The sequence below is a fragment of the Pan paniscus genome, chromosome 17, assembly GCF_029289425.2.
Source record: "Pan paniscus chromosome 17, NHGRI_mPanPan1-v2.0_pri, whole genome shotgun sequence".
NCBI lineage: Eukaryota > Metazoa > Chordata > Mammalia > Primates > Hominidae > Pan > Pan paniscus.
The window spans coordinates 25,982,711-26,559,426 of NC_073266.2; the positions used below are offsets into that span (position 1 = coordinate 25,982,711).

General features: G+C 44.5%; 5 protein-coding genes, 1 long non-coding RNA gene and 1 pseudogene across 16 annotated transcripts; 3 read left to right on the plus strand and 4 right to left on the minus strand.

Annotated features, from left to right (window-relative positions):
- The first annotated feature begins 10,780 nt into the window (after nt 1-10,780).
- Nucleotides 10,781-20,320, plus strand: LOC134729211 (uncharacterized). The gene is made up of 2 exons (XR_010110096.1): nt 10,781-11,182; nt 17,230-20,320. It is a non-coding gene; the product is annotated as an uncharacterized LOC134729211 (long non-coding RNA).
- Nucleotides 20,321-28,913: 8,593 nt separating this feature from the next.
- On the minus strand, nt 28,914-79,542 carry IMPA2 (inositol monophosphatase 2). Its single transcript, XM_003811702.5, has 8 exons — nt 79,237-79,542; nt 61,830-61,963; nt 51,086-51,190; nt 48,864-48,909; nt 46,718-46,826; nt 32,940-33,048; nt 32,098-32,249; nt 28,914-29,448 (listed from the first exon to the last, which is right to left on the minus strand). Exons 1-8 carry the CDS (start codon nt 79,330-79,332, stop codon nt 29,333-29,335), a joined length of 867 nt encoding a protein of 288 aa, XP_003811750.1. The 5' UTR covers nt 79,333-79,542; the 3' UTR covers nt 28,914-29,332.
- A 53,378-nt stretch (nt 79,543-132,920) lies between these two features.
- MPPE1 (metallophosphoesterase 1) lies at nt 132,921-158,297 on the plus strand. Of its 8 annotated transcripts, none has more exons than XM_055102558.2 (12): nt 133,196-133,872; nt 135,783-135,889; nt 144,448-144,542; nt 144,711-145,083; nt 148,436-148,544; nt 152,282-152,385; nt 153,029-153,103; nt 154,742-154,850; nt 154,989-155,054; nt 155,146-155,268; nt 155,948-156,088; nt 157,137-158,297. In XM_055102558.2, the coding sequence occupies exons 4-12, from the start codon at nt 144,803-144,805 to the stop codon at nt 157,317-157,319; spliced, it is 1,191 nt and encodes a 396-aa protein (XP_054958533.1). In that variant the 5' UTR covers nt 133,196-133,872; nt 135,783-135,889; nt 144,448-144,542; nt 144,711-144,802; the 3' UTR covers nt 157,320-158,297. The 8 variants fall into 8 exon arrangements, with proteins under 8 accessions (XP_063453250.1, XP_034799285.1, XP_003811746.1 ...); XM_008964098.4 differs by having other exon boundaries at nt 133,224-133,872; nt 154,986-155,054; XM_063597180.1 differs by lacking the exons at nt 133,196-133,872; nt 144,448-144,542 and adding an exon at nt 132,921-133,001.
- GNAL (G protein subunit alpha L) lies at nt 156,079-351,452 on the minus strand. 2 transcript variants are annotated; one of them, XM_034943391.3, is made up of 12 exons: nt 350,768-351,452; nt 288,609-288,681; nt 287,854-287,908; nt 287,592-287,711; nt 217,080-217,177; nt 179,808-179,862; nt 177,637-177,710; nt 175,022-175,080; nt 173,590-173,710; nt 169,851-169,981; nt 165,097-165,164; nt 156,079-160,771 (listed from the first exon to the last, which is right to left on the minus strand). In XM_034943391.3, the coding sequence occupies exons 1-12, from the start codon at nt 351,141-351,143 to the stop codon at nt 160,625-160,627; spliced, it is 1,377 nt and encodes a 458-aa protein (XP_034799282.2). In that variant the 5' UTR covers nt 351,144-351,452; the 3' UTR covers nt 156,079-160,624. The 2 variants fall into 2 exon arrangements, with proteins under 2 accessions (XP_034799282.2, XP_034799284.1); XM_034943393.3 differs by lacking the exon at nt 350,768-351,452 and adding an exon at nt 288,956-289,466.
- CHMP1B (charged multivesicular body protein 1B) lies at nt 187,892-192,809 on the minus strand. Its single transcript, XM_003811701.7, has one exon. It carries the CDS (start codon nt 190,717-190,719, stop codon nt 190,120-190,122), a length of 600 nt encoding a protein of 199 aa, XP_003811749.1. The 5' UTR covers nt 190,720-192,809; the 3' UTR covers nt 187,892-190,119.
- Nucleotides 290,032-295,678, minus strand: LOC100977649 (asparagine synthetase [glutamine-hydrolyzing]-like; annotated as a pseudogene).
- A 326-nt stretch (nt 351,453-351,778) lies between the features above and the next one.
- LOC117977778 (nuclear pore complex-interacting protein family member B8-like) lies at nt 351,779-431,096 on the plus strand. Of its 3 annotated transcripts, XM_063597179.1 has the most exons (12): nt 351,779-401,540; nt 401,763-401,849; nt 407,232-407,965; nt 416,111-416,257; nt 420,719-420,865; nt 424,466-424,565; nt 424,729-424,873; nt 426,998-427,003; nt 427,855-427,956; nt 428,974-429,034; nt 429,144-429,179; nt 430,530-431,096. In XM_063597179.1, the coding sequence occupies exons 3-12, from the start codon at nt 407,900-407,902 to the stop codon at nt 431,094-431,096; spliced, it is 1,377 nt and encodes a 458-aa protein (XP_063453249.1). In that variant the 5' UTR covers nt 351,779-401,540; nt 401,763-401,849; nt 407,232-407,899. The 3 variants fall into 3 exon arrangements, with proteins under 3 accessions (XP_063453249.1, XP_063453248.1, XP_063453247.1); XM_063597178.1 differs by lacking the exons at nt 407,232-407,965; nt 426,998-427,003; nt 427,855-427,956 and having other exon boundaries at nt 401,692-401,849; XM_063597177.1 differs by lacking the exons at nt 407,232-407,965; nt 426,998-427,003; nt 427,855-427,956 and having other exon boundaries at nt 351,779-401,849.
- The last annotated feature ends 145,620 nt before the right edge of the window (nt 431,097-576,716 follow it).

A 576,716-nucleotide genomic window follows, 5' to 3' on the forward strand; every position in this document is an offset into this window, starting at 1 on the left:
GTAGGAGATGCCCTCTGCTGCATGCTGGAGGCTGGAGCTTGCAGGACTATGGCTGGCCTCGCTGGCTTGCCTTGCTGGCTCGCCTTGCTGTGGTTGGTGACAGGGACAGACACTGCAGTCTGCCAGAACGGAGAAAGGCAAAGGGGTAGGTGCGCTATCCAGGGCTGCACTGCCCGCAGCCTGGGGTGGGTTGGGGCCCTATCTCAGGCATCACTGCCTGCCTTGGGTGGCTGGTTGGGTGCGCTATCTGGGGCTGTGCTGCCTGCACCAGGGGGTGGGTTGGGGGCCCTATCCAGGGTTGCACTGCCCTTTGCAGGGAGCAGGTTGGGGTTGCTATCCCAGACTGTATTGCCGGCAGCAGTGAGGTGGGTTAAGGGTACTATCCAGGGCTGCACTGCCTGCAGGGGCAGGTGGGGGGTTTTGGGTTGAGCGGGCTATGGGGTGCTGCAATGCCCACGGTGCAGGGAAGGGGAAGGTTTGGGTGTGCTTTAGCTACGATTTTGCATTAGCTAGGATTTCCAGTACTATGTTAAATAACAGTGGTGACAGTGGGCATCCTTATCATGTTCCAGATCTTAGAGGAAAGGCTTTCCATATATCCCCATTCCATGTGATTCTAGCTGTGGGTCTCTCTCGTGTGGTTTTTATTATAGTGAGGTATGTTTCTTCTGTACCTGGTTTTTTGATGATTTATAGCATGAAGCAATGTTGAATTTTATCAAATGCTTTTTCAGTTTCAATTGACATGATCATATGGTTTTTGTCATTTATTTGGTTGATATGGTGTATCACACTGATTGTGTGTTGAATGACCCTTGCATCCCAGGGATACATCCCACTTAATCATGATGAATTATCTTTTTAATGTATTGTTGAATTTGATTTGCTGGTATTTTGTTGAGGATTTTTGTGTCAATATTAGAGATACTGGCCTGTAGTTTCCTTTTTTCATGTCTTTGTCTGATTTTGGTATCGGGGTAATAATGGCCTCATAGAGTAAGTTTGGAAGTATTCTGTCCTGTTTTTTAAAGTAGTGTGAGTAGGATTGGTACTAGGTCTGTGAATGTGTGGTGTGAAGCCATCAGCAGTGAAGCCATCGGTTCCTGGGCTTTTCTTTACTGGGAGACTTTTCCTGATGGCTTCAATCTGATTACTTGTTACCACCGATCTGTTCAGGTCTTGGATGTTTTCATGGTTCAACCTAGGTAGATTGCATGAATCTAGGAATTTGTCAATTTCTACTAGGCTTTCCAATTTATTGGCCTAATAAATAGCCAGTTATGATCCTTTGAATTTCTGAAGTATCAGTTGTAATGTCTCCTTTTTTTGTCTCTTGATTTTATTTATTTGAATCTTCTCTCTTTTTTCTTAGTTAGCCTGACTAAAAGTTTGTCAATTTTGTTTAACTTTCCAGAAAACCAACTTTTTGTTTAATCTTGTGTATTTTTTTCATTTCAATTTTATTCCTGCTACGATCTTTATTATTTATGTTGGGTTTAGTTTGTTCTTACTTTACTAGTTATTTAAGATGTATTGTTTATTTGAAGTTTTTCTTCTGTTTGGATGGTAGGCACTTACAGCTAAAAATTTCTGCCTTTCTACTGCTTTCTGTGTATCATAAGTTTTGGTATATTATGTTTTCATTACCATTTGTTTCAAGAAATTTTTCAATTGCCATCTTAGTATCTTCTTCAATGACCCACTAGTCATTCACTCAGGAGTGTATTGTTTAACTTCCATGTGATTGTATGGTTTCCAAAATTACTCTTCTTATTGATATCTAGTTTTATTCCCTTGTAGTCAAAGAAGATGGCCACAGAGACTGCAGTATGGTTAGAGTGGTAGGAGGCGGCCATCAGCAAGAGCTCCTCCTTGGCTAGCTGCTGGAGGCTAGAGCCTGCGGCCCAGTGGCTCGCCTCACTGTGGTTGGTGGTGGTAAGCGCAGGGCCCCTTGCAGAGTTTATCAGATCCCCCATTGACGAAGGCTGCAAGGCAAAGACCCCCGCTGGGCCACCATGCCTGACCTGAAGATGCAGGAGGTGAAGAAGATCTGCTATGAGGTGGCCCTGGCTTACTTCCACCACGGGTGGGCTGAGATTGAGGCCCTGGCCACCCTCAAGGTGTGGGAGTTGTGTCACACCTATGGCAAGCCAGAGGGCCCCAGAGATGCCTGGAGGGCTGTGGCCCGGGATTTCTGGGACACCGTGGGCGAGGAGGAAGGAGGTGGAGCTGGCAGTGGTGGTGGCAGCGAGGAGGGAACCCGAGGGGTGGAGGTGGAGGACCTCCAGGCCCACATCTGCAAGCTCATGGGGATTCTGCAGCAGGTGAAGCTGCAGAACAGCAGCAAGGACTGGGAGCTGCAGGCCCTGCAGGACCACATGGTCTGCATGGAGAGGATCATCCCCCTGGCCCAGGATCATGAGGATGAGAATGAAGACGGTGGTGAGTTCCACTGGGCCCCACCTGAAGGATGAGAGGAGGCAGCCCCCAGTGACCACATGCCCTCAGCCTGGCCCCCCTCACCACCACTGTCAAGCTGGGAGCGGGTGTCGCGGCTCATAGAGGAGGACCCTGCCTTCCATCGAGGTCACCTTTGCTGGCTTAAGCAGGAGCAGCTACAGCTGCAGGGACTGCAGTGCTGTGAGGGCCGGAGCGGGGGTGCTGCACAGGCCCCCAACCCACTTTGTAACCCCTCACGATGCAAGCTGCGCTTCCCCTTCAAGAGCAATGCCCAGCACTGGAGTCCTGGCCAGGGATGGGGAGCGGGGAGGCTCCAGCTCCACTCCTGCCCCCTAAGGAGGTCACTCCCCCTCCAGCCACCCCTGCCCGCAGGCCTCCAAGTCCCCGAAGGTCCCACCATCTCCGCAGGAACTCCCTGGAGGAAGGGGGCCAATCCTGGGGAGCGGGTTCTGCACAGCCTGAACCCCAGCACTTCTAGGCCAAAAAGTACAACTTATATTCAGCAGCCCCAACTGTACCCAGCCCAGCGGCCCCCAAGACCCCGCTACCCCCCCATACACTACTCCCCCACAAATGAGATGGCAGCGCTCTGCCCCTGACCTCAAGGAGAGTGGGGCAGCTGTGTGAGTCCCACATCCTGGGCAGAGGGCCTGGTGGGGCCCCTTGCTAGGAGAAGGGAAGACACCTGAGATGCTGCTTCCCCCAGAAGCACTGGGGCAGGGAGGCTCAGGAGATGAGAGAGAAGGTCCAAGCAGGTGATAGAAGACATGGGGGAGACCGAGGCGGAGGCTGAGGAAGAGGGCACGGAGTTGCCAGGAGCAAACCAAAGTGAAGGGAGAGGTAGGAAGCTGCCTCGGGGCCACCCCTTGCAAGGGAGCGGGTCCCACAAATGCTGCTATGGGTGAGGTGGGGGCTAGGGTGCTGCATAGCCAGTGTTTGAGTTTCTTTTCAAGTAGGGGAAAGGGTAAGAGGACTGAGAGTGAGACAAGCTCTCCCCAGCCTCTGTCCGTCTGGCTGTCTGTGGTGGTTTCTGTTTCTAAGGAGGCATGGTGGGATCATAAGTCATTCCCCTCCCCTTCCAGGCCTCCTGCTATATTTGGGGGCCTGACTGGTTTGGCTGGAGTCCCATGAGGATGTGGGCCCTTTAATAAAGGATAGCAAACGGGGAAAAAAGTATAACTTATTCTTCCATTTTCCTCTTGACAGGCATTTTATAAATTTTAATTTTATGGCTAGTAGTTTCTTCATTTACCATTTTATATTTTTGTAGTGTTCACTCTGGTTATTACAGTATTCATTTTTAACTTTTTTTCTCTACCTTAAACTAGGATGTAGGAAATAGGACTTTTCTACATCACAGGCAGTGTAAGACTCTCAAAACAGTTTAACTTTGTTTACCTTTATCCTGCCTTTTTTGCCATTGTTCTGATATACTTGGTTTTTATGATTGTCAGATTCTAATAGACATTACTGTAGTTGCGCTGAATTTCCTTTTCGGGTTTCTTCATTCTATCCTGCAGTTTTGTTCTTCCATCAAATATTATTTTTCTCCAACATGAAGAACTGTAGTATTTCTTGTTGTGCGTTGTTTACTGTTGTCACTTTTTTTTTCAGTCTTTATTTGGAAAATATATTTATTTTAGAAGAGTGTCTTTGAAAGGTTTAGAATTTTCTGGTTGCCTTTTTGACTTTTTAAAATGTCATTCCATTTTGATTTTCTCATTTACAAGTTACCTGTTCAAAATTTGCGCACTGTCTTCTGACTTTCATAGTTTCTCTTGAAATGTTTGCTGTCAGTTTGGCTGTTGAGACGGCCTACTTCTATCATTAGTTTATACAATTTATTTCTCTGCTAGGTAAGAGTGGGATAATTTCATACTGTGTTAAGGATAAATTTCTTTCTATGCTCGGAATAGGAATTCTTTGATATGTGTATTCTGAACATCTTCTCCCACTCTGGGTTGCATTTTTATTCTTTTTATCTTTTGATAAAATGAGTTCTTAATTTTCATAGAGTATGGTTGATGTAATTTGTGCCCTGTTTAAGAAGTCTTTGCCTATTCTGAAGTCATGAAGAAAAACTTTTTACAGCATTTTCTAAAACTTTTTGCTTTAATTTCCAAATTTAGATATGTACACTGTCTAAGATGGATTTTGCTTACACTTAAGATGGCAATAAATCTCATTATAATGAACCTAGGACAATTTATTGAAATTATTATTTTTCTGAAACCTTGTCATGAATCAAGTGTCCATATCCATGTGGATCTATTTCCGAACTCTTTCTCTCCTGTTCTGTTGATGCATTTGAAAATCCTTACACCTATGTCACACTACCTTAACTAGAAATACCAAACATTTGTTGTATTGAATTCATAATCTGTTTCTAAAACTATATTTTTATTTGTATCTTTCTGTGTACATAATTGTTTTACTTTATTATTGTAAGAACTTTTAATAATATTGAATAAAATTGGAGATAGCAGGCATCCTTATCTCGGTCTTAGGTTTTTAGTTAAACACTTTCCATATTTCACCACTAAGTACTGATGTTTGCTGTAGACATTTGTAGACATTGTTTTACCATTTAGAAAATTCCTTTCTATTTCTAGTTAGCCAAGAGTTTTTTATCATGCTTTTCTGCATCTACTGATATGATCCTATGATCATCTCTTGGTTTTTAAAACTATTTATTGTTACCTATATTTCCACATTTCAGAAAATTCCCTCATGGTTTCCATGGCCTATTCTTTTTTTAAGCCTGTTAAAAGCCAGTTTACCCTCAGATTCTATTCCTGATTATTTTCTTTTCTCAGTTCCCTCACAACCTTCTGATTCACTCTTGATGGGCTTGAACACCACTAAATTATCAATGTCTCTCAAATCCTTATTTTCATTCTTGATCTCCATATTATGCTTCGAATTTAGTATATTTAAGACCCATCTTGCTGGAATACTGTGTTTAATCTATTTTTCCCTGATTTTCCTGGCTTACTTTGTGACTCTAGTATCTGAGCCACTGTTCATGGGGATCACCTGAGGAAATATTTTTTCCTCTCCATGAATTGGTTCCCACGTTTTGCTGCTCTCTGTCTTCTATTATCAGTGCCCTATTTTCATCCCAGTTTCAACTACAGTAGTTTATGTAAAGGGTCTTGTTTTATACTTTATCTATTCCCTCCTCTCTCAAGAGAATTGCTTCTATAGAGGAAACCTGGCAATGTGATTTCATTCTATGCTTACGCCTCACCTTCTGCTCTCCATTTTCCACAGCAGTAATCCCTAGAAGAGGCGTACACTTAGAGGATGTTCAGAAAGATCCAACTGGTCATCTCCTATATACTCTGCAGAAATTTCAAGTATAACAGTTCAAAAATCTTTCCATTTTCTACACATCCTTATTGTCTCTGAATTAAAGGATTAGAACCCAGAATACGTATTGCAATGAAATAAATAAAATATTAGGCTGTTTTCTTCATTTTAAAATCCAAATAAGAATTATTTATAATAAATGAATTTATTATTTATTTTTATAATTTTTAAATATAAATCTGTAATGCTGAATAATATTATAGAAAATAGTAAATGATCAAATGCTTTGGAGACTGTTGCTCTGTAGCCCATTCCCTGAATACTTCCCTCGCCCTTTTTCTCATGAAGGCACCAGGCCATATTCTCATCTCCTGTGCTGTTTGCCCTTTTGCTAATTTTTTTACGTGCTGGAGGCCCCCACCTTTGCCTGTACCATGGCTCTGTGCTTATGAAGGACACAGCATAGTAATACTTCAACCAACAGCTGTGCTTCCTCAGTGAAGCTCAAAACAGAACCAACTTACTTCCTTATTTATAGAATTAGCCAATCTTCTGTGTATTTTCACCATTGTAACATATTTTCTTACCAGACTTTATGCTCCATGAATACAAGAAGGTTTTTAGTAATCTTAGTATTTCCAGAAATTATAATCGTTTCAGGTATGTTGTGCAGACTTGATAATTTTTTGCCTCTAAATGAATTCACAGAAGTAGCACTAAACACATAAACAGATGTTCATGTATATTAAATGTTCTGTGGTTTTAAAGACTATTAAAAAAAAAAGCAAGATTAGATTGAGTGGGCTTCTTGAAGGAATAGTCATGGGAAACTTTACTGAGATCAACAGAAGAGCAGAAATTTGACTGAAATGACTGTGAGACATGAGGATTCTGCCTCTTTTTAGCAGGGGTAACAGCAGCTGCTAGCCATGGGCAGGAATGTGTTTGGTGGTTTTGAGGAATAACAAAAAAAATCGCAGTGGCTGAAGGGAGAAGGCAGGAGGTGATGTCAGGAGGCAGTAGACTCCAAAGGTGAGCCTATTGTAAGCTTTATTCAGTAAATTCATTTTATTCTTAATTTAGTGGTAGATTTTCAGCAAATGAGCAACGTCTGATTTATGTTTGTATGGGAGTTTTCTCTATATTTCTGTATATTTTCTCTATAGAGAAAATACTAGGCAGGGCATAACATATAGAGCTCATTAAGAAGCTGTGGTCGTTTCCCTCCTGAGTGATTGTGGTGGCTTGGACAAAACCGAAAGGCCTAAAGGGAATGAGACGAGATTTGATTCTCTCAATATTTAGAAAGTGGGGTGATAACCATATAACGAATATTTGTAACATCAGAGTACCAGAAGGAAAGGAGAGAGGTATTTAAAGTATTTGAAAAAATAATGGCTGAAAATGTCCCAAATTTAGCAAAAGTTATGAAACTACACATTCAAGAATCTGAGATAACATCAAATAAGATAATTTTAAATAAATCCATGGTGAAGGCAAATCATAATTAAATTTTTGAAAACTAAAGACAAAATCTTCAGAGTAACCAGAGATAAATAACACATTCCCTACATAAAAGAATGGCAGATTTCTCATCTGAATCCATGGTGGCCAGAAGGAAGTGTAGGACATTTTCTCAAGTACTGAAAGAAAAGAACCATAACAAAATTCTCTATCTTTGGAAACTATATTCATGAACAAAGGGAAATAAAAAGCTTACCAGACAGGAAAACTAAGAGAAAATGTTGCTAGCAAACCTACCTTTAAAAAGATGACTAGAGGAGGTTCTGTAAATAGAAAGGATATAACGCAGGAAGGCTTGGAACACAGGAAAGAAAGAACATTGGAGGTTGGCAGAAATAGGGTTAAATGTAATAGAATCTGTTTCTCATGAGTTTCTGACATCATATTTGATGTTTGGAGAAAAATGCTCTGTATGTAGAGGAAATACTTAATTCTATTTAAAAGGGGGGAGGGTAAAGGGATCTAAGTAGAATGAAGCTTTCTACATTTCACTTGAAGTGGTAAAATGCTGACTAATAGACTGTGATAAGTTACATATGCACACTTTAATATCTAGAACTGCTAAGAAAACGATAAAGAGTATTGTGCTTAGAAACACTGTAAATAAACAAGATGGAATCTAAAAAATGTTGATATAACCAATAGGAAAATAAGAAAATGGTAATAGATGAATGAAAAACTGAGAAAACAAAACAAATAAAATAGCAGCCTAACATAGCAATATTTATCTTAAATGTAAATAATCAATGTCTATCAAAATACAAATTGACAGAGTGGAAAGAACAAGAAACATAATTCTAAAATATTTATAGGAAATTCATAACATAGTTAACAACATGAGTTGATAAAGAATAGAAAAAGATATACCATACAAACATTACTCAAATCAAAGTAAGAGTGGCCCCATTGATATCACATAAAGTCGACTCTAGAGCAAAGAAAACTCGTGGGCAAAAAGATCACTATATAACGATAAAAGTATCAATCCAACAAAAATGCAGTTATCCTAAATATGTCCCCACCAAACAAAAGAACCTCAAAGTACACAAAATAAAACTGACTGAGCTGAAAGGAGAAATAGGCACATTTTAAATTCTAGTTGTAAGTCTGACCACCTCACTCTCAGCAGTTGGTAGAATCACTAGGCGTTAAATTACTAGCAGACATAGAACAGGAGAGCACCATCAACCAATAGGGTAGAAGCGACATTTACGGAACAGTGCCCAACAGCAAAATATACACTTTTTCTCAAGTGCTCATGGACTATTCAGGAAGATAAACCATATCCTGGGCCATAAACCAACCTCAGCAGGTATAAAAGAACTGAAATCATTCCGAGTGTGTTTTCTGGCCATAATGAAATGAATCAAACTATGAATTAATTCATAGTAGAAAGACAACAGCAAAATATCCAACCACTTGGAAATGAAACAACAGACTTCTAAATAATATTTGGATCAAAGAAAAAGCCTCAAAATAAATTTTAAAAATTCATGTAATTGAATAAAGCCCTGCTGATAGGGAAATTAACAGCACTAAATATTAACCTCAGAAAAGAGGAAAGGCCTCAAAATGATAATTAACTTTCTACTTCAAGAAACTAGAAAAACAAGGAGGGACGGGACAAGGTTGTGGCTGATCCCAGAGAGGTAGTGGCAGCCACCGAGGCAGAAAGTGGGACTGGCGCACACCCTGAGCACATCGCAACCCCTGTGCACCCAGCTGTGAACCGGGGAAGCCAGATCAGAGGCCGGTGCCAGCTGGGCCAACTCCAACAAGGACACATCCCTAGCTGTGGGTAGTAAGTCCAGTTATAAATTTTTCTCCCTTCTTCTGTGGATAAGCTGGAACAGATCCCTGAATTGCACTGATACCGAAGATGCGTGCATTATAGAAAATTGTTGTCAAGCACCTTAGTGGCCATTTTGAACCTCAAAGCTCAGAGGAAGCTAAAGGTTTGCCACTTGAAAAAGGGAACTGAGATCTGCAATTACAGCTACTCCAATAAGATAGTGGCTGTGGAGCTCCAAAGGCAAAGGCTAATAGCGTGCCTGGGAGATCCTTTGCACTTCCACAACATTTGGGACTTGAAGGTACTGCCTGGGATCAGGAGATCCTCCAAGCCCTGCAGGCTTGTGAGCACTACCAATAGTTACTTGGCCTAGGCAGGGAGTGCTGTGTCTTTTCTATTTTAAATTTATACAATTTATTCAGCAAAGTAATGAGATATTGTGGTTGCAAGTTTCAGTATTTGCCTAGCTTCCCTTTTCATTTTGCAGAATTAGAACAACCTCAAATACTTCAAACTGCGTTCCAAACCAAGGCATATAGCAGCTAAAATTCTGAGGGCATTTAAGTGGAGTTATTCTATGAAAGATCATTTTAGATTTTTTGGAGTGGTGAAAGTTTAGGATGGAAATGAAAAGGTAAAAATATTGTATCTGCTCTGTCTTTTCAGGATTTCAGGTTTTTTAACAGAGGAAGGGTGAGAGATGCCTGTTTCCAGGTCATTGTGCCATGGTCACACCTGTTGAATAGCTTCCAAAGGGGGTTGGTCAACTGACCATCTGCAGTGAAATGCCCTGATATTCCTGGATTGGCTTTACAGCAAGTCTCTAAATGCTGGGAGCACATAGTCAGTTCTCACTGTGCAGACTTTTCTAGAGGAGCTAGCGTGTAGATTGTATTGTTACTAGGCAGAGGGAAAAGGTGAGGAGGATAAACTTTTCTTTAAAATCTCTTATATGTCCATCCTGGACCCTCAGTCATATGGGATCCCAGTCATGCCATATTGGGTGTGCTCCCAAGTGGAGCAGGCTGCTGTTTACCAAAGAGAGAGAAGGGCCGTGGCAAGAGGCAGTCTTGACCTGCCCCGCAGGCTTATGACACGGGACCAGAGGGGTCTCTCTCTGTCTCCTTCCAGAAACCAGCTTTGGACTCCATCTCTGAGGAGGCGTATTTGGATAAAGTGAGTGTTAATGGAGGAAAAAAAATGTCAAAGGGTACATGATAGATTTAGAACCCTGAGCTGGGGTTTCCTGGTAATCAAAGAGAGAGTTGCATTTCAAGTTCTGTGTGAAGACATTATTAGTTTTGGTGCCTGCCTGTTGACTTTTACACTTGTGGTGATTTGGGAACTCTAATTTACTTTGCCAGGTTTCTTTCATCTTTCTCTGGGATTGGTAGCTCTAGAAGATGTTGGCAATTTGCTTCTTTCTTTCAGCCTCAGTTTTCTGTTTAAAATGAGGCAGTTTGGAAGCGTGGCCTCTGAAGTCCTGGAGCCATCAACCCCTGCTCCCCCTTGGGTGACCCTGGCAAGACTTGGCACTTTCACTTCCAGACACAGAAAGCTCTGTGCTTATCTGGGTAGAATCTGATGTGAGCACCCCATAGAGGGAGGACTAAGGATTCTTGGTTGAGAAAAATGAAAAGAGTTTATGTGGGTTTGCTGAGTAATCATCATGGGAAAATTACTCATGTCTATTTTTCCTTTGCTTATTTCATTGCTATGAGCATCTCTTTCTCTTCCCTTACGCTTTAACCCCCCGAGTCCCATCAAGTCCCAGTGTCACTGGCAGGCCTCAGGCATGTGCAGGTCCGGCAGGGAGGCAGGGAGAGCTAGAAGTACTGAGTTGGCCATTAGTAGAACTCTTATTGCCATGCCAGGAACCTAGATGGAGACTGCAGAGTGGATGGAACGGTAGGAGGCAGCTGGCAGTGAGAGCTGCTCCATGCCTGGCTACAGGAAGGGAAGAAGGAGGAGTCACTTGCCACAGGCTGGAGGCTGGAAGCTGGAGGCTGGAGCCTGCAGCACCACTGCTCACCTCGCTGTGGTTGGTGGCAAAGACCGAGACTGCAGCCAGCCAGAGCGTAGAAGGGCAACAGGGTATGTGCGCTATCCGGGGCTGCTGGTTGGGGGTGTTATTCTGGGCATCACTACTTTAGGTGTGCTATCTGGGGCTGTGCTGCCTGCATGCTATGGGGAGTGGGGGTGGTTGGGGGCACTATTACCCTCTATACAGCTGGGGGCTGTGGGGCTGGCCGCTTGAGGGCACTATCTGGGGTTGCACGGCCCTTGGCAGGGAGCAGATTGAGGAAGCTCTCCTGGGCTGCACTGCCTTCATTGGAGGTCGGGTTGGGGGTGCTATCCTAGGCTGTATTGCTGGCAGCAGTGGGGCAGGTTGGAAGTGCTACTGAGCAGGTTGGGGGCACTATTGGGGTTACACTGCCGGTGGTGTGGGGGTTGGGGGGACTGGTGGGGCACTGACTGGTCTGGCTGCATTGCCCACGGTGGGGAGCAAGGTGGGGGTGCTATCTGGGGCTGCACTGCCCACGACGGGGGGCTTGTTGGGTGCACTATCCATGGCTGCCCTGCCCATGGTGGGGGGTGGCTTGGCAGCACTACTAGGACTGCAATGCCCGTGGCAGGGGATAGGTTAGGGGCAGTATCTCATGGTGCTACACTGCCAGTGGGGGATGGGGGGGTGCAGAGATGTGTAGGGGGGTTTTCGGGTGCTATTGGGGGCCAAACTGCCCATGATAGAGGGTGGATTGGGTGCCCTATAGGGGGCTACACAGCCCATGGCAAGGGGCAGTTTAGGGGCAATACCCACAGCCGGTGGCAGGCAGGGTGGTGGGGTGGGTTGTGGGCACCATCAGTGACTGCATGGAAGTCAGTGTGGGCAAGTGAGGAGTGGTATCAGCTGCTGCACTGCCTGTGGCGGGGATCGGGTTTGGTGCAGTATCAAGGACTACACTGCTGGCAGCAGCATATGGGTTAGAGGCACTTTTGGGAGCTACACTGCCCATGGTGGGGTGTGGGTTGGGTGCGCTATCCAGGGTGTCGTTCCACAAGGCTGGGGGATGGTTGGGGGTGCTATCCACTATCTGGGGCTGCACTGCCCATCATGGGGAGTGGGTTGGGGGCCTTAAGGATCTGTGACTGCACTATTCATGGTGGGGAGCAGGTTACAACACTTTCTGGGGCATCACTGCCCATAGTAGGGGGTTGGTTGGGGGTCCTATCCATGGCTGCATGGCCCACAGCAACGAGCGGGTTGGGGGCACTATCGGGCTGCATTGCCCACGGCAGGGGGCAGGTTGGTGGTGCTATCTGGTGCTGCAGTGTCCGAGGTTGGGGGCTCTATCAGGTGCTACACTGCGGCAGCGAGTAGGGAGCGGGGCTGTTAGGGGCAATATCCCGGGGCTATACTGTTGGCAGCAGGCAGCAGGTTAGAGGCGCTATCAGGGGCTGCCCTGCCGGTGGCAGCAAAGGTTGCAGCAACAGCAGTAGCCTCCAAGGAAGGAGTCTTCCTCCTCTCCCCGGACTCCAGACTCTGGAAGGTGACCTCCTCCTGCTCCTGCTCGAGCAGGGCAAATGCACACTGTTTCTGCAGGAATCCTGAGCATGGCAGGGCCCCCACACCAGTGGTGGTTCCTGGGCCTGCACCCTCTTACTCTGTGTTACGGAGACTGCCTGGGACCCCTGGGCCTGCAGGACAGGGAGTAGCAGACACCACAGGGGGACAGGGCTCTGTGGGTGGAGGCACCAGGATCGGGAACCAGCACTTGGGTGGGAGGGCTGGCTGGGTCTGAGTTGCTGCTGGTTCTCCTCCCCAAGGACCATAGCTCTGGGGAGCCCAGCAGTTCCAGTGGAGTGGGGAGCTGGGCAATGTGTTGTTTCCAGTCCCCAGTTCCTGGCCAGCTTGGGCCAAAAGGAGAGGCTGGACTTTGGAGGGTGGGTATGAGTGCCTTCAATGAAACCGGCCCCTGCCACCCAGTGGCCAGCATGATAAGGTGAGGCTCTAACGCTACCACTCCCTGCATCCTCCTCTAGGCTTTTCTGACTTTGCCTGCCTAGCTGCTCTGTGCCAGGAAAAGGAGGGTCACCTGTCGCACACTGGAGGCTGGAGCCTGCAGATGGCCTATGGCTGCCGCTTGCCTTGCTGCATTTGGTGGCTGCTATGGAGACTGCAGCATGTGGTAGGAGGACAACTGGCTGTGGCCATGGCAGGGGCAGTGCTGCGGCAGTGGTCAAGATGGTAGGAGCCTTGTAGGGTGAGCCAGTACATTGAGGGTGACAGCAGCGGTCGTTGTATTGGCATTGGCACTAGCGGCGGCAGCAACAGCAAGTCCGGGGGCTGGGAAGGGGAGGAGTAGGAGCACTGCGGTGCCTGCCCAGCCAGGCCTTGGGTGGGTAGAAAGCTTCAGGTGCCATACTGCCTCAGTGGAAGTGGTGGAGGAACAGCCAGGGCAAGGAGAAGTCCTCCCCCTTCTCCTGCAGTCTCTGGAGGGTGCCCAATTCCTGCTGGCGCATGAGCCAGGTGTGAGTGACAGCATTATCTCACTCTTTTGTTTTCCCCCTGAGATGGAGTCTTGCTTTGTCACCCAGGCTGGAGTGCAGTGGTGCGATGTCAGCTCACCGCAACCTCCACCTCCTGGGTTCAAGCAATTCTCCTGCCTCAGCCTCCCAAGTAGCTGGGATTACAGGCATGAGCCACCATGTCCGGCTAATTTTCTATTTTTAGTAGAGATGGGGTTTCTCCATGTTGGTCAGTCTGGTTTTGAATTCCCGACCTCAGGTGATCTGCCCACCTCAGCCTCCCAAAGTGCTGGGATTACAGGCAGGAGGTACTGTGCCCAGCCAAATTCTTTCTTGCATGAGGTCCAAGAACTCGATCTTGAGGTCTGGATCAGGACCCCTTTCTGATAATACCTGTATCGTGTTTTGGAATTACATAACTTGCTTGGTTTCACAGGATCACAGCTGGAGAAGAATTTTGCCTGGGAATGACTCATACCTTGAGTCTCAATCATATGTGATTTAGATTATATTTATTTTTTATTTTTATTTTTTTGAGACAGGGTCTCACTCTGTTGCTCAGGCTGGAGTGCAGTGGCACAATCTCTGCTTACTGTAGCCTTGACCTCCTGGCTCAAGTGATCTGCTCACTTCAGCTGGGACTGCAGGCCTGCACCACCACTCCTGGCTAATTTTTAAAATTTTTTGTAGAGATGGAGATTTGCCATGTTGCCCAGGCTCATCTTGAACTCCTGAGATCAAGTGATTCTCCCAGGATCACTTGTGGGGGGCTCCCTAAGTGCTGAAATTACAAGTGTAAGCCACCGCACCCAGCCTGAATGATATTTAGATGAGACTTTGGACTTTAGGTTTTAGAGTTGATGCTGAAAGGAGTTAAGATTTTTCAGGTTGTAGGGATGGACTGAACGTATTTTGTACGTGAGAAGCACATGAATTTTGAGGGGTCAGGGATGGAATGTTGTTAAAAACTGAATGTGTCCTTCAACATTCATTTGTTGAAAGCCTGATCCCCATGTGATGGTATTTGGAGGTGGGGCTTGTGGTGGGCAATTAGAGTTAGATTAGGTCATGAGGGAGGGGCCTTCATGATGGGATTAATGTCCTTATAAAAAGAGAGACACACAAAGTTTCCTCCCCTGCATCTGTATCTCTCTCTATGCATGCACCAAGGGAAGGCCAGATGAGGACAGGGCCAGGAAGAGTGCCCTCACCAAGAATCTGACCATGCGGGCCCCTGCAACTTTCCAGAACAGTGATAAATCAGTGTTTGTGGTTTACATCACCATCTACGGTAATTTGTTAGAGCAGGCCAAAGTGACTAAGACGCTTCCCCTAGGTCCCAATAGTTACTTGTTTAGGATGAAAGTTCTCTAAAAATCCTTTCAAATGCAAAAGTTTTTCCAAACCAAAGGATATCCCCAGAAATATACCTTTTGTATACGTGACTTAAAACCAATAAGCCTTTTTATGGCTGAACCATGGATAGCCCAGGTGTCCCCATGAAGGGTGCAGAAGCTGCAGCTTCCTTGATCCAGAGTCAACTCCCAAAGATGGCCAGAGAGAAAGAAAGCACAAGCCCTCGTTGTCACAGGCATTAAGAACAGTGTTTCTGCAAACTTGTCTCTGGTCTCCCACAAACCTGAGCTGCCTCCAGTCACACAAACCTGCTAATCCGTGACACCAGACTGGTGATACTGAGATGAGACTTTCTTGGTCAATAAGGCAACGAGGGGACAGATGACAGAGGTCCCTTATGGGCTGAGAGACCTTATTGAGACAAAGTCCCCTGAGAGCTGGAACAGTCGGACAGAAAATGTTCCTCGTGCAGCCCTTTCCTGACAGCCAGTCACATCCACATGCAGGCCAGGGACCCGTGCTCCAGCCAGCAGAAAGCCAGGGAGAGAACTCTCTCACCAGATCCATGCCATGCTGTCAGGACACACAATAAAACAGAAGGAGAATTTCGCTGGACTTTTCAGAAATTGGTGACCCACAGCAAAATGGGTCCAAACAGATGCTGGTCCAGTGAGAACCGTAAGATCACCAGTGTGTGAGGCCGGATGGAGCAGAGGCTGCTGGGAGAACCGTAAGCTCACCCGTGTGTGAGGCCGGGTGGAGCAGAGGCTGCTGGGAGAACCGTAAGCTCACCAGTGTGTGAGGCTGGGTGGAGCAGAGGCTGCTGGGAGAACCGTAAGCTCACCCGCTGCTGGGACCTGTGCCTGTGCTCTCCCCTGTGACCAATGACAGAAAAGACAGAGGAAAACAATGGCTGTCCCTGGGAGGAAAGGACCCAACACATGAGTGCTGAAAACCAAGTTCACAAGGGTCACCCAAAGAACGAGCTCTTCCAAAGATGTTCTTCTACTAACTCGAATTTGGAAAGGGAAATACAAGGAGAGACTTTTTACCACTCTCGCTCAACCAGATTCTGAGCAGAATTGTGGGGGGCTGGTGTGGTAAGAATTCCTCCTTTCGTCAGCGTGGTCAGTGTCGAGAGATCTTGGCTGCACCCTCAGGAGTGAGCCCCAGTCATTCCTTTGCGGCTGCCAAAACTCTCTAAGTGGAAGAACTTTTCCTCTATCCTCTTATGTTCACTGCCTGGGGCCCTGTGAATTAAACTTTTTTAAAAAACAAATTAACAGGGAAAAAGGCAAATATTTTTAAAAAATCACTGGGCACGGTGGCTCATGCCTGTCCTAGCACTTTGGGAGGCTGAGGCAGGTGGATCACCTGAGGTCAGGAGTTCAAGACCAGCCTGGCCAACATGGTGAAACCATATCTCTACTAAAAATATAAAAAAATTAGCCAGGCATGGTGGCAGTCGCCTGTAATCCCAGCTACGTGGGAGGTTGAGGTAGGAGAATCGCTAGAATCCTGGGGAGGGAGGTTGCAGTGTGCCGAGATCTGCTATTGCACTCCAGCCTGGGCAACAGAGTGAGACTCTGTCTCAAAAAAAAAAAAAAAAAAAAAAAAAAAAATTACGTGGCTGAGTGCAGTGGCTCACATCTGGAATCCCAGCACTTTGGGAGGCTGAGGCAGGGGATTGCTTGAGACAAGGAGTTTGAGACCAGCCTGGGCAACATAGCAATACCCCATTTCTACAAAAATAAACAAATTAATAACAAAAATGTTTAAATAAATGTTTTATGTGCATGAGAATTTACAGAAAAGAAGTGAAACTCAAAAAAGTGGTTAGACTCGGGCTTACCTGCCATTTTAACAGAGAATAGGAGGTTTGGGCTTCAGGGATGGGAAATCATGAAGAAGTGGCTAGGAACATATGGGGGACGCTAACAGAAGGTGACGGTGAGTTTAGCAAGGTTTGTTCATGCTCACTCCCTCTCCAGTGAGAAGAGTCACTCTCCCCTCCTGGCATGGAGAGAGGGGGCACCTTCACAGGGGAATTTATGCCCTGCTTTCACACGGAAAAGGGGAGGGCAGACAGCTCATCCTGCATGTGCCCATTCTCAGTTTCCTCAGCTCAAAATAATCCTTATGCCAAAGTGGCATATTTGGGGGTGTATATTCAGTATATAAAGCACTTAGCACAATTCCTGGCCATATTGAGTGCCTATATTAAACGTTTCTTATTACTTTTTTGTTTACCATAGTTAGGTTCTGAGCTGGGTGCTGGAGTTACAGTATTATAATGACATCATTCCTGTCCTCAAGAAGTTGACAATTTGAAGCAAAGGGAGACAAACATGAACACAAACAGGTACACAAGGTCATCAGTGTTCCATGCCGTAGAACACACAGCCGAGTGCTGGGTGCGCAGAAGGAGCAGTGCATTATGTTGGGGTGGGGACTCCCAACATAGCTGCAGTGAGTTTTGATCACCACTATATTGTTGCCTGAGTGACACAGCGAGACTCATCTCAAAAGAAAAAAAAAAAAAACAAAGATCGCCTCAACCTCCCAAGTCTCAATCTTCCCATCTGAGCCTCCTGAGTAGCTGGAACTGCAGGCACATGCCACCACACCTGGCTAGATTTTCTATTTTTTGTAGAGATGGGGTCTCGCTATGTTGCCCAGGCTGGTCTCAAACTACTGGGCTCAAGCAATCCTCCTGCCTCAGCCTCCCAAAGTGCTGGGATTATAGGTATGAGCCATCATGCCTGTCTTGATTATCTTTGATAAAAATGGAGGTGATTCTAGAGAGAAATTTTGCTTCAGTGGAAAACTACAACCCATCCTGGTGGATTATCAAATACTTGTCATGTTTACTGTCTTTGAGTTATTTTCACCTCTTTGTAAACTGGATCTGGCCGTCTTGTGCATGTTGTCAGTAATGAGTGTTTCCAGTATTCTCCCCTGTCCTAATTTGGCATCACTGAGAACTAAAACTGCCCTTTTCCAGAAACCCTGAAACCTGAAGCTGAATCACTCAGTGTAACTTTAACAGAATCATCACCACAGCAGTTTGGGTGACTCAGAAAGTTCACCAGAGCACAATCCTCCAAGCGCCAGGAAGTAACAGGACTGCGATGCTGTAGCTGCCATCCTCATTCCGCTATGTAAGGATCCTTGGAGACCAATACCTAGAAATCTGAACTAAAGGCCCTGTGAACTTAGAAACAGGATCTATAGTCAGCACCAATGGTTAATCTTTGTATTTCTTTTGTATCCATAGAAATGCCCTCATTCAATACCTGATTGCTTGCACACATAAAGACCCACCTTTGGGGATGCCCCACCCCCACCTGCACCACCACCTCCTGAAATGAGACACAGCTGTTTAACTGGACTGAGATATTCCCAGGGCAGAGAGACTGGTTTAATGGGAACAATCAAATAACTTCGCTTCTGGAATGTGACACATCATAGAGAAGTTTCAGACGGGGAAATGAAGGAGCCTAAATGATGCCACTCCACAATATGCCATTGTGGCATAAGGATTATTTTGAGCTGAAGGTAATGGAGGATCCACAGGTGCTGAAAGAGTTCTCTGTCTTCTCCTCTTCTGCCTGAAATCAGATCATAAATGCCTTCTTGTGAAGGTGGCATAAAGTACCCTGTGAAGGTGTCCCCCTCGCCCCCACCAAGAATAGAGTGGCTCTTATCACCGGAGTTAGCACCAAGATGAGTCCACATAAACCAGCCTTTCTGAAATAGCCGTGTCTTCCATCACCTTCCCCAAATACTCCCCAGTCACTTCCCAGTGCCTTGTCCTCCCTCAAGGTCAAATCCTCTTTTCTTTGTTAAAGTTATCAGTCCCTGAGTCTCACTGCTTCTTTGAGTTCCACTTCTTTTCTGTGAATTCCTATGCACATAAACATTAATAAAAATTGTATATTTTTTCTCTTATTAATCTTTATTTTCAGTGTAATTTGCAGGTCCCCATTAACTGAACCTAAGAGGGTGGAGGAAACATTTTTCCTCACCAGCAATATATCTCTCACTTAATCCTTAACCTATGAATAGGTACCATGATTATCTTTATTTCACTGATGATGCCACTGAGGCACAGATAATGTAAAAATCCTGTCCAAGGTCTCTCATAGCTAGTAACTGATGTAGGTGGGACATATTAAATAAATGATGATTGGCATGTTCAGTCGAGTTAAATTAAGATTTTTCTGAGTGTTCTAGGAAGATTTTGAAAATAAAGCCATGGCCCCGTTCTTCAAATATTTATTTAATTGGCAATACTTGTTACCAACACAAAATTGCACACGTCAGTGTCCGGAAGCATAACTCAGATTCCATCTTATACTTAGCCAAACCTGATTAAATGGTTTCCCAAAGTTACTGTTGTAGCCATACAAAGACAAAAACAACCTCTTGTCAAATCAGAAGAGCCACAGAAAACAAGAGAGTACCTCAAAGTCAACCAGTGACTGCTGAAAAACATCTATCCGGAAAAAAAAGAAAAGAAAAAAAAAACAGGCATGGCTTTGGGAAGAAGACATGAATTTGAGATCTCGCATGAGGAAGTATGGAGAGGGAAACTGGTCTAAAATACTGTTACATTATAAATTCACCACTGGCCAAGTGTCATGTGAAAAGACAGATGAAGGACTATGAAGAAATTAAAACTGATTTGCTCAGACAGTGAAGACTGAATGTGTTTGTAAAAGCTTCATACATGGACAGTTAAATATGTTGATCACTGCATTTTGTTTGTAACTTGCTGGTCATTGATGTTTCTTAAAACTGTTGTTTAAGGCATTACAGGTATTTTTCTGCAACAGTCAATATGAGGATTTGTACTACAAGAGATAAAATATATGCTATCATTTTTTGTTTGTTTGTTTTTTGAGATGGAGTTTTGCTCTTGTTACCCAGGCTGGAGTCCAATGGCGCAATCTCAGCTCCTGCAGCCTTGGCCTCCTGGGTTCAAGAGGCTCTCCTGACTCACGCTCCTGAGTAGCTGGGACTACAGGCGTCTGCCACCACACCTGGCTAATTTTTGTATTTGCAGTAGAGATGGGGTTTCACTATGTTGGCCAGCCTGGTCTTGAACTCCTGACCTCAGGTGATTCGCCTGCCTCGGCCTCCCAAAGTGTTGGGATTACAAGTGTGAGCCACCGTGCCGGCCTATCAATGTATTCTTTAAGCATCTTTTTATTTTGATAAAATGTAAATTTGTTTAACCCTGCTGCATGCAATAACTCAGCCCCCAAATCCTGTTTCAATTTAAAAAACAAAAACAAAAAACACCCTCTTGTCAAAAACTTGATTAAACTCTGGGTGAACTAGTTTTCTCACTTTTTTTCTTATCAGGCTTAAATTTTTATTGCATATCCTTACTTTAGCCATGGACTGAGTTGGTATTTTTTGGTTATGCACTCACAGCACGGCCCAATGCATGGAATAACGGCATGTGTTCCGTCACAGTCCCCGCTGTCCTGTGCCCCTGCATCGCGGATACAGCCGAGCCCCACGGTTAAGCTCCTCCCGACCCAGGGACAAATGGCCTCGCCCAAGGGCGCAGGATGAGTCTCAGCCCAAGCCATTCTGCAGGGCCCTGACCAGAGGGCGTCTCGGCCTCGCGTGCTGCGCAGTTCTTCCGCTCGGACAGCAGGGGGCGCGCTGCCCTTGGCAAAGAAAGCCTCCGCGCCCAGCGACCAGCGCCCAGCGACCAGCACCCAGCGCCCGCCTATACCGCCGCGCGGGCCGGTACCGGGTCAGGGCGGCGCGGAGCGTGGGTTGCAGAGACAACCCCAAGTGGTGGCTGGTCCCGGCGAGTCTGTTCCCGTTGTGCTGTCGCCTCGCAGCCCAGGGCTCCCTGAGAGTGAGGAGAAAGCTCAGGCTCCCAGGGCGGGCCCGCTTGGTCCCGGGAACTCGGGAGTCACCGCCGTCAGTGTGACAGGGTCCGAGAGCGCGGGTCGTTGGAGCGCAGTGTGGCCGCCGCGTGGGGACGTCTTGGGGGAGGTGATGGCGACGCTGGGGGGCGACCCGGGGCACCGCGTGGTCCCAGACAGCTGCGCCCATCAGGGCAGACGGGCGCCCCAGCCCCTCAGTCCAGCCCGGGCCCATCCTGCTCCGGGCTGCGGGGACTGGGGGCGGGCCGCCCGGGGGCGGCCTGGGGCCTTGGAGATGTGACCCAGGTGACACGGACTCTGGGACCACCAGCCTCTCACACCGGGGTGCCCGAGTGCCCTCATGATTTGAAGAAGAGGGAGAGAGAGTCGGAGCCCAAAGCATCTAAAGGCCGCGCTGGCAGCACGCACCCACCGGGAGGAGATGACGAAGCCGCACTCGCGTCTGAAAGCGCCTTCCTTCTACGCGTGCAGGGACGCGCCTGGCAGCGGCCCACCCTGAGGCTGCAGGACAGGAACCGGTCCCCCGGATTCCTCTTCCTCAGGAGCCCTTACAGAGTCCACACAGCCGGCTGCGAGGGAGGAAAGAGCCCACTCACATCTCCACGTGTGGAGGCCGCCTGGCCTGGAAGCTCATTCCCTGCAGAAACCAGTCTCTCCAGGAGCCCCAGGGTGCCCCTAGCAGGAATCACCACACCCATAGCATAGCTCTCTTCCATTACTTAGTGATGGCGCCTCCCAAATCAGCTTCCCCCTGCCAGACAGGAGCTGTTTTAGCCATAGGCACTATTGCCTAGTAGGCAGCTGGGACATTCCACCTTCACCTTCTGCCAGGAAAACAGGTGGAAGGCCAACTGCATTTAGTTCAAATAATGCAAAAAGGGAAACATTGTTAAACTTTTGCATACGAATATTGATTTTATTAAAATCTGGAGATATCTTTTTTGAGACGGAGTTTCACTCTTGTTGCCCAGGCTGGAGTGCGGTGGCGTGACCTCGACTCACTGCAACCTCCGCCTCCCAGGTTCAAGCGATTCTCCTGCCTCAGCCTCCCAAGCAGTTGGTATTACACGCGTGGGCCACCATGCCCGGCTAATATTTTTGCATTTTTAGTAGAGACAGGGCTTCACCATGTTGGTCAGGCTGGTCTCAAACTCCTGACCTCAGGTGATCCAGCTGCCTTGGCCTCCCAAAGTGCTGGGATTACAAGCGTGAGCCACCTCACCCGGCCTAAAATCTGGAGATATCAAACCTAAATATATATTCCCTTCTTTTACAAAGTGAAAAAAAAAAACAAAACAAAACTAACTCTATAGAATGTGAAAACAGAGACATATCTTAATAGTAATACAGGTTAAGTGCTTTAATTCAATTCCTGTTGTTGAAACCCAAAAGCAAAAAAACCCAAAACCTTTGAGAAAGCTGCTGGTACCAAAATGGAGTCACTTACATTAAACTCCAGCAAAATGGAGTGGTGGGAGGCCATCAAGAAGCCCTCACGCCCACATGCCTGAAACAGGACTTATCCCAAGACTTTCCTGCACCCAGACCAGCATCACAACTTAGTGCAAGGACTTCTCGAGGCCGCAGTATTCCAGATCTGCCACCAGCATGCAACACTGACCTGGCAACAGCCGCCTCCCCCAATCAACAGAGCCAACTCCTGCAGTGAGCTTCTGTCACCTATGAGCCTTGTTTCAAAGCCGCTCATGTGTACATCTGTTTGTCTTTAAAAGATTCCTCTTTGGCTAGGTGCAGTGGCTCATGCCTGTAATCCCAGCACTTTGGGAGGCCAAGGCAGGCAGATCGCTTGAGGTCAGGAGTTCGAAACCAGCCTGACCAATGTGGCGAAACCCCATCTCTACTAAAAATACAAAAATTAGCCGGGTATGGTGGCGAGTGCCTGCGATCCCAGCTACTCGGGAGGCCGAGGCAGGAGACCCACTTTAACCCAGAAGGCAGAGGTTGTATTGAGCCATGAGCAGAGCGAGACTCCATCTCAAAAAAATAAAAATAAAAATTTATCTTTGCCACGACATCCCTGGATATGCCCTGATCCATCATTATAGCACATACATCCTGAACTATAATCCCTTGCCTAGTCCCAAGCGAGCCCATTTGTTCTGGGTCCTATCTGAGCTTCTTTTTAGCCTGACACCTGCACAACTGCTGCGTGTGGTGACTCACAGTTACTAATATCTCAGTGAAACTCTTCTCCAAGCCAAGGGGCCCAAAAGACTTGGCCCTCCGTGCACAGGCAGGCCTGATGCATGGGAGTGGCTGGGAGCCACCACCCTGTCAAAGGCGGAGACCTTGGAACCACCTGATGGCATTCCAGACTTACAGGTAGGGAATTAATGACTTCACAGCATGGAAACTTCCAGTTGGCAACAGTTTCAGGCCATTCTGACCCTTTCTGAGATGGTTTTTGGGGAACGTGGTCCAGATGGTGGATGTGACACTCTCAGCCGGCACAGGTATGAGGATTGAGGCCATCCTCGGGCAGGGGCAGATGGAGGATTGCCAGCTGTCTGGATCTGGGCAAGGGCTATGAGGTGGCACACCATCCAACCTGAGCAACTCATGGCCCTACACGCCAGCTCCTTCCCCCAAGGTTGGCAGGGGATTCCCTGTCCAATGCCGTGACTTTTCTAGTGTTGGACGCACCAGACATGCCTGCAATCTACCACAAAACTAGTGACTGGTGAGACCTGGAGGTCAGAAGGTTGGAACAGGTGATTGCTAAGGGACATCCCCTTCTGAGATTCCATTATTCAGTCCGAGAAGCCCACAGGAGACACTGTCAAAACCCTCCAAATTACTTTCTGCATAGACATATCAGATCATTCTACTGGAGGGCAACCCTATAGCATGACTGACAACCATGACATTCTCACCAAATAGAGCTACAGCTGCCACCTGAGGGCTTCCTCTCCCCTCACTTGATGATGGTTAGAACCAGCTCTCCAGTAGAAGGACTGACACACGCAGTATCACAAGTATCCTCCCCGTGTTTCCAGCACAAAGTTTGGACTGCTCCACATGGTGCCCAAGGCCCTGAGTTGGCCTATGTGTTTAAGCATCACCTCCCCAACCCTCCAAGCAACAAGATGCCTCCTGCAGCCAAGCAGACCCACGTGTTTATCCCACTGCAGCCCTAGCCATTTCTCTCTGCCTCTACCTGAACATCCTGCTCCAGATCCTTTTCCCCACCCCCCTCACATCTCCAGCTGGCCTGCTCGGTGCTGTCATGCGGGCACTGTGAGCCTGCAGAGTCCAGGGGGTTCCTGGAGGTCAGGGCTCCTGTTTACCTATGCATCTGGTAAGACGGGACATGTGATTAGTGACAAACTGAAACCTCTGCTCCTTGTGAGATGCCACACTCTGGGAAGTTGTGTGGCTACTTCTTGCATAGGAACTTGGGCACTGGAGTCACCCCTTAGGATCTTCCCATTCCCAGAGGCCAGCGGAGTCGTTCCCCTCTTCTTCCAACTTCAGGTTCAGATTTTGGCCTCTCCATTCCAGCTTAGTGATGGTGGCCCTGCCCCACGGGCTCTGCACTCCTGGCTTTGAAGCTGCAGTTCCAGATCCTTTGCAATAGCCCCTTGCTTTTGTCCCCTACGTCTTCATCTTCCATCTGCGTCACCCATACCACACTCACTGCTTTTGTGTTTTGTTGTTTTTTTCTGAGACAGGGTCTCACTCTATCACCCAGGCTGGAGGGCAGTGATGCAATCTTGGTTCAGTGCAACCCCCACCTCCTGGGTTCAAACGAGTCTCCCACCTCAGCCATGTTTAAGTAGCTGGGGTTACAGGTGCACGACACCATGCCTGGCTAGTTTTTGTATTTTTAGTAGAGACAGGGTTTCACCATGTTGGCCAGGCTGGTCTTGAACTCCTGACCTGAGGTGATCTGCTCGCCTCAGCCTCCCAATATGCTGAGATTACAGGTGCTTTTGTTTTAGACCTGCTGTGGGCTGTGGCTGACTGCAGTGACTAAATGGTAGAGAGGCCTGCCCAGGCGACCCCCAGGATGCGACATGGCTTGTGGTGTTTGGGGCATCCAGTCCTGGCACTCGCTGATGCCATCTATATGGACTTCTCATCTTCATCTTCCTCTACAGGGGGCCTCTACAAGTGACTTAGCTTCACTCCACCCTGAAGCCTTCACTCACAGAAAGAGGAAGCAATTTGTGGGGCTGAAACTGGGAAAGGAAGAACAGGGCAGAGAAAGAGGCAAGAAGCAGTTGGGGTGAGAAGCCCTTGACTCTGGGTCCTCTGTCCTGGCTCCTGCCGTCTTTCTGCTCTTCTTGTCCATCTGTTTGATGTGGTCATGTGCATGCACTATTTCATTTGATCCACACAGTCCTGGGAGGAGTGCAGTTTAATTCATTTTACAGAGGGGCACAGAGAGGCTAGGCCAGTACCTCAAGTTTACCCCGCTGCTGAGTGGCCCCCTGTGCTGACATGCATAGCCCCTGCACGTCCCAACATCTGCTGGGGACAAAGCGCTGGTTCAGATGGCCTGGTGCCTCCCCAGATCACCCAAGTTTTAGGCCACTGATTTGGGCCTCTGCTTATGTTTTCAAAAAGCTGCTCTATTTATACATTGCCTCCACGGAAAAAAGCAATGATGAATGTGGTTCCTACCAGGAAAGCTATGGGATGTATTTTTCCAGCCCTGAAGTCTTGGGTATGGATGATAGAACTGATTGTAAATGGCTTAATAAATCAGGCAAAGCCTGTCTAAGCTGTGGTATAATCTAAATATTTCTAGTTTTCTTGAATAACATTTGGTTATTGGAGACATCATGATCTTTTCATGCTTTAATAATATATTTAACTGTAAAAAACAAAAACAACAAAAAACCAACCACAGTTGATGTGTATGGAAAGTAAAATCTGGAGACCCCCAAACTCACTATGCCCAAGGGAAAAGGTAAGCTTGGAAGCTGAGTCAGGAGGAACACCGACCTTCCTTTTGTTCCTCAACAGAATGGCTAGAGATAGAAGGCAGTGTCTTCCCAGGTGGCGTCTCTCACCCAGACAATGTAAATTAACAGCATATGTTCCCGGTGAGGGATGAGAGGAGAGGAAAAATACCGTCTCCCCCATGTAACCCACTGTTCCTCTTCCCCCTCCTTGCCTGCAGTATGTGGATTAATGAGCTCTAATCAAGGATGAGACCATACCCTCTTTTGTTTTCTTTCCTCTTTAATATTGAAGCGCCCAAAATCCTTTTTGGAAAAAAGTGCAGACCACAGATCCTACAGTGGCTTGTGTCCTTTTCCCAGGCACATCCTCAATCTTGGCAAAATAAATCTCAACGCTGACGGAGACTGCCTCCGTCATTCTCTGGTTTCATGGTACTCTCCTAGGTGTCGTCCTGGGACATGCTCCCAACCCTGTGAGGGAGGCAGCCAGGCCCCCAGTACAGACTTCACCTGGCACCAACAGAGAGCTGACATGGCCCTCTCAAGGCCACACAGCTACCTGAACATCAATCCGCGTCCTGACTCCTGGTCTGAGTGGTGACACTGATGCACTAGGACAAATGTTTTACTTTTTATTTGGGATTGGATCATAAAGGCAGCAAAACATTTGATGACTCATGTCCACAAGACACTCAGTGAAAACTGTTGAAACGAAGGGGAAAAAAAAATGAGGGCAAGTATCCTGAAGCCTATGAGTGGAATTCAGAACGAATGTCTTCACCAGTGATAGATGAATATCATTTTGTAAGAGGTCTAAATGACATAGCAAGCAGTTTTGCTAACTCTGAGGATCACAGAGGTGAGCAGCCCATTTCGTTTCTGGGAGGCTTGTCCAGGGATGAATGAGGCAAGCCCGCAGGTCCCCACCTTGGGTGCCTCTCTGTTCTCCAAGGTTCACTCTGCTTCTCCTGAAGCCGCAGGGATGACGCTCATGCGGAATACTTGCTAAAGGCAGCCTGAGACTCCGGACAGAGCAGAAGCAGAAGCAGAAGCAGGAGTCAGCTCAAGCTCCCTCAGGGCCTCCTGCTGTCCTGACCCAAGGGCTGGGAGGGCCTTTCCTGAGGTTGGGGAGGGGGGCAGTTCTTTCTTTTTGTTTTTTTGTTTGTTTGTTGAGACAGGGTCTCGCTCTGTCACCCAGGCTGGAGTGCAGTGGAACAATAATGGCTCACTGCAGCCTCAACCTCCTGGGTTCCAGCCATCCTCCTGCCTGAGCCTCCCAAGCAGCTAGGACTACAGGCACGCACCACCACACCTGGCTAATTAAAAACTTTTATTATAGAGACAGGGTCTCATTCTGTGGCTTAGGCTGGAAATGCAGTGGTGCAATCATAGCTCACTGTAACCTCAAACTCCTGGGCTCAAAGGATCCTCCCACTTCAACCTTCCAAGTAGCTGTGCACCACACCCATCTAGTTTTGGGGTTTTTTTTGTAGAGATGGGGTCTTGCTATGCTGCCCAGGCTGATCTGGAATGCCTGGCCTCAATCCTGCCTCAGCCTCTCAACATGCTGGGAGAGTTATTTTGTTGAAGAAAACTTCCAGATATTATATGACTAATAAGCACTACATCTCAAAATCCATGAGAATGTAAGAAATTTCTTGCACATCTGTATAAATACTCAGATCTGTTTTGAGTATATTCTGAGAAAATTAAGATGGGCTAACGAAGGCCTAAAGGAATAATCAGCAATTTGGAGAAACATGAGCATATTTTAAACTCATTTAAAAAATCCAAACTATTTATTGAAAAGCTCTACTAAACAAAATTAGTTCAGACAAAGCAATAAGATGACGAATCAAGCTCTCTCCAGAGATGAAAGAAAAGCCAGTCTCAAAGATGACTATAACTAACGCTGTTGCTGGAAAGACAAGGGCACCGAGCCAGCCCTGGGAGAGGCTCCACTTCTTCAAAGACAAAACGATTCCAAACGTGGCAGGACACAGTGCTCACCCTACAGTGAACATCTGGGAATATGTTATTTTTTAAATTCAGTTAATCTTTCTTCTTTTTTTTTTTTTTTTTTTTTGAGACAGAGTCTCCTGTCACCCAGGCTGGAGTGCAGGGGTGCGATCTCAGCTCACTGCAACCTCCACCTCCCGGGTTCAAATGATTCTCGGGTCTCAGCCTCACAAGTAGCTGGAATTACAGGCATGCGCCACCAATACCCAGCTAATCTTTGTATTTTTAGTAGAGATAGGGTTTCATTATGTTGTCCAGGCTGGTCTCAAACTCCTGGCCTCAAGTGATCCACCTGCCTCGGCTCCCCAAAGTGCTGGAATTACAGGCATGAGCCACCGCACCCAGCCAAGACTTTCTCATTCTTAAACTTCAGGAAAGATGTCTGGCCAGCCAGTTAATAGCCTCATTAGAATTATGCTTACATACAATTCCGCCTCCTAAAGAGAAACTAGTAAGGCCCAGTTTCTCCTCTTTAAACTGATCACAGATTGCCCAGGTGTGGTGATTCAATCCCAGCACTTTGGAAGGCTGAGGTGAGAGGATCACTTGAGTCCAGGAGTTTGAGACCAGCCTGGGCAACACAGTGAGACCCCCATCTCTACCAAAAAATTTTTAAAAATTAGCCTGGCATGCTAGTGCATGCCTGTGGTCCCAACTCAGAAGGCTAAGGCAGGAAGATCACTTGAGTCCTGAGGTCAAGGCTACAGTGAGCTGTGATCACACCACTGCACTCCAGGCTGGGAGACAGAGCAAGACCCCAACTCAAACAAAAACAAAAAAGCTGATCACAGAAACAACAGCTTTCAGAGATTAGTTTCCTTCTGTCTGTCCCATGTCTTGGCTTCTGAACACTCACATGATATTACTGGGGTCGCCTTCAGGGTATTCATCAGAGGCAGCAGCTGGCACACACTGGACTTTGGGTTTCATTCGCATGGACTTTGGGTTTCATTCGCATGGACTTTGGGTTTCATTCGCAAAGCTTCCTGAGAGCATAGATCCACAGCAGTGGATGAGAGCCACAGAGTTGTTTGGGAATCAGGCGACATGCTTATAGAGGAAACAGATACACACAGGGCCATTATTTTGATTTATTGCATTCTGAAGTACTCCGGGGGGAGGGCCTGAGAACGATCCGCTTTATCAGCAGTTCTAAAGCCTTATTACCTGAGATTTATATTCTGGGGGGAAAAATCAAGATTGGATTATCAATACGTATTTCACAGGAGATTTGAGTTTTGGCCCTGACAGAAGAACACGTACTAACCTGAAAAAGGCTACGTGAGATTAAAGAGAGAAACAGCTAAACACCAAATCCTGGTGAGAGAGACGTGGATTTAAAAGGCCAGCCACTCACTGTAGCGTGACAACTCCCTCTGGGGTAGCCAGGAGCGGAGCGTGAGCCACTGGCATGGAGCGTGGGCCACGAGGGCCACCTCCCCAGGAGCCCACAGCAGCCCAGGGAGGCCTTGGGAGCAGCTCTGCCTCAGCCGCAGTCACTTCTCATCATCCCGCCCATAGTTAATCGTCTGTAAGGCCTGAGCTATGAGCATCGCCATCTCCCGGGTGCTGGCCGCAACCACCCTGCAAGCCATGAGGTCGAGGGGTCCACCTGGGGACAGACAGAGAGAGCCAGGCATCCAGGTTACCAGAGAGGGCTGAACAATGTTGCGTAACAACTTATCCCACATGCACACAGCACAGGAAATGGCACATGGAACCGTGCCCAAGCCCCAACACTCGTATTAAACAGGTGGTCTAGGAGTGAATCTGGCAAAGAATAGAGGGATGGAGCCTCTCCCGCCCCACCCCAGTGTGAATGCAGTCAAGGGCTGCACAGAACAGAGTGCAGCTCTGAAGCTGCCACTGCCTTAAGAGATGGAGAACATAAAAGTCCTAAGAAATGCAAGCAATGGGCTAGACCCGAACAGGGGAGCTGCCCTTCTCAAGCTTGACTGTGCACAGGGGTCAGCCAGGGGCTTGTGAAACCAAGGCTCTGCCTCAACAGGTCTGGGTGGGGCTGAGGCAACCTGCCCACAAGCTCCTGGGGGTGCACCGCTGCTGTGGGACCCACACTCGAAGAAGCTCGGGCAAGACGATAAAGCCTTGTATATTCCTGAGGGATATGAAACAGCTCTGGATGCATGGGCTGGAGACCTGCTTGCACATACGTGAGCCTTCAGGTGCTCTAGTGGTAAAATCAGAGTGATGGGGGCTTTAAAATAGGGAATGGAGGCCGGGCATGGTGGCTCAGGCCTGTAATCCCAGCACTTTGGGAGGCCGAGGCGGGTGGATCACCTGAGGTCAGGAGTTCGAGACCAGCCTGACCAACATGGCAAAACCCTATCTCTACTAAAAATACAAAATTAGCTGGGCATGGTGGTGAGTGCCTGTAGTCCCAGCTATTCGGGAGGCCAAGGCAGGAGAATTGCTTGAACCTGGAAGGCAGAGGTTGCAGTGAGCCGAGATCATGCCATTGCACTCCAGCCTGGGTGACAAGAGTGAAACTCCGTGTCAAAAAAAAAAAAAAAGTGGAATGGGGTCGGGCATAGTGGCTCATGCCTGTAATTCCAGCACTTTGGGAGACCGAGGCAGGCGGATCACGAGGTCAGGAGATCAAGAGCATCCTGGCTGATACCGTGAAACCCTGTCTCTAATAAAAATACAAAAAATTAGCCAGGTGTGGTGGCACGCGCCTGTAGTCCCAGCTAGTCGGGAGGCTGAGGCAAGAGAATCGCTTGAACCTGGGAGGCGGAGGTTGCAGTGAGCCAAGATCATGCCACTGCACTCTAGCCTGGGCAACAGAGTAAGACTCCATCTTAAAAAAAAAAAAAAAAAAATGTGGAATGGGCCTGCCCAGTCCTGCTGCCAGTGGCTGATACCTCTTCATTTTTATACCTTGCTGATATCTTAGTCAAGCCTTTCCAAAGGAGAAATAGGAAACAAGTAGAAATCAAATTACAAAAGATCCGCCATCCATGCCCAATAGATAAAAGTGAGCTACAGTGTTTCTGCTAAAAGCTCAGTGACAATGAGATCTGTTGGATTCACCTGGCTTCTGATTGTTACTCCTGAATGAACATTAGATGCAAAGGTCTGCCTGAAACTACGTGGATGTAGCAGACAGCACAGAGTTAGGGGCCCACATATACTCCCAGGAGCTCAGCCACTGGGCCTCAAGTGACCCTGAAGCAGAAGGAACAGCCACCTTCCAGAATCATCCTCCAAAACCCAACCGGACGCTCATGTTCTGTGCTGGTGCTGACCCAACACCAAGCTAGGGGGCCTTGCAGAAGCAACTAACCTCAGAAATGTGGGGAGCACAACACCTGCTCTGTTCATCTCATTGGATTCCTGTGGGAACCCTTAGAAAACTGTCATTGGGCTGGGTGCAGTGGCTTAGTCCTGTAATTCCAGCACTTTGGGAGGCCAAGGTGGGTGGATCACTTGAGGTCAGGAGTTCGAGACCAGCCTGACCAACACGGTGAAACCCCACCTGTACTAAAAATACAAAAATTAGCTGGGCCTGGTGGCGTGTACCTGTAATCCCGGCTACTCGGGAGGCTGAAGCAAGAGAATCGCTTGAACCCAGGAGGCAAAGGTTGCAGTAAGCCGAGATCATGCCACTACACTCAAGCCAGGGCAACAGAGCGAGACTCTGTCTCAAAAAAAAAAAAAAAAAAGAAAACTGTCAGTGGTGTGTAAATGGGAAGTGGCAGTGCTGCTGCCATCTGGTGAAGATATCCTGATCCTATGGTGGCAAGGGATGGCAGGAAGGAGGCCAGGCTGGTGCAGGCCACTGCCATCATAGCACCCTCGCATGCTCTCAATAACAGAAACTGTGGACGGGCACGGTGGCTCACGCCTGTGATCTCAGCACTTTGGGAGGTCAAGACCATAAGGTCAGGAGTTTGAGACCAGCCTGGCCAACATGGTGAAACTCCGCTTCTACTAAAAATACAAAAATTAGCCGGGCATGGTAGCACGCACCTGTAATCACAGCTACTCAGGAGGCTGAGGCAGGAGAATTGCTTGAACCCGTGAGTAGGATGGTTGCAGTGAGCCGAGATTGTACCACTGCACTCCATCCTGTGTGACAGCAAGACCCCGTCTCAAAAAAAAAAAAAAAAAAAAAAAGAAAAAAAACAGAAACTCTGGGGAAGGTGGGAAATTCAGTTGGTGGGGACTTCAGGAAGTGCCCCACCCACAGTGTCTCTCAGTCTAGTTTCTGCCACTGCATTTCAGGGACAGGAGAGCTCACCCGAAGTGTCTATCACGATGCCGCCTGCTTCTCTGATGATGACCGTGGCAGCCGCCAGATCCCAGCAGTGCAGGCCAAACTGGTAATAGGCATCCGCGGCCCCTGAGGCCAGGTGGCAGAGTGCCAATGTGGAGCTTCCAATCACTCGGACCCTGGGGAGAGGGAAGGGAGGACAGATGCAGGCGGGAGTGGAGCCTTTTCTGTGGTGTGCAAGCCGACTTCAGCCAGGTACCCCGGCTGGGCATGTTCCCTAGTGAAAAATGAAGCACAGCACTTCTGCCAAAGCTCTGGAGGCTGAATATAGGGCCTGGAGCCACCAACCAACAGGCCTCTGCCAGACACAAATGCCTTGTGCCATGACAGCTCCCAGCTGACCTAGCTACTGAGCACCTGAGATGCAGCAACCAGAGAAATGAATCCTCCTCTACTGAACGTGACATTAAGTGTCAGTGGTCTCACATGGCTAGGGCTCACAGCACAGCCCTACTGGGAAGGCAAGAGACAAAGAGGATTCACTGGGCTTTGATAAACCTGTCTGACGCCAGGCCCCCTTGGGAAGGACTGTAAGTATTTGCACCATTCCCTGGTTGAGCAGCATGAGGTCAGTTCCATGGATTCTGATCAGAAGCGACACAGGTGCCCACGCATCTCCAGAGGCCTGGCTATAGGAGTATCTACTGCAGGCTGGCCCCTCACAGGGCTTCCCTGAGTCTGATGTTCATGTGCCCTTCCCACTCTTTCCACGCCAGGCTTCCTCCTCAAATCCCAGGGGAGTTTTAGCAAGCCCGTGTTCCGTTCTTCCTCCTCTGGCTGCAGGGTGTTCCCCGAACTGAACCTCCTACCCATGCGCCTTGGCATGCAGCAGCCGCTCCATGTTACTCAGGAACAGCTTCAGGGTCGCAGGGTCACGCTTGGGGCCAATTTCTGTCAGAACCAAGGCCTTTGAGAGATCTGCAATAAAAAGAATTTCCTGTCACCAGAAAAATCAAGTCTTGGTTCTAACTAAGGAGTACAGGCTTCCAACGTGAGCCTTTCTTTCTCAGAGTAAGGATCATCTTTCGACTGGTTCGTGCTGAATGCTTTTCTGATAGCTATGTTGAAAACTAAGGATGGACCGGGCACAGTGGATCATGCCTGTGATGCCAGCACTTTGGGAGGCTAGGGAACAAGGATCACCTGAGGCCATGAGTTCCAGACCAGCCTGGGCAAGATGGTGAGACTCCATCTCTGCAAAAAAAAAAAATTAAAAGTAGCTGGGCATGGTGGCACAGGCCTGTAGTTGCAGCTACTCAGGAGGCTGAGGTGGGAGGATTGGTTGAGCCCAGGGGTTCAAGGCTGCTGTCAGCCATGATTGCGCCACCACATTCCAGCCTGGAGGACAGAGCAAGTCCCTGTTTCTTAAAAAAAAAAAAAAAAAAAAAAATCACCATCATTCAACCAAAAAGAAAAGCAAAATGACTCTAAACTGGGAACACTCAATGTTTGGAGGGAAAAAATGCTTCATTAATCGTCTAACTGCTGCAATCGCAACGATAGAAATACCATTTTCTTGGAGAAAGCAACTTTTAAATAATGCTGCTTTGGAAAGGGAAGCTGCAGGAGTGAGCCCTCTGGACGCAGGGGGCTGCCGACACCTGGAATTCATGGCCTGCCGTTTACGTAACAGCAGGCGAGGCTGCCAGGGCTGGCAAGCCTGGCTCAGGGCAGGACGTGACCGGGATTCTGCTCCTGTCCCTGACTCACTGCTGGGGATCAGAGCAGTTTGTCCTTGTTGTGCCACACACCCAAACACAGCCAAACTTCGGTCATGTCCCGTCAGGCCTCACTGCCCGGGCAGGACAATGCCAAACCAGGTGTGCTCCATGACAAAATAAAGCCACTCCCAAAGTCGGGGGAAACAAATCCTATCACATTACTGCACTCAATGGACCCAGTTCTGTGTCACCACTTTCAAATTCTCCGCTCACCCAGGAAATCTCTCAGCCAGAATCCAGGTCCAAGTGTCCCTTTTCTTCCATGGAAACTCTCATTTTACACCTTAAAGCACTTTCTGCAAAACACCTGGCTCCAGACCAAAGCAACCTGCCTGCCCTCAGGAGGTCCAGATCATTCACCACCGGCCATGCCCAGCACTGAAGCTGAGCTATGAGGCACTCCTGCCCTGGGACTGGGCAGCAGGCCCTCCACAGATACCACCTGAGCCCTGCAGCTGCCACCCACAGCTGGGACAAAAGGCGGCTGTTCCAGGTGCTCCCTAATCCACACAGGATCTGCAGACAGGCTCCAGCAACCCTTCCATTCCTTACCCTCCAAACCCCACCCTCACCTGGCCACAAACAGATGGTATTTTTTCCGGGGTGGGGGTGGGGAAGGCTTCCATTAAAGAAAAAGACATCAGCAGACCCAGGCTGAGTGGGCACTCGATAAACAGTTACTGAATGAATGAGTGCTTTCCCTCAAATGCCAGCACTCAAGAAGGTAGGATTAGAGTCTTTGTTTTGATTTGGTTCATTAAATTACTAGTATTTTAATTTATGGGAGAAATGTTTGAGGCAGAATTTTGTTGGCTAATCTAAGAATCTAAATACTATATACAATACTGATTTTGGGGGTAAACTAATTCTGAATTACGAATATTTTAGTTAGAAATGCTCTTTTGGTCGGGCGCGATGGCTCACGCCTGTAATCCCAACATTTTGGGAGGCTGAGGCGGGCAGATCACCTGAGGCTGGGAGTTCAAGACCAGCCTGACCAACATGGAGAAACCCCATCTCTACTAAAAATGCAAAATTAGCCAGGCATGGTGGTGCATGCCTGTAATCCAAGCTAGCAGGAGGCTGAGGCAGGAGAATCGCTTGAACCCGGGAGGCGGAGGTTGCAGTGAGCCAAGATCACACCATTGCATTCCAGCCTGGGCAAGAAGAGCAAAACTCCATCTCAAAAAAAAAAAAAAAATGCTCTTTTGAAATATAATAATATGGTCATCTGGGGAATGCGTGTTAAATTAAAATTAAAAAATAGAAATTGGACTCACAAGAAGAGATACAGATGGCAAATAAGCATATAGAAAGATGCTCCACATCATATGTCCTCAGGGAAATGCAGATTAACAACAAGACAAAGCCAGGAGCATGGCTTACGCCTGTAATCCCAGCACTTTGGGAGGCTGAGGCGGGAGGATCAGGAGTTTGAGACCAGCCTGGCCAACATGGTGAAACCCCGTCTCTATTAAAAATACAAAAATTAGCTGGGTGTGGCAGCGCGTGCCTGTAATCCCAGTTACTCAAGAGGCTGAGGCAGGAGAATCGCTTGAACCTGGGAGACAGACATTGCGGTTAGCCAAGATCACACCACTGCACTTTAGCCTGGGTGACAGAGTGAGCCTCCGTCTCAAAACAACAATAACGAGACACCTCTACACATCTGTTAGAATGGAGAAACAACACTAACTACAACAAGTGCCAGCCAGGATGTGGAGCAACAGGAACTCGCATGCATGGCTGGTGGAAATGCAAAATGGTGCACCTGCTTTGGAGGATAGCTTGGCAGTTTCCTACAAATCTAAACATACTCTTACCATACCGTCCAGCAATCGTGCCCCTTGGTGTTCACCCAAGGAGTTGAAAACTTGTTTTCACATAAAACCTTCACACCAGTGTTAAGAGCAGATTTATTCATAACTGCCAACACTTAGAAGCAACCAAGATGTCCTTTAGTAGGTGAATAAACTGTGGTACATCCAGACAATGGAATATTATCCAGCACTTAAAGGAAATGAGAAAGCATGAGAAGATATGGATGAATCTTAAATGCATATTGCTGGGTGAAAGAAGCCAATCTGAAAAGCTACACACCGTATGATTCCAACTCCATGACATTCTGGAAAAGGCAAAACTATGGAGACAGTAAAAATATCAGTGGTTGCCAGAGGCTCAGGGGAGGGAAGAATAGGCGGAGCATGGGGGGTTTTTAGGGCAGCGAATATATTCTATATGATACTGTAATGGTGGATGCCTTACAACACCAACAGTGAAGCCTAATGAAAACTATGAACCTTGGGTGATAATAATGTGTCTCATTTTAACAAATGCACCATTCTGTATGCGATGCTGATGGATGGGGAGGCTGTACGTGTGTGGGGACAGGAGGTGTATGGGAACTCTGTCTCTCTGCACCTTCTGCTCAATTTTGCTGTGAACCTAAAACCGTTACTCTAAAAAACAAAGTGAAAGAAAGAGGGAGGAAGGGCAGGGAGGGAGGAGGGAGGGGGAGAAAAGGAAGGGAGGAAAAGGAAAGAAGGGAAGGAGAAAAGAAAAAAATGGGATGGCTTGCATGATACTTTGGCCAGGAAAATCAAGGAAGAATGAATTGTCCCAGAGGAGGCCATGGGGGACAAGAAAGTGAAGTGGCAGTGGCATCTTGTCTAATCCCACCCTATTTCTAATGTACTCATCTAACAACTTCAAATCATACACGTGCATACAATGCTTTTGCTTTTTTTGAGATGGAGTCTTGCTCTGTCACTCAGCCTGCAGTGCAATGGTGCGATCTCAGCTCACTGCAACCTCTGCCTCCCAGGTTCACGCAGTTCTCTTGTCTCAGCCTCCCAAGGAGCTGGGATTACAGGTGCGCACCACCCTGCCCAGCTAATTTTTGTATTTTTAGTAGAGACAGAGTTTCACCATATTGGTCAGGCTGGTCTCAAACTGCTGATCTCAGGTGATCAACCCATCTCACACAGTGCTTTTTAAAAATGATTTTATAGCTTATTCTGTTGCTCGCTCTTTCAATATAAAAACATCTCATATACATCTTTTGCCATCAGTATCTTACTCTTAACAGCCGCACTCTATTCCATCTGGTGCAATAACTGCAATTTATGTCACCATTCCCCTGAAGATGAACAATTTTCATTTTTATTGTAAACAATGCTTCATAAACATCTTTCCTATAGAGGTTTATACAGTCATACTGATTTTTTTCGAGATAGATGAACACAAGTGGGATTTCTGAATCAAAGGGTGTGCATATTTTAGGTTTTGATATAATTTTCCAAATTGCCCTCTGGGAAAGCTGAATCAATTATACATACGCCCCCTCAACCTTACTGGGCTATGAGGGATCCTGTACTATTTCCAAGTCCCTAACAGGCAGGCTCACCCTGGAGGTACACTCTAAGAGTGATTTTCTCTGAGCGGTAAAATCAGGACAGTGAAATCCTAACACACAGGGCACTTGCTGGCACCAGTGTTAATGACCCTGGGAAGAGATGAAGGAAGACACTGAAGATTTCTCCCCAGGAACTAGGAAGCTGAGCAATCAATTTCCATTGGGAGATAAGCACCTACTCTTAAAAGCCTCACCCAGTCTCCCCACACCTGAGGGCAGAGATGAGCACAGGGCGGGTGGGTGGAGGAAAGTCCGCCAGTGCCAGCCTAGACAGGCAGGTACTCCCCATGCCAGGGCTGGTGTAGGAAGCACAGAGATCTTCCAACCAAGTGCCCTGGGGTATTTCACAAAGGGAAGTTAAATTTGTGTGCAAGAAACAGCAATTTTTCGCTTGCTGACAGTGACCAGGTCCTCACTCTTCCTGACAGGCCTGTGCGAGCACTTCCCAGCCTACGTGCCACTGCCCCCGTGCAACAGATGAGAAACCCAAGCTTGGAGAAGCGACATGAGCTGCTCAGGCCATGGAGCCATTACATGGTGGGGCCAGACTTACACCCAAGCTTGTCTGGTGATTGTGTGAAGGCAGGGGTTTCTTCCATAGTTTTCCAGTTTATGAAAAGCTTGCTCTGAATCCAGCACCTTCCTCTTCTGGCCACCCTGAATTAATTCCTTCTCATTCTTGCCAACACACGTTTTCCCAAATGAAATCAAGAACAGAGTATAGGCTGGGTGCAGTGGCTCATGCCTGTAATCCCAGCACTTTAGGAGGCCAAAGCAGGTAGATTATTTGAGGCCAGGAGTTCGAGACCAGCCTGGCCAACATAGGGAAACCCCGTCACCACTAAAAGTACAAAAAAAAAAAAAAATTAGGCAGGCGTGGTGGCACACATTTGTAATCCCAGCTACTGGAGAGGCTAAAGCACAAGAATTGCTTGAACCTGGGAGGCGGAGGTTGCAGTGAGCCAAGATCGTGCCACTGCACTCTAGCCTGGACAACTGAGACTGGCTGTCTCAAAAAAAAAAAAGAACAGTGTATATAACAGAGTATAAAGGAGGTCTGAATGTTGCCACCTAAAAGCAAAATGCTTTCTACTGTTTGATTTTGCTCCAGATAAGGGGGAAAAAACTTATGACAACCCCTACTTAATATTATCTTATGATTATTTCTGACTAGTTATCCACAATTACTATGATTTTTGTATTTTATTACCCTTTGTCCTATATTTACCATATCTTAGGTCTTAAACGTACACACACACACACACAAATATATATATTTTATATATATATATATATATATATATTTTTTTTTTTTTTGAGATGGAGCCTCATTCTGTCAGCAGGCTGGAGTGCAGTGGTGCGATCTTGGCTCACTGCAACCTCTGCCTCCCGGGTTCAAGCAATTCTCCTGCCTCAGCCTCCCGAATAGCTGGGATTACAGGCATGCGGCTAATTTTTTTTGTATTTTTAATAGAGACAGGGTTTCTCCATGTTGGTCAGGCTGATCTCGAACTCCTGACCTCAACTGATCCACCCACCTCGGCCTCCCAAAGTGCTAGGATTACAGGCATGAGCCACCGGGCCCGGCCTAATATATATCTTTTTAATTTCAAATATTCTGTGATTTCATGGGAAGCAGGGAACAGGGAGTTCTTGCTTAATAGGTGGAGTTCTTGTTTGTAGGAACACACATTTTGGAGACTATATAGTGCTGATGATTGTACAACACTGTGACTATAATTAATGTCATTGAATGGTATGCTGAAGAGTAATTAGAATGGAAAATCATATTTACATACATTTTACTACAATAAAAATATCTCATACATTTTGAAATAGGACATCTCTGTTTATTCTTTCAATAAACAGATTTTAGGATGAAAATGAATAGCCAGTGACTCCCGACAGTTTGGAAACCCTTGCTCTGGTTGAGCAATGCTAAGAGTATGCTGTCTTAGGGGAAACTTTACAACTCAGATAATGAGAGAAGTCATTTGAGTACACTGAAATACGTACTCATGAGCTGGGCGTGGTGGCTCATGCCTGTAATCCCAGCACTTTGCAAGGCTAAGGTGCGCCGATCGCTTTGAGGTCAGGACTTCAAGACCAGCCTGGGCAACATGGCGAAGCCCCATCTCTACCAAACATACAAAAGTCAGCCAGGCATGGTGGTGTGTGCCTATAGTTCCAGCTACTCGGGAGGCTGGCTTTGGAGAATCACTTGAGCCCAGGAGCAGAGGGTGCAGTGAGCCGAGATCAGCCACTGCACTCCAGGCTGGGTGATGTAGTCTCAAAAAAAAGAAAAAGAAAAAAGAAATATGTACTCACGGAGTAAGAGGCAGCTGTGCTTTAAAGCCTATAAAACATGCCTGTGGGCACAAGCTGGTTTTGTTGGATATATAACTTCTGTGACTACACTTTCATCAGTGTGTTGTTTTGGAGGTTTTTTCTGAGACAGGGTCTTGCTCTGTTTCCCAGGCTAGAGTGCAGTGGTGCAATCATAGCTTCTGTTACCTTGAACTTCTGTTACCTTGAACTCCCATGTCAGCCCTCTGAGTAGCTGGAACTACAGGCATGCACCACCACACCCACCTAATTTTTAAATTTTTTGTACAGATTGGGGTCTTGCTATGTGGCCCAGGCTGGTCTCAAACTTCTGCTCTCAAGTGAACCTCCTGCCTCAGCCTCCCAAAGTGCTGGGATTACAGGCGTGAGCCACCGTGCCTCGCCTAACAAGGCCAATATTTTAATACTTCACAAAAACAATGAAGAGGGAGCTCTAGAACCATGAAACTACAAATGCTGTCTGGAGCCCCCACCCCCGCCCTCCAAGCCCCCAAAGCCCAGGAATCCAATGTCAAGTAACAGTAGGTAACCAAAAAGAACTATGGTTGAATCCCACACACAATTATCCTAAGAAAAAAAGAGTGAGGAGCAGAGTAACATGTATACGCCAATAAAAGAATTTTGCCAAAAAAAAGAAATCTAACCACAAAATAGGAGTAATAAAGAATATCAGGAAAAAAGAGCATAATCCAAATCACAGGTCACAGAACTTAGGAAAAATTACATAAAGGAAATATTTCAGAAAAGAAGACAAACTAAAAGGAACATAATGAATAAACACAGATTATGCTTTGCAGGAAATTGAGGGTGGAAAAGAGGAAACTTTTTAAAATAAGATAATTGGTGGAAAAGATAAAAAGTGTACAAGAGGAAATGATAGTGAAAGCCCAACATACATTCAAGTCCCAGAAGACAAAAAACAAAGCAACACAATTGGGAAATAAAAAAAAATATTAAAAACTGTAATTCAAGAAAACTCTTCTACAATTTAAAAAAAGAGGCCAGTCACAGTGGCTCATGCCTATAATCCCAGCACTTTGGGAGGCCAAGGCGGGCGGATCACCTGAGATCGGGAGTTCGAGACCAGCCTGACCAACATAGAGAAACACCGTCTCTACTAAAAATACAAAATTAGCCAGACATGGTGGTGCACGCCTGTAATTCCAGCTACTTGGGAGGCTGAGGCAGGAGAATGACTTAAACCCAGGAGGTGGAGGTTGCAGTGAGCTGAAATCTCGCCATTGCACTCCAGCCTGGGCAACAAGAGCGAAACTCCATTTCAATAAATAAATAAATAAATAAATAAAGGCCGAGTGTGGTGGCTCATACCTGTAATCCCAGCACTTGAGGCCGAAGCGTGTGGATCACCTGAGGTCAGGAGTTTGAGACAAGCCTGGCCAACATGGTGAAATCCTGTCTTTACTAAAAGTACAAAAACTAGCTGGGCATGGCGGCGCAAGCCTGTAATCCTAGCTACTCGGGAGACTGAGGCAGGAGAATTGCTTAAACCTGGAAGGTGGAGGTTGCAGTAAACCGAGATTGTGCCACTACACTCCGGACTGGGCAACAGAACAAGACTGTCTTAAAAATATATATATATTTTATTTTTTTGAAAAATCATATCTAACACTGTAAGCCTGACAACTTTCCAACACTTCAAGAGCTCTCCTGAGGAGTGGTGATATTAATATGACATTTTTAGTATTTTATTAAAAACTACATCAGCACTTAGAAGAGCTGAAAATCTCAGTGAAACCATTTCCCAAATGACCAATACACGATGTTATAAAATCAACAATGAACAAAAGATCCATTCAAAGTACAAGATAGCCCAATGGATTTCAATGTAACTGAGTACCAACAAATCCACTAGATTTCACACTGCAACTAACCTTTAAGAAATCTCTACTTGGCCAGGCGCGGTGGCTCATGCCTGTAATCCCAGAACTTTGGGAGGCTGAGGTGGGTGGATCACTTCAGGTCAGGAGTTTGAGACCAGCCTGGCCAACACGGTGAAACCTGATCTCTACTAAAAATACAAAAAAAAAAAAAAAAAATTAGCCAGGCATGGAGTGTGTGCCTGTAATTCCAGCTACTCCGGAAGCTGAGGTGGGAGAATCGCTGGAACCTGGGAGGCAGAGGTTGCAGTGAGCCAAGATCACACCACTGCATCCCGGCCTGGGCAACAGAGCGAGACTCCATCTCAAAAACAAAAAAAATTGCTACTTGTTGGGTTTTGGTTTGATATCAAACAAAAATGCCCTCAGTTATCTGAAAAGAGATTTAAAACACTTCTCCTTTTTTAAACTACGTATCTGTGTGAGGTTAGACATTTTTTAAGACATCAAAAACAGGCTGGGTTGGTGGCTCACACCTGTAATCCCAGCACTTTGAGACGCTGAGGTGGGAGGATGGCTTGAGGCCAGGAATTTGAGACTAACCTGGGAAACATATCGAGACCCTGTCTCTACAAAAATATTTTTTAAATTATCCAGGCATTGTGGTGAGCACCTGTAGTCCCAGCTACTTGGGAGGCTGAGGTGGGAGGATCATTCGGGCCCTGGAGTTGGGGCTGCATTGAGCTACGATCACACCATTGCACTCCAGTGTGGTCAACAGAACAAGACTGTCTCTAAAAAATAATAATAATAATAAAAGACACCAAAACAACTTATTATAACAGATTGAATGCAGAAGCAGATATGAGAATCTAGTTGTCTTACATTAAGTCAGACATAAAGAAATTTGGAAAAAATGTAAAACTATCCCACTCTCCTCACTAAAGCTTTCTTATTTTGGAAAATATGATTATTTCCCATAAAAATATATTACTCGTGTTAAAATGTAATGAATTTTTAATCTTAAAATGAATTAATAAATGTTTTAAAGGCCTTCAGTAATTTTTTCAGGAGTATGAATGGGTTTGTCCTAAGATCAAAAAGCTTTAAAAATGCTATACTAGAGAATGTACTTCACACAACCAGAACGACTGGAGAAGCATCAGCACACAGGACAGTGGTGGCGTTATATCTGTACCCACCTGTGGAACCAAGACTGAATGATGGCTCTAAGGTGAGAGCGTGGCACACAGTGGCTGGGTGCTATCCCAATGAGGATGCGATGCAACCATCCAGAGGTGGACAGGTGACAGAGAGAGGACATGACCCATAGAACAAGCTTGTCAACTGTTACTGAGAGCAAAGGTTATCTTTTTTTTTTTTTTTTTAAGAGATGGGGTTGAGGCCGGGTGTGGTGGCTCATGCCTGTAATCCCAATACTTTGGGAGGCCTGGGAGGGCGGATCACCTGAGGTCAGGAGTTCAACACCAGCCTGGCCAACATGACAAAACCCTGTCTCCACTAAAAATACAAAAATTAGCTGGGCATGGTGGCACGCACCTGTAATCCCAGCTACTTGGGAGGCTTAGGAGGAAAATCACTTGAACAGGGAGGCAGAGGTTGTAGTGAGCCGAGATCGCCCCATTGCACTCCAGCCTGGGCAACAAGAGTGAAACTCCATCTCAGAAAAAAAAAAAAACAGAAAAAACAAAACAAAACAGTATAACTCATTATCGACTCTATATTTTAAAAACATGGTCAGGTGCAGTGGCTCCCAACTGTAACCCCAGCACTTTCGGAGGCCGAGGCAAAAGGCTCACTTGAGGTCAGCAGTTTGAGACCAGCCTGGCCAACATGGTGAAACCCCGTCTTTACTAAAAAATATAAAAAAATTAGCCAGATGTGGTGGCGCATGCCTGTAGTCCCAGCTACTCAGGATGATGAGGCAGGAGAATTGCTTGAACCTAGGATGTGGAGGCTGCAGTGAGCCAAGACTGCACCACCGCACTCCAGCCTGGGTGACAGAGTGAGATCCTGTTTCAAAAAACAAAACAAAACAAATCAAAAATACGTACTTCCTAGCACGGTCCAGTGAAAAGGCAACAAAGACTGACCCAGGAACAGGAAGTCCCCCCAGAACGCAAACTATGACCTTAGGAGGCCACTTTCCATAAAAACGAGACAATTGGAAATCTGAACACTGATGGGATTATTTGCTGATTTTAGGGATGCATTTTGGGTAGAGAGTGATATTGATGATGTGATTGTATTTGTAAGAGAGCAGTCTGTTTCTGGAGACATGCTGAAGTACTGACTAGGAAGTGACCTGATGCCTGGGATTGGCTCCAGGCAGCTGGGGGTGGCGGGAGCTGGTGGACACACACGAAGCAGGCGTGCTGCCATGTGAGGGGTCATGGGGCGTCATTTTGCTTTTTCTGTGTACTTTGTGTATGTCTGAAATTTGCATGGTAGAATTTGAAGAAGCAGCTAATAAAATTCTTGCCTTCTTCTAATCCTTTACCTCTATCCAGTGTTGTTTTTTAACTTGTGAGTTGAAGACATTCCAGCAAGGCATAATAGAAATAAGAAAGGGGAAGCCAAGGGAAGCAGAGAGAGGGAGAAAGAGAGAGAGATTAGTGGTGCTTGTTTTAATGACTGTGTCCTCCAGAAACAAGTCCTAATTTTAACAACGGGGCATGACTTGATTGGTTTTGTGCAAAGATTCAAATTTCTTCTTTGATAATGGTTCTCATTTTAGGATACTGTGCCCCAGGCACTATGCTGGGTGCTTTATATGCATAACTTATTTAATCCTCTCGGTTATTTTTATTATCATCAGCATCCCCGTTTTCAATATGAGGACTGAGATTCAGAGAGGTTAAGGAACTTGCTTGAGTTCCAGTCACCTTAGAAAGCGGCAGAATCGGCCAGGTGTGGTGGCTCACACCTGTAATCCCAACACTCTGGGAGGCCGAGGCGGGTGGATCACTTGAGGTCAGGAGTTTGAGACCAGCCTGGCCAACATGGTGAAACCCCGTCTCTACTAAAAATACAAAATTAGTCAAGTGTGGTGGTGCGTGCCTGTAATCTCAGCTACTTGGGAGGCAGAAGAATCACTTGAACCCAGGAGGTGGAGGTTGCAGTGAGCCAAGATTGTGCCACTGCACTCCAGCCTGGGTGACAGAGCAAGACTCCATCTCAGAAAAAAAAAAAAAAGCAGCAGAATCAGGATCTGAAATTGGGTCTGCATGGTGCCAAGAGACCGTGCTGCTGAAGAGCACGCACTGGCACCTCCTGAAGTCCATCTACCCATAGGAAAGAAAACAACCACGGTAGAAAACACGTGGAACTGCCTGTCCTGAATGGGCCAGTTTAGGTTTTCACTGACTCTTTTTGGCCTTTCTCCCATATGGAGGAATCTGGTGATATTTTATAGCATTGTGAGACAGGTACTGTAAGGAACAGAAGAATACCAGACAAATGAGAGAAGCCTCAGACTAGCAGCAGCTATCTGCTATGCACTTTATCCATCAGAATTTTTCTAAAGTCACAAATGAGTTTCAGAACATGAGCACTTCATGTTTCCTTCATTCTACAAAATTACCAGGCCTACTGGGGGACACATAAAGGGGCCCCAGACAAAGCCCTTGCCCTAGTGGAGTTGGTGCTTGAGCTAGCAGCCTGCAGGTGGGGAGGACGCAGAGTTGCAGCCTGACTGAGCTACACGGGCGGGCGGCCAGGATGCCAAGAGCATGTTAATAGAGTTCAGTGTTATAATCCAGTGAAATATAGAGCAAAGTTCACCCGAGCATGCTTAATAGCATGCTCCTCACCACCAGTTACACAATGAGGCTGGAGTGGGCACCTCCTGGCACGCACAGCTGTAATTAAAGCTACTTTTTTCACTGCCAAACAAAACACTTCTGGAGAGGGAAGGTGAGGCAGGGCCAGAGGCCATTCCAAGGCCTCTCTGGGTTCAGAAGCTCTAACTGGTGAGTCCAGCTGCTGGCTGCCCCTCAGAGGCCCCCATGACTTCTCCCTTCTCCTGCTCTGGGCTCTCCTGCAGCCACCTCCTCTCCTTTGCACAATCTTGCCCTTCCTGTCCCTCGCACAGTGGCGGGCCCTCTCCTGACACCTCATCCATCCTGGCCTGCCACTTTCCTGGCCGCACGGGCTCACAGCAGCAGAGATGGGCCATGGCCATAGCTCCTCTCACTGCCTCGAAGGCCATCTGGGCACACAGGCATCAGCCAGGGAGGAAAGAAGTAGGAATAAATAGAGACAATGAAGAAAGGTTGCCAGGAAAGGAATTTTTAAGAGAGGCTGGAAGTGGGTCAAGAGGGGAGGCGGCAGGGAGGCTGATGGGAGAGCAGAAGAAAGAGTGTAACTGGCAGGGAATGAGATGGGGGGCCCTGCATGATGTCCACGCCAGAGACACACAAGGCAGAAACAAGCAGCAGTGCACTTCCGCCTTTTCAAACCCAGACACGCAGGTATTATGGAGCTTGTAAAATCTCCCATGCAGCTGCTGCTAGTCTGAGGCTTCTCTCATTTGTCTGGCATTCTTCTGTTCCCTACAGTACCTGTCTCACAATGCAGTTAAAATATCACCAGATTCATCTATGTGGGAGAAAGGCCGAAAAGAATCAGTGAAAACCTAAACTGGCCCATTCAGGACAGGCGGTTCCAGGCAGTATGCAGGGAATGGGAACCCCTCTCTCAGAGCCACTGGATGACCCTGAGATTCTGGGCTAAGGAAATCACGGCAGGCCATAACTGCAGAGGGGCTAAGGTGCCTCTTCACATGACTCACTCCCCAGGATGGCTCTTCTCACAGAAGCTGAAGCCAGTTACTGTTGTGCACACTCAGGGGCCAGAGACTGCACCTGGGCAGCAGTGCCTGGGCAAAATCGGGACCACTGAGGTGTGCCGGGTGCTCTGAGGGGAACAAGCACCTGGCCTCGGGCCGCTCACCCAATCCCACTACAACCAAATCGTGACTGCGACTGGAGTACTTTCAGCCTGAAAGATGAGGGATGTGAGCGCAAAGCAGAATGAGGTTATTTAAAGCTCCTGGCCACATGAACAAAAACACTAACATACAGAACTGGCTCCATTTCCAGTTCATCAGGGACACGATGTCCCTAAAAAGAGATGACACCATCAGCAAGGGACCTCCACCACCGTCCCACATCATGGTGGCTTTGGCATTCTCCTTTCACACTTTTCTTTCAGAAGTAAACTGAGACGAGCGTTGTGAAGCCCACCTGTCTCCCCGGAGACCCGGAGCCGCTGGCCATTGCAGAAGGCGCCCCGACCCCGCCGGCCCGTGTACAGCCGCTCCTCCGTGCAGTGGTAAATCACTCCGAATTCAAGCTGTGGGCGGCAGAGGCAGGACAGAAAACAAAGATGGTTCACTCGTTTGATGTGGGAAAAAACATCGTTATTCAAAGATGAAGGCTGCGCTAGGCGTTAGGATAACACGTTACACTGTGACAGAAATTACCTTTCCAAAAGGAACTGAGAAAAAGCAGTGCCTGCATTTAAAATGAGACCTGGACATAAAAGCAAGCTTGCTTTTGCTAAATAACTACAATTTTAAAATATATTCAGACTAATAAAACTTTAAAAATTAACATCATAATCAAGCATTAGTAACCAGAAGTTATTGAAAAAGCTTAAATTTTTAGAAAGGCCCCTTTTGTTGCTGAAAAAAAGAATGTTACTTGTGACGCTAACCAAACCCCACAAGAAATCCTCAAAATTGCTGATGTGTGAAGAATGGAGAATGCATCTGTAAAGCCAGCGGAATCTCAGAAGCCCAAGGACAGCCCCAGCGAGGAAGAGGCACCGCCGCAGACTGGGGACTGATCCGTGAGCAGGCAGTGCGCTGAACAGCGGCCTGACTGCCCCACATCAGGGAACAAAGCGTCAGACCACAGCCTCCCAGGATGAAGCAGCAAAAGGAAGAGGTCAGCGTGGAAAAGGACGGCAGCCCACGGCCGCATGCCTCTGTGATCTTTCCTCTACCGACTTTTCACCACTCAGGGTTAACAAGGGCCAGCATGCTTGCTTAGCAAGTTAGCCAAGTGTTCACCTCTCTGGAAAATTAAAAAAACACCCTGGCCAAATGCCTTAGGAAAGCCTTGGCTGGCCCTGGGGTGAGCACAACCACCCTAGGGTGGACACCCCAAGCTACAGAGAAAGGGTTTATTTCTGGGGGTTGGAGGCGTCATTCAGTCAACGCTTTTTCAGAGCCTGCAGGTGTCTGGCAGCATTTCATCACCCTTCCCCTTCCGGTACCCTGGCTTTAAAGGAATCCTCATGACCAGGTCAGTCCTAGAATTCGGCTGGTTCCTGAGGCCTGTGAAGAGCTCCCAGAGTGCAGAGGAATGTCCCCCACTCCCATGGGGAGGAGCCCACCACGAAAAGTCAGGAGCTCCCGTATTCAGTCTAGGAACATAGGACAGACCCTAGCCGACCCACAGAAGGGCCGAGGACCTAGCCAGCTGTTCCAGCAGCCCCTTCGCACAGTCACAGAACATCAACCAACCCCTGAAGTACTGCTCAGCCTCCCACCCACTCTGGGCACCACAATATTATTTCACAGAGAAAGAAGTCAATCATTGCATCCTTAGACAAATTACAGTATTACAATTCTTACTTATCTTCAGCTTAAGTACTTTGAGATACTTTAGTACTTAACTTTAAATACTTCAACTTAAGTACTTCTCTCAGCTCCCCTGCCAGGGAGTCTGTGCTGAGACTAAGGTGAAGCTGCACAAATGCTGCTCTGAAGCAGGGCTGCTTTTGAGAAACATGCAGCCCTCGGCCCTATTTAAATAAAACTGTTTCAATTAGAAAGAAATTAAGGCTCTTCTCAGTGCTGCTGCTTGAATTACTTAATAAGCTTTAAACCTCAGCCCCACGCCTTCCATGCAGGTCGCACAACACTGTGTAGTTCAGAAGGTCTATGGGAACCATGAAAGAGCTACGTTCTCAGAGGAAGATAAGAAAGAATTATTAGAATATTGGGATTGAGGATGCTCTCCAAAACTAAGTGCTCCTTTTAGTTTGTGAGATCACACGCTCTAGGGGTCAGCTGGAGATGCACTTGGACCGTTCACTTAAGACTTCCGCTTCCACAGCAGTGTCACAAATAGACCACGGGTGACACGAGGCCAGCCCTCCACGGGGGACAAGGGCCGGCCATGGAGCCCCACCCCGCACACCCCAAAGCCAGTCTGGACTTGTTTATTTTCTCGGATTTGAAACCCACAGGCTTGGATTTGCCAGTCATGATTAAGGCACAGGGCAAACAGCAAACCAGGCGCACAGAGGCTGAAGCCAGAAAGGAAGGATGGCCAGAGGGAGCCCAGGGAGGGGCCCTGGGGACCTGGGCCACACCCGCACCTCTTGTCGAACAGCAAATCCAATGCTAACCGCCACAGTCGGGAATCTGCAAAGGAAAATAGAAAGGTTTACTCTCTGGAACGAGCGGCAGCTCTCGGGAGCCTGTGTGCTGTGCGGCTCCCCGCAGGCTCAGAAGGACCTTCCTACACTCTGGGTGGGTTGGTTGTTTAAAAACTACTTCCCACAGTTCCACTAACTGCTCCCAAGACAAACAGAATAAACTGACCACGTCGTAAGACAGTTAACCTTGAAAGAAAACAGCACTGTGAAAGTCACATAAGACTGATGTAACTCAACAACCCTCTGAAGCCCAATTAGGAAGGATCTCAATCATCTGTTTTCTGGTTCTCCGGACCTAACGGGACAGCAGAGCCCTCCCCAAAGGCCAGACCCAGTCCCAGGTGGGGCGCCAGGCAGGTGGTCCCAGAAGGCACCACAGCCTCCCCATGGGGGCCAGTTCTGAGCCACAGCTCACCCTGTGGCACTGCTAGCATCCTTGCCTGAGTGCCCGGTAGCCAGCTGCAGGGACAGCCATGGCTGCAGTTTTCATGATCAGTTTGCCTGCAGTTTTGTGATTCTGCTATTGCCGCTCAATATCTTCAAAATAATCCTTCCTTTATAGGGAGATCATTGGAGCTTAAAAACAGGCAGGAAAGGCTGGGTACTGCAAACTGACAGGAAAAATGCAAAACCAATTGTACACAAATGCAACTCTGACTGCCAGGGTGTGCGGGACCTTGGGATGAGCCGCTGGCTTCCAGAGCAAATGCACCATGTGCCAGGCCTCACGCTTGTTCCAGTGCCCAGGAGAGCTTTCTCCCACTGCTGTGGCCCAGCACTGGTGGGCACAGGGGTGAACAGGCGCCATCTGAGTGGCAGCTGCTGGTGGCTTTCGGATGTCTTCAGACCACAACGATCACCACAGCTATAGCGTGGGGCTCAGGAACTGTCAGGATCAGCTCTGGAGACTGTTCTGAAATTGCTGCTCTTTTCCCAGTTACCTCCCCAGTACCAGGATCCCCCCAGGGGTGCAGACAGGAAAGCACTGGAAACTATGTCTCTGGAGCCACTGAAGACCCTCGAATGGACGTGTGGCCTTCACCATGTGACGGGGCTTCACCTGCCGTGTCACCATTATGAGCACCCTGGAACCACGAGCAGGCAGAAGTAATGAGGCTCTACTCAGTGACATACTCTGGGGAGGAGAGCCCTGGGAAGGATCATGCTTTAGTTGAAATGAGAGGAGAGATTGGTGACACATTTGCTGGCACCAGATGGCACGACTCCACTGCCTCGAAAGGGTCACCTTGTGTAGGCACAACTGAATTCTCGAGGCAACTCACCTAGAAAAAGGCTGTGCTTAGCATGGAATAACTTCATGTTTTACATATAAACATGCCATCAGAGGCAGATCATAAAGGAGCCCACACCCGGGCTCTTCTCACCCTTCCTGCTCAGCGCGTGCAGCCCAGGGTGCTGGTGTGCACTGTGAGCGCGGGAGCTGCAAGCCACCTGCCCATGGAATGGGAATCTCTCCAGGGTTCTCCAGAGCTGGAGAACCACACTCCGTTTAAGCCACATCATGCTCTGTGCCCCAGGCCCCCAGCCACCTGTGCGTGTAGACAGGCAGCACAGCACCATCACCTGCCACTGTCAGAGAACACCTGTGGTCGTGTCCCGGTCACCTTTGCATCCTGTCACTTCACCATCCCCAAAGCTCCATTCCCTTCACCTCCCCACACCGGCCCTTCTGACCTCCCCAAACCTCCTGCTTTTTGTAACCACAAGGTTTGCTCTCATACAGGAAGATGGCTCTCAAATCTCACCTGTCACAGGCCACTCTCTACACCTTGGGCTCCAGGCCACTGTGGGGCAGCACAGGCTTTGTATCCCAACCTCACCTTTTTCTCCAGTGGGGGTGGGGTGTGAGGGGAGTCAGACTCCTTCAAGGGGTCCTTGTTAAATGCAACCCAACATTTTTAACATAACAAACTGGTTTTTAAACAAGTGCAGATTTCCTAACATACTCCAAGAGCCTCTCACAAATGGAAAACCTTATTTTAAAAATATCAAGATCTGATCATCTTTCTGATGAGACTATGAGTGTACTATAGGTTTGTTTATATATTCCTGCCTTAAAAAATGCTGCTTTTGGAAAGACAAAACCTCACAGAAGAGGACATGTTAAGCCCTGCAATGGAGGCGATCCCTGCTCAGCTCACCTGTGCACAAAATTGCAGGTGCCGTCGATGGGGTCGATGATCCACGTCGGGCTGTGGGTGAGCACACACTTGGCCCCAGAAGCCGCGGCCTCTTCTGCAATGAACCTGCAGTGGAAGAACCCAGCCTGAGAAAATGCACCAAGGACACAGAATAACGTGCCTGAAATTGCTTCCAGTCCCATTAAAGAAAAAGGTGGCACAGCAAACAGATGTCATCATGGTTTCTCTGGGTCAAACAGAGGCAGAGTCTTTAAACAACCATGTGCTTTTTGACCTGCCTGCCAGCGGACCTACTCAGCAGGATTTAGAAAACAGAGTGACACCTCAGTGCCAGCGTTCAGAAAGAGCACCAGGGAATTCCAGCAGGCCAGGCAGAGAAATGCAAGTGTGAAGAACACTGGAAAACAGATCTTCTGAAGCAAAACTAAACTCGATTTTAACTTCAGCCTGGAGGGGAGGAGGCTGATGAGATATGACCAAGCAAGGTGGCCCAGGACTCTGACTTTGATTCTCCCAGTCAATGCTTATACCTGGGCACCGAGGGGTTAAATGTCACTTGCAGCTGAGATCTCCCATGTCTGTACCCAGCCTGGCTCACCTGAACTGCAGACACAGGTGACAAACAGAGCCCCCCCGCAGCTGGTTCATTTCCCAAAGGTGCCCTTCCTGCCCTGGTCTCTGACTTCCCTGGTTTTTTTTTTTGTTGTTTTTTAAGAGATAGGGTCTTGATCTGTTGCCCAGGCTGGAGTGCAGTGGTATCATCATAGCTCATGCAGCCTCAAACTCCTGGATCCAAGCAATCCTCCTGCTTTGTTCTCCCAAGTAGCTGGGACTACAGATGCATACCACCACATTCAGCTAATATTTTTATTTTTGTAGAGGTGGGGTCTTGCTACATTGGCCAGTCACAAATCCAGCTTCCCTCTGGGAGCAAGCAAGGGTGGGGCTGCAGGAAGGAGAGAGGCTGGGACGCTCCCTGCCCGCCCCTGCCCCATGTGCCCTGTGCAGGCTCCACTCCTCCATGTGGCCTGCTTGACACATTCCTGCTAGAGGGACATGCTGCTCCTGCACTCTGCAGCAGGCCCTGGGCTGGCCCCTCCTTTGTAATGAGTCCCTCTGCAAACAAGGCCCCCTACAATCCTCACTTGAGTGTGCATCTGTCCTGCTAGGAACCTGACCGAGACAATGTTCTCTCAAGATTCACCTGCACAGAAGGGAACTCCTGGTTTTCTCTACTTGCCTCTACCTCCACAAATGGCAACTCCCAGCACCCCCTGCTCAGGCCAAAAACAAGGGAAAGCACTCTCGCCCCATGCACTGTCACCCTTCCTCCTGCACCCCACCCACACGCAGGCCCACACACACAGGGAAGATGCTGTGGTCAGGTGTATTCGCAGCCCACCTTCTGCAGGCTGGTCCCTGTGGAGCTGGCCGCTGTTTACACCTTCCAAAGGCATTCTCAGGATCAAAGAAAAGACTAGATCTAAAGCATTCAGGGCAGTGCTTTTGACACTCTTGGACTGTCCCAAGTTCACTAAGGGTGAGGCCTTGGGCAGGCGCTAAGCAAACATCTGTTCTGTGCATGACTATGTGGCCTTGCTGAGAGGTTTTCTATCCAGTTCCTGTGCCGGGTTCACATGTGTACTAGAGAAAAAGGAGACCTGCAGAGAGTAAGAAAAAGAAAATAAGTGAAAAACAAGCAAGGCACGGTGGCTCACGCCTGTAATCCCAGCACTGTGGGAGGCCAAGGCGGGCAGATCACCTGAGGTCAGGAGTTCGAGATCAGCCTGGCCAGCATGGTGAAACCCTGTCTCTACTAAAAATACAAAAATTAGCTGGGCGTGGTGGTGGGCGCCTGTACTCCCAGCTACTTGAGAGACTGAGAGAGGAGAATTGCTTGAACCCAGGAGGTGGAGGTTGCAGTGAGCCGGAGGTTGCAGTGATCCTATCGTTGCAGTGAGCTGAGATCACGCCACTGCACTCCAGCCTGGGAGAGTGAGACTCCATCTCAAAAAGAAAAAGAAATAAAAATACAAAAATTAGCTGGGGGTGGTGGCGCACGCCTATAATCCCAGCTGCTTGGGAGTCTGAGGCAGGAGAATCGCTTGAACCCAGGACGGGAGGGATGCAGTGAGCCGGGATCATGCCATTGCACTCCAGCCTGGGTGACAAGAGTGAGATTCCATCTCAAAAAAAAGAAAAGAAAGAAAAGAAAAGAAAAAGAAAAGAAAGAAGGAAGGGAAGGAAGGAAGGAGAGAGAGAGAAATAAAGAAGGGAAGGAGGGAAGAAAGGAAAGAAAGGAAAGAAAGGAAAGAAAGGAAAGAAAGGAAAGAAAGAAAGAAAGAAAGAAAGAAAGAAAGAAAGAAAGAAAGAAAGAAAGAAAAGAAAAGAAAAGAAGGAAAGAAAGAAAGAAGCGTCCCATGTCCTGGTGTTTGGTGTATTATCCACTGTGGTCATCAGCCTCCTGGAAGCCACTTTCCCGCACGAACCATGTGGTCTAAGATTTGGCATCAATAAACTTTTGGATAAGACTGGAGACTTTAGTGTGAATGGAAAGACTGAAATGAAAACCTCTGTGACCGCTCAGCGCCTTACAGTAGCCAGTCACCGCATATGGCTGCTTACATTTGAATTAAATAAAGACTTCAGTTCTTCAGTCTCATGAGCCACCTTTCAAGTGCTTGGCAGTCACGTGGGTGAGCGGCTACCACTGTGGACACAGCAGATGTGGGCCACCCCTGCAGCAACAGACAGAGCCGCTGGCAGTGCTGTCCTCCCACCGAGATGCTGAGAGGCAACAGCAGGCATCTCATGGTATTCGATGTCACTTTTTTTTGGAGACAGAGTCTCGCCCTGTCGCCCAGGCTGGAGTGCAATGGCGCGATCTCAGCTCACTGCAACCTCTGCCTCCCGGGTTCAAGCGATTCTCCTGCCTCAGCCTCACGAGTAGCTGGGATTACAGGCGTGCGCCACACGCCTGGCTAATTTTTTTTATCTTTAGTAGAGATGAGGTTTCACCATGCTGGCCAGGCTGGTCTTGAACTCCTGATCTCGTGATACGCCCACCTCAGGCTCCCAAAGTGCTGGGATTGCAGGCGTGAGCCACCACGCCTGGCCCGATGTCACTTTTCTATGCACGGGAGCTGCCATACACACTGTAACCACCCTGGTCCCCATCCACTCTGGGACCATCCTTCCACTGCTGGGTTATGAAGTTCATGCCTGGGATGCAGAGTCATCCAGCCCCTCCATTTTGCTGATAAATTATCTAGAAATACAACCCTGGGATACGACAAGTGCACGCATGCATCATCTCAGGCTGTGCCACCTCCTCCCCGGCCCCCTGGAGAAACCCACGAATAAGCAGGGGCTTCTGAGCCAAGAAGACCAGGTCAAGTCAAGCCAGGAGCACTAAGCAAGACACCCAAGGAATCATCAGCTGTTCCTGGAGAGCCTGGGCAGGCTCAGTCTGCCCCTGGAGCTTTCAGCCTAGCCAGGCAAGGCAGATGAGATGCAGTGAACCCAGGCTTCTGGTTCTTCATCTACACTGCACGCCTTGCTCCTTGCAGGAACTGCCTCTCCACTCTCAGTTGTCCACATGCTTCTAGGTCAGGTGATGCACAGGCCCACCAGCCAGAGCCCCTGCTCAGGAACTGGTGCTCCCCAAACAGATCTAGGAGGAAAAATGGTGGGGAGAAGCCACAATGGCAGCCGGGGAAGGGGGTGGAGAGGCTGCCTCCTGACAACAGCAGCCTGCAGGAGACACACAGGTGATGATTCCACTTAGGGCGTGACCATAAGTGCTGTCAGCACTGCCAGTTTTCCTAGAAACTTCAGGCACTAAATCTGTTTTTCCATGTCTTCTGTAGCTATGTGACTTTCCTCTTCTGTAATGGCTTGCAATGACGTTTTTAAAGAAAACGCTCCACACCCTGAAAACACACATACAAGGAGCAACTACGAAAGCTTAAACTGGGCACAAGGTTGACAAAGCAGCGAACAGATAATGACTCAGGTCCAGAGGGACTAGAAATGACTCAGGCACAGTTTCTAAGAAACTGAGGAGGAATGTGCAATTCTTCTCCTTTTTAAACCTGACTTCAAGTAGGAAACTGAAGCGGTGGAAAGAAAACCGCCAGTGAGCCCTGAAGGAGGAGGCAGTGTGGGTCTGCAGGCACTGACACTCCACACCCACGACAACTCACGCTGCAGCACCCAGACCACCCACGCGGCATGCCCACGTGCCTCCCAGGACACTCGGGAGCAGGAGCTCTGTCTGTTCATTCGCCAGATGTGTGGGACACCCTTTAGGGAAGTCACCAAGCAGCTTGTTTTCCCAGCAGCAACTATTAATATAAGTTAATTTGTTAACATAGCTTCTGCTGTGTGTAACCTTTATTATTTATCTATTTGTTTTTTAGGTTTCATTTAGTGTAACCCAGCAAGTACTTTTAGAAATTTTTTTTTTTTTCTTGGAGACATGGTCTCGCTTTGTCAGCCAGGCTGGAGTGCAGTGGCACGATCATGGCTCACTGAAGCCACAAACCGCTGGGCTCAAGCAATCCTCCTGCCTCAGCCTCCTGAGTAGCTGGGACCACAGGCATGCATCACCACACCTGACTAACTCTGCCTCACATTTTTTATGAGAATAACTCTAAGTACCCACACTGAGCACTGGATGAGCTGTCTTCCTCATCACCCACCTTGTGTACACCTCTGCCCATGAGACTGCCTGCCCGCCTACAAGGTGGCACAAGCATCCCCCTTCCCACCTGCCTCATGCTTGTGGGCAGCAGGGAGCAGCCTTCTGCACTGTGTGGCTGCAGCGGTGTGAAGGCCAGCAGAGGCGTGAACTGTGCTTGGTCTTTGGAGGCACCAAAAATACTTCCCTGGTACATGGGAAGAGATGCACAATTTTTATTCACTTAAACCTGATTTTACTCATGTAGGAAGCTAATACCTGTGAGATGAAAGACAATGTTTTACAGCTCTCTGCAGAGGGAGTGGGGAGAGTCTGCTCTGCAGACATGACTGTAGACAGATGTGTGAAATCATAAAGACCTTCCTAAAAGCCACTGGAACATCTACATAAAATCCACAATATAGGCAGGGCACGGTGGCTCACGCCTGTAATCCCAGCACTTTGGGAGGCTGAGGTGGGTGGATCACTTGAGGTCAAGAGTTCAAGACCAGACTGGCCAACATGGTGAAACCCCGTCTCTACTAAAAATACGAAAATTACCCAGACATAGTGGTGCATGCCTGTAATCCCAGATACTTGGAAGGCAGGAGAATCGCTTGAACCCGGGAGGCGGAGGTTGCAGTGAGCAGAGATTGCACCACTGCACTCCAGTCTGGGCTACAGAGCAAGACTCCATCTCAAAAAAAAAAAAAAAACCCACAATATAAATAGGAAAAAAAATGCACATGACTAAATTTAGGGAAAAAAAGAATATTCCATACGTCTATCCAATAGACAAGAGGAAAATAGCAACTGGATTAAGGCTAAAAGTTTGGTAATAAGTTATTATAGAATATTATATCCTACTGCATAACTTAACCACTTTTCTTTTTTAAAAAATAGTTTTAACAAACCCTCCTTATAATTTTGACAGCTAAGTGCCTTTAAGCCCCTTTTTTCTTTCTTTCTTTTTTTTTTCTTCCGGCTACTTAGTCTGTTTAGTCTGTGACAAGAAGGTCAGGATCATCCCTGCTGTCCACAAAGGAGATGATTTATGATACTCTGTCCCCATCTTCACAAGCCACTGCCCAGTGGGAAAGCAACTGGATGTCAATGTCCAGCTGGTGGTGGCTGGGAGCATGTTTTTCCCATGTCAAGGACTCTGTTTGATGTTTTGCTTGACTCACGCATTCAACAGACACTGCTCTGTGCTGGGCACTGCAGGGCAGCAGGTTACATGGGGGCTCTGGAGCAGGGCTGGGAAGACAGCTAAAAACACTAGACCCTTGAGCTGCCGGCCTCATCTCTGGGCCTAGGCCAGCCCAGAGAAGCTCCAACAGGCTGCTCCACAGAAGGGACAAGGACGGGGTTTCTATCACTATAGCTCGGGGATGCTACTGAATCTTTTCCAAGTAGCTACACTTGTATCTCACTCAAAATCATCATCTGAAAACAGGTTTAGGCGCCCCACAAAGCCAGGGCATGGCAGGAGACAGCTAATGTGGCCAAGGCCAACAGCACACTCCAAAGACCCAATCTATAAAAACCCGGCCTTATCATGCTGCCTTTTTTTTTCTTTTCTTTCTTTCTTTTTTTTTTTTAAGATGGAGTCTCACTGAGATGCTCAGGCTGGAGTGCAATGGTGCAATCTCAGCTCACTGCAACCTCCACTTCCCAGGTTCAAGCGATTCTCCTGTCTCAACCTTCCAAGTAGCTGGGACTACAGGCATGCACCACCATGGCCCAGCTAATTTGTTTTCCTGTTTTTAGTAGAGACGGGGTTTCACCATATTGGCCAAGCTGGTCTCGAACTCCTGATCTCAAGCTATCCACCCACCTCGGCCTCTGAAAGTGCTGGGATTACAGGCGTGAGCCTCTGTGCCCAGCCCTGGTTTGCTTTTTGTCATGTTACGAGTTAAATGCTGGGACTTCAGGGATGACCATGGTCAGGTCCCTCATTCACAGGTGAGGAGTTCGAGGCCCTAAGTGGTGAGATTTGCCAAAGCTGCTAGAGCCAGTGACAGAAGCAATTTTATTTATTTATTTTTTATTTTTTGAGACAGAGTTTTGCTCTTGTTCCCCAGGCTGGAGTGCAGTGGCGTGATCTCAGCTCACTGTAACCTCCACCTCCCAGGTTCAAGCGATTCTCCTGCCTCAGCCTCCTGAGTAGCTGGGATTACAGGCACGCACTACCATGCCCAGCTAATTTTTTGTATTTTTAGTAGAGATGGGGGTTTCACCATGTTGACCAGGCTGGTCTCGAACTCCTGACCTCAAGTGATCCACCCGCCTCGGCCTCCCAAAGTGCAGGGATTACAGGTGTGAACCACCGCGCCCAGCCTATTTATTTTTTTGTTTTGAGACAGGGTCTCACTCTGTTGCCCAGGCTGCAGTGCAGTGTGGTTTTTCATAGCGGCTGCATCAATTTACATTCTCACCAACAGTCTGCAAAGGTTCCTTTTAATCTACATTTTTTTTTTTTTTTTTTGAGACAAGGTCTTGCTCTGTCACCCAGGCTAGACTGCAGTGGCAGCATCACAACTCGACCTCCAGGACTCAAGCGAGCCTCTCACCTCAGCCTTCCAAGTAGCTGGGAGCATAAGCGTGCACCAGCATGCCCAGCTGATTTTTAAATTTTTTTGTAGAGATGGGGATTCACCATGTTGCCCAGGCTGGTCTCAAACTCCTGGGCTCAAGCAATCCTCTGACCTTGGCCTCCTGAAGTGCTAGTATTACAGACATGAGCCACTGCACCCCACCAGAAGGAAGTTTAAACCTTATCATTCTTTGATTCAGTCTACACCTGTCTTCCAGGTCAAGGACCAAACCTTTGGATTTCATGGATGAGTGAAATAAAATAATAAAACTGGGGAGCCGGTATCAGGTTTTTAAAAAAATGTTATTAAGTCTATTTTTAATATCATTTCATGAAAGACTAAAATCAAGGAAAGAGAAAAGCTCAGAATAAAAGTCTTTCCTAAAGGAGGATGAGAGGCAACTTCAAATTAAATATATTGTTTAAGGGATATATTTAAATACTTTGAAAGCAGAAAAAAATCACAATGTCCTATTTTACAATATGTATACAATTTTCTCTCATCACAAATTTATCAACTTTTCTATGATCTAAAATACAATTAAATCCCCAAAATTTACTTTCCTTTTAATCTCAGTCATTGGCAAAAAAAACTCACTTCACATAAATATGTTGAAAAACAACTGCATTTGATGTCAATTTTTGAGGCACACTGAGCAGAGAAGAGAACAGCTGCTTTCACCGTGTCCACACATTCACCCTCAGAGCTAGGGAAGATGGGGGTGACACACAGACTGGGGCTGACCGTGGTGCAGCCACAGTCCACTGGCTTGTGGGCTAGAGCTTGGGAACCCCAGCTTTCAATCACTGATTCCTGGACAGGTGTGTGGGTCTGACCCTACCAGGGAGCCTTTTCAGAGATAGAGGCTGGTGTTCAGCCCGGGCACGCTCCCAGGTAAGCCTGTCTCACCCTACCTATAATCCCCTGCTCTGCGTCATGGTTTTCCAAAGGAACTCTGGAGTCTGGCGGTCCCTGGCAACCCTAAGGCCTCAAGGGTGGAGGGAGGTACCTGTGCTCACCCCATAATACATTAACTTTTACCTTGTGTACACAACAGCGAGTATCTAAATTTACCTTTTACAAATGGAACCAACTGCACACATTAACCCAACAGTGGGTTGCGTGTAATCTCGGAGTGCAGTTTGTCCAAGTGACCTGACTGAAACACATCACAGCCCCAATAACTTCACTGTGCCTGATCCTGCATCTCCTCCAAGCCTTTACCAGACCCCACACAGATGAGCCAGCCCTCCCATGCCACGGCCACACGGATCATCACTGCAGAAACCTCTAGGCCAATATGGTTAATAAAGGACCTGGAAACAGCCGGCTCGTTACTGCAGCATGCTTCCTCTCAAAGAATCCATATGATAAATTCTTTTGCTACTGCTCTTTGATTAAAATTAGGTTTATTTATTTATTTTTCGAGACGGAGTCTTGCTCTGTCACACAGGCTGGAGTGCAGTGGTGTGACCTCGGCTCACTGCAACCTCCGCCTCCCAGGTTCAAGCAATTCTCCTGCCTCAGCCTCCCGAGTGGCTGGAATTACAGGCCCATGCCACCACACCCGGCTAATGTTTGTATTCTTAGTAGGGACGAGGTTTCACCATGTTGTTCAGGCTGGTCTTGAACTCCTCACTCGTGATCCGCCCGCCTCAGCCTCCCAAAGTGCTGGGATTACAGGTGTGAGCCACCCTAAAATTAGGTTTTAAAAGGCTTTTTAAAAATCACAAACACTGGGGCCGGGCGTAATGGATCACACCTGTAATCCCAGCACTTTGGGAGGCCGAGGCGGGCGGATCATGAGGTCAGGAGATCGAGACCATCCTGACTAACAAGGTGAAACCCTGTTTCTACTAAAAATACAAAAAATTAGCTGGGCGTGGTGGCGGGCGCCTGTAGTCCCAGCTACTCAGGAGGCTGAGGCAGGAGAATGGCGTGAACCTGGGAGGCAGAGCTTGCAGTGAGCCAAGATCGCGCCACTGCACTCCAGCCTGGGCGCCAGAGCAAGACTCCATCTCAAAAAAAAAAAAAAAAAAAAATCACAAACACTTTACATCCTATAACTATTGTAACCAATTCTTGGGATCCTGACCTCAAGCAGAGTAGGGAAATAGGAAGTAAGAGAAGCTTAAACTCAAAGGTTGTCAACAAAACAAACATGAGCGACTGGCAAACAGAAATTCAGAGGGAGAGCTGGTAACCTTGAGATAACCTAACAAGTTAGAAGGAGATGACGGGAAAAAAAAGAAGGTAAGTGTTTAACACTGGCTTGTTCTTTCATTTATATAATCATTCACAGAAAAAAAAAAAAAAAAAGAGCCAGGTGGAGTGGCTCCTGTAATCCCAGCTACTCAGGAGGCTGAAGCAGGAGGATCACTGGAACCCAGGAGTTCAAGGCTGCAGTGAGCTATGATCATGCCACTGCACACCAACCTGGGCAACTGAGCAAGACCCTATCTCTTAAAAAATATATAAAAATAAATGTAAAGAAAAGTATTTTAAGCCTACCATGTGCTGAATGGACACTGAGGGAGAGTACCATCTATATTTCTGCCACCTAAGTCCATATAAACCTGGAACCTGACAGTTATAATACCCTACAGCCAGAAATCCAATAACTGGTATTCCAGTTTTAAGAATCCAACATCTTTAAAAGATTCTATGTAACGAAGAAAAAAGATCCCTTGCAGGGTCTTCAGCATTTATACTGCAGAACTCTAGAGGTGAGAGAGGGGCCTTAGAGCCCCCCAGAGTTAAAGAAGATGTCTCAATCTGGGGTTCATGGCTCCCTTAAAATGCTATGCAAAATGCTGTGTAAATATTTTAATTTTTCTGAACAAAAGATTAATAGCTAGCATCAAATACTCAAAGGGTGACCCCAAAAAGGTTAAGAGGTGCTCATACAGGCCTCTTGCAGGGACAGCTCTGGGGCCCGGCTGTGGCAGCCATTCCCACTGTGCCCTCTGGCCTGGGTGAGGGGGCGTGCATCACTAAGCACTAGTGGTGGGCCGGGGGCCCCACGCGGCTGCCAGTGCCACTTGGCATCCCATCCTCCTGGGAAAGTTGCCCAGGCAGCTGAACAGGCACAGGCCACCAGGGGACATCACCACTCCAGGCTTCTTAGGGTGGGTCACACTTCTAGTGGGTCCTTCCAGAAATAACAAATGGTTGAGTACAGGGGTGCAAGGAGCTTTTCCTGAACATGTGTTGTAAAAAGAGCTGCTTCAATATTCATAAGAGGATGCACTGACGTGATGGTTGTTAAGATGACAGTAAAAAGAACGAAAACAGGGCTGAGTTTGCTTACTAAGTAACTGACAAATTGCAGGTTAGGCTGCGTGGCTTAGGGCTTCACGTCTGGCCACATCAACAAACGACAGAGCCCCCTGACCCCGGCAGACCCTGCATTTTCTATGAGTGTGGCCAGGGTTACTGGGGGTGTTTCCCAGAGGAGTACACCTACCTGTGTGAAGGAAACCTCTCTCGCAACTCAGAAATAATTAAATCTTCCACAAGGTGATCTGTTTCTGTCACAAGATCTGCAGCTGATGTTTTTGTTGAGACACGTTTTTCCTCAGTAAGGGCTTTTCTGATGATCTGAAATAAAAGTACGGGATTTGGGTTAAACATGCAAACATCCTCCTCCAGGCAAAGGAATTATCCACTCCTTCGAGTCCCCTCTGTATTCAGCCTGCCATTGGGGGGGGGGGGTGGGGGCGGGGGCAGCAGGTGTGTCTCTGTGGGTCACTGACTTCTTGTATCATTGACCTCAGAGCTAATATCACAGCCTAGGCTCTCTGGGTTTCTAGTGAGCCTTAATGACTCCACCATTATTCTTTTACAAGAAAAATTATTTCTCCATTACTTGAAATTATTTCAAAATTATTTTGTTGCACCTGTGAAACAATTTCTCTTCGAGTAAAAGAAAAACACAGGGGTTTTGAAAAGAGCATGAAACTTCCTCTGTAAGAACGGCCCAAAACAAGATCATGTTACACACCTGTGCCCTGTATAATCCCATGAATTCAAATTTAGGAGATTTCCATGTAAAGTAAAAGCTTATTTTCCCTAATTCACTTTATCTCATGAAATGGGATATGCCCTTGAATCTGATTGTAAGTGTTCCCACTGAGAAACCCGGGAGAGCTAAACTGTGTTTCAGGAACCATGGCCAGCTCTCACTGCGCTCTGGGCTGGAGCAGCATCAGCTGTCTGAGAGTTCATGCAAGGATCCACAGGGCTGAGCTCCGACACAGGCTCCGCAGCTGTGCAAGCTGCCAACACACTGGTCTAAACCCATCACAGCTATACATAGGAGCAAGGACTGGGATGGTCCCAAGAACCCCAGGAAAACCCAAACAGGAAGGGATAAAGAGTGGCTAATCAGTCCCTGGACAACTCCAGAGGGACCAGTTCTGGTCCAGCCCAGGCCTTTCTTCTCCTTTTTGTTTTGTTTTGTTTTGCTTTGTTTTGTTTTACAGACTGGGTCTCTCTGTCACCCAGGCCGAAGTGTGGTGTCACAATCACAGCTCACAGTAACCTCAAACCCCAGGGCTCAAGTGATCCTCCCACCTCAGCCTCCCCAATAGCTAGGACTACAGGCACGTGGTACTGCACCCAGCTCATTTTTTATTTTTTGAAGAGACAGGGTCTTGCTATGCTAGCCAGGCAGATCTCAAACTCCTGGGCTCAAGCGATCCTCCCACCGCTGCCTCCAAAAGTGCTGGGATAACAGGCGTAAGCCACCGCGCCCAGCTCTTGCCCATTTCTGTCTGTCTTAACAACTTGGTGTCTCCCTCATCATGATGACAAAGTCAGGGCACCTAAAAACGAACTCAGAGCCTTCTTCCTAAACTAGCTACATCCCAGAATCCTGTATTTCTCTCAAAAGGACCATCAATTGGCCAGGTGCCCGGACGTGACATCCATCACGTCTTCTGATAAGCACACACCAAGGACCCGCTCATGCCAGGCCCTGTGCTGCCAGAAGAAGCACACGGGGAATTCTACAGAACAGGCAGGAGCCCCCGAAACTCAGCCTCCCATGTGCTCCTCCCCATACGGGGCTGCCTGCTCTTCTCACTGCCTACATCCCAGAGCTGGCCCATGCTGTACTGAGCCAAGGCAGTTTTTGTTTTAATCTTGGTTGCAAAAAAAACAGATATATGTTATAGAAAATTCAGAATGTGATAGGTCATACCAAAAAAAGCATACAGCATCCACATAGCCACGTCCACTGGGTAGCCATAACTCCAGGACTTCATATTCCTATGACAGCCTCCAGCTCCTACCGCCCAGGCCCTGCCTCTGGCCAGGGTTTCCTAGTTCCTGCTCATTGCCACCAGGTCAATTTTCTCAAATCACCAATTTGCACACAGCACTCTCAACAAATCAAGCTCCACAGGCCTTGTCTGTGAATCTCACACTCCTCACATGTGGCTCCCGTAGCACCTGCCCATGGTCCAGGACCCTCAACCCTGAGTTGGCCAGACAGGCCTTCGGCACAAAGCTTGTCTCATGTATGGCCACGGTGATTCCTGATGTGTGTGTGTCTCTGTTGTGTACCTGTAAGTGTGTGTTCATGTGGTATGGGGGGAGTCAGGGTGTGTGTCTCTGTGTGTATCTCTGAGTGTGTGTGTGTGTGTTGCTGTGGTGTGAGAGGATGCAGGGTGTGTCTGTATGTCTATCTCTGGGTGTGTGTGTATCGGTGTGGTGTGGGAAGATGCAGGGTATGTGTGTCTCTGTGTGTATCTCTGGGTGTGTATGGATTTCTGGGTGTGTGTGTGTGTTGGTGTGGTGTGGGGTTGTGGGGAGTGTGTGCATAGAGCTGGGGTGAGAAAGGCAGCCTAACCAGGGGACACAGCCCCAGAGAGGATATGGCAGCAGAGCCTCTGGGATCTCGAGGAAGGGCAGACTGTGCTGCATAGGTCTGACTGGGGTCTGAGAGCTGCATTTCTGGCAAGCTCTATGGTGATCCTGATGCAGGGGTGCTCACTTCAGTAGCATGGAGCTACAGCAGAGTCTCAAACTCCCACGTGAAGAGAGCCACTAGGAGACCAGGATGTTCCACCTCAGAGGGTGGGGTGGGCAGGTGGTGGTGGGTTCTGAACCCAGGACCACCACCTGAGAAGACAGTGGCTTTACTTCATGCTTGTGGCATCCCCACATGGGGAGCAGCCGTAAAGCTACCTGCAAGGGTGGCTGGTATTCCACCTGTCCACCCTTGCAGCCTCTACGCAGCAGCTGGATGGGGAATTTTCAGACACCAATTACATCACATCACTTTACTGCAGAAAATGATCCAATGGCTTCCCGCTGCTCACAGAACACATCCCAAACCCCAGGGCCCTTGGGAAACTCCAAATCCCAAATCCCAGGGCGAGCCCTTCACAGCTCACCTCCAGGTCAGCCCCAAGTTGCTCTCCTGCTGTGCTCTGGGGTTTTCTCACTGATCCTAACCAAATCTGTTTCTGCCCCCAAGGACTTCCTGTTTTCTGATCCTTCTACAACTTATCATATCCCATCTGAAACCATCCTTCCTGTCAGTTTTGTTTTTGACTGTCTCTCCCAGGCAGGAGCTCAGAGGGCAGAGCTCTTTCTACTTCCCTTCGTCCTTCCTGTCTGTTTTGTTGTTGACTGTTTGTCTCTCCCAGGCAGAGGCTTCTGAGGGCAGAGCTCTTTCTGCTTCCCTTCTGTACCCCTAGCATCAGGAATGCTCCCTGGCATTCAGCAGATACACATACAGCAGGTACACAGAGTTCTTTGAAAGAATGAATAAAACACACATTGGGCTGCTTGAATAGACTGTAACATTTTTCCAAACGGGAACACTAGTGTCTGTGTGAGTGCTGACCACCCAGGTCCTTCTGTCTGGCTGTTTTTCTGGTTGCCCTGTTGAAAAGATCCAGTGCTTCCATCCACAAGTCCCACCTCCTGGAGCTAGACCAGATCTGCTTTCTGCACTCAGACCCACTCTCCCGGCACAGCCAGACGCACTTCCTAAAACACTTCCTAAAACATGGTCACGGTGACCATGCGTCTCCCCAGCAGAGCACTTGGTGGCGCCCTGTCACTATGTGGATAAAGTCAAAACCCCTGAAGGGAGCATACAATAGCTTCCAGATTTGCCCTTGTAGCAGAGACCGTTTGACCCCAACCGTCCAGTCTCCCCTTCTTCCTTTTAGGAACAGAACCTCCAAGTTGGAGCAAGCACAGAGCTGCCTCGCAATCTGCACGCCACGCGGATACGTGTGGCCTCAGCACCAAGTTCTGCCCCAGAGGATGGGACTGGAAGCAAGACCTGCAACTTCCGAGTCACATCCTCAAAAGGATACTGCCTTGCACTTCCTCGTGTCCCATTCCCCCTCGCCACAGGCTACAAAGTAGGTGTGGTGCTGCCCATGCAGGAAGAAACACCTCGGAGCAATGAGGGAGGACAAAGCTGGGTCCCTGGATGACTTTGTGGAGCAGACCACCCCACCCCATACCTCTTACTAACTAGACTTCCCCTGCTCCTCTTACTGGCCTCTGTGAAGAAACCAAACAAACCATCAACTCAGCAGCTGCGGGCCTTTCCCGACCCCTTTCTCAGCTCCCCTCCCCTCCCCTCCGAGCTCTGAGAATGCCATGGCCCTGTCACATGGAATCATTAACCCTGGAGTCTCCTGATGGAACCGCCTCAGCCAGCCCACTGTCCTCCTCCTTCATGACTCAGTTCAAACATCACCTTCCACACGAGGAGCCTCCAGCTTCTGCGGGCAGAGGGGCACTCACCCAACTGTGACTACAGCACTTACACAAGCCACCAACTGGCACCCACAGCACTTATCACTCCATGTGTCTGCTCAACCAGCCTGGGTAAGGAACCGTACCCTCTCTGTCTCTGTCCACCTCCAACAGGCCATGGTGCACCCTGCATGGGGGCTGCCTCATGGGGGTCTCCAGGAACACCTGCTGAGTGAATACATAAAGAGTCCTTGGCTGCTGCAAACTGAGCTCACAGTTAACTAAATGCTAGAAGATTTTGTAATATGTCCTTTTGTGTCACCTTATCTAAGCTCACTGGTATTTATACACTCAGTTTTCCACATTCAAAACATACACAGCTGTGTGTGTGGAGGAGGCGGGTGCTGGGGGCCCTTGGGGCAGCTTGGAGAATGCTGCAATCTGGGTGTGTCTGCCAGGAAAACAGGGCCGAGTCATGGGTTACAGAGTGGGAAGAGTGGATTCAGAGGCAGGATGCTGTGTTGTGTTATGCTCTGTTGTTATTTTTCTCTTGAGACAGGGTCTCTCTCTGTTGCCCCAGATGGAGTGCAGTAGCGCAATCTTGGCTCACTGTAGTCTTGACCTCCTGAACTCAAGCAATCCTCCCGCCTCAGCCTCCCCAGTAGCTGCAACTACAAGCACGCACCACCACACCCGGATCATTTTTATTTTTATTTTGTAGAGCTGAGGTCTCACAATATTGCCAAGGCTGGTCTCAAACTCCGGGCCTCAAGTGATCCTCCCGCCTTGGCCTCCCAAAGTGCTGGGATTAAGACGTGAGCCACTACACCTAGCCTTCATAATCTTTTAAAATATTAACTGTTTTCTGCTTTTATTAATATTTATTATTGCAGTTTCTCTGATGACTTTCTTTGTGAGTGTGTCATAAGGAAGGCCATGGGGCTCGAACATGCCTGTACCTCCTACCGGCAGGGCAGGTGACCCTGTGGCCAGCCTCTTCCACTAGACCTGGCCTCACAATCGGGCTGCTGTCTTGCGTCAGGTGTGCAAGGCCCTTCACACCCAGCCAGTGCAGCATGCCCCATGCCAGGCTCAAGCCCCCTCGAGTGTCCTCCCTCCTGTACCTCCATGTCTTTGGACACGATCCCTTGTGCCTGCAATGACATCCCTGGCCACCTCCTGCCTGTCTGTGCTCTCAGCCTCCATCTACTCCAGCACAGCTGCTCCAGGAGGTCGCCCGTGTGGCCGTCCGCCCACTGCCCTGGCTGAGGCCCCTCTTCCTGGGTCAGCTACCGCAGAGCCCACTGTACTTGGTCACTGCCCTGTCCCCTCCACTGGGCCATGCACTCCTCCAGGTTGGGAGCTCTGCATTTCATCCCAGTAGCTCCAGGAACTACCCTCACCCCGGCAGGGTGCTGATGCCAGCGACATGCACCCATATACACCAGATAGGGCTCTATCAGGTGTACTCGGGGGCCTTGCACACATGGGGGCTGCGCCAGCTAGCTTCCTTCAGTCACCAACACACAATGACACTAAGCTAACCTAAAAAAAGTCAGAAGCCTTGTCCTGTAGCTCTTCATGAAGATGGGTATGAAAAATTCCCTTCCAGGATGTAATTCTTGTTTTCAGCAGTTTCATAACATCAGTGGGAGTAGAGAGGGATAAAGTACACTCCAGAATCAGACAGCTCTAAATTCAAATTCTATATGGCTTCTCATGGCCTTCATTTCCTCTTCTGTAATAACAGTATATCTAACACATTGGGTTGTTTTAGGAATCACATGAGGTATTGTATGAAAAGGTCTTAGTCCACAAACTTATTTACACATAGAACCTCACCAGTATCAGTTGTGAGAACATGTATCTGAGAAAATCTAATGACTTTCTCAGCTAATTTTTGTACTGTTACAAAAAATAAGAACCTACCGTACATACAATGCACAAGTTGCAAACAGGATGCTAAAATACTAGGTTAAGAAAAGTTTAATTCACGAATTGTCCTATGCTAAGAGAAAAGGTGAGGAAAAGTGCTGTATTTCTAAAATCAGTAAGCGAGACTCAAACAGCCCTGCCCTTTAGCCAGGATCACGTCCACAGGGCGAGGGAGCACATGGGGTTGCCAGGTAAGTTCCCGCTGAACCCCTTTACCACGGCTATTTTCCCTCAGTCTTAGAGATTTTAAACACTCTCACTCCACCAGCAATGAGTTAGGTATCCTGGTTTTTAATTAATGTTTTTCAGCTACTCGCTAACTAAGCATGCACTTCACAGACCCCCCTGGCTCGGGTCTCTCCTTCCAGTAGCATTCTGTTAATGTATAACATATAAAATATGGGCCTGAAGTCACTGAAGCCTGAATTTCAAATCTAAAAGGAAAGGTCACCATCAACTCCAGCTTCAGAGACATCCTAGGCTAACATATTCATGGAGACGTCCAACTATCTTTCCTGTCTCACCCCATCTTGTTCTTGTGCTCCTGTCCCCATCCGACCTTTATGCCAGTCACTGCAGGGCAGCTGGCATGCTCTGGAACCCAGGCCCTGTGCATCATCCACAGAGCGGCACGCCGGAGCCTTGCCAAAGTGCGGTTTCAATAGGAGATGTGTCTTTCCCTCTGTCAGGTCAGGAAGATGTGGCCACTGGAGGTGTGCACCTGACAACACGCCCCATGTTTATGCTTCCAGATTTACTGCAACACAAGTGAATGTGTTGTGATGGTTAATTTTATGTGTCAACTTGACTGAGCTATGTGGAGCGCAGATACTTGGTCAGACATTGTTCTGGACTAGGCGTGGTGGCTCCTGCCTGTAATCCCAGCACTGGGAGGCCGAGGCAGGCAGATCACCTGAAGTCAGGAGTTTGAGACCAGCCTGGCCAACATGGGGAAACCCTGTCTCTACTAAAAATACAAAAATTAGCTGGGTGTGCCGGCACACGCCTATAATCCCAGCTACTCAGAGGGCTGAGGTAGGAGAAACGCGTGAGCCCAGGAGGTGGAGGTTGCGGTGAGCCAAGATTACACCACTGCACTCCATCCTGGGAGACAGAGCAAGGCTCCATCTCAAAAAAAAAAAAATTGTTCTGGGTGTTTCTGCGAGGGCATCAGCATCTTAATCAGGAAAGTAGATCCCTCTCCTTCCTGTGGGCGGGCCTTGTCCAACAGCTGAGGGCCCAAACAGAATGAAAAGGCTGACCCTCCCCCAAGTAAGAGGGTGTTCTCGGCAAATGGCCTTGGGACTCTGTCCACATGAACAACTCTTCCTGCCCTATGGCCTTCAAACTGGAACATCAGCTGTCTCTCCGCGTCTCCAGCTGCCAGCCCACCCTGCAGACTGGACCCACCCACCTCCTGCCGGTCCTGTTTCTCTGAAGAACCTGATACGTGTGACAATCAATAAAACCTAACAGTTCATCAGGTACCCAGGTAATAACACGCCTATCACATGGTGTCATGTGGCACATGTGGTCAGCAGTTCACAGCTGTTGATGCGTCACAAATCTCTGTACAACCTCAACCCTGGGAGGAAGAGGAGGAGCTGGTCCAAGCAGACATGGCTCCCAGGCCAGCCCACCTCAGGCTCTCGAATCCTCAACGCCTCCTTTAGTCTCGTGGCTATTTTTCCCCTCACCTTGATCTCTAGTCGCCCTCCGCCCTGACAAGGCACTGGCACCTTCCATACCAATGCCAGCAGCCACCCGTCACCCACATCCCAGCTGCATTCCCTGTGTTCCAGGGCCCGTGGCCTGTGACCCCTGCCTCCCCTCGTGGCTTTCCTCCTATTTCCCCACCATTCTGCGGCTCATTTCCCTCCCACTATTCCTTGAAAGTGGGTGTGCAAGCCCTCGGACCTGCTTTCAGCAGCTGAGCTTCCTGGAGATGGCCTCCACCTCACACCCTGCCCAGCTCCACGGCCTGAGCTCAAGCTTACAGAGCGCTTCTTCTGCCCCGTGCTGTTCTGAGCAGTTCACATGTACATTTATTCCACACAATAACTCTGAGGACAGCAAAAATTATTCTCCATGTTAAAGATGAGGAAACGGAGGCACAAAGAAATGGAGAAAGTTGCCCAAGGCCCTGCAGCTGTAAGGTACAGGGAAGGGGTTCCCAGCACCACAGTCCAAGTCCACCATCGCTAAACAGAGCCGACCCCACGGCTGGAGCCGTCACAATTGATTACTTCCTAATCCCTCTCCAGCTCACATTTCTCTCAAAAGCAATGAGAGCCAGCCAGCTGCATGAGCCAGAAACCCAGAAGTCCTTTATTCCTATGTCTCCTTCAATGTACGACTCATCAAGTCCACCCCAACTCACAGCCCCCAAGGGCCACACCCCATCAGTTCGAGCAGGACACCCACCTGCAACTCTGCCCTCCACACGGGGCCCCCAAGTCCTGAACTCTCCCACCTCAAACTTCAGCCAAAGTGCATTTCTTGGAGGTCCTTGGTGCTGTGTTCTCCTTTGCCCCTTCTGCTTTCATCTTCTCTATTGGCCCCGACCCCTCCTCTTCTCTCTCCCCTCCCCAAGCCCATCACCTAACTTTCCTAGCTGACTCCTGCTTTTCTTTCTAAAGACACACTCAGCTGTGACTTCTTCCAGGAAGCTGTCCACATCCCAGGTGCTGGGATGGCCTCCCAGTCCCCCTGCACACTGCAGTGACTGGCCAGGTCTGCACCTCCTCCAACTCTCACATGAGAGGTGAGCCCAGGGGCAGGGCGCCAGTCTGCAGAAGGCCTCCTGCAGCGCTCATGGCAGGCTAGGGCAGAGCTGGGACAACGGACACAGGATCCTGAGACTGGCTCAGCCTAGAGACCAAAGCCTTCCCTCACTCCCACAGAAGAGAGAAGACGCAAACCAGGCTCCAGGCTCCTGTCTCCACTGGGCCCAGGAGGAGGCCAGGAGAGAGGGAGGGGCCTAGACTCCGGAACTCCCCTCTCCTTCTCAATGTCTCAGCTCCCCATGCCTTTGAGCTCCTGCCTTCCTCCACCCCTAAAGCTTGGGCAGGGGGCCTGTATCTCACTAGCAGCCTCTCCATCCTCTGGCTGAGTGATTTCACCCACCCTCCCGCTCCAAACTCCAAAGACAGTAATCTCCCCTGGGCAGCGCTTCATTGGGGTGAGCAAGTGACAATCTCAGGGCCACAGAGTCCAGGACTCACTCTCCCCGTGGGGATGAGCCATCTACCAGCCTCTCCTTAAGGGGGCACAGGTGGGACCTCACTGGCACCCTGGAGTGCCAAGGGCTGGGATGAGGCTGCCCAGAGGCAAGGGCAGTGCCTTCTGCCCTCCCCCTTCTTCTCAGACAGCTTTTGTTAGCAAAATGGGTAGGAAATGACAGGGACCTCTCAGATAGGGTCAGGAGCAGTGAGCCTCGGACCCTTGGAGACCATGTGCCGACCCCCACCCCACCAAAGGGACAGCTGCTACTCTGTGCCTGCCAGCTGCTGTCTCACAGGAATTTTGTCTCTGCTGATGTTTGAAATGTTGGCGAGTTTTCGAATTTCTCATGTAGGCTGACCCCACCCTGCAGAGCTAAGCAAACATTGCAGGCGTGGACCAGACGAGGCAGGAGCTGGAGGCCATCACCACCGCCTCCTCTCCCCCTCCTGCCTCCCCTTCCTCCAGCCACAGGTGCGCTCAGCCCAGGCAGGAAGAGCGGGGAAGCCTTTTCTGGAGAAATGAACCACTTCAGAAATGACCTCCACAAACTGGCATTTGTGAGGCTCCCAAGGAGGAAAATGGGAGCCTGACCTGAGCTCATCCGACGGCAAAGCCCATCAGTGGCCAAGCCTGCTCTCCTCCTGTCCGGGACATGGCCCTAAACACCATCTCCAGGAATATGACTTCCACACTGCATCTCTGCCGTCAGCTTGGGTGCAAATCCAACATCTCCACTTAGTGAAACCCTGTCTCTACAAAAAATTAAAAAATACATATTATCCAGGCATGGTGACACATGCCTGTAGTCCCAGCTACTCAGGAGGCTGAGGTGGGAGAATCACTTCAGCCCAGGAGGTAGAAGCTGTGATTGCACCACTGCACTCCAGCCAGGGAAACAAAGCGATACCCTGTCTCAAAAACATAAAATAAGAAATCTACTGGCAATTCGAGCTTAACCTGCGCAGAAGAGAACACTCGACTCTCAGCTCCAAACCTGTTCCTCCTGCAGTTTTGCCATCTCGGAAAGTGGCAAATCCATTCAACCAGCTTTTCAGGCCTAAACCCCTGAAGTCACCCTTGGCTCCTCTCTTTCTCTCACACCCCACATCCAACTCAGAGGCAAACCCTGTCACCTCAGCCTCCAAAGTGAATCTTCTTCACCACCTTCTTCACTGCACCCCAGTCAAATCCACCCTCATTTCTCACGTGGCTTCCTATCAGATACCTGATTCTGGTCCCCCTACTGTCCCACACAGGACCTCATGCAGCAGCCAGGGTGGTCCCCTATATAGAGTCCTATAAAGCCCCACACAAGACTCTGCCCTAAACCTCCCCTCACATTCAGAGTAAAAAGGCTAAAGTCCTTTCCTGAGTTGTTCAATGATTCTTTGTTGGATGAATAAATTTATAATCAATGTGTTATTACCATCATTTAAAAAGCAAATAATATCAAAGAAGCCAATAAACAGCTGGGCACAGTGGCTCACGCCTGTAATCCCAGCACTTTGGGAGGCCAAGGTGGGTGGATCACATGAGGTCAGGAGTTTGAGACTGGCCTGGCCAACATGGTGAAACCCCATCTCTACTAAAAATACAAAAATTAGCCAGGCGTGGTGGCACATGCCTGTAATCCCAGCTACTCGGGAGGCTAAGGCAGGAGAATTGCTTGAGCCCGGGAAGCGGAGGTTGCAGTGAGCTGAGATCGCACCACTGGACTCCAGCCTGGGCGACAGAGCAAGACTCTGTCACAAAAAAAAAAAAAAAGCCAATAAACATGTGCATTTAACTTCATTAATTATCTAAGAAACGCAAATTAAAACTACAATAAAATACCACCTCAAGCCCATCAGAATGGCTACAATATAAAAGACAGACCATACCACGTGTTGTGGAAGACGTGGGGAAATGGGAACCCTCACACACTGCAGGGTGGAGTGTAACTTGGTACATCCTCTTTAGAGAACTACTTGGCAGAATTTACATTCCCAATGACACAGCGATTCTACTCCTACTATTAATAAATCCCCAACAGAAATGCACACATAATCAAAAGACATGTGCAAGAAAGTTCACAGCAACGTTACCCGTATTAACTCCAAACTGGACATTATCCAGTTTGCTCAAGAGTTGAATGAGGCCAGGCGCAGTGGCTCGTGCCTGTAATCCCAGCACTTTGGGAGGCCAAGGCGGGTGGACCACTTGAGGTCAGGAGTTCTAGATCAGCCTGGCCAATATGGTGAAACGCCGTCTCTACTAAAAATACAAAAATTAGCCAGGCATGGTGGCGCATGCCTGTAGACCCTATTCAGGAGGCTGAGGCAGGAGAATCACTTGAACTCGGGAGGCGGAGGTTTTGATGAGCCAAGATCATGCCACTGCACTCCAGCCTGAGCGAGAGAGCTAGACGTCGTCTCAAAAAATAAAAATAAATAATAAATAAAACAGTTGAATGAATAGTGATGTACTCACATAATAAAATACCATGCAGCGGAAGTTCCCATTGTGCCACTCCAGACTAGCAGCATCTATGTCAGCTGGGAATGTTAGAAATGTATATTCTGGTGCCCACTCCAGACTTAGTGAATGAGAAACCCTGCGGTGGGACCCCATTTGCCTTAATAAGCCCTCTTGGGCTTCCAACACAGCCAAAGCTGGAGAAGCACTGCTCCACAGCAGCGACCCAAGGAGTGTGACCACACCAAGGAGATCACAAAAAATCCTGCTGGGAAGATGGATGGCACACAATAGGTATACAGAAAACTAGACAAATGCAAAGCAAAACAAAACATTATTTAACGAAAATACAAGTTGCATTAGAAAGAAAGGAATACACTGCCGGGCTGAACCATGAGTTACATCTGCACGGCCATCCGAACATGGACATGGACGCCCACGGAACCACACGGGCAGGGCCACTACACAGCGTAACACAGAATAATTCTGTCAACAATGAACAACTCAAGAAAGCATGACAGAAGCATATTACTTAGAAATGGGTGTAACTCTCAGAAAATTGAGAACAGGGACTCTGGACACAGGACAAGGGGTGAGGAGCGCGGGCCAGGTGCTGCTGTTCTTCATCATGTGCTTTCAGTGTTACTTCACTCATTAAATTCCCGGTGTGAATAACCAGCAAAAAGGAAAATCACAAATCAAAACAATACTGTGTTGGTAAAGCCAGATGGACAAGTGGGGACACGGGTCCAGAGTCCAACAATGTGCCTTCTGCCCTGAAGAGCCAGAGGTAGACAAAAGAGTATTCATATTCCAAGGACCCACTGTGTGGAGGGCACACCACCAGGCAAGGATAAATAAAGTCATGAGGAGTGCCAGCTCAGCAGGAGCAGGTGGGGCACTGGAAAGACAGGGAAGGCCACCTGAGAAGCGGTCCATGAAGGAAGGGGCTCAGGAGCCGGGCTCTGGAGACAGGGAATGGTTTGCATACTCCATAGGCCAGAAGAAAGGCAAGAAAATGCAACATGTGTTTTGCAAACACCAAGCAGAGAGACCAGATCTGGCCGGACAAGGGGACAACAGGCTCACTTCGCAAGGCCGGGCCTCGGGAAGCATAACCTGCAAGGGTGTGCAAGGCCAACTAGAGAAGGGGGAAGTCTGCGGTCCTGAGGTCAGTGCTGGGTTTTTCTTTTTCTGCTTTGTCCTGAGATTTTGTTACAAGTAAACAGAGATGAATTTCCTGTGAAGCTAATGACGCTTAAGCATCAAGGCCCCCCCTTGCCTGCAAGGGACCCTAACAAAGTGTTCACAAAGCCGTACACAAACCCCTTTTGTAATGGGCAAAAGTCAGCTGTTTTGACTGTAGATCTAACCTTGTGCCTTTCCACTTAAACTGTCCTTCCGTCAGACTTTGCATCAGGTGGCACTGGCATGGATACAGCCAGTGTGGGCTAAAGATAAGCTGAGTAGACGAACTAACTTTGCTTCAATAGGGTTTGCAGTCACATTTCTCTGTAAGTTACTGAGAGCCATCCAGTGTAGAAAGGGCTTCCAGGCATACTCCCCTGTCCATCACGCCGACCCACCTGGCATGGTGACAAAAACATACAGGACCAGAGGAGCACGTGAGGTGGACACAGGCACCGGCACTGAAAATGTGTGGATCACAAAAATAAACCAGATTTCAACTGCACAGAGCCAGGAGCAAGTCTGTGAAAAACAGACTCACTTACAACTAATGTATAAAAAAATTCATAGAAGGTTCTCAATTTGATGACATCCTAAAAATTTATAAGCCAATTGTTACCAGTAACAAGTTTGAAGCCTAAATTTTCTAAATTATCAGTAATAAATTTCAATCAGCCAAGCAACAGGAAATGCTGAATTTATCTTTCTATTCTCCCCATATAAAATATTACAAAATCATTGTCATTCAAAAGATGCAAACAGTACGAAGCCAGAAAAAGGGCAAAAAGTATTACGGAAGTATGAGAAGCAGTGAAAGAATTATTTTTGTGTATTTCGTGATATTTGCAGTATTTCTTAGCATCTTAGAAATTTATAGATGTGATTGTTCTTATTCTAAATAACTTTTATATCTAAGTTTGAATTTGTAATTTTGTATTTTTTTTTTTTTTTTTTTTTTTGAGACAGAGTTTCGCTCTCATCACCCAGGCTGGAGTGCAGTGGTGCAACCTAGGCTCACCACTGCATCCTCCACATCCCAGGTTCTAGGGATTCTCCTGCCTCAGCCTCCTTAGTAGCAGGGATTACAGGCGTGTGCCACCACGCTCGACTGATTTTTGTATTTTTTTTTTTTTTTGAGATGGAGTCTTGCTCTGTCGCTCAGGCTGGAGTGCAGTGGCACGATCTCTACTCACTGCAAACTCCGCCTCCCGGGTTCACGCCATTCTCCTGCCTCAGCCTCCCGAGTAGCTGGGACTACAGGCGCCCGCCACCACGCCCAGCTAATTTTTTGTATTTTTAGTAGAGACGAGGTTTCACCGTGTTAGCCAGGATGGTCTTGATCTCCTGACCTTGTGATCTGCCCGCCTCGGCCTCCCAAAGTGCTGGGATTACAGGCGTGAGCCACTGCGCCCGGCCACAATTTTTGTATTTTTAGTAGAGATGGGGTTTCACTATATTGGTCTCAAATTCCTGACCTCAGGTGATCCACAAGCCTCAGCCTCCCAAAGTGCTGGGATTACAGGCTTGAGCCACCACGTCTGGCAAATTTTGTATTTTCTTAAAGAGGGCCCCCTAAATTGTCTAAGTTTCTGGCCCAACAGAAGCTGGTTCAGCTCCACGGGGGGATTTGAAAGGCAGAGCTGTCTACAATACTTCTGTTCACACATCACACAAAAGATGACAACCATCCACATCAGTGAATTCTGTCATCTGTACTTGGGGTGGGGCTGTGGTCACTCCCTCCCCAAAAGCCCAACAGCCAGGGAGGAGGCTCCCGTCACAGTGTGGGTGGCTGGAACTAGGAGGGCAGGGATGATCCCCAGGGTCACGGAAGGAAGAGTGGCACAGAAGCATGGAGGGGGCAGGTGAGGGAATTGGGAGCCTGGGACAGGGAAGCCTGCCAGGACTGGGGCAGAGGGGAAATGGAAGCAGTTTCTCCAGGGCCACCTTGAGCGGAACCAGTGTCTAAGAGAGAAAGGACAGTGCACCTTTATCTCTTGGAAGGTCTCTCCTTCAGCTCCCTCACCTTTCCGCATCTAGAACACAGACTCCATCTCAGGGGCAGCTGAGAGCAGCGAACAACAGAGCGGTAGAATGCTGGGTGCTAGTGAAGGGTGAGCATCTGGGGCCCCTGTGACTTTGCCAACATGCTCTTCACTAAGGAGAACTCCAAAAGGATCACCACTCACGACCTTTACACCCCGAACCAGGTCATCTGGCTAAAGGATATGTTTTCTCCAGTCAGCCCCCGATTGCATTAGGAGACAATCTGTCCCTCTTTACACAGGTTCCGATGACCTTGTGTGGCTTCTGTTTGTCCCAGCAGCAGACCTTCAGGCCATTCCCTCAGCACTGCCCGGCAGGCAGGAAGCATCAGCATAATGCCTGAGGGGGAGCCCCAGCGGCCCGGGCTTCCTGACCAGACTCCTAATGGCAGCATCTTTATTGCAACCCTCTCCAGCGTTTAAAAAAAGCTTTTTTTGTTGTTGGCAAGTTGCAAAAACATAAAATATCTCTTAAGTTAAAAGTCATAGGAGCCTTAGAACTGTTCCTGTCTATTGCAAGCTCTTTATGCACATTTGTTAAATAATAACATAAAATTTTAAAATCTTCTGTTTCTTCAAGGATCTAAATTTGAAAACCACAGAAACTCCTAACTTAGCTCGCCAGGGTTTACACAGCAATGTCTGAATCCTAAGCTGGCTTTTCACTGCCTCAAGGAAGAAAAGTTTTACGGTAGAACCTAAAAGTTCCTAAATATCTGGCTGATGCTTGCTCTGGAAGGAAAGCTGGGAGGCAGGGAAGGATGGAAGGAGAACTCGTGTTCCATGCACACAGCAGCGCTGCTTTCCAGGAAGAACGCTTGCACTGAAGCTACAAGCTTCATCTGCCTTGCAGGAAGGTTTAGGGTCCTCCTTTTCCTACAGGAGGGAAAGGTCAAAGGGTGGAGTTTCACAACACTCTTTTAAATTCATTCATTCTTTACGGTCTGAGGCTTGGGTCCTTAAAACCACAAAGGGAAGGAAGGCCCTTCAACAAAAAATGAGTCTACTTAGTATTGCAGATTAATTTTTAAACAGGATTAGAGGATTTGCACCAAGGTAAAGCACTATCCACTTTATGACGACTCACTTCAAATTTAAGATTGATAACAGTCCGATTTTAACATCTAGGGAAACTGGTAGAGCATTTTCGGACTGTCAGACCTCAAAAAAGAAAACAAATGTTGTTTGAATATAAAAGGCCAATCTGCTCTCAGCACACCTCCTGTCTCTCAAATCCCCGAAAACAATCCCTTTTTTTTTTTTTTTTTTTTTTTGAGACGGAGTTTTGCTCTTGTTGCCCAGGCTGGTGTGCGATGGCGCGATCTCAGCTCACTGCAACCTCCGCCTCCCAGGTTCAAGTGATTCTCCTGCCTCAGCCTCCCAAATAGCTGGAACTAAGGCACGCGCCACCATGCCCAGCTAATTTTGTATTTTCAGTAGAGACGGGGTTTCACCATGTTGGTCAGGCTGGTCTCGAACTCCTGACCTCAAGTGGTCCACCCGCCTCGGCCTCCCAAAGTGCTGGGATTACAGGCGTGAGCCACTGCGCCGGGCCCACAACCACATCCTAAGAGACAAACATGGAGTAAGCCATCTTACAGTCCTGGGAGAACCAACACTCGCTTGCCTACCAGTACTGTCGGTGTGTCAGGCACTGCTAAAGGTACTGAGGAAAGTGGAAGGAACAATCACAAAAATGAAAAAGAGAAGAGAGGAACTGCACTCCATTTTAAACTCTGCTCGCTGGTTTTCGGTAGCTCTGCGGCTCGGTTTTCATCCTTCCGGGCAGTGTAACAAGTTCCTCCTGAACTCTGAGTCCGTGGCCGTCGCGGAGCTGAGCCACTTTCAGGGTGTGGGTCAAAGTTTGGGTTGAGGATGCTGCAGCCAGGACAATCAAACGGCAGCCCAGCCAGATCCCCACGCGGCTGGGGCTTAGCCCCGGGCTTCCTACCGCGAGCTGAATCCATTCATAGGTCCTTAAAAATCAACAGCCCCGTACGCTAGCCCTGGAGAGATTTCTACATTCTGACCACTCACTCAAACGCAAAGGTCACGTTAGCAGCTGAACTCCAAAGCAGAGGGGCTCGCCGCCAGGGCTCCGGGGGTTGGAGAAGGGCGCGGGAGGTGTGTCCAGGACACCAGCACAAAGGCTCCTTTCACCGCTCCGCGCCCCGCGCCCTCGGGTGCGGACCCTGGGCGCCCGCCGGCTGCGCGCCAGGACCCCGCTACTCCAGGCGGCTCCCAAGGCCCACGAGCTTCTGCTCCGCCCGGAGTTCCGAGCCCAGCCGTGGCGCTCACCTGTCCTGCCCGCAGCGCCAGCTGCACGGCCGCCTGGAAGCACTCCTCCCAGGGGCCGGCCGCCGGCGCCGCCTGGTCCTCGCCGCTCGGCTTCATCGCGGCCTCGCCGGGCCCCTCCACCTCCAGCCCCCCTCGGCCGGACTCCGGCTCCCACCGGATCCCGCCGTCCCGCCGCCAGGCTCCACACTCCCTGTGCCTGCTCCCGCAGCTCTGCACCTAGTCCGCCGCCCGTCCCACACCTGCGCTGGCGGGAAGGGCAGCCAGCGGGCCGCGGGAGCCGCGCGTCCTGCTTTCCGCTCCCCGCCCTCCGCCCCGCCCCGTGCCGAGCCCGGCCCAGCTCCCCGCCCCGCTCCCCGCCCAGCTCCCTGCTCCCGCGTCCGGCCCCGCTCTGCATTCCCCACCCCGCCCCTCGCAGAGCTCGGCCCCGCCCATTCCCCCCTCTTCCCCGCCCCTTGACGCTCCCGGCCCCGCCCCGCACCCGTTGCTGCTCCTGACCTCTTCCCGCGCCGTGCCCGGCCCGGTCCTGCACCGCCCCTCCCGCTCCCGGCTGCGCCCCATACCTGGCCCCGCCCCTCTGGGCTAGCCCTGAACACAAATCAGTGCCGAGCCTCGTCCCTCTCCGCTCCGCGTTTTACCTCCAGCCCCGCCCCTGTGGTGCAGCATCACCCTCCCCGCTCGGGGCGGACCCAACCCTGCTCCGCCGTGCCCCGCCCCGCAGCGCGCGGAGCGGGCTCCAAGTCCAACTCCTCTGAGCCTCGAGCCCCGCCTCCCTCAAGTTGAGCCCGGCCCGTGTCCAAGCCCCGCCCCACCACCGCGCTTTGAGACAGGCCCCACCCCCGGCTCGTGCAGAGCTCCGTACTGTGCTGGGTCAAGCGCGCGGAGGGCGGCTTGGGCCACCGCGGAGCTGGGAGGGAGGAGCTAGGAGCGGCTGTTTTGGGGGCCCGGGGCAGCTACTGTCTGGGTGGACCCGTGCGGTGCCGGCCCAGCCCCGGAGGTGCCGGGGAGCGTCCCGTCCGCGGATCCCCGCGCACGTGGCGCCGGGCGTCCCTTCATGGTCTGTGGCCGGATTCGGGCTCGAGCGCCAGGGGCGGCTGGGCCAGCACCTTCCGACCGGTCGCTTTTTGTTCGCGGAGGCCGCTGGGCGCCAGGCATAGTTCTCGGCCTCGCAGGAGCTCAGACCGCCGAGCGCACAAGGCCGCAGTATTCCTGCAAGCGGCCGCCCCGCGCGGCAAGTTTGGTCGCAAACAAGCTCTCCCTCCGCTAACCCCAAACACTGCGAGGACCGCTGCTGGGCTTTATAAACTCTTCACACCCAAAACTCGAATTTGGAGACGGAACTGTGATTGCGATGAACCTCTGTAGTGAGGAATGACCTTTCCAACCTTGGATTCTCTTGCTGACCCATGTAAACATAAATAGGAGGCATTTCCCGAAAGAGTGGCCGCGTGGTTTCCAAAGTTAATTTCATAAGCCGCTCTGCCTGCCCGTTTTATAAAAGATGCTAACCCACGTAAAATTATTCTGGAGTGCCACTTCGGAGTCTGGGAGAATAATGGGAGTTTGTACAAGAACCTTGATGGGGCATTTTTTACACACTTAACCTAATAATGAAATTAAACGTTTTTAGTTTTTGAGTACTTTATGTTGAAACACCTTGTGGAGAAACTTTAAGTGTACCGTATAAGAGACAAAAAATACAAACAGGAGGAATTACAAACAGGAAATACAAACACGCAGATATGGGTACAACTTTAGGGACTCTGGCCTCACCCAGAGCCCTAATCCTACGGCTCAGAAAACTAGACCAATTGCCCTGCCTCCCACCACGCCAGTTTGGGGCAGCTAAGGGCGCACTCCCCTCCATCTTTTTTGGGTTCTTATGTTTTTATGATGTTTAAAACAGAGGCCGGGTGCGGTGGCTCACGCCTGTAATCCCAGCACTTTGGGATGCCGAGGCGGGCGGATCACGAGGTCAAGAGATCGAGACCAGCCTGACCAACAAGGTGAAACCCCCGTCTCTACTAAAAATACAAAAATTAGCTGGGCGTGATGGCAGGTGTCTAATCGCAGCTAGTCGGGAGGCTGAGACAGGAGAATCCCTTGAACCTGGGAGGCTGAGGTTGCAGTGAGCCGAGATGGCGCCACTGCGCTCCAGCCTGGCGACAGAGTGAGACTCCGTCTCAAAAAAAAAAAAAAAAAAAAGACAGCAGGACTTCAGAATGCACTTAAGATTGTGCTGTGAATGCGTTACTTTAAAAGAAATGCATTCTCTTGTTGATTTTCATGACAGGTTTTCATTAGCGGCTTCCAACACCAAGCAAACAAAGTTAAGAAGTGGCAAAATGTCTCTTCCGCCTCTTCCCAGTTCTCCTTTCTGAACACCGCTCCCTGTGCTCCTGGTACTGTCACCCCATCTGGAAGCTCAGTTATATCTTTAGATAAACTTTCATTATAGATCCCAGCTTATCTAAACATCTGGAAAGAGAGTTAACTTTCTTTCCGAAATGACATATCTTAAGGCAGCGTAGTGTGGTTTTTAACAGCATGAGGCTTTGAAGCAGCCAGGTTTCCTAAATTAAAATATTGGCCTCTCTTCTTCCTTATTGTGTGGATTTGAGCAAGTTAAAAATAACCGTTTTTGCCTGTTTCTTCAACTGTAAAGTGGTCTTTGTAACCATTGTATGGGTTAATGTACTTGTGCTTGGAACGTATGTGTTTGCTATTATTATTAAAGACTGGTCATTTATGCACCAGGGTGGGTAGCCTCAACCAATCAGCATACCGCTTGGCACCCAATAGGTGTTTAATAAATATCTGTTCGGCCAGGTGTGGTGGCTCACGGCTGTAATCCCAGAACTTTCGGAGGCCGAGGTAGGAGGATCATCTGAGGTCAGGAGTTCAAGACCAGCCTGGCCAACATGGTGAAACCCCTTCTCCACTAAAAATAAAAAATTAGCTGGGCATGGTGGTGCACGCCTGTAATCCCACCTGCTAGGGAGGCTGAGGCAGGAGAATTGCTTGAACCCTGGAGGCCAAGGTAGCAGTGAGCCAAGATTGCACCACTGCACTCCAGCCTGGGTGACAGGAGCAAGACTCTATCTCTAAAAATAGGCCAAGCGCGGTGGCTCACGCCTGTAATCCCAACACTTTGGGAGACAAAGGTAGGCGGATCACGACGTCAGGAGATGGAGACCATCCTGGTTAACATGGTGAAACCCTGTCTGTACTAAAAATACAAAAAAATGGCCGGGCGTGGTGGCTCACGCCTGTAATCCCAGCACTTTGGGAGGCCGAGGTGGGCGGATCAGAAGGTCAGGAGATCGAGACCATCCTGGCTAACACAGTGAAACCCCGTCTCTACTAAAAATACAAAAATTAGCCGGGCATGGCAGCGTGTGCCTGTAGTCCCCAGCTGCGGGGGAGGCTGACGCAGGAGAATGGCGTGAACCCGGGAGGCGGAGCTTGCAGTGAGCGGAGATTGCGCCACTGCACTCCAGCCTGGGCTACAGAGCGAGACTCCGTATCAAAAAAAAAAGAAAGAAAGAAAGAAAGAAAATGTAGAGGGAAGTGGCCGGGCGCGGTGGCTCCAGCCTGTAATCCCAGCACTTTGGGAGGCCGAGGCGGGCGGATCCCGAGGTCAGGAGATCAGGACCATCCTGGCTAACACAGTGAAACCCCGTCTCTACTAAAAATACAAAAAATTAGCTGGGCGTGGTGGAGGGCGCCTGTAGTCCCAGCTACTCGGGAGGCTGAGGCAGGAGAATGGCGTGAACCCCGGAGGCTGAGCTTGCAGTGAGCCGAGATTGCGCCACTGCACTGCAGCCTGGGTGACAGAGCGAGACTCCTTCTCGGGGGAAAAAAAAAAAAAAAGAAGAAAGAAAGAAAAGAAAATTTAGAGGAAAGAGTGCATTATTTTTGCAATTAAAAGTTGATTTCAAACATTAAGCAAAAATTGTTACGATTTTACTGTAATGGGCCCAAATCCTGGTCAAAGAATCGTGGATCTACAAATGTGATCAATATCACCTGCATCTCAGTAGAAATGCCCCCAGTCAAATGGCAAAGAGCATCAACCCTTTTCCCATTCTAAAATATTCCTTGAAGGGCCCTCAATCTGTATCATTGACCACCCAGATTGTCTACTCAGAGACCCAAAATATTAGACAATTATTTGTACAATTCAATCCACATAAATAATGTTTTGTTACGTAGATAATGGAGAAGCTATTTTGGCTTGGATAATTTGATAATTATCCAGAGCCGCCCATGTTCGTTTGTGTGTATAAAAATCCAGATTTAGTTTATTAAGTTCTGTCTTATATTTATTATAAGCCCCCTTACTACAATTTTTTTCCTTCATGTTTGGTCGTCAGTAATAAGAGAACAGCTGGCCACCATCTGCTGCCTAAGAAAAAAGACATATATTTATTATATTCTTAGGAAGACTCCTAAATTACCCAGCTAATTTTCATTATTTTTTTTGGAAGAGATGGGGTGTCATCCTTGTTACTCAGGCTGGTCTCGAACTCCTGGGCTCAAAAGATCCCCACTCCTTCCCCACCCTGCCTTGGCCTCCCAGAGTGCTAGGATTACAGAAGTCAGCCACCACACCCGGCAGAAATCCGCTTTTTCTAATGAATAATGTGTATCACTCATGAGTCAATGATGACTCTCTGTGGAGATATAAAATACTCTTCCCCAGCTGGCCTCCACCACAGTCTGCACACTGTCTCCTTTAGAGGCCCTGGAAGCCACATGAACTTTCCTTACGCCCCTAGCGTACTGCACTCTGCCTTGAAAAACTGTATCTTAACTACCCCTCCCCACCCCCCACCCTAGGGCACAGTCCTTCTGGTGAGGCTCTGGTCACCAGAAGGCCACATGCACAGTGCCTGGGTCAGGGCCCAAGAAGCCAGGGCAGTGGCAGTGAGAAGGTGAAAGGACAGTCAGGACAGACTTTATGTCCTTATTAATCTGGGAGTTCCCTCCCCTCATGTTCTTTATGGAAGAAAGCAGAGTCTAAATAAACAAAATGTCAGGTAGTGTTCTTTTCTTCCATCCACTTCTCCAGCTTCCCCAGGTTACCTTGAAATCTGATCTTATCTCGGCCGGTGAGGTGGCTCACGCCTGTTATCCCAGCACTTTGGGAGACTGAGGCTTGTGGATCACGAGGTCAGCAGTTCGAGACCAGCCTGGCCAACATGGTGAAATCCTGTGTCTATAAAAATGCAAAACTTAGCCAGGCATGGTGGCAGGCGCCTGTAACCCCAGCTACTCCAGAGGCTGAGTCAGGAGCATCGCTTGAAACTGGGAGGCGGAGGTTGCAGTGAACTGAGACTGTGCCATTGTACTCCAGCCTGGGCAACAGAGCAAGACTCCGTCTCAAAAAAAAAAAAAGTCTAATCTTATTCTCCAGGGCCAAGACATGCTGACTTGGACATTTGAGGAGCTTTTTTGTTTTAGCTCATCTAAATCCCTAGAAGTTGGTCGAGAATAATGTCTGACCATCCTTAAACCGAAGTGTGGAAAATTGACATTAGAAGCTGAATTGTACCACCCCACTCCCTGCTCCCAAATTTATATACTGAATTTTGAATCTCAGAATGTGCCTATATTTGGAGATAGAGCCTTTAAAGAGGTAGTTAAGTTAAATTGGGTTCATCAGGGTTGGCCCTAATCTGACTGGTGTTCTTATGAAAAGAGGGAATTTGGACACAGAAAAACACACCAGGAGTGCATGCACACAGTGGGAAGGCCACGTGAGGACCAGTGAGAAGGTGGCCATTGCAAGCCAACGAGAAAGGCCTCAGAAGACACCAACCCTGCTGACAAATCATTTTTTTAAAATTTTAGATGCAAAGGGTACATGTGCAGGTTTGTTAAAAGGGTATACTGTGTGATGCTGATGTTTGGGCTTCTAATGATCCTGTAACGCAAGCAGCAAACATAGTACCTAATAGGTAGTTTTTCAACACTTGACCCCCTCCACCCTCCTTCCTTTTGGAATCCCCAGTGTCTGTTGTTCCTATCTTTGTGTCCGTGAGTACCCAATATTTAGCTCCCACTTATAAGTGTGAACATGCAGCATTTGTTTTTCTGTTCCTGTGTTAATTTACTTAGGATAATGGCCTCCAGCTGCATCCATGTTGCTGCAAAGGACATGATTTCCTTCTTTTTATGGCTGTTTAGTATTCCATGGTATATATGTACCACATTTTCTTTTCTTTTCTTTTTTTTTTTTTTGAGACAAGGTCTCCTGCGTCACCCAGGCTAGAGTGCTGCAGCAAGACGATGGCTCAATGAAGCCTCAACCTACCACCTCCAGATTCAAGTGGTCCTCCTGCCTCAGCTTCCCAAGTGGCTGAGACTACATGTCATCACACCTGGCTAATTTTTTTCATTTTTTCTAGAGACAAGGTCTTGCTATGTTGCCCAGGCTGGTTTTGAACTCCTGGGCTCAAGTAATCCTCCTGCCTTGGCCTTCCAAAGTGCTGGGAGGCATGAGCTACCACGCCTGTCAACCACCCTGCCTGGCCTCCCACATTATCTTTATCCAGCCTGCTGACACCTTGATGTTGGACTTTCAGCCTCCAGAATTGCAAGAAAGTGCATTTCTGTTTTTAAGCTGCTTAGTCTGTGGTGTTTTGTTACACAGCCACAGCAAACTGATACAGCTGGACCCAAGGAGGTTTGTCTTGGGCATCAGCACATTAGGGGTTACGAGGCACTCTTCTCAGCCTAGAGGCCTTGAAGAAGGCAGCAAGGAGTGCAGAGCACTCTAGGAACCGAAAATCAGTGCCAACCCTCCTACTCCCCAACCCAGCCAAACTGCTCAGGGTCACTTATGCAATAACTGGAGTCAGCCAGTGCCACAACTTTTCACTAAACTAAGTCAGATAGATGATTACAAGAAATGCTCTGCATTTAAATATCCCCCAACACTGTGCACAGCCCCACAACCACGAGCAATTCTGGGAGTCTTTGCTAAGCGATAGATATAAAAAAAAATCTGCAGGGTTATTTCTACTTATTTATTTCCACTATATAACCAGAGATGCCTTTTTTTCTACTCTGGAAAATCCTCCCAAGTCATTATTTTCCACTGAGGAAGGGGTTAATGTGCTGGTCATTCCTCCTCCTTCTGAGTGTAACACAGTACCAGATACTCCCTGAGAATTCACATGGTATACTCTGGCTTTGAAAACTTTGCAAACTTTTTTGGGATTCGCATTTCTTCTTTGCTCTGCACTTCAGCCACTCCTTATGGGGATTCTATGCCTGTGGATCCCACATTCATAGATCCTGGAGACTACGAAATTGTACTTCAACAATTGGTGATACCTTCCATCTGTTAAAAACCCTATCCTGCAAGGCCTTGGTCCTAAAAGAGAATTTCCAGTATTTTTCTTTTTTTTTTTGTGAGACGGAGTCTTGCTCTGTTGCCCAGGCTGGAGTGCAGTGGCTTGATCTCGGCTCACTGCAAGCTCTGCCTTCTGGGTTCACGCCACTCTCCTGCCTCAGCCTCCCGAGTAGCTGGGACTACAGGCGCCCGCCACCATGCCCGGCTAATTTTTTATTTTTTGTATTTTCAGTAGAGACAGGGTTTCACCGTGGTCTCGATCTCCTGACCTCGTGATCCGCCTGCCTCGGCCTCCCAAAGTGCTAGGATTACAAGCATGAGCCACCGCGCCCAGCCTTTTTTTTTTTTTTTTTTTTTTTGAGACGGAGTCTTGCTCTGTCACCAGGCTGGAGTGCAGTGGCATGATCTCAGCTCACTACAACCTCCACCTCCCAGGTTCAAGTGATTCTCCTGCCTCAGCCTCCTGAGTAGCTGGAACTACAGGTGTGCGTCACCACACCCAGCTAATCTTTTGTATGTTTAGTAGAGGTGGGGTTTCACCATGTTGGCCAGGTTGGTCTTGATCTCTTGACCTCCTGATTGGCCACCTCAGCCTCTCAAAGTGCTGGGATTACAGGTGTGAGCCACCATGCCTAGCCGAATTTCCAGTATCTCTAATCCCATGCACCTGAAATTCTCCACGACACTTGAGTTGAAATTAACGATGCTAGCCCAGCAGATGGTATTTTGTAATCCACACTCAATTGTACAACCTGTAACTGTCTTCATTTACCCACAACCAAACTTCCTTTTCTCAGCTCCCTTCCTGCCTGATAGCAGAAAACTCAACCTACTTACTTCCAGACAACTCAAGATGTGTTAGTGATTTTTTAGACATTTCAGGTTTAAAATTCACTCAATGCAGGCCTGCAAGATGGTTTACGCCTGTGATCCCAGCACTTTGGGAGGCTGAGGTGGGTGGATCACTTGAGGCCAGGAGTCCGAAACCAGTCTGGCAAACACAGTGAAACCTCATCTCTACTAAAAATACAAAAATTAGGTCAGGCACAGTGGTTCACGCCTGTAATCCCAGCACTTTGGGAGGCCGAGGTGGGCGGATCACCTGAGGTCAAGAGTTCAAGACCAGCTTGACCAACATGGTGAAACCCCATCTCTACTAAAAATACAAAATTAGCCGGGTGTGGTGGCACATGCCTGTAATCCCAGGTATTTTGGTGGTTAAGGCGGGAGAATTGCTTGAACCTGGGAGGCGGAGGTGCAGTGAGCTGAGATCACGCCATTGCACTCCAGCCTGGGCAACAAAAGGGAAACTCCGTCTACAAAAAAAAAAAAAAAAAAAAAAAAGATTAGCCGGGCACGCCTGTAATCGCAGCTACTCTGGAGGCTGAGGTATGAGAATCACTTGAAACCGGGAGGCGGAGGTTGCATGAGCAGAGATAGAGCCAATGCACTCTGCACTCCAGCCTGGGCGACAGAGCGAGACTCTGCCTCAACAAATAAAATAAAATGCAGTCAATTCCTCTTTTTCCTCGCAGGTCCCTGCACCTCAGTCCCTGCTGTGTCCTGCCCCTGCGGATGCTGAGACTGGACGTTCCTGTTTTGGCCCAGTTCTGCTGGCCTCTCCTGAGTGGCCCCTGACACACTGGTCCGCGATCGTGCTAGTCTCTTCTGTCCAAGGGGCCCCTGGGCTTGCCACACTCCCTGGGGCGCCGCAGCCGTAGGTCCGGGGAGGCTGCGCACCGCTGGGCCTGGACATTCTCTCTTCGGCTGCCGCGCCACTCCCCCGATGCAGGTGTCCTGAGGAAGGAAACCAGGAGCTTGCCTGTACCCAAGACCCGCAGGAATGGGGCCCGGGCCCTAAACGTTTCCAGGAAAAGTCACCTTCTGGCACAACCCTCACCCTCACCTTTGCCTCTGCAGGAGGGGAGTGCGCGTGGGCCTGGATGTTCACCCGGACTGGGATCTAGTTCTCCCGCCTGCTTTGCCGCGCTCTAGCCTCGTCCCTCCAGCCCCTCTGCACTTCCGTCTACGGGGCGGAGGAGAGACACAGGCTCTGCTGCAGCGTATCTATTTTTTTTCCTATAGTTTTAAGTTCGCGGCAAAATTAAGGGGAAAGTACATATACCCCCTGCCGTATCCGTATTATTTCTTTTTCAATTGCATTATTTCGTTTGTCAGCATTAACCCATGGAGAAATGCTTTGTTCCCAGTTCTTAAGAAAAATGCCAACCCCACTCCCACTTTCAGGGTAATTTACGCCTCAAATCTCACTGCCTGCATGAGGAAGGTTCCTGGGATTGAATATAAATGGAGGTGGAAATATACTGACAAATTCTCCTGCCTGCCTGTTTTGTTTTGTTTGTTTTGTTTTGGTTGATTTTTGGTTTTTGGAGACAGAGTCGCCATATGTTTCCCAGGCTGGTCTTGAACTGCTAGGCTCAAAGGATCCTCTTACCTCGGCCTCCACAGTATTTGGGATCACAGGAATGCACCACAGTCCCCGGCTCTGCCCGCTCGTATTTTAAAACTGGATTCTTTGTCCTGGCATGGTGGCTCATACCTGTAATCCCAGCACTTTGGGAGGCCGAGGCTGGCAGATCACTTGAGGTCAGGAGTTCGAGATCAGCCTGGCCAACATGGTGAAACCCCGTCTCTATTAAACATCAAAAAGTAGGCCGGGCACAGTGGGTCACACCTGTAATCCCAGTACTTTGGGAGGCCGAGGCAGGTGGATCAGTTTAGATCAGGAGTCCGAGACTAGCCTGGCCAACATGGCAAAACCCCCATCTCTACTAAAAATACAAAAATTAGCCGGGCATGGTGGCGGGCGCCTGTAGTCCCAGCTACTCAGGAGGCTGAGGCAGAAGAATCGCTTGAACCCGGGAGGCGAAGGCTACAGTGAGCCGAGATTGCGCCACTGCACCCCAGCCTGGGAGACAGAGCAAGACTCCACCTCAAAAAAAGAAAAAAATAATATTAATACAAAAAGTAGCCAAACATGATGGCATGTGCCTGTAATCCCAGCTATTCAGGAGGCTGAGGCAGGAGAATCGCTTGAACCCAGGAGACAGAGTTTGCAGTGAGCAGAGAGATTGCACCATTGCACGCCATCCTGGGTGGCTCTGTCTCAAAATAAAAAAATTTTTTTAAATGACTGTTTTCAGGCAAATATTTACCTGCTTTTTTTTGTTTAATCAAAAGCTTATGTTCCATTTGCAAAGGTTTTTGTTGTTGTTGTTGTTGTTTTCAAACCTAAAAAGGTTTGTTATGTTATTGCGTCCAGTTTTGGTATGTTTTACTACAGATAAAAAAGGAGAAAATTGCCCCTGGGACAAATGTGTATGATGATGCATACAAAAATGCTACGAAGTTACTAGATAACATTTGAGAAGAAAACACAGTGAGACTGTGCTGCATTTGATCCACTTATCAACACGCTTGACATTATGAAGTGAGTGGAACAAAGACCAACATGACTCAAGGAGATTTATCTCAAAACTTTGTGTCTTCATTACACAAACACCCTTTTTTGGAAGTGTTAATGCCTGCACTTTCTTTTCCAGGTCATTTTGGCAACTGCAGAAAGGGGGCAGTTAATGCGCTCAGCCCTCCCAGGCTTCCTTCACCATTTTTAATTTATCCTTCTTTGTTTAAAATACTTCTTCTTGGCTGGGCATCGTGGCTCATGCCTGTAATCTCAGCACTTTGGGAGGCCGAGGCAGGAGCGTTGCTTGAACCCAGGAGTTTGAGAACAGCTAGGGCAACAAACTGAGACCCTGTCTCTACAAAAATTCAAAAATATTAGCCGGGCATGGTACACGCCTGTAGTCCCAGTTACACTGGAGGCTGAGGCAGGAAGATTACTTGAGCCCAGGAGGTTGAGGCTGCAGTGAGTTGTGATCACACCACTGCACTCCAGCCTGGGCAACAGAGTGAGACCCTGTCTCAAAAAATTAAATAAATAAATTAAATAAATAAATAAATAAAATGGAATTCATGGCAGCTATCAAAAACACTCATATTTTCATCAAGGCAACATAACTTTTAAAAATCTGATCTGAACTTAAAAATAGAAAATGCTGTGTGTGTGTGTCTGTGTGGAGGACAGGAGAGAGAGAGCAGAAATTTGCCACATATCTTTCAGAAATATATAGCTGATTGAAGAAAGCTGGTGAATACAGAATCTCATTACGAATTTCCGTTGCTGTGAGGCCGGGCGTGGTGGCTCACACCTGTAATCCCAGCACTTTGGGAGGCCGAGGTGGGCGGATCACCTGAGGTTGGGAGTTCAAGACCAGCCTGACCAATATGGAGAAACCCCATCTCTACTAAAAATACAAAATTAGCCAGGTATGATGGCGCATGCGTGTAACCCCAGCTACTCAGGAGGCTGACGCAGGAGAATTGCTTGAACCCGGGAGGCAAGGTTGCAGTGAGCCGAGATCGCGCCATTGCACTCCAGCCTGGGCAACAAGAGTGAAAGAAACTCCCTCTAAAAAAAAAAAAAAAAAAAGGATTTCCATTTCTGTGCCGGGTGAGGTGGCTCATGTCTCATGTCTGTAATCCCAGCACTTTGGAAGGCCATGGCAGGAGGATCACTTGAGCCCAGGAGTTCAAGACCAGCCTGGGCAGTACAATGAGAACAATGAGACCCTATCTCTACCAAATTTTTTTTGTTGTTTTTTTTGAGATGGAGTCTCGCTCTTGTTGCCCAGGCTGGAGTGCAGTGGTGCAGTCTTGGCTTACTGCAACCTCTGCCTCCTGAGTTCAAGTGATTCTCCTGCCTCAGCCTCCTGAGTAGCTAGGATTACAGCTGCCTGCCACCATGCCTGGCTAATTTTTGTATTTTTTAGTACAGGTGGGGTTTCACCATGTTGGCCAGGCTAGTCTCAAACTCCTGACCTCAGGTGATCCTCCCACCTTGGCCTCCCAAAGTGTTGGGATTACAGGCGTGAGCCACTGCGCCCGGCCAAATTTTTTTTTAATTAGCCTGGCGTTGTACTGTGTGCCTGTAATCTCAGCTACTGGGGAGGCTGAGGTGGGATGATCACTTGCGTCTGGGAGGTTGAGGCTGCAGTGAGCCAAGATCCTATCACTGGACTCCAGCCTGGGTGACAGAGGGAGAACTTGTCTAATTTAAAAAAAAGAAAAAAGAAAAAGAGAATTTCCATTTCTAAGGCAGCCGCCACTATTAAGCACATTTTTTTTTTACCTTGAAGACGAATATGAGACTCAAATGAGATACGCACATTCTACTTGTCTGTGTCTTAAAAAGAAAATATTATAGTCAGCACCAAAATTCGAGTCTTTTCTGCCAGGAAAGGGACCCAATTTAAGGGGGAAAATAAATATAAATTTCAGATTTCTGCATGGATACATCCTCATGTATATCATTTGTTCATGTAGTCACTCATTCATGTACTAATTCAACTAATTCACTCATTCATGAACTAATTCAATCCAAAGTGCTAGGATTACAGGCATAAGCCACCACCTCTGGCCCAGAAATGGAAATTCTTAATGAGATTCTGTGTTTACCAGCTTTCTTCTATCAGCTATATATTCATGAAAGATGTATGGCAAATTTCTTCTCTCTCCCTCTCTCCTGTCCTCTACACACACACACACACACACACACACGCGCGCACACACACACACACACGCACACACACACACACACAGAGTATTTTCTATTCTTCTATTTATTCAATGCACATTGGTCTTTGGTGGTTAGGGAAACAAGAAGGGAAAGTGAGATGCAGGATTCTATATTATCATCACTCATTTCATTGGTAGCCCTGCACACTAAGGCAGGCACCATCTAGGGTCCCAAATTGAGTTAGAAGTGTAACTGGATAGAAAAAAATACTATGTAGGATACAAGAGATGACAAGGCTGCTGGGTGGGCCTAGCAACAGATTGTCATTAGAATGGGCTTGGAAATTAGTTTGCACAATCTGGGGAAAAAAAACAGATGAGAGATGCAGAATTTAATCAGGTAACATTGTCAGATCAGTCATTGTCGTATCAGTGAGAGTAGGAAGAAAGTGAAAATAATGCCGAAGTCTATTAGGTTCCGAGGTCTTGGGCAGAAACCTCACCTTCTGTGAATTGAGATCCACTGTTCCCTGAGGGGATGAGCCTCTTATCCCTGGGAGGATGAAGCATTAAGCAAAGAAATACGAAAGGGACTCAAACTCACATGCTTAATATCTCCATGTTAAAGAACTATCGGTATACAGTTGGTAGGTTCTAAGGGGTTCTTACAGGTAAGTTTTGCAATTCAAGTTAAAATATGTAATTGAGGGCTGGGCGCGGTGGCTCACACCTGTAATCCCAACACTTTGGGAGGCCGAGGCGGGTGGATCACAAGGTCAGGAGATCGAGACCATCCTGGCTAACACGGTGAAACCCTGTCTCTACTAAAAATACAAAAAATTAGCCGGACGTGGTGGCGGACACCTGTAGTCTCACCTACTCGGGAGGCTGAGGCAGGAGAATGGCGTGAACCTGGGAGGCGGAGCTTGCAGTGAGCCGAGATCGCACCACTGCACTCCAGCCTGGGCAACAGAGTGAGACTCCATCTCAAAAAGAAAAAAATATATATATATATACACACATATATATATACATACATACATATATATACACATATATATACATATATACATATATATACACATATATATGTAATTCAATGTGTGTGGTTTGTTCCTTTTGTTGTTTTTTTTGTTTTTGTTTTTGTTTTTTTTGAGACGGAGTCTCGCTCTGTCACCTAGGCTGGAGTGCAGTGGCACGATCTTGGCTCACTGCAACCTCCGCCTCTTGGGTTCAAGCAATTCTCTGCCTCAGCCTCCCGAGTAGCTGGGATTATAGGTGCCCACCACCATGCCCAGCTAATTTTTGTATTTTTACTAGAGACGGGGTTTCACTGTCTTGGCCAGGCTGGTCTTGAACTCCTGACCTCGTGATCCACCCGCCTCAGCCTCCCAAAGTGCTGGGATTACAGGCATGAGCCAAAGCACCCGGCCGTTCCTTTTGTTGTTTTAGAGACAAGGTCTCATTCCATCCCTAAGGCTGGAGTGTAGAGGCTGCAGCTCACTGCAGCATCCAACTCCTTGGCCCAAGCGATCCACTCACTTCAGCCCTCCGAGTAGCTGGCACTACAGGTGTGCACCACCACCTCCAACTAATTTTTAAATTATTTGTAGAGACAGGGTCACCAATTGCTGGACTCAAGTGACCCTCCCACCTCACCTCCCAAAGTGCTGGGATTACAGGCCTGAGCCACCACACCCGACCAAATTTGTGATTTTAAGATGAGATTTTACTAAAACATTTAAATTAAATTAAATGTTAAAACATTTAAGTGAGGCCAGACGTGGTGGTTCACGTTTGTAATCCCAGCACTTTGGGAGCTTGAAGCGGACAGATCACCTGAGGTCAGGAGTTCAAGATCAAACTGACCAACATGGCAAAACCTCGTCTCTACTAAAAATAAAAATAAAAATAAAAATAAATTAGCCAGGCATGGTGGTGCATGCCTGTAATCCCAGCTACTCGGGAGGCTGAGGCAGGAGAATCACTTGAGCCCTAGAAGTGGAGGTTGCAGTAAGCCGAGATTGTGCCACTGCACTCCAGCCTGGGCAACAGAGTGAGACTCTGTCTCAAAAAAAGAAACTAGCATTTAAATGACCTTAAGTTCACCATATTAATGCATTTAATTTGTAATTATCAATGTTATTTAAAAATTTTTGGCCAGGTGCAGTGGCTCACACCTGTAATCTCAGCACTTTGGGAAGCCAAGGCCAGAGAATTGCTTGAGCTCAGGAGTTAGAAACCAGCGTGGGCGACATGTCTCTATTTATTAAAAAAAATTAATAATTTAAAACTTGGAAACATCTTATCTAAGTGAGACGATTGAAGTGCTTAAAAATAAATTATTAAATATATAAAAGCATTTAATACGTTAAAGCACATGTAACAATATTTGCGAATAATCAAATTATAAAAATCACTATTAAAAGTGATTGTTGGCCGGGTGCGGTGGCACACGCCTGTAATCCCAGCACTTTGGGAGGCCGAGGTGGGTGGATCACCTGAGGTCAGGAGTTCTAGACCAGCCTGGCCAACATAGTGAAACCCTGTCTCTACTAAAAATACAAAAATTAGCTGGGGGTGGTGGCAGGCGCCTGTAATCCCAGCTACTTGGGGGGCCAAGGTAGGAGAATCACTTGAACCCGGGAGGCAGAAGTTGCAGTGAGCTGGGATGGTGCCATTGCACTCCAGCCTGGGGGACAAGAGCAAGACTTCATCTCAAAAAAAAAAAAAAAAAGTGATTGTTGGCTGGGCGTTGTGGCTCACACCTGTAATCTCAGCACTTTGGGAGGCCGGGACAGGTGGAACATCTGAGGTCAGGAGTTTTAGACCAGCCTGACCAACATGGTGAAACCCTGTCTCTACTAAAAATGCAAAACTTAGCCGGGCGTGGTGGTGCACGCCTGTAATCCCAGCTACTCAGGAGGCTATGGCAGGAGAATCACCTGAACCCAGGAGGCGGAGGGTGCAGTGAGCCGAGATCGCGCCATTGTACTCCAGCCTGGGCAACAAGAGCGAAACTCCGTCTCAGAAAAAAAAAAAAAAAAGTGATTAAAAAAAAAAAAATTTTTTTTGGCCGTGCGTGGTGACTGATGCCTGTAATCACAGCACTTTGGGAGGCCGAGGCAGGCAGATCACTAGGTCAGGAGATCGAGACCATCCTGGCTAACAAGGTGAAACCTCGTCTCTACTAAAAATACAAAAAATTAGCCAGGCGTGGTGGCACGTGCCTGTAGTCCCAGCTACTCAGGAGGCTGAGGCAGGAGAATGGCGTGAACCCCGGAGGCGGAGCTTGCAGTGAGCCGAGATTGCACACTGCACTCCAGCCTGGGAGACAGAGCGAGACTCTGTCTCAAAAAAAAAAAAAAAAAAAAAAAAAAATTTGAGACAAGGTCTCACTCTGCCACACAGACTGGAGGGCAGTGGGTTCACTGCAGCCTTGACCTTCCTGGGCTTAGGTGATCCTCCCACCCCAGCCTCCCAAGTAGCTGGGACTACAGGTGGATGCCACCACACCCAGCTAATTTTTGTATTTTTTTTGTAAGGACAGGGTTTCACTATGTTGCCCAGGCTGGTCTTGAACTCCTGGGCTCAAGCAAAATGCCTGCCTTGGCCTCCCAAAGTGCTGGGATTATAGGCATGAGCCACCATGCCTAGCCAATTGTTAAAATTTGCTAGAAGGAATGTGAATGAAGTGGAACTAAAAACTCTTTTAAAATCAAATATTAATTTTTAAGACCAAGGCATCTCCGAATAATTTTTCCTCTGCACAGAAAAACATCCTCAAGGGTACTGAAGAATGTACTGACTCCTAAAACTCTCCCAAATGTATTTCTCTGGGAGTGGTGGTAGTAGGGGAACCATCCCTGAGGCAGAGAACTGAGTATATTTTATTTCTATTTATAGGAGAGTTCTACTGAAGTTGTTAATAAAGTTAACTTCTAAAGTCAATTCTACTGCTTCCATATTTGGAAAAAAAACCCTCCGTGTGTTCATGAGCATCATTCTCAAGTCATCTGTATTCCAGAGCTGAATTCACCTTTTGTTTGGCTATTTGCAACGATTTCTAACATTTCTAACAAATGACATACATAAACCCTAAGATTGCTCACATTTTAGGCTTCTTATTTCACACGTGTGCAGTTTTATACTAACATTAACTTTGTGTTCCTATAAAAATGTTTTGCTTACAACAAGGGCCTGTTTCCTAGCATTCTGAATAGTTTTGTGATGAAGGGTGAAGACTTTTGGAAAAAGCTCAAAAAGAGAAAGAGAGAGCAGTCCCTATATCTCAGGAGAATGAGCAAGGAGATGCATTCTGAGGCAACAGTGTTAAGGTTAAGCCAGAGTATGAACACTGAGGTGTCAGCATCCTCCCAGCAGGAGGTGCATTACCAGAGCTAGCCAGGGGCCTCTTGTCTTGGCTACTGAAGAGTGTGAGGAGTGAGAGCACCAAACCATGCTAATTCCACAGGCTACCGACCTGAAGGGCCTCCCAGACTACCCTGGGGAAAGCTGTAAATGTGCTGCTAGGCTTCAGATTTAGGTAGGGCCAAAGAGAACACGTTCCTTATTTTGCAAAGGCAAGCACATAGAAAGTAACCATCTAGGCCAGGCACGGTGGCTCACACCTGTAATCCCAGCATTTTGGGAGGCCGAGGCAGGCGGATCATGAGGTCAGGATATCGAGACCATCCTGGTTAAGATGGTGAAACCCTGTCTCTACTAAAAATACGAAAAAAAAAAAAAAAAAGAAAAAGAAAAAATTAGTTGGGCGTGGTGGCATACGCCTGTAGTCCCAGCTACTCAGGAGGCTGAGGCAGGAGAATCGCTTGAACCCAGGAGGTAGAGGTTGCAGTGAGCAGAGATCGTGCTACTGCACTCCAGCCTGGGCGACAGAGCAAGACTTTGTCTTAAAAAAAAAAAAAGAAGAAAGAAAAAAAAGAAAGTAACCAAAGTAACCATGCACTCACTAGGCATGGTGGCTCACACCCAGTACTTTGGGAGGCCAAGGTGGGAGGTCCCCTTGAATCCAGGAGTTTGAAACCAGCCTGGTCAACATAGCGAGATCCATCTCTACAACAAAAAAAAAATAAAGAAAGAAAGTAAGTAACCTGGAAGGATTCTGAAACTCCCCTAGCAGGATGGTCAAGGAGTTTATATCTCTTTATGCTTCACTTTCCTGGAGAAGCAACTCAGTACCACTGGTATTTGTGCCACAATTACTTTAAAGGTATCTAAAATTAGTATCCACCCCCCACACCATACATATAAATTATGCAAACATAAGTAGGTGATTGGAAACATTTATTTTTAGCCAATTTTGCAAAATTAAAAGACCAAAGACATTGTCAAACTAGTAGAGTGAGCCTAATATGCCTTAAATGAATAAAGAGGATTCAAATGAGAAATACAAGAAAATACAAATAGTAGATGATGCATTTAGTTAGCAATGATTTGTTGTTTAAACAAAAATATTGTTTTGGATCAACTTGTTCTCAACCAAATTATTTTGGATCCAGTGATCTGACACACAAAATGCAAATGAGGAAGGGATGCAAGCCAATGATCCAGAATAGGATCAGATTTTCCAACGGCATAATGTAAACTTTGTCCAAAGGCTCATGGGACTTTCAGTGGGTGGATTTAATGTTGTGGAGGCGGGGGGGCTGTGCAAGAGGAGGGATAAAGGGTCAGTGCTGCCAGGACTTGTCTAGTCCTTCCACACCCTCTAATCATGATCTGCAGGCTCTTTGCAGCCTGAAAGATCCTCTGACTGATAATATTGTGGCTCTGATAATCCTATGACATTACTAACTCCTCGTTGCTCCAAGAAACTTTCCTTCTTTATCAAATTCCAAGCTTCTCCATAAGGAAGGCTGTAGCAGGAACAGAGAGATGTATGCAGTACTGAAAACAGCAGTGGCAGAAATGATTCAAAGCTTTCTTGCCTTCTAAGAACACCAAAAATTAAATTTATTTAAGAATAAATATCCTGGGACTGCTAGGAGGGAGAAAAGGGCGTAGAGACTCGTTTTAGAAACATGATTTATCAGGCAAACTGCGCACTGTCCCCTTTTTAATGGCTCAGGATGTTGCAGAAGAATGGAACATTAGTATATTATGCTGAAATTTTGGTTGGGCGCGGTGGCCCACGCCTGTAATCCTAGCACTTTGGGAGGTCGAGGCAGTCAGATCCCCTGAGGTCAGGAGTTTGAGATCAGCCTGGCCAACATGGTGAAACCCTGTCTCTACTAAAAATACAAAAATTAGCTGGGTGTGGTGGTACGTGCCTGTAATCCCAGCTACTTAGGAGGCTGAGGCAGGAAAATCACTTAAACCTGGGAAGCGGAGGTTGCGGTGAGCCGAGATCATGCATTTACACTCCAGCCTGGGCAACAGAGCGGGACTCAGTCTCAAAAAAAAAAGATATATATATATATTTGTATATGTTATAATATATTTATATATTATATAATATATTAATATATATTATATTATATATGTTATATTAATATATAATATATTAATATATATTATATTATATATGTTATATTAATATATAATATATTAATATATATTATATATTATATATGTTATATTAATGTATATTATATATTAATATAATATACATTATACATAATATAATACATATATACTATATATTTTTATACATATTATATTTTTATATAAGTTTATATATTATATATTACATATAAATGTTTTGTATATTTTTATAATTTTTAATATATAATATATAAATATACATAATGTATATATAATCCTAAAATTTTAATTTATTGAAATGTCTTTTTTTTTTTTTGAGATGGAGACTCACTTTGTCGCCCAGGTTGGAGTTCAGTGGCACAACCTCAGCTCACTGCAACCTCCGCCTCCCGGGTTCAAGCAATCTTCCTGCCTCACCCTCCCGAGTAGCTGGGACTACAGGCGCCTGCCACCACGCCCAGCTAATTTTTGTATGTGTGTATATATATATATATTTTAGTAGAGATTGGGTTTCAGCATGTTGGCCAGGCTGCTCTCGAACTTTTGACCTCAAGTTATCTGCCCACCTCGGCCTCCCAAAGTGCTGGGACTACAGGTGTGAGCCACTGTGCCCAGCCGATTTATTGAAATGTCTTTACTTCTCTTAGTACATTTATTCTTCTTAGGTGGTGCAAAGAGTGCTATAAATGAAATATAGATCCAGCTTAAATCAATTCGGAAAGCAAAATGCTAGAAGGCTCTTCTTTTTCCAGGCTCTGAGCCCCATCCCCAATTCTCATCCAGCAGCACCCCCATTGCTGAGAAGCGTCCCAGGCTCTGTCGCTGGGCCCTCTGATAATAACCCCCTGGACACACACCCACTTCAGGGCGTGTAGGTGCGTCTGCACGCGTGCGCGCGCACACACGCGCGCACACACACACACACACACACAAACACACACTCATCCTCTTCATGGAAAGCTCTTTCTCTTCTGGCTTGGAATGAAACCTAGCTCTCTCCATAAGAGTCTCTGGAAACTCTTAAGCATCCCCAGGGCCAGGGATGCGTGAGGATGGAGCAGGGTGGCGAGCAGAGGGAAGTGATGGCCCCTCCTCTCTCCACCCTCACAGGCTCCATCTTCATGCCAGAGCCCTAACTCCTCTAAGGCCCTTGCCATTCAGCAATTTCACTGCCAATGGTGTTAACGTCAAGGCCACCAGTCCTGCTTCTCAGCGAGATAGTATGGGAATGGGATGTGGCTTCTACTTCATGTTGTTTTTGTTTTCTTTTTGTTTTGTTTTGTTTTGTTTTTGAGATGGAGTTTCACTCTTGTTGCCCAGGCTGGAGTACAATGGTGCAATCTGGGCTTACTGCAACATTCGCCTCCCGGGTTCAAGCGATTCCCTTCCTCAGCCTCCCAAGTGGCATGCGCCACCACACTTGGCTAATTTTGTGTTTTTAGTAGAGATGGGGTTTTACCATGTTGGTCAGGCTGGTCTCGAATTCCTGACCTCGGGTGATCCACCTACCTCAGCCTCCCAAAGTGCTGGGATTACAGGTGTGAGCCATCGTGCCTGGCCCCTACTTCATGTTTAACATGCCTTTTACTTGAAAAATTCTAGGAAATTACCTTAGGAAACCTAAATATCAAACCAGGGTGTCCAGTGTGCCACCTCAGGAAGGAATGCTGAACAATTGATTTACATCTTGTTGCTGCTGGCCAGGCCACAAGGGGACCCTTGACACAAGAGAATCATGGCAGCCAGATATGCTGACCTGCATCCCGTCCCCTCAGTGCTCCGCCCTACTCCTGATATCAGTTCCCACACTTTGCCTAATAAAAAAGCTTTATTTGGCTAGGATTACAGGTGTGAGCTACCGCACCCAATCCTTACTGCATTTTCTTTTCTTTTTTTGAGACTGAGTCTAGCTCTGTCGCCCAGCCTGGAGTGCAGTGGCACAATCTCAGCTCACCACAACCTTCGCCTCCCAGGTTCAAGCAGTTCTTCTGCCTCAGCATCCCAAGTAGTTGGGATTACAGGCACACACCAGCACTACTGGCTAATTTTTATATTTTTAGTAGAGATGGGGTTTCACTGTGTTGGCCAGGCTGGTCTTGAACTCCTGACCTCGTGATCTGCCCGCCTCGGTCTCCCAAAGTGCTGGGATTACAAGCGTGAGCCACTGTACCTGGCCCCTACTTGCATTTTCAACAGCACTTCACCTGGAGGATTATTTCTCCCTGAAATTCTCTTGTTTGTTTTGGGACATCAGTCTCTGCCGGTATTCTTTGCACTTCTCTGACTACTGCTTTTCCAGTCTTCTGGGAAGTGCTTGGTTCTTTGTCCTCGCCCCTTTTTGGTCTAGGCCCACTCTATTTACCATGTACTATGTACTGACCAAGTGCTGTGTGTTCACAGATGTGCTCCAGACAGACTTAAAGCACAGTCCCTGTCCTCAGGGAAATTTCAGGGAACTTGCAGTGTGGAGAGAAGTAGAATGTAAGGGAATCATTGACATACAGTATGACATATGAAACAACAGAAGCCTTTGTTTAGTCCAGAAGTTGTGCAAAAGACAGGGTGGACTCTCCCTGGAGCAAGGTCTGGGAAGGCTTCACAAGGGAAATGAGGGTAAGAATGGCCTTCACAAATAGACAAGGATAGAAAAATTATTTCAGGCAGAGAAAACATTCCCAGGGCAATGCAAAGAGGTAGGCGGAAGTAGATTCACACAAATAGAATTCTGAGCAATTTGCAAATAGCATATTCCTCTATTTCCATGATTTTCAACCAGGGCAATTTTGTCCTGCCCAGCAATATTTGGCTATGTCTGGAGACATTTTTCATTGTCACAACTTGGGGGGAGTGAACATCTAGTAGTTTAGTAGTTGGAGGCCAGAGAGGCATCTAAACACCCCACAATTCACAGAACAGGCTCTCACACAAAGAATTATCCTACCTAAATGTTAATAATGCTGCCATTGAGAAGTCATGTTCTATTTTCACTCCAGTCTGAGGAGTCCAGCTCCAGGCCAAATTCTATGTGTGATTTTTCAGACCTGACCATAGGTGGTTATGTTAGAAACAAAATGCTTGTTCCTCAGTGCCGCAAAGAAATAGCACTCAAACATAAATTTAATTTTCTCAGCAAGGCAATTTTTACTCCTATAGAAGAGTGTGACTTGTGAATCAAGTAATGGTGAGGGCACACCTGGACAAGGGAGGGGAAGGGGTTCTTATTCCTGACGCAGGTAGCCCCTACTGCTGTGTCATTCCCCTGTTGGCGAGGGTTGGACAGCACAGTCTAAGCTAATTCTGATTGGCTATTTTAAAGAGAGCAGGGGTACCAGCCAGAGTGGCTGGGTGGGTAGTTTAGCAAGAAGCGTGGTTACTCCGGATGATTCAGGTGAGAGCAGGTGACCGGGGTGACTCATGTCAAAGCAGGTGACCGGGGAACAGATGTGAACTACTGATTAGAACTGGCGGGAAAGTTGTTTACTGAAACTAGAGGCAAGGGGGCGAAGAGAACCAGGAAGTTAAACTTTAAAATGAAGAATCAAAGAATAAGAGAGCTGAACATACTGACATACTGATTCTTTGAAGAGAAACTTGGAGTTCACTATATCTAACAGTTACAAAGGTATTTACCTGGCAGGTCTCTGAGGGCTGGGGAGCTGCACCTTCCATCCTAGCCTTGCTGCATAGCTGGTGCATTGCAGTTGTACAAGGGAGTTGCAGTCAAAGACTCAGAAGCGACCCCCCACCACCACCCCCAAGCTGGGTTCTTAGACACATCTGCAGGCTTAGCCTAGGTACTTCCATTTTGAGGTGAGGGGAGGTGCCTCAGGTGAAACCACCTTTTTCCTTTTATAGATATATAAAGTATATTATATATATATATATATATATTTTTTTTTTGAGACAAAGTCTCGCTCTGTCACCCAGGTTGGAGTGCGGTGGCATGATCTTGGCTCATCGCAACCTCTGCCTCCTGGGTTCAAGCGATTCTCCTGCCTCAGACTCCTGAGTAGCTGGGATTACAGGCGCCCACCACCATGCCCGGCTAAGTTTTGTATCTTTAGTAGAGACAGGGTTACACCACGTTGGCCAGGCTGGTCTTGAACTCCTGACCTCAGGCAATCCGCCCCCCTCGGCCTCCCAAAGTGCTGGGATTACAGGCATAAACCACCGCGCCCAGTCATTTATTTTATTTTTTAAAATAAAAAATAGAGACGGGGTTATACCATGTTAGACAGGCTGGTCTCGAACCCCTGACCTGATCAACCCACCTCAGCCTCCCAAAGTGCTGGGATTACAGGCTTGAGCCATGGCCCCCCTTCTCTGGGGCGCTTTGAAGACGTTTTCCCCTCTGGGACACAGCGTTTGGTACTTTTCCACTCCTAGCCCTTCCCCTCTCCCTCCCCAGGCCCCCAGATCCTGGCAGCTGAACCGGCTCTGACTCAGCTCTAGACATAGTCACATTATGCAATTATTTGGTTTTCTTTGTCTTTGAATCTAGCAGGCACTTAATGATTTTAGAATTGAATGAATGAGAACATGTTTTCATTTTCCAGATGACAAACCTAAAAGAAGTCATTAACAGGATGATAGAATAAGGCTTTAAGAAATTTTGTGGACAGCTTGGCAAAGGAAAATGAAATTTGGGCAAACATAAAATCCTCCATTTAGGCCTACTAAAACAGTAACCGTAGAAGTGTGGAATGCAGCTGTTCTAGGAATCAGCATATGGAAGTGCTAGGACTCCCTGATATTTAGGAGCATGTGTGAGGCAGGAAAACAGGGTCTGGAGGCAGGGAACATAAGGCAGGGGACACTTCGGCTATCACAGGAAATATCCTCTCCACAGTAAATTATTTTGCAACTTTACTTCATGCTCTTCATTTACATAGGGCACACCCCTTTCCAAAAATTCTGTAATGGGGCCCTTGAGCCCCTTTGCTGGGCCTGCTGCCACACTGTGGAGTGTACTTTCATTTTCTTTTTTTTTTCTTTTTTCTTTTTTGAGATGGAGTTTCGCTCTTGTTGCCCAGGCTGGAGTGCAATGACAAGTTCTCAGATCACTGCAACCTCCGCCTCCTGGGTTCAAGCGATTCTCATACCTCAGCCTCCCAAGTAGCTGGAATTACAGGTGTGAGCCACCATACCCGGCTCTATTCACCATTCTTTAGAAGGGCCACTGACCACAGGGAACATGTGTAAGGAATCAAATGAGTGAATTAGGATGCTTATCTTGGAGAAGGCAAGAAACAGCAGCAAAGAGCAAGATGATGTGAAGAGTTCTCAGGAGGAAGGGCCTGAACAAAGCTGCATTTGCTACAACTCTCATGGAACAGAAGCTTCCAGGCCACACACTGACATGGGCCTCTTGTGAGCCTTCAACCTAATTTTGTGTTCATAATTGTTATTCTTCTTCCTGAAAAAGGGCTTCCCAAATTGAATACGGTTAGCCCACTAACCAGTTCTGGGTCCACCCTAGAGCTAGAATGAGTCTGCCTGACTCCGTAACTCCTTAGGACAAAACAAAGGCTAATAATTGAAAATTACACTGAGGCAGCTGGGCGTGGTGACTCACGCCTGTAATCCCAGCTGCTCGGGAGGCTGAGGCAGGAGAATGGCATGAACCCGGGAGGCAGAGCTTGCAGTGAGCCAAGTAAGCCACTGCACTCCAGCCTGGGCGACAGAGCGAGACTCCGTCTAAAAACAAAATTACACTGAGGCAGAACATTGCTCAAGATCTGGAAATTCTCCCAGTCAGCTCTATTAAAAATTGGGATGGGCTGCGGAAAACCTGTGAGCATGTCACTGGAAGTCTTCAAGTAGGGGCAGAGTGATCGCCTGCAGGATGTTGCAAGAGGAGCTGATGATCTCTTCCAACTCCAGGAATCTGAATCTCTAAAATAAGCTGTAGAGCATTTAGAAATCATATTTTAGCTGGGCATTATAGCGGGCACCCCAAGTTCAGACATGTTGTTAGCATTGTTTAAATTGCTGTAGTACTATAAAGTAATGCAAATACATATTCAAAAGTATTCAATATTTCAGAATGACCTTTTCTCAAACATTCACCATTAGGAAGTTACTGAATTTAATTGGCAATACACTCCTAATCTCCCACTCTTCTAGCCATGCTCTCGGATACTGGATTCCTTGCTCAAAAATAGCCTAGGTTGGCCGGGCGCGGTGGCTCACGTCTGTAATCCCAGCACTTTGGGAGGCCAAGGCGGGCAGATTACGAGGTCAGGAGATCGAGAGCATCCTGGCTAACACGGTGAAACCCCATCTCTACTAAAAAATACAAAAAAAAAAAAAAAAAATTAACCAGGTGTGGTGGCGGGCACCTGTAGTCCCAGCTACTCGGGAGGCTGGGGCAGGAGAATGGCATGAACCCGGGAGGCGGAGCTTGCAGTGAGCCGAGATCACGCCACTGCACTCCAGCCTGGATGACAGAGCGAGACTCTGTCTCAAAAAAAGGCCTAGGCTGGGTGTGGCGACTCATCCCAGCACTTTGGGAAGCTAAGGCAGGTGGATCGCTTGAGCCCAGGAGTTCGAGATCAGCCTGGGGAACATGACGAAACCCCATCTCTACTAAAAATACAACAACAACAACAAAAAATAGCAGGACACGATGGCACGCACCTGTAGTTCCAGCTACTCAGGAGGCTGAGGTGGGAGGATCACCTGAGCCCAGGAGGTGGAGGCTGCAGTGAGCTGTGATCATGCCACTGCACTCCAGCCTAGGTGACAGAGTGAGACCGAGACTCTGTCTTAAAAAAAAGAAAGAAAAAGCCCAGAAGCCCCATCCCAACAGCTCTGTCATCATCATTGCTGCCATGACAGTCAAGTGCAGCAGGCACTTGGTCTTTCAATGCACGTCAGATGTATCATCACAGTGAACCGCTGGTGACAGTTTGACTGATAGTGATGACGCCATGTGCTGTAGATTACTAATATTCAGTTTCCTAGTAGAAAGGAAGTCAGCACTGTGATCAAGCCAAAGACACCTCCATACAAATCCCGTGATCTAATCTATGAGAGTCTGTTTTCTTGGACCTCATACCCAGTATGACATCAGTCATGGTCCAGTCAAGAAAACAGAAACAATCTTAGCATTTCAATAGAGAAAATTTAATATAAGAAATTGAGGCCGGGCGCGGTGGCTCACGCCTGTAATCCCAGCACTTTGGGAGGCTGAGGCGGGCAGATCACCTGAGGTTGGGAGTTTGAGACCAGCCTGACCAACATGGAGAAACCCCATCTCTACTGAAAATACAAAATTAGCATTGCGTGACGGTGCATGCCTGTAATCCCAGCTACTCTGGAGGCTGATGCAGGAGAACTGCTTGAACCCGGGAGGTAGAGGTTGTGGTGAGCCGAGATCATGCCACTGCACTCCAGCCTAGGCAACAAGAGTGAAATTCCGTCTAAAAAAAAAAAAAAGAAAGAAAGAAAAAAGAAAGAAATTGGTGAAGCAGGCAGGGCGCGGTGGCTCATACCTGTAATCCCAGCACTTTGGGAGGCTGAGGCAGGTGGATCAGCTGAGGTCGGGAGTTTGAGACCAGCCTGGCCAACATCACGAAACCCCATCTCTACTAAAAATACAAAAATTAGGCCAGGCGCGGTGGTGGGTGCCTGTAATACCAGCTGCTCAGGAGGCTGAGGCAGGAGAATTGCTTGAACTTGGGAGACAGAGGTTGCAGTGAGCCAAGATCATGCCACTGCACTCTAGCCTGGGCGACAAAAAAAAAAAAAAAAAAAAAAAAAGAAAAAAAAATTGAGAAAGCAAGTAAAAGGGCAAAAACAGAAAACTGAGACAGCAAGGACCTTAAAGGCAGGAGGCAGTGTGGAGGCCAAAGCAGCTCCACCACAGACGCTGATCCACCATGTTGGCTTGTGATTAACTCCTATTCCCAGAAGCCTCTAAGAGTTCCAGTCTATGTGTTGTTCCTTGTGTAAGAGCAGGTACTTTACCATAAATCCTGCCCTTAGGTCAAACAACCGTGATATCATATTTCAATTGTCCTACACATCTCTTCTGAAGCATCTACACCCTTTCCCGATGGTGTGTAAACCCTGGGTCTGGGGATGATGGCGCAGGGTCTACCACCTCAACTCGCAGTGACCAGAGACACAAACCTGGCTTCTGTTTGTAAGTCCCTATTAAATGTTTCTTTCTAAGAAACTGGATTTGTCAGCCTCCTTTTTGGGCCTCTCAGCTTCCTTGGATTTGGGAGGCAGGTTTGCATAGACCTGCTCACCACAAAACAGGTAGCTACCAACCTTAGGGTTGGGGAAACAGGGGCAGAGGTTGAGGTTGTCAGAACCTGGAAGCTGGGAGGAGGAGTGTCACGGAGCTGGGAGCTGGACCTCTGTGCAGGACACTGCTGCGGCTGCCATTGCAGGCTCAGAGGGGGACCTTAAGGAAAGGGTGCTTCCTGGCTGGTGCTGTGACCCCTGCAGGGCACAGGGAGTCTGGCTCAGAGTGTGGGGAGAGCTGGAGGGAGGCCGACAAGGACAGCAGGTGAGCAGGTCCCTTCTCCCTCTTCCAGCCCCTTCCCCCACCATCTCCTTCCCGCACTCCTCCTGCTAGATTTTAACAGGAGTCAGCTGCCAAAGGGAGACAAACGTGTCTGCAGAGTCTTAGCCTCAGCATCAAATTGCAGAGCAGGGGTGGGTTGTTTTGAGCTGAGAGACAAACGCTTAATAACCAGCACAACAAGGCTGGGCACGGTGGCTCAAGCCTGTAATCCCAGCACTCTGGGAGGCCGAGGCAAGCTGGATCATGAGGTCAGGAGATCGAGACCATCCTGGCTAACACAGTGAAACCCCGTCTCTACTAAAAATATAAAAAAATTAGCCGGACATGTTGGCACGTGCCTGTAATCCCAGCTATTTGGGAGGTTGAGGCAGAAGAATTGCTTGAACCCGGGAGGCAGAAGTTGTAGTGAGCTGAGATTGCGCCACTGCACTCCAGCCTGGGCAACAGAGCGAGACTGTGTCTCAAAAAAATAATAAATAAATAAAATAACCAGCACACCACCCCTGCCCACACACACAGGACAATGTCTGGACTCCTTGGGGTGGCTGATGCAGCCCCTCCTGACCTGGCCTGCTCCCCAGCCCTCCCGCCTCCCTCTCTGAAGGAAGCCTCTTTCCTGTCTCTCTAGATCTGGCAGTATTCACCTCCCTTAGGTTCTGCTGCACCTGCTCAGGTAACTATGAAAGCACCGGAAACGCTTCTCATTTATTGACTAACACATCTGTTTCCCCTACTAAAATTCCCAAGCCCTGGCCAGGCACAGTGGCTCATGCCTATAATCCCAGCACTTGGGAAGGCCAAGACAAGAGGATCACTTGGGCCTAGGAGTTCAAGACCAGACCTGGCAACATAGCAAGACCCTGTCTGTACAAAAAATTAAAAAATAAAAAACTTAGCTTGGTGTGATAGCACGTGCCTGTGGTCTCAGCTACTTGCGAGGCCGAGATGGAAGGATCGCTTGAGCCCAGGAATTTGAGGCTACATGCCATTGCACTCCAGTCTGGGCCACAGAGCAAGATCCTGTGCCTTAAAAAAAAGAGTGTTCATTTAGCCCAGGGGATAGATTGCACACCTCAGCCCTTCTAGTCTGGGGTACCAGGCATAAGATAGAGACCAGGCCTAGGTCTTGGATCTTATAATTGGAAGAGAAGTGACCTGCTTCTTTGCCTTAGATTTTTTTTTTTTTTTTTTAAACAAGGTCTCACTCTGTCATCCAGGCTGGAGCTGGAGTTTGGTGGAATGACCTCGGCTCACTGCAGCCTCAACCTCCCCAACTCAGAGATCCTCCCAGGTCAGCCTTCTGAGTAGCTGGGACTACAGGTGCACACCACCACGCCCAGGTAATTATTTAATTTTTGCAGTGACGGGGGTCTAGCTATGTTGCCCAGGCTGGTCTCAAACTCCTGGACTCAAGTGATCCTCCCACCTTGGCTTCCAAAGTGCTGGGATTACAGGCATGAGCCACCCTGCTGGCGGGGCCTTTTTTTCAGAATGATTATTTTCTATTGTTGAGATGTAGCTGATGTGAGCTGGCTTCTTGGTAGTCTTGAAATAGCCTGTATTTTTTAGTACAAGCAAGTTATGTCAGACCAATTTTAATTTTTCCTCTCCCAAGAAACACAAGCAGTCCATGAGTGAAAGCAGCCAAGGGGCCCTGAAGAGGTAATACAGATTGTAGACCACTTTAGTAAATACCATGAGTTTGTTTTCATGTATCTAATTTACCTTCATCTTTACCAAGAACTTTTTTTGTTTAAAACACTCTTGCCCTGCACTAAGATTTTCAATATATTTCCCTCCCTTTTCTGAGCTATTAGCCTCTCTCTTCTCTGAGACGGAGTCTCGCTGTTACCCAGGCTGGAGTGCGGTGGCGCGATCTCGGCTCACTGCAACCTCTGCCTCCTGGGTTCAAGCTCTCCTGCCTTAGCCTCCTGAGTAGCTGGGATTACAGGTATGCGCCACCAAGCCTGGCTAATTTTTGTATTTTTAGTATAGACGGGGTTTTACCATGTTGGTCAGGCTGGTCTCAAACTCCTGACCTTGTGATCCACCCACCTCGGCCTCCCAAAGTGCTGGAATTACAGGCATTAGCCACCACGCCCAGCCCTATCTTCTTACCAATTTTAATGTGCCGTACTGTATGTGATTATCCCCAACCAATTGTTTAAATCATATAGTCTAGCCTATTATGTGAATGGGCACCTACCTAAATCTTGAAACTCTTCACCTAGGTTGCAATTATATTCCCCTCTCCTTTAAAAATCCTTATATGTCTCATTGATTGTTCTTCCAGATTCATTTACCAACCACCACACTCTATTAGAAGCCAGAGTTTATGGGGTTAGAGCTGGAAAACTGACAAAGTAAATTTCCTTTAGTACCTCTCATAACATCCCAAGTCAATATGATGTTTCATGTTAAGCAGTGCAATCACAGCAAGTAATAAGATTCTACATACCAAACCACATTTAGCTTGTTGTCTTCGAGTTTTTGGTAGAGCCTAGTGCTGGGGGTGGCAGGAAGAGAGAGGGGACACAGCATGGCCAGTGCTATATAGCATGGAATGCTTTTAACAGAGAACAAAGTGTTTGTATGAAAAGGCAGGAATCCGGGGCTCAGTAGGTGTTGAGTAACTGAATTGCTATGAATGATTTTCCGTCAAAATCTAAATAACATTCCAGCCTTTGCCAGCTTCATAGGGGAATTAGATAGTAGGAATGCACTGAGTTTGTGCTCCTGGGAAGACTCCACGACTGGGGGAAGGAAGGCAACAGAAATGAGGGCAGGGATGTTGTTTATCTCCGTCCAAGCACAGGAGGCCCCGGGTGGGATGACAGGTGGGATGACCTCCATTTACTAGTGGCCCAAAAGCACACCTATGCCTTCAGGATGAAGTGTGCTCTGCTCCTCACCCAAAGGTTTATTTCTGGAAACCTTTAACTGAAGTACATGCACATTCAGAAGAATACATGTATCCTGAACATGCAACTCACTGGACTGTCACAAACTGACCATACCTATGCAACCAGCACCAGGTTAAAAAGATATTAGTTTATTTTAATTTATTTATTATTATTATTTTGGAGACAGGGTCTGGCTCTGTCTCCCAGGCCAAAATGCTGTGTCATGATCTTGGCTCACCGCAACCTCCACCTCCCGGGTTCAAACGATTCTCCTGCCTCAGCCTCCCGAGTAGCTGGGATTACAGGCGTCCGCCACTATGCCTGGGCTAATTTTTGTATTTTTAGTAGAGACAGGGTTTCGCCACATTGCTCAGGCTGATCTCGAACTCCTGACCTCAAGTGATCCACCTGCCTCGGCATCCCAAAATGCTGGGATTACAGATGTGAGCCACCGCGCCCAGCTAAAAAGATATTTTAATAATATGAATGCAACTCTGCATGTGCATGAAATGCAAAGGTGACAGGGTGTTATGAAAATGTCTCCCTTCCCTCTATTTTCTAGTCACCCAGATTTCCTAACTATTAAGAAAAAAAAATTGTCATTAGTTTCTTAACCAATGGGTTTTAAACCAGACTTCCTGACATCTGTAAGATCTTGGCTTGGGCTCGCGGCTTCGGTGAGGCTGGAAGGGTCTTTGTGTGAGCTCAGGACGGCGCTGGACAGGTGGGCCCTGGCTCCAGCTCCGGCTGCAGCGTCCTCCCCGCGCTCCCGAGCCTATCCCTCGGGCGCCGGCCTGGGCTGTCCAGCGAGAGCGGGCGGAGGGGCAGGGCCCCGAGCTAGGTCCAGGCCCGCAGCTGGCATCAGGGGGGACCCGGGTGGGAAGACCGGTTGGGGTGGGGGTGCACAGACCCGGGGAATCTGAGACGCAAGGTTTCCGGCTCTTGGCCGCTAGTGAGGAAGGCTCGAGGCCGATCCTGGCCCAAAGCAGGGCGCCGGGCCATTGTCAGTCCTGGGAAGGGGGATTGGGAGGAGCCCGAGAGGGGCGGCCATTCCCTGGGGCGGCGTGGAAGGGAGGCAGCACCTCCAGGCGACGAGTAGAGCTGGGCCCTGGCGGGCTGCCACTGGGGTGTCTGGCAGTCCCTCCTGGGTCTAGGGCTGTTCCTCTGAGGTCTCGAGGTGGTCCTTCGGGTGTGTCTGGGGTAAGCCCCTCTAGAATCTGGGGGCGGCCTCCCGGGGGCCATACTGCATCACGTAGTGGAGGTAGGCAGAAGCCCGTTGGGGAGGGCCCGCGGTGCTTTTGGTTTGAAGATCTCCAGGAGGAGTGATTTTAAAAAATAGCCTGACTGACGTGTAAAGAACCCTATCAAGTACCGTTTGCTGAGTCATGAGTGCCTGTTCAAGTTCAAGCCTGAGAACGGAGGGAAGGGGTGGGTAAAAAAGGACTCGCCAACGCCGCGGCGCCTCTAAGCTGGTAAATACGGGCGGCCTGAAGTGGGCCAAAGGTCGCCGCCTGAGGGACACACAGGCCCAGGCCCAGCGGCTGGCCTGAGTCTACGCGGTTTGTGGTTCCTCCTTAGGAAGCCAGATATGGCACTTTCACTTTAAAGATAATAAAGAAAACGATTTTAAATGAAAATAATTTTTTTTTCCCTTAAGGGGTGTACACTTTTACTTGGGTCACCTTTTGGTCTTCTTTCTTTTAATAAAGAAACCCAAAAGTATGATCTCTCTCAAGTTTTTTTACGTAAAAAAAAATGTATAATTTTATTTTGTATAGAGACGAGGTCTTGTTCTGTTGCTCACACTAGAGTGCAGTGGCTCAATCATAGCTCACTATGGGCTCCTGGGCTCAAGCCATCCTCCCTCCTAGACCTCCCGAAGTGCTGAGGTTACAAGCATGAGCCACTGCACTGGCTTCTCATGTTTATCTATTATCTGGTGCCAACAAAAGGAGCTATTTTAACTCATCAGCATTGCAGTTAGTTTTGAAGCTGACCATCCGATAGATGTTTATGGACAGTTCAATCCTGGGCTATGTAATTTTGGAAATAAAATGATAAAATTGTTTTTCTGATTCTATGGTTTATCTTCTAGTTGGGAAGATAAAACCAGCACGTGTAATGTAATACATGACAATGGAAGATTCTACATAATTAAGGGTTAACTCAAATCAGAAGACAAGTTTTCCAAGACTTGGGAAGGTGGAGAGATCAGAGATCAGTGAGAGAACAAAGAATCGGGTAAGTATTCCAAGAAGAGGCGCGTCTTACAGTGTGGATCACATTTCTGTATGGGTGAGGTGGCTCACGCCTGTAATCCTAACATTTTTTTTTTTTTTTTTTTTTGTGACTGAATCTCGCTCTGTAGCCCAGGCTGGAGTGCAGTGGTGCGATCTTGGTTCACTGCAACCTCCGCCTCTAACACTTTGGGAGGCCTAGGTGGGCGGATGGCTTGAGTCCAGAAATTCAAGACCAGCCTAGGCAACATGGCGAAACCCCTTCTCTACAAAAAATACAAAATTTAGCCGGGCGCGGTGGCACATGCCTGTGGTCCCAGCTGTTCAGAAGGCTGAAGTGGGAGCATTGCTTGAGCCCAGGAGGTCGAGGTTCCATTGAGCCATGATTGCGCCACTGCATTCCAGTCTTGGTGACAGAGTGAGACTGTGTCTCAAAAAAAAAAAAATCTGTGAGTACTTGCTGGGTTACACTAAATGAAACCTCCTGGTTGATAGCTGAATGCTATGCACGCGTGCGCGTGCACACACACACACACACACACACACGGTAGAGACAGGGTCTCTCTGTGTTGCCCAGGCCGGTCTCAAACTCCTGGGCTCAAGCAATCCTTCCTCCTCAGCCTCCCAAGGTGTTGGGATTACAGGCATGAGCCACTGTGCCCGTCAATAATAATTTTTTTTTTTTTGAGACGGAGTCTCGCTCTGTTGCCCAGGCTGGAGTGCAGTGGTGCGATCTCTGCTCACTGCAAGCTCCACCTCCCAGGTTCACACCATTCTCCTGCCTCAGCCTCCCGAGCAGCAGGCGCCTGCCACCACGCCCAGCTAATTTTTGTATTTTTAGTAGAGTCAGGGTCTCACCGTGTTAGCCAGGATGGTGTCAATCTCCTGACCTCGTGATCTGCCCGCCTCTGCCTCCCAAAGTGTTGGGATTACAGGCGTGAGCCACCACGCCCGGCCCAGTAATTCTTTATATTACTCACTCTTTTGGAATAACTGGTGTAGCTTCTCTCTCTTTACTGGACCCTGATAAGAAAATCACTTAGTATTAATTCTTTTGTGTTTGGCTAACATCATCATCATTTTGTTGGTGAGACTCAATCGAATTGTTACAGGTGATGCAGGATTTTTTGCCCCTTAGCTCAGATAGGTCTGGGTTCTTGTCTCATGACCAGAAAGAAGTAGGCATGTGGACACTCAAAGAGTAAGGTGGAAAGTTTTATTGAGTGATTAAACAGCTTTTAGCGGGGAAGGGACATGGGGGTGGTCCCCCTACCTCAAGGCAGGAAAGTTCTCAATATGGCTAAGCCCGGGGCTTTTTGTGGGCTCAGAATAAGGAGTGTGTGATAATTGGTTTGTGAGTATGCAAAATGGGTCAAAGCAAAGACACCACTCAAAGGTGGGCATGACAGTGTAGAAAGCCAATTAGGAAAGGGTAGGTATATGTAAAATAGGTGAAGGATGGAGATCAATCAGAGGAAAGTGCGCCAAATGGGAAGGCAGGCTGTCCTTCTGGCCTGAGGATTCAACTTGCAGCTTGGCTTTCGGGCTTTAAACTGCCTTCGGCTTGGAGGTGGGGTTTCGCCAGGGACTTGCCCCTATCTACCTAGGCATTTGGCTGCTTCCTGTCTCTGTCACGGGTAGCTATAGTTCATGAATGTTCACAGCTGTGTAGCACTGTACTGTGTGAACACACCACCATTTATTCACCTACTCTTGGTAGACAGGTTAGTTTCAGGTTTGGGCTATTATATACACCACTGCTGTGAGTATTCTTGCACATGAGCTTTGTATACAATGCATATTGTATGTATTTCTGTAGGTGTATCCTAAAATGGAATTCTTGTAGCATAGGGTATGTGTACCGTCCTTTAGCAGATCATGCCACATGGCTTTCCAGAATGGCTGTACCAATTACACATTCACCAGCAGTGTAATGAGAGTGCCCATTCTCCACAGCCTAACCAGTTCCTGACATGTCAGACTATAAATTTTAGCTATTCTGGTGCACGTGTGGGTGTGTCTCATTGTATAAGTTATCTATTTCTGCATAATAAATTATCCCAACATTTTTTGGCTTAAAAACTTGTTACCTCAGTCTCTTTGGGAGTGACTTAGCAGGGTGGTTCTGCTCAGAGTCTTTCATGAGGTTGCCGTCAGCATTGATATGGACAGGAGATGGAAATACTGGGTAGAAGAGAGCAGTTTCCTGGCAAAAGCCCCACCCTTGAGCCTGGAAACCCGCAGCCCTAAATGAGAACAGGCATTCCTGTTTTCATGCCCACAAGTTGTCTTTTGGCCCACCATGCTGCCCATCCTATATCCATATAAACCCCAAACCCAGGGCTTTACAAGGAGATAAACAGAAGTGAAGAAGAATGGCAGAACAGCACAGCAAAGAGAAGAGAAGTAGCATCTGAACGCCAAGAGGAGTTCGGTTGGGGACAGTCAGAGAGGAGTTGGGCCACTAGATGACCAAACTCCAGGGGAAGATCATCTTCCCACTCCATCTCCCTTCCAGCTCCCCATCCATCCCACTGAGAGCCACTTCCACTGCTTAGTAAAACCCCCACATTATCCTTCAAGTCTGTGTGCGACCTAATTCTTTCTGGACACCAGACAAGGATCTGGGTACTAAGAGGGCACTGAGCTGGTTAATAGTTAAGTTGACTGCGGACAGCAAGGCTGAAAGAGCACACTGTAACACATGTGCGCTTTGGGAGTCTCAGACACCCACCCCTGGACACTGCCGTGGGGCTGGAGCCCAGGGCCACTTGCCCCAGCTCCTGTACTTGCTCATCTGCATGCTCCCCACCCCATAAGGGGTTTGAGTGCACACAGTGGCCGAACAGATGAGCCACGCCCCTGTCACACAGCCTGTGAGGGTGTCCGGGAACTCTCCCTTTTCAGCATGTTGTCTGGGGCTGAAGACTTGCCCAGGGCTGAGGGGCTCCCTCATGCAGCACTTGCCAGGGGGCCCCTATTCCTTGCCACATGGCCTCTCCATAGGTCTGTTCAACCAGATCACTGAAGGCTGACAGTGTCTGTTTGCTTTATTCTAACTGTTAGAAGAGTGTCTAAGGTTAGCCACTCTCAAGGGGAGGGGAATTGGGCTACATCTCTTGGTGGGAGAAGTATCAAAGAATTTGTGGGCATATTTTAAAGCCATCACACTCATTATGGTTTATTTTATTTATTTATTTATTTTTTTTAGAGTCAGGGTTTCTCTATGTTGCCCAGGCTGGTCTTGAACTGCTGAGCTCAAGCAGTCCACCCGCCTTGGCCTCCCAAAGTGCTGGGATCACAGGCATGAGCCACCATGCCCGGCTCTCATTATGGTCTTAGTTTATTTTTTTAATTTGAGACGGAGTTTCATTCTTGTCCCCCATGCTGAAGTGCAATGGTGCCATCTCAGCTAACTGCAACCTCCACTTCCCGGGTTTAAGCGATTCTCATGCCTCAGCCTCCCGAGTAGCTGGGATTACAGCCGCATACCATGCCTGGCTAGTTTTTGTATTTTTAGTAGAGACAGGGTTTCACCATGTTGGCCAGGCTGGTCTCGAACTCCTGACCTCAAGTGATCCGCCTGCCTCGCCCTCCCAAAGTGCTAGGAGTACAAGCATGAGCCACCATGCCCAGCCTTGGTTTTAGTTTATAATTGGTTACTAATGGCCAGGTGCAGTGACTCATGCATGAGTCATAAAAAAATTTAGCAGGGCGTGGTGGTGGATACCTGTAATCCTAGCTATTTAGGAGGCTGAGGCAGAAGCATCGCTTGAACCCAGGAGGTGGAGGTTGCAGCGAGCCCAGCCGCGCCATTGCACTCGAGCCTGGGCAACAACAGCAAAACTCCGTCTCAAAAAAAAAAAAAATATTGGTTACTAATGAAATAGAGATTGTCCATGCATATATTCTCTTTGGTTAAGTGTCTGTTCAAATCTCTCACCAATTTTTCTGTTTAGTCTTTTAAGAAAATTGATGTGTATGAGTTCTTTCTATATTCTGGGCACAAGCTCTTTGTCAGAAGTATGTGTTGCCCAGGCTAAGCATGGTGGTGTTACAGGAAAGGGAACTCGATCCAGACGCCAAGAGAGGGTTCTTGTTTCTTGTGAAAGAAAGAATTGAGGGCGAGTCCACAGTGGAAAGCAAAAGCAAGTTTATTGAGAAAGTAAAGGAATTGGCTGGGCGCGGTGGCTCATGCCTGTAATCCCAGCACTTTGGGAGGCTGAGGCGGGCGGATCACGAGGTCAGGAGATCAAGACCATCCTGGCTAACACGGTGAAACCCCGTCTCTACTAAAAATACAAAAAATTAGCCGGGAGTGGTGGCGGGCATCTGTAGTCCCAGCTACTCGGGAGGCTGAGGCAGGAGAATGGCGTGAACCCGGGAGGCGGAGCTTGCAGTGAGCCGAGATCGCGCCACTGCACTCCAGCCTGGGGGACAGAGCGAGACTCCGTCTCAAAAAAAAAAAAAAAAGAAAGTAAAGGTATAAAATAATGGCAACTCCGTAGGCAGAGCAGCCCCGAGGGCTGGTGGTTGCCCATTTTTATGGTTATTCCTTGATGAAATGCTAAACAAGGGGTGGATTATTCATGCCTCCCCTTTTTAGACCCTACAGGGTAACTTCCTGATGTTGCCATGGCATCTGTAAACTGTCATGGCGCTGGTGGGAAGGTAGCAGTGAGGACAATCAGAGGTCACTCTTGTGGCCATCTTGGTTTTGGTGGGTTTTGGCTGGCTTCTTTACTGCAACTTGTTTTATCAGCAAGGTCTTTATGACCTGTATCTTATGCTGACCCCCTATCTCATCCTGTGATTTAGGATGCCTTAACCGTCTGAGAATGCAGCCCAGTAGGTCTCAGCCTCATTTTACCCAGCTCCTATTCAAGATGGAGTTGCTTTGGTCCACACACCTCTGACAGTGGGGTTACATGACTGTAATCCCAGCACTTCGGAAGGCCAAGGCAGGAGGATTGCTTGAGCCCAGGGGTTCAAGACCAGTCTGGGCAAGATGGTGAGACCCTGTCCCAACAAAAAAATTTTTTTAAATGTATATTTAGCTGGGTGTAATGGCATGTGCCTGTAGTCCCAGCTCCTGGGGAGGCTGACGGGGGAGGATTGCTTGAGCCTGGTAGGTCAAGGATGAAGTGAGCCATGGTCACGCTACTACACTCCAGCCTGGGCAACAGAGTGAGACCCTGTCTCCAAAAAATATATAATAATAATACTAATAATACTACTAATAATAATACTAATAATGAAGTATGTGTTACCTATATCTACTCATTCATGGGTAATCTTGAAACTGCCTTTGCAAAAGTTATATCCATGAGAAAATTATAACGGTAAGCTAAGCTAACCTAACCTCCATCTTGCCTTTCCCTTAATTATTCCCAGATTATTGGACTAAGCTAACTTTGGAAGACCTTTCAGCTGCAGTTTAAATAATAACAGGCCTTGCCCAAAACTCAGCTGCTTTTGTAAAGCTAATTGGAGGCCATCACGCTGAGAGAGGAGAGGAGGCTGGGTCCTGCTAAGTTATTCAGAATGTTATAAAATATGATACATCCCCAGTTACTCCTCCAAATAACACCATTCTTGAAGATTGGCCTTTTGAGATATCTTTCCAGGTTTTTTGCATGTCTGACACCCATGGCTCCACCTGGATGACAACCCTCGCTCCTGTGGCCGCACCTAGAGTCGACCAGCCCACAGGAGGACCGCTTCAACCCACTATGATTTCATCTCTGCCCCCAACCAATCAGCAGCAAGCACCTGTTACCTAGCACCCCCTCCCCAACACCGCTTCCCCGAAACTGCCTTTGAAAAACCCCTAATCTGATGGGGCGTGGTGGCTCATGCCTGCAATCCAAGCACTTTGGGAGATCGAGGCGGGCAGATCGCGAGGTCAGGAGTTCGAGACCAGCCTGACCAACATGGTGAAACCCCGTATCTACTAAAAACTACAAAAATTAGCTACTAAAAACTACAAAAAAGCTACAAAAATTAGCTGGATGTGGTGGCACGTGCCTCTAATCCCAGCTACTCAGGAGGCTGAGGCAGGAGAATCGCTTGAACCCAGGAGGTGGAGGTTGCAGTGAGCCCAGTGGGTGACAGAGTAAGACTTTGTCTCAAAAAAAAAAGAAAGAAAGAAAAAGAAAAAAGCCCCTAATCTATGAGCTTTGAATGAGATGATTTGAGTACCAATTCCATCTCCCAGTGTTATGGCCAGCCTTGTGTCTATTAAACTCTACTACAATGCTGTGGTCTTTCTTTCTTTCTTTCTTTTTTTCTGAGACAGAGTCTTGGTCTGTCACCTAGGCTGGAGTGCAGTGGTGCAAACTGGGCTCACTGCAACCTCCACCTCTTGAGTTCAAGCAATTCCCATGCCTCAGCCTCCTGAGTAGTTGGGATTACAGGCATGCGCCACCACCCAGCTAACTTTTGTATTTTTAGCAGAGATGGGGTTTCACCATGTTGGCCAGGCTGGTCTTGAACTCCTGACCTCATGATCCACCTGCCTCGGCCTCAGCCTCCCAAAGTGCTGGGATTACAGGCGTGAGCCACTGCACCCAGCCTGTGGTCTTTCTTTATGCAGTGAAGAACACACCAGGTAGCTACAAATTTTTCTCTTTACACCTTTCAGTGTTTTCAAATTCCTTGCAATTTACATATATTAATTTATATTTTTAAATATATTTAAAAAGTAAAGTTTTGCCAGGTGCAGTGGCTCACACTTGTAATCCCAGCACTCTGGGAGGCCTAGGCAGGTGGATCACTTGAGGCCAGGAGTTGGAGACCAGACTGGCCAACATGGTGAAACCCCATGTCTACTAAAAATACAAAAATTAGCCAGGCATAGTGGCACACGCCTGTAATTCCAGCTACTCAGGCTGAGGCACAGGAATCATTTGAACCTGGGAGGCAGAGGTTGCAGTGAGCCAACATCGTGCTACTGCACTCTGGCCTGGGTGACAGAGGGAGACTCAGTCTCAAAAAAAAAAAAAAGTAAAGTTTTGCCAGGGCGGTGGCTCACGTCTGTAATTCCAGCACTTTGGGAGGCCGAGGTGGGCAGATCACGAGGTCAAGAGATCAAGACCATCCTGGCCAACATGGTGAAACCCTGTCTCTACTAAAAATACAAAAATTAGCTGGGCATGGTGGCATGCACCTGTAGTCCCAGCTACCTGGGAGGCTGAAGCAGGAGAATCAGTTGAACCTGGGAGGCAGAGGTTGCCGTGAGCCGAGATCATGCCACTGCACTCCAGCCTGGTAACAGAGACAGTCAAAAAAAAAAAAAAAATAGGGGCTGGGTGCAGTGGCTCACTCTTGTAATCCCAGCACTTTGGGAGGCCGAGGCGGGCGGATCACGAGGTCGGGAGCTCGAGACCAGCCTGACCAACATGGTGAAACCCCATCTCTACTAAAAATACAAAAATTAGCTGGGCCTGGTGGCGCATGCCTGTAATCCCAGCTACTCGGGAGGCTGAGGCAGGAGAATCGCATGAACCCGGGAGGCGGAGGTTGCAGTGAGCTGAGATCGCGCCGTTGCACTCCAGCCTGGGCAACAGAGTGAGACTCCGTCTCAAAAATAAATAAATAAATAAATAAAATAAAGTTTTAGTGGCAGTTGGATATAAGAAGCAGACTACAGAGGGTTAAAACATCGATGGGTGTTTGGGATGGAAGGCAGTAGGTGTTGGCAGGACAGCTATTGCACAAAATTATTCATTGACCTGAACATTCTCAATTCTTGTTTCTTTGGAACTTATAAAGGCAGATATTTAACATGCTTTAATTAATAAAGTTCTTTTGCACTTTCGAAGACTATTCGATGGATAACACATTCCATCCCCTGCCTTCCCAGCGTGGGCTGCCTCTGGCCTAGAAATGCAAATGTTTGCTTGTTCGTAAAAAATGTGTAGCCAAGAGCTTCAAAATGTGAGCAAGAACATCATATTTGTTTGCAAGTAACTAGCAAAGCAGCAGAAACATTGGCTGACTCCAATAATCTTTAATCATTATCCCCTTCCCTGCAGTTTCCTTCAGAAACTGTTTACCTGTAATTTGTTAGGAGACAGCTCTGAGCTTCTCATTATGAGCCCTTCACTAATTCCACCAGATCATCAAAACATTTCAGATATTCTAATTGTTGGTACTTTGTCATCCTTTGGGACTTAATCTAAAACTCTGTCATGAGAGAATTTTCTTTTTCAGAGCTAAAAATATTGTGAATGGAACCATATTACTGGTGAGGTCAATACATGCTTCTAGACTGTTTAACATGAGAAGTAAATTAAAAAGCCTCCAGATTTTGTCTTTCCTAGTTAGCCTCTCTTGGAATCCCATGAATGATTTCTTTCCTAACTAAACACCTTACCTGGTTAGAATCTACTGTGCAATATGAAGAGGAAACAGATTGGCTTCCCATCACAGCAGAGGGGCCACTTGCGCCATCTGCTGGGGACATTGCTAATCATTTTATAATTTCATGAGGTAATGGGCTTGATTCAAGTGAGTTCACAACCTGATCACTTTCAATATCTCCGACTAATAGCTATTTGCTCTGAGACCCTCCGTCATTAGATTATGTTTCAGAGTATAATTTAGTTTTCCTTTCAGTAGATAAAAATAATTTTAAGCCAAAATATGCAGAGTTATCCCAGTCACTGTCTGCTGTCACTCCAAAGGATGCCCTAAGGAGGGTTTAAATAATAGAGTTGAAAAATAGCTAATTTCTTTCTTTCTTTTTTTTTTTTTTTGAGACAGAGTTTCACTCTTGTTGCTCAGGCTGGAGTGCACTGGTGCCATCTCGGCTCACTGCAACCTCTGCCCCCAGGGTTCAAGCGATTCTCCTGCCTCAGCCTCCCAAGTAGCTGGGATTACAGGTGCCCGCCACCACGCCCAGCTAATTTTTTGTATTTTTAGTAGAGAAGAGGTTTCACCATGTTGGCCAGGCTGTTCTCGAACTCCAGACCTCAGGTGATCCACCCGCCTCGGCCTCCCAAAGTGCTGGGATTACAGGTGTGAGCCACCTCGCCTGGCCAAAAAGTAGCTAATTTCTTTAGGGCAATCACAGTGGTGTGCGTGTGTGTGTGTGCGTGTGCGTGTGCGCGCTTTTCCCTCAAGCTGATGTCACTGACTTCTTTCCCTCTTCCCCTTTTGTTTCTTCTTCTTTCTTTGTTTTCCATTCTCCCTCCTCTTCTTCTCCTCTTTCCCTCTCCTTCTTCTTCTCCTCTTCCTCTCCCTTTTCTTTCTTTTCTTTTTTTTTAGGGATGGGAACGTGCTCTGTTGCCCAGGCTTGAGTGTAGTGGCTAGTCACAGGTGCAATCATAGCTCACTGCAGCCTTGAACTCCTGGCCTCCAGTGATCCTCCCACTTCAGCCTCCTGAGCAGCTGGGACTACAGACATCTGCCACTGAGCCTGACTTTCTCTGTTTTCTAATTATCAAAAAACATCGACTGGGAATCTTGTCTCCAGGTTACACTATGATCTCCCAGGCATCTAGAACAAGACCCATGAGTGAAATAGCTCTATGTATATTCTGTTAGCAAGCTTTGCAAGCTCCAAAATTGTGGCAGAAGACAGCGACATGCCCTGGGGGAGGGAGGTTGGCCAGGTAGCTCAGAGGTCTTAGGGTGCTTAGGTGCCGGGCTCAGAACTGGCCAGACTGTTGGGGCCTCTGCTCTCTGGAGAGCTGGAAAGGGTAGAATCAGGACCTGGGCTTAGAGTGTGCACACTTGGTCTAGGATTTGTCTTCAGGATCAATTATTTTCTTGACAACCATCTGGTTGCTTTCTGCTGAGCCCTGCATTGGCACCTGCATTCCTGTTCCTCCCCAGCCATGGTCCCACACCTGCACTCTAGGCCCCTCCACCCCTCCCCTGGGAAGCGCCCTCACTGTGTGGTATTCTGGACTGTTCGACTTCTTGGCCTGGTAATCCCTGGCTTTCAATCCCTGGGCCCAAGCCTGCTCTGCCCATGGCTGAACTTCGCCAGCTCTGCCTGCTCAGGGGAGGAATTTTTTTTTTTTTTTTTTTTTTTTGAGATGGAGTCTCGCTCTCTCAGACTGGAGTGCAGTGGCACAATCTCGGCTCACTGCAACCTCCACCTCTTGGGTTCAAGCAGTTCTTCTGCCTCAGCCTCCCGAGTAGGTGGGACTACAGGTGCACACCACCATGCCCTGCTAATTCAGGAGAGGATTTGACAGTAAGTTGATTCAGGGCACATTACTTTCTTTGCTTGGTTACAGCTGGAGCCAGTTTGTTCCAACAGTTAGTAACTTTACATCTTTGATTTTCATTGGGATGTGACTGCAGTGTTTCCACAGTTATGGCTCCAGTTCAGGAATTTAAGAAAATTGCTTTGTGTAATATGAACTAGAAACTAGTGAACTAATTTCTTTTCTTTTTTTTCTGGTTTTTTTTTTTTTTTTTTTTTTTTTTTTTGAGACGGAGTCTTGCTCTGTCGCCCAGGCTGGAGTGCAGTGGCGCGATCTCGGCTCACTGCAACCTCCGCTTCCTGGGGTCAAGCCATTCTCCTGCCTCAGCCTCCCTAGTAGCTGGGATTACAAGCGCCCACCACCACACCTGGCTAATTTTTGTATTTTTGGTAGAGACGGGGTTTCACCATGTTGGCCAGGATGGTCTCAATCTCTTGACCTCGTAATCTGCCCACCTCGGCCTCCCAAAGTGCTGTGATTACCGGCATGAGCCACTGCGCCCAGCCTAGTGAACTACTTTCATAAACTACAGACCTGCTTCTTTGTAGAGTGAGTTCAAATGATGTCTGGGAAGTGATCAGCACTTGGATCACAGAGGAGTCAGGACTCTCTGGGCTTACTTCCTGCTCACGGAGTTGGGAAGTTTTAGCACTTTCAGTTGTTGCTACATAGACGGAATGTGATTACACCTCTACTCTTGACAGTTTTTAGAGATAATATTGGAGCATCTCTGTGCTAAAATCAAAAGCAATCTTTTTGTCTTATATTTATTTTGTGAAGTTATAATTTTAAATACTATCAACTGAGACTATTCGCTCTTCAGAGGAAATTGTTCCAGTTTTTCTTGAAGGTCCTTACTTTATTCTTCTATTTTTCTTTTTCTTTTTTATTTTATTTAATTTATTTTTATTTATTTATTTATTTATTTGAGACGTAGTCTTGCTCTGTTGCCCAGGTGGAGTGCAGTGGCGCCATCTCAGCTCACTGCAACCTCTGCCTCTCAGGTTCAAGCAATTCTCCTTCCTCAGCCTCCTGAGTAGCTGGGACTACAGGCACCTGCCACCACACCCGGCTAATTTTTTGTATTTTTAGTAGAGATGGGGTTTCACCGTGTTAGCCAGGATGGTCTCAATCTCCTGACCTTGTGATTCGCCTGCCTCAGCCTCCCAAAGTGCTGGGATTACAGGCATGAGCCACTGCTGGTCTCCCTTCCTTCCTTCCTTCCTTCCTTCCTTCCTTCTTCCCTCCCTCCCTCTATCCCTCCCTCCCTCCCTCTCTCCCTCCCTCCCTCCCTCTCTCACTCCCTCCCTCCTTGCCTCCTTCCCTCCTTCCCTCCTTCCTAGACAGAGTTTTGGTCTTGTTGCCCAGGCTGGAGTGCAGTGGCCCAATCTCAGCTCACTGCAACTTCCGCCTCCCGGGTTCAAGCAATTCTCCTGCCTCAGCCTCCTGAGTAGCCGAGACTACAGGCACTGCCACCACGCCCGGCTAATTTTTGGTATTTTTAGTACAGACAAGGTTTCACCATGTTGGCCAGGCTGGTTTCGAACTCCTGACCTTAGGAGATCCACCTGTCTCGGCCTCCCAAAGTGCTGGGATTGCAGGCATGAGTCACCGCGCCCGGCCCCTTCTGTCTAGTTTTCAAAATGATACCTACTATTGTTTGAGCAAGTATTTTGGCAGCCAGCTATGCTCATATTTTTTGCATTTATTTTGCTAAGGTACAGACAGTCCATTACACTAGATATTTTTATAATTATACATAATTACTACAACAAATTAAATAAACTAAAACTTTAAAGGCATTAAAACACAAGAGAGTACTTTCTCTGAATTAGTGGTGATGGCAATAGTAAAGAAACAGGCTGGCCGGGAGTGGTGGCTCACGCCTGTAATTCCCGCACTTTGGGAGACAGAGGCAGGCGGATCACGAGATCAGGAGATCAAGACCATCCTGGCTAACACGCTGAAACCCTGTCTCTACTAAAAATACAAAAAATTAGCCGGGCGTGGTGGCGGGCGCCTGTAGTCCCAGCTACTCGGGAGGCTGAGGCAGGAGAATGGCGTGAATCCAGGAGGCGGAGCTTGCAGTGAGCCGAGATCGCGCCACTGCACTCCAGCCTGGGCAACAGAGCGAGACTCCGTCTCAAAAAAGAAAAAAAGAAAGAAACAGGCTGGGTGCGGTGGCTCACACCAGCACTTTGGGAGGCTGAGGTGGGTGGATGGCTTGAACCCAGGAGTTTGAGACCAGCTGGGGCAACATGGTGAAACCCTGTGTCTACAGGGGACACAAAAAAATTAGCCAGGCATGATGGTGTGCACCTGTAGTCCCAGCTACTCAGGATGCTGAGGTGGGGGGGATTGCTTGAGCCTGAGAGGTTGAGGCTACAGTGAGCTGAGATCATGCCACTGCACTCCAGCCTGAGTGATGGAGTGAGACCCTGTCACACACACACACACACACACACACACACACACACACACACACACACAAATTGTAGAGAAATATAAAGAATCTTGGAGGTTTTCAAATTTTTCTTCTGAAATTTGAGTGGTTGGCCGGGCGTGGTGGCTTATGCCTGTAATTGCAACACTGTGGGAGGGCAAGCCGGGTGGATCACCTGAGGTCAGGAGTTCAAGACCAGCCTGGCCAACATGGCGAAACCCTGTCTCTACTAAAAATACAAAAAAAGTAGCCAGGCATGGTGGCACATATCTGTATTTCTAGCTACTCAGAAGGCTGAGGCAGGAGAATCACTTGAACCCGGGAGGCGGAGGTTGCAGTGAGCCAAGATCGCACCACTGCACTCCAGCCTGGGCAACAGAGTGAGACTCTGTCTCAAAAAAAAAGAAAAAAAGAAAAAAAAGCAAATTTCAGTGGTTGACATGTTACAATAATATACATTGACACAAAGGCTGGGTAGTATATTAGTCAAAAGTCACAAGTACCAGTTCTCACCCTTACTAGCTGTTGTGACCTTGGATAGTTTACTTAACCCTTCTAAGCTTTAGTAAGTGCTCAATAAATGTTAACCTAAACTGGAAGCAGGCTGGGCACAGTGGCTCATGCCTGTAACTCCAGCACTTTGGGAGGCCAATTCAGGAGGAAGGCTTGAACCCAGGAGTTCAAGACCAGCCTGGGCAACATAGTGAGACTCTGTGTCTACAAAAAATTCTAAAAATTAGCTAAATGTGGTGACGCATTTCTGTAATCACAGTGCTTTGAGAGGCAGAGGTGGGAGGATCACTTGAGCCCAGGAGGTTGAGGCTGCAGTGAGCTGTGATCATGCCACCGCCTTCCAGCCCAAGTGACAGAGGAAGACACTGTCTCAAAACAAACAAACAAACAAACAAAAAGCAAATTAGCTTCAGGTTCCCTTCCCCTCTTGTAATATGTATTGCAGTAACCAGCCTCTCCATAGCATAACCGATGATCCCAGCCTCCTGATATTCATGCCCTGTGTAGCTCCCTCCCATACTTTATCAGAGTTGGTCTGTGTGGCCAGTAGAATATTGTAGAAGTAATGTGTGTCACTTCTGAGATGGGGCTGTAAAAGCCTGTGGCTTCTGCCAGCTTGGGGAGACGTTCATGCTGCCAATGGAGAGGCCCACTTGGCAAGAAGTCCGTTCCGGAGCAGCAAGGTACCCAGCCAGCAGCTGGGGGGAACTGCGACATCCCAACAACCATGTGGATGAGCGCGGCGGCAGGGCCTCCAGGCCCAGGTGGCTGCAGCCTGGCTGACAGCTTAGCTGCGACCTCAGGAAAGACCTGCACCAGGTGCCCCAGCTAAGCCACTTCTGAATTCCAAACACTCAGAAGCTGTGAGATAACAGAGGTTTGCTAATACATGTGCCAATAATTTACATATCAACGCATCTGTGATCCTTACTCTCCTCTGGGGAAAATAGCCCTTTTTTTTTTTTTTTTTTGAGACAGAGTCCTGCACTGTTGCCCGGGCTGGAGTGCAGTGGCACAATCTCAGCCCACTGCAAACTCCACTTACCAGGTTCAAGCGATTCTCCTGCCTCAGCCTCCCAAGTAGCTGGGATTACAGGTGCCCACCACCACGCCCAGCTAATTTTTTATATTTTTAGTAGAGACAGTGTTTCACTATGTTAGCCAGGCTGGTCTCTAACTCCTGACCTCGTGATCCACCTGCCTCGGCCTCCCAAAGTGCTGGGATTACAGGCATGAGCCACCATGCCTGGCCGCCTTTCTTTATTTAAAGCTGGGTTATTTCATCTAAGACATGCATTGCAGTGAGTCTGACCCTAGGCGATGTGCATCCTTTTTTTTCTTTCTTAATGTGCCTTAAATAGTGGTTCATCTTACAGTTCATGATGTCTTAGATTTGAGGAAATAGTAAATCATATCATAGTTACATGATCAAACTTTTTTTCCTTCTGAACCATATTTCCTCACGCTGTCAAAATTTTTGTATTTGGAATGAATGACTGGGTATCTGTAACAAAGATGTATAGGCACATTTGACACTTAGAGGGATTTCAGCATTTACTGACCGATTGTGAAACGACATTATCATTGTGCAGTTTTTCTACATTGAAGAAACCTACATATTTATAGGTTTTCATTCACCATTCCTGACTCTCCCTTATAATATCCTTTATTACAGTCTTTTGTTATAATGTTGAGTTTTTGTTTGTTTGTTTGTTTGTTTTTGAGACAGAGTCTTGCTCTGTCACCTGGGCTGGAGTGTAGTGGTGCCATCTTGGCTCACTGCAACCTCCGCCTCTCAGGTTCAAGCGATTCTCCTGCCTCAGCCTTTGGAGTAGCTGGGATTACAGGCATGAGCCACCATACCTGGCTAATTTTTGTATTTTTTGTAGAGATGGGGTTTCACCATCTTGGCCAGGCTAGTCTCAGACTCTTGACCTCAAGTGATCTGCCCGCCTCGGCTTCCCAAAATGCTGAGATTACAGGCATGAGCCACCATGCCTGGCCTTATAATGTTGAGTCTTTAGGCCTCAGAAGCAGGCCTCGGGAAACAGAATCTCTCTGAATTTCTCCTGCCCAAGGCGGGACTCGATTCTGGTTGTGGGTCATAAGACCCTCATTGCAGACAGGGTCCTGTCCCACACCCTAGAGGAAGGAATGCTCCGCGGAGAGGGCAAGAAAGACCTGAACAGCTGAGCCTCGCTGGGTTTCTCAGTCTGTTACTATTAGATCATTCCCCTTTTGTCCAATCGCATTTCTGCACAGCTGTCCTCAATCACACCTATTCAATAATGTCTCCATAAAAGGCTCAAGAGGGCTGGGTTCTGAGAGCTTCCAGATCGCTGAACATGTGGTGGTTCCTGAAGGGTGGTGGCCCTGGGGAGGGCATGGAAGCTCCACGTCCCTTCCCACATGCCTTGCCCTATGCAGCTCTTCATCTGTATCCTTTGCAATATCCTTTACTATAAACCAGTGAACATAAGGAATGTGTTTCCTTGAGTTTTGTGAGCCCTCCTAACAAATCAATTAAACCCACGGAGGGGGTTGTGGGAACCCCAATTCATAACTGGTCTGCCAGAAGCACAGGTTACAGCCTGGGGCTTTTGATTGACATCAGAAGTGGGACAGTCCTGGGGACCGAGGCCTCAACCTGTGGGATCTGATGCTGTCTCCAGGTACAGAGTGTCAGAACTGAGTTGAATTGGAGGACACCCAGGGGGTGTCCATGCAGAACTACTTGCTTGCTTGGTGTGTGGGGAATCCGCCTCCCCACATTTGCTCACAGAAGACTTCTGTGATGATTGTTCTTGAGCAAGAGAATCGGAAAAGCACTTGGAACAAATGTGTTTTTTCCACCCAGAGACTGTTTACAAATCACCTGAGCGTGCAGTGACTTTATGCTCATGGCTTATAAATTCCAGCCACCAATCACTGATAGGCTGGTCATTTAAATCACAGGACTAAATGCAGCTTGGGGGAGAATGTCTCCATCTGTGCCCCTCTCCCACATCCCAAATAGCTGTCAGTGTCAGAAGTGGTACAAGGTGAGAGGGGGAAGGGGGAGGAGGACAGGAGTAGAAATGAGGTGCTTCAGAATTTCCCCATCGTAACCAGAGGGCAGTTTGGTAGCAGGGGAAGTGTGGGTATCTAGAATCAGACTCCTTTATCCGGGCATGGTGGCACACGCCTGTAGTCCCAGCTACTTGGGAGGCTGAGGTGGGAGGATTGCTTGAGCCTAGGAAATAGAGGCTACAGTGACTGTGATCACACCACTGCACTCCAGCCTGGAAGACAGAGTGAGACCCTGTCTCAAAAACAACAACAAATTAAAAAAAAACAGAATTAGACTCTTGCATGTTTATGTAAAATTAATGCAGATCATGAATATTTTCATAATGCATTTACTGGGTCATTGGAATTATGACATCTATTAATTACAGAGCATGATCTAACAGAACAATCACAGCTCCATTTTCTCTCCCCTCCCTCCCTCCCTTCCTTCCTTGACAAAGTCTTGCTCTGTTGCCCAGGCTGGAGTGCAGTGGCGTGATCTTGGCTCACTGCAATCTCTGCCTCCCGGGTTCAAGCAATTCTCCTGCCTCAGCTTCCCGAGTAGCTGGGAATAATCACGTGCCACCATGCCCGGCTAATTTTTTTGTATTTTCAGTAGAGATGGGGTATCACCATGTTGGCCAGGTTGGTCTCAAACTCCTGACCTCAAGTGATCCGCCTGCCTCAGCCTCCCAAAGTGCTAGGATTACAGGTGTGAGCTACCATGCCCGGCCTATATCATTATTATTTCTGCTTTGTGAATGCCTCACAGATTCCTCCCAATATTCATGGAAGTAAATTCCTTAACGGTCTCAGAAGGGCCGTGCAAGTCAATGAGTCACTTGCAGATTATCATCTGGAAATGATCCGGTGTCTTAGAACTTTCACTACTGGCCGGGCGCAGTGGCTCACGCCTGTAATCCCAGCACTTTGGGAGGCTGAGGCGTGTGGATCACCTGAGGTTAGGAGTTCGAGACCAGCTTGACCAACATGGTGAACCTCCATCTCTACTAAAAATACAAAAAATTAGCCAGGCATGGTGGCGCATGTCTGTAATCCCAGCTACTCGGGAGGCTGAGACAGGAGAATTGCTTGAACCCAGGAGTCAGAGTTTGCAGTGAGCCAAGCTCATGCCACTGCACTCCAGCCTGGGCAACAGGCGAGACTCTGTCTCAAAATAAAAAAAAAAACTTTCACCACAAGGAGTTTTTCTTTTAGTGATTCTTGGTAGGCATTTGAACTGGTCCTTTCACTTTGAGATTCTTTTCCTTTGCCCCTCTGATCAAGTCAGCACACACCTTCTCCAGGGATTTTACCTTGTGGCTCCTTAGAGTGATTCTAATTGGTGAATTGCCACCTCTGGCTCCATGGGTGTGTTTTAGTATCTTTAAAATCCGTGGCTGCCAGGCACGGTGGTTCACACCTGTAATCCCAGCACTTTGGGAGGCCGAGGTGGGCGGATCACTTGAGGTCAGGAGTTCGAGACCAGCCTGGCCAACATGGCAAAACCCTGTCTCTATTAAAAATGCAAAAATTAGCTGGGTGCGGTGGCAGGTGCCTGTAATCCCGGCCACTCAGGAAGCTGAGGCAGGAGCATGGCTTGAACCCGGGAAGCAGAGGTTGCAGTGAGCCAAGATGAGCCACTGCACTCTAGTCTGGGTGACAAACTAAGACTCTGTCTCAAAAATAAATAAATAAAGTCAGGAATAGGTCATGCCATGCTTTATTATATCTGTGAAGCTTTATTATATCTGTGACTTTGAAAATTAACATTATTTTACTAACCATACTCAACAATGCTTTTTAAAAAGGGATTTATGACATATAATTCTTTTGGAAATTAAAATGCATGGTATATGGTTGGTCAGATTACACTTCAGGCGTAAATGAATTACCTTAAAATGTATTTCTTAGGTTTATGTTTTATGGACTTAATAAATATTTTATTACAATTTTTTTTTTTTTAGACAGAATCTTACTCCGTCACCCAGGCTGGAGTGCAGTGGCACGATCTCGGCTCACTGCAACCTCCACCTCCTGGGTTCAAGTGATTCTCCTGCCTCAGCCTCCCGAGTAGCCGGGAATACAGACGCATGCCACCACTCCTGGCTAATTTCTGTATTTTTAGTAGAGCCGGGGTTTCACCATATTGGCCAGGCTGATCTCGAACTCCTGACCTTGTGATCTGCCCTCCTCGGCCTCCCAAAGTGCTGGGATTACAGGCGTAAGCCACCGCACCCGGCCGAAAAAAATCTTAAACTTACAAAAACATAGAGAGAAATATAGCAAATGCTTGTATTAGTTTTCTATGGCTGCTGTAACAAATTACTACCACTTTAGTGACCTAAAACAACCCAAATTTACTACCGTACAAGTCCTGTAGGTCAGGAGCCCACACGGGGCTCACTGGGCTAAAATTCAGGTGATGGCAGGACACCTGAGCATCTGCAGGATCATTCATTCCTTGCCTTTTCCACCCTTGAGAGGCCACCTGTGGCATTCCTGGGCTTGTGGCCCCTTCCTCCATCTCCGGAGTCAGCACCAGCGGCCACATCCTTGTCAGGTTGAATCTCTCTGAACTTCCTTCCAGTGTTAGGTCTCTTTCCAATTCTCATTTGCAGGTAAAGGTTCTCGGAAGGACCCAATGAGACTGGGCTCACTGGGATAATCCAGGATCATCTCCCATCTCAAGGTTCTTCATCGCATACTTGCAAAGCCCCTTTTGCCATGTCAGGTAACTTGTTCACAGGTTTGAAGATTAGAATGTGGACACGTTTGGGGGGCATAATTAGGCCTAGCACAATGCCCATGTACCCATCTCCTTGCTTAAACATTAAATACTTTGCCAATATTGTTTCTCCTATCTCTCACTTTGTTCTCCAAAAAACTCCAGGAATTTGTTATTAAATTTTATTAACGCAAATCCCAGAAATAATATAATTTGCCTGTAAATATGTTAATATGTTTCTCTGAGGCCTTTAAAAATCATAGCCACTATGGTATTATCGTAATAAAATTACCCGTAGTTATTTAATGTCACCTAACATTCAGTCCATGTTTAAGTTTCCCAATTTTTTTTTTTTTTTTTTTTTTTGAGATGGAGTCTCACTCTGTCGCCTAGGCTGGAGTGCAGTGGCGTGATCTGGGCTCACTGCAAGCTCTGCCTCCCGGGTTCACGCCATTCTCCTGCCTCAACCTCCCGAGTAGCTGGGACTACAGGCACCCGCCACTACACCCGGCTAATTTTTTTTTTTTTTTTTTTTTTTTAGTAGAGACGGGGTTTCACCGTGTTAGCCAGGATGGTCTTGATCTCCTGACCTCCTGATCTGCCCGCCTCGGCCTCCCAAAGTGCTGGCATTACAGGCAAGAACCACCGCGCCTGGCCCCCAATGTTTTTAAAAATGCCATTTATTTATGTAAAAGTTTGTTTGTCTTAATCATGACCCAAACAAGGTCCACAAATTGCCTTTGGCTAATGTGTCTCTCAAGGTCCCCCCACCCTCTTTTTTTTAAAGACATGGGGGGTCTAGCTGTGTTGCCCAGCCTGGAGTGCAGTGGCTATTCACAGCTGTGATCATAGCTCACTACAGCCTTGAACTCTGGCCTTAAGCAATCCTCCCACTTCAGCCTCTGAACATTTATTTTTGAAAAAAGAAATTGGGTCATTTGGTTTGTAGAATTTCCCACATTCTGGATTTGGCAGATTACTTCCTGGTGGTGTAATCTAATGGGTTCATTTGGCCCCTGTATTTCCTTTAGCCTGTGATTAGTGTTATAAGCTTAACTGGTTCTAGTTTCCCTTTCTTTGTTAGTCAGAGAGAATACTTTAGAGGTGAGGCTGCAAACAATCCACGGTGTCATATTAGTGTGTTTATGGAATCAGGCTGTCCCAGTTTCGATTATGTCAAAGTTGTTCACCTGATCATATCTGAAGATATTACAATATTCTTAATAATAATAACCATTTACCGCATACTTATTGTATACCAGGCATTTTGCTGGCTGTGTCCTATATAATTCCTCAAACCACATCTCCGTGTATTAACCACACTCATAGATTTGTGAAAATGTACCAGAATTGACTGGTTGGAAGGCTCTATGTGGATTATTACTCTGAGCATGTTTACTTCTTGAAATATGAAATAATGGCTCCTGCTTTTAATATACAGGCTTATTTTGAGGATTTTTTGAACGGATGTGAGAGCACTTAGAAAACTGGAACGCGCCGTGCTACACCATTAAAATTAGTAACATCAGTGAGAAAAAAGCAAGTGCATAATAAATATTATAGTTATCCTGATTGTCTCCTTTATTCATCACACACTTCCTAAGCACATCTCTGGAGGGCACTTTCCAAGGCTCCGGGGGAGGAGAGGAAAGAGGCGCAGCCAGGCCTGGTGGGTCCCGGAGGGGCAGCGCGGCGCGGGAGGGGAACGGGGAGGCACGGCCTGGCTGCCACCGCGCGCGGAGCCCGGGAGCGGCTCCGGGGCTGTCAGCTGCCCGCCTGGCTCCTCCAAGGCCTGGAGCTCGGACGCGGGCTCTGGGGGCTTCTGGGGCGGGGAAGCGGGCTCGCGGGGAGCGGTGGCTGTGCTCAGAAGCCGGCCCTGGCGTCAGGAGGCCGGGCGCGCGGCGCGGGGCGCGAGTTCCCCTGCCCGCCTGTGCGCCCCGCAACGGGCCTTTCCTGGGCCCTAACGACAGCTCGCCCGTGCTTCGCCCTCGCAGCTCTCCTGTGTCCCCAAAATGCCTTTCCCGCGTTCCCCGCCCTTCAGCGGTGACTGCCCAGGGGACTCTGTAACGCGACACTCAGACTGCCGAGCCTGCCAGGCACTTTGGGGAGGGCGCTAGGGGCCGGGACGCGGCCGCCGAGCGTAGGTTCCGGCCTTTACTCCGAGTTGCGCACGGAGCCCCAGCTGCGGTTGTCCGCTCTGGGGATCACAGGCCGCGGAGACCCGGGAGCTACCCGCCAGGCCCCTTCAGACGACCCGCTTCCGCAAACCGGCCGTGGGACTCCGGCGCCGGGCGGACGAAGCGGCTCCGGGAAGACTCGGTCTTCCGCCCCCCCGCCTGAGGTCGCCGGGGCGGGGCTTCAGTGACAGGCCCGCGCGCTACCGCGGAAACAGGAAGTTGGCTGGGTGCGCGCCGGCTCCGGCTGCAGTTCCCGGGTCCCTCGGCCACCGAAGCCACCCTGCCCTGGTGAAAGGGCTCCCGCACCGCCCGGTGCTCCCCATCTGTCTGGCGTTGTGCGCAGAGCTGGAAAGCATGGCTGTTGTATGTATTCTTGCGCCCGTGTGACAACATTTAAACTTCTAAAAACGGAACCTCCTTCCGTTTTAGGATTGCAAGTTAACCTAGGAAAAACAGCATTCTGCAAATTATTTGCTGGAAAATCTCGGTGACTTAAGGCCCATGTATTACTTTGCAGGGGTCTCTCACTCTAGTTTACTGGTGTAGATTTTTTAAAAAATCCATCTTATCAAAAAATACCGTTTAAGGTGGAAAATTTCAAATGCAAGTCGCAGTTGATGAGATTGCAATTAATATATTTAAGATAGTGAATTAGAGAAAAACTACAGGTCAGTGCATATTAAGTATTTTTTTCATATTTTGGGGGGATTAGATTTTTAACGATAACTTTGAAGTTAAAAATTAAAAGATAGGCTGGGTGCCGTTGCTTAGGCCTGTAATTCCAGCACTCTGGGACGCTGAAGGGGGAGGATGGCTTGATCCCAGAGATGCGAGACCAGCCTGGGCAACATAGCAAGCCCCCCGCCCCCACCATAACAACAAAAGTACCAAAAAAAAAAAAAAAAAAAAAAAGCCAGGTGTAGTGACACGCACCTGAAGTCCCTGCTACTCGAGAAGTTGTGGGGGAAAGGATCGCTTCGGCGCAGGAGTTTGGGGCTGCAGCGAGCTGTGACGCAGCCTGCGGTTGACAAAAAGTCAAACTCTGTAAAATATTTGAAGGGATTAATTCTGAGCCAAATATGAGTGACCATGGCTGGTGACACAGCCATTTGGAGACCCTGAGAACGCGTACGCAAGGTGGTCGGGGCCCAGTGTGGTTTTATGCATTTTAGGGGAGCCATGAGTCATCAGTCAAATACATGTAAGATTAAGATGTACATTGGTTCGGTCCATAAAGGTATGACAGCTGAGGAGGTGGGTGGGTCGGGGGCTTCCGGGTTATAGGTAGATTGAAAATTTTCTGATTGGCATTTGGTTGAAAGATTTATTATCAATGGAAAGGAATGTCTGGGTTACAATAAGAGGCTGTGGAGACTGAAGTTTTATCATGCAGATGAAGCCTCCAGGTAAGTTAAGTGTCCAGCATGTTAAATGCTGGTCTGCTTTTCCTGAATTCCAAAAGGGAGGAGGATGAAATGTGTCAAGTTCCACCCCCACTTCCCATCATGGCCTAAACAAGTTTTGCTTAAAACAACCTAAAACAAGATTAACTCTGGAATGCCCTTGGTGGGGTCCATGCAGATGGTTGAGGGGCCTTAGGATTTCATTTTTGATTTACAATGGGCGGTGGAGTGAGACCCTATCTCTAAAAATAAATAAATAAATAAATAAATAAATAAATACAAATTGAAAAGTTCAAAGATAAATTTTTTTTTTTTTTTTTTTTTTGAGACGGAGTTTCGCTCTTGTTGCCCAGGCTGGAGTGCAATGGTGCGATCTCGGCTCACTACAACCTCCGCCTCCCGCATTCAAGCGATTCTCCTGCCTCAGCCTCCCGAGTAGCTGGGATTACAGGCATGCGCCACCACCCTGGCTGATTTTGTATTTTTAGTAGAGATGGGGTTTCTCCATGTTGGTCAGGCTGGTCTTGAACTCCCGACCTCAGGTGATTGCCCACCTCGGCCTCTCAAAGTGCTGGGATTACAGGCATGAGCCACTGCACCCGGCCTAAAGATAAAATATTTGGCTCCCAATTATGGCTTGCAGTGATTATTCACACATGTTGGGCAGAAATGTTTTATATAATTTATATATAAATACAGGTATTTTATATTGTAATTCAAGATAGGTATTCTTGGCCACTAACCCAATGTCTTGTTTCTTTAGCTTCTCAGCTTCTTTTTTACTTTCAAAGTTGGTCAGGTTTCCTGTTAATAGTTAACTAAATGAAAGCTCACTCACTGACAAAACACACATTTTTGCTTTCATTTCAGATAAATGAATTCTGATTTTGGGGAGCAGATGCCAACTTAGAGCCTCGTACCAATCTCTCTGTCTTTAAAAGATGAGGTGACTTGGTGATTTTCCTGGAAAATTATAGGTAATATATAATCTAGCTTCCATATTTTACGGATATGTCTGGAGGTACCAGAGAGTTGCATCTCTGCCTTTCCATCCTAGGCCGGCCTGAACTGTCTTGTGAAAGCTGTACACTGTTCCTGCTGGGTTATCGTTTGATGATCTTAATAAGACTGATAAATTGAACTTGGGAGTGAAAACAGTAACACTTTAAGAAATTTTGAATTTTAAGGCTGAGGACTAGGCTCTGATTTTTTTTCTATCCTCACAAAAGCACTGAGGTGGACACTGCGGGTTGTGAGGTTCAGGAGGGGTAAGTGGCTGGCACAAGGTCACAGAGCAGCGCTGCCATTTGGCTACTTTCCAATTCAGCATAGCTGCCCTCTGTGCTGGTGGTATTCACAGCATGCAAGATAAAATACTCACCAAGGAACAAGTGGCTAACTCCTCACAGAGCTCTCACGGTTTCCTCTTTCCTGACAAAAAGGTAGGGCTCACCGGGGTGGGGGTGTCTGCAGAGCTCCCAGGTGCTGGTGGTCAGCAGGTTTCCTTCAGCTGAGTCAGAAAATGGGGAGGCAGAAAATGAGGAGGCTGGGGTAAGGTTTGGCCCAGCAAGCGAGTGAAACAAGTCAATTTATACCCTTGGGAAGCAAGCCATCCGGTAGGAGTGAAGCCTCATTACCTAATGCTGGTGCCATTTCTGGGGAGAGAAGGAATCTCTTCCCCTACCCTATCAGGCCTACAAGTTATTCTGTCTTCATTTCAGGTAGGAAAAGAGGGCATGTTTTGGCCATAACATTGAAGACAACCTTGGGAATGCTAATTCAATGAGTCTTTGGTAGAGGAAGAAAAGGAATTTCCCAAGATTTGAGCAAAAGGTGTTTTTTGTTGTTGTTTTTTTGTTTTGTTTTGTTTTGTTTTGAGACAGTCTCCCTCTGTCACCCAGACTGGAGTGCAGTGGCCCAATCTCTGCTCATTGCAAGCTCTGCCTCCCAGGTTCAACTGATTTTCCTGCCTCAGCCTCCTGAGTAGCTGGGATTACAGGTGTGCACTACTACACTAGGCTAATTTTTGTATTTTTAGTAGAGACGGGGTTTTGCCATGTTGGCCAGGATGGTCTTGAACTCCTGGCCTCAAGTGATCTCCCTGCCTCCACCTCCCAAAGTGCTGGGATTACAGGGTGTGAGCCACCTGCCCAGAAGGTGTTCTGTTTAAGGATCTGCTGTCAAAAGTTTTCTAAATAGGTTTTTGTTCTGTTATCTTTTTTTTTCTTCTTTTTTTTTGAGATGGAGTCTCGCTCTGTCGCCTAGGCTGGAGTGCTATGGTGAAATCTCGGCTCACTGCAACCTCCGCCTCCTGGGTTCAAGTGATTCTTGTGCCTCAACCTCCCAAGTAGCTGAGATTACACGCTCACTCAACCACACCCGGCTAATTTTTGTATTAAATATATTTAGTAGAGATGGGGTTTCACCATGTTGGCTAGGCTGGTCTTGAACTCCTGGCCTCAAATGGTCCACCTGCCTTTGTCTCCGAAAATGCTGGGATTACAGGCATGAGCCACCATGCCCCGCACAGCCACTCTTATCTTTTAAAAAATGATCATGTTGGGCTGGGCGCAGTGGCTCATGTCTGTAATCCCAGTATTTTGGGAGGCCGAGGCCAGTGGATCACTTGAGCCTAGGAGTTTGCCACCAGCCTAAGCGACATGGTGAAACCCTGTCTCTACAAAAAATGCAAAAATTAATGGGGCGTGGTGGCACACGCTCACCTGTAATCCCAGCTGCTCCAGAGGCTGAAGTGGGAGGATTGCTTGAGTCCAGGAGGTGGAGGTTGCACTTAGCTGGGATCACACTACTGTACTCCATCGTGGGTGACAGGGCGAGACCTTGTCTCAAAAAAAAAAAAAAAAATATTATGTTATATCAGATAGCTGCTTCACATGGTTATCAGGGTCTTCTTAGGAAAATATGTAACAGTGCCAGCCAGCTTGCTTGCTCTCTTTCTCTGTCCTGTTTGCTCCCCCAACCCCTTCTGCTCTTCTCTCCTTTTCTACTATCCTCCTTCCTTCTTTCCTTCCAAGTCTTCCTCTGGTTGAATGGCTCTGTGTAGGATATTTGAAATTCCTTTTTGGAAAAAAGAATGTTAGGGGTAGAAGGTATTTGATTTACAAGTGGCAAATCCATACAGATCTGCAGCAACCTCAATTCTTGCCTGCTTAGAAAAAAATAATTCCACTGAGGGGCATAAGGCAGAAAAAGAGACTGAGGCAAGTTTCTGAGCAGGAGTGAAAGTTATTAAAAAGCTTTAGAGCAGGAAAGAAAGAAAAGTACATTTGGAAGAGACCCAAGAGGGCAATGTGAAGGTCAAGTGCAGTGTTTTTTGTTTTTGTTTTTGTTTTTTTGTTTTTTTGAGACGGAGTCTCGCTCTGTCCCCCAGGCTGGAGTGCAATGGCGCGATCTTGGCTCACTGCAAGCTCCGCCTCCTGGGTTCATGCCATTCTCCAGCCTCAGCCTCCCGAGTAGCTGGGACTATAGGCACCTGCAACCACGCCCGGCTAATTTTTTATATTTTTAGTAGAGACGGGGTTTCACCATGTTAGCCAGGATGGTCTCGATCTCCTAACCTTGTGATCCGCCCGCCTCGGCCTCCCAAAGTGCTGGGATTACAGGCGTGAGCCACCGTGCCCAGCCAAGTGCAGTGTTTAACCGTAATCCTAGGACTTTATAGGCTGACCTACTTCTGGCGTCTTGCACCCCTTCTCCATGATTCTTCCCTTAGGGTGGGCTGCCTGCATGCACAGTGCCCTTCTTAAGCTTGGGAGGTGAGCATGAGCAGTGTGTTTAGGAAGTTGTACGCATGCCCATCTGTGGCTTTCTTTTTCCTGTGGAGTGCCCCCAGAAGGTCATACTCTGCCATTTTGTCTCCTGATGTGTATGCCCAGGAAGTTGCCCCTCTCTGGCATCTGCATTTAATTAACACTTTAATGTGGCAGCTGTGGACCCTCAGGAGATTGTCTCTCCTTGGCGCTGGCTGCTAAATGATCGTTTTTAGAGAGGCAATATGTTAACTGTTGAATGGGCACCTGGTGATCACCTGACATTCCTGGTAGGTGGGAAGAGCCCTCACCTGCCCCGCTCATGCCTGCCTATCTGTAACAAAAACACAGAAGTTTGAGGGAAGCGCCAGAACTCCCCTCTAACCCAGTTTGTTTGCAGTAAGGTCGCTTATCTGCAAGGAGTAAGAGGCCATGCTGAGTGAGCTCAGTGGGGAGTTGGGGCAGGGAGAGCCCAGGTTGCCTGGAAGTGCAAACCCACAGGCTGTCTCTATGTCCTCTGTCCTGCTCTCTTCATCCAGGGAAGCTGGAGGACTGCAGTTTTGCATCCTATCCTGCCCTGAGCCTCACTTTGGGCTGTCAGCCAGCCTTGTCTCCAGCCTGCTCACCACTCACTGATGCTTTTTGCGCCTCTTAGTCATAACTGCTCAAACAAGGCTCACTCTGATGAAGAGAAGGGGGTGTAGAAGAGCAATTATCAAGGTGTCATTCTGGTATTTCATCTTGGGAAACCAGAAACCTACCAAACAGCAAGGGTTTGCATACTGGAAGACTCCTCAGCCTGCCCCAGAAGGTCAGCATTCCTTCCCTCTCAACTAGTTCTGTACAGCTGGAGGAAACATAAGGTGTTAGAAAGTTTCAGCTATGGTTTTGGGTTTAGCTTTTAGGATTTTGGGAGATTCTAGGCCTTTTGAAAGAAAAATGAGATAGTAAGATCGAATGGCTGCCTTTGACATATTTGATTTAATCACAACAAAGGAAATTGCCTGGCGTTAAGGAACCTGTTATTTATCCCTCAGAGGCTCTCCAGCAGAGAACCCAGGCCCTTCACCATACTGGTGCATGGTTCCTGCCACTTGTGCAGTCCATTCCGAAGTTTCTTACAGATGAGGTGGGTGACTGCAAACAGGCACTGCTGCTTCTCCTCTGTGTCAGAGTAAGCACAGACAGCACAGGGTGGCTGCACATCCTGAGTTGTCTGGGACAGTCCTGGTTTACACCATTGCCCTGTTTTAATTTTTATTAGTGACATTTTTCACTCAAAGCTGTCCCCAGTTGGAAGATAAAGGTATGTTGTGACTGCGATTATGCGGCATGTGTGGTTTGCCTTAGAGAAAAGAGAGGCAACAAAAGTTCTAAGTGAAGAAGATAAAGTACAGCTTGACCAGCTGATAAAGATGTTGTGGGGTTTTGGAGGAGAATTTCAGCAAGAGCAGTTGACTCCAGATGATATGCAAAGCTGCTTTTGACCTCTCTGTCTGAAAGGACATAGTTAAAATCCAGTATTTGTTTGCCATTCCCCCTTTGTTTATTTATTTTGAGATGGAGTCTCACTCTGTTGCCCAGGGTGGAGTGCAGTGGCACGATCTCGGCTCACTGCAACCTCCACCTCCTGGATTCAAGCGATTCTCCTGCCTCAGCCTCCCTAGTAGCTGGGATTACAGGCATGCACCACCACACCTGCCTAATTTTTGTATTTAGTAGAGATGAGGTTTCACCATGTTGGCCAGGTTGGTCTTGAACTCCTGACCTCAGGTGATCCACCTGCCTTGGCCTCCCAAAGTGCTGGGATTACGGCTGTGAGCCACTGTGCCAGGCCAGCTGTTCCCTTTTAAATTAAGTACTTAGTCTGGGCACAGTGGCTCACGCCTGTAATCCTAGTACTTTGGGAGGCCGAGGCAGGTGGATCACCTGAGGCCAGGAGTTCGATACCAGTCTGGCCAATGTGGTGAAACTCCATCTCTACTGATAATATGAAAATTAACTGGGTGTGGTGGTGCACATCTGTAGTCTCAGCTACTTGGGAGGCTCAGGTAGGAGGATTGCTTGACCCCAGGAGGTGGAGGTTGTAGTGAGCTGAGAGCACACCACTGCACTCCAGCCTGGGTGATGGGAGAGAAACTCTGTCTCAAAAAAATAAAAATAAATAAATAAATAAATCAAGAGTTAATATAGGTAATGCCATTCTAATGAAACAGAGGAATGACAGTCCCCAATGGAAGGGCCGTCCATTTCACCATTTCCTACCCTTTCATCTTCTGAAAAGCCAGAAATAGTAATGAATACTTAATAGTACCACATACCCATTGCCAATGCTCCATTAGAATACTTATGAGAAGATTTCTTCATTTATCAGTTTCTGAAGGTATTGCCAATTTTTCCGTTAGGTTTTAAACTTTTGATAATGGCTCAAAGTACATTTTCACACCTATTTATTTTTCTTTTTCTCTTACTTTTTTTTTTTTTTAATGAGACGGAGTCTTGCTCTGTCGCCCAGGCTGGAGTGCAGTGGCGCAATCTCGGCTCACTGCAGGCTTTGCCTCCTGGGTTCACGCCATTCTCCTGCCTCATCCTCCCGAGTAGCTGGGACTACAGGCGTCTGCCACCACACCTGGCTAATTTTTTGTATTTTTAGTAGAGACGGGGTTTCACTGTGTTAGCCAGGATGGTCTCGATGTCCTGACCTCGTGATCTGCCCACCTTGGCCTCCCAAAGTGCTGGGATTACAGGCATGAGCCACTGTGCCTGGCTTATTTTTCTTTAGGTAAGGTTTAAAGGTTTTCCACATCTTAATGGTTGCTTATAGACACCAGTGTAAAACAAGCTAGGGACTCTTATAGGGAATGGGGGTTATTTTATTTTATTTTTTTGAGATGGAGTTTTGCTCTTGTTACCCAGTCTGGAGTGCAATGGCGTGATCTCAGCTCACTGCAACCTCCACGTCCTGGGTTTAAGTGATTCTTCTGCCTCAGCCTCCCGCGTAGATGGGACTACAGACGCCCACCACCACGCCCAGCTAATTTTTTTTTTGAGACGGAGTCTTTCTCTGTCACCGAGGCTGCAGTGCAATGGCGTGATCTTGGCCCACTGCAACCTCCGCCTCCCAGGTTCAAGTGATTCTCTTGCCCTCAGCCTCCTGAGTAGCTAGGATTACAGGTGCACACCATCACCCTGGCTAATTTTTGTACTTTTAGTAGAGATGGGGTTTTGCCAGGTTGGCCAGGCTAGTCTCGAACTCCTGACCTCAGGTGATCCGCCCACCTTGGCCTCCCAAAGTGCTGGATTACAGGCTTGAGCCACTGCGCCCAGCCTAATTTTTGTATTTTTAGTAGAGACAGGGTTTCACCACGTGGGCCAGGCTGGTCTCGAACTCCTGATGTCAGGTGATCCACCCGCCTCGGCCTCCCAAACTGCTGGGATTACAGGGGTGAGCCACTGCACCCAGCCAGGAATGGGGGTTATTCTTAATTTCCCTATGCAAATGTAGAGTTCTGAGGATGCATTTCACAGAGGTGATTTTAGACCCTGGGGAAATGAGGTGGTTATTGACTCCATGCCTATGTGTGACATGAAGTTCCTAGATTCATGTTAGAAAATCATCTTCCTAGAAAAGGACTTTATTTTTTTATTGGTTCAATTAGGGTCTCTGGTCAATGTCTCCCAAAGCTCCCACCCCGTAAGACTTCAGGGGCTTCTCTGACATCTGAGCTCCCTATACCCTCCCTGGGAAGGTCACCGCCCTTCTCAGATGCTCATCTTGCGCGCAGTTAAAGAACCTGGAAGTAGAATGCCACCATTTATAGCCTATCTCAGGGCAGCCTTTTACCAACTTTTCTCTTCAGAGGTCTCAAAAATAGATGCTTTCTTTACAGGATGCAAAGCTCATCCAAGATTTGGGATGAATCCATAAAAATTTTGAAGGTTCCCTTACAGAAGCCACTATACATAAATAGCTTATAAAAGAAGGCCATCCAGAGTTTTAAGGCACATTTGCAGGGGGAAACCCATTTTTGTGAAAACATATAATCTGGTTGCAGTACTCAATATTCATATTCACAGATGGTGGCTCTGTTGCAATCACCCACAGGTTCTTCCTGCCCACTGCACAGACAAAACCATTCACCGAGACTATGGTACTGCAGTAAATAAGTAGTTTGGGCTGGGCTGGGCACGGTGGCTCACGCCTGTAATCCTAGCACTTTGGGAGGCTGAGGCGGGTGAATCACTTGAGCTCAGGAGTTCAAGACTAGCCTGGGCAGCATGGCAACACCCCATCTCTACTAAAAATACAAAAAAAATTAGCTGGGCGTGGTGGCACACACCTGTAATCCCAGCTACTCGGGAGGCTGAGGCATGAGAATCACTTGAACCTGGGAGGCAGAGGTTGCAGTGCGCTGACATTGTGCCATTGCACTCCAGCCTGGGTGACAGAGTGAGATTCTGTCTCAGAAAAAAAAAAAAAAAAGTTTAATTAATGAAGGCTGGCCACTGAGAGATGGAATTATTACTCAAATCAGTTTCTCTGAATCTCAGAGGTTAGGGTTTTTATGGACAATTTTGTGGGCAGGGAGCTGGGGAATAGGAGTTGTTGATTGGTTGGGAATGAAATCATAGGGATGTGGAAAACAGTCCTTGTGTGCTGAGTCCACTTCTGGGTGGGGTCATAGGATCAGTTGAGCCAGGAAATATGGGTCCCAGCAGGGTCAGTCAGGTAGGGTAAATCAGTTGCCCGAAAGTCTGAAAAATATGTCAAAAGACCAATCTTAGGATCTACAATAGTGATGTTATCTATAGGAGAAATTGAAGGAAGTCACAAATCTTTGTTACCTCTGGCCTCATGACTCCTGAGCATTTAGGGATTATAGAAACTACATTCAGCAGAATTCAAGCCCCTCCCCTAATCCTAATCTCGATACCTTTCATTAGTTTTCAAAGGTGGTTTCAGCCTCAGAACAGGGAGTAGACTATTATCATCATCCTTGCTTCAAAGTTAAACTATAAACTGGCCTGGCAAAGTGGCTCACGCCTGTAATCCCAGCACTTTGGGAGGTTGAGGCAGGTGGTTCATTTGAGGTCAGGAGTTTGAGACTAGCCTGGCCAACATGGCGAAAAACCATCTCTACTAAAAAAATATACAAAAATTAGCTGGACGTGGTGACGAGTGCCTGCAATCCCAGCTACTTGGGAGGCCGAGGCATGAGAATCACTTGAACCCAGGAGGCGGAGGTTGCAGTGAGCCCAGATCACACCACTGCACTCCAGCCTGGGTGACAGGGGAGACCCCATTTCAAAAACAAAACAAAACAAAACAAACAAAAACCTATAAACCAAATTTCTCCCAAAGTTAGCTTGGCCTATATCCAGGAATGACCAAGGACATCTTGGCAGTCAGAAACAAGATGGAGTCAACTATGTCAGATTTCTGTTACTGTTATAATTTTGCAAAGGTGGTTTCACTGTCAGATCCTGGCCTCTGGGTCCAATGTGGAATGAATTCCTTGGATCTTTGAAGCACATTGTCCATGAATATTCACTTATTTTGTGGACAAGCAGAGTAGAAAAGTGATGAATTAACACCAAAAGCAACACATTACAGGCGGCTTGTGACCTGTTGATTTTTAAGGTCAAGGAGGGGTGGTGGGGAATCCTGGGAGTCAAAATTACACTTAAATAATACTGAATTTTCCCATTATGTCTCCTACCTTGACACACATCATTCTCATGGATTCCCATTTGATGATTTCTAGAATATTAACGAAACTTTATCATCTTGGTGAGAAAAGCATTCTAATAGCTTTATTCTGACATATGGAGGTATGGAGAGCTTGAAGGAGTCAGAGAGGTCAGTTGTTTTCCTTATTAGTAATCTGGCATATTATTATTGTAAAAGTATAAGACGATTAATTTGGAAATGTAGATAGATTATGTAACTCATTAGTTCTTAATAGAGGGAGGTCATGATACCTGTATTATTAGGGAACATAACTGAATTCTTTTCCTTTTCCCGTAGGTGCCCAGCTAAGACCTGAATGCCATCACCCTCCCCAGGGCTCTGCAGTTTTCTCGTGGTGAACCCTTGATGGATTTGTTGTTGCTTGAGAAATGGCGATGATCGAATTGGGGTTTGGAAGACAGAATTTTCATCCATTAAAGAGGAAGAGTTCATTGCTGTTGAAACTCATAGCTGTTGTCTTTGCTGTGCTTCTATTTTGTGAATTTTTAATCTATTACTTAGCGATCTTTCAGTGTAATTGGCCTGAAGTGAAAACCACAGCCTCTGATGGTGAACAGGCCACACGTGAGCCTGTGCTCAAAGCCATGTTTTTGGCTGACACCCATTTGCTTGGGGAATTCCTAGGCCACTGGCTGGACAAATTACGAAGGTAAGAGGTAAAATCAGGAATCTTTCTAAAATTCTGTAGGCAAAACGGTATAGCCCTCTCCTCATAGGCAAGGCTTATGGCTTTAGGTTACTCTTAGTTATTTTCCTCTCAAAGGAGGACATTTAGGGACATTTGACTTTTCCTTGAATTTACCATTTACTGAGGATATATACAGGGCCCCATAATTTGGGAGTCAGATCTGGGCCACATCGCTTTGTGACTTTGGACAAGTTGTTAGGGCCCCTCTGAGCCCCTGCCTCCTTGTTTGTAACTGGGTTAAGACAAGAAACATCACAAGATGTGCCACGCAATGACAACAAGATGCTACACAATGCCTGGTGCCTGGGACTGGTCCCCTGGGCAGGGGAGGACACAGATGTGGGTTGGTGGTCCCATCTCACCTTCATTGCTGTGTAACTTTGAGCCTATTGGGTTTCAGCCTCCTCTAGGCAGCAGAGGAGCAGAGCAGATTTGTGGCTGTCACCCTGGGGAAGGATCAGGTCCTATCTTTCCAACTCACACCTGCCCCTGCATGGTCCATTGTTTTTTTTCACCAGGAAGCTTTTTAAACAAATTATTTTTAGGCCAGGCACACTGGCTCATGCCTGTAATCCCAGCACTTTGGGAGGCCAAGGCAGGTGGATCACCTGAGGTCAGGAGTTCAAGACCAGCCTGGCCAACATGGTGCAACTCCATCTCTACTAAAAATAGAAAAATTAGCTGAGCATGGTGGCGGGCACCTGTAATCTCAGCTACTCCGGAGGCAGAGGCAGGAGAATCGCTTAAACCTGGGAGGCAGAGGTTGCAGTGAGCTGAGATTGCACCACTGCACTCCAGCCTGGGCAACAGAGCAAGATTCCATCTCAAAAAAAAAGAAAAGAAAAGAAAAGAAAAGAAAAGAATGAAAGAGCAGCTATACCTTTTTACTAAGAGTTTTAACCAAAGGAGGCGTGAGCTCAAGAAGGGCCGGTGGGGGGCCTGCAGTGTCTTGGTCTTACAAATTGATCTGGTCTCGCCAAGTAGCCTTCTGTGCCTTCTTCCTGCTGCTGTTTCTAGATTTTTACTTCCCATGGTGAATAACATTAAATCAAGAGAGACTGAGAAGCTGGGTGCAGTGCTTCATGCCTGTAATCCCAGCACTTTAGGAGGTGGAGGTGAAGAACTGCTTGAGGCCAGGAATTTGAGACCAGCCTGGGCAACATGGCAAGACCTCATTTCTACAAAAAGCAATAAACAAAAACCAAAAATAGCTAATTTTTGCTATTTATGCCCGCTTGTAGTCCTAGTTACTCAGCAGGCTGAGGCAGGAGGATCGCTTGAGCTATTTTGAGCACCAGAGTTTGAGCCTCCAGTGAGCTATGATCATGGCACTGCAGTCCAGCTTGGGCGACAGAGCAAGAGCCTGTCTCTAAAAAAAAAAGTAAAATAAAATAAGAAAAACGGAGAAATGTATTTTGAGAGAGATCTTGGGTAAAAAGCCTTTCAGGGGTGATGTGTACCATTCAGTTCACTTGGGATCTAAAAATCTTCCTCTGACCAGAAATTACATTGACTGATTAAAATGGGGTCTAGCTCTGTTGCCCAGGCTGGAGGGCAGTAGTAGGATCATAGCTCACTGCAGTCTCCCAAGTAGCTAGGACAACAGGCTTGTGCCACTACGCCCAGCTAATTTTTACTTTTCTGTAGAGATGGAGTTTTGCTGTGTTGCCCATGCTGGTTTTGAACTCCTGGCCTCAAGTGATCCTCCCTCCTTGGCCTCCCAAAGCATTGAAATTACAGGTGTGAGTCACTGCACCCAGCCTACTTTCCCCTATTTATATATCCCAGGACATAGCATTTCCCTTTTGTAGAGGAGGAGCAGCCAGGAAAATGCCTTAAAAAGGAGGAAAGGTTTGGATTTCTTAGAAAAATGACATAGGCTGGATTTGGTTTGGTTGAAGACGGGGAGGGCTGAGCAAGCACTGACATTTTTGAGCACCTGCTGTGTGCCTGTGCCATGCTTTACAAATGCTGTCTTATTTAACCCTGTAACTATCCTGTGCAAGTAGGGTTTAAAATCCCCATTTACCGGCCGGGTGTGGTGGCTCATGCCTGTAATCCCAGCACTTTTGGGAGGCTGAGGCGGGTGGATCACCAGAGGTCAGGAGTTCGAGACCAGCCTGACCAACATGGAGAAACCCCATCTCTACTAAATATACAAAATTAGCTGGGTGTGGTGGCACATGCCTGTAATCCCAGCTACTTGGGAGGCTGAGGCGGGAGAATCATTTGAAACGGGGAGGCAGAGATTGCAGTGAGCTGAGATCACACCATTGTACTCCAGCCTGGGCAACAAGAGCGAAACTGCATCTCAAAAAATAAATAAATAAAATAAAATAAAATCGTCATTTACCAATGAAGACACTGGGCATCAGAACAGGCAATTTTTTCAAAGCCACACAGCTTTTCAATGGATTGAGCTGGGATGTTAAGCCATCGTCTGTCAGATTGCAGATCCCAGGCTGTTTTTTTTTTCTTTGAGATGGAGTCTCGCTCTGTCACCCAGGCTGGAGTGAATGCAGTGGCATGATCTCAGCTTACTGCAACCTCCGCCTCCTGGGTTCAAGCAATTCTCCTGCCTCAGCCTCCCAAGTAGCTGGTACCACAGGCGCATGCCACCATGCATGGCTGGTTTTTTGTATTTTTAGTAGAGACAGGGTTTCATGATATTGGCCAGGCTGGTCTTGAACTCCTGACCTTATGATCTGCCCACCTCGGCCTCCCAAAGTGCTGGGATTACAGGCATGAGCCACCATACCCAGCCTCCAGGCTCTTTTCATTTGCTTGTCTTACCTCTGGGAGGATTACTTGCATGTCTGAAATCTCCAGGATTTCCTGTTTTGATATTGGCTAGCCTATTTCTCTCGTCATCTCTCCTCCAACTTGGAAGCAAAGAAGGAGGTTGAAGTCCCTTTAAGAAGAAGCTAAAATTAAGCTAGATACAATAATCTCCTCTGTGTGGTACAAAATCAGTCTATATTGAGCATCTTTGGAAGCTGCATTAGGCTCTCTCAGATCCCAGTTGCTGTCTTGACTGAGTGATGGCTGCAGGATGCAGAGTGGGGCCTGTTTCTGCACACCACAGTATCTGGGGTGTGTGGAAGGGATGGCCGGACTCTTCTCTGATACTTAATTCCCCACCTTTAATCAGATATGGACTCTTTGGCCCTTCAAGCCAGGGATGGGAATGCAAGAGTGGGGCTCTGGAAGGAGAGTGGAACCATTTAGTTTGCTGTTTAAATGGTGCATAATAAAGAAGTAGCCTCCACCTAGGAAAGAGACTGATGCCTTACTTTTTCCTATTGGCATCAAGGGAATGGCAGATGGAGAGAGCCTTCCAGACAGCTCTGTGGTTGCTGCAGCCGGAAGTCGTCTTCATCCTGGGGGATATCTTTGATGAAGGGAAGTGGAGCACCCCTGAGGTAGGACTCTGTGTTCCAGGTGCCCTCATCCTGCTGTGAGGTCCAGCACAAGTATCCCAGAGAATCCACGAAGCAATGTCAGCTTCAGCTGGAAATTTTATGGAAGTTGTACTTACTACTGATATTAAAAATGCGTAGGCTATTTGGAAGATGATTAGAATTCATAGGCTATCTAAGCTTATTAGAACAACTCAATCTTGAGTTAGGTTGGCTAATTGTAAACATTTGTCTATGTAGGAAATATGTCGATTAGCCAGATATCATTTAGTTGGAATACACTGTTTTGTGAACCTCTTGGGAAAGGGAGAAACGGGCAAGATAGATGTTATTTCAGTTGTCACCGAAATTGCAAAATACATATTGAAATGTACATTTAATTTCACACTCTTATTGAACCATGACATTATGAGAATCGTGCTGCAAAAGAGACTTGCTATTCTCCTCTGATTTTCTTTTTTCTGAGTGAGAGATGCAGAAGGAGCGCTGGGGACTTGATGTGAGGATCCTCTGCTTTCAGAGGGGGCTGAGACCCCTGCCTGGGTATTGGGGTAATGTAAGACTTTCCACAAACCAAAGAGAAAAGCGGTTCTCACCTTAGTTGTCACAATGTTTTGCTTATTACATCCTTGGAACAAAACGAATGAAGACATGAGCTGTTCTTGCTGCTTAAAAATGTTCAGTCACTAATGGTTTTTGGAAAATCTTAAATTTGGGGTATAGTTTAAAAAACTTCATCACATGCCTGTAGTACCAGCACTTTGGAAGGCCAAGGCAGGAGGATTTTTTTTTCTTGAGATGGAGTTTCACTCGTTGCCCAGGCTGGAGTGCAATGGCACAATCTCAGCTCACTGCAACCTCTGCCTCCCAGGTTCAAGCGATTGTCCTGCCTCAGCCTCCTGTGTGCTAGGATTACAGGCATGTGTCACCACGCCCGGCTAATTTTGTATTTTTAGTAGGGACGGGGTTTCTCCATGTTGGTCAGGCTGGTCTCAAACTCCTGACCTCAGGTGATCTGCCCACCTCAGCCTCCCAATGTGCTGGGATTACGGGCATGAGCCACCATGCCTGCCCTTTCTTTTTCTTTTTCTTTTTGGTGCTGTGGGGGATGGAGTCTCACTCTGTCACCCAGGCTGCAGTGCAGTGGTGTGATTTTGGCTCACTGCAACCTCCGCCTCCTGGGTTCAAGCGATTCTCCCTCCTCAACCTCTCGAGTAGCTGAGATTACAGGCACACACCGACCCTGTTTCTACAAAAAATACAAAAATCAGCCAGGCGTGATGGTGCACGCCGCTACTCAGGAGGCTGAAGTGGGAGGATCACTTGAGCCTGGGAGGTCAAGGCCACAGTCAGCTGTGCACCACTGCATTCCATCCTGGGTGACAGAGTGAGACGCTGTCTCAAAAAATCAAGATAAAAATCAAGGAAGACAAACAACCCAAACAAAAACAAAACAAAAAAAACCCCACAACAAAAATCCAAAAAACCTTACTGGCATTTCCTAGGACAATTCAATAGCTGCACAAGAGAAATCTTGTTTCAGAGTTGATAGGAACCAGTTTACAGAGTTGCAATGTTTGTTATTATCTAGGCTATAATTAAATGTGAGATAGTGGAAATGTTATATGTAAAAACAACTAGTTACAAAATGAGGTTGGATAGATATGTTGCTTTTCCAAATTAAGGGCAACATTTTATGTTTTTCTATGTCTGTTATTCTGATTTTATGTTACTCTATATTTTTTTATTTTTTTCAGCTGGTGTCTTGCTCTGTCACCAAGGCTGGAGTGCAGTGGCGTGATCTCAGCTTACTACAACCTCTGCCTCCCTGGTTCAAGTGATTCTCCTGCCTCAGCCTCCTTGAGTAGTTGGGATTACAGGCACCCGCCACCACACCCAGCTAATTTTTGTATTTTTAGTAGAGACAGGTTTCATCATGTTGGCCAGGCTGGTCTCAAACTCCTGACTTCAAGTGATCCGCCTGCTTCAGCCTCCCAAAGTGCTGGGATTATAGGCATGAGGCACCGCGCCTAGCCATCTAACTTTAAATGTTATTTGTTAAAGTGGAATCTTTGTAAATGTATTCAAGGACTCTAGCCAGCATATTTCCTTAAGTTTTGCCAGATTTACAACATTTAGGATAAAGTTGGTTACTATCTAGAATAGAGGTTTTTTTTTGTTTTTTTTCTCTACCCTAGGGTGTTTGTACAATTGATATTTTTAGCTTTATAAAAATAAGAACTACACTAACATAACTCTGAAGTTTTAATAGTTAAAGCAAGTATCAGAATAATTTTGAAAAATTTGTTACAATAAGTATTTTTTGTCTTTCTTTCTCCCACATCTCATTAGTTCTGGTTTCCACAGTTGTAGCCATAGGGGAATGCCACCTTTAAAGATGTTCTCATCCTTGTCTTAGTTGAGACACATGAAGAACTTACTGGACATTTTGTCAGAGCCTGTTCTTATAGCATGCCCAGATCTGAAGCATTTCTCCACCAGGGTCTATGAATGGTCTTCAGGGGATCTTGAAATAATAGGTGTATGAACCAAATATTTTTTGGGATTGCCAGTTATTGTTTTAAGATGGGAGAGGATACCATTTAAAAATTTGGCGTCAGGCTGAGCTTGGTGGCTTATGCCTGTAATCCTAGCACTTTGGGAGGCTGAGGCAGGTGGATCACTTGAGGTGAGGAGTTCGAGACCAGCCTGGCCAACATGGTGAAACCCTGTGTCTACTAAAAATACAAAAATTAGCTGGGCATGGTGGTACACGCCTGTAATCCCAGCTACTCAGGTGACTGAGGCATAAGAATCACTTGAACACTGGAGGCAGAGGTTCCAGTGAGCCAAGATCATGGCCACTGCACTCCATCCTGGGTGACATAGTGAGACCCTGTCTCAAAAAAACAACAAAATAAAACAAAAACTTGGCATCAAATTAAATAACAGTAAGTATTAATTGTAATTTTAAAAAAAGACATATTATGGCCAAGTGTGGTGGCTCATGCCTGTAATCCCAGCACTTTGGGAGGCCGAGGCGGGCGGATCATGAGGTCAGCAGATCGCGACCATCCTGGCTAACACAGTGAAACCCCGTCTCTACTAAAAATACAAAAAATTAGTCGGGCGTGGTGGCGGGCGCCTGTAGTTCCAGCTACTCAGGAGGCTGAGGCAGGAGAATGGCGTGAACCCCGGAGGCAGAGCTTGCAGTGAGCCGAGATCGTGCCACTGCACTCCAGCCTGGGCAACAGAGCGAGACTCCATCTCAAAAAAAAAAAAAAAGTTCTACATCATCTTTATGGGCATCTGATTTGAACAGGGGAATTCATTCACTTCTTACATCAAAATAGGGATCATTGGCTGGGTGCGTTGGCTCATACCTGTAATCCCAGCACTTTGGGAGGCTGAGGCGGGCGGATCATGAGGTCAGGAGATCGAGACAATCCTGGCTAACATGGTGAAACCCTGTCTCTACTAAAAATACACACACACAAAATAAGTTAGCCGGGCATGGTGGCATGTGCCTGTAATCCCAGCTACTCCAGAGGCTGAGGCAGGAGAATTGCTTGAATGCGGGAGATGGAGGTTGCAGTGAGCAGAGATCGCACCACTGCACTTCAGCCTGGAGACAGCCAGACTCGTCTCAAAAAAAAGCAAAACAAAATAGGGATCATGTTTTTTTAGCCTCAGGGCAGAGATGGTTCTCTGGCTCTCAGCAGTGGTTCTTTTTCCCTCAGGCCTGGGTGGATGATGTGGAGCGGTTTCAGAAAATGTTCAGACACCCAAGTCATGTACAGCTGAAGGTAGTTGCTGGAAACCATGACATTGGCTTCCATTATGAGTAAGTAGTTCACAAAAGCCCTGCACCCTGAGAGCTCTTGTTAACTGTAATTCTAAATCTGTTGGAATTCAGGTGAGAGCCCTATTTGTGCTGTCTTGAAATTTGTTTTCTTCAAAAGATGTAAGCTCTGGGATATTAAACTCTTTAAGGGGTTTTTACTTGGTGCATAGTACACCCTCAACAAATATCTGTGGAATGAATGAATTGTATGTGCCCTTGGGAAACATCTAACTTGAAATGTACATTTAATGGCCAATTATTGTCTTTGGGAATGAAAAACCAAGATCATTTAGACTTTAATAGCTAACATTTATATAGTGCTCTAGTGCTTATAATGTGCCATCTGTTTCAAGTACTTGACTTCCATATATTAACACATTAATCTTTACCATGGTCCTGTTGTTTTACCTACGGTACCAATGTGGAATCTGAGGCCCTGGGCAGCTGAGTAACTTGCCCCAGGCTTCATAGTAAGTAATGGAACTAAAATTTGAGCTTTGCTATCCTGGGGCCAGGTAGAGCCCTTAACTAATAATGCTAGTCTGAAACTCAAGTGTTGAAAGTTATTTTGTGTTCATGATGACTCTAGGAGTTTCTAAAATGGCTTGTCCTGAAAAATGTTTCTTCTCACAATTGAATATAGGATGAACACATACAAAGTAGAACGCTTTGAGAAAGTGTTCAGCTCTGAAAGACTGTTTTCTTGGAAAGGCATTAAGTGAGTATTATTTGTAAATTCTTCCAAGACCTTTAGTCCTTGGAAACTTCATTTTTTAAAGGTGCCTGCCATACTGGGATCTATCATCTACCTGCATTCTGTTTAGCCTGGTTTATGATCTTTAAACAGCAGTGCCTTAGGCTGTCCTTGCTGGTGCTCACCATGGGAGCCGATAGATGGGAAACCTCAAACCACCCTGGTTTTCCTTGACAACCCCATAATGAATCGGTCAGTTTATGACTCTGCCCAGCCACTGTGGGAATGATAGTCTTTCTGTCTGCACTGTCTCTGGGTAGCACAAATTTCATCAGCCCATTTTGTAAAAGAGTCTTTATTTGATCAAAATATACTAATTTCACGTTACAAAGACTGTTCTCGTAGTTATGGTGTCATAACTACTATGGGATTTGGTGGCAAGTGTGTCACAGTTCCTCTGTAGCTCTGTGCCACCCATCTCCATTGGCCTGGGCTTTTAGACCAGAGCATCCTGACCCTTAGCCTGACCATGAGCAGCTCCCGCTCTGCGAGGCCACCTCAGTGCCCATCTCTACATCCTTTCTGGGCTGTGTATGCGGCTGCAGCACGGTGGACAGGACTCTATACTGATTATAGATGCGGTGGAGAAAACAGGTGGGAGTGGAAGCCTTTTCTCTTTTAATCTTGTCCTTCCTGTGGGTGCCCAGCACTCTGTTGACCTTGGACACAGCAGGTCTGCAGGTGAGGTCATTTCTGTCCAGCGGCTTCACCACCAATGCTCACCTTTCCCTCTGCCAGGAGGGCAGAGTCTCTAGTAGGTGGCTTTCTCTGCTGACTCATAATAGAAGCATGATACAGTTTGAATTATTTCCCTCTAAGTGTGTGTTTAAGACACTTCAAACAGCTTATCATACTGCTGATCACTTGATAACTCCACTCCTTATCTCTAAAACGAGTTAAATTTCAAGCAGTCTTTACTGACAGGTACTTTTGTCATTCCAAGATGGTATGCATGTAGGAAATAAAATCGTATTTAGTGGGAGTCTTTAAAAAAATGTGGCTGCTGAGTCTAACCACAGTGGACTTTGTTATTACCCTAGTTTGGGATTATCCATACCCAGTTAGCTCTAACCGGCACCCTACCCTCTGCCTTACTTGCTGTGTGTGTCTGTATGTCACTGATGCATTCTGTGGTTCCCTCTACCTGTTAGTCACAATATCTGACATGTACTGAGTACTTTCTAGTGGCAGGCTGTGTTCTAAACACCTGCCATGTCATTTCATTGAATCCTCACAACCAGCTGATGGGGTGGGCATAGGGTTCTTAGCCCCCTGCACAGAAGAGGCGCTGTAACAGATGAGGTTCTGGTTGGAGGATGAGCTTAGACATAGTCTAACTGCAGAGCTTCTGTAATCTGGGATTTCTCACAAGTTTAGGGTCAAAAACCCTTCGATCGTGTCTTAGACAGAACTCCCAGTAATGCTATTTTTGTTAACATTGACTCATATTTAAAAATACACCAAATTATTCTGGGTGGGATTGAAAGCTGCTCTGGGCTTGTTTCTTTGCACTGGATGCTTAGCTTTCTTTTCATGGGAACAGTAGGGAAAAGAAAGCACTGATACCCCCGGCGGCCTCACCTGCGTTTCCCTCCGCCTCAGCTTCGTGATGGTCAACAGCGTGGCGCTGAACGGGGATGGCTGTGGCATCTGCTCTGAAACAGAAGCAGAGCTCATTGAAGTTTCTCACAGACTGAACTGCTCCCGAGAGGTAGGAGAGCATCTGAATGCCACAGGTGCCTTCTGTCCCGTGTTGCTCCGCTTCGGTTGCTCACTCAGCCCCCTAGCGCTTCTTGCCCTTTGATGAGGGTCAGGTGTGCGGATTAATGGCCTGACTTGTACCCAGCAGGCACGTGGCTCCAGCCGGTGTGGACCTGGACCTCTGCTGCCCACGTCTGCCCCTGTCCTCCTGCAGGTGAGCTGGGGGAGGAAAGGGCTCGTGGCAGACAGCAGGCAGCCTGTGGTTTCACGATAGCCGCCTGAACTCCTCTCTCCACCCCGGACAGCATTATCCTCTGTATCGGAGAAGTGATGCTAACTGTTCTGGGGAAGACGCTGCTCCTCCAGAGGAAAGGGACATCCCATTTAAGGAGAACTATGACGTGCTTTCACAGGAGGCATCACAAAAGGTTTGCCAGGGTGTCGTGATGCTAATTCATGTCGCAGTGTGACTCTCATCACCTTGCATGTCAACAAGCAGAGTGCCCAGGCTAGAGCAGGTGTTTGCTGAAACGTTCATGACTTAGTTATCACCTGGGGACAGGGGTGGAGGCCTGGCTTTCACAGTATCTCAGATTTTCATTTAATCGCTTTTTTTTTTCCAGTAAGCCTACTTCTGTTTCCTACCCTCAAGTCAGTAATAGTCTCAGCTATTCTTTGTATTCAGAGTTTTTCACCAACTTAAATGTATTTAGAAATGTGAATAGAACTGAAAAGTCAATTTTTTAGGGACTTAATTAAAATTAAAATGCATTTTCTTATATAGATTTATATAATACATATTACATTATACATAATATATAAATATAGGAAATATTTATAAGATAAATGTATAAAATATTTATAAAGATAAAATACCGTAAAAAGTATATAAAATCTGGGATGAGAACAAAGGGCTGACCTTACCTTTGATTTAGTGTAAATAAACCAAAGGATTTTTAAGGAAAAAAATAAACCAGTCCTTCAAAATAAGGATTTAGTATGTAACTTAATGAAAGAAGCGATGGCCAGCGGCCGTCTGCTGAGTGGTGAGAGCCTGGTTGAGGATGAGCTAACAGCCTGCTTTGCTGTCTTCTCGGCCACTGTCAGCTGCTGTGGTGGCTCCAGCCGCGCCTGGTTCTCAGTGGCCACACGCACAGCGCCTGCGAGGTGCACCACGGGGGCCGAGTCCCCGAGCTCAGCGTCCCATCTTTCAGTTGGAGGAACAGAAACAACCCCAGTTTCATCATGGTAACGTGAAAGTTTATTTTTGTCTGAAAGCTTTCATAAGTATTTAAATCAACACAGTAATCAACTATTTAATTGCTGCAATCAGTCAAAATTTACAAAAGCCACACACAAATTTCCCTCCCTCTACATGTAGCTCCATACGCTGCCCCTTGCCAAACACCCTTCCGGGAACCAATCAGCATGACATTCCTGGGCAGTTAATGTGAGAAGCGAGGGCAGGGCACCATCCAGGTGGACTTTATCCTTCAGGGAGGGCCGTGTCCTCTCCTCTTACACTCTGTATGTGTTTAATTTTCTAAAGAAACAACCATTTATTCATTAGCTATACTCAGCCATCTTCTCTTATTTTCTAAACATGCCCATTTGACCTGGCAGAGAACGCTACAGCTTTTGCAGGTTGATAAAAGATGTTTCACTTAATGACCACTGGGCGTTTTAACTCCTTTCAGCCATGGGCTCCTGCATCCAGCTCACGATGCTGGTACGACAGGTTCTTTTACTTCATAAAAAGGTGGAGGAAACCCTAACATTTTCAAATTCAAAGTAAATGAAAACATTTGCCACTGTTGTTCCACATAAAAGTATCTGCAAAGAAAAGCCCATGGAGATGACCTGGACACACGTATTTCTAGGGAACAGATGCTTAGTTGAGCATCAAGGGGCGGGAAGACACCTTTCCCTCCTTGTTCCTCACTGACCGATGACCCTGGAACTCCACGGTGCCTCTCTGAATCTCTGTTATGGATCCCCCACTATATTTGATGGGAACCCAGTGAGCCAGGGGCCAGTTTTGACAGGTCAGTGTCCCAGACATTTTCCACTCAGGCACACTTGGGCCTTACTTGTCTCTCCTGCCGGAGCCTGGGCTGGTCGGGGGTGAGCTGTGCAGGGGGAAGGCTGGGCCCCCTTGGTCTCAGGTGAGGAGGGCCCGTTCCCTGCCTCACCTGAGGGGGACCTGAGAAGGCAGTCTTCCCTCTGCTGTTTCTAAGACTGCGGTGTTCAACCTGTGCCTGGTGCTCTCAGCATAACTTTCCCTTCTCCTTTCCAGGGTAGCATCACGCCCACAGACTACACCCTCTCCAAGTGCTACCTCCCGCGTGAGGATGTGGTTTTGATCATCTACTGTGGAGTGGTGGGCTTCCTTGTGGTCCTCACACTCACTCACTTTGGGCTTCTAGCCTCACCTTTTCTTTCTGGTTTGAACTTGCTCGGAAAGCGTAAGACAAGATGAAGAGCAGGCGCCATTATAAATATCAAAGCCCAAGAAATGGAACTTTGGGCAGAGATCATGTTAGAATCAAGTGGATGATGAGACCAATTACAGGCCGTCTCTCTGCACAGCACAGAAATTCTCAATCACTGAAATGAGTAACTAACTGCAAAATAAATAGTTGATTGTACTGTTCTCATGCTATAAAAGTGGACAGGTACTCTACAACAAATCTGTTTTCTCATTTTTATCAAATATATGTATCATCAAAGGTTGCATCTGTACAGTATGTAAATGCTATTAATGTCGTCACTCACATGCACGACAGTCCTTGTTCCCCCAGGAAGGGCCTGGTGGCCCCAGCACACACTTGGGATTATGTGTATACATAAATATTGGGCTGTTTCCCTCTTCCTGTGAAGTGGTTCTCAAATTCCTATGTACTGTAAAGCTGTACCCTTAAAAGTACAGATGTGGCCGGGCCCAGTGGCTCACACCTGTAATCCCAGCACTTTGGGAGGCTGAGGCGGGTGGATCACTTGAGGTCAGGAGTTCAAGACCAGCCTGGCCAACATGGTGAAACCTCGTCTCCGCTAGAAATACAAAAATTAGCCAAGCATGGTAGCAAGTGCCTATAATCCCAGCTACTTGGGAGGCTGAGGCAGGAGAATCCCTTGAACCCGGGAGGCGGAGGTTGCAGTGAGCCAAGATCATGCCACTGCACTCTAGCCTGGGCAACAGAGTGAGACTCCGTCTCAAAAAATATATTAAAAAAAAAAAGTACAGATGTGATGTGCAGAACATATTGTTTTCGTAGATTTTTATACTTGATCAATTAATGGAATCAGATTTTTAGATAAGTGTAATTTTCTCTATAGGAGACCACGTTGCTACATCTGTTAATGCCTGTCAGTGATCAAAAGAAACTCAAAAAGTGGAATGGGATATGGCTTTTGGTACCTGAAAATAAATGCTTTAATAATTGTAAGCCAGATAAAAGTTATTCTTTTTGTTTTTTTTCTTAACAGTCTGGCTGTTGTTTGAATTAAACTCTTAAACAGGATGTTTAGTTAGAGGGTAATTGTTGAGTAATGATGCATACAACAGCATACTTCCCTTTCTTGCTGGGGGTGTAGCTTTTCAGTTTTCTTGTTTTACTTTGACAGTGCAAGGGGAACTGAAAATAATTTCCATTGTATTTATCTTAGTTCAGCTGAGGGCTTTATGAGACAGTGGATGGGAGGGGCAGTAAGACGGTGATGAGATAAAATATGTGTGTGTTGCACTGACTGTCTATAAAGTTATCCTTTCTTCATGAAAAAGTAGCATTTAAATCTGGATGAGTTTATAAAGGATTACAAAATGCTGATTTATAGAGTAAACTTTAAAATATTAAAGACTAAAGACTAAAAGAAGAGTAATGAAGTAATGTAGGCTGTCACTTCTCTAGATTTGTATTGTTGAAAATTTAACTTTGGACATCTTTATAGATTATTTTAGACCTACAAAAACTACCCTCAACTCTGTGGCTACAGAGAGAATATGAAGCATCATTGCTACAACAATTCTTACTTTCTAGATATTGTTGGTGTGTCATAATGTTTGAGGCTGTATTTGTAAGTCTTGCAACTGTGAGAAAGAGCCGTATCTTTTGACTTTATACTTCAGATTAAGGTTTTGTAATGTTTCTTCTTCAAAAGGCAAGTGAAGCTGTCAGCCTCATTCTCCTAGGCCAGACACAAACATTGACACATCAAGGTTTTTTTTTTTTTTTTTTGGCCTGAGTCTCACTTTGATGTCCAGGCTGGAGTGCAATGGCACGACCTCGGCTCACTGCAATCTCCACCTCCCAGGTTCAAGCGATTCTCCTGCCTCAGCCTCTCGAGTAGCTGAGATTACAGGCACCTGCCACCATGCCTGGCTAATTTTTGTATTTTTAGTAGAGACGGGGTTTCGCCATGTTAGCCAGGATGGTCTTGATCTCCTGAACTCGTGATCCGCCTGCCTCGGCCTCCCAAAGTGCTGGGATTACAGGCGTGAGCCACCGTGCCTGGCCACATTTTGTTTTTCTCTTACTGTTTGCTTACTTGTATGATGTAGCCTGTGTCCAAAGTTTTGACTAAGGGAATGATGGACCTGTTCCCACTTAGGGAACTTGAAGAAGTGTTTCATTAGCAGACTAATGAGGAAACATATTGTCTAGAGAGAGAGAAAAAAATCCCTGGTTCCCTGAAAAGATTAGATTGCAATTTGTACCCCTGAATTGAGTTCAGGTTTTTACAGCTCAGAGAAGTAACAGCAGGTGGCTGCAACAGCTTGTGATGTTGGTACATTGTCGGTAGAATGTGGATGATTAACGTGTATAACTTACAGTTTTTTAAATCAGGGAGTATTTTATAAAGTGCCAACCTGATAAAATATCCTAAATTCTATAGCTACCATTCATTCCTTTTTTCAGAGTAAGCAGCAGGTAATGTTGACATTAAGCTCTTCAGCACAATACAAACACATTTCATGTACAGGTATAGATAGCCATGGTGAAGGCACAAAGATCTACAAGGATTTTTCTTTAGTAGTTATACAAAAGAATATTACATTTTGTGGTCTGTACAGTGTAATAAACCAGCAATAGGGACAACAACAAAGAGAATCTAAGAAAGAAGACTATGCCTAAGTATAGGGAAAGTTTAGAGAATCGTTTTTAGACAGGACACATTTTGCAGTAGTGAATGTGGTAGGTTTTCTGCCTAAGAGGCTCAAAGTAGCTCTAATTCAAATGCCTGAGGCCAGCAGCGACTCTGAATGTGACTGTAAAAGGGTTTCTGGTCACTCTGTCGCTTGGGGTCGACTCTAAGTCTTGGGCTAAGGCCAATGGGAAGGGACCATCGCTCGTCAGCCTGCAGCTTCATAAAGGGACAATCAGAGACGGCCGTGGCTCAGGGCACTGCACGAACGCTCTTGCAGTCACGGTTGATAACGTGGAAAAAAAAAACAACTGTGTTTTCTCCCCATCTACCAAGTTCTCCTCGATGAATCAATAAAGGGAGAATGAATAATGGGGCTCCCACCTGGAGAGATTCTGCTGCAGTGTCGGCAATGAGAGTCGGTGGTTTGGGGGTGGGATGCTGCGGGAGGCTGTATTCAATGACAACAGAAGCTACACAACCAAACCTGAGGGGACAGAGGTAGCCAGAGGCTTGGTGGTCGACACAGAACGGGACAGACGGCCGCGAGATGGAACTAGAGACTCTGCCTCCTACCATGGCATGGGGCTGGCAGTCAGGCAGTCCGGGGCGCCGCTCCGTCGCAGGGTGGCGGCAGCATCCTCACAAGAGCTCATACTGCTTGAGGTGCATCCGCTGGATGATGTCGCGGCAGTCGTTGAACACCCTGCGGATGTTCTCTGTGTCCACGGCGCAGGTGAAGTGCGGGTAGCAGTAATGTTTGCCATCACCGGTGGCCGTGCTGATCCTCTGCAAGAGAGAGCGTGTGCACTAGCCCTGCGCGGCCCCAGCATGTACTCTGGGGAAGGACTAGGCCACGCTGAGCAGGTGCTGGAGGCTTTGGTGACAGTGGCCTGCTTGTTTTGCATGGGAGCACTTAGAGGCAGGAATGGTCTCAATGCAAGCATCGGCTGAGGACCCAGATAACCTTACCCTTATCATTGCCCCCAGGAGGCTGAAGCAGCACAGATAGGTCAGAGAAAGCCCCGGCAGGCAAGTCAAGGGAGGAGCTTCCAAAAAGGAAGGTCTGAACAGAGTTTTCTGTGACAATGGGAATGTCCACTATCTGCCCTGCCAATATGATAGTTGCTATCTAGCTGATACCACCAAGGGGCTGATTTCTAATTAGCTAATTTTATTTTATTTATTTATATATTTTTGAGACTGAGTCTAGCTCTGTTGCCCAGGCTGGAGTGCAGTGGTGCAGTCTTGGCTCACTACAACCTCCACCTCCCAGGTTCAAGGGATTCTCCTGCCTCAGCCTCTCAAGTGGCTGAGATTACAGGCGTCCATCACCATGCCCATGCCTGGCTAATTTTTGTATTTTTAGTAGAGATGGGGTGTCACCATGTTGGCCAGGCTGGTCTCAAACTCCTGACCTCAAGTGATCCGCCCACCTCAGCCTCCCAAAGTTCTGGGATTATAGGCATGAGCCACTGTGCCCCACCTAATTAGCTTGTTTGTTTTTTTGTTTGAGATGGAGTCTTGCTCTGTCCCCCAGGCTGGAGTGCAGTGGTGCCATCTTCGCTCACTGCAACCTCTACCTCCCGGGTTCAAGCAATTCTCCTGCCTCAGCCTCCTGAGTAGCTGGGATTACAGGCGTGCGCCACCACGCCTGGCTAATTTTTGTATTTTTAGTAGAGACGGGGTTTCACCATGTTGGTCAGGCTGGTCTCGAACTCCTGACCTCGTGATCCACCTGCCTCGGCCTCCCAAAGTGCTGGGATTACAGGCGTGAGCCACCGCGCCCGGCCAGCTAGTTTTAATTAAATGTCCATGTGTGCCCAGTGGTTCTGTATTGGACGGTGCAGCGGCCCCGTGGCGGCCTCCACACAGGGGCAGTTTAGCATCTGCTAAGCAGGGTGTCCCCTGGTTATCGGGGGAACGTTTGCTGCCTTCTGGGAGAAAAGTGATCTGTTGTCAAGTACCTGAGAAACAGGGTTAGACATTATGAATCATGGTTTGTGGGGACACCTCAGTGATGTGCTAATGTGCACTATGAAGCTAAGTGCAGTGGGTGTGGGGACAGGCTGTTAGGGCCAAACTGTGTTCCCTGAAGTTGTGTGGAATCCCTAACCCCTGGCACCTCAGATGTGACTATATTTGGAGATAAGGCCTTTACAGAGGCAATTACGGTAAAATGAGGTCATTAGGGTGGGCCCTAATGCAATATGACTGGTGTCCTAGAGAGAAGAGGAAACCAGGAGGATGCAGCCATGTGCGAGGGAAGACCCCGCACCTTGATTTCAGACTTCCAGCCTCCAGAGCTGTGAGAAATACATTTCTGCTGTTTAAGACACTCAGCCTCTGTGGCACTTTGTTATGGCAGCCCGGGCAGACTTAGACAGAGGTCCTGTGGAAGCTCACCTTCTTCCTTGGTGCCACGGGAATCCCTGGGCCTCCTCCTCATCCCCTCCACTCCTTTTTCGATCCTGGGAAACAGCCTTTAGAGAGCTGCTTGGACCACAGAAAGGGTATCCTAAAGATGTCATGAGGTATGAAACTCCTCACAGGGGGATAGACCTATTTTAGCAATAGTCAGGCTTTTCTTGAGCATTAAAAAAAAAACTTATGGACACTAAAATGAGTAGGTTATATATATATATTTTTAATATATATATATTTTATTATACTGTAAGTTCTAGGATACATGTGCACAACGTGCAGGTTTGTTACATATGTATACATGTGCCATGTTGGTGTGCTGCACCCATTAACTCGTCATTTACATTAGGTATATCTCCTAATGCTATCCCTCCCCCCTCCCCCAACCAGTTATGTATCTTTTTAATCCCAAAGCACCAGGTGAGGTATTTGGCACATACACAGTAAGTGTGTAGTGAATGAATGAAAAATAGGCTTTTGGCTGGGTGCAGTGGCTCACACCTGTAATCCCAGCACTTTGGGAGGTGGAGGCAGGAGGATCACTTGAGGCGAGGAGTTCAAGACCAGCCTGGCCAACATAGCAAGGCTGTATCTCTATAAAATTTAAAAATTAGCCGGGTGTGGTGGTGTGTGCCTATAGTCCCACCTACTCAGGAGGCTGAGGCAGGAGGGTTGCTTGAGCCCAGGAGTTGGAGGCTGCAGTGAGCTATGATCTTGCCACTGCACTCCAGGCAGCCTGGGTGACAGTGCGAAGCAATGTCTCAAATAAACAAACTAAAAAAGGCTTTCTTCTGTAATAGTGTGACTATTCGTCCCTACCTAGAGCTTTAAAATTAAGGGAATGGAGTCATTACAAAGGTCGTTGCTTCAAATAGTTTTGTTTTTGTTTTTATTTTGAGATGGAGTGTTGCTCTGTCACCCAGGTTGGGGTGCAGTGGCACAATCACAGCTCACTGCCACCTCAAATTCCTAGGCTTAAGGGATCCTCCCACCTCAGCCTCCTGAGTAGCTGGGACTACACGCCTGTGCCACCATACCCAGGTACGTTTTAAAATTTTTTGTAGAGATGAGGTCTCGATATGTTGTCTAGCTGATCTCGAACTTCTGGCCTCAGGTGATCCACCTGCCTTGGCCTCCCAAAGTGTTGGGATTACATGCATGAGCAACTGCATCCGGCCTGGATGTTTCTAATCTTCATTTAAATGCTCAACATATGCATGCTTAATTAACATTTAGTTCTCATTAGAATAGCATTTTCTTGTGTCTTTATGTGCTATGGTCTTACAAAATGCTCCTTAAAAAAGGGATCCCTTGATCTATTACAAACTAAATTCCCTTATTGAAGAGATTTGCAATGCACATTAATTGGCTTAAGTAAAGGCTCTGAGAATCTGACAGACTCTCAGAGAGAGGCAGAGGAACCTCTCTTGCTGTATTTAACATAGCATGTCCCTGATTTATTCAGCTGCAGAAGCTCTCCGGGTATTGCCATGCACTTACGGCCATGCACTTCTGGGGGAACTCTTGTCCTCTGAACTCACCCTGGGGCCTTGATTTCTCCTCATTGTTACTTTCTAACTCACTGTAGGATTCAAGAGTCATCCCACAGGGGTGTGCTGGGAAAAGGGTGGTGAAAGGCCAGGCTGGAGTGCCGGTCCCCGTGGAAAGGCCCCACAGCCGAGGATCAGCCCTACTGCTACCTGGACTAAGATCTTGTCCACACGTGTTAAGTGCACTTGGAGTACTACCGGGAACATGCCCTTGGGAATGCCTTGGCATGTAATAGTTTGAAGTGAGTAAAAACTCACAGCTAGCTATACGCTGTAGGTTATTTCAAAGAAAATAATATAGACAGATAAAGCATATGTGGGAAATTTTTGCCAATTGGTCAATTTGGGTAAAGACTATACGGGAGTTTTGTTTTGTTTGAGACAGAGTCTCGCTCTGTCGGCCAGGCTGGAGTGCAGTGGTGTGGTCTCGGCTCACCGCAACCTCCGCCTCCTGGGTTTCAGCAATTCTTCTGCCTCAGCCTCCAGAGTAGCTGGGATTACAGGCGCATGCCACCACACCCAGCTAATTTTTTGTATTTTTAGTAGAGATGGGGTTTCACCATGTTGGCCAGGCTAGTCTCGAACTCCAGACCTCATGTGACCCATCTGCCTCAGCCTCCCAAAGTGCTGGGATGACAGGCATGAGCCACCGCACCCGGCCTGAGTATATGGGAGTTATTTGTACAAATCTTCTGCCTCATATGTAAGTTTGAAATAATCTCAAAAAGCTGAAGAAAAAAAGTAAATATCTGAATCTGAGCACATCCATTTTTACATAAACCATCAGCCTGTTAGTGCTTTTGGATGGAGGAAGAGTATGGGTGCTTAGACTCTGCTGAAGGACGCTGTCCTTTTTGGAAAATACAAGTGAATGAAGTCTAGCCCATCCAAGTGCCATTCCCTGGGACGCTGTGTTCTCACCCAGGCTCTGCTGGTTGGAAGCTGTGTGACCTTGGGTGAGAAATCTAACCTCTCTGAACCTCGGTGTGCTCAGCTGTGAAATTAAAGTAACATACCCTTTGTCATCTCTCGTAATGTTAAGGAAGATTAAATGAGATCATCAAGGAGTAATTTGCATATTGTAAGAAACAAAAGATTAAGAAGGGAGGTAGAAAAACAAAGGTTAACAAAATTGCTTACCAAAAACAGGTCCCGGATAAAGAACTTGGCTCTTGTAACTTTGGGATCTTCTCCTGCATCTGGTGTTGCTGTAGAAATGACAAATGGAACTTTATTTAAGCAACATGAAACAAAGATACAACTCTACGAAAACACAGAAGGAATTTCAACGTTAGACTGCTGTATATTCATAGCATTAAAATCCATGTACAGCAAGGCAAAAACAAACATGTACTTTTTTTTTTAAGAGACGGAGTCTCGCTCTCTTGCCCAGGCTGGAGTGCAGTGGCATGATCTCGGCTCACTGCAACCTCCACCTCCCTGGTTCAAGCGATTCTCCCACCTCAGCCTCCCTACTAGCTGGAATTACGGGCACCCGCCATCATGACTGGCTAATTTTTGTAGAGACAGGGTTTCACCATGTTGGCCAGTCTGGTCTCGAACTCCTGACTTCAGGTGATCGGGCCACCTTGGCCTCCCAAAGTGCTGGGATTACAAGCGTGAGTCACTGTGCCCAGCCAAACATGTAATTTTCATTGCCCTCTTCTCCTACATCATTTTAATAGTTATTGCTCTGATAAAACTTTTCTCTGGGGATGCTATGGTCTCAATGTTTGTGTCTCCTCCAAATTCATATGTTGACTGCTAATCTCCAATGCAACAATATCAAGAGGGGCAGCCTTTGAGAGGTGATGAGGTCACGAGGGCTCTGCCTTCGTGGATGGGATTATATCCTTGTAAGAGGCCTGAGAGAGACCCCTCACCCTCTCCACCATGTGAGGAGGAAATGAGACAGTGCCATCTATGAAGCAGAGAAACCCTTACCAGACTCTGAATCGGCTGGTGTCTTAATCTTTGACATTCCAGCCTCCAGTACTGTGACTAATACATTTCTGTTGTTCATAAATTATCCAGCTGTGTTAGTCCATTCTTGCATTGCTATAAAGACATACCTGAGACTGGGTAATTTATAAAGAACAGAGGTTTAATTGGCTCATGGTTCTGCAGGCTGTACGGGAAGCACGATGCTGGTATCTGTTAGGCTTCTGGGGAGGCCTCAGGAAGCTTCCAATCATGGCAGAAGATGCACAGGGAGTGAGACATCTCACGTGGCCAGGGCAGGAGCAAGAGAGAGATGGGGGAGGTGCTACACCCTGTTAAATGACCTGCTCTTGCAGAACCCATTCACTATCTTGAAAACAGTGTCAAGAGGATGGTGCTAAACCATTCATAAATGATCCACCCCCAAGATCCAATCACCTCCCACCAGGCCCCACCTCAAACACTGGGGATTACAATTCCACAAAAGATTTGGTTAGGGACACAGATCTAAATCCTATCAGCAGCCTAAGGTATTTTGTTACAGCAGCGCAAGCAAGACAGGCTGGGGTGGGGGAGAAATCCTACTGACCAGCCTGAGCCCCAGAGCTGCCCTCCCTGCAGAGCTGTTGGGAGAGGAAAGCTTGGAGCCTCCAGGCACAGGAGCTGGGCCCTGGCCTCCCTGGGGGCAGCACTGGCAGGGCCTCCATGGACTGCCTCTCAGCTTCCATCAGCCTCCTCTTCTGAGACTCCCCTTCCCTGTTCCTGCTCCCCACTCAGGCATGCAGAGCACCCAGATCACTATGGCCGACCCTCTAGCTCTAGGCCTTTCTGAGGCATTCTCCCCCGGAAGAGTCCACGTTCATGTGGTCATATCATTATTTTCTGTAACCCCACGAAATCTGAGATCTAGGCGACACAGCTGAGTGTTCTTACCACTCTCTGCCTTCTCTGTTGCAGGGTGTGTGAGGCTGTGAGGACACTGTTGCTCACAGATTCATAGAAGGGAGGGTGCAGCACCCAGTGACGGGCAGGGGAGGGCACAGCACCCGCTGTGGGGGGTGGGTGGGTGCAGCACCCAGTGAGGGAGGGGAGGGTGCAGCAACCACTGTGGGTCTCTGCCTGGGCTGTGTTCTGGAGTGGCTGGGGAGCGCCCATGTCATTTATCTTGGTGGGGGTGGGGGTCACTGACATACTCTGGAATGCCCAGAGTGTCCGTGTACCATCTGAGGAGTTCTTTTTTTTTTTTCTTGAGACTGAGTCTCACTCTGTCACCCAGGCTGGAGTGCTTTTTTTTGTTTTTTGAGATGGAGCCTTGTTCTGTTGCCCAGGCTGGAGTGCAATGGCGCAATCTCAGCTCACTGCAACTTCTGCCTCCCGGGTTCAAGCGATTCTCCTGCCTCAGACTCCCGAGTAGCTAGGATTATAGGTGCTGGCCACCATGCCTGGCTAATTTTTGTGTTTTTAGTAGAGATGGGGTTTCACCGTGTTGGCCACGCTGGTCTTGAACTCCTGACCTCAGGTGATCTGCACGCCTCAGACTCCCAAAGTGTTGGGATTACAGGCGTGAGCCACCACGCCTGGCCCATCTGAGGAGTTCTGGCATGTGTGTTGTCATGCCAGCATCACTACAATGGAAACAATGAGCACAGCCAGACCCTCCCACAGTGTCTGCATTCCCTCTGCAGCCCTCCTTCCCCAGGCAACCACCGATGTGCTTCCTGTCACCATGCATAAGTCTGCACTTTCTTTTTTTTTTTTTTTTTTTTTTTTGAGATGGAGTCTCGTTCTGTCACCAGGCTGGAGTGCAGTGGCACAATCTTGGCTCACTGCAACCTCCGCCTCCTGGGTTCAAGTGATTCTCCTGCCTCAGTCTCCCGAGTAGCTGGGACTACAGGCACACACCACCACACCCAGCTAATTTACTTTTTAGATATTTACACAAATGCATTCACATGGTGTGTAGTTTTTGCTTTGATTCTTTCTGTCAGCATAATTACTGTGAGTTTCACCCATGCCATCACATGGACCACCTGTTAGTTCCCTTTAATTGCTAAGTGAGAGTTGACGTTGGAGTTGATGGTGGTCCCAGGCTTCCAGCAGGTGCTACAGATGCTCAGGGATGGGTGAGTCTCTTGGGAGGGGCAGGGCACAGATGGAGATGACGCATACTGCTGGGTGAAGAGCATTCACTGGGCCTGGCACCGAGGCAGCAAGCCAGGGTCCCCTCAGCCCCTGGACGGAAGCCCTTCAGCACCCATGGCTGGGCAGGTGGCCTTGGCTGTCAGCCAGTGGTGGTGCTTCTCCTTGGTGCTCCTAAGCGGGTAAGGTTGTGTCTCAGAAGGGTGACTTTGGTAGTTCACAGAATGTTCTGGAAAGGTGAGTGACCAGCTACAGGAGGTCAGGCAGGAAGCTGTGGCAGCTGCTGAGATGAGAGGAGTGAGGGCCTGGACCACAGCCATAAGGAGGGAAAGAGGGAAGGGCCTGGGGAGGCAGACCCTGTTGGAAGGACCCCCCCGAGCCACTGCCTGAGCTGAGTGACAGGAGGTGGCAAGAGGTGGTTAGTGGGATAATTAAAGACCCAGCTTGCTGGGAAACCGGCAATGCCAGCCATAGAATGTGCAGCAGAAGCCATGCTCTGATGATGTGCCATGGGCAAGCGGCACCCGGCCTCAGTCCTGGAAAGCACATCACCAGGCTGTGGGTAGAGCAAGGCAGTGATGAAATGCAATGAGATTTCCACTTGATTTGGTCTCAGGAAGAGCCTGGACCTTGACCTCACGCTGAGTGACCCTCTGGCAAGTGCGGAGGCTGCTGGTGGCTCATGAAAGCAGCTGGGTCTGGTGAGACCACAGGCAGAGCTGGCGCTCAGGCCCATTTCCAACATCTATTATTTATTCCTATAAGGAAATATGTAGCAGTAGGATTTTTTTCAGGTCTTTCTGACACAGGTGATAGCAGTAGGATTTTGTTGGAAGGCCCCACAAGGGTCAGGATTTTACTGTGAATATACTTATATAATGCTTCTCCCATGAGGGAGAAAAGAACATTGAACATAAGGAGCAAGAAAGTTTAATGACAAATACAAGTTTTCTTTTCCCTCTTCATTGAGGATAAAAAATAAATTTTCCAAATCTTAACTATATTTTTCAGGAAAGTGTCTTTTATTCTGCGTTTTCTAGTTTGGAATTCAGGATGTAAGAAGCAGTGTTATTTCACCTTAAGTCGCTCCTATGAGCCTCTGGTAGACCTGGTGTTCACTGGAAACTGAAGTGTAAGCGACTGGAAACGGAGTGACCAACTCTTCCTGGTCTACCTTCCCAGCTTTAGCACTGACGGTCCCATGCCCCGGAAACCCCTCAGTCTCAGGTGGCCTGGGATGGCTGCTGGCCCTGCTGGAAATCCCCAAGGCTGCAGCCACAGCAAGGCTAGAGACAGGAGCAGATAAGCGCGGCTGCTGCCAGCATGGGCTTGGGGACAAAGGGTGCAAGGACTGCCTTGCCTGCATGACTCTACCAGTGTGGCTTTGAACATGCTATCTCTCCTCTCTCAGACTCTCTTTCCACGGGAAAAAATAATAGAAACTACCATGCAGGGTCATCTGAGGGTGAAGTGAGAAGGTCTGTATCAAGGACTAACAAGGCCCCTGTCATGTCACACCCAGTCAAAGGCATTAGAGGGAGAATTCATACCAGCATGACACAGTCACACCCCAAAATGGCTCTTTCTTCTGCTGCACGGTTTCAATGGAAAGTCAAACTCGGAAACATTTACAAATGGGATCCTAAATAGGACATTGTAACACTCTAGTACTTTAGGATATGGGCAGTAGAAAGAGAATTGATTTAAATAAAGTGAATTTCTTTGATTCATCAGAAGTATGTGAATTAGAGTTACAGGACTATTAATAAAACAATTCTATTCCTCAATCATAAGAATGTGTTTTGAAATCTTACCGTCTTCAGGAACAGTATAATTTGCATATTCTGGGAAATAGTCTTCAATTTTTGATTTCCCTGCCAAGACTTTTTCTGCCAGCATATCTTGTTTGTTCAAGAACAAGATGATAGAAATGGTCCGTAACCACCTAAAAAAGGAAAAATAAACATACAAATTTCACATACACTAGTACATGAAAGTGCCTCTAACATAGAAGTTGCTAAATTAAAAGAATACCATCGTCTTCCTAAAAATGTATAGGATTCAAGAAAGTTCAGTACACCAGTATCCTCATTCTATCTGTAAAGAATGATAAACAAATATAGGTACAGGTTGAGCATCCCTAATCCAAAAACACAAAATCCAAAATGCTTCAAAATCCAAAACTTTTTCAGCACTGACATGATGCTCGAAGGAAATGCTTGTTGGAGCATTTGACACTTTGGATTTTCATATTAGGAATGCTGGACTAGTAAGTATAATGCAACTATTCCAAAAAACAACAACAACAAGAAATTTTAAACACTTTTGGTCCCAAGCATTTCAGATAAGGGATACTCAATCTGTAGTTAAGCACTTTCTAATTCAGTCCCATGGGGGATATAGATTTATTGGAACCAAAGCTAAGATTTACTTATGTAATGAGTTCACTTGAATTTCTGTGGTGTAATTTACCAATAAAAGGTCGGAAAACTCACATTAGAAGTGAAAGTGTTAACAACAACAAAGTAATATATGACTCATTAGCTAATAACACAGAGCTTAACATGCAGCTGGCTTGGTTCTTCTTCCGCCTCCATCACTTCAGAGGAATCAAGCTAACTGATTAGTCTACAGGAATCTTACTATCAATTAATAACACAATCTGGCCAGGTGTGGTGGCTCACGCCTGTAATCCCAGCACTTTGTGGGGCAGAGGTGGGCAGATCACGAGGTCAGGAGTTCGAGACCAGCCTGACCAACATTATGAAACCCTGTCTCTACTAAAAATACAAAAAGTAGCTGGGCGTGGTGGCACATGCCTGCAGTCCCAGCTACTCGGGAGGCTGAGGCAGGACAATCGCTTGAACTGGGGAGGTGGAGGTTGTGGTGAGCTGAGATTGCACCACTGCACTCCAGCCTGGGGGACAGAGCGAGACTCTGTCTCAAAAAAAACCCACACACACAATCCACTTTCCCGTCAAATGGAAATAGCTTACCTGCTTCTTCTAGTAATAAAATACATAACCTTTGTAAAAACAAATCTTAAATTATAGAAAAAGATACAGAAAAAAATCAAATGTAATTATACCCAGAAACAATTACTACAGAAGTTTTATGTTTTCATGCCCAAGTTTTTTCCTGTCCTCACACATACTTAAAAACGAGATCATAGTGTTTTAAAATCTGCTTTTTCCTATAAGAAGATTGTGGTCATTTTCCCACTTACACATATAGTGTTTATAAATAAATTCATAATAACTCTATAGTATCCTTCTGTATACCTGGTATTTCCTGACCCTGTTTCTTTCCTATTAACAGTCTTATTACCACAAATTTGAGGATGGTTGTTGAACATTTCATACAAAAACACTTTTCTGATAATCCAAAACTTTTACAAGGTAAACTTATGTTTCCTCTCCTCCTTGGTAATTTTTCTTCCAAAATATTTCAGAAGAAACTTTGATTTCTAACTATATATGTATGTACTGTGTGTGTGTGCACTAAATATTCCTTTCTGAAATAATCACTTCTGCCAATCTGCAATGCTAGTAGTTTCAAACATGATTATGTGGTGATTGTGAGCTGTAAGGGATCTTAGAGATCATCTAGTTATTAGTGGATGTCCTAAACTGGTACTTTATTTTTATTTTCAAAATTAAAAATTTTTTTTTTTTTACTTTTTGAGACAGAGTCTCACTCTGTTGCCCAGGCTGGAGTTCAGTGGTGCGATCTCAGCTCACTGCAACCTCCACCTCCCGGATTCAAGCGATTCTCCTGCCTCAGCCTCCCGAGTAGCTGGGATTACAGGCACCCACCACCACTCCCGGCTAATTTTTGTAGTTTTAGTAGAGACAGGGTTTCACCATATTGGCTAGGTTGGTCTCGAACTCCTGATCTCAGGTGATCTGCCTGCCTTGGCCTCCCGAAGTTCTGGGATTACAGGCATGAGCCAATGTTCCCGGCCCCTAAATTGGTACTTCCTAAATTTTAAAAACCAAACAAAACCTATTTTGAACCCTAGATATAGAGCAATCCCTTGATACCCGTGGGGGATTGGTCTAGGACTCCCAGTGAAAACCAAAATTTGAGGAGGCTCCCTTATATGAAGTGGTGTAGTATTTGCATATAAACCATGCACATCCTCCCGTATGCTTAAATCATCTCCAATTACCTATAATACCTAACACGATGTAAAAGCTAGGTAAGTACCTGTTATACTGTATTGTTTATTTGTATTATTTTTTAGTCTAATTTTTTTATTTGCTCAATTTTTTATTTTAATTAATTAAGTTTTTTGAGACAGAGTCTCCCTCTGTCGCCCAGACTGACGTGCAGTGATGCAATCGCAGCTCACTGTAACCTCCGTCTCCTGGGCTCAAGTGATCCTCCTGCCTCAGCTTCCCAAGTAGCTGGGACTACAAGCGCGCCCCACCATGCCTGACTAATTTTTGTATTTTTTGTAGAGACGGGGTTTCAACATGTCGCCCAGACTGGTCTCCAATTCCTGAGCTCAAGCAATTCCCCCGTCTCAGCCTCCCAAAGTGCTGGGATTATAGGCGTATGCCACTGTAATCTTGTATTATTTTTTGTTGTTGTACCGCTATCTTAAATTTATTTTTGAATATTTTCAATCTGTGGTTGGTTGAATCCGCAGATGTGGAACCTGAAGATATGGAAGGCCGAATGTAATCTTAGCCTTTCAAAACAGAGACTTAAATTTTCTTGACAAAGAACTATCAGAACTTCATCAAAGAATACTCCACATTGGCCGGGTGCGGTGGCTCACGCCTGTAATCCCAGCACTTTGGGAGGCTGAGGTGGGCGGATCACGAGGTCAGGAGATCAAGACCATCCTGGCTAACATGGTGAAACCCGGTCTCTACTAAAAATACAAAATATTAGCTGGGTGTGGTGGCGGGCGCCTGTAGTCCCAGCTACTCGGGAGGCTGAGGAAGGAGAATGGCATGAACCCGGGAGGTGGAGCTTGCAGTGGGCCGAGATGGCGCCACTGCACTCCAGCCTGGGTGACACAGCGAGACTCTATCTCAAAATAAAACAAAATAAAACAATAAAAGAAATTTCACATTTTAAGTATATCTATACAATAGATGAACTAAAAGAGATACTTCGTGCGGTTCTGGATTTATCAGTAAAGAGAGTGTGTAGGTGTGTGGGTGTGGGTGTGGGTGTAGGTGTGTGTGTGTGTTTTGAGACAAGGTCTTGCTCTGTTGCCCAGGCAGGAGTGCAGTAGTGTGATCTCAGCTCATTGCAACCCTTACCTCCTGGGCTCAAGTGATCCTCCTACCTCAAGCTCCTGAGTCACTGGGCAGGTGTGCACCACCACACCTGGGTAATTTTTGTATTTTTGGTAGAGACAGGGTTTCTCCATGTTGCCCAGGCTAGTCTCCAACTGCTGAGCTCAAGTGACAACACCTGCCTCGGCCTCCCAGTGTTGAGATTACAGGTGTGAGCCACAACGCCTGGCCTGAGCGTATTTTTAACAAAAGAAAATTTGCAATCCAATGGTGAGACTGAATTTGCTATTTTTGTCACCTGTTGTTCCAGATGCTTTCAAAAAGATCCAGGGACTCTCTCAGCCTGTTGGTGTTGTTATCTTCTCGAATCACCATGTTGTAGCTACTGCAGGCTGCGACGTAAATGATAGCCGTGACATCTTGGTGGGGAGAAAAAGGAAAGCACCTCAGTTAGACATCCTCACTGTGGAGTTACAAGAAAGTACACACCCAGCAGCTACTCAGTTCCACAAAAACATTCATTCAGTGACAGGACTATTCAGTCACAGAACAGCCTGCAGGTGCGCCGCGCACCACTGGTTGCTTCAGTAACGCACTTGATGAAGAGCCCACCCCAAAAGACACATGTAAATTTGGGGTGCTTAAGTGCTTTTTTTTTTTGAGATGGAGTTTCACTCTTGTCTCCCAGGCTGGAGTGCAATGGCATGATCTTGGCTCACTGCAACTTCCACCTCCTAGGTTCAAGTGATTCTCCTGCCTCAGCCTCCCTAGCTAGGATTATAGGCATGTGTCACCACACCCGGCTAATTTTTGTATTTTTGTATTTTCTTCCGAGACAGAGTTTCACTCTTGTTGCCCAGGCTGGAGTGCAATGGCGCAATCTTGGCTCACTGCAACCTCCGCCTCCCGGGTTCAGGTGATTCTCCTGCCTCAGCCTCCCAGTAGCTGGGATTAAAGGCGTGCGCCATAACACCCGGCTAATTTTTGCATTTTTAGTAGAGACGGGGTTTCACTATGTTGGTCAGGCTGATCTTGAACTCCTGACCTCAGGTGATCCACCCGCCCCAGCCTCCCAAAGTGCTGGGATTATAGGCATGAGCCACCACACCCAGCTAATTTTTGTATTATTATTATTTTTTTTTGACAGAGTCTCGCTCTTTCGCCCAGGCCGGACTGCTGCAGTGGTGCGATCTCAGCTCACTGCAAGCTCTGCCTCCCAGGTTCACGCCATTCTCCTGCCTCAGCCTCCCGAGTAGCTGGGACTACAGGCACCCACCACCGCACCTGGCTAATTTTTTGTATTTTTAGTAGAGACGGGGTTTCACCTCGTTAGCCAGGATGGTCTCGATCTTCTGACCTCGTGATCTGCCTGCCTCGGCCTCCCAAAGTGCTGGGATTACAGGTGTGAGCCACCGCGCCCGGCCTAATTTTTGTATTTTTAACAGAGCCCCAGTTTCGACATGTTGGCCAGGCTGGTCTCGAACTCCTGACTTCAGGTTATCCGCACTCCTTGGCCTCCCAAGGTGCTGGGATTACGGGCATGAGCCACCGTGTCAGGCCCTTAAATGCTTTTTTTAATGAGATTAGTATCTAAGGAAGGAGCATCATAATCTATAAATGCTATACTTTACATACTAGTTAGAGATTATCTAATTCAAAAATAGTTAAGCACAGCAGTGCTGAGTGTTAGAATTCACTCCCATTTTCTTGAGAGAGCATAAAAAAATCACCGTTAAAGCACTGGATCCATTTTCTCCTCTCATCCCTCTGGCCACCAACATCAAACATGCTGTGGAAGAGCAAGAGGAACACAATTATTTGGGGGAAGCAGGGGACAATGGCACACGTGCTTGCTTTCCTCTTTTGCTGTCAGCAGGTTCCAGCGTTCACACATGGGTCTTCAGTCAAGCTCGGGTCACTGGCCTGCACCATCACTCCCTGTGTGATCCTGGACTGCAAGTGGCTCCACCTCTCTCAGCCGCAGTCCCTCCTCAGTCACCCCACAGTGGGGCTACAGGGGTGACAGATCAAGCAGACAGCAGCCGGCAGTGTCCGAGGTCCCACGGTAGGTCCTTAATAAATCCAGTGGTTACTAGCTCAGTAATGCTAGAGGTTACCTGCTCAGACACCCAGGCCTCTCTGAGTACAGGCTAAGTCACTGCCCAGGGCAGATCCTTCCTGTGATTTGTTCCAGCTCTCAGGACACTGTGTCTTCCCTCCCCTGGAGAATTGAGAAAGGCTCCTTGCTGATCTGTCTACACTACATGCATCTTATCTCTAGCCACCTCTGCCTGGTGACCTGCACTGGGTCTTGATCACGCCTGGATTCAGTGCAGGCTGCTCTGCCCAGCCCGAGCTGCTTCCCGGTCTCGCTCAGCCAAGGCGACCTCAGCCAGTTCTCTCAGAGTTTCTCAGCTGCACCCTGCACTTCATCAGGCCGGCCCAGGCCCCTCTTCTCACAGCCCCTGCTCAGCGCATAAGGCATTTCTCCCTGGGAGAGTTTCTACCTACCCAGATTCTGCTGGATGTTTCCAACCTTCGCAGGCTTCCCTGCCTCTGAGATTTCTCCCCTCCCTAAACATAGTGCATGTGCCTTAGGACCACACGGGCTAGATTTTTTTGTCCTGGGCGGGTATGTTGCTGATCCTATTAGAATTTAATCCGTATGCTTTGCATTAGCACACGTGGGGCACGCTGAGATACTTGATGAAAATGGATGAGCTGATGAGCAGAATCCTTTCAAACAAAATCACAAATGTGAGATACAGCTTCATAGTTAGTAATTCCACTGTGCCAGGGACTTGGTTATGATGTGGGCAAAACCACAAGTCACGCCAACTCCATACTGCACTGTGCGCCTCACAGCAAAGAGACGTAGCTGGCTTTTATCCAGCCTGACAGTGGCCATGTGAAGGGTTCTTGAGAAATCTGGAAGTAGATGTCTGTCACCTGTGCACTGCGGAGGGCGCTGGGCACTGCAGGAGTCTCAGAACACACTGGAGATCATGAAACTCTTGCTTTAAGGGACCTCACCCTTGAGGTCCCTTAGAGTCGAGTCAGACATGCTGAGGGTGACTGGGCAAGGTAAAGGGCAGTATACCATCAATGGCTGCACAGTAGATATGCAATGGGAATTCTAAGGGGTCACCATGGGCTGAGATTTGAGGGATGCTTGGATGCTTTTTTTTTTTTTTTTTAGAGACAGGGTCTTACTCTGTCACCCAGGCTGGAGTGAAATGGCCTAATCATGGCCCACTGCAGCCTTGAATTCCTGGGCTTAAGAGATCCTCCCACCTCAGCCTCCTGAGTAGCTAGGACCACAGGTGTACGCCATCAAGCTTGGCTAATTTTTTTTTTTTTTTTTGGTAGAGACAGGGTCTTGCTATGTTGCCCAGGCTGGTCTTGAACACCTGGTCTCAAGCGATCCTACTGCCTTTGCCTCCCAAAGTGCTGAGATTACAGGCGTGAACCACTATGCCTGGCCTGAAGGAAGCTTTGATAGATTTGTGGGGTTTGCTTAGCACAGGTGGCATCTGAGGCTCTGAGGACAAGATGAACAGAAGCGCTACGGCAGGAAAAGCTGGGAGAACTGGAAGGGTCCTGACAACAGCCCAGCCTGGTGAGGCAGGTGGCAGGGGACAAAGCAGGCCTGGGGACGGGGCTGGTCACAGGCGGAGGGTTTGGGTCATAGGGTGCACAGGCAGTAGTGAGCCCCGAACCTTCTTCAGCAGAGGAACAGCACGATCCAGGCCGTGCCGTGGGAAGATTCATTTCGTGGCACTGAGAAGGGCGACTGAAATGGGTAAGCCAGGGGACAGGAGACCAGCCAGGGCTTTGCCGAGAGAGTCTAGGGGCGGGGGAAGTGATGGAGCAGGACTAGGGGGATAGCTATGAGGATGGAAAAGAGCTTTGTGGAGGGAGAATTAACGTCTTATCATGAGGGAGAAAAATGAAGAAAGTAAGCTCATTTGGCCGACTTTGCAGTTGGGCAACCCAAGAGATGGGCTGGAGACACACATAAACTGCTCATTTCAGTTCTCAACCTGTGACTGTGCATCTGAAAGATCAAAATTTCATGAGTCTCCTGATCTAAAAAAAAGGGCCAATCAAATCGACAACTCAGATGCAAACACTGCCTTCCTTTCAGGTGTCCTCATTTCTATTTTAAAGTAGGCAGTAAAATCAACACTTCAACTCTTGCTAGAGTTCAAATTTCACCCCAGCTGCCCTTACCTGAAAGGGCCGCCATGCACATTCAGGAATGAAGCCCCCTTAAACCTCACAGCCCTTCAGCTCTGGGACATCATGTGGCCCTGGGCCACGCAGCTCTTAACAACATACTCACTGGAAGTTTACTTTGTCCACTTGGAATCGTGTCTCAAAAATCCCAGATGTCAGAACTCTGCATCTGAGGAGGTCCTGGGAACAAGAAGAGGGAAACAAGCTGAGTTACATTACTGTTCTTCTTCAAGGTAAAGCCCGGGTATAACTATACATCATCAATATTTTTCAAATAATTTGTTCCACTGTAAAGGAAACAACAATTAAGAACCAACATTGGCCGAGCATGGTGACTCACGCCTGTAATCCCAGCACTTTGGGAGGCTGAGGTGGGCAGATCACCTGAGGTCAGGAGTTGAGACCAGCCTGGCCAACATGGTGAAACCCTATCTCTACTAAAAATACAAAAAAAACCAAATTAGCCAGGTGTGGTCACAGGCAGCTGTAATCCCAGCTACTTGGGAAGCTGAGGCAGGAGAATCGCTTGAACCCAGGAGGCAGAAGTTGCAGGGAGCTGAGATCGCACCATTGCATTCCAGCCTGGGTGATGAGTGAGACTCCGTCTCAAAAAAAAAAAAAAAAAAAAAAGAACTCAGACGAATGTTCTCTGTTTTATCCTCCAGAGAAAGCCACAGTTAATGTGTTGGTTTGGCCCCGAGAGACCTGATAACTGTGCTTTTGTTTTAAGACTTAAAATCATGTCTGCAAGAATCTTACTAACATATACCTGACAACCACAGTCAGGGCATCAGCATTCCAGAGGGACATCCCTGCCGGTGCTCTGTTGGCTTGGGTGAAACTCACGATGGCTTGGGTGAGAAACCAAAGGAAGTGTAACTCTGCACTCACAAGTCTTCAGCCTTATGAACTGGATGCTAGTTGATTTCATTTATTCTCTCTTCCCTGCACATTTCTGTTTCCTCCAAGATAAAAGATGTGGTACCCCGAGGGGACGAGAAAGCCACGCAGCCTCACAAAGCTGGCATCCCTGGTACATTTGGCAGATGTCAGAGTTTTTTTTTTTTTCCTGACCACCAAATCCATGTGATTTTAAGGAAGCAGCCATTCTGTAATAATTCTGGAACATGGGAGGTGGTCCTCCCATTTTAGTATAACGAGAACTGTTTAGGACAGGTAAGTTAGTTGAGGGACTGACTCAAGACAAGGAAGCCTCCATTGCTTTGTCAGATAATTTCAAACTCTCAGGATCAGCCTTAGAGAGGATAAACTTCATGGGAGAGAGAGAAGCTCAGGCTTCAGACCTCCCACCTTGGGGGCCCAGGGCCAAGGCCTTGCAGGGAATACAGACTCTGGGGGAAGTTTGGAGAGTGTGGTTTGAACACAGACATCCCTCTAACTTCCTTGGGGTTCACTGGCTCTAGAAGCACCTGAAGTCTCCTGAATTGAGCAATCCGGGGGCTCTCCAAGTCTCTGCAGCTGCCCGAGGGTCGAAGGGGCACAAAGATTCCCTCTCTGCTATTTAAAAATTGGTGGAGTGGGCTGGGCACGGTGGCTCACGCCTGTAATCCCAGCATTTTGGGAGGCCAAGGCAGGTGTATCACTTGAGGTCAGGAGTTTGAGACCAGTCTGGCCAACATGGCAAAACCCTGTCTCCACTAAAAATACAAAAATTAGCTGGGCGAGGTGGCAAGCACCTGTAATCCCAGCTACTTGGAAGGCTGAGGCAGGAGAATCGCTTGAACTTGGGAGGCAGAGGTTGCAGTGAGCAGAGATTGCAACATAGCACTCCAGTCTGGGCGACAGAGCAAGACTCCATTTCCAAAAAAAAAAAAAAAAAAAAAAATGGTGGAGTGCTTTTTTTTTGACTCAACCCAAAGGGGATGCTCTGGGTCACACCTGGAAAGTTCACTGTGATATGGGACCCCCCAGGCCTGGGGCCACAAACAGAATGGGCATAGTTTATGAAGCCAGAAAGTAAAGACTTCGCTTTCCTGATGACAGCTCCAGGAGGAAAAGGAACGGCATATTCCTTATCTGCAGATAAACTCATTTGCATGCTGGCAATTTTGATAATCACTAAGTGCTAGAGTCAGGGGAGCAAGGCACAAGGTTTGATGACCAATCCACGCATACACACAGGGCAGTACAAACAATTTGCAAAAAGTAGGTATCTTAAGGATTTTTCCTTAATTCATTCTGAAATAATCATTAAATCATATTGGAAATGAATCTCAAAGTTTCTGGTGTGTGGTGGGGGACCCTAATTCCACATACCTGGTCTGTGGGTGTGTAGTCAACCAAGCTGACGCTGTCGATTCTTTCCAGGAAGCTGCAAAGAAAGCCAGCAAGGGTTGAGGCCTGTTCTCTGCCCACTTTCCCCTGGGGTTGGGGAGAAATTAATGGGACATCACCCAAGTACAGCAAGGATGGGGGCAGGCCAAGAAGCTGAAGTGAGTTCTTACTTTGTTTCCTGAATTTGTATCTGTCTAGATAATGCAACATTCTTGACCCAGGGACGGAGAACTGCATTCTTTTTTTTCTTTTTTTTAATGTTGCCTTCCCTCCCCTCTCTTCTCCACTGCCACAGGGCTGGGGGTAGGGGTACTCAGAAACTGGGAGAGAGCATGGAGCCTCCCGTCCAAGGCTAAGCGAGTACAAGAATGTGTTGCAATGTAAACAAAACATGGAAGGTGACAGATGTCCCTTTAGTTTCCTAATCAAATCCAGATGTTGTTTGTGTGTGTGTGTGTGTGTATGACTGCGTGAATATGTGTAAGAGCGACTGAGTGTGGAGAGCGAGTATGTGGTGTGCAAGAGTAAATGTGTAAAAGTGTAAGGGTGAGTGTGAGAGTATGTGCGGAAAGTGTGCGAGAGCGAGAACGTGAGTGTGCATATTTGTGTGTGCTGGCAAACCTGGCGACGCCTGTTGGTGTCAGATCTGCCTGGCGCCCGCTGTGTCCCACACAAGGCAGGACGGGAGCCTAGGAAGGCTGTGCGCCGCTCTCGGGGGATGACCCTTCCGAGAGGGAGCTGGGAGGCCGCCGAGCTCCCTCTCCTGAGTGACCATGGCCCCTGCACAGGCCTCCCCCGCCCTCTCTGTGCCAGCCTGGCTTTACCAAGGCATCTATCCAGGCTGCACGTTTCCCACTGAGTCTTGGTTGATCTGTTGTTATTTATCTTCTCCACTAACATGTTAGGCCCTCAGGGCAGGTCTCTGTCTTGTCCACCTGGGAGTCCCCAGCACCTAGTGCAGGCCTGGCCCCAGTAAATATGGTGGAATGAACCAGTGTCCTCTGTCCCCTTCTCCTTCCGCGGCTGGGACAGGTGACCATTGAGGGCTGAGAGGCTGGGTCCCTCGGGGACCAACAAGCGCTGGGAATGGCTTAACTGGCAAGCAGGGGACAATTCTGGAGACAGAGGGGCAGCAGGGGCTCTAGAAGGAAGAAGGAGAGCCAGCAGGAGGGAGGGGTCGGGGGGCCCAGGCTCTCTGTTGGCGCTGGCGTTGACGGGAGGCCCTGGTACTGAGGAGAGAGGATGGACGGCCTGGAGGCTGCGCTGGCTCCCTGCCTGCCATGCCAGTTGGCTGGTTCTGTCCCTTGGTAGGTAGAGGCAGCAGACATGTGCCCATGAGCATTTCATGCAGAGGAGGCGATGTTGCCTCCCAATCTCCCCATCCTCCCACACCAGCTCCTCTGCAGGCACCTGTGAACCTCAGTGTGGGCAAGAGGGAGACGAAAGGGTTCAGAACACAAAACGCCACCCCACAATGAGCCCTTCAGCACGTTGACTAATTGCTGCTGAAGGCACTTGAGAAGCCTCAGATGCAAGGCTGGCTGGCTGGCTGACCTCCCGCTCTGTCCCAAAAAGCTGGTCATGAAATCTTCCCTAAGAAACGTGCCTGCCCTGTACCAGAAAGAGGAGAATGTTCTTATCACCAGGGGCTCGGAGTCCACCCCGAAACTGATCTGTACAAACCCACCAAAATAACCCTTGTCTTTCATTAGTCACTGCCCCACAATGACTGCCCCTAGAAACTTGAACCTTCTCCTTTGTCACTTCTCCATAAATTTATCATCTTTTGTTAAAAGGGTATATTAGCTCTCAGTCCTAACGGCTTCTTTGGGTCTTCATTTTTCTTATGAAAGTTCCCGTGTGCATGTAAAAATATTAAATAAAATGTGTATGCTTTCCTCCTGTTAATCCGTCTTTGTTAGTTCACTCAGCTACAGAACCTAATGGGAAAGAGGGAAGTTCTTTTTCCTTCCCTACAGAGGTCAAAAGGGGTCCATTTTAGGAACCACTTGGCCAAAGACAGTAAGACTACATAATTTCCTTGGACATCTTAATTCCTCCCTTTTGGAAAGCTAGAGACAGTCCCTAGTGGCCAAAACTGAGGCATGGCCATGGGATGACATTTTGGAAGCCTTCACCCATGAACTTGGGTTTGGCACCCCCAGGGCAAGTAACCCAGAATCAGAATACACAAAGGGGCAGGAGTGGATCTGCTGGTGTTTGGGATGGCCTTTCATAGGGATAGGAAACAGTGGGGGCAACTGTGACCTCAACTGTCATGAATGAGTCATTTCCCTGGAAGCCAAGGGAAACAGGCTATGGGAGTGGTGTCTGTGACTGCATTGTCTGGTGTGCAGTCATTAAAGAATGTTGGCCAGGTGCAGTGGTGCACGCCTTTAATCCCAGCACTTTGGGAGGTGGAGGTGGGTGGATCGCCTGAGGTCAGGAGTTCGAGACCAACCTAGCCAACATTGTGAAACCCCGTCTCTACGAAAACTACAAAAATTAGCCAGGTGTGGTGGCACGCATGCCTGTAATCCCAGCTACTTGGGAGGCTGAGGCAGGAGAATCGCTTGAACCCGGGAGGCAGAGGTTGTAGTGAGCCGAGATCACACCACTGCACTCCAGCCTGGGCGATAGAGTGAGACTCCGTCTCAAAAAAAAAAAAAAAAGTCAACTGCTCCTGGCTCTGCAGAGATATGGCCCAGGTGACAGGGCTATTGAGAGGCCAAAGGGACCCTGATCAGCCAGTGGTGTCTTTGGAATAGGTGCTGCAAGCTCTGGGAGGTGCTACTGCACACCAGAGGGTTGGTGAGTTGGCCAAGGGTGTGGAGCTGGCTCCAGAGGGGAAGGAACAAAGGGAAGGGACCCTCTGGGAGCTGGAGAGACTTGGGAGCCTGGAGGCAGGAATTCCCTGCCATTGCCTGAGGCCTGGTTTGGAAAGTACAATGCAGTTTTGGCATGGTGGTTGCTGGCCTGGAATGTGGTGGGGTGAAGAGCGTGGTGGAAGGACACACTGAGTTCCTGACCATCCAGCAACAAAGGAGCAAAAAGACCTTGGAATCCATGAGAAGGTAGGAGAAGTTTCTGCCGGGGTGGGACGGGAGCTCTGAACTGGGGCTGGACAGTCAGACGGGTTTCTGGGTGAGAAGGCTGCTTCCCTCACAGGCTACAACAGTTGTAATCAGAAATGGTCGCAACTTTTGACAGGGTCCAGAGCAAAGGATACAGAAATGAATTCGCTCTGATGAAAAGAGCTGGAAGGAACTGAAAATTAAATATGAAGCCTGTGGCTATAGTTAGAGTTTAGGAAGTAACCTATTTAAAATGGGATGCACATAGGTTGGAGGTAGGTGGGTGAATGTATTCAGATGATAATAACTAGTCTAAGTAGAAAGAATGAAGTATGGTTAACCAAAAAATGCCTCTGGAGTGCTGGAGAGATGTGATGAGAGGACGTGTGAGTGCATCTTCCTGTGCACTATGAAAGACCAGTGACTTTGAGATGCTGACAGCGATGAGGCTGGTGGGTCTTCTCCTGTCGCCAACCTCCAAAATGGATATTCAGAGTCCTTCCAGCTCTGATTCTCAGAGATCTAAGTGAGACGTGGGAGGTCTCATTGAACATTTCCAAGAGCTGCTACTGATTTGTTACTGATGCTGAATGGTACCCTGAGTTCATGCATTTCAAGTTTGTGCAATGAAAATAAAATGTGAAAATTCACCCCAAAATGTGAATATGCCCCCAATTCTTTGAAAGACTTTCTAAGGAATAAATAATAGAGTGGTAGACTTCTTGCCTTGATCCTTGTTTCAACTGGCATATTTCCAAGCATGTTGCAGAAGTACTTTTTCAAATCGGGGCTTCTGTGATTACATACATAGAGAGAATTTTAAAGGGGTCTCCCAAATCATACATAGAATTTTGCATATGATTACATTTTAAAGGGTTATAACATTGCCTCCTTAAATATGCCACTGCATGCTGACCAGAAGAATTAAGCAGATCTAAAAATCCCTCGCAGACTATTCACTCCAACTATTAGATGCAGAAGTGCAAAACTATACCAAATTAGCATTGTAAAAAATCACTTGCATTGTAGACACTATAAGGAAGTAGTTAAAAAGAAATTTACTTTGATTTTTTTTTTCATTATTTCCTGTGACAGCTGAGGACACTCATGTTTGCAGAAATGTTTTCATTTTCATTTAGATCCCCCTTCTGTTTGATATTAGCAAAAGTAACAATGCACTGTTTATATCCCATCTGTTGTTGGCGTCAAAGAATTCTTATGGCCATGGAATTGATCATGAGGAGGAACAAGGAGAGTCATGAAAAGATGAAAACTATTCTGTTAAATGCCTTTGTAATCAAACTACTGCATCTGAGAAAAAAAGTACCAACTAAATTTCCATGTATTTAAAATTTTTTGTGTGTGAAAACATATAGCAATTGGAAATCTGTCAAGGCAAGTAAAAAACTTTTCCCAATGTTAATGAAATTTGACTCATGATATTTATCTACAAGACATAAAAATATAGATGGATCCCAGATACTCAGGAGGCTGAGGCAGCAGGATCACTGGAGCCCAGGAGTTCGTACTGGTGGAGAAAAACATTACTCACATGGTGACAAAGTACCAGGCAGTTGTAATGCACAGCCAGAGTTAAGATTCCCTGCTCCTTAAAAGGAGTTCCCAGACTCGCAGCATATCGGCGTCACTGGCAGACCCACTGCGTCAGCATGTGCAGCTGAACCATGTCCCAGGTGATCAGCGATTCATGGTGACTCGTCATCCAAGAGTGTGTTCCTCTTGGCTTTCCCCACCTCCCTGCTTTATGCTCTAATCTCTGCCTGAACCATCATTTCTCATGACTCCTGCGCTTCCTCCTTCCCATGGGGTAAAGTCCACACTTTTAATGTGGCCTCCAGCCCTTTGCAGTCTGTCCAGTCTCCCCTTCAGTCTCTTTTAACATCACGTGAACCCTCCACTCCAGTCAAAACTCCCTGTAGTTTTTGGCCTCTCAGATCCTGTGTCATTCCTGCTTTTTTTCCCCCTTTGAAACCTGAGATTAAACCCTGCTGGCTCTGGGAAGCCACTTCTAACTGCCATGACACAGCACAATATCCCTTTCCTCCGGCACTTACTGTTTCACAATTTGGTGAGCATGGCATGCTGCCTTATACTGTGATTTAATCCTTTTTAAAGGTTGAGGTATAAAATAACATAAACTGCGTAAACAGTCCTGATCTTAAGTGTTCTTGATTTTTTTTTTTAACATCTGGGTACGCCTTGTCCATTTTTCTTTTTCTTTGTATGTTTTATCTACCTATCTGTACTGAATATCATTTAAGGGCAGAAGCATGTTCTCATCTCTAGAAAGAAGCCCCACATGGCCTGCATGTTTTGGACTAAATCTTTCCCTGGATTGTCATTTAAAACGTTTTTAAATTTAAAAAATTATTTATTTTTATTTTTTTGAGACAGTCCCATTCTGTCACCCAGGCTGGAGTGCAGTGGCACAATCATGGCTCACAGCAACTTCCGCCTCCTGGGTTCAAGGGAGTCTCCTGTCTCAGCCTCCCGAAGTAGCTGGGATTACAGGTGTGCACCATCATGCCTGGCTAATTATTTTTTTGCATTTTTAGTAGAGACGGGGTTTCACCATGTTGGCCAGGCTGGTCTCGAACTCCTGACCTCAGGTGATCTGCCCACCTCGGCCTCCCAAAGTGCTGGGATTACAGGTGTGAGCCACCACGCCCCACCTGTATTGTCATTTTGAGTAAACACTGCTGAATTGTTTGTCCTGGCATTTCTCAGCAGGGAGAGGATGTACAAACCCTGAAGAACAGAGGCAAACATTTCATTGTGGACAAATGCTGTGAAGGAAGAGGACACAGCTCTTGAGTGTCCATACTTGGGACTCTGTGCGCTTAGGGTGCCTGCTTTACCTGCCTGTCTGCTGTCATCAGAAAGCTCGAGGCACTATCAGGAGTGACCACCCAGGCCAGGCACACGTTCGCTATGCAGTGCAAGGAGCCCACTGTGGGAGGCGCCACACCAGGCCCAGAGATTGACACTATGACAGACATTGCCTGGCCCGGGCTCCCTACGGAATTTGCAATCTAGTGTAAAAAAACAAACCTAGGTAAACCAGATAGCATTTTGCTAATTCCAGTCCGTTGATTCAACACAAAAACAAAAACAGGGGTCTGTTCATCAGTTTCCTTAGTGTCCACTGGCTTGCAGCTTTTTGCTACAAAGATCTTGAGCTTTGGACTTTGGCTACAGAATTGCCGAGAGGATGTTGTGTTTTTGCAGAGGAAGTCCCTCCCTTCTGCTTTATAGTGTGCTTGGCCAGCTGATGCTGATACTATGCTCAGTTAATAAGGTTCTCTTATCAGACTGGTGTTTATTTTCAGCACTTTTTTTTTTTTTTTTTTTGAGATGGAGTTTCGCTCTTGTTGCCCAGGCTGGAGTGCAATGGCGCGATCTCGGCTCACCGCAACCTCCACCTCCCGGGTTTAAGCGATTCTCCTGCCTCAGCCTCCCAAGTAGCTGGGATTACAGGCATGTGCCACCATGCCCGGCTAATTTTGTATTTTTAGTAGAGACGGGGTTTCTTCATGTTGGTCAGGCTGGTCTCGAACTTCCAACCTCAGATGATCTGCCTGCCTCGGCCTCCCAAAGTGTTGGGATTACAGGCGTGAGCCACTGCGCCTGGCCCAGCAGTCTTTTACAAATCAAAGAGAGCAGGGCAGGCACACAGTGTCCAAACCTCATGGTCTGCCTGTATTTAAAAGGCATCTAGATACATTGGCATTCCTTCAGCAAGAAACAGCTTTAGTAAGAAAATTCTCCAGCAGCACACACAGTATCATCTGGGTTCCTGAACTGAAATAAACTAAAAGTAGAGGAAAGTATTTTGTGTATTAATCCAGTCTACCTTTTTTCTTTCAATCCTAAATCCATGTTAGAAATTGTGCACTTGAAGGCGGAAAAATGAAAGGAAGAAATATAACTAGTAGTTAAATGGAAGATTAACTAGTTAACTCGTTCCCTGATGTGTTTCAGTTGGATACTTTTGTAAATTATATCCATCTTTGGTGTAGGGAAGTTTCAATGTGAAAAAGAATCTTGTAGTCATGAAGAAACAATTATAGTGAAGAAGCCAGGGGGCCGGACGCAGTGGCTCACGCCTGTAATCCCAGCACTTTGGGAGGCCGAGGCAGGAGGATCACTTGAGGGTCAGGAGTCCGAGACAAGCCTGGTCAACATGGTGAAACCCCGACTCTACTAAAACAACAACAACAACAACAAAAACAAAAATTAGCCAGGTGTGTTGGTGCACATCTGTAGTCCCAGCTACTCAGGGGGCTGAGGCAGGAGGATCGCTAGAACCTGGGAGGTGGAGGCAGCAGTGAGCCGAGATCGTGGTGGCACTCCAGCCTGGGCGACAGAGTGAGACTCCGTCTCAAAACAGCAACAACAAAAATAAGCCAGGGATCCTAGAAATACGCAAGAAAAAGCCATACTAACCAAACAAAAATTTAAGTGCTAAGACTGAGGGTGAATTTGGAAAAATATCATGCTTTCTGACCCAAATCTACCTCAGAATTTTTTTTTCCCTTTTTTTGAGACTGAGTTTCATCCTTGTTGCGCAGGCTAGAGTGCAATGGCGCAATCTTGGCTCACCTCAACCTCCACCTCCCAGGTTCAAGCAATTCTCCTGCCTCAGCCTCCTGAGTAGCTGAGATTACAGGTGTGCAGCACCACGCCCAGCTAATTTCATATTTTTAGTAGAGGCGGGGTTTCTCCATGTTGGTCAGGCTAGTCTCAAACTCCTGACCTCAGGTGATCTGCCCACCTCAGCCTCCCAAAGTGCTGGGATTACAGGCGTGAGCCACTGTGCCCCGCAATTCTTTTTTCTTAAGTATTTTTTAAAACAGGATGCACACTCACATCCAATAACATGCAGTTTAAAATGATTTAATTGACAAATTCTTGTGATTTACATTTCAGTAATCAACTGCAAAAGTGAGGAAATAATTCATGGGCCTGTAGTGCTTTTGAAAATAATATTTATGACTCATAAAAATGTACATTCATAATAGTATGACATGAGCATATTTTAAGAAAGTTCAAGCATATACAAGCATTGTTTAATCTCACAAAATATATTAATTTTGGTGGGAATATTTGCATTATAAAAGGGTCTTTAGTTTACCAAAGGGTTCAACACTAAGCTATTTTTAAAGTTGTAATTATTTTTTCCAATCTAAAGAGGGGTTAAGGCCAGGTGCAGTGGCTCATGCCTGTAATCCCAGCACTTTGGGAGGCTGAGGTGGGCGGATCACCTGAGGTCAGGAGTTCAAGACCAGCCTGGCCAACATAGTGAAACCCTGTCTCTACTAAAAATACAAAAAAACTAGCTGGGTATGGTGGTGCACACCTGTAATCCCAGCTACTCGGGAGGCTGAGGCAGGAGAATCACTTGAACCCGGGAGGTGGAGGTTGCAGTGAGCAGAGATCGCTCCACAGCACTCCAGCCTGGGCAACAGAGCGAGACTCTGTCTCAAAAATAAAAGAGGGGTTAAGACTCATGCTGTCTTCACACATGGCCCTGCACAACCATGTGGAGGACAGGAGACATGACCTTCTAAGAGGGATATTCTTGAGAGATGCTGGGCAGACAACCAACAAGTGTCCCTTAAAGCACACTTCTGAACAATGTCCAGTCAAATATAAAATAACTTAAATATGAGGGTCACTCCTCATCTGCACGCACCTGTTACACTTTTTTTTCTTACTCATTTACACTGGGAAACATGTTATAATAGTGAATAGTTGGTTATGAATCTTTCAAAGAACTTGGAAGGGCCCCTATAATTATTTTCTGAAACAATGGAATTCTCTTATGGAAAAATCTTCCAGTGAAGGAAAGTTAAAAAAAACTTGAATTAACTTAGGTTAGTATGCTTGCCAAGGCAAAAGCAAGTTGCTTTTCTCCATGTTTCGAGGCTATGAGAAAGCGGTGGCTACATGCTTTACTTTTCAGCCAGAAAATACGCACTGCCATTCCTGAGAAGATGGCAGGCAGCACAGCTGGGCTCTAGCCTTAAAGACTCAAGCTTTCTCCTTCCTTCCAGTCCTACCTCTTTACTTCTCAGACTTCCAGCTGGCTGGATGTATACATAAATGACTTGCATGGCTAAGTAAAACATTCCAGCTTATATTTTCAAGGATTTCCAAGAGTTCTTGCCTTTGGACAAATTAATAAATACAAATTAGAACTTAAAACGCAGTTCTAATTTTATTTCTATTTTTGGTTGTTAAAATCAAAACAAAACCTGCACACACACAGTCCCAGGGTTTTCTCAAACGAATCAACAGTTCTTTGGCAATGTTAAGAGTGTATAACATGACTGCCGTGCTAATTAGCATAATTTATAAGACGTCTAATAGTGTTGAAACAGGAAAATAACTATAAACTTGTTAGAGAAGTTCGTTTGAAAGACACTGTCAAATGTCACACTAAGTCTTTTTAAAAACTCAATTAAGTAGAAAATATAAATGAACAAATTTAATTTTTCCAGATAATAAAGGAAGTTATTCGGCATTTTTCCCAGTTACGCAAAGACAATTATCACATGAAAAATTTATAGAATGTAAGCAGTAAGAGAGTATTATGCAAAAATATCCTAAGGTAATTTCAGTATAAATTATAGGACATTTATTAATAATATACGTTATGAGAACAATCATTTGCAGTCTCACTGTGAAGGCAAAAACAAAACAAAAACCAAAACCCAAAGGATAAACAGAAATAGCACAGTCCACCGAATACACTGCATGGTGTTTATAACTGTATAACCAAACTAAGTAATCTTTCCCCTCTTTAACTTTTATGCACCACCTGCCATTCTAGATACTATCAATCACACTAAATAATAAAAACCAACCACCTTCAATCTGATCATTCTGGGCAGGAAACTGAATACAGTTTTGACCAGATCATCGAGAAAGATTCATATACACGAAATTAACTAGTTCTGTTAAAAGCCTGCTATAAAAATACCATCATTACGAGCTATACAGAACTTTAGAATCCAGCTAAGAGTGCAGAAATACTGAATTTCTTAATTTATCTGGAGGGGGCTGTAAACCCAAAGGTAGAAGGGCATTTCAGCATTCTGGCGTGTTCAGAGTTTCTAGGGTATAGTATCTCTCTAACACACAGAGAGCATTTCAAAGGGTGGCTATGGCCAGGAAACCTCGAGCGGGTTCTGCCGTCACACTTGATCCCGAAGGCGGGCCAGTCTCTGAGACAGTTCATCCTGCTCCGCCGAAGCCACGCTCGTGCCCACGGAGCCGGTCTGGCCCTGCGGCAGCTCCATGTTGAGGTCGAGGCCCGCCTCATCTGCCATTTCCTGGAGCAGCATATCCACTTGGTTCTGGGGAGTGGTGAGCGTCGTCGTGCTGCTCATCGTGTCTTCCATTTGCTGCGTCTGGACGTCCAGAGTCTCAAACTGGTGCTCGAATTTGTCCATCAAAGCAGAAATCTTCTCCAGATTCATGGTCTTCAATGTCGCATCCATCGACTTAACCACACCAGCCATCGACTTGGTCACCTTGCCCATGGTCACCGCCGTCTGGACCCTGGCAGCCACTGCATCGACTCGCGCACTCATTCTCAAGAAATTCACCGCCTGGTTCTTCTGGCGGATGGCATTTTCGGCGTGTATCCTCGCAACTTCCATGTTGCCCTTCTGAATGGCCTTTTTAATTTTGGCCTTTTCGGCCTTTTCCTCCTTGTCGCATTTTTTGGCACTCCTACTCAGTTCTTTGGCCGCGAACTTCAGGTTGAACAGGTGTTTCTCCATGTTAGACATAGTCGGACGGCTCCTTTGGGTCGGCGGCCCGGCTGAGAAGCGCGCGGAAGGCAGAGAAGGTAAGGTAAGTCCGCTCCCGGCCGCCGATCCTTTGTTTTGGTCCCACTTCCTGTTTCTACTGTGCGCGGCGCAGGTGGTGACGTCAGAGCCCAGCGCCAAAGGCGGGGCCTGCGGGACGGACGGCGCCGGCGTGGGGCCTGTGGGACGTAAGACGCCAGGAGCCGCGCAGGCAGGGGGATTCTGGCTGGACGCTCCGGCGATGCGGCGGTGAACGCTCGCTTCCTGCGCTGCGTTCTACCCGGTTTTTAAAGTTCTAACGCATTAGTCAATTCACAAAAATTAGTGCCCCCACGCACTTTCCTAGTAATAAATCTACCGAAGTAGACAGGATCTGTGGAGACCCGCGTGTAAAATTACCCACGCTCCAAACTTGGCAGGCTTTATAAAGGGTGACTGCCTAGCGGGCTAAAAACCAGCCAAACATCAGCTAGGTCTTCGCACTAACGCTTGCTTTATTAGCATGGGTAATTTCCACTTTCTCAGGGGAACTGGAAACCATGGATACATGAAAAACAAAAACATTAAAACAATACATTAAAAACAAATGGGTCATTGACGCGTCTCCATCTTTGACTACAATTTGTGCTAGAGTTCTGTAATATCCTTTTATTGCATTGGGTGAAAATAACCTTCAAAACTGTGGCACCACCAAATTTATACTTTGTCTGGAAGTTCAGCTTCTAGGTGAGTTGCCAGCAATTATCCAAAAATCGTCCCGTGGTTTAGTAATAAAAAGACCCATCTTTTGCTGACACCATTCTATCTTTTTGATGTTTTATAAATATCCAAGGAACTTCACTCACATTTAAGTTTGACAGGCTAAACTGTCATTTTAAATTATGCAGGCAGAGTATGTTGAGATATTAGGACCCACACCCACGGGCATACATCAAAACTGTCACTGTGTATTACGCCCTTTAAAAATGCTGGCTTTCAAATGGCAGCAATGTGTGCTGTCACTTTTCTCTTTAGAAAGATTCCTCCGATACAGCAATAACAATGTGAGAAGACCGAATCTGCCCTAATGAGGTAGGCTGAAAATGAACCCTGAGAGCGAATTCTGTTTAGAGATCATTTTAATCCAGCAGCCCACCACCTCGCTTAGCTTCCTGTGATAGCTTGCCAGTCAGTTTCACAACACAAGACCTTCTGAAGACATAGCTCTGATGTTTTCACTCTCTTGCTCCAAACCCCGGGCATGGAGGCTAAACCTGCTGTGCAGCATGCTGGCTCCCTTGTCTTCCGCGCCCCTCCACCTCCGCCAGTCAAAGCAAACCGCAGCATAGAATTTGAGCATTATTTGTGTCATTTGGCCAGCGGGGAGAATGTGACTGACGCCCGGTCCTGTGGCTATGCTGTTCCTGTTGCCTAGATTTTAGTGTCCATGCATCTCTGCCTATTGACACCCTGCCAGTCCTTCAAAAGCCACCTTCACCATGGAGCCTCCCCAGGACTCCTCCTCTGTGTGGCCATACTACAGGGCACATTGCCTGGCAAGGGGTCTGTGTGTATAGGTCCCCTGTTACAGTGTGAACTACTTGGATGCAGACAACAGTGATTCCTTCCCCTCTCCATGCAGCCCAGCAGGTGCTCTGCACACAGCAGCCACTGAATCCAGATGGCGTTGCTGAATTTAATTGTATTTCAGAGGGGATAGGATGTTACCCTAGTTAGCAGCTTAGCTATGGTTCCTTTTTGCCCCGCAAAGCAGTAGAACCCTTTTTCCAAATGAAACTTTTCTAGAAATGGAATATAAACAACCAAAAAAAAAAAAAAAGAAAGAAAAAAAAAGGGAAGAAATCTGTTCAAAGTGGATATAGAGAGCTTAGGCCCCCTACTCTGCTCACCCTCCATTCCACTCTTCCCTTCTTTTAGGTCCTGGTTTTTCTTGGAGTTTGCAAACAAGTTTCTTATCCAGCTTCCATGTCATGCTCCATAGTTTTCTTTTTTCTTTTCTTTCTTTTTTTTTTTTTTGAGATGAAATCTTGCTTTGTCACTCAGGCTGGAGTGCAGTAGTGTGATCTTGGCTCACTGCAGCCTCCCCCTTCTGGGTTCAAGAGATTCTCCTGCCTCAGTCTCCCGAGTAGCTGAGATTACAGGCACACGCCAGCACTACTGGCTAATTTTTACATTTTCAGTACAGCTGGGGTTTCGCCATGTTGGTCAGGCTGGCCTCGAACTCCTGACCTCAGTTGATCTGCCCACCTTGGCATTTCAAAGTGCTGGGATTACAGGTATGAGCCACCGTGCCCAGCCCAGTTTTCTTAATGACAAATTCTGACTAGGTGAGATGGTTTGGAATATAATCATGAGAGACTCCGATAGATGATGATGATAATGACAACTAACATTAATAAAGTACTTATGCACCAGACATTGTTCTGGGCACTTTACATAAATTAACTCATTTCAGCTTCGCAAACCCTATGAAGTAGATACTATAAATGTCTCCAGTTCACAGGTAATGAAAAGGAAGCACAGAGAGCTAAGAAACTTGCCTGAACCCACACATTAGGTAAGTGTTAGAAACTGGATTCCATGGATGTATTGGGACCAGTAATAAGGCAATGGGGAATCCAATGAACATGAATTAATAAGAATAAAATAATGATCATCATGTAGCCTAAAGAAAGAAGTTGACTTTCCAGCTGTTTTTTTGAGAAGACAGAGTTGCATTGACTGCAAAGTTAATATGAACTTTATAAAGTGTGGTTGTTGACTGGGCATGGTGGCTGAGGAATGTAATCCTAGCACTTTGGGGGGCTGAGGTGGGTGGATTGCTTGGATTCAAGACCAGGGGTTCAAGACCAGCCTGGCCAACGTGGGGAAAGCCCGTCTCTACTAAAAATACAAAAATTAGCTGGGTGTGGTGGCACATGCCTGTAATCCCAGCCACTTGGAAGGCTGAGGCAGGAGAATCGCTTGAACTGGAAAGGTGGAGGTTGCAGTGAGCTGAGATCACGCCAGTGAACTCCAGCCTGGGTGACAGAGAGAGACTCCTTCTCAAAAAAAAAAAAAAAAGAAAAAAGAAAAAGTATGGTTGCTAAAAGAAGTTGCCATCACCTGAAGCTACATTCCTTGGATGATGACACCTCTACTTTCTGTGCTAGAGAGAAGGGATAGGTGGAGTTCCAGAAGCCATCTTCCCAGAGAGACCAGGGCTGACTAGAATTCTGAAGAGAAGGCTGTTCTCCTCCTCTCCCTGACAGTTCCCCAGCCCTGCCCTCTTCTTTCTTTTATCAACATCCCAGCCATTTCCACGGTGTTCAATAGGATCCATAGGTAACTGCTCTCATGTTCACATTCCCACGGAGGGATTTGCTTCTGAGCTCCAAACGCATATGCCCAGCTGTCTCCTTGGTGCTGGGCGCTCTGTGGTCCAAGACTGATTGGCAACTCCTCAAAGTGACTGAACTCAGTCCTTTCCCCCAAATCTGCTCATTCCCATTTACTACTGGCACCTCCATCTACCTTGTCATTCGAGTTGGATTTGGAAGAATTATCTCTGACCACCGTGGTATCTGAATCTGCATCTACCCTGGCTCTAAGTTTTTTCCATTCTTTATATTCCATTGAGGTTGACAACCTTCAGGGTCTGTTTCAGCTTGGTATGCTTTCTCTTTTTGTGTATCTAGCAAAAGGAAGATTATTTTGGGATTATTATTAAAGGAGGTTTTGGTCCTACAACCATGCTAATTGTACGTGAAAATGTTTTGGACCCAATACAGATGTGAAAACAGAACATACAGTTTATAATGACTGGAATTGTTTAGCAACTACCACATTAACATTGAAACCTTGCAAGTCCCATAGCCAAATTTTCTTAGTGAAAAAAAAGAAATTTTTGATTAAAGTGCAGACATTTCTAGAAAGCTGCGGGTCAAACCAGTTAATTATTTTTATCATGAAATGGGGAAGAAAAATATGCTATCATTTGGCACATCTGGCTGATTTCTTTCCTTACTTTGAAATAATACAAGTGGTTAAAATGAAAATATTTAAGCAGGACATTCAGTTTTACTTCACTGGAAAAGAATCATTTGCTAAGTCTGAAGTCACTCAAAAAAGAAAAAAAGAAAATAAAAGATGTGAAAAATAACTTTCTCTTGTGAGTTAAACTATTTCTGGATTCTCATCAGTATGTTTCTGGTGATTTTGAAATGTTATATCTCAAACTAAGGGCTCCTCCTACTTATCACAGTTTGCATTTTTTGCATATATTTGTGTTTGCTGAGCAGCAGGCTTTCCTATTAGATGTGGCATGGTGACCTTTGGTTGACTACCTACACCTGGTACTATTCAACCTCTGGAAAACAGATACCCAATAAATTTCTGTGGAATGTAGGAATATATGAATGTAGCCAAAGGAAATGGCATTGGATACATATTCACTTGGTGGCCATTTTGAGGAATACATTACATATATGTATATATATATTATACATTACATACATATATAATATTAATTTATTACACATGTATTAAATGTATGTATATATATTTTCCTCTGCATCACCTTTTTATTTGGGAACACAGCTAGAATTAAAAACGCTGAGACTCCTCAAGCCTTGGGAAATTTCAAAGTCACTGTCCAGGGCTGGGTGTGATGGCCGATGCCTGTAATCACAACACTCTGGGAAGATGAGGTGGCCCAGGAGTTTGAGGTTGCAGTGGGCTATGATTGTCCCACTGCACTCCATTCGGGGTGACAGAACAAGATCCTGTCTCAAAAACAACAACAACAAAACAAAACCAAAGTCACTGTCCCACAAAATATGTTAACAACAGCCTGGACAAGATGGCAAGACCTGGTCTCTACAAAAAATAAAAAATAAAAATTAGCTGGGCATGGTAGCATGTGCCTGTAGTCCCAGCTACTTGGGATGCTGAGGTGGGAGGATCTCTGTGTCCAGGAGTTCGAGACTATAGTGAGCTATAATCATGCCACTGTATTCCAGCCTGGCTGACAGAGTGAGTCTGTGTGTGTGTGTGTGTGTGTGTGTATATTTATATATATATTTATATTTATATATTTATATATATTTATATATATATAAATGATGTCGATTTAAAAATAAAAATAAGAAAGAGTTAGAAGGAAATAGAACAGCAGCATGTAAACAGAATTCTGCATTCCTCCATCTGCAGTTTAAATGCACGGTTTATTATTCCTCTTGGTGATGTGGTGAGTTAATACTGTTATGAGAAACCTAAGTTCCATGTTAGTCGAAGTTGGTATTCACTCATTTAGCAACACAGTGATTCTCCTCCTCCTTCTTTACACTGAACAACTTACCACTTTGAGAAGCTGAAAATGAAATCTCAACACACCTGTCCCTCTAAGGCTGGTACGGGATGCCTCTCTTTTCTGGCCTCAATTTCCTCATTTATAAAGCTGGAAAAATAAGGCCTATGATCTAACAGTGGGTAATAATCCCTCATCAGGTCAGATCACCAGAGAGGGCCACTCAAAACCGCTTAACTTAAAAAATCCCTGAAACAAGACTTACTAAGAGAAAAGAATGTGTTATTTAAGTGGCGTTTTCCTGGCAGTTTGTATTGGATATTTGCAAATATTGTGAAGACCATATAGAGCTGACACAGCAAAACTGAGAAGGCTGACTGGGCCCCTTCTCTCTCTGTCTCTCTCCCCCTCTCCCTCCCTCTCTCTTTCTCTCTCTCTCTCTCTTTTCTCTTCCTTCCTTCCCTCTCTCCCTCCCTCCCTTCCTTCCTTGATTTCTTTCCTTCAGGGTGTCACTCTGTTACCCGGAGTGGCGCAAGCTACCTCTGCCTCAACTGGGCCCATTTCTCTCTGACTCCTCTAGTTGGAGAGCATTTTGTAGGAGGAAAATCTACTCCTTTGGTCAGGTTCCTACAAACTAACGTACGAACTCAAGCAATATGGCAGGGAACCAAACACGTGAAATATTGTTAGGTCTATGAAACACACGATATATTCCTCTTTCCAATCTGTGTTCTTATTATTTGTTAGCAGTCTTTATTATGCTACTTTTTTTTTTTTTTCAAGAAAAGTGTACTCTCCTGCACACAGCATTTTGCCATATCTCACAGCTGTCTGGTTGACTACTGGGAAACACAGTTTATTCTGAAAACATGCTTCTGGATGGAAAATGATTTTACTATAACAAACCTGAAGATAGAAGGACAGGATTGCATCTGGCGTAATACGGTACAAATCCCACCTCTGAAGGAATATGGAAGCCAGTTGTTCTTACATAATTTTTATGTTTAATCTGAACATTAAGCTTACAATCTATAAGTTAAAAATAGCGAGGCTGGGCGTGGTGGCTTACATCTGTAATCCCAGCACTTTGGGAGGCTGAGGTGGGCGGATCACAAGGTCAGGAGATTGAGACCAGCCTGGCTAACATGGTGAAACCCTGTCTTTACTAAAAATACAAAAATCAGCCGGGTGTGGTGGCACATGCCTGTAGTCCCAGCTACTTGGGAGGCTGAGGCAGGAGAACCGCTTGAACCCAGGAGGCGGAGGTTGCAGTGAGCCAAGATCACATCATTGCACTCCAGCCTGGGCAACAAGAGTGAAACTCCATCTCAAATAAAATAAAATAAAATAAATCAAAAAATAAATAAAAAATAAAAATAGCAAATGTACAAATTGGCCAGTTAATTTTGTTGCACATTAAAATCTTCTCTCGTCCTCCTCGGGGAGCACCTTCTGTTCATGATGGGAACAGATTGTGAGAAGTCAGGAGCTCTTCCCAGGGCTAGTTTGCATTGAGTATTGGTAGATGGTGGTGGAGGGAAAAAGCATTTTTCTTCTTCATTGCTGTTCCCAGGGACATGTGTGTGCAGCTGACTCACTCATACCCTTAACTGATGCTGTGATTGATCTGCCTTAGACCCAGCTTTTACTTAGCATCATGTCTCAATTAGGTTAAGTTTAAGGCACAAGTGATTTAAAACGGCCATGGCCACAGAATGGAGAGCACTGGTTCCAGGAACCATGTATCCTGATAACATTTCTATTTATTTATTTATTTATTTATTTTGAGATAGAGTCTCGCTCTTGTCACCCAGGTTGGAGTGCAGTGGTGTGATCTCGGCTCACTGCAACCTCTGCCTCCCGGGTTCAAGCGATTCTCCTGCCTCAGCCTCCTGAGTAGCTGGGACTACAGGCGCCCGCCACCACGCCCAGCTAATTTTTGCATTTTTAGTAGAGACAGGGTTTCACTGTGTTGGCCAGGCTGGCCTCAAACTCCTGACCTCAGGTGATCTGCCTGCCTCGGCCTCTCAAAGTGCTGGGATTACAGGCGTGAGCCACTGTGCCCGGCCCTGAGAACCTTTCAATTTAAAATCCCTTCAATTCTAGTCTAACCCACACACTTCATGTAAAGTAAGGAGTCATTAGCCATTAGTGTCCATGGAAGGCTAATCTTGGCCATTTCTTTTCGTCAAGGAATAACTGCAATTAAACTTTTCGGCCAAAACATAAAGTTTTGTTTTTTTTTTTGAGATGGAGTTTCACTCCCATTGCCCAGGTTGGAGTGCAATGGCACAATCTCGGCTCACTGAAACCTCTGCCTCCCAGGTTCAAGCGATTCTCCTGCCTCAGCCTCCCAAGTAGCTGGGATTACAGGCATGCACCACCACGCCCTGCTAATTTTGTATTTTTAGTAGAGATGGGGTTTATCCATGTTAGTCAGTCTGGTCTCAAACTCCCGACCTCAGGTGATCTGCCCACCTCGGCCTCCCAAAGTGCTGGGATTACAGGTGTGAGCCACTGTGCCTGGTTACATAAGGATTTTGTTAGTTTAAGCTAGTGTCTTTCGTTAGGAAGCAAAATGGTATTAGAAATCAAATATAACTTAACTTGGTGAGTCCTACTAGAAATAATTTATTTTTAACATCCTTTATTTCTTTCCTTTTTTTCTTTTCTTCTTATCTATTTATTTATTTTTGAGACAGAGTCTTGCTTTGTCACCCAGGCTGGAGTGCAGTGGTGCGATCTCAGCTCACTGCAACCTCCACCTCCCCACTTCAAGTGATTCTCCTGCCTCAGCCTCCTAAGTAGCTGGGATTACAGGTGTGCACCACCACTCTCGGCTAATTTTTGTATTTTTAGTAGTAAAAAATTTTACATATTTTCTATTTTTAGTAGGTGAAACCATATTGGTCAGGCTGGTCTTGAACTCCTGACCTCAGGTGACCCACCCACCTTGGCCTCCCAAAGTGCTAGGATTACAGGCGTGAGCCACCACACCCAGCCCCTTTTTTCTTTTTTTTTTAGCGACGGGGTCTTGCTTTGTTGTTCAGCTGCAGTACAGTGGCACAATCATAGTCCAATGTAGCCTCAAACTCCTGGGCTCAAGGGATCTTTTCACCTTGGCCTCCCAACATGTTGAGATTACAGGCATGAGCCACTGTGCCTGGCCTTAACACCTCTTTAGAATGTGAAAAATCCTCTAACAAAGCAGAATACGTATCACTTTTGTACCTTTATAATGTACCATAATAGCATTCAGTTTCTTCTGAAACAGTCAACACCCTAAAGTCACTCAACAGTGAAACAGTCAACACTCAAATAGTCAACAGTCGAAAGGAGGCCAAAGATGAATGTTTTTAAAAGAAGTGCTAACTTTACAATGAGTATGAACTAAGTCAGGGGTCTCCAAACCCTAGGCCACATTCTCATGCTGTGTGAACCAGGCCACACAGCAGGAGGTGAGTGCCAGCCAGCAAGCAAAACGTCATCTGTATTTACAGCTGTTCCCCATCAATCGCATTACCACTTGAGCTCCACCTCCTGTCATATCAGCAATGGCATTAGATTCTCATAGGAGCACGAACCCTATTGTAAACTTTGCATGTGAGGGATCTAGGTTGCATGCTCCTTATGAGAATCGAATGCCTGATGATCTGTCACTGTCTCCCATCACCCCCAGATGGGACCATCTAGTTGCAGGAAAACAAGCTCAGGGGTCCCACTGATTCTACATTATGGTGAGTTATATAATTATTTCATTATATATTACAACGTAATCGTAATAGAAGAGCACAGTAAACGTAATGCACTGGATTCATCTTGAAACCATCCACCCCACCACGGTCCATGGAAAAATAGTTTTCCACGAAACCAGTCCCTGGTGCCAAAAAGGCTGGGGAGCACTAAACCAAGTCATTAGATATAAGATATCTGAACTAGGCCGAGCGCGGTGGCTCATGCCTGTAATCCCAGCAATTTGGGAGGCCAAGGCAGGTGTATCACCTGAGGTCGGGAATTCGAGACCAGCCTGACCAACATGGAGAAACCCTGTCTCTACTAAAAAAAAAAAACATACAAAATTAACTGGGCATGATAGCACATGCCTGTAATCCCAGCTACTTGGGAGGCTGAGGCAGGAGAATTGCTTGAACCCGGGAGGCGAAGGTTGAGGTGAGTCGACATTGCGCCATTGCACTTCAGCCTGGGCAACAACAGCGAAACTCCGTCTCAAAAAAAAAAAAAATCTGAACTAAAATATAACATATGTTTTCTTTCGTTATTTGATGGAGTTGGGCTACAATCTTCCAGTTCATACGTATATTCCACAAACACTTACTGAGTTTCAGGCTAGAGGATGAACAGTATGGGGGAATTACCTATCGGTAAGTAATTCCCTATGCAAACCTGATGCATTTGTAACATTCCACAAAGCAGAGGTTTTTATCTTCCCCAGAATTTCTTCTCATGGAAGGATCCCCGCAATTGGGAAGCAGAGGTGCTCACAGAGCTTCCGCCATAAATTTGATGAATGAGGAATTCTAGCAGGTATTTCTTTCTTTCTTTCTTTTTTTTTTTTTTTGAGACAGACTCTTATTCTGTTGCCCAGGCTGAAGTGCAGTGGCAGGATATTGGCTCACTGCAACCTCTGCCTCCCAGCTTCAAGCGATTCTCCTGCCTTAGCCTCCCGAGTAGCTGGGATTACAGCATGCGTCACCATGCCTGGCTAATTTTTGTAGTTTTAGTAAAGGCAGGGTTTCACCATGTTGGCCAGGCTGGTCTTGAACTCCTGACCCCAGGCGATCTGCCCACCTTGGCCTCCGAAAGTGCTGGGATTACAGGCCACCGTGCCCGGCCCTAGCAGGTATATCTTTTCCGGGAACCACAAAGCTGTCTTCAAATAATCATGATTAACCTTGCCCTAAATATAATAAACTGTAGCCATGACTGGCATCTGAAAAACAATACTTCATAGTAAATCTTAACATATTTGTAGGAGAAAGTGTATTTTAAGATTAGTTTAGGGGTTAAAAGAGAATTGAAAGCTGATGAAGCCTGGGTGCGGTGGTTCATGCCTGTAATCCCAACACTTTGGGAGGCCGAGGTGGGCAGGTTGCTTGAGCCCAGGAGTTCAAGACCAGCCTGGGCAACACGGCGAAACCTCGTCTCTCTACTAAAAATACAAAAAATTAGCTGGGCATCGTGGTGCACATCTGTGATCTTGGCTACTCAGGTGGCTGAGGTGGGAGGTCACTTGAGCCTGGGAGGTCCAGGCAGCAGTGAGCTGTGATCGTAGCACTGACTCCAGTCTGGGCGACAGAGTGAGACTGTGTCTCAAAAAAAAAAAAAAAAAAGAAAAAGAAAATTCCTCAATGTCATTTACGTGAACTAAATCAAAGAAAGAAGGACAAAGTGCATTCAACACGGCTCTTGCTCACTGGAGGCCTCCGGGTGCTTCCTCTTCTCTGCAGCTATGACTGTGTACATGACTGAATCTGTCACAGCATTCCCGAATACGTCCACCAGGTCTCCTGTAGATCATTCCAGGGAAGAACGCTAACTATGAGAAGCATGTGGTCAACAAAGGGTAACAAAGGGAAGTCTGAGGACTCCTAGATAAAGAGCTTTCTCAGAGGGGGTGCCCCAGATACCAAACACACGGATTTGCTCAGGTCACACTATGTTTCAAAGGAAGAGCTGGAATGAGAAACTGACCTTTGCATCTGTGTTCACCTCTGTTGAGTCTCCTATTTTAAAAGAGATCTGGGATGTCATTAAACATGTTCAATTGAGGTTAATAAAAAATTTCCTTTTTTGGCAAAACGATCTGTTAAGTCTTGTCTATCTTAGAAGATATATTTAGTCACTGCATGTATCCTGGCAGAAAGTCATGGCAAAGCAGTTTCTTTCTTAGCAATGACTACCTGCCTCAGTAGCTGGATAAGGAATCTTTCATTCTTTCTTCACAGAAATAATGCAGAACACTGCATTTTCACAAATATCGAATAGAAGGAGAAATACGAGCATCCCATGCACTTAATTGTTGTCACATGAATAAAATTGTAAGTAAATGGGAATTCTATTTGTGTGGAGAGTTCCTTAAGTCAGTTAATATAATAGAATAATGCCATAGTTCAAAGGTAGCTTTTGTTGATATCATGGATCCTAGTTATTATGTGATCAAGGGAGTTTGGTGAAATAAAGATATTTAATTCTAACCGCTAATGCATGCACTACCCTAAGAAAGGTTTTACTTTCTTCCTTTTTTGAATGCTTTCTTTGATATGAAATTATCAAAGAGCAGCTTCCTTATACCTTAAGTTCTATTTGAAAAGCTTTCATTGCATTCCTTGATATTGTGAACACATTATTATTGTTCACTGGGACGAAGGAAGTGCTCACACAACGCACGATTACAGCTTTCACTTTTCTCTGAGCTAGAATGCTTGTGCTCTAAAGGAGGCTGTGCTGTAGCACAGTTCCGCTCCTCATTCCTTTTTGCGGTGGAATCATATTCCATTGTAGGGATACACCACATTTTGTTTATCCATTTGTCAGCTGATGACACTTGGGTTGTTTCCACTTTTTGCCCAATTGTGAATAATGCTGCTATGAAGAGATATTATGCTTACATCTATCTGAGCTTTAAAGAAAAAAAATTTTTTTTTTTTTTTTTTAGGCAAGGTCTTGCTCTGCCACCCAGGCTGGAGTGCAGTGACTTGATCATGGCTTACTGCAGCCTCAAACTCTAGACTCAAGCAATCCTCCCGCTTTCACCATATCAAGGAGCTGGGACCACAGGTGCACACCACCATGGCCCGGCTAATTTTTTTTTTTTTTTACTTTTAGTAGAGATGAGGTCTCGCCAAGATGCCCAGGCTGCTCTCAAACTCCTAGGCTCAAATGATCCTCCTGCCTTCACCTCCCAAAGTGTTGAGATTACAGGCGTGAGCCACTGTACCCAGCCAAAAATTAATTTTGTATACATAGGAATACTGGGCTATGAATGGTAGAGAGAACAGAAAAAGAACAGTGATAACACAAAAATCTATTCATGTAACAAGTTTATTAAACACCTATTATATGCCAGGCATTGTTCTAGGCACAGTGGTAAACAATAATTTCATGTCAGTTAGCCCATCATAATGAACAGTTTACAAAATTTGGTTAGATTTAGTTGTTCATTCATGTGGTTCAACTATTGAAAGGAATGAAGTAGTGATATATGCTATAACATCTCATATTTATATGTTACTGTGTCAGGCACTGCATGGAGAAGAACAACTCCAAATCCTAAGGAAACAACTTAGAAATTACCTGCCAATTTCCACAAAGATAGTTTTTTAAAAGAGATTTTTAAGACATATTTTCAGTATGGGAACTGTATTTTGAATCAGTATTTTTTGCTTTTCTATTTCATTTCTTCCGCCTTTCTCTCTTAAACTGATTTTTAAAAAGACAAAGTAAGTACAAGAACAATCTGAAATGCTATGGATCTCATACCGCATCCTCTCAGAAGCATCCCCACACTGTCACCATGCGTGGCACATGGATGAAACATAATGCATCTTACCCCCTTGGTATTAAATCAGAAGGCCCTGAAATTAGGCAGACTCGAATGATCAGGAGTCTCCAAATTAATTTTACTGAAGTGTCCAAGTAAAGCTCTCACAAGCCAGTTGCAACAGGGAGTCTTGATTAAAATGCACAATTCAATGACTTTTTTGTTGTATATTCAAAGTTGTGCAACCATCAATCACTTTTAGAACATTTTCATCACTCCAAGAGGAAACTCTGTACCCATTAAAGCGATTCCTCATCCCCCAAGTCCACCTGGCTCCATGCAACATTCATCTACTCTGTCTCTATAGATACACCTATTCTGGACATTTCATATAAATGAAATGATACCATATGTGGTCTTTTGTGTCTGGTGGCTTTGACTTAGCATAATGTTTTCAAGGATCATCCATGTTGTAGCATGCATCAGGACTTCATTTCTTTTTGTAACTGAATAACATTCTATTGTGTGGATGCGTCACATTTTGTTTATCCGTTCATCGGCTGATGGGCATTTGGGTTGTTAACGCTTTTTTTCTTTTTTTTTTGAGACTGGGTCTCATTTTGTCACCTAGGCTGGAGTGCAGTGATGCAGTCTTGGCTCACTGAAGCCTCGACCTCCTGGGCTCAAGCAATCCTCCCGCCTCGGCCCCCCAAGTAGCTGGGACTACCAGTGGACATCACCATGCCTGGATAATTTTTCGTAAGAAGGGATTTCACCATGTTGCCAAGGCTGGTCTCAAACTCCTGAGCTCAAGTGATCCACTCACCTTGGCCTCCAAAGTGCTGGGATTACAGGTGTGAGCCACCATGCCCAGCCTGTTTATACATTTTGATTATTATGAATAATGCTGCTATGAGTACTTGCCTAGAAGTTTTTGCATGGATGTATATTTTCAATTCTCTTGGACATACACTTGGGAGTGGAATTGGTGGGCCATATGGCAACTGTGTTTAACGTTTTTTTAGAACTACCAGTTTGTTTTCCAAAGTGGCTGGACTATTTTACATTCCCACCAGCAGTATATGAGGATCCCAATTTCTTCACATCCTCAGCAACACTTGTTTTATCTGACTTTTTAGGCACAGCCACCCTAGGGTTATGAAGTGGAATGTCACTGTGGTTTTGCTTTGCATTTTCCTGACAGCTAAAGATGTCTAGCATCTTTTCGTGGCTGATTAGCCATTCATCTGTCTTACTTGGGAGATGTCTATTTAGATCCTTTGCTGATTTAAAAATCAGTTTACTTATGTTATTATTGATTTGTAAGAGTTCTTTATGATTCTAGATACAAGTCCTTTATCAGATGCATGATTTATAAACATTTTCCCCCTTCTATGAGCTTGTTTTTTCACTTTCTTGAATCATAAGGACCTCTATATGTACATCAAAAGCTATCCTGGGCTGAGTGTGGTGGTTCACGCCTTAATCCCAGCACTTTGGGAGGCCGAGGTGGGCCAGGAGTTCGAGACCAGCCTGCCCAACATGGTGAAACCCCAGCACTACTAAAAATACAAAAATTAACTGGTTGTGGTGGCATGTGCCTGTAATCCCAGTTACTCAGCAGGCTGAGGCAGGAGAATAGCTTGAACCCAGGAGGTGGAGGTTTCAGTGAGCCAAAACTGTGCCACTGCACTCCAGCCTGGGTGACAGAGTGAGACTCCATCTCAAGAAAAAGCTATCCTGGCTTTCATTGGAAAACTAGATTCAAGATATGAAGTGGATGGAGATGTGAAGTTGATGACAGTTCCTTCAGAATCTGAGAAAAAGGATGTCCCTGAGGCAATCTCCTTCAAATGCATAGGTCCATGCCTCATTCATCTTTGTCATTCAGTGGCTGGCAGTGTCTAGCATGCATCTGATGCTCACAGAATGCTTGGTGAACTTTTAATCTAAAGTAGTCTCTCATAATCTTTAGGTTTAAAATTTGAAATCCTGGATCAATCAAGTAATAGTTGGTATTGTGTAGTCTTGTGTAATCTTATGTGCCTTTATATCCTCATCTGCAAAATAAAGATAATGAACTCATTGGGTTAGTGTGAGGATTACTATGTTAGTTCATCTAATGTGCATAAAATGTGCCTCCACAGGGCAAGTTTCAATAAATATGAGCTATCTTACAGCTACACTTGGGGTACTAAGCAATACAGAGCACACACCTCTTTATTATTATTATTTATTATTATTATTTTTTGAGATAGAGTTTCGCTCTTGTTGCCCAGGCTGGAGTGCAATGGTGTGATCTCGGCTCACCACAACCTTCGCCTCCCAGGTCCAAGTGATTCTCCTGTCTCAGCCTCCTGAGTAGCTGGGATTACAGACATGCGCCACCATGCCCAGCTAATTTTGTATTTTTAATAGAGACAGGGTTTCTCTATGTTGGTCAGGCTGGTCGCGACCTCCCAACCTCAGGTGATCTGCCCACCTCGGCCTCCCAAAGTGCTGGGATTTTACAGGCATAAGCCACTACACCCGGCCTATTAGTATTATTTTTTGCGACAGGGCCTCACCCTGTCACTTAAGCTGGAGTGCAGTGGCATGATCGTTGCTCACTGCAGCCTTGACTCCTGGGCTAAAGTAATCCTCCCATCTCAGCCTCTGGAGTAGCTGGGACTACAGGTGTGTGGCACTATGCCCAGCTAATTTTTAAAAATTATTTGTAGAGACGAGGTCTCAACATGTTACCCAGGCTGGTCTCAAACTCTTGGGCTCAAGCAGTACTCCTGCCTTGGCCTCCCAGAGTGCTGGGATTACAGATGTGAGCCACCTCGCCTGGTGGGACACACCTCTTAAATGATTCTGAAACTGTACCTTTATTAATAGTAGTACAGTACTTAGTTGTTTTCCCTGAGTTCCCTGGATTCCTTGGAAGTGTTTCAAAGAATTCAGCAAACAAAAGTATTGTGATAAAACCTGACACACACGTCTGACATTTCACACTGTAATTTGTAGGGTACTGTCAATTTATTAACCTGTGCTACTATGTAATTTATTTTTCTGTAAGCTTCTGATCACAGCTTTACATATACGTATTTTTCTTTATTCCCCCTACATTTTATTACAAAAATTTCAAACATAAAATAAATTAGAAACAATTTTGTAGTGAACACTTGAATACCTACTATTTAGATTCTGACATTTTCGTTTTACTGTACTTTTAGGCTTTTTTTTTTCTTTTTAGAGACAGGTTCTTGCTACATTGCCTAGGCTGGCCTTGAACTCCTAGGCTCGAGTGAACCTCCTGCCTCAGTCTCCTGAGTAGCTGAAATTACAGGCAAACACCACTGTGCCCAGCTTCATTTTATTGTACTTAAAAAAAATCACAGATCTATCCATGTATCCATTCCTCAACCCATCTTATTTTTGATGTATTTCAAAAAAAGGGAAGACAGCAGTACACTCCCTCTGAAATACTGCAGCTCACAGAATGTTATCTAAGAATCAATATTTCTTCATGGTTTTTTCTTTCAATGTAAAATGCATGTCCAATGAAACAGAAATCTTAAGTGTGTATCTGCTGAGTTTTGAAAAATGCATCTATCTGTGTAGCTCAAATTCCCATAAAAATATTATGCACATATTTTCAACTTCTTTCAAATGTGTTGTTTGGAAGGAGGTTCTGGTCGTTTTTGTAGACAATGCAGCACCTGTTGAGTAGTCTTACGGTAGAAGTGAGTCCCTAAGAGGCACAGAGGATGCACACCCTGCTTCGCCCAAGGCCACTTGAGCTGGGGCTCACCTGCAGGGCCCAAGCTCTCCTCGAGCAACTGCCATGTTCTCACAGGGGACAACGTAACCCATAACCCAACGCTATAAATATAACGTTTATCAGATGTCACATTTGTGTTAAAGAATGTGAAGAGCTGTTAGAGACTGTTAAGAATTCAACTTGGAAGAAAATTTCTTTCTTTGTTTTTTGAGACAGAGTCTCACTCTGTTGTCCTGGCTGGAATGCAGTGGCACAGTCTTGGCTCACTGTAGCCTCAAACTCCAAGGCTCAAGCAATCCTCCTGTCTCAGCCACCCAAGTAGCTGGGACTACAGGTACACACCACCCCACTTAGCTAATTTTTGGGGGTATTTTTGTTTTTTTGTAGACACTAGAGACCCAGGCTGGTCTTGAACTCCTGGGCTCAAGCAATCCTCCCACCTTGGCCTCCCAAAGTGCTGGAATTACAGGTGTGAGCCACTGTACCCAGCCAGAAGAAAATTTCTTATGATTCTCCTTTTCACATTTCTACATCATTTAACTTAAAATGTTTCTTGTAATTACAAGGCAACCTTAACGAAAGACCCCATTTTTGCTACCATTTGCAACAACTCATCTACATATGTCAGGATGTTCCCACACGCCCCTCCCCTAGCAGGAATAAGCTGGATGTTGAGTCCAGCGAAAAACTCAACCGTCATCTAAGACCACTGAATTCCAATTTTGTTCTTATCAATATAGCCATAGAGATCTTTAGGTTTGTTTACAATAAGTAAATGTTACAAATGTGAATATGTAAACTAAATTTTACTTTATTAAATTTTCACTTTGGTTTCATATATTTATTTTAATAAAATACCACTTTGCTTTGGCATTGGCTATAAATTGCATTTGGTTCTGCTGGTATGAATTTTGAAAACGGGCACTAGTTTTTAAACTGCACCCTGTGGAGCCTCACATTTGGAGGCAACAGAGGGGCCACAGAGCAGCAGCCAGAAGCGAATACAAGGGCTCCAGCTCCTCACCAGGGGACTCGTCTTCTCCCTCTTTGCTACTGGCATTCCATACAGTTCCGTGTGACGAAGCGTTCCATTTCTAAGAAATACTGAAAAATCCAGCTCTAAGGCATCAAAAATGTGATTTTTGTTTTATAGTTTGAAGGTCCTGATTTTCACGCCATGATTGGAGATTCCTGTGATGTACGTGCTGGGCAGAGAGGCCAGGCCCTGAGGGCCATCCTGTTCCAGGCATCCTTTCTGTATAGGAAGTCTGAGGGTTACGTTAGATAAGGAATGGGAAGCCACTGCAGTTCTCCACCCAAGTAAGTAGATTTTCTGAGATATTTTAAAAACAGGTTTTACACACAAAAACATTTGTGGTAATCCCACTAAAAATTTTCTTCTGGATGTCTCAGGGCAAGGGTTTCTAGAGGAGAGTAAAAGAAACATGTAACAGGGGCTGATGGCCACACACAGAGACATCTGGTCTACCTACCTAGTCCCTGCTGCTACATTTATTTTTCATAGCTAAAGTAAATGTTATCGTAGTGCTCATAAACAGGAACATTTCCAATTTTGCAGCTCTAGAAAACAAATCTGAGAGGCGGGGCACAGTGGTTCATGCCTGTAATCCCAGCACTTTGGGAGCCAAGGTTGGGAGAACACTTGGGTCAGGAGTTCGAGACCAGCCTGGCCAATATTGTGAAACCTCATCTCTACTAAAAATACAAAAATTAGCTGGGAGTGGTGGCAGGCCCCTGTAATCCCAGCTACTAGGGAGGCTGAGGTGGGGGAATCTCTTGAACCTGGGAGGCTGAGGTTGCAGTGAGTGGAGATCGCGCCACTGCACTCCAGCCTGGGTGACAGAATGACTCGAAAAAAAAAAAATCTGAAAATAAATTTGGCTAGAGATAGAGATCAAAATGAGAGGTAAGAAGAATATGTACATGCATCTAGGTGGCTGCTATATATTTAATAAGTTCAACAGTATATACAGTAATATGCATAATTTAAAATTATAGTTCCTTTCATCTTATTTTTAAAAATTTTTATTTATTTATTTATTTATTTTGAGATGGAGTTTCACTCTTGTCACCCAGACTGGAGTGCAATGGCGTGGTCTCGGCTCACTGAAACCTCTGCCTCCCGGGTTCAAGCAATTCTCCTGCCTCAGCCTCCCGAGTAGCTGGGATTAAAGGCGCGTGCACCACCATGCCCGGCTAATTTCTGCAATTTTAATAGAGATGGGGTTTCACCACGTTGGCCAGGCTGGTCTCAAACTCCTGACCTCAGGTGATTAGCCCACCTCGGCCTCCCAAAGTGCTGGGATTACGGGTGTGAGCCACCGCGCCAGGTCAATTCCTTTCATTTTAAAATGACCTTCAAAAAATTAACTTTGAAGTTGAAATTTCATTTGTGCTAATAATTTCCAGATTGTCCTGAAAGCTGAGTATTCCAGGACTTGACAGCCATAGGATCAAATCAGTGCCAAAGAGGGCCAATGGGGTCAAGAAAACTGAAAGATGACAGAAAACAGATCTGGGACTGCAGCAGAAAAATCACTTGACTTTTTTCGCTGCTCTTTTCTTTTTTTCTGGGATAGTGTCTCTCCTTAGAGAATTCAAAAGCCAATTATTGAAATGGATGTACCCTAAAGGAGCTTATCATGTGTCGTACTGAGCATAAGAACCTACACTCTGTGAGCTGTGGAGTTTAAAGTTCCATTAAGCAAAGTCCGATTTTATAAAGCTATGCTAAAGATCCAATTCTCTCTGATTTTCTTTCTCCCAAAATAACCGTTTCCATGGTTACATAATCACTTAGTATTAGGACTTAGAGGAAATGCATTTTGGGGGATAATTCAGTAGAGGTTGTTTTTAAATTTTCACAGTAGGAACTGGGAAATTCAATATAAAATATAATCTCTGGTAATTTGCACAGCTTGCTCAATGCTTCAAGGACACTCACTTTTACAGAAAACACAGTATTTAAGGCTCAGTGATAATAATTATTCTCACAGTCCTGCAATCACATCAGTCCTGCAGCAGCTCAGTGCCACCTGGCTGGCCCTGCCTCACCACAGCACCTGCTCAGGGACACACAAATGGCCACCGACTGGGTCAAGTGAGCCCCAGCAACTGGCCAGTGGGCCTGTTTGATGGGACAAGGCTAGGTAAGAACTGGCCTGGCCTTAGCAAAGCCCATCTCCCCTGCTCCCTCTGGAATTGGGCTGCAGATTACGGAGTGGACAAGGTACGAATGGAGTAAACAGGGATGGCAAAGTTGAAACGCCTGAAGGCAAGAACAGAATACTTTTCCCCACAGGGCCTTTGGCTCAATACCAGCTTCCAGATCCTCAGGAGAAAACCCCCCTTCTCTTGAAGTCACTTGGTAAGTTTCCATTCCTTGCATGCCAAGCAGCACAACACAGATCTTCACAGCCTTAGACTTTTTTCATGGGTGCTTTACAGTTTTGGAGGTCCCTATCCACACACATATTTGCAGGCTTGGAGAGAGCGTGTGGGGGCATGTACTTTCGGTGGGTCAAGTATGAACAAGCAGGCCTTATAAACACATATTCTGACCTTAACCTGTACTTCAGAAGAGGACCGCTGACTCACCAAGGAGGCCTGAAGGACAAGGCAGCATCTCTGTCTTCACATGAGTCCTCCCCTAGACTGTACCCATGGCCAGGCCTGACCACAGAGCTCCCATTGCCTTTCCTGCCCTGGATTCTTCCCTCTCCTGTCATTTTTTTTTTTAAATCAAGATATAATTTACATAACTTATAATTTCAAATAAGACAAAGCTCACCATTTTGATGTATGCAATTCCGTGGTTTCAGTATATTCACAAAATTGTGCAACTATCACCACTATCCAATTCCAGAACTTGCTCATTATCCCAAAGAGAAACCCTCCATCCATTAGCAGTCACTCTTAAGTTCCCCCTCTCCCCATTCCCTAGAAACCACTACTTGACTTCTGTCTCTGTAGATTTACCTATTCTGGTCATTTCATATACATGTAATCATATAATATGTGTCTTTTTTGTGTCTTATTTCTTTCACTTAGTGTGATGTTTTCAAGGTTCATCCATGTTGTAGTATGTGTCAGCACTTTATTCCTTTTCATTGCCGAGTAATATTCCATTGTGTGGATGTATCACGTTTTGTCTATACATTCTTCATTTGATGAACATTTCGGTTGTTTTCACCTTTTAGTTATGATGACAAATATTGCTATGAACATCCATCTACCAGTTTTTGTATGGAGGTATGTTTTTAATTCTCTTGGGTTTACACCTAGGAGTGGAATTGCTGGGTAATTCGATGTTGAACCTTTTGAGGAACTACTGGATTCTCTTAATTGGCAGCTTGGCCTCCTGAAAGGCCCTAACAATTTCAGCATCACTGAGAGGCCCAAAAGACTCCCATGACTCCTGCCACGGAATAAATGACTTTAAGAGGTCTTAGAATTATTACCTTCTTCATAAGCACTAGGGTTCAAGATGCAATTCTGAGGCTGAGGCAGGAGAATCGCTTGAACCCGGGAGGTGGAGGTTGTGGTGAGCCAAGATCGCGCCATTGCACTCCAGCCTGGGCAACAAGAGCGAAACTCCGCCTCAAAAAAAAAAAAAAAAGATGCAATTCTGTTGAGCAAGGTGACACAGTGACTTACTGTCACACCAAGATTTAAGTCAGAGCTTTTCCAAGAGCAATTTAGATGTAAAGAAAATGGAAAACACGCAGGAATAGTGGGAATCAGCATGGGGAAAGGCGAGTGAGTATGGACCCGTCAAGGAGATGAGGGTTGGCTGTTTCCGTTAATACCACATCAAATACTGGCTCTTGTTTGGTCAGTTCACATATTTCAGATAGCACCGACTGAGCACTGACTTTATTTATTTATTTATTTTTTGAGATGGAGTCTTGCTCTCTTGCCCAGGCTGGAGTACATGGATTTCAGCTCACTGAAACCTCTGCCTCCCAGGTTCAAGCAATTCTCCTGCCTCAGCTTCCTGAGTAGCTGGAATTACAGGTGTGTGCCACCATGCCCAGCAAATTTTTGTATTTTTGGTAGAGACGGGGTTTCACCATGTTTGTCAGGTTGGTCTCGAACTCCTGACCTCAAGTGATCTACCCGCCTCGGCCTCCCAAAGTGCTGGGATTACAGGCGTGAGCTACTGCGCCCGCCCGTTGACTGAGTGCTGACTTTATACAAGAACACCCACCTAGGAGCTGGGCATTTAAATATGAATGAGACACATTCCCTGGGGAATTCAAAACCTAGTAGGCTGAACAAGACACACGAGTCTCGTGGTCTGAGGACTGCACTCTGAGTCATGTCCTGTTACTGGCCTGATTTTGAAATGTCCTTTCTTTTATGAAGTGACGGTGGTGGGAGATGGGAGCAGCTTTTATTTTTTCTAACATCTTATTTGGCAAAGTAAAACAATTTGGCAGCTCTATGTTGGTCTAACAGATTTATTGAAATGTTACTTGTTTTTGAAATCCCTCATCCCTCAATTCCAGAATCTGACCCTAGAGGAAAAACAAGATAGTTATTAGGATGCAAAGGTTATTGCTCCACACGATTCCTATATGTATTAAAATGGGTGAAACGAGCTAAATGGGAGAAGTTACAATTAGCCTAGGATAGTGAGGCCTCAAGGGGGAACCAGTTTCTGTAATTCTGTCAGGCCCAGGGTTCAGAAAGCTGAAACAGAGGCTTTGGCTAAAGGTGTTTTATTCCTGACAAGCCTAGAAGGGAGTCTTGGCCTGAGGCCCTGGGGCCTCGCTCACAAGGCAGTTTTTATCTGTGGCTTTCTGTAATTTGAAAGAATAAATCTAAAAGAAATAGCAGATTTTGGCTGTGGTCTCATCTGTTCCTGGGTAACTGTGATCGTAGGCACCTCTCTAGGTGTCAGTTTCTGTATCAGTCACATTCTAGCAAGAGATAACACTTACCTAGTGCTTACTAAGTGCCAGGCACTATTTTGAGGACTTTGGATATCTACTTATTTAATCCCACAACCATATGAGAATAGATCTTGTTAATTCTCCCATAAAAGTAATTTGCCCAAAGTCTCACACAGTGGTTGGGGGTGGGGCCAGAATCTGAATTCTGATCTGCCTATTGCCAAGCTCACACCATTTCTTTTTCCATGATTTATTTTCGCATATTCTATTTTAAATCAAATTATTAATTCTATCACTACGGTGATGCAGGAATAACTTGTCCATTTTTTTTTTTTACAACAGAAAAATTTCTACTGTGGCATTGAGCAGAACTGTGGTCTCCAAGGCCAGTCTTTGTCCAATAAATACTGAAATACTGAAAAAGGGTGACAGAACGCATATTCCACAACAGCTTCAAATGCAGAGGTGTATGAATTTTAATATTATGAAGAACTGCTTTAGAAATTCCAGTTGCTAGCATTTTCCTGGTATATTCTTCCCACCTCTAAAACACGTGAGTTTAACATAATTCTGTTGTGTCTTTTTATTTTTGAGACAGGGTCTCACTCTGTCGCCCAGGCTGGAGTGTGTGGCACAATGATAGCTCACGGCAGCCTCCAACTCCTGGGCTCAAGGGATCCTCCCACCTCAGCCTCCTGAGTAGCTGGAGGCTGGGACCACAGGCATGTGCCACCATGCCCAGCTTCTGTTGTGCCTTAAATGACTGCTTAATGATTGAAATATTGCAGAAAGAGTGAGTGAGAGTAAGAGGAAAAGATAAAAGGCCTTTTCAGCACCTGCAAGCCTCCCAAGGCTGCTCAGACTGCATTGGAGTTCCCCTGAGAGCCTTTCCAAACTCCCACATCCAAACTGAAAGCAACCAAATAACATGAGAGCAACCACAGAACTGTATTCACAAATGTAAACTCAAGGGCAGGGCCAATTTACAAACATTATTTAAGGAAAATCTTTTTTTTTTTTTTTCCTTGAGACAGAGTTTCGCTCTGTCGCCCAGGCTGGAGTGGAGAGGCGCGATCTCGGCTCACTGCAAGCTCCGCCTCCCAGGATCACGCCATTCCCCTGCCTCAGCCTCCTGAGTAGCTGGGACTACAGGCGCCAGCCACCACGCCCGGCTAATTTTTTGTATTTTTAGTAGAGACGGGGTTTCACTGTGTTAGCCAGGATGGTCTCGATCTCCTGACCTCGTGATCTGCCCATCTCGGCCTCCCAAAGTGCTGGGATTACAGGCGTGAGCCACCGCACCCAGCTATTTAAAGAAAATCTTGAAGGACTTGTCGTGCATGGCAGGAAATAGGACATTTTAAATTTTTTAATTTTCATTTTTTTGAGACGAGCCTTGCTCTGTCACTCAGGCTGGAGTGCAGGTGTACAATCTCGGCTCACTGCCACCTCCGCCTCCCGGGTTCGAGCGATTCTCCTGCCTCAACCTCCCGAGTAGCTGGGATTACAGGTGTCCAGCACCACGCCCGGCTAATTTTTGTATTTTTAGTAAAGATGAAGTTTTCACCATGTTGGCCAGGCTGGTCTTGAACTCCTGACCTCAGGTGATCCACCCTCCTCGGCCTACCAAAGTGCTGGGATTACAGGCATGAGCCACCATGCCCGGCCAGGACATTTTAAATACTTTTTTCATTAATTAAAAATTTTCATGAGTAAATACTTTCTTTAGTGTATAATGGAGGTGGCTAACCCTTTCTACGGTCCTCTGAGGGTGTTTGCAGCAGGTGTGTGCTACATTCTCGATGCTTTACTATACTTTGCCTTGCCAAGAGCGCTCACCACATGCCTGCGGACTGAGCGTGGGACATCCCGTCCTTGGACAAGGTAAGAAGGAGGTTAAGTACAATCTTACTAGGACCATCAGCCCTCCTCCTTCCGGGTCTCTCCAGCATCTGGCCCGGACGACCTGTGCCCTCTGCTGGGCACTCCCTCTCTCCCAGATGTGCTGTGAGGCTCTTCCTTGTCTGAAGCTGAACTTTCTCAGGCCCAGAGCCCTCTCCTCTCTGCGGGCACTCCTCGTGTGCTCTGGATTCCCAGGCTCTGCATACCATCAGTAGCTGATGACCGGTACACTGGGGCCATCTGCCTCTCTTCCGAGCTCCAGGCTCTGACAACAGACTGACTGCTCGATGCCTCCACATGGCTCTCCATTTGGCATCTCAAACTCAACTTCTCCAAATCAGAGCTGGATCTCTTCCCTAAGTCTCCTAGATGTCCCCTTTGCAGTAAATGGCACCGTGGTTCACCCTGTACCCTCCTGGATCCCTTTCCTCATTAAGTCCACTAGCTAGTTCTGCCCTTCAGTTTCCAGCACTCACCTGCATGGCTACCCCAGCCCAACCCAAGGCACCCCACAGGGTCTCTGCCTTCTGCATTCTGCTTTCCCTGACAACCTCATGCTTGGAGCCTATGGCTGGGATGGCTGGTTGCTGTAGCTGAAAGAAAACCCAAGTTCCTTGCTGTGGTCTTCAGCCCTGGGGGTGTCTGGCCCCACTGACCTCCCTCACTTCTTTATGAGCACTCTTTCTTTCCCCAACCATGCTTAGTGTCTCCTCCTCCTCCTCTTCCTTCCCCCCTGCCGCTCCTCCTCCTCCTCTGGCCCTTGCCATGGGCCCCTTGGAGCCTGGCTCTCTGGGCTTCGCTGGGTGCTTGAGGCCCATCCCATGGGGGATGGTGACTGGAAGTAGAACCTAGTAAGCAGGAGCTTGGGCCAACACAACCACTCCCTCCTGGAAATCAACATTCACAATGCAGCTCCACTGATTGGTTCCAAATACTATGAATTCCCAGATTTTATGCTATGGAATCTCTTCTATGTATATGAATTTTTAGAGTTTAGAGATTTAAAATGTAAAATTTTTTATTTCTTGCTATCCACAGCTTTACATAAAACAACTAGTCAACTACAATTTTTAATTATCAAAACAGCAAACATATCTAGAACTTCTTAATAATTTAACATTGTTCTAAGGACCATTATTTTCTAATAGCAATAGAATATATCTAACATAGCAAAACAAAATGGAAAAGTAAGTGTTTCAGGGAAAAACAATGAGCCAGTCCTGGCACCAGTGTCCTTTTCCTTTTTTTTTTTTTTGAGACAGAGTCTCATCTGTCGCCCAGGCCAGAGTGCAAGGGCACAATCTCGGCTCACTGCAACCTCCGCCTGCCAGGTTCAAGTGATTCTCCTGCCTCAGCCTCCCGAGTAGCTGGGATTACAGGCGCCCACCACCACGCCTAGCTAATTTTTGTATTTTTAGTAGAGATGGGGTTTCACCATGTTGGCCAGGCTGGTCTCGAACTCCTGACCTCAGGTGATCCGCCTGTCTTGGCCTCCCAAAGTGCTGGAATTACAGGTGTGAGCCATCGGGCCCAGCCTTCTGGTATACTTCTAATGTGTACAGAATGATCACATTACTTTAAGAGCCTGGCCTTGATCAAAAGGTTCGTATTATTTTAAAATATAATTTGAGGCCCCTGCTCCAAAATCAAAACCTAACAATAACCATGGAAGTTCACTTTAACTTACCAATATGCATATAGCTCTATGTAAAAGTCAAAAAATGAAGAGAACTGAAAACAATCAGGACAAAATGAACGAAACTTTCTGGTTCTCAGAAACATTGATTCTTACTGGATTTTCAATTTTCCATCTACTAAACATGTCTCATTTTAAAAGTTGATTTCTGTCATAAAAGGTTAATTATTCATTCCTTGCACTCAAGAAACTTCATACTGAGAAGGCAGCATAATCATGCATGCAATCATATTCTTCAAAGGGCCCTGCAACTTGTACAGGACACAACTTACTATTGTGCACAGTCAATCAGCTGGTATTCGTTGGATCTCTCAAAGCATGCCTTCACGCCTTCATCGTCCCAAAGTTTTTTCACATGGTCAAAGAATTCCTAAAGTTTGAAAGAGTTACAAATTAAAAAAAAAAAAGTGTAATAACCTTTTAAAAAGTTAAAAGGAAAAAGAAACTGCAAAAACTGTTTTTTGCAAGTAGCATTCAGATTTTCTTTGTGGAAGTCTGCATAGTAAAATGCACCGACTCTATGTTTAGTGTGATAAAAAATGTATGCATGCATGTTATCATTACTCAAGTCAAATTGCAAAAGTTTTTTTTTTTTTTTTGAGACACAGTCTCGCTCTGTCACCCAGGCTGGAGTGCAGTGGTGCCATCTTGGTTCACCGCAACCTCCGCCTCCCAGGTTCAAGCGATTCTCCTGCCTCAGCCTCCTGAGAAGCTGGGTTTACAGGCACATGCCACTGTGCCTGGCTAATTTTTGTATCTTTAGTAGAGGCGGGGTTTCACCATGTTGACCAGGCTGGTCTCGAACTCCTGACCTCAAGTGATCCTCCCACCTCAGCCTCCCAAAATGTTTGGATTACAAGCGTGAGCCACCATGCCTGGCCCAAAATAGTTTTATCATTCTGGAAAGTCCCCCAAAATGCAAATTACGTCAAAGTTAATACCATATGTTAGCTATAAATACAATTAACAGCATAATTCTAAAGTATTTAGAATTCAGTAACTTAACTCATTGAACCCTCATCTCAGCAATGAAAAAAACATGCATATTATAAGGACAAGTTTTGTCTTAGCTTCTGCCTTTTACGTTTTCTATGTGAGTTATGATTAGGAATGGACATGGTTGAGTAGATGGATTAAATTTGGCCCAGACATATTAGGTACATAAAAAAGGAACTTTAAAAATTACACTTTGGGGATGATAATTTATTTCTTTTTTCGTTTAAAAAAACTAGGAGTTAAGTGTGAATTGTAATTTTTCGTTCATTCCAGAGCCATGAGGTCACTGTGCTCAACTTCACCTATTATTATGGCAAGCAAGATGCTCTGAAAGAAGAACATTTTTCATCTCAAAAGTAAATGAACGGCTTATGAATTCATATTGGTAATATTACCCAAAAGGGCTATGGAAGCAAATAACTACATTAGTAGCTAAACACAAAAGAAGTTACGTAAATGTTCACAAAACACTTTGGGGGGATATTCACGCCCTTCCCACGGCAGTGATTTGCCTGCCTGTGATCTTCAGGGTTCTCAGGCTCCATGGCCTGTCCCAGTGACTCCTCCTTCATGCTTATCAGCTGCCACATTTCTAGGAATCAACACAGATTCCTTGGAGAAAAAAAGAAGGACTGGCACTTTTTCTTAAGGACTCACAATTCCATACAAAGGTGGATCCAAGCACTGTGAGGGGTTTAATGCTCACAATTTGGAAGGCTCTCTTTGAAAAAACAGATGCAAAATGATGAATACAAAATTAGGTATAAATCCTTGGAAGGGGAGTACAAGTGAGGCACCCAGAGTGTAGGCTTTATTAGCGTTTAGAAAATCCAATTCTGATTTCACAGTATCAGGGACAATCTTGTAAGTTATGGCGTAGTCTATATCTGTATCTGTCTGTCACCATTATCAACAAACCCAAATGGTTCCCAGTTGACAAAAAAAGAGACATTCTCCCCCTGAAGGGGGTGGCTAAAGCTCTCAGTTTTCATCTTGTCTCCCTAGGTTTATGTTTCCTTCTGGAATCTTCCTCTGATGCTCCCATTAACCCAGTAAAGGAGTTTGTAGGTTTCCTTAAAAAGATTTCCTTCGAAGAGCCATCCAAGTCCATACACACACACACGTCACACACACACATGTGTAAAGATCAATCCTGCATTATGCCGTTATCAAGATGGCCATGAAGAGAGTGACATCGCTGCCTCATGGTGATGGATCTTCCAGTTGCCAGCTCTGGGCACCTGATATGTCTGGACACGACAGACGTATGATATATAAAAACTATAGACTCATGCTACATTGAAACAAATTTAACTGGATTTACCCAAACACAGGAACCACAGACACCAGATTTTATAAAAGTTCACATAAGAGTTATTCACTATAATAGATTTCCAAATGGAATTAAAAACGACCAAGACTGGAGTAATTAATCTAAATTTGGTCAAAAAAAAAAAAAAAAGAAAAAAAAAAAAGAAAAACAATATTGCTCCAGGCCCTGCAGGGCAGAAAGGGCTCCAAACCGTGTGGGGTACGGTCGTGTGGTCACCCTACTACCCAACCAGCCATGGAAGTGAGCCCACACGGTGCTGACCCCAGAGCTAACAGGCATGTGGCTAGAGGTCAGTGAGAGGGTTGAGAAATTGATCTTTTTAATTTTTAACTTTAATTTTTTGAGACGTGGTCTCACTCTGCCCCTTCTCACAGGCTGGAGTGCAGTGGTGCAATCTGGGTTCACTGCAGCCTTAACCTCCCGAGCTCAAGCAATCCTCCTGCCTCAGCCTCCCAAGTAGCTGGGACTACACCTGCGTGCCACCACGTCTGGCTAATTTTTGTATTTTCCTAGAGACGGCGTTTTACCATGTTGCCCAAGCTGGTCTCCAACTCTTAGGCTCAAGCGATCCTCTGCCCTCAGGCTCCTGAGCAGCGGGGACGACAGGTGTGTACCACAATATCCAGCTAATTTGTTTGTTCGTTTGTTTGTTTTGAGATTTGGCGGTGGGGGGGATGGGAAGGGAGGTCTCATGTTGCCCAGGTTGGTCTCGAACTCCAGGCTCAAGTGATTCCACAGGCGCGCCCACCACGCCCCGCCTGAGAAACCCCATCTTGAGTAGGCCCGAAGCCGGGCTGTGGAAAGCCAGGCGCGCTAAGCCCCTGGGCCTCTCCGGAGCCGCCCTCGCCCCGCGCCTGCGGTGCCACACGCATCCGCCGCTCTGCACGCACAAGACCTCCTGGCAGGCGGAGGAGAAACTGAGGCTCCTATCAGACGCCCTTGCTTTTCGACTTACTTAGCACCCGTGAAACGGAGGCCTACGGAGTGGCAGCCATGGCCTGGGCGCGTTCTGGCCACCGGGCCACACTGGATGCCGGCCTGGCCTCGCCAGAGGGCGGATGTGCGCTGCAGGGAGGCGGGAGGCCCTTGTGCTTCAGCCCTTGGTGAGCTGGAAAGGGAGGACATTCTAGCTCTGAAGCATTTACTGGGGCCCCTGCTCAGGGACCTCCCGGCTCCCTCCTGCAGAAACATCAGTATCACCGCCCCACCTGCCTCTGCAAACAGCGCACCCCCGCAGCTCCCCAGCTTGGAGGCCCTGCCCAGCGAGGCTGGGATCCTCAGCGCCCCCAGGCCTCAGCTCATTCCTTCAGGCTTCGGCTTCTGCTGTTTTCTCATTTCCTTCGCAATACCCTTTCTCATTTTGCGTTAATTTCCTGCATGTCACAGTAAGGGCCTTACTCACATGATAATCCCTATTTAAAATAGTTCTTACGTAGTTCTTATTTTGTCGAGGGTACTGTGCACAGTACTTTAACACATGATCGCATTTAACTCTCACAAAACTGGAAGAGGTGGCTGTTATCACTGTGCTCAGAGAAGTTAAGTAATCCACCCAAGGGCACACAGCAGGTAATAGCAGAATATCTTATTCCACTGCCTGTGTTTTTAACCAGTATGCATACTGCCACCTTTTATTATATATATATTAAATCATCTTCTATTCTTTAGTTTTCTACTGTGTTTCTTTAAAACCACTATTTTAGAAAAACCACTCTTCGCTGGATAAAGTACAGGGGATCTCATACAAGGGTACCTTGTTAAAGCAACACAAGACACTCATGAGGATTCCCACAGGTCTGTAAAGCTCAGTAACTTCTGTGGTCCTTCCACGATTCACAAATACATTGCAAAGATGCCAAGTGTAAATTCAGCTCATGGGATAAGGCTTAATGTCCTGTGGTTGGGTAAGATTCACTGGTGAGGACTGGAACTGCTTTATAGGCGACAAAACTCTAGGTTTGAGCTGAAGCCTGAGAGAATTACAGAGAAGTGCTTGAACCAAGAATGAAGATACAGAATTTCTGGAGCATGTGTTGATAGCAAGAGTAAAACAGGGATTGTAGGCACTGTGATTTTTAAGTAGGTGATTTAGATAACACTGAAGAAACACAAAAGCGACAACAATCTCTCTTCACTTCGACTTCCTCATGGGTAAACATGTCGGACTAGCATACAGCTAAGTCCCCATGATGCCACATATTTACTTTTTAAAGGGTTCTAAAAACTTCATGGTGAATTCCAGGGCTGTTGTTGTGATTGTTACTTCAATGTTTTACATGGAAAAGTTTCAAACTTATAAAAATAGAATGAATCTCCAGGTACCCATTACTCAGGTTCCACATTTATCAACACATGGCCAATTTCTTTTCATCCATATCTCATCCACTTTTACACTGCTTTTATTATTTTGAAACAAATATTTTATTTATAAGGCAGCATATCATGTTATTTCAACATTATTTCTAAAACATAAAGACTTTTAAAAAATAGCCGTAATACCATTATCTCAACTAAAAAATACATAAACACATAGAAAAGGATTCTGCGAAGTCATTAAATATTTAGCCAGCCAGTGAAGCTTCTTAAGGTATAATTAAACATTTGTTCAGAGCTAGGCTAGGATTCTGATAGGGATCAAAATACGCCACCCCCAATTATGTGACACTGGCATATTGATTATTTTGAGCTGAAGGCAAATGAGAAACAACAGATATAAGAAGAGCTGTCTGCTCTCCCCCTTTCTGCCTAAAAAAGAGCATAAATATCCCCCACCCTGTACTAGGATAAGAGTGACCTTTATCACAGAGACAGAGAGCTGTCACCAAGATGAGTCTGCATAAGCAAACCTTACTAAAATAGCCCTTTCTCACAATTATATCAACCCTAGGAGCCCAAATCCCCTTTCATTTGTAGTCACTTCTTCCACAATTTGTCACCCTTTGTTAAAATGGTATACAAGCTCCCAACTCTAACTTTTTTTTTGTATGTTCCACTTCTTTTCTGTGATGCCCCTGTGCATATAAAATTAAAAACATTAATAAAATTTGTATGTCTTTTCTCTTGTTAATTTGTCTGTTGTCATTTTAATTCACAGGCTCTAGTTTTTTTCCTTCCCTATAGATCTCATACATTTTAAAAAACAACGGAGAAATTAATATGAAGAATAATTTCAGTATGTCTACATTAGCAACTAAGATGAATAATACTAAATAAAAATAATTTCAGGGTTTTTTTGTGTGTGTATGTGTCTGAAAAGAGTAATTCACAGTAAAATGTAACCTGTTTTTGACATCTGAGGGTATATAAAAACTGAAAGCATAAAAAGAAAATTACTAAGTTAAATTTCTTAATTTTTTCTGTATTACTGAATATGAGAATTGCCATGTGATCTTCATATGTTCAGCAACTGATATATGTGAATATTTGTTATTTATATTCAAAGGGATTTCAGTTATATAAAATAAAAATAATGATACCAAGTTTAAACCTATTTTTTAAAAGCAAGGCTTTAAAATTTTGAAGTACAATTTTGATTTTTAAATCAACATTTAAACTAAAATTAAAAAAAATTAAAGTTGTAATGACTCTATTTCATATTGACAACATTTTCCTTCTGATACTGCTATCTACGACTACCTTTATATTGAAAGTATACTCAAAGATAACATGAAATTCTCAGATGAGTAAAAAAAAGTTTTTTGCTTTTAAATTCTTCTTAATTACTTTAAAATGCAAACAAACAGATGACAATAAGAAGTGTAAGAATAACATTTCTTGCATAATTTCTGTGCTAATATAACACAGTCAAATGACTTTTTGGTTACACTGACATTTGGGATACATTTTTCATTTTGAAATAAAAATCAAAGAGCTATTTCCCATCACTTGACGTGAGCGTGGTGCCGTCTGTCTGGCGGCTGTGGGGTCAGGCCGCCCTGCTCCCACTCGCCATGCTGGGGGTGGCCGGTGGTCCACACTGAGCCCTGCCCTGTGGGCTGGTGGACCATATCCCTGGGTTGAGTGTGAAAATGTTCCCAACGTTCGCACAATATTCTTTCTAGGGTGACTTATGAAAAATACTTCTAATTTTAGTGTCGGGAATACTCTTGCATTTCTCAAGCAACTGCTTTTTACATTTTATTATTCATTTTTAATCTGTGGATCCTGTGACTTTCCTACTGCTTTCATTTACGTCACTGAGTTCACTGCGTGAAAGCTTAGAAACCAAGTTTCAGGGTGCGTCCCGGCACGTGTGAAGGCCTCGGTCAGACACACTGAGCAGTAACTTCACTGCGGTTCCACAAAACTCACTCTCCCCGTTCCTGCCTTCATCCTCCCACATTTTCAGTTGCTTTATTAACTTGTATTGTAACTTTGTGAGCAGCACTAAATCCTTTCTGGACCAAGTGGAAGCACTCACAGTCGTTTAAGTTGTTTAATGTAACCTTTTACGGGAACCTAGTGAATAATGTCCACCACTGTAATCACATGAGCCTTAGAAACAGGCAGTTTCAGGACAGTATCCATTTAAATTGAATTTTTTAAAACTCGAGTTTAGGTCTGATACATTTACAATACACCTACTCAATTTTATCCCTTGGATAACAGAATGAGCTAGTAGGTATCCGTTGTTTCTTTTTTCAGGTATCTGGTGAATATCAAGTTAAAAGTCTGGATATGTTATTTTGTTATTTTACAGTGTTATAACACTATGATTTTGTTATGTATAATTTCTGTCCATCCTGAAATTTAATGTTACACAGTTTATCTAAAATTCTCCTCTGCCTCCTGGGTTCAAGCCATTCTCGTGCCTCGGCCTCCTGACTAGCTGAGACTACAGGCAGGAGCCACCACACCCGGCTAATTTTTTTTTTTTTTTTTTAATTTTTAGTACAGATGGGGTTTTGCCACACTGGCCAGGCTGGCCTCAAGTGATCCGCCCGTCTCAGCCTCCCAAAGTGCTGGGATTACAGGCATGAGGCATAGTGCCTGGCCAGTATATCTAAAATTCTATTGAGGAACAGTTTTCAGAAACCACGTTAAAAAAAACTTCACAAATGGGTTGTGCGTGGTGGCTCATGCCTGTAATACCGACACTTTGCGAGGCTGAGGCGGGCGGATCACCAGAGCCCAGGAGTTCGAGACCAGCCTGGCCAACATGGTGGAAGCCCGTCTCTACTAAAAATACAAAAATTAGCCCGGTGTTGTGGCACGCACCTGCAATCCCAGCTACTCGAGAGGCTGAGACAGGAGATCACTGGAACCTGGGAGGTGGAGGTTGCAGTGAGCAGAGAACTCCAGCCTGGGCGACAGAGCAAGAAATCTGTCTCAAAAAACACAACCAAACAAAAAAGAAAACTACACGAAAACAAGCCAATTAAAAGCCTTTGCAGTTCCTGAGGGGAAAGCATCTTTCCTAGCGAGAAGCGTGATCGCCACAGGCAACAAGTTCAACAACTAAGCAACCGCATGAGGTTAACGTTTACCTTAGCATTTACCGAGTGCCCAGGCAATGTTCTGAGATCCTAGGTACAAGGTCTATCTGTCTCAAACAATCCTGCTGTGCAGGTAATTCAATGACAACATGAGAACCATCGAGAATACTTCATAAAACTGCTTAAGTTCACTTGACTAGGAAGTGGTCAAACCTGGATTCAAAAGCATGCTCTGAGGCTGGCTAGCTTCCCTGTTCTCTGCTCAATAGCAGTTCCTTGGGTATAAGAGACCAGTGAGGACAAGTACAAATTTGCAATATACCCCACACATCTATTTTTCCCTCAGGACTTAGCCTACTTCAATTATTATTAGTGTCATGTTTAAACAACTTTTTGAGTATACTATATATGCCATAAATTCATCCATTTATAAAGTCATGCAACCACCAACACCCAGGTTTTAGAATTCCTCTATCACACGAAAGGCGCCTCATCCTCCTTTGGAGCCAAGCCGTGCCACCACCCCAGGCCCCAACCACCACTCAGTTCCTTCTGTCTCTATAGTTTTGCCTTTTCTAGAAACTTCATGTAAATAAAACCATAGTCTTTTCTGACTGGCTTCTTTCACTTAGCACATTTTTGAAATTCATCCATTTTGTTATGTACATTAACAGTTTGTTCTTTTTTTTTTTTCTTTTGAGACAGCGTCTCACTCTGTCGCCCAGGCTGGAGTGCAGTGGCACGATCTTGGCTCACTGCAACCTCCGCCTCCCAGGTTCAAGAGATTCTCCTGCCTCAGCCTCCCCAGTAGCTGGGATTACAGGTGCCCACCATCAGATCCAGCTAATTTTTGTATTTTTAGTAGAGACAGGGTTTCACTGTGTTGGCCAGGCTGGCCTTTTTAAAAAAAATTAGAGTGGCCGGGTGCGGTGGCTCATGCCTATAATCCCAGCACTTTGGGAGCCCGAGGCAGGTGGATCATGAAAGGAGATCGAGACCATCCTGACTAAAATGGTGAAACCCCGTCTCTAATAAAAATACAAAAAAATTAGCTGGGTGTGGTGGCGGGTGCCTGTAGTCCCAGCTACTTAGGAGGCTGAGGCAGGAGAATCGCTTGAACCCAGGAGGCGGAGGCTGCAGTGAGCTGAGATTGTGCTACTGCACTCCAGCCTGGGTGACAGAGCAAGACTCGGTCTCAAAAAAATTAAATAAATAAAAAATAAAAAAATTGCTGAGTTCTATTCCATTTTATGGATATATCATGTTTCATTTATCCATTCACCAGCTGATGGGCACTTGGGTTATTTCCAGTTTTTGACTATTGTGAATAGTGCTTCTAGGACTATTTGTGTAAAAGTCTTAGTATGGACATTTATTTTTATTTCTTTTGGGCAGGATGGGAATTGCAGGTTTTATGGTAAGTGAACGTTTAAGTTTTAAAAATTGTCAAAATGTTTTCCATGGTGGTTGCACCATTTTGCATTGTCAAGAGCAATGTTTAGGGGTTCTAGTATTTGCACATCCTCACCAGTGCTTGGCTTCGTTTTCTTAATTTTAATTATTCTAGTGGGCATGTAGTGGTATCTTGTTGTGGTTTTAGTTTGCATTTCCCTAATGATGAATTACGTTGGCTATCTTTTATGAAACTGTTGGCTCAACAATTGTTTTCTTATTATTGAGTTTTTTAAAAATAAAAGTAAGAGATTACAACAAATAGTCTGGATTAAAATCCTTTATCAGCTATAGGTTTTGCAAATATTTTCTCCCAAATTTGCATTTTATTTTTCTTAAGTATTTTTTGATGAGCAAAGTTTATTTTTTTATTTAAAACATTTAAAAATATATAATCTGATATGGTTTGGAACTGTATCTTAGCCTAAATCTCATGTTGAATTGTAATCCCCAATGTTGGAGGTGGGGCCTGGTGGGAGGTGACTGGATCATGGAGGCGGACTTCCCCCTCGGTGACTTAGTGCTCGTGAGAGCTGCTTGTTTGAGCACTTCTCTCTTTCTCCTGCTGTGGCCAGGTAAGACATGTCTGCTTCTCCTTCGCCTTCTGCCATGATTCTAAGTTTCCTGAGGCCTCCCCAGAAGCAGAAGCCGCTTTGCTTCCTGTACAGCCTGCAGAACTATGAGTCAATTAAATCTCTTTTCTTCATAAATTACACAGTCTCAGCTATTTCTTTATAGCAGTGACTATAAAGAAATATATAAAGAATGGACTAATACATAATTGACACATAATAACTTCATATTTATGGGGTATAATGTGGTGCTTCAATGAGTATATACATAGTATAATGATCAAATCTGGGTAACTACTATCTCTATCACTTTAAATATTTATCATTTCTCTGGGGTGATAATATTCCAAGTCTGCTCTTCTGGCTAACTTGAAATATACACTACATTATTATTTGCTATAGTCACTCTACTGTGTAATAGAACGCCCAAACTTATTCTTCATGTCTAACTGTAACTCTGTACCCATTGATCAGCTTCTTCCAATTCCCTCTCCTCTACTTTCCCCTCTCCAACCTCTGGTAACCACTTCTACTCTCTACTTCTATGAAATCAACTTTTTTTTTTTTTTTTTTTTGAGATGGAGTTTCACTCTTATTGCCCAGGATGGAGTGCAGTGGCGTGATCTCGGTTCACTGCAACCTCTGTTTCCCGAATTCAAGTGATTCTCCTGCCTTAGCCTCCCAAGTAGCTGGTATTACAGGCATGTGCCACCCCATGCCCAGTTAATTTTGTATTTTTAGTACAGACAGCGTTTCGCCATGTTGGTCAGGCTGGTCCCCAACTCCTGACCTCAAGTGATCCACCTGCTTTGGCCTTCCAAAGTGCTGGGATTACAGGTGTGAGCCACTAGTGGCACCTGGCCAAGATCAACTTTTTAAGACTCCATATATGATGAGACCATATGGTGTTTTGTTTTTCATTTTTTTCTTTTTCTTTTCTTTTCTTTTCTGAGACAGAGTCTTGCTCTGTCGCCCAGGCTGGAGTGCAATGGAATGATCTCTGGTCACTGCAACCTCTGTCTCCCAGGTTCAAGCAATTCCCCTGCCTCAGCCTCCCAAGTAGCTGGGATTACAGGCACCTGCCACAATGCCTGGCTAATTTTTTGTATTTTTGATAGAGACGGGGTTTCACCATGTTGGTCAGACTGGTCTCGAACTCCTGTTCTCAGGTGATCCACCCACCTCAGCCTCCCAAAGTGTTGGGATTCCAGGCATGAGCCACCGCGCCCGGCCCAGTGTTTTTCTGTGCCTGATGAACAAAGTTTTAAATTCTGATGTCCAATTAATCCATTTTTTTCTTTTAGAGTTTATCCTTTTTTTTGTGTTCTATCAAAGAACTATTTGCCTACCACTTAGTAAAAAATATTTCTTCCATTTTTTTTCTTAAAGTTTATTGTTTTCAGCTCTTACATTTAGGTCTATGATCCATGCAAATTAGTTTTTGGGTATGGTGTAAGGAAAGGGTCAATATTCACTTTTTTTCCATAGGGATATCCAGCTTCTCCTGAACATTTAGAGAAAAGACTACCCTTTCTCCTTGAATCCTTAGTACCTCTGGCTCTCTTTTAAAATTGTTTTTAATTTTTAAATTTGCTTTAGACACAGGGTCTTGCTCTGTTCCCCAGGCTGGAGTGCAGTGGTGCAATCACAGCTCGCTGCAGCCTCGACCTCCTGGGCTCAAGCCACCCTCCCATGTCAGCCTCCTGAGTAGCTGGGACCACAGGCACATGCCACTGCGCTTGACATCTCTCTTAAAATGGACCATATGAAGGTGGATCTGTTTCTGAATTCTCAATTCTGTTCCACTGATCTCTAGCTCTCTCCTCATGCTAGCACTATACTGTCTTGATTATTGTGGCTTTCTAGTAAGTCTTCAAATTAGGCAGTTCTAACTTCTCCAACTTTGTTCTCCTTTTCTAACATTGTTTCGGCTATTCTAATAAAATAATTAGGTATTTTCATCAGGGAAAAAAGATTCAAAGAATTACGACTTTAGTCTTTGCTTCCAGACAAGCCTCTAAGTCTTTTGAATTTTTGCATAAATTTTAGCATTAGCTTGTCAATTTTTATAAAAAAGCCTGTTGGTATTTTGATTGGGATTACATTGAATCTATGGGTCACTTTGAGAAGAAATGCCACCTTAATGAGTTGTGTAATCCATGAACATAATTGAACATGTTATTTCTCTACTTACGTCTTTTTTTTTTTTTTTTAAGATGGAGTCTCACCCTGTCGCCCGAGCTGGAGCGCAATAGAGTGATCTCGGCTCACTGCAACCTCCACCTCCCGGGTTCCACCAATTCTCCTGCCTCAGCCTCCTGAGTAGCTGGGATTACAGGTGTGCGCCACCATGCTCGACTAATTTGTTGTATCTTTAATAGAGATGGGGTTTCAGCATGTTGGCCAGGCTGGTCTTGAACTCCTGACCTCGTGATCTGCCTGCCTTGGCCTCCCAAAGTGCTGGGATTACAGGTATGAGCCACCACACCTGGCCTACTTACATCTTATTTAAATTATCTCAATAATGATTTGTAGTTTTCAGCATATAGATTTTTTACATCTGTTAAATTTTTTTCCAAGTAAACTTTTTTGGATGTTATTTATTTCTTAATTTTTTTTTTTTTTGAGACGGAGTCCCACTCTGTCACCCAGGCTGGAGTGCAGTGGTGCAAGCTCGGCTGACTGCACCTCCGCCTCCCAGGTTCAAGTGATTCTCTTGCTTCAGCCTCCGGGATTACAGGCATGCGCCACCACGCCCAGCTAATTTTTGTATTTTTAGTAGAGACAGGGTTTCACCATGTTGGCCGGGCTGGTCTTGAACTCCTGACCTCAGGTGATCCGCCCACCTTGGCCTCCCAAAGTGCTGGGATTACAGGCGTGAGCCACCGCGCCCAGCCTGAATGTCATTTTTAATGTTCATGTTTTATAAATTTCATTTTTCAGATTTTTTTCATTTCTAGTGCCCAGAAATACAATTGATCTCTGTATTTGTTCCTGTGTCCTGCAAGCTTGCTAATTTCACATATTAATTCTCTCAAGATCCTTGAGGCCTGGGGCAGAAACAGAATTCCCTGCAGGTTCCCAAGTACAGGAAGATGAAGCCAAGGGACCTTCATAGCCCCCCAGGGCCAGTTGCAGGATTTCTACTGCTTTTACTCATTTTTTCAAAGATACTTGAAGATTTGTCTAGGGATGCTATCTTTTATTTCCAAATTATAACCTCACAAAACAACTGTGGAAAGTATAAACTTTTACTAACCAGGTCCCACAGTACAGAATTAAATAAATCGAGTCTCCAGTGATGGAACATAGAATTTTCCTCAAGTATTTTTTTTCCCACAAAATTAATTTTTTAGCTTTTGACTTTTCACAATACTCCCACTCATAGACCTAAGATTCTCTCTGTAAAATCCTAATTCTCTAAGAAAGCTGTGCACTTGCAGCATGCCAAAGAGACTCACAAGAGAAACTTATTTGTGTGGGAACAGAAATAAAATAATTAGGTATTTTCATCAGGGAAAAAAGATTCAAAGAATCACGACTTTAGTCTTTGCTTCCAGACAAGCCTCTAAGTTATCTGACAAAAATTCTCCTTGGAACATCAAGCTTGAATTATGTAACATTTTAGGGTATTACTCTTATTCTTGGTCTTTTTAGTCACTCCGTATCCTTTCTGTTTTACCTGTTGAGAAGCAAAATGGAGAAAGGAGATCCCTTTTTGGGGGCAACAAGGTTAAATTTAAAGCAAATATCTGTAAAGGTGGGCTTGCTATATTCTTGCTGACAGTGACTATAGAATTAAATATATTTTTCTGTTGGCAAATTTTAGTGTAAAACACACCGTTTCTAATGAGAAGGCATGAAATAATGTTTATGGCAATTTGAGCATAGATTTTGGTATCTGAGTGCTGGGGTTCGAATCCCGGCTGGGGTGGGTGGGTTCTTAGGTCCGACTGCTGACAGTTAACAGTTTCCTCGCCTGGTCCAAGGGATAATCCAGTATTCCTGGGCAGAGGCTGGTGCTAAGGCCAGGACTGACCAGTTCACAGCTCACAGGGGAAGGTGGGTGGGGCAGAAAGGAGGAGAGTCTGTGAGGGGCGAGGGGCAGGAGGACATGGTGAAAGAGGCTGGAAAGACAAAGGAGAAGCGAGTGGGGGTGCGGGGATGTGGTGTCAGGGAGGACAAGCACAGCCGTGGGGCAGTCAAGAGTGTGGCGATCAGCCGTGGGGAGGGCTGCGCTGGGGCCGTGGGACGGTCCAGGAGGCTCCTTTGGCGGCTTTGGGTGCAATGAAGGCACCCAGGAATGTGGCGTTGTGGCTTTTGGGAAATGTGGCAAGGCCCGGATTTCAATGGTGGGGCAGGGGAGCAACACATGGTAAGTAAAGGAAATTCTAGAAACGTCTACAGAACACCTGCATGTGGAGAGCACCACATTAAGTCCTGGTGCAGAAGAGAGAAGGGGGCACAGGTTCTGAGCTGCAGGAGGGGCTGTGCTCAGATCATAAGCACGATGGGGTGTGGGGGGCGGCCCAAGGGCACTGCATTCAGAACTGAGCTTCAACCACACCCACAGATTCCTGGATTTGTTCTCAGCCTTCAGACCCTTCAGGAACGGCCCAAGAAAATGTGACTTGTCCAGGCCAATGCACTTATAGCCAGCGTGGATGGAACAGAAGGGCAACAGATGACTAGGAAAAATATGCCACAGGGAAGAAAAGGGGCAGCAGAATACTGCCATAAACAACATGAGATGCAGCTCTGAAATGTACCTGAGGGGCTGCGTGCTGTAAACCAAGCCTCAGTCCTCTGTGGGGTAAGGGGATGCTAGTGACCCACCACTGGACAGCCCCTCCCTGCAGGCTCCGGGCTGAGTTTTCCAGGTGACGAGCTGGGACTGGTCCAGCCATATGCAGCCCCACTGGGACCAACAGCTCACACCTGCCAGGCAATGTGCAGGCCTGTGATCTCTGTGTTATCAATGGGCAGATGTACTTGCACCCAACACCATAAAATTAGCTGATAGTGTCCTAATTGGGAACCAACAAGGGTTTTTTTGAGACAGGATCTCACTCTGTCACTCAGGCTGGAGCGCAGTGATGCAATCTCGGCTTACTGCAACCTCCGCCCCTTTGGGCTCAAGAGATCCTCCCACCTCAGCCTCCTGAGTAGCTGGGACCACAGGCGCACACCACCACGCCTGGCTATTTTTTTGTATTTTTAGTAGAGACAGGTTCTCGCTATGTTGTCCAGCCTGGTTCTGACAACTCCTGAGCTCAAGCAATGCATCTGTCTCGGCCTCCCAAAGTGCTGACATTATAGGCGTGAGCCACCCCGCCCAGCCAAGGGTTTTTGTTCTATTGAGCTTTTGTTCTGAGAAGGTGCAGCCCCTAGCTCTGGGGAACCTCAGTGGCTACAGGAAGCTCAACACCTGCACTAGCTTAAAGGTATGAGGGGATTACAATTTCCACATACATATAAAAGGAAAGATTTCAAAGGCAGCCACTGAGCCCCTCTGTAATTCTGCAGTAGCTGTAAGTCTGTCAACAAATAACTGACATAAAAGGGAAAGAATATTGTCCAAAGAAATTCAAACACCTTGTAATTCTATACTTGTGGTTTGCACTAGATAATCTTAAATATTTCTTCCAGTTCTTGGACTCAAATATTTCAAGTTTTACATTTTCCCTCTTTCTATTTTTTGTTTGTTTGCTTTTTTTGAGACAGAATCTTACTCTGTTGCCCAGACTGGAGTGCAGTGGCTTGATCTTGGTTCACTGCAACCTTTGCCTTGTGGGGCCCAGTGAGTCTCATGTCTCAGCCTCTCGAGTAGCTGGGATTACAGATGTATGCCACCATGCCTTGCTAATTTTTGTAGTTTTAGTAGAGACGGGGTTTTGCCATGTTGGCCAGGCTGGTATCCAACTCCTGGCCTCAAGTGATCCACCCACCTCAGCCTCTTTCTATTTTTTCATGTCACAGCTTTATTGAGATATAATTTATATACCATACAATTCAACAATCTTAAGTGTAGAATTCAATGGTCTCTCTAGAATATTTGTAGAGTTGTGCCTTCATCACCACCATCAATTTTGGAACATTTTTATCACCCAGAAAAGCAATTCTGCATGACCCATTAGCAGACACTCCTCATTTCTCCTCCCCCAGCCTCCTGCTTTCTTCCTTTTTTTTTTTGAGATAGAGTCTCGCTCTGTCACCCAGGCTGGAGTGCAGTGGCACGATCTCAGCTCACTGCAACCTCCGCTTCCCAGGTTCAAGTGATTCTCCTGCCTCAGACTCCTCAGCAGCTGGAATTGCAGGTGCATGCCACACACTATAGAATTAAATATATTTTTCTATTTAATTTAGGTGTTTTCTATTTAAAACACCTAGCTAATTTTTGTTTTTTAGGTAGAGACAGGGTTTTGCCATGTTGGCCAGGCTGGTCTTGAACCCCTGACCTCAGGTGATCTGCCTGCCTTGGCCTCCCAAAGTGCTGGGATTTACAGGCATGAGCCACCGTGCCTGGCCCCTCCTTTCTGTCTCTACAAATTTGCCTATGCTGGACGTTTCCTATAAATGGAGTCACACAGTATGTGGCCTTTTGTGACTGGCTTCTCTGACTTAGCATGACGTTTCTAAGGGTCATCTCTGATATGGCATGTGTCAGCACTTCAGTCCTTGTTATTGCCGAACGGCATTCCATTACATGGATCGGACACATTTGTTGATCCATCTGTCATTTGATGAACATTTAGGCTGTTTCTACTTTTTGGCTATTATTGAGTAATGCTGCTATAAACATTCGTGTGCAAGTTTTAGTCTTGATGTATGTTTTCATTCCGTTTGGATACATGCCTGGGAATGGGACTCCTTTCTTTCCCAAGAGAAACATCTGGATCTATATATATTACAAGAGTTTCTAGTTGGAATTAGTCACTCAACATGATTAATTCCTCTCTGAACATTTAATAACTTCAATAAAAGCTCTACTATTTATCCTATCCAGGTGGGTAGCATGGCAGATGTTACATGAGGGTAACACTTATCTAACTTTCTAATGCGTTTCAGATTTAAATTCGCACAGAGATAGTCCCAACATTCTTGGAATTCCTGACAATTCCAAACAATCAAATAAGAAAGCCCCAAAGCCTGGCTTATACCTCTTCCTGGCCTTCTGCTCCAGCCACAGCCACTTTCTGAGCTTCCTGGGCCACACTGTGAGGGAAGAGGGACAGCAGTAAAATGGGCAGAGGCGCTCTTTTGCTTTGGAGCTTGGAGTGCAGGGTGAGTGATTGGAGGAGAGGAGAGTCTGGGGAGAGTGGCGATTCCTTCCACTCCCTGCAGAGTGACTCAACCAAAGTAAGGCCTGTCATTCACCGATTCACTCAGCAAATATTTATCATGGTCCTGGAATGGGTAAGAAGACCTGTGAGGGTAGAGTAGGGACAAACAAAGTCTTTAAAAAAAAAAAAAAAAAAGAAGGCTAGGCTGGACAAGGAAGTGTGGTTTCTCCTGTGTGATGAGGGTCACCAATGACATTCAGGCTGCTTTCAGGGGACCTTGGTCCTCATCTGACCTGGCTCATCATTAGCACCTGACAGGGCTGACCACACCCTCCCCGTGAAACACTGTCTTGGCTTTCAAGACATCATGGCCACTTTTGCTCAGGGTTCACTGCTGGCTCCCTCTCTTCCCACAGCCTCCTAATCCTAGAGGGATCCAGGGTTGGTGCTGGGTCCTCCTCTCTATGTAAGCTCACTTCCTTGGCGATCTCCACTTTGTGGCATGCACACCATGAATATACTAGTGACTCCAAATGGACATCTCCAGCTTAGGCCTCTCCTCTGAATTCTGGACTTGCACATCCAATTGCCTGCCTGACATCACTGCTTGAATTCAACAGGCAACTACAACTCAGCAAGTGCCAAACAGAACTCTTAATCTTCCTCCTCAAACCTGCTCCACCTGCGGTTTTCCCCCCGGCCCGGCTTAGGCCAAACTCCTTGGAGACATCCCTGTGATCTTTAAGGAAATACTCTTGGCTGTACCTTGAGAATCTATCCAGATTCTGATTCTCCCACTGCTAAATTCCTGACTGAAGCCATCATCATCTAGTCCACGCAGTTATGGCCACAGCCTCCTATCTGGTCTGTTCCCACCCTTCTCACCACAGTCTATTCCACTCAGCAGCTAGTGAATCTTTGAAACCATAAGTCAAATCGCATTACAGGTGGGCTCAAAACAATCCAATGATTACTATGCAGCTGTAAAAAGAATGAGACCATGTCCTTTGCGGGGACGTAGAGCTGGAGGTTATTCTTTTCTTTCTTTCTTTCTTTTTTTTTTTTTGAGACAGAGTCTCGCTCTATCACCCAGGCTGGAGTGTATTGGCACAATCTCCACTCACTGCAACCTCTGCCTCCCAGGTTTAAGCAATTCTCCTGCCTCAGCCTCCCCAGTAGCTGGGACTACAGGCGTGCGCCACCATGCCCGGCTAATTTTTGTATTTTTAGTAGAGACGGGGTTTCACCATGTTGGCCAGGCCAGTTGTGGTGACTCACGCCTGTAATACCCGCACTTTGGGAGGCCGAGGCGGGCGGATCACTTGAGGTCAGGAGCTCGAGCTGCAGGTTATTTTTAGCAAACTAACACAGGAACAGAAAACCAAATAACACATGTTCTCACCTATAAGTGGGAGCTAAATGATGAGAACAAATCATTTCTATGTAACAAATCCGCACATGTATCCCTGAACTTAAGATAAAAGTTAAAAAAAAAAAAAAAGAGTACTTCACAATATTGAGAAGGCCCTTGGTATTCTTCAGCCCTGCTTCCCTTTCACCAACCTCCCTCAACAGAAGGACGTCTATGTGAATATCAAAGTGGAAGGACAGTTAATGGGCCGCAATGCTGGGCACACAGTTTCTTTCTTCCTTCGAATTCTTTTTCCTCTAATACTCACTGTTCGTGAGAGGGGTAACCTATCTCTCACTATATACAAAAATCGACTGAAGATGGATTACAGGCTTAATTGTAAGACTTGAAACTATAAAAATACTAAAAGGAATCCTAGGGAAAACTCTTCTGGACATTGGTCTAGGCAAAGAATTCATGACTAAGACCTCAACAGCAAATGCAACGAAAACACAAATAGACAAATGGGACTTAATTAAACTAAAAAGCTGCTGCACAGCAAAAGAAATAATCAGCAGAGTGAACAGACAACCTGCAGAATGAGTGAAAATATCTGCAAACTCTCCATCTGACAGGGGACTAGGTCCACAATTTATAAAAATCTCAAACAACTTTAAAAAACCCCCAAATAATCCCATTAAAAAGTGGGCAAATGACATGAATAGACACTTTTAAAAAGAAGACATACAAATGGCCAACAAGCATATGAAAAAATGCTCAACATAACTAATCATCAGATAAATGCAAATTAAAACCACAATGAGATATCATCTTATAGCAGTCAGAATGGCTATTACTAAAAAGACAAAAAATAACATGCTGGGGAGAATGGAGAGAAAAGGGACACTTATACATTGTTCTTAAGAATGTAAATTAGCACAACTTCTATGGAAAACAGTATGGAGATTCCTCAAATAATCAAAAATAGAACTACCATTCTATCCTGCAATCTCACTACTAGGTATATATCCAAAGGAAAAGAAATCATGTCAAAAAGATACCTACACTCATATGTTTATCACAGTGATATTCACAATTGCAAAGATATGGAATCAACCAAAGTGCTCACCCATGGATGATTGGATGTGGTATATATACACGCAATAGAATACTTTTTGGCCATAAAAAAGTGAAATCACGTCTTTTGCAGATACATGGAGGGAACTGGAGGCCATTATCTTAAGGAAAACAATTCAGAAACAGAAAAACAAACACCACATGTTCTCACTTACAAGTGGGAGCTAAATAATCAGTATACAGGACATAGAGTGTAGAATGATGGACACAGGAGACTTAAAAGGGTGAGGGGGTTGGTGGGGGGTAGATGATGAAAAATTACTTAACGGGTACAACGTACATTATTTGGGTGATGGATATACTAAAAACTCAGACTTCACCACTACACAATATCTCCATGTTCCACTCAAGCTGCACCTGTACTTTACCAGTACACAATATCTCCATGTTCCATCCAAATTGCACGTGTACCTCACCACTACACAGTATCTCCATGTTCCATTCAAATTGCACCTGTACTTCACCACTACACAATATCTCCATGTTCCACTCAAACTGCACCTGTACTTCACCACTACACGATATCTCCATGTTCCACTCAAATTGCACCTGTACTTCACCACTACACAATATCTCCATGTTCCACTCAAATTGCACCTGTACTTCACCACTACACAGTATCTCCATGTTCCACTCAAATTGCACCTGTACTTCACCACTACACAGTATCTCCATGTTCCATTCAAATTGCATCTGTACTTCACCACTACACAATATCTCCATGTTCCACTCAAATTGCACCTGTACTTCACCACTACACAATATCTCCATGTTCCACTCGAATTGCACCTGTACTTCACTACACAGTATCTCCATGTTCCACTCGAATTGCACCTGTACTTCACCACTACACAGTATCTCCGTGTTCCACTCGAATTGCACCTGTACTTCACCACTACACAGTATCTCCGTGTTCCACTCAAACTGCACCTGTACTTCACCACTACACAGTATCTCCGTGTTCCATCCAAACTGCACCTGTACTTCACCACTACACAGTATCTCCGTGTTCCATCCAAACTGCACCTGTACTTCACCACTACACAGTATCTCCGTGTTCCATCCAAACTGCACCTGTACTTCACCACTACACAGTATCTCCGTGTTCCATCCAAACTGCACCTGTACTTCACCACTACACAGTATCTCCGTGTTCCATCCAAACTGCACCTGTACTTCACCACTACACAGTATCTCCATGTTCCATCCAAACTGCACCTGTACTTCACCACTACACAGTATCTCCGTGTTCCATCCAAACTGCACCTGTACTTCACCACTACACAGTATCTCCGTGTTCCATCCAAACTGCACCTGTACTTCACCACTACACAGAATCTCTGTGTTCCATCCAAACTGCACCTGTACTTCACCACTACACAGTATCTCCGTGTTCCATCCAAACTGCACCTGTACTTCACCACTACACAATATCTCCATGTTCAAAACTGGTAACAAAAAACCCCAAGCAACCCAATGCTACAATCCAAGTGTCCATGGGTGGAAGAATGGATAATGGAAATGCAGTCTAGACACACAATGGAGTATCATTCATCCTTACAAAGGAAGGCAGTTCTGACACATGCTACAACATTGATGAAGCTTGAGGACTTTGTGCTAAGTGACATAAGCCTGTCACAGAAGGACGAATACTGGATGATTCCACTTACATAAGTCAAATTCATAGAGACAGAAAGTAGAAGCATCGTTGCCAGGGGCTGTGGGGAGGAAGGAGTTGGGAGTTGTCTCATGAGCACAAAGTTTCATTTTGGGAAGATGAGAAAGTTCTGGAGATGGATCTTGGTGATGGTTGCACAACAGTGTGAATGTTCTATGCCACAGAAGGTGCACTGAATAATGACTAAGATGGTAAAATTTATGTTATGTGTATTTTATCACAATAAAAGAATATATTATGAAAACAAAACAAAAACAATCCAGTACTTTCCATCTCCAAGTGAAACCTAAAGCCTCTCATCATCTGACTTCCCCATTCCCTGGCTCCCTCTCTGATTCCCCTCCCCACCCAGCCTGGCTCACTCTTCTCCAGGCACACAGCCCGGGTACCTCTCGAACTCGAGAGCCTGCCTCCTTGGGCCACTGCCGTGCCCTTCCCTTCTACCAGCTTCTGCTCAGATGCCACATCCTCCGCAGCCCCGGAGAAAATGGCAACTCCCTGCCACCCTGCAGTCCCTACCCCGCTTTATTCTTCTTTCCCACCCACGCATCAGCCATCAACACACTGTGTGCTGATTTTCTTATTGGTTTGTTTCTCCTAACAGAGACTCAGCTTCATAAGAAGCTTTTAATTCATAGTAGCTAGAATTACGCCTGGTATAGAAATATGCAGTCACCAGTTTTGGAATCTGTGGATGGATGGGAAGTCACTGGGGGTTTGGATGAAGAGAATCCCAGAGCTCTGCTTCAGGACCATGAGTGCAGAGGTCAGGGATGTGGACTAGAGGGTGAGCCACTGCCTGCAACAAGACTGGTCTCAAGAGTATGGTGATGAGTGTGTTTCGAAATCAAGAAGTACGCCTGGGTGTAGGGCGGCAGTGGGGTGGAATTCAACCACATCACCAAGGCAAAAGCAAGAAATCATGAGGAGCAAGCACTGGTGGACAGCTCCCTTCCAACCAGTTCAGGTAATCCAGTAAGGACTTGACAACATTTCCCAGGACTGTCCATGACTTGAGGAACTCCGTAAACAGAGTGGTTTCAGTTCTTACCCTCTCATCAGTCTTTTAGGGCCAAACAACAAAATAAGTGGCCAGCAAAAGGATTTTCGGGCGAAGTTCGTAAGGAGCATACTCTTTATTGCTTTTTGCTAACTTGACTCTAAATATAAAGAAAATGAAATTTTCTTGGCAAGTAGTCTTCCTACCAGAAAAAAAATGTCCCTAAACTTTCAGGGAAACAGGTAACCAAGTTTATATTTGAAAAAGTTAAAACTGTAAATATGACAGCTATGTATTGCAGTGATTTTTGCCATGATTATGCTTGATTATTATACTGATTATTGCTATTACCAGTTCCTTACAGATGGTGAAGGAGGTCCCTACTCAGGTGTCTAATGCACATCTTAAACTCAGCACGGCCAGGCTCGAACTCCTGACCCCCGGACCTGCTCCACCTGCAGCCTTCAGACCACAGGGGAGGGCAGGTTTGTCTTCCCAATGGCTCAGAATAAACCATGATATCATCCCTGATGCTTCTCTTGCTATCACGAGCCACATCCATCACATCAGCAAGGCTCTACTTTCAAACTGGATCCAAATTGAATCTCACTACTTCCATGATTCCAACCATCCGCACCTCTCACCCAGATTACAGCAGTAGCCTGGTCTCCTTGCCTCTCTATGGCATCTTCTGAAACAGTGGCCAGGGTGATGTTTTCACAGTGTAGGTCAGCTAGGGCCCCTCCTCCACTCAAAATCCTCCAACGGGACCTTATTCACTAAGAGTTCCTACAATGACCTGTAAGGTCCGCCTCCCGGGTTCAAGCGATTCTCCTGTCTCAGCCTCCCTAGTTGCTAGGACTGCAGATGTGCACCACCATGCCTGATTAATTCTTATATTTTTAGTAGAAACGTGGGGTTTCACCATGTTGGCGAGGCTGGTCTTTAACTCCTGACCTCAGGTGATCCACCTGCCTTGGCCTCCCAAAGTGCTGTTATTTCAGGCGTGAGCCACTGCACCCAGCCCACACTGTGGTTTATTGATTTATTATGTTTCATTCATTCTCTGTATCACCCCCTATACTATAGGCTCCCCCAGGGCAGATATCTTCTTGTTTTGTTCCTGATGTATATCAAGCACTTAGCATTGCCCTTGACACATGCTAAGAGTTCAGTAAATATTTGTTTCATGAGCAGTGGATGAATAAACTTTTCCAGGAAGTGTCTTTTCTCACTCTGTCTTCTACCTACTTTGTTGTACAGTTTCACCTCCATGCCAAAAGCCTATGTGAATTAGGTTGAAAATTCATATCAATTATTTGTTAGCAACTTTGAGGTGATGGGAATTGGGTTTGTGTCTGCAAGTGGGAGTTGTATTTTGGTGTTTAGACTATGTTTGTCCTGGTTCTACTTCATAAGTAATTTAGAAAGCAACTTTTCTGGCATCCAAGAACACAATTATCCTCAGAAAGTCATACATAATTCATGTAATTGATAATGAATGGACTAGGAAATGTTAAGTGGCTTTCCTTCCTATGACAGAGAAGCCTGCGGAAGAGAAAGCATCTTCCACATGACAGCCCCACGAGTCTCCCAGAGGCCGCCTGGCCCCTTCCTGATTTCTGCTGCACCTGAGTATAACCCACCACCATATAAATTGGCAAAGAACAAATTCAACCTGGGCCATGGCCTCAGGGACATCCTACCAAAGCCAGTGGCCTCTTTCATTCCGTGGGCTTCTGGCAGGACATATACCTCCTTTTCCCAGCAAATGCTGCTCCCACACAACAATAAACTGCTTCCTGGCACTTACAGGCCACCCCAGAGTATCCATCACGAGCCCATCCTTTCATGCCTGTAGAATTCTTAATTATGACCAGTGAGAGGATAATAAGCAATGTACATGTTCAGCAATTCTCCCAATTCGCAGTTTGCAATGTTACCCCCGCAAGACCCTTAAATATCTGCCCTCACTGCAGGGGTGGATTGGACACCTGCTGCTCGTCATCTTAGCTTATTTAATCTATCTATCTATCTATCTATCTATCTATCTATCTATCTATCTATCTATGTTCCATCTATCATCACTTGTATTATCCATCCATCCACTCACCCATCCACCAATCTGACTGCCTATCATCTATCTATCACGTATACTATGTGTGAAAGAAATGTATGAAGACATGAATATACATCATTGTTCATTGTTGAAGGTTGTTGACCTAATGGGAAAAAACAGCACGTGCCATATGATTCAATTTAATAAATAAAGCAAATAATAATAATGACAGTGACATTTTAGTTTCATGGCCAGTAAAGGGTAGAGATATATGACAAAAAATAGGGAAAAGGAATGGAGAGGGAAAAAGGGACACGTACAGGGGGAGGGAAAGACAGTGAAGAGTGAGGGGCGAGAGAGAGGGAGAGAGAAGGCCTCAGGGAGCACCAGACAGACAGGTGCACACTTGCCAGAGGACAAGGAAAAGTGGGGCATTTTGTAAACTGTGCCATTGTCAGTCCACTGCTGAAAATTTAAAAGCACCACTTAAAAAAAAACTATATGCAAAAGTAGTACAGGCTGAATATCCCTTATCTGAAATGGCTGGGGCCAAAAGTATTTCATATATTGGATTTTTTTTATACATAGGTTGAGCATCCCTAATCCAAAAATCTGAAATTTGAAATACTCCAATGAGTATTTCCTTTGAGTGTCATGTAAGCGCTCAGAACATTTAGGATTTTGGAGCCTTTTGAATGTTGGATTTCTGGATTACACACGGTCAAGCTGTAATAACTATGGGTGTGTCAGCTGATAGCAAACTGAAGGCTAGAACTTGCTGAGGGCTGGACAGTGACCCTATTATACCCCTGTGTTATTGTAGAAAGCTAGTAAAATATTTGAATAATTTCTCATTGTAGAAATAAGAGAACACTTATGTTTAAGACAGAGCAATGAACAGATATCATGGAAGGCGTTCAAAAATGGCTTTATACTTTCCCTAAGACAACAGAGTGGTGAAGTACTCACAGTGCTTCTGGGCTGGAGACATGATACTTTCTTTCAAAAGCAGCCTCAGAGGGACAGACTGTCCCTGTGGCTGGGGACACATGGGGATATGGGCTTGGGATCCTGGGGTTCATTAGTTTGAGGCTTAATTTCCAAAGATGTTAAAAGGTGTGTTCATTTAACTTTTTTTTTTTTTTGAGATGGACTCTCGCTCTGTTGCCCAGGCTGGAGTGCAGTGGCTTGATCTCGACTCATTGCAACCTCCGCCTCCCAGGTTCAAGCAATTCTCCTGCCTCAGCTTCCCAAGTTGCTGGGATTACAGGCGTGCGTCACCGTGCACAGCTAATTTTTCATATTTTTAGTAGGGATGGGGTTTCACCATGTTGGCCAGGCTGGTCTCAAATTCCTCATCTGCCTGCCTCGGCCTCCCAAAGTGCTTGGATTACAGGCATGAGCCACCCACCGTGCCCAGCCCCATTTAACGTATGTTAAACTACTTAACTGCTTTTAGCTTGTGACTGAGCACCCATATTTTATTGTAAACATCCTACTTTATAATATAAATATTGCTGAACAAGAGAAAATATCCTTAAATCCATGAAGGCATTTAACACCTTTCAAAATTATATTCAAAGTATATAATTCTGAACATGACAAATGTCAGCAAGCCACTACATTTATGTTGCAAATATAAACATAATTCATACATATTTGGGGAACTGGCTCAGCATTTGCTTTTTTAAAATAAAGATAAGAGAAGACTGGAGAACAGTTAAATACTGATTACTGTGAAGGCACAATGAATTCAGAGAATGAGCTGGGTGGGGTGAAGGTCAGGTTCAGGTGAACTCTATGCTACTCTGTGTCTTGTCACTGCAGAATTGAACTTCTGTCTAGTCTGTTCGATAGGAAAAGAGGCACTCTGGTGACATACTGCCATTAACTACAAAGGTTTCACAGTTATGTCTTGGAGAATGTAACACTAACCCAAGAATATGAATATAATGAACATGTTTTACAAATTAACTTTTTAAAATTAAAAAGATTTAATAGCACATAATGAGCTGCTAAAGAGAACCTAAGATGTTATTACTTAATTTAATTTTAGAGATGGTGTCTCACTATGTTGCAAAGTCTAGATTCAAACTCCTGGGCTCAAGTGATCCTCCTGCCTCAGCCTCCAGAGTAACTGGGACTATAGGAGTCAGCCACCGTGCCTGGCTTTACATGTTAACTTTAGAAGATTGTATTTGATCATTATATCTTTGCTATCAGAAAGTGTCTGCTGGAATATGTTGTTGAAGGAAACCTAATTTATTCATTTAAGTTATAATGTTCATAACAGCACTGTCTGGTTAATTCACTAACCCTCTCTCTCTCCAACTGTATGTAACTACACTAGCTCACTGGCTGATCCCAAAACACTGAATCAATGTTTGACTTTTTTAGTAGTGATCTTTTAGTTTTGCCTTTTTCCATGTGGGCCTGTTTTGAAAAAAAAGAATGCATATCAGATTCATTTCTTTCTTTCTTTTTTTTTTTCTGTGAGACAAGGTCTCACCTCTGTCACCCAAAGGGGAGTGCAATGGCATGATCTTGGCTCACTGCAGCCTCCACTTCCTGGCTCCAGCAATCTTCCCACCTCAGCAAACCAGCCCCCCCACCACCCAAGTAGCTGGGACTACAGGTACACACCACCATGCCCAGCTAATTTGTGTATTTTTTGTAGAGGTGGGGCTTTGACATGTTGCCCAGGCTTGTCTTGAAGTCCTGGGTTCAAGCAATCCACCTGCCTCTCAGCCTCCCAAAGTGCTGGGATTACAGGTGTGAGCCATCGCGCCTGGTGGACAGATTGTTTTCTAAATTCACTCAGAAGCTTGTTTCTTTGATAACACTGTGCAAAAAGAGTTATGGAAATAATACTAATAATCAAGAAATTAAAGAGACAAAAATTGGTATCCTATAAACAAAACTTTTTTCTCTGATCATAAAAAAGATTTAAAATTAAGTCAGTCCAAAGAAACAATATAGCAACATAAATCAAAAGCCTTAAAGATGCTGTCTTTTTAAGAAGTTCTGGCCGGGTGCGGTGGCTCACGCCTGTAATCCCAGCACTTTGGGAGGCCAAGGGGGGTGGATCACCTGAGGTCAGGAGTTTGAGACCAGCCTGGCTAACACGGTGAAAACCCATCTTTGCTAAAAAAATTACAAAATTAGCCAGGCCTAGTGGGATAATCGCTTGAGTCTGGGAGGCTTGAGCCCGCATGGCAGAGGCTGCAGTGAGCCAAGATCACATCACTGCACTCCAGCCTGGGTGGCAGAGTGAGACCCTGTCTCAAAAATAAGTTCTGATAGGGACTTATCCTCAGATGAAAAGAAAACCAGAGAGCTGTAAAAAGCTACATGTATATGCAGTATTATTTATAATAGCAAAAAAATTAAATGACTACATTAGGAAATTTGGAAATGAGTAATGGGATACTTATATGATGAATGCTACATAGCCATTAAAAATCAGGTTGTAGAAGCATTATTAACTGAAATGAAAAATGTTTCTAATAAGTTTAAAAAGCAGGTTTGAAATCAGTAGCTATACTGAGATCCTAATTTAATTAAAATGGTTATACCTGTTTCTATGACACTGGCAGGATATCACCGAATGTTTGCAGTGCTTATCTCTGGGGGATGGGACAATGGAAAGGTTGGGTGTTTTTTGTGTGTGTGTGTGTGAGGAGTCTCGCTCTGTCACCCAGGCTGGAGTGCAGTGGCTCGATCTTGGCTCACTGCAAGCTCCGCCTCCCGGGTTCATACCATTCTCCTGCCTCCCCAGTAGCTGGGACTACAGGTGCCCGCCACCACGCCCGGCTAATTTTGTTTTGTATTTTTAGTAGAGACGGGGTTTCACCGTGTTAGCCAGGATGGTCCCGATCTCCCGACCTCGTGATCCGCCCACCTCAGCCTCCCAAAGTGCTGGGATTACAGGCGTGAGCCACCGCGCCCGGCCCAGTGGAACGGTTTTATCTTCCTTTGTTGCACTTTTCAGTCTTAAAAATGAAAAAATCTTATAACAAGCATGTCCAACTGTCATATTAAACCACACATTGTTGGTAGTGTTGGTGGCCTGGGATCACCTTTCACTGGCTTCCTGCTTACTATGCCATTCTGTAAATCTGTGGTTTGTGTATACAGAGTTAATGAATGGGTTAAGGAGGGGTGGTTACTTTCCTCCAGTGCCATAGCATTCTCCTTCCGGGTGAATACTTGGTGTCCGTTAGCTGACCCCAGCTTTGATGAACCTCATAACTGGGTCCTCCATTCCTGGGAGGGATCAGCTATTACTGTCTAGGAACGCTCTATCCCCAGTCACCTGGAGCTGGTGAGATGGGAATTTTTTACTCTTAACCCATGGCAAGGCCATTTCTCCTTGGAGAAGGTTGTTTTCATTCTTAGTGGAGTCTGAAGAGACCTGCAGAACCCAGGCGACATCCAGACCTTCAACACAGGGAGCTCTTCTCAGCCAAGGGACCTCTGGAGGAACCAGAGGCCTGGATGGCAGCAGAGTCCTGCTGTCCTGCAGCTTGGTGACACAGCCACATGGCCAGACACACAGACTGACGCCTCACACAGAATCATGCTCAGTATCTAACCAAGTGACTATTTAAAACAGGTCTCAGCTGAACTTCTCTCATAATGGCATTTACATTAAGTACAAAGCCTTTCACTACATCTGCTCTTCTGTCGCCATCCTTAAATCTGTAGTTTATCAATGAAGGATATTTGGTGACACTGCAATATTTATAAATTATTTCAATCTATTTTTCAATAAGCAGGAATTTAAGAAAGCTATTTTTTCCTAATGATGAGTACAAATGTTGTTAAATGCCTGTTCATTTTTTTTTTTTTTTTTTTTTTTGAGACAGGGTCTCACTCTGTTACCCAGGCTGGTGTGTAGTGAGCTCACTGCGTCCTCAACCTCCCTGGCTCAGGTGATCCTCCTGCCTCAGGCTCCTGAGTAGCTGGGACTACAGGAGCATGCTATCATGCCTGGTTAATTTATTGTAATTTTTGTAGAGGTGGGGTTTTGCCATGTTGGCCAGGTTGGTCTTGAACTCCTGGACTCAAGTGATCCAGCTGCCTCCAGCTCCCAAAGTGCTGGGATTAGGCTGGGCAGGGTAGCTCACACCTGTAATCCCAGCACTTTGGGAGGCTGAGATGGGCAGATCACCTGAGGTCAGCAGTTCAAGACCAGCCTGGTCAACATGGAAAAACGCTGTCTCTACTAAAAATACAAAAATTAGGCAGGCATGATGGCAGACGCCTGTAATCCCAGCTACTCAGGAGGCTGAGGCAGGAGAATCGCTTGAACCTCGGAGGCAGAGGTTGCAGTGAGCTGAGATCGCGCCACTGCACTCCAGCCTGGGTGACAGAACGAGACTCTGTCTCAAAAACAACAAACAAACAAACAAACAAAAAACAAAGTGCTGGGATTACAGGCGTGAGCCACTGGGCTGGCCTGTCCTTTTTTTTTTTTTTTTTTTTTTTTTAACCTGTGTGTTTTTAATTGAAGTGAAATTCACATAACATAAAAGTAACCATTTAAAAGTGTGCAACTCAGTGGTGTTAGTGTATTTACAGCGTTGTGTAACTGCCCCTCTAGTTGAAAGGCATTTTCATCAGTCCAAAAGGAAATCCTGTGCCCACCAGGTAGTCACTCCTCACTCCCTCTTCCCTCCAACACCTGGCAACTACCAATTTGCTTTCTGTCTCTATACATTTGCCTATTCTGGACATTTCATATGCTTGGAATTACAATATGTGGCCTTTCACGTCTAGCTTCTGTCACTTAGCATACTGTTTTCAAGGTTCATCCATGCTGTGGCAAGTATCAGAACTTCGTTCCTTTTGATGGCTGAGTAATATTCCCTTGCACGGATAGACGACATTTTGTTTATCCATTCATCTGTTGATGAACATTGGGTTGTTTCCACCCTTTGGCTATTGTGAATAGTGCTGCTATCAACATTAATGTGAGATACGTTTGATCCTCTGCTTTCAGTGATTTTGGGATTGCTGGTTCCTTTGGTAGTACTATGTTTCAGCTTTTGAGAAACAACCAAACTGTTTTCCACAGTGGCTACACCATTCTGCACTTCCAGCAGCAATGCATGAGGGTTCCGATTTCTTGACATCCTTTCCAACACTTGTTATTTTCTGTGTGTGTGTTAATTATAGAATTCTAGTGGGTGTGAAGTGGCACCCCATTGTGGTTTTGATTTGTGTTGCCCTAATGACAACAGATGTTGAACATCTTTTCATGTGCTTATTGGCCATTTGCATATATTCTCTGGATAAATGCTAAGCAAGTCCTTTGTCCTTTTTTTTTTTTTTTTTCCGAGATGGAGTCTCACTGTCACCAGGCTGGAGTGCAGTGGCGTGCAATCTCGGCTCACTGCAACCTCTGACTCCCACTCCAGCCTCAGCCTCCCAAGTAGCTGGGATCACAGGCACGTGCCACCACGCCCAGCTAATTTTTATATTTTTAGTAGAGGCACGGTTTTGCCATGTTGGCCAGGATGGTCTCGATCTCCTGACCTTGTGATCTGCCTGACTCGGCCTCCCAAAGTGTTGGGATTACAGGCGTGAGCCACTGCGCCTGGCCCCTTTGTCCATTTTTATATTATTTGCCTTTTTGTCGTTGAGTTGTAGATTTTTATTTCTTTAGAGACAGGATCTTGCTCTATTGTTCAGGCTGCAATGTGGTGGCACAGTCATAGCTCACTGCAGCCTTGAATTTGTGGACTCAAGTGATCCTCCTGCCTCAGCCCCCCAAGTAGCTGGAACTACAGGTGCATGCCACCAGGCCTGGATAATTAAAACATAAATTGTCTTGTAAGAGATGGGAGTCTCAATTGTTGTCAAGGCTGGTCTCAAACTCCTGGGCTCAAGAGATCCTCCCAAAATGCTGGGATTAAAGGCATGAGCCACTGCACCCAGGCAAAAATTCTTTATATATTCTGGTTACTAGACCCTTATCAGATACACAGTTTACAAATATTTATCTCATTCTGTGGATTGTCTTTTTGCTTTCTTGATTATGTCCTTTGATGCACAAATTTTAAAATTTTGATGAAGTCCAATTTACCTATTTTTTTCCTTTGTTGCTCAAGCTTTTGATGTCATATCCAAGAAATCACTGCCAAATCCAAGATCATGAAGATTTACCCCTACATATAGTCTTAGCTCCTATATTTAGGTGATTGATCTACTTTGATTTAATTTTTGCATATGGAGTAAAGTTATATATGTCTCTTAGAATTAGTTCAATCTAGATTATTTCTCAAATTTCCACAACTTTTTATTGGAAAATGACACTATTCAATAATATAACAAGTCCAACTATATAAACATATCTAAAGTTACTAAGGGATTTGGTAGTGTCCTCTGTCATATGGAAGTTGCATCACCATGTCACCAGGTTGGTAGTTTGCCAAAGACACTTTAAGACAAGAATTACCCTCTCCTTCAAATCTTATAATCAATGCCCAAGTATTCCCTCAGTGCCAACAATTGATCAATCATTCAACAAATATTTATTGAGCTCTAACTCTGTGCTAGGCACCATGCTAGGAGCTAGGATACTGCAATGAATGAGAAAGAGGTGCCCTTGTCCTCAAAGAGTTTGTAATTTTGCAGATTATGTGTCTAGGACAAGGCAAGATGGCCAATACTCCTGTTCTCAAGAAGTCAACACTTCAGTAGGGAGACTATGGCTAAGACATACCAAGTAATTAGAAAACAATACAAGGCAAGCTGGGCGCAGTGGCTTATGCCTGTAATCCTAGCACTTTGGGAGGCCAAGGCGGGCAGATCACCTGAGGTCAGGAGTTTGGGACCAGCCTGGCCAACATGGTGAAACCCCATCTCTACTAAAAATGCAAAAATTAGCCGGGTGCGGTGGTGTGCGCCTGTAGTCCCAGCTACTCGGGAGGCTGAGGCATGAGAATTGCTTGAACTCGGGAGGTAGAAGTTGCAGTAAACTGAGATTGCACGCCACTGCACTCCAGCCTGGGCAACAGGGTAAGACGGAAGGAAGGAAGGGAGGGAAGGAAGGAGGGAGGGAGGAAGGAAACAATACAAGGCAGTAAGTACTGGATATAATTTCGTGACCAAAGCTATGGTGCCAATTAGGAAAGCCACAGGAAGTGGCCAAAAAGGGAGAGGTTGCTCAGTTTCGGGACAGGTTGGAAAGGTCTCCAAAAGAGGTGGGTCTGAACTCAAAAAATTAGCAGGAAATGAAAATCGGAAATGACAATAGTCATAATCAAAATGATTAACAGTCTTTAACAGACTGGCTTAACTGTGCAGGAGACACCTGTACCAGGGGAGACACCTGTGAGAGGTGAGGCTGACAGTGCTGCACTGTGGATGTGGTGGAGACCCTCGGGAGTTCTCGGCACACCTGGATCACTGCAGAGGTAGACATGGGAAGCTACTTGAGTCCGAAGTCCTTTGTGTCCTACTTCTTTGAGTCCTTGCAATGAAACCCAATGGAGCAGAAAACTTCATAGATATCTGTCTACAGCAGCTAACCAGTCTAGATGATTTCATCTATAAGCTAACTCTGTTATTCTCTAATATAAAGTCTTTCCTAAATAGATCACATGCAGTAGCTTAATTTTTTGTGTGTGTTTACTATCTGAGCTTAGTATCTTATTAAGATAGTGTGGAGTTGGTTGTAGTTTCTCCCCCATTTTAAAAGCTTTTAAAATGTTTTACCAAGAGAAACACCCAGGGGAGAAATCAGTTCATTTATTTCAAACAAACAAGCATGATCTCTTGATAATCAACCTTCTATTTAGAAGGCAAAAAGCATCCCTTATGGCTTCTCTGGTTTCACCCCCTAACCCAGGCATCTTCACTGCTCAACAGGGGAGCCTGTTCTGCTATGGCTACGGAAAAACACCTAGCGGTTCCCATTCCTGTGGCTGGCAACAAAGAAACAAACAGGCAGGAAATTTAAAAATAACTGTGGCTAGTTGCTTCCTTCAGAGTTTCAACATTACTTTCATGGAAACCTTCATTAGGATCCTAGCCATGGCTTAAGAACCCACACAAAGGACATGCTTAACCAAATTGTTTGGCCTTCCCTTCACAGCTTTAAAGTGACAGTTTAATTTGAAAACAACTCTGGGAATTAGTCACCTCTCATTCCTGAAATCTGGATATCTTGCTCTGTAAATCCTAAATAGTAGTTTCTGGTTTTTCTTAAATTAAGTATTGGAATAGTTTTGATTGAAAAACCATCAGCTGGCTGGACGCGGTGGCTCACGCCTGTAATCCCAGAACTTAGGGAAGCCGAGGCAGGCGGATTACGAGGTCAGGAGACCAAGACCATCCTGGCTAACACGGTGAAACTCCGTCTCTACTAAATATACAAAAAAATTAGCTGGGCGTGGTGGCGGGCACCTGTAGTCCCAGCTACTCAGGATGCTGAGGCAGGAGAATGGCATGAACCCGGGAGGCAGAGCTTGCAGTGAGACGAGATCGTGCCACTGCACTCCAGCCTGGGCAACAGAGCAAGACTCTGTCTCAAAAAAAAAAAAAAAAAGAAAGAAAAGAAAAGAAAAACCATCAGCCAGGCTGGAAGCCAGAGAATTTTACATAAGTGTCAAAGGGGCCTCAGAGGCAAAAATCAAACATGTTAACACTGATTTCCACCTTGGCACTGACCTTCTTTGCAGTTAAGAATTGCTGAATTAAAATAAGTGGTTAAAAATGCTTTATGAGTCTGTATTAAAAATGAAGTCCATCTTAGTGTGAATGTTACATTATTGTAAACAACACATCCCCAAGGACACATTGATGTCAGAGTGTTGGAAGCTGGGGGAATCGTGAGGAGCTGACAAACGCCCTGGAGAATTTCTTCCTCAGAGTGTCGGAAGCTGGGGGAATCGTGAGGAGCTGACAGACGCCCTGGAGAATTTCTTTTGTCCCAGCAATGGTGTGCAGAGACCCCAGGGGCAGGGCTCTGAACACCCCCTGCCCACTTGCACAAAAGACAGCTCTCAACCCCTCATCCAACGACTGGCTTGAGGAGGTAAACTTCAAATTATTAAAACCACTCTCCCACTTTAATTTTTACTTTGAATACATTTGACATCTCATTGTTCTAAGAACAACAGCACCCTTCCTGGGCCACTGGAGCGTTCTAGAAAGCTTAAGCCTTTATTTCCTGGAACTTTCTTCTCATTTGCATCATCAGTGATCTGAGTCTGACCTTCTTCAACTATTCCTGTGTTTACAAGGAATCCGGTTTGTGATGTTTTACTTCAAACAAAATCCTTTTATCTGAGGCTTTTCCTCTGCAACACAGCAGCATCAATGAGCTAGAAGCTGCATCTTATTACACTGACACTAACAACAAGGCCCTTTCCCAGCTTCTGGGTCTAAGCTTTTCACGTCCTTCCTCTGCAAGCCACATAAGCAGTATATGTCTCAATGGCATGTAAGACTCTGTGTCCACCTAAGAGCATCTCCAGATTCTGGTAGCAAATGCTAAGACAGAGGTGATGATAAAATATAAGGAGGAAAAAGAAGACATGGTACTTTATTAGAACAATCCACTTAAAGTACATTTTGTTTATGCTTATAATCTATACAATGATAACTGGATTGTTGGATCCGTGGGGAATCTGCCTATCTATATATAGTCTTCCCCACCATATGGTGCCATAACCTTAAGTTATATGCACATGGAGTTACCCAAATGAGCTAAGAAGTTGTGAGAAAATGCTTAATTAAAGTAGGTTTGCAAATCATCCTCAATCAATGCCAACTACGTGGGAATCCATCATCACAGTCCGTAACGTTAGAGGACAGTTGCTGGGGCTAGAATTTTCAAAACCACTTTACACTTCTTGTATCACTTATTGCTTACCCAGATTTAAATACCTGAGTATCTGGCAGCAACATGTGATAGGAAAGGGATGTTTTCAACAGACTCCACAATTTTGCCTGAGGCTAGCTAAGGTCTTGGCAAGTAAGAGCAATGTCCTGTTACTTAGGACAGTGATTGAGGGCCTCAACTGCTCCTCTGTGTTGTGGCAGGGTTGGCAGAGGTGTGACCTGAAATGAAGGAGGCCCAAGAAAACAGGTTGTGTGGCACCAAGAAAGACTAGTTAGAGGTGGGAGCAGGTGCTGAAACTGAGATAGGCCTAGAGATGGAATTTGTGGTATCAAGTCCTCTTTATAACTAATACTCTACATTTAACTTATCTTACACATTCTATTTTTAAGCAAAAACACTTTCAAGATATATATATAATATATATATCTATATATTAATATATATTATATATTATATAATATATTATATAATATATATATAATATATATAAATATTATATAATATAATATATATTAATATATATATTATATTATATATATAATATTTTATATATATATATATTTTTTGAGACGGAGTCTTGCTCTGTCTCCTAGGCTGGAGTGCAGTGGTGTGATCTCTGCTCACTGCAACCTCTGCCTCCCACATTCAAGCGATTCTCCTGCCTCAGCCTCCCTAGTAGCTGGCATTACAGGCGTGTGCCACCACACCCAGCTAATTTAGTATTTTTAGTAGAGACGGGGTTTCACCATGTTGGCCTTGAACTTCTGACCAGCCTGACCACCAGGCTGGTCTCGAACTCCTGACCTCAGGTGATCCGCCTGCCTCGGTCTTCCAAAGTGCTGGTATTACAGGCATGAGCCACCATGCCCGGCCAACACTGTCAATATTTTTAATAACTGTCAATAAGTTTTAATGAATCAAGATTTGTTCTGAATTGTAAACATAAAAAGGACTATAGGACAGTACGATTCTTGGCATGATTGTGGAGTGTAAGTACAGAGAAAATGGGGTGGGGGCACACTTATAAATGAGGCCATCTGCATGGGGAACCACTCCTCACAGAACAAGGGCATTGCTGCAAGTTCGCTGTCAGTTTCTGACCACCTCTTAATTCTCGTTATGCCTTGAGAGCCACACTAGGTGTTGCGTTGTGACTGCCACACCTCCTGGTGCCTTAGAAGCCTTTGGGGAGCTATTAAAATAGATTCCTCAAGGCTTCACCCAAGAATTCCTGAATCAAAATCTCTGAGGACAGGCTTAGGGATCTTGTTTGAAAGCTCCCCAGGTGGTTCTGAAGCACAGCACAATTTGGGAATAACACGCTTATTCCACAGCTGAGGAGAAATTCTCAGGGGTGTGTAAGATATCTAAGGCCCGATTACGGTTAATGGCTCCAGGTATGGTCAAGGATAAATTTACTGGGGACAGCAGGAAATAAAAAAGGGAAGTTTGCAGAAGGAAATGGGAAGTTGGCAATGTCAATGAAACTGGGTGCTAAGACACACTTTTTTCCTTTTCTCTGGGATTGGCCAAACCAGTGCCGGCTGCCCATGATCCTATTAAGCAGATATTTCCTTTTTTTTTTTTGAGATGGAGTCTTGCTCTGTCTCCCAGGCTGGAGTGCAGTGGTGCAATCTCGGCTCACTGCAAGCTCCACCTCTCGGGTTCATGCCATTCTCCTGCCTCAGCCTCCTGAGTAGCTGGGACTACAGGCACCCGCCACCATGCCTGGCTAATTTTTTGTATTTTTAGTAGAGATGGGGTTTCACTGTGTTAGCCAGGATGGTCTCGATCTCCTGACCTCGTGATCCGCCCACCTCGGCCTCCCAAAGTGCTGGGATTACACAGGCGTGGGCCACCGCGCCCGGCCAAATATTTCCTAAATACACATGAAAATGTCAATGAAGTAAATTCACTGAGGCAGGTAGCTCTCAGGTAATCATGCTATCAGTTTAACTTTTATTACATGATGGCTGCCAAACAACACTTGAAATGTTCTGTATCTGTATCTTATATGAGTGCCGCAACATGTCATTATGACCAAATTATGATAGTACTGTAAATGCTGAGAACTGTTTCGGCCCACCTCACTGGTGATCATATTGTCACTTCCAGCACCGTAGCTGTTGCCAAAAAAGTGATGTATTGGCAGAGACTTTAGTTCTAATATTTACACATCCTAAGGAGATGTAAAATGCATTGTCTTGAAGTGGATACAGAACAGACTTCTGCCATTGCCAGGTTCTTGCTTTCCTTTTCCTTTTCTTTATATTTGTCTGGGGAAGTAGAGACATTTTAAAACTGAGATTTAATTAAATTCTATGATCTCTTGACTTTAGCTTTTCATGACTGTTGGTCTAATCCTCCTAATTAAACCATAAGCCCTAGAACAGAGATTATTATTATTATTGTAGAAATGAGGTCTCGCTATGTTGTTGCCCAGGCTGGTCTCAAACTCCTGGCCTCAAGCGATCCTCCTACCTCAGTCTCCCAAACTGCTGGGATTACAGGCCCAGCCAGAGATTATTTTAAAAACCTTTCCAATAGCCCTCTTAGCTCACTCACCCTCCACCTCCCAGGGCCAGACCCATGCTCTGGACAGGGCTGGGGTAAAGCAGACATAGTTTGAATCAATAGTTTGATTAGATTGGGAAGTATAAAGGTGAGCTGGATTAACAGAGAAATTATGAAGTGATGTTTATAAAATATAAAAAGATTCAAATGAAAATGTGTGAAGATCGCCGGGCACGGTGGCTCACGTCTGTAATCCCAGCACTTTGGCAGGCCGAGGTGGGCAGATCACGAGGTCAGGAGATGGAGACCATCCTGGCTAACGTGGTGAAACCCCGTCTCCACTAAAAAAAAAAAAAAAAAAAAAAATTAGCCAGGTGTGGTGGTGGGTGCCTGCACTCCCAGCTACTTGGGAGGCTGTGGCAGGAGAATGGCATAAACCCAGGAGGCAGAGCTTGCGGTGAGCTGAGACAGCGCCACTGCACTCCAGCCTGGGCGACAGAGCAAGACTCCATCTCAAAAAAAAAAAAGAAAACGTATGAAGATCTATCCCACCACACTTCTTCAGCCACATGTAAAAGAACCATTACTAAACTCTCTCATTCAGATCTGACTCCTCTAAAATGAACTGATTTTCAGTGGAAGTTGTAGTGCTCAAAGGCACAGGAAAAATAAACCGGGTTTCTACTCCTCTTTCATATTCTTCTCTATAGTTTAGTTACTTGGGGTCTTTGAGTAATACTGCCCAGTGAGGATATAACCCTATCAATCATGGTTATCTCCTCCAGGGTTAGCAGGTCCTCCATATTCTAATGTGCACGGAATTCCAGGGCACTGAATTATACGCTGAAATAAGCACACAAAAGGCCGACAGGATAAACTTCCCCTTCTCCTGATTTCTGGGAGTCAGAATGCTTCACCCTGTTTCTGATAATCTCCTTCTCAGGTAAGAAATAATGAAGGAGGGGCAGCCCCACTTTTCTTTTCTCTCCTTTTTAGAACAGGGAACAGTCATTTTCTTTCACTTTAATAATTTTCTGCCTTGCAAGAGGAATTCAAATGTCTTTCACTTGCCAGAGGAGTGGGAGGAAGGTGGGCGGAAGCCTTTAAAGACCTTCAATAACAGCTCAACACGGGGCTGAGCAGAGGAGCTGCTGCTTAACCCATTCATGGCCGAGGCCATCGCTGACGTTCCCAGGAGAGGGGGAGTCAGACTGGGTCTCTGGGCAGAAGGGTTCCTTCTGGTCTCTCATACAACGGCCTGGACCCAATTTAGAAAAGACTCATTGAAAAAAAAAGCAAGGCAATTCATTGGCACTGATTTCTTTTCCCCAAGATAATTAATTGTAAGCTAAAGAGAAGAAAACAAAACTCTGAAAGGCTGGATGCAGTGCTGTCCAGGGACCATGGTTCTAAGGAGGCAGGGGCCTGCAGCCTCCAGGCCTGGGCGGGGGGCAGAGAAGCTGTCTTCCTGGAACCCCAGCACTGGTAAATCCCAGCATCATCCAGTGTCCTCCTTTCTTCTCCTTGTTCCAGATTTCTGCAATTTGCATTTCCCATTGTTCTACTTATTAGGGGCTTGGAGGCATACAGGCTTACCACGGAGCATCCCATACTTCCATCTGCCTTGCGGACACCCATTCCACATTTCCAGGGATTCCCTAAAGGATGATATCATGGGAAAGAGTGCAGAATCCAGGAGCAATGACCTCATCTTTATCCCAACTTTCAGGTACCCTCTCATTTTCAGCTTTCTAGACTAATTTCCAAATTCCACTGGGATGAAATCTTATATAAAACCATCTAAAAGACTTAACTGGATTGAGGTAGGGGGAAGACAGGTGCACATTTCAAATGGCTGAGAGGGGACGAAAACTGAGCGTGGGACTGAGAAAAAGTATGAATCACAGCAATTCCAGACTTTGCAGAAACTAAAAATGTTACACTATCTGAAACTTTCTTCCAACACCATTGTGCTAATTGTCTTCTGATTCTCAGTTTTAAATAGTAGTGACTGAGTAATTCCTCTTGTTTATTCCCCTTTTCTAAACTCAATTCTTTGTACACCATGAATCATATATTTCCTCCCACTTTTCTGACTCCCATACATAAAGGACAGCCAGGCCCATGCAGCTTTCTCATAATCCAACAGAGCACGCACAGTCAGTTTCTTCCACGCTCAGAGACCAGGTACTGGCTTTTGGTTTTTCTCAATTCCACTGAGGCCGAAAGAATCTTTCTTCATGTCTTTTACTCAGATTCATAATACATTTCTTTTAAACACACACAGACCACAGCCAACTTCTTGACTTAGAAATAAAATGCTAATTTGTATGTTTTCAGTGAATTACTAAATGCCCTAAAAATTTCATGCAGAAAATAAAATGAAAAGAACAAAATTATACAATCTGCTTCTGCTCAAGCAATACATAATCATGTGGCTCTTTTTGGGCAAAGGCATCAAGAATAGGCTTCAAAAGCACAGCATTAGGCTTGTGGCAGCTTTGGTAAGCGCAGGGGTGTCATCATGAAGGTGTGGCGAGGTAAGGCCTCACCATTCCATCTCCTGCACACACAGAGAACACAGTTGGCTGCCGCAACACCTGTGGCCATGTGGTTGGTTTCATTCCCCATGCTGAGGCCATGGTGGATGACAAGGGAGACTTAGAAGTAGTCAGATTAGGGGTAAGGCCCATTAGGGCAGACACCTCGCCTGCTGACCTGAAGACAGAAACACAATGCAGTGAAGTCTCTAGAAGAGCAACAGGCTCTTGTCAGCACTGGGAGACCAAAGACAAGTACGCTGGTCCCCACCATGAGGAAGCATAGCTGCTAAGCACCAGGCAGTGTCCGGTACTCAGGCAACGCTACTCTCTGCCCTGCATGGGCTTGCTGGGCCACGTGGACATGAGGGACACTCACCCTGAGAGCAAGTACCGGGGGGCCTGGAGTAGCTGGCTACCCTCCTGCCTCGCAGGACAATCAACATGCACAGATGGAGCTTCTCACCTGGCCTGTGCCTTTCCTCCCCACTAACACTGATGCTGGGAAGGAAGAAGTCATTATTTCCTTTCTCCATATTCTCTGCAGTAGCCACTAACAGCAGGTGGCCACTGAGCTTGAAATGCGGCTTGCTCAAACTGAGATGTGCCAGACATGCCAAATACACACTAGATTTTGAAGACATTTTTAATGAAAAAAAGAGCACAGAAATTGGAAATTTCTAAACACTACATGCTGAAATAATATTTTTGGATATATATATAGTGTTAAAATATATTATTAAGCTTTGCTGATTTCTTTTTACTTTTTAAAAATGTGGCTGCTAGAAAATGCAAAATTACATATGTGGATTGCATTGGTGGCTCACATTTTATTTCTATTTTCTATGTTTGGTCAGTGCTGGAGTGAGGATGCATTCATTAAAAGAAGTCTCACCACAGTTAAGTGTAGTGATGCCATCACGGTGAGATTAGTAGAGTTTCTTGGCTTTGCAGGCACAATATAAAAGTCTGATTTAATAATGTTTTTCTTCCGATTAGCTAATATAGAGTATTTATGATGTTGAAACTTTGAGCCTAGTCTTTTACGTATTAAATATATTAACTCGTTTAACCCTCACAGCAACTCTGAGGTAAGTACCATTATCATGCCCATTTGAGAGAGGAACAAGCTGACGCACACAGAGGCACTGCCTCTTGGAAGAGGGGAGCTGGGCTCTAAAAGCAGGTGGCCTGGTTCTAGGGAGCAGCCTTGTTTCACACTCACTTCTGTTGAATGTGAGGTGGTCAACAAATTAAACCTGGAATATATACAGAATGAAAAAGTAATGACCCACCTCTGGAATTAGTCTAATTAACAAAAGAACAACTGCCAGAATGCGATGTGAAATTTACAGAATGACAGAGTTAGTTACTTTTACAAATGTTGGTTGATATTCTACCATGTCTTTTGCATAGTCAGAGTCTGGCTTTAAGGGGATATAACCTCAGTGACTTTGTGGCTGCAAATCTTGAAGCATTGTCACCTATCATAATAAATACAAATCTCAAAATTCTTAAGATTTATGATTCTCTTTATCATGCATTATGCTCACATAGCCCTTTTTCAGTAGCATCTATGTACATTTTTCCTTTAAAAGACAACACAGCACGAAGAAAGATACATGTTTCTAAATTAGAAAACGAATTTTCTTTTTAATGTGGACCACAGGTGAATAGATCTGGTTAATGACACACAGTCATCATTGACTCTTACATGGCCCTTTTTCATTTTCTTATTTTTTTGTTTAATCATAAAAGGAACACCCACGAGCCCCTCCCATCTCCTTAATAAGACAGGATCAATAACCAATATTTTACTATGATCTCTTCCATACCCCATCTCTCTTCCACCCTTGCCTCCTCTCCTACTATCCTGAATGTTACGACTATCATTCTGTCTTCTTTCAAAAATTTTTATCACAAATACCTGCATGCTTAAACAATATAGTACTTAGTTTTGCTTGTTTTTTGAACTTTACAAACAAAAGAGGATTATATGTAGTCTTTTAACACTTGAGTTCTTCATTCAACATTATGATACTGAGATCCATCCATGTCATTGCATGTGGCTGTAATTCATTCTTTTTCTTTTTTTTCTTTTGAGACGGAGTCTTGCTCTGTCACCCAGGCTGGAGTGCAATGGCGCCATCTCGGCTCACTGCAAGCTCCGCCTCCCTGGATCAAGTGATTCTCCTGCCTCAGCCTCCCAAACAGCTGGGATTACATGCACCTGCCACCACGCCCAGCTAATTTTTGTATTTTTAGTAGAGACAGGGTTTCACCGTGTTGGCCAGGCTGGTCTTGAACTCCTGGCCTCAAGTGATCCGCCCATCTCGACTTCCCAAACTGCTAGGATTACAGGCATGAGCCACTGCGCCTGGCCTACCTTTTCACTGATGAATATTTTATTGTGTGGATATTCCACATATTATGTATCCATTGTCTTGTTAGTGGCCATTTGGGTTGTTTCCAGTTTCTTGTTATAAACAGCGCCACTATGAATATTCTTGAACATGTTTCCTGTTATATATTGCTAATTATAACACCTATTTTGTTTAAACAAATTTAATTTTAAAATCCAGTGTGACCCCTCCCCTTTTGGCAATAGCATCTCCTAAGTCTTCCTCAAAAGAGGATTAAACAGAGATCCAGTAGCTTGGCGGTTCAGTTGTGTACTATTCAGAATTTCCTTTCCATATTACTTATCAAATACAGCTCCTCAGTATATAAAATGATTAAATGCACAAAGTAGCTTATAATTCTCACAAAGTTTATCTTCAAAGAGCTCAGTAATTTGTTAATTTGTTCCTTATATAAAATGATGTTTTTAAAGATTTATGCAATTAACTAAGGAAATGTCTACAACTGCTCTTTTCTTTTTTGGAAGCAATATGATGTTTAATTCTACAAAATGCTGCTTTTTCTCTATTCTTGATGTAGCAGTGTTTAATAATAGATTTTTGAGGCTGTCGGGGTGTATGGGAGGAGAAATGCTATCACATTAAATGTGCATATCTATTATAAGATACAGAAATTCTATATTTTCAAAGGTGTATATTAAGGCTCTCTCAATCCAAGGTTGGGCTTTCTGGTTTGGGTAATACAAAGGAAATTTAAGAGTTTTTCCGAGCTGTAGTTTAATGGTTAGGTGTTTCTAAGTCCAATTTTTATTTATGAATTGGGGAATGCTTTATTTGCAGTTACCACGGATAGTGCGTGTTGAAAAGAATGCCTGTAAGTGTAAATGTAGATTTAAAACAACCACATTTTCCCTATATTTAAAGTCTTAATTTGAAATAGCCGTAAGAAACACTGGTAGTTCTGGTCAGCACTATCCTCATTCACTGGTTGATATTTAAAATTTATCTTGCAGAATTTCAATCCTGTAGTCAAGGCTCTCAGTCAGTTAAATGCAAAGGCATTTGATAGAGTAACAGATTAGTAGCCTGTTATCAGTCATTTATACTTCAGTGTGACTTAAGTCTTGCCTACGAATGGACTCCTAGGGTTGGAGTGATCAGAAATGTGTAAGTCAAAGTCTTCTGTGTTTCTGGCTAATTTTCATTGTAATTCAAGTCCTTTTCTGGTTCTAGTATTTGAACTTGGTCAACAGTAATAACAATAATAATTCACATTTACTGAGTTATTCACCTTACCGCGCTTTTTCATGCCTGTGATCTAATTCATTCCTCAGTGTAACTCCATGAGTTTGGTATTAATATAATCATTTTACAGACGTGAAAACCCAAAGGCAGACTGGCTAAGACTGTGTCTGGTTGAGAATGGACTCCAGTCTTTTTCATTCTGGGTTCAGTCCATTGTACCACACTTTACTGGAGCTGATTGGAACAGGTTTGAAAAACTGCTTGGATAGAGGACTTATCTTCCAATTTACAGCTGAAATATTTTTATTTTAAAGAGCCAGAGAGGTTCTGGCAACAAAACTGTAAACATTCATTTTTTGAAGACCTTAAAATATTTAAAACCGAGAGTTGGCATGTCTTAACATTTGACAAAAAAATTATCTTTTTTTTTAAATATAAGAGCCATAATAAAAACAAACTTGGATATTTGCTCCGAAAAAGTCTTATGTGTTAGGAATCAAATATATAAACACAGCACACAGGAAAAGTCCCTGGACAAGACAGCAGGAACGTGACTATGCAAAAATGCCTCTACTTCAGGGATTGGAGTCAAGTCCCTACAGAATAATTTTAGGTAACTGCACATAAAAAGAGGTTAAAAAAATTAAAAATAGAAACTTGTCACAGAGATATACTTGTATTACATCTGAGAAATGTAACGCAAACCATCTGAGACCCTAAGACACAGTAAGAATATAAAGCCAAAAGCTGTAACAAGGTACTAACTGCGCTAATGATGCATGTTGCAATGGTATATATGCCACAATCAACAGCAAATGATGACAGACATCTTTTACTGGCTCAGTAAGCTGAAGAAGCCTTCTCCATATCAGTGGAAAAAACAACCCCAGATTGATATTTTCCATCCTAATTTTTGTTAATGACTGCACAATTAAATTTTTGTAGTATGAGGCAAGGAAATGAATAAAACTGCAAGAGTATTCAAGTGAAAATGATGGACTCTCAGCAAAAGTTTGGTGGATAAATTGTGTTCTTCAGGTCAAGGACTGCATCTTGTTCACTGTGATCCCCCAGTTTCCAGACTACTCCCAGCCTAGGGGACGTGTTCAGGAAATTCTACTTGAATGAGTGCATGAGCCAAAAACTCCCATCTTTCCATTCCCATTGACCCGCATTTTCACTCCCCAAAGAACTGAGGGACTATTAGATCTGATTGTTTGTAGGATGGTCAAGCTTATCTTGGAGCTAGGTCAGAGTGAACTGAAAGGACACCCCATTATTCCAGATAATTCTCCTTTTCAGGCTGCTCCAGTAAGTTTAACCCCTGCCACACAAGCTTTAGTGAGCAGGTTCTTCTTGTCTCTAAGAAAGTCTATCCATCAGTCTCAATACAGGCCATCAAATGACTGCTATTCCATCCTGCCTTCACAATCTGCATTACCACATATATGTAATGTGCAGTTAGTAGCACAGATAATGCCTATTTGTCACTGGTGGGAAGAAATCTAATAATGGACATTCTGGGTGCAATGACAAACTAACAGCAAGGTATAGATTTGGTATACGAGAATGCTGCTTCCATGCTAACTACCCCTTGCAGTCTCCTGCTTTCCATTTCGCAGTAGCACAAGGCCCATTCTCCACACTGCAGTGTATTTTTCTCCACTCTATGAATGCCACTGTTGCCGGGCCAGGAAGAGTTGGCCCTTCCTCACCTCTACGTGCTGTCTCTGGCTCTTTTCACAGTTGCCACAATCCCCTTTCTCAAGAACCTATTTTTATCAGTTCCCATCATGGATTGGGAGATACATTCTTCTTGAAATGTATCTGAACAGTGACTGTTGAAGCAGGGTGGGAGAACAGTTGTTTGTTTTCCTGTCTTCAGAGTTGAAACGTTTTTCATTTGACCACTAGTAATTTTCACCCTTGAAACAGACAACCACTGCTGAAGATCAGAGAAGGGTTAAATTCTCTGGAACATCTGAACCATGACCCACTCACGGTTTTATAGATAAGGTTACTATCTATAAAATTCTTCCGGAATGTATCTCCCAATCCATGATGGGAACTGATACAAATGGGTTCTTAAGAAAGGGGATTTTTGTTTTCTATGCACCCACGACATTGACCCCATAACACCTTTGTCATAATTCTGTTGGTTCTCAGAGCCTGCATGGGCCTTCAGAGATCATCTTGCCGAGCTTTCATTTATACAAGAGGATGCAACTAAAGCTCCAGATACTGAGTCACATTTCCCAAGGTTTCGTCACTAATACCTGTGAGAGGAGGAGAAGCTAAGACTGTTTTTGTGGTGTTTCTCTGTAACATCATGCGGCCTTTACAGAGGTTACTCCAGGCTCTGGAAACTTGAATAGGGACCTAGGGGGTGCTCGCTCAGCCTGCAGCTGACACCATTTTTGAAGAAATAACTAAAAATAGCAGGAGTAAATGGGACTTAACCTAGCACACAAGTAACCTTACCTATAAAACCATGAATGGGTGGGTCATAGTTCAGATGTTCCTGAGGATTTAACCCTTCTCTGATCTTCAACTATGGTTGTCTGTTCTGAGGGTGAAAACTACTAGTGGTCAAATGAAAAACTTTTCAACTCTTAAGGCAGGAAATCGAACAACAGCTCTCCCTCCCTTCCTCAACAGTCACTATTCACCATACATATGTAATGGGTAAGTATGAGAGTCCCTCTCCGAAGAGCACATGTCTGGAGGCGACATGGTAACTTGCAGGGGAAAGCGAGTGATGCCATGGAATCTCAGGCACAACACAAGCTGGTGAGGAGGTGCTGATTCTGTACCCAGAGGCAGCCCAGTGAGGGGCGAAGGGCATAGACTCTGGAACCAGACTCTGGGACTCCAAACCTCAACCCATCACTGACTAGTTGTGTGACCTTCACCTCTGCACTGCCTTTTTCTAGTCTGTAAGACAGGGACGCTGGTAGTCTCCTCCTGATGGGGGTGTCATGAAGATCCCAGGAGCGCGTATGTCTCCAGCTCTTAGGATGTAACGAGTGCTAGGCGAGGGTCTGCTCTTCTAGGTAGGTTGAAATTCCAAACAACTTTTAACATATGTATATACCCATCTAGTTTACCTACTTGATTTTGACTAAACAACTTGCTAAGAAGAGCATGAAGAAAGGCATCCAGCAAAATACTTCAAGAGTGCTAATTACATTACAGGCAAAAGGAAAAGTTATTTGTAATTGTTAAGATTTGAAGCCTCTTTTCATCAACATGCCAACTGTCCTGCTCAAATGAAGATATTGCTTAGAAGATCAATGTATCTCTGTTTACATGCCTTGAATTATATTCTCATGTCAAGTAGCATGTATTGCTGTATTCTGGACACACAGCACTCTAAAGCTTAACCAGTCATCTGAATACCTGTTAGGAGGCCTTCAAAGAGAGTGCAGATCCAGCACTGGCAGAGTTCCTAAAGCAGGTCAGCTAGAGTAACACAGGGAGCTGAATGTCATTTTTTTGTATGGTTCATTATCCCTTAGAAGTGAGAAATTCTCACCAAATTCAGTGTCGTCTGATACATGAGCAGTAATGATACCGGTCCTGGAAGAAAGAGATGTAGCTTCCAGTCTTGATTCTACCAATGATGTGCTGAAAACTTGGCCAAAGCCCACCATCTCCCATCTCTCTCCCACCATCTATAAAATCACACTAACAGTCTCTGCATTTATTCATACATATCATATATTAATTTTTTTAAAGAGGACCGAGGGATAGAAAAGGGGAAAGAAATGTATTTGTCCTTCCAATTCTGATGTTGAGGAAAGTTAAAATGGCTTTTACATTGATACTACAACCTTCATGCTTTTATGATGTATTGATTTTTTTCGTTGCATTCTTGGGATGACCTCTTGGAAAGCACAAATTACCATCAGCTCGAAGGGTAGAGAAGCTTGACAGTTGGAAAGGGACCCGCAGCACACAATCCAGTAACAAGTCTTAGTCGTGAAGAGAAGCACGTTTCCAAAAACACAATTTTAAAGTTTTTGACAAAGTACAAGGATGAAGAGAAGACTGTTGCATTTGCAAGGTGTAAATTCTTGTTTTTTTTTTTTTTTTTGAGGCAGGATCTGGCTCTGTTGCCCAGGCTGGAGTGCAATGGTGCAATCACGGCTCACTGCAGCCTCAAACTCCTGGGCTCAAGCAATCCTCCCACCTCAGCCTCCCAGGTAGCTGGGACTCCAGGTGTGCACCAGCATGGGTAGTTAATTTTAAAATTTTTTCGTAGAGATGGGGTCTTGCTATGTTGCCTGGGATGGTCTTGAACTGCTGGGCTTAAGCAATCCTCTCACCTTGGCTTCCCAAAATGCTGGGATTACAGGCATAAGCCACTTTGCCTGGCATAAATTCTTATTATGGAAGTTATTTCTTATTCTACACACCACAGAGTGTGATGCTCTTACAAGTGTGAACCCTCTTTTTGTTAACATATTCTTTATATATTAAAAAAACTTCTGAAGAGTATGTAACTCTTTTTTCTAATAAGCAAGTTGAAATCTTGTTGTTATCTACAAAGACATTTTGTATCATCAGAGCCAAAGTGGCTAGAGAAACCCAAAGAATAGCATGGGCAACTGAATTAAAAAAGAGAAAGTGGCATAGAAGCCAGCAGAGTCAGATTTGCACTGGAAACTCGCAAGGTCGTATTGAGCAAAGAGGCGCTCTGGAGGCGGAAGCTGTTGATTTTTTAGCTATCAGTTGGGCAACCATGGATGACAATGGAGGGGCGAATTATAAATCGCTCCCATCCGGAGACACCTTTTCTCTAGGCTTGAACTATGACAGTTAAACACTAGGTGAACAAACATCCCAGTTAATGACATTCTGGCAAGCCTAGCCATCCAAATCAGAAATGTCTGGATACTTAGGGACATCATTCTTTCAGCAATAAAACTTTTTTCCCACATAAACTCTTGAATGGAAATCTTCCTGAAGCATTCCATACATCTCTGCCTTCTTACGAAATGAAAACACTGGAATTTCACCTCCTCTCTCTCCTTGAGGACATAGGATCTTGCGTCAGTCACTGTATTTGTGTTGTAGACACCGGGAACCCCTGGGAATTTGCCCCCACACAGAATGCCTCTTGAGGGACTTGCTTTATGAGTTCTGATGTGCATCTTCCTCTTTTCTTGCTGTCCATGGTACTTCTCTTTGTCCCCTCTTCATTTCTAATCTGACACAGACTTAGAGGAATCTTTTTGGGTGAGGTAGGGATTAGACATTGTGGCTCAGAGTGTAGGCTCTGGCGCCAAGTCCCAGCCCTGCTGCACATGCTGTGTGACACGGGCCACGTATTTACCCCGTCAGGGGACCGCCATGGTGGCTACTACACGGGGGCGTGCATGTGTGTGGATTAAGTGAGATCATCTGCGTAAAACCTCAGAGGAGTAAGTACTACAAAGCTAACTATTCAATGGTTAAACCAATGGTTTAAAAATATTTCCTCCCAGTGTGTGCATATGGGCGAGGTGTGGACTCTGCAGCGAAACCCTCCTGGCCACCCCTGGCCCTCAAACAAAGCAAGGGTCCACAGTTGGTTCTCAGTTCGCCAGAACACAGTGCTTTCATCAGGGCCCCCTAGAACCACTTGTTAAGACTGGGAAATGCCACAGAGTAATTCCTTCAAGACAGAAAGGCTGTCTTCAGTAAATCAGGAATCAGAAAGAAGCCATTAGTCAAGGGGAGATTCAGCAGGACTCTCTGCCTCGCACTGGGCTGAGCCGTGCGATGGCCACTCAGGCTCTGCCACAGGAAGAGGTGCTGTCCATCAGGTGTAGAACTGAAAGATGGCCTGTGCTGTGTGAGCCCTGCCCATCTCCAGATAGATGGCTCATGTAGTGAGCTACAGGCACTCATGGACTGATTATTTCCTCAATAAGACGTAGAAATATACCCGCAATGTCTATCGCCCTAAACTCTGCAAACAAAAATCAAAATGAGGGATGGTGAAGTGACCACACCAAGCTTGTAGCTGCAACAAGGCTGATACAGTGTATAACCTGGACCCGTGATTCTTAAACCCAGAAAGGTCACCTCACAGTACACAGGGGGACAGGCTCTGGGGTCAGGCTGCCTGGGCTCAAATTCTGAACCATTCTCTACCCAGCTCTATGACTCGGGGCAAGTCAATTATGTTCTCTGGGCTTCTGTTTTCTCACATACGAAATGAGCCACCATTCTCCACCCATAAGATTGCTGCAGATATACAGCTTAGGGCAGTTCTTGGCATGAAGTGCTGTTCAAGCAGTGGTCGCCATTTTCATTGGTATCAAGCCAATTTATCAACTTCACCAAAAAAGAGGAAAACTAAGGCGTAGGTAGCTCTTTTAGATGGGCGCTCATGCATTTTAAAATCCCAATTTGGTTTTTCTTTATATTTTAGTCTACACTATTTCAGACCACAATACTTTCTGCAGAATGTAGTATTTGTTGACTCTTCCCATGCAATGCCAAGCCTTGAAAACTGACAGAAGGCAGAGAAAGTTCCCTGAAAACACCACAGCCTGACTCTTAATTCAGAGCCAGGCTTGTTCTTTGGCCACACCAAGAAGTGCCGAGTCAAACTGGGCCCCGTGCGTGGCTTCAGCACTCGGCAACATCTGAAAAGGCAGCACACACACATAACATTACGCACGGTGAAGGGTGACCAGGATGACATCTCACATTTACTGAATGTTTAAGGTGTGTCAGGCACAGGGCCCGGCACTTCAGATGTATTATTGTATTTAATTCCCCCAAAAAGCTTCATGTGCTAGGCATTATTATTATTATCCCCATTTTACAGATGAGGAAACTGAGCATAGAGATACTAATCAACTCAACAAAGATTACATAGACAGGAAGAGGCAGAGGTGAGACCAATTGCAAAGTCTGCACTCTTAACCATAATGTTAAGAAACTTTTACTCTAGTCACTGAAATTACTCAGATGCGATTGTTTTTATATAATCATATGCGTAAAACTATCGTGAGATTTTTCTTTTGAGACAAGGTCTTCCTCTGTCATCAGGCTAGAGCACAGTGCTGCAATCATAGGTCATTACAGTCTTGACTGCCTGGGCTCAGGTGATCCTCCTGCCTTGGCCTCCCGAAAAGCTGGGACCACAGGCCTACAACACCATGCCCGGCTATTTTTTTTATTTTTATACAAGATTTTTTGTAGAGATGGGGTCTCATAATTTTGCCCAGGCTGGTCTGGTCTTGAACTCCTGCACTCAAGCGTTCCTCCAACCTCGGACTCCCCAAGTGCTGGGATTAAAGGGATGAGCCACTGCATCTGGCCTATTATGAGATTTTTGGTACTATTTTGTTTCCTCTCTTTTCAAAAAAGAGCCTTAAGAAACAGTATCAAGCCTACCGTGGGGACCATTTCAGATACTGGTTATGTAGTGTGTCATCCCGTTTATCTCCTGCTCCAACACATACCAGGAATCTTTCAGGGTGATTTACACAAAGCCTTTTAAACAGACTGCTCTAACTTCTAGTTGTTGCAATTGTAGGTAAGTGAGCATGTTATGTGCTTAGCCACAAAAAATGGGTAACTATGGGTGGGCAGTGGACATGAGACGTGCAAGCCCTGGTAAGGGGACACCTTGGTGCCAGACAACCCAGGGGCCGTGTGTCTTTGGGAGAACTGGCTGCCTCTCATCTCAGAGGTCAGGGAAGGCTCCCAGTAGAGATGATGGTGGCAAGTGAGGGATGCAGCAGATGTCACTGCTGAGAGTGAAGCACAAAGGCAGGTGCAGACCTGAGCCTGTAGCATAGAAGGGTAGGGCTGGGCCCACTGTGACGGGGCCTCTGTCTGCAGGGAGGATACCTACCACTCAATGGCAATGCTGTCTTCCCAGGACAGGGATGTAAGGGACTGTAATGACAGACTGACAGGTGACATGTAATCTAACGGGTTGAACCGTAAGAAACTGCCATATCAGAGCTCAAAATTGGCCAAATATTGGCAATTTTTAATAGTTCAACCTAATAGATAATGAAACTCCACTGTATAAATGCAGACCCGCACCCTGCATGAATGGAAGCAACAAGAAGAGAACTGGATGAGGAATCGGGAGACTCGGTTCTAGTCCTGGCTTTGCCTCCAGGTCAGCACATCTGGATGACCCTGGACAAGTCTCGCAGAGAGCTGCGCTAATGCCCTGCTCATCTGTAGAGGAAGTCTTGGATCAGACACACCTAAGTGCGCTTCCAGCTGAAATGCTAAGATTCGAGGCAAAGCCACCAAAAGAGCACAGATGGGGAAGCTTGGTCAAAACACAATGGAGACATCAACTCTATTTGGCCCTATGATCACCTGGAACAGGACGGTACTGGGGGCAAACTGATGGGCATGGAATTGAAGTGAGAAACCTGCAAAGATGTAGTCTCCTGAATTTCTCAGTAAAGACAACCACAAGAGAAGCATGAGTGGTAATTTGACTTAAATACTAAGTATGGAATTTCAAATTTACCTTCAATAAAATCAACTAGGACAATTTAAAGCATTCTTTTTATTGAAGCACATACATTTCCTGAATTTCTTATAACTCTTTTCTATTATCTGTCCTGGTGTTATTTATTTCTGCTATAATAGTCATACTGTATTCATACCATAAAATTTTACACTGGAGCAAGTGTAATAAAAAAGTCCAAGAATGTCTCTCCGTGATCTTCCTGTAGGGCTAGATGCTCTTGAAATGATTTGTATGATGTGGGGGACTTCTGAGAAGGAGCACCTCTGCGGTGTCCAAATTTGCACATGGGGCGGGGCACCTGTAATCCCAGCACTTTGGGAGGCTGAGGCAGGTAGATCACCTGAGGTCAGGAGTTCGAGACCAGGCTGGCCAACATGGCGAAACCTAATCTCTACTACTAAAAAAAACAAAAAAATTAGCCAGGCGTGGTGTCACACACCTGTAATTCCAGCTACTGGGGAGGCTGAGGCAGGAGAATCGCTTGAACCCGGAAGGAGGAGGTTGCAGTGAGCTGAGATCGCACCACTGTACTCCAGCCTGGGTGACAGAGTGCGACTCCATCTCAAAACAAACAAACAACAAAAAAATTTGCACACAGGGCTGTGCTGGCCACACTGCACTTGCCACTGTCCCTGGTCTACCTGCCGAATTCACCCATTCTTCAAAGGCCAGGCCATCCCTCACCTTCCCTGGGATAGCACCACTATTTCTCCCAAAGGGCTGTGTCCACCTTCCCCTTGCCAACATGACAGTGTGTCCTAGGGGTTTAAGCTCTGCGAGCCCTGTGAGAATTCCCGTGGGTGTACACAATTCAGCTTAGTATTTCCAATGCTGAACATAGTTCCTGACACATATCAGGTCATCATTTAGAAAAAAAAATGAAATGCCTGTTCATATAAAACTGATAATGATTAATTTCATTATCATTAACTTCCAATTAGTTAATGTTAACATTAACATTAACTTCCAATAAGTTATGAAAATTCACATGATGATATAACACACTACTCACTATAACATTTTAACCAAAGAAATAAGAAACACTAATGATAATCTTTTTTTTTCTTTTCTTTTTTTTTTTTTTTACAGAGTTTCACTCTTGTTGCCCAGGCTGGAGAGCAGTGGCACGACTTCGGCTCACTGCAACCTCTGCCTCCCAGGTTCAAGCAATTCTCCTGCCTCAGCCTCCCGAGTAGCTGGGATTACAGAGGCCTGCCACCACGCCTGGCTAATTTTTTGTATTTTTTTAGTAGAGACAGGGTTTGATCATGTTGGCCAGGCTGGTCTCAAACTCCCGACCTCAGGTGATTCACCTGCCTTGGCCTCCCTAAGTGCTGGGATTACAGGTGTGAGCCACCGCACCTGGCCATGATAATATTTATTGGCTTAATTCTTTCAAGCAGTTAAAGATGTCAGCTGATGCCACGTGATTTAACAAAAAAAGTAAACATGTAACACCTTAAGAACTATTTTTAAAAAACTTAAATTTAAAACTAAATACCTTAAAATGATATATCTTCATTCAATATGTAAAGTATTAGAACACTTACATAATATCTAAAATTTAGATTATTTAAGGAGATTATTTAAGCTTGAGAAAATGGAGATAGGAACCTCCCAATAATTTAAAAGGTATTCTTTAGGGTAATGGTGCACTCCTGTGGATTAAAAAAAATGCAACCTGATAATAATGCCATAAAATCTTTAACATTATTTTTAATAAAAACAAAAACTCAAATAACTGTTATTTCTCTACAAATACTCTGGTTAAAAATTACTCGTTTGACTGAGATTGCATAGACAGCTCTAGAAACAATCAAGAATAATGGGTGGTCAAACTCATATGATTCTCACATGGGTGGTGGCAGTAGGGAGGAAAATTAAGAGAAAATATGTTTTCCCTTTTTTCTTTTTTCAGAGATGATTCTAAAGGTTTTGCTATGAAAATATCATTCTTTTCAGATGTTTCTGAAGAATAATCATTAAGGTAAGTTTAATATTTGGTAATATTTTTATTTTTGTTTTTAAATTATGAATTTATTTTCAAATCATACTCAGTTTGAATTCAAATAGTTCAAAAATTAATATAATGCTTCAGGATGCTTCCAGCTATTGAAACAACTCAATTAAAAATGTATAACTCACTTTATTTTAGTTAAATTCATAATGCAGGTAATATTAAAAATTATTATGAATATTTAATAATGCTTTATAATTTGCTTTTATAGTACACCACTACAGACACATAAAAAGTTGAATTATCTAATTAAAACATTTTCCCTATGATTCTAATTCTGAAAACTATAAAAATATTAAAGTCATGTTACATATTTTTCAAAAACAACACTGCCATAGCCCATCAATATTTGGTAATATTTGTTAAAAAATGTTCATCATTTACGTATTTTGTGCATGATTCTGCCTCTACGTGTACCTGTGTGTGTGCATGTGTGTGTATATTTTAGACGTGTGTAAATAGGTAGGATAAGCAAGATTGTAGTAAGGATCATTTTACCTCCACTTGGGATGAGAAAATGAATGGAAATGACTGAAGCAACCAACATTTGTTTATCTTTTTGCCATAAACTTACGTGCTTCATGAAATAAAAAATATATACTTCAATTTGTCTGAACATATTCTTTACCAACGTTTCTTTAAACACTAAGTAATTACGTGCATGTGTAATAAACTAACTGCCACAACTGTGGATTCACTTTAAGCTAAAAGATGATGCTCTCCATTTTTCTGAACATCATGGAACAAGTTTGTAGACCAAGGACTCATTCTTGAGCTCTAGCCAAAGCTTACTGTCCCCCAAACCTGAGAAACTGATGCTGCAATGCTAGGAGTGGCCTTGATTTTGTGATGGGGATATGGCTTCCTGACTAGGCTCTGCTGATGACAATTTTACCTTCCCAGGAAGCCCTACTGTATGAAGTGCAACAATGAAGACTTTTGTCTGAGCACAATAGTCCTTATTAATCTTCTTTTCTGAATGGCTACAGAATGTCTAGTCTATACCACATGAGTTAGCACTAAACTACATGTCTTATTTTTCATTAATTTTATATTACACATTATTATATATATTTTATATAATTTTATATATATTTATATATTATATATACATATATGTATTATATAATACATAATAATAATTATATAATATATACATATATTATATAATATATATAATATGTTATATAGTATATATGTTATATAATATATAACATATATAATATAACATATTATATATACTATATATTATTATATAGTATATATAAATATATATTATTTATATATTTATATATAATATATATATTATATTTATATATTTATATATAATATATATATTATATTTATATATATTTTTATATATAATATATATATTATATTTATATATATTTATATATATAATATATATTATATTTATATATATTTATGTATATATTTATGTATATATTTATGTATATATTTATGTATATATTTATATATATATATATACAGGCTGGAGTGCAGTGGCGCGATCTCGGCTCACTGCAAGCTCCACCTCCCAGGTTCACACCATTCTCCTGCCTCAGCCTCCCGAGTAGCTGGGACTACAGGCATCCGTCACCAGGCCTGACTAATTTTTTGTATTTTTAGTAGAGACGGAGTTTCACCATGTTAGCCAGGATGTTCTTGATCTCCTGAGCTCGTGATCCGCCCGCCTCGGCCTCCCAAAGTGTTGGGATTACAGGTGTGAGCCACTGCGCCTGGCCTTTTTTTTTTTTTTCGAGATGGAGTTTCGCTCTTGTTGCCCAGGCTGGAGTGCAGTGGCGTGATCTCAGCTCACCGCAACCTCTGCCTCCTGGGTTCAAGCGATTCTCCTGCCTCAGCTGCCTGAGTAGCTGGGATTACAGGCATGTGCCACCACGCCCAGCTAATTTTGTATTTTTAGTAGAGACGGGGTTTCTCCATATTGGTCAGGCTGGTCTCGAACTCCTGACCCTCAGGTGATCCTCCTGCCTCAGCCTCTGAAAGTGCTGGAATTACAGGTGTGAGCCACGGTGCCCGGCCTATACATTATATATTACAGACATCCTTTCCTTCACTAAGTGGTAAGGCTTTTGAGGCCAGAGGTCATAACTAACACTTCCTTTGTGTAACTCATGGTCCTGAGTACGGTGTTGATAAATACGTGGCTTTATGTACATTTACTGAGCATAACTATATGCCAAATGCCATGTCAAGTTCCTATCCTCAGTAAAGGCATGTTTAGTGGAAAAACTCTACACGACTCATCATACTATGAGCTTTAAGAATCAAAGGTCAGGCATAAAAAATGTCAAATATGACACATAAATGCGCTTTCTAAATAAGTCTAGCCTTGTTAATTGGAGGGACTTAAAAGGGGGCAAATAACTAGTTTCTTTAGTTATTTGGGTCTTACTAAGAACTTACTAAGTGCTCAAGACTAACCTTTGGCAAATCAATATTTAAATAAGGACATCTACACAGCATGCAAACTGTGTTCTTGGAAATCTTAGTGTTTCAGGTAGAGGAAGAAAAAAAAGCAGGCAAAGCAGGGTTTTGAAGACGGTAAGAGCAAGACCTGGTGGGATGGAGCACGCAAAAGTAAGGGTACACAGAGAGCAAGCATGGAAGTGTAAGCGTGCACAGACAGCAAGCGTGCAAGTGCAAGGATGCACAGAGTGCAATTGTGCAAACTAAGGGAACACAGAGAGCAAGTGTGCAAGTGCAAGAGCACACAGAATGTAAGTGTATGAGCTAAGGGTGCACAGAGAACAAGCATGCATAGCCAAGGGCGTGGAGAGTGCAAGTGTGCAAGCACAAGGGCTCACAGAGTACAGCATGCAAGTGTAAGGATGCACACAGTGCAAGCATGCAAGTGTAAGGATGCACACAGTGCAGGCATGCAAGCAGCAAGAGCAAGCATGCAAGCATAAGGTGCACAGAGAGCAACTGTGCAAGCAAAAGGGTGCACAGCGGCAGGGGTACAAGCATAAGGGTGCTCAGAGGCAAGTGTGCAAGTGTAAGTGTGCACAGAGAGCAGGTTTGTAAGCATAAGGATGCAGAGTAAGCATGCAAGTGTAAAGGCAGAGAGCAAATGTGCAAGCATAAGGGTGCCTAGAGTGCACGTGTGCAAGCATAAGGGGGCACAGAGAACAGGTGTGTAAGCATAAGGGTGCACAGAGAGGAAGCATGCAAATGTAAAGGCACACAGAGAGCAAGTGTGCAAGCATAAAGGTGCAGAGAATGCAAGTGTGCACGCATGGCATATGGGAGGGAAGTCAGGGATTTCTTCCTGGGCAGAAATATCAAACTGGGTCTGTAAAATACAAATGTGTATGGGAGGGACAAAATGTCTTAAAGCCAAAAGGAAGAATACAGGTTGGGTACAGACTGAACAGGAAACTCTTGTGAGAAAGATGACATGTAGTAAGGACCTGTAAAGTTAGAGAAATGTCCCGAAGAACTACCAAATGCCATCCCAGGTTATTAGCCACGCTGAACCTACATCAAATGCCCTCCAAACGTCCTGCCTGGCTTAACTGTTCAATTTATGATCTCCCTCAGTGAGGAAGTCTGCAGCTTCTACGCTTTAAAACACCAGTATTTCATGGTTGTCTAATAAAATCGTTCTATATTTTTGCAATTAAGTACTCCGGCATTTGGTCTCAGCACCCAAGCAGTTTCCAGCTAACTTACTCTATTGTTAAATTTCACTTGGAAAACATTTACTTGGCAATTCAGGTTAGATATTTGCCCCATACTAACAAGATTAACTACGGTAACATTTTATAACAGATTCTCTTCACTACAAGATAAAAGTAGGTTGAGAAGATCGCCCTTTGGGGACTCGAAGTCAGTTTAAGGCCAACCATTCTGTTGAAACACCACAGTGGCTGTCTCTGGGGACTCTGGGGGGCTGGGCAGGAGCAGCCTCTTCCCTCCCTGCTCCTTTGTATCTTTTGGATTTTATGCCATCCACAAATATTTCCTATCCAAACAAATACAAACACAAATTAAAAATGGAATTGCTTTGTGTAGTGAGAATGTTATGCATACAGTTGATTTAATTCAATTTATGCCATGAAGATGACAGGATAAAAAAAGGATGAGATTATTTTAAAGGTGAAAAAACCCCCACACCTTCATGGATGACATTCTCATGCAAAACTAAAAAATAAGAAAGCCAGTGTTTCAAAGGAACCTTCCTCAAGAACAACTTCATTATTCTGCCTCTTAAAACCTAGTGTGCTTTTCTCACAAACCACACGTGTTGACTCATTTAAGTCTTAATTTGGCATAAGAATAGCCTCCTCGCTCTGCTCCTTCTACTGATTCCTGAGAGAGTGCTAAGACGTTCAAAATATTTTCTCTCAGTTACATAAAACTAGCAACGATAAGAACAAAATGCTCTAATACTTAAGGTATGTTTAACGCCATATTCTTCTGAAAAGAGCAAGTGTCCTTAGAGATGAACAACAAACTTCCAATACATTCAAACTGGAGGCGAACTTTGGAAACAAAAATCTTTTTTGTTCAGCCTCACATTTTCAAAGGATTTGAAGTTTCAAAGACATCCTATCCAAGAAATAATAATAAAAAAATGGTACACAAGTACACAATGGAATATTATTCAGCAGTGAAAAAAAATGAAGTCCTGTCATTTGCAGCAACATGGATAGAACGAACATGTGTTAGGGGAAATAAGCCAAGCAGAGGAAGACAAATATCACATGTTCTCACTCCCATGTGGGAGTTAAAAAGTGGACCTCATAGAGGTAGAGAACAGAATGATGCTTACCAGAGGCTGGGAAGAATAGTGGGGAGGTGGGTGAAGAGAGAATGATTAACGGGCACAAAAGTACAGATGCATAGAAGGAATAAGATACAGTATTGAGGAGCACCATGGGGCAACTGTAACTTAATAATTTATTGTATATTTCAAAATACCTAGAGGACTGGAATTAGAATAGTCCTAACACAAAGGAATGATAAATGTGTGAGGTGACGGATATTCCAATTACTCTAATTTGATAACTTACTGTATGCTTGTATCAAAATATCACACGTACCCTATAAACATGTACAACTATTATATATCCATCAAAAAATTTAAAAACCAAAAAAAGTTGCCTTAATTACTTTGTGGCCCTTTAATTCATTTTCTATAAGAAAAAACACTTTAGATAAAAATGGTCATGTGGCTCAAGCCCCGATTTCTTGGTGTGCTGGTGAGTTTGAGAGGTCGCTGTTGTGGCTGGTCCTCCATGTGCTTTTATTATCAAGAGCATGAAATGATGCCTTTTTTATGATGACAAAGCAGCATCACCATCTTCATTTTCTTTTTCTAATTGTTTTTTCATCAGGTATTTTTATGGGGCAGCCTGTGTTGTTAACCATAAGGAACATCAACTGATTTTATAGATATTTGAAGAATAGATGTAAAACAACTTTTAACCATTTGCTTTTATTAACAAAAATAAAGTCTTCAGTATGTACAGTCTATTATATTCAGCTTTCATAGATATGCCTGCTTCTTTTGACTCCAGCCCACCCCACCTAGCTACACAGAACTTACATCCATTTTCTTTTTTTTGTTGTTTGTTTGTTTGTTTTGAGACAGGGTCTCACTCCGCCGCCCAGGCAGGAGTGCAGTGGCTGGATCATGGCTCACTGTGACCTCTGCCTCCCAGGCTCAGGAAGTTGCTATTTCAGGTGGCAGCCACCACACCCAGTGTATTTTTTGTAGAGACAGGGTTTCACCATGTTGCCTAGGCTTGTCTCTCAAACTCCTGGACTCAAGTGATCCGCCCGCCTGGGCCTCCCAAAGTGCAGGGATTACAGGCATGGGCCACCTATTTTATTTTAATCATGGTATTTAGAAAGTCAAAAGATTGAGCAGTTTTCTCCCTTACATATTTATTGCTCAAGCCTACTGGTGTGTGAAAACTAGAGTGTGAGTTTTGATAAGAACAGGATATTTGGGCCAGGCATGGTGGCTCACGCCTGTAATCCCAACACCTTGGGAGGTCAAGGTGGGCGGATTACTTAAGGTTGGGAGTTTGAGACCAGCCTGGCCAACATAGTGAAACCCCGTCTCTACTAAAAATACAAAAAAATTAGCTGGGCATGGTGGCAGGTGCCTGTAATTCCAGCTACTCAGGAGGCTGAGGCAGGAGAACTGCTTGAACTTGAAGGGAGGAGGTTGCAGTGAGCCGAGCTTGTGCCACTGCACTCTAGCCTGGGCGACAGAGCAAGACTCTGTCTCAAAAAAAAAAAAAAACAAAAAACCCAAAAAACAGGATATTTGTACAGTTTCAAAAAACATTCCTGGAATTTACTTATAAATTACCAAGGGAAAAAGGGCGTCTATATAGAAGCAGACCCCACCTTAACTAGTGACCAGAGTTAACATCACAGATGCACTGAGAAGGAAGGATTCATGATCACTTCTCTGCTGTTGCTCCAAATACAAAACCTCAAAGGAACTCTGAGTGTGGGTGTTCTACAAAGTCAATGTCAGGCCAAGGTCATGACAAAAAAGGTCGGCTGAGCAACTGTTCTAGCATAGAGAGAAATGGAAGTTAAATGTCATGGCTGATCCTGGATTAGATTACTGACCAGAGTTACCAATATCATTATTTATTATTATTGTTACCGCTATTATTTCATTAAATTATTGAGACTCTTGGTAAAATCTGAGTAAGGTTTGTTGATTACAAAATGATGGTCGGATGTGGTGGCTCACACCTGTAATCTCGGCACTTTGGGAGGGAGGTGGATCACTTGAAGCTGGGAGTTTGAGACCAGCCTGGCCAACATGGTGAAATCCCATCTCTACTAAAAATACAAAAATTAGCCAGGCATGGTGGTGCGCTATGCCTGTAGTCCCAGCTACTTGGGAGGCTGCAGTGAGCCGAGATCGCACCACTGCACTCCAGCCTGGGAGATAGAGCGAGACTCTGTTCAAAAAAAAAAAAAAAAAAAAAGATATCATATTAATGTTAAATCTCCTAATTTTGATACCTGTGCTGTGGTTACAGAAGTGAAGTGGATGTCCTCATTCTAAGGAAATACACACTGATGTATTTAGAGGCAAGGGGGCATGATGTCTACAACCAACTCTCAAATCGTTCACAAAAACGTGTGTTAGTGTAGAGAGAGTGAGAGCACGAATGTGGCCACACATTAGCTATCAATGAATCTGGGTGAAGGACACGTGGGAGTCTTTGGTACTTCTTTTGTATTGTTCAGGTAAAGATTAAAATCACTTCAAAATAAAAAGCTAACATTGATTAGGAGTACCTCTTATGATAATATTGCAAAGAAAAAAATGGAATTTAAGAAAAGTATCTTTATTGAAGCTCTAATACGGTTAATGTATCTAACTGAAATGTTTTACTATAATAATAAAAATTCCTTTTATTAGCATCTCAGATGTGCAGAATAATACAATACTCATTCTCAGTGGGGGTTTCCCTCTTCCTTAATATCATGACATAAGCCATGTGAGACCTGGAAGCGGGTTTCTGGTACAGGAAATGCTCTTTGTCCAATGACAGACAAATTCCCAGAGCACCATCCCCACAGCAGATACAAAGCCTGGCCTCTTTATGAATTCGGAAGTGATCCTTCCAAAAAAACCTTGCATTTTTGTCACTCCCCCAAAGAAAACCATGGAATGGTTCTCCCCAGCCTTGAGGAGGAAGCCCAGGCCCCTTGGCCAGGCTCGCAGGACTCTCCCTAACCCGCCGTGGCCTGACTGGGCTTTTGGTCTGCAGGGAAGGTGCCACCCACCCTGAAGCACTGTCCTCTCTATGTCCACCTGCCCTCTAAGCCCTTCCCATTCAAGGAAGATTCAGCTCAGTGTGACGCCAGCTGCATGGGTGTCCCCAGGTGGCCCCAAGAACTTCCTTAAATGTAGCCTTACACACCTGTATTTCTTAAGCCTGTATCCCTGCCAGAGGTAGAAAAGTGCGGTTCCTTATTCATCTTGGTGTCCACAAGATGGATAATATGTGTACTGAATAATTACTGAAGCAAGGGCAGTCCACGTGACCTCTTCCATGTCACCCGCTTCCCCTCCACAGTGCTGGCAGAAGAGCTTCGGGACCTCCATGTGGCCCCACTGAAAACTGTTGCTTATGGACTACTCTGTGATGACAACCTTTCATGGGAAAGAGAGGTAGCTCAGGAAGCCACGTTCCATCTTCGCCAACTACTGGGAAGCTCCATGCACAGCTGGCAAATGAAATCAGCTTCCATGTTGCCTCTCCCTCTCCACCTCCTGTGCCTCCCTGTCCTCAGCTGGGGCTGTCAGGCCAAATGGTCCCTGAGGCCTCATGCACCATCTATTTTCAACACACATCACTGTTTTCCTCTGCAAAGTGGGACTTCTGTTAGGCCCTGTAGAATCAATACGGCAGCCCTGAGCCTAAGACACAGGCGTTCACTGCTTCCAGCAACCAGGTGTGCAAATTAGAACAAGAAAGATTATTGTGCATTTTAAAAAAAGGTCTTTCCTAGGACTTTTTTAAAAACCAGAGAACATGCCTTAGGACATCTAACTATTTGTGAAGTATTTATTTTAGCATGATCTCCCTTTGAGGGGTGCAGTCAGGGTGCATTTCACCTTTCTACCACTAGACAGCACGAAGCAAAGGTGCACTGTGGTGAGCACAAAAGAATGAGGCTGCAGCTTATTGGAACTTGCAGCAAAACTGGGCAGAAACTGCAGGCCTAGGGAGCGAGGCGAAAAATCCCACAGAAATCTGCAAAATCCAGGGGAGTTCCAGGCAGCCTCAAAGAACCTGAGGCTAGGCCAGCCACACGATCAGAAGGCCAGGACACAGGCCAAGCCGAAATGGTGGGAAAGAACAAGGCCAATGTTAGCAAAGAAAATCCAACTGAAAATAAGGTAGAGAAAGAGAAGGAGAGCCGAGCTCTGGGGCCTGCTGGTAACAGAGAACAGGCATGAAGTGAGGTCCACGGTAACCTGCCAGGGAGCCTGGGGGACTCCCACATGAGAACCTGTGCTCTGAGAGGGCACGGGGATGAGGATTCCTGAGCAGTCAGGGGCCTCACTTCCTTTGGGGATAACTAGGGGTGCCTTCTCCCAGGAGGGCTGTGAAGTATTAGGCATGTCAGCTCTTGGCATGGGACAGAAGGGACTGCCTATAAATGCTGGCTTGAGGTGGAGGTGCAGGCGGTGACAGCTAAGGGGTGCGACTGACTCCCCGTGGATCCAGAGGGGAGTGGACAGTAAGCCATGTCAGACCACGGGACCTGGGGGCCGGGTGGACTGAGGTGGAGCCACCAACCAGCCCCAGCAACTGAGGCGAGGCCAAGAATGGTGCTAGCTCTGCTCCACTTCCTCCGGCAGAGCAGGATTGCTCATTTTAAAGCTGTACCGCCCATGTCCCAGCCACTGTTTTAGATATTAACATGTTTAATCCTCACATCAGCCACAGGAAGTAGGTGTTGCCATCATCTCTACTGTACCATTGAGAAAAGGCAGACAGCAATGAGGTCGTGTGCTCGTCACACACAAAGGGTCTGGCAGGGCTAGAATTTGAACACAGTTTGGGCTGGCCCCACACCTCCCCTTAAGACCTCCTTTCAAGATACAAACACCATGCTGTCCACAGAATCCCAGGCCTGGGGGTGTCTGCACCCTGTCCACCCTTGTGTCCCCCTGCAGGGGCTCCTTACCAGCCCTGCCTCAGCCCCTATGAAGACCCAGGGGAAGCGCCAAGCCCAAAGACCCTTCTCCCAGTGACTCCCATTCAAGACAGACCCAGCAGAGGGGCAGTGAGACCTTAAGTGGGCCCCTATAATAAATTTCCATTTATTAATTACATCTGAAAATACTGGAAGGAAAACATGGTACTTTTTCCTTCCATGCCAGATACAAGCGTCTTTAAGAGGTTCGGTGTACTGCAGAAGGCGAAAGTTTACTGTGCCCTTTTTACACCAGCTCAAATGTTGCCTTTCTCCCATAAAACATGCACCAGACCTCACTAGCTAAAAAGGCAAAGAACAGGATGGCTGCGGGGCAATCAATTTCAGTACCATTTTGAATTAGGTGGTTGCTGTTTTGCTGTATGTGTGGGGACCTCATGTTCTTTCACACTGTGTGACATCCCAATTGGCCTGTCCCCTGACTTCTTGTGCCCACAGGTCCTTACTGAAGTGGATTCAGAGGATTCTATCATAACCTAAGTTAGCAGGCACATGGAGATTGTTTGCAGCGCACCCAGCAGGAGATGCACTCCAAGAGCGAGCTGTGGGGAGAGGAGGCGGTGGAGAAAGAGGCCTGGTCCTCAGGGAGCGAACACAGCCAGCCCCATCATTTTCTGATGGCACTGGGAGGTGGGTTTGATGAGGTACTGGGCAGGAATGGTCACCAAGGGTGCAGGGAACCCAAGTAGAGGCTGCCGTGGAGGAACTCATGCTGACCTGATTTACACGGTGGGCTTCAGCTTGGTTGGTTAAAAAAAAAGACACACGCACGAAAACCCACAGCACAAAGCCTTCTAGCAGGAGATAGACACAGGCTTGGAGACGGAACACAGATACTGTGCAGAAGAATCTGACCGCATTCTGGAGATTCTGCACACATCTCCCAAGGAGAGGCGGCAGCACACGGCAGCAGCCGCTGAGGCTCTGCATGGCACTCCCTGGGCTGGGCACCGCACTTGGCTCTCTATGCAGGGGCCACAAGCTGCAATGGGCGTAGGCCACTTGCTCAAAGTCACACCAGGCCGTTTGGCTCTCGGGGCCTTGGCCCAGGCCACTGTGGCCTCCTTTGCCTGCACACTGACCGAACACTCAGACGTTAGCCACACAGGGTGCCTCCTGACTTGGGGCTGCTGTTGGAAAGTGACAGAGTAGCTCTCACCCGGGAGGAAGGCAAAACACTGACCTCTGCTCTCTGGGTAATAATTTAGGAAACACCAGGTGGTAATGACAAAGTACTGACCAACAGATCAGACTGCTTTTCTGTTTCTTGTTTAGCCTGATTTATCCTCTTCCCCTTAGAAAAAACTAGCAAAATACAATTTGAAAAGAGCTAATAAAGTATCCACATTTTAAGAATAAAAATGAAACAAATGAATAACTCAACTGAATTCAACAGTGATTTTGCTTGGTATGGTGCTAAAGGATTTTTGGAGGAGACAACCACAACATTTTTCTTCTTTTTTCTTTTCTTTTCTTCCTTTTTTTTTTTTTGAGACAGAGTCTCGCTCTGTTGCCCAGGCTGGAGTGCAATATCACGATCTTGGCTCACTGCAACCTCCGCCTCCTGGATTCAAGTTATTCTCCTGCCTCAGACTCCCTAGTAGCTGGGATTACAGGCGCCCGCCACCATGCCCGGCTAATTTTTCTAATTTTAGTAGAGACGGGGTTTCACCATGTTGGCCAGGCTGGTCTCAAACTCCTGACCTCAGGTGATTGACCTGCCTTGGCCTCCCAAAGTACTGGGATTACAGGTGTGAGCCACCACGCCCGGCCTATTTTTCCTATTTCATAAATGATCAGCTAATCTATGTTTTAGCATAATCACTTAAGACTATTTATTTTGCATCATTGCATCTGCTGGCTGCTATGCAAAATTTGGCTGCTAAGACATGGTGCCAACTAGTGAGTGGCTTACGGGGGGGATGTCAAGCCTTGAACAAAGATAACCTGAAGCTTTGGGTGTATTCATGAGAAAAACTCTAATCAGGCAACTGTCAATTCATTATTTGTAGCTAATCCCAGTACTTTTCTATTGTGATTTATGTGTTGTAAAATATGTTTGTGTTATTTCATTTGAAATTAAAATTTAACATATGCTGACCTTGTCTCCAAAGATTTCACATTATTCTGCAGCAAATATCCTGCCGGTTTGCTGTGAAGATAACTGGAGTTTTTTTATTTTTTGCTTTGACCTGGTACGAAACTCCCCTTTACAGTTCTAGCTTGTGAAGGGAATAACTGTATCACGTGAGCTCGAGGTCACAAGAATTTTATCATCCATCACTGTTCATTATAACCTGAACAATACCAGTTTATGGATAATTGCAAAACTAGACGATCATCCCCATGTAAGCTACCAATTTGCTTTCACAATTTGCTTGAAAAGCCTTTGCTAACAAGCCCTCCCTCACCTCTCTGCCACCAAATCTGAAAACATACCTGCGTCTGCACCTGTTCTCTGCCTTCTCAAGTGGGGAGGTGGTCTGGTCCTTTTTTGTTCTGGACCCCATTCTTCTCGAGGACTGGACTCCTGCCACACACAGCCTCTTTCTTCTGTATTGTCATTTTCTCCTGCTTTACCAAGTGATTCCAGCCCTTTTCATTCAGACAGGGTTTTGTATCTTTCATCTTGACCTTGCCTACCTTCCCAGCTGCTGCCTGGCTCCTCAGCCTTCCTCCACAGCAAAACCTCCAGAAAGCCTAATCTGCCGCCGCCACCTGCACCCACTCACATCACATTCTCTCCTCAATACCCTCCACCTGGGTCCTTATCAAGGTCACCGGTGACCTTGAAGCCGCCAAAGCCATTTTAACCTTAATGTCCATCTTGACTCCCCGGTCAGCACTGCCCACCGCTCACATCCCTTCCTTCTGCAATGGCTCCTCCTGGGGCCTCACGCATCCAGCTGTCCACCTGGTGTCTCCACTTAGATGTTGTAATAGTCATCTCCAACTCACCAGGAAAACAAAACCTCCTCATACCTGCCTCCTCCCAACCTGTTTCTACCTTCTATGCAGAAATTCAGACCCAAACGCTCAGAGTCATTCTTGATTGATCTATTTCCCCTCAGTACTCACATCCACATGCCGACAAGTCTAAATGGTTGTTTCCAAAATAAATACCAACTCAGGCCACTTTTCTCCACCCCCATGATCCCCTCCCACTGCAAGCTCTCCCATTACCTTTCCACTGTATTATTAGACTAGTCTCCGAAGTGGTTGCCCTCCTTCAACTCCTGCCTCCCCACAATCCGTTCTCCACCCACAGCCAGAGTGATCTTGATGAAACACAATGAGATCTCATGGCTCCACTGCTTAGAACCCTCCAAAGCTTCGTGTGTCCGGACACACCTGGCCTGTAAGGCTGATGATAAGATCCAGCCTCCGAGTCTCTCTGACCTCCCCACAGCAGCCCTTGGCTGATAGGTACTAACCACATTTGCCTGCTTTCTGTTACAACTTCAGATTCACGGAATTCAACTGAAATTCAAATGAAAGACACCACAGAGAGCAAAAGACCCAAAGAGCAACCCACCCGTATTTCCCCCATGTGCAATATTCTCAGAGAAAATTCTCAAGATGTTTGTTTCTAAGATAAGTTATTCTTCTCCTTTTCCTTCTTAAATTGAAGAACCCTAAAATTAATTTTTAACTTTAATATAATGTATTTGTTTCAAAAGTTATCTTACCCCCTACAGGAAAATTAACTTAAGACCCTCAAATAATTGAACCATGACACTGACAGGCTTTCTCAAGGATTCAATCTCAAAAAAGTACTGGATTGAGTAAAACAGTGTTTTGTTTACTATTAAAATACTTGATTTAGCTCTACTTGTATGTTTATAAAAAACATACATTCTTTTAAATAAAAGTTAATTTTCCAATGGAGCATATAAGTCAGATTTGTCTTGATATCATTCTGAATGAGGATCATCAAAATATGAAACCAAGAACTACATAATTTAATAAGATAAGTAATATAAATATTTCCAAGCACTATGAAATAAATGTCACTAAAATTCTGTGCATACTAAAATTAAAAATAGCATTTTCAGAAGGAATGTTGCATATTTAACATTAATTTCCTGATTTATATAAGTCATAAGTCGGAGCTATGTTAAAAATATATAAATATACATAAATATATATATATAAAATATACTCTCATTTGACATGTGCATAGACATTTAAGACAACAGAATGTTAGGCTTAAAAAACACCAGTAAAACTAACCCCCACAAAAGTATTACCTCTGAAAGAGCACTGTAATTACATTTGCATCTGCTGGTACTAAATTCTCCTTACTGTAATGATAATTAATTATGCTTTCTGATAATAACTTTTAAGTAACCTTAATTTATCTATCTGAAAATACATGTGTTCAAAGCAAATGGTTTCTCAAGTTTTTAATTAAAAATGTTCATGATTTAGCTCCAAAAACACTTTCACAAATTAGATGTTTTGGATTCCTTAGATAATATAGGTGGGAGTTACCAATTGTTTCGGGATTTGGGGTTGAATATGGGATGCCTCATCAACCGTGAGGCTGTTATGAACAGGAGAAAGAAGACATGGGACCAATTAATAAATCTTAATTTTAATTTCTCACTAGATGTTAAGAATAGCATTTCCCCCCAAATATATAAGATGTTTTACGATTACTTGTAGGCAAACATGATAGGATAAATCCGAGAACTCAGATGCTTTTCTACAAATGTCTAAATCTGAAGTTGAAAGGGAACACCACTCCTGATTTCAACCAGGACCATGTAGTTCTGGGTGATTTTGCCAGTGTACATAGCATCAGTGAGAACCGGGAGGACATCTGCACCTCCAGTTAGCAGAGGATCCTGGTGTGGCTGGAGCATCTTCTGCCGACCCCTTCCCCTGCCACGTCAACCCCTTGCCCTCTCCAAGCCATCCAGTTAAAGACATGGGGCCAGATGCCCAGCCCCTTCTTCCAGCCAGTGTGCCACTCCTCACTCCTCCATTTTAGAAATTCTACAGATATCACTGGCTCTACACTGGCATGCTTATCAGAAGCAAAAATCATATTAAAGGATGAAAATAAAAGCTTTTTAAAAAAGTTACTCTTGGCTGGGCGCGGTGGCTCATGCCTGTAATCCCAGCACTTTGGGAGGCCGAGGCGGGTGGATCATGAGGTCAGGAGATCGAGACCATCCTGGCTAACACGGTGAAACCCCATCTCTACTAAAAATACAAAAAACATTAGCCGGGCGAGGTGGCGGGCGCCTGTAGTCCCAGCTACTAGGGAGGCTGAGGCAGGAGAATGGCGTGAACCCGGGAGGCGGAGCTTTCAGTGAGCCGCACCACTGCACTCCAGCCTGGACGACAGAGAGAGACTCCATCTCAAAACAAACAAACAAACAAACGAAGAAACAAAGTCATTCTTATTAGCCATCCCAATACAGAGCCCACAGGACAATGGTGCTCTGTAGAGAAGGGGTGGGGTGAGCCAGGGGCCACAGCCCTTGCAGGCAGGGCGGGGTCTCTCTGTTTTACATATTGGTTTCTCCACATGCTTCCCTTCAAAGAGAGGATTCTAAGAATGAAAAATGTCTCCAAACCACCATGCCAGGCAATACAAATTTTGAAAGACTGTTATTGATGAATACACATACACACACACACACACATACACACTCACTTCTGGTGCACTGTAACAAAAATGAAAATGACTTTCTGAGAAGCTTAACAAATACTTTTCCTTTGAAACATGCTTTATGAAATGACCAAATATTTTAAAGAAATGTATATTCTGAAAAATGAGAGAAAACTAAGATTGATGTCACTCTTTTGCATAAGCAATACTGCCATCCAAGTGATTAGGAAAAGCAGCCCTAAATAATGCAAATGTGAACCAAACTGCATTTTAATATGATACACATTCAGAAGTGATCCATGCTATCATTTTTTATACAATGCATTCTTTTCTCAATTGATCTGAAGGCTGTGCATCTTCAAAGTAAACTGAATTCTGCTCTTTCTGTAATTCCCATGGAAGCAATTACCTACCATAAGTATTTTTCTCTACTCATGTAATTTCTACTGTTTTTATCTGGGAAACTGCTTAATTGTTAGTTTAAGAATACAGACAGGAAAAAAAGCACCATCAGTATTTCTTAAAGTTATGCTGCCTTCCCGATTATCAGCCTTCCCCATACACTCATAAAAGCATTTCTTGCAATCCCATTGTAGTTAATTTTTTTTTTTTTTTTTTTTTGAGATGGGAGTCTCGCTCTGTCACCCAGGCTGCAGTGCAGTGGCGTGATCTCGGCTCACTGCAACCTCCACCTCCGTCGATCAAGCAATTCCCCTGCCTCAGCCTCTTGAGTAGCTGGGATTACAGGCGCACACTACCATGCCCAGCTAATTTTTTTGTATTTTTCGTAGAGATGGGGTTTTACCATGTTGGACAGACTGGGCTTGAACTCCTGACCTCAGGCAATCTGCCCGCCTCGGCCTCCCAAAGCGCTGGGATTACAGGTGTGAGCCACCGCCCCTGGCCGTAGTTAATATTTTTAACAAACACAAATATTTTGGTACAGAATAAGTATTCCTCTTATGCATTTAGAGAGCTGGATTTCAAAGAAAGTTAATAATGAATTAGTATCAATATTGATTCTCAATAAGAAACCTTATTAAAAATGGTTCCATCTTTCACTAGTTAGAATATTTCAGTAAGCATTTCTTACCTGGGAATATTCAAAGTCAGTGATAGGGGCTATGCTCTTGATGTAGTCTGATCGAAATTGGTTTTCAGGGTTGGCCAGCGGAACTGGAGGTATTATAGTACTCATTGCTGAAACAATTGTCTAAAATGGAATAAGAAAAAAATATGGATAAACATTTAGGCTCCATGTATGATAATCTACAATATGTAATTTCTGTCTACACAGTTTTAGAATGAAGAGCACTTGACTTTTCTAGTAAACAATCATTTAAAAAAGTCCTTACCACGATAGCATCTTTAACATTTTTCCGGATGTCCAGAATTTTCTGTTTCTTTTCCCTGTATTGAAAGAGAGTTGTTATTAGCTTAATTTACTCTTAGCACTGATTCCAATCAATTGAGTGGGATTTTAAATTTCCAGCTACAGCACTGACCTAGACTGGTTTCACTAGAGGTATCAACCCCCAAGACATCTGCAAAGGTTTTATCTGGGAAAGGAAAGCACCCTTCTTTTCTAATTTGTACTCTAAACAAACTTGAATGCACACATTTTAAAAAAAATCTATAGCTTTAAACAACTATGCAGGTTACAGAAAAACTAGGCAAAATCGCTATGGATATTGCATATAAATATAACATGCAGTTACACTTGTAAATGTATTTTACCTAGATCTATCCCATGGATAATATGTTGACAGTTATAAACTGAAATAGATGCAAACAAATAATATTATATTGAAAAAATATATCGAGATATTGGTTAAGTGTGCTCAGAGCAATACCAGTAATACAGATCAACACTCCAAGAATACCTATAAATCATATTTTGTTAAGCAAGTTTTTCATTAGACACTAGCAGAAGAAGGATTTGCCTAAATATACCAAATCCAACAGCAAATATCTAATTTTTTCCCCCTTGAATGTCTACTCCATTATCAAATAAATTGAAATTGTTTAGAGAAAGCACTTTTGGGACGTCTGGGAGAGAGACGAAGTTTGCATGCAGTTTGGAAGCAAAACCGAAATTGAACATTCTTACTCGGGATTAAACCCATTGACGTGCAGGATCCTCATCTGTTTGACGATAGTGCTTTTCCCAGACTCACCAGCCCCTGCAAACAAACAGAAAGAACGCTGTGATCTGTGTCCGGATATCGCTGCCATCTCTTACCACTAGCCGGGTCTGAGCAATCCTCCTCCCCCAGCACGGGGATTTCCTACACGCGGGTTCCTGGCTGGAGGAGCTCGCCCCGGCCGCCGTCTGGGCTCCGCGGCCCAGAGGTGCGCGCGACCCTCGCCCGGCCCTGCCCGCCCAGCCTGGCGCTCGCCGCTCCTGGCTGTGCGCTCCGCTGGGGCCGGGAGCCGCCGCGCGCCCCTCGGCCTTACCCAGGAGCAGCAGGCGGTGGGTAGCCTTGTAAGCCAGGCGCTCTTTCTGCAACTGCTTCTCGATCTTTTTGTTGGCCTCGCGTCGTTCTTTTTCATCGACGCCCTGGTCTTCCGTCGTCTTGCTGTTGCCGCCCAAACACCCCATGCCTGCCCGCTGGGATGGACGTCAGGAAGTTAGGAATGTGCGCAAAAAGCAATAGAGAGTTGGAGACGTGTGCGGCTCCTGCGACGGCTCCTCTCTTTCCTGCTGCTGAAAGAGATGGTCTGGTCTCTTCGGTGTTTTCCGATTCAGAGCAGGCGTTTCTTCTCCCTCCCCCTGCCCACCGCAAACTCCCAACTAAATGGCTGTAAGGAAGACGCGCGGAGTAAAATGCCTTTTTACACGAGAATTGTTTCAAAATCTGCTGGATGAATACAGCACAATGAACGGAGACGGGGGGCGAGGGTGCCGGTCTCCGCTGGAGACAGCCGAAGTGGCGCAGCGCCCTGGGTTCGCCCCGCGTCCCTTCGCCCGCACTCCAAGCCTCGCTCAGCCCCGCCCAGCGGGTCCCCGAGGGGGCGGCGCGCTCGGCTGGGTGCCGGGTCCCAGCCAGCCGGGGTGGTGGCTGAGCGTGGCGCGGAGGACAGAGCGCGCCACCGGGGTCCCAGAGGGCGACGATGGGCACCTGCCGGGCCGGCTCGCGCCCTGCTATTCCTCAGCCGTCGGACGTGCGCCCCCTCCCTGGTCTGGGATCCCGGTGCGGGGAAGGGAGAGGGAGGCTGGCTTTGGGGGCGGCCGGGCCGCTGGTCCCGGAGCTCTCGGAGAGGCGCTACCGCGCTGTAGGGGTCAAGGATCTGACCCCCCACGGAGCCCGGCCGGCTGGGGCGCTTACACGCTGACCGGCCTGGGTTCCGGGCCCGCAGCCCCTCCGCTGCGCCGCGGCCGCCTGGCTCTCTTGCACCCCGAGCCGGGAAAGTGCGTCTGGGCGCGCGCCCCTTGTTGGCTGGGACGCGTCCCTGCTCCTGGCGGGCGAAGACTCGCGGAGGATCATGCATATTCTAGCAGGGAGGAGGATCCCTCCGAGGCTCACCAGTCACACCGCCTTTGTTCTGCTCAGCTTCTAGACTATTCCAGCTCGCCCACGTCGCCGCCTCCCGAGCCTCCTGTCTTTACCTCCAGCCCCCGTTTCTCCTGTGCAGTGCTCCCAAGCAGCACTACAACTCTTCCAGAAGGCACTGTGGCCTCGAACTTGGCGTTGTAGCAGAGGAACGAACTAGGGCGCGAGACTGGCACCTGCCCTCCGTTACTGAGACCCCTCCAATAGGGCCAGAGCCGGCAGCTTGGCGTTTGCAGTGTTGTACTTGGGGGAAGGAGGTCAGAAGAGGGGGCCGGGCCGAAGTCGTGGACACCAGCCGTGGGCGTGGAGAAGTCACTGTTCCTTGTGTGTGGCGGCTCCCAGTTGACCGTCCCGGGCTTGGCGCTGCGCTAACTTGCCTTTGCTCAGCTCTGTCGTCGAGTGCCTCCACCTTCCAAGAAACCTACACGGTCTTCTTCACTGCGGAGCTGGCCTTCTTCAGGAGAACAGACCCCAGCCCGCCCCGGCTCCCCAGGCGGCGCTTCCCCTACCCTCAGGCCCGCCGCTGCCCTGTGGACCTTCGCCCCTCACCCAGCGCACCTTCCCCTCTCCACTCTTGCTTCAACCTCTCCTGCTACCGGCTGGTTTCCCTCAAGCAAGCGAACACATTCAACTCTGTTCCACCTGAACTACACAACACCTTTCATCTCACGCCCCTTGTTAGTTCCACCAGTTTTCCTCCTGCCCACCGCAGCCAAGAGTTAGAAAGGTCGTCTGACTCCGCCTGTATTCCCCTCCTGCTGCTCCCACCTCAGTCCCTGGCAGCCTGGCTTCCACATTCACCCCATAGGGAAAATACTCTCATCAAGGTCATCTAGGGCCCCCCAGGGGCCAAGTCTCATCCATGAATTTTGGTCTTTATTTTCTTTCCGTCTCTGTGGCTCCTGCTTTGATCCCTCCTAGAGACTGCATTGGGTTTCAGGCTGTCCCTCTGGCCGGTGCATCCGGGCTCCTCCACCCAGGGGTCCGAGGAGCCGTCCCCACAGCACAGCCTCTCAGCCCACACACGTTCCTGACGGGCTGACTGCATCCTCCATACTCTGCCCACTCAGCTCTCACCGTGCCCACCGCGGATCCCTAGCCCAGCCCATCCTGCTGACCACCACCGTCCCCAGACACACCGCCCCCACGGTGCCGCAGGTGTCTGGAATTCACCTTGCCAAGGCTTGAGCTCATGCCCCGTGCCACCCTCACGCCTTCTACCTGCTCCTTTCTCAGTTCTTTCTCTGGAATAAGGGCCCCTAATTTTCCAAACCAGAACGGTGGGAGTTATGCCAGATTCCATTTTCTTACAAACTCCAACAGTTACCGCATCCCGTTGGGTCCGTTTCCTGAGTATCTGTCCTGTTCTTTCCGTGGCGTCTCCCACTGCTGTGGTCTTAGATTACTAACAGAGAGCTGGATTTCAGAGGCCTCCGGACGGTTTCCACTGCCTGCTGTCTCATTTCAGTGCACCTTGCACAATGCTCCCACTGCGATAATACAAATCCAGCCACATCACTGTCCCCATCATCTAAGGACCTGGGCCTGGTCCTTCTGGTGGGGTTGGTATAAACTCTCCCCTTCTTAGGGCTTACCCCATCCCTCCTAACACTCTCAGTTCCTGAACAGGCTGGTCGGGTGCATGTGCTGCTTGTGTCTTGGGAATACCTGGGGACTCTCTTTTCTGGGTCAACCCCCCTAGTTATCCTTCCAGCCTCAAGCTGGGCCTCACTGCCTCCCTCACATTGGGGGTTAGGCCACACCTTCTCAAGCCCTAAGGGAGCACCAGATTCTCCGCTGGTCTCACCCATCACCTTGCATTGTTATGGTTTAACTGTGTCCTCAAAACTCCACTAGACTGTGGACTCCTTGAGGGCCGAGGCTGAGCCTATCCTTGTACCTGCGGCACCGGTACCTGGTTCAGTGCCTGACCCAGAGGAGATGCGCTGGGAATATTTGTCAAGGGAATGAATGACGTCATGAAAGCGAAAGATAACTCCAGCTCAAAGTGTGAATTCTCATCAAAGGAATTTCATGACCACACGTAAAAATATTTGTTCAATATAGTACTTTTCAATAAATATTCTTACTGAAAATAAAAATACATTTTAAAAATGCAATGAATTACTTTTCTAGACAGGCAGAAGCAAACATACAGTGTCAGACTCCATTCTGAGCTAGGCCAAAAGTTGAAGTTTTGTGGAAGGAGACTGTTTAGCACAGTTTCCACAGCTCACATCTTATGAGTGTGTAAACACATATATTCACATGTGGCAATATCAACCCAGCATGCGCTATGACTAGTGGGGCAGTCAGAAGGTAAGATTTTTTTTTTTTTTTGAGACGGAGTCTGGCTCTGTTGCCCAGGCTGGAGTGCCATGGCATGATCTCAGCTCACTGCAACCTCTGCCTCCCAGCTTCAAGGGCTTCTCATGCCTCAGCCTCCCGAGTAGCTGGGATTATAGGCACCTGCCATCACACCCAGCTAATTTTTTGTATTTTTAGTAGAGACGGGGTTTCACCATGTTGGCCAGACTGGTCTCGAACTCCTGACCTCAAGTGATCCAACCGCCTCGGCCTCCCAAAGAGCTGGGATTATAGACCTGAGCTACTGCGCCTGGCCAGAAAATGTATGTATCTGTGCTTTTTTTTGAAAAAAGCATAGAGTAGTGGGATTTTTATAAGGATTTGCCAACTTTTTTTTAATGTCAAGATTTCTATAAAATGTTGGACAGCAGGGGACAAAATAAATCCCTTGAAAACTTACAAAGGGAGAATTACGTTAGAACCTAGAAGTCACATTTTTAAGGAAGTCTGATATTTAGTTTCCCTAAAAATATAGCAAAAGATTTCCACTTGTTCAGATTTAGCAATCAGTGTTAAAGATAAATTCTATATTTGAAATTTAAGAAGGATTAGGTAAACAGATGTGATGAAAAACGTACCAAAATATACCCAGGAAGTTAATATATTAATAATATAATGATAATGTGTGTGCTATAAAACTGCTTCTAGTTATGGAGTGATTGCTGGCACTGGGTTAAATCCTTTCCATGGAACAATTTACTTGGTATTTGCCCTAAAAGGTGGGAACTATTGTCATCATCATTTTACAGAGACTGAGAGTCTGAGTAAGAAGAGTATCTGGGACACAGACCCTTGCAGCCTGGCTGCAACATTCGCACTATTACCTGCATTGTGTGCCACAACACATTGCCAACACTCTAAAACATAAAAGCACTTTCCTTATACAGTGACGAGACATTTCTCATGAAAAATGCAAAGCCAATCTTAGCCTATTTTCAGGTAGGAATTCAACACACCTTAAAAAATTTTTTAACCCAGTCACCTGACCTTTTTCTAGTTTGGTCTGGGAAACCGATTCTCATTTGTGTTTAGAACCATTGGATCAGCATCAGGTGTACCAGCTGGCCACCTGGAGCAGTGGGAGCAGGGCTGGTGGGGAGGGTACCAAGAGCAGAGTGGCGCCCGCTGCCAGTGTGAGCGTCTGTTGCTAGGCAACTGCAGCAGCAGCATTGCGCTCCCCGGCAACACACCCACCTGCGGGGACCCAGGGCTGCCCTGGGAGCCACGGGCAGAGGGTCCAGGCTGACTGCGCCAGAGCCAGGAAGAGAAGGTCCTGGTCACCTCATGGAGAATTTGAAAGGCACAAAAGTAAAACAGTTGTTTCCTCACTCTTGTTGAAGTTTAAGACATATAGGATGTCTCAGAAGTCTTTTTCTTTCTTTTTTTTTTTTTTTAATTTAAGACTTTTATTTTTTTCACACCCCAGTAGGCCTGGGTGATTTTCCTTGCCCCCCATCCATCCCCAGTACCCCTATCCTTCACAACAAGAACACTTGCTGTTGCTCTTTGGCTCAGAGAGCACCTAGGCTTAGGTAGCTGACTTGCAGTGGGTCAGTGAGCGGGCATCGATCCATGTGGGCATGAGGTACTGGCTCAGCCACTGCACCCTGCCTGGGTAGTGGCATTCAAGCCTCAAGGGGATGAATAGACTTCTTTGGCTTTAGGATATTGAAGGGAAATTTCTGGCCCACATTTGCTGTCATTGCGTCTTCAACCTGATGTTCAACATATTCCTGTAACACCTTAAACCAGGCATTCTTATTCCATCCCTGAAGGCTTCTTTTGTTCCCCAGAGAATCTCTTCAGGGTCTCAGACTGGAGTCCTCAAATGTCTCTTTTAGGAGCTATTTCTCTACCTCATCTTTGGAGTTCTCATTTCTGGTGGCAGAGACATGTAACAGGAAGAAAATCGATGATGCAGAAACCAGACTCTCAGTTCAAGGCTGTGGGCAGCGTGGGCAGTTTGATCTGCGCTGAGAACACCAAACAAATAGAGCTCCTTCAGAGGCCTCTCTCTCCTCGGCCTCATGAAAATATACATAACCCTGCATAAGTTCATCTGATCTCTGTCCAGAGAAGATCACCATGCTATCTGTGTTCTTCCAAATCTACTCGGAAATTAAATACTTACCTACTGAAGTGCAAACTGTTGTAATGTCCTAAGTTTCCAAGGAAAATATGACTTCATCCAGAGCCTGAGTGCCTTCCTCAGAGTTCAAGAGGGTTTCATGATGTTCACTTCCAATACGATCTGCCACTCGTCCAGCAACCAATAAATCAGGGCTGCCTTCCATGCCAGTCACAAATGTCTGGGGAGTGTATTTTGCACTGCGTCTCTTTCAGCTGCTTCACCTGGGTGGCAGCAACCAAGCCAGAGTCCAAGCCCCTAATAAAATGGAGCCTATCCTTCTGTCTGTCGTCAAAATTGTCCTTCTCCTTTTTCTCCCTCTCCTTCTTCTTCTTTCTTCTTTTTAGAGACAGGGTCTCACTCTGCTGCCAGGCTTGAGTGCAGTGGCACAATCACAGCTCACTGTAGCCTCAACCTCCTGGGCTGGAGGGATCCTCTCCCCTTGGCCTCCCAAGTAGCTGGGACTACAGGCATGTGCCACCACTCCTGGGTAATTTTTAAATTTTCTGTAGAGACGGGGTCTTGCTATGTTGCCCAAGCTGGTCTTAAACTCCTGGACTCAAGCGATCCTTCCACCTTGGCCTCCCAAAGTGCTGGGATTACAGGTGTGAGCCACTGCACCTGGCATTAAATTCTTCTTAATATCATTGTTAAAAAGGAACCAAAGCTTGCTCTTCAAAGTTTCTGTCTCTAAACCTGAGAAGAGCTTCTCCACATTGTTACAGAGGGCATGCAGAGGTTGTGCCTACAGTGATGATATTTAACCATTTCCACAGATGCAACTTTGCCATTTGCCTTTAAATCCAAAACTTCATAGTGTCCCAGAACAAAAGGCTCCACTTTTAAAAGGGGAGTCGTGGAGTGCTCCAATGGAACAAGAACTTCAGCTTCTGAAGACACAACCAAAATCCATCTTCTGTTACGGCTTTAAACAAAACCCAACTCCCTAGGTATCTCTGCCCAAGAACACTTTCTTACTGGCAGTATCTAGCAAAGTAATTGCAAATACATCATCCAACATACAAACTGTTTGCTCAATCCCTCTTTTGTCGTAAAGATGACGATTATCTCACTATTCACGTTGGTCTGGTGTTCAAATTCAAAATGGTGTTGCATCTTTTTTTGTGGTTGTAGCTTTCACTATTGTAACAGGGCTACAAATATGGATATTTCTTCACTCAAATCGGCTGCATTCCAAATAGCTGATCAACCACTGCCAACTGGTGAAATCCAAAGAAGCAGTTGGTGTGTCCATTGGCATTCTCAAAACGAAATGCGTGTGAACAGAAAGGCAGTCGTTGCTGCCAAAGAGGGCCCAAATGCCATATACGGTCCTGTGAAGCCATGGGCTCTGATTTATTCAAATAAATCAAATGTGATGGAAGAGACTAGGCACCAGCGGGTCAGGTTGGAGGGGACAGCCAGGGCCAGGGCTGCAGAAGGCATCTCAGAAGTCTTAGTGCATTTGAAAGTTTAATTATTTAAATTTCTTTTATACTTAGTTTTGTAAATTTTGAATAATAATTTAAAAACTTGGTCTCTTTCAGTCCTTCGGATTGAAGATGGCAAATGTTGAAAAAAAAGTCACCTGTTCTCTGGTTAGCTGAGCTCAAGTCCCCAATAGCAGTAAGAAGGAAATTTGTTTCCCATTATAAGGAGCCTCCCACCCCCGCAGAAATTTAATTAACAACTGGATGAAAGGATAAAAAAATTCAAGGCAGCTGTTTCAGTTCACGACAGGCCAAGATCCAGGAGATGCTGATCAAGTTTGAAAACTGACTAGATGTATGTATAGCACAAGACGGTGGATACATTAAATTTTAATAAAAAAACAATAGATAGAAAATGTAATAACTGGTCTTCTGTAGTCTTTATACTTTAAAGGTTATTAAAGATGAAAACTGCACTAAGACTTCTGGAACAGGTACATCAACAGTTTTAGCGCCCATCACAGTGGCTCACACCTGTAGTCCCAGCACTTTGGGAGACCAAGGAGGGGCAGATTGCCTGAGCTCTGGAGTTTGAAACCAGCCTGGGCAACATGGCGAAACCCCAATTCTACAAAAATTACAAAAGTTAACCGGGCATGGTGGGATGCACCTGTAGTCCCAGCTACTTGGAAGGCTGAGGCAGGAGGATTGCTGGAGCCCAGGAGGTCGAGGCTGCAGTGAGTCATGTTTGCATCAGTGCACTCCAGCCTGGGTGACAGAGCTAGACTCTGTCTCTGAGGAACAAAACAGTTTACGAAAGGTGAATGGTCACTAAATTCTATGCACTAACAATGCTCCAAGAAGCCGAAAGCTATAGCCCGAGAGTTGCAAACAACTGGGTGGTGCTGGAGTTGTGGCCACTGAGTGACCAGTGTGCACACAGCCCTCAGCTGGGGGTCCCTTCGGGACATTTTAAACAACTTGCTGTTGTTTTATCTCTCTTTTTTTTCTTAGTATCTTGGTGGAAATAACCTGAGTAGATGATCATTCATTTTTAGCAGCAGAGATCATTCTGTGACCTAATTATAATACACTTAAAAAACATCATGATAAAAATTTTAATGATTTTTAGAGAAAAGCAGGGAAACATTTTTCCATTTTCCTTTTCTGTACATAATAATCTGTGATCAAATATTTTAGAATGTATTGAAATAATTTATCTTCTATTTTTCTTACCCCTATAACCAAAGTAATATTAAGGAGCTTTTAGAAGTGTCATCTGTAAAGGAGAATAACACATTCTTCTTTAACTCACAGCTTTAAAAACCAAAATAACACTGAATCAGTAGGAAAAGTAGGTTACATGTCTCTGACTTCACCCCTTGTCCAAAAATCCAGGACTGAAATATTCCCACTAAAGCACTGGACTCAGTGGCACAGATAGGAGTTTAATTACTGTGTTAGAAGGTGGAAAGGCCATTGAATATGTCAAAACAAAACCAAACAAAAGCGTATCCCACAAAGCCTAACAAGAGGAACCTGCAAATAGAATGAACTGTCAAGGTCTTACAATTCAAAAATATCCCCGAAGACCACCAAACTAGGTCAGGCTGTGAGGCAAGGGTAGGTGTGGGGACCACTGGTGTATTTTAAGAGAAACCACACACCTCAAAGTTGCATTTAAAACACATTTTACAAACCAGAAATCAAATAAAGTGCCCAATAATTTGCATTTGAACAGTGAAAATCAGCAACCCCATCTGTTTCAATCTGCTGTTTAACCTCATATAGCCTAGCAGCATTTTGGACTACAGCAGATATTCAAACACATGTTGTTTAGCCAATGTGTTTTAATACCAAAGTGAAGTTTCAAAACCAGTCTAAAAAGCTTTAAAGATGGTGCTCTCTTTACCAATTAACAAACATCAGATGAAGTAAAATGTAAAAATTTTTCAAGCAAATCTACCATATATGAACAAAGTTTCTTTCTGAGGGAATATTTTATGATAAAAAATAATTTTAGCACTTAGAGATGGTTCTAGATACCCTGACTTTTCTCCTCTTCAAATGATTATATTCACAAACATATTTTAGTATAAAGTGAGTCGGACTCCACAAAGTCCCTTGATTTGGAGCAAAAAGACAGAGGAACAATGTGGTCCGCATTGTAAATGCCTAACAGTGGTGGGTTTTTTTTTTTTTTTGTATTAGTGAGTGCTCCTGTGGAAAATCAAAGGTGTGGTGACATCCACATGTTAATCGCAGTGTTAACACCTGATTCTGTGTAAATCCTAGCGCCAACACCTGATCTCATGTGGCCCCTAGGCTAACACCTGATTCCATATGAATCCTAGAACTAGCACTGATCCAATGTTGGAATTCAGTAATGTCTGTCTGTCTGCCTCACACTGTTCTCATATTTTAAGCAAATCAAGTGAGGATATACCATAAGGGAAGATGGTTCGTAGAGTCCAATTTCGTGTCCACACAAAAAGGAAAGGAGGATTCAAGTAGTTGAACACATGGATATTGCTACCTACAGGCTGTCACCCATAGAGATGTATTCCAGAAAGGATAAGAACACTCTAAGACCAATTTCTTAAGTTTCTGTGCAGTTGAGCAAATAGGACTAGCACAGCCCACTCCCTCAGAGGGCAGTGTGCCAGGATGGGTATGAGGCGAGGGCTAGGTGGCGTGGGAGGGACACTGAGGGGTGTGTGAGGGTCCTTGGAATCGGGCAAAGCTTCATCATGGGAGCGGCATCCGAGGCCGGTGTTGAGGAGTGGTGGGGTCGGACCACATGGAGGGAAGGCGCACATTTAAGGTGAGAAGGCACTGCAGAAGGATAGGCAGAGGGAAGGGAACTGGTATCGCCCAGGAGGCAGGTTGGCAGACGATGAAACTCAGTCTCAGAGGTCGGGTGAGCATATGAGCCCCAGAATGCGTGTTCTTGGCACGGAAACTTTTCTTAAGAGGCAGCCCCTCCGCTGGGTGCAGCATAGCGGTTGCTGAACAAGAATGCCAGCAGAGGTCTTTTTCTTTGTTATTCTCTGTCCTTCTCAGTGCATGGGTGAGGGTAACAGTACTCCCCTCATGGGGCTGTGGTGAGGATTAGATGAACTGATTCACTGCATCAAGCTCCCAGTAAGTGGACTGTGGTAATTATGACGATCATTCAATAGGAATAGAACTAATATATATCCATCTTATCCCTCTCCATGAGGCAGCATGCGGACGTCCTTGAGGATTTCCTAGCTTTTTCTGCTGAGCAGACACATGAACAACGAACTATAGTCCGGTCAACAAACACTCACTGAGGGCCTGTGACACTCAGCTGAGCACAGTGTAAGCTGCTGGCTGGGAACACACAGGTAACAAAGCATACTAGGAACTGTACAAAAATGCACATGTGATGGGCGAATGGGTAAGCAAAATGTGGTAGAGACAGAAAGTAGAATGGTGGTATCCAGGGGCTGGGAAGAGAGGAGAAATGAGGAGTTAGTGTTTAACGGGTACAGAGATTCAGTTTGGGAGGATGAAAAATTTCTGGAGATGGATGGTGGTGAAGATTGCACAATGATGCGAATGTACTTAATGCTACTGCGCTGTACTCTTAAAAATGATTTAAATGGTACATTTTATATTGCATATATTTTACCAAAATAAAAAAGAACAAAATGCACATGTAGAATTTTCAGCACAGCAATTGTGGGAGACAGTCTCCTGATGACAGCTGAGTGACTTCAATTCCTTGTTCTTAGACACATTTACTGCAATTATACTTTTACACCAGCAGGTGACAACATGGAGCCTGGGGGACGGATGGAGGCTCTGAGGTGCTTTTAAAGCAATGCATGTTCATTCATTCATTCATTCATTCATCATAAAGCATTCTTTGAACACCTACTATACATCTAGCACACTTCCATGCCTTGACATTATAAGGATAAATAAGACATTGTCCCTGATCTCACTAATTTAATAGTCTAGTTGAGAGGGATGGACCTGCAGTCAAGTTCTGTGAATTCTGTAACGATTACAGCGGGAGCACAGAGGAGTTTGTGTGGTTAATTCTACAAGTGCATAAAAAACATCATTTCATTTTTTTTAGAGAAATTTATGCTAATATTTGTAAGTCACTCTTCATTTTTAAAAGACACTGAAAGGTGCTTTATTTTCAGCATCTCATTTGATGATTATAGAATGCACCATATTGCCCACAATTTGGTCCATAGCTTTCACAGGGGTCTGAAAGGGTAGAGTTCTGTTGGATTCCAAAGCCTCCACCCTTTCCCGGATGAACTCTGAGGCCTCTTACAGATTTTAAAAAACTACACCCTTCTCTCTTCTACTAATTCCAAAAGGAAAAATCAAAGAAGCCTACCTCCTTTCCCACTCAGTTAGGCAGATTAATCTGCATATAATGACTGGTGAATTAATTATCTCTTTGCCCAGTTGCCTTAGCAACTGGTTTCTTTTAGAATTTGGTTTAGTTACAGAGTTTAAAGCAACAGTATTCCTTGTAATAGAATATCGAATTGTCTATGCAATTAAACATAACATAAACTTTTCTTATCCCAGGTAGGAACTATGAGCCTTTCTCAGAGAAGCTGGAGTGGCTCATCCTAAAACTTGCAGGGCTGTTGACAAAGAGGAAGGGGCACAGAGCTTCATCTTTGTCTATGTTTGCATTGCATGGTTTGCTTTTATTTGTCATCACATAGCAACATTTGATGAATTTAAACTATGGGTAAGTTGAGACTGACATTCAAAAGGGATTCCCTCATTGCACACGAATCCCAAACAAATTTAGATGTATTGTATGGTTGAGCAAATGAAGAAATGTGTTATGTTGTGAATGAGAGCCAGGATTTTCAGAAAGGAAGAGGCAACACACACATATGGAATGAAGAGAAGCAAGAGGCCTGTGGGGATGGACTGGAATTGCAAGAATTGGTATGAGCTCATGATTTTTAAAATATACATAGACACACTCATGATTCTGTCCACAAATGGGTGTGTGCAAGTGTATTTGTGAGCCTGTGTATGTTTGTCCCTGTGTATCTACATGCATGTATTTCCTACTTCTGTCTGCTGAAATGCCAAGAAGTTAAGACTCTCCAGTAGCAGCGAGCAGGGACAGTACCCAGATCTTGGTCATCCTTAGAGAAATAGCTAACTGGGGGTGTGGGGCGTGGAGTGGGCAGGGCAGGGTAGCTATGAGCTAAACCTGGAACATTGTTATGTCGGAAAGTAAGGAAGTGCCCCAAAATGCTGGGGGTATACCACTAGCACACAAGAGCTGGACTGAAGGGGCTCTCATTTGGCCAAATCTGGGATGATGTGAGCACCAAAACAGTTAAGTACTGTAACGAATTCTAAGCCACTGAAAATTACAGGCCTGTCAGGTGTCCCTGCCCACAACAGACAGATAAATAAATAAATAAATAAATAAATAAATAGAAAAGGGAGGACTCTAGCCAAAGGCAGCTAGTGAATGCGGAAGGAGGGCTGGGACAGGGGACACATCCTTTTCAACCACCGTGGGGAAGCATGGATTGGGTGGAATTGGCAGCAGATGCTGAACACAGGGGGAGGTTTTAACGAGGAGCAGGAGGGCTGTATGGTCTTAAAGTGTCTCCCCATAGGGTGCGTATTAGTGGCAACATGAAAAAAAAAAGAGTAACCACACAGTGGAGAAACTGGACACCAAATTGGGTCATCAAAATTGACCCCCCCAGTGCGGGAGGTGTGGGCATCACAGGTTTCCACAGGTGAGACCCCGGGAAGGACACCACAGAGTGTATGCAGTGCTCTAGCCAGAAAGGTATTTCCTGAATTTAAGTCAGGAGGAAACATCGGGCAAACCTAAAATTAAAAAAAAAAAAAAGGAGAGGGACGTGTATTCTTCACAAATGCCAATGTCATAAAGAGCTAAGGAGCGATGCAATACCTCCAATCCTGGAGGGGAAAATGCTGGAGAACACATAGAGGGGCCGACCGATGAAACTGCTGTGCAGATGATGACGGGTCAGACACACTTATTGTCTCAATATCCAATCGAGTGATTTTGAGAACCGTACCATGGTCACCTAAGGGAATACCCTGCCCCTAGAAACACACATGGACGTCCTTTGGGAGTCAACGGCCATGATGGCCACAGCAAGCTCTCAGAAGATTGAGAAAGATTCACCTGTCTACACCTCCACCTGCACATCTACAGAATGTATGCAAATGAGACGGCACACAGGGAAATGTGAACAAGAGGCGAACCTGGGTGAGGGGCATTTAGGAAACCTTTGAAGTCTTATTCTTGCAACTTTTTTCTAAGTTTGAGATTGTTTCCAAATGAAAAGTTGAATAATGAGAACAGCCTCAGATGCTCTGCTCTGTAAGAATTTCCCTGAATCTGAGCACCAAGTGCCCCCAGGGATCTAGGCTGCGCAGGGCACTCTCTGGGCCCTCACCTGCCCTCGTTCAGTGGGCAGCAGACACCATCATGGTGTTTCTGCTCGTGTACTTCGGTGATGCACTGATCGCATGAAATAAGGCAGTAAGATGTTATGACGTCGGGCGGCAAAGAGCAGTGGGCTCCTCCGCAGCACTGAGGTTCTGTGGGTGTTGAGTCCCCCAGGTCACTGCCATCCTGCCTTGCAACCCGCACATCCTCCTCATCCTCACCCGCTCTGCACGGACTCATACCACACAGTTTTCCAATTCTGCCTGGAAGCAGTGCCTCCTCCTTTTCCCTGGGGAATAACTGCTTCAAGAGGAAAGGCTTGGCTGGGCGTGGTGGCTCATGCTTGTAATCCCAGCACCCTGGGAGGCCGAGGCAGGTGGATCACTTGAGGCCAGGAGTTCGAGACCAGCCTGGCCAACACGGTGAAACCCTATTTCCAGTGAAAATACAAAAAATTAGCTAGGTGTGGTGGTGGGCGCCTGTAATCCCAGCTACTCAGTAGGCTGAGGCAGGAGAATTGCTTGAATCCGGGAAGTGGAGGTTGCAGTGAGCTGAGATAGGGGAAGCTGGGGCATGTCTGCCTCGGCAGCGAGCTGGTCATGAAGGTGCCATGCTGGGCTCTGCTCACAGAGGTCAGGCCATCCTAGATAACAGCCCTCCCCTCAGGGAGCTTGGTGTCCCAGCCAGAGACATTGCTGCCCACAGCAGACCTGGCCTGGCCAATGCATGCTACAAGAAGTTAAGACACAGAAGCCAAGGGCCAGGGGTCCAGTGGCTCAGGCTGTGCTTGGGCAGGAGCCTAAACGCTGGAGGAGGCCTTTGGGGCCTGCTTGGAACAGTGGGACTTTTGGGGTGGGTGGTGCAGGCTAAGCTCATGTTGGGAGCCCGGCAGCCAGAGGAGCTAGAAGAGAGAAAGCCTGGAAGCAGGGTCTGTGGGAGGCTTTGATATTAAAAGAGGAAATGCAAGTCAGCCCTTCATCTGCTGAGTGATGAGCTACCAGCAGGTCTGTCAGCCCCAAGTCCACTGCCTTCTGTGAAGCAGAGCCTGGACGCTGGGGATTCTGCCGGCCTGCAGACCCACCCTCTCCGGCCCAGGGGGCTGGCTCTGCAGACAGCCTCCACTGGGTTCCCTGGCCCAGCTCCTGTGGGTGCAGGGGGAATGGCAGGGTGAGGGGAGGAGGTCAGGGTCCTTCCCCCGTTCCCCCATGCCAGGCTGAATGCCGTCATCAAGCTCTCTTCAGTAACCTGTTTTGAGGGGATCGTTTGTTTTCTGCCAGATTTCTCACCCAAATGGTTCCCGTCCTCTGGGCTGATATGTCCCTGTGCTCAGCACAGGGCTTGGGGAGCAGAGGCATCTGGATTTCAGTCCCCATGGCTACTCTGGTCAGATGACCCTGTGCGGATGGAAACCTGCACTGCTGTGTGGGGTGGCCCTGGCACACTGGCAGGTCTGGGCAGCTTTGATCTGACAAGGGCTGTGCTTTCAGAAGGAAGGTGAACCAGTGGACTGGAGAGATGGGGAGAGTGGGCAGGAGGGCAGTGAAACCCACTGCAGAGACCCCGAGGTGCAGCCAGGGAGGTAAGCGCAACAGACATTCAGAAGAGTGGAAGAGAGAAACATTCAGAGAGACGTGGAAGACCTTGGGGGCTGATCAGACTTGAAGGTCAGGGAGAGGGAGATGAGAAAATGCCTTAGGATTCTTAGAATTTGACTAGAAAACAATATACACAATTTAAAGCATTGGTAGGCATTATTGTAATGAAGCAAGCTATTTTCTCTTCTACAAAGATGATTAAAACATGCACAGTAAGCTCATTGTATATATAGTAGTCCTCAGATGAATATTTAACAAAATGTATTTTTTAAAGTTTGAAATACTCCACTTACCCGCATGTGATTGTTACACATTGGATGCTTGTATCAAAATATCTCATGCAACCCATAAATAGATACACCAACTATGCATCCACAAAATTTAAAAAAATTGAAATAATTCCAAGCTCACAGAAAGAATAGTATAAAAATGTTCCACATACTCTTCACCCAGTTACTTCAATTGTTAGCATTTTGCTACATTTGCTTTATCATATACTTTCCCTATCTGTATGTTTTCATATTCGTATTTACACATTTTTTCCCCCTGAACCATTTGAAAGTAAGCTGGAGCCAGTATGCCCTTGTCCATATGTATTTCCTAAGGCTGAGATTCTCTTACATAACTACAAATGTTGCTACAGTCCTACTGACTAATCAACCGTCCATATACAAAGTCTGCTAACAGAACCAAGTGTCCTTTGTAGCAATCTCCCCATCCTTCTTCCAGGGGCTGGCCCAGGATCACACAGCATTTAGCTGTCCTGTTTCTCTTCTAACGCAACTGGGGAATTTACACCCTGCAGTTGACATGGGAAAATGATTGTGAAGGTTGTTCTTCATGAGCTAGAGGAGGTTATCATCACCACCAGCAGCTTCTAAACAGCAAGGCTCAATCTCTCAGACACACCAAGCACCTTCTGCAAACAGGGGTTGCAGAAGTCAAGTACAAATCTTTCAAAACAACTGCTGTACAAATGCAGTTTAAAGGTATGTGATACTTTAAATCTTATTTAAAATAAAACTAATACTTCTACATACAAAAAAATAAAACCACAAAGAAGTATCTTTAAAAAATAATAGAGATAGGGTCTTGCTCTGCTGCCCAGGCTGGAACGCAGTGGTGTGATCATAGCTTATTGCAGCCTCTAACACGTGGGTTCAAGTGATCCTCCCGCCTTGGCCTCCTGAGTAGCTAAGACTACAGGTGTGTGCCACCACGCATGGCTAATTTTTAAATTTTTTGTAGACACGAAGTCTCACTATGTTGCTCAGGCTGGTCTGGAACTCCTGGCCTCAAGTAATCTTCCCGCCTCAGCCTCTCAAAGTGTTGGAATTACATGTGAACCACCATGCCCAGCCAGAAGTATCTTTAATAAAAGAAGTCTCTCCCTCTGTGGGAAGAAAATAGACTAGATTTGGAGATGTACTGGCATGTTAAGTCCCAGAGTAGGTTGCGGGACAAGACAGAGAGTAGTAAACTCTGCATATCAAATCATTATGTTAATGGCTTCTTGTATATGAACAGGGGGAGGGCTCGAAGGCATCCGATAAACAATTGGGACCCAGGAAGGAAGGTTTCCAGTGTTGCTGTCTGTCCTTTTCCATTCTCTGAACTTTTTACTGTGACCTTGCACTTTTTTCTCCCTTCCTTCCTTCCTTCCTTCCTTTCCTTCCTTCCCTCCCTCCCTCCTTTCTTTCTCTCTTTCTTTTTTTTTTTGAGACAGGTTCTCACTCTGTGGCTCAGGCTGGAGTGCAGTGGCACAATCTCGGCTCACTGCAAACTCCTCCACCTCTAGGGCTCAGGCAATCCTCTCAACTCAGTCTCCCAAGTAGCTGTTACTACAGGTGCATGCCACCACACCTGGCCAACTTTTTATAGTTTTAGTAGAGGCGAGGTTTTGCCATGTTGCCCAGGCTGATCTCGAACTCCTGGGCTCAAGTGATTCTCCTGCCTCAGCCTCCTAAAGTGCTAGGATTACAGGTGTGAGCTTCACACCTGGTCACATTCTTTTTAATTAAAGAGACCAATGAGCTACTCTTATTTAAATGATCCATTCCTTATCATCACTCTCTTCATTGAGCTCAACTCACTTATTAATACCACTTATCAATACCCTATCAGGTCGGGCACAGTGGCTCACACCAGTAATCCCAACACTTTGGAAGGGCAAGGCGGGTGGATCACTTGAGGTCAGGAGTTCGAGACCAGCCTGGTCAACATGGTGAAACCCCGTCTCTACCAAAAACACAAAAATTAGATGGGTGTGGTGGTGCGAGCCTGTAGTTCCAGCTACTTGGGAAGTTGAGGCAGGAGAATCACTTGAACCTGGGAGGTGGAGGTTGCAATGAGCCAAGATCGTGCCATTGCAGTATAACCTGGGTGATAAGGGCGAAACTCCATCTCAAAAAAAACCCCCACAAAAACAATAAACAAAACCTTATCAAATGCCCACCAATCCTCACGTCGGCCTGGCGTTTTCCCTGTGCCCACCTGAGTCCAGCCTTTCTCTTTATCTAGGATGCTCTCTTCCCACTTCTCTGCATGTCCATCAAACCAGTTCTATACTTGGTTCAAGCACTCCTGCATCAGATAGGGGACGCTGGTCTAAATGCCATTTGCCCTTTAGCTTCCTGCCTGGTTGCTGTGGTTCTCTGAGAATGTCAGGTTTCTCCAGTAGAATAAATCCCCCCAAAGGCTATTTCCTACATGCTCATCAGATCATTGATGCTTACTGAGTGAACTACAGAATGACCCCAGCAGTGGTCCTGCTTAGGGTCTGTTAGTATTCCCTTTGCAACCTAAAACCTCACCTGTTGAACGATGCCATCAGATCTTTAGAGTCCTAGGAGAGCCTATGAAACTCCCATGCTATCTAGAATGCAAGCTATTGCTAATCTCTCAGAACTTGCTGCTCTCCAAGGACATGTCATTTAAGCCACACAGCCATGCTCCAGCCCTCAGAGCCCAGACATGATTGCCTCCACTGAATCCATTCTATGTGATTTGATCCTGTCCTGTAAAGAAAATCTAGGCCTGGCACGGTGGGTCACGCCTGTAATCCCAGAACTCTGGGAGGCCAAGGTGGGTGGATCATGAGGTCAAGGGATCGAAACCATCCTGGCCAACATGGTGAAACCCCGTCTCTACTAAAAAGACAAAAATTAGCTAGGCATGGTGGTGCACGCCTGTAGTCCCGGCTACTCGGGAGGCTGAGGCAGGAGAATCGCTTGAACTGGGAGGCGGAGGTTGCAGTGAGCTGAGATCGCGCCACTGCACTCCAGCCTGGTGACAGAGCAAGACTGTCTCAAAAAAAAAGAAAGAAAGAAAGAAAGAAAGAAAGAAAGAAAGAAAGAAAGAAAGAAAGAAAGAAAGAAAGAAAAGCTTATTGCTCTTCCCTAACCCCCAGTTCCATCGAGAAACCACCGAGCCTCTGGAAAGATGGTTTCATCTGAACTAAGAGCTGTTTCAAAAAGGATGAGGCCACCCCACATCTTCATCCCTTCTGGTGTGGCTGGGGGCCTCCTCCAGGAGAGAAATGATGGCGCAGTTCTGCAGAACGGACACAGGACCTGTCCAGGAATGTGCAGAATGACACGCACACACAAGTTCTGGGCTTGGACTTTTTTTTTTTTTTTTCAGTGACAGACATAGGGGATACAAGTGCAGTTTTGTTGCATGGCTATAGAGCATAGTGTAGGCATCACTTGAATAGCGTACACTGTACCCAGTAAGTAATCGTCCCTCCCTCCCTCACATCCTGCCTCTCTAATGTCTGTTCTTCCACTCCTGTGTCCGCGTGCACACATTGTTTCACTCTCACTTATGAGAACATGTGGCATTTGACTTTTGTTTCTGAGTTATTTCACTTAGAGAATTACCCTCAAGAAGACATGATTTTACTCTTTTTACAGCTGAATAGTATTCCATAGTGTATAAGTACCACATTTGCTTTAGCCAGTCATCCGTTGATGGACTTGGAATGTTTTTTAAGACAGAAAAAACATCTCCAAAAGATGAAAATGAGAACACACCAGTGAGAGGCTGGGACCTTGCTGCCGTGTAGCTCCAGCTCTGGAGAACTGGCTGTGTCCAGCAAGCCCCCCAGCCTCACTGGCCTCACCCCCCAGTTTCGCCTCTGCTCTCCGCCACCTGGGTACAGCATTCAGCAGGCAGAGCAGTTTAAAGGGTGAGCAGAGGGAAACAGCTCACCCTTTTATATAGCAGGAGCTTCACACATGACAGCTGTCCCTCAGACACAGCACGAGAGGCCCACACCTCCAAGTCCCCAGTCCACGGCTCCCCGCGCCCGGGCGCAGCTTGGTGCATTGCAGGAGCCTTTCCCTCGCCAGCGCCCCTGTGCCACAGCGCCACCAGGCGGCCGTTCGAGAAACAACCCGACTCTGAGCACAGATCAGAGTCTTCTCTTCTCATGTCCAGGTGTCCACAGCGGACTAGACAACACTACTTCCTTCCAAGCAAGTTTTATTTCTTCTTTCCTTGCTGTCTGCAATTTCTGACAAATCAGTTAATCACTGCCCAGAAAGCTCTTATTTCATGAATACATAACTGTAGGCATCCCTATACCCACTCCTGTGTTCCCGCCTTTCTATTTTTGCTGTTTCCCTCTTCGTGAATTTCCCTGTGCTTCTGCTTATGTGATTGCTGTAGCTAACTTACTGTGCTTCTCATCAGTTACTGGGTTCTGCTGATTTAACATTTACATCGACAAAACAATGTTTCAAAGCATATTAACGTTTTCTTTTGAACACTCCGTCTATCCCTCCTCCATTTGTAAATGTTGGGAAGATCCATATTTAGAACCATGTAGTTAAAACTTGTTAGCACTGAATATTGCTAACATACAACACAATTGAAATGATAAAATCGGGGCAAAACTTGACACTATTCCTTTTTGAACAGATACCCACGGGTGAGGACAGACTAAATGTAGAGTTATGTGTGCTTGAGAACAAAAGCTCTAGTATCCAGGGTATTTAAGGAGCTACCACAACTCAACAATAAAATGACAAATAACCCAATTAAAATAGGAACAAAGGATTTGAACAGACATTTCTCTAAAGAAGATATACAAATAACCAATTTGCATAAGAAATGATGCTCAACATTATTAATTAAGAAACTGCAAATCAAAAGCACAGTGAATAACATCTCACATCCACTAGGATGGCTACAATAAAAAAGATAGTAACGAGTGTCGGTGAGATGTGGAAAAATTAGAACCCTTCATACACTGCTGGTGGGAAAGTAAAATGATGCAGCCACATTGGAAAACTGTTTACCTTTTTCTTAAAAAGTTGAACATACAGTTACCACATGACCCAGCAATTCCAATTCTTGGTAATACCCAAGAGAAATAAGCATATATTTAGACAAAAACCTGTACACAAATGTCCATAGCAGCATTATTCATGAAAGCACAGAAGCAGAAACACACAAATGTCCACCAATGATAAATAGACAAAATATGGTATACCTATATGATGGAATATTGTTCAACCACAAAAAGGAATGAAGTAGAGATGTATGTTACACATAGATAAAAACATTATGCTAAGAAAAAGAAGCTAGTCACAAGAGACCACATATTATATGATTATTTATGTCAAATGTCCAGAATAGGCAAATCTACAAAGAGAGAAAATAGACTAATGGTTGTTGGGAGGAAGAGCAGGAGGGGAAACAGGGAGTGACTGCTAATTGGTCCAGGGCTTCTTTGCAGAATAATGAAAACATTCAGGAATTAGATATTCCAGTCCTTCAGTAGTGGGCTCCCAAGGACGGTGGTGATGGTTCCACGATCTTGTGAATATGCTAAACACACGGAATTGTACAATTTTAAGAGGTATGAATTCATGATATGTGAGTTATTTCTGCACTAGGGGAAATAAAAAAACAAATGGCAATCTTTCTGGATTGGAATTCAATTGTGTAGTGGGATTTCTACGTTCTTTCTTCTGTTTTGTCAAGGACTATATTCGACCTATCGTAAACTAAAAATAAAATCCTAAGGCCCCCCACTGACTGAATGAAGCTTCTTGGCCAAGGGTAACCCCAGAAAAACCTTAAAAACTGAATTCCCGGTCGGGCACGGTGGCTCACGCCTGTAATCCCAGCACTTTGGGAGCCCAAGGCGGGCGGATCACCTGAGGTCAGGAGTTGGAGAACCAGCCTGGCCAACATGGAGAAACCCCGTCTCTACTAAAAATACAAAAATTAGCTGGGCATAGTGGCGTGGGCCTGTAATCCCAGCTACTCCGGAGGCTGAGACACGATAATCGCTTGAACCCAGGAGGCGGAGGTTTCAGTGAGCTGAGATCACAGCTCTGCACTCCAGCTTGGGCAACAGAGTGAGACTCCGTCTCAAAAACAACAACAACAACAACAAAAACTGAATTCCTGGCCATGATGGTAAGGGAAGTCACACACACCTCATACCCCATTCTTTTTGGAGTTTAGGCACAAATAACTAGAATTAACATTAAAACACAGATCATCAGTCTAATGCAATAGATTCTGTGTGGCAATAAGATACCAGATTATAAACAGGACCTAAGGCCATGCTAGGCAAGGGTTAAGTCACATGCTGCAAACTATGAAAGCTTGCTAAAGGTTTTTGTTTGTTTGTTTTTAATTAACTCGATATGACATGGCTTACTTTCCAATTTGACTCTGGTATAGTATCACATGACAGATAGCTGACCCCCTTAACTTAAGCATCCTTTGTACTGACTTCAAGTCTTTATTTTATTTTATTTTTTTTCCTTTTTGAGATGGAGTCTCATTCTGTTACCCAGGCTGGGGTGCAGTGACGTGATCTCAGGTCACTGTAACCTCCGCCTCCTGTGTTTGAGTGATTTTCCTGCTTCAGCCTCCTTAGTAGCTGGGACTACGGGTGCATGCCACCATGCCTGGCTAATTTTTGTATTTTTAGTAGAGATGGGGTTTCACCATGTTGGCCAGGTTGGTCTCAAACTCCTGACCTCAGGTGATCCACCTGCGTTGGCCTCCCAAAGTGCTGGGATTACAGGCGTGAGCCACTGTGCCTGGCAAGTCTTTAGAAAAACTTAACTTGGCCAGGTACGGTGGCTCACACCTGTAATCCCGGCATTTTGGGAGGCCGAGGCAGGCAGATTACCTGAGGTCAGGAGTTCGAGACCAGCGTGGCCAACGTGGGGAAACACCCATCTCTACTAAAACTACAAAACTTAGCTGGGCGTGGTGCCAGCACCTGTAATCCCAGCTACTTAGGAGGCTGAGGCAGAAGAATCGCTTGAACCTGGGAGGTGAAGGCTGCAGTGAGCTGAGATCGCGCCACTGCACTCCAGCTTGGGTGACAGAGGGATACCCCGCCTCAAAAAAAAAAAAAAAGTGGGAGGCTGAGGCAGGAGAATTGTGTGAACCTGGGAGGCAGAGCTTGCAGTGAGCCGAGATAGCGCCACCGCAGTTCTGCCTGGGCGAAAGAGCGAGACTCCGTCTCAAAAAAAAAAAAAAAAAAAAAAAAAAAGAAAAGAAAAACTTAACTCTTTCAACCCATTGCCAACTAAATAAAGAATCCCTAAAACCCACCTATGACTTGTAAGCCTCTGCTTCCAGATGTCTTGCCTTTTTGGGCCAAATTAATGTAGAATTTTCATGTGTTGCTTTATGATTTTACCTGCAACTCTCTCCCTAATGTGTAAAATCAAGCTGTAACCCAACTGCCTCGGGGCGACTTAATCAAGGTTTCCTGGGTTTGTGTTTTCTGCCAGCCGCGAGCAGCCACATTGGCTCAGAATAAACCTCTTTATTAATAAAATATTTTACAGGGTTTGGTTTTCCTGTTTACAGCATTTTATGCCAGATTCTGCTGGGTGGTGTGGAGGATACAGAAATGAATCAGAATGGATATGGCTCGCACAGAATATATAATCTGCTAATGCATTTAAGTGAAACTTACAAATATCTACAATAAAAGGTAATGAGTATTATGAAGGAAGTACATAATAAAACGAGTGGAGACTTAAGGAAGAGAACTTCCAACACAGAGGGTCAGAAAATGTTTCAAAGAGGAGGTAACACTTGTAATCGACTGTTAAATCTGGAGAGGATCTGGCTACTTAGGAGTGTGGGAGAGGGATTCCAAGGGCAGAGGGAGCCGGGGAAGCTCTGGAATTGGTGAGCAGAGAGCATCCTCCAGCTGGTTCACTGTGCTTAGGGAAGGCAGAGTGGGCAAAAGAGTGAAAAACCACACAGGTGGGGCAGGAGGAGCGCTAAGACCACTGCTCCATAGGCAGGAAGCATGTTTTCCTTCTAACCGCTCAGGAAAAAAATGTCCCCTTTCTCTTTGATGGAAGATGTTGTACCCAACACATCTATGAACCTATGATCTCACAGTCTTCATATTCTAAATGTTCAGTTCCAGGATTTTAGAAATCTGGGTTAACTATCTCATTTGCGGCCAAATACCAAATCATCAATAAAAACACCAAAGAGCAAATCAAAAATATGATGCTGGAGATCCCTCCCCCACCCAAATGGCTCTGATGTTTCTTGGAGACTTTATCTACTAACCAGTACTAACCCGTCCATCCCATCCCAGTGTGTTTAAACTCTCAGAGCTTTGAGTGATTTCTCCCAAGAGGAGTCAGCCTTTCATCAGCAGGCTCCCGAGGAAACAATTTGTTTTCAAAATGTATAAATGTCTTTTGCTTGCAATATTGATTTGTATTACACAATATAAAACTCATCGTCTAAGACAGGAATCCAGGAATATTACATTTTCTTACAGAGATGTAGCAAATATCTGTATTTCTGTCTGTATCATCACTGTAAGAAAATAAAAGAACAATGTGAAGGAATCAATGTCTGTGCAAAGACTGAGGGTGAAATGAAGTTCAGAAATAATTGTAGAAACTATTAAGCAGATTTATCTTAAAAAGAAACTTTGAGGTTTGGGACAAGAACAAACACCTGTTAGAAACAATTCTAAGCTCCCGCCTGAGTTGTCCAACTCAGAATTGCAATGAGCCCCCAGAGCCTCTCTCCACTGTGCTGCTGAGACTTGATGAAGGCAGAGCTCCTGGAAGCAAGTGTGAAAATGCAGCCAGAAGAGGGCAGAATCAAGACAGGGGAGAGAGCTTACATGACGCTGGCTGTGAGAGCAGGTGGACATCCAAAAGTAAATAACTTTTGCCTGAAGAATGTGAGTCCTTTTAAATCATCAGGCTCAGAGAGACATTAAAATGAGACAACAATCATGCCTTACTCCCCCCACCCCACCCCCTGCCTGCACTACCATTTTGAGCTATGTATTCATCTTTTGTTGTTGTTGTTAATTAAAGAGATAGGGTCTTACTCTGTTACCCAGGCTGGAGTGGAGTGGTGTGATCACAGCTCACTGTGGCCTCAATCTCCTGGGCTCAAGGGATCCTCCTGAGTAGCTGGGACCACAGGCACAGATCACCACACCCAGCTAATTTTTTGATTTTTTATAGAGACAAACTCTGCCTATGTTGCCCAGGCTGGTCTCGAACTCCTGGCCTCAAGTGATCTTCCTGCCTCAGCATCCCAGATTGTTGGTGTTATAGGCATGAGCCATCACGTCAGCCTGTATTCATCTCTTAAAACTGCCTTCTGTTGCCACAAATAGCTATAAATTAACTTAACAATGCCACACTGGACACCATAGCCCACACTCTATAGGTTAAAATGTATAGCCAGTTACTAATCAATGTTACTTCTGTAAACGAATGAAAATTCCTGACAAATAATTTTTTATCAGACTACTCTCTTTCCCCACTTTTTGCCTTTAAAACCCTGATTACCTGAGTCAAAAAAACTCCTCCTCTCTACCTTACACTTGTCTGAGTTGGAATTCTACCATTTACAATGGAAAGGGGTCTGGATTAAAACAAGAGATGTACAATATCCTTACACAATTGGCTCAATAAATGCCTCCACATCCGACATTCTGCCTTTGAGTTTCAGGCTTATCATTTCCGTTTGGGGTCCTGGTTTAGGCAGAAGATGAGGGGAGCAGAAGCTGCAGCCCATCCGTTACTGGAACAGCTAGGACCACAGGTGGGCACCACCATGCCCAGGTAATTTTTTATTTTTTGTAGAGAGGGTTCTCTTGCCCAGGTTGGTCTCAAACTCCAGGGCTCACATTTATTTGAAAAGGTAGCTGGTAGATAAAGAAATAAAAAGACGGCCCAGGGACAGGGTCTGGGGCTGCTACCCCACAAGGCAGGTGGGAAAGTGTGGGGACTCCCAGGCTTGGGATGCCTGACACCCTGCGGCTCCGCCCAGATGGAGAGCAGCAGAGAAGCTGGCAGAGAGGGTGCGCAGGGAAGCTGCTGAGCCTAGGGAAGGGCCTTGCAGGGCTGGGCAGGGTGGTAGTAGGGACCCAGTGAGAGCAGAGGGCACAGGGTGTGAGCAGGGAAGGGCCCACACTGAACAGCAAGGAGGGAGGGGCACCCAGCGCGGACTAGGGCTGGGGGTGTGGAGGATGCACACAGAGGCTGCTACTGAGGACCCCAAGCAGCCTGGTTCCTGGTGTCACTAAAGAAAGCTTTGCTGGCTGATCTCAAATGTTTTCTAACCTTAAGAAAAAAAAAATAAGACTACTTTTCCCTACAACCTGTCCCATTCTGTCCAACCAGCACAGGCTTGATTTTATGTCTTAAACACTGGGGTTTTGGCTAGGATTCATTTTGATTATTTTAAAACAAACAATGAAGGCAGTGTGATTTTGTTGTGGAACTTAACACTACCTGTCTGTTTTTGACGATGAATCTCATGCTTTGACTCACGGTTACGTAATTCTATTAGGACATGGTTGATTCAGGCATGGGAGGGTATTAACAGAGCAACAGCAACTCCATGCTGAAAGCCTACCCCAGAGACAGAAAGGGAAAGAAGGACCCACCGTCCAGGAAGGAAGTGCCCACTGCCACAGTGGATCAGAAGATCCCAGGATAAACATGGAGAAGAAACCCCAGGGCGCGTGGAGGTGCCCCAGAGAGGGGCAGAGGCCCGGGAGCTCAGAGACAGCTTCTCCTGCTCACTGAATTCTGCGGTCCACTTCGATTTACTTATATTCATCAGTGTTCACAGCACAGAGATTTGCACAAATGGTTATTAATAAGCAGTGGCATTTGCTGTTTAAATCTGAAATGACAATAGAGAATCCAAGAAATCTAGGTTCCTAAGAATCCTAAAAGAGGAAGAAGATAAAGTGGAAATGGTGAATTATTGTTCACCAAGGCCTATTAAATTCTTAACAGAGGCCAACTCTGGCTAATTTAGTCAGAAAAGGAATGTGCTAAAGGGAAAGTCAACAGCCAACACAATATTGAAGAAGAATGAAGTCAGAGGACTGACACTACATGCTTTCAAGACTCACTATAACATAAAGCTACAGTGATCTGGTGCAACAACAGACATGCAGATCAATGGAAGAGACAGCCCAGAAATAGACCCACAGAAATACAGTCAACTGATCTTTGACAAAGGAGGAAACACAAGTCAGTGGAGAAAGGATAGTCTTTTCAAAAGATGGTGCTGGGACCGAACGGTCACAGGCAAGGTGGCTAAGATTGAAAACACCAACACCACCAAATGCTGGTGAGGATGTGGAGGAACAGGAACTCTCATTCATTGCTGGTGGGAATGCAAAATGTTACAGCTGCTTTAAAAGACAATTTGGTAGTTTCCTGCAAAGCTAAATATACTCTTACCACATGATCCAGCAATCACACTCCTTGGTATTTACCCAAATGAGTTGAGAACTTACATCCACACAAAAACCTGCACACGAATGCTCACAGCAGCTTTACTCACGATTGCCAAAACTTGGAGGCAACCAAGATGTCCAACAGGTGAATGAATAAACAAACTACTATTTGATGATGAAAAGAAATGAACTATCACGCCATGAAAAGACATGGAGGCACCTTAAATGCATTTTACTAAGTGAAAGAAGTCTGAAAAGGCTACATACTATATGATTCCAACAATACAACATTCTGGAAAAGCCAAAAGGATGATATATTCGTTTGCTAGAGCTGCCATAATAAAGCATCACAGACTGGGTGGCTTAAACAACAGAAATTTATTTTCTCACAATTTTGGAGCTTAGAAGTTCAAGGCCAGGGTGTCGGCAGGGTTAGTCTCTTCTGAGGTCTCTTTCCCTGGCGTGCGGATGGCGTCCTCTCCCTGGGTCTTCACATGGTCTTACCTCCGTGCCTGTCTGTGTCCTAATCTCCTCTTCTTATAAGGACAACAGGCATACTGGATTAGGGTCCATCCTAATCTCATTTTATCCTAATTACCCTTTAAATCCCCAATCTCCAAATGCAGTCACATTCTGAGAGGCTGCGGGTTAGGACTTCAATATATGATTTTGTGGGAGGCAGCCCCTAACATTTGGGTGTGTGACTCCAGCTCATTAATTTAGTGATCCAAAAAGCTGCTAGTTTTGAGTGGTGCCCAGAACAAGGGAAGGCTCTGCAACAGGTCCAGGCTGCTGTGCAAGCTGCTCTCCCCTTCGGGCCATATGACCCAGCAGACCCCACGGTGCTCGAGGTGTCAGAGGCAGATGGAGATGCTGTTTGGAGCCTTTGGCAGGCCCCTACAAGCAAACTGCAGCACAAGTCTCTAGGATTTTGGAGCAAGGCACTACCATTCTCTGGGGATAAGGACTTTCCTTTTAAGAAACAACCCTTGGCCTGCTCCTGGGCCTTGGTAGATGCTGAATGCTTGACTACAGGCCACTGAGTTACCACAGGACCTGTGCTTGGGGTTGACACTATAACATCAGGCGTGCACAGCAGCACTCCATCATCAAATGGAAGTGGCTAGTCGTGACTGGGCCTGAGCAGGCCCTGAAGGCACCAGGAAGTTATATGCAGAAGTGGCCCAAATTCCTGTGGTCCCCACTCCTGCTATCATACCTTTGGTCCCCTGCCTGCACCTACAGCCTCATTGGAAGTTCCCTACGATCAGTCGACAGAGGAAAAGAAGACTCAGGTCATGTGTGTGGATGGTTCTGCATGATTTGCAAGCACCCCCAATAAGAGAACAGCTACAGCACTGCACCGTCTTTCTGGGACACTGCTGAAGGGCAGTGGGGAAGGGACATCCTTTTAGCAGGCAGAACTATGAGAAAGTCCACTTCTGTTGTATAAGCCACGCAGCCTGTGGTGCTCTATCAGGGCAGTCCTAGGAAGTGAATACAAATTATACTAACACACATTGCTCAGTGAAAGAAGCCAGCCTGAAAACGCTGCCCCCGTAAGTTTCCTGAGGTCCCCCCCAGAGGCTGAGCAGATGCCAGCATCATGCTTTCTGTACAGCTTGTGGAACTGTGAGCCAATTAAACCTCTTTTCTTTATAAGTTTCCCAGTCTCAGGCATTTCTTTCCAGCAATGCAAGAACAGACTAATACAGGCTTCTAACCTAAGGACGGGTAAGATAATAAATTTGGTTGCTGTTTCAAGCCACTAAGTTTGCTGTAATTCAAGACAGCAGCAAGAGGAAATGACTACAATAGGCTCTCAGCTGTTTTCCACTCTCTCCTAGAGGGTACGACCCCCTTTCAAAGACCGGTTCCTTCTCATCCCAAGCCAAGCCTGCCTTTCATGATCAGAAGAGAAGGGAATTCTTTTTGTGTACAAAAGGGTCTGTGCAGAGTGGGGGAGAGGTGCCACACTCCCATTAGGTCCACTCCTGTACTATGCCACCCACTAGGAGGGACAGGCTGTGTCAGGAAAGAGGGGAGTGACTCCCAGGGCCTGTGGACAGAAGAAAGGGGAGTGGGACCTCCAAGGACACTCAGATATTACGGGAGGGGGCTGGGCTTCCTGCAGGGCCCCACCTCCCTTTCTGGGATATTAATGCAAAGGGCTGGAGCACTTCAGGGTGCCTGGATGACACCACCTTTGTGTGTGAAGGACCTGTTGAGGTTCCTGTATGTATTTGATAAGTATTTGAATAGCACTATGTGCCTCTTTCATAGTAATAAATGGGGGTAGTTATTGTTCTTGATAAAATGACCTTTTAGAATGAATATCTTGTTCATATGCTTGGGGTTGTCTATAGAGTCTAGACCAGGGATTAGCAAACCAAGGCCTGTGGGCTAAATCTGTCTTGCTGCCTGTTTTTGTATGAGCTAAGAATGATTTTTACATTTTTTAAATGGTTGCAAAATAACAAAAAGAGGATGATTTCATGACATGTGAGAACTATACGAAATTCAAATGTTAGTGTTTGTAAAGTTTTATTGGAACACAGCCACACTCCTCCATTTATGTATTGTGGCCTTGGCCTGTTTTCATGTTGTATAGACTACAACGTTTTATTTTTTTATTTTTTTCAAGACAGAGTCTCACTCTGTCACCCAGGCTGGAGTGCAGTGGCACGATCTTGGCTCACTGCAACCTCTGCCTCCTAGGTTCAAGTGATTCTCCTGCCTTAGCCTCTGGAGTAGCTGGGATTACAGGCATGTGCCACCATGCCAGGCTAATTTTTTTTTTTTTTTTTTTTGAGATGAAGTTTCGCTCTTGTTGCCCAGGCTGGAGTGCAATAGCGCGATCTTGGCTCACTGTAACCTCCGCCTCCCAGGTTCAAGTGATTCTCCTGCCTCAGCCTCTCGAGTAGCTGGGATTATAGGCATGCGCCACCACGCCCAGCTAATTTTGTATTTTTAGTAGAGACAGGGTTTCTCCATGTTGGTCAGGCTGGTCTCAAACTCCTGACCTCAGATGATCCACCTGCCTCGGCCTCCCAAAGTGCTGGGATTACAGGCCTGAGCCACCATGCCCTGCCCAATTTTTGTATTTTCAGTTAGAGATGGGGTTTCATCATGTTGGCTAGGCTGGTCTCGAACTCCTGACATCAGGTGATCTGCCCACCTTGGCCTCCCAAATTGCTGGGATTACAGGTGTCAGCCACCGCACCCGGCCAACATTTTATTTATTATCAGTAAATACCTACTTTGTCAAAGCAAGAAACAACAAGTGAACTTAGAGCCTCCCATCTTTATGGTACAGTGAAGGGTGCTTTATTTGCTAACAAATTACATGGCAAAGCACTGTTGTACTATGCAATGATGCTATACCTATGCTAGAAGAATATATAATACATATCACTGTTAGCAGACCTACCACTCACAATATCCCCAACTCACAGAAAAGCAATGGTCAGAAAAATCAGAAAACTTAAAATGGAATGCCTCATCACAGCAGAATTTTCTTTACCCCAGTTAAGTTTCTGAGTGGCTCATTTGTTAGCCAAGCAGGAAAAATCATTTGCTGGTGGTAAGTTAATTAAATCGTGTTTGATTGCAACTGCTGAAGAAATGTGTCCAGAGAAAATAAACTGTTAGTCTTTTCATAAGAACAGTTGTTTGGAGAGTTGAGAATGTTGGGAACAACATTATTTGTCAATTCAAAACCAAGGTGAATGATTCTGAGTGGCTTTCCTTGGCTAGTGATGTTAACACCGATGATGCTCAGATGTTACTGTTTATTCAAGGAGTCAATGCTGAGTTCAAAGGAACTGAAAATTTAGCCTCTGTGAACTGTCTTAGTGAATCAGCTATGGTGAGACTATTTTATTTATTATTTATTTATTTATTTTTTGAGACAAAGTTTCACTCTTGTCTCCCAGGCTGGAGTGCAATGGCATGATCTTGGCTCGCCACAACCTGCACCTCCAGGGTTCAAGGCCAAGGTGGGCAGATCACCTGATGTCGGGAGTTTGAGACCAGCCTAGCCAACATGGTGAAAACCTGACTCTAACTAGCCAGGCATGTTAGACTCTAATTAGCCAGGCATGATGGCTGGCTACCAGAGACAGATTCTCCTGTCTCAGCCCCCACAGTAGCTGGGATTACAAGTACCTGCCACCATGCCTGGCTAACTTTTGTATTTTTAATAGAGACGGGGTTTCACCATGTTGGCGAGTCTGGTCTCGAACTCCTGACCTCAGGTGATCTGCTCACCTCGACCTCCCAAAGTGCTAGGATTACAGGCGTTTGAGTCACCGCGTCCAGCCGGTGAGACTATTTTCAAAGACATTAAGGAAACATTAATTCAGTGAACTTGAATAAGTGGAATCCACTAAGATGAGTGACCACTGATGGTGGTAAAAATATCTGTGGAGCAGAAAAAGGTTTAGTTGGACAAATTTACAAAGCTTGTTAAATGTAAGGTTTTAAAATCCCATCGTTATTTATCTTACTACTCGCTAGCAAGTGCTCTGCGGACAATGTTTGAATCTGTCATGAGTTTTTGAACCCTTAGCATCAGGAGTGAAATTTACTTCTGTGAACATCGTCAGTTTCATTAATGTTTGTTAAAAACAGAAGCTGAGTATGCTGACTTAGCTTACAGCAGTACGGTGGCTTAGCAGTGGTAAAGTTTTATTGTGAATTTTTGAACTTAGAGCTGAGATGAACACTTTTCTGGAAGAGAATTGCTTTGAAAATTGGCTTTTGCTGAAGACCTGTTTCTTAAGTAATTCAACCTAAAATTATAAGGTAAAATTGCATCCGTATGCAAATCTTATATTGCAATAAAGTTATTTAGGGACATTAATGTTGCTTGAATCATAAACAATGTCAAGGTGCTTTGCATACTTCCTGTGCTGTCAAAAGGTAAAACAGGAAGTGAGCTCTCCATTTCCACACAAATTTGCAGCAGAAATATTTTCCAAGCTCAAATGACAATTCCAGGAGCCTTTTCGCAACTTGACAAAAGTACAAGGGAAATTTCCAAATTTCGACATCCATTTAACTGTGCAATTGAGAAGCTTCCACTTCAACTTCAATTGGAAGTGGTTAGTTTGCAATGTTATGCAATGCCAGAAGGCAGATATCAAGAGAAGAATCAAACACAATTTATAGATGTCTTCCAAATGATGAATATGCTCAATTAAAAATCACAAGCTTGTGGACTGACATCCATATTTGGCAGTATCTGTCTGAGTGAAAAGACATTTGCAAAGATGAAACACATAACGTCGCACTACAAGTCAGCAATGACAGATGACATCTGCTATTGATTTTGATAATGGGAGAACTTACTTTGAACATTAATTTAGTGAAATGTTATCCCTCCCCCAAAACAGTTTCATTCTTTTTATTAGTAGACCTATCTTACAAAAAATTGTACACAATTATTTTTGTTATATTTTATGTTTTAGATTTCATTAATAAAAATTTGGTGGAAATTTGTTTTCTCTCCTCTTATGTAAGTATCTACATAATAATCCTTGATTTTACCACTTAGTCTATAAAACCTAAACTATTCATCCTACAGAAACAGTCTGCTAACTCTTGGTCTAGACTCACCTTGCTATTCAAAATACAGTTCACAGTCTAGCCTGATAAGCATCATGTGGTGCTTGCCAGGAAAACAGAATTGTGGGCCCCACCTGAGACCTACTAAATCAGAATCTGCATTTTATCAAAATCCCTGGGGATTCAAATGTACATTAAAGGTTGAGGAGCCCTGCTGTGGAACACAAGCCAAAACAGCAAGTAGGTATGCTGTGTGGTCCACCAACCTCCCAGGGACATCTGTCTCTTGCACTCTATTGCTGGCACACACACATGCTGCTGTAAATGTCTCGATGTTGCCACTGCAGCATGGTGCGAGCGCAGCTCTGCACCGTCCACGGCCGCTGCAGCATGGTGCGAGCGCAGGTCTGCACCGTCCACGGCCGCTGCAGCATGGTGCGAGCGCAGCTCTGCACCGTCCACGGCCGCTGCAGCATGGTGCGAGCGCAGCTCTGCACCGTCCACGGCCGCTGCAGCATGGTGTGAGTGCAGCTCTGCACTGTCCATGACAGCCTGCTTCCATTCTTCCAGGGTGAGGCATCAGCCACTCAAATGCTTCAAGGAATAGTAGGTGTGCTGGATTTGTCTCCAAAAGCTACAACCCAACTACACATCCAGGGCACAAGCAATTTAGTATCAACAGATTGCATGACTTAGATAAGAGGAACCCAGATTTTCGTGGATTTCTTCTTCCACTTGTATTTAAGGCAGGCTCAGCTGTCAGCTGCCTGATGGTCTCAGTTTCCCTCTGTTTGAATAAAATGCCAGTGTCATCAAAGGAAGAAACCGAGGCCTTGGATTTTATCCACCTAAACTCAGGCTGAAATACAGCAATACTAGGTACCTTTTATAATAACATGACTCTCTGGTAACCCTGACTGTTTTGCAGTACATCTTTGCTGCTGTCAGTCTTCCTGTCATTTGTAAAGAAGATAAATTAAAAAAAAAAAAATCCACAGCAAACACCTCCACTCCTTCAATCCTCACCATCATGTGACTGGTGTCTTCATTTAAATTGTGAGGATACTTTTTTTTTTTTAATGATAGAATTCAGACACAACAGTTTCAACTATTTATGTAGTTATAATGTTTTTAAATAGTTGTGATGTTTGGAGAATATATAGTACACATATGAGGTCCTCAATACATTTTAGCTCTATCCGTCCCCACCAAATGACAATCAGCCTTGACTCCTCACCTCTCCTATTTACATCCAATTCATCACCACATTTTTTATTTTCTTTTTGTTAGTTTGTGTACCATTTAATTCATGGCAGTTGTATTAAATTTGCTTTATAAAGTCAGGGCTTTAAAAATGGAAACAACTTGACAAAATATTCATCATGAAATTTTGAGACCATTAAGACAAACTATAATGAAAAAAAGCCAGAAAAGAACACATTAACCATTCTTCACTACATATAGTTACTAGGAGGAATAAAACAAGTCACAGATCATCATCTTAGTACAGTGCAGTTCTCTCATTTAGAACTGGTTTATTAGGGCAATTGTTAATGCTGCTCAGAGAAACACTGAGAACAAATATCCATTGGAGGTAAAGTGATTGAAACCTTAGCTAGAGGATGCTTGTGATCTAATCATTATTTCAAAGTAGATAGAGCAGGGGAAAATCCATTTTCATGTACAGCTTTGATTTTTTGGCTATGAGAGATGAATCTGTGAATGATTTTATAAAGGATGTTGAGAGGTCTTTCATAAACATTATTCCATTTAAATAACTTATAGTCATATTTAGAAAAATAAAGGTGCATTATATTACCAAAACTTTGAAACAAAGACAGAATGTAAAATCCCTGACCCTATTGACTCTGCCGTATTGATTATATAGCACACTTGCATTATGGCTGATTGTCTCTGAATGACTTTAATCAAATGTCAATATCTAACCTTAAAGATAATGATAAATGCCGGTCATTTTTCAGATTCTTGAAAAATGAATGACGATTTGCACTAAAAATTTAAGAAAATGTAAGAATAAATGATTATGTCACATAAGATTCTTTTCATTTTTCTTCTTTATCCTTACTTTTCAAATTTTCCCCTGTGAACATGTATTACCTTGGTAATCTGATAAAGAATACAACATTTTTTTTTAACTGCTAGGTATTTTGTCTGGAACATTATTTATTTAATAGTTGATTGTATTTCTTAGTAGTAAATTAGATTATCTTCTAACACTGTCATGTAATATGAAGATATAAGCAATCCATATACCTATTTCTAGTAGACTTGTTTAGCATGTTTGCTTAAGACTGATTTCTTTTTTTTCTTCACTTTTATTTTAGGTTCAGAGTTACATGTGCAGGTTTATTATATAGGCAAACTTGTGTCTTGAGGGTTTATTGTACAGATTATTTCATTACCCAGGTATTAAGCCTAGTACCCATTAGATATTTTTCCTGATCCTCTTCCTCCTCCCAACCTCCACCCTCTGAAAGGTTCCAGTGTGTATTGTTCCCCTCTATGGGTCCATGTGTTCTCATCATTTATCTCCCACTTATAAGTGAGAACATGCAGTATTTGGTTTTCTGTTCCTACGTTAGTTTGCTAAGGACAATGGACTCCAGCTCCATCCACGTTCCTGCAAAGGACATGACCTCATTCTTTTTTTTTATGGCTGCATAATATTCCATGGTGTATATGTACCACATTTTTCTTATCCAGTCTACCACAACAGACATTTAGTTTGATTCCATGTCTTTGCTATTTTGAACAGTGCTGCAATGAACATTCGCGTGCATGTGTCTTTATGGTAGTGAGAGGTGACAGCGTGCTGGCAGCCCTCACAGCCCTCACTTGCTCTCGGGGCCTCCTCTGCCTGGGCTCCCACTTTGGTGGCACTTGCGGAGCCCTTCAGCCTGCCGCTGCACTGTGGGAGCCCCGTTCTGGGCTGGCCAAGGCCAGAGCTGGCTCCCTCAGCTTGCTGGGAGGTGTGGAGGGAGAGGTGGGGAGGGAGAGGTGCGGGGGGAACAGGGCCAGTGTGAGTTCCGGGTGGGCGTGGGCTCGGCGGACCCCGCACTGGGAGTGGCCGGCTGGCTCCACCGGCCCCACCAGCCCCAGGCACTGAGGGGCTTAGCACCTGGGCCAGCAGCTGCTGTGCTCAATTTCTCCCCCAGCCTTAGCTGCCTTCCTGTGGGGCAGGGCTGGGGACCTGCAGCCCGCCATGCCTGAGCCTCGCCTACCCTCCGTGGGCTCCTGTGAGGCCGAGCCTCCCCGACCAGCGCCACCCCCTGCTCCAGGTGCCCAGTCCCATCGACCACCCAAGGGCTGAGGAGTGTGGGCACAACTGTGCAGGACTGGCAGGCAGCTCCACCTGCAGCCCCCATGTGGGATCCACTGGGTGAAGCCAGCTGGGCTCCTGAGTCTGGTGGGGACGTGGAGAACTTTTATGTCTAGCTCAGGGATTGTAAATACACCAATTGGCACTCTGTATCTAGCTCAAAGTTTGTAAATACAGCAATCGGCACCCTGTGTCTAGTTCAGGGTTTGTGAATGCACCAATCAACACTCTGTATCTAGCTACTCTGGTGGGGACTTGGAGAACCTTCGTGTGGACACTCTGTATCTAGCTAATCTGGTGGGGAGGTGGAGAACCTTTGTGTCTAGCTCAGGGATTGTAAACGCACCAATCAGCACCCAGTCAAAACAGGCCACTCAGCTCTACCAATCAGCAGGATGTGGGTGGGGCCAGATAAGAGAATAAAAGCAGGCTGCCCGAGCCAGCAGTGGCAACCTGCTCCGGTCCCCTTCCACACCGTGGAAGCTGTGTTCCTTTGCTCTTTGCAATAAATCTTGCTGCTGCTCACTCTTTGGGTCCACACTGCCTTTATTAACTGTAACACTCACCGCGAAGGTCTGCAGCTTCACTCCTGAAGCCACTGAGACCACGAACCCACCGGGAGGAACGAACAACTCCAGATGCGCCGCCTTAAGAGCTGTAACACTCACTGCAAAGGTCTGCAGCTTCACTCCTGATCCAGCGAGACCACAAACCCACCAGAAGGAAGAAACTCCGAACACATCTGAACGTCAGAAGGAACAAACTCTGGACATGCCGCCTTTAAGAACTGTAACACTCACCGCGAGGGTCCGCAGCTTCATTCTTGAAGTCAGTGAGACCAAGAACCCACCAATTCCGGACACAGTAGGATTATCAATATTCTTTTGGGTATATACCCAGTAATGAGATTGCTGCGTCGAATGGTAGTTCTGTTTTTAGGTCTTTGAGGAATCGCCACACTGTTTTCTACAATGGTTAAACTAATTTACACTCCCACCAACAGTGTATAAGCGTTCCTTTTTCTCCACAACCTTACCAGCATCTGTTTTTTAATAGTAGTCTTTTTAATAATAGCCATTCTGATTGGTGTGAGATGGTATCTCATGGTAGTTTTGATTTGCATTTCTCTAATGATCAGTGATGTTGAGCTTTTTTTTTTTCATATGTTCATTAGCAAATTGTTAATTTGCCTTCAGAATCTATCTAGAACTTGACCACTTCTCATCAGTCCATTACTACCACCCTGCTCCCAGCTTCTACTGGCTGCTTGGATTATTATAAATAGCCAAAGTAAAACCCAAGGTCCTTTTACTGCCTTATATGTTCCTACTTGGTTGACCATGGGCCTGTGGCTTATTCCTTGAACACATCAGTTCACGCAAATCTCAGGGCATCTGCACCTGACTCTCCATATCCCAATGCTCTTCTCCAGAGAATGACCTGGTCCCCTCTTTTGTTTCCTCCACACCTGGCTAAAATGTCCACTTTCTCAACAAAGCCTTCCTGACCACTTTATTTAAACTTGCAACCCGCTTAGCAATCCCTGTGCTCATTTGTTTTCTTTTCTTTCTTTTTTTTTTTTTTTGAGATGGAGTCTTGCTCTGTCACCCAGGCTGGAGTGCAGTGGCACGATCTCGGGTCACTGCAAGCTCTGCCTCCCGGGTTCATGCCATTCTCCTGCCTCAGCCTCTTGAGTAGCTGGGACTACAGGTGCCCACCACCACGCCTGGCTAATTTTTTGTATTTTTTTAGTAGAGACAGGGTTTCACTGTGTTAGCCAGGATGGTCTCGATCTCCTGACCTCGTGATCCACCCGCCTCGGCCTCCCAAAGTGCTGGGATTACAGGCGTGAGCCACCGCGCCCGGCCTTGTTATCTTTTCTTTTCTTTTCTTTCTTTTTGAGACAGGATCTCACTCTGTTGCTCAGGCCAGAGTGCAGTGGCACCATCATGGCTCACTGCAGCCTTGACCTGCTGGGCTCAAGCAATCCTCCCACCTCAGCCTCCTGAGTAGTTGGGACTACAGGTGTGCACCACCATGCCTGGTTATTTTTTTTGGTATTTTTCTGTAGACACAGGGTTTCACCATGTTGCCCAGGCTGGCCTTGAACTCTGAGTTCAAGTGATCCACCTGCTTTGGCCTCCCAAAGTGCTGGTGTGAACCACCACACCCAGCATTAGCTATCCTTAATGTGAAAGGAAAATAAAATCTCGGGACCCTAAACTCACTATGCCAAAGGAAAGTTACACTTGGGAACTGAATCATACAAAAACTGCCTTCCTTTTGTTCCTAAACAGATGGCTACAAAGACAGAAGATAGGTCACCTATCTCCCCAGGTGGCCTCCCTCACTAACGGCTCACAAGGAAATTCTTTGTGAGCCCTAAAACGGAGTTTTGTTTTGTTTCACCCTGACAATATAAATTAACAGTGTATCTTCACAGGTACAGGACAAAGACAAGACTAGAAATCATCCCTCTGAGAGAAATGTGTATTTGACCTCTTCCTCTACTCTACATTTACTTTATCTCATATAAAATGCAGATTTACTGAGCGTGAGCCAAACGCATAATTAACATACCTCTACCCCTCCTTTCACATGTGGATTCAGTGAGCGCTCAGCAAAGCCTCACAAGACTGTGACCACTCACCTCAGCACCTACTGTCCCTTTTTTTCTTCCCTCCTTCCCCTCCTGTCTGCTCTTTCCTCTTTAAAGTTCTTAAAATCCTCTTTTGGAAAAAGCACAGTCCACAAATCCTACTGTGACTTGTGTCTTTTTTCCTTGGGCTGTCCTCAACCTTGGCAAAATGAAACTAAACCGACTGAGATCTGTCTCAAATACTTTTTGGTTCATGCGTTTCACTGATGGAATATGGCAGGGGTACCTAGTGGGCAGGCCCCAGGAAGAGAAGTATTTATAGGAAGGGTGGGAGAGACTACAATCCAAGCTTCCCTGACTTTTGTGATGCAGTTTAGTTGCTGGCATCGGAGATGCCCCTTGAGAATCCCACGACTCTGAAGCTGTTCCCTTTTTTCAAACCTGGGCCTTATCCCTGATAAAATGCAAATGTGTCAAGGACAGAGAAGGTGTTAGGCCTTGCCCTTTAGACCTCAGTGTGAACTTGGCAGTGACAGGAAAAGGGCAGGAGACCCCAATCACCAGACCCTGCTTTGTGCATGGGTCTCACCTTGCAGATTTTCATAACAATTTTTCTGGACGACATTCCCATCTTCATTTTATGCTCCAGGAAAGGGAGCTCGGAGGTGCTCAGTGACCGGCCAGAGGTAGCAGAGCCAGAAATCAAGTCAGGTCCTGGCTCTACAGCCTGTTCTTTCCTTGTATAGCAGAGGTTTTCTGCTTATTTTTAAATGATTGTTTTCGCTCTAGATATGTGTCGAGGGACTGAATATATAAACAGGCAATGGCCAGGCTATATATAAAAATATATATAGTCTGACCCACAACCTGCAGCAACTGGCCTAGGATGGCAACCTATTATTGACAGTATCCAGTACAACAGCAACCACTCCAGGAAGCCAAACAATAACCTTTGTAACAGTTGGCTCCAAATGGCCACAACTTGACTAATAATTATCAACTTGCTTAATTTTTGCTCCTACTTAGGACCAACTGGAGAAACCCAAAGATGCTCTGCTAACCAACTGCACGGGATGTCCCTTTGCACTTAGCCAGCCTACAGCTTCCCCACGCCAACAGCCTCCAATCAGGGAATATCTGAAGCCTTTCCTTTTTCCACTAAAAAGCTTTCCCACTCATCTGCCTGTCTTTGAGTCTGCCGAACCCAAGTGATGGTCACTGACTCTTTTGCTATAGCAAGTTCTAAATAAATAGCCTCTGCTTGTTCTCATTTGGGTGGCCTTCATTTGTTTTCTCCCTGTGCTCACAGAAGTCACTTCGTGTTGTACACACATGTCTTGTGGACACAGTTTTCATTGATAAATTGTTCTTAGCATGAAGGAATTAAACATATCAGCATTTCACAGTGTTCTGCAAACAGCGCAGTTGCCCCATATGGTGTTCATGGGCTGGGGACATCAGAGACTGGTCATTCCCAGTTGACTTGGGAGGGGGTCCTTCTCTCTCCTTCTTTTTCTCACCTCTCTCATCCCTTGCCCACGAGGGAGTTTCAGGTAGGATGAAGGAAACATAGGCTAGTGAATGACACAGGGAATGTAGTCTATGAAAGGCAGCTACTATGAGCAAGGAAAAAATCTGTTCACCTTGTAGATATGTTTTTCTGAGAGACCTGACCAGGTCTAATCACGTCCTCTGCTCCTGTAGAGGGAGAACTGAATAACTAAGAATCCGTGCTTGCTAGGGAGGATTAAGGAGTAAATGGGACAGGGAGAGAAATCAGAGATTTCCAATTGGACTGGTAACTCTATAGAAAAAAATTATAAATGTTCACACACCATCCTTTGGTCTCTATTTGAGTTTAAATTATGTAATAATACAATTTTATTTTTGAGAGTGATGTCAGCAAGATGGCAAAATAGAAAGTCCCAGCCCCGCTGAAAAATTTATTGCCCTGCTGAAAAATTGATGTAACAAAATATATGGGCCAAAACACCTTTATGAGAGCTCTAGAATCCAGTTAAGAAGTCACAGTACTCCAGATAAGTAAAAAGCCAAAGCAGTTGCATTAAAAGAGGTAAAAAGGGCAATTCAATTTAATGCACATCGGGCCTGCCCCCAAGCTGGCACAGCACAGTGCCCAGAAAGACCACCCTGGCCACACTCTCCCCGAGAGAGTGGAATTAATATCCGACTCTGAATTTTTTATGTGTTGCCCAAGGGACCAATTTATATCTTGCTTCACCCAGAGTGCTGAGGGACAAAGAATAGTTTAAATGCCTGAGGGAAGCTAAGAACAAAGAAAAGGGGCAGTTGGTTTGCTGTGGCCAGCACAGCTCTGCCTGATTGGGAAAAGGTGCAAAACTCACGACTTCTCCCCACGGAGGGAGGGAGAAGAGTGGGGCACCCTGGCCTATGGTATAGTAGTGAGACACCAGAAGGAGCAAGAGATTATGGGCTCCTGAAAAAAGAAACCAGTAAATCCCTATAATTAAAATGCACAAGTCCAGGGAAGACACATCCACAGAAAAAGTTTGAGAGCTTCCCAGAATCTCTAGCTAGGCTGATTGGTGAAGATCTTTCCCTGCTGAAGCCATAAGGACTGGGAGAGGTGGCTGTTTCTTCAAATGGACAGATACCAACATAAAGCTATAAGGAACATGAAGAAAGAGGGAAATGGGACACAACTAAATGAACAAAACAAATCACTAGTAACCTACCCTAAAGAAATGGAGATCTATAAACAGAGATCAGACAAAGAATTAAAAATAATCATCTTATGAAGCTCAGAGAGTTACCAGAGAACACAGGCAACTGAGTGAAATCAGAAAACTATGTATGCATAAAATTAGAATATCAACAAAGAAATAGAAACTATAAAACAGAGAACAAAACACAAATTGTAAAGCTGAAGAATATTAACTGAACTGAAAATAATCACTACAGGGCTCAAGAGCAGACTTGAGTTAGTAGAGGAAAGAATCAACAAACTCAAAGGCAGGTCATTTGAAATTATCTAGTCAGAAGAGTAAAAAGGAAAAAAAAAGAATGAAAAATTGAAGATAGCCTAAGGAAGTTATAGGACACCATTAAGCTAATCAATGTATACATTTTGAGAATCCTAGAAGGTGAAGAAAGAAACTGAGGAGGAAAGCTTATTAAAAGAAATAATGGTCAAAACATCCCAAATCTGGAGAGGGAAATGGATATCCGGATTCATGAAGCTCAATGAATCACGAACAGGATAAAGCCAAAGTAGTTCATACTGAGGACCAGGCACAGTGGCTCACGCCTGTAATCCCAGCACTTTGGGAGGCTGAGGTGGGTGGATCACGAGGTCAGGAGATCGAGACCATCCTGGCTAACACGGTGAAACCCCATCTCTACTAAAAATACAAAAAATTAGCCGGGTGCAGTGGCAGCCGCCTGTAGACACAGCTACTCGGGAGGCTGAGGCAGGAGAATGGTGTGAACCCGGGAGGTGGGGCTTGCAGTGAGCCGAGATCACACCACTGCACTCCAGCCTGGATAACAGAGCGAGACTCCATCTCAAACAAAACAAAACAAAACAAACAGTTAATACTGAGACATTATAATCAAATTGTCAAAAGTCAAAGACAATTTTTCAAGCAGCAAGAGAAAAGGAACTTGTCACATAAAAGGAAGCCCTCATAAGACTATTGGCAGATTTCTTTGCAAAAATCTTTCAGGTCAGAAAGGAGTGGGATGATATATTCAACGTTCTAAAAGAAAAAAGTGCCAACCAAAGAACACTATACCTGGCAAAACTATCCTCCAAAAAAAGAAGGAGAGAGAAAAAATTTCCCAAACAAAAGTTGAGGGTATTCATCACCACCATATATGACATACAAGAAATGCTAAGGAGAGTTTTTCAAGTTGAAATGAAAGCATACTAAACAGCAACAAGAAAGCATATGAAAGTATAAAGTTCATTTGTAAAGGTAAATATGTAGACAAGCATAGAATACTGTAATGTTGATATGTAAATAATTTTAATTCTAACTTAAAAGTTAAAAGACAAAGTATTAACACTAACTATATAAAAATGTGTTAATGGATACACAACATAAAAAGATGTAAACCGCGTCATCAATAACATAAAGGGAACACTTCCAAACTCATTTTATGAAGCCAGTGTATGCCGATACCAAAGTCAGATGAAGGCACTACAAGAAAAGAAACTATAGGCTAATATTCCTGAGGTCCACAGATGCAAAAAATCCTTAATAAAGTATTAGGAAACTGAACTCAACAGCACTATGACCAAGTGGGATTTATCCCTGAAATGCAAGGATGATTCAACACGTGTAAATCAATTAATGTGATATACCACATTAACAGTGTGAAGGATAAAAATAACATAGTGATCTCAATAGATACAAAAAAAGCATTTAACAAAATTCAACACCATTTCATGATTAAACACTCTCAATAAACTAGGTATAGAAGAAATTTAACTGACTATAATTAAAGCTGTATGTGAAAAGCCCACAGCTAATATTATATTTAATGGTGAAAAACCAAAAGCTTTTTCCTCTAGGATTAGGAAGAAGGCAAAGATGCCCACTCTCATCACTTCTATTCATGACACCACAGGAAGTCCCAGCCAAAGCACATAGGCAAGAAAAAGAAATAAAAAGCATCAAAATTCAAAAGGAAGAAGTAAAATTATCTGCTTGCAGATGGCATGATCTTATACATACAAAAATATAAAAATTTCACCAAAAAACTATTAGAACTAATAAATGAATTCAGCAAAGTTGCAGGATACAAAATTGATGTATAAAATCAGTTGCAGTTTTACATACAAACAATGAACTATCTGAAAATGAAATTAAAAAACAATCTCATTTACAACAACATCAAAAATAACAAAACACTTAGGAATTAACCAAGGAGGAGAAAGACCTTTATACTGAAAACTACAAAACAGTGATATAAGAAATGAAAGAAGATACAAATAAATGGAAAAAAATCCCATGTTCACAAATTGGAAGATTTATATTGTTAAAATGTCTGTACTACCCAAAGCTACCTACTGAGTCAATGCAATCCCCAGGGAAATCCTAATGACTTTTTTTTTTTTTTTTTTTTACAAAAATAGAGAAAACAGTCCTAAAACTCAGAAGGAACCACAAAGGACCCCAAGTAGACAAAGTAATCTTGAGAAAGAAGAACAAAGCTAGAAGCATCACATTTCCTAATTTCAAAACATACTACACAGTTACAGTAATTAAAACAGTATGGTACTGGCATATAGATACATAAACCAATGGAAGAGAATACAGAGTCCAGAAATAAATCCACAAATATAGTCAATTGATCTTTGACAAGAGTGCCAAGAATATAAAATGGGGAAAGGATAGTTTCTGCAACAAATGGTGTTGGGAAAATTGTATATGCAGATGCAAAAGAATGAAATTGGAACTTTATCTTACACTACACACAAAAAGTAAATCGAAATGGATTAAAGATGTAATTGTAAGACCTGAAACTGTAAAACTACTGAACGAAAACATAGGAAAAAAGTTTCCTGACATTAATTGGTCTTGGCAATGATTTCTTGGATATGACACCAACAGCAGAGGCAACAATGACAAAATTGGCAAGTGAGATGACATCAAACTGAGGGGCTTCTGCATAGCAAAGGAAACAATCAACAGAATGAAGAGGCAACCTATTGAATGGGAGAAAATATGTGTAAACCACATAAAGGTGTACCTTGTTTTATTGTGTTTCACTTTATTGTGTTTTGCAGATATTGCATTTATACAAATTTACAAATTTTTAATAAATTTCAGGTCTGTGGTAACCTTGTGTTGAGCAAGTCTATTGGCACCATTTTTCCAACAGCATGTGCTCACTTTGTGTCTCTGTGTTACGTTTTGGTAATCTTTGCAATATTCCAAATATTTGCATTATTATTATATCTGTTAAAATGACCTGTGATAAGGGATCTTGGATGTTACTATTGTAGTTGTTTTGAGGTGTCACGTGTAGCACCCATATAAGATGGCAAACTCAATCGATAAATGGCGTGTGTGTTCTGACTGCTGTACTGACCAGCCATTCCCCCATCTCTCTCCCTTTCCTGGGCCCTCCCTATGCCCTGAGACATAACAGTATTGAAATTAGGGCCATTTAATAATCCTACAACAGCCTCTAAGTGTTCAAGTGAAAGGAAGACTGTCTCACTTGAAATCCAAAGCTAGAAATGATTAAGCTTACTGAGGAAGGCATGTCAAAAGCCAAGACAGGGCAAAAGTTGGGTCTCTTGTGCCAAACAGCCAAGTTGTGAATGCCAAGGGAGACTTCTTGATGGAAATTAAAAGTCCTACTCCAGTGAACACACTAATGAGAAAGTGAAATAGCCACATTGCTGAAATGAAAAAAGTTTGAGTGGTCTGGATAGAAGATTAAAACAGCCACAGCATTCCCCGAAGCCAAAGCCTAAGTCGGAACAAGGCCCTAACTTTTCAATTCTAGGAACGTTGACAGAGGCGAGGAAGCTGCAGAAGAAAAGCTGGAAGCTAGCAGAGGTCGACTCGTGAGGTCTAAGGAAAACAGTTATCTCCATAACATACAAGTACAAGGTAAGGCAGCAAATGCTAATATAGAAGCTGCAGCAAGTTAACCAGAAGATCTAGCTAAGATCACTGATGAGAAGTGGCTACACTAAACAACAGCTTTCAATGGAGGTGGAACAGCCTTCTGTGGAAAGAAAATGCCACCTAGGACTTTCATAAGGAAAGAGGAAAAGTCAATCCCTGGCTCCACAGCTTCGAAGGCCAGGCTGACTTCTTGTTAGGTGCTAATGCAACTGGTAACTTTAAGTTGAAATTAATGCTCATTTACCATTCTGAAAATCCTAGGGCCCTCAAGAATTAGGCTAAATTTGCTTTGCTTGTGCTCTATCAACGGAAAAACAGAGCCTGGATGACAGCACATCTGTTTACATCATGGTTTACTGAATATTTTAAGCCATCTGTTGGGACGTATTGCTTGGAAAAAAAGATTACTTTCAAATTATTACTGCTCATTTACTATGCACCCGGTAACCCAAGAGCTCTGATGGAGATGTACAAGGAGATTAATATTGTTTTCATGCCTGTTAACACAACATCCATTCTTCAGTCCATGGATCAAGCAGTAATTTTTACTTTGCAGTCTTATTATTTCAGAAATATGTTTCATAGCACTATAAGTGCCATAGACAGCGATTGCTCTAATGGACCTAAGCAAAGTAAATTGGAAGCCTTCTGGATTAGCCAAGCATGGTGGCACATGCCTGTAGTCTCAGTTACTTGGGAGGCTGAGGCAGGAGAATCACTTGAGCCTGGGAGGTTGAGGCTGCAGTGAGTCATGATCATGCCACCACACTCCAGCCTGGGTGACAGAGTGAGACCCTGTCTCAAAACAACAACGACAACAAACCTGGCAACAATTCACAATTCTAGATGCCATTATGAGCACCCATGATTCATTGGAGGAGGTCAAAATAGCAACATGAACGGGAATTTGGAAGAAGTTGATTGCAACCCTCATGGATTGCTTTGAGGGATTCAAGACTTTAGTAAAGGAAGTAACTGGAGATGTGGTAGAAATAGCAAGAGAACTAGAATTAAAAGTGGAGCCCGAAGATGTGACTAAATTGCTGCAATCTCAGGATACAATGTTAATGGGTGAGGAGTTCCTTCTTATGAATGAGCAAAGAAAGAGGTTTCTTTAGATGCAATCTTCTCCTGGTGAAGATGCTGTGAACTTTGTTGAAACTATTACAAAGGATTTAGAATATTCCATAAATGTAGCTGATAAAGCAGCATGTTTGAGAGGACTGACCCCAATTTTGAAAGTTGTACGATGAGTAGAATGCTATCAAAAGCATCACATGCTGCAGATAAATCTTTCATGAAAGAGTTAACCGATGTGATCAACTTCATTGCTGTCTTAGTCTAAGAAACTATCTTCAGCAACAACCGCCCTGATCAGTCAGCAGTCACCGATATCAAGGCAAGACCTTCCACCAGCAAAGAGATCCAGACTCACTGAAGGCTCAGATGATCGTTAGCATTTTTTTATCAATATTTTTAAATTAAGGTGTGCTTTTTTTAAAGACATGATGTGATTGCACACTTAATAGATATAGTATAGTATAAACACAACTTTTATATGCACTGAGAAAAAAATTCATGTGACTTTCTTTCTATATTAACTTTATTGGGGTGGTTTGGAACTGAACCTGCAATATCTCTGAGATATGCTTATATCTGATAAGGGGAAAATCTCTGAAATATATAAAGAGCTCCTACAACTCAATAGCAAAAAAACAAAACAAAACAAAAAACAGCAAATATCCAGATTAAAAAATGGGCTAATGACATGTCTTCTTAAAGAAGACATACACTGTAATCCCAGCACTTTGAAAGGCCAAGGTGGGCAGATCACTTGAAGTCAGGAGTTCAAGACCAGCCTGGCCAACATAGTGAAACCCCGCTTCTTCTAAAATACAAAATTTTCCCAGGCATGCTAGCAGGAGCCTGTAATCCCAGCCACTCAGGAGGCTGAGGCAGGGGAATCGCCTGAACCTGGGGGGCGAAGGTTGTAGTGAGCCGAAATCGCACCACTGCAATCCAGCCTGGGTGACAGAGCGAGGCTCTGTCTCAGAAAAAAAAAAAAAAAGACATAGAAATGTCCAACAGGTATATGAAAAGCTCATGTTATTAATCATGAGGAAAATGGCAAATCAAAACCATAATGAGACATCACCTCACACCTGTTAGGATGGCCATTATCAAAAAGACAAAAGTTAGCAAGTGCCGGGAAAGATGCAGAGAAACTGAAACCCTTGTACACTGCTGGTGGGAATTACAATGGTACAGCTGCTATGGAAAACAGTATGGAAATTCCTTAAAAAAATAAAAATATAGAATTACCATAAAATCCAGCCATCCCACTTCTGGGTATATATTCAAAAGAACTGAAATCAGAATCTCCAGGAGATAGCTGCACTCTTATGTTTGCTGCAGCAATTTTTGCAATAGCCAAGATACTGAAGCAGCCTAAATGTCCACTGGAAGAGAATGAAGAAAGAAAATGTGGAACATACATACAATGGAATATTATTCAACCTCAAAAAAGAAAAGAAGGGAATGCAGCCAGATGCAACAACATGGATGAACCTGGAGGACAGTATGCTGAGTTAAGCCAGTCACAGAAGGAGAAATACTGCATGATTCCATTTATATGAGGACTTATAATAGTCAAACTCACAGAAGCAGAGAGTAGCACGGTTGTTTCTAGGGTTTGGGGGAGAGGGAAGTGGAGAGTTGCTATTCAAGGAGTAAAACATTTCAGACATGCAAGATGATTAAGTTGTACAGCTCTGCTGTACAACGTTGTCCCCATATAGAAGAGTACGGTATTGTACACTTAAAAACTTTTTAATAGGGTAGATCTCGTGTGAAGTGTTCTTACCATGATAAAATAAGGAAATCAACTCAAAGATGCAGGAGGAAACTTTCAGATGTGATAGATATATACACATGTCAAAACTAACCAAACTGCACACTTTAAATATGTGCTGTTTTCTGTATGCATTTCAGCTATATCTCAAAAAAAGCTGTTAAATTAAAAAAAAAATTGATAATGGACTTAACCTTCACCTCCATTAATAATTTCACAGGAACGAGTAAAATGTTCTGGGTATGAGCAAGCTTTGATAAGGAGAAACTAAAAGAAAATACTGATATTAAGGAAGAAAGGAGACAAAAACGTAAGAGATGGAGTCCAAAGACCCCAGAGTAGGCTGCGTGGCTGGGTCTGGAAACTGGGGAGGGAGCCCAGAAGTGGGCCAGATAGCTGAGCTCCTCTCCCTCTGTACCTGTGGGTTAGCAGGAGTTGGGGCACATATTACAGATGCGGGTACTTATCATTACTGCTCACTGATCACCCTAGGCCCATTCCTCACTATTCCCACTTTCAGCCAGAAGACCCTGGGCCATTAGTTGTGCCTTGGACTGCTCAGGGCATAGTGAAGCCACAGCAAAGGGTTCAGCGGAAGGCCTGCTCTGGAGGCCAGGGTGACTGTGTGGCTGTTCCTGGCATTCCAAGCTCTAATTCCAAATACACTGTGTGATCCAGGCTGTGTCCTAGGGTATAATCCATATGTGGGATCCACGATGTGTTCCGTGATATGACCCACGGGTCTAGGGTGTGACCCACTGTGTGATCAGGGAGTGCAGAAGGCTGTGACTCACTGTGGGACCCATGATGTTCAGGCTCCACGGAAGAACACCAATGCTGCTTCCTTTGTATTGTGGGTTGAATAAAAGGATTTTGAGATTACTCTAGAAATCCATCCTCTGTGTTCCTAAACGAACATTCTGTATACATAATTAAAATTAACTTATCCTATTTGAAGTTAGGATAACCTGTAGGAATTTAGGTGAAGGGAAAGGCTGAGGCTGAACACCACCAGCAGAACTAAGATGCTTTTCTTCTGAGGCCACAGACTAGGGTGTAGCCTGCCTCCATCTGTCCCCAGTCAGCAAGGGTTGACATGGCCACAGAGCTTCCTGCACTTCACTGTGTGTGTGTGTGTGTGTGTGTGTGTGTGTGTGCGCGTGCTCATCGACACTGGGCCTCCTATCCCCTGTTCCAAGCTCATTATTGTACCCAAGCCCAAGGGTGGAGAGCATTACTTCTGAGAAAATGTCATTAGAGCAAAAAAGGGAAATGGATCTGAAAGTTAAATATCGTACTCCATGAGGCACAGCGAAGTTCATTGGATCAACCACAGCTCGGCATGCTTTTTAGTTCCACACAGCACTTATCAAATAGCTGATGTTCAGAAGGCTGTTACATTAAAAAGCAATTCTAAAACAAAGTACCAGTTAAAACAATTTCAGAGATAAAGGGTCACATAACTGTTTCTTAATTGGCACTACTTTATCCATATTTTATTGGTTCTTTCCAGCACATTGAATTTCTTTGTACAATGAAAACCTATAACAAATAACACGTTTCTATATTTTCTTAAAAAAGAGGGACACTTCCTTATAGGTCACATATATCAATTAGAGCATATTCTAAATGGATTTTCAACTAAACAGACCTAAAGCAGATGCAGGAGTTTCGATAAACCTATGCACAACGTGCGGAGCATTCTGTTTTTCATTTGCTCTGCGTGGCACCTGCTGCTTTCCAATGGGCCTCTCAAAACGAGGGGTTTCGCAAACTTGTCGATTTTAAGAACAGAAATATACTCTACAAATACGGTTTTTTTGTTTGTTTGTTTTGTTTTTGAGATGGAGTCTTGCTCTGTCGCCCAGGCTGGAGTGCAGTGGTGCAATCTCGGCTCACTGCAACCTCCGGCTCCCGGGTTCAAGTCATTCTCCTGCCTCAGCTTCCCGAGTAGCTGGGATTACAGGCTCGTGCCACCATGCCCATCTAATTTTTGTAATTTTAGTAGAGATGGGGTTTTGCCATGCTGGCCAGGCTGGTCTGGAACTCCTGACCTCATGTGATCTACCCGCCTCAGCCTCCCAAAGTGTTGGGATTGCAGGAGGGAGCCACCGCACCGGGCTATTTTTTTTTTTTTTTTTTTAAGTAGGAAGGTTCTTGGAAGCTGCTGCCCTCCTCCTCAGTCCTGCCTCCCTTCTCACTGGGGCAAGAGCTGCTCCCACCGTCTTCTGTACCTGCATGGATGTATTTTATGCTATGCTGCAATGGCTGGTTGATACCTTTGTCTCCCGCACAGGGTCATAAGCTCCTGAGCACACAGAACAGCTCCTGAGACAGCTCCAGTTTGTAGACTGAAGCCTGACAGAACCTGGGACGTGGTAGACGTGCTACTGAATGTCAGTAATTGCTGCTGAATAAACAAATAGCCTGTAACACAGCACTGACGTCCTTCTCAATAGACAAGCTGCTCTACAAATCAAACAGCTGATTGATCTGTGGCTCAGTCTAACTCTCTGGGGTATGCTGGCTTGGGCCTTGCTCTGCGCTTCCTCACCAGGACAGCTGTGGGCTTGTGGTTCATTTACACCACCCTCTGAGGGTGACAGGGAAGAAGGAGGCCGGCTCTGGGATCAGCACTCGCGTCTTGCTCAGTCCTGATTCCTCCCTGGGGCCACTCTTGGGTTCTGAGTCTTGCTCTGCTGACGAGCTTTGTATCTACAGATTCCTGTGTCTGGCCTAATTCCAGTGGCTGATATTTTCCCAGAAAAGAAAATACAGCTGGGGTCGAGGCAAATGTGTGCTCCATGATTCTGGGGCTGACCTGTGTTTCTCCTGTGGCCTCCTGGCTAGCAGACTCCAAATCACGCCCTCTAGATGCTCCCGAAGTACCTGTAAAACACAAATGCTGCTCTGCAGCCAAGTCAAAGGTTCCCTTTTGTGGCTTTTTATCCACCTTCCTTTCAGTGATTCTCTAATGAGTGGATTTCTTGGGTAAAAAAAGGATAAACGTTTCATTTTTTTTTTCTTCATGCCGATTTACAGACAATCTCCACCTTCCCATCATGGTGCAATCTACAAAATGCAGCTCCTAATATTGACTTGTGGAGCACTTTGATGGCTGGAGATAAAAGGAGCAGTCTCCTTCCCGTTTGATAACACTGCACACTGTTGCTCAAACTTTCTTCATCTTCTTGAAGCATCAGTTCTATTAGGTAAACACTCCAGGTTGCTGCTTCATTCTGGGAGCTGTGGGTGCTTCTGGGTTCTTTGAGCAGCTCCTTGATGAACAGGAAACCAGCTGCCAGGTGCAAACTTGGAGCAGATTTCACAGCTGCTTCTGCTCATAGTTTGCACCCAGGATCAATAACAGCATTATGCTTTTTTTTTTTTTTTTTTTTGAGATTCTTGCTCTGTCACCCAGGCTGGAGTGCAACGATGCACTCTTGGCTCATTGCAACTTCCTGCCTCAGCCTCCCGAGTAGCTGGGATTATAGGTACCCGCCACAACGTCTGGCTAATTTTTGTATTTTTAGTAGAGATGGGGTCTCACCATGTTGGCCAGGCTGGTCTCGAACTCATGACCTCAAGCAATCCACCCGCCTCGGCCTCTCACAGTGTTAGGATTACAGGTGTGAGCCACCGCGCCTGGCCAGCATTATGCATTTGTGTACAAACATTGACATTAAACAATCAAGTTCCTACCTCCCCTGTACCTCCCCACTCATAAAATATCCTAAGGAAGGGGGATGCCCATCATGTTACTGAGAGGTTCCACGTGAATCCCTGGAATCATGTTCTTGACCCACACTGTTGCCATTTATCTCCGAGCACGTGCAGGCTCGGACTGGTATTTTTCTCTTAGGTTCTTGTCCTTTCTCTTCAACAATACAGTGAACTTTTCCGGGGCTGAGGCTGTGCTCTCTGCCTTGTGGAATCTCCACATCACCCAGAGAAGCACCTGGCACAGAGCGGGCTCCTGAGAGATGCAAATGTTTGCAGTTGGTGAGTAATATAAGGGATTCAATGAATAAAATGGCCTTTTCCCTTGTGACTCAAAGAATGGGTATCATTGCGCCTTATTTTTCTGTTTATGTCAAAATATTGTCTTCTTATGCTTTTTCTGGGAGAAGTTCACTTACTCAGAAAGAAAATTCACTTTTCAACTACAGAAGAACACACCAAGTGAGCATTAATCCAAAGCACAGTGATGCAACCTACATCTTCTCCAAGACTCTTCTGCTAGGATTAGAGAAAGCAGATGCCATGGTGTGTTTGCTGTCTTCCTCGATCCTCCATCAGTTGGCAGGTTGACCTGCCTCTCACTAAATAACATTTTCCCAGGTCGGCAAATGAAATAACAGCAGGAAGGGTTGAAGAGAGCTGTCTAACCCTTGAAGATTTTGATGGGTGGCTTCCCTAACTCGCGCCTTCAGTGGCATTTGGTGTAACACCTAATAACAGCTGGGCAACAATCCTGTGATTCCTCCTGATGAGGCAGAGCTAGGGCAGCCTTACAGGATGGGACACATGGCCTGGCCAAGCCAAGCCAAACGGCCTGCAGGAGCAGTGTGTGTGTGCCCCTCCCGTCAGGTGCTAACACTTCAACGCATGTCTAGAGGGCTTTATTTGCTGAGAATAATTTAACCCCAGAACTGCAGTTGGAAAAGTCTTTAAATGATGCTTTTTTATTCATAAACCACAGCTTTCAATAATGGGCCGCTATCTTTCCTGCTGTGGTTAACTGACCTGGGCTTTTTAAGAGTAGGGCCATCAGCTTATGGCCCCTAAGCGGGCTCATTAGAAGAACCCTCGACCCTTCTGCTATGGCCACTGTGGTGTCTGTCCTCTTCTTCTCCACCAGCTCCTCCTCTTGGGATCCTAATTCAAGGACAAAATCTTTCACTGACTTCTTTTCTTAGTAAGTGACTAAAACAAAAAGCCTATTATTTAGAGCAGTTTTAGGTTCACAGCAAAATTGAGAGGATGGTACAGAATACAGCTGCCATGTACTCCCTGCCCCGACAGGCACAGCCTCCCCACCAGCAACATCCCTCATAGAGTACAGCAATCCATGAAGCTACCCTGACGCATGACTGTCACCCAGAGTCCACAGCGCTGGAAGGGCTACACTAGGGTTCCCTCTTGGCGTTGTACATTCTGTGGGTTGGACAAGTATGTGGTGACAATGTCCACTCTTATGGTATCACAGGGAGCGGTTTCCCTGCCCTAAAAGTCCTCTGTGTGCTGTCTGTCCATCCCTAGCGAGGGAATTCTGAAACAACAGGGAACAGTTTTCACTTGACCCCGAAACACACTTAGAGTCGCTGCTTTAGCTGATAGAAGGTAATTTTCTGTTTTTCAGTAAAAGGTTTGGTTTCAGCTTAAAGCCAACAACAACAACAAAAAACCCCAACAACTAAGTATTAATAAATTTAGACCCAGCTGGGCACGGTGGCTCACACCTGTAATCCCAGAACTTTAGGAGGCTGAGGCAGGTGGATCACCAGAGGTCAGGAGTTTGAGACCAGCCTGTCCAACATGGTAAAACCCTGTCTCTACTAAAAATACAAAAATAAAAAAAAAACCCCCAAAAATTAGCCAGGTGTGGTGGTGGGTGCCTGTGGTCCTAGCTACTTGGGAGGCTGAGGCAAGAGAATCGCTTGAACCTAGGAGGTGGAGGTTGCAGTGAGCCAAGATGGTACTACTGCTCCAGCCTAGGCAACAGAGAGAGACTCTGTCTCTAAGTAAATAAATAAATAAATAAAATTAAAAATAAATAGATAAATGTAGACTCAAAGTAAATTATCCTGGGTGCTGTGAGGTGAGAAATAATCATCTAGGGCTCCTTATTCGGATTTATGCAGTGGGGTTTTGGAGATCTTCTGATTATCACTTTCAATATCATGAAGTGATTTTGGGCCCTTGGAGTTAGGTCTTATCTTTGAAAATGCTAATCTTTGGAAACTTTTCATAGACAAATTAAATTAGCTAGATACCCGAATTAGCTAGGTCTCTTGGTCTCAACTCAACCAAAAAACCTGCTTGCCATTAAAGAATTTCCCTCTAAATGACACATTAGTCTGACACTGTCAACAGGGAAAGTCACTTGTGCTGGAGGAGCTGAGGTTGAGTCCAGGCACCTGAGTGTTTAGAAAGCGGATGCACAGCAAGGGTCAAACAAAGATTGACAATTCCTCTCCTGCCCTCTTCTCTTCATCCCCAGGAGCACCCACCATTCCAGTCTCATCCATCATCACCCCAGCTGTTTCCTGGATGGCACAACGTGCAGGAGTGGGCACACCTGTTCTGTCCTCCAGCAGCAAAGTCCTCCCAAGAGCAGCCGCCGTCACTGCTTCAGTGTCTTCCTGTCCCTTCCAATCTGAAGCCTCCTGCACCCGCCAGGCCATGAACCTGCACACCCAGTGGGTTCCTTCTCAGCCCTCTATTTTTTTTTTTTTTTTTTTTTTTGAGACGGAGTCTTGTTCTGTCTCCCAGGATGGAGTGTAGTGGTGCAATCTCGGCTCACTGCAACCTCTGCCTCCTGGGTTCAAGCGATTCTCCTGCCTCAGCCTCCCAAGTAGCTGGGATCACAGGCGTGCACCACCACGCCCAGTTAATTTTTGCATTTTTAGTAGAGGCGAGGTTTTACCGTGTTGGCCAGGATGGTCTTGATCTCTTGACCTCATGATCCACCCGCCTCGGCCTCCCAAAGCGCTGGGATTACAGGCGTGCGTCACCGTGCCCGGCCTCCTCACATCTCTTGACTGGGCTGTTGCAGCTGCCTCCAGCTGGCCTCACAGTCACCGGCTAATGTTTGGCGAAGCCAGCCTGCCTGGGCTTGATCCTGGCTCAGTCACAGAGGGCTGTGTTCACCTGGGGCTGGATGCCCTTTGCTAGGATGTGCGATCTCATTATGTGAATTTATATACATTATTTCAATTAATTTCATTTACTCCTGTCAATAAGCCAGTGGGATTAGGATTATCATTGAGATGGAAACTGAAGCTCTGGGGGGTGGACTTAAGTTTGTGCAACTGGAGGATGGGGGTGCTAAGGGCCTCGGACAAGGTCTGACTCCAGTGCTGTGCTCTAACCATCACATACGCCCCTCTGCATCTTTTAGTGGGTCATAGGATATCCCCAAATTTTGAAGGAAGTGTTCATAAAATGGTCATATATTCCAGTGACAAAACTACCTGTTTTCAGGGCCAGTATTAATCATGTGAATAAACACGAGAGGGTTGACAAGTCCAAGAGAGCATTTTTGACAGAGTGTTCTGAACCTCTGGTCTTTTGCCAAGTGAAAGAACAAGATAAATCCCTGGGATGAAATTAGGCTTCATGTAAACAACGGCAGTTTCCAGCCTATAAAATTTTAGTATCATTGCTATAACGGTCTATAACAAGTTATACCACATAAAAGTTTTGACTTAAATGCAACATCACTGCATTCTCTTTAAGGCTGTAAGGATGTGTTATGCGTGCTTTTTTTTTTTTTTTTGAGGCGGAGTCTTGCTCAGTCGCCCAAGCTTAAGTGCAGTGGCACGATCTCGGCTCACTGCAAGCTCTGCCTTCCGGGTTCACGCCATTCTCCTGCCTCAGCCTCCCGAGTAGCTGGGACTACAGGTGCCCGCCACCACGCCTGGCCAATTTTTTTTGTATTTTTAGTAGAGACGGGGTTTCACCATGTTAGCCAGGATGGTCTCGATCTCCTGACCTCATGATCCACCCGCCTTGGCCTCCCAAAGTGCTGGGATTACAGAGGTGAGCCACCGCGCTCGGCCAGGATGTGTTATGCTTTTGTGAGTTCAGAAACATAAGGAATAGCCAGAGTATTGGGATTTCTTCTGACTTTGAAAGCCACGGTGCCACAGGAGGCTGTGGCAAAAAACGAAGACAGCAAGTTAATAAGGATATGCCCAAGGCCACTGCACAACTCCAAAACTATTGTCTTTCCTTGGTCACTTCTGCCTTCATTAAGAAAGACATTTACTTGGGAAAAAAGTCATCAAAATCCCAGAGTGGAGAACATTCCTTCTGTTTTTTTCCTTTGTGTGTGTGTGTGTGTGTGCGTGCGTGCATGTCTGAGCATGTGTGCACCAGGCACTTCCTCTGACAGTAACTAAAGACACAGATTAAAATCATGCCAGCATTTTGATACAAAAGAAAGCCAGCAAATGTTCCAAAGAGATTGCTTCCTTCTTGAAAGATGTATTCCAGACAGAGAAATAGCAAATACATAAACTATAACAAGAAATAATTGAAAAAAGGAAAAAAGACAAATCCTATCTACAGCTGAGGATTTAAAATTCGAATAACAATCCAGGAAAAGAATCATATTAAAAGAGTAGTTGAGTGGAACGTGATAACCCTTCCCCAACAGGAAGGTAGTGAACACAGTCAATGAAAGATGAAGAAAAATCAATGGCATTGACTCTGTTACAACTCCATGAACTCAATAGCAGAAAAATTCACCTGAAGAATGGTGAACACAGCTTTGTTTGCTATATGTGTTCATTTGGCAGATTAAATATTTTGATTCACACCAATTCACATCAAGTATGCTTTTAATTGGTGTAGACCCAGGGCCTCTGCCAATGGTCTCTCATGTGCATGAGCCCCAAAAGCCTAGTGCACAACCTGCAGAAAAGTCTGTGTGACCTAGGTTAGATCAGTGGTAAGAGCCAGCAGCCCGTGACTGTATTAGCCATGTAGATTACATTTTATTAATTTGAGCAAATGCTTAAAAATAGGTAGGTTTCAGAAATTCCGAAGACCTGGCAACTTTGGGCCTGTGTTCTCACAAAGCAACAGTGGGATGAAGCTAGGATGCAGCTGTCCCTTTTAGACAGGGCACGCACTCCCCGCCTTAGCCCTTGTTATGGACTGAATTGTGCTTCGCATCCCCCTGAATTCATATGTTGAAGCCCTAACCCCCCACATGACTGTATTTGGACATAGGGCCCTTAAGTAGGTAATTAAGGTAAGATGAGGCCGTAAGGTGGGGCCCTAATCCCGCGGTGTCCTCGTAAGAAGAGGAAGAGACACCAGAGATCTCTCCCTCTTTTTGTGTGCACACAGAGGAAAGGCCATGTGAGGATACTGTGAGAAGGTGGCCGTTTGCAAGCCAGGAAGGGAGCCCTCACCAGAAACCAACCCTGCTGGCACCTTGATCTTAGACTTCCAACCTCCAGAATTGTGAGAAAATAAACGTCTGTTTTTGGTCATTCAGCCTGTTGTATTTTGGTAGGTAAGCAAGCTGACTAACACATACCTCATGCTCAAGACCATGGGAGTTATCTGAGAATTCCTCTCATTACCTACCCTCTGCACCCAGTCATCTGACCTGCTCCCCAAGCCCGTGAGCTCCCCACTCCTACTATACCACACTGCTCTAGTTTGGACCCCATGATTCCTTGTCTTGACCACTGCCTTCTAACTGGAAAGTTCCATCCCACCTCTGCACCTGCTTAAAATCCAGCCATGGCATGCTTCAACCATGCTCCATCTAAAAATTAAAACGGGAGCATATCTCCTCATAGTCACAGTGGCTCCCAGATTCTTGTGTTGTTGCCAGAGGATTGTGTGGGGTGCTATGTCCTGTGCAGGAAAGAAAGCTGAGTCATCAGGATCGACCCCATGGGGGAGACAGAGCACCAAGACACCTATGGAGCAATGTACCCCAGTGCTCCATGAGAGGAGCACAAAGAATTCACAGGACACAGGGAGTTAAACCTTTATTTCCACTAGAGGACTATGGGAAGGTCTTCTTGAGGACTCATCATGATGGGAGACGGGACTCACCTCACACTAGCAGGCATGGAGTGATAAAGGGCAACTTGACTGGACACAATGGCTCACACCTGTAATCCCAGCACTGTGGGCCAAGACAGGTCTCAGAAGTCCAAGACCAGCCGGGGTAACATGGTGAAACCCCATCTCTGTATAAAATACAAAAGTTAGTCAGCCGTGGTAGCATGTACCTGTAGTCCCAGCTACTTGTGGGGCTGAGGCAGGAAGATTGCTTGAGCTGGGGAGGTCCAGGCTGCAGTGAGCCATGATCACACCACTGCACTCCTGACTGAGTGACAAAGTGAGATCCTGTCTAAAAAAAAAAAAAAAAAAAGGCAACATAGTCTTACTATGTTGCCCAGGCTGGTCTTGAACTCCTGGCCTCAAGTGATCTGCCCACCTCAGCATCCTAAAGTGCTGGGATTAAAAAAAAAAAAAAAAGACACTGCTGGAGCAAGTGCACCTTCCCTCGGTCTGAGGTCTCTGAACCCGATGCCCAGCTTTTGGTGCACATTTCCAGAATAAACAAATGAATGTGGTCAGTGAGCAAGAATAAATGGCTGTTAAACACAATGGCAGCATAAGTAATTATCTGAGGATATTAATGGTCAATAAATCATATTTCTGACTCAAAAATTTCCAGCTAAATCCATTTTAAAGCCTAATAAAATCAAGAACCTTTGTGTGTTTAACTCAAATCTATATAAAATTGATAAACAATGTCAACCTCATGTAACAGTATGCGTTTTAGTGTAGATATCGCTGGGTGGAGGATACAATACACTCCCCCTGAAAAGTGAGTCATTTGATTTTACGTCATTTTAGATATGATGCTGATATATAAACTCTATGAGGCTATGAGATGATGTCTTCAAAGAGTACTTTCAAATGTGTTACAAGAAGCTGACTCTTTAGAGCTCACCATTCTATTCTTCAGACCATATCTCATCACATTTGTTTTTCACAGATTCATAGTCTAATAATTTTTATTATATATAAAGCATTTTCTGCTTCTCATATCCTTTTATTATTTTAAAATTATGTTCAACTGTATAATCACATCAAAACAACACTATATTGTCACAACTCCTGATCCTATTTGTCTTATTGTTTTTTTGTCAGTTTCTTCAGATGACAACTCTCCCCCCTTTAAAAAAATTCTCCCCTTTTTGAATTATTTTAATTTGATGCATTTAAAAAATTTTGGCTGAAGTAATTTCCAATTAATGTCTTTCCAGGTAGAGCATGGTGGCTCATGCCTGTAATCCCAGCACTTTAGGATGCTGACGTGGGTGGGTCAGTTGAGGCCAGGAGTTTGAGATCAGCCTGGCCAACGTAGTGAGACTTGTCTCTATTCTTTTATTTACTTATTTATTCATTTTTGAGACAGGGTCTCCAGCGCACCACCCGGCTAATTTTCGTATTTTTTTGTAGAGATGGGGTTTTACTATGCTACCCAGGCTGGTCTTGAACTCCTGAGATCAAGTGATCCACCAGCCCCAGCTTCTCAAAGTGCTGGGATTACAGGCGTGAGCCACCGCTGTGTCTCTATTTTTTTTTTTAAGTTTCCTTCCAGAAAAATATGTGGATGAGGGTACTTTGAGTACTTGCATATCCGAAGATTTATTTTACCCTCACACACCAACAATGGTTTAACAAGGTATGAAATTCTCAAGTTACACTTCTGTATCCTCAGACCTCTGGAACGTGTGCTCGGCGATATTCTGGAGGTGAGCACTGGAGGGGAGAGCTCTGCTACTGCTCAGCCCGCGTCCCTGTTGAGATAACCTGAGTATTTACTGTTTTTTGTTGTTGTTGTTGTTTCTTCAAAAATATTTCCCTTTGCTTTAGAAATTAGATATTTCAACAGGATACAACAGCTAGGTTTATGTTGTTTTAAATTATTCATTCTTGCAGTGGACAAGTCCTCTCAAACTCAATATTTATTGTATTCTAGATCTTAAATGAAAGTTGCATTCATTTATAAGCAGGCATCTTGCTAAAGTCATGGAATAGCTCCTTCTCCCATGCATAGCAGAGAGCACAGACCTGAACAACTATTCTTCCTTACATCTCACAAAATTGCGATCAAAAGCCCAATTATTATTATTTTGTCTTAAAATTTAAAAGGCAACAAGTAGTATCAGGAAATCGTGATTTTTTTTCATTCTATGGTAGAGTGCATAGAACCATGTTTTCTAATTGTTGTAGGAGCACACGTATTTGCTATAGCTAAGCTCTGAAAAATACTACTAGGAGAGCAAGCATTTGGTTCCTTGAAAACGCTGGGATTCTGCACCCGCCCTCCTGCACGCAGTTACACAGCGAGCACACTGGGGCCCGCCACCCTTTCGTGCAGCTGGTTCTCAAGCGGAACAAATCTCCCAGAGCTGGGGTTGAGCTTCCAAAGTAAAATGCAAGTGCTTTGAGAAACCTGAGAAAAACAAGCAATGGGGAAAGGATTCCCTATTTAATAAATGGTGCTGGGAAAACTGGCTAGCCATATGTAGAAAGCTGAAACTGGATCCCTTCCTTACACCTTATACAAAAATTAATTCAAGATGGATTAAAGACTTAAACGTTAGACCTAAAACCATAAAAACCCTAGAAGAAAACCTAGGCATTACCATTCAGGACATAGGCACGGGCAAGGACTTCATGTCTAAAACACCAAAAGCAATGGCAACAAAAGCCAAAATTGACAAATGGGATCTAATTAAACTAAAGAGCTTTTGCACAGCAAAAGAAACTACCATCAGAGTCAACAGGCAACCTACAAAATGGGAGAAAATTTTCGCAACCTACTCATCTAACAAAGGGCTAATATCCAGAATCTACAATGAACTCCAACAAATTTACAAGAAAAAAACAAACAACCCCATCAAAAAGTGGGCAAAGGACATGAACAGACACTTCTCAAAAGAAGACATTTATGCAGCCAAAACACACATGAAAAAATGCTCACCATCACTGGCCATCAGAGAAATGCAAATCAAAACCACAATGAGATACCATCTCACACCAGTTAGAATGGCAATCATTAAAAAGTCAGAAAACAACAGGTGGTGGAGAGGATGTGGAGAAATAGGAACACTTTTACACTGTTGGTGGGACTGTAAACTAGTTCAACCATTGTGGAAGTCAGTGTGGCGATTCCTCAGGGATCTAGAACTAGAAATACCATTTGACCCAGCCATCCCATTACTGGGTATATACCCAAAGGACTATAAATCATGCTGCTATAAAGACACATGCACACGTATGTTTACTGCAGCACTATTCACATTAGCAAAGACTTGGAACCAACCCAAATGTCCAACAATGATAGACTGGATTAAGAAAATGTGGCACATATACACCATGGAATACTATGCAGCCATAAAAAATGATGAGTTCATGTCCTTTGTAGGGACATGGATGAAATTGGAAATCATCATTCTCAGTAAACTATTGGAAGAACAAAAAACCACACACCGCATATTCTCACTCATAGGTGGGAACTGAACAATGAGAACACATGGACACAGGAAGGGGAACATCACACTCTGGGGACTGTTGTGGGGTGGGGGGAGGGGGGAGGGATAGCTTTAGGAGATATACCTAATGCTAAATGACGAGTTAATGGGTGCAGCACACCAGCATGGCACATGTATACATATGTAACTAACCTGCACCTTGTGCACAGGTACCCTAAAACTTAAAGTATAATAAAAAAAATGCAAGTGCAGCTCAAGTTCTTTCTCAAAAGGCAGCAGGCCACACCCACCCACAACACTGTGATTGGAATAAAAGCTTTGCGGTCAAGCTAAAAGGCCTTATAAATCTCCTTTCATCTGTGTTCTTAAAACAAACTGCCAGCCTCCTCGTGTAGCAGGAAGTGAGAGGCTAGGGTAGACATCCCCGGGGATTCGACCCTGTGGAAGGTGATCAATCGAGGGGGAGACTTCCCAGAGAGTCTCATTAATTAGAGCGAGCGAGCGGCAGTAAGCTCAAGGCACTGGGAGGGGCAGAATCAGCCCGTAGTGTCCTCCCGGCTAGGTCAGGGGAACCATTCCACCCACAGTTTAAACGCTCTGTAGCCCGTCCGCGCCCGCCGCCCGTCCGGGTCCAGTCCCGGGATTCAGGAGCCCCTCCCGCCGCCGCTCCCCGGTGCCCGCCGCCCCCGCGGGCCCGGCGCGCTGTCCCCGGGGCATCAGCCGACCTCGCGGCCGGGACCTACCGAGCAGCAGGAGCCGGTGCGTCTGCTGCAGGTCGCGCTTCTGCTCGCGCAGCATGCGGTCGATGCCCCGGCTCACTTTCCTCGCCTCCTTGACCGCCTCGCGCTCCTTGGCCGCCTCGCGCTCCTCGGCGCTCTGCTGCTCGGTGCGCTGCCGCTTCTCCTTCGGCTTGTCTGCTTTGGGCCGAGCGCATGCCGGGCTCCCTTCGCCGCCCCGAGGGAGCAGGGTCCGGGCCGTGTCCCTTCCGGCCACCCGGACTGGGGCCAGGGCCGGGGCCGGGGCGGGCTGCGCGTCCTCCACCGGCGGCTCCGAGGCCGCGCAGGGGTCGTCCCCTGGGCCCCCGAAAAGCAGCGGCCGCAGACTGTAGCACAGACCCATGTGGGCGCGGCACAGCGGGGGCGGCGCGCGGGACTAGGGCGGGCTGGGCGCCGAGGGCGGCCTGGTTCCCGCGCCCAGTTCAGGCCGGCGCCTCAGCGGAGGGGCGGGAGGGGGCTGCACCCGGACCCTGTTCGGCGCTGCCCGCCGCCAGCTGCGGGAAGGGGGTGCGGCAGGCCGGGGCCGAGGGCCACAGCCCCTCACTGCCCCAGAGGGTCATTTTGCATTTTCTGCTGTGTGCAAGGGGTGGCGGCCGCCTTGGCTGGAGATCACTTGCTAACGCCCAGAGCGGACCGAACCGACGGGCCTCCGCGAGCCCGGCCCCCGTTACCGTAAATGCCGCCGCCGGTCCAGCCCTCGCTACCGTAAATACAGCTGGCTTTCGTTACCGTAAATACTGCTGCCCAGGCTGGTCCCCGTTACCGTAAATACCGTCGCGCGGGCGAGTGTTCTGTACCGTAAATAATGCCGTCTGAGCCCGGCGCGCAGCTGCGGACAGTGCCGCAGTGGCTGTGCACTCAGCACCTGGAGCCGCAGTTGCGGCAATCAGAAAACCAGGGTGGCTTTGATCTTGGGCGATAGTAACTGAGGACGGAAAGCTGGGTGTAGGAATAGAGACCGTGGCTTTAAAGCCTTCAATTTCCCCAATCCATTTCTTGCAGAGATCTCTGCACCTTGCCACTCCCTTTTCTGCTCATTATCTTACACCCACGTCTGCACACTCTTTATTCCTACTTTAATAGTACTATACCTTTGATCTCTACAAAATCTCCAATTCTGGAGTCTGGTCCACGACACCATTTTCAACAATCTCCACCCTTAAAAATGAAAACCGAGCACATATAATTGCCATGTACTATTTATATTTGCTGAAATGAGAATATGAGATTATACACTGTATTTTCTTAATCCACAATATAGGGCAGAGAGGAGCAGATGCGCCTTCAGACTGGGTGCGCTCTCTCCATGACGCTGAGAAACAAGCCTGCCAGAGGTGCTATGTCTTCGGTTATTTCCCGCTGAATGCACAGCATCTTATAGAGCTTCTGCAACAGGTGAACATTTCAATATAGCTTGTGAAAAACCTGCTGTAAGATGTGTCCCTTGGAAAATGACATGGAATATTATAGCTGATAGTTAAATACATCTCTCATTAACACACCAGATTAGTCTGCTTAATGAAACACAGCATGCAGCACAGTGTGCACTGTACCCATTGGCACTAGATGTAAATACTACATTGGATTACATTTTTTCTTTTTGAAACAGTCTGGCTCTGTTGCCCAGGCTGGAGTGCAGTGGTGCAATCACGGCTCACTGCAACCTCCGCCTCCCCGGTTCCAATGGTTCTACTGCCTCAGCCTCCCGAGTAGCTGGGACTGCAGGCACCCACCACCACTCCCAGCTAATTTTTCTTTTTCTTTTTTTTTTTTTTTTTGAATTTTTAGTAGAGGCGGTTTCACCATGTTGGCCAGGATGGTCTCGAACTCCTGACCTCAAGGGATCCACCCACCTTGCCTCCCAAAGTGCTGGGATTACAGGCGTGAGCCAGCGCGCCGGGCCTGGATTACATTTTTAAATCAAGAAGTTGGAGATCCGGCATTCACATTTCTTTTGGGGGTACTACTAATAACAAATGTGCATACATGTACTACTTTTGACCTAACATTGTTCCCCAAATTTTGCTAAAATTATGGCATACTTTTAGATATTTGAGCAAAAGAAAGGAGGACTATAGAAAATCTAACTTGGGAAAATAGAAAAAGTTACTAAATATCACTGTCATTTTCGCTATTCATTCACTCATCCATCTATCCATTTATCCATTCATCCATTTAATTAAGTGCCTACAGTACGCTAGGCATTCTTGTTGGTGCTGGGTGAGGCAAAGACAGGGGTCCTCATGGAATTTATAGACTAATGAGGTAGAAATATACTCAATCATAAAAACACAGGTAAATATATTAATTGTAAATTACACTAATGCCATGAAGGGAAAAAACAGGATTCTCAGAGTATAAAGGAAGGTCCTGTTTAAATCGAGATGGGGAAGAGTAGTGTGTGAGGCAGGAAAGGCTTTTGAAGAAACTGAGACCCAAGAGACTTACAGCAATTGCTTTTCTATTATAACTTATTAGCTAAACTTTATCAATATCATACAAGAAGGATAATATTTTGTATACTAAAGTCAGCTGAAAATGAAAACAAATATTTTATGGATTTTTTTTTTTTAAGACAGGATCTCTCTCTGTCACCCAGGCTGGAATGCAGTGGCATGATCATAGCTCACTGCAATATAGAACTCCTGGGCTCAAGTAATCCTCCTGCCTCAGCTTCCAGAATAGCCAGGATTACAGGGTGCACCATCAGGCCTGGCTAATTTTTTTAATTTTTATTTTTAGTAAAGACGAGTTTTCACTATGTTGTCTAGGCTGATCTGAAACGCCTAGGCTCAAGGGATCCTCCCACCTTGGCCTCCCAAAGTGTTGGGATTATAGGCGTGAGCCACCACACCAGGCCTAGAGTGGATTTTTATACTTAAGTACGTCAGTTAAAATGTGGCCCCTCATTGAAAAACTAATAATTTCAAGACAGTGATAGCAGAACATTAAACCATGTGTGTGGCCCTGGTATGAATTTGCAGGTCACAGGCCCATGAAGCTGGCTGTACTTTCTGACTTGAAATGTCACAGAATACAATTTGGAGCTGGGAGAAAAACCAGACCATTAGCAGTGAAATCCTAGAAGGAAAGAAACTTCAGAGGTGTGACCCCCTCACATTTGTATATCAAATCTACTCAAATCTTTGGCAGATCACTGAACAACAATGGATGGGGGAGACCTCAGTGGCCTGACAAAATACTAGAAAAGCTAAAAGAACAAAGATTTCAGGTGCTTCTCACTTCAGGGGAGACAGAGTTTGGAGTCTGAGTCAAGCCAAGTGAACTTTTTATAATAAGAAAACAAAAATCATTCATTAGAGAAATAAAACAGAACTCCAAGTCTCTACAACATATCACTCATAATGTCCAGTGTCAAACAAAAAGCACACTAGACATGCACAGAAACAGGAAAATATGACCCACAAAATTTGATGTAAATTGATGCCTAGATGACTCAACTGTAACAATCAGCAGACAAGGATTTTAAAGCAGCTATTATAAATATGTTCACATATTTAAAAGAAGAGATACACATAATAAACGAGCAAATGGAGAATCTCAGCAAGAAATTGAAGCATAACAAGAAATAAATGGAAATACTGAAATTGAAAATTACTATAACTGAAGGAAAAATTCACTGGAGGTGCCTAACAGCAGACTGGAGACAGAATAAATTGAGGAACTAAAAAATAGATCAACAGAAATGATCCTATCTGAAAAAAGATGGAAGAAAAGCAGTGGAAGAAAAACATACAGATCTTCAGAGACCTGTTGGTCAATATAATCTGGTCTAATATAAGTGCAGAGTCTTAGGAAGTGAGGAAAAAGAAAATTTTGGAAGAAATAGTGGCTTCAAATTTCTGATACTTGGTAAAAGACAATTTATAAATCCAAGAAACCCAATGAACCACAGGCAGGACCAGTACATAGAAAATCAGATCTATGTACATATAGTAACATTGCTGAACTCCAAATATGAAGAGAAAATTATAAAAGCAGCTGAAGAAAAAAGAGACATTATGTGTGATAAACAACATATGAATAATGTTAGCTTTTTACTGGAAACAATAAAGGCCAAAAGGCACTAGAACGACACAGTTGAACTGCTGAAAAACAACGATTAACCTAGAATTTTACATGCTGCAAAGTTATATTTCAATAATAAAGGTAAAAAATAAGATAAAAATCTGAGAGAATTTGTCTTCAGTTGACCCACGCTATGAAAAATGATAAATGTAACTCTTTAGGGGGTATATGTCAAAAGATGGTATCAGATTAGGCGAAAAATAAAGATCAGCAGAAATGATAAATATGTGGGTAAATATAAAAACTATATGTATTCTTTCCTTTTTTTTTTTTTTTTTTTTTGAGACGGAATCTCGCTCTGTCGTCCAGGCTGGAGTGCAGTGGTGAGATCTTGGCTCACTGCAAGCTCCGCCTCCCGTGTTCACGCCATTCTCCTACCTCAGCCTACCGAGTAGCTGGGACTACAGGCGCCTGCCACCATGCCCGGCTAATTTTTTGTATTTTTTAGTAGAGACGGGTTTCACCATGTTAGCCAGGATGGTCTCGATCTCCTGAGCTTGTGATCCACCCGCCTCGGCCTCCCAAAGTGCTGGGATTACAGGCCTGAGCCACCGCACCCAGCCATATTCTTTCCTTTTAAACTTAAAAAATCATATTTCTCTTCAAGAAAAAATATTAGTATTGTGGGCTTATGATGTATATAGATGAAATATATGCGAAATATATGAAAACATTGCAAAAGATGGGGGTAAAGGAATTATATGCTCACAAAATCCCAATATTTTATGTTAAATAGTATATTAACTGTAAGTAGATTGTGATAAATCACCAGTACAACTTTTTGCAGTGTTAGAAATAGTCTATAACTGCTTTGTCATATATAAGATAGCCGCTAGTCACACATATTCATTGAACACTTGCAATGTGGGTTTTGTGACTAAGGAACTAAATTTTAATTTTGTATAATTTTAATTAGCTTAAAATTTAAATTTAAATAGCCACATTAGTTAGTAGCTATCATTTGGTAAAATGCAGCCTTACAGCAACCACTAAAAAATAATGCAAAGTAGTATGTCTTAAAAGCCAATGGGGAAATAAAACTGAAATACCAAAAAGCTTCAATTATACCCAAAGAAAGGAGGAGCAGAGGGAAACAAACAAATGAACTCAATAGGAAACAAATATCAAAGTGGCAGATTTAAATTCAACTATAATTAAATATAAATGGACTAACTGCTGCCGCCCCCAAAATAAAGGACCAGAGAATGTCAGAGTGGATTAAAAAGAAAAGACCCAACTCAGTGCTGTTTATAAGGAACACATCTTAAATACAGACACAAGTAGGTTAGTAGTAAAAAGAATGAAAATATATACCATGGTATTATGGACTGAATGTGTCTCTTTCAAATTCATATGTTGAAGTCCTAACCCCCAGTGTGATGGTTTGTGGAGATGGAGCCTTTGGGAGGTAATTAGGGTTAGGTGAGGTCCTGCGGGTGGGGCCCTGTGATAGGATAAGTGCCCTTATAAGAAGAGACACCAGAGAGCTTGCTTACACTGTTCCTGCCATGTGAGGGTACAGTGAGGTGGCCATCTACTCACCAGGAAGAGGACCCCACCAGAGGACAGCCACCTGGCATTCTGATCTTGGACTGGCAGCTTCTAGAACTGAGGTAAAATAAATTGTTAAGTCACTCAGTCCATGATATTATGTTGTAGCATAAACTTACTAAGGTATATGCTGTATTAATTTCCTAGGGCTGTGGTCAGAAATTAAAAGCTGAGAAGGTTAAAACAACAGAAATTCATTATCTCACAGTTCTAGACACCAGAAGGCAAAGTCAAGGTGTTGGCAAGGCCACATCCCTCTGAAACCTCTAGGGGAGGATACTTCTTGGCCTCTTTCAGCCTCTGGTGGCTCCTAGCACTTCTTGGCTTGTGGCAGCATCACTCCAATCTCTGCTTTGTCTTTTCATGGCCTTCTTTCTTCTGTCCCTGTGTGTCCTTATAAGTTCAGTCTTATTGGATGTGGAGCTCATCCTAATCCAATGTGATCTCATTTTGATCCTTACTTTAATTACAATCTACAAATATGATTTACAAATAAGGTCACATTCTGAGGTTCCAGGTGGAAGTGAATTATGGAGGAGCACTATTTAACCCACTACACATGGAACCATCAACCGTGAGAAACCTAGAGTGTCTATATTAACATTAAGCAAAATAGGCTGCAAGATAAGAGGTTTATTGAGAACAGAGAGGACTAGTTCATCATGTCGAAAAGGGTCAGAACATCAGGAAGACATAACAAATATAAATGTGTATACAGCAATTCAAAATATAATATCTGAAAGAACAAAAGGGAGAAGCAAACAAATCCACAGTCCTAGTTGGATCTTTTAACATGCTTAAAAAACCAGAAGGTCTGAAGTATAAGCCACCTCTAATGAGCTGATATCTATAGAAACCTACACCTAACAAGGACAAAATGCTCTTCCCAAGTTGATGTGGAATTTTCACCAAGATAGAGCAGACCTCGGGCCAAAAGTAAGTCTCAACAAATTATAAAATACTGAGCATCTTCGAGCATGCTTTCTGGCCACAATGGGATTAAATGAGAATAACAGCAAAGTATGTAGAAAGTCCCCAGATATTTGGAAATTAAACAATAAACTTCTAAATAAACTGTGATTCTAGGAAGAAATAACAAGGAAATGAGAAGTATTTCAAACTTAATGACAGCGAAAATAACACATATCAAAATTTGTGAGATGTAGCTAAAGCAGTTCTTAGATGTAGCATTCATAGCTTTAATTGCTTACATTCAAAAGGAAGAAAGCCTTAAAATAATTGATTTTCATTTCCACCCTAAGAGTCTAGAAAAAGACAAGAAATTAAACCCAAAATAAGACGAAAGGAAATAATGAAGAGCAAAAATCAAAGAAATTGAAAACAAACCGGGAGGAAATGAGGAAAGCAAAATATTATTCTTTGAAAAGTTTAACAAAATGAATAAATCTCTAACAAGAAAGAAACACAAATTACCAGTATTCGGTTTAAAAGAGGATATAGTGTTATAGAGTCTCTCTGTATCAAAATCATAACCTGGGAAGATTATAAACAACTTTATGTCAACACATTTGACAACTTAGATGGAATGAACAAATGAAAAAATACAGCTTACCAAAACTAGTACAAGAAAAAAACAGAAAACCTGAATAGTGGTATATATAGTAAAGAAATTAGAGTTGCTTTAAAAGTGCCCTCACAAAGAAAACTCCAGGTATAGATTATTTCACTGATGAATTCTATACAACAGTTAAGGAAGAAATATTACCTATCTTATGCAAACTCTTTCAGAATACACAGGAAGAAAAAAAAATACTCTGTGACTTAAGGCCAACACAATATTAACATAAAAACTTGACATAAAATACAAAATCAGAAAATTTTAGGCCAAGATGGTTCATTAACATAGATGCAAAAAAATCTTTAAAATATTATTCAATCCAACAATGTAGAAAAATAATATGTTATAATCAAGTGGGATTTATCCCCATAATGCCAGGTTGATTTCATATTTAATAGTTAATCAGTGCAATTCACATTACTATGCTAACAAAAAATGACATAGTTACTTCAATAGATGTGGAAAAGGCATTTGAAAAAAGTCCATATCAAGTTGTGAAAAAAGTCCAACTCTTAGAAAAAACTATAAACAGAAATAAACTTCTGATATTGGGACAGTCACTAAAATCCTGCAGCTAACATCATTAATTAATAGTGGAATGCTGAAAACTTCCTAACATTGGTAGCAAGGATGTCTGTTCTCATCACTTTTCTTTTTTTTAGAGACAAGGTCTCCTGTGTCACTCAGGCTGGAGTGCAGTGGTATGAGCATAGCCCACTATAACCTCTAATGTCAAGGCTCAAGTGACCCTCTTGCCTCAGCCTCCTGGGTAGCTAGGACTACGGGCGCACACCACCATGCTGGCTAATTAAAACAAATTTCTTTTTTTTTTTTTTTGTAGAGACAGGATCTCACTACGTTGCCCAGGCTGGTCTCAAACTCCTGGCCTCAAGTGATCCTCCTGCCTCGGCCTCCCAAAGCACTGGGATACAGATGTGAGCCACCACACCTGGCCCCTCAACCTTTTAATTTAACATTACACGTGAGGTCTTAGCTGTTTCAATAAGGCAAGAAAATGAATTTGTAAGTGTAAAGATTGGAAATGAAAAAGTAAAATTGTCTGTATTCCCAAAAGACATATTGTTTATATAGGAAATACTAAGGAATAATCTCAAAGGCATTCTAGAGCTAATATGTAAGTCTAGCTAGGTCTCAGGATACAAGGTACACAAAAATAAATTATATTGCTATATACTAAAAGACAACAACAACACAATTGGAACATGAAATTTTAAAATCTTCATCACAATAGAATCCCAAACCGTGAAATACTTGGGAATAAATTTGATGAAAGATGTGCAAAACCTCTATATTGAAAACTACAAAACATTGCTGAGAGAAATTAAAGACCTAAACAAATGGAGGGGTATGAGCTGTGATGGATTGAAGGCTCAATGTGTTAGGGTGCTTACTTTCTCATTTGACCTATGGGTTCAATGCAATCTCAATTGTTATCCCAGAAGGCTTTTTCATAGTAATTGAAAAGCGGATTCTAAAATTTATGTGGAAATGCAAACGACCTAAAATATCCAAAGGAATTTTGATGAAGACCAAAGCTGGAGGACTTCCATTACCTTCCTTTAAAGTTCACTATAATGCCACAGTAATCAAGATAGTGTGATATATAAGAATTGGCAAACAGATCAATGAAACACAACTGAATGCAGAAATAGACCCACACTAACATGGTCTATTGGATGTCAACAAAGGTGCCAAAATAACTTAATGGAAGTTTTCTCAACAAACAATGATGGAACAACTGGATATACACATTAGAAAAAAGCAAACCTTGTCTCCCACCTCATATCACACACAAATAATAATTGAATACAGACCTAACAATAAAATCTAAAACTATGAAGCTTTTTTTAGAAGAAAACATAGGTGAATATTTTTTGTGACATTAAGAGAGGCAAAGATTTCTTTGATGGGACAGAAAAATTAACCATTCAAGGAAAGCTGATAAAGTTGACTTCATAAAATTCAAAATGGCATGTTAAAATATGCTACTAATATGAATAGATAGAAAGTATTTGCAATACCTATACCCACAATGAACTCCTATAAAATGAAAATAAGAGAACTCAAACACGAATAAGGAATTTGGACAGACACTCCACAAAGGAAGGTATATGATTGACCAATGAGCAAATGATGTGATCAACATCTTTAGTCATCAGCAAAATGCAAGCGAATAAGAAGAAACGACTAATACATTTCACAATGTAAATAAATCTCAGATGTTATATACTCAGTATAATGAATGTTATACTGAGTTAAAAAACCAACACAAAAGAGTACATACTCCGCTTATATGTAGTTCTGGAACAGAATTCATTCAAGTTGAAAAGAAATTATAACAATGGTTACCTCTGGTGCATGGTACTGAATGAAAAGTGCTATGAATGAACTTTAGGGGAGATGAAAAATGTTCACTATTTGATACAGATGTGGGTTACTCTGATTTATCTATTTTCCCAAACTGTACAACTAAGATGTGTGCATTGCAGTATATGTAAATTTTACCTAAAACAACTAAACTTTAGTGGGGTGTGGGAAGTGGGTAGAGTTAGGGATAAATATAGCAGAACATTTAAAATTGTTGAAGGTGAGTGATGAATGCATTTGGGTTCATTAAACTCTCCTATTTATGTTTGAAAATGTCTGCAATAGAACATTTAAAAACCATGAAGTATAAAAAATTAAGTAAATTATGCAACATTATGGTAACAAAGAATGTTGAAAATTTAGTGGCATGGAAAATATTTGTGATAAATGAAAAAAGGAATTTTATTAATTAATTAATTATTTTGAGACGGAGTTTTGCTCTTGTTGCCCGGGCTGGAGCGCAGTGGTGCAGTCTCTGCACACTGCAACCTCTGCCTCCCAGGTTCAAGCGATTCTCCTGCCTCAGCCTCCCAAATAGCTAGGATTACAGGTGCCTGCCACCACGCCTGGCTAATTTTGTATTTTTGGTAGAGATGACGAGGTGTCTCCATATCGGTCAGGCTGGTCTCGAACTCCCGACCTCAGGTGATCCACCCACCTCAGCCTCCCAAAGTGCTGGGATTACAGGCATGAGCCACCACGCCCAGCCATTGTTTTGTTTTGTTTTTAGAGATAGGGTTTTGCTCTGCTGTCCAGGCTGGAATGTAGTGGCTCAATCGTAGCTCACTGCAGCCTTGAACTCCTGGCCTCAAGCTATCCTTCCCCCTCGGCCTCCCAAAGCACTGGGATTACAGGCATAAGCCATCATGCCCAGCTCTCCAAAAGGAACTTTAAAACAGAACATTTTGAAAAGAAACATATTGATGTGTAGAAAGTCACTGAAAAACTGCATTCTAAAGTATAAGCAGAGTTGTGTCTTAGCAGTGTGATTATAGGTAATTCTTGCATACAGAGATATCTAGTTCAAGCCACAGACAGTCTAGGCATTGGCTTATTCCATGTCTCCATCAGTGCAGAGGAAGGCACTGAGGTGAACCCAAGACCCAGGAGGGATATATTTACTTCTTCCCATGGTTCAGGTAGCTGAGGGATTCTGAGGCGTAAGTAAATACTCTCAGGGAGTGTGCACCGTGGTTTCCTGAGATTTCAGACAAAAAAACAAGTACATCTCTCTCTAAAAAGTACATATTTTATCTAGATTCATTTCCTACGTCCTGTGTGTATGTTTCATAATGATCATGATATGTTAATTAGTACAGTTGATAAAGAAAGATACACACATGAAGGTTTGGGACTGAAATATTTTCTCTCTGATTGAGCGAACAGAACCATCTGAGGACACTGATTTGGAGAATAGTTGAGCTGAGCTGTGCTTGAAGAGTTCCCTGGGAAGGCACTTTGAGAGGGCATTTCCATCTGGGAAGTGAGTGAGGCCCTGCTGGACCCCTGCAGGGAGTCTTTGGTGAGTTGAGAATGCATCCGGTTCCCATTGTGGGTCAATGGACAGAGACTGACTGACCTGACCCAGAATGCTTCTCACAGCCATGGCCAGATTGCTGTCATGAGGGCTGTCCCCAACCTGACCCAGGTGCACGTGGACATGGAGGAGCTTTCCATCTTGAAGGCAGTTTTTATGCACCCTTAAAAATTTGAATATACACATAGTACTACATTGTGTATACACGCCACATTTTCTCTATCCACTCATCCATTGATGGACACTGGTTTCCATAACCTGGCTACTGTGAGTAGTGCTGCAGTGAACATGGGAGTGTAGACAGCTCTTCAACATACTGATTGCAATTCCTTTGCGTACATGCCCAGTAGAGGGATTGCTGGAACATATGGCAATTCTATTTTTAGTTTTTTGAGGAAACTCCATACTGTATTTTATATTTAAAAATTGCTAAGAGTAGATTCTTTTTTCTTTTATGACTTACATGGACCACAACATCAAGAATAGCAAAGGTGATGACTCACGACATCCCTTGTCCCAACACCAGAACAAGAGACAATACCAGAACATCAGGGGCAGGTGACAATGTAACACGAGTGGTGCAGCGCCCGTGGCCAAGGAGTTAATTTCATGCTGTCACTAACAGTGTCATAGTCTACGGCTAGACTGTGCGGGAGAAGGCAAGCCCAAAATCGTCAGACTGCATCAGGACTCAGGAGGAAGAGATGCAAACTCTCTCAGAGATAGTTTCTGTGAGATAGAAGGTAGGTGAGAAATGGCCTGAGAGCAACTCCTCATAACACTCCAGGAGAGTCACAGGGCATCCTACATCAGCATAAGAGCAGCTGTGGCTAAGCCTTCCTTATGTGGCATGAAAGTAGATTCTCAAATGTTTTCACCACAAAAAAAACTAGTAAGTATAGGAGGTGATGTATATGTTAATTAGCTTGACTTAATCATTCTACAATGTAAACAAAAATCAAAACATCACATTGTACCCTATACATACATAAATTCGTGCCAGTTAAAAATTTAAAAAATGGAATGTAATCTATTTAATTCTAATTGTAAAGCCGCTAATATTTCTTGCGCAAAATAGCTTTATGTTCTAGTGTAGTACCCCACATAGTTCGCTTGTGGACATGGACTTAGAGTCTTGATTTTTTTTTTTCTACTCGGACTCCGCCAGAAAAACACCAATAAGAAAACTAAAAACAACCACCCAAATGCTACACCTCCAGTAAGAAGGAACTCAGGAAGTAAAGGGAGAGCTTAATAACTATGTGCTCCTTTAACGATTGATAAAATATTGCAAAAAATGAAATTTACGTGAGACATTTTCCGGTAATTTCATTTATCTAATCCAAGATTATCATGGTGAATTGCTCAGGGAGATACTTTAGCACAGTACTCAGAAAATGAGGTATTAAATGAATTACTGGGCATAAAGTTTAACTGCATAAACAGTGAACTGTGAATATATTTTTAAATATCATGGGTGTGATGAAAATAATTATTTAACAACTGAAACAGAGCAGCAGCATTTGGACAAGCTGATGAAGCCTGACGCATCTCACAATTTTCAGATCTCTTGGCTCCCATTCTGGTCACTTCGAATCGCACACCAGCCTCCTGCTGTGAGCACCCAATGTCATGACTCATGCTACACATGGTGGGCTGCTGGATAACCTATGGGCATGTACGTGTTTGGAAGGGTGTGTGTGTGTCTGACCACTCACTGGTGTATTTCTAGTGCCTAGAACATTGCCCAGCACACACTGGGCACTCAGTAGATACCAGTGCTTATCAGCTATAGTGCTGTGTATGACACATCATCTCTCAGAAACTTCTCTTTTTGTTCAGTTTTATTTTTCTTAAAGTTATATACATATAATTTAGAGGCAAATTATTCTCTAGTGTGTATGAGAAACTAGCTTTCCTCTGTCAGTCTTCCCACCCATTTCTTACTCTCAGGAAGCAACCGATTTCAACTTTCTTAGCTCTTCTTTTAAAAAAAATTATTTTAGTCTTCCGATTTCCATGTTGACATTCCTACATCTCGATTATTCCGTTTCAGGCATAATCTTTGGGCCTCCCATTAGGGAAGATGGGAATTCAGCTCCCGTTATCACCTCTTGCTCACCCTCCATGCCAAACCCGCCCCTTCACATCACACTCCCTTGTCATGCCCTCTCAGAAATCCCAAGAGAGTGTCACTGAAACTTAGGTCACCATTTGGTATTTATTATGACTAGGTAAATCACATTTACCGGTCAGCCAGTTAGTAAAACAGAATCGCTTTTCTACTTCTACAGGCTGTTACGTTTCCTCTGAGTAAGTAATCCCTTTTGTCTATACTGGTTTTCTATGTTCTTATTACTAATTCCACTCCACATTCTGCCCCGCTCCCTCCACCAGCGTAAGTATCTCCTCTGATCACATTCAAACCCATTTGCATGATCAATTTTGTCTTCTTTCAGAAGTGGCTCTCGGTTTCCATCTGCTCCCACCTGGATGGGTGGTGCCCTCCGTCTGTTAATGAAAATTGTTGGGGCTCTCTCTTCACAAGGAAATGGCCTCAGCCTAGATATTTTCACTCCTTTTCCATCTTTTTTTCCTATTTGATTACATGGTTGAAAACACAAAATTTAATTGTTACATAACACTTCATCATTAGACATACGTTATTTTTGTTATTCTTTCTGATGTTTTCTTTAGCAAATGTTGCTAGAAGCAGTATTATTGGCTTAAATGAATTAATTTAAAAAAACAGACTTTGTTTTTTAGGGCAGTTTTAGGTCCATAGTGAAACTGAGCAGAAGGTACAGAGAGTTCGCACACACCCCACCCCACACATACACAGCCTCCCTCCCTGTCAACATCCCCAGCTAAGTGGTTCATTTCTTACCACTGATGAGCCTACATTGACACAGCATTGTCACCTAGATTCCATGGTTTATATTAGGGTTCACTCTTGGCGTTGTACATTCTATGGGCTTGAACAAAAAAAATTTTTTTTTTTCAGACTGAGTCTCGGTCAGTCGCCCAGGCTGGAGTGCAGTGATATGATCTCGGCTCACTGCAACCTCTGCCTCCCAGGTTCAAGTGATTCTCCTGCCTCAGCCTCCCTAGTAACTGGGATTGCAGGCGCCTGCCATCATGCTCAGCTAATTTTTGTATTTTTAGTAGAGATGGGGTTTCACCATGTTGGCCAGGCTGGTTTCGAACTCCTGACCTCAGGTAATCCACCTGCCTGGGCCTCCCAAAATGCTGGGATTATAGCATGAGCCACACTTGGTCCTGGGCTTGAACAAATTTATAATGACACACATCCATCATTAAAGTATCATACAGAATAGTTTCACTGCCCTAAAAGTCCTCCTTGCCTTGCCTATCACCTCCTCCCCCAACCCCTGGCAACTACTGATCCTTTACTGTCTCCACAGGTTTGCCTTTTCCAGAAGGTCATAGCATTGGTTTTATACAGTGTGTGGCCTTTTCAGAGTGACTTCTTTCACTCAGCAATATGCATTTAAAGTTCTTCCATGTCTTTTCATGGTTTGATACCTCATTTCTTTTAGAGCTGAGTAATATTCCATTATTTGGATGTACCACAGTCTGCCATTCACCTATGGAAGGGCATCTTGATTGCTTCCATATTTTGGCGATTATGAATAAAGTTGCTGTAAACACTGTGTGAGAGTTTTTGTGTAGACATGGCTTTCCAACTCATTTTGGTAAATACCAAGAAGAGCCATTGCTGAGTGTCGTGTCACTCCTGTGTTAGAGAGGATCCCGTATATTCTGCTGCTGCGGATTTCTCTTTCTTGCTTTACTCCTTCTGCTTTGTAAAAGACACTCTGCCCACACATTGGCGACCCCATGTTTCCATCTGTAGTCCTCATGTCTTCCCCTGGGTTCCACGCTCCTGTACTTCATTAATTGACATCTCTTTTTGGGTGTTTAATGGGCATCTTGTTTTAACCTGTGCAAAGTGGATTCATACTGCCCCCACCAACTCGATTCCATTTCCTCTCTTCCCCAACTCAGAGAAGGACGCCACGGCCCATCCAGGGCTCCAGCCAAACAACTGGGAGGCTTCCTTTCTCTTTCTCTTGCTCCACATCAACTCAGTGATCAAGTCCTGTCACTTCCACCTTCACTCTGCATTTCAGATACTCCCAGTGCTGTCACCATTCCCTCAACCCTCGTTCAAATGGCTACCTCGTTGCACTTGATTTTCTGTAGGAACTTAATCCAAATGATTTCCCTGCTTCCAGTACAAAGTGGCTTCAGTAATCTTTTAAAAATATAAATACAATGATGTCACTCTACATCTTCTAAACCTTTGTTTCCTTTTGCAGTTGGAATGACAACCCTGCCTCCTCTCCCCAGACTGCGCACCCTGAAGCTCTGGTTCTGCCCGTCTCTGATTCACGCCACTCTGCCACTCCCCTTGCAAAATGTCTCCATCACTCTCTCAGACTTTCTTTCTTTTCCTTAAATACCAGGTCGCTTTCTGCCTCTGTGCCTTTGCAATTGCCATTTTCTCTGCCTGGAAAGCTTTCCCAAGCAGTAAGTGGCTTTTAGCATGGCTGAAACTCTTGAACAGGGAACAGGAACTAAACCCAAGCTCCTTGGAAGTAGGAAGCTTTTTTTCTAATTCACTGTAAACCTGAGTGTCTAGCAGTGAATGAATGAAAGTTATTTTAATTATGGTCTCCCAAAGGAAGAAGTGACTGGGCAAAGTGCTGAGAAGAGAGCTGAGAAGCATTCACAAGGAGAGTGGGGCATCCCCCACCCTATCTGGCCACCCATCCCCAGAGCAGATTCTTCAAGTGTGGGGAAGGAGAGGAAGAAGGTGACGTGCCCTGCTTCCTGGGTGCAACACCCGCACTGCAGGAAGACCTAGAGGGAAAAGACTACGAGCTCTTGCTGCGATTTGAAAACAGAGTCACTGACAGCCCACGTGTCATGGAAGTAGCAGACAGCACCATCAGACCTGAGGGGCCATGTGGCCACGCATGAGGAAAGACCCTGTGGGCAGGGGACTCGAAATGGACGGTCATCACAGCCAGCATCACGGCTCACAGCAGCTTAGACAAATCCCCAGGGAGGGGCTGGCGAGGGAAGGTGCTGTGCTATGGCAGGCTCCCCGGGCTTGCAAGGGCCTGGCATTTGCAACTTTTTCTATGCCACCCTGCCCCAGTGCAGGGACATCATATTTGTAGCTTGGGATTGGCCACAGGTGGGAGTATTTACATCATGGAAATTAGGAAATATTAGAAATAAGGGTTTTTTCTTTTCTCCTCTTTTCCTCCCTGGAGATCCTGGCTTGCCAGCATACCGTTGGGAACAGACCTGTAATTGGCTGAACAGTTCATTCAGTGTGGGGGAGATGAGGTCTCTAAACCTAAATTTGGTGGAGTTATAGGAAAGTACATTTTATTCTTTGCATGCATGAGGTTGGTGATAGCAATTTTAGTTTTTTTTCATCCTGGAAATAGTTTTAGGTGGCTTTCCTCAGAAGCACACCAGAGACAGAGTCTTAGGTGCAAATGATATGTTAAGGAAGTTCCCCCAGGAGAAATCGGAGAGTAGGTGACACCAGCTGGGAAGGAGCCAAGTCAGGAGGTTGATACAAGTGCAGTGTCAGCTGCCGCGGGTCCGCAGGTAGCCCTGGGGCCCAAGTTCCTCTGCAGTCCTGGTGTGGGGCTTTTGCACACCTGCACACCTTGGTCATCACCACTGGCTGAGGGCTGCTTATGGGGCCAAACGCTCCCAGGTACTGCCAGCTCTCAGCACAAAGGGCTCCTTAGCTGAAGGGGCTTCTTAGCATAGTCTCAGAAGGTTGCAGAAGCTGGGGACAGACCTATGTAGGATATGGTCAGAGCAGAGACAACAACTCTGCTGGGGTAGCCCCAGGAAGATGAGGCTGAATTATTCATACCCTTTGGTTCTTGGCCCATTATCATCCCTGGTCTGTGCAAGACCCCTACACCTCATTTCTCATCTTTCCTGCTTTATCCCCAGCCCCCACTCCCATTTATCCCTTGGGCACCCACTCTAATGTGTTGGGGGTCAGTACCCATTACATGTGGCATGAGTAAAGCCTACAGTTTTACCTGGAGTACCTACGTGTCAGGGGTGTTGTGGGAATTCAGATAGGCTTCAGTTTTAGGAATGCACCCTGCCACGCATGGGGAAAGGAGCAAGGTGGAGCCCACTCCCTAAAAGTATTGGAAAAGCAGCTGCACAGCTTGGTCCCGCGTGACTCCAGGACAGAGACAGGGTCGTCTGCATCAGAAACACAGTGGGTCCACTGGGCGTGGCAGGCTTTGGCAACATCCTGGCAGCTGTCCAGGGCACAGCACCCATCCAGTGTTGGAAATGGTTGAGGGAGATTCCCAGCAGTGCTGTCTGCGGAAGCCCAGCAGTGCTTTGGTCAGCATGGGCGCCTCTGTTCATGGCAGCAGCTCCCTGTATGGAGGTGGTGTTAGGAAGGGTTTGGGAGGGCTCCCAGTCCTGGGAACAACAGCACCACCAAATGAGTGACTGACCATTGAAGAAAGTCAAAATATTTTGCCCCAAAATATATTTCTTTGACTTCTTTTGAAATGGCTGCAGTAGGGCCAGCAGACTGAAATGGCCCTGCAAAGCTGTCTTGTGGGAGAAATTTGCGTCTGTAGAGAATCTCCATTGTTGCAGCCAGGCCTTCCCTTTCTAGGGCTTTCCTCAATTTAAGAGAGACTGAGACTCTGACACTTCCAAAGGTCTGAAAGGAAACATTTACCATCTATTTCCTCTGGGGCTGTATTATGAGGGGCTTCATCTAGACCACCTTTGCTGGCCATAACCTGTCTTGCCTCTAAAACCTGGTTTTGGTCATGCGCTGAGCCTGTGTTCTTTCTATAACCTCAAGATGGTCTAGAAACTTCTATACCTTACTGGGGGGTTGGGACTTCATTCTGAAGGCTCCTGTGGATACACGTTAAATAAATTTGTATGCATTTTCTCCTGTTAATCAATCTGCCTCATGTCAGTTATTTTTCAGAGAACCTTCAGGGGCTAAGGCCAAAGCTCTCCCTTGCCCCCCACATCTGGACCCAGGCATCAAACCAGACACCCAGGAGGCAGGCAGGGAAGGCTGAGCCTCCGGATCTGTACAGATACACAGCTCATTCTTACTTTAGTGGTTCCCAGAGAGCCTAGTGGCAAAGACCCAAGCGCAAGAGGGAGTTTGTTTCTCCCGGTTCAGAGATAGCTTATTATAGGAGCAAAGACTTAAAATCAAAACCTGCTCTGTGGTAGCTCCAGTCTATTATCCATCTCTGATGGGTGGGCTCAGCCCACTGCCTGCCTCACTTGGAGGCCACAATACCCCTCTACCAGTGTGGGCCCGGCTGGCGTGTTCATGCTGACTCCATCCCCTTAGCCATACTTAATCGGGTCAGGGTGGAACCTTGACTGTAGATGAATCATTCTTGGTACAAGAATTAGTATCAAGAAAGCCATTCCTCCTCTGTTTTGGCACGTGATGTGCAGACTCAGGAGCTGTGGGGCAGCCCAGGGGCATCAGGGGACGCCCCGGTCATGGAGAGAAAAGAAGGAAATGCATGCTCAAAGAGGAGCAGAGGCAAGACCCGGACAGTGCTGAGGGTTTCCAGGTGGCGGCTGCAGGCCCTTCTGAAGCCAGCCGTGATCTCGGCCTTGCTGTCTGATAGACACTCCACTGTCTTCACAGTGAGAGCCATCATTGTTGTCTTTCCCATTTTCTTTCTTGGGGACTTCCTCTTCATCCTTCCCAATTTAACTCAAGCCCCTTTTCTTTAGAGGGCCCCCTCCAGACCTTTCTAGGCTGCTGGTTGCTTCCTTCTGTGTTTTCACAGAGCACTTTGCCTAGGTCCCTCTGAATTCCTTAAAGGTGTGGTGTCTAAATTTGTCTTTGTAGCACCATTGTGTATTACAGAGCTTGACAATACAAAGAGCGCCAACAGAGCCTTAGAATGAGCTGCTCAGAGCTACGTCCCAAAGTGATAAAATATATTCATAGCGCCTAACAATTAGCAAACTTTTCAAGAAATTTGGCTATGAAGAGGAGAGAGTGTGGTATCTGGGGGGAGGATGAAATGATATATCAAGTGACAAGAGGACCCAGGCCAGCAGGAAGCCCAGTGAGCTCGGCAGGGAGAGGGCAGCCATCCAGGGCAGAGCTGGCTTCAGAGCACCTTTACGTGAGAATGTGTGATATTTGATGTGAGAATTTGATTTTCTGCTTCCATAGCAAAATATTCTTTTTAAGAGATTGTCGTGTGGTCCTGAGCTGTTTTTGACAGCGTATTTCGGTGGGTCTTCAAAAGGCTTGGGTGTTGAGAAAGCTCAAGATCCGCACGTGAAGATAACTGCCAGCCCTCAGCCCCAGTTAGAAACCTTGAGAGAACCAGCGAGGTCTGGGCAGAGACCAGAGAGCTCAAGGAGAGTAAGAAGAAAAAGACGGGTGGAGGGGCTGAGCTCAGCTTGGATCGCAGCAAGAACCCTGAGAAGGTTCTGAGTCAGTGGCAGTTGCTGGCAGCAGTTGGAAGTGCAGGCAGTTAGAGGCTGGTTCTGCAGCAGTTGGAGGGGAGGACAGTAACCAGGGAAGGTTAGTGCCAGCAGGGCTGCACGCCACAGGCTGGGGCTGGGGGAGAGGGAAGGTACAGAGAGCGGCAAACTGTCGAACTCCTTCCTCTTCATGCTTCACAGTTCCCCAGCCACGTGTTTGGTGTAAATAAGGAGGGCCGGAGGGGCCGGCCTGCAGGGTGGGTTCCAGTTGCCCTGAAAGGCAGGGAGCAGGCAGAGATAGAGTGCAGGGCATGGCATTGGAGGCCCAGTCCACCCTGTTCACCCTCCTCTCCCACATCAGGCTGGCACTCTGCACATTTAGGGTGTGGCCAAGCCTCAGCCAGCAGAAGCAAGTCTGGTCTTGCTGACCAGCCTGGCTGGCTGGTGGAGAAAAGGAGAAGACGGTGTCTCTAGGGAGATCCCGGGCCTGGGCGGCAGCGTCTGTCAAATGTGTTTGGCTTCTGTCTCTTGAGTAGCCCATCTGAAATGAGGAAAGGGCCAAGGGGCCCCGGGGCTCAGGTCCACCACCCACGCTCCCATTCTCACAGCCCTGCTGGACCAAGGCATCTCTCAAGTGGGCCACACTGGCCGTTTTTCTTGGTTGCTTGCCTGACTCCAATCTACTCTCCACAAAGCAGTTAGAATTAGAAAACAGACGAAAGCCATGTCTGCCGCCAGCCCTGCTGTGCTGCCTGTGGCCAGCCACCCGCCCCTGACCCCACAGCCATGGCTGGTCACCTGCCTTAGGCTCCACAGCCCTGCTGGCTGGTCACTTGCCTCAGAACCCACAGTCAGCTCCTGCCTCCTGCAGATGTCATCTAGGGCTCAGCAAAAAGACCTCTCATTTTCCTATCTCACAATGCCTCCCTGCCACGCTCTGGCTCTGTATCCTCTTAATTTATTTATAGTCCTTATCATAAAGTATGAGCCTTTGTCTGTTCACAATCTGTTAGAGGCTCTGTGTTTTTCATCCAGCACTTAGCGTACATGTGTTGCAGAAGGTGCAAATTAGTCTCGTAGAAGAAAATAAAATCTTGGGACCCCCAAACTCAGTATGCCAAAGGGAAAGTTAAGCTTGTGAAGTGAGTCACACAATACCACCTTTCTTTTGTTCCCAGACAGACAGCTGCAACTTCACGACCCTGTGTCATAGCCTCATCCATCAGCCAGGTTCTCACATGGCCTCTGTCACGAACTGCTCACAAGGAAGTGTAGCCATTTGTCTTAGTGCCTCCACTCCCTCCCTCCCTTCCTTCCTGCTGGTTTTTTTTCCCCTTTAAATACTGAGTCTCCACAACCTTCTTTGGAAAGCTCAGATTACAGATACTCCTCTAACTCATGTTTTTCCTGGGCATATCCCCAAAGTCTGGTTAAATAAACCTCTATCGATTGAGACTCCTGCCTCAGTCACATTTGGTTAGCAGACTCTGGCTTAAAAGTTTTGGCGACTTTGACTTTTATATGCTGAAACTACAGTGGCCAGTCAGATTTTGGGGGCTCCTGGCATTTCTGGCTCTTTAGCCTAATCTTTTCCATACTGACAGCTCTCTCTCTCTCTCTCTCTCTCTCACAGACCCCGCTGACAAACTTGTTGCTACCAAACACAGCACTCTGGTTTCTCTTTCTCTAAATTATTTTCAGGATTCATTTTGCCACTGAACTTTATTTTTACTGAATCACATGTCTTTTGTCGACAACTGATGTCTACCGAAGGCACAGGTGCTCCCTGGTTCAGGCATGGATGTCTAATATCTCATGGACCCTGATGTTGTGCTCCACATTGGTTTCTGATTTTGTTCTGTCACTCCCCAAAGTGTGTTTGCTGAGATGCAGTAACCCATTCAACAAAATATTCTTTGCAACAGGAATTGTTGCATTTTCTTATAAATGTTTAGGTTTGGTGCTGGCCCTTGCACCCAAAGACCATCAAGGGAAGGTGAAAGAGCCACGGTTCCTGAGCCACAGGCCCTGAGCTGGTATTTAGCTCTCTGTTTGCACAGCTTTGATGACAGTGGCTTAGACAGGCCACCTCACTATCTTGACTGGCAAAACAGGAGCAGGGGGAGCCCAGCAGTGTCTTCTCTCTTGGAGGGTTTTGCAGGGATCAAATGAGATAATGTCTGGGACAATACTTTTGTAAAAGGCAAATAGTTAACACTAAGACAGGTCCAGTCTTTTATAATTTAAAGTAGTGTGTAAATGGTATGTCCTCAGACGTTTGCCTGAGTGAACAAATCTAAGTGTTTTCTTTTGCGCACTTAATAAAGCTCATCTTTATGTCAGTCATGATATAACTGCCTATTTTTTTCTGCCAGGGTATGTTACAACATCACACTTCCAAGCAAGGCCCAGGCTGGCCCAGATGGGACACGAAGCCTCCAGTAAAGATCAGGAGCACTTCTGGGGGTCCCACCTGAGGGATCTGGTGCATAAAGTCAGGCTTGGTTGTAGGCCCCCAACAAGACATAAAACCTGTACAGGTCAAGAAGTGACGCATCTCTGGCCTGTGAGCCCCTCACGTGCTGGGTGGCACTGAGGTGATGATGACACTATTTCTAAAAGACAGACATAATGCCAGTGACTTCAGTCGTTTTCCTCATTTTATGTGGCTATTTTAAAAAGCTGTCCTCCAGAAACAAAAGAATCCCTGAGATAAAATTTCCCAAAGCAAAATGCTCCATCTGACTGGGGTCCGACCTAGGGGTGGGAGAGCTGGATAGTCCTGGGACACAGAGTTAGGTCTGTGCTGTTAAAGGCAGAATTAATATTCCTTGTACTGAACTGAAAAGGACAGATTTAAAAATCGTATCTTTTGTACTTCCATCTAAGCTACTTTAGGGAGTTTTCTGGCTATGAAGCACCTGAATCTTGAGCTGTAATTCAGAAATAAAGCGTATCTGCCCTTCTGTCCACCTTTCTTTCCATCCTTCTGGAAAAAAGCAAAAGGAAAATTCTTAACTTACTAAAGAGAGCATTAATGCAAACGTGAGTCTGAATGACAATCAGATCAATAGCCAATTTCAGAAAAAGCCTTCAGCATTTCTGAAAAGAGAGGCAGAGGGAAGGCACGGTGGTGCTGTGATCGCTTTGGTGGAAAGGTGCTGGCACGATTTTCACTCCAGGAAAGCTGTGCCTCCCCTTGGGGTGGGGACGCATGAGGGGCCCTTGTGCTAAGCCACAAAATACGCCAGCCCCTCACAGGCAGACCCCAGGCAGCACAGATGTGGGATTTGTTTCCCACAGCATTTTAAGACAGTTTGAATTGGTTAGAGGCATTTTAAAATGGGAAACTTTCATACAAAAAAATTGTTTCTGGCTTCTCTGGAAAAGACTAGAAGGCCTTGGGCGTGTGTGTCCCTGTGGTGAGAAGAGGCTGGGGCTGAGGAATGGGCCCCAGAGTGCCCTGAGGCCGTGTCCTCTTTCCCTTAGAGAGGCTGACAGTGACAGCTTGGGCCATTTTATGTCTCCTGCCTGGTCCCTGTCGTTATTTGAATTTGTGACCCTTGCTGCTAAGATCCTCCCCAAAAGAAGGGTGGATACAACGAGGTTATTGCAGATTTTAAAAGTTGAACTTTCTCGGTGGAGAGCCCAGACAACACCCTTGGTAGCTGGGAAGCCACATGCTGGATGAGCTACAAGGGGCTCAAAACCTAGACTTTATACAACTGACTTTTCTTTGTCACTTTTCGGTGTTTAATCAGATGATTAAAGTCCTTGAAACATGTCAGCTTTTTCAGGTGGGCTGAGGTTAAGGAAAGACGGAGAGGGCTGGGGGAGGGTCAGTGAGTGCTCTCCATTCTGGAGCTGTCCAGGCGCAGGAGGGATTCAGGGCTGAGATGGGGCTCCACGCAGGACCTCCCTGGTCTTTCTGCCTGGAAAACAAGGATCTTCTTTGGTTGTTTTTGGACAGTTTAGCTTTATTCATGTTTGTCAGAGAGAAAATTTGGTTGGCTGAAGTGTGGGCTCTGAGAAAGGACTAAAAATAAGAAAACCCTGAGATGGACATGAAGACTCAGAAGACAAGAGACAATAATTTTTCTTTTTTCTAAATCCTGGGAGAACTTTTCTGTTTTGTTTTGTTTTTTAATGGCAGGGGGAGCTAAAGCTTATAAAACCCTTATAGAAGGAAAGGGATCCACAGTATGATTTGGAGACTGACTTCTTACCTATTTAGAATGTAACCTCTCTGTTCAGGAAGAAGCTTGAATTCATTTCATGGGTGACAAGTAGGCTGGCCCTGGAGGGACATTTAGTGGGTGCTCTTAGGTTATGATTTACTGCCTAAGCCAGTTAATTGCAACTGACCACAACCTATAGGCAAACATCACAGTCAGGTGCCAGCAGAGTCCCTCACTCAGGGACAGTGCCCCTGGAGAAGCCCAGCTGGCTTCCTCAGTGGCCTGGGGGCTCTGTCTGTCACCCACCCTTGGGGCAGGTGCACCTTTGCTTCTGACAAACACACACACACTGAGCTCTGAAGTGAGGAGTGATATGGCCACACCAAGACCCATGAAGGCGATCCTGTCACCCAGCGTTTCTTGCTCTTTCTCAAATCCCCATCACATCTCTTTATTCCCCAGATGCTTTCTGGGAATGTCCTTCGAGCCCATTCTCTTTACTTTCCATCTCATTCCTCAAAATATCCTCAGCTTGCATTCTTGTCAGGGGGAAAACTATTAGAAGTTTTGGTCAAACCCTGATGACCTGTCCTCTGAGGTAAGACCCCTTGGGTTTGGAGCTGGGAAGGGCATAATTCCTCAGAGTGAGAGCCAGTCAGGATTAACCCGCTTTGGAAGCCATGGCTGGTGGTCTTCACACATCTCCTGCAACATGGACCCTCGTAGAAGACACTTATCTTTGAGCAAAAATGAAGCCCAACCCCAGACTGATGTGTTGAACCAGAAGAAAAATGAGTAATAAAATGTAAAGATCCTTGTTTATAAGGTATGGCTACCCCTGTCTTCTGCATAGGGCTGAGATGGAGTGTTCCTTTCTTGAAGGACTGCCAGGTTTGGGGAGGTGATGCCAGGTGAGGAATGGGAAAGCTGAATCACTTTGCGTTTGGGATGGAGCCTGCCAGGATGGACGCTGTGCAGAGGGTGGCAGGGGATGAGAGGAGACAGAGGCCATGCTGCCCCCTCACCCAAGAGTCAAGCAGATGAGAAGGGACATAGAAGAAAGGGCGTGTCCAATGTGGACATTGAGGTTTCCCGCTAGGATCGGAGTAGACACACCGATTTGTAAAGTCCACGTTGCTCACCAGTGCTTTTGTGAAAGTTGGTTCTTTTGGGAAAACTTGAAGAGAATGTTCAACTTCATGACTCAAGGGGCATGAGGGTGTGTTAAAAAAATAGGATGCACGGAGAGCAGCCATGAAGTGTCCTCAAGAGTGTGCAAAAATGTTGAGGAGGCATCGGTTTCCCACAGCCTGGCAGAAAGTGAGGGGCAGGGTGGTGAGGTTCAAGAGCCTTCCTTGCGATCGGGGTTTCAGAGCCTAGGGAGGGCTCTGCAGGCAGAAAAAGGCACTTTTTGTTAATACCTCTCTCTCTTGCTCTTGCTCTTCAGGGTTGGAAAATAAGAAAGTTGAGGAGGTTGTCAGTGAGGAATTTGGACAGGAAGGGAGTTAAGGGGAGCCAGGGAAGGCTCAGGCTGAGGGTGCCAGGACCTGGCCGTGGATGTCTGATGTCTGAAACCCGGTGGCAACCCCAGCATTCTTTTAAAGGCTGCTTCCCCCAACTCCCCTGTTAACAGGGCTAGGAGTCCACTGAGATGCCGCTTGCCTTCTTCTTTGTTGAAGGGGTCCCAATGTGCCCACGCTCTGAGCACAGTGGGGACCACCCAGCCACCTCAGCCAGGCTCTGACAGCCACGGCTGTGCTTCCTGGGTCTCCTTCCTGACATAGTCTCTATCTACTGTCAGGACTGCTGTGAGCCTCGAATAAAGACAATAGGTGGAAAGTGTCTAGCATCTGGTTATGTTGGAAGTGCTCCGTGTTACGTGTTAAATCATCATCCACAAAGTAAGGCCCTGAGCATCTGGCTATTTTACTTTTAATAGTTTCTTATCTGGCCCACGTGAAGAGAGCAGTGTGACATTCTGGATGCCACTGTGAGGTTTGGTGAATGACCTCTGGTCCATCCTAGCTGAGGGCTCCTTGATTCTCACCTGAATCACTGTTCCATCCCCCAGACAGCCTCACCCATTCCATTCTGTCTCATATTCAGCCTCGTCCCCATACCACAGCCTGAATGACGCTTAACAGGCACACCCAGTCCCTCACTCCTAGGCATTGATTTCTGTGGAAACCCACTATACTCTCAGGATAAAGCGGCACCCTGAGCTGGACTGATGAGGGCCAGGAGTCCACCCTTGGTGGCCTCCCCAGCCACCCACTCTGCTCCGTGCCTGGTGGGAAACTTCAGGTCATGCATTTTGCCTCTTGGGGTTCATCCCCCCAGCTTTGCATGAAGCCTCTTGTCCAGGCGTCTCTGCATGCTTTTCCTACTTCTTGGAAAGGTTTTCCTCCTTCTTGGAAAGCTTTTCCTCTTCTTCCCATATTAGTAACATCTTCCATATGCTCCCACAACCAACAGGAACGTTAAGGAAATTATTCGGCCTGTATATTTCAGCACTGGAGAGGGAAACACAAAGGTAACTGGGATCACAAAAAAGCTGCCATTCCCTCCAAGACCGGAAATAAGCAAATGTGTGGTCAGACACCGAAATAGCCAAACAGATGCCTTCCTTGTGATGCTTCTGTGGTGACCTTGTCCCCCTTCTCATGTCCGCCACCCTCAGCCAGCCTCCCAGCTACCTCTCAGCTGTCCCTCTGTGGTGGCAGCACACTCGTTTGTCACAGTCTACGTGTGGACTTCTGTTTTAGCTTTGGGTTGATGGTCAGATGATGTCTCTCCTGTGCATAAAGCCCTCTGGCCCCTTAGAAAAAAATCCAAACTCCTCACCTGGGCTAAATGAACCCTGCCTGTCCTGGTTTTGTGCCTGACTCTCTGAGGTCAACTCACACCCTCCTCCTCCTTGGTTACCTGCTCCTCTGGCCTGTGCCTCCTTGTCCCTTGTCCCAGGAAATCTCTTCTCCCAGGTTTTTGCAGACTGTCTATTTCTTCTCCAAGCATACCGGCTCAAATATCACACCTCTGAGAAGAGCTGGCCTCCAGCCTCCCCATCTTTGTAAGTGGTCAGACATTCTCCCTTACACTGCCCCTGATGGGCTCCATCTGAACTCTTCTTGTCTGTTTATTTGCCTTGCTTTCATGTTGTCCGTGTCCCGCACCAAGTCTGCTTAGCTCATGCCTTGTCAGTGTCTCCAGCAGTGCCTGGCGTGTGGTCACTTGCCAGAATTATTGGATGAATGTCTCACTTCTCCAACTAGATCATGAGCTCTTGAGCCATCGAATGGAATGGCTTCATCTTACTCTCCTGTTTTCCCCAAAGTAGGGACTTTGGGGAAAAGTGCATAGAAAGTGCTGGGTGAACATTGATTTGTACATTGTCAAATGTGATTGGCTGTCATTTGGTGGACATGAGCTGAAGAGGAAGATATCTGGAGTAACCAGTTTCCAAGTGGTGCCATGAGTTTTCCCTTATCTGTTCTGTAAAAATTGGGAGTATGTGAGATGGGGAAAACTTTCATTTGGATTCTAGTTCCATTGCTGCCACTAGCTGGCAGCTAGCTGTGGGTCCTTGGGCAAATCCAAAGGAGCAAGTCACTTAGTCCCTTTAATTCTTAATCCTCACATTTATGAATACAGGAATTAAACTAAGGACATTCAGGGCTCTCTTCCACTTATAAATTCTAGACCTAGATCATTTTAGGCCAGACCATCACCGTTATCAGGCTGCTTCCATCTGGTTTTTTGAATAGATGTACGTGGATACTGGTAGCGTAATCCCAGTATGGTGCTATAAGAAGCATCATTGTTTCCACGAGGGAGGAAATGTATAAAGGTGAGGGAAGTAGTGCCTTCAGTGAGAACTTAAGAGATGGATGTAGGAGAGACCCGAGGGCTCTGGAGCTGGAGAACCGATGTTCACAGAATTCTTGTTCACTGCTTGTTCTCACATGAATGCTCAAAATGCGGCACATTACTCATTTTGGAGAGCTGGGCTGAAACTGAAACCTGGTTGATCGAAGAGAAGAGGGCAATGAGGAGGACAACTGTTGAATTCTGCAGTGACTCTGGTCCCTGTTACAAGCTCAACCTGAAGGAAAAGTTGTTCCATGAAATGGTTCCAATGAGAGTGTTACAGGACCAACAGGTTCACACGCTCGCTGTGCAGTCACAGATCAATGACATGGAGACAGCAGGGTTTGCAGCAGAGTTGGGAGTTTCATGATCACAGGGTGTTGAGCAAAGAGATGGGAGGAGACCCTCAAATCCATCTCCCAGAGAAGTTCTGGGCTGGGACCCTTAAGGGGATCGTGGAGGATGAGGGACTGGAAAATTAGAGTCATTGATTGGTTGGGGAAAAGGGGAGGAACTCATTAAGATGTGGAAACTGCCATCCTTGGTGAGTCAGCTTCTCCTAGGTTCCTTCAGACCAGCTGAGTCAGCAGTTTCACTGATATGCAGGACCTGAAAGAATATCTCAAAGGGAAATTTGACATTTTGTAATGTTCAAGTTGTTATCGATAGGGCAGTCAAGGGGAACTATAATCTTGCAACAGGGTCCACGGGATTCTGAGGCAACTGGCACCAAACAGCTATGAGAAAGTGGATCAGAGAGCTGCTGACCTAATGATGAATGCTGAGTGTGCCGCCAGCTGGGTTTATTTTCATTTCTCCCCTTCCTTTATTCCTTGATTAATTTTGTAAAGTTTATAGGGATGCTTTCATGAGCTCCAGCAGATGCCAAAAAGTGCATGCAGTGGGAAAAATGATGCACTTCAGAGAGGCTTGGGAGCCAGGGCTTCTAGGTGGACTTAGGACATAGGCCCTGGGAATGGCAAATGGGCACTCAAATAAAAACAAGGTCCAGGCACATGCCAGTCATGCCTCAAGAAGTGTCAAGGGGTGTCCTGCTTAGCTGCTTCCATTGACATTTCTGTGGGTTCCCGCCTGGGTATTTTTCTTCCCTTCATTCTTGGGCTAATCTTATCTGGTGAGGCCTGACCTGGTTCTTGTCATCATTCTCCCCGGTGCGCTGGAGTGCCTGTGTGCCCGCTGAAGGCACTGAGGTGTGCATCTGCCTGTGTCTTCTTTTCCTCTGCCAAGTTGTTCCAGTTTGTGTGGGTGGGTCTCTGCCTCATTTTCCCTGTCTAGCACCCCAGACCCTTGCTGGTGCTGGAACACTGCCCTGAAAACCCAGCTTGTGTGCTGGAGACACTGCCCACCTGGTGGACTGCTTTGCCTGCTGGGCAGGAGGAATACACCCCCCTTCCCTCCCTCCTGGTTTCTGGACCCGTGGTGCCGCCACCCACACAGTGTCCTGGAGCTGTGTCCTTGATGCCTTAACCTAATCACTGTACCAAACCGCTTCTAACATTTACAGGCCTGAATTTGCTGGAGTCTTGGGGGTTTTTTTAAATAGACTTAGATGGAAACATCTTCTCTCCAGTGTCCACAGGGCCGGTTTCCGTAGCCACCGATGTACTCCGAGCCAGTCTTCTTTCCCTCCTGAGAATCAAGTTGTTGCAGTGGCATTATTCGGTTTTGTGGCTGAGCCCACACTGCATTTAACTTCTCCGAGACACTCCCAGGCCAGTTCCTTGAGAAGGAAAGTGACTTCGTATTTGAAAACAATACCAAACTCTATCTTGCCAGTATGGGAGGGTGATGCGAACTTTATCTTTGAACATTCAGACAGACCTTTAAAAAAATTAACTTAAAAATAATATTAACCTATTACTCCAGAAATGATACATTCAAAGGAAAATAAATCATCTGATTCCAGAGAAATGGGTTACTAGTATCAGCCAATGGGGCCTTCAGGTTTGCTGTACTTTTTAGATGGGGTGTGCATATTTATGTCAGCTGGAAATGTTTGGGGATAACTGTACCTTTTTTCAATGTTAAGTCAGGATCTTCTGGCCATTTTGCCCTTCTCTGAGCACATGGTGAGCCAGACTATTCATGGGAAACAATACTTTGGATAAGGTTTGCCAATTAAATCTCTCTCCACATTTCAATTACTTTCTCTAAGCAAGGTAGACATATGAAATAACTTTTCATTAAATATTGCATCTTAGAATCCTCAATAGGAAGGCAATGAAAAGCTAACCCAGCCCAATTGGATGCTGAGCTCTTCCTTGCAATAGTCCTGTCTGTGACTGTCTAGCCTCTATCTGAACACCTATGACAACAGAGAACTCTTCCCCCAGGAAGATAATTCCATATGTGTGCTTCTGTCAGGTTGGCTGCATATTGAACCAAAATGTATCTTTTCGTGTTCCTGCTCTCCTACTCTTCAGTTCTAATTCTTTCCTTTAGGGCCGCATGGAAGTAAATCCTCATTTTAATCTGGGTTCTCCAGAAATCAAAGCCTGATGCAGAAGGAAGGAGGGGGTGGGGATAAAGAAGAGAGATAGGGAGAGAGCTCATATCAGGGAGCTTGGGACTGTGGCTCTGAGAAGCCACACCAACCTAGTTCCGGGGATGCCTCCTCTGCCATGGAAAAAGGGGGATTCCTGGACTGGCTCTCCTCTCCAGTTGGGGTGCTAACTCCCCTACCCTTGGACTCATGCACCCCAGGGGTGAGATCACCTGTGGTGTCAACCAGTGACCTCTCCAGCACTGGGGGCAAGAGGCATGTGGCCTCTTTCACACTGTGCCTGCATCAAGCCCATCAGAGCATGCGTTGAGCCTATTTTTTATAGTTCAAACCAGGGCACTTTGAGAGTGAACCGGGGTGGGGGGCAGTCGCAATAATTATGCCAGGGCAACAAGGGTGACTGGGAGTGCTTCCTGGGCAGACTGGGACTTGCAATCATCCTCCTGAGCCCATGAAGAGCTGGACTAAGGATTCATGAGGCCTTGAGGCTCTGAAGAGGTGCATGAGAAGGTGTGATGCAACTCTTGCTCACACAATAGCTGGAGCTGAGGGTTCATTAACTCATTCGGCAAATGTTTACTGGCTTGAGAGTGTTAGGACCTGCTCTAGGGTGGAGGGAAGCAATGGTGAGCCCAGCCATGTACAGGCCCAGCCATGTACAAATCACGGAGCTGGTCATTTAGAAAGGCAGATGTCACTTTAAACAAGTAATTACTTAATTACAATTGGGTAGTTGCAATCACACAGTTGGAGAAATGTTATGAATACATAAGAGGATACAAACTTTTCTAAAGATGTTGGCCATCAGAAAAATGTCCCTAAGAGAGAAACATTCAAGTTAAGACTCTAAGGTACGAAAAGAATTGGTCTGGTTGGATTGGATAGAGGAGGAGGGAAGGAGAGATGGAGAAGGGAATTAGGAGGGCAGGAAAGCAAAGGGTTAGAGATACAGCAAACCCATGAAAGAAACCTCTCAGGTCAGAGAAAGCTTGGCACCCAAGAATAAAAAATACAGCCCTGTGTCTGGGGCATGTGTCCCAGAGGAGGACTGGCTGGAGGTGAGACTGCATGGGGCCTGACACCACGCTGAAGATCACAGTTTCAGTGACTTAAAAGTTTGTGGAAGTAATGTTCTCCCAACTAGCTGCTGTTTGGAGCACGGATGGGGGAAAGAAAGCCTGTAGGATGCTCTTGGGAGTGTCAGGCCATGGAAATGATAGTTGCTTTGGTTAGGTTACAGGGAGTAGAGACGGAGAAAAGTGGATGAGGTTGAAATATATTTAGGACACAGAATGGGTAGGACTCAATGCCATGTTGGATGCAAGGGGGGAGGGACAAAGGGATCAAGGATGAGTTTGGCCTCAGCACAAATGACTTTCCCATGGAAGAACCATTTTGTGAAGTGGGATGAGCTTGTGTTGGGGGGAGGCTGACTCTGCACTGGTTTTGGGACCTTCTGAGGTTAAGGCAATGTGAGACCTTCACACGGGGATGTGCAGTTGGGAGTTGATCTGGAGGGCTAGAATTCAGAGCAGAATTGGGTCGAGAGACGGAAATTTGGCATTGTGAACATATTTGAAGCCATGGGAGTGGGTGAGACCTTTGAAGAGAGATCACAGAGTGAGAACTGAAGTGAGTTGAAAGCAGGATTTTGATAAATTCCAATGTTTAAACTAGGCTGGGAGAAGGAGCAGGAGCTCTGAAAGGAAACTCAGAAAATGTGGCCAGAGGGTCAGAGGGTAAACAGAGAGTGGTTCCTCAGGAAGCCGGGGAGTGGGTGTTTCAAGAAGGAACAGATGGTTAGCTGTGTGCAAGGCTTCCAAGAGCCATGAAGAAACTGAGCAAGATGGCAGGCTTATCATCACGCAAGCCTCTGCTGGCCTAAAGGAGAGTGTTTTAGTGGCTGGATGTCCGACTGGGGGGTGCTGAGGAGTGGAGCGGAGGAAGAGTGGAGGGACGGATGGCCAGATGAATCAAAACAAACCTCCGATGGGAAGAGAGAGCAAGGAGCTGGAGGGGCCCAAATCCTGGCGGGGGCTCCCAGGGGCAAAGGAGAGCAGGCACGGATGCCAATGGAGAGGCATTTTGTGAGAAAAGGCTGAGGTTTTATGAGAAAGAGGGAAAAAGGGAGTGGAGTGCCTGAGGAGGCTGGGTGGGCCAGGGCTACTCAGAAGCATCTAGAGAAGTGCTGCCTTTTGATAGGAAGAAAGGGCTCTCGTTTCAGTTTAAAAAAAAAAAAAAAAGATGCAGTGAGTGGCATTAGCTGCACACAGGCTCTGGTGAAATGGTGTCAGGATGCGTCAGAATTCCTCACCGGCGTCCTCAGATTTTCTCTGAAGTATTTGAGATAAGATCATCTTCCATAGGGTGGCAGCAACAGTGGGAGGTTTGAGGGAAATGGAAACTGCAAGAAATTGTTACTGTGTGGAGGTGCTGGGGAAGCAGGCATTTGGAGACCTTTATTAGGTTTCATGATATGAAGATGACACAGGAGAGCTCATCAGCTCCAAAGTATTTACAATCGAATTTCCTAAAGAAGTGGACTGGCTGCACAGATTGTGGTCGCTGTGCTTCATGCTTGTTCTGGTATTTAGAGCACAGTGTCTCTGTCTTACCCCCCAAAGCAGCTCTGGACTCAATGTCTAATGAGCATCTGAGATGGCACCCCACCTTTTTAGTTTTGCTGTTTAAAAATAGTTTCACAAATGACTTTCCTCTGCTAGGGAGCAAATGTCAAAACACTTTCTGAGAACTCCCATGACCTGACTGTTGAAGTGACAAAGCCTATATCCTTTAGAACAAAGTAAATTCTGGTGCTTCTTTTTTGGTGTCTGTTTTGTATTGTATCTATTTTTTAGAGATGGGGTCTTTCCCTGTTGCCCAGGCTAGAGTGCAGGGGGGGCATGATCATAGCTCATTTTAGCCTCCAACTCCTGCGCTCAAGTGATCCTCCCACCTCAGCCTCCCGAGTAGTTGGGCCTACAGATGGTGTCCCCACACCAAGCTCTGTCTGTTGATTGGGATGCAGCTAGGGTGGGGTGAGTGGTAGAGGTCGATTCATTGGCACAGGAAGGCCCCCACACACATGAGACCAGAGGAACTGGCTCCATCCTTGTGTCTGACTTGCCTTTGTTGTAGAAGCAATGGTCCAGCTCCCAGGTCTAGAGGCTTGAGTTTGTTAAAATGTGCTGGACATCCAGACAAATCAGACACTTTTTATGGAAAGCTATATAAAGGACACCATCCTTCCTAACAATACCACAGAGATTCAAGGGATTCAAAAATCGAGAATGAAATCCGTTCCAAAACACGATACTGATGGCCTAATTTTGGCTTATGTCCTGCTGAGTTGCCCCCAGTAGTGGACCTGAGCCCCTTGGGGGAGGGACAAAGTAAAAGGTGGGTTGGTTGGGGAGAAGTGTTGATCTGGAAGTTGTAGTTGAACTTCAGTAAACTCTTTTATGAGGGGTATAAGCTTTGCACCCTGATTACGTACTAGAAAGATAATTGCTATTCAACTTAAAAATGGCTACATGTGCTATCTTGGTTTCCAGTGCTCCACAATCTGGTTGGAGTCCCATCTATTCTTTCATGCTTAGTTGGAATCTTCTTCCCTAGCTATATTGATTAAATAGGGATGAATCACGCCCTTAACCATGCTCACAGCACTCCTGAGATAGTATCTTCTTTACCCTTTGTTATCAGTTCCTCAAAGACAGGAGGATGTCTCTTATGTGTTTATATTCCCAGGGTTTCATACTTAGTACTTTTTTGATGTGCTTACCTCCTTGAAGTTTTAGGGAACTTGCTCAATAATAAAGACTAGACAGTGAATTTGCTGTCGAGATGTTCAAAGCTGAGGCTTTTTTTTTTTCTTTTGCTGTGATTCCAGAAAATCCTGTCTTCCATCTGTGTTTGGGAGGCAACTGAGCGGTCTCGCCTGGCAGTTTCCTGTTGGGCTTGTTTCTTCAGCGGACCCAGGTCTGGTGTTCCTTCTCTGTCCCTCACCACGACCTCTCTACTATTGAACTTATAAAAGGGGAGCTAAGGAGTGTAAACCATTTAGAAAACATATGTTTGATATTTATAGCTACAGAAGATATTTAAAGTGTGATTGATCACACGTGAATTTCGTTCCAAACAACAAACCGAGCTGGGAAAACACTCAGTGGTGTAGACCGCCCCCTGCTGGCCTCGTTCCGAACCCCAGAGCGCGCCGGTGCCTTCCCGTCGCGTTGCCGCAGGGAGGGGAGGAGTACCGTGCCCACACCTAGGAATGTATCTTCGTGGAAACCCCATGGCACAGGGTGTTGTGTCCTTTGGAGCCCCTCCTCGCAGCTGTGAGCTATTTACTAATAGCTGACTATCACGTGGGGAGGTTGTGTTGCTTTAAAAATGGAATGATATTTCTGCTTTACAGTTTTCCCAAATTTGGGCATCTAGTGAAGCTGTCCTTCGGGAATTCACGCTCCAGCTGGAAGCCAAACTGGGAGGGCTGTGTTTTCTGAGGGAGTTGGAGGTCTCCCCGTGCTGGCGAAAGGTCTGGGAGTGGAGCTCAGGAGGTCTGCCTTTGACTCCGGCCTCCTTCTCCAAACTGGGGGTTTCCTTGTTAATGGAGTGGTTTGACTAGGTGATTTCTAAGGACCCTTCAGCTGTGTCATGGTGGGCAGCACCGTCCTGCCTTCCTGGAGCTTACATTCCAGCTAGCGTGTTTACTGGAGCTCCTGTGCTCGGTGTGGGGAGAACTGACAAATGTAGTAGGTGGTTGAAGTCATCCACACATGGTTTGCCACTTCTGTGACCGGACCCCGAAGTCGGGATTTGCTGGGAAGCACACAGGTGCACCCATCTCCTTCCAGGTCACTGCTCCAGTCAATTCGTGCTGGCTGAGGCCGTCTGGGCATCCAGCACTCCTTGGTAATTCTTGTATGTCTTCATTCCGCTTTTCCTGCATTAAGCATGGAAGCTATTTCCAAACTTCTTGGTACCCGGGTCCTTTGATCCTCCTGCCCCTGCTGCTTACTCTCTTAGCAGAAAACCCTACCTCCCTCCTGCAGAAAAGACCCTGTCTGAATTGCTAGCCTTCCCCTCACTACTGGCTGGCTCTCATCAGTGTTGAATTTACCTTTGCCCCAACCAAAAAGCCAAAATACTGGATGCTGCATTTGCCACCTGCATTCCGTATCTCATATCTTTCCTTCCCTTCACAGTCAAATTTCTTGAAAGCAGTGTCTACATCCACTGTCTTCCTTTCTTGCCTCGACTTGTTCCCGAAGCCACTGCAGGCTGGCTGACTTCCTCATCTCCACTCCACCGAAACGGCATCATTTCAAGGTCCCCCAGTACCTGCATGTTGCTGAAGCCAATGGGCACCTAACACTTTTTGTTTGGGGCACTAGACCATTCCCCATGCTCTCGATCAATGCTCCTGGTTTCCCCCTTCATTTCAGCTGCTTATTTCCTGTGGTAAGGGTCCTGCTTGCTTTTTGTCTTCCTTTGCGTTCTTTCCCAGATGTTTCTCGGTTTTGCTCCCCATCCTTCCACCATGGGAGCAGAAGGGGCAGGGGCAGGGATGCAGAAGCACAGCAGGGAGGTGCATTAGACGGGTTGGCTAGAAGGCCTGTGGAAGAGGGCATTTGGCCTTGCTCATTTCAGAATTCCTGCGAAGAGAGCACAGGGGCAAGGGCCTTCCCTAGATTACAAATGGAAATGAAGCACAAGCTTGAGTGCCAGAGCAGCATCAGCTGCTGTGTGGCGTGGGAAGGGACCCCGACGTCCTAGGGATGCAGGGCAGATCTGAGCTACTTGCTGGGGAGCTTGCCCTAGAAGTCTGCCAAGGTGGGGTTGGAGGGGCCCTGCAGATGAGAGCGGCCAGCTGAGCTGCCTGGACTGGGGGCAGGTGGGATTGCAATGTAACAAGTGGATGCCAAGAGGCCCCACCGCACAGCAGGAGCTGAGGTGGGGTTCGCCAGCAGTGGGAGACAGCCAGGCTCTTTGGGAGGGATGCCTGTACTAAAGGGAAAGTCACATTTCTCAGCTGGATTCCATTTCACTCTCACTAAGTGGAACCAGCCAATGTGCACCCAGGACAGGATCCAAGGTGGGGACCCATGGAAGGAGCACAGGCCTCCAGCGCTGCGAAGGCATGGGCACCCCTCCAGGCCCACATCCTCTTGGAGAAGAGCAAGAGAGTGGAAGAAGCAGGAAACGTTATTTACCCACCTCAGAAGTCACCCAAGAGCTCGTGAAATTGGGCAGGGACTGTGGTAACATAAAGTTTCAAGTTCAAAGTTTATGTGTCCTTCCTTACTCCCGGTGGAGTGGGCTCATGAGAATATCCAAGTGTTTATAAAGGATAAAGAACCCACATTTTCTTTGCACATCTGGCTGGAAAGTGAGAAATGTATAAATTTTTGAAGAAACTGAAGGGACTGTCATACATCTGTAATAATGATACACGTAAAGTCTGTGGAATAACATGAAAAATCTGTAAGATGTACCATTAAGCGAGCAAAGAATAAAACTTGTGTGTTTGATTTTAACCATGTAAAATCAAATACTTTTGAGTAAAACCTGGAAAAAACATGAGGAAAATAAAACCAACTATCACTGTGGTAGGAGTGTAGGTGGATTTTTTAAAAATCCTCTCGTCTTATTTATTAAGAATAAAATAAGGTTGTTAATTCATTTTTTTGATTGTGGTATACTTTAAATTTCTTTCCTGGTGGTGCAGTGTACCCCACTTTTTTTTTCTTTCACTGGAACTAATGTTTCTGTTTGGAAAAGCACACATAGGCCAGGTGCACTTTGGGAGGCTGAGGCGGGTGGATCAGCTGAGGTCAGGAGTTCAAGGGGCCCTCCAGCCTGGCCAACATGGCGAAACCCCATCTGTAGTAAAAATACAAAAAGTTAGCTGGACGTGGTGGTGTGCACCTGTAATTCCAGCTACTTGGGAGACTGAGGCAGGAGAATCACTCGAACCTGGGGGGCGGTGGTTGCAGTCAGCCGACATTGCATCACTGCATACCAGCCTGGGTGACAGAGCAAGACTCTGTCAAAAAAAAAAAAAAAAAGAAAGAAAAAAAAAAGAAAACCACACACAATAAAATTTTAATAACTATTCATTTCTTAAAAATCATGAAAATGCCATGTCATTTCCTTTTACTGAAAAAATTACATAAAATTTAAGTATAAAATATGTCATAGAATAGTAAATAAAATATGATCCCATTTATGTAAAACAATGGGTTGTTTTAAATCCCATGTGCTACCTCTGCTTTCATTCCTCAATATTCTCCAATTTCCCTTTGCTTCCCTATACTTTGTTCTTTTATAAAATTTTTTATTAGGAAACATTATCTATTCCTGCATAAAAAAATTACCTAACACTCAGTGGCCTTAAACAGCAATATCTGTTACCTTGCACTGATTCAGTGGACCAGGAATTTGGGAGTGGCTTAACTAGAAACTTCTTATGAAGCTGTAGTCAGGACCCCACCAGCACTGCAGTGGCTGAGAGCTTTGTACAGGGGGTGGACACTCCAGCTTTTGCATACTACCAAATCCACAGCTTCTCCCACATGTTAAGTTTTTGTTACTGAGGTACCTTTCTTCTGCATTCCAAAATCTACTAGTTGTCTATCACTGCATTAACAAATCACCCCACGAGTTGGATGCTTAAAGCAATGATTTCAGGATGTCCCACTCACATGACTGGCAGGCTGGAATGGGGCTGGCGTTGGCAGGTGCCCTTAGCTCCTTGCTGCGTGGGCCTCTCCACAGGGCTGCTGACGTGTCCTCATGGCATGGTCATTGGTTACCCCACTAATGAGTGATCCCAGAGAACTTAAGTGTAGGCCAAAATATCTTTTGTTACCTAGCCTGCGAAGTCATACTCCATGATTTCTGCAATATCCTATTGGTTACACCCTTAAGCCATGCTCATTTTGGAAGAGAATACATGAGGGTATGAATACCAGGAGGTCGGGGGCATTGGGGTTCTCTTGGAAACTAGCTACCATAGTCTGCCCTCTCACCCCCAGTGACTCATGTCCTTCCTGCATGCAAACTACAGTCATCTCAATGCCCCCCAAAGTCTCATCCTGTAAAAGCATCACCTTGAAAAATCCAGGATCTCAAGATCTGAATCAGGCCCAAGTGTGGTTGAGGCTACTCCGATCCAGTTTCTCTTGATCTGAGGATCTATGAATGGAAGAGACAAATTATTTGCCTGTCACACATCCAACATATGATGATGTGACAGGCACAAGATAGCTGCTAAGACGTTCCTGTCTAAAAAGAGGGGAAATGGGAGTCGTACAGGAGTCACTGGTCCATACCAATTCTGAAATCCATCTGGGCACAGTTTGAAAGTTATGTGAATAGGACTCAGTCCTACTCCTGTCTGGGAATGAGTCTCCCTGCTTCTTAGCTCTGCCCTGCCGGCCTTATTTCCATGTTTCCGTCATTCCTCCTTTGTAGACTACGTTTGAAACTGAGTAGTCTTTCAGTCTTCCTGTCTGCAAATGTTTGAGGGTTCAAAGCCACTTTTCATTTGTACCTCTGTCCCTTTCAGTCCAAGCTGGTGTTTCTGCCAAAGCAATTCTTTTCCAGTAGCTGGGAGCCTCCTTGATGGGCTCATTCCATTTGACAGAAGTCACGCCCGTAAATCTTTTTAAAATAAATCTTTCTCTTTACCTTTAGGCTGCTACTGAGACTGCTAAATGGCAACACCTTTAACATATGCAGAAGTCCTGCTGTTTGACTGAACAGTTCTTTGGGATTTTGCAGTCACACACTGGATGTCATCTTTCGATCTTCTTTTCTTGAGAGGGCCCTGGATATGTATGATCTTTGATAAGAAGCCAGTTCTTACCTTTAGCATCTTTGCCATCTGGAGATGGAGAGGCTGGGAATGTCCAACAGTTCCTGCTAGTATATATAGCAGGAAAAAAAAATCAGGGGCACCTTTAAAACTCAGTTCACAGGATACATTTTCTGTTTTCCACATTCTGTAGACGACAGTGTTGCTATACGTTTTGCCACTGCATAACCACCAGTTTCCAATGAGTCGCCTCAGTTTCCTTTAAGCCCTCACAGACAACCTTCTCAAATGTCACCATGCTTTTGCTAACAGTCCCTTGAAAGTCCTTTAGGCTTTCATTAACATTCCTTAAAGTCCTGCCAGCTTCCTCCCGCTGCCAAATCCACAGCATCTCCCACATTTTAGGTTTTTCTTACAGTAACATCCCACTTCCACCTTCCAAAATATATTAGTTATTTACTGCTGCATAACAAGTTACCCTAAAACCTAGATGCTTAAAACACTAAAAAACATTTATTATGTCACCCATGTTCTGTGGGTCAGGAATTAAGGCATGACTATTTAGTTGGGTGGTCCTGCCTTAGGGTCTCTTATTAAATGGCAGTTAAAATGTCAGCTGGAACTACAGTCATTTGAAGACTTACCTGGAATCAGCAAACCCAATTTCAGGATGCCTCACTCGCATGGCTGGCTGTTGTTGCTGGCTGCTGGAAGCAAGCCTTGTTTCCTTGACACACGGATCTCTCCACAGGGCTGCTTGAGTTTCCTCACAGCATGGCAGCTGGTTTCTTCCAGAATGAGTGAGAACTTGCTTTTTATGCCCTTGATGTGGACATCACACACTCATTTATTTCTGCAGTGACAGCCTATCCCACTTACTGTGGGGGGAGGAGAGTACACAGGACATGAATGTCAGAAAACAAGACCACTGAAGTGATCTTGGAGCCTGGTTGCCACATGAAATATATAAACAAGTGAATTTATGGTCATACATAAATGGTTTCACACAAAACAAAAGTAAAAGACTCCTAAAAACCAGAAGAGCACACACAGATACACACATGCCATGCACATGTGAGCACATAGAGTAAAAGAATAATAAAATAAAAAATACCAAGTATGAGAAATAGAAGATAACCAACAGCTTTAATTTTTAAGTCTTTGTTTCCTACATCTCATTACTTTCCTGATATGGGAAGAAATGGAATTTTGTGGTCCTATTTTCTCAGCCTTCTTTATAGTTTTTTTTTGAGGGACAATATTCAAAATATTTAACAACCAGTACGCCATGGGCACTGGACAATCAGATGGAATGAGGCCATAAACAACCAGCACAGCTACTCTGTGTGCGTTGGTGACCATCATGCTTGGTTTTACCACCTGTGTTTGTATCTCTAAATGATATACTCAGTTTGGAGTGTTTTTACATTTTGCTTTTTTCATTTAATATTATATTTTTGAGACTTATTTATGCTGAGGGATGTAGCTACAGTTCATTTTCACTGCTGTATAGTATTCCACCGTGGGACCACAACTTATTTTCTTTATACTTTCTCCTATGGCCATTTCATAGCCAAAAAAAAAACAAAAAACAAAACAAAACAAAAACCCCACAAAAAACAAAAACACCCCAAACTGGAAAGCCTTTTTTCCTGGAACTGTTAAAATAATGTTGCTGAGAAATCATCTGTGCATTTATTCTGGTATACTTGTATCAGAATTGCTCTAGATACATACCTAGTGAAGATATTCCTATCTTACATAGAAGCGATCCTTCAGGACTGTGTGTAGGATGTTCTTTCTCTTTGGTTTTTGTCACCTCTGAAGATGGATGGAAAATGTGTAGGCATTGGAACAGGGACCCCATTTTTTTCTGAAGGAACAAACATGTTGTTTGAATGTGATCTCACGTGATTGAGAAAATAATTTATGATGTCCACACACCTAGTTACAATGACTTGTACCAGGAGGGGAGCCCAAATATTTTTTTTTTTTGCTCATTTTCTCCAGTTTGAATGGGGAGTAATTATGAAAAATAAACAGTACCTGCTTAAAGTATATAATTTGATGAGTTTTAATGTTTATTGTATACCCATGATACCATCACCACAATCGAAATGATGAACATTATCATCACCGAAGATTCTCCATGTGTCTGCAATCCATCTCAGGCAGTGGCAAACCTGTTTTCTTTCACAATAGATTACTTTGTATCATCCAGAACCTTATATAAATGGAATCATGGAGCAGGACTCTATTTTTGTCTGGCCTCTTCCGTTCAGCATCATTTCGAGATTCATCATTATTGCATGAATCAATAGCCCGCTCCCTTTTTTTTTTTTTTTTTTTTTTTGCCTTCAAGCGTCTGTTTAACAAAGCACATCTTGCACCGCCCTTAATCCATTTAACCCTGAGTGGACACAGCACATGTTTCAGAGAGCATGGGGTTGGGGGTAAGGTTATAGATCAACAGCATCCCAAGGCAGAAGAATTTTTCTTAGTACAGAACAAAATGGAGTCCCCTATGTCTACTTCTTTCTACACAGACACAGTAACAATCTGTTCTCTCTTTCTTTTCTCCACATTTCCTCCTTTTCTTTTCTACAAAACCGCCATCGTCATCATGGCCCGTTCTTGATGTTTGCTGTCTCTTCAGAGCTGTTGGGTACACCTCCCAGACGGGGTGGCCGGGCAGAGGCGCTCCTCACCTCCCAGATGGGGTGGCCGGGCAGAGGCACTCCTCACCTCCCAGACGGGGTGGCCGGGCAGAGGCGCTCCTTACCTCCCAGATGGGGCAGCCAGGCCGAGGCGCTCCTCGCTTCCCACACGAGGTGGTGGCCGGGCAGAGGCGCTCCTCGCTTCCCAGATGGGGTGGCGGCCGGGCAGAGGCGCTCCTCACCTCCCAGACAGGGTGGCAGCTGGGCAGAGGGACTCCTCACATCCCAGATGGGGTGGCCGGGCAGAGGCGCTCCTCACATCCCAGACGATGGGCAGTCAGGCAGAGAAGCTCCTCACTTCCTAGATGGGGTGGCGGCCGGGCAGAGGCACTCCTCACCTACCAGATGATGGGTGGCTGGGCAGAGGCGCTCCTCACCTCCCAGACGGGGTGGCGGCTGGGCAGAGGCGCTCCTCACCTCCCAGACAATGGGCGGTCGGGCAGAGACGCTCCACACATCCCAGACGGGGTGGCTGGGCAGAGGCACTCCTCACCTCCCAGATGATGGGTGGCCGGGCAGAGGCGCTCCTCACCTCCCAGACGATGGGCGGCCGGGCAGAGGCGCTCCTCACATCCCAGATGGGGCAGCCGGGCAGAGGCGCTCCTCACCTCCCAGATGGGGCGGCTAGGCAGAGGCACTCCTCACCTCCCAGACGGGGTGGCGGCCGGGCAGAGGCGCTCCTCACCTCCCAGACGGGGTGGCGGCCGGGCAGAGGCGCTCCTCACCTCCCAGACGGGGTGGCAGCCGGGCAGAGGCGCTCCTCACCTCCCAGATGGGGTGGCGGCCGGGAAGAGGCGCTCCTCACCTCCCAGATGGGGCGGCCGGGCAGAGGCGCTCCTCACATCCCAGATGGGGTGGCCGGGCAGAGGCGCTCCTCACATCCCAGATGATGGGCAGTCAGGCAGAGAAGCTCCTCACTTCCTAGATGGGGTGGTGGCCGGGCAGAGGCACTCCTCACCTACCAGATTATGGGTGGCTGGGCAGAGGCACTCCTCACCTCCCAGACGGGGTGGCGGCTGGGCAGAGGCGCTCCTCACCTCCCAGACAATGGGCGGTCGGGCAGAGACGCTCCACACATCCCAGACGGGGTGGCTGGGCAGAGGCACTCCTCACCTCCCAGATGATGGGTGGCCGGGCAGAGGCGCTCCTCACCTCCCAGACGATGGGCGGCCGGGCAGAGGCGCTCCTCACATCCCAGATGGGGCAGCCGGGCAGAGGCGCTCCTCACCTCCCAGATGGGGCGGCCGGGCAGAGGCGTTGGCTGGTCTTTTCATTTTCTTTCTTTTTTTTTTTTTTTTAAAGCCAGCTTCCACTTTTTGCTTTAATCTTTTCAAAGCAATAGCTATTACATAAATCAGTGAATACAATATTTCAGCAATATTTGAAATGGTGTTCACACCCAGAAATTCCACTTCTAGACATAAATCCAAGAGAATTGAAAACATAGGTGCACACAGGCACTTGTACATGAATATTCATGGAAGCATTATCCACAACAGCCAAAAAGTGGAAACAGTCTAAATGTCTATCAAGATGAATGAATAAATAAAATGTAGTGTATGCATGCAGTGGAATATTATTTGGCCATGAAAAGAAATGAAGCACTGATGCAGGCTGCAACATGGATGAACTTGAAAACTTTATGCTACATGAAAGAAGCCAGTCATGAAAGGTCACATGCTGTTATTCCTATTATAGGAAATATCCAGATAGGCATGTCCATAGAGACAGAGAGGAGAGACAATGTATTTTGAAGATGAAAAGATCCTAATTGTAATGAAGTCTATAATTCTGTTTCTGTAGTAGTTCCAACTTTTGATACTCTGTTTAGGAAACCCATGCTATTTACAGGTTACTAAGAATTTATTTTCTTCCAGAAGTTCTACAGTTTTTAGTTTTACCTTTAGAGCCTTTATCCATTCTAAGTTAATTTTTGTGTATGGTGTGAAGTGTAAGGGTTGAGAATTATTCATTTATTTATTTTTGCATATGGCTTTTCTATCAATCCAGCATTGGTTGGAAAGATTATTCTTTTCCACATTACTTTGCCTCCAATTTTCTATTTCCAGAGTCTTTTTTACATTTCATTGATCTATAGATTTACCTTCATGCCAATATGGCATTGTGTTTTCATTGAAAAGACCCATAGGGGTGTGAGGCATCATTGAGCTTCTTAGATCTCTGGGTTAATAGTTTTCATGAAATTTAGAAAATTTTTGGCCATTACTTGCTAACGTATTTTTTACGTCCCGTCAGAGAGCTCCACTTTTTTTTGTGAATTAAATGGTATGTTTACTAGATGGCTTGATGTTGACCTACAGTTAACTGGTACTTTGTTCTTTTTTTTTTTTTTTTTAAGATGCAGTCTCGCTCTGGCGCCCAGGCTGGAGTGCAGTGGCGCAATCTCTGCTCACTGCAAGCTCCGCCTCCCGGGTTCACACCATTCTCCTGCCTCAGCCTCCGGAGTAGCTGGGACTACAGGCGCCTGCCACCACACCCGGCTAATTTTTTGTATTTTTAGTAGAGACAGGGTTTCACCATGTCAGCAAGGATGGGGGTCTCAATCTCCTGATCTCGTGATCTGCCCGCCTCGGCCTCCCAAAGTGCTGGGATTACAGGTGTGAGCCACCACGCCCGGCCCTAGATTCATATGTTATTGTTAGAGATAATACAGATCATTTGTATGCTTTGCCCAGTTTTCATCAATGGTAACATTTTGCTAAGTTGTACTATAGGGACATCCCTCAGTATCCAAGCAGGATGAGTTCCAGGACCCCCGCAGATACCAAAATCCATGGATGCTCAAGTCCCTGATATAAAATGGCATAGTATTTGCATATAACCTACCCACATCCTCCTGTATACTTTAAATCATCTCTAGATTACTTTTAATACCTAATGTAATGTAAAGGCTATGTATGGCAGCTGTTATGCTGTATTGGTTTTTGATTATATTATTTTTTATTGCTTTATTCTTCAAATATTTTCCATCTGTAGTTGTTTGAATCAGTAGATGCAGAACCTCAGGCTACAGGGGGTTGACTGTAATATCACAACCAGGATACTGACATTGATACAATGTACCAATGTTATCCAGAGATTCCTGGTGTTACTTGCACTCTGTGTGTAGGTGTCTCTATCTGTGTCTATTACATTGCATACAATTTGATCACCTGTGCAGGTTCATGTATTCACCACCATAGTTGTAATACTGAACAGTTCTAACACTACAAGTCCCCTTTGTACTGTCCTCTTATAATTGCAGCCACCTCTCTCTTGCCCCTCTACCACCTCTTTCATCTCTAAGTCCTGACAACCACTGATCTGTTCTCCATTCCTGAAATTTTGCCATTTCAAAATGTTTTGTCAATAGAATTATACCGTAATGTTTTGGGACTGTTTCTCCCCGCAAACATAATTCCCTGGAGATTCATCCAAGTTGTTATTTGCTATCCAGTGTATTTTAATCTTAGACATTGTCTTTTTCATCTCTAGAAATTTGAGTTGAGTCATTTTTATATCTCTTATACTTCTAATTTTGTGGATGCTTTACTATTTTGAACATATGGTGCATATTTATACTAACTGTTTTAATCTCCTTTTCTAGTCACTAATACATCATTTCTATGTCTGCTTCTGTTGATTGATTTTTATTTTCGTGCCGGGTTATTTTTTTCCTCTGAATGGTTAAGTCCTTAAGTTTTTTTTTGTTGTTGTTGTTTTTTTTTTTTTTTTTTTTTTGGTCTTCAGTCTTTGCCTTTATTTATCCCTGTCCCTCCCAACCCCCGGGCTCCCAAGTTCTATCTCACTCCTCCACCTTCCCTGTCCTCTCACAGCTGAGGTTCCAGGCTGTAATGATGGCAATGCTGCCCAGCACAACCCCGGCCCCCATGATGTCAGAAGGTGCCACAGTCTCATGGAGCATATAATACTGCAGTATAAGGGCCACCACCACCTCGGAATGCAGGACAGCGCACACCAGGGCAGGATGGGCCTTGGTGACCGCATAGCCCACACATGTGAAAGAGACCAAGTTGAGGATCCCCACTGCCCCCACACAACTCCAATTCAGGAGGTCACTGGGCAACACGGGGGTCTACAGCACAAAGAGGCCTGGCACAGAGCCCAGCAGCCCCACCAAGCCAGATAGGAAGGCCACTGTTGGGAGGCAGGAGGGAAAGTGCAGAGAACGATAGACCAGAAGCCCCAGGGACAGCGCCAGTCCTCCCAGGAAAGCCTGCACATAGCCCAGGGCGGTGTAGACACCCGTGGTCCCCTCCTGTAGTGTCCAGAGTCCTTGCAAGCCTGGGGAGCCTGCCATAGCACAGCACCTTCCCTCGCCAGCCCCTCCCTGCCCACAGGGTCTTTCCTCATGCGTGGCCACATGGCCCCTCAGGTCTGATGGTGCTGTCTGAGGGTGCTATGTGTGGAATGAGGTCATTGTGCCCGCAGGTTGTTTGTGATTAGCTGTCTGCCACTTCCGTGACACGTGGGCTGTCAGTGACTCTGTTTTCAAATCGCAGCAAGAGCTCGTAGTCTTTTCCCTCTAGGTCTTCCTGCAGTGTGGACTGTTGGGCAGCATCCTAGGACTAATAATCATTGTGGGACCTGGACTCTGTTAGCTGTCTCTAACAATTGTTCATACAATAATTGTTCATTATTGTTCTCAACTTGGGGCTCTCCCCAGCCTCAGTCACATTTGGTTAGCAGACTCTGGCTTAAAAGTTTTGGTGACTTTGACTTTGACTTTGACTTTTGGGAGGCCAAGGTGGGTGGTGCCCAGGCTGGTCTCAGACTCCTTGCCTTAAGCAGTCCTCCCACCTCAGCCTCCTAAAGTGCTGGGAAGCATTACAAGCGTGAAGCATTGCATCCAAGTGAAACTTCTTGAGATAGTTACATAATGTCTAAATCTGCTGGTGTAGAAGTTAATAAAGTGTAGAACTGAATAAATATTAAATATTAGATCAAGTTTCTCATGTTTACCTTAACGTATAAAGATTTATCTTAAAGCACTGATTTTCACAAAATAACATCAGTGTGAAATTGGAAAAGAAGCCAAATATTTTATTTCATGTATCTGGGAAATGAGGTGCTTTAGTCAACTGAATCTGCCCAAAACTAAAAAGCATTAATTAAAAAGTACTTAACTCAGAAATTATAAAAATAGGAGACATCAATAAAATACATTCTACACAGAATACACCAACCATACACTACTCTTTTTGATAATAAAAAATGTATTTACTGAGCCAGTTGTGGTGGCTCACGCCTATAATCCCAGCACCTTGGAAGGCCAATGAGAGTGGATCAGTTGAGGCCAGGAGTTTGAGACCAGCCTGGCCAACATGGCGAAATGCCGTCTCTACTAAGAATACAAAAATGAGCCGGGCACAGTGGCACGCACCTGTAATCCCAGGTACTCTGAAGGATGAGGCAGGATAATTGTTTGAACTCAGGAGGTGGAGGTTGCAGTGAGCCGAAATCATGCCACTGCACTCCAGCCTGGGTGACAGAGTGAGTCTCTGTCTCAAAAAAAAAAAAAAAAGGAAAAGGAAAAGAAAAAAAGTCAGTTGCAGTGGCTCACGCCTGTAATCCCAGCACTTTGGGAGGCCGAGGCAGGTGGATTACAAGGTCAGGAGATCGAGACCATCCTGGCCAACATGGTGAAACCTCCTCTCTACTAAAAATGCAAAAATTAGGCTGGGCACAGTGGCTCACACCTGTAATCCCAGCACTTTGGGAGGCCGAGGCACGGAGATCACGAGATCAGGAGATTGAGACCATCCTGGCTAACACAGTGAAACCCTGTCTCTACTAAAAATACAAAAAATTAGCTGGACGTGGTGGCAGGCACCTGTAGTCCCAGCTACTTGGGAGGCTGAGGCAGGAGAATGGCGTGAACCCGGGAGGCGGAGTTTGCAGTGAGCCGAGATCCCACCACTGCACTCCAGCTTAGGCGACAGAGCCAGACTGTGTCTCAAAAACAGGAAAGAAAACAAAAGAAAATTTGGACTATTGCCAATTACAAATATGTTTAGAGAAGAATTCAAAACAGTAACTGTGGATGATGGAAACAAAAGTTATGATAAAAGTCTGATGAAACTTCCCAGTTCACAAGGACATTTAATTACTTATTTGCAGCATTTTAAGACAGTAATCAGAATCATGACTGACAGCATCATATCAGGGCCACCAGACTTTTATAAATTTCATACAATCTTCAGAAATAATAACTTTTTTTTTTTCAGATAGATTCTACCTCTGTCACCCAGGCGGGAGTGCAGTGGCATGATCTCGGCTCACTGCAACCTCTGCCTCCTGGGTTCAAGCAATTCTCCTGTCTCAGCCTCCCGAGTAGCTGAGACTACAGGCATGTGCTACCAGGCATGGCTAATTTTTGTATTTTTAGTGGAGACAGGGTTTCACTCTATTAGGCTGGTCTGGAACTCCTGACCTCAGGTGATCCACCTGCCTTTGTCTCCCAAAGTGCTGGGATTACAGGCATGAGTGACGGTGCCCAGCCATTCATGACATGTTTATACAAATATAACTTTAGCAAATATTTAGCATAACTATCAAAATTACAAATCATATTAAATTTGTATAAATGTATGCAATTTTTGGAACACGTATATCAACAACATACCCATAAATATAACTGAGATGAGATCTAATGTCACCTCACTTGACAGTGCCCTCCCATGCAGTATCGCCACATTTGACAATGCCTGCCCATTTAATCTACCAAATAAATCGAATCACTTAATACCTCTACAAGATGAGAGATACATTCTTTAGACTCCCCAAGGGATGCAGCTGAAAAAATCCCAAAGTTAGTTTTAAGCCAAAAAGACTTGATTTAGGATTTTGACACTGGAGAAACCCATCAAAGACGTCAAGTTTGAAAACACTTGATCAAAACAGAATCACAGGTCACTATTAAAAGAGTATTAATTTAACCAGAGACTTCCAAAGCAATACAGAAACTTACATGGATATAAAAACCTCAACCCTTTTGAAGGTCAGATTTGCTAAGTGATCAAAAGGGGTACTTGAATTGAATCGACACAGGAAGAGTGTGTACAGGGTTATGAGTGTAGGCAGATGGTTACTTTGGTCATATCTCCATTTGCCACCTGATTACACATGAGAATGGCATCTTTACTCACCAGAAAGCCAGTATTATAGGAGGTGTAGGAGGCATTCTTGGACTTGAGACAAGAACATTGTTGTGTAGAAATTTCATTGACTGTGTTAAAATTATTCTCCATGGGCTGGAGAACACATAACATGGCCTTTAGAATGAGACGGGCATTGATTGGATGCAAGGTCTCCACACTTACTAGCTGTGTGACATTGGACAGAGTGCTTCATCATTCCGAGACTCAGTTTTTGAAGGAAAAACAACTAACTATCTTGCAAGCTTGCTAGCAGGTTTAAGTGTAATAATGTGTGGGAATGACTGCACCATGACTAACACGTAGTGACAGCTTAATTAATGTTAACCCTTATCATTATCATATAAGAATGTGAGTTACATAAGAGAGGAATCCTGTCAGTTCGTTCTCTGCTGTGTCCCCAAGACCATGAATCATGGCTGGCATGTAGTAGGCATTTAATAATATATGTTCAACAAGTATTTGGCAGTCTTGGAGGGCAGAAAAGGAGGTGGGGAAGATTTTTAAATAACATTGTTTAAAAAGTCACATTGTCCTACAATACCGATTTTTCTTGCATATTTAGGAAATTGAGGGTTTTTTCCTAAAACATGCGGACATATGGGAAATAGGATGCAACATTTGCACTAATGTTTCAGACACAGTTAGAGGTTTCCAAGAGATTTTGCGCTGGGGAGGCTGCTTGCTACAAGCTCCCAAAGCTCTGGGAGGCCATAGTATTCATTCCTCCCTCAGCAGAAGCGGTGAGGCAAGAAGCTCTGGGGAGCACCCAGCCTTGGACTTTTAGCATAGTGTGTCAGGTCTTCATAGTTTGGGCCCAGGGCACAGAGAAGTCACAGCTCTCTGGCATCCTGTGACCTTTACCCTCTTTGCCAAGGGAAAATGTGGCCCACCAAAGCAAGAAACTTGAGGGCATGGGTCACCCCAGCCCTGGCATCTGCCCAGAGCCCGAGAAGGAAGGAACAATGATCCTCCAGCTACCTCACGGGGCTGGCACAGGTGACCACTGCCCTGGCGTCACCCAGCTGTGTCCGGCAGCCTGAACCCCATCTGTGGGGATGTGAGGAGGAAAATACAAAAGTCCTTAGGTGAACACTGAGAAGGCAAATGCAGCAGAAACCTCCAGGCCAGAACTACCCAGTCTTGGACCTATGGTGGAGATAGAGCATAGCTGGCGATCATGTGTACTTACACTCTAAGGTCACCTGGTTGCACTATGGCCTCATCTGTGGCTCTGAAAATGAAGATTTGGAAGGAGATCATCACAGCTAATGTTTAACAAGCCCCTCCTGTGTGCCAAATCATTCACCCCTCACCACAACTGAATGAGCTAAGGATTCTCATTATATATAGTTTATGGAGAGGGAAGTGCAGACATAAAGAGGTGAATTATCTTACCCAGATCACACAGCTGATAAGTGGTGGAGGCAGAATAGAATCTAAACAGTGTGGCTCCGGAGCCCACATGCATTGATTCGACAAGTGTTTATTGAGCACCTGCCACGGACAAGGCCTTGTGTGATTAAATAGTGTTATAATTAGTAATACAAAAATGAGAAATCACTAATGCTTTTTAGACTTAACATTTTCTTTTTTTGTAGGTTTCAGGCACAGAACTGTATATCCAATAATAGTGAAATGGATCCCATTAATTATGACAGAAATGATGATACATTTAAATGACTTGGATGTTTTATAGGTATGATCTCGTGAAACCTTGAGAGAAACTGAATGACGAATGAAACTATTGTTCCTGTTTCACACAGAAGAAAACTGAGGTTAAAAGGGGTAAAGTAATTTTGCATGGCATGAAGTAGAAACTCAAAGTACAGGAATTTGAACTTGGTTCTGTCCTTTTCTGAAGCCCTTGACCACTATAGACTCAAACATCACCTTGTTTTTCCACTCATTCAACACTTTTTTTAAAATTATCTAATAGGTTGGCACTCATCACGAGCTTCTGTTCTCATTCTGCAAATGGTGAAGCTCTCTATTGTCCTGACCCCACAGTTCCTGTCCCATGACCAGGGCCAGCTCACCAAGGAGCTGCAGCAGCACGTAAAGTCAGTGACATGCCCATGCGAGTACCTGAGGAAGGTGAGTGAGTGCAGACAGATGGGGCCTGGTGCCCTTGAGCAGTTCCCGGGTCTCAGCTGCCACACATCTCATAGCGGGTGATGCTGGGGGAAGCTTACGCAGTCACAGTACTGGCTTCTTCCTCTTTTTCTTTCCATACAAGTGGCTTAGGGATGGGGTAGAGTAGTTGACTTATTTGGACGAAAACCACTATCTTCTGTCAGAAACTCAAAAGGAATCATTGCTGGCATGGTAACCTAAAGAAAAACAACCAGACAAGTGCCCAACGACACTTAAAAAGGTTATTTATTATCTTGCCAAGTTTAGGCTGGGCATGGTGACTCATGCCTGTAATCCCAGCATTTTGGGAGGCTGAGGCTGGTGGATCACCTGAGGCCAGGACTTTGAGACCAGCCTGACCAATATGGCAAAACCTCGTCCCTACTAAAAATACAAAAATTAGCCGGGCATGGTGGTGTGAGCCTGTAGTCCCAGCTACTCAGGAGGCTGAGACAGGAGAATTGCTTAGATTCAGGCGGTGGAGGTTTTAGTGGGCCGAGATCACGCCATTGCACTCCAGACTGTGCGACAGAGCGAGACTCTGTCAAAAAAAAAAAAATTATCCTGCAAAATTTGAAAAGGAAATTCAAATCAACAGCTTCTAAACTACTTTTTAACATGACTCATAATAAGAAATACATTCTATAGTACATATATATGTTCTATAATTTTGAATAAAAGAATTAACCACATCACGTTTATTTTACAACATGTAATACATATTTTTTATTCTCCTTCATTTGTTTTGAATGCTCTGTACAGTCTACAAAAAGTCCAATAGTAATAATTAAATTAGTCATTAAGTTGAACATTATCTTGTCTTTTAAAATGATAATCTCAAAAATGATCTTTTATTTTTGAGATTTATATAGATACACACACACACACACACACACACACACACACACATATATATATAGAGAGAGAGAGAGACAGAGTTTCACTCTGTCACCCAGGCTGGAGTGCAATGGCACAATCTTGGCTCACTGCAACCTCCGTCTCCCGGGTTCAAGCAATTCCTCTGCCTCAGCCTCTGAGTAGCTGGGACTACAGGTGTGCGCCATCATGCCCAGCTAATTTTTGTATTCTTAGTAGAGATGGGGTTTCACCATATTGGCCAGGCTCGTGTCAACTCCTGACCTCGTAATCTGCCCACCGTGGCCTCCCAAAGTGCTGGGACTATAGGTGTGAGCCGCTGCACCCGGTCCAAGATAAAATTATTTTAACAATATACTATGAAGAGAAAAACACTGGCTATGAAAGAATATGCATAGTTTTACCCCGTTTAAAAATAAAGATTGAAAGAATACATATGCAAGTAAGTTTATTTTTATTTTTGGTAATACTTTACTGCATTGTCTGAATATTGACAATCAGTATGCATTATGAAGCTACATGGCTAACATTGAGTACTCACTGTGTGTGCCAGGCCCTGGGTTCAATGCTCTACATGCACTTATATTTCATTTAATTCTCTCTGCAACCTGAGATGGTATAGCCACCTCATTTTACAGAGTTGAAACTGAGGCTCAGAGACTGAAAGTTAAGCCTGAGGTTACAGTCAATAAGAGGCAGAGCTGGAACTGAAACCTACGTGTGTCTGACCACCAGTTCATGTTCTGACGGCAGGCTAGTCTGCATCACAGAGTGTGGGGTAGATGGTGCATGCCTGCTAGGATGGGCTAGGTATCACTGTAGGTAACAAACAGCCCCAAACGATGGAAATGTACACCACTGAAGGCTCTTTTCCTGCCCATGCTGCACATCCTCCATGGCTCTCCTGTGCCCTGTGCCCCACATGCCCTCATCCTGCCACGAGAATAAAGGAGCAGCCTCCATATGGGAGCTGTCAGCTGCTCTAAGAGATGAAGGAGAGGGTGGCCAGTCTCAATGGCTCCCAACTCTTTTGCCTCAAGGTGACACGCTTCACTTCCACTCACATCTCTTGGGTCAGAGCAAATCCCATGGGTACATCCACTTTCAAGTGGCCCAGGAGAGAACCTGAAATACTCGGTGGACTCCATTAAGGCCGTCATATGGTGTCAGCCTGCATGGGAGACTGTGGAGGGGCAGAGGAGGAGAGTGGGGAACTGATGGGAAATGACAGGAGGACTAAGTCACCGCAGATTTGCTTTATCCTCAGCCAGGTGGAGTTTGTCCCGGAGCTGCACAAAATCATCACCAGCATGATGAAACGGAGTAGACTTCAGAAAAAGCAGTTTGGTCAGATGTAATCAGCAGTGAACTCAGAATCAACTGAGTGACATTGAGTCAGTAAATCTCTGACTGCCTCAGTTACCCCAGATGATAGTTTTGAGGATGGGAACATTGAGAGAGTTGATTTGGAAGGATATCAAGAGTAAAAATTCCAACATTTTAGTTCCTTTAAGTTAAATCCAGGCACTATTTTTCCTGCAAGTCTCCTGTTCCTTTCAGATTGCACAGGTGAGAGTGCTCAGATTAGGGCTGGAGGTTGTAAACTATTGCTCCCACACTGACAGTGCCCCCGTGTCGTGCATGTATTCTGTGCGTTTTCCTGTGCTAAACACTCTCCCAAAACATCGTGGGGCCTGATTCTTCCTCTTTGTTCCAATGGCCCTGGGTGACTCAAGTGCCCATTCAATGACCAGGACACAGAGGTCTTAGAGAGATGCTCCATGAGGCCCCAGGTGCGAGCCTGTACCCTGCCGGAGCATGAGGCAAGGGACAGGGCATCGTCTGTGGGGATAGTGGGGGTAGTGGGGGTAGTGTTCAGCCAGGCTTGGTGACTCTACTTGCTCACCAGACGATCCTACACCTGCCACCTCTGATGGATCCACTGCCTCTGTGCCTGCCTGTACTGCTGATGCTCCAGTGGATAACCCAGCATCCCAGCCTAGGCCCAAAGCCACCGAAGATGGACCTGCCCCCTGGGGACCCAGGAGTCCTACCACTCAGGTGTCCCCAGGAGTGCCCAGACCCTCATTCTTATCCAGGACCTAGGAGCCCTACCCCTGGCCTTCCCTCATCAGCCGTAAATGATGATTTACTGCTGTTACCACCATCACTGCCTTCAGTGACCAAGGGCCTTCCAAGGTGCCAGCTCTGGAATGAAAGATGCCCTTGGGAGGTGATGACACTCAGGTACACGGGTGCTCAACAGATTGCTTCCTCCTATCCTCAGACGGTCTTTGCATGCATGCAGCCATTGGCACTCCCATTGTATGGAAGGAAACCAGCCCAGGGTCACACAGCTGGTCAGCAGCAACATAGCTGGTCTCAAATCTAAGGTGCCTGGCCATGCCTCCATGAGGGACTGCCTGCAAGGGAGGTTGATCCTGGCTTTGGGGAGCCTTTCCTGGGCTGCACGAATAACCTTCATTGTTCGAGACCCCAAACTCTGCTCACATCTTCCTTTCCCTGTCTCTGCTTGGGCTATGATCACGGTGACTCTAGCAACCCTTCATGGACATTATAGTACTCTCTGCCATTCACTTTTGGTCTAATCTGACTTCAACCCCCACTTACTTGGTCTCTCCTTTTACAACCAACACAACCGAAATCTAGGGCTTCTTTTTTTTTTTTTTTTTGAGACAGAGTCTCATTCCATTCTGTCACCCAGGCTGGAGTGCAATGGTACGATCTCGGCTCACTGCAACCTCCGCTTCCCGGGTTCAAGGGATTGTCCTGCCTCAGCCTCCTGAGTAGCTGGGATTACAGGCGTGTGCCACCATGCCTGGCTAATTTTTGTATTTTTAGTAGAGACGGGGTTTCACCATGTTGGTCAGGCTGGTCTCGAACTCCTAACCTCGTGATCCGCCTGCCTCAGCCTCCCAAAGTGCTGGGATTACAGGCGTGAGCCACCATGCCCAGCCAAATCTAGGGCTGGAACATGGCTGCAGCATATAAATAGAATTGAATTCCATAGTTTTGTTAATCCTGTTTTTTGTTTGTTTGTAGTTGTTGCTGTTTTTGAGACAGAGTCTCGCTCTGTCGCCTAGGCTGGAGTGCAGTGGTGCAATCTCGGCTCACTGCAGACTCTGCCTCCCGGGTTCAAACTATTCTCCTGCCTCAGCCTCCCAAGTAGGTGGGACTAAGGCGCCCACCACCACACCCGGCTAATTTTTGTATTTTATTAGAGACAGGGTTTCACCATATTGGCCAGGCTGGTCTGGAACTCCTGACCTTGTGATCCGCCCACCTCGGCCTCCCAAAGTGCTGGGATTACAGGCGTGAGCCACCAGACCCAGCCCCTGTTTTGTTTTTGTTTTGCTTGTTTCTTAGGGTTGTTTTTCTATTTATGGTAAAGGCATTGGCTTTCCATTTGTAGCATCAATAGAATATTTCCTGTTTACAATAACCTTATGTCATAGTAAATGGTAAAGGGATTTAAAGCAGTGGTTTTCAGCTGCCAGAGGCCTGAGTGAGTTTGGGCACACTCTGTGTGATCGGGCAGAAGGCCTGTGGGAAGTTTAGCTGAGGACAGGGCCAGGAAAGGTGATGGACAGTGGGGGTCTGTCCTGGTCACCAGGCCCCTGGGTCCTGCCCACCTGCTTGGAGCTCCCCACCCATCACACATGATGCTGCCAAGCCCTCTGGGTATTGTGGGCAAATGCCTTAGGAGAGAAGCTGATGAACTTTGTTTCTTGAAATGCACAGATTCCTTGGACATCCCTGAGAGGTCAATCATGAAAGTCAACTTGGTTTTCTCCCCGTCTTTTGGGTTCAGAATTTAAAGTCCACACACACAGGCAGTAAGATGATATAGATAAGGACATCATCACTCGGTTTCGGATGTTAAAATGTCTAGGTGGGTTAGGGGTGATTTGAGATCACACAACCTTGTGCCACAAACAGGAATTCCCAGGCCAGAGGGAGACATTTTATTGCCATGTTATGATCTCATCATTGAGTTGGAAGGCAATCTTGTTTCATTTTGGATTCTTATGTTTATGTCTTATAAGGGCACTTTGAATTTCCAAGCAAATAATAATTTTGAATTAGCTTTTAATCATTGACTTCTAGCACAGTTATATGATCAGAAACATGCTGTGTGATTTGATTGCTCTCAAATATATTGAGATTTGCTGGAACAAAATAAGTCAGGTTAATTTTTGTAAATGTATCATGCATGCTTAAAATGAATGTATCTACATTTGTTCCTGAGATACAGGTTGATGGACGGATGGCTACATGGATGTGATGGAGATGGTTTACTATCGGGACCTTCCGCATCCTGCTGATGTTTTGTTGCTTAGGATATGAATGGCTGAGCGGAGGCTGTAAAACCTGGCACTCTGCTTGGGTATGAGGTTCTTCCTGCCATCCTGCCATCATTTGTTTTTTATGTTTTGTCACCAAAAGTGACCTTGAGGAACCCTGGGAGCTCAGGAAGGAAGGAGCGCCCAGAAGCAGGGACAGGGAGCTGGTTGGGGAGGACCAGAAATCAGGTTTGTGAAGGTTCCAGAGAGGACCTGTCCTTGCGAGGAGTGTGGGAGACTGAGATGGGGGAGGGGTCATTGGAATGATGCGGGCGCTACTTGGCATTGTCCATTGTGAGGCACCACCGGGGTCATCAGGGATTGGTGGAGAGGGAGTATAAAGCTCCAGGGTTGCTAAGGGAGGGCCCAGACTGAAGAAGGTTTGGTGGATAGCAGAACCTTTTTGTCTCCCTCTAATTGCTCCTAAGCCTCACGCTCCCTTGCCCCGCGTGTCCTGTTGCTTCCCTGATCTTCTCCGTGACCTGTAGCTAAACCTTCCACCAGTGCTTGAGAACTTAATTTGAACCGGATCCTTTCCCAGACCCCTTTCTTCTTCTCTCCTCCTCCTCCACCTCCACCAGGTGCCCAACAGCCCCCTTCTCCTCCTTTCCCTTCCCTTACTTCCCCCCTTCCCCTCCCCCTCCCCTCCCCCTCCCCTCCCCCTCCCCAACTCAGATCCGGCCCTGGTCCCCGTCCCCTTCCCTCCCCACTGCCCTAAGCCACCTCCACCTCTGTCCTGGCCGCCTCAGGGCGCCCTGAAAGGACCAGGACATGTGGCTGCGCTTTTGGCTCCTCCTTTGGCTCCTGCTGGGATTTATCAGCCATCAGCCCACCCCTGTGAGTAGACTCTGGACCCGCGGGGTTTCTTCCTTTTTACTGGGCTGTGTCACGTGGCATGAAATTACACAGCTCAGGCCTGTAATCCCACCACTTTAGGGGGCCGAGGTGGGCAGATCACTTGAGTCCAGGAGTTGAAGACTAGCCAGGGCATCATAGCGAAACCCCATCTCTACAAAAAATTCCAAAAAAGATTAGTTGGGCCTGGTGGTGCGTACCTGTTATCCCAGTTACTGGAGAGGCTGAGGTGGGAGGATCGCTTGGGCCCAGGAGCTGGACGTTGCAGTGAGCCGAGATGGCCCCGCTGCACTCTTGTCTCTAACAAACAAAATGGACCAAAACAAAGCGAAATGTCATTTGATTTGTGTCATCTGGTTTGATGACTTTTTTTTTTTTTTTTTTTTTTTTTTTTTTTTTTTTTTTTTTAGACAGAGTCTCACTCTGTCACCCAGGCTGGAGTGCAGTGGCAAGATCTCGGCTCACTGCAACCTCCGCTTCCGGGGTTCAAGCAATTGTCCTGCCTCAGCCTCCTGAGTAGCTCAGATTACAACGCCTGGCTAATTTTTGTATTTTTAGTAGATCACCACGCCTGGCTAATTTTTGTATTTTTAGTAGAGACGGGGTTTCACCATGTTCGCCAGGATAGTCTCCATCTCTTGACCTCGTGATCTGCCTGCCTCGGCCTCCCAGTGCTGGGATTACAGGCATGAACCACCGCGCCTGGCCAAAATATATAACCTTAAGTGTAAGTTTACTAACTTTGGAAAGTACATACACCAGCATAAACCAACCCCCTTTCAAGATCTGCATTATTTTATTTATTTATTTATTTTTTTGAGACAGTTTCTCCCTTGTTGCACAGGCTGGAGTGCAATGGGGCAATATCAGCTCACCACAACCTCTGCTTCCCAGGTTCGAGCGATTCTCCTGCCTCAGCCTCCCGAGTGGCTGGGATTACAGACATGTGCCACCACTCCCAGCTAATTTTGTATTTTTAGTAGAGATAGGGTTTCTCCATGTTGGTCAGGCTGGTTTTGAACTCCCGACCTCAGGTGATCCGCCCACCTTGGCCTCCCAAAGTTTTGGGATTACAGGCATGAACCACCATGCCCAGCCAAGATCTACACTATTATGTCACCCCAGAAAGTGAACTCTCACTCTTCCCAGCCAGTCTCTTTCTTAGCATAGGTTAGCTTGCTTATTCTGGAATTTCGCGTATACAGATGCATGCCATGCCATAGGTACTCTTTTGGGTCTGCTTTATTCTGCTCAACACCATGTTTCTGAAATCATTATCATTGTTGTATGGTTCTGTAACTCCATCATTTCCATTTCAGACTCAGCATATGCTGAGTTCAACCTGTTGAAGGGTTGTCTCTGTTTAATTCACCATCTTGAAAGAAACATTTAAAATTGAGATGTTTTCAAGAATACATAGTTAAATCCTGAGGAATCCATGTAGAAATGTTATCACAAGCTGTCTGAACTTACTCAGGGGAAGTCTTCATCTTCACTCACATAAGAGTCTAATGGAATTAATATCAACAATCTTAGAGAAATCTCACACTATTCATGCCATTTTCATGATCTCCACCTTGGTAATTTTTTTTTTTTTTTTTTTTTTTTGGAGACAGAGTCTCGCTCTGTCACCCAGGCTGAAGTGCAGTGGTCCGATATCGACTCACTGCAACCTCTGCCTCCCGGGTTCAAGTGATTCTTCTGCCTCAGCCTCCCAAGTAGCTGGAACTATAGGCACGTGCCACCATGCCCTGCTAATTTTTTGTAATTTTAGTAGAGATGGGTTTCACCGTGTTAGCTAGGATGGTCTCAATCTCCTGATCTCGTGGTCCACCCACCTCGGCTTCCCAAAGTGCTGGGATTGCAGGCGTGAGCCACCATGCCCGGCCCACCTGGTTAATTTTTAAGCACTAAAATTTGATACTTATTTGTGAATGAAGTAATCTCTTCATTGTATTTTTTTTTTTTACTTATGCTGAGCTTTAAATGACAAAGATTCATACAATCCAAGAGAGAAGTATTATTTAGAGGGATTCTTTTACCATGTGATATATAATAAATGCATCCAATGTTATACATCAATTTAAAAAACAAGTAAATAACTTTAAAGAAAAGATAACTACTGGCCAGGTGCAGTGGCTCACACCTGTATTCCCAGCACTTTGGGAGGCCGAGGCAGGTGGATCATGAGGTCAGGAGTTGGAGACCAGCCTGGCCAAGATGGTGAAACCCTGTTTCTACTAAAAATACAAAAATTAGCCGAGTGCGGTGGCGGGCGCCTGTAATCCCAGTTACTCAGTAGCTGAGGCAGGAGAATCGCTTGAACCCGGGAGGCGGAGGTTGCAGTGAGCTGAGATCATGCCACTGCAATCTAGCCTGGGTGACAGAGCAAGACTTTGTCTCAAAACAAAAAGAAAAGATAATTACTTTATACTTAGCTTGTCTTACCCATGAGGGACGGGCTGCATGTGGCCCAGGACAGTTTTGAATGCAGTTCAACACAAATTTGTAAACTTTCTTAAAACATTAGGAGATTTTGGCCAGGTACAGTGGCTCATGCCTGTAATCCCAGCACTTTGGGAGGCTGAGGCAGGCAGATTACCTGAGGTCAGGAGTTCGAGACCACCCTGGCCAACATGGCAAAACCCCATCTCCACAAAAAATACAAAAATTTGCTGAGTGCATTGTCAGGCACCCGTACTCCCAGCTACTCAGGAGGCTGAGGCAGGAGAATCACTTGAACCTGAGAGGCAGAGGTTGCAGTGAGCCGAGAGCACACCACTGCACTCCAGCCTGGGTGACAGAGTGAGACCCCATCTCAAAAACAAAACACCAAACAAAAACAAAAACAAAAAAAATGGCTGGGCACGGTGGCTCACACCTGTAATCCCAGCACTTTGGGAGGCCGAGGCAGGCAGATCGCCTGTCAGGAGTTCAAGGCCAGACTGGCCAACATGGTGAAACCTCATCTCTACTAAAAATACAAAAATTAGTCGGGCATGGTGGCAGAGACCTGTAATCTCAGCTACTTGGGAGGCTGAGGGAGGAGAATGGCTTGAGCCCAGGAGCTGGAGGTTGCAGTGAGCCAAGATTGCACCACTGCACTCCAGCCTGGGCGACTGAGTGGAGCAGAACTCTGTCTCCCAAAAAAAAAAAAAAAAAAAAGAGTTTTTTTTTTAGATCATCAGCTCTTGTTAGTGTTAGTGTATGTTATGTGTGGCTCAAGACAACTTTGCTTCTTTTAATATAGGCAGGGAAGTCAAAAGATTGGATATCCCTGCTTTATACCAAGAAAGACAACACCCCACATTTGCAATGCCTAAAAACACTACCAGCCATCTGAAAAACATGAGACTTCTAACTTCTGTTCTTTTTTGTATCAGTGGAATCCCACGGTGATATCTGAGGGATGTGGTTACCTTTTGGAGGAGGTGGACGGTTTCTAAGGATGATTCTTTCTGAGTGAAATATTGTCGGTGTCATTGACCTTTTCATTATTTCAACTATTATTATTCCAGGTTATCAATGATCTGGCTGAGTATCGTCATCGTGAGACTGACTTTGGTGGAAGTCCTTGGATAATTGGAAGTCCTTGGATAATTAACATTATTGAGTTTCTGAGACATTACACGTTTACCATTCTCTTCTGCACAAATTACCTTTGTGTGAGTATCCTAACTTTCTGTAGAGGTATACTTGTAATCACAAATAAGAATAAATTATATAAAACAATTCACATTTCTGGACTTCATTATGAATATGTGGTTTTACCCAAAAAATCAGGGGAATGATTTATTAGCATAAGAATTATGAAAATATCTGCCATTTACATTATGAAAATTAAATAGGTCAGTGTTTGTTTAATAGAATGTCAACAGAGCTTTTGGTCAAAAATAAGTTTTTTTTAACCTTTGTGCTATTTATCACAAATGGAGTATGAGGTTTCGTCACTTAAATAGGAAATTCTTTCAAAACTCTTCTGCTTTATAGTTCTATCGTATGGGTGGAAGGAAAGCTTCCAATGTCCTCTCTGAAGATTCACTGCAGAAATGAGCTGACAACAGACAGCTTAACAGGAAAAGAAAAACATAGAGCAGGCATAAACATGGGAACCAGCTGAAAAATGGGACTGCTAGAAGGGCCAGATGGTTGATGCTTAAAGAGCACCCTCTTCTGAGGGGAGAGGGAGATAGATGGAGATGTAGGCCATTTAGAGGGGCAGCAAATGATTTTTTGGGGAAATGAAAGAGGCCAAGGAACAAACAATTGGCCTGAGACAAAGTTCCTCCGAGGTCATAGGGACGAGGTGACAAACTGCCGGAAGGTGAAGGGCAGAACTGCACTGCGTCTCGTGATGCAGAGAAAGCCCCAGAGAATCTCTTAGAACTGCCCTCCAAGAGAATCAATGAAAAGTGTGTCTGGGCAGGGTAATTTTGAATGACATCATTCAAAGTGCATGTTCCCACTTGCAACTGAGAGAGATCAGTATGTCAAAAGTCTGTACTTGGTAAGAATTTGGCTGCTAAGTTGTGCCATAATTTGTCTTTTGAGCCTTTTTTCCTTTGGGTAAGTTGAGCTCTACATTTTGTCTTGCCATTCATGACAGTAAAAATGTGGTTGTCTGGGGGCTGAACCTCCTTCTGAACAATGATCCAAGATAAAAGTACTAATACCACAATGCTTTTTTATATTCAAGGGAAGAGGAAGTATGTTTCAGTTTTACCGCCTAGATAATTACACGTCATTTGGCACTGCCTTTCAAGATATGTAGAAAACAGAAAATACATGAGTTATGAAGATATCTAGACAAATTTAACATTCTCTATGCCACTTAGTCCTGAACAGAGAATTTTCGGTATACATTGGAGGAAGCTTTTTTTTTTTTTTCTTTTCTCACCCCCGAGACGAGTCTCCCTCTGTTGCCCAGGTTGGAGTATAATGGCGTGATCTCGGCTCACTGCAACCTCCACCTCCTGGCTTCAAGCGATTCCCCTACCTCAGCCTCTCAAGTAGCTGGGGATTACAAGCGTGAGCCACCACGTGAGCCAGGGGAAGTTTTTAAATTTACCACTTTTTAACAATTCCATTTAGGAAAGTTCAGTTGAGCTGTTGGACTTGGACAACTTCACACCTCTCATCTTTGTCCTTGTCATCTAGTCATCTATACCATTAGCTCCTAAGCAGGGACATCATGGGTGCCATGAAGCATTCATGCGTGATGGCATTTCTTTGCTTGTCATTTCTTCATGTGTTTGACATTTCTCCTAGCTCCAAACTGGGCCAGCTACCTTTCCTATGAAATCTAGCAGTAGCTGTGGGATTGACATGGTTGCTCTTTTCATCTTTTTAGATTACCCATTGCTTCTCTCGAAATCCTAGTACATGATTTTTTTTTTTTATCCTATGTGCAGAAATCAGGAAAAAACAAATTCTACAAAGAATTTGAAAGATATTATTTCAGGCCAAGTGTGGTGGCTCATGCCTGTAATCCCAGCACTTTGGGAGGCTGAGGCAGGTGGATCACTTGAGGTCAGGAGTTCAAGACCAGATGGGCCAACATGGTGAAACCCCATCTCTACTAAAAAGACAAAAATTAGCCAGGCACGGTAGCAGGCACCTGTAATCCCAGCTACTTGGGAGGCCGAGGCACAAGAATCGCTTGAATCTGGGAGGTGGAGGTTGCCGTGAGCCAAGGTAGTGCCACTGCACTTCAGCATGGTTGAGAGTGACACTCCATCTCAAGAAAAAAGTCATTTCAATGACTACCTCAGGAGATTCATAGGTATCTGACCCACATCTGAGATGGGATTTGCATTGCATTTTAGCTATGATGAGAACAAAGATTTAATATCTTAGAAGATTAAAAGCATACTGTGATAATATGGAAATCTTGGTGGGAATTCAGTCATTAGTGAGAATGTTTTGCGTTAAGTTCAAACCAGCCTCAATGAAGCTGATGTGAGGGAAGGGAAAGTGAACTCTGAGTAGAGCAGGGACAGAAGGAAGATGCTCCAGTGCAGATCAGGAAGGAGCAGGGGGTGAAATGTTACAAATTCTAGAACTCAGAGAGCTGAAGGTAATTACTTCCTTTTCAAGTTGTGAAACATGTTAACCTGTGGTAAAATACTTATAAGATGATAATTACCATCTAACCGTGTTGAAGTGTACAGTTCAGTTGTGTGAAGTATATTCATGTCTTTTTTTTTTTTTTTTTTTGAGACAGAGTCTCGCTCTGTCACCCAGGCTGAAGTGCAGTGGTGCGATCTCAGCTCACTGCAACCTCTGCCTCCCGGGTTCAAGTGATTCTTCTGCCTCAGCCTCCCAAGTAGCTGGAACTATAGGCACGTGCCACCATGCCCTGCTAATTTTTTGTAATTTTAGTAGAGATGGGTTTCACCGTGTTAGCTAGGATGGTCTCAATCTCCTGATCTCGTGGTCCACCCACCTCGGCTTCCCAAAATGCTGGGATTGCAGGCATGAGCCACCATGCCCGGCCCACCTGGTTAATTTTTAAGCACTAAAATTTGATACTTATTTGTGAATGAAGTAATCTCTTCATTGTATTTTTTTTTTTTTTACTTATGCTGAGCTTTAAATGACAAAGATTCATATAATCCAAGAGAGAAGTATTATTTAGAGGGATTCTTTTACCATGTGATATATAATAAATGCATCCAATGTTATACATCAATTTAAAAAACAAGTAAATAACTTTAAAGAAAAGATAACTACTGGCCAGGTGCAGTGGCTCACACCTGTATTCCCAGCACTTTGGGAGGCCGAGGCAGGTGGATCATGAGGTCAGGAGTTGGAGACCAGCCTGGCCAAGATGGTGAAACCCTGTTTCTACTAAAAATACAAAAATTAGCCGAGTGCGGTGGCGGGCGCCTGTAATCCCAGTTACTCAGTAGCTGAGGCAGGAGAATCGCTTGAACCCGGGAGGCGGAGGTTGCAGTGAGCTGAGATCATGCCACTGCAATCTAGCCTGGGTGACAGAGCAAGACTTTGTCTCAAAACAAAAAGAAAAGATAATTACTTTATACTTAGCTTGTCTTACCCATGAGGGACGGGCTGCATGTGGCCCAGGACAGTTTTGAATGCAGTTCAACACAAATTTGTAAACTTTCTTAAAACATTAGGAGATTTTGGCCAGGTACAGTGGCTCATGCCTGTAATCCCAGCACTTTGGGAGGCTGAGGCAGGCAGATTACCTGAGGTCAGGAGTTCGAGACCACCCTGGCCAACATGGCAAAACCCCATCTCCACAAAAAATACAAAAATTTGCTGAGTGCATTGTCAGGCACCCGTACTCCCAGCTACTCAGGAGGCTGAGGCAGGAGAATCACTTGAACCTGAGAGGCAGAGGTTGCAGTGAGCCGAGAGCACACCACTGCACTCCAGCCTGGGTGACAGAGTGAGACCCCATCTCAAAAACAAAACACCAAACAAAAACAAAAACAAAAAAAATGGCTGGGCACGGTGGCTCACACCTGTAATCCCAGCACTTTGGGAGGCCGAGGCAGGCAGATCGCCTGTCAGGAGTTCAAGGCCAGACTGGCCAACATGGTGAAACCTCATCTCTACTAAAAATACAAAAATTAGTCAGGCATGGTGGCAGAGACCTGTAATCTCAGCTACTTGGGAGGCTGAGGGAGGAGAATGGCTTGAGCCCAGGAGCTGGAGGTTGCAGTGAGCCAAGATTGCACCACTGCACTCCAGCCTGGGCGACTGAGTGGAGCAGAACTCTGTCTCCCAAAAAAAAAAAAAAAAAAAAGAGTTTTTTTTTTAGATCATCAGCTCTTGTTAGTGTTAGTGTATGTTATGTGTGGCTCAAGACAACTTTGCTTCTTTTAATATAGGCAGGGAAGTCAAAAGATTGGATATCCCTGCTTTATACCAAGAAAGACAACACCCCACATTTGCAATGCCTAAAAACACTACCAGCCATCTGAAAAACATGAGACTTCTAACTTCTGTTCTTTTTTGTATCAGTGGAATCCCACGGTGATATCTGAGGGATGTGGTTACCTTTTGGAGGAGGTGGACGGTTTCTAAGGATGATTCTTTCTGAGTGAAATATTGTCGGTGTCATTGACCTTTTCATTATTTCAACTATTATTATTCCAGGTTATCAATGATCTGGCTGAGTATCGTCATCGTGAGACTGACTTTGGTGGAAGTCCTTGGATAATTGGAAGTCCTTGGATAATTAACATTATTGAGTTTCTGAGACATTACACGTTTACCATTCTCTTCTGCACAAATTACCTTTGTGTGAGTATCCTAACTTTCTGTAGAGGTATACTTGTAATCACAAATAAGAATAAATTATATAAAACAATTCACATTTCTGGACTTCATTATGAATATGTGGTTTTACCCAAAAAATCAGGGGAATGATTTATTAGCATAAGAATTATGAAAATATCTGCCATTTACATTATGAAAATTAAATAGGTCAGTGTTTGTTTAATAGAATGTCAACAGAGCTTTTGGTCAAAAATAAGTTTTTTTTAACCTTTGTGCTATTTATCACAAATGGAGTATGAGGTTTCGTCACTTAAATAGGAAATTCTTTCAAAACTCTTCTGCTTTATAGTTCTATCGTATGGGTGGAAGGAAAGCTTCCAATGTCCTCTCTGAAGATTCACTGCAGAAATGAGCTGACAACAGACAGCTTAACAGGAAAAGAAAAACATAGAGCAGGCATAAACATGGGAACCAGCTGAAAAATGGGACTGCTAGAAGGGCCAGATGGTTGATGCTTAAAGAGCACCCTCTTCTGAGGGGAGAGGGAGATAGATGGAGATGTAGGCCATTTAGAGGGGCAGCAAATGATTTTTTGGGGAAATGAAAGAGGCCAAGGAACAAACAATTGGCCTGAGACAAAGTTCCTCCGAGGTCATAGGGACGAGGTGACAAACTGCCGGAAGGTGAAGGGCAGAACTGCACTGCGTCTCGTGATGCAGAGAAAGCCCCAGAGAATCTCTTAGAACTGCCCTCCAAGAGAATCAATGAAAAGTGTGTCTGGGCAGGGTAATTTTGAATGACATCATTCAAAGTGCATGTTCCCACTTGCAACTGAGAGAGATCAGTATGTCAAAAGTCTGTACTTGGTAAGAATTTGGCTGCTAAGTTGTGCCATAATTTGTCTTTTGAGCCTTTTTTCCTTTGGGTAAGTTGAGCTCTACATTTTGTCTTGCCATTCATGACAGTAAAAATGTGGTTGTCTGGGGGCTGAACCTCCTTCTGAACAATGATCCAAGATAAAAGTACTAATACCACAATGCTTTTTTATATTCAAGGGAAGAGGAAGTATGTTTCAGTTTTACCGCCTAGATAATTACACGTCATTTGGCACTGCCTTTCAAGATATGTAGAAAACAGAAAATACATGAGTTATGAAGATATCTAGACAAATTTAACATTCTCTATGCCACTTAGTCCTGAACAGAGAATTTTCGGTATACATTGGAGGAAGCTTTTTTTTTTTTTTCTTTTCTCACCCCCGAGACGAGTCTCCCTCTGTTGCCCAGGTTGGAGTATAATGGCGTGATCTCGGCTCACTGCAACCTCCACCTCCTGGCTTCAAGCGATTCCCCTACCTCAGCCTCTCAAGTAGCTGGGGATTACAAGCGTGAGCCACCACGTGAGCCAGGGGAAGTTTTTAAATTTACCACTTTTTAACAATTCCATTTAGGAAAGTTCAGTTGAGCTGTTGGACTTGGACAACTTCACACCTCTCATCTTTGTCCTTGTCATCTAGTCATCTATACCATTAGCTCCTAAGCAGGGACATCATGGGTGCCATGAAGCATTCATGCGTGATGGCATTTCTTTGCTTGTCATTTCTTCATGTGTTTGACATTTCTCCTAGCTCCAAACTGGGCCAGCTACCTTTCCTATGAAATCTAGCAGTAGCTGTGGGATTGACATGGTTGCTCTTTTCATCTTTTTAGATTACCCATTGCTTCTCTCGAAATCCTAGTACATGATTTTTTTTTTTTATCCTATGTGCAGAAATCAGGAAAAAACAAATTCTACAAAGAATTTGAAAGATATTATTTCAGGCCAAGTGTGGTGGCTCATGCCTGTAATCCCAGCACTTTGGGAGGCTGAGGCAGGTGGATCACTTGAGGTCAGGAGTTCAAGACCAGATGGGCCAACATGGTGAAACCCCATCTCTACTAAAAAGACAAAAATTAGCCAGGCACGGTAGCAGGCACCTGTAATCCCAGCTACTTGGGAGGCCGAGGCACAAGAATCGCTTGAATCTGGGAGGTGGAGGTTGCCGTGAGCCAAGGTAGTGCCACTGCACTTCAGCATGGTTGAGAGTGACACTCCATCTCAAGAAAAAAGTCATTTCAATGACTACCTCAGGAGATTCATAGGTATCTGACCCACATCTGAGATGGGATTTGCATTGCATTTTAGCTATGATGAGAACAAAGATTTAATATCTTAGAAGATTAAAAGCATACTGTGATAATATGGAAATCTTGGTGGGAATTCAGTCATTAGTGAGAATGTTTTGCGTTAAGTTCAAACCAGCCTCAATGAAGCTGATGTGAGGGAAGGGAAAGTGAACTCTGAGTAGAGCAGGGACAGAAGGAAGATGCTCCAGTGCAGATCAGGAAGGAGCAGGGGGTGAAATGTTACAAATTCTAGAACTCAGAGAGCTGAAGGTAATTACTTCCTTTTCAAGTTGTGAAACATGTTAACCTGTGGTAAAATACTTATAAGATGATAATTACCATCTAACCGTGTTGAAGTGTACAGTTCAGTTGTGTGAAGTATATTCATGTCTTTTTTTTTTTTTTTTTTTGAGACAGAGTCTCGCTCTGTCACCCAGGCTGAAGTGCAGTGGTGCGATCTCAGCTCACTGCAACCTCTGCCTCCCGGGTTCAAGTGATTCTTCTGCCTCAGCCTCCCAAGTAGCTGGAACTATAGGCACGTGCCACCATGCCCTGCTAATTTTTTGTAATTTTAGTAGAGATGGGTTTCACCGTGTTAGCTAGGATGGTCTCAATCTCCTGATCTCGTGGTCCACCCACCTCGGCTTCCCAAAATGCTGGGATTGCAGGCATGAGCCACCATGCCCGGCCCACCTGGTTAATTTTTAAGCACTAAAATTTGATACTTATTTGTGAATGAAGTAATCTCTTCATTGTATTTTTTTTTTTTTTACTTATGCTGAGCTTTAAATGACAAAGATTCATATAATCCAAGAGAGAAGTATTATTTAGAGGGATTCTTTTACCATGTGATATATAATAAATGCATCCAATGTTATACATCAATTTAAAAAACAAGTAAATAACTTTAAAGAAAAGATAACTACTGGCCAGGTGCAGTGGCTCACACCTGTATTCCCAGCACTTTGGGAGGCCGAGGCAGGTGGATCATGAGGTCAGGAGTTGGAGACCAGCCTGGCCAAGATGGTGAAACCCTGTTTCTACTAAAAATACAAAAATTAGCCGAGTGCGGTGGCGGGCGCCTGTAATCCCAGTTACTCAGTAGCTGAGGCAGGAGAATCGCTTGAACCCGGGAGGCGGAGGTTGCAGTGAGCTGAGATCATGCCACTGCAATCTAGCCTGGGTGACAGAGCAAGACTTTGTCTCAAAACAAAAAGAAAAGATAATTACTTTATACTTAGCTTGTCTTACCCATGAGGGACGGGCTGCATGTGGCCCAGGACAGTTTTGAATGCAGTTCAACACAAATTTGTAAACTTTCTTAAAACATTAGGAGATTTTGGCCAGGTACAGTGGCTCATGCCTGTAATCCCAGCACTTTGGGAGGCTGAGGCAGGCAGATTACCTGAGGTCAGGAGTTCGAGACCACCCTGGCCAACATGGCAAAACCCCATCTCCACAAAAAATACAAAAATTTGCTGAGTGCATTGTCAGGCACCCGTACTCCCAGCTACTCAGGAGGCTGAGGCAGGAGAATCACTTGAACCTGAGAGGCAGAGGTTGCAGTGAGCCGAGAGCACACCACTGCACTCCAGCCTGGGTGACAGAGTGAGACCCCATCTCAAAAACAAAACACCAAACAAAAACAAAAACAAAAAAAATGGCTGGGCACGGTGGCTCACACCTGTAATCCCAGCACTTTGGGAGGCCGAGGCAGGCAGATCGCCTGTCAGGAGTTCAAGGCCAGACTGGCCAACATGGTGAAACCTCATCTCTACTAAAAATACAAAAATTAGTCGGGCATGGTGGCAGAGACCTGTAATCTCAGCTACTTGGGAGGCTGAGGGAGGAGAATGGCTTGAGCCCAGGAGCTGGAGGTTGCAGTGAGCCGAGATTGCACCACTGCACTCCAGCCTGGGCGACTGAGTGGAGCGGAACTCTGTCTCCCCAAAAAAAAAAAAAAAAAGAGTTTTTTTTTTTTAGATCATCAGCTATTGTTAGTGGTAGTGTATGTTATGTGTGGCTCAAGACAACTTTGCTTCTTTTAATATAGGCAGGGAAGTCAAAAGATTGGATATCCCTGCTTTATACCAAGAAAGACAACACCCCACATTTGCAATGCCTAAAAACACTACCAGCCATCTGAAAAACATGAGACTTCTAACTTCTGTTCTTTTTTGTATCAGTGGAATCCCACGGTGATATCTGAGGGATGTGGTTACCTTTTGGAGGAGGTGGACGGTTTCTAAGGATGATTCTTCTGAGTGAAATATTGTTGGTGTCATTGACCTTTTCATTATTTCAACTATTATTATTCCAGGTTATCAATGATCTGGCTGAGTATCGTCATCGTGAGACTGACTTTGGTGGAAGTCCTTGGATAATTGGAAGTCCTTGGATAATTAACATTATTGAGTTTCTGAGACATTACACGTTTACCATTCTCTTCTGCACAAATTACCTTTGTGTGAGTATCCTAACTTTCTGTAGAGGTATACTTGTAATCACAAATAAGAATAAATTATATAAAACAATTCACATTTCTGGACTTCATTATGAATATGTGGTTTTACCCAAAAAATCAGGGAAATGATTTATTAGCATAAGAATTATGAAAATATCTGCCATTTACATTATGAAAATTAAATAGGTCAGTGTTTGTTTAATAGAATGTCAACAGAGCTTTTGGTCAAAAATAAGTTTTTTTAACCTTTATGCTATTTATCACAAATGGAGTATGAGGTTTCATCACTTAAATAGGAAATTCTTTCAAAACTCTTCTGCTTTATAGTTCTATCGTATGGGTGGAAGGAAAGCTTCCAATGTCCTCTCTGAAGATTCACTGCAGAAATGAGCTGACAACAGACAGCTTAACAGGAAAAGAAAAACATAGAGCAGGCATAAACATGGGAACCAGCTGAAAAATGGGACTGCTAGAAGGGCCAGATGGTTGATGCTTAAAGAGCACCCTCTTCTGAGGGGAGAGGGAGATAGATGGAGATGTAGGCCATTTAGAGGGGCAGCAAATGATTTTTAGGGGAAATGAAAGAGGCCAAGGAACAAACAATTGGCCTGAGACAAAGTTCCTCCGAGGTCATAGGGACGAGGTGACAAACTGCCGGAAGGTGAAGGGCAGAACTGCACTGCGTCTCGTGATGCAGAGAAAGCCCCAGAGAATCTCTTAGAACTGCCCTCCAAGAGAATCAATGAAAAGTGTGTCTGGGCAGGGTAATTTTGAATGACATCATTCAAAGTGCATGTTCCCACTTGCAACTGAGAGAGATCAGTATGTCAAAAGTCTGTACTTGGTAAGAATTTGGCTGCTAAGTTGTGCCATAATTTGTCTTTTGAGCCTTTTTTCCTTTGGGTAAGTTGAGCTCTACATTTTGTCTTGCCATTCATGACAGTAAAAATGTGGTTGTCTGGGGGCTGAACCTCCTTCTGAACAATGATCCAAGATAAAAGTACTAATACCACAATGCTTTTTTATATTCAAGGGAAGAGGAAGTATGTTTCAGTTTTACCGCCTAGATAATTACACGTCATTTGGCACTGCCTTTCAAGATATGTAGAAAACAGAAAATACATGAGTTATGAAGATATCTAGACAAATTTAACATTCTCTATGCCACTTAGTCCTGAACAGAGAATTTTCGGTATACATTGGAGGAAGCTTTTTTTTTTTTTTCTTTTCTCACCCCCGAGACGAGTCTCCCTCTGTTGCCCAGGTTGGAGTATAATGGCGTGATCTCGGCTCACTGCAACCTCCACCTCCTGGCTTCAAGCGATTCCCCTACCTCAGCCTCTCAAGTAGCTGGGATTACAGATGCCCACCACCATGCCCAGCAAATTTTTGTATTTTTAGTAGAGTCGGGGTTTTACCATGTTGGCCAGGCTAGTCTCAAAACCCGACCTCAAATGATCCACCCGCCTCAGCCTCCCAAAGTGCTGGGATTACAAGCGTGAGCCACCACGTGAGCCAGGGGAAGTTTTTAAATTTACCACTTTTTAACAATTCCATTTAGGAAAGTTCAGTTGAGCTGTTGGACTTGGACAACTTCACACCTCTCATCTTTGTCCTTGTCATCTAGTCATCTATACCATTAGCTCCTAAGCAGGGACATCATGGGTGCCATGAAGCATTCATGCGTGATGGCATTTCTTTGCTTGTCATTTCTTCATGTGTTTGACATTTCTCCTAGCTCCAAACTGGGCCAGCTACCTTTCCTATGAAATCTAGCAGTAGCTGTGGGATTGACGTGGTTGCTCTTTTCATCTTTTTAGATTACCCATTGCTTCTCTCGAAATCCTAGTACATGATTTTTTTTTTTATCCTATGTGCAGAAATCAGGAAAAAACAAATTCTACAAAGAATTTGAAAGATATTATTTCAGGCCAGGTGTGGTGGCTCATGCCTGTAATCCCAGCACTTTGGGAGGCTGAGGCAGGTGGATCACTTGAGGTCAGGAGTTCAAGACCAGATGGGCCAACATGGTGAAACCCCATCTCTACTAAAAAGACAAAAATTAGCCAGGCACGGTAGCAGGCACCTGTAATCCCAGCTACTTGGGAGGCCGAGGCACAAGAATCGCTTGAATCTGGGAGGTGGAGGTTGCCGTGAGCCAAGGTAGTGCCACTGCACTTCAGCATGGTTGAGAGTGACACTCCATCTCAAGAAAAAAGTCATTTCAATGACTACCTCAGGAGATTCATAGGTATCTGACCCACATCTGAGATGGGATTTGCATTGCATTTTAGCTATGATGAGAACAAAGATTTAATATCTTAGAAGATTAAAAGCATACTGTGATAATATGGAAATCTTGGTGGGAATTCAGTCATTAGTGAGAATGTTTTGCGTTAAGTTCAAACCAGCCTCAATGAAGCTGATGTGAGGGAAGGGAAAGTGAACTCTGAGTAGAGCAGGGACAGAAGGAAGATGCTCCAGTGCAGATCAGGAAGGAGCAGGGGGTGAAATGTTACAAATTCTAGAACTCAGAGAGCTGAAGGTAATTACTTCCTTTTCAAGTTGTGAAACATGTTAACCTGTGGTAAAATACTTATAAGATGATAATTACCATCTAACCGTGTTGTAGTGTACAGTTCAGTTGTGTGAAGTATATTCATGTCATTTTTTTTTTTTTTTTTTTGAGACGGAGTCTCACTCTGTCACCAGGCTGGAGTGCAGTGGTGGGATCTTGGCTCACTGCAACCTCTGCCTCCTGGGTTCAAGCAGTTCTCCTGCCTCAGCCTCCCGAGTAGCTGGGACTACAGGCGTGCATCACCATGCTCAGCTAATTTTTATATTTTTAGTAGAGACGGGGTTTCACCATGTTGCCCAAGATGGTCTCCATCTCTTGACCTTGTGATTCACCCGCCTCGGCCTCCCAAAGTGCTGGGATTACAGGCGTGAGCTACCGCACCTGGCCTATTTTTTTTTTTTTTTGAGACAGAGTTTCAATTTTGTTGCCCAGGTTGGAGTGCAATGGCACAATCTCAGCTCACCACAACCTTTTCCTGCTGGGTTCAAGTGATTCTCCTGCCTCAGCCTCCCGACTAGCTGGGATTACAGGCATGCACCACCATGCCTGGCTAATTTTGTATTTTTCGCAGAGACAGCGTTTCTCCATGTTGGTGAGGCTGGTCTCAAACTCCCGACCTCAGGTGATCCGCCTGCCTCGGCCTCCCAAAGTCCTGGGATTACAGGAGTGAGCCACCGTGCCAGCCTCATGTCATTTTTGTGTGTGTGTGTGTGTGTGTGTGTGACAGAGTCTCATTCTGTCGCTCAGGCTGGAGTGCAGTGGTGTGATCTGGGCTCACTGCAACCTCCGCCTCCCAGCTTCAAATGGTTCTCTGCCTCAGCCTCCTGAGTAGCTCGGATTACAGGCGCCCGCTGCCATGCCCGGCTAATTTTTGTATTTTTAGTAGAGACGGGGTTTCACCATCTTGGCCAGGCTGGTCTTGAACTCCTGACCCCGTGATCCACCTGCCTCGGCCTCCCAAAGTACTGGGATTATACGCATGAGCCACCGTGCCCAGCCGTCATTCTTATATTATTATTTCCTAGGTGTCTTTCCTGAAGACTATCTTCCGGTCTCTAAATGGACATGATGGATCCACGGATGTACAGCAGAGAGCCTGGAGATCCAACCGCAGTAGACAGGAAGGTATGGCTCTGTTGGAGTCCCCATAGTGTGGAAATGAGTTTGCCCTGGAAAGGGAAAGAACAGCTTCTTGACCTCAGGTTTCTCACCTTCTCCTCTCCTCACTCTCACCAAGGGCTGAGGTCCATTTGTATGCACACAAAGAAAAGAGTTTCTTCCTTTCCAGGAAATAAAATTGGCCTGAAAGACCTTGTGACTTTATGGAGATATGCGGAAACAAAAGTTAGAACTAAACTCCATAAGATGAAGGTGACAACAAAAATCAACCATCACGACAAAATCAATGGAAAGAGGAAGACCGCCAAAAAACAGTAAGATGTGCCTTGACACAAATACTGTTGTATGAACCATGTGCCAATCAAAGTAGACAACTGTAAAGTCCTTGAGAATATTTTCTACAATATTTGTGGCAAATTCGGTGGGCTCAAAATTGAGTTTGTCCTTTCTGCTTCATTAGTTTCAGCTGTATGATTCCTTTCCCTTCCTACATTCTTGTTTGTAATTTTTTCGGGGGAAGAGGAGTTGCTAGTACTGGCATTGGTTTTCCTTTCTCTCTCTCTTTTTTTTTTTTTTCCTGAGATGGAGCTTTGCTCTTGTTGCCCAGGCTGTAGTGCAATGGCACAATCTCAGCTCACTGCCTTTTGGGTTCAAGCAATTCTCCTGCCTCAGCCTCCCAAGTAGCTGGGATTACAGGTGCCCACCACCACGCCCAGCTAATTTTTGTATTTTTACTAGAGATGGGGTTTCACCATGTTGTCCAGGCTGGTCTTGAACTTCTGACCTCAGGCAATCCACCCGCCTCAGCCTCCCAAAGTGCTGGGATTAGAGGTGTGAGCCACCACACCCAGCCTTTTTTTTTTTTTTTTTTTAAATTTTGAGATAGAGTCTCGCTCTGTCGCCCAGGCTGGAGTGCTATGGTGCAATCTTGGCTCACTGCAACCTCTGCCTCCCAGTTTGAAGCAATTCTGCCTCAGCTTCCTGAGTAGCTTGGATTACAGGTGTGTGCCACCACATTCGGCCAATTTTTTTTTTTTTTTTTTTTTTTTTTTTTTTTTGAGACAGAGTCTCACTCTGTCACCCAGGCTAGAGTGCAGTGGCATGATCTTGGCTCACTGCAACCTCCGCCTCCCAGGTTCAAGCTATTCTTATCCCTCAGCCTCTTGAGTAGCTGGGACTACAGGCATATGCCACCATGCCCGGATAATTTTTGTATTTTTACTAGAGGCGGGGTTTCACCATATTGGCCAAGCTGGTCTAGAACTCCTGACATCATGATCTGCACACCTCAGCCTCCCAATGTGCTGGGATTACAGGCGTGAGCCACCGTGCCCAGCCCAATTTTTGTATTTTTAGTAGAGACAGGGGTTCACCATGTTGGCCAGGCTAGTCTTGAACTCCTGACCTCAGGTGATCTGCCTACCTCAGCCTCCCAGTGTGAGCCACCGCACCCAGCCTGGATTGTTGAATTCAATGCTTGGGTCACCTCCAGATTCATTTTCACAGTCTTTCATGTTTTGGTCATATTACATTGTATTTTGCTGCCATATGACTGATCTCTTTTTGTTAAATGTGAGATACTTGTTAAAAAATATTTAGCAATGAATTGAGGCCTAGTGGCATGTTATCTTGCTGCAGAAGAGATGGGAGTCTACTTCCTGGGGATGGTCAGGGGTCCTCCATACAGGCTGCAATTGAGGTTGTCAGTGCAGGCTCAGTCCCTACAAAGGCCAGGGTATTTCCTGTCCACCTCTATTCTGATGTGTGACTCTTCTGGGTCTCAACCAGAGCCAGTGGACTTCAGTATGGGTCGCTTTCATTGGCAGACCCTCAATCCACTTGTTTTCCATCTAATCCCACGCATGTGTGCAAAAACTGCTCTGCTTCTTTGCATCTCAGTAGTTCCTTCTGGAATTCAGCAATGAAACTCAGGGAAATGGGTTCCAAATGCGAGGCTGACTTTCGTCCTGGGTTTCTTTCTTCTCCATCTTCACCTCATGTCTGTTTACTGCCATGTTAGCAATTTGATGTATTCAATCATGGGTTTTATATTCTGTTTGGTGTCCCCCATTGTTCTCATCGGAGATCAGAAGCTTCAGATGCACTTATGTCAACTCAAGAGTAGAATGCTTCCTTAGCTTCCCTCCAGAGTCAGGTTTTGTGTTTCTAGTTTCCAAGCGCACAGCAGGAGTAGTGATGTCCTCACTGGCTTCTCATTTGCATTAAACTGTGAGCTTCTTTAGCATGGGGACAGGACCCTGCTCCCATTGCATTCTCAGCACCTCACCACACACTCCTTGTTGGAGGCCACGCCAGACAGCATGTGCTGAAGGATGCCCTGTGGTCAGAAACAAGTTCATTAACTTTCTCTTTGAAGTGTTTTCGTCCCTGTTTCCTAGCATTCTGGGAATTTTACACATCCTTCCTATAAAACCAAGTATCAGGTGAGATCCTTAGGATCAGGACCATGAATCAAGTGGTGTGAGGGCAACACAGCAAACTTACTCTTTTTAGGCCATTTCCTTTTTCTGCCCTCAATCTCTGTGAACTGAACCTTGTTAAAGTCAGTCAACACCAGGGTGGATGGTTTGCAGTTGTCACCTATTTTCAGGACATAACACCCTGACTTAGGAGCCATTCCGATCATTTCTAATTCAATAGATGCGCCCAGCATTCAGATTGCCTTTTCTCTCAACCAGGATCTTTAAAGTCGATGACAAGAGTTCCAGTCCTGAATCATGGCAAAGTGCAATAGTGAACTGCGGGGTTAATGACACCATATTCTGGAAGGATCTCTCTATGGCTGATGGTCTCAGTTCCAGCATCAGCCTCTGACTGAGAATCAGGTCTCACACAGGAGGAGTCAGATGAGGAGCAATCCTCTGCTTCCGATGGAGTTAGTTGTGATGAGTTGGTGAGGTCTGGTTTTTCACACTGAACTAAAATGGTCTTTCGCTGTGTCAAGCACAAGACTGACCCCAGAGACACACATAGTGCACCTCATAGAAGCTTTTAATAGTCTTTATATTTACTAAAGAATAGGACTAACTATGGAACGATGAAGATGAGCTGGAAATACAGGTGACTTGCCAGCAGGCCAGAGTGTGATTTTTTTTTTTTGTCCCTCAATGGGAGGTGTCCATTCTCCCTTCGGTTGTGAGAATCAGTTGGTTCATTTATGGGAAGGTTGCAGGGGGGATCTTTGAATCACAGCCTTCAGATGCCAGAAGGGCAGAGGGAATCCCACATGGGCTGGTGGATCATGTGTGTGCATTTCTCTCCCTTCTAACCTGAGGAAACTAGGCATGAAAGAATGTGAGCACGCAGAAAAGGAGAGGCAGGTATCAGAGGCAGAGGAAAATGGGAAATTGGATATGAAAGAAATACACACCTACAAGTGAGTTCAGAAACTGAACCCCACCGTCTTGGGAAACGCCCATTGGAGTGTTGTTTTTAAACTTTGTACAATGTTTAGACCCAGTAAATGCAGAAATAGAAACAAATGGTCAGAAGACATATCGTCAGAGAGAGAGAGAGTTCACAAAACAGAAAACAAAGTACCTTAATATTTACCAATGACCAAAAGATGTGAAGCAGCAAAACGTCTCCTGACCCCATTGCCAGCTAGACTGTGTGGAAACTCGGTTCATACCAGCCATTCTAGGGGTGGGGTGAGTTGTTGTCATCCTTAGGAAAGTGTGTTGTTGTAAGATCAACCACATCCTTCAAAACGACTATGCCTGTTTATAAGCCCAGCTGTTTCTGCCCTGTGAAACAAGGTAAGGATATTAATACAAAGAGAATACAGCTTTATGATAAAAGATGCTCAATGAAGGATGAATTAGGGATATACTGAGAATGGGGAAGGAAACTATCATCTCAGAAGTCAGCAGGCAGTAAGCAAGAGGAGGAATCAATATAGCAACGGTTTGGATCAGACCGTACAGTTTTTTTGTTTTCGTTTTTGTTTTTGTTTTTCTGAGATGGAGTCTCGCTGTGTCACCCAGGCTGGAGTGCAATGACGTGATCTTGGCTCACTGCAACCTCCGCCTCCCAGGTTCAAGTGATTCCCCTGCCTCAGCCTCCCGAGTAGCTGGGATTACAGGGGCCTGCCACCACGCCCCGCTAATCTTTTGTATTTTTAGTAGAGACGGGGTTTCACCGTATTAGCCAGTATGGTCTCAATCTCCTGACCTCGTGATCCATCCGCCTCGCCCTCCCAGAGTGCTGGGACTACAGGCGTCAGCCACCGCGACCGGCTCAGACTGTACTCTTATAGCCATCTGAAATACGTTTTCTAGGTAGAGATAGATTGTGTAAGGGTACAATTGTGAGGATAACAGAAACGTGGCAGATTATTTAAAATCATCCTGAAAGTGGTGCTTTATCTGATGAAAGTGATTGTAATCCATAGGAAAATGTTTCAACGTGCCCAAGAGTTGCGGCGGCGGGCAGAAGACTACCACAAATGCAAAGTAAGGAGCTTCCTCCCCGCAGTTGCAGGATAGTTCAGTGCTGATGCAGATGATGCCACGACCCTTAGACTCTCTCAACATTCAATTTCTCATGTGTTGGCTTTTTCAGATCCCCCCTTCTGCAAGAAAGCCTCTTTGCAACTGGGTAAGTTTATTTGTTTTCCTTGCTTTTGGACATAGTCTGCCAAGTCAGGACATGGATACATTTTTCTCCCTACAGCTCTGTGCTCAAGCCCTGCAGAGGGAGATGGCAGAGAGAAAGGCTGCCTACAAGCATCACAGTCCCATCCCTGTTGGTAACCGTGTTGTGCAAAAACATCTTCATCCCCACCCAGTGGGGCCCCTGATCTAATATTCAAAGTGTCAGAGGTTCCATATTTGTAATAGCAAATGGGCCCTGACTGTAAATTAGTGAAGAGTGAATGTAACTTATTACCCACAGGGACAATTCCAAATGAAGGCCTTAAATGATGCTCAGCTAAGCTGGTTCTTACGTGGCCTCTGTACCTTCAAAAGCTGCCGAGTCCTATGATTACACGTGATGGGACTTGTACACTTGAAGTGAAACACAGTTTTAAAACTTGCTTTGTTTAGAATTCCCACCTCATTTTTCCGTGGACAAAAGTATTCTTTATGTCCTAGTGCACTTACAATTTGGTATTACCTGGGAGTGAAAAGAAATATTACAGCCATGCCTAACTGACTTCTTGAAGTAAGATTGTTCTGTCAGAAAACCCCCTCCCAGTTCCCCTGCAGCTCTTCAGGAATCCACATCTCTCCAGAGCTCTTTGTTCTCATGGGTGGCACCTCCAGAGTGAAGAAGATCCTTTGTCAAGAAGGGAAACAGAGGGGAAATGAGAAGGTCCTGCAGGCAGAGCTGGAATCAACTTCCACTCTGCCTCTTGCAAGCTGTGTGACCCTGGGCACAATTTCTCCTTCCTCTGGAAACCTCTGTTTTCTTAGATTTGGAGCAGGGTGGTCACACTGACCTTGCAGAGTTCTGAGAATCAGAGACAGAACATAAAAGGCCTGGAAAACATTCTCCAAAAAGAAGCTGCAACATGTGTGGACAATGGGCTTTTCATGCCTCTCTTACTGTCTGTTGACCTGGTGCAAGAAACATGCTCTGGTGATGGCTGTGAGGGAGGAATGAGGATAGACATAGACACTCCTGTGTCTCAAACATGCTTCTTTATTACTCTGTTATGACTCTGTCTTCCCTGGGGCAGGACCCCAGCCTGCCTACATTTGCAGACAGACACAGTGGCATGTGGAGACAACAGTGTGTCCCAATGACTTTTCTTTACTCCCCAGCTGTCGGCAGTACTCAGTGGAAGGGTGATATTATGACACTGATACTGCTATTTTGAAACCTGTAGGATGGAAAGGTGCAAAAATCTATCACCAGCAACAGAAGGTGCAGACCGTGTTGGTGGCGGTAATTTTGTCCATCAAATGAATATGTGTGAAAACATTCCCTTCTTCGGCCCTACAGGTCAGAATGGCGGCAGCGGAGCATCGTCATTCTTCAGGATTGCCCTACTGGCCCTACCTCACAGCTGAAACTTTAAAAAACTGGATGGGCCGCCAGCCACCTCCTCCAACTCAACAACATTCTATAACTGATAACTCCCTGAGCCTCAAGACACCTCCCGAATGTCTCCTTCGTCCCCTTCCACCCTCAGTGGATGATAATATCAAGGAGTGTCCTCTTGCTCCTCTTCCACCCTCTCCTCTTCCACCCTCAGTGAATGATAATCTCAAGGAGTGTCTCCTTATACCGCTTCCACCCTCTCCTCTTCCACCCTCAGTGGATGATAATCTCGAGTGTCTCCTTGTACCGCTTCCACCCTCTCCTCTTCCACCCTCAGTGGGTGATAATCTCAAGACTCCTCCCTTAGCTACTCAGGAGGCCGAGGCGGAAAAACCACCCAAACCCAAGAGGTGGAGGGTGGATGAGGTGGAACAACCACCCAAGCCCAAGAGGCAGAGGGAGGCCAAGGCGACCTGGGCAATAAGAATAAATCCGTGGGTCGAAAAAAAGAAAAAAATCAAAAAATAAAACAAAACCCACACTCCAAAAACAAACTAACAAAGAATAAATAAATAACATAAAAATAAAATAAATACTGCAGTCCTTATGTTATTGCTTTGTTTCAATATCCGGTATGATTGCCTGAGGGACCTGAGGTTTTTAATTGTAGGGTTTTTTTTTTAATCTTTAGAAGTGGTTGGTTATGTAAAATATTATTATTATTATTATTATTTTGAGACTGGGTTTTGCTCTGTCACCCAGGCTGGAGTGCAGTGGCTCGATCACAGCTCACTGCAGCCTCAACCTCCTGGGCTTCAAGCAATCCTCCTGCCTCAGCCTCCCAAGTAGCTGGGATCACAGATGTGTGCCACCACGCCTGGCCAATGTTAAAAAATCCTTTAACTTTTTTTGTAGAGATGCACTCCTGGACTCAAGCGATCCTCCTACTGGTCCCGACCACCAGCCTCTTTCTGATAAACATTTACACTGTTTATTATCTGATGCCATTTCTACCTTCTTCCTTGTCATCCAGACATCAAAGAATTAGGTTTCTTCAGGGTTTTCTTTTTCAAGTCCTCATTGTTAAAGATCACTCACATTAGGGCCAGACACCATGACTCATGCCTGTAATCCCAGCACTTTGGGAGACCAAGGCGGGCAGAGCACTTGAGGTGGGGAGTTTGAGACCAGCCCGGCCAACTTGGTGAAACCCCACCTCTACTGAAAAAAATACAAAAATTAGCTGGGCATGATGGTGCATGGCTGTAGTCCCAGCCACTTGGGAGGCTGAGGCATGAGAATCGCTTGAACCCAGGAGGCAGAGGTTGTAGTGAGCCAAGATCACATCAGCACACTCTAGCCTGGGTGACAGAGCGAGACTCTGACTCAAAAAATAAATAAAATAAATATCACTTACATTAGATATACCCAAGGGGTGGTCTATAGAGACTTGGAAGCAGTGGTTATTGCAACAGGGGCACGGAAGTCATCTGGCTATGCCAGGGTGCCCAGGGGATACTCGGGGTGGGTGGCATGGTGCTGCTGGGCTCTCACCGCACAGGACGTTCTGATTGACGCACTGCCAGGAGTAGCGCTCTGTCTTGGGGCTGCAGCCGGCCTCCTCAGCTCGAGTGTAACAACAGTCGTGGCCATGGCAGCACCCGCGGATGTCACATGGGCAGGACAGCAGGTGGGTGAAGCTCTCTCCTGGCCCTCCTCTCTTGCCAGGACCATGGGTGACTGAAGACCCCCAGGGAGGCACAGCATCCTCTTATCTAAGTTTTTTTTTTTTTTAAGGGACAGGGCCTTTCTCTGTCGCCCAGGCTGGACTGCAGAGGCACAATCATAGCTCACGGCAGCCTTGAACTCCTGGGCTCAAGCGATCCTCCCACTTCAGTGTCCCAAGTAGCTGAGACTACAGGCACACGCCAGCATGCCCGGCTGGTTTTTTAATTTGTATTTCCTTTGAGACAGCGTATCTCTCTGTCGCTCAGGCTGGAGTGCAATGGCTCAATCAGCTCACTTTAGCCTTGAACTCCCGGGCTCAAGTGATACCGCCACCTCAACCTCCCAAGTCTGCTACTACAGGAACACAAACTCCTTTTTTAAATTTTTTGTGGATATGGGGTCTCACTATGTTGCCTAGGCTGGTCTCGAACTCCCAGGCTCAAGCAGTCCTCCTACCTCAGCCTCCCCAAATGCTGGGATTACAGGTGGGAGCTACTGTATGCCTGGCCTTATCTAAGCTGTTCCCCTGAAAATCCCCGACTTGGGTAATGATTCCATTGGCCCCACCATGCCCTGTCCTGCCTTCCTGGCTGTGCCCAAGCTTGGTGCCTGCCTGCCTGCCTGCCTCACTCTCTGGGTCTCGAGCTCCTGTGACACATGACTCCTCTCTCTTCCGGGAGTGATCCAAGCCGTGCCACTTCCTGACTTTGCCCACACTGTACCCTCTGCCTGGGGCAACTTCATGTCTGCCCATTGACCCTTAGGCCTCAGCCCAGGCACAAGCCCCTGCCTCCGGAGGTCATCCAGGCCTCACCAGGCTACACCCTCTCGTAAAATTGGATTCCCTCCCTTCAGGGCAGGTTTATAATGAAATCCTCCTCAGAGGCCAGGTGCGGTGACACCCATCTGTAATCCCAGCACTTTGGGAGGCTGAGGTGGGAGGATCACTTGAGGCCAGGGGGTCGAGACCAGCCTGGGCAACATAAGAGAGACTCTTGTCTCTCTTGTCTCTATAACAAATTTAAAAATTAGCTCACCAGGCCAGGCTCAGTGGCTCATGCCTGTAATCCCAACACTTTGAGAGGCCGAGGCAGGTGGATCACGAGGTCAGGAGTTCGAGAGCAGCCTGACCAACACGGTGAAACCCTGTCTCTACTAAACATACAAAATTAGCCAGGCATGGTGGCACGCACCTGTAATCCCAGCTACTCGGGAGGCTGAGGTAGGAGAATTGCTTGAACCCAGGAGGTGGAGGTTGCGGTGAGCCAAGATCACGCCATTGCAGTCCAGCCTGAGCAACAGAGCAAGACTCTCTCTCGAGAGAATAAAAACACACAAAAAATTAACTCGCCAGGATGGCACATGCCTATAGTCCTATCTACTTGGGAGGCTGAGGTGGGGGGATTCCCTTCAGCCCGGGAGTTTGAGGCTGCAGTGAGACACTGTGATTGTGCCACTGCACTGTAACCTGGGCAAAAGCGAGACCCCAGGCTAGAGTGCATGATTTTGGGTCACTGCAACCTCCACCTCCCAGGTTCAAGTGATTCTCCTGCCTCAGCCTCTTGAGTAGCTGGGACTACAGGCATGTGCCACCACGCCTAGGTAATTTTTGTATTTTTAGTAGAGACAGGGTTTAGCAGAGACCATGGTGAAACCCCATCTCTATTAAACAAATCTCTACTAACCCCATCTCTACAAAAAACAGCTGGGCGTGGTAGTGCATACCTGTAATTCCAGCTACTTGGGAGGCTGAGGCACAAGAATCATTTGCATCTTGGAGGCAGAGTTTGCAGTGAGCTGAGATCGCACCACTGCACTCCAGCCGGGATGACAGAGCAAGACCCTGTCTCAAAAAAAAAGAAAAAGGAACAAACAACAGCAACAACAACAAAAAAACCTCCGTGTCAATCACAGCCTTGGAGCTAGGGGAGAGGCGGCCGAATTCTGCCCTCTGCTAACGAGCTATAGCTTTGTGGAAATGGGCGAGTGGCGGGCCCTTGTGAGCCTCAGGGCCCCATCTGTAAAATGGGCATAACTGTCATGCCCGTCTTTAAGAACAGCCTTGGGGGTAAATGAGTGGAACTCATGGAAAGATCTCAGACCACAGCCTTCCACAGAACAGGCGCTTCTCACACAGTAAGTAGCAGGAGTGCAGAGGCTGCAGGCATGAATCCAGCCAGACTGCCTGGGTTCAAGTCCCAGCTCCCACGTCTTGGTAACTAAGTGGCCTCAGACAAGTTACTTAGTATTTCTTCTTCTTTTTTTTTTTTCAGACGGAGTTTTGCTCTGTCACCCAGGCTGGAGTGCAGTGGTGTGATCTCGGCTCACTGCAACCTCCACCTCCCGGGTTCAAGCAATTCTCCTGCCTCAGCTTCCTGAGTAGCTGGAATTACAGGCACCTGCCACCACACCCAGCTAATTTTTGTATTTTTAGTAGAGACAGGGTTTCACCATGTTGGCCAGGATGGTCTCGAACTCCTGAGCTCGTGATCTGCCTGCCTCAGCCTCCCAAAGTACTGGGATTATAGGCGTGAGCCACTGCACCTGTAATTAAGTAAAATTACTTAATATTTCTGTGCCTTGGTTTCTTCATCTGTGAAATGGGATTGTTGTGAGAACGCAAAGGGATTCCCAGGGCAATTCCTAGTGCATAGTCTGGCTGCCTTTGTGTGTGTGTGTGTGTGTGTGTGCATGTGTGTGTGTGTTTAATATAGAGACAGGGTCTCACTATGTTGCCTAGGCTGGTTTCAAACTCCTGGGCTCCAGTGATCCTCCTGCTTCCACCCAAAGTGGTGGGATAACAGGCGTGAGTCACCACACCTGGTCACTTTATATTATTTTTTTCTTTTGAGACAGGGTCTCCCACTGTTGCCCAGGTTGGAATGCAGTGGTGCAATCTCAACTCACTGCAAACTCCGCCTCCTGGGTTCAAGTGATTCTCCTGCATCAGCCTCTTGAGTAGCTGGTACTATAGTCACTCGGCTCCTTGCCCGGCTAATTTTTGTATTTTTAGTAGAGATGCGGTTTAGTGATTCTCCTGCATCAGCCTCTTGAGTAGCTGGTACTATAATCACCTAGCTCCTTGCCCAGCTACTTTTTGTATTGTTAGTAGAGATGCGGTTTCCTTTTTTTTTTGAGATGGAGTTTCGCTCTTGTTGCCTAGGCTGGAGTGCAGTGGTGCGATCTCGGTTCACCACAGCCTCCGCCTCCTGGGTTCAAGAGATTCTCCTCCTCAGCCTCCCGAGTAGCTGGGATTACAGGCATGCGCCACCGCACCTGGCTAATTTTGTATTTTTAGTAGCCCGCTCCCTTTTTTTTTTTTTTTTTTTGCCTTCAAGCATCTGTTTAACAAAGCACATCTTGCACCTCCCTTAATCCATTTATCCCTGAGTGGACACAGCACATGTTTCAGAGAGCATGGGGTTGGGGGTAAGGTTATAGATCAACAGCATCCCAAGGCAGAAGAATTTTTCTTAGTACAGAACAAAATGGAGTCCCCTATGTCTACTTCTTTCTACACAGACACAGTAACAATCTGTTCTCTCTTTCTTTTCTCCACATTTCCTCCTTTTCTTTTCTACAAAACCGCCATCGTCATCATGGCCCATTCTTGATGTTTGCTGTCTCTTCAGAGCTGTTGGGTACACCTCCCAGACGGGGTGGCCGGGCAGAGGCGCTCCTCACCTCCCAGATTGGGCGGCCGGGCAGAGGTGCTCCTCACCTCCCAGACGGGGCGGCCAGGCAGAGGTGCTCCTCACATCCCAGATGGGATGGCTGGGCAGAGGCACTTCTCCCCTCCCAGACGGGGCAGCCAGGGCGAGGCGCTCCTCGCTTCCCACAAGAGGTGGTGGCCGGGCCGAGGTGCTCCTCGCTTCCCAGATGGGGTGGCAGCCGGGCAGAGGCGCTCCTCACATCCCAGATGGGGCGGCCGGGCAGAGGCGCTCCTCACCTCCCAGACGATGGGCGGCCAGGCGGAGATGCTCCTCACTTCCTAGACGGGGTGGCGGCCGGGCAGAGGTGCTCCTCACCTGCCAGACGGGGTGGCGGCCGGGCAGAGGTGCTCCTCACCTCCGAGACGGGGTGGCGGCCGGGCAGAGGTGCTCCTCACATCCCAGATGGGGCGGCCGGGCAGAGGCGCTCCTCACCTCCCAGATGATGGGCAGCCAGGCAGAGATGCTCCTCACTTCCTAGATGGGGTGGCAGCCGGGCAGAGGTGCTCCTCACCTCCCAGACGATGGGCGGCCGGGCAGAGGCGCTCCTCACCTCCCAGACAATGGGCGGCCGGGCAGAGGTGCTCCTCACCTCCCAGATGGGGTGGCGGCCGGGCAGAGGCGCTCCTCACCTCCCAGATGATGGGCGGCCAGGCAGAGACGCTCCTCACTTCCTAGATGGGGTGGTGGCCGGGCAGAGGTGCTCCTCACCTACCAGACGATGGGCGGCCAGGCAGAGGTGCTCCTCACCTCCCAGACAATGGGCGGCTGGGCAGAGATGCTCTTCACATCCCAGACGGGGCAGCCGGGCAGAGGCGCTCCTCACCTCCCAGATGGGTTGGCCGGGCAGAGGCGCTCCTCACATCCCAGACTGGGTGGCCGGGCAGAGGCGTTGGCTGGTCTTTTCATTTTCTTTCTTTTTTTTTTTTTTAAAGCCAGCTTCCACTTTTTGCTTTAATCTTTTCAAAGCAATAGCTATTACATAAATCAGTGAATGCAATATTTCAGCAATATTTGAAATGGTGTTCACACCCAGAAATTCCACTTCTAGACATAAATCCAAGAGAATTGAAAACATAGGTGCACACAGGCACTTGTACGTGAATATTCATGGAAGCATTATCCACAACAGCCAAAAAGTGGAAACAGTCTAAATGTCTATCAAGATGAATGAATAAATAAAATGTAGTGTATGCATGCAGTGGAATATTATTTGGCCATGAAAAGAAATGAAGCACTGATGCAGGCTGCAACATGGATGAACTTGAAAACTTTATGCTACATGAAAGAAGCCAGTCATGAAAGGTCACATGCTGTTATTCCTATTATAGGAAATATCCAGATAGGCATGTCCATAGAGACAGAGAGGAGAGACAATGTATTTTGAAGATGAAAAGATCTTAATTGTAATGAAGTCTATAATTCTGTTTCTGTAGTAGTTCCAACTTTTAATACTCTGTTTAGGAAACCCATGCTATTTACAGGTTACTAAGAATTTATTTTCTTCCAGAAGTTCTACAGTTTTTAGTTTTACCTTTAGATCCTTTATCCATTCTAAGTTAATTTTTGTGTACGGTGTGAAGTGTAAGGGTTGAGAATTATTCATTTATTTATTTTTGCATATGGCTTTTCTATCAATCCAGCATTGGTTGGAAAGATTATTCTTTTCCACATTACTTTGCCTCCAATTTTCTATTTCCAGAGTCTTTTTTACATTTCATTGATCTATAGATTTACCTTCATGCCAATATGGCATTGTGTTTTCATTGAAAAGACCCATAGGGGTGTGAGGCATCATTGAGCTTCTTAGATCTCTGGGTTAATAGTTTTCATGAAATTTAGAAAATTTTTGGCCATTACTTGCTAACGTATTTTTTACATCTGCCATATCAGAGTCTGGCTCTGATGCTCTGTCTTTTCATACTGTATGTTGTCTTTTTGTCTGCCTTGCAATATTTTGTTCCAAGCCAAACATCATTTACTGGGTAAAAGGAACTGAGTTAAATAGGTCTTTAGTGAGAGGTTTTATGCTTATCTGGCTAGGAGTTAGGCAGTGTTTACTGTGTGCTGTAGCTAGAAGTGCCAGAGGCTAAAATTTTCTATGGTGTCCTTGTTCCTGTCCACCCTGGCAGGGTTCCTGGAAGTAAAATTCATGGAAGTACGGGTTTCCCCCATGTGTCTGTCCTCCGTACTCCCTGGAGTTTTCAACTCTTAAGCTTGTCCACCCTGAGCCTCCAGGAATTCATCAATTACAGTTTAGGTGTTCTAACTCCAGTCCTGACTCCAGGGCAGGCTTCTGCTCCCGGTGAGCTATGATTATCTGTATATACCTGCTTGATTCTCCTATTTTTTAAGGTGGTGATTGCCCTGAAGTCTCAATTATCTGATGCGTCTAAGAAGACTTGATGATTTTCAGTTTGTTCTGTTCTCTTCTTGCCATGGTGATGGGGGTGATGACTTCCATGATCCTCAGATGCTGGAGCTGGAACCAGAAGTTTATGCCTTTGGTTTTGTAAACTGTTCTCATTCATTGTCTTTGTTACTAAAGCACCACTGAGTAAATGTTGACTGATAAAAATGTCTCTCAGTATATGTCTGTCCGCTCATATTGAAGAGTGAGGCACTAAAGAGCTTGTTGGAAGCTGGGTGTGTGGTTGGTTAAATAATGGAATTCTTGTGGGATTACTGATTGGGAACCAAATGATTTCTTTGAGGGACCCCAAACACCAGTATCTGTTACTCTCTGTCCCTGTCAGTTTCTCTGAGAGGATTTTACAGTCTTCTGTCTTTGGGCCAGAAGGCTGCTGCCAGGATTTTGAGTTCTGAGTAGGGAAAGTAGACTGTGGGACTCAATTTTTTTTGGTGTTTTTGCACTTAGCCCCTTACCTTGTCCCTCCTTTTTTCTGTGCCTGGTGTTCTGAGGCCCAGATCCCATAGGCCTGATTTTGTTTTTTCTCAAAGAGTAAATCTTTTGGATTCTGCCTGGTCAGAGTAGGTGACTTTGGGAAATGAACTGCCCTTTACTTCATACCTTCTACCGGTTTTGCTGTTTTTAGCATACCCCTCTTTATCTTCAACATTGGTTGATGCCTATAATTTCTAATACTTTATGGGGCATAGTTTTACTTGCTGCTTTCTGGCTTTGCTTTTTTAGGTAGTTGGTTTTAGCTTTTTTTACGTTGCTGTATCACTTGCACCTGTCCATGTGCTTTTTCTATTTTACCTTTTTTTTTTTTTTTTCAGACGGAGTCTCGCTCTGTTACCCAGGCTGGAGTGCAGTGGTGCAATGTTGGCTCACTGCAAGCTCCGCCTCCCAGGTTCATGCCAGTGTCCTGCCTCAGCCTCCCGAGTAGCTGGGACTACAGTCGCCTGCCACCACGCCCGGGTAATTTTTTTTTTTTTTTTTTTTTTTTAGAGATGGGGTTTCACCGTGTTAGGCAGGATGGTCTCGATCTCCTGACCTCGTGATCCACCCGCCTCGGCCCCCCAAAGTGCTGGGATTACAGGCGTGAGCCACTGCACCCAGCCGGCCAGGCTGGTCTTAAACTCCTGACCTTGTGATCCACCCACCTCGGCCTCCCAAAGTGCTGAGATTACAGGCGTGAGCCACCGTGCCCAGCGTCTTTCTGTTTATTTTTATTTATTTATTTATTTATTTATTTATTTATTTATTTATTTACTTATTTGTTTATTTATTTATTTTTTGAGACGGAGTCTCGCTCTGTTGCCCAGGCTGGAGTGCAGTGGCATGATCTCGGCTCACTGCAAGCTCCGCCTCCTGGGTTCACACCATTCTCCTGCTTCAGCCTCCCGAGTAGCTGGGACTACAGGTGCCTGCCACCACGCCCGGCAAATGTTTTTGTATTTTTTAGTAGAGACGGGGTTTCACCATGTTAGCCAAGATGGTCTCGATCTCCTGACCTCATGATCCGCCTGCCTCAGCCTCCCCGCCAATTTTTAACATTTTGTTGTATCTCTCACCTGATGTTATTTTCTCTCATTGTCTCTATCTTTGTGGGTTTTTACCTTTTAAAATGCTATTTGATATGTGTATGCTTCAATACGATGTATTCAGGTTGGAAGTCTTCTCTTTCTTCATTACTCCTGAGGTCTTTCTGATTTATGCACTAGACTGATCCCTGAACAATTTCTCAGAAAGGTCTTGGAGTTGAAGAATAATTTTCCACAAAATGATGCCGCTCACTCTATGTTCCTTTCAATACCACTAGCTAACACTCACTGAGAACCTACTATGTGCTAGATGTTGGGCTAAACCATTTAAAACCCATCACAACTTTACAGGGTAGAACTATTATGCTGATTGCACACATGAGGAAATGAAGCTTTGAGAGGGTCAACAATATACTCAATGTCATACAGCTTGCAAGTGGAAGAACCTTGATTTGAACCAGGGAACTTAGCTCCAGAGCTCAGTCCACATGGGATGCAGATCTCCAATTCTGCAAAGGGCTAATATTAATGGTATTTAATTTTGATGTAAAATAAAAATTAGGGCAAAGTATAAAACTTCTGAATTTTTGGCTCTTGTCATCTTAGCTATGGATAGGTTTTCTTTTTCAGAAGTCAAAATACTCTGTGCTGGCACAATGGCTGTCTTGTCAATAAAGATCTTTTGAAATTAGCTATAGAGCTTCCAGTTTTGATAATGGTGGACTGTAATTTGGAACAACGCTGCCAATGAAGAAGACTAAAAATACCATAAAAAATATGTGCTTGAAGAAATCATATTGTTTATAAGACAGAAAAAAACATTAGCCCAATCCACATAGCAGGCGAAAGGTTCAGAGCAGCCTAGGCTGTGAAATCCCAGAGCTCATAGACTTCCTGCTTTACTCTACTCCTCTTTTAGATGGCAACTCATGTCTTCAGAATATATCAGCCTCCTGTTGTTAAGGACATAGAAAAGAAAAAGACGACAGGAGGCTGAGGATGGAGGATCCCTTGATCACCTGTCACATGACTTCTCCATTACGTGCTTTTGATACATGGCGTTGGCTGCTGAAGAGACCACCCGCACCTATATGTGAGTTGTGAATAATAGGTGCAATACAAAAGTTCTTGGTGAAGAATCACAAAGATACCTCAGCTCTGACCCTTTGGTAAAGGGGGTTGTCTGGGAGGGGATCTGGAGCCATGTTGAGAAGATGATGTAATGTTTTGGCGTAGACTAGGAAGACTTTCTGGTCTGAACTAGGCAACGGCGGTGGCTTTTCCTGAAGCCCCCAGCAGGAAGACTCCATCTGCCATATGAAATCTTCTGAGTACCTACCAGGGAGTGGCATTTTTATCTTTCTTCAGTGATTTCAGGGCCATAGTTGCTAGGCAGATGGTTCCTGTATCAGCACAGAGTTTCAGTGTGCTTACGTCTACTTTCTTGAAGAAATCAGTAGTTCTCTCTCTCCTCTCTTTTTGTTCCTAAAGGTTAATTTCAGCATGTTCAAATGTTTTGTTATATCAGTAAGAATGCAGCAGCTGGCAAACCACTAGGGAGAGAGTCATAATTCTAAAAAGTTCTTGATTTGAGAAAGCAACCCATAAATCTCCTCATCAAGGTTCCTGTGTTTAACCATATGACTAAAGAAAATGAAATCCCTTTACTAGCCTTTGAAGCCTTTTATTTCTCAGCCCAGTAAGAGTCCAGCTTCCCCCATTACCTTGTTCAACAAACCAGACCTACAGATTTCACAGCACAAACTTCTGATAAATTATGCAATGGAATCTGAATATAAGGATGTTATGACCCTTGACACCTCCCCCCACCCCAGACTTCATTGAAGGTACTCTGTTTTCTTGCTGATTTAACTCAAGGTTTCCATGGTTTGACTAAACTCAAGTTCTTTACTGGCAGATGGCTAGGCTCTAAAAGTTCACAAATGCAGACTAATTAGGTAAAAACTTTCTTGCTAAATTGACAGGTGGTTTGCATCCTGAGAGCAGGCAGGTTCCCAGATCACCTACTGGGTGCTCTTGGCCATTCTAGGTTTAGGGCACCCCTAAATGCTGGAGGAAGGAAAGGAAGCTCTGTTCCTTCCTTGAAGACCCCTCTCACTGATGTAGTTAAGAGCCCTTTTAGGCATAGCAAGTTTGGTGGTCCTGAGATTTTTTTTCTGGGCTGAGGGTAGTGACTCATCCCTGTAGTCCCAGCAATTTGGGAGGCCGAGATGAGAAGATTACTTGAGCCCAGGAGTTCAAGACCAGCCTAGGCAACATGGTGAAACCTTGTCTCTACAAAAGATTAAAAAAATTAGCCTGTGTGGTGGCATGCACCTGTCGTCCCATCTACTTGGGAGGCTGAGGATGGAGGATCCCTTGAACTCAGAGGTCAAGGCAGCAGTGAACCAAGATCATATCACTGTACTCCAGCCTGGGTGACAGAGCAAGACTCTGACTCAAAATAAGGTCCCTTCTCGTTAAAAAACTGAAACCCAAAAAGCAGAGAGGCCAAGAAGAAACAAAGTATGACCAGGTGCAGTTAGGAGACACTGAAGAAAGACCACCCAAAAAATGCAAACACAAACCACAGTTTTATGATTAAGCAAGTAAATGAGAATTCCTTGAGTAGAGGACAGGGAAAAGAGAACAGAAAATAGGTTTGAGCAGTCTTAAAACAGGCATTTACTTGATTCATGTCTCAGCAGCAGAGGTGTAAATATGAAGTTGTCTTAATTAACTTAGAAAAGTGTTCATACTAAGATAGCAACATACTGCCTCCCTCCTCCCTGCCAGCCTCATGTCAGGCCACTTTTCTTCTTTTTGAGATGGAGTCTCTGTCTGTCACCCAGGTTGGAGTGTAGTGGCACGATCTCGGCTCGCTGCAACCTCCGCCTCCCAGGTTCCAGCAATTCTCTGCCTCGGCCTCCCAAGTAGCTGGGATTATAGGTGCCTGCCACCATGCCTGGTTAATTTTTTTTTTTTTTTTGTATTTTTAGTAGAGATGGGGTTTCACCATCTTGGCCAGGCTGGTCCTGAACTCCTGACCACATGATCCACCTGTCTCAGCCTCCCAAAGTGTTTGGATTACAGGCAGGAGACACCACGCCTGGCCGAGGTCACTTTCTTTTTCATGCATCATGGTCTTTCGGCTTCTCTATGAATACCACTCCCCCACTAAGGCTCCCATGGGCTGTCTCTTCTGCCTGAAATGTTCTTTCCCATATTCTTTTCATTGTTTGGTTCCTTATCAAGAATAAGAGACAAGTAGATATAAGAGAGGTGTTATACCTTCCCTGCTTTGGAATTCAGGCACAACTGACCAGCATTAATGTTAAAAAAGATCTTAAGACTGATGAAACAAACTCTTTGTAGCCACATGATACCAAATTCCAACCTGACTCTAATGTAGCAGCACATGACAGCACACTCTGAAAGAAATTGAAGTATTTTACCCCAAAAGATATTTCTTTGATGTATTTTGAATTGGCCCTATAAAGATGTCTCTTGTGAAAAAAATCTACATTCTATAGAGGAATCCCTTCCCTTTCCAGGTCTTTTCCTGATCCAGGAGAGATTTAACTAAGAGTCTGGCACCTTTTGGTGTCTGATAAGAAACTTTTGCCATCTAATCTTTCTGAAGCCTGCTACCTAGAGGCTTCATCTACATAACAAGAACCTTGGCTTCCACAACCCCACTTAACTACCAACATTTCTTTCTGCTGACTTCAACTATTTAGGCAGAGTTTATGGAGTTTTCACTCTTGTTGCCCAGGCTGGAGTGTAGTGGTGCGATCTTGGCTCACTGCAACCTTTGCCTCCTGGATTCAAGTGATTTTCCTGCCTCAGCCTCCAGAGTAGCTGGGATTACAGGCACCCGCCATCATGCCTGGCTAATTTTTTCTATTTATTTTTATTTTTAATTTTTTAGTAGAGATGGGGTTTCACCATGTTGGCCAGGCTGGTCTCAAACTTCTGACCTCAGGTGATCTACCTGCCTTGGCCTCCCAAAGTGCTGGGATTACAGGCATGAGTCACCATGCCCGGCCAACTCTTTCAAAAAATTGCCTATTGGAAATCTTTAATTCTACCTGTAAATGACCTGTGAGCCTCCCTCCTGATCCCCCACTCCAGCCCCCGAATTTCAAGATGTCCTGCCTTTTCAGACCAAACCAAGGTACGTCTTACATGTGTTGATGTCTGCCTAAGATGTATAACTTTTGTCTGAACTTCTGTGTCCCTAAAATGTATAAAATTGAGCTGTAACCCCAGCACCTTGGACACATGTTCCCAGGACCTCTTGACAGTGTGCCTAAGTCCAGGATCACTCATATATGGCTCAGAACAAACCTCTAAAAATGTTTATAGAGTTTGGCTGGGTGCGGTGGCTCATGGCTGTAATTCCAGCACTTTGGGAGGCCAAGGCGGGCAGATCACGAGGTCAGGAGATCGAGACCATCCTGGCTAACACGGTGAAACCCCGTCTCTGCGAAAAATACAAAAACAAAATTAGCCGGGCGTGGTGGCAGGAGCCTGTAGTCCCAGCTACTCGGGAGGCTGAGGCGGGAGAATGGCGTGAACCCGGGAGGCAGAGTTTGCAGTGAGCTGAGATCCCACCACTGCACTCCAACCTGGGGGACACAGCAAGACTCCGTCTCAAGAAAAAAAAATTGTTTACGGAGTTTTATTTACTCTTTTCATCAACAAAGAAGAAGGATCATGATCAGAGTGTATAGCTCACTTTTAGGCTAGGAGCCAAGAATAGCCAAATAAACCAGGGAATATATCCCATCCTTGATCTGTAGAGCCTGTCGTAGTGGACATAGTGGGAAAGGGTTAAACAAGAAAGATCATCTGATTTCTTCATATGTTTTTCAGATCCTTGTGGGAATATTAAAGATTCTGGAAAATTTTGTGGGATCAAGGACAACATTCTTCCCGTAAGATGACACATGAGCTGTCTTGAACACTGCGTGACCAGGGCTGCCCTTTTTCAAACTACTGTCAGTCACTCTCATGAAATTCGCTGCTGAGGAGATCTATACCCTTAGGGACATTGTCTAGTCCCCTGTAGTTCTTAGAATCATAATGTGTAGATTTTTTCACACTTTCCAAGCCTACTTTATTTATTTTTTTATTTTTATTTTTTTTCTGAGACGGAGTCTCGCTCTGTCGCCCAGACTGGGGTGCAGTGGTGCGATCCCCGCTCACTGCAAACTCCGCCTCCCAGGTTCACGCCATTCTCCTGCCTCAGCCTTCCGAGTAGCTGGGACTACAGGTGCTCTCCACCACGCCCGGCTAATTTTTTGTATTTTTAGTAGAGACGGGGTTTCACCGTGTTAGCCAGGATGGTCTCGATCTCCTGACCTCGTGAGCCACCCGCCTTGGCCTCCCAAAGTGCTGGGATTACAGGGGTGAGCCACCGTGCCCGGCCGCAAGCCTACTTTAAAGCTTGACATGAGGAGGTGTGTGGAAAGAAAAAAGCAGCCTAGGATGAGAGTCAAGTTCACAAATTCAGGATCAGTTTTCCTTCTTCATGAATTAGGTTATTTAAAAGGGTATGTCTTTTTCTAAGAATGTAAATTGACATGCCAAAATGGGCCTTGAGTGATACTTTAGGATGGGGCATCCTAAAGGTAGATGTCGGTTTACCAAGAAAGCAAGTCCCTGTCTAATTTGCAGGCAGTAGCCAAGAGGTTTGTGCTGAAAATCACACGAGTCATGTGGAATATCTACGTACTCCTATGTGGTCATCTGGTATGCCATACAATTTTATCTTGAGTATAGTGTTGCATCAGGCAATGAAATTTAACCCTTTTCCCGTTTAGAAAAAATAAGTGCAGCTTGTTACCAGCGCTCATTTCATTTTATATAAACACGTTCTTTGAGGCTGAAGCAAATCTGACTGATTTTCAATGCGAAAAATAAAATATAAAAGCTGTTGTTGGAGTTATTTCTAAACAGAACTAACATCAGAATCATCGGAATCATCTATTTTGTAAAACTTGGATCCATCAAATCTTTGGCCAACAAATGTTCGAGAATGATGTTAACATTATACACAGGAATGCTGTTTTCTAGGATTTGACATTTTCAGCTACTGGGAATTATTCTATTTTGTAAATGGAAATACCACCACTAAATCAGGATGCTATAAATAGAATGATGTGTTTTGTTTACAAAGTCAATATACTAGAGCAATGTGAAACTGATAATAAAAGTGAGATATTTTGTGGCAAAGTTATCTCGGGGTAAATGCTGCAGCTGCAAGCACCGCCAGTGAGTCTTGTTGCGGTAAATGGGAAAAGGGTTAAACCAGAAAGATCATCTGATATGCCTATGGTAAGACAGTGTGAACTTCTGTTTAAGTCATAAATCTTAAGTATAGATCTTCTGAAGGAAATAAAAATATTTTACCCCCAAGTATATTTCTTTGACATATTTTGAAATGACAGCTGCAGGGCCAGCAGAGTGAGGTGGCTCTGCAAAGCTGTTTTTTCTTTTGTGGGGGGTGTGGAATTTGTATTTGTAGAGAATCTTCATTAATGCAGCCAGGCCTTCCCTTTCTAGGTCTCTCCAGATCTAGGAGTGATAAGCTGAGAGTCTGACATCTTTAAAGTTCTGAAAACAGACATTTTCCATCTATTTTCTCTGAGGGCTACTACCTGTGAGGCGTCATCTACATAATAGACCACCTTTGCTAACCAAGCCTCTTCCTTTTTCCTGCTCTTAACCTGTCTTGCCACTAAGACCTAGTTTTGGGCTTTTTGACTGTGCACCCACATTCTTTCTGTAACCTCAAGATGGCCTAGAAGTTTCTGTACTTCACTGGTGGGTTGGTTCTTCTTTCTCAGGGCTACCATGTATACACATTAATTAAATTTGTATGCCTTTTCTCTTATTAATCAATCTGCCTCAGGTTAGCGATTTTTTTCAGCAAATCTTTAGGGGTGCAAGGGCCTTGGCACTGCCCACCCCCAACTGTAGGGTTGTAGGGTTTATAAAAATGAAGCATCTTCTACTTGTCCTTCATTTCTTAGTTCCTAAGTTTTATTTCTATGAAAGTTTGGCTAGATCCTGTAAAGGTAGAAGTCTCTCTCGCAGTTGAGAAGGGATTTGGGCTTTCCGCTATCTGGTCTGTTGCGCTCTTTGCCATATGAAATGTTACATAGTAGCTGTGTCCAATTATGTAGGAAACAGACTGATTCCTTTAAATAACTAAAGGGTATTGTGTGGCACCCAGAGGAAAATTGGTGCCAATTAAAAAGTGGCTACTGCCCAAATGAAAGTGAGTCCAAACCCAACAGATGGCTCAATGGTATTGCTAATGGTGGAGGGTGTGCGGGTTCTTGGCATCTTGAACAAAGAATTGGACAAAATGCACAAACAAAGCAAGGAAGGAATGAAGAGTTTTATTGAAAATGAAAATACACTTCACATTGTGGGAGAGGTCTGGGCATAGGAGCTCAAGGCCCTGTTACAGAATTTTGGGGAGTTTAAATACCCCCTAGAGGATTCCATTGGTTACTTGGGGTACACCCTATGTAAATGGAGAGGATGAAGTTACAGAGCTGTTTACGACATATGCCGTATGGAGAGGATATTTCCTGTTATAGCTGAAATGTGAATTGGCCTTATTACGCTCCCTGCCTCCAGACCCTCAGTATGTTTTAGATAAATCAAGTGAGTTATAGCCGAGCATTATACCTACACTAAGAAGGGAATATAAATCACAGCATTAAGGATAGAGGCATAAGTCCTATTGTGAACAGAGTTCAGCAGTGGTGAATCCGTACGAGTCTGCAGCAACTCACTTCTTGTCTCCTCAGAAGAAATAATTCAACTGAAGGGCATAAGGCAGAGGGAGAGAGCATGGCACATTTTAGAGCAGGAAGGAAAGTTTATTAAAAATATTTTAGAGCAGGAATGAAAGGAAGTACATTTGGAAGAGGGCCAAGTGGGCAACTTGAGAGATTCAAGTGCACAGTTGACCTTTGAGTTGGGGTTTTATTTATTCATTTATTTATTTGAGATGGAGTCTCACTCTGTGGCCCAGGCTGGAGTGCAGTGGCACTATCTCAGCTCCCTGCAACCTCAGACTCCTGGGTTCAAGTGATTCTCCAGCCTTAGCCTCCGGAGTAGCTGGGATTACAGGCGTGCACCACCACGTCACCACGCCACCACGCCCAGCTAGTTTTTGCATTTTTAGTAGAGATGGGGTTTCACCATGTTGGCCAGGATGGTCTTAAACTCCTGACCTCAGGTGATCCACCCGCCTCCGAAAGTGCTGGGATTACAGGCATGAGCTACCATGCCCTGCCTGACTTGGGGTTTTATACATTGTCCTGCTTCCAGGGTCTAGAGTCTCTTCTCCTGTGATTCTTCCCTTGAGGTGGGCTGTCCACATGCACAGTGGCCTGCCAGCACTTGGGAGGGGCCGCATGCACAGTGTGTTTACTGAAGTTGTGTGCATGCTCGCACGAGGCATTTTTCCCTTACTAGTCGAGGGTTCCTAGAGGTTGGTCACGTATCAGTTAAATTACACCATTTTGCCTCTTAGTGCGCATGCTTGAGCCCACTTGCTCAACTCCTAAGATCTTAATCATGAAGTGGCTAATCAGCAGTTTCAGGTGTTTTCTGTTTATTGGGAGAGTGCCATTTCCTGGTGCCAGCTGCAACCAATCATTTCTTTAGCGAGACACCTGACTATCACCTGACATTCCTGATGGAGGGCCCTCTCCTGCCCTGCTTATGTCTGCCTAACTACCTACTCAAACATTTCCCCCCTCAAGAGCCCCAGACCCAATTCTTTGGGAAAACGGATGAAGGTCAGTCTTCTGTAACTGCTTCCTGCTGACAGAGGGGCAGTGGTTGTCGTTCTGTGGGTCTTGGCCTCTTGCTAGCTGTCAGGGCAGGGTGGCTCCATGGGTTGGTAAAAGCAGTATCCAGCCAGGGCCAAGGGAAATAGGGCAGGGTTTCACCTCTGTCATGCCCCACTGATGGGCAGTCTAGGGGTCTTCTGTAGAGGGTGATTCTTGAATATTGAGAGGATGGTATCCATCATTGAGGATCATCTGGAGCTTGATGGCCTGAACAGCAGACCAGGTTATTAGATTTAGAAAACATGAAATATTTAGAAAACCAGAAAGTAGAAAAAGTAGGAGACTGACAAGTGGGCCTAAAAAGGGAAGAACCCAGGAGAACCATTTCCAGGTTCCTTTCCAATTTAACCAACCCTAAGAGGCTTGTTCCCGTAAATTGAAGGGTTGATTTAGGATTTGTCTGATGTCATCTTGTACTTTTCCTGGTTGATTTACCCAAAAGGGGTATTTTTCATCTAAGGCTAAACAAATTCCTCCCCGTGCTGCTGTTAATATATTTAGTCCTCAGTGATTTCGGAGGACTACAGCTGCTAAAGAGTCGATTTGTTCTTGCATGTTTGTTACGGTTTTAGCGATGGCATCAATGTTGTTGGTTATTTCCTTCGAGATTTGGGTATAGGCTAAGGAGGCTTTTGTGATTTCAGCAATTCTGGTTCCCATACTGGCTATAATGCCAAGTCCCACAAAAAGGGGAATTAAATAAATACCTTTTAAATTAATATTTGTCCTCTAGAATTCTAGAATTCTCCTGAAAATTAAAGATGATAAGCTGGGAGTGGTGGCTCACGTCTATAATCCCAGCACTTTGGGAGGCCGAGGTGGGTGGATCATGAGGTCAGGAGATCGAGACCATTCTGGCTAACATGGTGAAACCCCATCTCTACTAAAAATACAAAAAATTAGCCGGGCGTGGTGGTGGGCGCCTGTAGTCCCAGCTACTCAGGAGGCTGAGGCAGGAGAATCTCTTGAACCCGGGAGGCGGAGGTTGCAGTGAGCCGAGATCGTGCCACTGCACTCCAGCCTGGGTGACAGAGCAAGACTCCATCTCAAAAAAAAAAAAAAAGAAAAGAAAAAAGAAAATTGAAGATAATGTAGACGGTGGAATTTTTGAGTAAGTGGTAGGAGTTTTCAAAGCTTCTCAATGACAGTTTCGGTGAAGTGGGTTCCTCTAATATTGAAGATGTAGACTGGAGTTCTTTAGGTAGGATGATGGTGATTGTATGAAATTCATCTGGAAGTATCCAAGGAGGTCTTGAGGGCTGATGTCTTATCCATATTCTACCGTTAAAGTTTTCAGAGGATCATGTTGGTGACAAATGAGATATGCATTAGGTACTCACTCCACAAATGTAGCAGTCTCCCTACCAGAGTTAGGTGCACCTTACTCTGGTGGGTAATTTTACATATAATGTTTGTAAGGCTTCATTTGTGAAGTTCTATGGCACCACCAGAAGGCTAATGCAAGAGTGGGAGAGATTACCCTCATACAATACAGAGCCACATTATTACCGATATCTTTTTGTCTGACTCTGGAACCAATTTTTGATATCACACAGTAGTCTGTGAACCTGTCAAATAATTCACTTGTGTGTTGTGTTAGCAGGCCTAGCTGTAGGGAGGACTGCCCGCCTAGCATCGTGCTGCCCAGAGCATCTCTTTTCACCTCTAAATACACTCCTTTGTGTGTGCTTCTACCTTTATAATGGCATCTGCTTTAGGGAGCATCCCGGTATTCTCCTGGTATTTAGGAGTTCATCAATCTGGTGACGATTTTTAATTGGGCTTCCCTCTGATCTATTTCCAGAGCTTCCCCAACTCGTGTGTCTCCCTATAAGTGTGCCTGCTGTCAGTGTATACATCAATCCTTTTATCCTGAGCCACAGTGACAGGCTTTAATGAGTGTGTTGAGCTCCATCATTTGGATTGCTTTTGCCTCTGGTAAGAGGCGACACTCTAGAGATGAGTTGTGATGTGTTATGAAATGCCAGTCCTGAGGACCAGGACAAATTGATACCCTCATGGGTTTCTTAGAACCGAAAATCCAATTTCAGATGTGATCTATCAACAAATGATATTTGATCCAGATTTTCTATGAGAGTCTGTAAGAAATTTATTTAAGGCCTGGAAAGTTCCCAAGAAGACATTAGCAACTGTGAGTTTTTCCTTCTACCAGTAGAAGCATAACAGGTTTCCAGGCATGATGAGAGTTCACATGAGGTGCTTCTGCTTGCTGAAAGTGATGAATTTTCCCCATGAGTGGCAATGATTATATATACCACCAGGGACAACTATGCTCTGAGGCGATCCTAGGTCTCTACGTGCTTAGCTGATGCTGCCACTGCTCTGCAACCAGGCAGAAATGCCTTTTCCATCAGGGAAAAGTTGTAGTAAGCTGTTGGTCTCTATCACACTCATAAGGCTGAGTCAAAGCCCCATGGGCTTGTCCAGAATGTTTGTGTACAAACAACTGGATGCATTATAATGATTAGCTAGATTTCTTATAGGGAGTTGTTAAAGAGCTAATTTTAAATCCCAAAATGCCCACTCATGGTTAGATTTCCAGTGGAAGGGCCCTGATACTATGAGCTTAGTGAAGTTGTATAGAAATGTAGTAGTTCAAGAAAAAATAAGAACCCTTTGAAGCAACGGATTAAGGTCTTGGTTAAGGATTTATGAAAAGCAATAAAAGTCTTCTGTGAAATCCTGAGGCACAATTTGCAGTTATATCGTTGACCTTCCAAGGAAGAAAATAAAGAGAAATTGGCTGTTCGAATTTAGAGGAATCCTGGAGAAAGCAAAGATCCATACAGGGAAGTACAACTGTGAAATAAGAGAACTTGGTACCTAGGGTAGGATGATATTGGGGTTTGGTATCACAGGTAAGGCTATTTTATAGCTGTGATATGCTGGGTAATTGATGGCATCATCTGCTGGCTGTTTTAACTCCAAAGAAAGGAGAGCAACAAGGACTGGTACAAAGATGATTAGGTTTCTACCCAACTGATCTTCCTCTATGATTTTCCATCTCCCTGTAAATTTCAGTTTAAAGGGTTCTGTAAGGGTTCGGGCTGTAATGGCCTTGGTACCAGTGCTTCTGCCTGTCAGTGGAACTCTTCACTCATGGGAGTCTAGATCCTTATAGAATTATTCAATCTTCATTTTAAATATATATATATATATATATGGTTTAATAAATATATATTATTTAAATATAAGAACATTGGTAGGCTAGTATTCCAAATAACTACAATTTGCGTCTTCAGGTTTCAGGGAAGAAATCTTCAGACATACCAGTCTTCTGGTAATCCCATGAACACAGTAAATCTCAATTAAATCAGCAGGCCTGGCATCACAAAGAAGGAAGAAATGTCCAAGAGGGTCAGTTAGAGGCTTAGGCATGGAGAGTTTGGGGATCGTTGAAGATGTCCATCACCTGGGCTGTACAACAGTAGGGGGAGCTAGACACTTATTTCTCTCCTGTGTGGGCATCCTTTCCTTCCCTCCCCCTCCCCAGCCCCCTCCCCTCCCCCTCCCTTCTCTTCCTCTCCCTCCACCTCCCCTCCCCTCCCTTCCCCTCTCCTCCCCTAGCTCTCTTTCTCAGGGTCTCACTCTGTTGCCCAGGCTGGAGTGCAGTGGTGTGACCTTGGCTCAAGTGATCCTCCTACCTCAGTCTCCCCGAGTAGCTGGGTAGGGGCTGCACCACTATGTTTGGCTAATTTTTTGTATTTTATTTGTAGAGATAGAACCTTGCTATGTTACCCAGGCTGATCTCGAACTCCTGGGCTCAAGTGATCTGCCTGCTTTGGTCTCCCAAAGTGCTGGAATTACAGGCATGAACCACTGCACCCAGCAGGCATCATATTGTTAAATCAAATTTAGCTTAAAGCTGACTCCTTGTCAGCTTTAAGTTTGGCCTAAAGGTTTCCCTATATATAGTGAACTGTAACCTAAATGGAGTTGTAAACAGACTGTAGCATCTTCTTGCGGCAATCACTGAGTTTCGGCCAATCAAAGGTGGCCAATTGTTCAAACCGTATTCAAGTAAGGCAAACACCATGCTGTAACCAATCCAGCTGTTTCTGCACCTCACTTCTGTTATCTGTACATCACTTTCCTTTTTCTGTTCATAAATCCTCTTCCACCAGCTGGCTGAGCTGGAGTCTCAGAGCCTATTCTGGAATCGTTCTTTGGTCAATTAAACTTTGTTAAACTCAATTCAGCTAAGGTTTTTATTGTAACAATATTTTTCTACTTCAATTTCTTATCTTTCACATCCAATAATTTTTTCAATGGCACTTTGCTTGAAGTATCTGCAAGAGTCTTTATCTGGGACATTCTCCTACTGTGCGGTTAAGCAATTATTTCTACATGTTAGGGCATATAACTGTTTGATTTGGAGACTTTAAAGGTAATTTTGAGTTGTGGCTTATTTTTAATCGTTTACACTGTCAAAACATTCTTTCAGATGCTGCAGTTGAATTTCAAAGGTGGTAATTTCCTATCCTCAAGTTTAATCTAATAAAATCTCTGATTTCAGGTTTTAAGCAATTGACAAATAGAAATGTCTAAGCGGTGGTCCCTCTGGCATCAGAGTCTATGCCTGAGTATGTAAATATGCTTACCAACCTCCAATGGCTTCATCGGCCCTCTGCTTACAACACTGAAGACCTCAGGGAATCTTTACAAGTTTGTTGTCTTGTATAACCCATAAGAAAGCTCGTCCTATCTTGGCAACCCTGTTGAACCCGTTAGCTGCTCCATGGAACCACTGCCCTTGATGTCCTCTACAGTGAACCTTTCCATCAAGGCTTTTGCATCTTAAAGGCCTGCCAGCTTGCAGGCTACTTGATGTGTCTGCCAGTTGGGGTTACAGCTTTTCTGAGCTACTCTTGGTGGACTATTATCTTTTTTAGACTTAGGAAAGTCTTTGATTATGCCTCTTAATTTTGGCCTAGCCCATGGATTAAAGTCTACTTTTCAGGGCTCCCTGTCAGCTTGTTTGGCCTTAAGGTGGTTCAGATGGACTAGCAAGATAGGGAAGGGCTGGAAGGGATGACAGAGCCAAAGGCAGAGGACAAGTGTGGAAGACAGAGGGAGACGTAGGCAGGTAAAACCAAGAAGGGCTGGTGTCTGTCCCCTCAAGGAATTTGTTAAAGACACAATTTCCGGATCCTCATTTCTTTCTGAAGTCTCCTCATACCACAGTGTGCTAACCAGTGGGTGTTAGAGATCCTGGGCCCCTTTTGTCCTATAGTGCCTCTTAAGTGGATTCAAAATTTTTCTCAAGTGTCCACTGCAGTTCTAAAATATTCATTGTGAAATTGTATTATTCCCAAAGGTAACACAAGACTCAGGGTTATAATGAGAAAATGTGTCAGGAGCCCGTGTCCCGCCCGCCAGTGGCCGACATCGACCCCGAATCACTCCCGTGATGGACAAGTCATCCGCGTGTCACAGATGTCACTTGTTTACCTGCGCCCCAGCCTCCTCGGTCGAGATGATTTAGTGCTCTCCTGTCACTAACCTGGCAGTCAGAGACTCAGGGCATAATTTCAGGGAGTGGATCTCTCCAATCGCAAAAGCCTCATGCAGGAGAGCAGGTGGAGGTGCAGGGCCATAAGGCTTTCACAGGTGACTGGCCACGTTTGTCTCAGGGAGGGCACTGGTCTACTGAGATCCTCATTCCTCAGGACCAGCTTGGATAGAGACTTGTTGGACCTGTGTCTGCCTCTCATTCTAGGAACTTCTGTTATAAACAGACACCATCTACGACATGCACAGAGAGACAGGGACATTAATAAAATAAAAGCAAACCAAAAACTTTGGCATATTTTCACCAAGGGATACAAACACAAACTTGATCAAATTAACAATATTCAAGACGCTAAAAGAGGTCCCCCACAAAGGGCCAAAATCCTAGGAAGCAAAATAAGCTCAGTGAGGAAAGTGAATACAGTGGACGTGGAGTGAGGCTGGGGAGGCTTCCTCACCGTGAGGGGCCAAGCCTCCTGTCAGGGACTCTGGGCCCCTCTGCACTGTTAGGGAACTGGCTTTTATTACTGCTTGCTCTGGGGCACTTCTGCTGGCTGGCCTCAGTGCTCATGATGGGGGCCTGTGGTTGCACTGTGCTATAGCAAAAATAACCATTTGTTCGTTCATTCAATATTTACAGGGAGAATGCTGTGTGCTATGCGTGGGGGAGGCCATGAAGCAGCAGCTCTCAGTCTTTACCATACAACTTAACCACTGGGACAGCTAGGATCTGGATTCAGAAGACCTGGGGTTAGGCCTGAGAAATTTTGATTCCAGCAATCTCCCAGGGGATTTTTGCTCCAGGTCTGGAGTCCACACTTTGAGAATCACTGCAATGGAGAATCAAATACCCCACAGAGTTAGGTCAGGGCTGAGGACAGCTGCTCTTCACACCCATCTTGTTGTTAAGGCTTCCACCTGAAGGCGCTGTCCACTTCAGGAGGCCCTGGGAGAGTTTATCTGGTGTCAGTTCTGTAATGAATCAGGGATGGAAGTGTGTGGTGATTAGAGCAGTGCATCTAACTCCAGTGATGTCTTCACATCCTTAATCATGGCAGGCCCTTGTTCTCATCCTTCCCCCGCCCCAGCAGCTTCCTAGGGGGCCTTCCCCTAAATACAGCCCCCTCCTCCTGCATTTCCTCAAAGGTAGCTTAAATTAAGTCTCCTGGTTGTATACACTGTCTACTTTCCTAAGGTGATATTTCTGACTTTTATCTGTTTCTAGGAGGTAAAAAGAGCTCAGTTTTAGTGTCACACAGTTCCAAGCTTGAATCCTGGCTTTCCCCTCACGGGCTGCATGATTTTGAGAAAACCGACTGTTTACATTCTCTTCTGAGTAATGAGAATAATCACACCTACGTCATAAAGATGTTGTGAGAATTAAATAAAATAATGCCTGACTGTTCAACAAAGTTGTTTACATTCTCCTTTTTTTTTTTTTGAAAAAAAGAGAGATGTGGTTATGTAATTCTGAATGGCAAATGGTATATATGTATATTTTTATGGCAAAACACCACCTCCATTACGGATCAACACAAATTTTTTCTGAAGTCAGGTTTATGTTTCTCATTCATAAAACCGAAATTAAAAATTCAGCATATAATATAAGAGAGAAATAATTTTTTTAGGCATGCATGTGCCTTTCATTTCAGTTTTCTTCTCCATCAGAAACGTGTGATACAGCATCTATGGTGGATCTAAAGGAGGAGATCCTGAGGCTGGAGGAAGATATTTGAGGAATATCTTTACACAATGTTCTATCTGGATCTGTCATTCCAAGATTCTTGTCTGTAATGCCGTGAGATGTTAAAATCTTCCCATGGGACACTATGGTGCCTCGGGAAGTTCTGAGAATTGGCAGATGGTTCTGGTGGGGATGATTTTGGTTCTCTCTGGCTTTCGGCTTGCTGGTGGACCACAGGCTCCAAGCACCCCTTATACTTCCTCCCTGCCCCTCCAGCATGCTTGATGGTCCTGCCAGGAGGTTCTACCAGGGTGCTTCCTGACATCTTACTGTTTTTTTGGTCTGCCTACTTTCGCAGACCCTATAACCACATCCTTCATAGCACAGCATAAAGGAAGAACTTCCTCCCTTATCTCTCCTTTTGATCGTAGAATCAGAAACAGGCCTTTGGTATTAACCCCCATTAGAGAGATTAAGACATAAAAGGAATATGACAATAAGAGGAGAAGAAGATGAGAACATTTCAGCAGCTCCCCCGGCTGTCTGGCTGATGCCCTTGATGGCTCTTCCTTCTGTCTGCCTCCCACCTCCCCCTTCCCCTTTAACTTCCAACAGGTTTTGCTATTATTAAACCCAGGGAGACTGAAGGGGTGACTCATCACTGAAAATGGTCCCTTCAAAGGAATAGTTATTTCTAGAGGGATTTAAAAAATATTGCCAGGTGCCTGAGGGGTGTGTGTGCTATTTGTGTTGGAGAGAGCTGAAACCTTTTTCGACCTTAGAGAGGTAAAATTAGATACTTTCTTTCATCAGTTTTGCTCTAAAAAAAGAAAATCCTTACTATTTCTAGAAGCAGCTGAGCAACACTGGTAGTGGTTAAGATGACAGGCCCAGGAGTTTGACAGAAGCAGCTTTAAATCCTGTGTTTTTGCCAACTTATTCAACCCTTGTGAGCCTGAGATGGGGGCATCAAATCATATGAGCATCCCAGTGCTCTTGTTGAAGGGGCTTCTCAGGGGACAGAAGTGAAATGGAACAGATGTGGTGAGACTGGAAATACTGGACTGTTTCTCAACCTGAGGGAGCCAGCGTTCAGTGTTTTACCATTAACTGTAATGTTATCTGTAGATTTTTTAGAAAGATGCTCTTAAATCAAAGAGGTTCCCTTTCATACCTAGTTTGGCAAATATCATGAATGGGTATTGGATTTTGGTAAATACTTTTTCTGTGTTACGTAACTGCTAACATTGTGAATTCTGTTGATCGACTTTACAGAGTTAAAGCAAACTTGCTTTCCTGGGAAAAACCCTACTTGGTCATTTTGTATTACTATTTTTATAGTTTATTAGATTTGATTTGCAAGTATTTTGTTAAAAAATTCTGTGTCTATGTTTATGAAAGACACTAGTCTGTAATTTTCTTTTTCTGCAATGTTTGTCAGGTTCTTTAAAATTAGTGCTATAATGGCCTAATAAATTACACTTGGAAGTGTTCCCACCTCCTTTATTTTCTATTACAGTTCATGTTCAATTCATTCTTTGAAAGTTTGAGAATTCACTGATTAAACTCTCTGGGACTTGAGTTTTTTTGGTGGGAAAGTTTGTGATAAATTCGTTTAACACTTATAGAGCTGTTTATATTTCTTTTTAATTTTTTGAGTCAATTTTGGTAAATTGTATTTTTCAAAGAATTTGTTCATTTTGACTATCTTGCCCCAAAATTTCTTGGCATTAAGTTCATAACATTCTCTTGTTATCTATTCTTTTAACATCTGCGGGAGTTACAGTGATGACATCTTTTTCGTTGTTATTGGTGGATTGTGTTTGCTTTCTTTTTTCTTGATCAATATAGTGAGGAGTTTATCACATTTACGGATTCTTAATGCAGAACAAGTTTTTGGTTTGTTCATTTTCTCCATTGTTTTCTGTTAACTTCTGCTCTTACCTTCACTATTTCATTATTTTGTACTTACATGATTTATTTTAGATGTATAGACTGATATACATTAATGACTGCTTCTAAGTCTATTTACATTTCTGATAGACATTCTCACTCTTCTCTTCCCCAGGCAGGCTTCCACAGTTCACAAGCACGCCCATGTCTTCTTGCCACCATGGCACTGGCTGCTGTCACTTTAAAAAATGGTTTCCAATATGATAGATATGGGTTTTTTATCTTATTATTGTTTTCCTTTGTATTTTTGTACTTACTGGTGAAGATGACCATCTTTTTGTACTTTAGAGATTTGTGTGTGTGTAAACTCTGTGTTCGTGGCCTGTATTAATTTTTTCACTGGGTTGTCTTTATTCTAAATGATTTTTAGGAATGTTGTATATATTATAATTCTTAGTTTGTTCTATATGTTGCACATCATTGTCAGGTTCTTTAAAATCAGTGTTATAATAGCTTAATAAAATATACTTGGAAGTGTTCCCACCTATTTTATTTTCTATAAAAGCTCACATACAATTTATCCTTTCAAAATTTGATAGAATTCACTGATTAAACTCTCTGGGGCTGAGTTCTTTTAGTGGGAAGATTTTTGATACATTTTATGTCTTTAAATTTTTAAAATAATTTTTTACATAGAACTTAAAAAATAGGTAGTCAAAACTCTTAGTTCTAAAATGGGTTAATTTGTGTTGCTTAAGTAAGTTTACTTATGTAACATAAAATTATTATATGTGGCACTTGTTTCCATCTAGGATTCACTTCTGGGAATGGGAAGAGGCAGAAATTTAGTTTTATGTTTTCCCAGAGAGACAGATAATTTTCCTAATTTTTCCCCCCGCTAGTTGAAGTGCCACTTTTAACATGTTATAAATTCCCATATATAAATATGTCTTTCTCAGAATTTTATTTTTTATTCCATGGGCCTACTTGTCTTCTTAAATGAAGAAAATACATTTAATTATTATCAGACTATGTTTGAGTTCTATCTTCATTGCTTTTAATTTTTTTTACCCTTCCAATTAATTTTTAAAATAAATGTATCAAGTTTTATAAAAACAAATTGCTTTGGGAATGTCATTGGAAGTAATATTTATTGTTACATTATTTGGAAGGAAAGGTCACTTTTAAACACAACATTATATCTTTCTCCCTAAGAACATGGTACATTTCTCCATTTAATTGGGCTGTTGAAAAGATCCTTCAAGAAAGTCTATAGTTTTCTTCAAGTAGTTTTTGTACATTTCTTATGCTTAGATTTTTAAACATTTTTTGATACTATAGACAACAGTGGTTATTTCTCCATTACAATTCTCCCTTAGATTGTGTTGGTCCATAGGAAAGCTGTCATCTTTGACACATTCGCCTTGTATCTAGCAACAGGTCTATGCTCTCCTACTAGTTCCAAGGGCTTTTCCTTTGTGGACAGTCATATAAATAAAAAATAATGAGTTTGTCATTAACTTTCTCTTTTCCTTCCTTCCTCCCGCCCTCCTTCCTTTCTCTCTCTCTTTCTCTTTTCTTTTTCTTTTTTCTTTTTCTTTCCCTCCCTCCCTCTCTTTCTTTCTTTCTCTTTCTCCTTCCTTCCTTTCTTCCCTCCCTCCCTCTTGCGCTCTTTCCTTCCTTCCTTCCTTCCTTTCTCTTTCCTTCCTTCCTTCCTTTCTTTCTCTTTCTTTCTTTCCTTCCTTCCTTCCTTTCTTTCTCTTTTCTTTTCCCTCCTTCCTTCCCTCCCTCCCTCCCTCCTTCCTTTTCTTTCTTCTTTCCGTGGCTGGGGCCACCAGTAAAATGTTGACTAGTAGCACAAGCAGGTGTCTTTGTCTTCTTCCAGATTTTAAAGCAAATCTTTTTGCTGTTTTAACATTGAAGATCTGTGGTATACTCTTTAATTGGGATAACAAAGTTTTTCTTTATTTTAAGCTTTCTATGAGTTTGTTTTTAAGTTTATAAATGTTTTTAAATTTTAGTATTTTCCTCAGATCTATTGAAATAATCAGATGGTTTTCTGCTTTCACAAACCATTCATTTGAAGTTACCTTAACAGATATCCTAATGTTGAAATGGCTTGAACTCCATGTATTAGCCCTTTTGTTCAGTGATGGATTTATTTTGCTAACATTTTGTTTAAGACTTCTGCATCTATGTTTAACAGTGAGACTGGCCTGCAGTTTTTTCCTTTGTTTTGTCCCTTTCTGGGGGTGATTTTATTTAGTTTTAGAAATGAGATAATAAATCTTCCCTCTTTTTCTGTTATCTAAAAGATTTTATTCAGATACTAATCGTTTGTTTCTTATATAAGTTTGGTAGATCTCTTGAATCCAGGATCCAGGTTATTATTATTATTTTTTTTTTTTGGGCAGATTTTAAACTATGCAATACTGAAACAGTTACACAGTATTTTTTATTTAAGGGAAAATACAGACGATTATGAACTTTTCTTCAAGCTGACACTAAAACAATTCTCTACTTGGGATTTATAAGGGAGTCTGAGAACACATAGTTAGCAAATCATACGTTAACATTTTTATAGCAATGCAGCAATGAATTTTGTGGACTTTTTTCTTGAAATGATCTCTTACACATGCTGAGGGCATGGTATAAAAATGCATCTCTTGAAGGTATTGTTAGGTGAAACTTAAGCTGAAATGATCATTTGTGTATTTAGACTAACGATAATCTGACTTAATTCAAATGTAGAATGCATGGATTTCTTAGGGAAGTGGATAGATTATGTATCTTCCAAATAATCCTCTATAAATATGTTTTCTCTTGTTTAGGCTTTTGATAGGAATTAGATAAGAGGTAGTTTGAGATTCTGTTTTATGGTGAGAAACCACAGAGATAGCATTCTGTGATAAATGTTAGGAAGACTTACGTTTGCTTTAAAAATTAGGCGATGGAAATTCAGCAACTAGTCAGAGTAAATCTCAGTAGGGGAAAAAAAAGAAAAGTAGCTTTATAATGAGAGTCATGGGGATTCTATTCTGTGATTGATCAAAACTTGGGCCCCCAGAAACTTCACTCTGGCTTTAATTTTTAGTCTAAATACCCATCAGCTGCACACATTGTTATCAATCCAACCTCCCCACGGCCTTTCAGAGCAACTGAACGCAGGAGCTGGAGACTAAGAAATGGCTCTTCTACTTTTAATTTTTGGACTTTAAATCTAAGCCATGAGCAGGGCTGTCTGTATGAGATGAGAAGACTATTCATGGTTGGCACATATTCTTGTTTCATTTCTGTGTTGCATCATTGACAAGAATCAGAACAGAGAAAAATCACTGGGAGATGGGTGCATTTGCAATCTCATCCGCAAAGCAAGAAATATGAAGAGGATTCAGCAGCGGTGGGAAAGGTATTACGTTCACACTCCAAGCCTGTGATTCTGTGTTTCTGGGGTTCTTTACTAGATCATATGCCAGGGAGGATTTTGAAGAAACAGAAGCAGTAAGCCCTGAGTTTAGGGACAGTAGAAACAACACCATGAGAGATCATGGAGGAGGACTGTTCAGGTCCATTGCTGATGGGTCCGCAGGATGAAAAATACTAGGGCAGTCAGGCATAGTGCCATGGGCCGGAGCTCCAGGGAATCAAGAAAGAGCGAAGCAATCTCTGCCCTCAACACTTGATGTCTAGTGCAGCACTGTCTAATAGAAGTGTAAGGTGAGCCTCATGTGTGATTTTAATTTTCTGGTAGCCACAGTGAAAAAAATGAAAAGAAATGGGTGACATTTATTTTAATAATATGTTATATTTAACCTAAGACACCTTAATTATGAAAATGAATTATCAACATAAAATTATGAATAGGATTTTTTTACATTTAAAAAAAGTGCCATGTCTTTGAAAGCACATCCCAGCTGCACATGCTCAAGGGCCACGTATAGTCAGTGGCTACTGCCCGGGGCAGCACAGATCTCCAGGGAAAGAAACAGACTTGCAAACAAAGGAAGGCATAAGGCTGTGGGAAGGGCCGAGACTGCCAGACCTTGGCAAGAGTGTCGACTCATTGCTGGATGGATCCGAGGGTGACTGTTCTTGGGCAGCAAGGATCATTTTAGTTTTCTGAACCTGAGTAGGTGGTCACCAGGCAAGGTCGTTTGCAGGCTGCTCAGCGATGGCTTCATTCATTAAACCGCTCTTCACCTTCTCTGTGAGCAGATGCTTCCTGAGCCCCTGCATATTCTGGGCAGGTGCCCCAGTGCAGTGCTAGTGTGGCCCCATTGCCCATGGTCTCCCCTTCCCCGCTGCCCCATGGTCCTCCCGCAAAGGGGTTCTTCCCAGGCTCCTCCCAGGACACCCTGACTGCTTTTCAGAATGACTGAACATAATGTGGATAATCTCATGGAATCCAGCAGTATCCCTGGGGAAGTCTCTCTTTATGAATTTTACAAATGTGGAAACTGAAGCTAGGAGAAGATGACTTGCCCAAGGTCACAAGGTTGGCCCGTGGACCAGCAAGGGTTTCAAATCAACTGAGTGCCTCCTGAGTCCTCAGCCTGCTCTGCGGATGCACAGCATTCAATCCTTTTAATGGATTAGAAAGTTATAAAAACACGAACTTGAGACATCTTCCTTTTCTTTTTGAGACAGAGTCTGGCTCTTTTGCCCAGGCTGGAGTACAGTGGTGTGATCTCAGCTCACTGCAACCTCATCTCCCAGGTTCAAGCGATTCTCCTGCCTCAGCCTCTGGAGTAGCTGGGACTACAGCTGCGTGCCACCATGACTGGCTAATGTTTTGTATTTTAAGTAGAGATGGGGTTTCACCATGTTGGCCAGGCTGGTATCGAACTCCTGATCTCAAGTGATCCACCAGCCTCAGCCTCCCAAAGTGTTGGGATTACAGGTGTGAGCCACCACACCCAGTCTGAAATATCTTTCTCAGCATCTTTTCCTCACAGTATTTCTCTCCTCAAAGTAATTAGTGATCTCCTATTTTCTGTTAAATGCCTCGATTTCAAGAAGCTCCGTATTTTAGCGCATCCTGAGGTTCCCAGTGCCACCCGCTAATGTCCACACGGTCTGTCCGTCTCATCAGGGACTCTACCAGGGGTGCCGCTGGTGCTTCATTACTTCTCTGCACTTCCTGATGTACAGTTGTCTAAGAAAGATCAAAGCAGCTGGGAGTGGTGGCGTGTGTGTATAGTCCCAGCTAGTTAGGAGGCTGAGGCAGGAGGATCCTTTGAGCCCAGGAGTTCCAGGCTACAGTGAGCTATGATATGCACCATCACACTCCAGCCTCGGCAACATAAGCAAGATACTGTCTCTTAAAAAAGAAGAAAAAAAAAAAACGCAAAATAGGAGTGTCTCATAAGAAAGCAGCAAACCCAAATATGTTAACGAAAACATTATGTTGTGCTTATAACATAAGAGGGCGCTGTTCGCTAAAAAAGATGTTTCGGTTTCATCAGAGCCACAATGACCTACACTTGAGCCTTATCACCATAATATTTGTTTTTTGGGGGAATTTTTGATGTCCTTTCCACCTACCACTTGGTAACACAGTCAGAAAGATAAGAAACTTAGACATCTATGAGTTATTTGTTGTGAATTATTTTCTTCTTTGCACTTTCCAAATAAATACATAATCAGAATTTAATTCTTTGACAAGGTATTATATAGGTATTTCAGGACAATTTGCTTAACATTTTGTATACATACAATGACATTGTTATCCATGATTTGAGCTGTCTACTTAGAAATATGTCCACTAAAGTGAAAATCCCATTTTTTTCCCCTGGTATTTTACAGGACTATTAGAAATTGAACAATTGTGGGAAAGTAGATTTTATGCGATGTTGGCCAGGGTTCATCGCAGGCCTTGGCTGGGACTACAAACAATCAGGCACTTTGCTTTTGCAGGGCCTGGGGCCTGGGCATTTACTCGGATGGGGAGCGCTAAGGACAACCCAGGGAAATGAGGCGGAAGTCAGAACCGAGGAACAAGGTGGGATGGCGAGTCTCAGAGAGCTTTGCAGAGCTTCTCTTCCCATTTGTGCCCCTTGTGGAAGACTGGTCCAGAGGCTGCAGGTGGAGTGGCCGGTACTGACTGGCTGTGGCTGAGGGTGGAGGGGTGCAGGAGAGAGCTCAAGGCAACACAGAATGGGGAGTTTCCGGTTTTTGCCCCTAGGAAGACGAGGCAGCTGGCCAGGCCAGGAGGAGCTGTGCTGTTCTCTTGGTGTGCAGAGGGGGAATGGGGAGGTGGGCGGGAGGAGGAGCAGAGGTTAGGGAGAGCTCCACCCATTCCTTTCTCTTCCTGGCCCTGCCCTGAGCTCTGAAACATTTTCCTCTATGTCTGGATTTCTTTCACTTATTCCAGTTTTGTTTCTGCATTCACTGTTTAAAAGTTAACAAAAGAAAAAATGTCTACCTTTTAATTAACTAAGATTTTCCTGTGAAGCATTCCAATTTTTCAGAGATCTGAAACATTTCGTCCCAATATTTTATTATTTCCATAGCTCTCACTTTCTTGTGTTTCTTTTTCAATTTTTAACTTTCTTAGGGATATTCTCAATTGTTCAGGTCATTTTCAGTTTTCTTTTTCTTTTTCTTTTTTGACACGGAGTCTCGCTCTGTCGCCCAGGCTGGAGGGCAGTGGCACGATCTCGGCTCACTGCAAGCTCCGCCTCCCAGGTTCACGCCATTCTCCTGCCTCAGCCTCCCCAGTAGCTGGGACTACAGGTGCCTGCCACCACGCCTGGCTAATATTTTGTATTTTTAGTAGAGACGGGGTTTCACTGTGTTAGCCAGGATGGTCTCGATCTCCTGACCTTGTGATTCACCCGCCTCGGCCTCCCAAAGTGCTGGGATTACAGGCGTGAGCCACCGCGCCCGGCCTCAGTTTTCTTAAGTGCCAAATTGTATGACTTTTCCCTATCGAATGATGTTAGCTCTAGCCTACAGATTGTTATAGGTAGTGTTTTCATTGTTAGTATTTTCCTGTCCAAAGATGCTGGAGATGGAAGGGGTACCAACTACATGGCATTAAGTTTCACTGCCCCTGTGTACCAGTGGGAGATGGTGGAAGGGCTGTGGGAGTTCAGTTGTTTGCAGTTCTCTTGCTTTTAGGTGGAATTTTGCAGGCAATGAAACACGGCTTATTTTTATTTTTATTTTTACAGGGAGACAAGGTGCCTTCCAGTAGTGGTTCCACACGGTTCTGCAAAACACGACACTCTATCCTGTGATAGAAGGAGATGAAAACTCAGAAATGACTGCTAGCCTGGACAAGTCCAAGTCTGTGATTCGAGTGCCACAGCATTCTAGTAAAATTGTCTGGAGAGAAAAACCCTTGATATGCAGGTGAGGAGCAGCTGATGTCTGAAGTCTGATATGGCAAGAAAGTTCCAGATTCTGGAAGAAGAAACTAAACCCATCAAAACATAAGTGAGAGCACTACAACCAGCTTAAAACAATATGGGCAATTGAAAAAAGACTGAGAATATTCGCATACATTGCTGGGGCCTGTGAGGAGAGTTAGGTCCCGTGTCTGCTGCAGTGCTGGTTGCAAAGAGCAGAGAGCCCGCAGCTCCCCTCGGAGAAGAAGGCAGGGGACATGATGTAGGGTCAGGGTGTGGAGACAAAGTTAATGGCGAGGAGAAGGGATCAGGAGGAAGCTGCACGGTCCAGTGGGCACTGAACATTCAGGACCGGGAGAAAATATCAGTTCTACCCCAAGATTGCTAAAGAAGAGGGAAAAAGCCCACTGGATAGGTCATCATAGAGGCGTCCACACTGAGAGTGTCACCTGAAAAAGCAGGTCAGAATCTTAGGCGAGAGCAGAAGAAAGGACCGTACTTGGTTGAAAGACAGAAATGGAGCATCCTGTATATGAGCTGACCTGCACAGCACAGGTGGCATGGTGTGTCAAAGCAGATGACCTGGTGGCCCACGAAGAGGAAGGGCTGGCGACCTACAGAAAGCAATTCAAAGATCTTGGGGGAAAACTGGAAAGAATAATTTCTTCTTTTCAGAGACAGATCCTGTCCCAGGAGGGAAGAGCTCATGATCACTGGTGGAAGCTTGGAGGATGAATAAAACCTCATTATTTCCAGATGGGAGATTTAATTAAAAATTAAATTTTAATTTTTAGTTTTTGTGGGTACATAGTAGGTGTGTATATTTAGGGGGTACATATGGTATTTCGGTACAGGCATGCGATATGTAATAATCATATCATAGAAAATTGGGTATTAATCCCCTTAATCATTTATCCTTTGAAACTGCTGCTGCTTCTCCTCCTCCTTCTTCCTCTTCTTCTCCTCCTTCTTCTCCTCATCTTCCTCCTGCTCCTTTCTTCTTCCCTCCTCCTCCTCCTCTCCTCCTCCTCCTCCTCCTCCTTCTCCTCCTCTTCTTTTTAAGGGCAGGGTCTTGCTCTGTCACCCAGGCTGGGAGTACAGTGGTATGATCATGGCTCACTGCCGCCTCAACCTCCTGGGCTCAAGCAATTGTCCTGCCTCAGCCTCCCAGGTAGCTGGGACTACAGCACCTCAAGCTTCTTGAAGTGGATCTTAATGCATTTGACAATCCTGGTGGGGCATTAGGCAGGGAGTAAATACATCCTGACCTCTGAGACCGAAGTGTCCCTCGTGCGTCTCCTCAGACCCTCCCCTTGGCTGCCAGGCTGTGTTCCCCTCCCCTCTCCTTCTCCTTCTCCCTCCTCCTCTGCCATTCTCCAATCCAGTGCTTCGTGTGCATCCAAACGGAGAGGGGCGGTCTTATTAAGAGCACTCCCTCTTCCTCCACCTCCTCCAGGACTCTGTGCACACCGCATCCCAGCTGGCTCCCCAACAAGGGGTCTTAGGCCTCCTTTTTCTCCATCACAGTCTGGGTTTTTCTTGCACACCTCTATCCAGAAAATGGAAGTGACTTACCTTTTCGTTTCCCTCAGCCTCCATCTGACCCTAGCAGTAAAAATCCTGAAACACTGCAAAGACATCAAGTCATTAGGTTTTGTCTTTTTTCCTTGAAATATTGTTGACTTCTATATATTTAATTTTAGGATAGATAGCTGTTTTTTTTAAGCAAGTGATTTTATTTTCTCTCATTTTGCTTCTTGATACTAATATAAATTTCAGGTTAGATTTAGAAAATAAAGATCACTTGAATACTCCTGTTACATTATACGCTCTAGAAAATGTAAGAAGCAGAGTTTTATCTGATAAGTCAGTCTACATGATCATATAACATCATCCGTGAACAGTTTATCCCATGGAGACATTGAAAGTAGAAAAACACTTTTCCATCTGTTAATGTTTGTATCTGCCGCTGTTACAGGAAAAGGGTGAAAATGACTTGATGGTCCCAGTAAATTACAGTCGAATTAAAGCATGGTCAAGGTGTGGTGGTCAAACGCAGAAGGCAGTCTGTGGAGTGGGGAGTTCTGCAGGCTGGGGCCCCTCTGTCTGCTGTGCTCTCGCTGTGCAGGGCTCTGGAAGGGTGAGCCCAGCCACAGCTGCTCAGTGAGGAGGGAGACAGGCTCAGGCTGTGGCTCTTTAACTCCCCAGGAGACCTGGGCCACTGGGACCCCAGAATCTTCATTTGGAGCAACAGTTCTTCACAAAGCTGTCTGTAGGCTTCACAGACTGATGCCCTTGGTAGCGTCTTGTGCCAGGCCTCAGGATGGGCCTGGGTCCTTGCTTCTGGAGAATACAGTATGGAGGTGGCTCCTGCCAGCCTGAGATAGAGTCAAGTGTGTCTCCAGGGTTGTCGTAGTTACTGAGCAGAGTCTTGTGTCTGAGACCCATATGCATTAGTCTGCTGGGGCTGCCGTAACAAAGGCCTGCAGACTGAGTGGCTTAAACAACAGACATTTGTTTTCTCACAGTTCTGGAGGCTGGAGGTCCAACGTCCAGGTGTTGGTGTTGGCAGAGTTGGTTTCTCCTGAGGCCTTTTTCCTTGGCTTGCCTTCTTCCCTTGTCCTTACACGGCCTTCTCTCTCTGCATGCGTCCCTGGTGTCTCTTTTTGTCCTTATAAGGACCCCAGTCACCTAATTCACCCTTACTTGTGTCTTGAAGGCCCTGTCTCCAAATGCAGCCACGGGGGGGTTAGGGCTTCAGCATCTCTGGGGACACAGTTCAGTCCACAGCACCATTCCTGTCCCACCCTACAGAACAACAGACTGGCTGTGATTGGAGCCTGGTCCTGAGCCTCCACCAAGCTGTCCCAGTGTTCAGGGCAGTGTGCTCCAGTGCCTTTGGGGTCGGTCTGACCACAGTATGTATGGGCTCTGGAAATGGGAGGTTGTGTGGCTCCTGCAGCCATCAGTCAGAGAACGCATGGCCATTCAGGGCAGGCCGGCCTTAGTCACAGTCCCCACGGCTGCTCTGGTTGCTCGTCCTGCCCTGGTGACTTCCTTTTCTCAACTCCCTTAGGCACATAAAGACCCATGCATGCTTCCTCCCTCCTTCACCAATGTCCGCAGGGAAGATTAAAACATAGGTCCACATGAATATCTAAGTGGGTGAGACAAAGAAGTTCTTATTGTGCTCTTAATTTCAGCTCGGTCCAAGTTACAGCTGCTATGAGTCTCATCTAATACATACCTCTAGTCATATATTTTATATATATTTATACATGCTCACATGTGTGTGCGTGTGTGTGTGTACGTGTGTGTATACAAGCTTCCTCTTTAAAATATTCCTGGATCATTTTTAACTTCCTCTTACTTTAAAATATTCCTGGATATATCATTGCTTAAAGTACATAAACTTGCATGAAATGATTCAATGTTTCCAAGATTCTCAAAAGGTTAAAAAAGGAAATAAACATCTCCCATCTTTCCAAAATCTATCATTATAACTAGGCAATGTCTAGATGTGGCTTAGTTCCTGTAGCAACTTCCGGGAATGAGCAAAGTGATTGCCTCCGAGGTGGTGCAGCGGCCTGTGGAGTCTAAGAGTTTATAGCTTGAAAACTGCTCCTGTAACAAAAGTTGTATTCATATCTGAGATGTTAAAAGGTGAAGATTTTTGCACATTTTCTTTGTTATGATAAAATACCACTTTTGAGTTTGCTGATCTCACCACTGTGAACAAAGTTAGTTCTCCACATACGATGGCATTTGCCAGCTGTGCCCTCAGATTTCATTGGCTCCGTGTCTGGGTGAGTGGGAATCATTTACGTGGGAAATTCTCCATCACAGGACAGTTAATGCACCAATGGCATCATTGTGAGGTTGGAGATTTGGGGTGATGATCTGGCTGCTTGGCACCTCCAGGCTGGCAGACAGCACGGCTGTGGCCAGGAGGTAGCAGCACTAATCAGGGGCAGCAGTGATGAGCCCAGGTGTTCCTAATGAGAATTTGATGTGAATGAAACACATTACATGGCGGTCCCAATTCAGAATGGTTGCACTTATTATATTTCTATATGGAAGTGTTTATTTAACACCACATTTGTCAGAAATTACACATATCTCAAAGCCTGTATAGGATCCAACTGTTAACAGGGAAAAGAACAACTTCTAGAAAGTTGTTTTGTTTTTACCAAATCCTCTAAAATCGATCATATTTTAGATAAATTGTTTATTTGAAAACTTTCCTCTATGACCTATAATTGGGATTGAGTCTGAACTGACAATAAATATAATTACAACTGTTCAGTAGGTTGAAAATAGAATTTATTCCTTAGTTTTGGCTACTTTGCATGAAAATGCTAATTGTATTTGCATATAAAGGAAGACTAATTACTAAGACCTGAACCTAAAATTGTATTTTCCTATGTTTAGCAAGCTGAATTGCTTATTAACATCAACAAAAATAGATGTTTCTCTCAAGAAAAAAAAGTTATGAGAGTGGTTCTTGGAGCAACAAGCATAGAGATTGTCTGCAGAGGGTCTCTGACAGGCTTTTCATATCATGAGCGGAGACATTGTCTGTAGAGGGTCTCTTGGGGGTATTTAATGCCAGATGCATAGAGGTGTCTGTAGAAGGTCTTTTAGGGATGCTTAATACCATATCCAAGTTTGCTTCTGAGGTCATGATCAGTGGAAAATAGTGCAAAGTCCAGTTGAAAATTGTATTAGCTTCCAGTGGCTGCTGTAAGAAACTACCACAAACATGGTGGCTATGACAAGAGCTTTAAGGTTTCTGGAATCTAGAAGTCCAAATCAATGTCACGGGGCTGAAATGAATCTCAGCAGAGGCTTACTCCCCCGGAGGCTGAAGGGAGAATGTGTGCCTTGTCCCTTCCAGCTTCTGGTGGCTGCCGCTATTCTCTGGCATGTGGCAACCCCGCTCCAATCCCTGCCTGCATTGTCCATGGCTTTCTCCTCTTTCTGGGTCAACTCTCCCTCTGCCTCTCTATGAGAAGGACACCGTGAGTGTATTTAGAGCCCACCTGGATAATCCAGAATAACCTTCCCAACTCAAGATCCTAACTTACACACAATTACAAAGTCCTTTTTCCTGCTTAAGGTGATATTCACACATTCTAGGGATCAGGGCATGGATTTCCTTTGCGGGCCATTATTCAACCTTCTACAAAAATTCAAACTGTCTGGTAAAATTGAACTAAAGCAAGTGGGAGGGTGTGTCCATGTCAAACCCCAAATTCTGGGAACTCAGAAGCCTTGAAACAGGAATCCCTATAGAATTTCAAGCGCAGTTCAGAGCAGACCCTTAGATAACCCACTGATACCTGGGATGGGCAGCTTGCCCCATGCCTGGGAGTGAGCAGGTCCTGGGAAAGATGGGCTGATTCTGTAGGCAGGAATTTAATGAGTTTCACTGAGGTATTTCAGGGAGCTTTGATAACACTGCTTCCAGTAGTCCTGGGATTCAAGCCCTGGATGAAATTTCCTTGAGTGGTTTTATGTTGGATCAATTGTCTTTTCTTTATGTGGCAACCTCAGAGAATCTTTGAGAGTCTCTGAAGCCATTTCATAATTCATAGGTATGGCCTTGGGCACTGTGCTATTTTGTGGTGACTAAGTCATTTGTCTAAAGATAAATATTAATATTGAATGAGAAGAAATACAATTTTTAAAGGGATCTAGAAAAAATAAATGGAAAACTCAATTTGTAATTCAGGATTTAAAAAGTCTCTTATTGATAAAAAAATGCTAATTAACTTTTATTACAATGAATACTTTTAGTTGTGGAAGATAGTTTGATTTTCTTAAACTATTATTACTTTTTAATTGCTATATAGTTAAAACAGATGAAAATTATTATTTTTCCTCCTATGTCTTAATTTGTTCATTTTTTATTTGCGATGTCAGTTGGTGTAGTTTGTAAAATGCTTCATGGTGTTATGTGTATGTATTTAATGATCCATTTCTCGATGTTAATAAAAGTGTGCTTTATGCTCATATGAAGGATGAAGAGCACAGGGAAAATACTTTACACCCAAATCATTATTATGTGATGATGCGTTTATAACAAGGGATGTGTTATCTGGCCTTTAACCAATCCTCCTGACTTTCAAGAAATTGGTGTTATTAGGCTGTTTCCTAACCTTCATTCTGTGGCCAGTTAGCATAGCTTTTTCTATACTAGTGGCTTAAATACATTTTGATGACAGAATTGGCTTAGTACCTAGCAGAAAGAAAAGTCATCTAATTTATTTATGTAAATTGATCTCCTTTCAGGAACTGTCTATAGTTTTAGAGGGTAACACCATTCAGGGAACCACTGTGATATTGCTTAGAACCATGAAACTTTAAACTAGAAGACTCCTAAGAAAGTATGTCTTCCAAATGTCTCATTGATAGTGTGAAAATCAAAGACTGCTTTTCCAGTCACATGGCTAATTAATGGAAGAACCCATTCTAGAATTCAGATTTCTTAGTGCATTCATGGTTCTCTGTCTTTACCCTATGTTTTATTATTAAGGTGGAGGAGTGCTTCTTAAGCACTGGGCCATGGAACTCTGGTGTATCCTAGATTATTCACAGGACTATTGCCTGATTTACACCACTTGTGAATGAATTTATATTGCTCCAGTCAGAGAGGTACTCTTCAGTAGTGTCTATTGGGAGGAATTTGAGCTGAGCTGTTGTGGGGAATTACGTGGAGTCAGGCAGGCTTGCTGCGAGTAGTAGCATTTCCAGCTCATGCCCAGGAGAGCTTGGGTTTAGTCAGGACAAGCTGAGATGCAGCAGAAATGAGTTTTGGTCAAACAGTGGCACCTGGATGAAGGGTGGCCCAATGGGAAGGTGATGATGGCTTTGTTCTTCTGGGCATTGTTATGTTGTTGGGATGACAGCATCATAATTCTTGATGATTTGTTTGGGGTTGTTGTGAGTTGTTTGGGCCTTTCTAGTGTGCCACCAAAGATTCTGATGTTTGAAAATGTGATAAGAACACAAACCAGAGAACAATTGAGTGAGATAGCTGGGCTGCGATGACCACTCAGTTAGCTTCCTGTGCTGACAGCCTATGAGCTTATGATTCCTAGGTGTGTCAGTAGGGACTTTGGGGGCAATGTAAATAAAAATGTGTTAATTACAGTGCTTGATTATTTAACTGGCTCTCCAATTCCCTCAATATATTAGAAAACAAAGCTTTATATACTATGCATATCATTTCAATGGACACTGTCAGTGATAGTTAATACTAAAACCCACGCAGGCAGGTTGTGGCAGATTCAGCTGTTTGAAACAGTTTCCAAATTTTGATGGGATGGATTCATTAAAGCAGAATATGTGAGCTTCTCTTTTGGGTGGGTGTGACCTCAAGTGGCCCGATCAGCAGTTCTTCCTTGGATGCATGTCATCCCTCAACAGCAATCATGTTAACGACTTATTGAAGGAACAATGGGCTCATTGTAACAGGAGTTTTTAGGGAAACACTCACAAGAAAGGCTTGTTTGAGCTAACATGTTGAACTTATTCGTTCTGAAAGGCTCTTCGCTAATTAGCTAAGTGAATTTGGAAAAGTGCATCGAAGTTTCCTCCTTTGGAAAATAAGGCTTTTGGCAGAGATACCTTCCAAGGTAACTGTTGGCTCTAACATTATGTTGTTCAACGAGATCATGGTGGCTTCATGAAAAATGTCGCCTTCAGCCCTAGCAGATAGTTCCTGAAAAGAAGAAAATCTAATGAATCTTTTTTTTTTTTTTTTTTGCAGGGGCTGGGGTGGGGTTGGCTCTTGAACAACCGATTCTTTCATTCTTTCAACCTTAAAAACAAAACAAAACAAAACAAACCCCAAATAAAAGTCAAACTATACCTGCAGGGAATGTTTATATTTTAGCTGAAGTAGTACTTAATGAAAGTCAGACTAGAAAAATGCTTAATACCAACAGAGTTACTAGCTTCACGCCGCACATGCTTTTTAAAAAGCCTCCCTCCGCGTAGGTAGCCATTTGTGCTTTCTCATTCCAAATGGTGCATATTTATGTTTTCTCCCATTTCTCATGGTCCCACCTTCGACCATCTTAGAACCTCCAATTGGACTTACGGGATTGAATTTCTCTGGCGAGCTTGATGCTGATGTAAGCATCAAGATATTTCTCATGCCGTTATTCTTTGCCATTGGGCTTGTAACTTTAATTGCATTCCTTCACTGATACGGTTTGGATGTTTGTCCCCTCTAAATCTCATGTTGAGATGTAACCCCCAATGTTGGAGGTGGGGCCTGGTGGGAGGTGTCCGGATCATGCGGACAGATCCCTCATGAATGGCTTGGGCCAGCCGCTTGGTGATGAGTGAGTTCTCACTCTGATTTCATATGAGATCTGGTTGTTTAAAAGTGTGTGGCACCTCCCCCATATCTCTCTTGCTCCCACTCTCGCCATGTGACATGCCTGCTTTCTCGTTGCCTTCTGCCATGAGTAAAAGCCTCACTAGAAGTCAAGCAGATGCTGGCACCATGCTTCCTGTACAGCCAGCAGACCGTGAAACAACTACACATCCTTTTTTTTGTAAATTACCCAGCCTCAGACATTCCTTTACAACGACACGAAAACAGCCTAATCCACCCACTCCCAATCCCATTTAAGGATGATGTACGTGTCCTATTATGAAGAGAGACAGCAGCAGGACGGTTTTGTAAGGCCCAAGGAAGTGACCTCTTCTGTGACAGCGAAGCCTGGTGGGAATCCTGGCCATCACTTTTCTGTGAAGAAATGCTCAGGCTAGAATGTCATTGCTAAAACTCTGCCTGTCACCCCAGTGAACCCGAATGCCTAGAGCCTGCAGTGGTAGCACTGCTGTGAGTGCGTGGCTGCTTGCTGCAGGAGGTCAGTGGTCAGGGCACAGATTTGGTGCTGGGAAAAAAGATGTTTGAGACCCGACCCTGCCACCTCCTGGCTGTGGGAAGTAATTTAATTTTTTTTTTTTTTTTTTTTTTTTTTTTTTTTTGAGACGGAGTCTCGATCTGTCACCCAGGCTGGAGTGCAGTGGCGCGATCTCGGCTCACTGCAAGCTCCGCCTCCCGGGTTCACGCCATTCTCCTGGCTCAGCCTCCTGAGTAGCTGGGACTACAGGCGCCCGCTACCACGCCCAGCTAATTTTTTGTATTTTTAGTAGAGACGGGGTTTCACCGTGGTCTCGATCTCCTGACCTCATGATCCGCTCGCCTCGACCTCCCAAAGTGCTGGGATTACAGGCATGAGCCACCGCGCCCGGCCGGGAAGTCATTTAATTTTTGTGAGCTTCAGCTTCCTCCCCTGTAAGGAGGAGTTAATAATATTTCAGACCTCATAGAACTGTTAGGAGGATGAAATGAGGTAACAGAGGACAAACACCAGCCTGGGGCCTAGGACAGAGTAAGCACTGACAAGCACAGCTATCGTTATTCCTGAAGTTCTGGAATCTGGGTTCTTAGATCTGTTCAGGTGAAACTGAATTTCCCTGCAGTCCCTAGCGTAGGTGCACAGATTTTTCCTTTGGTTACTCAAAGGAAACAACCCCAACTGTAAATCTGTCACATTTTCTGTTGATGCAATAGTTTTAGATATTTAAATATTCATGCGTTTGGCAAATGCATTAGGGCCAGAGTGATAAATGTAAAACATATAGATGGTTATTGGAGACATTAAAGGGAGACAGATGGTCTTTTGGGCATCAGGGATTGACCGAGTATGTATTAGTAATTCAGACTGCAACATGTCATTAAGTTTGAAGCCATTTTTCTTTCTTTTCTCTATAGGCTGCAACACTAGGTATGCTGTATTGACAAGGGCAAAGTATAACGCAGATCAATATGATCAGCTTTAAAGGGAACTGGAAGTACAGAGGATATATACCTTTAAACATATGATTTTTCTTGTAATGGGAAGTAGCTTTATTATTTCAGTTATAGGTCAGCAGATGTAAATATTATACAAGCAATTCATTTTTGTGTGAAAAAAGTTTTGAGAATATAGAGATAAGAAGAAAAAAATTTTCTATAGTTTTTCCACTCCAACACATCACTTAAAATGTTTTGCTGCATGTTTTTCCAATATAAAATTTCTTCCACATATAAGGTTCTTCTGTACTTTGTTATGGTGATATTGTATGCATTATTGATTTTCTAATTCTCTTCCTTTTCACCTATTGTCATAAACTTTGAAACCCATTTTAATCTTAATAAATAATAATAATTATGGCGAACGCTTATTGAGTGCTTACTATCAGACACTAACCAATTGCATGAATTAATACCTTTCCTCCTCACAACAACCCTACCAGGCAGATCTATTACTAGTCTCATGTTACAGACAAGAAGACAGAAGCCCAGAGAAGTTTCAAGAACTTGCCCATATGATAGACAAGAGCACACAAGAGAGTGAGGATTAGCACCTAGGCAATCTGGATCCTGAGTTCGATCCTAACAACTGCTCTAAGTCATTCTCAAACAAATTATCAAGGTTATGAGGCAATGTTTATTTTAAGCAGAGGCACTGACAATTTTCACATGTAATCTTGCCTATTAATGTTGATATATCCATCACCTTGTAAAGTGCATAGCTCATAACAAGAACTTGGTGCATGTTTTTTTTTTGAATGAATGAATTAATTTCTAATTTGGATATAAGACATTAGCGAAATGCCATAGTAGATAAATATGTTGCATTGACTCAGTGAAATGTAAGTGAGGTAGAAAGTGTTTTCCAAAAATGGTGGCAAAAATGTTTCCCATCCTACTTGCCCTACCAGAAACTTGCCCCTCCCTTTCAAATACTGAGTCCATGGCTGCTCTCCTTGAATCTTAGTGGCTCTTTGTAAGTCAGCCTCAGCTAATTAAGAGTGAGATAATTGATGCCATATGACTTCTGAGGCTCGGTCAAAACAGATGAAACAGCTTCTGCCCCACTCTCACCTGGGATGCTTGATTTTGGAACTCAGCCAGATTCTGGGTGGGAGCCAAGCAGCTGTGTGGAGGGGCCTTGGGGATGGGTGTTCCAGCCCACAGCTGCTGTCAGTCTCCAGACAGGTGAACACTGAGTCTTCAGATGACCTCAGCCCCAGGAGCTGCCCCTACTGATGCCACATGCAGCAGAAATGAGCCAGTCTCTCTGAGCCCAACCCAAATGTAGATTCATGAGGTCCACGAATGCTTGCTCTTGCTTACGCCACTGGGTTTGGGGCTGCTTGCTACATAGTAACAGGTAGCTAGGACATGAGGCTCACTGTTCATATTTATACATTTTAAGAATCACTTGGGGGCCAGGCACGGTGGCTCATGCCTGTAATCCCAGCACTTTGGGAGGCCGAGGCGGGTGAATCACAAGGTCAGGAGATCAAGACCATCCTGTGAATGGTGAAACCCCGTCTCTCCTAAATATACAAAAAATTAGCCGGGCGTGGTGGCAGGCGCCTGTAGTCCCAGCTACTCGGGAGGCTGAGGCAGGAGAATGGCGTGAACCCGGGAGGCGGAGCTTGCAGGTGAGCCAAGATTGTGCCACCGCACTCCAGCCTGGGCGACAGAGCGAGACTCCGTCTCAAAAAAAAAAAAAAAAGAATCACTTGGCTAAATAGGTAGTTGGAAACCAATTTGTGGATTAAAACAGCATCGATTTATTTGTAAAATTCTAGTATTTTATTTAGACTTTTACTATCACCTGCAGAAGTAGATACATTCTCTGACAGATAATTGTCTACTTTCAGCTAGACAGTTATCAATGTTTTAACTTCTAGGACGAATTTACTTTCACTTTTAAAACAAATTTAGACGTGTGTGTGTGTGTGTGTGTGTGTGACTTGTTCAAGATCTAAGTAATCATGATCATCTCATTATCTTCTCTTCAGTTAAAAGCACCAAACCCATAAAAAGTGGCAGAAATAAAAACAGCAACAAATAAACATAAATGGAAAACTTCGACCCTGAAATCTCAGAGGTTTGCTTTATAATAATTGAAAAAAGAAAATCAAAGAGAATTTTATTTACTAATTTTATAGCTAGGTTGATTTAGGACTTGCTAGAAAAGTAGCAATATTATACTTTATTGATTTATGACTCTAGTTTTTCAATTGATATCTTTAGTTATTTAAAATATAAATTTATTGTGCCCTGATCTTGAGGATTGTATGTAAAATTGCTCAGAATCTTTACATACATCATCCCAATTAATTCTCACATAATCCCCTGACATAGTATTAACATCACTCCATTTTCATAGAAGAAGACACTGAGGTTCATAGAAGTACAGTAATGCACTGCCTAATAAGGCTTTGGTCAGTGACAGACCCGGTATGGGATGGTGGGCTCATAAGATTACGATGGAGCTGGACAAGCACGAATCATCTAGTGATATTGTAGCCTTTCTATGTCACAGTGCAATACATTATTCATGTGTCCGTGATGGTGCTGGTATCAACAAACCTGCTGTGCTGCCAGTGGTATAACAGTATAGCACACAATATAAGGTACAATATATAATACTTAATAATGAAAGTAACTACGTTACTAGTTTATGGGTTTACTATACTTTTTATTGTTATTTTAGAATGTACTCTTTCTACTTATTAAAAAAGGTTAACTGTAAAGCAGCCTCAGGCAGATCCCTCAGGAGGTGTTCAGAAGGCACTGTTATTCCAGGAGATGGCAGATCCATGCGTGTTATTGCCCCTGAAAACCTTCCACTGGGACAGGATGTGGAGATGGAAGACAGTGATGTTGATGATCCTGACCCTGTGTAGGCCTACATGGGCTAATGCAGGTGGTGTTTGTGTGTTAGCTTTTAACAACAACAAAAAAATATTAAAAAGTTAAAAAAAAGAAAAGAAAAAACTCATAGAATATTTTTGTACAGCTGTACAACCTGTGTTTTAAGCTGTTATTACAAGTCAAAAAATTAAGAAAAATTATGTTTATAAAGTCAAAAAGCTACAGTAAGCTAAGGTTAATTTATTATTGAAGAAAAAATTAAAAATATATTTAGTGCAGCCTAAGTGTACGGGGTTTAATAAAGACTACAGTAGTGCACAGTAATGTCCTAGCCTTCACATTCAGCCACCACTCATTCACTGACTCAGAGCAAATTCCAGTCCTGCAAGCTCCATTCATCGCAAGTCCCCTCTTGAGGTATATCGTATTTTATCTTTCACGCCCTATTTTTAACTGTTCTTTTTCTATGTTTAGATATGTTTAGGTACACAAATACCATTGTGTTGCAATTGCCTGCAGTATTCAGTACAGTAACATGTGGTACAGGTTTGTAGCCTAGGAGCAATAGGCCATACCATACAGCCTAGGTGTGTAGTAGGCTGTTCCATCTAAGTCTGCGGAAATGCACTTTCATCATTCATGCAAAGACACAAACATCTTATGACACATTTCTAAGAATGTATCTATGTTGTTCATTGATGAATGACTGTATTTGATCACATTTTATCAGCAATTGATGCAGACCCTAATCTGGACATAATGCAGTGCAACCATTCACTATTGCTAATGCAATAACATTCTTCAAAGCTGCATTGGATGAATTAAAACCAGAAATTGTAGATGTCTGCTAGAGGAACTTATGGAGTGAAGCCATGAATGATTTTAAAAGCCTCTCTGGGATCAGTGGAGAAGTTAGGAAAATCATTCGTGCAGCAAGACAGGTTGGTGGAGAAGGGTTGCTGACATGCTTGCTGAAGTGGCAGAAGATATTGAAGGCCATCAAGAAGTGTTAACAAATGAGAATTTGGAAGAATTTGTTGAGTCGTCTGCAGAGAAAGATGAAGAAATGAAGCAGAATCAGCAATATGGACATAATCGAAGTGTGCTGAAGTGTTTCAAATTGCACAGACATTAAAGAACCAAATTATGGCATATCTTAGGATGGAATGCAGTGTTAAAATTACTCATATTGTCACTGAAGAATTATAATCTTGCAGCAACACTTTGATGAATTGAAAATAAAGACACAACATCTGATTGCAATGTTCTTCCAGCAGGTCTTGGCAAAAAAAAATAACACAACAAAAAAACAAACAAACAAAAACCCTTCAATTCTCCAGGATCCCCAAACATCAGCATTGTCTGCTCCTGACACCCAGCAAAAAATACATTGTCATGGTGCGACGCTCTGGGGCCATGTGAAACAGGTGATCCTACCCCTGATGTATCATCAGGAGGGCAGTAGTAGCCTAACGATATGTCAAAATGTCTCCATTCGCCTCACTTCATGTCATCCCGTAAGCACCGTATCATCTCACATTACCACAGGAAGGGTGAGTGCAGAACAGTAAGATATTTCGAGAGAGAGAAAGGGAGGCCACAGTCACATGACTTTTATTACAGCCTATTGTCTTAATCGTTCTATTTTATTAGTAGTTATGGTTGTTAATCACATATGGTGCCCAGTTTATAAATTAAACTGTATTTCTGGTATGTATATATGCATGTATAGTAAAAAAATATATAGCATATATAGGGTTGTGTACTATCTGCAGTATTAGGCATTCACTGGGGGTCTTGGAACTATTCCCTGCAGATAAGGAGGAACTACTATACACATTTGGAGAGATACATTTTCTTCCATAAATCCACAGAAAATCAAGGTGTTTCTTGTTGAAATACCTTAAGGGCTCACAGGACACCAGTAAAGAACATACAGTCAGCTGCACGTCTTGGTGAGCCTATGGAGGGGGATATTCCCTACCTCTAAGCTGTCTGGCCCTTTGTCGGGGTGAGGGGGCAGATTTCCAAGGGCAACAAGGATTTCCTGGAGCTCCTAAATGCAAAGCTCATTTGCTTTTTATCACAAAATGTGGTCCAAAAAAACAGAGTTCTTATGACATAAATGCTATTGTCCTAACCTCTTTGGAAGAAAAATCTATTTTTCAAAATACTACACAAAAGACATATCTAGGAAACCATTGTGAGGTTTTAGTTGCTGTAATTAAGAGCTTTCAAACTTTTGTGTAGAATGTCCTTTAAACCATTGAGCATCCCAAGTGTTTATGGTAAAAAGAATCTTACAGTTAAATGAAATTGGTGCTGATATGCAGACACTGAAAATGGGTGCACTTTTGTGTATAAGTCGAATGCCCATTCAAGCCTGCAAAGGAAACACCTACTTTAAATATCCTCTCTTCTTCACACATGTTGTCATAACATAAATTGTGGTCAAGACCACGTCTCTCCACCCAACCCCATCAAACGAAAACAAAAGGTCTGCTCCTGAAAACCCTGCCCTCGTTGCTAAATCTCTATGTTAAATAAGGAGGGCGTAGAACCATTTCTACCAGGTGCTGTGATGTATTTTTCAGTCCCTTTGCCCACCTGCTCCTCACAGCTCTTGTTGTGCAGTACCACATGTCTCCTATAGATGGCTCTACCTTCCCATTATCTCCCTCTATCTAGAAGCGACTGCAAGTCTTTAAGCTCCTATTAGTAGTTCTATTGGAGTTTGAATCAGGGACTATGAAATGTAGCTCCAAACCTCACTGATCTAAGTGATAGTGGATACTGTTTATGTAGAAGGGAAAGCCATGAAACAATGAAATAAGGGGAGGCTGGAAAGGTCCACTTGGTGGGATGTCCTGAAGGGTGGCATGGTTTAGCCTCAGCAGAGACACACAGAGGTGCACTAACTTCGGGTAAATCTGTAGAGTCTTTGGAGCATCACAAAGCATTTTAGTATTTTGAAAAGCTCTGATAAGTTCTGTAGAAAAAAACCTTGTTGATTTGCAAGCATTTTTTAGAGATTCTACATACTAATTTTAACTATCAATATACATTTTTTTTTGCCTTCTACTTCTTGTGACTCTTCCTGTCAGAAACATTCTTCTTGGCTTCATCTAATACCTTTATACTATAAGTTTAGGGGTCAAAACTACAGTATGGTAGCCACTGCTGATTTTATAAATAAAAATTTTTGGAACACAGCCACAAGCATTTGTTGACCTATCATCCCTGGGTGCCGCTTCTGTGCTACAAGGGTAGAGTCGAATGGTTGTGACACAGAAGGTGTGACTTGCAAAACCAAAAATATTTACTATCTGGCCCTGCAGGGCTGGGTGGGGTCGGGGCAGCTCCGTGGTGTTCTGAGTGGCATTTAGCAGCAAGGTCTTCACTTCGGTGCTGTGAGTGAGGTCAAGAGGCATGTGGCCCTGGAAGCTGCTTTGGGTGTCCTTCTCAGGCCCCTCAGAGTCAGAGTCGCTATCAGAGGAGCGGGTGAGAGCAGTGGGCACACGGGCTCCCTGTTCTCAGCATTGACATCAGCACCAACCTTCAAAAGGAGGAAGGGGAGAGTCAGGGACCCCAGTCCAGCTGCCAAGAGCAGGGGTTTGTTTCCTGCAAAGGTGTGAGCATTCACGTTGGCCCGGAGCTTGGTGACCAGATGGGTGACAAACCCCAGCTCCTCCATCTCTGTGGCTAGATGCAAGGCTGTTCTGTCCCCCTGCCACTCTGTGGCCTCCACTTCAACCCCACTGTTCGCCAGCAGATCCAGGCACTCAGGGCTTCAGGCTTGGACTGCCAGGTGTACTCTTGCATCGCAAGAGTGGAAATGGGAAGAAAAGCATCAAAACCTACTCCGTTGGAGTGTATGTTAAAGAATTTCAAGAAAGGTTTTGGTGGAGATTATGGAGTTCAACTGACCCCCGCAAAGGTTGAAAACTCTTTGTGAATTAAAATGGCCTTCTTTTAATGTCGGGTGGCCAGCTGAAGGAACAATAGATAGGGAAGCAATTGGCCATGTGTTCAGGGTAGTAACCGGAGTTGGAGGACAGCCTGAGCACCCAGATCAGTTTCCATACATTGACTCCTGGTTAAACGTAGTCTAGACTCACCCCAAATGGCTTCAGCCCTGTCTGGTAACCTGTTGTAAAGCCTTGGTGGTCCAGGCTGAGCCTAAGGCACCTGAAAAATCAATTATGCTTAGAACCTCGGAAAAAAGAAAAAGCAACAGGAGAGTTAGGAAAAGCTGGTTCTACAAGCTCCTCCAGAGGAGAGGGAATTTCCTCCCCCTTATGCTCTGACACATCCATCCTTGTTAGAGCTAAGACAAGGCATGGAGCAAATGGTCCTTGAGGAATCAGGCTCAGAGGAAAGTGAGTCTCAACCATCACCCCACAGGGGAGAATCCGAGCCTTTGCCTGTAAAAGTTAAGGAGGAAAAGCAAAGTGACGCAGTGGGCCACCTCCAGTCTGGCCACATCTGAGCCTTACAAATGCCCCTCCATGAGACTTGAGCACAAATTTATCATGATGAGCAAGGCCAGGTTCAAGTAGGGCAGCGGATTTTCATCTACCAGCCCTTCTCTGCCGCAGACCTCCTAAATTGGCAACAACATACTCCCTCCTATACGGAAAAGACTCAAGCCCTCATAGACTTGATGAGATCCATTTTTCTGACCCATAACCCCACCTGGTCAGACTGCCAACAGTTCCTTTTAACACTGTTCAACACAGAGGAGCAAAGGAGAGTGACTCTAGTAGCCCTCCAATGGCTAGAGAACAATGTGCCAGATGGTACAAGAGATGTCTGGCATTATGCCTAGGAACGGTTCCCAGAGATAGACCCCAACGGGGACCTAAATGATGCAGAGGAGCTTCAGCATCTGCAAAGGTATCAGGAGGCACTTCTAAATGGGATAAAGTCCAGTGGAAAGAAAGCAATGAATATAGGAAAGATTTCAGAGGTGCTCCAAAAGACTGATGAGAACCCCAGTCAGTTTTATGAGAGGCTCTGTGAGTCATACCAGCTCTATACTCCATTTGATCCAGAGGCTACTGAAAATCAGCTCATGGTGAATACATCATTTCTTAGCCAGGTGCAGGGTGACATTAAGTGGAAACTTCAGAAACTGGAAGGTTTCGCAGGCATGAATGCTACTCAGCTTACAGAGGTGGCTACTAAGGTGTATGTTAACCATGAACAAGAGGAAAAGAAGGAAGCTGAGCAGAGGCTTAAGAAAAAGCCTGAGCCATTAGCGGCTGCCCTGGTTGAAAGAGAGACTGGCATTGTGAGGGGACACAGATATGGTCGCAGATGTGGTCGTGGAAGAGTTTAGGCTAGACCAGGTTTTGAAGGCCGGACAAGGCTGGAGAAGGATCAATGTGCATTGTGCAAAAAGAAAGGACGCTGGAAGGATGAATGTCCAGAGAAAGATAAGGGCAATAGCCATGACCAGGGAGCTTGGCCGGAGCCTCTGGCCACCAGCCGCTGTGTTCTGAGACCGGACATCAATCTAATCAGCCTAGCAGAGGCAGCAGGCTATGAGGACTGAGACAGACTGGGCTCCATTTCTTTAGCCCCCAGCAGCCTATGGTCTCAGTGGAGATAGGGGGCCAACAGATGGACTTTATGGTAGATACTGGAGCTGAGCATTCGGTAGTGATGCAACCTATAGGGCCACTATCCAGGAATTACACAACTATTATTGGGGCAACCAGAGTCTTGGCGAAGAGACCCTTCTGCCAGTCAAGGAGGTGTATTATTGGAGGATGAGAAGTCCAGCATGGGTTTCTATACCTTCCAAATTGTCCAGTCCCCTTGCTAGGAAGAGACTTACTCCAAAAACTGCAGGTGCAAATTTCTTTTGAGCTGCAAGGGAACATGTCTTTAAACCTGAGTCAGCCAAAGACTATGGTATTAACCCTCACCTTCCCAAAGGCTGATAAATGGAGGCTATATGCAGAAACAGCACTTAGGCTAGAACTACCAGGACCACTTGAAATGTATGGATTACTTGCAAAGATTCCGGGGGTGTGGGCTGAAGACAATCCACCCGGATTGGCTGTCTTGGTGGAGCTAAAACTCGGAGTGACTCCGGTATGGGTTCGTCAATACCCGTTGTTCATAGAGGCCATAAGTGGCATTCAAAAACACATAGATTGGCTCTTTAAGCATGGCATCATAGTGAAGTGCAGGTCCCCTTGGAACACACCCCTTTTGCTGGTATGGAAGCCAACTGACGAATATAGGCCAGTGCAAGATTTACACACAGTGAACCAGGCTACAGTTTCCATTCATCCAGTGGTACCTAACCCACTGGATGGTTATGTACTGGGCGGTTGATGGGTCACATTCCGCAAGTGTTGCATAGTTTACTTGCGTGGATCTCAAAGATGCATTCTTCTGTCTACCGCTAGCCCCTGTGAGCCAGCCTATCTTTGCATTTCACTGGGGAAAAACTCAGTATACCTGGATGTGGCTCCCACAAGGGTTTAAAAACTCCCCAGTGATTTTTGAGGAGGCACTGGCATCAGATCTTAGGGCTTTCACCCCACCCAATGACAAGTGTGTCCTGTTACAGTATATAGCTGATCTTTTACTTGCAACCCCTACCTGGGTTGATTGCCTTTAAGGCACTGATAACCTCCTCCATCTCCTATGGGAAACAGGATATAGAGTATCTAAAGAAAAGGCAAAATTATGCTCAGAAGGAGTTAAGTACCTAGGCTTTGAAATAAGTCAAGCAAAACGTGAGCTTGGCAGTGAACGGAAGTGGGCTGTGTGTGTACTACCTACTCCAGCCACCCGGTGTCAAATAAGGGAATTTTTAGGAGCACAGCAGGTTTCGGCCATATTTGGATTCCAAATTTCTCACTCAAGGCAAAACTGCTATATGAAGCCACAAAGCAAGGAGAAAAGGAGTCCCTCCTCTGGCGGGGGGCCTGACCAGAAAAAGGCCTTTAAAGAAAACAAGACAGCTCTAATACAGGCCCCAGCCTTAGGGCTGCCAAAACAGACTAAGCTTTTCTTCCTATGTGTCCATGAGCAAAAAGGAATGGCTATTGGAGTTCTGATGATCCAAATGATGAGGTCATGGCAGCGGCCGGGGACATATTTATCTAAACAGACACCATAGCACAAGGCTGGCCCCCTTGCTTTAAAGCGCTAGCAGCCACAGCCCTGCTGGCACAACAAGCCAACAAACTAACTTTAGGACAGAAATTAATCATTTGAGTGCTACACTCATTTATAACTGTCATGGACCAAAGAGGGCATCACAGGTTGTCAAACCCAAGAATGACTAAATATCAAGACCTCCTATGTGAAAATCCATATATAACTGTAGAAACTGTCAATACTTAAAATCCAACCACTCTGCTGCCCATAGAAAAGCTGAGGGATCCCCTCCCTCAACATTATTGCATAGATGTAGTAGACGAAGTATTCTCCAGCTGAAGGGACTTAGCAGATCAGCCCCTTGGAAGCCCAGATGTTGAGTACTTCACAGATGGAGGCAGCTTCATATCAGAAGGGGTCTGCCAAGCTGGGTATGCAGTAGTGACATGTGACTCAGTGGTAGAGGCTCAACCACTGCCTGCTGGGACATCAGCCCAGAAGGTGGAGCTAATAGCCCTAACAAGAGACTTACTACTAGCAAAAGGAAAAGTAGTCAACATTTATACTGACTTTAAGCATGCTTTTGCTACACTGTATGTCCGTGGGACAATATATAAAGAAAGAGAACTTCTAACTGCAGGAGGCAAAGAAATAAAGTATAAGGAAGAAATTCTACAGCTCTTAGATGCTGTATGGGCTCCAGAATAGGTGGCTGTCATTCATTGCAAAGGACATGAGGCAGCAGGAACTTTTGAGGCAAAAGGAAACAGGAAAGTGGACAGGGAAGCAAAGTGAGCAGCAAAGATGACTTTGCCCTCTAAGGAGGAAGCTCTGGTTATGCCTCTCCTCCCAGAGATTTCTCTCCCAGAGACACCCAGCTACACTCCAAGTGAAAAGGCCTGGTTTGCCCAGGAGAATGGGAGCTACATTGAAAGAGGATGGCGGAAGTTCTCCGATGGGAGATTAGTCATACCTGAGATGGTGGCTCCCAGATTTGTTAATCAGTTTCACCAAGGGACTCACATGGGAAAGATAGCACTAGAGACTTTGCTGGGGCGACACTTTTATGTGCCACGACTTACCGCCATTCCTCAAACTGTTTGTGAGCAATGTCTAACCTGTGCCCAAAACAACCCATGGCAGGGACCAACCAGGCCTCCAGGAATTCAGGAAGTTGGAGCAGCGCCTTGTGAGAACCTACTTGTGGACTTTACCAAATTGCCTCTGGCTGGGGGCTATCGGTACATGTTGGTGTTTGTCTGCACCTTTTCAGGATGGGTAGAGGCTTTCCCCACCCAAACAGAAAAGGCACAAGAGGTAACCCAGGTGTTGCTAAGAGACATTATTCCCAGATTTGGACTGCCTTTAACTTTAAGATCAGATAATAGACCAGCATTTGTGGCTGAAATAGTCCAGGACTTGAGTTGGCTGTTAAAGATAAAATGGTAGTTGTACACAGCCTACTGTCTGCAGAGCTCAGGAAAAGTAGAACGGATGAACTGGACACTCAAGCAAGTGCTGAAGAAGTTCTGTCAAGAAGCTCACCTTAGATGGGATCAGGTCTTGCCCATGGTCCTCCTCCAAGTCAGGTGCACCCCTACCAAACAAACTGGGTATTTGCCCTATGAGATTATGTTCGGCCGACCACCCCAAATCATAAATCAGATTAAAGGTGATCTCCGGGAACTAGGGGAATTAACTTTAAGAAAGCAAATGCAGGCTTTAGGAATAGCCATGCAAGAGGTCCATGGTTGGGTACAGGAACGAATACCTGTAAGTCTAGTTGACCCAGTACATCCTTTTAGCCCTAGAGACTCTGTTTGGGTTACAAAATGGAATCCAACCACTCTAGGACCCATATGGGATGGGCCCCATACTGTAATCCTGTCTACCCCTACTGTTGTTAAAAGTTGCAGGTATCGGGCCCTGGATCCACCACAGTCACCTGAAACCAGCAGCACAGGACAAGTGGACCAGTCAACAGGACCCAGACCATCCGATCTGACTGATCCTGCGACGGAACCAAACCACTGCAGAGAAAGACGACAGTCCTGCTCTGGCCAATCCAGAGGCCGGCCAGTCTACACAAGGCTGAAGATTGAGGAGTCATCAAGCCCTGCTCTAGTCACACCGGAAGCTGACTAGTCTACACACAGCCGAAGCTTGAGGAGTCTTCATCAGATTAGTAAATGTGGATAGAAGTTTTAAGTTTGATTGCTATTTTAGTAATATTAATTGTTCTATTACACTATGCTATCATTTTTGCCAATCTTTCCTCCCAGGAAAGGACCTTTCCTGTCCGTGTTTAGTATAGATATGTTGTTTACCATTTTCATTTTATTGGCAACCCTGCATATGCTAAAGGGAAAGCCCCTAGAAGAGTGTTCTTACTGTATGCATACCACATGGCAAGGGAAGACAAAAATCAAGACTATCTTGTCCCATACATATTATGAATGCTCCAGGACCCACCTAGGGACCTGTATCTACAATCAGGCAACCTATTCAGTTTGTGACCCAAGAAACGGTCAGTCCTATACATGCTATGATCCAAAATTCCAGCCTGGGATTTGGTTTGAGATCCATAATGGGATGAAAGAAGGGAGGCTTCTAAACCAAGTTAGAGTCTCACCTACAAAGAGACAGACTCATTTCTGTACTATAATTCTTGTCAAGTGGCATTCACGGGATCTGCCTATCCTATAGTCTCAACTACCACAGGGAGCTCAAGGAGTAGCAGTTGTGGAAAAAGGAACTGCATGTTTCCTAACTGTACCAGCAAGGTGCCAGAATTAACTTGCTGGGATTGTGTATCGAGCTCCACCGGTTCCCTGACTACCACAAAACAGCTCATGGCATATATTAAACTGTGAGCAAAGCCTGATTGCAAAACAGATACTTGTAGTCTTATAAGTCTCACTATCCTGGAACCAGATCAATCTATATGGGCTACAGGTTATCCCATAATGCTATAAAATGCAGTCAGCAAAAAAGGATAGCTTACATATTATAAGGAAGGCAAAAACCCATTCCATTCCACAATTCCAGGTCCAAAAGGAACTCCTCTCTCCAACAAAGAATCTGTTTGCCCACGTAACCTGAGAATACAGCCGACAGCCTAGGAATATCCTCATGTTATGTATGTGGAGGAACTAACATGGGAGATCAATGGCCATGGCAGGCAAGGGATTAATGCCTCAAGATGATTTCACTTTGCCTGACTCCACCACCAACCCAACTGTTTCTGGTCCAAGTGTCTGGCTGTTAAAAACCTCCATAATAGGAAGATTCTGCATTGCTCGATGGGGAAAGTCTTTCACAGATCTAGTAGGAGGACTTACTTGTCTGGGGCAATAGTATTATGATGAAACTAAGGGGAAGACCTTATGGGTGTCAGAAAATAGTACCTCATTTCCTGATTTAAACCCTTTTCTTCAGATTTCCTACTTTAAACCACTCCTGGTATCAGCTAGAAGCTCTAAACACCTGGCAAGCACCTTCAGGCCTTTACTGGATCTGTGGAACGTCAGCATAGACAACTCCCTGCCAAATGGACAGGAGCCTGCATGTTAGGAAAAATCAGACCATTCTTTTTCCTAATTCCCCTAAAACAAGGAGAGGCTCTAGGATACTCTGTTTATGATGAAGATAAAAGTCAAAAGAAGCATAGACACAAATAGAAAAAAGGACATAGATATAGGGGATTGGAAAGATAATGAGTGGTCCCCTGAAAGGATTATCAAATATTATGGACCCACCACTTGGGCACAGGATAGGTCATGGGGATACCGTACCCCTATCTATATGCTTAACAGAATCATAAGGTTACATGCTGTTCTTGAAATCATAAGTAATGAAACAGCAAAAGCTTTAGACTTGCTAGCCCAGCAAGCCACACAAATGAGGAATGCTGTCTACCAGAATAGACTAGTATTAGATTGCCTACTGGCCCAGGAAGGGGAGTACGTGGAAAATTCAACCTAACAAATTGCTGCCTAGAAATTGATGATAATGGAAAAGCAATCATGGAAATTACTGCCAGAATGTGAAAACTAGCCCATGTTCCAGTTCAAACCTGGAAAGGGTGGTCTCCAGACTCCCTCTTCAGAGGATGGTTTTCATCTATTGGTGGATTTAAGACTTTGATAGGGGGCTTCTTAGCCATCCTGGGCAGGTGCCTGATTCTGTCTTGTCTCTTGCCTCTCCTAATCAGAAGCATTCAGTTGACTATAGAAGCAATCGTAACCAGGCAAACCACTACTCAGATAATGGCCTTGACCAAATATCAATCACTGCCCAAAGAGGAATGTGTGCCACCCTATGAAGAAATAGAAGATAGTGGTGCTTTCTATTAAAATATTGCCTTTATAAAAAGCACCAAAGGGGGGAATGAAGTAGAAAATTAAAAATAAGGAGTTTCTTTTTCCTATGATAGAAAGTTACTATTTAAAGTTTAAAGGCCCAAAACAACCAACCCCCACCAAGTGGGAAGTTTAAAAAGAATATTAACTGCCTGTCTGTGTACCATTAACCGTATCTTTCCCCCACATATTTTGCAAGTTTGTAAATTCCTGTTTTTTTTTCTGCTGCACAGCTGCAAGTTCACAAAACAGATAAGCATAGGCTGCAAAGCAAGTTTTCCCAAGATTAAAACATGTCACAGAATGATTAACTGCCTTTGTTCTTGCTTCTGTAAGCTTGCTTCCTGCATCATGTTTTTCACACCCTTGCTTCCATAAAAGACGCATGCCCTCTTTGTTTGGTGCTCAGACTTTCTGGACACAGGTCCACTGAGCCAGTGTACACCTTAATAAATCCTTCTGTAACCCTATTGGTCTCTCCAGCTCTCTGATTTCCTGCTCCAAGCTGGTTCTTGATCCACTCAACATTTCCCTTATAGAGCACTTTATAAACCATTTTAAAGTGATTTAACTAACAAAATTAAGTATATACAGCACTTCATTTTTCATATACATAATGAAAGAAGTAATTCCCATAATAGGTCATTTTCTGGGCTGAAAATTATTCAGGTAAAATTCAGTATCCATTTTATTTTATTTTTTTTGAGATGGAGTCATGCAATTTGTTTTTCTCAGTACTGCTTAAAATAGCAATGTATTACAAAGAACCTATATAATGGATGCGATAAATAAATTTCATAAAATTCACAAGATGTTTTAATAAGGAAACTTTGAAGGTGTCAGTTGGTGTGTGAAGATGTACTTTGGTATATCAATGGGTTCAATTACACATACACGTAAACAGAGTATGTGTCTTTGTTAGCCATATATACACACACAAAAAAAATATGGTAACATTTGCTCTTTCTTGGCATGTGTATTATAAGTGAATGTTTTTTTTCTTATGTGTGGATCTCTGCAATAAGCATGTATAAAACTTCTAGTAAAAGTTTAGGATTAATGAAATAATCCTCAGGAGGAGAAGGAATATGAATCTGGCACGAGCCAAAATAATTTCTCACTATTTTATTTTTGTCTGTTGTTATCTTCTGTGAACTTTTAGCCTCTTCAAAAGTAAAGAGGATATTTTTATGTGTGCTTGTAGATTTTTATGCATACATTTTATTGTATATATATTTTTATTATATACAGGTTTATTACACATATGCAAACAATAACAATGAACTCTTCAGCTCTATGTATTCATTCTTTCAATCCATTTATTTCTCCAACATAAGCCAAATACCTATTATGTAGCAGACACATTCTACCATCTCTCAGGACCCTTCCATCCTTAAAAATTTCATGTTTACCTGCCCAGCCTGAGCAAGCTGAGAGATTTAAAAATGGAGGATTAGGACTGAATCTCAATTGAAGCTTTTATTCCTTTTTTCAAATGAAAGCATTTCTGAAGTTAGAAAATATTTGTAAAAAATAACCTTTAAATGCTCTCCCGAAAATATGTAACAGTCTTAAATATTACTATTATCAGAAATACCTGAGTCAATACATTCTATACATCTAAGTATTTAAAAAAGAGCTGTACCTATTCATTTGAATGCTGAGTTTTCTTTGGCTTTAAGTTTTTTGAAAAAGTAAGAATTACTTTGTTTACAAAGTTTGTTATTTTCATTTCAGCCCTCTTTTTTGTGGTACTTCTAAGAATGAAAATGTATTTAGATGCCAATCGTATGAGTAGAACTGCCTGTTCTATTATACCATATCCCACTTAATGTAAGGCACTGTGAATTATGGGATGCCCCATTATTTTATGTATTAGTAAGATAACGTTTAAAATGCTGCCAATAGGCTGAGCGCGGTGGCTCATGCCTGCAATCCCAGCACTTTGGGAGGCCGAGGCAGGAGGATCACCTGAGGTCAGGAGTTTGAAACCAGTCTGGCTAACATGGTGAAACCCTGTCTGTACTAAAAATACAAAAATTTAGCTGGGCGTGATGGTGTGCGCCTGTAATCATAGCTACTCAGGAGGCTGAGGCAGGAGAATCACTTGAACCCAGGAGGTGGAGGTTGTTTACAATTACATGTGTCGGGTTTTTTCTTCTTTTCACTTCTAGTGTATTTTGATGCTATTTTTAATTAGTATGGGCAGAGGGAAAAAAGATAGCTTCAAATGGGTAAAGTTTTCTTTTTCTTTCTTTCTTTTTTTTTTTTTTTCTGAGACGGAGTCTCACTCTGTCACCCAGGCTGGAGTGCAGTGGCACTATCTCGGCTCACTGCGAGCTCCGCCTCCCGGGTTCACGCCGTTCTCCTGCCTCAGCCTCCTGAGTAGCTGGGTCTACAGGCGCCTGCCACCACGCCCAGCTAATGTTTTGTATTTTTAGTAGAGACGGGGTTTCACCGTGTTAGCAAGGATGGTCTGCATCTCCTGACCTCGTGATCCACCCGCCTTGGCCTCCCAAATTGCTGGGATTACAGGCTTGAGCCACCGTGCCTGGCCTAAACTTTTCTTTTAATGAATACAAGCCATGGGTGGCTGACAATGAGAAAAAAAGATAGGCTTTAGATTCCCACAAGACTGGGTTTAATTCCTAGCTTTTCTGCTTGCTAGATGTGTGACTTTGGGAACATTACTTATCACCATGTATATTTTCCTGTATGAAAAAGAGGATAATAATATATCCTTCAAGGGTGGTTGTGTATAAGTAATGTATGTATATATGGCATTTAATCCAGTGCCTCACACATGATTATCAGCATTATTAACTGAAACTTCTGTGGCTATTATTAGCATTACTATTATTGTTTTAAACCTGCAGATAGCTCTTACTTATTGACCCCAAGCTTATTTTGAATCACAAAATATTACATCAGACTAGGGAAGAAATGGATAATTCTTTGCTTAAATTTTTAGCTACTTTAGATAAGTGACCTGAGCATAGTATCCTGCCCATCAAAGGACTTTATTTTAGTAACTTCTGCAATGTCATTTCCCAGTGGTACAAGAGGCTTCCTTATTGTCTCTTCCTTTTGGCTTTGGTGGCAATTTACAAAGATGAATCCTTGAGCACCCACGATGGCATTCTCATCTATAGTTTTAGCACAGAAAGTGGACTATAAGGTAAATAATGAGTTCCAGGATACACAGTGAAAGTCTTAGTAGAATAGCTCTTAAGCTCTGAGGGATCCACATGGACAGCTCCGAGAACCAATCAGACATGGGGTTACTAGCAGAGAGAGATTTGGGTCAGAAGTTGTTAGACAGACAGATTGGGATATACAGGAAAGAACAAATTTAAATATACTGTCCCATAATTTTCAGTCAGCTTCCTAGTTCTGAAACTAGATCAGTTCAGTTAAACAGCTGTTTTCTATATCAGGAGGTGGCATGCAGATGGGCTATGCCTCTTCAGTTACAGAGGAGGAAGGTGGTGACAATCTGACATGTTTTTTGCTGCCTATATTACAAGTAGTAAGCTTAAGCTTGCAGGACCTCAGTTAAAAGGTAGGAGAAATTTCATTGAGTGCAAGACAGAAAAATGGAAGAAAAATCTGAAAGCATTAGTTTGGAGACCTACGGCCCACAAAAAATTCAGGATTTAGTTCAAACTGTAGAAAATAATAAAAACAAGAACAACTAACAACACATGTACTACAGTTTTTGCGAACATCATGTTTCTCTCTCCAGTCCCCCGTTAATAAAAATAAATCATAGTAAGTCAAATTTACTTGCAAAGTAAGTCTTAGTCTTATTATATTTGACCTGATTATTTGCATAAAGTGCAATAGGAATAATTATTTGCCATACTGGCTCTTTTTATTTTTTTGAGATGGAGTCTCGCACTGTTGCCTGGGCTGGAGTGCAGTGGCGCTATCTCGGCTCACTGCAACCTCTGCCCCCCCGTGTTCAAGCAATTCTCCTGCCTCAGCCTCCCAAGTAGCCGGGATTACAGGCACCCACCACCACACCTGGCTAATTTTTTGTATTTTTAGTAGAGACAGGGTTTCACTATGTTGGCCAGGCTAGTCTCAAAATCCTGACCTCATGATCCACCTGCCTCCGCCTCATCCCAAAGTGCTGGGATTACAGGCGTGAGCCACCGTGCTTGGCCTCATACTGGCTTTTTTTAAAATTGCTTTGCTAAAACTTTTCTCCTTGAGGAATCTCAGGTTATACTCCTTGAAGCTTTGAGCCCAGTCATGAATTTGTGCCAGACACAATAGGTCATAAATATTTAGATGAGTTGGGCAAATTCCTCTCCTCTTGAGGTTCCACGATGACTTGGGGCTCCTAAGCCTGACAGAATGTGACATTCATTACTTACCTCAGGCCAGGAAACTTGTACAGGGACTCTGTAGACAAGGTATGAGGCCAGTTTTTCCAAGGGGTTTTACTGGCTTTGTTATTCAACTTTGACACCTTAAAGTTCGTGTTTGTATTTGAAAGCATGCCATTCTAGTAAAAGCCTTGGTAAAATAAGTAGCATCTCCACTCATTTTCTATTACAAAAGAAAACAGATTTTTATTGCACTTACGCAAATAACTATATTGCCGTAAGTTGAGAATACTCAAAAATAGTTTCTAAACCCTGAAGAAGTCAGGTAGAGAGAAAGCAATATGCTAATTTTGCTTACAGGAGTATACTTTACTCAGATTGCTGAAAGTTGTAAACAGCTCAAAAGGTTCTCTTGACTCTGAAAAACAGAAGGATTAGCAATGTTTAACATATCACCTTTCCACGAGAGTTTTAGAAGTTTGTTGTTTTGCTTCTCTCTATTCACAGTCTTTTAATTAATTAATTAATTTTTTAAGACAGAGTGTTGCTCTGCTGCCCAGGCTGGAGTGCAGTGGTACGATCTTGGCTCACTGCAACCTCCACCTTCTGAATTCAAGCAATTCTCCTGCCTCAGCTTCCTGCGTAGCTGGGATTACAGGCACATGCCACCATGCCTGGCCTATTTTTGTATTTCTGGTAGAGAATAGGTTTCACCATGTTGGCCAGGCTGGTCTTGAACTCCTGGCCTCAAGTGATCTCCCCGCCTTGGCCTCCCAAAGTACTAGAATTACAGGCATGAGCCACCATACCCAACTCACAATTTTTAAAGTTGTCAAGACATGCATTCAAGAGTACCCCTCAGCATTCTATATCTAATTATAAACCACCTTTTGAGAAGGATTAAAACAAGACAGCAATTGTCTGTGGGTGACAAAATTCTCAGGACTGGCATAGTTAGTATGTAATCAACAAGGAAATCTGGTCATCTCTATGACACACAACAATTTAACATAAGACTTATAATTATTACTGATAACGTATGCTGAGACACAATTATAGAAATCTTATACAATAACATATTTATATGAATATAACCCAAAGTTAAACACCATTTTATATTTGACAATGCTTTCTATATGGTTTTAATATATCAAATAAGCTGAGTCTTTTTTTAACCTTAGAATTTGATTTTGGAAAGTTTGTCAAATATGAAAGGCTTAAAACACTGGATATCACAAAAGAGAATCCCAGGTCAGTGTAAGTCATTTATTTAGCCAAAAATGATAACTCAAAAATTTTAGAAAGGGAAAAACCTTTACTCTGATAGGAGACTTAGCTTTCCAAACAAAACTCAGTAGAGATAGCATGAGGCCAACTAAATCTGTCACTTCTCTCTCCCCTCCTTTTTGTTTTAATTTACTCAAAAGGCAAACAAATCTTTTATTGTCTCTCAATATTACATAAAAATCTTTTTAAAAAGAAAACCAAATTTTATTTTTGTATTAGTGCATCTTTAATGCTAAAGCTACTTTTTAATAAAATGTTATGAATCTATCTAGTTTTAATTAATTTGAGTATAAAGTAAGATTTTCATAACTATTTATAACTCTATATTTTTTTATTGTTAAAGAACGGATCAATGTTCAAAAAAGCCCTATTATTTTGACATATGGGCCCTGTTTCAGTATGCTTTTGTTTTAATATTTAATTTATGGAAGAACTAAATAATACCCTTTTAATTTTTGTCAACTTTCTTACAGACAGAATTCTTTACAAAGTTAATTTTCATAAACCTCCTATAACTTGCTTAGACTTTATTTTCTTCCAACTAAAAGTAATTCTTTAACTTTCTAAATTAGACAACACTTGGTTTTTTTTTAAACCATATTCCCATGTCTTTTAAAAATGAAAAACACTTTTTTTGTTTTTATGTGTGTGTGCGTGCGTGTGTGTGTGTGTGTGTGTAAGCAGTTTTAGTTACGTACCAGGTGCATAGTCTAGGAAGCAAGACAGAACTGCAGATAAAGTCTGACTCTTTCCAGCACAGCTAGGAGGCATGGCTAACTCCTCCTGACCCCAGGCCTTACCTAGAAATCTAATGGCTTCAAACCAGGTAAACTGGACAATTTTCCAAAGTCAAAGAAGCGGTGTATGACATTAAAGCACTTAGCAAATTTAACCTCTGACTTAATTTAGACCAAATGTCTAAATTTTGAAGATATTTTCGTTTTACCAATAATTTTAAAACTGTATTTCCCAAAGATTACTGAAGTCACATGAACTAAAAGGCATTAGAGTTTCTATTTTCTGACAAAATATTTAAGAGCCTTCATTTTTTTTTGAAGCCAATTAATTACAGCCTCTTTATGCAAACATCACTCAATACTTCTAGGCAGGAGATGATCTAGCAGTTGTATCTTTTCTTTCCCATTCTATGCATTTCTGACTTGTCCTGTATTTCCCTCTTTTCTAAATAATTAGTCCTTCTACTTTAGGACAAGAATTGGCCATACAAGATCCTCTCTCATATAAAATTTATTTCCTTCCTAACCTTTCTTACCATAGATACATCTTCATATCCATAACTTTTATTAGCCCTCTCCCCACTACTAATTTCTGATGTCTGCCCAAATCAAAAAGGTCAGGTAAACCAAGGCAAAACTGAGCACAGCCTTAGGTTTTGAGAGGGAACTTTCTGCTTACACTTCCTGGGATTCCATGAGGAAAACAGAGGTTTCTCCTAAAATGGGGTCTGTGGCACCTTCTGTTTTGCCAAGAAGTCCCAGGCCTGTGAGAAATTACCTTAGGTCTTCTCATGTGGGCATCAAGAGTGGCAACAAGAAAGACTAGGGAAACAATTCAGTCAACTGGAAAAAACTCAAAAACTTAGTACTGTCCCCATGGTAAAGATGGATAGACTGAGGCACCGTGCAGTTTAAAAATTCATGTTCACATAAAGTTAAGCTCCACAGCTCACTCTCTTAACTATCCTGTAATTCTGCTGACTCTATGCCCAGTCACTGATGCACCTGTATGGTAGCTCATGGCCCTCTTATAGCTTAGAACCCGGATTTCATTCCTGCTCTACAGCTATATAGTTTAACAATTTTTCCTCTGAATTTGTTGTATTCTAGCACTATGTATTTCAAATTGTATTAATATTACTGAATTTTAAAGGGGACTGTGATGTCTTTAGTCTTTAGAAATATTAAACAGCCTGTTGTGGGAAGTCAGGGACCCCAAACGGAGGGACCAGCTGAAGCCATGGCAGAAGAATGTGGATTGTAAAGATTTCATGGACATTTATTAGTTCCCCAAATTAATACTCTAGTAATTTCTTATGCCTGTCTTTACTGCAATCTCTAAACATACATTGTAAAGATTTCATGGACACTTATCACTTCCCCAGTCAATACCCTTGTGATTTCCTATGCCTGTCTTTACTTTAATCTCTTAATCCTGTCAGCTGAGGAGGATGTATATCACCTCAGGACCATGTGATAATTGCGTTAACTACATAAATTGTACAGCATGTGTGTTTGAGCAATATGAAATGTGGGCACCTTGAAAAAAGAGCAGGATAACAGCAATTGTTCAGGGAATAAGAGAGATAACCTTAAACTCTGACTGCTGGTGAGCCGGGCAGAACAGAGCCATATTTCTCTTCTTTCAAAAGCAAATGGGAGAAATATTGCTGAATTCTTTTTGTCAGCATGGAACATCCCTGAGAAAGAGAATACACGCCTGGAGGTATAGGCTTATAAACAGCCCCCCCAGGTGCGCCTGTCTCTTATGGTTGAGGCTGCAGAGACGAAATAGACCAGTCTCCCGTAGCACTCCCAGGCTTGTTAGGAAGAGGAAATTCCCGCCTAATAAATTTTGGTCAGACCGGTTGATCTCAAAACCAACTCCTGATAAGATGTTATCAATGACAATGGTGCCCGAAACTTCATTAGCAATTTTAATTTCGCCTCGGTCATGTGGTCCTGTGGTCTCGCCCTGCCTCCACTTGCCTTGTGATATTCTATTACCCTGTTAAGTACTTGATGTCTGTCACCCACACCTATTCGCACACTCCCTCCCCTTTTGAAAATCTCTAAAAACTTGCTGGTTTTTGTGGCTTGTGGGGCATCATGGATCCTACCAACGTGTGATGTCTCCCCCAGACGCCCAGCTTTAAAATTTCTCTCTTTTGTACTCTGTCCCTTTATTTCTCAAGCCGGCTGACACTTAGGAAAAATAGAAAAGAACCTACGTGATTATCGGGGCAGGTCCCCCGATATCTGGCATTGCCCCGCTTTAAAATTTCTCTCTTTTGTACTGTGTCCCTTTATTTCTCAAGCTGGCCGACGCTTAGGGAAAATAGAAAATAACCTACGTGAATATCGGGGCAGGTTCCCCGATAACAGCCTATAAACAAAGGACTATATGTTAAACAGTATTCAAATTTCTATGGACTTTAAAACTGAGGCAATGTATTGAGAAATACACCTCAGAAACTGCAACCAATCTACTCTGGACAAAAATTTAGACACTATCTCTTCAAAATAAGCTATCTGGTTGTACTTATGCATATACTTACATATATTGACAGTATAAAAATAATTTAAAAGTGTCAAAATTATAGGCCTTACGCATTTCTGTGGGCTTAAAAAATACGATACAATATAGATTTTTTAAAGTAGTCAATAAAATGCATAAACTTCTAGAGTAATCACTGAAAATGAAAATAAGAAAAAGAAAAAAGTTCATAACAAAGGTAGTAATACTAGGAATAATAGAGGGCTCAACATTAATAAAGTCTTGTTTTTGGTTGTGAATCTTGGCCTAAAAACGTTATACATGATCCTCCCCTTCCTTTTCCTGTTGCAAAGATGTAGTGATGAACCAGGTTTGCTCATGCAGATGACAATACTCCTGAAAATGGTGGCAGAGAAATAATATGAAGGGAGTATGGTTCACTTAATATCTCATAAATTGGAACTTATTACCCCTCTGCCTCTTGCATGTCTTCAGACTACTATGTGAGAGAGATGAAATGGCTGTTTGCTACCAGTATTTTATTTGATGCTTCGTTTATTAAGTTCCTGAATAACTACTTCCAACACATTAACAGGATCATGAAAGCACAGCTACTCAAGTAACTAAATAATTACGCAAATAATTTTTTTCCTCATCTCTAAAACATGGTAATGGACAGACTATTTTTAAAATACAACACAGTAACAAGTAGTTTATTCTTAAAACTCAGTTTTGGTTTGTTGTTAAGGCCATTGCTTGGGAAAAAGGAAACAAGAGGAGGAGGAGGAACAAGAAGATGATGATAAGGAGAAGAAAACACAGACTAGAAGGAAGGAAAAAGAACACGTGAGGGAATTAGAAGACCTATTATGATACCTTTTTTCCCCTCCCTGATTCATGAAATTTGAGTAAGTCCAATATCAACCAAAAAAAAAAAAAGAAAAAGCAAAAAGATACACAAATAGTCACCCCCTAAATTTTGTTAAGAGATAATGCCGAAGCAGGTGGATCACCTGAGGTCAGGAGTTCGTGACCAGCCTGGCCAACGTGGTGAAACCCTGTCTCTACTAAAAATACAAAAATTAGCTGGATGCTGTGGCACGCTCCTGTAGTCCCAGCTACTCCAGAGGCTGAGGCAGGAGAATCACTTGAACCCAGAAGACAGAGGTTGCAGTGAGCCGAGATCGTGCCACTGAACTCCAGCCTAGGTGACAGAGCGAGACTCCTCATCTCAGAAAAAAAAAAAAAAAAGTGAGATAATGCTGCTACTCACACCTGGCTGAAGCGCCAGCAAGAGGAGGGTGCCCTGCAGAGACTGCAGGAGAAGGAGGACTCCTCCTCCTTGCCCTGGCTGTTCCTCCACTGCTGCCACTGAGGCCTGCGGTACAGCACCCAAAGCTTCCTACCCACCCGAAGCACCCTACTCATCCAAGGCCTGGCAGGGCAGGCCCCAAAGCGCTCCTACTCCCCCTTCCCGGCCTGCAGACTTGCTGCTGCTGCCACCACTAGCGCCAATGCCAATACAACCATGGCTGCTGCCCTCAATGCACTGGCCCACCCTACAATGCTCCTACCACCTGGCCACTGCCCAGCCGTGCCCTTGCTGTGGCCGCAGCTCGCCGCCCTCCTACCACTCCCGGGCGCTGCAGTTCTCGTAGCCACCACCAACCCCAGCGAGGCGAGTCACAGCCCCAGGCCATCTGCAAGCTCCAGCCTCCAGCATGCAACATGCAGGTGACTCACCCTTCTCCTGGCTCGTAACAGCTGGGTGGGCAAAGCCAGAAAAGCCTAGAGGAGGATGCAGGGAGTAGCAGCATTAGAGCCTCACCTTGTCATGCTGGCCACTGGGTGGCAGGGGCTGGTTTCAATGAAGGCACTCATACCCACCCACCAAAGTCCAGCCTCTCCTTTTGGCCCAAGCTGGCCAAGAACTGGGGCCTGGAATGGGGACTGGAAACACCACATTGCCCGGCTCTCCAGTCCACAGGAACTGCTGGGCCCACCAGGGCTGCGCTCCTTGGGGAGCAGAACCAGCAGGAACTCAGACCCAGCCAGCCCTCCCACCCAAGGGCTGTTTCCGATCCTGATGCCTCCACCCACAGGGCCCTGTCCCCCTGTGGTGTCCGCTACTCCGTGTCCAGCATGCTCAGGGGTCCCAGCCGGTCTCTGCAACACAGAGAGAGGAAGCAGGCCTGGGAACCACGGTGGATGTGGGGGCCCTGCCGTACCCAGGATTCCCGTGGAAACGTTGTGCACGCGTGCCACTGGAGCAGGAGCAGGAGGAGGTCGCCCTCTAGAGTCTGGAGTCTGGGGAGAGGAGGAAGCCTCCTTTCTTGGAGACCACTGCTGTTGCTGCAACCTCTGCCGCTGTTGGCAGGGCAGCCCGATAGCGCCCCTAACACCCCCCTCCTCGCCACGCAGTGTAGTAGCCCATAGCACCCCAACACATCCCTGCCTCCGACATTACAGCACCAGATAGCGCCCCAACCTGCTCCTGCTTTGGGCAGCGCAGCCCCGGATAGCGCCCCCAACCCTCTCCCTGCGGTGACCCATGCAGCCATGGATAGGACTGCTAACCAGCCCCCCACTGAAGGCAGTGACGCCCCAGCAGTGATGTCTCAGAGAGCGCTACAGCCTGCTCCCCACAGTGAATAGTGCAGCCACGGATCCTTAAGGCCCTCAATCCGCTCCCCACGATGGGGAGCAGCCCCAGATAGCGGATAGCAACCCCAACCTTTCCCTAGCCTTGGGGAATGACGCCCCAGTTAGTGCACCCAACCTGCACCCCACCACGGGCAGTGTAGCCCCCGACAGCGCCCCTAAGCAGTATGCCACTGTCAGCAGTGTAGTCCCAATAGCGCAACAAACCCGACCCCCGCCACAGGCAATGCAGCAGCTGATAGTGTCCCTAACTGGCCCCCGCTGACGGCAGTGCAGCCCCCGATGGTGCCCAGAACCCACCCCACCACCCTGCGATGGGTATTGCCCCAAACCCCTTCTTGCCGCGGGCAGTGTAGCCCCCGATAGTGCACCCAACCCGGCCTCTATTCATGGGCTGTCTGGCACCCGATAGCCACCACCGAATCCCGCCCCCCACACCTCCCTGCACTCCCGGCTCTTACTATCTTGTTTGTTTTTTGGTTGCATTGTGGCCTTCTCTTCCTTTTTTTTTCCCTGTCTTCCTCTTAGTGAAAGTGATTTTCTCTAATATGATTTAATTTTTTTGCTTTTAACTTTTTGCTTATCCTTTGTATGTTTTTGATTTGAGGTAACCATGAGATGGTCCCATAAAATTATAATGGAGCTGAAAAATTCCTATGACTTAGCAATGTGGTAGCCTTGGTAAGGTCATAGTGCGACACATTACTTCACTCGTTTGTGGTGCTGTTGATATAAACAAACCTACTGTGCTGCCAGTCATATAAAATCCAGCACGTGCGATTATGCACAGTACAGTATTGGCATTGTGCTAGTGGTGGCAGCAGCAGCAAGTCCAGGGGCCAGGAAGGGGGAGTAGGAACTCTGCAGGGCCGGCCCGGTGGTGTTAGTCTGTTAGTTTTTAACAAAAAATATTAAAAAGTAAAAAAAAAGGTAAAACATTTTTAAAACAGAAAAAAGTTTATAGAATAAGGATATAAAGAAAAAAATATTTTTGTACAGTTGTACAACGTATTTGTGTTTTAAGCAAAGTGTCATTACAAAAGAGTCAAGTTTAAAAAACTTGAAAAGTTTACAAAGGAAAACTGTTACAGTAAGGTAGGGTGAATTTATTACTGAAGAAAGAAAATTTTAAAAACAAATGTACTGTAGCCTAAGTATACAGTGTTCATAAGGTCTGCAGTCATTTACATGATGTCCTGGGCCTTCCCACTCACTCCCTGCTCACTCTCTGACTCTCCCAGAGCAACTACCAGTCTTGCAAGCTCCATTCATGGTTATTACCCTTTACAGGTATATTATTTTCCCATATTTATACTGTAACTTTTCTATGTTTAGAGCCCAGATACTTATCATTATGTTACAGTGGCCTGTAGTACTCAGTACAGTCACACACTGCCCAGCTTTGTAGCCCAGGAGCAATAGGCAATACCATATAGCCTAGATGTGTAGTAGATTCTACTATCTGTTTGTGTAAGTACACTCTGTGATGTTCACACAATGACAAAATTGCCTAATGATGCATTTCTCAGAAGGCATCCCCGTCGTTAGGCGATGCATGATTGTAATTTGATTAAAGTCTCATCAAAAGTGGAAGGACTGGTACCCAGGCCTGGCCAACCCCCAAAGCCCATGCTCTTAATTAGCCACTTTACTGCCTTTTTAGTTCAGGAAATTCACTAAAATCTCAGCTGGTTATGCCAATTTTTGATTAACTGGATTTCTTCTTGTAAACATTTAAAAAGGAAAATAATAGGAAGGCAATTTGATAATGAAGTTGTTTAGCAAGTCAATTCTGGTATCAGCTGTGAGTGCTACAAACTGAGAGGTCCCAGGGCTGTTCAGAGCCAGCCTGGCTACATCAGAGGCTGAAGACAGTGCAACTGGACTAAAGACAGATGCCAGAGACAGTGTAACTGGGACTAATGGGAACAGATAAGGGCACAAGAGAACTCCAGAACAAAGCAACAGTCCATGAACCTAACATGTTTCCCACCCAGGAGCTCAAACTGTGGCTGACCTCTCCCAGCGCTCAGCACAAATTGTAGATCGGGAAGTCAGATGAGCAGGCAAGTTCACCAAGTCATGGAGTGGCCTTAACAGTACTCCTGGCCCCATCTGAAGGTTCCAGACATGATTCCTATTAGGGAATAGGTTCAAATGACCCAACCAATAGCATTCAGCATCTGCCATGTGTAAGGCACCCCTTTAGAGTGTGGATGCCAAGAAGAATGGAATAGGGCTTTACTTGCCAAACACATCCAGCCAGAGGACACAGATAACCAAATGTCCTTCGCAGGCCACGGCAGGGAGCAGGTCCCCAGGAACCTTGCTGGGAATGGTAGTGCCTGCCATTGCCTCCTCCCCACCACACTCCACAGCATCAGGTGGCTTTCTGTTTCCAGGGCACAGCCTGGGCCTCCCCTGTGTGCCCTGAACTGAGGATGTCTTTTTCTACCTGTGAAACTCATCACATCCTTCACAATCACCTAGAAAGCTGTCTCCATGGGGAAGCCTTCTCCCCATTGCCTTGTATTCTGCATTGACCTGCACCCTCCCGCTGGCTGCCTTGCATTGGGAGCTTGCTAATTTGTTCTGCCCATCAGACAGTAGGGTCCTCAAAAGCAAGGCACATCCATTTTCCCCAGAGCTTGGCATTTATTGAGTTCCTGTGTGGACCAGACGCCAGGTTAGGTGCTTTATATATATATTATCTATTTTATAATTTCCCTTCTCCACACATGAGGAAAAAAAGGCTCAGAGAGGTTAAGTTGAGCAAAGGCACACAGGTGCTAAGTCCGTCTGACCCTTTCCACTAAATGATCCTGACTTTTGCATAATGAACCTTCCACAAGTGTTGAAAGAATGAATGACAGCAAGTAAGAGGCTGGACCTGACAAGAAAGTGGAGTCAGAGAGTGACTACTAAATGGAATCCTAGAAAGTGCTTGCAGGTGGTGAGCCCTCATGAAAACAACCAAATCTACCTTTAACATGGAAGAGTTACATTTTCCTAGTCTGTTCCTGATTTACAAAGGTTCTCTTCTTCTCTTTGTCCTACAGCTATCTTGTTCTCATTCATTCATTTACTCATTCAAAAGATATTGTCTACCATGTGCCAGATAGCATTTGAAATGCTGAGAATTTAGCAATACACAAAATCAATCTCTGCTCATCTTGAGTTTTATGTCTTGTGTCTGTGTGTGTGTAAAATGCAGAGAGAGAGAGAGGGAGAGAGAGAGAGAATGTGGCATATCATATAGTAGCAAGTGCTAAGAAGAAAACCAAGCAGGCTAAGGACACAGAAGAGGTGGGAGCTCCTATTTTATATAGGGTGTCTCAGGATCAGGGATAAAGTACAGGAATGGAAACATTTCCAGCTAAAACACTGAATATATTTTCCTAGACTGACTGAAGGTTACCCAATTAGATCAAGAAGAGCGGCAGAGGTGACAAAAGACTCTCCCCAGTTTCGTGACCAGCCCCTGACCCAGGCTCTCACTGAAGTCTAGGAAAGTGGCCAAAGAAATTGTATGTTTCAAAATAAGTGGGGTGGAGAAGGATATTTTTGTGTTAAAGAGTATTTTATTGAGAGACCTTATTAGGCAATCTAAATTTCATAATCCAGTAATGTAAAAAGACCTATCAAAGGGTATCTTGCCCAAGTTGATGCTTATCTACACATTTGAAGACCATTCTGTCAGTCTAAAAGGTCGGATGCGATTTGGTAGTATGATGTGTGATCATCCTGCCTTGGCCTCCAAAAGCACTGGGACTCAGGTGTGAGCCACCATCCCTGGCCTATACACACATTGATTGGGTCAGTGGGATGATATCCTGGAGACAGGAATGAGCAGTCAGCTGGGACTATGCACAGACCACAGACTGGGAGGTCTGAGATCACAGCTCTGAAGTGGGCTTGTTACCAACAACAGCAATCAGAGAAAGGGCAACTGCAGCATCAGGGCACATGGTAGGTGCTGAGTGTTTATTGAACGGAAAGTTTTGAATGAATCTGAGGTCAGAATAACAGAAAATTAGGACTCAGGGACTGTTCTGCATTGGTTGACTGTGCTGAAATTCCTCTTTCATGTTTGAGCTGTGTTCACCCCTTTCAGAGTTTCTAAATTAAGTGTAGGGTAAGTATTATACCAAGTCCTTTCTTTTGGCTGGGCACAGTGGCTCACACTTGTAATCCCTGTGCTTAAAGCCAGGTGTTGGAGACCAGCCTGGAAAACATATTGAGACTCTGTCTGCACAAAAAAATACAAAAATTAGCTGGGCATGGTGGTGCGTGCCTGTAGTCCCAGCTATTTAGGAGGCTGAGCCCCAGGCATCGCTTGAGCCCAAGAGTTCAAGGCTGCAGTGAGCTATGATCACGCCACTGCACTCCAGCCTGGGCAGCAGAATGAGACCTTGTCTTTAAAAGAAAAAGAAAAAAAGAATCTTTTCTTTGAGGAAGACCTGGCATGGATACGTCATATGGTAGCATTTATTAAGATGTATTATCTGAATAAATTATATTTAATATATTTCTCATGAGTAAAATGATCTTTTATGAACTAGTTTGGAAAAGCAACAATTTCTAATAGTGTTTTCATTGCATAGTGTAGTTGAAGTTCTAAATAATTCAAAAAAATGAATTTTTGGAATAAGCTTATTAGTATTGTTAGGAAGTGTTTGCGCACTAATTCCTGACTTAGGAAAGCAGGGTAATTCTAGAAAGACTTCTAGCAGCAAGGATTGAAACAACGAGAGGCTTCTGATCAACTAGGTGGCTCAGCCAAATGTCTGTAGCAAGTATAACCAGGGGCAGAAGGTAAAGGTCTTATGTTGGAACAACATGTTTATTTGCTCCCTTGCCAGAGATGATATTTGTAGGAAGTCCCAAATGGAGCAAATATTAAAAACAGTGACAGAGATTTGAGTATAGGCCCCAAATCAGAAGATTTAGAAAAACTGTAAAATGAGGACTATTGATAGGATACATAATTTAGTGATTGGGCTCAGAACTTGAATTCAGAGAAAGTGACATTTCTCTAACTCAGAGTGCAGAGAGTAGCGATGGATGGCTCTGTTCAGTCCCACACCTTCCATAGACAACTGTGGCTTCTTTTTAAAGTTTTCAATAAGTCTGTAGCCTTTAAAGAAGCCTCTTGAAAATGCTGTTTTCTCCTGAACCCTGCATTTATTCCCATTTATTAGTTTAAAAATTGATGAAACATCACAAAAGTACATAGACATTTTAATTTTTTTTAAGAGATGAGTTCTCACTTTGTTGCCCAGGCTGGAGTATAGTGGTGTGATCATAGCTCACTGCAGCCTCAAATTCTTGAGTTCAAGGGATCCCCCCACCTCAGCTTCCCAAGTAGCTGAGACTAAAGCACGTACCACCACACCTGGATAATTTACAATTTTTTTTGTAGAGAAAGTGTTTTACTGTGTTGCCCAGGTGGTCTCGAACTCCTGGGTGCAAGCAATCCTCCCGCTTCCCAAAGTGCTGGCATTATAGACATGAGTCACCGCACCTGGCCAATACACAGACATTTTTGAGCCATTCTAGATTTTAAAGCTATGAATTATTTTTTACATGAACATTTACAAATATAAAAATTTCAGCTCTACTCAGGGTGCAAAAAAAGCACGTTCCACCCTGACCGAAGGAATTTCAGCACCAGACATGAATAAATACAGGCTTTGAATTGGTCTCTTTGTACTCCATATTGTGAACAAATTGCCAAGTTAGCAGTCTAGAAAGTGAAAAAATAATTCTTCTGTCGATTTTTGGATAAGTTGAAAAGGACTTTTAAAATGTAGTGTTTGAACCCAGGAAGTAAATTTTCTAGAAACATTTATAACCTCTGATTTAACTTATAATTCCTAGTTTATGGCAGAGGGTCAAAGGCAGCAGTGGCCAGTCAGACCAAGCCTCCGGCGAGGTTGCCGAGTTTTTCTGGGGAGGTAAAGGGAATACTTGTACTTAAGTTATTTTACTGAGCTCATTAAGGACTCTTGTCTTATACTAGATACTTATTGAAAACACTAATTGGGGATAAAACATTTTAGATCACATCAGTTGAGCAGCATGAGACACACTTTTTGATATAATTTGCCACTATTTTGACCAACTGCGGCATTGGAGTGTGTGCTAGAAGTAGAGTCTGTGATCAAGAATTAGATGTGGGCTTTGCCACTTACCTGGCTGAGTGAGCTCAGCACCCTGTAAACTTTCTGAGCTTCCTTTTCATCACCCACAAACTGAGGGCTCCTGTCCCAGAGTGATTGTGACAATCTGTGATGACAGATAAAAGTATGCAGCTTTCCTGCCCAGCCCCCAGATTGATGCCTGAAAATGCTGGTAAACTTGGATTTATCCAATGAGATAGTGCATATGTAGCACTCAGCATAATGCACATAATGCCTGACATTTAGTGAAGAATCAAGGCAATTTTTTTGAAAATTCAAAAAAGAATGTTTTTCTTTGGCCTGTATATTGGGTGGTAGGGCACATTCATAAAAAGGAGAAGTCAATACCACCACCTCCTTATTCTGGACTCATTAGCAAAGCTATTTTTTTAAATGACCTCTATATTTTGCTCATGCAAAAATATTTTTTCAACAAATATTAGTAATGCAAGAGTTATGTGCCAGAGTCTGTGTTAGATGCTGGGCATACAGTGATGAGCAAATTGAACTTGGCTCCACTGTGCTCAATTTCATGGGAGAGACGTTGTAGGGTGTTGTGAGAGCCTGAGAAGGCTGAGGGAAGGATGTTTATTATGAATCTTGAGCTGTGATGTGACAGATTAATAGCAGCTAACAAGATAAATCAAGTGGGAAAAAGCAAGGGCGTGGAGGAGGGGAAAGGAGGGTGAGTTGGAGGCAGGAAGGGAGTGAATCACACCAGGTCATTGCAGGACTTTGAGGTCAGGTGCAAGATTTCAACCTGGAGAGCCATGGGGAGCAGCTGGGGGGCTTTGGGCAGGTGCAGCACAGAGACTAGGCTGTATCAACGGCAGATTTTAGAAGGTGGGGTGGATTTGGGCAGACCTAGGTCCTTTCAGAAGAGCAAATGTGTAATACTTGCAGCTCAGACTAGAGAGGTGATGGTAGAGAGGGAGAAAGTGAACGGATTTTGTATTTGTTTGGGAATGTAAATTTACAAGACCTGGTGACAAATTGACTATGCCAGGTGGGTAACAGGGAGTTTTAAGAGATTGCCTCCACTTTCCGGATTGCATATCTGGAAGGATAACTGTGCCATTCTCTGGCGGAGACACACATAAGCCTGTGAAGATCTGCGCTCCCTTTGAACATGTGACTGGAGGTACTTCTGAGACTCCACGTAATGAATACAGGGATCTGGAATCCAGGTGAATGTCTAGCCATGGGGATTTGGCAGCTATGATCCCATATGAGGAGTGAGTGAGAAGTGAGGAGGGAAGAGGAGCTCCACTATGAGGGTCTACATGGGCACAGGCCAGGAATATGGCAGGAATGCTGTGGACAATTGTTCTATTAATAAGATAAACATGATAAGAAATTCCCCAACGACTGGGAGCCACTTACAGACTGGTTTCCTGCTTGTCTAGAATCAAGAAGGGAATGAGTTGGGAGTGTGGAGCGTACGCATGTGTGTGTGGATTGGCATGACTCATGCCTTTTAGATGGAAGGCGAGACTCAAGAGAACACAAATGTCAATGCATTTCTGATATGCTTTGTCTTTGATGCTGGAACTGGAGCTCCACACTTAGGGGAACCCTTGACACACAGGCTTGGTTTCATACAGAACTGGAGGAAAGGAAATGTGTTGATGGCAGCCAGCCATCAGTTTCTTTTTTAGAAGGCTTCCGGATCAAAGCTGCAAATACACACATGCAATTGCACACAGACTCATACACAACTAGACGGACTCCATATTAGTCGATATAGTCTGACAGCTAGCTCAAGGAGATGAAGGCGAATGGCTCTATTTATTTTCCTGTTAGAAGACCAAATATAAGGATGTGAAGCTGCTTACTTATCTTTCCCCTCATTGACTTAATGAAGAAAAAACAGAAAACTTTCTCAGGCAAGAATCATTGAGTCAAGTGTGTCATGATTGCTAGGAATGCTGGCAACCTCAAAGCGTTGGTTCAAAAAGAAGTGGGGATAAAGAGCTGTGATTGGCAAAACTCTGTGTGGCATTAGGCTTCTGTTGGGTACACCCAACCTTACCTCAAGAGGTGCCTCTAGAAAAAAAAAACACCTAAAGAGATTCATAACCGAAAATAAAATAAGAACATAGTTTATGGTAATGCGTTAGTATTATAGGAATACTTATGGAAATATACATGTTATTTTATATTGTTACATAAATAACAAAAGGAAAAATCACATTGCAGTATTTGTAAGTAAAAAGGAATTGTACAAGAACCAATGTTCAATGGTATAAAAAAGGTGGAAAATCATATACAGTATACAGGCGACAGGAAAGGCAATGGATTGCTGAAAGCAGTAAAGGACAGTAGAGGACCACTTAAATTAGAATCTTCCCAGTTGTATCATTTTTCTGCTGTGTGCTTCACATGGCATCACATGGTTATCGTATCATCAATAGATCCTTCTAGAAGTAACAGAGTGTTCCTACTTTGCAGAGAAATACGTGAAAACCCAAGACTAAGCTTTATGGCCAGCGAGGTCGTCTTTCAAAGTCTCATTATGAGTGAAGGAGGGATGAAATTCTTTTGGTCACAACTCAGCTGTCTACTAGATTGCTCATGGCCGTGTCTCACTCATCAAAAGCAAATGGTTCTGCAAGTGTTTGGTGAAAGGAGATTGTCCTAAGTATTCTGGAGGATACGATTTTTGTGTCCTGTGTGTGACTGTTGTATTAAATGTGAACTGTTTGAGGCATCCTCCCAAAAATGAGTACTCTAGAGTAATTGTGGAGAAGGCCTCAGGGAGGGGGCCACTGGTAGACACTAATGGCTGTGAAGGTGAAGGTCACTGGTACACACTGATGGGTATGAAGGTGAGGGTCACCAGTATACACTGATGGCTGTGAAGGTACACACTGATGGCTGTGAAAGTGAGGGTCACTGGTACACACTGATGGGTGTGAAGGGGAGGTCACCGGTACACACTGATGGGTGTGAAGGGGAGGTCACCGGTACACACTGATGGGTGTGAAGGGGAGGTCACCGGTACACACTGATGGGTGTGAAGGGGAGGTCACCGGTACACACTGATGGGTGTGAAGGGGAGGTCACTGGTACACACTGATGGGTGTGAAGATTACTGGTACACATTCAAGTGGTGTGAAGGGGTGGTCACTGGTACACACTGATGGCCATGAAGGTGAACGTCACTGGTACACAATGATATGTGTGAAGGTCACTGGTACACACTCATGTGGTGTGAAGGGGGGTCACTGTTACACAGTAATGAGGCATAAAAGTGAAGGTCACTGGTACACCTTAATGAGTGTGAAGGTATCACTGGTACACACTGATGGGTGTGAAGGTGAAAGTCACTGGTACACACTGATGGGTGTGAAAGTGAAGGTCACTGGTACACACTGATGGGTGGGAAGGTGAAAGTCACTGGTACACACTAAGTGTGAAGGTCACTGTACACACTGATAGATGTGAAGGTCACTGGTACACACTGATAGGTGTGAAGGTCACTGGTATGCACTGACAGGCTGCAAAGATGAAGGTCACTGATACACATTGATTGACCTATGAGTACAACTTTCAGGGCCTCAGCCAATAATAGCCCCACTGGAAATAATTGAACCTGGACAAGTAATATATGAAAGAAATAAAACGAGCAACATGTTTCATTTCTAGGGCCCATGATCACAGATAGTTTTTCTTTGCTTGTTTATCACGTAGACCTTTTCCATTGTAGGAGAAGCCATTTCCACTTAGAAGCACGAAAGCACCAAGCAGGAGAGTACCCACCCCAAGAATCGGGACTCCAGCTTGGTGATTCATCATGCCTGAGCCAGGAGTTCCCCTTGGATATCGCTGTGGTTTGGAATCGGACTGGGTTTAAGGAGAAGTCTTGTCAATACTAAATAGGCATGCCGAGAGATCAGTACGCAAACTCTCCTTTTTCCTATTCCAGCTTTGCATAAGGTGAGAGCAGTGACATTAATTCATTTTAAAGCACATAAATATACAGTTGTGTTTTGTGTTGTCCACACATATTCTTGCCTTACTGCATATTTTGTACATATGAACACTGGTTTTAAAGAGGTAAGACATGGTTTTTCACCTCAAGTTCTGTTGGAAATGGTACATAGATAAAGGTTAGCAAATAAAGACAGCTTCTCCTCTTTCTAATATATAATCTTACTATTTTCGGAAAATTACAGTTGATTAAAATTTAAAATTTTATCTCCCCTTTCTCTCTTATCTGGTGGAATTTTAGGGTGCACATTGCATACAGTTTAAAAAATTTTTAGAATGGTTGAAAACAATCTCTTTTTTTTAAAGAGAAAAAATTGCATTGCTGGCTGGTGTTTTTAAAAGTTGTATATAGGCCGGATGCGGTGGCTCACACCTGTAATCCCTGCACTTTGGGAGTCCAAGGCGGGAGGATCATGAGGTTGGGAGATCGAGACCATCCTGGCCAACATGGTGAAACCCCGTCTCTACTAAAATACAAAACATTAGCCAGGGGTGGTGACGTGTGCCTGTAATCCTAGCTACTGAGGAGGCTGAGGCAGGGGATGGCTTGAACCCGAGAAGTTGAGGTTCTAGTTAGCCAAGATTATGCCACTGCACTCCAGCCTGGTGACAGAGCAGGACTCCATCTCAAAAAAAAAAGTTGTGTATATTAAATAAAAATTAAAAAATAAATCAGAGCTTAAACAGGTTTAAATTTTAAATAAATAAATTACAGCATACCATGAATATAGGAGTCTGAATGGGAGGTCTAAAATTACTTTACATTAAAAACTGAATTTACCTTCCTGGAAGAAAAAAACATTTCTAGGGCTATTTTATGGTAAAGTAGTTTCAGAACTGGTTGGAAGGAAATAAGGGATTTGCCAAAATGAAAGGCATTTTTTAATTGCTGAAAACATGCTCCGTTGCTACCAAGATTTGAGGTGATTTTGAGCCCCTTTGAAATTTGGTTTTGTTTTCACAGAGACACTTTTATGCATCTGCAAATTAAGGGTCATTAAAAAAAATATTCTGTTGGCCAATGGGTAGATGACCTGCCCTGCCCCATGGCCACCTGGGAAGGGTCTGTAGTCATGTGGTGTTTTTTTTCAAGGTCTCGGCGGTGGAGTTGTCCTTTCATTGATCTTCTTATTTATATATTTTCAGCAAAACTGTGTGTGCATTTTCAGAAGTGTGGGTTTGGGGAGATAAACGCATAGCTTTCATATTCTGAATGGGATGTACGACTCCCCCAATGTTAAGGACTGAATTGGCTGCCATAAATTGCCACTAGAGGGCACGCATCCGCCAACAGAGGTGCAAGAACCTGCCCCAAGGGCCCAGCAATGCAAGGACACCCAAAGCCGGCTTCGCATAGCAGAGCCCAAACCCACTACCCTCGCTCTCACCTCGCAGCTCCGCAGAAGCTGTTCTTTCTCAGTGCTCTGCCATCTCCGGCCATCCAAAGGTCCTCGCCTATCCTGACCCCATCCTGTGCCCCTGGAGGTCCCGTCAGCTCCATGCCTCCTGTGCGACAGCCGTGATCCTTCCTGTGCTCCCATGCCTGTTTTCTCCAGCGCACCTGGCACTGGGGCAGAGGCAGCCTCTCCAGCCAAGAGCTCCAGACGCCCGTTGGAGATCCCCACACGTGGAAGGCGTGTTTTGGTAGAAAATGAAGCATTCACCCTTCGCTATTAAGCACAGCAGAAAGATGCTGCCAGCCTCTGAAAATTCACATGAAAGCCTTTAAAAAAACTGAGCTCCTTTTATGAGAGTGAAACTCACCTCTTTTAGGCATTGATGGTTTGATCCATAATTAATTAGGGGACTTGTATCTTGCTCCAGAAAAAACATAAGTGGCCAGATGTCAGTGTGCTGTTCCTGAAAAGTTAGCATATATGCAGGTGCTCCTTTTAATACAGAAGAATTGGGAGTTGTAGTGTCAGTGCTAGGCAGAGAGTAGAACAGCATGCAGAGAAACTTCTGCCTGGCCTCTGTGTCCCTTCACTGAGGTGGTCAAGCTCTTTAGTTCTGGAGAAAGTTCTCCCATGGGCTGGACAAACCCAGTGTTCCAGGCCAAGTCCAAGCAGATACCGAAGATCAGCTCGTGGCCTCTGAAAGTTTCTTAGTGTCAGTCGCTGAGATGCTTTCCCTGGGAGCCAGAGGCTCCCTCCTCTCCAAACTTTGAATTTAAAATTATTGGCTCCCTAAGGACCCCCACCCAAAGTATGGCTGCAGTTGCCCGTTGATGAGTCAGACCCTGTCATTGTTGGGTAGATGAGATAAAGAAGCTCATTTCTTTTGCCTTTCCCATTGATGCTGGGCACCCCATGGCCCTACTGTGTCTGCACCTGTGAGGGCGGCCACGTGAGTCTGCTCATGCAGGGACTGCCACACCCACAGCCTCCAAAGCCCTCAGCACCTTTTGCTGGATTCTCATTTTATATCAAGCCATGGGCATCGAGTAGGTCCCCCACAGTACAGTCCTGTTCCTTTGCTGAGCGGGTCAGAAGAAACCAGCCACCTTCCAAGCAACATGATGACAATTTGGAATTCTTCCAAAACACGGTGCCTGGGCTGCTTTGGTTCTGAGAGGGAGCGCCTCATCCATCTGGCGAAACATGGGCAGAGGCTGTGAGCGGGGGAATGCTGTGATAGGGTGGAAGCCTACCAGTCCTGCTCTTAGCCTGTAGTCTAGAGTTGGCAGGCCTCTGTAAAGGGTCAGATAGTAAATGTCTTAAGCTTAGCAGTCTCTGCCACAATAATTCCACTCTAGCAATGTAGCATGGAAGTGGCCATGGGTGATATGCAAATGTAAGGGTAGTGTGTATGTTCTGGTAAAACTTTATTTATAAAAATAGGTGGCAGACCCATTGGGCCGTAGCTCTAAGCCGCTCTAATGGGAGATTAACTCTACAGAAAAATGGCCAATAAAGCAACCTTCTCACAATAAAGACTCAGAGCCAGGAATAAAAGAGGCAGACATCTGTTTTTAACTCTCTTAAATCCTTATGTGGGCTCTTGTCACCCCTAAAAGCCTCTGAAGTCCTAATAGATTGCCGAATGAGATGTCTTATGCAGACAGCCTTCTCCCAGGGCGGGAAAACATAGTCACCATCTGGCACAGACCAGAGCCCATGCCTCATGCACATCTGTAGATGCTCAGGTTTTGTCTATTAGGGTGAGCCTGTGGGGAGCGGGATTCTTCATACAACAGGCTGTTTTCCCCATAGAATATTTGCAAGAGAGACACTTTTTTCCCCTCCCTCCTTAACTGCATTGCAAAATGTATGTTCCATGGAAAATTCTCCAACTAACACTTAATCAAACGGCCCAACTGACCGCTTTTCCTCTCAGCTGGCCTCCAGCTTTGAAGATAATCACTGGCACCTGGCCTGGGAGTCTGGGGCTCAGACGCGGGTTGGGAAATTCTCCTGTCATGGCTGCTACAGCTTGGGAGTCCTAGGATGTCTGCTGTCTGAACTTCCAGTGTCACCAATTAGATACCTAACGATTTTATTTGGTTGTCGCAGTAATTAAAACAGTGGGCCAAGTATTGTAGATGAATTAGGTCTTGCCTCCTCCAGTATTGCTGTGTGGTCGAATGATGGGATCCTTGTCGCTGTCTTTGCTGAGCGCAGCATGCTCCAGTGAAGTCAGCCTTGGCTGGAACCTGAGCGTGGGGCCGCAGCTGAGGCACTTCGGCATTTGTTGAGGAATGGACAAGACAGACCTGCCGTTGATGGTCTGTTGAACCGCTCCCCGTCTCACTATTCCATGAGTCCTTCCAGGATCACTCAGATGGATGGAGGGTTGTGTCTAAAAATGATAATGTCTGCTTAAACTATGGCAATAACTTGTATGTACATATATTTTCTTCCAAGAAGTAAAATCTGCTTTATAGATGGTATTTCAATAATCTTCCTCCTTTTTCTTTGGAATTTTAAATAATGTGGCCTATAAAACTGGAAAGGCAGCAAAACAATAATTTGTTTTGATAAAAATTTCAATATTATTGTTTCCCTTTTCTTGAGGAATTCTTTTTTTTTTTTGATAAATTGCAGTTTCTGTGGGCACCAATAGTGTAAGACTGTCATCATTTCTCTTATGTGAAAATAATAGACTTTGTCTATTTTTACTTCCTCTATTCAGTCAACCCAAATTTTCTTTTTTCCCCCTTTTTTCACATTTCTTTACCCATTTCTAGAGCTTTCTGATCAATGTTGATTGACCAGTCTCCAACATTTCCTATGAAATGGAAGAAGAAAGTCAATAGCCTCTTGTTTCAAGTCTACACTCCTTTACCCAGTTCTCTTCTTCTTTTTTTTCTTCTTCTTCTTCTTTTTTTTTTTAGACAGAGTCTCCCTCTGTTGCCCATGCTGGAGTGTGCAGTGGTGCAATCTCGGCTCACTGCAACCTGCGCCTCCCGTGTTCAGGCAATTATCCTGCCTCAGCCTACCGAGTAGCTGGGATTTCAGACACCCGCCACCATGCCTGGATAATTTTTGCATTTTTAGTAGAGGTGGGGTTTGCCATGTTGGTCAGGCTGGTCTTGAACTCCTGGCCTCAACTGATCTGGCCACCTCAGCCTCCCAAAGTGCTGGGAATAAAGGCAAGAGCCACTGCGCCCAGCTGCTTATTCTTTTTTTCTCTTTCTCTCTCCTTCTTTTCCTTCAAATGGTTCAAAAATGCAGTCATTAAAACATTAATCTCTGCCTCCTACCTGATTCCCACAGCCCCACTTCTAAGACAATCATGACGAAGAATTTGCTGTGTCTTTCAGATATTTTCCCACACATGCACACGCAGTCCTGTGTCGCCCTCTAAAGAAGCAATAAATGGCATGCTGTTGTCAGTGTTCTGAGCTCTGACTTTCCACTCAATGCTCTGTTTTGAGGATGGTTCCCAGGCAGCAAAGGGGGGCCTACCTCACCCTCTCTCTTGGCTCCCAGCTGGCTTCCAGAGCACTATAATCAGCTCCATCTTTCCATCCTGAACATTACCCTCATGGTCCTCAGCATCCTTGAGTGTGTTGGGCTGGTTTTCTCCTGTTCTTCAAGGGTTGTGTTAATTCCTACTCTGATGTCTTAGCCACATTTCCTCTTCCCCTGTTTGGCACCTTTAATCCAGTGCATGAGTTGTCCAGCTCCAGCCCTGTCCCTTTATAAGGCCATCAGGGCTGTGCTAGGCAGGTGGTACTCCCCAGGAACGCAATTAGGGCTTACAGTGGCCACTTTAAACCAGCACTCAAAATGTTTCCTTCGCTTCCTCTTGTTTTCCCTGGGCAGAGCCTAAAGTCCTTATGACAAATTGGATCATTGTCCACATGGATCATGGGCAGGGACATCAACAATCTTGTTCCTTCAAAATACTGAGCACAGTGCCAGGAACGAATTTCATTTCATGAATCCTCAGAGGGATGGCCATGTCTACCAGCCTTCCCTTGTAGATTGTGAGTGTTTTTAGGGAAGGGGCTCTGGCCTGCTTTTGCCCAGGTCACCCGGATCCCAAGGCATGCTCCAGATGCTTACCCCAAATAAACTGAGTCTCACTTTTATTGATCTCTTTGTTAATCTTTTATTTATTGTCATTTTAAAAAGTCTGAAGCCATGGTTTTATTTTACTCTGTGTTAGGATTTTCCCAGGTCGCTCATAAAATTCTAACATTTTTGTAATCGTTGATTTAGACAACATTGCATCAGATACAGGCATTTTTTCATGTCCATTAAAGGACATACCAAGATCAGAATCTAGAGCAATTCAAGATACACAGTTTTAGAGAAGGAAGAGACTTCAGCATCATTTCACACAGTCTTGTTTTACAGATGGGGCCCTGTAAGTCAGAGAGCCCCAGCTTGATGGCGATGAGAATTCAGGCCTTGCCGTCCAGGCTGTGTGCTCCATTTGGTCACTCTGCTGCCTCTGTTCAGCTCAGTCTTGACCCCCCGCCCACTGTGTACTAAGACTCTCTAATTTCCATCATGTAGTGGGGCCTCCTCCATCTCTTCCTTCTCAGGAGGCAGAAGCATTTGCAAGTATTTCAGCAGATGGAATTCATTGGTTAGGAATTGGTGGCTTTCTTGGTTAGGAGGGAGTGATGCTGCTTGGTAGTTCTGCTGCAGATCAAAGTCCAAAACATCACTTGGAAAGCCTCCCATTGCTGTTTGAAAGTTCTGCCTCTTGAGATAATTTTCTTGATGTCATTTTTCTTTAGAGAGTCCTTTAGTCCCAGGGAAACAAACCTTGAGAGGCTATAGTTTAGCCAGATGATAAAGAGCTGGCATATTCTAAATAAATTAATTTGCTGTCTCCACTTAAGGTGAGTCCTCTTGAGTTTCCTTCACCCTGTCGGTGGGTGCTGAGGGTTTGTAATCGTTCACATGTGAAGGAAGAATCTTTTTCTCATGCGAGTTTATATTCCAGCTTTCAAAGACAAAAAAATCTCTGAATAAAAACATTGATAGAATTTTTTTTTGGCAGACAAGGCCCCATTGAAGTGGAAATTTGAGTGTCAGGACTAAGGAATAATTAAAGATGTATATGAGATGATCGCAACTGGTAGATGAAATGTGGGGAAAAAGGATAAAAATATATTTGGAAAGACAGAGGTAATAAAACATGTCTCTTTATTTTCTAATCAATGTTTGCATTCACAAAATGTTTTAGAGGAAATGAAGTATAATACAACAAATATTATTAAATGCTGCCAGAACTCTTTCTTAAGGACAATAACAGCTAATATGTACTCTCTAAGTGCATAGCAGTTTAATAAATGTTTGCTGATCCCATTTCAGAAGTGGTGCAACAAACTTTATCAAACTCCCTGTGCTTTTACTCATCTTTTAGAGACACTTTTTTTTTTCAGTATGAACTCTTAGGTACCATAAGATGCAACTGTAAGCATAAACTCATGGACACAAATAATAACTATTAGAATACTGGTTCTTTTTTACAACTTGAAAGGTTATTCTAATTATCTGTTGAAGGATTGAATGAATTAGAAAAAGGAGGTAATTCGAGATATCTAGAGAACTATTGTCTATAGAGGACTGGAGAAAGAATGCTAATTTATTTTCTTGTTTAGACATGTAGATGGCAAACAATTTGTATCCAAATTGTATGTCAATATTTAAGATGTCTCAAATCAACATTAGTGTTATCTAGTTTTGGGGATGCTATGTGACTAAAGATGCTGATTGCGTGAACGAAGGTATTTGCTTTCACCTGTTGATGAAGTGTGACTGCTTCACAAGCCATATGCATGTAACAAGGGTCTAGTGTTATAAACGCCCCTCCCCTTGTTGCTGTTAGATTCGGCTGGAATTAATGCTGTATCTCGGGACTGCCACTGAAAATATAACTCCTGAAAGATGGATTATTTTGTTATGGCAACACAATTGCTATTCGGTCCCTAGTAGATCTAGGAAAGACATTGATAGTTACCACTGAATCATAAAAAATGGGAAATCTTTGCTATCGAGATCACAGATCAGGACCTTTGCCATTCTTCTCTTCTCTAGTGACTCTCTTTTTCTCTGTCTTGTCCACTTTAGCACAGAAATTATATCTTTTCCGCGGGATAAGGAAACTTATCTTTACTATGGAGTAAGGACACTTTAGGGAACGCGCTAAATGCAGCTCAGCAGTGAGCTTGACACAGATTTGGAATATTAAACCTTTTGGATCAGTGCCTCTCATACCTGCGCACTTCATTTCCACATGGTGGCAGCTGCAACCCTAGAAATGGGAAAGCAAGTGCCAGTCAGCAGGACAGGAGGGAGGCGACCTCAGAATTTAGAAGCTTGTGTGATAGTCATGAACCTCCTTCTAGAACAATCCCTTCGTGAGGAAAGTTGCTATTGTTGTGCTAAATCTTCATGGTGGACCTGTCTGGAATTTTAGGAGTGTAATCTTCTCATTTCCTTTAGAAAAAAAAAAAAAAAAAGGCAGCTAGAAAGGGAGGATGCACCATGCGAAAATTACCTAATGAAACCGAATGCAACTGAGAAAAATACTTGGACTTGGTTGTTTCAACAACCTGTTCTTCCCTCGTGAAATAAAATCAGCCACACTGCTGTGTAGAATGTAATAAAGATGGGGAGTGTTCTGCTTTTAACGATGTGCTGGGAGAATGTGTTTCTGTGCCAGTCCCTGTAAGGTTATGTGATATGCTAAGTTTTACAAGCCTGGTTCCTTTCCTGGCAAGGGAAAACCGATAAGATAAGGGAAAACCATTCTGCCATGGACTTGCCCCAAGATGCATTCATAATGTCACAGCTCCCTTAGTCTAGCTGGGCCTCGCTGGGGCTGCCTCAAGCTGTTGGCCATTCTGTTATCTGGTCCACTCTGCTATTTTGTTATGGCAACACAATTGCTATTCCGTCCCTGGTAGATCTAGGACGGACATTGATAGTTACCACTGAGGCATAAAAAATGGGAAATGTTTGCTATCGAGATCACAGATCAGGACCTTTCCCACTCTTCTCTTCTCCAGTGACTCTCTTTTTCTTTCTGTGTGGTCCACTTTAGCACAGAAATTATATCTTTTCTGCAGGATGAGGAAACTTATCTCTACTATAGAGTAAGGACACTTTAAGGAACATGCTAAATGCAACTCAGCAGTGAGCTTGACACAGATTTGGAATGCTGTTAGTTTCAGTGTGATTTGCAGGCCCAGAAAAATAACGACAACAGCTTTGCATTCTGCAGTCTAAGTTACAGAGGTTTTCCTGGTAGAAGTGGATATTTGAGGTCAGGAGTAAGAGTTTTAATTAAAAACGCTTTTTAAAAACACTTTTATGTATACAATTAGAAATGTATAAAATTTAGAAAAAGACATAAATACAAAAAATACCTCTTTCATAATGGTTTCACTTCTCTTGTTTTGAAGCATGCAAAGTAAAAAGTGAAACTCTCTTTTCTTTCCCTCTGATCCTGAAAGTAACCACAGCTGGCAGTTGAACAGCCATCACCCTACCTGTTCCCTAGGCCTCCGTGTCCCACTGGACATATATGCGAAGATCTAGTTTTATAGTATTTTAGTATGTTGGATCATACTATGCATATCATTTGACAGCATCTCTTTTTACTTAAGTTTTGACATGTATATTTTTCCAAGTCAGTTCATATAAATCTACTGTGTATATGTATATGCTAAAAGTTACCAAGTCTCATACTTTTGATGAATCTGCAGGTTAATTTTGAGAAGGGTACATTACAAATAACAAACATTTAGATCATAGAGATCATCTATTTCTCTTTCTATAAATAAGGAAATTGAAACCCAGAAAGGCTGAATGACTCCCATAATTAATAGAGCATCATCAACAGAATGCACGTATATTTCCTGCTTTCTATTACCTTATGTGTTTAGGCATGAGAACTCAATCTGTGTTACAAAAAACACAAGGATCTGGGCCGGGCGTGGTGGCTCACACCTGTAATCCCAGTACTTTGGGAGGCCGAGGCAGGTGGATCACAAGGTCAGGAGATCGAGACCATCCTGGCTAACCCGGTGAAACCCCGTCTCTACTAAAAATACAAAAAATTAGCCGGGCGTGGTGGCGGGTGCCTGTAGTCCCAGCTACTCGGGAGGCTGAGGCAGGAGAATGGCGTGAACCCGGGAGGCGGAGCTTGCAGTGAGCCGAGATCACGCCACTGCACTCCAGCCTGGGCCACAGAGCAAGACTCCGTCTCAAAATAAATAAATAAATAAATAAATAAATAAATAAATAAATAAATGGATCTGAGAGAGCTCATGGGAGGCTAGAGAGGCAAAGAAGCCTTCATCATTCACTCCTTCACTGAGGTTCTATTCTAGTTGCTAGGGACACATCACGCAAGAAAACAGAAAACAACCTCTACCCTCAGGAAGCTCACAGTTCAGTGGCATGGGCAGGAGGCAGATATAAACAAAACAAGTAAATAACATACGTTATATTGGAAAGTGATAAAATCCATGGAGAAAAATTAAGGAAGAGACAGGTGGGGTAGGTGGGCAATATTGTAATTTTAAGTGAGGGGGTTATTCAGAGAAGCCCTCATTGATAAGGTGACTTAAAATAACTTGAGCTGTATTGACATACAAAATACACGGATTTGAAGTGAACTCTTTTGACAAATGTATACACTCAAGAAGCAGTCACCACAATCAAGATAAGGAACATTTCCACCACTCTCAGTAGTTTCCTCATCCCCCTTGGTAACCCATCTCACTTACCTCCCTGTCTCCCCCCACAGCAACCGTTGATGTGCTTCTTGTCACTATATAGCAGCAGGAATTTTCTAGATACTAATATAAATGAAATCTTATGAGATGTACTTTTTTGGGAGGGATATGGCTTCTTTCACTCAGCCTAATTATTTTGAGTTTCAACCCTCTCATTGAGTGTTTCAATAATAGTTTATTCTTTTTTATTGCTGAGTAGAATTTCATTATCTATTAACCTTTTGATGGACATGTAGATTGTTCCTAGTTTTCGGCTGTTCTAAACAAAGCTGCTATGAATATTTGCATACATGTCTTTATGTGGACATATGCTTTGTTTGTCCTGGATGAAGCCTAGGAATGAAACGATTGTGTGATACAGTAGCTACGAGTTTAACACTTCTTAAGAAATTGCCAAGCTCTTTTCTTTTATTTCTTTTTTGAGACAGGGTCTCACTCTGTTGTCCAGGCTGGAGTGCAGTGGTGAAATCTTGGCTCACTGTATCCTCAACCTCCCAGGCTCCATCTATCCTCCCACCTCAGCCTCCAGAGTAGCTTGGCCTACAGGCATGTGCCAACATGCCTGGCTAATTAAAATTTTTCTTTTTTCTTTTTTTGTAGAGACAGGGTCTCACTATGTTGCCCAGATTGGTCTCAAACTCTTGGGCTCAAGTGATCCTCCCACCTCGGCCTCCAAAGTGCCGGGATTATAGGTATGAGTCACTGTGCCCAGCCTCCAAAATCTCTTCTAAAGTGGCTAGAATATTGCTGATTCCCACCAGCAGTCCATGAAGTCTCAATTGCTGTAAATCCTCATTAATGCTTGAGGTGATTAGTCTTTTTAATTTTAGACATTCTCAAATGTATGCAGTGGGATCTTATCAAGGTTTTAATTTGCATTTCCCTAATGAATATTGATATTGAATATCTTTTCATGTGCTTGTTTGCCTTCTTATATATTTTTTTGATGATCTCTCTATTAAGATCTTTTGCCATGTTTAAACACTAGGGTTGTTTTCCCTTGCAGAGTTTTGAGAGTTCTTTAAATGTTCTGAATACCTTTAGTACGTCTTTTATCAGAAAAGTGATTTGCAAATAATTTCTCCTAGTCTATGGCTTATCTTTTCATTCCCTTAGAAGTGTCTTTTGAGAGTTCTTAAGTTTGACAAAATCCAATTGACTATATTTCTAAGGCTTTTGTTGTTGGTAAGAAATTGTTATCTAGCCCTCAGATTACAGATTTTCCCTTATGTTTTTTTCTGAAAGTTTTATAGTTTAATGTTTTGCATTTAAGTTTATCATCTTTTTTGACTAATTTTTGTGTATGGTGTGAATTATGAATTACGACTCTAAAATTCATAATAGTGTCCAATTGTTTCAGCATCATTTGTTGAAGACACCATTCTTTCTCCATTGACTTGATTTTGTAACTTTGTGGAAAATAAATTGGCCCAGCACAAATGGGTTTATTCTGTGACTCTGTTCTGTTCTGTTTGTCTTTATGTCTATTGGTTCACGAATGCAAGACTTTCTTGGTTATTGTAGCTTTGTAATAATCTTGATATCAGGTAATGTAAGTCCTCTCACTATATTCTTTTTCAAAGTTATTGTTGGAATTAGGTACTCTAGGTTGTTTGCATTCCACATGAATTTTTGAGTCATCTTGTTAATTTCTACAGAAATCCCTGCTTATTGATACTGAGTCTTTTGATCTATGAAGATGGTATATGCCTCCACTTATGTAGGTCTTCTTTAATTTTCTGTCAGCAATATTTTCTAGTTTTCAGTGTATAAGTAATTTACATTTTTCTCAGATTTATTTCAAAGTAACTTTTGTTTTCTGATTCTATTGTAAATGGGATTTCTTAAAAAGTTTAAATTTCTCATTGTTAGTTAACATGTACAAATACAATTGACTTTATATATCTTATATTCAGCAACATTGCTAAGCTCCCCTATTTGTTCTCATGACTTTTATTTTTTTGAGATTCCATGGGATTTTTTAAATAGACAATCATGTTTTCTGTGAATAAAGAATGTTTCTCCTTTTCAACCTAGACACATTTTATTTCTTTGTCTTGCTTTATTGTACAGGGTAGAAATTCTAGCACAAAGTTGGATATGAGTGGTGACAATGGGTATCTTTGCCCATTCCTGATCTTACTGGGAAGCCATACAGTCTTTCACCATAAACTGACATTCTTATTATGTTTATGAATTACGTTGGATATAGGGTTTTAAAATCAATACCCTTTATCAGGTTAAGAAAGTTTTCTTTTATTTCTAATTTATGAGAGTTTTATCAACAACACTTCGCATTTTTTCAAAAATTTTTTCTAAATCTATAGACATAATTGTTTTTTTCTATGAATTATTACCTTATTTTGTTATAATATATTGAATTATATTGATAGATTTTTAATGTTAAAACAGTCTTGCATTCTTGAAATAAACCATACTTGGTCATGACGTATTTATGTATTTTTGGACTTGATTTGCTGAAATTTTGTTTATAATTTTAAATCTATACACATCTGAAATACTGGTCTGTATTTTCTTTATAAGGTCTTTGTCTAGTTTTGTTATCAAATTAATGCTGGCCTCATAGAATGAGTTAGGAAGTATCCCTCCCTCTTTAATTTTATTGAAAAATTTGTGTGCAGTTGGTATTATTTCTTCCTTAAATATTTGGTAGCCTTTGGCCGGGCGCGGTGGCTCACACCTGTAATCCCAGCACTTTGGGAGGCCGAGGCAGGCGGATCACAAGGTCAGGAGATCGAGACCATCCTGGCTAACACGGTGAAACCCTGTCTCTACTAAAAATACAAAAAATTAGGCAGGCGTGGTGGCGGGCACCTATAGTCCCAGCTACTTGGGAGGCTGAGGCAGGAGAATGGCGTGAACCCGGGAGGTGGAGCTTGCAGTGAGCCAAGATCGCGCCACTGCACTCCAGCCTGGGTGACAGAGCGAGACTCTATCTCAGAAAAAAAAAAAAAAAAAATTTGGTAGCCTTTGTGTGTGTGAAGGGTTTGAACTATAATTCCTGCTTTCAAAGAGATACAGGACTATACAAGGTTACTTATTTTTCTTTAGTGAATTTTGGTAGTTCTCATTTCTTTACAGATTTGGCCATTTCATCCAAGTTATCACATTCATTATTATTTATTGTTTGGAGACAAACCTGATTCTAACTGATACAAAATTTGATTTCTGGCATTGTAAATGGCTCGTCACTACTTTTAGCACCAAGTTGACTATGAGATATGAACAGTACACTGGGCATGATAAGGAATGGATGAGTCAGTCCTACAATAACATTTTAAAGTAAAAGACGACTCAAGGGAACTTGATATAGTTATCCAAGTAGTGCATAACTAGTTAGACCAAAGCGAGAGCCAGTTCGAGAAGATTGGTTTTATTTGTTGTTGCTGCTTTATTTTGTCATTTTGCCTCTAAGCTGTTTCTAGATATCTCAGAAGCTCCGCCTTCTGGACTGTGTGTAACGTGTCTTGTACAGTGGGTAACCAGTTAACCTGGAGGCAGAAGTTCCTCATGTTTGTAGGTTTGAGGTCTGTATCATAACATTGTAGGGAGATGACCTTTTATCACAGCACAGACATTCTGTGAAAATAGGACATTGTAATTTTAAAAATGGGTCTTCCCCCTGAAAGGGAAAAACAAAGCTTTCCCCAGTCTCCCCTTTTGCAAGCCTGGGTTGTCCACTCAAGCCGATGGGCTCACCTCACAGTTCCAGGTTCACACAGAGTCAGGTGGTGGTTGGATGAGGGGGGTCTGCCCTCATGCTCAAGGCTTCCTTCTAAAGGCTCCTCTACATTTGAAAAGTTCCTGTAACAGTATTTAATGTCACTGAAGTTACTGTTAGTTCGGCTGGAAAATTCTGGGGAAAAATATACCATGGGAAAAGAAGGGTTAAGTCATTGAGCCCCTGCACTAGCTGGGTTGGAGCCCCTAAGGATTCTGGAAACACTCATTTAAGAACTGACTTGATGTGATTCATTGCAGGTGAACAGATACGTCATCATTTATTTTAATGTAGAAAATAGTATTAATGAGTCTGAAGCCCCTGACGCAGCTGGGACTAGAGTGTGCCCTGCTTCTGGCAAGACATGGTGGTTGCATGGGCACAGGGTGGCCAGCACCCCTCCTCAGGTGCGCTTTTTTGTGGTTCTGAAGTCAGCGATGCAGGAGGGATCTCTTACCAGTCTACACGATCTTCCTGATAGCATCACCTCCCCCTCCCTAGGGAGCATCTACATTTTGGCCAAACATTATGAACTTAATATTTAATGTTAAAAGAGAAACTGTTTAGAAAGTCTAGAAACCTCTCATGTGCCTCGCGGCAATTATAAGATCCCTGGTCCCCCCTTAAACAAAGAGCTTTGTTCTCTTAAAGCAATTACCAGAAGTAAAAAAGCAATAATGCCAGTAAAACCTTTAAAGGCACATGTGCAGGAAGACAATTGGAGTTCAGGCTGTCTGTGGGTAGCTGGTGATCTAGCCATGGCACAGGAAGATGCTGTCTTCTGGAGGGTGAAATCTTAGTGTCCCTACAGCCATTGCTCCTGCAAACCCCATCTGTGGTTGGTGGAGACATTAGCATTTAGTTGACACTTTTAACCTTGGTTGAATGGAAGGTATTACATTACTATGGAGCATCCTCGCATCTTGACGTATTGTCTACTAGGTTGCCAGCATCTTCAGCAGCAAGCTATAGTTAGGTTAGTCAAGTGATTCAGTCAGCAAAAATGGTGAGGTCGCCAGGCACCATGGCTCACACCTGTAATCCCAGCACTTTGGGAGGCCAAGGTAAGAGAATGACTTGAGGCTAGGAGCTCAAGACCAGCCTGGGCAACATAGGGAGACCCCGTTTCTGCAAAAAATAAAAAAATTAGCTGGGTATGATGGTGCACACCTGTAGTCCCAGCTACTCAGGAGGCTGAGGTGCCAGGATCCTTTCAGCCCAGGAGTTTGAGGCTGCAGTGAGCTGTGACTGCACTACTGCACTCCAGCCTGGGCAACAGAGTGAGATCTGTCTAAAAAAGAAAAAAAACGTGGTGAAGCATTAGGAAAGAATTTTGCTTGTGAGTTGCCCTTTGGTGGTTGGAAGGAAGCTCGTGTCCTGGCTTCCATACTTGCAGCATCTGCCCCATGCTGTCTTCTTAGCCCCACCTGCACCCATCCGAAGCTCTGTCCATGGTGCCACCCCTCCTGCCTTTGGTGCGTGTCCTTCAGCCTGGATTGATTTCTCAATGTGGCCGCCACCTTCACTGTGTGCGAGCTCCTTGTCTCCAGAGCCTACCTGCAGCTTTGACTTTCTCTTTCTGGAGAAACCCCTCCCCAGGATCTGGTTTTCTCTGGCAGGCACTGTCCTCGCTGCAGAAAGCTTGCCCTTCCTCCTTTCCATGCTTCATGCTAACTTCAAATCCTTGTCTTCAAAGTTCTTTTTTCTCCCCATTTTCCTCACTCTCACACCTGTCCCAATGTTTTCGATGTCAAATGGGCTACATTTGTAGTCTTGGTCAAGAATTCCTGTTGAATAAGAGCGGGATGTCTCTCTTTCTCTCTGTGTTTTTATTGAGATGATCAGATTTATGTATGTGTATGTGGGAGCTGTTTTAAAAACTTAAAATTACGCAAGACCTCTGTAAACTTATTTTCATTCATCTGAATACATGATTTACTTACCTTAGTTAAAAATGACAGAAGGCCCTACTTATATTTCTACAGTTTGTTTTCAGACAACATTACATTTAAAGATCTTTTCATGTTAGTACATGTAGACTATCCTAATTCTTTTCAACCTTTGCACGTAATGCTATGCTATGAATTCACTGTTGTATAGAAACATTTCCCTACTGATATTGGGACTAAAGAGTACATTCCTATAAAATATTTTAATCATTTAAAAACACTTCTGTGTTTCTGTGCTTTCTGTAGAAAGTAAAAATGTTATGTTTTAAGAATTCCACCATTGAAGGGTATTAGTCACATGAAGATAAAGAGTAACTTCGTTTTGTAAAATAATCAGTTCCAGTTTCCTGTGTTTAAATATATACATGTATTTAGTTTGATACATATATATTTAATTTGTATGTATCATATAGATTTATGACTTGGGGGTATAGTGCAGATGTGTTACATGGATATATTGTGTAGTAGTAAAGTCTGGGTGTTTAGTGCACCTGTTGCTTGAATAGTGAACATTGTACCCTATAGGTAATTTTTCAACCCTCACCCCCATCTCACCAGCGTCTATTATTGCACTCTATAAGTCCCTGTGTACAATGGAACAAAAACTCTGTAACAAGTGCTATGCCTGGCATTGCAGACACACAGAGATGAATACGGCTGTACCCTGAGGAGCCTCAGACAACCTAGACCACTGGTAATACAAGGCAAGGGAAGAAGTAGTATTGTCTTCTAGAATAGGAACAGCTGGTTTTGACTTGGGACCAGGCATAAGGGGACAGACCTGGGTCTGGGGAACAGGCTGTGGGTAGGGTGTTCCTGGGAGTTGGGAAATCAGCCTCAGATCTGCAAGAAGGAGCTTCTCTTCATCCTTAGGCGGTGGGTGTCTTCAAATGAGAGGACCCGGGAGCAGCAGGTTCTTGGACCACTGAAGGCTGTGACAAAGGTTAATAAACACCCTCTGCCCCCAATCCCACCTCGAGATAACAGCCATGTATGTGCTCTTCAGCACCTTCCTTCTGGCTCAGAGGTCATTTAAAACTTTTTTTACAAGAATGTAATATGTAATATGTATATGTATATTTGGTGTGTGTGTTTATCTTTATATATACTGGTACTCTTGTTTTCACTGGACTGATTTATAAGAATGAACTGAAGGTTATATATATATATTTTTTTTTTGCTGCAGATCATATTCCAGCCAATAGCTTAAGAGCACAAATTGTGGTCTCCTGACAGTAACTGTGCATGCTGTATGGTTTTTAACATCGTTTTAATCAGTAACTATTCATTTTCTTATTCCGCTTTTTCTCATTTCACATTATCTTATGCATCCTTGTTTACATAGCTTCCTAACCTCCATATTTACCACTTTTTAATAACTTTCTATCCTTTCTTTGATAGAAAGGCTCAGTACAGGCTGACAGTTCCTCAGCTGTTGGGTTTAACTGGTGAGGAGGGGAAGGGCCCTTGGGAAAGAAGTCTCACTTATTGATCTTTCTCTTCACACCTGTGCACAGGTGCAATGGCTGGATTTACTGAAATGATAGAGAAAAAAACCCACCATGGTACTGTTTAACACAAAATACTTAAGCATACTCTAGGTTCTTTGAGCAGGAGATCCTGAAACATTTGGGGTATATTTTACTAACAGAAAAAAGTACAAGTCTTCCAACATGTAAACACAATTGAATTTACTAAAATTAGAGAAAAGATTAGTGAATTCTTATTTCTTATTTTCCAATTATCCCATCTACAGCACTTTGAGGCTGCTTGCTGTTCTGACATCTTCCGTAGTGTTTCATGGTCTTGAAATTGTATAAGAATTTAGAAAAAGACTAATTACTTAGCTACTGAGGGCTTCAAAGAGCTTGGTTCAAATTGAATATCTGGCTTACAATATGGAATCACCCTATTGCTTTTTCCTTCTATTGTCAGATCACTTGGTCATTTTGAAAAAGCTGCATACAGTGATACTAGAAAAAATTATTTGCTTGGTAGCTTTTGTTAGCTTCTTAGAACATCTGTTATCAAGCTAAGTTCATCATTCCTGGAGAGCAACTAAAGCCCTAACCAAATGTGACTTCACTGCCCATGTCATGGAAGACGATGGAGTTGGATTGGAATGTTGAGTGTTTGCCTTTGGTTTCTGAGGTCTGTTCTCCAAAACAACATGGTGAAAATTGAGTTGTACACATTACTTTTCCAGAAAGCACTGGGTATATATGATACCCAATTGGTTTAAGAACCTCAGATTTCAGGAGGCAGCTCAGTTATCTCCCTGTAATAACAGCCAATTCCACAAACCAGTTGTTTGATATGTGGGGCTTGCAGGCCTCCTGGTTTGGGGATGGAAACGAAAACACCAAATGGGAGTTGGCCTGAAACACAGCTACCCCTGAACACTCAGCTGTCTCTGGTCACACGGGCTTGGCTTTGGAGACTGGGTTATAGCCTAGAGAGGACACGAGTCAAGTTCTTGATGCTACACGATGGAAGGACATGAGGGCCTGGTCGTGGCAGGTCCATGGGACTCTAAAAATGAAGAGCAACATCATGGAAAATATTGTGACTTAAGAGAGCATCTAAGAGGCAAAAAAAAGTGATTTTTTTCCCAAAGCAATGTAGACGAGGTGTTACTTAGGAAGGTGTTAAATTGAAGTAACACTTGGCCCGTTTGAAAAATCATAGGAATACCAATACAAAATGGGAAGGGACTGAAGAATTTGCTTCCTGATGAGGCAACATTAACTCTGGAATTAGGTACATCTGGCTGCACTAATAGTGGTTTTCCAACTCACTGGCAGTGTTTATCAAGATGCAGATTCCTAGGTTCTTGCCCAGATCTAGTGAATCATGATCTATCTAGGAGGTTCCCAGGTATCCTAATCTTTAGTGAGCTCTCCAGGTGATTTTAAAACACAACTAAAGCTTTTAAGAGCTTACGATGTGCCAGACACTGTTTCGACTGCTTGCTATGCATTATCTCACTTAGAATGTAAAATGATGGTACGAGCTCAGTATTATCATCTGTGTTTCATAGCCAAGGAAGCCAAGGCTTAGAGTAGCCATTGGACTTGCCCGCAGTCACACAGTGGATGATGGAGCGGGGATGTAAACACATGCAGCATGTCTTTAGAGGCCACACTCCTAAGCACCATGGTGCCTGCTCAGCTTTTTATGCTCTTTGTACTCTGGGAACCACTAAACAAATTAATTAACTTCTCTGGCTGTCAATTTCCTCATTGGTAAAATGGATACAAACAAATTTAAAAGTGTAAAGCCTGTAATGGTAAATCTTGATAATGAAGAGAAGTCCAGCAGCTCTACTTTCTTAGGCTATGAAGAACATCTTTGTGATGCAATGTTCTATATTTGTGGTTTGCATTTATGGACAAACTTCAAATATGGGAATGATAGTAATAATGAAGAATTTTTTTTAGTATAGTATGCTTTCTTAGATGTCCCCTGTGCTGAGCAATTTCACTGTGGCTAAATCTGGATCCCTTCTAAACTTTGAAAATTTCCGTTTTCTTTATTTGATTTTTCTACGTTTAAAAACTTTTAGCCTGATAAAGAAAAGATGCCCTCTTCTTGGGGTCAAATATTTAAAGGCCAACCAGTTTAAACACAAGTGTCTGTATAAGCAATAGTAAATACACCATCCCTTTGTCTATAGTGAAGAACTTTTGACCGGTGACCTGCTCACCTTTAGAAAATACATGAAAGCCTCCAGGCCTCTATTTGTTGCCCTGGCAAAGATAACTTGCCAGGAATCTTTACAGAGGATAAAGAGAATCACTTGTTTTTAAAATTAAAATCTTTTTTTTAAGGTGACAAATCTATCCTTTCAAATTTAAGAGCAGGAACTTAATTCAACAATACACTTACAAATTTACTGCCTGTTGCTAAGGCTAAATTTGACAAGGTAATCTTTTATTAGTCATTCGGCCAGAAAAAAAAAAAAATGGAATCTCCGTCAAGACTTTGCTCTTTCCAGCCGCACAGGGTGACTCATGTGAGGCTGAAAGCAAGTAGCTTTGGGCAGGACTGCCCTGGGGCACAGCTGTGACCTCTAGTTTTGGTGAGTCACAAAAATAGCTGTAGCTTACTTCCACTTGTCCATTCTCATGAGGCATTTAAACAATGTGAATTGATGAACCACAAACTGATTTTTGTTAAGGGTTTCAGTACCTTTCCTAGAAAAACGTTTCTAGCATGACCTGTAAGTAGGCAGAGTAAGTCGCCCTCTCATCTATCTCTAGGAGGCAAGTTGTCTCTTCTAGAAGACAAATAATGAGTGAAATTGCTGAAGTCAGGCTGGTTGAGGACAGGGCAGGGGAGGAGAGGGAATCTACTTGACTGATAACTCAAGAATATACTATCCCTCCTGAATAATCCAGCCTGTTGCAAAAGTTTGCATAAAAAGGGTGAAATCATTGACTGATATTAGCGAATATTTATCAACTGCCTGCTATATGCCAGGTCCTGGCTACACACCGTGATTTGTACAGAAAACAATGAAACCTGAAGTGGTTCCTAAGCCCAAGGATGTGGAGCCTCGGAACATGCAGTCACATACACACAGAGGAAGTGCGGAAGCCCAGCAGTGGCCAGCGCTTCCAGGAGAGGCCGAGAGCCGGGAAGCGTGGTGAGGGGCTGAGCTAGACGGGACACTCAGGAAAGCCTTTCTGGAGGGGTCATGTTTCAGCTGAGATCTGAAGGAGAAATAGGGTTGAACTTGCCGAAGGATGAGGAGTACCTTCTGAGTAGAGGGAAAATGTCTTCAAGGCCTGGTGGAGGTGGCAGAGGTGGGGAAAGGAATGGTGTGTCTGATGAGCTGAAAGCACTGGGTGTCGCTGGTGCTTGGGCATCCTGGGGTGGGGGAGTAGGGTGCAGATGGAGTGAATGACTTAGGCAGAAGACCACGAAGAGCCTATGGGCTTTATACCTGGAGTTGGGGTAAGCTGCGGAAGGATTTTAGGCAAAGGGTGATAAAATCAGATTTGCATTTTGTAAAGAACTTTCTGTTCACCATGTGGAGAAGAAACGCAGATGGACAGGCCAGCTGTATGGAGACAAGTCAAGAGGTTGCGGCATGGGCAGGCATGGTTTCTAGGATGAGGGCGGTGGTGAAGATGGAGACAGAGAGACCTAGGAAGGAAAATCTCCCTTGACTGGGAGAGGGACCATTTACACACAGTGAGAGAGAGAAAGACTGGATTGACTGCCAGTGTTGAAGCATCTCCAAATGGTGGATGGTGGTTTTACTCAGAGAGGAACCACTGGAAGCAGACTAAGGTTGTTATTGTGGGAAATGTTACGAATTCAGAAGCATATAGTGTTGAAGCATGTCTTTCTGATATCCCAATAGAGACAGCTAGAAAGACATCCATCTAGCTATATAGCTCTGGATCTCAGAAGAGCAATCAAGATTGGACAAAGGAATTTGGGAGTCTCTGTATGGCCATGGGTATTGATAGAGTGTGAAAGGAATGAACTATAAATGAACTTTGAGAAATTACAACATTTAATGACTGGGTGGAGGAGGATGAGCCAGCAAGGAAGATTGAGAGGGACATGCAGGAGGAAAACCAAGAGAATATAGTTTCCTGGAAACCAAAGGAAGGTGGTATTTCAAGGAGAGAGAATAATAGTCAATGGTGCCAAAAGCTACAGATGGTCCAGTAAGATGAGGAGGGAAGAAATTCCACTGGATTTAGCAACACAGAGATTCTCAGTAACTTCAGGAAGATTAACTTCAGAAATTAATGTGAAATCCAAGGGCAGGGGCACGTTTTACCCAATGCAGACTATAACAATATTTTTAGGGCACTAATCATAAAGTTTAAAGCACAGATACATACTGACCTCTGGCTGACTGATTTCAGAGATATGCCATATGGATATTTCTGGAAAGATTTGTAGCTTTCTGGACAAACAATGGGGTGGGGAAGAAACGTAGCAAGTTTACGTGTGGGGGAAAAGAAAAGCAGTCAGAAGCCCTGAGTGTTAGTCTTTGCAGCCAAAATTCAAAAGCAGGCCAGGTGATCAGAGGTGCAGCTCTTGCATCTCTAAAGCTGCGGGGCGAGGATATAATTGCCAGAATCTATGAAAGTGTGAGTGCTGTGGGTTTTGCCCATGAAGGCAGAAAGGTGCAAGTGAGGGTCTTGTCCATTCTATTGCCAGCCATATTAGTCTGTTCTCACACTGCTAATAAAGATGTACCCAAGATCGGGTAATTTATAAAGGAAAGAGGTTTAATGGACTCAGAGTTCCACATGACTAGGGAGGCCTCACAGTCATGGCAGAAGGCAAGGCGAAAAGCAAAGGCACGCCTTATATGGCGGCAGGCAAGACAGCTTGTGCAGGGGACACAATTTATAAAACCATCAGATCTTGTGAGACTTATTCACTACCACAAGAATCAATTCCATGATTCAATTATCTCCCCCGGTCCTGCCCTTGACTCCTGGGGATTACTAAAATTCAAGGTGAGATTTGGGTGGGGACACAGCCAAACCGTATCACCAGCTCTGCATTATACTGGGGGTAACTCTGCCTGTTTTTTTTGTTTTTGTTTTTTTTGTTTTTTTGTTTTCAATTGGGAATGAGGCCGTTCTAGGTTTTTTTCCTGAGGTCATTTGCAGTTTTGAAATTGTAATAATTATGTTCACCAAGGTGAACATCTAATTTTGCATGCTCAATTAAGCTAATTTGGCATTTGCTGTCTTGTCTTCATCATTGGATGAGCTAATTTTTTGTACTTTTTTTTTTTAATCGCAGTATTTTGTCTCCCCACTTGCCTTTTAATCCTCTGTGCATGTGGCAGTGAGCTGTGGCTCTCCCTCACAGGATGAGGTCATGTTTGCTCCCCTGAGGCCTTCTTTGTGCAATCGTGGTCTCTGTATAACACCAAGGCCGCAATTTTCAGGAATAAACATAGATGGGAATGGATGATTCCCTGGTTTCATAAAACCTCTAAGCAACATTAGATAATGCTCATTGATAGAAGTAAAACTGAATTATTCTCTGTGCCAGTAGTTTTTATGTCTCATAAGAGATTCTACTGGAGGGATCACTGGCTATTTCAAAGATGCTTGGAAACAACATATTGATGGAATTGTCTTCAATGGAAACTCATAAATGTTTGCTGATGATTTTTGGTGGGTCTATCAAAATCAATTAACCCTACCATTGTTGCATTTTGTGCTCACTTAAAAAAAATTATTGAAGAGGACGAATTTTGCAGCAAAGGGGCAAATACTCCTAAATACTGAAAACTCTTTGAATTCTAGAAGAATAGAAACCTGAGAATTGTTCCTCAATGGGAGAAATATTTAGAAAGGCAATTTTCATCACTTTGTATTTTTCTGTGAAAGTGGAATAATTAAAAACATAGTGATTTAAGCTGACTCAGAGTATGATGAAAGAAACATTAAATTTCTTCTGAGTGGGGTATTTAAAAATCATATTGAAATCTGAGGATGCTATGCAAGCTGTTAAAAGTTTATGTACTGGAATATGCACAACATATACGTTGCACAGGAAAAATATATTTTTTGATATAACGACATTTATGTTATAAAATAGGACACAACTTCAACTTGAATGTTTAAGAGGAATTAAATGAGATCATGGCTGTAAAATTCTCAGTACAGTGCCTGGCGCTGCACCAGTGCAGATGGCAGCTGGTGTTACAAGCCTCTCTCTTCTCTAAAGCACTCTTCACTAGAGCAATGCTGGTGACATGTCTGCACGTCATGAGAACTTTTGGGAATCTTATGTACGCCCAATGTCTTTTCTCAAGACAAGCTGCACACTCACAAAGGCCAGGTGCATTGCCTCAAACTGACTGGCCCAGCTTGGGGCATTAACCAACAGTGGCCGAATATGAGATGTAATTTGTTTACAAGGTGCTTCAGCCGTTCAGTGGTGAGGTTGCATATTGAGTAGTTATCAGTTGACACATCTGACATTTTTTCAATGTCATAAAAGATTCTCGTTAACCTCAGGAAGATTGACTTCAGAAATTAATGTGTAATCCAATGGCAGGGACATATTTTATCCAATTTTTTTCAATGTTTTACATTGAAAAAATGTCAGATGGGTCAACTGGTAAAAATAAAAGGGATGTGTCATAAGATCAATCAGTAAAAACAAAGGGGTTGTATCATAAGAGGGAGAAAGGAAAGACTTGGATAGAGAAGGGGGCAGAGACAGAGAAGCTGCATCGTGGGAATAATGGCATCAGTGGAGGGACAGTCGTGGGCATCTGCTGATGAAGGGTCCTTATGGTCCAGTAAGATGGGGAGAGACCATGAGCTGTGTGGGGCTCAGACAGTACGGAGCCTACTTCATTTCTCCACTAGGCCTGGCTGTGTAGTTTCAGAGATGTCCTCTGAGTTTTCTTTCTTCATTATCATAAACCTCCAACACCTAAGGCTGTGCTTCTCAGAATTTCCAATGTAAGTGTCCCACAGTCTGATAGTCGAGATGGGGAGCCTTGGAGATCTGGAGATCCAGGCTGGAGCTGCAGGCAGCAAGCATGAGATTCCCTTCACTTTTTCTTAGGATCTCAAAAATGTACCTGATTTTCATACTTCAGTCTATAATAGGTTTATTTTAATGGGGGGAAGCCTGTCATCAAGAGAACAGATCCACTAAGAAAATGTGCTGCTATTTGAGTACCACATTTGGAGAATTGATTTGAGCAACCTGGCACATCTCTGTTCTTTACAAACTAAATGGCCAGAGAATAAGATGACTTCACTTTTTCCCAGAAAGTGGAGAGGGTCATTTGCAGTCTCTTGTAAAGATTGAAAGGGGGTCTGTAAGCCAAGCTACAGGCTCTCCTCATGCAGCTGGTCCTGGGATCCTAATTAGTATTTATCATTTTCTTTCTTTACTGCCCATTCAAGATTCTTCACTACTAACCAACATTTCAGCTGGTCTGACCAATTGGATAATCCAGGCCTTTAGCCCTGAGGGGTCTGAACTCTTAGTCGCCTTGCTTTTATAGGCGTGTGATTGAAGACATTGCTATTTCCGGCTGCCACGGAGCATGGAGGCACCTTGTGGGGCTGTAGGCAACAATGCAGCTGTGGAGAGATGCATTAACTACACTTGGCATGACAGCCCACTGTGGACAGTGGTGGTTCAGAGTCCTTGATATTTTGCTCTTTTCAGGTAATGTTTCTTAGACGCATTTCCAAGTAGCAATAGAATTCACACATGGAGCAGTTCATTTTTAGCTTCTCTACTTCTCTACAGTGTTTTAAGTACACTGATATGTTATAATTTCTTTAGTCAGTATTCAACTACAAGATACTTATCTCTATATTATTTTTTGGCTCACAGTTTTTGGGATATCCAGCTTACTTGGGCAATACTTCTCAGTGATCTTTCCAGTTGGATATTTGAAAATACAGTGGAAATCATTACAACTTCGACACAAAAATCTACTTGATGTTATATCAGTTTATAAAAGAGGAGATGTAGACTTCCAAAATTTCAAAATCAGAACTTTTGGTAATCATCTAAAGTTATTCCGTAAATTAAAAAATAATTCCAAGGATTTAATGATATGCTTTACCATAATCACAGTAAGTTGTGCAAACATATTCATAGAAATCATTAGTATATGTTAAGTACCATGCTAAGCAGTTTACTGGTATAACCTCATATAATAATCACCTGTGGTTATCCACATTTTATAGATAAGAAAATACATCCAATCAATAGTGGAGCTGGGACTCAAAACTGAGATTGTGGAGACAGCAAATCCCATCTCACAAGGCCAGCGAGAAGAGATCAGGTCAGCTTCAAACTGAAGGCATTAAAAGACGTGTAGGAACACCTTTGGGCATAAGATGGGCCCCAACCATCTGCATTTATGCTGAACCCACTGAAATGTCAAACATCAAATCCCTTTAAAAACTGTACTCTGCTGAGTCTAAGAACAGGAACTGGATTTCACCACATAAGGCCATATGTCTGCAGCCCTCCAATTCTCATGGAAGCATTTTGAAAGCACTTTCACTCCAAAACAAGTAAAAAAGATTGCTCTAATCAGCAACTCAACAATTTAAACTACATGTTGGCTTAATTAAAATACTTAGATCACAGTTGGATATTATTTCTCTATTGAAATACTTTCCACAAAGATATCATTTTTTGTGAGGTAGATTAGTAAATAGATGAAGGTAAAATATCTGAGACATGGGCTCATTCATTGGACAGAATTTATTGTATTCCCTTTGGAGTCGTTGTGGGATAATGACAGGAATGGAAACATGCATTCACATAACAATCATTTACTCATTTATCAAGAATGTATTCAGCTGGTGCTATGTGGCAGGCATCCTGTTAGTTGCTATGTCTACAGATAGTGCAAAGTACTATTTTCTTAGTACAGTGCAGATTGTTTTAAAGTGTCACTAAGGAGGTATTTCCATAGTTCGTCTGTAGAAGCAGTGTTTTTAGAAGTTTACTGTTCTGTGCTTTTATTCTTTAATAGTTATAACAATTATATAAAAGGACTAGGGATGTCATCTTACAGTTATGGAATGTTAGATTTGGAATTACATCAAGGACACCTTCTTCATTCCACAGATAGGGAACTGAGGCCAGGAAGCACAGTGACCCAGAAAAGTTTGCAGAGCAATTTAGAGGTGCAGGCAGGAGTGAAACCAAGCCTCCTTATTTCTACCTTGTCCTTATTTTACTACTCTACTGAAAATAAAGTTATAAATGTTTATCCTCAAGGTGAGAAATCCATTTTAACCCATTCTAGATATATAATGTTATGAATATCTCCTGCAAAGCTCATAACTCTCCAAATAATCTCAATGGGTTGAGCATGCAATGCCAAGAAATTCTGCATTATAAACTAAATAGTTCATTAAGATATTAAATCCATACCTGCTTTGTATTTTTTAATGAAAAAGTATAACAATTGATGATTCACTTAATTTTGATAAATGTTCATTATAAACAATAAATTTCTCCAAATTTTATAAATTTTGGGGTGTATTTTGAGGCTATTTGGAGCAACAAATAATCATTCAGTTTTGGATGATATATTGTATATATAACAAATATGTGTCAGATTATGTATAACATATGGTCAGCCCTCCATACTTGTGGGTTTTACATTCACAGATTCAACCAACGTTGGATCAAAAATATTTGGGAAAAAAAGGATGATTACTTCTGTACTGAACATGTGCAGATTTGTTTCCTTGTCATTATTCTCTAAACAACACAGTGTAACAACTATTTGCCAACATTTACATGGCATTAGGTATTATAGATAATGTAGAGATGAGAGTGTACAAATCCTAAAAAGAGACTGCCAGATAAGCCAATAAAGTGATATTCAAGATAATAAAGAACTGATAATTATAAGATCACTGCCACCAATAATTCCTCAGTGACTGAAACTTGAATATAAACTTGTAATATGAATGGTTCTTCTGAAAATCTCACAGACTCCAATTTGGCAGTGATGAATAACCTTGCAGGGTTTTGAGGCAAAGGCTTTAAATGGAGAATAAAATGAATATTAAAGAGAACACAGGCTCTTCGTGGTTTTCCCCTGAATTAGTACAGGGGAGGATGTGCATACGTTATATGAAAATACTTTGTATCAGAGACTTGAGCATTCATGGCTTTTGGTATTTGAGGGAGGGTCTTGGAACAAATTCCCCAGCAACAACAAGAGACAGCTATATTTGTCCAATCTAGGTCACCTACAACTTTGGATGTCTTTCTTTCTTCTATCATATCTATCTATCTATCTATCTATCTATCTATCATCTATCTACACACACACACACACACACACACACACACACACACACACATTGTAGTTTGGTTTCCACTGGAAACAGACTCTGATATTTACATGCAGATAGCTGGTTTAATGGGAAATAACACTATTTCCCACTAAGGCTGAGGAACAACACCTATTGGAGGTGAGAAGATTGGGTTGGGCCAGGAGGTATTAATATTGGAACCTCGATGGGATTGCAACAGTGGCCTCAACCAATTCTGCAAGGAGCTCTGGGACAAGGTTGGCTTTTCAGAGTTGTCCAGCCTTGAGACAAGGGGCCCGGGCCTCTAAATGTCCCCAGCCCCTGTCTAGTCATTGGAAAAGGGATTCCTCTGGGCATGGAACAGGAGTTTAGGAGAGGAGTGGAGTTGGTCTGGGACCTGTCTGCTGCTCTATAAAATAGTCTTTGAAGAATGAGTGACTGAAATCACATTGAGAAAATGAGACTTGAGGCAATTGGTGAGTAGTTGTTATTATACTTAACATAGTCGATAAGGCTGAAGGTAGAGAGATGAGTTATAATTTTGACATGTCTCCTTTTTACTTTTCTGACAATGCAATCCAGATTCTTTTGCTGGAAGGGAGACGTTTAAATGGCATAAGCCTTCTCCTTGATTGTCTGGAGCTGTGGTTGGGAAGCCCAAACAGGCAATGACTGCGGATCAATTGCCGCATTGAAAAAAGTTTCATTCAATATTAACTTCTTAGCAGGACTTTGGAAATTGGCCCAGTTCTCTATTGGCTTAGCAAATGCCTGGAAAATGGGACTTAAAAACAATAACATAAATCAAAGGGTTAGGACAAGGAGATATGGATGTCTGGGAGAACAGCTACACGTTCTTGAAGATTAAGATTTTCCTATGCAGTTTGGTATCACAGCCTGATAAGCAATGCGTTTGGGAGGTTGATCCTGCTTGAGAGTAGGATAGAGAAATTAGGAAAGAAATTAAGAGTTCTAAAGGGAATTTTTTTACATTTAGGAAGGTAAATAATTCAAAATAACAACTCTAAAAATTAAAAAATCTCAAATGTCTTATGTTCATCATTATGGAAATAATGTTTATCTTCTATCCAAGTCATAATCACAAGATGTGATTAGAGATATTTGTGACGTATTTGAATAGTCTTGGGCCTCCAGGATGTTGAAGATCAGAAAACTGTGTCATAGCTGGGATCATTGAGAGAAAAGAGGGTGTTCAGCCTGGACCCCTTCTAACAAGAGAGCTGTCCTTTGAATATGAAATTCTGATGTGCACAAAAGAAAATAAACTTATTTACATCATGTTGCTCCAGAGAAAAGAACAGGAAGCAAAGAGAAGACACAGGGAGAGAGATTTTGATTCAACCTAAGAAAGCACCTTCTGACATTAGTGTCAGGGAGGCCTGGGGAAGTGGCTCTCCTCCCACTGCAGTGGTCACGTCCTCCTGCAGAGGGAGGTGACCATCTGCAGGGACCCTGAGGAGGCGTTTTCTAGACTGAACAGGACAGCAGGCTATATATCCGCTAAAGGCCTTCCTTATCCTGGGATTTTATTACTCTGGGTCCTCAGAGACAAATTTTTCATGGTGGTTCCATTTTGTTTTTAGATATCATACCACCATGACCATGACTAGGTTGACATGTAAAGGGGGCAGTCATTAGACATGGCCTCTTCGCCTGCAACTGCGATGTTGGTGTAGCCCAGAGAAGGGGGCAAGGCCTTGTAGTAGAAAGAGTGTGGATTTGGAATCGGGCAGTTTTACATTTAAATTCTAGCTGTTATGTTGCCTTGTATAAGTCATGCCACTTTTCTAATTATTCGACTTCTCTGCATAACACCTAAGTTAAATAGTACTTGAGTAATGATACTTAAGTTAGGTGACAGGAACTATTCGAAAGTGCCTGGCTCCCAGCAGGTGTCCACAAATGCAAATTTCTCTTTCTCCAGGACTCTGAGTGTTTCCCTTCCGATTGCAGTTATTACATGGTCGCACATAATGTTCAACAGCTCAGCTCCCTCTGGTACTTCCTTCTGCCAAAACTAGGTCTCAGAGACTCACTGTGGCTGAAAAAAGTCAGGAAGGAAAATAGGCCAAGAGGCAAAGCACAGCCTGGCCTGGTATTTCTCATCTTCTTCAGAACCCAGAACATCACCTTTCCCACTAAGTTGCCTCCTTTATTTCTTACTTCTCTTTGCGACATCGTCATTGTCCACATCATCTGGCCCCTGGTCCCATCTATCTTGGGCAGGTGGCTGAAAATTTGAGCCAGTGTCCCCGGGAGATACTACCAGGCTTCCTCCAGGGAAGACAGGAGCATAAATGACTGGAAGAGCGGAGAGCTGGATGCAGTATGGTGCAAGGAACAGGTGCAGGTTGAACATTCCCGTCACACTGTGAAGTCCCCTAACATGGGACCTCCGTCCCTGTTGCCTCTCCCAGTACCCTGAACATGCCTGGATGTTGGCGGGATAGATGGATAAGGAAATCTGTCACTTCAGTAGAGTTTGGGTAATGCTCTTCTAAAAATTTAAAAGAGATGATAAAAATCTGATATGACATTTTACATGAGAGAAAAATCTAAATACTTACAAGGAAATCAATACAGTTCCTCTGTGATGATATTGTTGAAAATACCAGAGACTCTTCATGGTTTGCTCAGCATTTGTTTGTATAAATCTGAGTCTATGACATGCGTCACTATGAGGGAGGACCCTTTCACTGGTTCCACGTGCTGATGTCCTGGATATACCAGGGGCTGCTACCAATGGCTTGGACCTGCAAGCCTCTCTGCACAGTTGCCGTGGGGAATGGAGCTGCTTGCATTATTTCTCACTTCTCTTTGTAACGTCATCATTGTCTACGTCATCTGCCTCTGGTCCCTCCTGCAGGCCTAGGCATCTTGGGCAGGTGGCTGAACACTGGAGCCAGTGTCCCTGGGAGATAGGGAAGTCCCTCCCCATGAAGGGACCTGGGTTCTTTGTATCCTCTCCTGTAGTCCTGGGCCAATAACTGACTGCTTTATGGAAAACACACACACACAAAACAAACAAACAAAGAAACCACCTTGCATTCATGCCCCAAGACTGAGCAGACTCTGTGGTACAGTTTATTCCCCAGAGGCCCCATGGGATCAAGCTGAAGCCCAACTGTATCGGAGACCACATCCTTTTTCACTTTTCTTTCCTCCCTTCCCAATATGGCTCCCACCGACCCCTACATGTTTCTTGTGAGTGCATTCCATTAATAAATGTCTTGCACAAACATCCCCTTCTCAGGTTCTGCTCCAGGGAACTGTACCCAAGACACTACCAGCATCTGTCCCTCAATGCCACACACCTGTCATCCCACACATCAAAAGGAATCCCATGTAATAGGATACAAGCACAACTGCAAACACACTCACTGCCCCCGCCCCCTCCAACGAGGAGACAAATAAAAAGTCCATCACTCATCTAGAGAAGACTTTTTAGAGCCACTGTTCTTGGAGCCTGTTACCTCTGGGTGAGATCCATTTTCCCCCTATTTCTGTTTTAATTTTTTGTATTTTCAAAATGAGAAAAAAAGGTGGGTGCAATGGCTCACATCTGTAATCCCAGCACTTTGAAAGGCTGAGGTGGGAGGATCACTTTAGGGCAGGAGTTTGAGATCAACTTGGGCAATATAGTGAGACCCCCCATCTCCACTAAAAATAAAAAAAAAAATTAGCTGAGGATGGTGGTGTGCACCTGTAGTCCCAGTTATTTTGGAGGCTGAGGTAAGAGGGTCTTTTAAGCTCAGGAATTTAAGGCTGTTGTGAGTTATGATTGTACCACTGCACTGCAATCCAGCCTGGGTGATGGAACGAGATCCTGTCTCAAAAAATAATTAAATTAATAGGCCAGGCATGGTGTCTCATGCCTGTAATCCCAGTACTTTGGGAGGACAAGGTGGGTGGATCACCCGAGGTCAGGAGTTCGAGACCAGCCTGGCCAACATGGTGAAACCCCGTCTCTACTAAAAATAGAAAAATCAGCTGTGCATGGTGGTGGGTGCCTGTAGTCCCAGCTACTTGGGAGGCTGAGGCAGGAGAATGGCTTGAACCAGGGAGGCAAGGTTGTAGTGAGCCATCATGCTATTGCAGTCCAGCCTGGGTGACAAGTGAAACTCCATGTCAAAAAAAAAAAAATTGATAAAGGAGGAAGGCTGAACAAATCACCAAGATCATGTCGCAGGTTGGTTGAGACTGGAGGCTTCTACAGGGATGATGAAGTAAATGAAATGACTGACAACTCTCATAATGTTAATTTGATGATTAATCTATTTGATAACAAAGTAAATTACCTGGTCACCCAGAAAGACTGCCACAGACTCTGTCCTCCGGGAGAATTTTGCTTGGCCATTGTTCTTCCAGAGCATCTCGGAGATTCTCTCTGTGGAGGTGGGACAGGGAGGTCTTAGTCACAATCAGCCATTACCAACATCATTTATACTTATGCTTGAACATTTCAGGGGGCTGTTAGTTTGAGGGATTTTTCTTGTATGACCATTCTTGTAAAACTATGGTCAGCCATGTGCCAGTTTCATTTTTGAGAATTTTATTTGTCAGGATAGTGTTGAAACATCTTTGTGAATCTCCTGGCTGGCTATACTTTCAGGGCTAAGCCATACCTGTGAGTCTTCTGATTTTTAGAGGAAATTCTGGGGCTCCACCTATTTTCATGATTTTTTTCCTTAATGACCTCAGAGCATGAGCAGGATATTATAGATTGGAGTATTGGCATGGATTTCAGGGTGCATTTCTTCGCAAATCTGCTTTGGAGTCTTGCCAAAATGTTGCATCACAGCCAACCGAGTATTACAAGGGGAGGAATCTTCATTTTTACTTGGTGGTGGAGAAGGTACATTCTGAAGGGCTTGCTAACATTTCTGGCTCCTCCTTCCTATATATCCTCATTCCAGTTGCTGGTAATCTTCAGTTTTTCAATCAGTTCATAATCTCTCTCTCTCTCACACACACACACCCCTGGTGGCCACCACAGTTTGTCCAGACTAATAGTGGATGCTGTGCTCTGATTCTCTGCGTCAGTGGGCTGTCCTCTATTCTCTTCTGCTGACTTCCATGGAGCAGCGTCGGCTGAGGCTTGCCACTTCTCTGATCTTTACTGAAGGCCATAAGGAATCGATAACTCAATCTGATATTCTGACATTTAAAATGATGAATTCCTCTAAAGTCTAGCTATCTGATGAAGTAAGACATCTGAGTCCCAAGGAACAAGACATACTGCTATCGTTAAACGTGCATTGCGGCTCTCTATCCCAGGACAATAACTTCTTGCTGGTCCCAATCCACTCTGACACTTTTTCTCTGCAACCCCATTTTGAATGCCAATTTAATATGAATTTCAGTGGTTTAACAGCAAGTGATAGAAATCCTCACAACCTAGTAGAAATCCTCAAAATCTACAGAAGACTAAAAGAGAATACAGTAGGATCTCCTGGAATTCTAGGGTAAGAGTAAACTTAAGCCTCTGTTCCATTTTGTGCTGCTGGGAAACCAACAACTCCAAAATGTAGTGGCATAGAACAACCATTTTATATGCTCTGACTACTGTGGGTGAGGAATTCAGACAGGACATGACAGGGATGGCATGGGTTGCATGTGCTCCACAATGTCTGGGCCTCCACTGGAGGATTCAGAGCCAGGGGATATGCAGGCATCTGGGAACTAGAGTCCTGGAGATGTTATCATCTGTGTGTGTGGTGGCTGATGCTGGTTGTCAGCAGACCCTCATTTGGGGCTGTCACTGGAACATCTATGTGACCTCTCCATGTGGCTTGGGCCTCCTCACAACATGGTGGCCTTAGGATGGTCAGACTCTTTATGCAGTGGCACAGAACACCAAAGGCGAATGCCCCAGCTTAGAAGGCAGAAGCGGACTTGCCTTTTGTGACCTAGCTTTAGAAGTCACACAGCATTAATTCTGCCGCATTCTCTTGGTCACAAGCCTAACCAGACTCAAAAGGAGGTGAACTGGACTTTACCTCTTAATGGGAAAATGAATAGCAAGGTCTTAGAAGAGCATAGGGAATGGGAGATGATACTGTTTTAGTCATCTTTGGAAAACACAATCTGGAGCCTCTCCATGATATTTGCAAACCATCAGGTACACGAACAGTTTCTTTACACCTATTTCATACTTCTTTCCTTTTTCTTATGAGTTGCTTTTCAATTCACCTGTGGGATAGGGGAGAAGATGTTATTCCATGATCTTCAATATTATGTTTTTAAAATTGGGTCAGCAATCCGTCATAAGTTTGTTTCTTTTTTTTTTTTTTTTTGGAATTAGTGAGATACTCTAGATAAAAGAGTATTACACACTAAATTAAGGTTGTATAGCTCCAATTACAAACTACCAAGAATGATAATATAATTTTTCTGAATGGGATCCAGTGCCCTCCCTGGTTCAGACAGCTGGGCTGGGACAAGGGTCATGGGCCCAAGCATGACCTCAGGGGCTCTCTTTAAACCAGGCGGACACTCTACAAGGGCCTGTCACATTTCCTTTGCATCATTTTGCTTCCCCCAGCTTATTTTAAAACTCTGTGTTGTCAGATGCAGAATTTCTATTCTCCCATTAAAAGTATGCACCCTCTTAGAATTCCCCAAGTGCCCTTTGCAATTAGCAAAGCCTGTGTAAATAGTTAATGAAACTCATCAGACTCACAATACAGATGGCAATGTTGCTTTGGCACAGTACTTTGTGGGCATCAATTTATTCTTCTTTCTTATACCATTTTTGTTTGAGGCAGGCCTAGGAAAAATCTTGAGGTTGGCAAACTTGCCTCAGTTTTCTTTGCATGACTACTTTCAGTATCCATGCCAAAGATGGTGTGTGTGAGTATGCATACACACACACACACACACACACACACGCACACCCCTAGGGATTCAGTGCCCAAGGTCTTAGACCTCATCCTTTCCTGACAGTCATAACGGCCATGTCTAATGGCCATGTCTTGGCCTGCTCTACCTGGCAGTGTTCGTCATCTCTTGAGCTTGCTTTGACAAACTAATTCTAGCCTGGTTCCAAGTAGGCTGTAACATCAAAACGAACAACAGAGACATTCTATTGTTGATAGCCATGCTACGGTAGAATACAAATTCTTAAGGGGGAAGAGACTTCAGTTTTGTTTTTTTTTTTATCAATTGCTGTATCAACAGCATCTAGAACAGTGCCCAGCATATAGTGGCTGCTCAATGAGTACTTGTTCCATGTGAGATACACAGGTTCATGTGCCATCCCTCAAAGGGATATTTGCAGTTTTGTGCTCAGGGCTTAAAAACTTGAAAAAATGAAAGACTGCCAGTCATAAGCTTTAAGGTAGAGATATTTCTGGGGGAGATGTAGCCCACAGTGTCCGTTAAGTAACAATTAGGGAGCTACTTTCACCCATTAATGCTTTTGCACATGCCAAACCCACTTTCTCTATTCATATTCTTGGTTACTATCTGCTCAAATTCAGCAAGAGAAGGTGGGTTTCAGGATTTGGTGACTAGTGCAATTTGTGGGCCAGTGACTCACCTTAGTACTCGCTTGCATGACTTGAGAGTCTTGGATTTTGCCTGAACTATGACATGGAATAATTTTGCTATCAAAAGTGGCCTAGAGTTTGTTCCCCATTTGGTCCCCTTGACTTTCTTTTTCTTCTTTTTTGGAGACAGAATTAGAAGCAGAAACTAAGGGATATGTTTTCATATGACTTTGTAAGGCAACAAAGTTCTGCACAGAATTGAGCAGAAGGGAATTTAGTTCATTTCTACTGAAACCTTGCCTTGCTCTGGCCCACCATGCACGGTCCCTTTGGAGATCTGATTTCTGCTTTCATGGCTCAGTACTGAGCTAATGGCATTGCCAAGCCCCCAAGCTGTGCTGGCAACAGTTTCTGAGACAAGGACTGGCATAACCCATGGCTTCTTCAGGACAACGGATGTTTGAATTTTTAGGTATCTACTTAGACTATACAAATAAAAAGTCAGGAAGAGATTTGCAGAGTTGCTAATTATCAATAAAATTATTAAAGAAGAATTCTGAGTTTCATGCTAACATTCATTATGTTATTCCCGTTTACATTGTCAAATTAATTTTTTGTGACCACTTGTATCTTTACGGCAGCAATTGCCAGTATTTTTTCCATAAATCACTTGTCCCATACTATACTCCTTAAAAACAATTCTGCTATTGAATAGGTTTTTGGGGTGCACTTCATACTATATTACTGTCTTGGACATTTTCAATGCTCATTAGCATATTAAATCCTAAAGAAATATTTAGTAAGGAAATACTGGTCTTTCTTTTTTTTTTTTTTTTTGTTTCGTTTTGTTTTGAGATGCAGTCTCACTCTGTCGCCCTGGCTGGAGTGCAGTGGCGCGATCTGGGCTCACTGCAAGCTCCGCCTCCCGGGTTCACGCCATTCTCCTGCCTCAGCCTCCCGCGTAGCTGGGACTACAGGCTCCCACCACCACGCCCGGCTAATTTTTTGTATTTTTTAGTAGAGACGGGGTTTCACCGTGTTAGGCCAGGATGGTCTCGATCTCCTGACCTTGTGATCCGCCCGCCTCGGCCTCCCAAAGTGCTGGGATTATAGGCATGAGCCACCGCGTCTGGCCATACTGGTCTTTCTTAACCTACAGTATCTAAAACTTACATGACCATAGGAAGCCTTCAACTGCATTTCCCCCGCCAAGAAATCTTTAATATGGAAAACTGATAGACTCAGACCACTATTAGGAAAACCTTGTTTGAGAGAAGTCATTAGTTTATCTGCTTTAAATGCAAGTCCTGGACTACTGTTTCTAGGCTTAGAAGAACTTCTAAGGAAATGCTTTTCTCATGGACCCTATTGCTGTTTCTGTTACAATCTATTGAGTCCCTGCTGTGGATGGATTAGGCACTGGGCCAGGTTTTTACATATGTCTTCTTGAATGCTCACAATATCACAACTAGGAGAGTATGAAAATAGCTATTTCACCAATGAGGAAATTGAGCACCGTGTAGGTTAATTAATTTGCCAAAAGTCCAAGTAAACCCATGTCTGTCTGCCTATACACACTTTTGACAATGCAATATTGCCTTTCAAATAATTCACTTTTTTGCAACCTGGGTCACCCCTAGATGGTCAACCAATAGATACATACAGTCCTTTTTCATTGCTTAAGATGAATAACTTTTTCTTGTCATCATTCCTTATATAGTTCCTTGTTTAGTACTGCTTGCATGTGCAGTAGTACTGTGAGCAAGGAGGCAATGGTAGTGATGGATTATGCATAAGCTCCTTAAATAATGGATTACAAACAGGACACTAAGAGGTTATGTGTTTAGTTGCTGATGTAAGCATGAGAAAAGTGGATAATGTTGGATCCCGAAAGGAGAGGAGCTAAAAAATGCTGCTTTCTGTGAATGTGCTGAGCAGTGAATCTGACAAAATTACTTCTTCGGTTCTCTTGACTGCTTCCTTCCCACTTCTCCCCACTCTAGCCCCAAACTCACATTTCCAGCTATCTGAGAGTTCCTGAAAGTCATTCTTTGAGTTTCCGTTGTTGGCTTTGGAAGGTTACTTCTTTTAATGCTGCACTAAAACCCACGTTTGGGTTGCTGGTGTCGAAATGGCCTCATATCAGTTTTCTAGGTGACAGCATATTTGAAAATCCAATTCAAGCTATTACATTTTACAAACCTAAGTGTGAAACACTCCATTTATTTTGTAACAATTTGCTTTGTATTTTCAGAAGAAAAATTATTTTGCTCTTTTAAGAACAATTGTATATAATACTGTTCAATTTTCTTTTCATCTGAGAAAATTGGGCCCCAATTTCTTTGGGACTCAACTAGATGACATTTAAAATTGCATGACTTTATGCTTTTGGTGACAGTTTATGATTAGTGAGGGGATACTCGTGTGTTCAGAGACTTCCTTCTCTTCTGAAACATGTTGCTATGAATTGCAATTGTAATTACTATGCAGCTCTATGGGTAAAGTTCAAAGAGCAGGCAATCTCCAATTAGTCTACAGAATGTGTTCTTCATGGTCACTTCTAGATAATGTCATCAGAATTAGGACATCAACAAATATGCTGAGGTTAGAAAACAATTCCAAAATGTATCGTCAATGAAATTTAAAGTGCCATCTCCAGTGTGTGTGAAGTTGCAAAATGACAAATAATGTTCTACATTTCTCAGATGTCTAAAAGATATTCAACTTTAATAAGAAACAGGAAACAGAGAAGTGAGAACTAAACTAAAAATTACCTACAACATATCACAATTTAATTTTAAATGAATTTATTTGATTATTGCCTTTCATCTCACCTTCAGTTTGCCTAAATCCTGAGTTAAGTATATCACAAACTTTAATCCTGGAAAGAGTAAAAAATCAAGAGGTAAAGCATTGCATTCATGAAAGAGTTTGAGATGTCTAAGGCGTTTCTCAACTCAACTACCCAGAAAGAAAGTCAGTAAGTCTATGAGCTAATCTTGTTGTGATTAACTTCTGAACCTGTTCACTGAAGTCTTCATATTACTGTCTATGCATAAACGCTCCTTTAGAAGAAAATTCTCTAAAAGGGGTGTATATTTTTCTAGGAATTTGTGTTGGAAGTAGCTTGGACAACAGGGGCTTCTCCAGTCAGCTTGCTTAATTAGAAGGGGAGAATCTTCTAAAGCTGTGGCTGACCACAATGCAGCCATGCTGTTTTCATGAAAAACCTGGACATTCTACCTTTATCTTTCTTGGCACAGGGCTATCATTTCAGGAAGTGGGGAGGTTATGTGACTGTGGGCCTTGAGGTAATTTTGTCTTGTGATATGACAATAAAATGTGCTAACCCATTTGAGTCACTTAACTAGAAATTTTTAAAAATTAGCTATTGTATTACTTGAAGCACATTATCTTTTTTTCCATCCCTGAACCACAGACTTAGGGAAATCTTTTAGGTATTTGGTTGACAATGAGAGAAGACAGACAGCAGATATTCATCTTAAAATACAAAGGATGATTCCTTCCTATTTCAAAGGAGCGGAGCCACATAGAAATTTATTTCCCAAGCAACTAGACTTATTTGACTGTTTAGTCTCTACTTTTAGAAGATTGGTTGCCTCTTGAGTAACTAGATGAATATTTTCCAACTCAGCTTAGAACCCTGGGTTAAATCGGCATCTCCAGTCAATTCTGGAATGGACCTGGGTTGGTCAAAATTAAAGTGAAAGAGTAAGATGCATGCATGAAAGAGATTATATGAAATTTTAGAACAGCCACACCTACAGGTTTCCCAGTCTGTAAACATGGCCAATTTCCCTTATTATAAGAAATGTTTTTTTTTTAATTCTTACAAATTTTATGCTTTATCAATGTGCATTTCAAGTCAACCATAGCAGTCCCTCCCAATGTATGCTTACTGATATCATTACATTTATTTCCAAATGTATGTCTGCTTGTTGAAATTTAGTGTAAATAAAATATTTTACATATTCTGTAACTCCTCAAAATGTCTGTGTGTAGAGAGTTGCTACTTTTATGAAACTTAAGTTGGATGTTTTGAAAAGAGAGTATAAGTGATGGGTTAAAACTTTTATGTTGAATTAGCTATGAGTGAGATTACAGTTTTAAAATTGGAATAGTGTAAAGTAGTTTGGAAACCTAGAAAGGGCCTTCATTTGGGTTGATTTCCACAGTGTTTTAAATACCATTCTTCACTCAAAATATTAGGAATCTTAGATATTGCTTTATGGGTGTAGTTTATGCAAGAAAGACACTGCAAAAGGCAGACCAACAAAGAAAATGGTTTATCCTTAGATCAAAAGAGTGGCAGAAATCTATGCATACTTTTCTTTAAAGGAAAGTGATTAAAACATGAATATATTATCAATTTATGATTCCCTAACTTGCCAACTTTCTTCAACCCACATTTCTACTACCAGTCTGGATTTTGACAGACAAACGGGATTTCATTATAGTACTTACCTGTGAGTAGTTCTCAACACTTTTGGTTGCAGAACCTGTTAACTCCTTTAAATATTATTGAGGACCCCAAAAAGTCCATATTAATTTACCATATTAGAAAGTAAAAATAAGAAGCTCTCAAATATCTTTAATATGTTTATTTAGAACTAACAATATAATTTTTAATGGAAAGTAACTATATTTTCCAAAACAAAGAATACTTCTGTGAGAACAGTGGCATTGTTTTACATTTCCCAAATCTCTTTAGTATCATTAATGTCTCTTTAGTAATAGAAAACATCTGGATTTGTATCTGCCTCTGCATTCAATCTTGTTCTTTGTCATTTTGGCTAAAGTACATAATGAAAATCTGGCCTCACACAGAAGTGTAGTTGGAAAAGGGAGGAATATTTTAATAGCTTTCAAGCAGGTTGTGGGTATTCTTCTATGAGACTACACCAAAACTCCACAAGTTATAGTTTCCCAATGGCTAGCTGCAATGTGTAATCTGAAACCACACCAGGGAACTTTTCGTATTTGATTACATTGAATCCATTAGTCTAGTTTGCACTTTGAATGGATCTTTTACCTTGAATGATTTTGTAGCATCATGCATGGGTTCCCTGAGCTATGTGGATCTTCGAAATGTTTATCCATTTTATTACATGATAACCCAAACCCCCACTTTTGTCAACATTCTCACTGACCTCATCAAAAAGCATTTAAGATTGGAAAGACGTTAAGCTCACTATGATACACAGTTTTCTAATTTTAAATTTAAATTTTAATTAAAAAAATTTTTTTTGCTTGAAAGTTCTATTTTTCTTTTTCTTTTTTTTCTTTTTTTATTATACTTTAAGTTTTTGGGTATACATATGAAAGTTCTATTTTTTTTATTGGGAACAAATACTCTTAGTTGTTTTTCTTAAAGTCACGTGCTTACTTTATTTTCAAGAAAATGGCTTCCAGATACCCATCTGAATAATCATAATTGATATATCAGTCATTCTCACAAGCACTATAAAAATGGTGTACCATGAAAGTAGAAGTTGGGTCAGCTCACACTCAGATAACTGTACAAGTGTTTTTCTTTAAGATGATGGTTTTCTTCTATGTGCAGTAGAAGTACTTTGTGAGAACTTCCCATTTGTCTCACAGAATAATAAAAAGATGGGAACTCAAGGGTGGAGATTTAATAAAATAAAAAATTGTTACACCTTTATCAAAAACTTTCTTAAGTAAAACTGACTTCTTTTTAAATGTGGGTAGTGAGGAACGCAATGGCCACCCATACAGTTTCATACCGCTGCACTGGTTTGTGCTAAGGCACCAGCAATTTCCTCCAACATTGCTTGTGCGCCATCAGTACAAATGTCCGTGCAGTGAACTGGTTCCAGGCAAGATGGCCGAATAGAAACAGCTCCAGTCTGCAGCTCCCAGCAAGACCAACACAGAAGGCAGGTGATTTTGCATTTCCAACTGAGGTACCTGGTTCATCTCACTGGGTGCAGCCCACGGAGGGTGAGCCGAAGCAGGGTGGCGGCGTCACCTCACCTGGGAAGTGCAAGGGATCGGGGAACTCCCTCTTCTAGCCAAAGGAAGCTGTGAGGGACTGTGCAGTAAGGGAAGGTGCTATCTGGCCCAGATACTATGCGTTTCCCACGGTTTTTGCAACTTGCAGACCAGGAGATTCCCTGGGGTCCCTACACCACCAGGGCCCTGGGTTTCAAGCATAAAACTGGGCGGCCATTTGAGCAGACACCAAGCTAGCTGCAGGAGTTTTTCTTCATACCCCAGTGGTGCCTGGAACCCCAGTGAGACAGAACTGTTCACTCCCCTGGAAAGGGGCTGAGACCAGAAAGCCAAGTGGTCTTGCTCAGCAGGTCCCAGCCCCACGGAGCCCAGCAAGCTAAGATCCACTGGCTGGAAATTTCTCGTTGCCAGCACAGCAGTCTGAAGTTGACCTGGGGCACTAGAGCTTGGTGGGGGGAGGGGCATCCACCATTACTGAGGCTTGAGTAGGCGGTTTTCCCTTCACAGTGTAAACAAAGCCACCTGGAAGTTTGAACTTGGCAGAACCCACCGCAGCGCAGCAAAGCCACTGTAGCCAGACTGCCTCTCTAGATTCCTCCTCTCTGGGCAGGGAATCTCTGAAAGAAAGGCAGCAGCCCCAGTCAGATCGGGTTCCCTGGGACAGAGCACCTGGGGCAAGGGGCAGCTGTGGGTGCAGCTTCAGCAGACTTAAACCTTCCTGCCTGCTGGATCTGAAGAGAGCAGCGAATCTCCCAGCACAGCGCTTGAGCTCTGCTAAGGGACAGACTTCCTCCTCAAGCGGGTCCCTGACCCCTGTGCCTCCTGACCGGGAGACACCTCCCAGCAGAGGTCAACAGACACCTCATACAGGAGAGCTCCGGCTGGCATCTAGTGGGTGCCCCTCTGGGACGAAGCTTCCAGAAGAAGGAGCAGGCAGCAAACTTTGCTGTTCTGCAGCCCCCACTGGTGATACCCAGGCAAACAAGGCCTAGAGTGGACCTCCAGCAAACTACAGCAGACATGCAGAAGAGGGGCCTGACTGTAGAGGGAAAACTAACAAACAGAAAGCAATAACATTGACATCAACAAAAAGGATGCCCATGCAAAAACCCCATTCAAAGGTCATCAGCATCAAAGATCAAAGGTAGATAAATCCATGAAGATGAGGAAAAACCAGTGCAAAAATGCTGAAAATTCCAGAAACCAGAATTCCTCTTCTCCTCCAAAGGATCACAACTCACAACTCCTTGCCAGCAAGGGAAGAAAACCAGATGGAGAATGAGTTTGATAAACTGACAGAAGTAGGCTTCAGAAGGTGGGTAATAACAAACTCCTCTGAGTTAAAGGAGCATATTCTAACCCAATGCAAGGAGGCTAAGAACCTTGATAAAAGGTTACAGGAACTGCTAACTAGAATAACTGGTTTAGAGAATAACATAAATGACCTGATGTAGCTGACAAACACAGCATGAGAACTTCGTGAAGCATACACAAGTATCAATAGCCAAATCAATCAAGCGGAAGAAAGGATATCAGAGATTGAAGATCAGCTTAAAGAAATAAAGCATGAACACAGGATTAGAGAAAAAAGAATGAAAAGGAACAAACAAAGCCTCCAAGAAATATGGGACTATGTGAAAAGACCAAACCTACAATTGATCGGTGTACCTGAAAGTGACGGGGAGAATGGAAACAAGTTGGAAAACATACTTCAGGATATTATCCAGGAGAACTTCCCCAACCTAGCAAGACAGGCCAACATTCAAATCTGGGAAATACAGAGAACACCACTAAGATAGTCCTCGAGAAGAGCAACCCCAAGACACATACTTGTCAGATTCACCAAGGTTGAAATGAAGGAAAAAATGTTAAGGGCAGCCAGAGAGAAAGGTCAGGTTACCCACAGAGGGAAGCCCATCAGAGTAACAGCAGATCTCTCTGCAGAAACCCTGCAAGCCAGAAGAGAGTGGGGGACAATATTCAACATTCCTAGGGAAAAGAATTTTCAACCCAGAATTTCATATCCAGCCAAACTAAGCTTCATAAGCAAAGGAGTAATAAAATCCTTTCCAGACAAGCAAATCCTGAGGAATTTTGTCACCACCAGGCCTGCCTTACAAGAGCTCCTGAAGGAAGCACTAAATATGGAAAGGAGAAACTGGTACCAGCCACTGCAAAAACATACCAAAGTATAAAAACCAATGACATCATGAAGAAAGTGCATCAACTAATGTGCAAAATAACCAGCTAGCATCATGATGACAGGATCAAAATCACACATAACAATGTTAACCTTAAATGTAAATGGGCTAAATGCCCCAATTAAAAGACACAGCCTGGCGAATTGGATAGAATCAAGACCCATTGATGTGCTGTATTCAGAAGACCCATCTCACATGCAAAGACAGACATAGGCTCAATATAAAAGGATGGAGGCCTATTTACCAAGCAAATGGAAAGCAAAAAAAAAAAAAAAAAAAAAAAAAAGCATGTGTTGAAATCCTAGTCTCTGATAAAACAAACTTTAAACCAACAAAGATTAAAAAAAGACAAAGAAGGGCATTACATAATGGTAAAGGGATCAATGCAACAAGAGGAGCTAACTATTCTAAATATGTATGCACCCAATACAGGAGCACCCAGATTCATAAAGCAAGTCCTTAGAGACCTACAAAGAGACTTAGACTCCCACACGGTAATAGTGGGAGACTTTAACACCCCACTGTCAATATTAGACAGATCAATGAGACAGAAGATTAACAAGGATATTCAGGACTTGAACTCAGCTCTGGACCAAGTGGATCTAATAGACATCTACAGAACTCTCCACCCTAAATCAACAGAATATATATTCTTCTCAGCACCACATAGCACTTATTCTAAAACTGGCCACATAACTGGAAGTAAAACACTCCTCAGCAAATGTAAAAGAATGGAAATCATAACAAACAGTCTCTGAGATTACAGTGCAATCAAATTAGAACTCAGGATTAAGAAACTCACTCAAAACTGCGCAACTACATGGAAACTGAACAACCTGCTCCTGAATGACTACTGGGTGCATAACGAAATTAAGGCAGAAATTAATAAGTTCTTTGAAACCAATGAGAACAAAGACACAACATACCAGAATCTCTGGGACACATTCAAGCAGTGTTGACAGGGAAATTTATAGCACTAAATGCCCACTGGAGAAAGCAGGAGAGATCTAAAATTGACACCCTAACATGACAATTAAAAGAACTAGAGAAGCAAGAGCAAACACATTCAAAAGCTAGCAGAAGACAAGAAATAACTAAGATCAGAGCAGAACTGAAGGAGATAGAGACACGAAAAACCCTTCAAAAAAGCAATGAATCCAGGAGCGGATTTTTTGAAAAGATTAACAAAACAGATAGACCGCTAGCCAGACTAATAAAGAAGAAAAGAGAGAAGAATCAAATAGACACAATAAAAAATGATAAATGGGATATCACACTGATCCCACAGAAATACAAACTACCATCAGAGAATACTATGAACACCTCTATGCAAATAAACTACAAAATCTAGAAGAAAGGGATAAATTCCTTGACACATAAACCCTCCCGAGACTAAACAAGGAAGAAGTCGAATTCTTGAATATACCAATAACAAGTTCTGAAATTGAGGCAGTAATTAATAGCCTACCAACCAAAAAAAGTCCAGGTCCAGATGAATTCACAGCTGAATTCTACCAGAGCTACAAAGAGGAGCTGGTACCATTTCTTCTGAAACTATTCCAAACAATGGAAAAAGAAGGACTCCTCCCTAACTGATTTTATGGGGCCAGCATCATCCTGATACCAAAACCTGGCAGAAACACAACAAAAAAGAAAATTTCAGGCCACTATCCCTGATGAACATCGATGCAAAAGCCCTCAATAAAATACTGGCAAACCAAATCCAGCAGCACATGAAAAACTTATCCACCACGATCAAGTTGGCTTCATCCCTGGGAGGCAAGGCTGGTTCAACATATGCAAATCAATAAATGTAATCCATCACATAAACAGAACCAATGACAAAAAACACATGATTATCTCAAAGGATGCAGAAAAGGCCTTCAATAAACCTCATCACCCCTTCATGCTAAAAACACTCAATAAACTAGGGCTTGATGGAACAAACTTCAAAATAATAATAGCTATTTATGACAAACCCACAGCCAACATCATACTGAATGGGCATAAGCTGGAAGCATTCCCTTTGAAAACCGGCACAAGACAAGGATGCTGTCTCTCACCACTCCTATTTAACATAGTATTGGAAGTTCTAGGCAGGGCAATCAGGCAAGAGAAAGAAATAAAGTGTATTCAAATAGGAAGAGAGGAAGTCAAATTGTCTCTGTTTACAGATGACATGATTGTGTATTTAGGAAACCCCATTGCAGTGAAACCCTGTCTCTAATAAAAATACACACACACACACACACACACACATACACACAATCAGCCAGGTGTGGTGGTGGGCTCCTGTGGTCCCAGCTGCTCGAGAGGCTGAGGCAGGAGTATGGTGTGAACCCAGGAGGCAGAGCTTGCAGTGAGTGAAGATCGCACCACTGCACTCCAGCCTGGGTGACAGAGTGAGACTCTGTCTCAAAAAAAAAGAAAAAAAAAAAAGGAAAACCTCATTGTCTCAGCCCAAAAACTCCTTAAGTTGATAAACAACTTCAGCAAAGTCTCAGGATACAAAATCAATGTGCAAAAATCACAAGCATTCCTGTACACTAAACATAGACAGAGAACAAAATCATGAGTGAACTCTCATTCACAATTGCTACAAAAAGAATAAAATACCTAGGAATGTAACTTACAAGGTATGTGAAGGATCTCTTCAAGGAGAACTATGAACCACTGCTCAAGGAAGTAAGAGAGGACACAAACAAATGGAAAAACATTCCATGTTCATGGATAGGAAGAATTAATATCATGAAAATGGCCATACTGCCTAAAGTAATATATAGATTCAATGCTATTCCCACCTAGCTACCACTGATTTTCTTCACAGAATTAGAAAAAACTACTTTAAATTTCATATGGAACCAAAAAAGAGCCCATATAGCCAAGACAATCCTAAGCAAAAAGAACAAAGCTGGAGGCATCACGCCACCTGACTTCAAACTATACTACAAGGCTACAGTAACCAAAACAGCATGGTACTGGTACCAAAACAGATATATAGACCAATGGAAGAGAACAGAAGCCTCAGAAATAACACCACACATCTATAGTCACCTAATCTTTGACAAACCTAGCAAAAACAAGCAATGAGGAAAAGATTCCCTATTTAATAAATGGTGTTGGGAAAACTGGCTAGCCATATGCAGAACACTGAAACTGGATCCCTTCCTTACACCTCATACAAAAATTAACTCAAGATAGATTAAAGACTTAAACGTAAGACCTAAAACCATAAAAACCCTAGAAGAAAACCTAGGCAATACCATTCAGGACATAGGCATAGGCAAAGACTTCATGACTAAAACACCAAAAGCAATTGCAACAAAAGCCAAAACTGACAAATGGGATCTAATTAAACTAAAGAGCTTCTGCACAGCAAAGGAAACTATCATCAGAGTGAACAGGCAACCTACAGAATGGGAGAAAATTTTTGCAATCTATCCACATAACAAAGGGCTAATATCCAGAATCTACAAGGAACTTAAACAAATTTACAAGAAAAAAACAAGCCCATCAAAAAGTGGGTGAAGGATATGAACAGACACTTCTCAAAAGAAGACATTTATGCAGCCAACGAACCTATGAAAAAAAGCTCATCATCCCTGGTCATTAGAGAAATGCAAATCAAAACGACAATGAGATACCATCTCATGCCAGTTAGAATGGTGATCATTAAAAAGTCAGGAAACAATAGATGCTGGAGAGCATGTGGAGAAATAGGAACACTATTACACTGTTGGTGGTAGTGCAAATTAGTTCAACCATTGTGGAAGACAGTGTAGTGATTCCTCAAGGATTTACAACCAGAAATACCATTTGACCCAGCAATCCCATTACTGGGTATATACCCAAAGGATTATAAATCATTCTACTATAAAGACACATGCACATGTATGTTTATTGCACCACTATTCACAATAGAAAAGACTTGGAACTAACCCAAATGTCCATCAATGATAGACTGGATAAAGAAAATGTGGCACATATACACCATGGAATACTATGCAGCCATAGAAAAGAATGAGTTCATGTCCTTTGTAGGAACATGGATGAAGCTGGAAACCATCATTCTCAGCAAACTAACACAGGAACAGAAAAACAAACACTGCATGTTCTCATTCATAAGTGAGATTTGAACAATGAGAACACGTGGACACAGGGACCCACGTGGACACACTGGGGCCCATCGGTGGGTGGGGGATAAGGGGAGGCATTAGGAGAAATACCTAATGTAGATGATGGGTTAATGGGTGCAGCAAACCACCATGGAACATGTATACCTATGTAACAAACCTGCATGTTCTGCACATGTATCCCAGAACTTAAAGTATAATAAAAAATAAATAAGTAAATAAATAAATTTTAAAAAAAGAATCCATAGAACTTAAAAAGAATGTCAGTGCTGTGAGAAAGGCAAATAATGTCATAGTAGTATTAAAAAAAGGTATAAATTATAAAAGTAAAATGATTAAAAATAGTATCATTTAAATATATATAAAATGTTATTAATATAGAAGTTACAATACAATATTAAAATAAAATAATAAAAAAGTAATGTGCCATAGGGAACTCTCAGGGATCCATGGACATACTCTTAGAATCTCTGCTCTGAGGGTTACTGGAGGGGTTAAATTAGCTAATGCACACAACATACATGGCATGGCATGTATATAGGACACCAGGGAACCCTTCATCCCCAGGACCAATTTTCCCAGAGCTCTTGCAGCACCCAGAATGCCTCAAGTTCGCAGATACGTCTGGACCCTGTCTCAGGAACCTGGCAGTTAGTTTAGATTTCCTTTGGAGAACACAGGTGAGATTAAGATTGAAAGGAAAGGATATAATCCGTTAGATTTTCCCTTAGTGTCCTTGAGTATCTGATTCATTATATTCTAATATTTATAACAAGGGAAGTCTGTCAGGCCACAGCACATCTTAAAAGTGTGTGGTTGCCCACTGGGATGCAGATGTCTTAATGCTGACTAGACCTGGCTCTGACTATTGGTTTGTTAGCACAAGGGGCGCTTAGAACCTGAGAAATCAGCTACACGTGGCCAAAATACTGATTATTGTGCCACAAAGGTAATTTGTACCTCAGGATGGGTAGTCATTCTGTTTCCTTCTGGGAAGACCAATAATGATCATGAGTCTGCTAAGAGTACTGGCATTTTGCTTTCTTTGAGATGTGTTGGAGAGGAGAGTGAATATGTAGATCAATATTACATCCAGGATGACAACTTTTTAAAGGGGACGTATTTTAAAGATTCCTTTGGATTTGGGCAGCTTACAGGAAGCCTGGGGTTCGTGCATGTGCTCGTGTGTGTATATAGTTTGCCATGAGTTCCGCTGTGTTTTTTTTGATAAGTTTTGGGGAGATGAAGACCAATTTGCCATCTGCTCACCTTGCATTTGTTAAAAGAATGTACCCGCAAAGGAGAGCAGGACAGCCTGAGCTCTACCTGTTTCTTCTCCAGAATGTCAGCAGCTTCTTTTCCTGAGGGAGCTGAGGAGCATTCACAAATAATTGGATCCCAAGAAGATTTATGCTTTTAAAGTAACATTCTTTTATCTTGCTAGTCATCTGTCTGATTTCAGATACACGAGCAATATCAGATCATCTCTTAAAGTAAAGGCTTTGAGCAAACACTGAAATATTGCAAAATCTGAAATGCATTGACACTAAGTATTTTAGAAATATAAACTTAGCGTTGAAATGTAGAAATATAGTTTAATAAAAGGTTATTCTAGGCCGGGCGCAGTGGCTCACGCCTGTAATTCCAGCACTTTGGGAGGCTGAGGCAGGTGGATCACGAGGTCAGGAGATCGAGACCATCCTGGCTAACACGGTGAAACCCCATCTCTACTAAAAATACAAAAAATTAGCCAGGTGTGGTGGTGGGTGCCTGTAGTCCCAGCTACTTGGGAGGCTGAGGCAGGAGAATGGCTTGAACCCGGGAGGCGGAGCTTGCAATGAGCGGAGATGGAGCCACTGCATTCCAGCCTGGGCGACACAGCGAGACTCCATCTCAAAAAAAAAAATGTTGTTCTAAAATAAAACGCATGAAAATACAATTTAAATTGTACCTCCTAATATGCTATTTTCAAACATGGTTAAATGTTTCACTAAAAAATGTAAATGAATTCATTTATTTGAGAATCTCCAAGGTTCCTTATAGCTCCAATATTCTGAGGCTATTTGGTTTCAGTCACAGTTCATGGATGATTTTAGGCAGTGGTCTATCTTGCAGCTTCTTCTCTATGCATGGCTCTGTGTGCAGTGTTCGCCTGATTCTGAAGATGGCCCACCGTTCCTGATGGGTTGTTGGAACGTTTGATATGGCCCCTCTGTGGCTTCTCTCAGTGCTCGTGCCCCACCAGCTGTCATGCCATGGTTTCCCCGTGGCCTTTCTGGAGACAGGAGGGACAGATGAGTCTGAATGGATCCTGTTTAGCTGCTTCCTGCATTCAGTTCTGTTCCTGCATTCACAGATGAGTTGGAACAATTGCCACCATTTACTCAACACTTCCTATTCATTCCTTTCAATGCTTCCAATATAATGTGCTCGGTTTTTCAAGTCTATACTTCTTGCAAAGCATGAAAGACTACTTTTTAAACTAAATTTGCTCTTTTGTTAATTCTCAGCATTCTCCTGTGATTCTTATTTTGGACTAGTAAGCATAGAAGAGGAGCTAAGATGTTATTTTTTATATAAATGGGTCATTTTAATTGTCATTTAGAAATGCCTGTTATACTATGTTACAGTATACACGGGTTTTACATTGCATGAAAACTTGTGTTCTTAAGATTAAGTCAGAATCTTCTTTTTCTTTTAGAATGGAATATCTTCAAGGGTTTTTGACACAAATATCCATGACATTCATTTTAAAACAAAACAAAACAAAGTAAAACAACAACAAAAAACCTACTTTTCCACCCTTGGGAACAACACAACTATGATTTTGTCCTGTGATATATATACCCTAAGCAAAAGTCTTTTAATTGACCCAAATATGAGCTAGTGCCACTTGTAATAGGCCAGATGACATTTTTCTCTTATAATTGAAGAACATTTTGTTTATTATGACATAATCCAAGCATGATCCTTGAAGATGAAAAGGTTCAGGGCATAATCCAAGCATGATCCTTGAAGAAGAAAAGGTTCAGGGACAGAATTTGTGTGAGATGTAATCAGAACATGTTCATCATAGGAAGTAATATGAGTTCCCACTAAACTGAATCTATGCCTTTCCAAATCATGATAAAGCTTTATTGCAAACTTTGTTTTATTGTGTTTGTTCCTGATATGGTTTGGTTCTGTGTTTCCACCCAAATCTCATCACCAGTTGTAATCCCCATGTGTCAGGAGAGGAATCTGGTGGGAAGTGATTGGATCATAGGGGTGGACTTCTCCCTTGCTGTTCTTGTGACAGTGAGTGAGTTGTCACGAGATCTGGTTGTTTGAAAGTGTGTAGTACTTTTCCCTTCACTCGCTGTCTCTCCTGCCACCATGTGAAGAAGGTGCTTGCTTGCCCTTCTCCTTCCAGCATGATTGTAAGTTTCCGAGGCCTCTTAGTCATGCTTCCTCTTAAGCTTGAGGAACTGTGAGCCAATTAAACCTCTTTTCTTCATAAATTACCCAGTCTCAGGTAGTTCTTTAGAGCAGTGTGAAATGGACTAATACAGTTCTTTTAAAAATAACACGCTTATTCTGCAAGCTTTCTAATTCGTGCCCACCATAAGGTAATGTTTATAAGGGAACTTTACTGGGCATCCAGTAAAGTTCACAAACTGAAAATACATGCAACAAAACAATTTTAAAAATTCAAAACAAAAAAGTCAAGAATTTAAATGGACGACAAAAAAAGCATTTGTTACTTAAAAGCTAAGTAACAAAGCTTATAGTTTCAGAAACGTTTTCCTTTTGTAAGACCTGGGGTCTAGCCCTTGCTATGTCATTGGCCATCTATGTACTTGAAATGGATTCATTTTGTGCCTCTGTGCCTCTAATAGTCCATCCTAAAATGGATGGTGAAATCCATACACATCACACATAAAAAGAATTAAGATAGTCTTCTCACCTTTGCCACCTGGTATAACACCTGAGTAATACACCTGTCCCACCCTGACTCCTTTGAGTTTAAGCAGGATTGTGACCCCCTCACTCCATTTCCTATCCTTTTTTTCTCTTTTTTTGAGACAAGGTCTCCCTCTGTCTCCAAGGCTGGAGTGTAGTTGTGCAGTCATAGCTCACTGAAGCCTGGAACTCCTGGGCTCAAGCGATTCTCCCATCTCAGCCTCCCAGGTAACTGGGACCACAGGTGTGTGCCACCATGCCTGGCTAATTATTATTATCATTATTATTATTATTTTGTAGAGACAGTGGTCTCACTATGTTGCCCAGACTGGTCTCAAACTCCTGGGCTCAAGTGATCCACACACTTTGACCTCCCAAAGTGCTGAGATTACAGGCATGAGCCACTGCACCTGGCCTGTGACTTGCTTCTAATCAATTGCTAATGGGGCATCACTCCCCTGATTATATTAGATAGCAAAGCTGTGAGCGCTCATGCCCATGATTATGTCATGTTATGTAAGACTCTGTCTTAACTGTCTTGAGGGAGTCTCTCACTGGCCTGGAGGAGGCAGGCAGGCACTTTGTGTGGGGCCTAGGAGGAGGCACATGTGGAGAGGAACCTGGGGGCCTCTATTCCCAGAGAGCTGCCTCCACCAGCAGAAAACTTGGACTCCTAGTTATTAGCCCACATGGAACTAATTCTTCCAACATTCACATGTATTAGCCCACATGGAACTAATTCTTCCAACATTCACATGAACTTGGAAGAAGACTCCATGTTACTGGAAGGAAAGCAGCCAGACTGACACCTTGATTGCAGCCCAGAGAACCTTAGCAGGGGTTCTAGCTGAGCCTGCCGGGACTCCTGACCTGTGGAAACTGTGAGACAGCAAATGGGCAGGGAGTTTCTCCACTCTTCTGCACCCACTTTCACTGCCCCCGCATTGTATCATCTTGCATTACTGTGACATATTTATCAAAACTGAGGAACAACTTAGGGACAATGCTATTAAAGTTAACTCCAGCCCTTATTCCAATTTCACCAGTTTTTCCATTAATACTTTTTTATTGCTCCAAGGTCTAATCCAGGATCTTGTGTTTAGTTGTGATGTTCCCTTCCCTTCCTGTGGTCTGGGTCAGTTTCCCATTCTTTCCTAGTTTTTCATGACTTGACAGTTTTGAAGAATACTGGTCAGGTCTTTTTTGCAATGTCGCTTGATTTGGGTTTGTGGAATGTTCTTCTCGTCATTAGACTGGGGTTATGGATTTATGGAGAGAATGATGAGAGAATTTTTGGAAGTGATGGGAATGTTCAATTTTTTTTGTTGTGGTGGTTTCATGGGTGTATACGTTTATTAAAACAAATTACACTATGGCATAAAAATGAGTACATTTTTTTGTGGGTATCATACCTCAATAAAGTTTTTGGAAATAGATATTTCATATGCACATAAATACATATGCAAACATATCAATCATAATTAGAATTAATTATATATCTAATTGGTTCTTTACCACAAGACTGCTTAGAATTTTTAAGATTCTAAATGTACTAATGTTTCCTGTGAGTCTATAAGCATTAGATATCTCATGGAGCACTTCCAAACTTCTTAGAATCTGAGATTTTTTTTTCTAACACTTCATAGAACCTGATACAAGATTGAGACATCCTGGTTTAAGTAAATTACACTTGAATGTGTAGGAAAGACAATAAAAACAAGGAGTTGTGCAATTTTTCTAGCATGGCTGGCCAAAGATTGGGAAAATATTTTTGTCCATTGAAGTGGAAATATCTCTCAGGTTTAGCATGTTATTATGTCTGTAAACATGAAAATGTAATAACATTTTGTATTTTTCATTTAATCCATTATCTTAGAAACTGTTTGGAAACAGGCAAGGTGGAGGACTTCAGTGGAAGAAGGAAGGAACCCAGGCCCACCGGCAGCCCGGTATTATGCGGTGGTAGCTGCTAAATCTGGAACTCTTTTTCACCCTTTGACATTGCTCAGTACTTGAGCCCTGGATCTGGATGGAGTCGGGAGATGGCTGAGGTGCTAGGGCCAGCAGCTGAGGGCCTGAGGGATGGCCCTTAACTTACAAATGGGAGGAAGAAAGTGGGGTAATGGTGAACTCTAGAAGCAGTACCCCCACTCCCTGGAAGACCCCTGGTTCATACAGTCATTATTTGATATGGTTCAGTTACTGGACACAAAAACGTATCTATTTATTAACCTACCTGCATCTCTGTGAGCTCAAACAGTTCTCTGTTTAGAAGCTGAATTCAAGCATGAAACAGCATTAGCTGATTTTTCTCTTGAGTTGTGTTTTGATGCTTTGACAAGACTTACTGGCAGGTTATGATTTATGACTTGTTTTACATGATTCGTGGGTCATGTTTGCAATTATATTGATAAGCATTCCTCGCATATGCAATTCCATTATGCACTTAAATACTAGACAGTATTGAATGCTGAAAGCATTGAATTGCTTGAAAAGTTTTTCTCAGTGGGCCTCAGACCCAAAGTCTGCAATAACAACGATTTATAATGTTTGGGGAGATTGTAAATGTACTTAAAAGTATTCAACCTATTATAATTGTGTTTGCTGCTTCCTGGCCAGTGCTGTGTCCTGAGACATGGCAAGCACGGTCCAGGTGACCATGGTGGGTGGAGGCCGATGGTCAGGGGCCGGCACCTGGAACTGAAAGTAGCTGACTTGGATAAGGCAAGTTTGGGACTCAGACCCAGCGGCAGCACCTGGTGAAGGTCTAGCCTGGCAACCTGCGTGTGGTGTCTCAGCTGGATGGTGCCTATGGGGTAAGTGTAAGGCATCCAGGGGTCTGACCTGAAGGGAGGTGGAGGTTACTTGTTGCAGTTTGAAGAGAACAAGCAATGAGAGTTATCCCCAAGGAAGACCGGCTGTCCACAAGGCATGTCTCCCTAAGAATGCAGGAGGCCCATTAGCCTTACCCTGGTCCTTGGCTTTTCAGGATCAGAATGTGATTGTTCATCTTCTCAGAAGTATTAGAGCGAGAGGACTCACTCACACAAAATTCACCAGGGACTGATGATTAAAAACCAAAATACCAATTTATTACTTTACAATAAGAACTCAAAGCTGAGTAGATAATTTGCTCCGCTGCACAGCTTATTCTCTATTCGCAGACAAGTCTTCGTGGAAGCCAAATTACCATCAGGAGCGTCTCAGGGAGCAGGCGCTCTTAGCAAGAGGAGGCTGATGTGGCAGCCCCATGAGCTCATTCCCTTAACGGGACATCCTGCCCCAGAACCAGGTTTCTGCTCTCTGGTGATAGAACATCTTCTGTGCACAGGGCAGAAGACACGGCCAAAATCTGCTCCTCACTTGCTTTTTTCTCTGTTTGCATTACTGATTATTCTCCTTCTTCTTGACACACTGTTTCTAAGGTAGTCCAGCATCTTTCTAATTTTAATCAGGTATTGCTGGCCTGAGAGCTATTCTGGCTTTTGATAATAAATTGGCATAAGTATGTTCCAATCTGCTAAATGTTTGTTTTGGAATTTAGCTTTCAGAGATGATCCACTTTCCAAGTTCCTGGAGTAGGGAAGTTGTGGAAGAAAGAATCCCTCATAGTTGAACTGAAGCACTACCTGTAGTGAGTAGTTAAGTAAAGTGATAAGGAAGCCAGGAAGAGCCATGTTTAAAGACCTAAGACCCAGGAAAGCATGCAACAGGGCTAAAAACACCATTATATTCATTGGTGCATCACTTTTGGCATCCTAACTGCATGAGACACAATCTGCTCTATGATTAGGTTCAGTATTGCAGATAGAAGACAGCAAAAACATTCCTTCCCTTACCCCTGTCTCCGTCCTTCCTTTTCTCCATTCCTTCCAGCAATTAAGGCTTAATGGCTTCCATATACATCCTCACTTAAAATACAATCTGCCAAGTACTAATTCTGATTAATAACAATTTGCATTGTGTACCTGAAACATTCCATGTTTACCTGATATTGTCAGCATTTGTTTGTCATGCTCAGCTTCTATCTTGGAGACTTGCTTTTCATTTAGTGTAAGTTCCAGATAATTGGAGTAGTTTTATTCCTCCTTATCCATCAACTCCATCTTGATTTACTCCTTCAGAGATTTTTTTGCTATTGTTTACCTTCTTTTGGTCTCCTTCTTTCCTCCCAGTGGGATGATGCTAGATGGATGCTTCATTTTCTTTACCGATTGCCTCCCTGAAACATTTGCTTCAATTAGAGGAATTGGCAAATCTAAAAGGTTCTTAAATATTTCAGAAAAATAAATGGCAGATAAATTTCTTAAATAGTTAATTGTTGGAACTTCCACTTCTGGGAAGATGGAGTAGATGTAGTTTTCCCTATTCCTCCCACTAAGTACAACTAACAACCTTGAACATTATATGTAAAAAAAAAATAAGAAGAAGACTCTGAACAGTGGGGAGAAGAAAGCACTCTCTAGGGATGTGGGAACCCAAGAAACAGCATCATGATGGGTTCCCTAGATTTTCTTTTTTGCCTCCTGTCTTCTAGACTTGGAGCTAAAGAAATCCCTGTAAACATCAATGGACATAGACAAATAGACGAAAAGAGCCCCAACAAAAGCCTTCTCTCTCTAGACAAAGGCCCGGGCAGGGAGCGATATAGCCAGATAGAAAACTTTTAGATAACAATTGCTCTACTGCTGCTGCCAAACACCACAGAAAAAATGATGGCCAACCCAGGTGAAGGGGAGCCTAGACCTCCACTCTTATCAGGACCCTCAATCCCTCCATGGGGTGGTGTCAGAAGAGGCAGAGTAAAGAGCTTGGACTTCTACCCCTGCCAGCCAGCAGTGAGACCCCCACTTCTCAGTGTCATTTGAGGCCATGTGGGAAGCCTGTACTTCCTACACACCCAACAGGAATAAAGCTTGTGTTATAGGAGGCCTAGTGGAGATTCAGGACTTTTGCTGCCGTCCTGAGGAGTACTGAGGCCCTGGGGGGTCAATGGAGGCTATGTGGGGACAGTGTGGGGACAGTAGTGAGGCACTCCTGCTACTCCCAGTCAGAGTGATAGCTGCAGAGGTCTAGTGGGAAGCTAAGCCTCCCCTCCCGCTTCTGTCCAGCAATACTGAGGATCCTCTCCCCTGTAGGGGTTATAACATAGTCTGAATGGGAAATGTGGACTTCTACCCCCATCTGGTGCTAATGAGGCAGCTCTCCCCACGTGCTTCTACTGAAGTGGTGTCAGAGGAAGCCAGTAAGGTTTAAATAAGATTCAGAGTCTCATAAAATACCCAAAGTGTCCAGGTTTCAAAACCAAACTACTTGCCATATCAAGAACCAGGGAAACATCAACTTGAATGAAAAAATGTAATCGACAGGTGCTAACACTGAAATGTTGGAATTATCTGACAAAGATTTTAAAGTAGCTATCACAAAAATGTTTCATTAAACTATAAACAAATGCTTGAAACAAATAAAAAAGATAGTTTTATTAACTAAATAAATAATATAAAAAAAACAAATGGAAATTTTGTAACTGCAGAAATATGATTATCCAAAATTTAAAAACCAAGCTGATTGGCTCATTAACAGAAGAATGAGTATGAGGAAGGAAAGAATCAGTAAATCTGAAGGAAGAGAAATAAAAATTACCCCATCTGAAGAAAGAGAAAATAGACTGAAAGAAAAGCCTCAGGGTCCTTTAGGACAATACCTAAAAGTCTAATTTTTTGTTGTTGCTGTTGTTGAGAGAGGATCTTGCTCTGTTGCCCAGGCTGGAGTGCAGTGGTGTGATCATAGCTCACTGCAACCTTGACCTCTTGGGCTCAAGAAACCCTCCCACCTCAGCCTCTTAAGTAGCTGGGAGTTACAGGCATGTGACACCAAATCTGGCTATTTTTTTTTTTTTTTTTTTTTTTTTACTTTTAGTAGAGATGAGGTATTGCTATGTTGTCCAGGCTGGTCTCAGTCTCAACTTCCTGAGTTCAAGTGATCCTCTTGCCTTGGCCACCCTAAGTGTTGGGATTACAGGTATGAGCCACTGTGCCTGGCTAAAATCTAACATTTGTGTCACTGTAGTCCCAGAAAGGCAGGAGAAAGAAGATAAAGCTGAAAAAGCATTAAAGAAATAATGGGTGAAAACTTCTGCAATTATTATAATTTTTTTTTTAAGAGACAGGATCTCACTCTGTCACCCAGACTGGAGTACAGTGGCACAATTATAGCTCATTGCAGTCTCAAACTCCTGGGCTGAAGTAATCCTCCTGCCTTAGCCTCCGGCATAGCTAGGACTACAGGCATACACCACTGTGCCCAGCTAATAACTTTCAGTTTAGACAAGATTCACACATCTACAGATTTAAGTAGCTGGAAGAATCCCTGAACAGTTCACATCCAAATAAATCTACATCAGGACACATCATAGTCAAACATCTAAAAACTAAGGACAAAACATCTTGTAAGTCACAAAAGAGAAAATATATTTTACATGTAGGGAAACTAAAATTCAAATGACAATGATTCGTCATCAGAAACTAGAAAAACCAGAGGAAGGGGCACACCATTTTTGAAGTCCCAACCTGAAAGAAAGCAATTGTCAACCTAGAATTCTATACACTGAAAATATCCTTCAGGGATGAAGAAGAAATCAAGATGAAGGGGAAACTCTCACCAGCAGTTCTTTCCTAAAAGAACAGTAAAAGAAATTCTTTACAACGAAAGGAAAAGATATGAGAAGGAAACTTGGAACATCAGTGTACTAGACTGTTCTCACACTGCTATAAAGAACTACCTGAGACTGAGTAATTTGTGAAGAAAAGAGGTTAATTGACTTATAGTTCCATAGGCTTAAAAGGAAGCAGGACTGGGAGGCCTCAGGAAACTTATAATCATGACAGAAGGCGAAGGGGAAGCAAGTACTTTCTTCACATGGCAGCAGGAGAGAGAAAGAGAAGGAAGTGCTACACACGTTTCAACAACCAGCTCTCGTGAGAACTCACTCATGAGACAGCACTAGGGGAAGGGTGCTAAACTACTAGAAACTGCCCCCATGATCCAATCACCGCTCAGCAGGCCCCTCATCAACATGTAGAGATAACAATTCAACATGCAATTTGGGTGGGGACCCAGGGACAAATCATATCAATCAGGAAGGAAGAAAGAATAACGGAAAGAGAAAAATCTGCATAAATACAATACATGCTACCTCTCTTGAGTTTTCTAAATTTATTTGATATGTAAAGCAAAAACTATTGTGCTTTCTGATGTGTACCTAAATGTGTATAGAAGAAATATGTAAGAAAATTGTAGATGTGTGATGGTAAAGAGAGGTAAATTTTCCAAACCTCACTTGACCTGGTGAAAGGTTGACACCAGTAGACTGTGCTAATATATATATATATCTCCCTAGAGTAACCATTAAGAAAGCTACACAAAGAGAATAAAAAGCATTGTAGATGAGTTAAAACAAGGTTCTAAATGAATGTTTAAATAACAGGAAGGAAAAAACAGAAAGGAAAATCAGAAAAGATAAATGGAAGACAAAAATGGAAGACTTCAGATGTCAATAATATTACATTTAATGTAAATAGTCTACATACACCAATTAAGACAGAAATGGACAATAATTGATTAAAAAATGACCAACCATATACATTCTATAAGAAACTCATACCATGTTCATGGATTGAAAGATTTAACGTATTAAAGATGTCAGTTCTCAAATTGAGGTTTAATGCAATTCTTATACAAGTTTAATATGATTCTTATCAAAATTACAAAATTTGGTTTTGCCTATTTATCTTTCCAGCTCAATCCATTTTTTCTTTACATATTTTGCAGCTCTGTTTTTTTTTTTTTTGGTGTGTGTGTATATACTTTGCTATGTCTTACTTGGTGGATTGACTCTTTTGTAATTATAGATATCAATGGACTTACCCTAAAATTTATAAGGAAATAAAAAAGAACTTATATAACTAAAATAATTTTGAAAAAGAATAATAAAGTGGGAAGAGCCAGTCTACTTGATTTCAAGACTTACTATGTACCTTCGGTAATTAAGACTGTGTAGTATTAGTGAAGGAATAGTCACATAGACAAATGGAACAGATTCAAGAACTGAGAAGTAGCCCCACACAAATATGCTCAAATGAGTTTTAGCAAAGGTGCGAAAGTAATTCAATGGTGGAAGGATATCCTTTTCAGCAACTGATGCTGGAGTAATTGAACATCCATAGACTAAAAGGTGAACTTCAACCCAATTCCCACACTTTATACAAAAATTATCTCACAGTTAATCACAGACCTAAAAGTAAAATTTTAAATAATAAAACTCCTAGAAAAAAATAAGAGAAAATCTTTGATATCTAAGGCTAGGCAAAATGTTCTTAGACTTGACATTAAAAGCACAATTCAGAAAAGGAAAAAAACAATAATTTAAACCTCATTAAAATTTAAACCTTTACTTTGCAAACGGCCCTGTTAGGAATAATAAACTAAAAATGGGAGAAAATATTTGAAAACTACATTTTAATCAAAGTACTAATATCTAGGATATGTAAAATTGTTCAAAACTCAACCATTAAAAAATTCAATTAGAAAATATGCAAAGGCATGAGTAGAAATCTTACCAAAGGGGATATACAGATGTCAAATAAACATGTGAAAGATATTCAACATCTTTAGCCTTCAGGTAAACGCACATTAAAATTACAAAAGCTACTGAGGATGTGGAGAAACCGGAACACTTACACATTGCTGATGGTAATGTAAAACAGTGTAGTTACACTGGAAAATAGTTTATCAAATGAAATAAAAAATGAAACGTGCAGCCAACATGTGACCCAGCAATTGTATTCTTGGCCATTTATGCCAAAAATGAAACTTGCGTTCACACAAAACTTTGTACCTGGATGTTCATAGCAGCTTTATTCATAATCATGCCAAACTGGAAACAACCCAGATGTCTTTCACTCAGTGAATGGTTAAACTAACTGTGCTATGTCCATACCACAGAATACTACTTGCAGTAAGAAAGAACAAACTATTTACATGTACAACACCTTGGATGAATCTCTAGAGAATGATGCTGGGGAAAAAGCTCATCCGAAGGACTGCACCTTATAGAACTCTACTTATAAAGAATTATTAAAATGATAAAATTATAGAAATAGACAATAAATGAAGTTCCCAGAGGTGAGAGGGAGGCCCAGATGGAAGCAGATATGACTATACAAGGTATCGAAATAGATTATTTGGTGATGAAATTGTTCTGTATCTTGAGTGCACATTGTCAATATCATGATTGTGGCAATGCACTGTTATTTTGAAAGAAATTATCATTGGGTAATCTGGATAAAGAGTACATGGGACCTCTCTGTATTATATCTTAGACCTACAAGTAAGTCTAGAATTGTCTAAAAATTAAAAGTTACATTTAAAAGAGTTAATTATTATAAATAATGAATTGATTTTAATATAAATTTTGTAACACTCTGGGAAGAATTGACTTTGGAGCTATTTGTCTCTTATTCACCTTACTCCTAGTCATAAATGAGTGTTTTTCCATTTGAAAGTTTCTGGTTTTTATTTTTAGAGTTAATTAATTTACCCATTTATCAAGCATCATCTCTTAATTCAGTACTGAATTAAGCAATTTTAATTAGTAAAAGAAAAATTATAAAACTTAGCAGTGTTTCAACCTATGAGATTCTGAAAATTGATTACAATTAGAGTTTTAGATTTTTCTTCCCCAAATTATATGAATTTCAGATCCTAGTGTTTGTTATCTTTATATTTTATTTTTAAAGATGATAAACACAGTTTTGCTTTACTTGTATTCCACTTGGAGAAAAAACATCTGGTATCACCAAGGAGCAGAGGAAACATGGAAAAACAGCAAGTTATGACAAACATAGGAGGTAGCATTACATAAAATAAATTTCACCTAAATTCATCTTACTAAGCAAATGAATTAACCTATGAGAAGCTATTTCTACACCTATAAAGTTGGTGTTATAGTATCTATTGTACTGGGTTGGGAGGAAGGCTTACTTGTGAAGTGTCCTGCAAATGTAAGTGAAGTCTTATATGGTGCAGGCAGGACAAGAGTAACTGAAAAAGTCTTTCATACAAAATGGTTTATGGGTAGTGTGACATTTATTTAAATTTTAGAAGACACATAAAGAGGCATCCTTAGGTAAATTAGTAAGATATTTGAGATCATGTTGAGGTTTTCAACTATGAAAATACTGGAGGAAGTACGGAGCTGATAGGCCTTGTATGGGAGGGATTTTCACTTGCTTCTGACTTTGCACTTATTAATATTTTAAATTATGTTATTCAGGTTACATTTTAAAATATAACTGGTAAAAATAAATATTTCTGAGATATTTATAATTCACTTGTATATTTCCCCATGCCCTTTAATCCACATACCTTTTGGGGCTTTAGTTATGTTTATTGATTTATAAAATATTTTTACATATTGATCCTTTGTCATGTCTTTTACTCATTTTTAAATGATTTGTTTTAAATGTTCAACTATTATTATTAAGGGCTCAGGAATTCTTAATCTTTAGGTAAATTTTTATTTTTTCTTTGCTAATGTTTTATATCTTTAACATTTCCTGTTTATGTAATAAAAAATATATTTGCGTCTATTCTTTCTAGTTTTCTAATTTTTTTTACATTTGTTGCTTTAATCTATCTGTTATGTATTTGATTTTATAGTGTGAGGAGAATATCTGCAACATTTTGACTTTCAAATGTTTGTTTTATCTCTAATTTTCACTTTAAGTATTGTCAGTTCTTGATCAATAATCACTGAGATCAGCATAAATTTATAAATATTAATTTCATTCAGTAACTTCAACTGTTGCTACCACCAAAACTTTTATCAATATACTTGAGTAGAAATCAAATGAATTGATATACAATAGTTCCTCGTTTATCCTTGGAGAATACATTCCAGGACCTCCAGTGGATGACTGAAACTGTGGCTAGTACTAAACCCCATACGTACTATGTTTTTTCCTACACGTACATACCTGTGATGAAGTTTGATTCATAAATTAGTCACAGTAAGAGGTTAACAATAACTAATAATAAACGAGCAATTATAACAATATACTGTAATTAAAGTTATGTGAATATGATCTCTCTCTCTCCCAAAATATGTTATTGTACTGACACGGATTTCAGTCTGCTGTTAACTGTAGGTAATGGAACCGCAGCTAAGAGGAGATCTCTGTATTTACTATACTCTTCTGCCTGTGGAGTTGCAAGTGTAATCTTTCTTGACAGCAAGAGTGCTCATAGGCTGGGCACAGAGGCTCACGCCTGTAATCCTAACACTTTGGGAGGCTGAGGCAGGTGGACTGCTTGAGCTCAGGAGTTTGAGACCAGCCTGGGCAACATAGTGAGATCCTGTCTCTACAAAAAGTAAGAAGGCAAAAAAATCAGTCAGGCATGGTGGCACACGCCTGCAGTCCCAGCTACTTAGGAGGCTGAGGTGAGAGGACTGCTTGAGCTCAGGAGGTCAAGGCTGCAGTGAGTTATGATTGCACCACTGCACTCCAGCCTGGGAGACAGAGTGAGATCCTGTCTCCAAAAAGAAAAAAAAAAACCCCAAAAACCAACAACAAAAAGAAACCAAAACAAACAAAAAAGAAAGTGCTCACCAAAAATTAGTGGCAGAAAGTTAGCAACACGTGGTCAGGGTGCTCTGGGAAAAGTTATTATTTTGGTGCAAAAGTAATTGCTGGTTTTGCCATTACTTTGAATGCCATTACTTTTCATGGCAAAACCAGCAATAACTTTTGCACCAACTAATATTCACAGCACTTAGGGAATTCAGTTGCATTTGCTGTGGTCATCATGAAGTGGAAAGAAAACTGAGATCTAAACATATTAGTGGCTAGCCCAAGTTTACCCAGCATGTTAGAGGCAGGACTTGTACTACGAAAAACTACTGCTCCTTTCCTGCTCAGTTTTCTTTCCGTCGCACTGTAAATAACCTGAAAACCGCCCATTCATCATAGAGCATGGATTTGAAACCTAGACTGAGTAATGATGCCGATTCAGCTCTCCTTACTCCTGGGTTCTTCTTGTGTGGGAGAAAAATGGGATTAAAATATGGGCTTGTAAACTATTTGCTATTTGTAAAACAGAAATAGCCACGAATCTGTTTCTTTCTATTGTATTCTTCTTTTGTGCATTTAAAAAAATCTCTCCTCAAATTTTGTTTTTTTCACAAGTTTAGCAATGAGAGCTAATACACATGTAACACGACATCAGAGCAAGTGATATGAGATTACATTAGCATGTTCCGTTAGTTTATTATTTATTTTATTGACTGGCCTTAATGGAACTGGCATTCTTTATAAAAATGTTTCTATATCCCGTAAAGGGAATATTCAAATGATTTCATCATCGTTCAGGATCCTTCCTGAAGTTTCTAGAAATCAGTATTGGTGAAGCACTAGGTTATGTAGAAACAGTGTGAATTGGGGTGGTTAAAGGTTTAGTATGAATGTGATTAGAATGTTAAAAAGCTACTCAAATGCATTGAGATTAAGGGAAGAGACCCTGGCTACACGATCAAACAAGGCTCATATGTGCTTCTCTTTGAGGGTGGAGGTGACAGAAGTAAGAGTAAATATATAAATTATTTAGAACATATTAACATTAATTATTTCTAAAGATTGTATTCCGATGTTTCAAATTTATTTGGCTAGAAAAGTTAGAATTATTAGTACTAGAAGTCATAAAATGGAAATCAAAAATTTCTGATGCCTCATCAGTAAGGCATGTTGTTTTTTCTTTTTTTTCCCCCAGGTATTTCAGTATACTTGCTGGAGACACTGATGAATGGCCCGTCCTGGAGCCTTCACAGAGGCATGGGGTGCTTAGATACTAAAACAAAATTATTTGGCAGGGAAGAGATTGTTTATGCTTTTCTTTTATTGCTTACTAAAGGCCAACATTCTACTTTAGAGAGATCAATATTCCTGAATTGCAAACTTTTTAGAAGCCTAAAGGAAATGAATCCTCGTCGAGCTAAATGTTAACCCTCTCCCTGTTATTGAAAACAGCAAAGCTGTTTTCCTGCTACAATTTTTTAATTATACTTTAAGTTTTAGGGTACATGTGCACAATGTGCAGGTTTGTTACATATGTATGCATGTGCCATGTTGGTGGGTTGCATCTATTAACTGGTCATTTACATTAAGGATGTCTCCTAATGCCATCCCTCCCCCCTCCTCCCACCCTACAACAGGCCCCGGTGTGTGATGTTCCCCTTCCTGTGTCCCAGTGTTCTCATTGTTCAGTTCCCACCTATGAGTGAGAACATGCAGTGTTTGGTTTCTGTCCTTGCGATAGTTTGCTCAGAATGATGGTTTCCAGCTTCATCCATGTCCCTACAAAGGACATGAACTCATCCTTTTTTATGGCTGCATAGTATTCCATGGTGTATATGTGCCACATTTTCTTAATCCAGTCTATCATTGTTGGACATTTAATTTTGCTCTGCTTTAGAAGAAAGAAGAGGTAATCTCCGAGGAGCCCATGACTGGTTAGCTTTAGTTTTAATATTACAACCAACCCTTTCTTCCTCTCTTAAAAAATGTAATCTGGGTCTGCAGCTCCTGAAAACAATGTGAATATTTGCTAAGTGTTCAAAGGCCCCCCAGACCTCGCATGTGTCCCTTGTCTCACTGGGCCATGATGAAATTACCTCTTCTTTCTCAAGGCTTCAGCTTAAGCATTATCTCTAGGGCAACTTCCCTGGCTCCTTAGAGCAGTTGGCCTTCCTGGCACATGTCCTCAGAGCTGCCTGTTTTTCTTCTGTCATAGCACTTCTTATTTTATTCTTAATGTTCACTTAATTTTGTCTTCTCTGCTACACTGTAAACTCCATGAAAACAAATACTACGTCTAATTTGCTTTTAAGAGCAGTGTTTTGTGCAGATTAAGGCACCTGATAAATATACATATTGCAGGACTGACTGAA

Coding starts and splice junctions, on each gene's coding strand:
- GNAL (XM_034943391.3), bottom strand. CDS start 351,143: ATGGGTCTGTGCTACAGTCTGCGGCCGCTGCTTTTCGGGGGCCCAGGG. Junction 175,081..177,636: donor GTGGACAAAGTAAACTTCCA/GTGAGTATGTTG, acceptor GCTCTTCCACAG/CATGTTTGATGTTGGTGGCC. Junction 160,772..165,096: donor TTATCCGGGACCTGTTTTTG/GTAAGCAATTTT, acceptor TCTCTCTTGCAG/AGGATCAGCACGGCCACCGG.
- IMPA2 (XM_003811702.5), bottom strand. CDS start 79,332: ATGAAGCCGAGCGGCGAGGACCAGGCGGCGCCGGCGGCCGGCCCCTGG. Junction 46,827..48,863: donor GATTTGCTGTTCGACAAGAG/GTGCGGGTGTGG, acceptor TGCCGCCCACAG/CTTGAATTCGGAGTGATTTA. Junction 32,250..32,939: donor CTGCATGCCAAGGCGCATGG/GTAGGAGGTTCA, acceptor CCCTCTCCCCAG/GGTCCGAGTGATTGGAAGCT.
- CHMP1B (XM_003811701.7), bottom strand. CDS start 190,719: ATGTCTAACATGGAGAAACACCTGTTCAACCTGAAGTTCGCGGCCAAA.
- LOC117977778 (XM_063597179.1), top strand. CDS start 407,900: ATGTGGCTGCGCTTTTGGCTCCTCCTTTGGCTCCTGCTGGGATTTATC. Junction 416,258..420,718: donor TCTGCACAAATTACCTTTGT/GTGAGTATCCTA, acceptor TTATTATTCCAG/GTTATCAATGATCTGGCTGA. Junction 427,957..428,973: donor AAAGAAATACACACCTACAA/GTGAGTTCAGAA, acceptor TGTAATCCATAG/GAAAATGTTTCAACGTGCCC.
- MPPE1 (XM_034943394.3), top strand. CDS start 144,803: ATGGCGATGATCGAATTGGGGTTTGGAAGACAGAATTTTCATCCATTA. Junction 148,545..152,281: donor GGAAGTGGAGCACCCCTGAG/GTAGGACTCTGT, acceptor TTTTTCCCTCAG/GCCTGGGTGGATGATGTGGA. Junction 153,104..154,741: donor TTTTCTTGGAAAGGCATTAA/GTGAGTATTATT, acceptor CCTCCGCCTCAG/CTTCGTGATGGTCAACAGCG.